Here is a 566654-nt window from a genome sequence, read left to right on the forward strand (position 1 = left end):
CTTCCCTGCTCTCTCTTTGGACGATTCTCATCCTGAAGGACCCGGTCCTGTCCAGGCACAGGAGGTCCTCGCATCTCCAGTGTCTATACAATCTCCCCGCCACCCCCTCACCCACTTTCTCAGCAGCGCCCTGGCTCCAGACCTGAGCTCTGCATGACTGAATCCTGCTGAGCAGCCTTGAGTGGTGGGCCAAGAGCAGGGCTGGAATGAGGAGGGCTGGGCCCACACTGCTGGAGGGCCCCCCTGGAAGCCTGGGTCTGCCCTGGCCGACCCCCTCTTGGTGCTCTCCTGCCCCAGAGAGGGGGTGGGGGCCTCTGGAATCACATGACTGTCTTCTGCCTTACAGCTACCAAGGTCACACAATTTTAAAAAAGGAATTATTCCATCAGGAATCTGGTTCCAGAAATCCTCCTGTCCTGGACTCAAGAGAATGAATCAAGAAGGAAGGGGCATGGAGTGGAACAGGAGGAGGGAATGGAGTGCAGAGAGGCAGGAGGAGGGGCAGAAGGCAAGCAAGTGCCCTTCAGGGAACCTCAACCTCCAGGAGCACGCTGGGGTGGCTGTAAATGCGCATGACCTCTCGGGAGGGCATGAAGGTCATGGCCACTGCCACAAGTGAAGGGTGTACTGACAACATTTCCCAGGGAGTGGACACCCTACATTTGCTGGACCGAGGCCTCCACTGGCTGCTGAATTTGGGAGACAGGGCTGGAGGCACCTGCTGGGCCACCGTGTGCCGGACTGCAGGAGGAGCAGGTCACATCGTGTTCTTTGTGAAAAGTGTCCCTGGAGGGTTCAAGAACCCAGTTCTGCAGGACCCTATCCCGCCCAACCCTCTCAAGGTAAACAGGGAGCACTTCAGCCAATCAATATGGTGAGACAGTGCGGAGGTGGGCTTGACTTCTCCTAGTTCAGGCTCCAGGGGGAAGGGGGTGGAGGACAGAGGCCCAGAGCCTCCCTGTCAATCAAGTAGGGCAACTCCCCTGGCCCAGCTCCGCATCCTCAAGGGCACATAGCAGCCTGCCATCAAGTAGGGGCCATAGCAGCCTCCAATCCAGGCTGGGAGGTGCCCAAGATCAGGAGTCCCCTCAACCCCTGCAGAGTCCTGTGGACGACCTGGGTCACCTCATGGCACCATTTCTCAGGCTGGGATTCTATAGATTTTTCATACATACATATAAAAACCAAACAGAGCAGAAAAATTTGAAGGAAATTCAATGCAGTGCTAACTTGGAATATGTTAAGGAGTTAGGATTACAAGTTACTGACATTCCTCTTTCCAATTTTGTAAATAAATAAAACAAACATAACTTGTATTGTATTTTAAAAAGCAGTGTCTTCTGTGACCTTACCCTGCTGGAATATGCTAACGACATATAATTCATGATATTAATATGAAGTGTACTGGCTGTGTTTTAATTGAAAGCCGTAGGCAAAGTTTGACAGGGTGTTGTTAGTAAGAAAGATTATGAGCGAGGAAAAGGGGGGAGAGTTTGACAGTCCACTGTGACTGTGCAGGTGTCATGATGGGCTGTAGTGAACTCCATGTGGGGTTGGGGGGCAGGGTCACCACTCTCACCCTGTGCCGTTAGACCTCTTGCTCCTCACGGGACCCAGAGGGGGGAACTTGTCCTTTTCCTCTTGTAATTCCTTACATTGTGTTCCCCAACTGGAGCTTTGCATAGAAAGGAGCTTGCCTGCCTCCCCCTGGGATAGGGGTGAAGTGTTCCTTGCCCACAGGAAAGGGTCTGGTCTATAAGGGTCACCTATATTTGACTGGACCTTGTGTTTCAACATCTCACTTAGCCGAGGCCAATTCCTATGTCATGTCCCGGAGGTGAGTCACAGGACCTGGGACAGGACAGATGCCTCACCCTGGTCCTTCAGCATCCTTCTGTGAAGCTTAGAGAAGTTCTCAAAGGGCACTCCAGGTCCTCGATCTTGGACACCAGCTTCCCCAGCTGGCCATCTGTCTTGATCTTATCCTTCCCAGTGACTGCAGACAGAATGGGCCACAATGATCCTTCTTCACAGGGCTCCTTCTGCCATGAATTGATGCACTGGAGGCAGCAGACACAACATAGGTTTTTCAAGGTAACTGAGGCAGATGAGACATCTACATCCTTCTTTAAAATATTCAGCCATATCCACTCTCTGTGGAAAAATGAGCATGATATTAGAGTTTCCTAATGACTTAAATGAATAGGAGTGCATGGGGTTTTATCCTCTTTCCTTGCATAGACATGTCATGTACCTACTATGTGTCATCCCTATACTAGGAAATGACATACACTACAAATAAGTGACTCTTAGTGCCGATCTTTTGATATTTGAGATGCTAATTAGAATAAAAGACTCGATTGGTCATTCAGCTTTGACCTGAGCTGGTAAAATGGACCAGACATGAGGTGTCCAATAGTACAGCCACCAACCACACGTGGCAATCAAGCCCCTGGAATTCAGCTCCTCTGAATAGAGCCGTGTTCTGAGTGTAAAATGCACACTGATTCGGAAGACAGAATAAGGAAAAAAAGAAACTCTCCTGTTGAGATTTTTAAAACAATGTATTTTTTTTAACGTTTATTTATTTTTGAGACAGGGAGAGACATAGCATGAACAGGGGAGGGTCAGAGAGAGAGGGAGACACAGAATCTGAAACAGGCTCCAGGCTCTGAGCTGTCAGCACAGAGCCCGACGTGGGGCTCGAACTCACGGACCGCGAGATCATGACCTGAGCCGAAGTCGGATGCTTAACCGACTGAGCCACCCAGGCACCCCTAAAACAATGTATTTTTGAAATCAATACATGTTGATGGACTTCAAGCTGATTACAAAGCTGTAATCATCAAGACAGTATGGTGCTGGCACAAAAACAGACACCCTGATCAATGGAACAGAATAGAGAACCCAGAAATGGACCCACAAACATATGGCCAACTAATCTTTGACAAAGCAGGAAAGAATATCCAATGGAATAAAGACAGTCTCTTCAGCAAGTGGTGCTGGGAAAACGGGACAGCAACATGCGGAAGAATGAACCTGGACCACTTTCTTACACCATACACAAAAATAAACTCAAAATGGATGAGAGATCTAAATGTAAGACACGAAGCTATCAAAATCCTTGAGGAGAAAGCAGGCAAAAACCTCTTTGGCCCTGGCCACAGCAACTTCTTAGTCAACAGATCTCCAGAGGCAAGGGAAAAAAAGCAAAAATGAACTATTGGGACCTCATCAAAATAAAAAGCTTCTGCACAGCAAAGGAAACAATCGGCAAAACTAAAAGGCAACTGACAGAATGGGAGAAGATATTTGCAAACGACATATCAGATAAAGGGTCAGTATCCAAAATCTATCCAGAACTTATCAAACTCAACACCCAAAAAAACAAATAATCCAGTGGAGAAATGGGCAAAAGACAAGAATAGACACTTCCAAAGAAGACATCCAGATGGCCCAACTGACACATGATAAAATGCTCAACATCACTCATCATCAGGGAAATACAAATCAAAACCACAACGAGATACCACCTCACACCTGTCAGAATGGCTAACATTAACAACTCAGGCAACAACAGATGTTGGCGAGGATGTGGAGAAAGAGGATCTCTTTTTGCATTGTTGGTGGGAATGCAAGTTGGTGCAGCCACTCTGGAAAACAGTATGGAGGTTCCTCAAAAAACTAAAAATAGAACTACCCTACGACCCAGCAATTGCACTACTAGGCATTTATCCAAGGGATACAGGTGTGCTGTTTCAAAGGGGCACGTGCACCCCCTGTTTATAGCAGCACTATCAACAATAGCCAAAGTATGGAAAGAGCCCAAATGTCCATCGATGGATGAATGGATAAAGAAGATGTGGTATATATATATATATATATATATATATATATATATATATACACACACACACAATGGAGTATTACTCGGCAATCAAGAAGAATGAAATCTTGCCATTTGCAACTATGTGGATGGAACAGGAGGGTATTATGCTAAGTGAAATTAGTCAGTCAGAGAAAGACAAAAATCATATGACTTCACTCATAGGAGGACTTTAAGAGACAAAACAGGGGAACATAAGGGAAGGGAAACAAAAATAATATAAAAACAGGGAGGGGAACAAAACAGAAGAGACTCATAAATATGGACAATAAACTGAGGTTACTGGAGGGGTTGTGGGGGGGGGTGGGCTAAATGGGTAAGGGCACTAAGGAATCTACTCCTGAAATCATTGTTGCACTATATTCTAACCCACTTGGATGTAAAATAAAAAACTTTGCTTAATCATTTTTATTTTGCGCAATCTCTACGTCCAATGTGGGGCTCAAACTCATGAGCTTTGAGATCAATAGTCACATATTCCGCTCGCTGAACCAGCTAGGCACCCCTTCACTTCCAATCTCTTATTTTATTTCTTTTCCCAATCTTTTATTTATTTTTTTTTAATTTTTTTTTCAACGTTTATTTATTTTTTTGGGGACAGAGAGAGACAGAGCATGAACGGGGGAGGGGCAGAGAGAGAGGGAGACACAGAATCGGAAACAGGCTCCAGGCTCTGAGCCATCAGCCCAGAGCCTGACGCAGGGCTCGAACTCCCGGACCGTGAGATCGTGGCCTGGCTGAAGTCGGACGCTTAACCGACTGCGCCACCCAGGCGCCCCTTTTCCCAATCTTTTAAATAAACCATGTCTCTGGGGCTTACATGGGTGGACTTTCAGTTATAGTTAAATCAGGTTTGGGGAGCATGTGATCGGCATATTTGTTAAGTAACTTATGAATTAAACCAGCCTCGAGTGAATAATTTAATAAAGTATTATAATCATCTAACATCAGGTCCACTGTAAGATGTAGTTTGCCGTATAACAACTCAAAAGAGCTGAGTCCTATAGATTGTTGTGGAGTAGTCCTCATTCTGAGAAGTTCTATTGAAAAAGTAACCTAATTTTCTTGTCTCTGGACTAAGTTTAGTAAGGTGTCATTTTAAAGTATGATTAATATGGGGCTCCTGGGTGGCCTAGTTGGTTGAGCATCCGACTCTTGGTTTCAGCTCAGGCCATGAACCCAGGGTCATGGGATAGAGCCCTGTGTTGGGCTCTGCACTGAGCATGGAGTCTGCCTAAGATTCTCTCTCTCCCTCTGCCCCTCTCCTCCACTGGCTCTTTTTCTCTTAAGAAAAAAAAAAAAGTATGATCAGCTTTCTCTACCTTCCCAGAGGATTATGTGGATGCCAGGCTGAGTGTAGAAAATATTTAACTTTTTTTTTTAGTGTTTATTCATTTTGAGAGAGAGAGAGAGAGAGCCAACGTGTGAGCAAGGGAGGGGCAGAAAGAGAGGGAGAGAGAAAAATCCCAAGCAGAGCCCAATGCAGGGCTTGATCTCGCTAACCATGAGATCATGACCTGGAGCTGAGATCAAGAGTTGTACTCTCAAACAACTGAGCCACCTAGGTGCGCCAAGAAGAGGTCTTTTAAATCAAAGAACCGTAAACCAGTTAGCATCACCAGAGATATGGGTGAGAACAGTATATGGATTTGACACTATGGGATGGATGGGTACAATTGCCTCGTTTATAAAGGCTCTTAAGTCTTGCACAGTTTGATAGTCCCCATTTGGCTTTTTTTACTGGTAAAATTGGAATATTATAAGGAGATTGACAAGGCCTTAAAATACCATGTTTGAGAAACTTATCAATAAACAGTTGTAAGCCAGCTTTATTTTACCGAGGCGCCCCCTTTAATGTCACTTTAACTGGTTGGGCTTTAAGAGCCTGTCCTGGGACACTGCAAACCCAGACCTGTGGATTTACTTCCTTCCACATATTAGAAGGGATATCAGGGTAAGGTTTGAATTCTCCAGATGTTAATAAGCCATCTTCCTAAGAACACACCTGCTCCCTAGCGTATACATTAAGTCTCATCCAAGTAATGGAGTGGGACAAGACAGAAGGAAGAGAAAAACATGACTAACAACTGACTTTTGTATTTACAGGTTAAAGGCATTGTCTGACAGCATGTTTTTGTTTCCCTCTCTATGCCAACAATTTTATGGTTAGAAAGACAAGGCCGAGTGCTGAATAAGAACAGAGTAAGCGGCTCGTGTATCAATAAGGAAATTGATAAACTAACCTTCCACACCCTGGGCAACCCAGGGCTCAGTCATCTGAGCAGCCTTGGGGCCCTGTCAGGCCAGATCCTCTGGTTCCTGCTCTCTGATGGGAAGTGAGTTGCTGCCTCTCTCTCTCTGGAAATGAGAACAGTCTCTCTTCCCATGTCCTTCTTTCTCACAGACAGGACATGGCCCCAGTGGAGAATGTTTGTTTGGACATTCCTTGCTGCAATGTCCCATCTGGCCACACCTATATATAGCATGAGGTCTTACCTGGTCCTTTCTCTGATACCGGCTTTTTCTTTGGCTCCTGGTTAGTCTGGCACTGGGGTGAATCCACAGCAGTGGTAGCCACTATTTAGGCCTGTATTTTACCCTGCAGTTTAGTTTTCTGGTCCTTTTCCTGTCTTAAAACCTTATCTCTAACGGGTGCCTGAGTGGCTCGGATTTCAGCTCAGATCGTGATCTCATAGTCATGAGATCAAGCCCTGTGTTGGGCTCATGCTGAGAGGGGTGCTTCCTTCAGATTCTCTATTTCCCTCTCTTCCTCTCTCTCAAAATAAAGAAATAAACATTAAAAAACACATGACCTTATCTCTATTTTGAAAAATTCAGTCGGGTGACGCGGCGCCTAGGTGGCTCAGTTAGTTAAGAGTCAGACTTCAGCTCAGGTAATGATCTCACGGTTTGTGAGTTTGAGCCCCACATCGGGCTCTGCGCTGACAGTTTGGAGCCTGCTTGGGATTCTACCCCGCCCCCCCGCCGCCCCTTCTCTCTCAAAATAAATAAACTTAAAAAAAGAATTCCAGGGGTGCGTGACTTGCTCAGTTGGTGACTCTTAATCTTAGGGTCGTGAGTTCAAAGCTCCACACAAGAAACGGAGCCTAGTTAAAATTAAAAAAAAAAAAAAGTAAAAATAAATGAATAGAAACTCCAGTAGCTACCTCTGGTAGGCGCTGGATGGGGGGGTGAAGGGTCTAAACCATTTTAGTCTATTTTCGGTGGATGTCAGGCGATGACTGATATATATAAAATACATGTTTAATATAGTTTTTCCCTCAAGCTATGTTGGGTCTAGATTTGTATATTTTACTGATGGCTGCTACCAAACGACCCTGAAATAGACCTGGATATGAGAGACTAAGAGAAAAATTACCAGGTGTACTCACAACTGCAAAGAAAAGACCTCCCCCCTCCCCCCCCCTTCCCGGAGCCAGCCAGGGCATGCCCGGTTGTGGTCTGACCTAAAGGGGGGAACCAATCAAGTTCTGCTGAGTGGTTTGAAAAAAAGGCGGGAACCAATCAAGTTCTGCTGAGTGTTCAAATTTAAATGTCAACCAATAACAGCTCTGTAACCACAAAAAAAATCCCTAACTTGTTTGTGCCTGTCTATAAAAGAAGCTGTAAGATCCTCGCTGGGGGCCTCTTAGCGTCACCGGCAACGAGTGCGCAGAGGACCGGGTTCGAACCTGCAATAAACGACCCTTGCCGCTTGGCTTTGACTCTGGACTCTGGTGGTTTGTTTTCGGGGGGTCTCTCGAATCAGGGCATATCATTTGGGGGCTCATCCGGGATCCCCCCAAACCCACCAGACCCCAAGTCAACGGGTCATCCCTGAGACCGATCGGTAAGTGAGCCGGCTCTGTCTGTTTCTGTTGGTCTGTTCGTTTCTGGCTCTCCCGCGCGGGATCTGTATCCGTGACTGACACAGCCCTGGCGGACGCGCTATAGGGCATTCAATTGGGTCCAGTAGGAGACGTCCACTGGCACCCGTCTGGGGCACCTTTTTGGGCCCATCGGAATTTTTCTGTTCTGGTGGTAGACACCCGAAACGCGCTAGCCATCTAAGTGTTGTGTTCTCTATTCTATAACCTTTAAGTGTTAAACTCCTTCTGTTTCACAGGTGACCTGGCCTGGCCCAGCCAGAAATCCTCATAACTTTACTGTTTCTCCTTTTAATCCTTTCCTCCACCTCCAGGATACAGATGGGCCAATCTCAAAGCACTCCTCTTTCTCTCCTCGTTGCCAACTTCAGGGATGTTAGAACCAGAGGACAGAATTTGAGTTTAGACATCCAGCGGGGAAAATTAATAACCCTCTGCCGCTCCGAATGGCCAACCTTGGGTGTTGGATGGCCAACCGAAGGAACTTTCTGCCTCCCTATAATTGCTAAGGTGAAGTCAAAGATTTTTCTACCAGGTCGCGAGGGACACCCGGATCAGATTCCCTTACATTCTAGTATGGCAAGATTTGGTGGAAAATCCACCCCCTTGGTTGGCCCCCTTCCTGTCCTCAGGAACGTGTAAGGTCCTTGCCATGCGGACTGCAGATCCCCCAAAACCAAAGACGCCATCCGCGCCCTTGTATCCCATATTGCCTGATAGTCAGGACCTATTATCCCTAGACCCTCCACCCTATCATCCCCCTCCCCTCGTGCCCCAGGCCCTGCCCGCAGCAGCCGCCCCACCAGTCGCCCCGCTAGTTGCTCCCCTAGGGGACCCGGGAGGACGGGAAGCGGCAGCTGCGCCGGAACCAGGAGGATGGGGGCAGCAGCCGCGCCGGGCCCCATTGAAAACGAAACCAACCGCGAGGGGCCAGCCGGCGGAACCCGTGGGCACACCCAGCGTGAGCCAAACCCTCGCCTCCCCGACTCCACTGTGGCCCTACCCCGGTGGGAAATAGGACCCCCCGATGAAACAGGCAACCCCTGAGTCCAGTATTGGCCCTTTTCCACCAGTGACCTTTACAACTGGAAAATACAGAACGCTCGATTCTCTGAAAACCCTAAAGGCCCAATAGCTCTTTTAGACAGTGTCCTGTTCACCCACCAGCCCACCTGGGACGACTGTCAGCAGCTCCTCCACATCCTGTTCACCACAGAGGAGCGAGAGAGGATCCAATTAGAAGCAAGAAAGCTGGTTCCCGGAGACCACGGTCGGCCGACATCTAACCCTGACCTCATTAATGCGGCTTTCCCCCTAACCAGGCCTCCACAGGACGAATGGGACTACAACACGGCAGAAGGTAGGGGAAGGCTACTCATTTATCGCCAGACTCTGATGGCGGGTCTCCGGGCTGCAGCTCGCAAGCCCACCAATTTGGCTAAGGTATATTCGGTCATACAGGGAAAGGCAGAGAGTCCAGCTGCTTACTTAGAGAGGTTAATGGAAGCCTTTAGGCAGTTTACCCCCATGGATCCAGAAGTCCCTGAGAACCAGGCTGCTGTTGTTATGTCCTTTGTAAATCAAGCAGCTCCTGACATTAAGAAAAAACTCCAAAGGCTAGAGGATTTAGAAGGTAAACAGATCCAGGATCTGCTCCGTATAGCACAACGGGTCTACAACAACAGGGACACCCCAGAAGAGAGACAGATCAAGGCCACAGAGAAAATGACTAAAGTCCTGGCCACTATAGTCCAGAAAGAACAGCCACCCCCAGAAGGCACTCAAACAACACGCCCTCCCAGGCGGCACTTAGATAAAAATCAATGCGCCTATTGTAAAGAAAAAGGCCACTGGATACGAGAATGCCCCAAGAAGAAACAACCCCGCCCCAGCCAAGGACAATGGCAGCCTAAAATAGCCCCCATACTGTTTACCCAAAATACGGAATAGGGAGGACCAGGTTCGGATCCCCTCCCCGAACCTAGGGTAACATTGCAAGTGGAGGGGACCCCGGTCCAGTTCCTAGTTGATACCGGGGCACAGCACTCAGTTCTGGTCAAGCCCCATGGAAAAGTATCTGAAAAATCATCCTGGGTACAAGGGGCCACCGGAATAAAGAAGTACCCCTGGACAACTCAGAGGACTGTGGACTTAGGAACTGGGAAGGTAACCCACTCCTTCCTGGTCATCCCTGACAGCCCCTGGCCCCTGTTGGGGACGGATTTGCTTACCAAAATGGGGGCCCAAATTCATTTCCAACCGGGGGGGCCCACAGTGACTGAGAAACCGAGGTGGTTTGGGCAGAAGCCCTACCCCCCAGAACCTCGGCCCAGAAGGCTGAACTAATAGCCTTAACCCAGGCCCTAAAATTAGGAAGAGACTGCAAGCTAACCGTATACACTGATAGCCAATATGCCTTCTCCACCTCTCATGTGCATGGGGCGATATACAGAGAACGGGGGCTCCTCACAGCTGAAGGGAAAGACATCAAAAATAAAGAAGAGATTCTAGCCCTGCTAGCAGCCTTATGGGAACCCAAAAAGCTAGCGATTGTGCATTGCCCAGGACACCAGAAGACAACCGACCCAGTTTCCCGGGGCAACAATTTGGCCGATCAGACTGCAAAAAAAAAAAAAAAAAAAAAAAAACAACATAGCTCGGCCCCCAGCGCAATTGCTGACCCTACAGCTGCCAGACCCCGGACCCCGGGAATTGCCCCCCAGCCCTGAGTATTCAGAAAGCGACATTCAATGGATGAGTAAACTTCTATGACCGAATCAAAGATGGCTGGTGGAGAGACTCCAAAAGCAGCATTACACTCCCAGATAAACTAGGATGGCAAGTTCTAGAGCGGATCCATCGCAGCACCCACTTAGGTTCCCAGCGAATGTTGGACTTACTGAGACAGACTGGACTAAAAATCAGAAATGTCTCTGATGAGGTCGATCCAGTAGTCACTAAATGTACAGTGTGCCAACTCAACAATGCGAGTAGCAATCCTCAGACAACAGGGGTAAGACAAAGAGGGAGCAGACTGGGGACCTATTGGGAAGTAGATTTCACTGAGGTAAAACCAGGAAAATATGGATATAAGTATTTGCTAGTTTTTGTAGATACCTTTTCAGGATGGACTGAAGCCTTTCCAACCAAGAATGAAACGGCGCAGATTGTAGCCAAAAAGATCCTGGAAGAAATCCTGCCCAGGTATGGTTTTCAAGTAATGATAGGGTCAGACAATGGACCTGCATTCGTCTCTAAGATAAGTCAGCGACTGGCTTCCATACTTGGGGCTGATTGGAAATTACATTGTGCATACCGACCCCAAAGCTCAGGACAGGTAGAGAGAATGAACAGAACATTAAAAGAGACCCTAACCAAATTGACCATGGAGACTGGCGCTAATTGGGTGGTCCTTCTCCCCTATGCTCTGTTCAGGGTGCGTAATTCCCCATACACACTGGGACTCACACCCTATGAAATAATACATGGTAGACCACCCCCCATCATCCCTAACCTAAAAGATAACCTTGTCAAAGCTGAGAATGATAATAGTCTTGAATTCTTGTTCTCCCTACAAGCCTTGCAGAGGGTCCATGAAGATGTATGGCCCAAATTAAAGGAACTCTATGAGACTGGAGCCCTGCCTATTCCACATCAATTCCGGCCAGGGGATTGGGTCCTCATCAAACGTCATCGGCAGGGAACTCTGGAGCCCAGGTGGAAAGGAACCTTCCAGGTCATCCTGACAACGCCTACTGCCATCAAAGTAGACGGAATCGCCACCTGGATCCATTTCGCCCACGCCAAACCAGTGGACCCGTTCTCAGACCTCATCGGACCTTCAAAGACAACCTGGACTGTTGATCGGACTAAGGACAATCCTTTAAAATTGACCCTACGCTGCCAACGGACTGAGCCGTAACTATGGTACTTGCCCTCCTCTTGATTGTTCTGCAAATTCTTCTGTCTGTAAATCCAAACCCCCACACCCCCTATAATTTGACATGGGAAATTACTAACTTAGAGACTCATGAAATCTACAACAAAACCCTAGGAACTGCCCCATTAAATACCTGGTGGCCAGATTTATATTTTAATTTAGAAAAAGTTAGTCCATTAGAAGAAATGGAAGGAGGTAAATGGAGGCAACTGCAAAGGAGGGTATCAATAAGTAGAAATGGATTTTATGCATGTCCGGGATTTAGGACGGGGGCGATGAGGCGCACATGTGGAGGGTTTGAAACCCTCTATTGCGCAGCCTGGAGTTGCGTCACCTCCAATGATGGGGAATGGAAGTGGGAAGTAAAACCCCAATTTATTGAAATGTCCCATGTCCGACCATGTACCCGCACCAGGTATGATGAAAACTGTAACCTTATTCGTGTAAGATTTACAGAGGAAGGGGGGCGCCTGGGTGGCTCAGTCGGTTAAGCAGCCGACTTCAGCTTAGGTCATGATCTCGCGGTCTGTGAGTTCGAGCCCCGCGTCGGGCTCTGAGCTGTGCTGACAGCTCAGAGCCTGGAGCCTGTTTCAGATTCTGTGCCTCCCTCTCTCTCTGACCCTCCCCTGTTCATGCTCTGTCTGTCTCTGTCTCAAAAATAAACATTTAAAAAAATTTAAAAAAGAAGATTTACAGAGGAAGGGAAAAAAGACAGGCGATGGGTCTTAGGACTCACTTGGGGACTCTACTTACATCAACGTCCCCTCTTTGGGACTGCCATTCAAATAAAATTAAAAGTCTCCCCTCTTGTACAACCGGTGGGGCCAAATCAGGTATTAGGAAAAAAAAAAGAGAGACGAGCCTATCCCCAGGCAGATCCCCACTACTCCCTCCAGCAGGACCCCCGTCCTTACCCCAGGAGTAAAATCACAAGCTGTCCAAGAAAATCAGAACCCAGAAGGCATAGACTCCCTATGGAAATTGCTAACAGCAGCGTATGAGGCCTTAAACTGATCGGACCCTGAGGCAACAAGGGCCTGCTGGCTATGTTATGATATAAAACCCCCCCTTCAAGAAGCCATAGGTCTAGCTGCCCCTTTTTCACAGTCAGGAGAAGAGTCGCCAGCAGCTTGCAAGTGGAATCGAAAGGGCCCCGGCCTCACACTGCAAGCGGTCACTGGCAGTGGGCCTTGTATAGGAAAGGTCCCCTCTAGCCATATCCAGCTCTGTGCCCTGACTAATTACTCTATAGATGAATCTAAATAGATAATTCCAGCTCCTGACAGTTGGTGGATTTGTTCTAAGACAGGGCTCACCCCATGTGTTAGCAGAGATGTTTTTAATTCGTCACCCGAATATTGTATCATGGTATTAGTATTTCCAAAGGTTATGTACCACCGAGAAAATGTATATTATCTGTGGACAGAAGGGACGGAAGCAAGAGAGACAATAAGAACAAAACGGGAACCCTTTACGGCCATAACCTTGGCCACCTTATTTGGCCTCGGTACCATAGGGGCAGGAACAGGGATCTCATCACTAGTCATCCAGCACCGGGGGTTCAATAGCCTAAGGGCAGCCATTGATGAGGATATAGCCAGACTTGAGGACTCAATCTCGCACCTCGAAAAATCTCTGACCTCCCTTTCTGAAGTAGTCCTACAAAACCGAAGGGGGCTAGAACTAGTCTTCCTCCAACAGGGGGGTTTATGTGCAGCCTTAAGAGAAGAATGTTGTTTTTATGCTGACCACACCGGAGTAGTCTGAGAGTCCATGGCTAAAGTTAGAGAAGGCCTGGCCAAACGGAGGCGTGAACGAGAACAATAAGGCTGGTTGAGTCTTGGTTCAATCAGTCCCCATGGCTAGCCACCCTGCTTTCTGCTCTAGCTGGGCCCCTTATACTCCTCCTTCTCCTCACCTTCGGGCCTTATATTATTAATAAACTAGTTGCTTTTATCAAAGACCGAGTTAACACGATCCAACTGATGGTCCTTAGGACCCAATACCAACCCGTCATTACCGAAACATTTGAGTCAGACACATAAGATCCAAGATTGGCTCTTAAGGCACCAAAGAGAGCGGGGAATGAGAGACAAAGAGAAAAATTACCAGGTGTACTCACAACTGCAAAGAAAAGACCCCCCCCCCCCCACCGTTCCCGCCGTTCCCAGCCAGGGCGTGCCCGGTTGTGGTCTGACCTAAAGGCGTGAACCAATCAAGTTCTGCTGAGTGGTTTGAAAAAAAGGCGGGAACCAATCAAGTTCTGCTGAGTGTTCAAATTTAAATGTCAACCAATAACAGCTCTGTAACCACAAAAAAAAATCCCTAACTTGTTTGTGCCTGTCTATAAAAGAAGCTGTAAGATCCTCGCTGGGGGCCTCTTAGCGTCACCAGCAACGAGTGCGCAGAGGACCGGGTTCGAACCTGCAATAAATGACCCTTGCCGCTTGGCTTTGACTCTGGACTCTGGTGGTTTGTTTTTGGGGGGTCTCTCGAATCGGGGCATATCAGATTTTCATCAGCTCCTTGAGGAACTTTCTGAATTTTAACAAAGCTTCCAGGTTTAGAATCTTTTTTCATTCCTTCTATTAAACAAGCGATCTTATGGTTTCCTCTTTCCCTTTGCCTGCCTGCATAATTCCAATGTGGTTCAGTATTTGGGACAGCAGCGCCCCCTACCGTGTAACAATCTCTATCTCTGGCTGCTAGTTCATCAGCAAATTCTTGAGTCCCTGCCCAGATAGGGTTCTTTTCCTCATGGGTACAAGAACGAGTTAATATAACATGGATATCTTGACAGGTCAAATCAAACATAATAGATAACTGTTGAAAACCCTCAATAAATTGACAAGGGTTTTCAGAATATCATCCTAATTGTTTTATCTGAGCCAGGTCTGCCATGGAGAATGGGACAGGGACTCTAATTGTGCCCACTTCTTCATTAGCAACCTCCCGAGGGGGATATAGTCCAGATTTTGGAGGAGCTCCTGGAAGATGGGGGTTCCACTCCTGGCATGCCCAGCTGGGTTGGGAGCAGAAGAGTCTTGGGGCTTATAGGAGGGATAGTAACAGAGTCAATGTCCCCTTTGTCTGAACTGGATGATGATTCCTCGGGTAGCCCAGGTTTGTTAGAAGGAGGGGACCTATTTAGACAATCATCATCCAATATGTCCAGAGGGGGTTTATTAACCTGCTTGGTGGCTAAACACATTCTGTAAGAAGCCCTTATGTCACGATCTTGATTTAAGGTCATGAAGGCCCGGACATAGGGCACTTTGGTCCATTTGCCTTGTTTCCTGCAGAAGATATCTAGTTGGCGTATAGTATTTAAGTTTATTGTTGCATTAATGGACCATTTTTCCTCGTCTCTTAGGGAGTAATGAGCCCATGCATTATTACAGAAGATGAGTCTTCTTTAAATCTTGCAATCCAAATTGGTTCCAATGGGTTAAGAGATGCCCCAACAGGGAGTCCTTAGGGACTGAAGAGGAAGATCCCATGGTCCTATAAAAGTGGAAAAGTCCATTACCATACCCCCCTGACTCCTGGGTGGCATCCCACTCAGGATCATATCAAGGGTTTCTAGTGTTCAAAGTGACAAGAGGCATCCCTCAAAGAGCCATGTTGAGTACTGATTTTTTTCCTGAAGGGATGTCGACATCCCTTTGCTTCCTTATTGTTTTTCCCAGACACAATAGGTGCCGGTAGATGGAGCAAGAGACCCTGCTTAGCATTTAACCCGTGGAAATGCTAAGACTTTGCAGGAGGGGAAATACCTAACGTTACAATTTAAGTAGTCAGTAGAGGACATTGATGAACAATAGTAAAGATGGAAATCCATCGTGGTCTAAGGGACATTTCAACACATGTAGTCTTTATAGCCAATTTCCCTAGGAAACGGTCCCAGTTGGGTTTTAATTCAATCAGGTTTTGGTTTTAGCTGGCTCTGAGTGGAGGTCTCTCAGGTAGAAGAGCTAGACCAGAGATGTGGAGGGGATCACAATTGGACCAATGAAGAGGAAACCTCACATGGGAGTCTTACAATTGGCAGCTGTCCCGGTGACTTAGGTGGCTGTCCCGTGCCCAAGAAAGGCAACTCTGTGTAAGAATAAGAATACAGAGAGAGCACCAAGTTTCTGCGTCTTATTACCATTCTGATCAAAGTACTAACTTCCAGCCAAAAGGCAGGCTTTTGTTCCTCTCTGTAACATAGCCACGGGCTAGAAAATTGTAGCCTGAGAAATCGACATGAAAGTGTTCCAATAAGACCACATTCTTGAAAAGCCTCTGAAATAAAAGAAGAGGGAATAACTCACCAAGTTTGCACCAAGGCTCAGAGTCCAGACAAGAGGAATAGCCCCACGTTAGGCGCCAAAAATAATTTTAGGCCAGTGAGGGAACAGTCAAGAAAGAATTCTTGAGACGTTTTGGGTGCAAAAAGATCCTTTTATTATAGCATGGAGACAGGAGACAAGACTGGAGGGAGAAAGAGTTGCCCTGGGATCATGAGGTGCAACTGATTAGGTATTTAGGAATTGGGTGGGGGAGAGGCAGGTAGAGACAAAGGAAGTCTTTAAAGGGATTTCTGTGTGTTACAGAAGAATTACAGGATCCTGGAGGTCTGGCTATTGTCAAGCTAATGTTGCTTTTTGCCTCTGGCAAAACATTAACATTAAGGCAGTTGTGAATTCTTTGAGGAAAGTCACACTGTCTCCGTCTCTGGTATTTATCAAAGGGCTGCAAGTTGTAAGTAAATTTCATTTTATCTACATTTCTTTTGCCTTTGTTCTCATCTGTCTCTCCCACCAGAGACTGCCTTCTGCTGTGTGGCCTTGAACAGGTCACAGGCCCTCTGAACCTTGGCTTTCCCCTCTGAAAAGGAGGATAATGTTATTTCCACATTGTGTGACGGGAAGAAACTACTGAACTGGATTTTCAGAGTTCCTGCCTTGAAAGCCTGTGTTTAAAGTCATAAAACCCTAAAGACCCTGGGGACATGGCCACAATGTGAGAATTTAGAGGTAAGAGTTGCTGAGCCTCCCCTCTTTGCCTCCCTTCCCCCTCCCCACCCTAGTTCTGGCCAAATAACTCTTCTTCATCCATCTGGAGCACCTGACTGCACCCGCTGAAACCCCTCAGCCACCCTGGGAGGTGGCAGGGCAAGGAGGCCATCCTCATTCCTGGTCCCAAGGCCCAGCCATGGCCCTGCCATGGCCCCACACAGCCCTCCCCACAGACCCAGTTGTTTCTTAGCCCAGGCTGGCCCCTGGGGTTCTGGCTGGGGACGGGAGAGGGAGGGCACAGCTGGTGTGGTTCTTGCTCCGAAGGGCCTTTCCTCTACTGGGCACCTCGTGAGCGGGGAGTTCTCCCAGTTTAACATCCTGCAGAAGGTATCCACCCTCAAGGATGGTGACTTCGTCTTGACTGAAAGGTGCTCATCTTCCCTCCTTCCTCCTAAGCCCCCAGCCCACCTGGCCTCTGGCTCTCCCACTGTGTGCCCTCTCAGACCACAGGGGGCAGGTGGGGGTGAAGGTGAGGGGTGTGGTGAGAGCTGACAGCTGGGGAGGGAGGTGATCAGGATAACTGGGGGGCGGGGGGGCTGATACAACATGCCTCTGTACCTCTTTTGCCTTCCTCCTCCCTTCTGGACCGCAGAGCCTCTCCTCCCCCAGACTGAGGGTTACTAGAAGAGAACATGTGGGGGCACCCAGGTGGCTCAGTTGGTTAAGCGTCTGACTTTGGCTCAGGTCATGATCTCATGGTTCGTGAGTTCAAGCCACGCGTCTGGCTCTGGTGTTGTCAGCACGCAGCCCGCTCCAGATCCTGGCTCCCTCTCTTTCTGCCCCTCCCCTGCTCATGCTCACTCTCTCTCTCTCCCTCTCTCAAAAATGAATAAACATTAAAAAAATTTAAAAGAGAACATGGGAACTTTTATCCAGTGTTGCACAAAGAGCAGGTTCGACAAATGGAAGCCAAAAGGGCCTCTTCTGACTCCTCAGGCTACCCTCCCGGGTCTGCCAGGACTTGAGGGCACGACCCATGGTGAGGGCCAGCCACCAGGCAGATAGAGGACAAGAAGTCAGGTGGCTGCAGGAGTGATGGCCACAGGACCCTGTCAGAGGGGACCCATGGCAGATCTGAGGACATGTTTCCCCTCTTGGCCTCTGACCCATGCACTTAGACTTGATACAAGCTTCCAGAGGCCCAGAGAGTCTTTTGTGAGTTGTGAGGCCTTGCACAAGTCACTATTCTGAACCTTTGTTTCCTCATGCACAAATGGGATGACAAGTCTCTAGCTCAGAGAGCCGCTGCTGTGATATCACAGAGAGAAGGCTCTTGATGCTCAAAGCAGCATGTTTGGCCAAGATTCCTTGCTTGAGATAGCAAAGGAACGAGGGAAATCTGGAGGGTAGAGTCAGGGGAGAGAGAGGAGGCAATGCCCAGGGAGCTGCAGGTAGGAGTGGAGGCCAGCAAGTACAGAGAAGCCCCAGAACCCCACTGAGGGATGGGAGCAGCTGAGGTAAAGGCCACGAACCGGGGTCATCACAGTTGCTGCTCTTGCCCTTATCTCCAGCACCGCCATCTTGATTTACTTAAGCTTTAAAGTACCAGACGGCAGACCACTGGTACCCATCTGAACTCTGGGCCCGTTTGCATGCCCACAAGTACCTGGGCTGGCATGCTGACTGCATCCGTGATACCTTTGGCGTGCCCTTGTGGACCCAGGTGAGGAGAGCCATCTGGGGATTGTTGACTGTCAGGGACCCGGGAGGAGGCAGGGACCACAGCCTGAGCCCACCCTTTGCCCCCATTAGGTGTTGGCACCACTCATTGGGGTCCATGTGACTGAGGAGAAGGTGGAGCGCAACAGGGCCGCCACGGACCGGGCACTGCAGTGGCTGGAGAACAAGTTCCTGGGGGGCTGGGCCGTCCTCAACAGCCAGCAGGTGACGCTGGCTGACCTCATGGTGCTGGAGGAGCTGGTGCAGGTACCAGCTTGGCCAGAGGAGGATTATCTGTGGGCAGCATTCCTCCTATCACCATGCCCATTACACAGACAGAAACACTGAGGCCTACAGAAAGCTAGGAATTTGCCCAGAATCACAGAGCAAGTTTCTCTTTGAACTAGTGATGGAGCCCTGACCTCCTGCTCCCCTCCTGTGTGTATTTCATGCTGGTGCTCTTGGGCCCTAATGTTGGCCCACTGCCCTGGGCCTTACGTGGGGTTTGGGGAAGGGGCCTGGCATTGAGGCCTCAGTATCACTTTAACTTTCCCATCCTTGTCCCCACAGCCTGTGGCTCTTGGCTGTGACCTATTTGAGGGACAGCTGAAACTGGCAGCATGGCGTGACTGAGTAGAGGCTTTCCTGGGTACTGACCTGTGCCAGGAGACCCATGGCCCCATCTTGAACATCCTAGAGCAGACGGCTAACAAAACAGTCCCGCAGCCTCCACCAGAACTCTCCCCCTATATGCTATTTTATATTTCTAGGATCCCCTGAGGAATCTGGAATAGGGACTGATGGTTGGAGGCCAGGAGATTAGCAATAAAGATTCATTCTTAGTTTCTTACTTGTCCTTTTTCATCTTTTCCATCTTGCCTCAGTGTCTTGTTTCTGACCCCAGGAGGAGCTCTGCACAGGCAGGATACCTTATGTCCTTGGTAGTGCTTCTTCTCAGGGCAGCAGATACAATAATCAATAGAAGACTAAAATCTACCATATGTGAAAAGCTCTGAAAATTCAATAACATGAAGAAAAACAAATCAACTAAAAATCAGCAAATGTCATTGGTCTTTTAAAAATAATGAAGACTCCTGGGGGCACCTGGGTGGCTCAGTCGGTTGAGCGTCCGACTTCGGCTCAGGTCATGATCTCATGGTTTGTGGGTTTGGGTCCTGTGTCGGGCTCTTTGCTGACAGCTCAGAGCCTGGAGCCTGCTTTGGATTCTGTCTCTCTCTCACTCTCTGCTCCTCCCCTACTCACACTCTATCTCTCTCTCAAAAATAAAGATTAAAAAAAAAATTTTTTTTTTAAATAATGAAGACTCCAACTTGAATAAAGAACCAAGAACTATTGTTTTTTGTTTTTTTGTTTTTTGTTTTTTTTTTTTTTTATTTTTTAAATAGGCTCTATGCCCAGTGTGGAGCCCAACTTGGGACTTGAACTCATGACCTTGAGATCAAGATCTGAGCTGAGACCAAGAGTTGGATGCTTAACCAACTGAGCCACCCAGGCCCTAGACTTATTGGTTTTATTACACTGTTGTATTATATGTATGGAATAAAAGTATGTTCCAATAACCCTCATCACAGTTAACCAAAGTAACCTCACAGATAACAAGTCAATATAGCATTGGTACCAGGACAACAAAATATTAAGAAATCAATGGGAATTGAAAACTACTAAGGGATATAGATGGTGTTTCATGGGATATGGTAATGATTTTTGAAGTCTGGGAAACTTGAAAGACAACTAGCACTCCTGTCTTCCAGCAGTTTGAGCATAACAGCAAACTATGGGGTTATAGATTGTTGCATAAGCTACCGTGTATATCAACTGGGTTTATTTGTATGACCAAGCCCACATCAGTAATTTTAGCAGAGAGTATGTAATAGAAAGAATTGGTCACCAGGCATGATAGAACTCCACTGGTAAAGAAAACCCAGATTATCCCAGAGACAGCCAATAACCCTAGGGCTGGGGGAACAAGGGAGGAAATTGGAAGTATTAAAATCCAGGTGCTGAAGGAGAAGTAGAACTTAGGTCTCTGAGGAGGGTGTTGCTGCCTCCAGAACCCCAAAGATGGCCCCATAGGACTGAGATCAGACCTTGGAAAAGGGACTGATGGAAGAGGGTTCTGGTTTCTCTCAGGGTGAATGAAAACAATGGTCCTAAGAGTGTTGTGTTGGAAAACTGCAAACTGAGTTCAACTGCAGTTATGGGAGAATCACTGCCCCCAGAGCAAAGACCTGTTGGTGTGAGGATGTTGACAGTGTCTGGAACATTTGACCTCCTCTAGCCTCCTACTCAGTTCATGGTATCAGTGTTTTAAGGGCAGGGCTTAATCCTGTGTCTAATACCCCATGGTGTAGGGCATGATCTAAAAACCTCTGTTCTTGGAGAAGCTGGTGGTCAATTGCATCCCTGTGGCCATTTCTGCCTGGGCATCAAAATGTCTTCATTTATTTGAACAGGAGTGCTAGAAGAGAAAAACGATTCTGAGGAAAATGGGTTTCTCCACATAAGATTTTATACCCAACCAAAATAGCACTCTTGTTGGAAGATAGAAAATGCCAGCTGTGCACCTCTCCTGAGCTACCTAACAAAAGCAAGGTGTGCTTTTTGGGAGGGAGTTCAACCAAACAGAAGATACGAAGACATTGACCCAGGACCATACTAACATCTAGAATACTGGGTAAGAAGCAATGGGCTCAACCCCAGGTGTCACCACCCCCAACTAACTGTGATGAGATCCCTGACAGTGATGGAAGGGTGGCTTGAAACAAAGCCCCGGGCTAGGTGGGAGACTTCTGTCTTCAAATCCACCATGTGTCCAACCATCAGTTTCTCTTCCAGACTCCTCAGGGGATCCTGGAAATACAAAATAGCGTATATGAGTAGAGTTCTGGTGGGGGTTGCGGGACTGTTTTGTTGGCTGCCTGCTCCAGGATGTTCAAAATTTGGCCATGAGTCTCCTGGCCCAGATCAGTACCCAAGAAAGCCGATGGTTTGGCACTTCTTCTTTATTCTCTGGAACTGTCTCCTAATCCTGGGTCTTGTGGCTATTTTTCAGTTTTGATTTGTCGGTTTCCTACACCCTGATTTTGGTGTGTTCTGCCAGGTGGTGAAAGAGTCAGCCTCCAGCTGCCCTCCTGGTGAATCCCCAGTGGGAATGAGGTGGCCTCTCATTGGCCCCAGTCATGCTTGCCCTCAGACCTCCATGCTAGTCACAGTGTCCTGCCCCACCATGAACCTGGCACGCTACCTGCACCTGGTGTCCCAGGCCAGCTGCCCCATCACATCTTCACCAGGTGGAATGGCATCTCCTCCAAGCCGGACTCAGCAGTACTTCTCCAAGGCCCTGATCCTCCCAAGGTCCCCCTCCTCCTTCTAAAGTCCCCCTCCTCACCCCCACCTTCTTGGAGTCCAGAACTTTGGGGATCTTTTCCATCTGTGCCTGGCAGCCTTCCTTACCCAGAGGGAAGTCAGTCATGTCAGAACATAACCACCACTTCATGCCTCCTCCCTGTGAACCTTGGGCAGTGTGACTTAAGTGACAAACATTTATTTCTCAACACTTCTGGAGTTTGGGAAGCACAATATCAAGATGCCCGTAGATACAGTATTTGATGAGAGCCTGCTTCCTGGTTCATAAATGGCTGTCTTCTCTCCATGTCCTCATGTGGTAGAAGGGGCTAAAGTGTTCCCTGGAATCTCTTTTATAAGGTCAGTAATCTCATTCACAAGGGACTCATACCATCACCTTGGGGGGTAGGATTGCATCATATAAATTTGGAGAAGGGAATTCAAATATCTAGTCCATAGTAGGGAGATCCCGAGCCTTGCCAGTATGGTAATTTAAATAGATAGATGATAGATAGATAGATAGATAAAATATTTAATGTTTATTTATTCATTTTTAAAAGAGAGGGAGCGGGGGGAGGGACAGAGAGAGAGGAAGAGAATCCCAAGCAGGCTCCGCACAGTCAGCACAGAGCCCAATGTAGGTCTCAAACCCACCCACTATGAGATCATGACCTGAGCCAAAATCAAGATTCGGACACTTAACAGACTGAGCCATCCAGGCATCCCTATTCATTTATTTTTACATTAGTACAGACAGAGATACTTTCTAGAAAATGATCGATCGTATAGACTTGCTCAAAGAAAAACGTACCCCATTATATGGTTTCAGTGAGGTTGCATGAGAAAAAATTCACATCTGTACTGATTCTTAAAACGTACTTTTCACCACCCTGTATCTTTGGGTTCAAAGTATAGATTATTGGGGTGCCTGGCTGGCTCAGTCAGTAGAGCATGCGATTCTTGATCTCAGGGTTGTACGTCTGAGCTCCACATTGAGTGTAGAGATTACTTAGAAATAAAATCTTTTTTGAGGTGCTTGGGAGGCTCAGTCTGTTTAGAAAAAGTGAAGACCCATATGATCATAACCTGCAATAAGTTGTCCAGCACCATAAGGTCTCAGGCCACGTTGCTTTGGTATCTGGGCCTTGCTTCCAGTTACAGATACAAGACAAGACACAGGGAGAGGTCAGTCAAATACACATCTGGAATCCAGACACTCCAGCTGCGTAAAATCACACAGTTGTCTCGCATCAGCATTAAGTCTCCAAATTGAGATACCAATGAGGTTGTTAGCATGGAGAATTTTTTTCCTGATGAGCTGCGAGCTCTGCCTGGGCTTGCTTCAATGCGTCTAACACCAAATAGGTTTCAGACCATCTGTGACTGAACTTTGACAGTTTCATTGTATATTCCATTCGATGAATCCTGCCCTAAGGGCTTCAAACAGTGAAATCACTGTCATACAGGTTTCTAAACAAGTCTGCAGACCTGACCGTGGATCAAAGGCATCTGCTGCCATTATTTTGTGGCATCCTGCATCTTTGGAGAGATTTGTAGTTGTATTTGAATAAGAAAATAGCAGTGAAGTGGTAACTGGTGAAAAGGTTGGTGTGATGGACCAGGAGGCACTGGTGTCAGGGAGACACTAGTTATTGAGAAGTATTTTGATACATGGTCATTTCATTAGAGAACTTTTTTTTTTTTTTTAAGAACTGGGGCAGCTGAGTTATATAGTATGCTTCTTTTCTCTTAAGTTTTTTTTTTAATGCTTATTTTTGAGAGAGGGAGATAGAGATCAAATGCAAGTGTGGAAGGGGCAGAGAAAGAGAGGGAGAATCCGAAGCGGGCTCTGCGCTGACAGCGGAGAGCCTGATGCGGGGCTTGAACTCATCATGGACCATGAGATCATGACCTGAGCCAAAGTTGGACGCTTAACCAACTGAACCACCCCGGTGTCCCTGTATAATATGCTTCTGATGAGCCACGCCCAGCTCTGAGCACAATGCATGTATGAGCTCACTGAGTCACTGAGTAAAGTGCGCTTTACTACGGTGCACGGTGGCCACTGCACCTGTGGACGGGAACAGGGCCACCCAGTTCCTGCTAATGAACCAGTAATCTGTGACTATTACTGCCACTGCCCTCGTGGGTCACTGCTGAATACAACTGTGGGACACTCCCACAAATGGCATTGCTGAGTAAGGGTATCGTGCGTCTTTTTTTTTTTTTTTCCGGAAATGGAATGATTTTTAAAAATCATTTATTTATTAAAAAATACTTTTTAGTGGACACACAGTTACGCCATTTTCAGGTGTGCAGCATAGTGATTTGACAACTCTGTACTTTATGCTGTGCTAACAAATGTAGCTGCCATCCTTCAACTATACGATGCTCTTACAATATCATTGACTGTATGTGCTGTACCTTTCATCCCCTTGACTTATTCATTCCATAACTGGAAGCCTGTACCTCCACTCCCCTTCAGCTATTTTCCCAATGCCCTCACCCCGTCTTCCCTCTGGCACCCAATAGTTCGTCCTCTGTAGTTATAGATTCGATTCTGCTATCACAGGCCATTTTCAAACAAAAAAAGTTTTTCACAGTTTATTTATTTATTTTGAGAGGGTTGCAGAGAGAGAGAGAGAGGGAGAGAGAATCTCAAGCAGGCTCTGCACTGTCAGCACAGATCTCAATACTGGGCTCAATCTCACAAACCATGAGATCATGACCAGAGCCCAAATCAAGAGTCAGATGCTTAACCGACTGAGGAACCCAGATGCCCCAGGGACTTTTTTAAAAAGGTGTATTTATTTATTTATTGAGAGAGAGAGAGGGAGAGAGAGAGAAATGTGAGTGGGGGAGGGGCAGAGAGAGAGGGAGAGAGAGTATCTCAAGCAGGCTCTACGCTGTCAGCACAGAGCAGAACCCAACTTTGGGCTCCATCTCAGGAATGGTGAGATCTCAGGAAAAGTGAGATCATGACCTGAGCCAAAACCAAGAGTGGGATGCTTAGCTGACTGAGCCACCCAAGTGATCCTGAGTCAGGGATTTTTAAAGGCCATCAGAAGAAGGTCTGGGGAAAGTGGAGAGGAGTCACATGACTCCTCAGCCAAAGAAAGTTGGTAAATATGGGAGGGTCAATCTCATTTTGTTGTGCTCAAAGAGAGAGTCAGTGGTTCTGGGTTCTGGCTGGCTTTTTTTTTTTTTTTTTAATGTTTATTTTTGAGAGAGTGCAAGTGGGGGAGGGGCAGAGAGAGAGGGAGACAATCCGAAGCAGGCTCCAGGCTCTGAGCCGTCAGCACAGAGCCTGATGAGGGGCTCGAACTCATGAACCACAATATCATGACCTGAGCCAAAGTCGGACACTTAACCCACTGAGCCACCCACCCTGGCTGGTTTCTTTATGAAAACTTGATCTTCTGCAAAACAACAGAATTCACAGTTGGCAATCATGGCATGGAGCATGAATATTATCTTACCGAAACAAGGTGGCAGAGAAGCAGATTTGGGGGAAAGATTTGAGCTGCACTACCTGCCTTGTTAACTCTTGGTTAACCCTTGGTGAATGGTTTCACTAGCATCTTAGCGGTGTCTCAAGAAGGAAAGAACACAGCGTCTTTAATCACTGAAAGCAGGGGTGCCTGGGTGGCTCAGTCGGTTAAGCATCCGACTTTGGCTCAGGTCATGATCTCACGGTTCGTGGGTTCGAGCCCCGGGTCAGGCTCTGTGCTGACAGCCCAGAGCCTGGAGCCTGCTTCAGATTCTGTGTCTCCCTCTCTCTCTGACCCTCCCCCGTTCATGCTCTGTCTCTCTCTGTCTCAAAAATAAACATTAAACAAAAAATTAAAAAAAAAAAATCACTGAAAGCCAACACCCTGTTTTGTAATCAAGGGCTTCTCATCACCAACCATGTGCCTGAACACAAAACTTCTGGGAAATTGCACTTATGTCACAGAAACAGACCTTGTCAAAGTACACAACACTTTCAAGTTTCTTACAGTTCCATTTGACAATATTTGTTTTCCAGTGAGTGAATAGTTTTCTTATGAGAGAGCCAGGATCCAGTCTCCCAGGCACCCCCTTTCCCCCTGCTACAGCGGGAGGCCACGTGGCTCATGTGGCTGCAGTTCTTAGATGTGACAGTAGATGTCAGTGCCAACCAATAAATGGGGTCCTTAACCTAGGGCTCTGAGCCCCTTTCTCTGGGCCTTGGTGCCCCTGCTTGGTCCAGCCTGTGTCATTTCCAGCCTGAGTCCAGGCTCCCGTGTTACATCTGTCTTGCCCTGGGGGCCCCGGGGTTGTCTTCCCCCTCAGATCCTGTTCTGATGGCCTCCCTTTCAGAGATCCTTCATACTTGTTTGCTTTCCTGGGCCTTTTCCATCTTTCCCCAGGGGGTTGGGGGTGGAGGCAGCCTGTGCCTTCTAGATCCAAACCAGCTACTTTGTTGTTCAAACAATTGGATGGTTTCTCTTTCAACAGACACTGCAATAAAGTATAAGAAGTAAACGAACAATAAAGTTAATGAAGTTAAACAGTCACTGTGAGTTCAGTGTAGGTGACAGCTATGTCCGGGAGGGAGGCCACAACCGAACTAGCCATGCTGGGCACCATCGTAGGACGGAGGGGCAGCAGGATCCCCAGGTTGCCTGCCAGGAGGAGAGACAGAAGAGACTCCTGGAAGTGACCTTAAATCCCAAATTGGTCTCGGCAGAGGGAAGGGCCTGAGCTAATGCTGGAAGCAGGAAGGTTGAGTGTGTTTGACTCTCCAGCAGCCGGGTGTGGCCAAGGGCATATGCTGGGAGACCAAGGTCAACGTGGCAAGATGAGCACAGGCTCTTGAGCCACGCTGAGGACTGGGCGTTAGTTCCCAGGAACTGTAATTGGCCAGGTACATAACCAGCGGGGGGGGGTGGGGGGGGGCATGGCCTGACCGCTGGATGGTGGAGTGGGGTAGAGAGAGCTGGGTGGAGGACAGGATGAAGGGGGAATCTATCAATGGCAGAGACTTCTGCCAGAGGCCTGCAAGTTTTTGAGGGAGGTGGGAATGGCTAGGTACCAGGGTCCTCAAGGCCACTGCCCCCACCCTGCCTGCAAATACCAGACAGCAGCCCCCTGATGCCATCTCACTTGTAGGCCCATGCCCGCATGAATGAGTGCCCGGGCTGGCATGACGACTGTGTCCAGGACACCCCCTGGGCATGCCTGTGTGGACCCAGGTGAGAGGGGTGATGAGGGAGTGTGACAGGCGTGGGCAAGGCCAAGGTGCTGGAGGGTGGGACTGCAGACTGAGCCCACCCTCCACTCACCTGACTCGTGCTGGTTCTGCTCGTTTGTAGGCAAGTGCCCAGGGAGAAGCTGGGTAGGAACAGGGACAGACAAATTCCTGAGAGGCAGGGCTTTCGTCTCAAGTTCCCAGGTGACGCTGGTTGACTTTATGGTGCTGAAGGAGCTGCTGGTGCAGGCATGAGCTCAGACCAGCCAGGCAGCCTCCCTCCACTGACCCTGCCTAGAGGGCCAGGGGGGCCAAAATCTCTGTTTGACAGATGGTGGGATCCTTCCCTGGCTTTCCTCAGGTCCTGTGGCTGCCCTTGGGGTCAGTGGCATGGCTATCCCTGTCTCCTGTTTTGGAGTCTAGAATCAAAGCCTCAGCACTGACCTGTCTGTGAGCCCTATGACCCATGTGGGGCTTGGCTGTGTTGTGCTGGGAAGAGTGGTCATGGCTGGTGGCATAGCAGGAGTTAATGGAGGCTTTCCTGGGTACAGGGTTGTGCCAGGGCCACAGCCCCATCCTGAAGATCCAGGGGGCAGGCGGTCAATCCCTCCCGGGGGCCCCACCAGAGTTACATCATAGGTCTGCTTAGAAGGCTGGGAGATATAAGAAAGACTCCTCTCTGGTCACCTATCCTTGGCCTTTTGGTTTGTCTGAGTCTCTCTGTTGGATGAGCGAATGAATGAGCAAATGAGTAATGGATGAGTGAATGAGAGTCCCTTGCTGCCCTCCTCCCTATCTCTGTCTCCCCACCTTGCTTCCAGGTTACTCTCTGTCTATTCCTCCCTTCTCTTGCTCCTCCCCTTCACCGTAGGACTGTGACCCCTATCCGATATGGTAAACCCAGTTGGGGTTTTCTGTGCAGGGTTGGGTTACAGGTCCCAGGGTGTTGGACCCAGGGCTCCCTGATGGCTCTGGACATGCCAAGTCTGAGCCCAGCCTCCCATCTATAGACTTGCTAGATGGCTTGCTGGGCCTGCCTGGCTTCAATTCCTTCTGCCTGGGCTCCAGGATGGCTGGCTCTGGACAGCCTGGCTCCTGGAGGCTGCCCAGCCCTTGTCCTCCTCCACCGGGGAAGAATCTGAGCCAGCTGTGTTCCTTCTGCAGACAGTCGCTTTCCCGGCCTCTCCTTGGGAATGACAATGCACTTCAGCAGGGGTCAGCCTTGGGCCTGTTCCCAGTCCTTCCTTCCCAGGAACTCCTATCACAGCCCTAGGACCCTGCCTGATCCAATCAGAGTGGTCAAGGGATACAGGGTCTTCACTGGCTGGGCTGGGCCATGAACTATCCTTAAAAACTAAGGGTGGGGTCAGCTCTGCCCGAGCCACATGTCCTGTGAGTATGTGTGTTTGTAAGGGGTGCAATGTGTCCCTAAAAGTCCTGCCTGGCAGACTTCAGTTCCTATGAAAACAGTGGGGAAGGCATTAGAGTTCCCTTGCATGGTCAGTGGCTCTGACCTCCTCAGGTCCCAGAATGGGGCTGGGGGCAGCTTCCTGGGAGACCATGGCTCAGTTCCCAGGGGGCTACTCTGGCTTGCTACCTGCTCCCCGAGTCACCCCACCGGCCAGGGCCAGTGTGGATGCCAGGCCCCAGCTCCTAACCCACCCATGGCTGTTGTCTGGGTTCATGGAGGCCCTGCCCCACAACCTCACCCTCAGTGTCTCAAGACTTGGGTTCTGACAGAAGAGAAGTGCACGGGACAGTCCAAGAGGAAGGCTGAGAGGCAAATGGACAAGGTTGGGGAGTGTGGGGAGACGGAGCACTGCAGGGCTGAGGGTGCTTGGGGCATGGGATCAGATTTGGACTTGAGAAATCCCCTCGGGTGCTGTGTGGACCAGGACAGCGGGCCCTGGGATGGAAGTAGAAGGGCTGGTGAGGAAGCTGGTGAGGCCGGGAGGGAACAGGTGTGGGTAAAGCGAGGGAAGACTCCAGGGGGCTGGTCTGAGCCCCAGGGGGTGGGGGGCACCGGAGGAGGACAGTCAAGAGAGAGATGCCTTTACAACGTCAGGATTTCAGGACAGTTACTCAGACTGGAGAGAGGAGAGGCCTGGGCTGGGGGCATGTGAGTATGAGCATGAGCGTGTGTGTGTGTGTGTGTGTGTGTGTGTGTGTGTGTGTGACAGAGAGAGAGAGAGAGAGGAGAGAGAGACTCTGTGTGTGGGACTCTGTGTGTGAGTTTGTGTGAGTCTGTGTGTGAGGCACAGGTGCAGTGGGAGGAAAAACATAAAAGGCCTTAAAGACCAATAGTGCGCCTCTGCCAGGGAGACTCCTACTTCGACAGAAAGGTTGTGAAAGCCTCCCCGGCTGCCAGGAAGCAAAGATCAGGGAGTGGCCCAGCCAGAGGGAAGAGGCAGGACCTGGGGGTGTCCAGGGGCTTGTAACACCCAGTGAAGCAGGAGGAGGGCCAGGCTGGGGACCCTGCTTTGAAAAACCAGCGACAAATATTCAACAGCCCACCCTGCCTCCACTCAACCGACAGCCCAGGAGGTGGGGAGGCTTGCCAGGGCGCCGAGCTAGTAGCTCAGAGGAAGTAGGCTTGGGGGAGGGGAACAGACGACTTTGGGTCCCATTTTGGAGGGGCCAAGCAAACCTCCCGGGAAGCAGGCTAGAGTGTTGAGCAGGGGAGGACACTGGGCGGGGCAGGCATGCCGCTGGAGCTGTTTCTGGACCTGTACTCGCCCCCCTGCCGTGCCATTTACATTTTCGCCAAGAAGAATGGCATTCCCTTTGAGTTTCGGCCTGTGGTGCTGGGACGAGGTGAGTCTTGGCTAGGCTGGGCCACATGGGGGGTGGCATCCAGGAGCCAGATCTTGCTGAGCCACCCATCCTCTGCATCCCCCAGGGGAGCACCTGAAGCCTGAATTCTTGAAGGTGAACCCCCTGGGGAAGGTGCCTGCCCTGAGGGATGGAGACTTCCTGTTGGCAGAGAGGTAATGGGGTCCTGGAGCCTGTGGAGGCTTTGAGGTTGGGGGAGGTGGAGAGAGGACAGCAGAAAGCTGATGGTCCCACACTTGGAGATCTTTCCAGACTGCTGTGGTCCCCTCTTCCTCCTTTTAGCTCACCCAGCTTGGGGGCAAGGAGCTGCTTTGGGGCTAAAGCTGGTTGGTAGCTTCAGCATGGAGGGCTGGGCAAAGGTCACTCTGTTAGGCCTGGACAACCTGGACTCTGCTGGGGAAGATCCAAGCTTGAGGTTAGCCCTCCCTGGGAGTCCCGAACCTGGCTTTCAAGTCACAGGAGCCAGGAGCTAGGCAGCCCCAGATTTGCATTGGGCTCTGAATCCCAGTTCCCCATATCCTCGATCTCGGCCACGGAGGGGCCACAGAACTTCGTGTCCCATGTTTCTCCCCTGTAAAATGGAGTAGTAATATAACCCCTCCCAGGACCTGCCTGAGAATGGAAACTGGGCACCACCTTTTTCTATAAAATGTTTTCTAGTTGCCATTACATTTTTATTATTTGATTTGGAAATTGTGTGCCAGGAGCCCAGGGAGGATCAAGAAAGGGGTTCTCCTCGATCCCCTCCCCCGGACCCTGGCTGCTAGGGAGCACTGGCCTGGGAGGGAACTTGGAGATCCCTTGGGCAGGATGTCCATGGCAGGTCTGCCTCCTTCCTGCTCAGTAGGACCCAGATGCCAGAGAGGTGGGTCTGGAGGCAGAGGGCTGGCTGGGTTAGTAGTCGGGGGAGGGGAGGTGGAAATATGGGTCCACGGGGAGCGCGTGAGGAATGGAGCAGTTTGGTGGAGAAAAGATGGCCCGTGGTGGGGATGTGGGAGTGGGGTTGGCCTCCCCCGGAGGTGGCGTTGGACAGAAATCCAGTCAAATCACCCTGTCTGTGAGAGATGAAGCTGCCTAGCCCTGAGGGGTGGGGGACTCTCTGACACCCCCTGTTTGCAGTGTGGCCATCCTTTTATACTTGAGCCGCAAGTACCAGACGGCGCCATACTGGTATCCACCTGACCTGCAGGCCTGCGCCCGAGTCGACGAGTACCTGGCGTGGCAGCACACGGCCATCCAGCTGCCTGCCACCAACGTCTACCTGTGTAAGGTGAGCCTCCCGCCCTATTATGCAGGCTTGGGCAGCAGTCAGAACCCCCAGTGCTGGAAAGGACCCACGGGCACATATACAGCCCTCTATCCACTGTCCCGGGTAGACATCTGTAATTGATCATGGCATTCTTTCCCGAGTCTAAATGAATCCTCAGAATCCTTCTGAATACAGTGCCCCAGGGGGTATCACTAATGGATGGTGGCCAGGGAGGGGTGGAGAGGTGGTTGAGGATGTTTGGAGGAACCCAGGATAAGCTGCCTCCATTCCCCCTGGCCCAGTCCCTCCTGCCCCACTTCTCGGGGCAGCCTGTGGACACCGTGCGCCTAGACCGGCTGTTGGGGAAGCTGAAACCAGCCCTGCAGCACCTGGATCAGGAGGTCCTGGCGGCCAAACCCTTCCTGGCTACCGAGCAGGTCTCCCTAGCAGATCTGATGGCATTCACGGAGCTGATGCAGGTAAGCTTCTCCTGCCTGTTTGCCCTCTGGGGGCACTCTGGGCACTGGTCTGAGTCCCCTGCTCTGGCTACCCTGTCTCCCCAGCCCACTGCTGTTGGCTGCGACCTCTTCCGAGACTGGCCCCGGCTGGCAGCCTGGCGAGCCCGAGTAGAGGCTGCCCTGGGCCCTGAGCTTGTCCAAGATGCGCACAAGCTTGTGCTACAGCCGCGGGACCCCAGAGACGCCCAGCAGGACCCCCGGCTGGCACAGGAGCTGGTGCATCGGCTGCAAGAGCGGCTCAGTTGAGAGGGATGTGGCCCAGCCCATTCCCCTGCACTCTTCCACCCACAATAAACATGCTGTGTGACGTCTACTTGTCTCCAGCTTCCTCTGCCTTACCAAGTGGGGTCTCCCTGCTTCTGAGCAGAATCTGGAGAGACAAGAGATCTCCCGAGATGATGCAGCCTAGAGGCAGCAGCATTCAGGCCTCTCGTGGGCTTCTAGTTACCTTCCTGAGTTGCCAGCTGCTAAACTCCACTGGCCACTGCCAGTCCCAAGCCAGACCGGAAGTTTCTGGGGTTCTCTCCGTGGCACAGCTTCGCTGGCTGACCCTAGATACTCCTGTGGCGTTGTCCCCGGTGCCCTGACTGCTCCCTAGGATCCTGTTTGTCTTTCTGTCAACATTTTCTAACCATAGTTCAGGCTAGACTGACCTATGCATACCCCCAATCCTTGCTTCTGAAACCCTCCATGGTTACTTCCTATTACCCCATCCTCGTTCTGGACCCAGCAGAGGCCCTTGGGTTACATTCTACAATAAAGTTCTGGCCCTCACAATTCCCGCGTGTAAGTCCTTCTCCGACATGGGCCACGGGCACACACATGTGCCAAGAGGGAGGGGGAAGGGCAGGGTTGCATGTGGCCCCCACCTCCTGCCCCTGAGCCAGGGTCCTCTCCCTTGTCTACTGAGTCTCCCGAGAATTCTTGCTGCTGTGAGAATTCCGGGCTTCCTGGCCTCATGACAACACCAAGTGAAACAAGAAGTTCCAGAATGCGGGTCCTAGGCCTGGGTTGGAGAGGGCCGACGGGCACAGAGCCAGGCCCAGGGGCTCAGGCCGCATATAGGCTCAGGTTCAGAACCTGCTGGCTGTGGCTGGTGGGGGTGCCCGACACGTGTCTCAGCATGGGTCTGGAGCTCTATCTGGACCTGCTGTCAGCATCCTGCCGCGCTGTCTACATCTTCGCTAGGAAGAACAACATCCCCTTTGACTTCCAGTTTGTGGATCTGCTAAAAGGCAGGCACCCCACACTGCCCGGCATAGGTCTGGCCTTGGCAGGGAGGCAGGACGCAAGGTCAGAGCGTCTCTGAGAAGCGGAGACACAGAGGCGACTCCCCACCTTAAAGTCCAGACTTTCCAAGGGAATCGTAGGCTGTCCGGCCCTGTGACTAATTCTGCCCTGCTATGATGAACAGGCTCTTTTTTTTTTTTTTTTTTTAAGTTTATTTATTTATTTTGAGAGAGACAGAGACAGTGTGAGTGGGGGAGGGGCAGAGAGAGAGTGAGAGAGAGAATCCCAAGCAGGCTCTACACTGCCAGCGTGGAGCCCAGTGTGGGGCTTGGACCCACAAAACTGTGAGATCATGACCTGAGCTGAAACCCAAGAGCTGGACGCTTAACTGACCGAGCCACCCAGGAGCCCTATGAACAGGCTCTTATAAGATAAAGTGGAAGGAAGAGTGCCAGGCATCCCCTGGTCTCCCATCTAGAGCCCTTGGCTTTTCCTTGCAGTATCTTGTTAGCTGCAGCACATCAGATGAGCTGGCAAAGGTCACAGAAGTGTGTGGTCATCCAAATCTGAGTCAACACTACCTCTTCACTACCTTCTTCACTCACTCTCCCTCCACGTTCACACCTGCTCAGGGTGACACAGGCCCGGGGTGAGGTGCAGAGCACTGGTCTCCAACATTACCCCAAGCATGGAGGAGGTTCTTAAAAGCTCACGTTGCAGAGGCAGAAGCCTCTAGAACATAGAGGAGGAGGCCAGGTGCTCCAAAATGAGGTGTGAATCCAGCCCCAGAAATGTTTTCTGACCGAGGCAGCTGGTTGAGGAAGAGTTAAAACTCCCAATAGATCAGGGTGCCTGGCTGGCTCAGTTGCTAGAATTTGTGGACTCTTGATCTCTGGGGCTGGTCATGAGTTCAAGCCCTTGTGCAGCGGAGAGCTTACTTAACAACAAAACAAAACAAAACCCACCACAACAAAACAAGTCTTCTGATAGATTCATTGTATGTGAGAGGCTCCCTTTTGGATTCCAGCTGTGTGCTGGGGCTGGGGCTGAAGGAGTGGGGGTGGGATCCAGGCTTCTAGGGCTGCTGCTGATTCACAGGCTATGGCTTCAGGCCGAGTTGGGAGTGGGAGCTGGAGGCCTCCAACTTCTGTAAGCCAACGGGTTGTCCTGGTCACTGAGCCTGGGATGGGGGCAGGAGTCTTGATCCTAATCCCGATTCTGCCACTGACTTGCCCTTTGACCTGAAGTGAGCCATGGATGGTGTTCCTCTGGGCTTGTTTCTCCTTCTAGAGAAAAAGGGGGAGAAAGGCATGTGCCTCTGGGAGACCTGGGCCTCTCTTTCCTAGAGTCCCAGCACCCTCAGACCTTTCCTACCCCTCCCAGGTCACCACCACAGCAAGGAATACATAAAGATCAACCCCCTGAAGAAGGTACCCAGCCTCAAAGATGGAAAATTTGTCTTATCTGAAAGGTAAGTCTTCCTTGCCCATCCCTGCTCCCATCTGTCTCTGCTCCTCCTGGGACATTCAGGTGGAGCCGACCTACTAGTACTTATTTTTTATTTACTGTGAAAAATTTTATATGTACACCAAAGTAGAATGAATACTAACTAATGAGGGATATGAAGACCTCCACAGGATACCCATCACACAATTCCAACAGTGGTCCACGTGGGGAGCCCATTTTGCATCACCTGTAACCAACCTACTCTATTCCCCTCTATTCCCCTACCTGCCAGATAAAAGATGAGGGCTCATAAAAAAAAAAAAAATCCCCAAAATATTTTCTTTGTGGCTTGTGCATTTGAATCCAGCTCCAAATAAACTTACAAGTATGGCAGCTTGTGGTCTGCCTATAGTTCCCTCCATGCCCCACCTTTTGCCTTTGCATTTTTAATATACTTTTTAAAAAATGTTTATTTATTTTTGAGAGAGAGAGCACAAGTAGGGGAGGGGTAGAGAGAGAGCACAACAGAGGACCCCAAGCAGGCTCCATGCCGACAGCTGATAACCGAGAGCCCAGTGTGGGGCTCAAACCCACAAACCGTGAGAGCATGACCTGAGCCAAAGGCAGATGCTTAACCGACGGAGCCACACAGGTGCCCCTACCTTTACATTTTTGTTATGGTTGAAGAAACAGAATCCTTTGTCCTGAGGAGTTTCCCACAGTCTAAGTTTTGCTGATCGTGTTCTCATGGTGTCATGTTAACACGGTTTTTCTGTCCCTTCATTTCCTGTAAATTGGTCATTGAAAGTAGAGGTTTGGTGAGATTCAGGGGTTTATTGTTTCTCAGCTTCAGAGGCGGTCTCATGATTGTCAAGTGTATCTTCCAGGTGGACCATAGACCTTGGGTGGCCCCAGTCCTGGATGATTTTCCTAGGGCTGTTGTAAAAAATTACCACTGACTAAATGACTTAGAACAACAGAAATGTATTGCATTCCTAGAGGCTAGACGTCAAAACCCCTGTGAAGGAGCTGGAAAAGCTTCTGTCCCGGGTTCTGGTAGCCTTAGGCTATGTGTCTTTGGCCAGTTCTTTGTTATCTTTGAGCCTCAGTTTCCTCAAATGTAAGCATACTGGGACCCACCTTACAGGGTTATTGTGAAATCAACTGAGATGATTCAGGATTTAGGATTTCCTTTCTTGATGTTTCCCGCCTTCTTAGACACTTGTACCTCTGGGGCCTCCCTCTCAGGCTGCTCCTTCCCTTCTCCCCCCTCCCACCTCTGCTCCCTTCTTACCTGCTGACTCTGTGGTGGGCTGCGGGGGCACAGGGGGGCAGGCTCCTGCTTCTTGGACTTTGATGTCATATCAGACTCTGACTCAGGACTCTCTGGGACCCCAGATGTTCTAGACACCTCAAACACATGTGTCCATTCTGAGTTCCTCCCTTCCTGCCCTCCACCAGCCAAGAGCAAGACCATTCCCTCCAAATTGTGCCTCCAGTCTGTACCCTCCCTGTATCCCTGTGGCCCCTGTCGTCCTCAGAACCCCTCCACCCAAGTACCAGATCTTGTTCTTTTTTTTTTAAGTTTGTTTTGAGAGAGAGAGAGAGAGAGAGAGAGAGAGAACACAGGAGGGGCAGAGAGAGAGGGAGAGGGAATCCCAAGCAGGATCTGCACTGTCAGCACAGAGCCCGACCCAAGGCTTGAACCCACAAACTGTGAGATCATGACCTGAGCCGAAATCAAGAGTCAGACGCTCAACTGACTGAGCCACCCAGGCACCCCTCTTTTTTTTTTAAATTGAGATACAATTGCCATACAACATTATATTAGTTTCAGGTGTACAACATAATGATTCAGTTTATGTATATATTGTGAACTGATGATCACCATGGTAAGTTCTAGTTGACCTCTGTCATCACATATAGTTGTAGATTTTTTTCCCTTATGATAAGAACTTTTAACACCTACTCTCTTAGCAACTATATTTTTTTATTTTTTATTTTCTTTTAATTTTTAAAAATTTTATTGATTTTTGAGAGAGAGAGAGAGAGAGAGAGAGAGCGGAGGAGGTGCAGAGAGAGAGGGAGACACAGAATCTGAAACAGGCTCCAGGCTCTGAGCTGTCAGCACAGAGCCTGACATGGGGCTTGAACTCACGAACCGTGAGATTATGACCTGAGCTGAAGTCTGACACTTAACTGACTGAGCCACCCAGACTCCCCCACCTTTTTAAAATATATATATTTTAATGTTTGTTTATTTTTGAGAGATAGCACAAGCAAGAGAGGGACAGGGAGGGGGGTGTATAGAGGCTCTGAAGTGGACTTTGCACTGTCAGCTGGGATCCTGGGGGCTTGAACTCACAAACTGTGCGATCATGACCTGGGCTGAAGTCAGATACTCAACCAACTGAGGCACCCATGCACCCCTTTTTTATTTATTTATTTATTTATTTATTTATTTATTTATATTTAAATGTTTATTTTTTGAGAGGCAAAGAGAGACAGAGTGTGGCTACCTCTTACCCCTGAATTCCCATACATGTTGTTTTCCGTCTAGACTGCCCTTCCTCATGCCAACCATCAGATCCCATTCACCCTGCTGGTCTCCCTTCGGGCATTCACTGACTGGCGGACTGACTGCCTTTCCTGGCACCCTTTGGGCTCATCCTCCCCCCAGAAGAATGTCAGTGCCTAGCACCTGCCTGTGGCTGGAAGCCCCACACTGAGCCCCGGCCACGCTGGGGTGGTGGGTGTAACAATGTTGAGGAAGGCAAGAGCAGTGCCCCCCGACTTTTCCTTTCTGCAGCGTGGCCATCCTTTTCTACCTGTGCCGCAAGTACAGCACACCCTCACACTGGTACCCACCAGACCTGCACACACGTGCCCGCGTGGATGAGTTCATGGCCTGGCAGCACACTGCCATTCAGATGCCCATGAGCAGGATCCTCTGGATCAAGGTGAGTGGGGTCAAGGCCGGGCTGACCACCAGTGAGTTCAAGCAAGTCTCCCTCCCTTCCTGAGCATCATTTCCTCAGCTCCCTCTCCTGCCTGCCTTACAGAGCTGATGGGAGTGTGGAATGAACCATTGGGTATGAAAAAGCCTTATAAAGACAAGGGAAGGGTACCCAGGAGGGGCTGATATTACTCAAGACTGGATAAGATTCAAGAAATTTCATTCTGAACTAGAAAACATCATAGTCTAAGGGCCCAGAGAGACCACCAAATTTGAAGATGACGACTAGCCAATGTATGTATATGTACCCTTACTTCTTATCTCATGCCTGTGACAGACATCACTAATCAATCACAGGATTCCATCCTGCTAGGATCTCAAAATCCTTCTGGACAATGGCCCCAGGTAACTTCTACCAACCAGAACTGCTAAAAGAGGTGAACTTGCTTTACATCCTTGGTTCTGTCCAACACCTCTCTAGCAGACAAGGATGCTGAAGATTGGAGGGTCAGATGGGACTAGGGTGCAACCTCCTCTTCCCTCCTCTCCCCCACCCCGGCCAGATGCTGATCCCAATGATCACTGGTGAGGAGGTTCCAGATGAGAAGGTGGAGCAGATGCTGGCAGAGGTGAAGAACAGCATGCAGCTCTTTGAGGAGAAGTTTCTGCAGGACAAGATGTTCATTTCCGGGGACCACATCTCACTGGCTGACGTGGTGGCCCTGGTGGAGATGATGCAGGTGTGCAGTGGGGTAGGGACACAGCCTGGGCAGAGGTAGGACTCCTCTGTGACCACTCGGGCCATAGTGTGAGGATAGGCTGCTGGAGGGAGAGGGATTCTGGGAGCCAGGTGCCTAGACCTGACCCAGGGGTAACCGGAAGCACAGGAGATTTTGAACCAAGGAGGGTCACGATTATCCATGCTTCACAATGCTTTTTCAGCGTGGGCAGGAGCTGGAAGGCAGGCCTGGGACAGGGAGAAGAACACAACATTTCTCAGTTAGTCAGCCATGATCCTGGATGCCTCCGCCTCCTGCCGGACCCTCCAGGAAGTGTCCAGAGGCCTCCAAAGTGTCCTTCTGGATGAATGCCTCTTTTCTAGAGCACCAGACATCTAGCTATACAAGGAAGCTCCCTGGTTCTGGGTCGGAGGGGCATCCACAGTGCTTTTGGGGGTCCACCTGGGTGTGGGACAGTTATGTGGTTTCTACATGCAGGGGAGGGTGGCTAGTTCTGCCCTAGCTGGTATGCAGGGTGGCCAGTTGAGACCCCGGCCAATGTCTTGAGAGGCCAACGCAATTTCTGGCCGGTATGCAAAATGTCCGCTTTAGTCCATGGTCAGTGTGCAGGGCAGATCAGCACCAGAGAAAAACATTTCACTTTTTCTGTCTCAGGTGGTGTAGTCCCCTACATTTCAAGCCCTACCCCTTACATTTCACCCACCCCACCCCATTTTGGAGCCCCCAAGCTTTTTGCGTGCATGTTTCTTAGACTACCTGCTGGGTCTCCCATTCCAGGCCCTGAGCCTGATCACAGAGGAAGGTTCAATGTGGAGGAAATTCAATGTGTGAATTCTTCTCACTCTCATCTGAGAATAAGGGATTTCCCTGGTAGAAGGCAGGGCCCATGGGAGGTTTCACACTAAAAAGTAGGAGTCATCTGGGCCAGGAGTCACCTCAGAGAGGGGTTCAGGAACCTTGGAGCAAGACCAGTGGAGAACCTGGAGATTCTGACCTTCCAGCCCCCACCCCACATCTATCACATAGCGTATGACCCCTTGCTCAGGCCTGGGAGTGGGATGGGTCACAGACTCACTCTTTGCAGCGGCAGATAGGGAGACACCCTGAGGCTGTAGGAGGGGAGGTAGGTAGGGCTGGTCCCCTGGCTGACCATCTCTTCCTCTTTGTGTATCTACAGCCCATGGGAGGCAACTATGATGTCTTCCTCAATAGCTCCAAGATTGCTGAGTGGCGCATGAGGGTGGAGCTGGCCATTGGCCCTAGCCTCTTTGGGGAGGCCCATGACCGGCTGATGAGGTTGGCGGAGTGGGACAGTTCAACATTGGATCCAATGGTCAAGGAGAGGATCTGTGAGTTGCTGCAGAAGTTCAAGTAGAAGCAGCCCATCCTGCAGGGCCTGGCTGGCCCAGGCCTTTGAGCTTCTTTCCTTAGGGGAGATGTTGAAAACAATTCCACTTCTTCACCTAATAAAGTACTGTCACAACCACCATGGTTGCTGGGACAGTTGGTGTGAACATAAGTTCTCGTGTGGGAGAAGGTGGCGGTGATGGGTCCTCCCAGGTTCCAAAAAGAATTTAAAAGCTAAAGGTTAAATATGATTAAGCGTGCCCTGCTGGCTCAGTTGGTAGAGCATGTGACTCTTGATCTTGTAAGGATTAAATTGTAGTGTAGGGCTAACCTGTAGCCTTAAGAAATAAGAGCTTTGTTTTAACACGGTAGACTAAGAGATAACAGCCTTGGCCTATCAATCAAGGGAACAAAAGTTCAAGGAAAATCAACTGGATTAGTGTTTGATTGGAGTGGGGCAGGGCATGTCTGAACTGTTTCCACCCCCATCTGGGAACTATTTCTTTGTTCTGTTCCCAGATGATGATAAGACCTTGTGGTCAGCTATAAAAACTCTGTACCCCCGCTGTTTGAGACCGCACTTGGGTCAAGAGTGTCAGTCTTGATCGGTTGGCCTTTCCTCTCATTGCAATAAACTTTGTTGTGACTGTCATTGGTGCCCATAGTATTCTGTTTCAGGAGTCGTGTGGATGCAACAATCTTAGGGTTGTGAATTCGAGCCCCAAGTTGGGCATAGAGCTTACCTAAAAACAAACAAACAAACAAACAAAAAACTGGATTTAATATAACTTAAAAAATAAACATGATTCAATTGTCAATAATAGTTGATGACTTCAATACCCCACTTTCAATAATGGATAAAACAGTAGGACAGAAAATCATCAAGGAAATAGAGGACTTGAACGATGCTATAAACCAATGGACCTACCAGATATATATACAGAACACTCCACCAACAACCACAGAATACACACTCTTTTTGTTTTTTTTAAGTTTATTTTTTTTAGTAATCTCTACGCCCATTGTGGGGCTGGAACTCATGACCTCGAGATCAAGAGTTGCATGCTCTTCCACCTGAGCCAGCCAGGTGCCCCAGAACACACATTCTTCTCAAGCACACATGGAATATTCTCCAGGATAGACCATATGTCAGGTCACAAAATAAATCTCCATGAATTTAAACAGATTGAAGTCATATCATGTATATTCTTGGGAACACAATGGAGTGAAATTAGAAAATAATAGGAGAGGCACCTGGATGGCTCAGTCAGTTAAGCATTCAATTCTTGATTTCGGCTCAGGTCATGATCTCATGGCTCGTGAAGTTGAGCCCCACATTGGTTCCTCACCAAGGAGCCTGCTTGGGATTCTCTCTCTCCCTCTCTCTGCTCCTCCCTCCCTCTCTCTTTCCCTCAAAAATAAAGAAACAATGAACTAAAAATGAACTAAAAAAAGAAAATAACAGAAGGAAAACTAGAAAGTTCACAAATATCTGGAAATTAAACAATACATTCTCTCTTTTGTTTTTTAAAGTAGGCTCCACACCCAGCACAGAAGCCAATGTGGGGCTTGAACTCATGACTCTGAGATCAAGGCCTGAGCTGAGATCAAGACTTGGACACTTAACTGACTGAGCCACCCAGGCGCCCCAGAGTGTCAGACTCTTGATTTCAGCTCAGGCCATGCTCCCAGGGTCGTGGGATCAAGCCCCAAGTTGGGCTCTTTGCTGAGGCTGGGGATTCTCTCTCTCTCCCTCTGTTTCTCTCCCCTGCCGGTGCTATCTCTCACTCTCAAATAAAAAAAATAAATAAATAAAATAAAGTAAATAAAACCCTTTAAAAAGAGAAAAACAAGACAGAAAATCAATGAAACAAAAAAATTGGATTTTTAAAAAAATGTTTATTTTGAGAGAGAGAGAGAGTGCATGTGCAATTGTGCATGTGTACCCATGTGGGAGAGGGACAGAGAGAGAATCCCAATCTCAGCACAGAGCCTGCCTGGGGCTGGGAACTACCAACCTGAGCCCAAATCAAGATGCTTAACTGACTGAGCCATCCAGGTGTCCCCCAAAATTGGATTAAAAATTTTTTTTAATTTATTTTTGAAAGAGAGAGAGAGACAGACAGACAGAGCGTGAGCAAGGAAGGGGCAGAGGGAGATGGAAACACAGAATCTGAAGCAGACTCCAAGCTCTGAGCTGTCGGCACAAAGCCCAATGTGGGGCTCGAACTCACGAACCGTGAGATCATGACGTAAGTCGAAGTCGTCTGCTTAACTGACTGAGCCACCCAGGCACCCCCAAAATTGGATTTTTGAGAAGATCAACAAACTTGACAAATCTTTAGCAGCTATGATGAACAAGAAAAATATAAGACTTGAACTACTCAGATGAGGAATAAAAGTGGGTACATCACTACTCATCTTACACAAGTATAAAGGATTGTAAAGAAAATGCTAGGAACGATTGTATGAGAATAAGTTAGACAACCTGGATGAGATGGGAAAATTCCTAGAACACATTATCCACCAAAATGGACTCAAGAATAGAAAGTCTGAACAAACTTATGGCAAGTAAAGAGATTGAAATAGTAAAAATAATAATAAAAAAAAAACCTTCCTACAAAGAAAAGCCTAGGATCAGAAAGTTTCACGGGTGAATTCTATCAAATGCTTAAGGAATTAACACCAAATGGGGCACTTGGCTGGCTCAGTCAGTGGAGCATACAACTCTTGAACTTGAAGTTGTGAGATCTGGCCCCATGTTGGGTGTAGAGACTGTTTAAAAATAAAATCTTAGGGGCGCCTGGGTGACTCAGTCGGTTAAGCTTCGAACTTGAGATTTCAGCTCAGGTCATGATCTCACGGTTTGTGAGTTCAAGACCCCCACTGGGCTCTGCACTGGCAGTGTGGAGCCTATGTGGGATTTAATCTCTCTCCATCTCTCTGCCCCTCTCCAGTTTGTTCTCTCTCTCTCTCTCTCTCTCTCAGTGTAAATAAAGAAACTTAAAGAAATAAAATAAAATAAAATCGTAACGGCATAAAAAGAATTAACACTAAGCCTTTACAAACTCTTTCAGAAAATAGAAGAGGAGGAAACATTTCCCACTTGATTCCATTGTTATCAGAGAACCAGTTCCAAATTCATAGTTTGTTGCTTGAGGCTTGAAAATCAATATTTGAGAGACAAATGATGGGGGGGGGGGAAGGAAAGTTTGCTTTATTCAGGAAGCTGGAAACCTGAGAAGAGGGTGGATAAATGTCGCTAAGATCATCTTCCTCGTCCAGGTGAAGCCAGAGGGTTTTAATTGGTAAGGCACAGGAAAAGGGAGTGGGGTTACATGGGGGAGATGTAGGTGCCCAGGTGGCTAGTGCTATGTGGACGTGACCCTGAACAGACTTGCTGGCATCACTGGCAGCTATTTTGGGATGGAGTCAATCCTTATCTTTCAGGTAAGTTTGGTCCTTCACTCCTCAAGGCCAGTGGCGTTCAAATCTCAAGGAAATAAGTTCTGCTACAGATCAAGGGATTTAAGTCAGCAGACAAGGAGTGCGTAAGCTTGAAGCAAGTGAACCCTTAAGACTGGGTGGAGTGCTACTACACTATGAAGCCAGGATGACCCCGAGATCCAAACAGGAAAAAGAACATGAGAAAATAAAAAACTATGTCACAATATTCCTTATAAATGTAGGCATTAAAATTCTCAACAAAATACCAGCAAATCATATCCACAGCATATTAAAAGGATTGTATATCATGAGCAGGAATGCAAAGATGATTCAATATATGAGAATCAATCAGGGCACCTGGGTGACTTGGTTAAGCCTCTGACTCTTGATCTCAGCTCAGGTCTTAATCTCAGGGTCTCGAGTTCAAGCCCTGCATTGGGCTTCGTGCTGGGCATGAAGCCTACTTAAAAATAAAACAAAACAAAAAAAATGTGAAAATCAGTCATTATGACACATCATACTAACAAAATAAAGAAAAAAATCACATGATTACCACATGATTATCTTGATAGATGCAGAAAAAAGCATTTGATGAAATCCAACACCCTTTCAGGATCAAATAACCCAACAAATAACGGAAGGGAATTCCCTCAGCCTGATAAAGGGCGTCTATGAAAAACTCACAGCTAATATCATACTTAATGGTGGAGTTCATGAGTTCGAGCCCCGCATCAGGCTCTGTGCTGACAGCTGGGAGCCCGGAGCCTGCTTCAGATTCTGTGTCTCTCTCTGCCCCTCCCTGGCTCGTTCTCTCTCTCTCTCTCTCAAAAATAAATAAAACACAAATAAATAAATAGCCTTTGTCTCTTTTTCTATAGAATCATAAATCCATCAGTCTCTTGTGAGATAGGTTATGTGAGTCAGACCCAAAGTAAAGGATTAATCCTGAATATGGACCAAAGTAGGTTTTGAACCTTCAAGATTGAGGCTGAGCCCTAGACAGGATCCTGCCCAGCTCCTCTGGGGGTGCTGACTGGGGTCAGTGGAAAGTGGGCATTGGGTAACTAACTGTTGCCTCATCTGAGTGTCTAGCTACTTTTTCAAACTTCACCACTGAAATCTGAAGTTCTCATCCTTCCTTAATTTTTTTTTTTTTTTTTTTCCAGTGAGGGGTGCCTGGGTGGCTCAGTCAGTTGAGCGTCTAACTCTTGATTTCGGCTCAGGTCATGATCCCAGGGTCATGGATTGAGCCCCATGTCGCTCCGCGCGGAGTGTGGAGCTTGCTTAAGATTCTCTCTCTCTCTCCCTCTGCTGCTCTCCCCCCACTTGAGTGTGCTCTCTCTAAAAAAAATAAAATGAAATAAAATAAAAAAATTAAAAAAACTTTTTTCTCTGTTAAAGATCATTATTACCAACATTTCCTTTCTTTGCAGAAATCTTCCTTACTATGTAGAAAACCTCGTGTTCCTGCAGGTGCATTTTTCAGTTGGACTTGTTTTAGAAGATGACACAGACACCATCTGACCAGCCAGGTGGCAGGCTCTAGGGGGATTCCTGGGTAGCAAGGAATAGGCCTATGATCAAGACTCAGAGGTGTGTCTAGGGGTGGCAACTTGCAAGGGCCCTGGAGGGCTCTAGCCTCCCCACCATTTTCTCTACCTACCTACCTACCTACCTATCTCTTACTGAGATATAATTGACCTATAGCACTGTGGAAGTTTAAGGTGTGCAACATGGTGATTTGATACATTTATATACTGTGTATATATATGCATATATATATATTACATATTATATATGTACATTTGATACATTTATATATTGCATATATATATGCATATATATATTACATATTATATATGAACTAACACCTCTATTATGTCACCTAATTATTTCTTTTTTGTGGGGAGAACAATTAAGATCTAGTTTCTCAGCAACTTTGAAATTGTAATACAGTTGTTGACTATATTGTTGACAACTAATGTTGTTGACTAATAGTAATTATGTTGTGATAGATCTCCACAACTTATTTCTCTCCTAGTTGCAAGTATGTACCCTTACATATCTTTCCATTTTTCCCACCCGCAGGCCCTGGTAACCACTATTCTACTTAGTTTCCGTGAGTTTGGCTTCTTTTAGATTTTTCACAGAAGTGTGGTGATACCATATTTGTCTTTCTTTCTCTGTCTGACTTACCTCACTCAGCACAATGCCCTCAAGGTTCATTCAGATTGTCACAAATGGCAGGATTTCCTTCTTCCTCGCGGCTGAATAGTATTTCATTGTGTCTGTACTCATGTTCTGTATCCATTCATCCCTCGAATAGTTGTTTCCACATCTTGGCTGTTGTGAATAATGCTGCCATCAACGTGGGCACGCAAATATTTCTTTCATATCCTGTTTCCATTTCATTTGAATATATGTCCAGAAATGGGATTGCTGGATCTCTCCCCATGATTTGAATGAGGGAAGAAACAAATTCAGGGAATGTGAGGCACTGTGCCGGCAGGAGCAGGAAGACCCAAGTACAGGGAGTACCATCTGAGCAGAGTGAGTTACCACAAAATGCTGGACATAAGCCCTGAGGCTGTGCCATTGGCTAGTATCAGGATCTCTGGGGTGTGGGGCTAAGATCTCTGGAGCCGGACCTTCTGGGTCCTTAATCACTCTCTGCCTCCATTTCGACATCTCTAAAATGGGAACGATAGGAAATTCTGACACAAATAGCACGGAAGAACCTTGAAGACACTATGGTAAGTGAAATAAGATAGTCACAAAGGACCCTCCGAGGGATGACCATCGCGCCACCACCTGGCCTGCTGGGCGGTGCGCTGCTCTAACCAACCTATCAGACAGGCCCATGGCCGCGCAGCCATTGGATCAAAGCGCCGGGGTGCCCGGAGCTGCCCAATGGGGAGTGGTGGCCGTGGGGCGTGGCCGCGAGGACTGTGTGTGAGTTCCCCGGCAGCTTGGGGTTTGCAGAGTCCCTCGGGTCACGAGTCGGGTCTTTCCGCCCCGCCATGGGCCTGGAGCTTTACTTGGACCTGCTGTCCCAGCCCTGCCGCGCCATCTACATCTTTGCCAAGAAGAACCGCATTCCTTTCGAGATGCACACAGTGGAGCTGCTCAAAGGTGGGCCGAGGCTCGGGTTTGGGAATCGAGAGATCGGGGAGGAACGGGGAGGCCAAATATTGCTTAAAAGGACCTCCGGAGCCAACTCCCTCTCGGGGCCATCGCCGGAAAAGGTGAGACGCCAGGGAGATCCGAGATTCATCCCCCAAACAGTGCTCCGTCCCACCGAGTAGGCGATGGGGCTCGGCGGAGCCCGAGTAGAGGGGTGGAGAACTTGAAAAAGAGAGACCTCGTGAGCAAAAAGAAAGGGTACACCTGGACATAGGGATAGAGGACCTCCAAAACAGAGATGGGGGCAGGGGGAGGGCTGAGCACAGAGACCGGGGCGGAGCCGAGTCCCTCCTTGGTGGCCCCCAACTGCTGAAATTCTGCAACAACGGTCACTGTCCCAGGGTCTCACTTTCCAGCCCTGCTCTATGCATTGGTCCAGGCTGCACTGGGGGTCCCCCTCTGTCCCTTCCTCCTTCTTCTGCTTTGCCTTCTCCTGCTTTTCCTTGTCCTCTGCCTCTCTTGTTCCTGCTGGGTGGGGGTCCCCCTGGGGGTGTGCTGGGAGCCTGAGGGGAGACTGCCGGGAAGGCTGCTGGGCTTGGTGATCCCTGCACTCTCAACAGGAGGATTTGTTTCTCTGGCAGGCTCCCGAGGCTCCAAGGACACAGTTGGAACTTGGGGGGTAAGAGGGAGGCAGGACCCAGGTATTCCTGGGTGGGCAAGTAGGGTAACTCTCCTTGGCTGAGTCTTTCCCTTCATCGCTTCCCCACGAGTGTGGGGCCCTTGCCTGCTTTTGTGCCTTTGCACTGGCCTGTCCCTCTGCCTGAATCATCATCTTCTCCCCCCTCCAGGGCATTTCCCACTTGTCCTGCCTAGGGGTTACCTCTGCAGAGTATAGGGGAGAAGGCATAGGGACAAGAGAACATCCCAGCCAGGCTGTTAAATAAAGGGTGCAGAGAGCAGTGTGTTTCACTAGGAGAGGAGGGCAGGTGTGTCTGGTGAAGAAGGAGCAGTCTCAGGGAGGGAAGTGGGAGGATGGTGGGTGTGTTTGAGGCTAGAGGGTGAAGGCAATCATATACGGCTTTGAGGAACTTCCACCTGATCCTGGGGTAATAGGGAGCCACTGAAGACTGTTGAGCAGGATGGCAATGAGCTTAAGTGCTGTTCAGAAGTTTCTCTCTGGCTGCATCTGAAGGAGTAGGAACCACCCAGATGCGCTCAAGCAGAGGCCTGTGTCCCCGGGGACACTAGGCTGCACCTTTTGGGGACAAAAATGTGACTGTCCCAGCTCCAGCAGAGCCTAAAGGTAGGTCCAGCCCCTGCGTCCCTAATGGCCAGGACAGGGTGAATAAAGGGACACAGAAGAGCTGGTAGAAGTTCTTTGCAAGTAAACAGATACCAGGAAGAGGCCACTTCTCTGTATTTGGTGACCTTACCTTAGAGTCCACAGGGAAAGGGGCACTGTACGAAGTCAGAGCTCCATTAGGGTGAACAGCCACCCTGCTCTGAAAGCTTGGGGCACCCTGAATATGAACTTATGAGGCTGGGGTTGGTGCAAAGGTGATGGGTGGGGTGCGTACGAAGGCCCAACTGAAGCATCATATCCTGCACCTTGGGCTGTGCACAAAGGGACTTGGCATGGGCTGACTAGGTTCATTTTGCAACATTTGGCAGAGTAGTCTCTTGTTTCTTCCGAAGTGGCCCTCACCAGCCTAGGCCATGCAGGAGAACAGCTGGGGGCTGGAGAAAAGTCATGAATTTGGGGCCTGGGCATAGGAGGGAGTGGGCACAGGCCATGCAGGCCTCAGTGGTAACTCCCTCCCCCAACACGATGGGCTCTCTGCAGGCCAACACCTCAGCGATGCCTTTGCCCAGGTGAACCCCCTGAAGAAGGTGCCTGCCTTGAAAGATGGGGACTTCACCTTGGCTGAGAGGTAACTGCTACCAGACCTCACTGGAACCATCTTGGCCTACCCCTTTATTTTAGAGACAATTCATGCATACTCAGGGGCCCTCTAGGTCCACCCCTGTCACAACACCTTCATAACCCAGGGCAGGAGGAAGCTCCAGAGGCCTTGTCTGTTCTGTTCCATGATCCTGCGGCACCCCCAGTGTTTCCTACAGGATGCTTTAGGGAGAACAGAGACGACAAGAAAGCCTTTTTAAGCAATCAGGCCGTCTGAGGCTAGGCTGGATGCCAGATGATGAGAATGGATGCAGGCTAAGAAGAACTAAGCTTCTTTAAGGCTTAGCTTGGATGGTATCTCCTCCAGGAAGCTCTCTGGTCAGAAACTGTCTCCGAACACTTGGCAGGATATTCTGCTGTGGGCTTTTGCCCGGTGGTAGGATGAGCCTCAGATAGACTCTCAGCTCTTCTGAAACTGTGCCTGGGCAAGTCCCTTCACTATTCTAAGCATGGCTTCCTTGTCTGAAGAATAAGGCAAATGCCTTGGCACATTGTCAGGAAGATTAAAGAAGGGACTCTGTATAAAGCCCCTCGAACAGTGTCCTTCCTCCCCTGCAGTGTGGCCATCCTGCTCTACCTGACCCGCAAGTATAAAGTCGCTGACCATTGGTACCCCCAGGATCTACAGGCCTGTGCCCGTGTGGATGAGTACCTGGCATGGCAGCATACGACCCTGCGGAGAAGCTGTCTCCGGGCCCTGTGGCATAAGGTGAGGCCCTGGGGTGGAGAGGTCAGTCAGGGTATCACCCCAAAGGGGCTAAAGCACCATCGCATTCTTCTTTTCCATTTGGAGAGTCTCTACTGCTCTGACTTTGACTCCACTAATTCTTCTGTTGCCCCCACGATGCTATGAAACCCATGTAATACAGTCTTTATTTGAGATACTTTTTTTTCAGTTCTAGAAATTCCACTAGGTTCTTTTTTAAGTTTCCATTTCTGTGCTGAAATTCACCATCTGTATACCTGCTTAGTCCATATTTTCTTCTAAATTCTTCAGCATATTTATAATCATTACTTAAAAGTCTTGGTCAGCTACTTTTATTTTTATTTTTTTAAAACACTTTTTCTTTTGAATGTTTATTTGTTTTTGAGAGAGAGAGGAGATAGAGCATGAGCAGAGGAGGGACAGAGAGAGAGGGAGACACAGAATCTGAAGCAGGCTCCAGGCTCCGAGCTGTCAGCACAGAGCCCGGCGCGGGGCTCGAACCCATGAACAGTGAGATCATGACTTGAGCCGAAGTCGGACGCTCAACCGACTGAGCCACCCAGGTGCCCCAATTTGTCAGTTAATTTTAATACTTTGGTCCCCTGTGGACCTATTTCTATTGGCCGTTTTTTATCCTCCTGATTATGGGTCACATTTTCTTCTTTTTTTTGCATGTCTCATAATTTAATATTGTGTGCTACATATTATGTTTGAAAGGAGGTAGAGGGACGCCTGGGTGGCTCAATTGGTTGAGCATCTGACTCTTGATTTCAGCTCATGTCACGATCCCTGGGTTGTGGGATTGAGCCCCACATTTGGCTCCATGCTGAGCATGAAGCCTGCTTAAGATTCTCTCTCTCTGCCTCTCTCCTCTGTGCTCTCTCTCTCAAAGATAAATCAATCAATCAATCAATCAATCAATACAAACTTTACAAAAATAAATAAAAGAAGTCAGAGATAGAAGTACATACTAAATGCCTCTAGAAAGAGTTTGTATTTTCCTCCATCAGGCAGCCATGGTATGAGGTTAATTTCTTCCAGCTAATCAGGAGGTGGGCTAGGTTGTAGCTTTAGTTAGTTTCAGTTCATCTCTGGTTTCAGATGTCTTTTTTTTTTTTTAAGTTTATTTATTTATTTTGAGGTGAGGAGAGGCAGAGAAAGGGAAAGATAGAATATCCCAAGTAGGCTCTGCACTGTCAGCACGGAGCCCAATGTGGGGCTCGAACTCATGAATTGTGCAATCATGAGCTGAGCTGAAATCAACTGTTGGACATTTAACCGACTGAGCTACACAGGTGCCCTGTTGTTGTTCACAACACCATTATTCACAGTAGCTAGATGGTGGGAGAAACGCCAGTGTCCATGGATGGATGAATGGATAAACAAAGTGCTATGTACATGCCAAGGAATATTATTCGGCCATAAAAAGGAAGGAAATAATGCAATATGTTATCATATGGATAAACCTTAAAAACATTATGCTAAGTGAAATAAGCCAGACAGAAAAAGACAAATACTCTATGATTCCACTTTTATATATTTATTTTTTAAGGTTAAAAACTTTTTGTTAAGTTTATGTATTTATTTTCAGAGAGACAGAGATAGCATGAGTGGGGGGGAGAGGGGGCTGGGACAGAGAAAGAGAGGGAGAGAGAGAGAGAGAGAGAGAGAGAGAGAGAGAGAGAGAGAGAATCCTAAGCAGGCTCTGCGCTGTCAGCACAGAGCTGGAAGTGGGGCTCGAACCCATGGAATCATGAGATCATGACCTGAGCCGAAACAGAGAGTCGGACGCTTAACCGACTGAGCCACCCAGGCGCCCCTATTTTTTAAGATTTTAAATTTATTTTTAAGTAATGTCTATACCCACTATGGGGCTTGAACTCACAACCCTGAGATCAAGAGTTTCATGCCCCATGGACTAAGCCAGCCAGGTGCCCCTTGTTTTATCTTTTTAAAGATTTTTTATCACTTTTTTTTGAGGTTTATTTTTCTTAGTAATCTCTATATCCAACGTGAGGCTGGAACTTATGATCCCAAGATTAAGAGTCGCATACTCCTCTGACTGAGCCAGCCAGGCGCCCCTGTATGATTCCACTTATGTGGGATCTCTAGACTATTTCAGTTCATAAAGATGAGAAAGTAGAAAGATGGCTACCAGGGGACGGGGTTTGAGGCAGGGGGAGGAGGGAAAGGGAAGTTGTTTAATGGGCACAGAGTTTCAGTTTGGGATGATGAATGAGTTTGGAGATGGATGCTACTGGACCCCTGAGTCCAGTTCTTGAATCTCAATGTCACAAAAATAAACACTGAGAAAGAAAGCAGGCGGAGTTTATTAGAGATAGCTTGTACACAAGGGAGCCAACAAGAAAGAGGAATGTTGCCACGACCCCCCCTGCCCCCCGCCCGACATGTACAGCTTATAAAGGCACTTTTCCAAAGGGTGAGGGGCTGGGAGCAGGGAAACATCTTTCAGTCCCACGGTCATTATCTTGTGATGGTCACTTTTTAGTGGACAATCACAGGATGCCTCTCTTCATGGTCAACATTCTTTAGGGCTCTTGGTAAATAGAAATACTCCTGCAAGCAACATTTAAATTGTTACTTCTAATTTTGCCCGGGTAACCATTACTCCCTGATAGTTGTTATCTCTCATTCGTTCTCTTTCCCAGAAGGAGATATTTGTCTCTAATCATATGGAAACTTTTTTTTTAAAGTTTATTTATTTATTTTTTGAGAGAGAGAGATGGACAGTGAGTGCAAGGAGGGGAGGGGCAGAGAGAGGGAGACAGAGAATCCCAGGCAGGCTCTGTGCTGTCAGCGCAGAGCCCAACTTGCTTGAACCTTTTGAGATTGCGAGAGGGCGGGGGGTGGGGGGAGAGAATCTTAAGCAGGCTCCATGCTCAGTGAGGAGCCCGACATGGAGCTCAATCCCATGACCCTGGGATTGTGACCTGAGTCGAAATCAAGAGTCAGATGCTCAAGCTGACTGAGTCGTCCAGGCACCCTTGGCTTTTTTTCTTTTATTTTTTGTTCTTTCTTTTATTTTCCATTTTAAACAGTTCTATAATTCTTTGATGGCTTTAAAGAAAAATAAGATTATTTTCTTTCCACCATTATTATGATGGGAGCTATGGTTTTTGTGACTTTGGTATCCAATAAGAAATGGGATTCCTCATTTTTAAAGTGTATGGGTCATTGGGGAGCCAGGATGGCTCAGTTGGTTGAGCATCCAACTTCGGCTGAGGTCACGATCTCACGGTTCATGAGTTCCAGCCCTGTATCAGGCTCTCTGCTGTCAGCATGGAGCCCACTTTGGATCCTCTGTCCCCCTCTGTGCTCCTCCTCCACACACACACACACACACACACACACACACACACACACACACACTCACACTCTGTCTGTCTCTCTCTCTGAAATAAACATTAAAAAAAAACATTTAAAGTGTATGGGTCATTGGCTTTATTGTTCTATCTCCTGTCATTTCATATGTAACACAGAAACAGAAAACAAAAGCCAAAAAACTTCTTGGTTGCCCTCATGCCTTCCTGAGAAGCCACCCTGCTCTGGGATCTGGTGGGAGTCCTTCCAGTTCACGATTTTATACATTATTACATTTATGTGTACTCATAAACAAAATAAAGTTTTGCTTTGAGTGTTTAAAGTTTTATGTAAGTGCTCCCCATATCATTCTGCAATGTGCATTTTTCTATATTGCCATGGGTGGATCTAATTTATCCATTTTTAACCTACTCTGTAGTAATTCATTATATAAATACATCAGAATGTATTTATTACCCGATTATGGTCTTTTATATTTAATGAGGAACAGGGGCACTGACTGGCTCAGTGCATGTGACTCTTGATCTCGCCCCATGTTGGGTGAAGAGATTACTTTAAAAAAATAATAAAATCTTTTTAAAAATTAATTATTTATTTTAATTTTATTTTTTATTTTTAAAAATTTACATCCAAATTAGTTAGCATATAGTGCAACAATGATTTCAGGAGTGGATTCCTTAGTGCTCCTTACCCATTTAGCCCGTCCCCCCCCACAACCCCTCCAGTAACCTCAGTTTATTCTCCATATTTATGTCTCTTCTGTTTTATCCCCCTCTCTGTTTTTATATTATTTTTGTTGGCCTTCCCTTATGTTCATCTGTTTTGTCTCTTAAAGTCCTCTTGTGAGTGAAATCATATGATTTTTGTCTTTCTGTGACTGACTAATTTCACTTAGCATAATACCCTCCAGTTCCATCCACGTAGTTGCAAATGGCAAGATTTCATTCTTTTTGATTGCCGAGTAATACTCCATTGCATATATATACATTCTTTATCCATTCATCCATTGTTGAACATTTGGGCGCTTTCCATACTTTGGCTATTGTTGATAGTGCTGCTATAAACACGGGGGTGCACGTGTCCCTTTGAAACAGCACACCTGTATCCCTTCGATCAATGCCTAGTAGTGCAATTGCTGGGTCATAGGGTAGTTCTATTTTTAGTTTTTTGAGGAACCTCCATACTGTTTTCCAGAGTGGCTGCACCAACTTGCATTCCCACCAACAATGCAAAAGAGATTCTCTTTCTCCGCATCCTCGCCAACATCTGTTGTTGCCTGAGTTGTTAATGTTAGCCATTCTGACAGGTGTGAGGTGGTATCTCATTGTGGTTTTGATTTGTATTTCCTTGATGATGAGTGATGTTGAGCATTTTTTCATGTGTCGGTTGGCCATCTGGATGTCTTCTTTGGAGAAGTGTCTATTCATGTCTTTTGCCCATTTCTTCACTGGATTATTTGTTTTTTTGGGTGTTGAGTTTGATAAGTTCTTTATAGATTTTGGATACTGACCCTTTATCTGATATGTCGTTTGCAAATATCTTCTCCCATTCTGTCGGTTGCCTTTTAGTTTTGCTGATTGTTTCCTTTGCTGTGCAGAAGCTTTTTATTTTGATGAGGTCCCAATAGTTCATTTTTGCTTTTGTTTCCCTTGCCTCTGGAGATGTGTTGAGTAAGAAGTTGCTGCGGCCAAGATCAAAGAGGTTTTTGCCTGCTTTCTCCTCAAGGATATTGATGGCTTCCTGTCTTACGTTGAGGTCTTTGATCCATTTTGAGTTTACTTTTGTGTATGGTGTAAGAAAGTGGTCCAGGTTCATTCTTCTGCATGTCGCCGTCCCGTTTTCCCAGCGTCACTTGCTGAAGAGACTGTCTTTATTCCATTGGATATTCTTTCCTGCTTTGTCGAAGATTAGTTGGCCATATATTTGTGGATCCATTTCTGGGTTCTCTATTCTATTCCATTGATCAGAGTGTCTGTTCTTGTGCTGGTATCATACTATCTTGATGATTACAGCTTTGTAGTATAGCTTGAAGTCTGGGATTGTGATGCCTCTTGCTTTGGTTTTCTTTTTCAAGATTGCATTGGCTATTCAGAGTCTTTTCTGGTTCCATACAAATTTTAGGATTATTTGTTCTAGCTCTATGAAGAATGTTGGTGTTATTTTGATAGGGATTGCATTGAATATGTAGATTGCTTTGGGTAGTATCGACATTTTAGCAATATTTGTTCTTCCTATCCAGGAGCATGGAATCTTTTTCCATTTTTTGTGTGTCTTCTTCAATTTCTTTCAAAGCTTTCTATAGTTCTCAGCGTATAGATTTTTCATCTCTTTGGTTAGATTTATTCCTAGGTATTTTATGGTTTTTGTGCAACTGTAAATGGGATTGATTCCTTGATTTCTCTTTCTGTCACTTCATTGTTGGTGTATAGGAATGCAACCGATTTCTGTGCATTGATTTTATATCCTGCAACTTTGCTGAATTCATGAATCAATTCTAGCAGTTTTTGGTTGGAATCTTTTGGGTTTTCCATATAGAGTATCATGTCATCTGTGAAGAGTGAAAGTTTGACCTCCTCCTGGCCGATTTGGATGCCTTTTATTTCTTTTGTTGTCTGATTGCAGAGGCTAAGACTCCAATACTATGTTGAATAACAGTGGTGAGAGTGGACATCTCTGTCTTGTTCCTGACCTAAGGGGGAAAGCTCTCAGTTTTTCCCCATTGAGGATGATATTAGCATTGGGTTGTTCATGTATGGCTTTTATGATCTCGAGGTATGCTCCTTCTACCCCTACTTTCTTGAGGGTTTTTACCAAGAAAGGATGCTGTATTTTGTCCAATGCTTTCTCTGCATCTATTGAGAGGATCATATGGTTCTTGTCCTTTCTTTTATTGATGTGATGAATCACATTAATTGTTTTGCGGATATTGAACTAGCCCTGCATCCCAGGTATAAATCCTACTTGGTCGTGGTGAATAATTTTTTTAATGTTTTATTGTTGGAGCTGGTTGGCTAATATCTTGTTGAGTATTCTTGCATCCATGTTCATCAGGGAAATTGGTCTATAGTTCTCAAAAAAATAATAAAATCTTAAAAAAAATAATAAAGGGGAACAAAACCACTTTTTAAAACCCTAAGAATTTTGAATCTACCAAATTGGAACAGAAGGGAAATGTAGAGAGTCCACAACCTCTTGCAAGGGTGAGGCGGATAATAAATAGAAGGAAGAGGCCTAGGTGGGGTTCTGCAGACTGAGAGCCCATGAACATCAGCCTTAGATACTGAGCAGGGATACCCCATGGCCAGCACCCTTTACATTCAAAAGAAGCTGGAGGGGCACCTCGGTGGCTCAGTCAGTTAAGTTTAAGTGCCTGACTTCGGCTCGGGTCATGATCTCATCGCTCGTGGGTTCGAGCCCCACATCGGGCTCTGTGCTGACAGAGCCTGGAGCCTGCTGCAGATTTTGTGTCCCTCTTTTGCTCTGCCCCTCCCCTGCTCATTATCTGTCTCTCTCTCTCAAGAATGAATAAACATTAAAAAATATTTAATTAAAAAGAAACTGGAAGTCTGGACTCTCATATGAAATGTCCCCATGTTAAATGTCAGCAACTGATCCATATTTTTAAAAATTCTGTAGCCAGACCAATGTTATCAGCTCAGAACTGGCCTCCAGGGCACCAGTGGGCGATCGTTGATTCTGTCTACCTTGTACGGGAGAGGAAACTGAAGCCCAAAGCCAGGGCTCGTGTACAATCCTAGTCCTGTGTATCTGTTTACCTGTATCTCAGGCTCTCCCAAACGACCTTACCAAACAAAGCATGAAGCCTCCCTCTCACGATCCCCATCTATGTATCTCCCAGACAGCTCTGCCAACCTTGAGGCTGTTGATGGCTTCCCCCTAAAACACCTTCCTCCCGGAATCCTGGACACCACTCTTTCTTGGCCCTCCTCCTTAGTCCCTCAGAAAATGTTGGTTCTACTCTTGACTTAGTCTTTTCTTGGCTGTGCCTTTCAGGCAAGTGACGGTGCCTCTCTGGGCCCCACTTTTCCATTTACAAGAGGAGTCATGGCACTATTATTATTCCTATATTATAGACGGGGAAATTGAAGTTCAGAGTGTTTGAGGATTTTGTTTTGGGTCCACACACTCTATAAGTGGCAGAGTGGAAATCTTATTAGCTTATCTTCCTAATTACTTATACAGTAAGAGGTACTGGCTTTATATTCAGGGGGAAAGATGTTATAAAATAGATTGTTTCCAAGCCTAATACCTACTTCCAAAGTATAAAACTCATTGTTCAGGTCCCCTTTGAGTCCTTCTGTCGGATGCTCCTGAGGTTCAGCCATCAGAGATCACAGAAGAAGGAATATTTCTGGGAAAGATGGTCCTCTGGGAGTTTCCCTGCAGGCCTACCCAGGCTATAGAAGAGAGGTGCATGCAGCCAGAAAGCAGCTCAAACTGGGGTGGGGAGGCACACATGCCTTCCTGCCCCTGAGGCTGGCTGGGCTGGCCCCTAACCCTTTGCTTTGCTTCCCCACCTACCAGGTGATGTTCCCTGTTTTCCTGGGTGAGCCAGTATCTCCTGAGATGCTGGCGACCACCCTTGCTGAGTTGGATGTGACCCTGCAGTTGCTTGAGGACAAGTTCCTTCAGAACAAGGCCTTTCTCATTGGGCCCCATGTCTCCCTGGCTGACCTGGTAGCCATCACAGAGCTGATGCATGTGAGTTGTATGGATAGGGTGGGCCTGCTAGGCGGGGAGGGCCCTGGGGAGTTGCTGAAGTCTTGCCACCGGCTGTGCTTATCTATGGAAACCTCTTCTGGAGCTATGTGGCCCCCAAACCGGGCAGATGCTGCCATTCTTGACCTTGCCAACCCACCCCCATCCCGTTCTCTTTCTCCCTACAGCCTGTGGGTGCTGGCTGCCAAGTCTTTGAAGGTAGACCCAAGCTGGCTGCATGGTACCGGCGTGTGGAGGCAGCAGTGGGAGAGGATCTCTTCCGGGAGGCCCATGAGGTCATCCTGAAGGCCAAGGACTCTCCACCTGCAGACCCCACCATAAAGCAGAAGCTGATGCCTGCGGTGCTGGCCATGATCCGGTGAGCCAGGAAGCCTTGTACCTGCTCTGCCCAGGATAGTTCGCAAAGCATCTTCATTTCCAATCTCCCATGGGAGGTTGGCTCAGAGGGCAGGAGTGACTTGCCTGAGTCCCACTGCCCCTCTGCTCCCCAGGTTAGATCCCTACACCCACACCATCTTCCACAGCGGCCTGAAAGCCACAATGAGAATGGAACACCCACATCTTATCTCCTTTAATCACTGCATTTCATTTTCAGTTTAGGAAATAAACCTGGGCTCAGCCTGAGCCTGTGCTTCTAATAATGTGTGATTTATTTGACCTTCTGTCCTGGCCCTCGTCTTCTTCTCTATCCCAAAGACAACCCCCTTTCCTAAGCCCTATGGGTCAGCTTCTCCATGATGGTTTCCAGGAGTGAAATGAACAAATGCCCTCTAATCTTCTAGTTCTTGGAGAAAGTGATTTGTCAGACAGCACAGAGGGCAGCAGGCATCCCATATGTGGTGGCTGTAGGCATGGTGATCAATCAGTTGGCTGGGCCAACCTCCCAGGATATGGCCCTTTGGCACCAAGTGCTGTAGCTCATGTGTCCTGACTGTGTTCTGCAGGATTGGTCAGGAGGGGAAAATCCAAATAGCAGCTCTTCTGGTCAGGAAATCAATTATGCAGGCCTTAAAGGCCATGCCTATGATTTGTAAACCATAAACAGGCATAGTGTGCTGAGAATGCATTTTATTTATTTATTTATTTATTTATTTATTTATTTATTTATTCATTTACTTAGTTACTTATATTTTATTTTAAGTAGGCTCCACACCCAGTGTGGGGCCTCAACTCACAACCCTGAGATTAAGGGTCACATGCTTTACCGACTGAGCCAGGCAGTCACCCTACTAGATTGCATTTTAAAATAATATTCTGGCTGGATGCGGGGGGTTGGACTGGAGGATGGCCAGAGAGGAAGCAGGGAGATTGGATATTATAGTAATCCTGCCAAAGGCGATTTGTGCAAGAGGGCAGGGCAATGAAGGGACTGGAGAACATGGCCCCTTCCAGTTTGGAGAGGGCTCCAGCACTAGGCTGTGAAGGCACTCTCCTGGGGAAATAGGTTTTACATAAATGGGGAACTTAGGGGATCAGGGAGGCCAAACTATTCTTAAATAACATCCTCTTGTCAAGGGGCTTTTTCTGAGTCTTGGCTTTGGGGGCAGGATTTTCTTACTCCAAGAGCCTCTCTTAGGGAATGGGGGTCCATAGCCACAGACCTCAGGAGCCCCCACGGTGTCAGTTGGAGGGACTTGGCCCTGCAAAGGAGCTGGGGAAGTTTCAGTCCCCCTGCAAGTCACTAGGTGGGCCCCATGGGTTCCTGCCATTTGCTAGAGGGATTAGCTGGAGTGTAAGGAATATGACCCCAGGGATTAGGGAGGGGTGGCTCATTCTTTCCAGTAGTGTGGGCCTGGCATCCACAGTGAGTTGGGGTCCAGAAACCTCCCCAGCCTCCATCCTGAGCACTGGCCATAGGGGAGGCTACTGCACCTCCTTTCTCTGCCTCCCTTTGTGTTCCCCGGGAATCAGAAGCCCCTCCTGTCTCAGTCTGAGGAAGTGGCTTGGGCCAATGGAAGGCAGCCAAGCCCTTTCCGCTGCTAAATTCACTGACCTTCCGTGCTGGAAGCGTCCTTGACGTCCTGTTCCCATTATCATCCCTCACTGTCCCAGTGTGGGTTCGGCTTTTGGCTTCGTCCAGCAAAGCTGAGGACGGCAGAAAGGATTACTCCAGACTCCGTGCAAGTCAGGAGAGGTGAGGGGGAGGCTAAGGGAAGTCTCCCAGAGTTGCTCTCAAGCTCCCGTATTTATTGAGCATACATTTAGGGAAACATTGTGCAATATGTCCGTGGGCTATGTGCCAGGAAGAACGTATAGAAAACGCGCAGAAGGGGCGCCTGGGTGGCGCAGTCGGTTAAGCGTCCGACTTCAGCCAGGTCACGATCTCGCGGTCCGTGAGTTCGAGCCCCGCGTCGGGCTCTGGGCTGATGGCTCAGAGCCTGGAGCCTGTTTCCGATTCTGTGTCTCCCTCTCTCTCTGCCCCTCCCCCGTTCATGCTCTGTCTCTCTCTGTCCCAAAAATAAATAAACGTTGAAAAAAAAAATTGAAAATGCGCAGAAAAACAAGTTAAGGCAGGATAAAATATTCCATGGGATAACATGACCCAAGGAATTTATGGGTACCGGCAGGACCTAACCCCTAGGTACACATTAACTAGATAAGGGAAGTGAGTGCCCGCTAGATACACATTAACTAGATAAGCGAAGCGCAGTCTTCTGTTTTCAGCAACACCAGAAAGCAGTGTTCTTCTTTGCAATGCGTTCCCTGTAACCCCTAAACCAGGACATAGTTATTTGATTTCCCCAACCCCAGGTAGATATTGAGGTCAGGGGAAGAGGTGTGACCTGGCAGCGAAAGCTCGGGTCAGAGGCCAAGTCTCCCAGTGCTACCAAGAGAACCGCTACAGGGATTCCTGGTGAGGGAACGAGGGAGAGCTGGGGTGTCTCTGATTGGTCCAAAGTTCTCCGGAGCCATCCAATGGGCGGGGAGGGTGTGGCGGGGCTCAGACACGCCCCCCCAACTCCTCACCCGGATTGCGGATTGCGCTGGGCTCTCGGCCGTTCCCGCCAGCCGTTGCTGTTCCCGGTCTTGTACCCTAGGCGCGACCCCGGGGTCGGGTCCTCCGCTCTCGCCATGGGCCTAGAGCTCTACCTGGACTTAATATCCCAGCCCTGCCGCGCCGTCTACATCTTCGCCAAGAAGAACGGCATCCCCTTCGAGTTGCGCACGGTGGAGCTGCTCAAAGGTGGGCCGGGCCGGCAGACAGGCCCTGGGGGCAGGGCCGCCTGTGCGCTGAGGGACCCCCGCCGGGCCGCGCGCCGCAGAGCGACTGGAAGGGTCACTTTCCAGTACGGAAGCCGTGACAGCACTTATCGGTGGTGTATTTTTCAACAGCCCCGATCTTTGCTTAGTGACTACGAAACATTTTTCAAAATACAGGTTAAGAGGGAGCAGAGCAGACAGAGAGCAGTGGGGGGCGCGGGGGACGGGAAGGGGGGTGCGTGGGGAACCAGAGTGAGTGCGCCAACACCCCCACACCGGGGCTTGTAGGAAACCATGAAACTGTCTTCTCATTTCTTTATTGGGGTAGCCCGCATCTCTGGAATTTCTGCATCTGTCAGCAAGAGAAGGCTGTTCCACTTGGAGCCCGTCCCCTCTTTACTTCTACCTTCGCCTGCCTACCTCCCCTCCACATTTACAGGATCCAGTGGAGGAGGCAGGGCTGTAATCGGACAGTAGGCCTATCCTTGGGCAGGCCAGGAGGGAGACCCCTTCTTGGCTGAGCCTGCCCACCTTCTGTCTTTGGTGTCCCCAACCTGGGACACCAACTGCTATGCTGCCACCTTGCTCCACCTTTTTAGCCCTCTTTGGGATGGAGGCTGGGCACGGAGGCATTTTCCGGAGGGAGAATGGGTGGCGGTGATTGTCTTCACCCAGTAGAAGGGCAAAGAGGGCCCTATGGCCAGGCGGGAGCCTGGTTCCGTGGAATCGCTCTGACTCCACACACAGGGACTGTCGTACCTCCCAGCACTGGCCCAGCTCAAGGAATGCAGAAGTGAGTCAGACCTGGGAACACCCACTGGGGAAGGAGCCGTGAGGGTTTGGCACCAGAAAGAAAGAAGAGCTAAGCTGGTGGAGTCTGGGTGACTGAATGGGACAGAGGCTCCTGGAGAGAACGAGGCTGGACTGAGGGCTGGGAGCAGGTGTGCGTGGAGCTTTGTGGTGTGGACAGGTCACCCACCCGGCATAGGAAGATGGCTGAAGGGGGCAAGCCTAGAGCCCAGGGAGGAGGCTGGAGTGTCCGACAAATGGATGGACTTGGTTGGGGGTGGGGCTGGATTACAGCTGCTGGCAATCGCCCTCTCTCCTTGCCCAAGCTGAGATGCTGCTTGGCCCGGATTTCCAAGGGGGTGGACACAGGAAGGGTGGGCCTCTGCTGGGGAGGTCAGGGCCTGTGATCTGGTGACCAGCAGAGTGTTCTCCTTCCCGCTGCTCCGCCTGGATAGGGGCCTTGGAAAGAGCTGGTGCCTGGATGTTGAGGTGGGGGTTGGGCAGAGACCTCAGAGGGCTTAGGGTTCTCCTCACCCGCCTCACTGGTCTCTCCCACAGGTCAGCACCACAGCGACGCTTTTGCCCAGGTGAACCCCCTGAAGAAGGTGCCAGCCTTGAAGGATGGGGACTTCACCTTGGCTGAGAGGTATCAGGTCCCCAGGCTGCTACAGGCCTTGTGAGGCCGGTCAGCCATTTGGGTGTCTACCGTTGATGGCTTGGATCACAGCTTGTGTGCGCTGAGCGTCTGTGCCAGCCCCAGCAGGCAGAGGAGCCTGGGGCTGGGAGGGGCTGCTGAAGTCATGGCATCTCCACTCCCCCCTGGCATGGTACAAATGAGGAAACCGAGGCCGGGTGAGGGGAGGGACTTGCACAAAATATTGAGGAGTAGCTGCAGAGCTACTCTTCTACAAATCTTGGGAGCAAGTCCTATTGCCCTGGATGTCAAGAGAACACCCAGAGAGCTTCAGTGGCTATTTGCTGGGCACCCACCAGGGCCAGGAAACATCCAGGCCCTAGGGCCAAAGCAGTGAACAAATTCTAAACCCTTGCCCTCATGAAGCTCATATTCTAGAAGGGGGGAGTGATAATCTCTGTAAAGGTGTAACACATCCCGTGGTGATGAGTGCCATGGAGGAAATAACTAGGGTAAGAGTGAGGGTGGGTGCGATTTTGAGTAGGATGTTGAGTGAAGGGCCCTTTGAAGAGGCATCTGGGCAGAGACCTGCAGGAACAGAGATGCAAGGTATGTAGGGAAGAGTGTTCTGGCTGGAGGGAACAGCAAAGCCAAATGCTATGGGGTGAGACAGTGCTTGGGGTACAGGTAGAAGAGGCAAGGCATTCAGTGTGGCTAGGGTAAGCAAGGGGAGAAAGCAAGGGCTGAGGTCTCAGGGTAGCATGTGGGGCCAGGAAGACTGGCTTTTACTGTAGATAAGATGGGACCGTTGGAGGAATTTAAGCAGAGGAAAGCTGAGATCTGACTTAGGTTTCTTGTTTTTTGTTGTTGTTGTTGTTTTAAAGCGGGGGTTGGCGAGTGAGTGAGGGTGGAGAGAGAGGGAGAGAGAGAATCCCATGAGGGGCAGAGACAGAGAGAGAGAGAGAGAGAGGAGGGAGAGAGAGAAGCGGGGTTGGAGCTCACCCAGGGCGAGGCTTGTGCTCACTCGAAGCAGGGGTCGAGTTCACCTGAAGTGGGACAGAAGCTCACCCCAAGTGGGACTCAAACTCACAAACTGAGATCATGACCCGAGCCAAAGTCACATGCTTAACCAACGGAACCACCTAGGTGCCCCCGACTTAGGTTTTAAAGGATCCCTCTGGCTGGGTTGAGAAGGTACTGTGCTAATCCAGGAGAGAGGTCCTGGGGCCCCAGACCAAGGTGGTGGGGTAGGGGGAAGTAGTGGTCAGTTCTGGATGCCCTTGAAGGTCAAACCTAAGTTTGCTGAAGAGCTGGAGGTGGGTGGAAGAGATGAGAGCCCAGGCCAGCCTCAAGGTTGGCAGCTGAATGGTGGTATCCTTTACCGAAGCCACATAGTACCTCCATGGTAGAGCCAGATTCACATTCCACTTGGCTCCAGAACATCTGGCCGCTGGATAATCCAACATCCATGGAGGCATGGTGCTCTGGCCAGATATGATGCACAGGCCAGACATGGTGGAGGGAGAGGAGGGAGGGGGGAGGTCAGGGAGGGCTTCCTGGAGGAGGGTGCTGGAGGCTTTGGGCAGGTAGAGAGGAGATGGGATACAGTGGGAAGCAGTGACCCGTTCACCTGGGAGGCCTTGTCTGAACCCCAGGGAGTGTCAGAGGACTTGGCCTTGCTCCTGGTGTGGCCGTGCATTGGATATGGTGGGGAGTGGTATCTGAGTTGCTCTTGTCCTTCAAGAACCATGTTGGGTGCCCCTTCCTCATGGAAGCTTTCTCTGAGTTCCCCACCCCCCTCCTTCTGAAATCGTAAGACATGTTGTTTTTCACTTGGTGCCCTTAGTTCAGATGGTAGGATGGCCTAATGTAGAACTGTGTGATTCAAGGCAGTCACCTAACCTCTCTGAGCCTCACATTCCTCCTCTGTACCATGGAGATCGTGAAATGCTCCACCTGGAGGAGTTGGGGAGATGTGAGCAGTGTGGGCTGGCCCCTATGGAGTGGCTGAAGAGTGACTAGTACATGTTCCCGCCCCCTCCGTGTCCCCCAGTGTGGCCATCCTGTTGTATCTGTGTCGCAAGTATGAGGTCCCTGACCACTGGTACCCTCAGGACCTGCAGGCCCGTGCCCGTGTGGACGAGTACCTAGCATGGCAGCACACGGCCCTACGGAATAGTTGCACACGAGCCATGTGGCAGAAGGTGAGCTATGGCAGGACGGGGACTCTTCTAGGGTGCTCAAGGGACAGTGCTTTCTGTTTAAAACATCTTGTTCAGAACCGAGGCCTTAAAACACCAAATTCTAGAATCCCAGAGACTCCCTAGTCCAACCAACTTGTTTCCCAGAGGGGAAACCGAGGCAGAACTAGGGAGTTGACTTTGCCCAATGTGCTCTGATTCTTGAGCTGGTGAGAATCAATTTTATGCCCTTTGGTATCCTCCAGACTGCCTGGAGACATTGCTTTTTGGGAGAGAAAAAAAGTCAAACCCTCTAACCACACATATACTTTTCAAGTAGGGAAGTGTTAAATGAAAAATCTTAAACTAAGCAGAGATGAGGAGACATCTCAATAAAGTTGATCCGATTTCTGGGTATTCAAGGATTTCTAAGCCTAAGAACACTGAAAAACTCAAAGAAGAGCCTAACAGATTGTACACATACAATGATTTTGTGTAAGAGGAAAGAATTAGACTTAAAATAAGCAAAAAACTGGCAAGGATTTGTTAGAAAGAAGTAACAGTCTTTTTTTTTTTTTTTTTTCAAAAAAAATGTTTTAAGTTTATTTCTTTTGAGAGAGCGAAGAGAAGGACCAAGGGAGGGGCAGAGAGAGAGGGAGAGAGAGGATCCTAAGCAGGCTCCATGTTGTCAGTGCAGAGCCTGATGCAGGGCTTAATCTCACCAACCATGAGATCATGACCTGAGCTGAAATCAAGAGTTGGACGCTTAACCGACTGAGCCACCCAGGTACCCTGAAAGAAGTAACATTCTTTAAAAAAATTTTTTTTAACATGTATTTATTTTTGAGAGACAGAGAGAGACAGAGCATGAGCAGGGGAGGGGCAGAGAGAGAGGGAGACAGAATTGGGAGCAGGCTCCAGGCTCCGAGCTGTCAGCACAGAGCCTGACCTGGGGCTCAAACCCACAAACCGTGAGATCATGACCTGAGCTGAAGTTGGATGCTTAACAGAAGAAACACCCCAGAAGTAACATTCTTACTATTTAAGATGCTCTCAGAATGCCATCAAACAAAGGCACAGGAGAAAAATGGGCACAAGAAACCAGCAGGGATTTAATTGAAGGACAGAGAGAGATGGTCATTAAATGGATGAAAATACATTTAACCTAAGAATCAAGTAAATGCACATTTAAGCAGGACACAGATACCATTTTTACCCATCAGATGTACAGATGTTTTTGAAATGTGTGCCCTGAGTTATTATTTTTAGGGTACTCACAAAGGGCCCAGCACACAGTGGGTGCCCTGTGCATGTGAGGGAGCATGCGATGGGCATGCTCATACTCTGCTGTAGGTAGAGAATCATTGTTCTGAAGGGTCGTTGGGCAAAACGCAGGTTTCTGTAACCTTAGAAATGCCTTCCTTGAAGCCTCTTGGGGCTGAGAGAGGAGCCCCCTCAAGCTGGTAGGGGCAGGAGCCTGGTGCGTTTGAAGGCAGAATGGAGAGTAGTCAAGTAGAGTGAATATAGACCTTCACTACTCAAAGTGTGGTCCAGGGACCAGGAGCATCAGCACCACCTGGGAGCTTGGAAATGCACAGTCTCAAGCACCACACAGGCATACAGATTAGGAACGTGCACTTTAATCAGATCCCAGAAGGATTTGCATGCGTTGTCCCATTTGAGAAGCCTGGGGTGGAGGAGGTGGGGAGTGGGGAGAGGGTGACTGTGGTGCTGAGGAGGCGCCTGGTGTAGGCTTTCATGGTGAGGGTAGTGGGGAGCCATGGAAGGCTTTATGCAGGGGGTGATATGGGCAAACTGGGATTGCAGAATATCCCCGTTCTGCGCCCTCCCCCCCACCCCCCCACCCCCGGCTGCCCTTCAGGAGGACCTAGGGAGTGGTGGAGGCTGTCCATGTTGGAGTAGGAGATGAGGCCTGGGCTGGTGGTGGCCGTGGGTGGATGGAGTGGGTGAGTGTGAGGAGAAATTTGAAGGCCTGGTGATAGATTGGATGAGAGCAGGAACCGGCCCTGCACTTTGGGCAGACCCTGAGCCCTTTCTCTGCCTGCCCACCCACCAGATGATGTTCCCAGTGTTCCTGGGCGAACAGGTGCCCCCTGAGACATTGGCATCTACTCTGGCTGAGCTGGAAAGGTGCCTGCAGCTGCTTGAGGACAAATTCCTAAAGGACCAAGACTTTCTTGCTGGACCCCACATCTCAGTGGCTGACTTGGTGGCCATCACGGAGCTGATGCATGTGAGTGCCATGGGGGAGGGTGGTCCACTGGGCAGTGGGGTGTCCTGGGAGGGTGCCAACATACCAGCTCACATTGCCCTTTCTGACTGTGCGGCCCTGGGCAAGTCACTTCCCTCTCTGAGCCTCAGTGTTCTCATCTGTAAAATGGGGTTCAAGACCCTATCCTGCAGTGATATTGAGAAGCTTCCTAGTGTCTCCTGGGAGAGAACCTCCAGCCTATTCCATATGTGGCAGAGGAGGGAAAATCCACCCAGGGGAATCCCTCAACCAGGTCATGCTGCCTCGTGCTTGTCCATGTGTAGCCACTCCACCTGGCTCCCTCTTCCCATAGCCTGTCAGTGCTGGCTGCCAAGTCTTCAAAAGCCGACCCAAGCTGGCTGCATGGCGCCAACGCGTGGAGGCCGCCGTGGGAAAGGACCTCTTTCAGGAGGCACATGCAGTTGTCATGAAGGCCAAGGACTTGCCTCCAGCAGACAGTGCCATAAAGGAGAAGCTGAAGCCCTCGGTGCAGGTTTTGTTGCAGTGAGTGGAGGACCAGGCCTGCAGAGATGATGGAGACTCTGTTGTTGGAAGAAGACATGGAATCGCCCCTCCTAGGCTATGAGCAAGGCCTGCTGTCCAGCCTCTGGCCCTTAGTTCCCTCCATGCATGAGATCTTCATTCCTCCTTTTGTCTGTCTCCTCACTCCACTCCTGCCCCTTCCACCCTGGCTTCATGTGACCCCTGGAAAGAGCTTTAGTAAACACATATTTGTCCCCCGTGTGTTTGAAACTTCTGGTGGTGCCTTACTGCTCTGAGGCTAAAGTATGAATCATTGAACTTTGCATTGCCCACCCCTCCAGGGCACCCCCTTCTGGTTGCACACAGTAGCCCATCATTTTAGACCCCTTCTCCCAGCTGCCCGGAAACAGTCCAGCCAATGAGATTGTCACAGCTCTGCTACTGAAAAGCCATTGCACTTTTAACTCCCAGTTTATTCCCACGTACTTTTTTGTTTTTAACAGTCCTTCCCAATTCTTCCCTTTTCTCTGTAAAAAACCAAAACCAAACCAAACCAAAACAAACAAAAAAAACGTTTCTCTTCTTTGTTGGCTGGATTTTCCTATGGTTTTGCCTCAGGCTGCATGTCCCAAATTGCACCTTTCTGCTATCCTCGAACAAATAAAAAATTTCCCCCCGAATAAACCCATTTTTACAGGTAAAATAACGGGCTATTTTATTTTCAAGGTTAACAAACTAAAAATGGATTAAGAAGCAGAGGACTGCAGCACCTAAAAGCCCAGTGAGCCAGAAAACCCCTGGCCAATGTGGCTGGAGCCAGCAGAGCCTGGGACACGGTGGGTGGGGCCATGGCTCAGCCAGTGTCTTTGGGGGAGGGTCACGAGCTCCACTCGTCCCCGCCTGCCTAGGACTTCCGGAAATCTGCGCCAGCAGAGGCGGGGTGTGGACTATGCAGCCAATCCCGGGGCCCTGCGTGTCTGCCCAGCCAATAAGGAGCCTGGTTGCCGTGGCGCCCCGCCGCTGCTGTCTATTCCGCGACCCTCGGGAACATCGATCTGTACCCTGTGTGTTCTTTCTCTGCTCGTGTGGCCTGTGCAGTTCTTTCCCGCCAGACATGCCGTTTGTTGAGTTGGATACCAACTTGCCCGCCGGCCGTGTGCCCGCCGGACTGGAGAAGCGGCTCTGCGCGGCCACTGCAGCCATCCTGAGCAAACCTGAGGACGTGAGCGTGGACCGGGGAGCACGGGGCGGGATGAGGCTGGTGGACCAGGGGTCGGGCTCTGTCCACGTCCCGGCTTCCCTCACCGCAACCCGGGCTCCTCGTCACAGGGATCCCCGGCCTCCCTCTCTCTGTGACCCCGCGGCACCACCCCTCATGTCTGCTCCTTGCTGCCTTCCCTGGCCCTGAAACCAACATGACCTCCAAGGACCCCGCCCCGAGCCTCTAGCCCTGACCCCAGGGGTCCACGCTTGTAGGCTCTTGCCTTCCCAGGTCCTCAGAGCAACTCGGCCTGTACAAGCTTCAGGCGAAACTTTCCTGTTCTCCGCAGCGCGTGAACGTGACCTTGCGACCAGGTCTGGCCATGGCGGTGAACGGCTCTACCGATCCCTGCGCGCAGCTGATCATCTCGTCCATCGGTGTGGTGGGCACGGCCGAGGAGAACCGTGGACACAGCGCCCGATTCTTCGAGTTCCTCACCAAGGAGATGGGCCTGGGCCAGGATCGGTGCGTGGGGGCAGGGAGAAGATGGGGGCAGGGAGAAGATGGGGGCAGTGATCCCATTCCAAGGCCCCTTGCAAGGCTGGGGGTAAAAAATGCACTCTTCTCCCTGCTCAAGAAGGGCCTAGGGCCCTAGGTCCTCGGATGGTATGTCTACCCTCAGAATGGTAGTGGAATTGAATGAATTCCTGGCTATGCCATGGTTCCCTTGACATGTGGGCAAGGCGTGGCTTCTCCAACCCCAATGTTTCCATCTGTGAAGTGGGAAGGCTCTCCTTTACTTCCTGGGGGAGTTGCCAGAGTCGTGTGAGATGGCAGTGCCCTGTATCTCCCTTGGCACCGTGCAGGGTAGAATGTTATTGACCTGACAAAGCTATAACCATTTATCATCTGCCTTTAGTCTTCTCCACAACTTAGAAAACCAAGAGTAATTTAATAGGAGAGCTTCTCCAGGCTGGTCAGGAGGGATTCTGGGAATGTCCTGAGGCTGTGTGACCTTTGGCCGTGTAGCCCAGCTAGGTCCCAAGTGAGGCTCCCAGGAGGGTCAGGGAGTAGTGGAAAGGACATTGGCTTGGATGTCTGGAGACCTGGGCAGCTGGGGGATGCCTGACAAACCTGAAAGTGAACCATCTCTGGTTTGTAGCCTTTTTTCTGTGAATAGAGGGGCATGTATTAAATGATCATCCAAGAAGAACATACAGCCCCCAAACATGGGATTCTGTGGCAGGGCTAAAGTTTCTTCCTGGGTGAAAAATATTCCTGCACCAAGCCCATGCCTATGAGGAACTAAGAGCATGGGAAGCTTGAAAGAACCTTCCAGAATGGATCCTTTGTTAGCCCAGGAAGGCTGGTGAGGAATAGTCACTCCTGGGAGTGCTCAGACCTGGTCCTCAAGCTGGGGTGAGATAATAATTGTAACAACAATACGTAACATATGAATGCCTACCATGTGCCAGCTTATCTATAGCTACCTTGTATACATGATCCCGTTGGATCCACGCAAGCCCTACCCCTCTGTTCACATCGCCTTGTGCGGACATGCCATCCCCATGAGGTTTGCAGATGGGAAAACTAAAGCTGTCACACACAATCCTTCCCCTACTACCCCTTAGACTATCCCAAGTATCCTGCTCTTCATCAGGAACTTCCCATCACTTCTATGAGAGGGGCATGTTTATTCACTCCATAGACATGGCGGGGGGGGGTCACCCTATGACTGGTTTTGAGCTAGCCTTTGAGAAAACAAAGGTGTCTGGGGCACTGCACATGCCCCCAGGGGGCCTGGAGTTTGAAAGCAGGAGGGCTGCCCCTCTGAGTTTACAGAACATGCAGTGACCATAAAGGCTGCTGCGTCGAGTGTCTGTCCAGGGACAGCCACCATCCTGCTTCTGACAGGCCTGCAGGGGGAGATCATTAATGAGATCAAGCAGGCTTCCAAAATGCCCTCTAGGCTAAGGCAGGCTGGTCAGGGAACCCATGGTGGGAGTGCCTGGCTAGGGGTCTTGGAATATGAAGCATTAGCCAAGGAGCTAATGACATCTTTTTTTTTCTTTTTCTATCTCTTGAAGGATAATTATCCGATTTTTCCCCCTGGAGCCCTGGCAGATTGGCAAGAAAGGGACAGTCATGACTTTTCTATGATTGACACAGAGGGCATCTAGGACATCTGTGAGCTTTCTGCCCCTTCCAGAGAGGCCTCCTGGCAGAGGAAGGGCCTAGTGGATACCAGCTTCTGGCACCCCTTCATGCAGATATGCCTGTGGCCTCACAAGTCTTCTTCCTCCCCATCCTTGTGTCAAATAAATGAAGAGATCTTCTTTCTTTTCTTCTTCGTTTTTTAAATGTTTATTAATTTATTTTGAGAGAGAGAGAATGTGAGTGAGGGAGGGGCAGAGAGAGAGAGAGAGAGAGGGAGAGAGAGAGAATCCCAAGCAGGCTCTCCACTCAACACGAAGCCTGACTTGGGCCTTGAACTTGAGACCATGACCTGAGCCAATATGAAGAGTCAGATGCTTAACCGAGTGAGTCACCCAGGTGCCCTGCGACCTTCTTTCAAACATGACTTCTTTATCTCCCTTCACCCCTCCCTGGCATTCTCTGTCACCCTGGGCAGTGGTGTTGGTTTATGAGGTGGGAACTTTAGGGAACCTGAGAGATGGGATCTCTTCTGTCTTCGGGGCCACTGTCTCATGTATTGTATGTAGGCTGTTCAAATCCAAGTGTGGAAGGTGAAGCCTAGGGCCCTGCTCTCCATGCCCTGTGCAGGTTGGTTGGGCGGGCACTGGTCCAGCTTGGGTCTTCCTACAGATTTTGCTAACCAGATGTTCTTGCCGTCAGCTTGGGTTGGCCCATGCAGTTTACTGCCCATGGAATGCTGTGCTCAGCAGGAGAGCAGGATGGCTGGGCTTCTGGGACCTTTCCTGGGCATTTCGAAACTCCCATCTTCTCCTATGAGTCTTGCTAAAAATTCTCAGTGGCTGTGTACCTTGTAAAACCCATGTCCTGGAATGGTAAACCTGCAAATACAATGTCTGCCATTAGAAACGGAATGAATGCAATCCCCGCCCCAACTCTAAATACTCTATCGTACTTTCCATTTTCAGGGATATATGGGCAGGGTGCAAAGGGTGTCCTTTTTGGTTTCTTTCCAGATGTTTGATGCAGAGTTTATATATCATGACCCTTAGACACTGTGATGGGCACTGTATTTCCCTACAGAGTTGAAGGCCTGATCATTCTTGTCTTTAGTGTACCAGTGAAATACCAAATTGAGATTTTAAGTCTGTCCTGTTAATATAGTTAGTAAAGTTAGTTTCCAGTGGAGTGTTCTTGTGCCTGTGGTGTTTCTCCCTGACCACTGCTGTGGAATGCCATTAACAGAGCTTGGAGTTCCTTCCTTTGGCCCCCTGTCCCAACTGTTCTGCACTCATTCCTTCTGCCAACATGGGTGTCCTGCTTCCCAAAGGGGCTCAGGGAATGTTTGTATCATTGAATGAATGGTTGAAGTGCCCAAGAAGGGATTCAGGCCTAACCCTAGCCAGGACTATAAGGCAGCAGCCTTCTACCTGGTCCCACCTTAAATGTCTTATCCCCACTGTAGTGAGTGTGATGTCATCTATTTGCTGTGGGGACGACTGTCCCTCCCCCCTCTCCACATTAGCCCCATTGAAGGCCTTGAGCTTTGCCCCCTGGTAATACTGTGCTTCCTGAGGATCCAGCATGGCTTGCAATGTCTCTTACCTTCAAAAGCTTGCCACATAGCTCTCTATGGGACCACTCTCCCATCTTTTTTCAACTGTTTCAAGAGCTATTTCAAGATACAACTCAGGTATGAGAGCTGCATCCAAGGATGGGTGTTATCCATGAAACTTTGAAACCGTCTGTTTATGCCTCTGTCCACTGCCCCTCCCTCCAAGGCAAAGTCAAGGTTTGTGACTCAATTCTTTTTGAAACTCCCGGGTATCACTAAGGCTTTATTGTTCTGAACTGGCGCTTTGAATTCTTCACCATGATGTTACCATCTTTATGTAAGGTCAAAGAGAAAGCCATAACCTTCATTCCTGTTTAAATCATGGTTGCTGGAATCAAGAAAGGCTGGAAAGGCTGTGAAGCCTTTCTCAAAAAAGCTTCGCTCCCAAGAATTTAACCTCTCTCAGCCCAAGGCCGTTTTCAGGAAACTTTCAATGCGAATCCTCCTTTAGACTTTGGAATTCTGTCACTCCCTGGATAGACCGTTCGTCTACCCGGCCTTGATTTTTTGTGATTTTTGTTTTTGTTTTTCCTTTGTTTCATAGTTGATTGTATCTGTGCCTTTTGGGCTTCAAATTCTTTTCTGAAAAAGATGAGGCACAGGGTAGTAGAAAGGAGAACCCTCCTCCCCTGGTTCCAAGTGTTCCCCAAGTTTACATTGCCTTCAGAGTACCTGTGTCAGGTTGTAACAAACGATAACACGGCCCGTCGTCATTTAGCTACTGCTCAGGGCCGGGCACCGAACTCGGCGCTTCCCAAATATTACAAGCGATGGGGCGTGGAGTCCGACTGCAAGCTGGCGCTCCGAGTCCACAATAGTTCGAGTACCAAAAAGCAAGGACCTGGAAGGTTTACACTCCCGCGCTAGGCTGTTTGCAGCCCGCAGGGTCCATGAGAGCCTGCGCGGCGGGCGAGCAGCGCGTGCGCCCTCACTGATTGGCTAACGGAGCCGGCAACGGAGCCAATGGGAACGCGCCTTATTGTCAGGCGGGCGGCCAGCCGGCTCGGGGGTCGCGGCAGGCAGGCCGTTGCCGTGGAGACGCCTGGTGAGTTCCAGGACTGCAGGTTTGGGGGCAACCCTCTGGTGGGGGTGCTGCTCTGCCGAACCAGCGGCAGCAGCGGGGGCCCGAGCTTGAGGGGCGGCGGGCGGACGGGCCGAGGCTGGTGTCGACGCAGGGGGCGCCTCTGGTAGTCTGAGTGGCACAGTCGGGGAAACCGAGGCCAGAGAGAGGGAGCGGTGAGGCCCGGCCTCCAGGCTGTCTCGTGGGCCTCTTCAGGGCCATGGTCGCCATCCTTGGGTGCCTAGGACGGGGCTCCAGCATCGGGAGTGGTTTTCAGTGACAGCAGCAGGAGCCACCATTGATTTTATGTCCGCCGGGTGCTGAGCCCAGTGCTAACCCTCTACTGACGTCCTTTCTCTTCACCTTCACAGCAGCCCTGCGAGGTGAGTGCTGTTATTAGCGCCATTTACACGGGTGGAAACTGAGACCGAGGCGAGGGGAAGGGACTTGTTCAGAATCAGCTAGCTAACTAGTGGGTCAGACGAAGTCTAGACAAAAACATTTTTTTTTTTTTTTAAGATTTTATTTTTTAGTAATCTCGACACCCAATATGGGGCTGGAACTTTCAACCCCGAGATCAAGAGCTGCATGCTCTACCGACTGAGCCAGCCAGACTGAATATCTTGACTGCACTGCCTCCCAGGAGGAGGAGGAGGACCTTGGCTAGATAGAGTCTATTGACACTCTCAGGTGTCTTGCACAAGTGACTTTGGAGCCACTTAACTCTTTGGGGCCTGTGTTACTATGGACCTCTGGGTCAAAGACTTCCTTCAGAGGTTGGCAAATTCCAGTTGTAAGTGTAATAATATTTATAATATTAACATGTAATTATATCATAGTATGTTGTGAATGTAATAAACATAATTATAATAGTATTTTAGGCTTAGCATAGGAGGCCTGCTCTGTCTACTTAGTTCTGGCATTGTTTTTGTTTTTTAATTTTTTTTTTTTAATGTTTATTTATTTTTGAGGGAGAGCGAGAGAGCGGGTGCGCCGGCCGGGGGCCTGGGGGTGGCGTGCAGAGGGAGAGGGAGACACAGAATCTGAAGGAGGCTCCAGGCTCTGAGCTGTCAGCACAGAGCCCAATGTGGGGCTCGAACTCACGAACTGTGAGATCATGACCAGACATGACCTGAGCTGAAGTCGATGCTTAATGCTCAATGGACTGAGCCACCCAGGCACCCCAGCTCAGTTCTGGCATTGTGTAGTGGATACATGCAGAGACAATAGGTACACCAGTGGCAGTATTCCAATAAAACCTTATTTATGGACACTGAAATTTGAATTTTATGTAATTTTTATATAATTTTCATGTGTCACAAATTTTTTCATCCATTTAAAAATGTCAAAACCATTCTTTGCTCCTGGGCTGTATGAACACAGTAGGCGAAAGCCTCCTAGGGTAGAGGAAAGTGGGACCCAGCGAGGGGCCTCTTATGCCACAGCCAGGTAGTGCCACAATGTGGCCCAAGACCTAGGCCTCCTGACTCCCAGACCAGAGCGTGTCAGGAAACACCACTGCTTATCACTAACTGGGTCAGGGTGCCGAGGTACTCAAAGTGTGCTGTTCTTTATGTGTTCTTAAGGTTGTGGAAACCATAGCCTAAAGAGTTTGGAAATTTGTGAGGTTAAACTCCTGAATGTGCTATTCTGGGATAATATGATTGCTGGGCTGGGAGGCTGAGAAATGAATAGATATTTTCTTTCTTTATTCAGTAGCTGCTTTTTTTTTTCCTCCTGCTAGTGGGTTTCTGGGGTTTGTGGTGAACAATACAGACATGGTCCCCATCCTCACAGTCCTTACAGATGATGAATACATAATCTCAAATGGCTATTTCTTTTTATATTGTTTATTTTAAACTAATTTTAGGTTTAGAGAAGAGTTGCAACAATAATACAGAGTTTCCTTCTGTCCATCACCCTCCTTTCCCTAATATTCACATCTTACATAATCATGATGGAACTATCAAGAACAGGAAACTAATATTGGTGCAGTTTTATTAACTCAGCCATTAACCTAGTTTGAATATCACCAGTTTTGCACAATGTTCTATTTTTCATTCTGTGATCCTATCTAACTTCTCATTGCATTTAGTAATTGCTCCTTCATCCTTAATTACTTAGTCTTGTCTTTCTTGGTCTTGACATTTTTCAAGAGTACTGATCAGTTATTTTGTCTAATATCCTTCAACTTGGATTTGTCTCATATTTTCTCGTGATTGGAGTGAGGCCATGCATTTTTGGCCAGAATGATACAAACATTGTGTTGTCCTCAGTGTGTCATATCAAGGAGTTCAAGATGCTGATAGGTCTTATTACTGGTGATGTTTGTCTTGATTGCTTGGTTTAATTGGTATCTGCTAGGTTTCTATACTATAAAGTTACTATCTTTCTCTTTCTAGTTAGTAAGCATCTGTGTCAATGGATCCTCACCATTTTTTTGGAGGATTTACTTATTTTCTGGCACCACAAGATGTTCCAGGCTTATCTTTTTTTTTTAATTTCTTTTTCATGTTTGTTTATTTATTTTGAGGCAGAGAGAGAGACAGAGCATGAGCACAGGGGAGGGGTAGAGAGAGGGAGAGGGAGAATCCCAAGCAGGCTCTGCACTTTCAGCGCAGAGCCTTACACAGGGCTTGGATCATGAACTGCGAGATCATGACCTGAGTCTAAATCAAGAGTTGGTTGCTTAACCCACTTAACCAGCTGAGCCACCCAAGCGCCCCTGTTCCAGGCTTATCTTGTGTACTCTCTACCCCTATTCTGGAATCGTAATTCTTTGTTATGCCCTTCAGTGTGGTTATGTAATTTGTAATGCAGTAGGTTCATTGTTAATGTTTATATTACATTTTGGGTTCCCCCTGGAACTTAGTTGGTTTTAATTATTTTTCGAGTGGGAAACATGACTGTGCTTCTAAGAGTAAGAAAGAACTGTAACAAAGGTATACTCTGGAAAGTGTCACTCACTCTCCCGCTCCTGCCACCTTGTCCCTGTTCTCCTCCACCTTTCACCCCTTTCCCACTTATCCCCTGCAGCTAACTGATCTCTTTGGTGTCTGGATTATCCTTTCTTTTGCACAAATGAATAGATGGTCATGTAATTTCTTAGCTCCTCTTCTTTTATATATGAAAGGTGGCATGCTAAAGATAATTGTGTTTCCTTTTGTCACTTAACAATGTCTTGAAAATCCTCCTGTGTGTGTTCATAGAGATCTTATTCATTTTTAAAAAGTTTTATTGAGATAAAATTTGCCTATTTATTGAGATAAACTTTACATACAATTCAGTGGTTTTTAATATTCATAGAGTTGTGTGAGCATCACCACAATCAATTTTAGAGCATTTTGTCACCCCAAAAAGAAACCCTGTACCTGTTAGAAAACTTCTCACTGTCTCCCCCCTATGTTGAGGTGGTCACAAATACTTTCTGTCTATATAGATTTGCCTTTCCTGGATATTTCTTATTAATGGGATCATGCAAGATGTGGAGATGTGGTCTGTGACTGGCTTCTTTCACTTAGCATAATGTTTTCATGGTTCATCCTGTTGTCAGTGTTCATTACTTTTTATTTATCCATTTGTCAGTTGATGGACATTTGGGTTATTTCTATTTTTGGTTATTATGAATAATGCTCTATAAACATTTCCTCATTAATTTTTACAGCTACATATTACTTCATTGTGTGGATGTACCATAGTTTATTCATCCACTACACTGTCTGTAGTCATTTAGGTTGTTTCCAGTCTCTTGAAATTACAAACAATGCTGGAATGAATAACCCCGTGTGTATGTATTTCATATTATTGGAGGTACATCTTCAAGATTGATTCCTAGAAGTGGAGTTGTTGGATTGAAACGTCAGGGCATTTGTAGTTTTGTTAGCTCTTGTCAAATTCCCCTCGAGAGTGGTTGTGCTAGTTGGCATTCCCATCAACAGTGTATGAAAATAATGCCTGTTTCCTGACAACCTCTCCAACAATTAAAATTTGTTAACTTTAATTTAATGACTTTAAATTTTAGTTAGTTAACATACAGTGCAATATTGGTTTCAGGAGTAGAATTAAATGATTCATCACTTACATACAACATCCAGTGCTTATCACAACAGGTGCCCTTTTTATTTTTAAAATTTTTTAATGTTTATTTACTTTAGAGAGAGAGAGAGAAAGACAGAGCACAAACTGGGAAGGGACAGAGAGAGAAGGAGGCACAATCTGAAGCAGGCTTCAGGCACTAAGGTGTCAGCACAGAGCCCGACGCGGGCCTCAAACTCACCAACCCTGAGATCATGACCTGAGCTGGAGTTGGACGCTTAACTGACTGAGCCATGCAGGCACTCCAAGTGCCCTTTTTAATACCACCGCCGCCCCCCCCCCCGCCCCCCGCTATCAACCCTCAGTTCTCTATCATTAAGAGTCTCTTGTGGTTTGTTTCCCTTCCTGCTTTTTTTCCCATTAATTTTAATTTTTGCCAGTGATAGTGACAGTATGATAGACATAGTGTCTCAGTGTTGTTTTAATTTGCATTTCTCTAATTATAAGTGGGTGTGAGCATTTTTTCATATGTTTGATAGCCAGTTGAATGTCTGTTTTTGTTGATTGTTTACTTATTTTCCCTATTTTTCTAGTTTTTTTTCTTTGCTTATTGTATAACGTACTTAATGTGAAATTTAATTTTTGAAGTATTTTTAAGTATACAGTTTGATGACATTAAGACATCAACACTGTTATGCAACCATTACCACCATCCACCTCCAGAACTTTTTTCCATCTTCTGAAATTAAAACCCTGTACCTGTTAAACACTCCCTGTTCCTCCCCTCCCCCAGCCCCTGGCAACCACCATATTACTTTCTGTCTCTATGAATTTGACTGCTTTAGGTACCTCACGAAAGTGGAATCATACACTGTCATTTTGTGCTCGCTTATTTCACTAAGCATAATGTCTTCACGGTTCATCCGTGTGGTAGCATGTGTCAGAATGTCCTTCCTTTTTAAGGCTGAATAATACTGCATTGTATTTATATATCACATTTTGTTTCTCCATTCATCTATGAGTGGGCACTTACTTGGTTGCTTGTACCTTTTGACTATTGTGAATAATGCTGTGTCTATTAAGTTTTTAAGAGCTCTTTATGTATTTGTCTACAGTATATGTTGCAAATATTTCCAGTTTATCAGTTGACTTATGACTTCTTTTTTCTGATTAAAATTTTTTTTTCTAATTAAAAAATTATTTAATTTTATTGAAGTATAATTGACATATAGCACTATTCAGGTTTAAGGTATATAGCATAATGACTTGGCCTATATGTATTGTGAAATGATTACCATAATAAGTTTTAACATCCATCATCTCATCTCATATAGATACAAAAAAAAAAAAAGAAAAAATGTTTTTCCCTTGTGATAAGAACTCTTAGAATTTACTCTCTTAACTTTCAAAATATACCATACAGCAGTGTTAACTATAGTTATCCCTAGTACTTACTTATAACTGGAAGTTTGTACCTTTTGGCCGCATTCATCCAATTCTCTCCACTTCCCTCCCCTACCTCTGATAACCACAAATCTTTTTTTTTTTTAATTTTTTTAAATGTTTATTTATTTTTGAGAGAGAGAGAGATAGACCGAGTGCGAGTGGGGGAGGGGCAGAGAGGGGGGACAGAGGATCTGAAGTGGGCTTTGTGCTGACAGCAGAGAGCCCTATGTGGGGCTAGAACTCATGAACCAGGAGATCATGACTTGAACCGAAGTCTGACGCTTAATCGACTGACCACCCAGGCACCCCAAAATTTAAAACCATTTTTATGTAGTTAAATATATTAATCTTTTTTTCACTGCCTTTGGATTTTAAATCATGGTGAGAAAGCCTTTCCATATACAAAGTTAAAGAGGGACTCATCCATATTTTCTTCTAGTATTTGTATGGTTCCTTTGGTTTTCATTTAGATCCCTAATCCATTTGGAGTTTATTTATGTATATGGGGTGAGGTAAGGATCTAATTTTATCCTTTTCCAAATGGTTACCAATTTTTCCGAGCAAGTCTTACTACAGAGTTCATTTTGACCCCAGGGATTTGAGATACTACCTTTGCTATATTTTATTTTATTATTAAAAATTTTTTAATGTGTATTTTTATTTTTGAGAGAGAGACAGAGACAGAGTGTGAGTGGCAGAGGGGCAGAGAGAGGGAAACACAGAGTCTGAAGCAGGCTCCAGGCTCTGAGCTGTCAGCACAGAGTTGGATGTGGGAGGGTCTCAAAGTCACAACTGGTGAGATCATGACCTGAGCTGAAGTCGGACACTTAACTGACTGAGCCACCCAGGCACCCTTTATCATTATTTTTAAATGTTTATTGTGAGAGAGAGAGAGCAGGTGGAGGGGAGAGAGAGAGAGAGAGGGAGAGAGAAACCCAAACAGGCTCTGCACTGGCAGTGCAGAGCCTGACCCTGGAGCCCATTCTCACCAACTGTGAGATCATGACCTGAGCCAAAATCAAAAGAGTCAGATGCTTGACTGATTTAGCCAACTAGGTGCCCCTCTCATATTTTATTTTTATTTTATTTTTTTAATGTTTATTTATTTATTTTGTGAGAGAGAGAGAGAGAGAGAGAGTGTGTGTGTGTGTGTGTGTGTGCACGTGGGCCCGCATGTGGGGGGGAGGGGCAGAGAGAGAAGAAGAGAGAGAATCTCAAGCAGGCTCTGTGCTGTTAGTGCAGAGTCTGATCTGATGCTGGGCTCGATCTCAAGAACCCTGAGACCATGACCTCAGCCAAAATCAAGAGTTGGACACTCAGCCAACTGAGCTGCCCAGGTGCCCCCACCTTTGCCATATTTAAAATTTTCATATGTACTTGAGTTTGGGCATGATCTCTGTATCATGCATGTATCAGTACTACTCTTTTAAGTACTAAGGCTTTATACAGTATTCTTTAATGGTAGGGCTTATCCCCCTCTTGTAGCTCTTCTTCTTCACTGTTTTCCTAGCTGTCTTACATGCTTGTTTTTCTATATGAAAACTTGTCTATATGTCAACTTGTCTAGTATCTTGTTGATACTTTTATTTGTATTGCATTGATTTTATAAACTTAGGGAGAACTGACATCTTTATAATATTGAGTTCTGTCTAAGAATGTCTTAGGTTGTCATTCCATTTGTTCAACTTTAGTGTCTTTTGGTAGTGTTTTAAGATTTTCCTTGCATAGGTTGCACATTTCTTGTTAACTTAATTTCTAAATATTTAATCATCTTGTTACTGTAAACAGGATTTTTCTCTATCATAATGTCTTCTGTTTATTTTTTATGTGAACACTACTGATTTTTGTATGTTAATTTTCTATCATGCTACTTCATTGAGTTCTTTTATTATTAAGTTTTATCGTTGGTGTTGGGGTTTTCCAGGTATTTTATTATATTGTCTGAAATTAAAGATTGTTTTACTTCTTCTTTACCCATTTTTATACCTCTAAATGGTTTCCCTTTTCTTATGGCAATGCTAATAAACTATGTACAGTGGTGGATAGTAGCAGACATAATGGGCATCCTTACTTTGTTCCTGATATTAATGGAAATGCCTTTAGTGTTTCTCCATTAAATAAGATTTTGGTTTTAGGACTAATGTATATAACAAAGTATCCTTCAATTTTTATTTTCTTGAGTGCTTTTTATCATCAGGGGTGTTGAATTTTGTTAAAGGCTTTCTCTTCTTTGGAGATAATAATACGATTCCCCCCCTGTCCTTAGATGATTTTATTGTGTTTTCACATATATGAGTATTTGTGTTTTTATTGTTAGTATTTCATTAAAATTTCTCCAATTTTAATTGCATTTCCTTTCATCCAAAAGTTGTGGAGGTTCTTAAATTTTTAGATAGAAGGATCTGTCTTTGGTTGTTGTTCATGGTGGTGGTTGTAGTATTATTAAGTTCCAGTTTTAATTTATTGTGATCAGAGATATTTTAAGATTTAATTGTACTTTATAAAGATGTTTTCTCTGTGACTTCAGAGAAGTCTGTGAACATGCTGTGAGCACTGGAGAATGTGTAGTCCATGTTTGCTGGGTATAGAGTGATATACATCTGTAGGTTCTGTAATTGTTTTGTCGTTTAGATCTTCTATCTCCTTAACTTATTTTTTTTTTTCTCCATTTGGCCTGTCTCATACTGAGAGTGGTGAGCCAAATTTCTTATTATTAGTGCATTTTTATTTATGTGTCCTAGCATCTCCTGTGGTTTTTGTTGCAGAGAGTTGGTTGCTATGTTATTTGGTGTATATTTTTTTAATTCCATAGCATATTTTATTTTAGAGAGAATGTGCATGTGTGTGCATGTGAGCGAGTAGGGGAGGGGGAGAAAGAGAGGGAGATCCATGAGATCATGACCTGAGCTAAAATCCAGAGTCAGATGCTTAACCTACTGAGCCAGCCAGGAGCCCCATATATATTTTTTTAGATTTGTACCTATTTATTTTTTTGCAACTGTTGTGACATTTTTTTTTTTCTATTTTGATCTCCATTTGTTTGTTGCTAACGTATAGAAATACAGTCACTTTGTGGGTGTTGACCTTTACCCTGTGGCTTTGCTAAACCCACTTGATACTTATTAAACTTAGGGTTTTTGTGGCACCTGGGTGGCTCAGTTGGTTAAGCGTCTGACTTCAACTCAGGTCACGATCTTGCGGTCCGTGAGTTCGAGCCCCACGTTGGACTTTGGGCTGATGGCTCAGAGCCTGGAGCCTGCTTCGGATTCTGTGTCTCCCTCTCTCTCTGCCCCTCCCCCATTCATGCTCTGTCTCTCTCTGTCTCAAAAATAAATAAACGTTAAAAAAAAAAACTTAGTGTTTTATTTTATAGATATTTTTGGATATTCTATGTAGACAATTACATCATTTGTGAATATGGACAGTTTCATTTCTTCCTTTTTAATTATCTCTTTTTGTTTTTATTTCTTTTTCTTGCCTTATTATAGTGGCTAGCATTTCTAGTATACTGTTGAATAGGAGTGATAAAAGTGGATGTCCTTGCCTTGTTCCTTATCTTAGGGGGCAAAGCATTCAGTCTTATGGTTAAGTATAATGTTAGCTGTAGCTTTTTTTGGTAAATGCTTTTTGTCAGATTGAGGAAGTTTCCTTTCATTCCTCGTTTTCTAAAAGTTTTTTTTTTTTTTTAATCATAAATGGAGAACACAGTGTGTGATGATCATGTGCAGTAGGGGCCACATCAGAGGGGAAGCTCCTTGATGAAGTCCCATTTGGGTTGAGATGGGAATGCTTCTCTTTACTTAGGAATGTTACAGTTCACAGTGTTACCGAAGCCATCAGTGAGCTATTCCTTTATGTGGCTTCTCAACTTGGCTTGCCCTACAAGGGGGCATCCTGTGAGTGACAGATGCTGGTCTTTGAGAAAGATTTGACTGAGAAATTAAATGTCTTCTACTAAAACAGACAAGCTGCCTAGATACCACTCATTTGCTTGCTCATTCCTTAATGGAGTACTCTGTTGGTACAAAAGATAAAGACAGGACTATTCAGGTGCTTATAGGCTGGTAGGTGGGAGAGACCCAGAGACTGGGTAATTCCAGTGCAGAGGTGAGACTGTGTAGAGGAAATTTAGAACGTACTCTTGCTGTATTAAATCAGTATAAGATTTTCAGTTTTGAAAAGCTTTATTTTTATGTTTTAGGTAAAAAATTCTTATATGTACTGATATTTAAAAATCCAAGGCCAGTTTTAAGGTAATAATTACTATGTACTATTTTGGCAGAAGTAAAGTAAAACAGTCTGTGTTACAGAGTCTCCACAGTTCTCTCAATGTGTATTAGAGTACAGTATTCTGACTCATTCTTTATTTTGCTACTGGGAATTGAGGGGGCTGAGGAAGAGTGGTAATGATCGGATGGAATTGAGGGGCTATGGCAGAGGGGATGCTGGTCTCCTGGGACTAATGTGCATGAGTCTTTGTGAGGATCACTTTTTTAGGTTCCTCTTGAAATGTTGTATGAACACTTACAAGTATGCCTCAATTCCAGTATGTATCTGTGTCCAGCCCTCCCGACTGCCAGCCTTATGAGATATGCATTATCATACCCATTTTGCAGAATAGGAAACTGAGGCATAAGGGACTGGCTGACCTGCCTGAAGTCACAGTGCTAGAAGAAAAATAGGACCCTAAGCCCAGTAATCTTTCCAGAGGCTGTTTTAAGTTTAAGTGAGATAATGCAAATGTGCCTTATAAGTGTCTGGGATAGACTATAGAGGTAGAGGAGTGGAAGGTACTGTATTTTTAGATTATGTTAAAGTTAGCCCAGGAACCCTTTCCAGCGGGGACAATTGGCTTGAGTTTTAGCATGGATTTTAGCAATTCAAAACAATTAGGAAGCTTGAAGTTTCTATTTTCTCTTTGGCACCATGGGCTCCTCGAGGGTTTCCTGGCCCTGACTGTAGTACCCAGGGAGCACTAGGGGAGTCTAGGGGCTTTCTTTATGGAGGCAGGTGGGCAGAGGGGTGGGCAGGGACTTACGCAGCAGGTGGGACCAGAAACCTCTCTCTTGACTTGGAGCACATGGTTTTCCCTCCAGCTTGGCTGGTTATCTTTCATTCATTCTGTCCTGAGGAGGTGTCTCCTGTCAGCTCTGAAATGGAACCTGAGTTCGTCCTGGTCCTGGGGGACACAGAAGCCCCAGGGGAAGGTACCGGCCCATCTGGCACAATCCCGGTAGTTGTTAGGTACCTTCCTGCTAGGTGCTGCTGAGCAAGAACAGGCAAGCTCTCCTCTTTCAGGGGTAGGTCGGCCCTGGGCTGATGTTCTCCCACCTATGGACGTGGGTCCCACTGCTGCTACACAGAGACCTGATCCCTCAGTCATCTCTGGGTCCTCCTCTCGTTTTTTTCTGCATGGGGATTCAGGTGGCGTCTGGGAAGACTTGCTGTGACCTGGAGCTAGCACCTGCCCTGTGGGGAGCTGGTTGGGGGCCTATGGTTAGGTGTCAGCACCACCCTCCCTGCACTCTTTACCCCAATTTATAATTGTTTACCCTTGCTTTCAGTTCTTTTGGGTATAGACCCAGATGTGGAAATGCTGAGGCATAAGGTCACCTTAGGTTTAAATTTTTGAGGAACTGCCATACTGTTTTCCACAGCAGTGCACGAGGGTTCTAATTTCTCTACGTTCTTGCCAAAGCGTGTTGTTTTCTATGTGTGTATGTTTTGTTGTTGATTTTATTTATTTTGAGAGAGAGAGAGAGAAAGAGAGAGAGAGAGCGCACAAGCAGTGGAGGAGCAGAGAGGGGGAGAGAGAATCTTACAGGGTTCCATTTCACAAACTGTGAGATCATGACTTGAGTTGAAATCAAGAGTCAGTCACTTAACCGACTAAGCCACCAGGTGTCCCTTAAATAATAGTTTAGATGCAGAGTTTTAATCATATAATTTCTACTTTACTGTCTCTCTCTCTCTCTTTTTTTTTTTTCCGTATTGTGTGGTGGTCACAGTGTCTAACATGGCATAGCTTATGGTGAAGCAGCAATTTCCAGACTTAGTAGAAACATTCTTTTTTCCTAAATATAGAACCCAGGAGATAAAATAGCTGTTAGCCTAGGGGATGTTTGAATCTTCCTTGTAGGTGAAAAGACTGTACTTCCTTTCTTGTAAGAATCCTTGGAGAACTCAGAACCCAGTGTGGAAGCCCTACTACAAATCATTGCTGTGGTGCCGTTGGCAACAGTAGCAGTCCTTTTAAGTTTTAGGGGTGGAACGTGCATTCAGTCTGTATGCCTGGGCTCGCTCCCACTGCTGGATCCTTCCAGGGCCTTCTTTCTGCCAGCATCTCAGATGGGACTTTTTCTGATTCCTCTTTTGGCCCTATCTGGCTTGTTGGGGGATGCCCTCTGTCCCAGCCCCTCAGGCCAGAACCCTTGGTGTTATCCAGAAACCTTCCAGAAGGTTTATCTTGGTGTTATCCAGAAACTCCCCGGTGCTGAGTCCTGTGAGCCTGCCTCCTGGAGTGCGTCCCTTCTGTCCACTACCACTGCCCCATCCAAGTTCCTGTCATCTCTTTGTTTAATGACAGCATGTAATTCACATACCGTGTAGTTCACCTATGTGAGGAATGTAAGTCAGTAGTTTTCAGTGTGTTCACAGAGTTGTGTAACTGTCACCATAACCAATTTTAGAACATTTTCATCCCCCTAGAAAGAAATCCTGTACCTATTAGTAGTTACTCCCCATTTGCCCCTCTCCTGCTGCCCATTATCCACTTTCTGTTTCTGTAGATTTGCCTGTTCTAGACATTGCATGCAAATGGAATCAGACAACATGTGGCCTTTTTTTTTTTTTTTAATTTTTTTTTTTTCAACGTTTATTTATTTTTGGGACAGAGAGAGACAGAGCATGAACGGGGGAGGGGCAGAGAGAGAGGGAGACACAGAATCAGAAACAGGCTCCAGGCTCTGAGCCATCAGCCCAGAGCCTGCGCGGGGCTCGAACTCACGGACCTCAAGATTGTGACCTGGCTGAAGTCGGACGCTTAACCGACTGCGCCACCCAGGCGCCCCAACATGTGGCCTTTTGTGACTGGCTTCTTTCATTTAGCATCAAGGTTGATTCATGTTGTAGCAGCTCTCAGTACTTTAGTCTATTTTATGATTGAAGAATAATCAACATAACACATTTTATATATCCATCCATTTTATTTATCCACTCATCAGTTGACAGACATTTGGGCGGTTGCCACCTTGAAGCTGTTATGAATAATGCTGCTATGAACATTTGTGAGCAAGTTTTGGTGTGGACATGTGTTTCATTTCTCTCGGGTAGATACTTAGGAATGAAATTTCTGGGTCATATGGTAACTCCATGTTTAACATTTTGAGTAACTACCAGACCGGTTTCCACAGTGGCTGCCCACTTTACCTTCCTATCAGTAATGTATGAGCTTCTAATTTCTCACATCCTCACTAATCCTGTCATTTTTTGCAGACTTCAAACTGGTCTACTAAAACTGGTCTTCAGACTGGCTCTGATATTTTTTCGTTTATATTTTTAAAATTTAGTTTTCCTAGAAACTCTCAGTGGCTCCCGTTGCCAACAGGGTAAAGCTCCTAGTTCCCCCCGCATGGTATCCTTTCATCATCCACCCCATCTCTGCTCTAAGATTGCACTCTGGGCTGTACTGGCACCCGCACGTGTCCCCATTCCACCCCCCCCCCCCCCCCCGCCTCTTTGTTTCGCCACCCTTCACTGCAGTGCTGTCCATTCCTGATCACTATCCTTGATCACTTCAAGTGAATTGTTTTCCACTGTTAGACGTTGCCTGGGTTTCTCTTCGTTTCATTCAACTGTTGAAAAAAATAACCGTTTATAGGTCTGTTGTCTCTGCTGAGCAGTGAGCCCTGGGGGGGCAGGAGTTGGTCTCACTCTTCTGTGTCCCCTGTGCCTGGTGTCTTATCTGGCTAGAGAGAAGCTCTGGCCTGGGGACCTGGGTGACATCACAGCTGTCCCAAGGCAGTCGCTCACCAGCCTGTGTGCTTAGAGCTGGTCAGGCCCCTGGACTTGGGAACTGCTTCGTGGTGGGCCCCCGGAGCTATGATGTTGCTGGTGCTTCCTGGGCCCTCTCTCAGTCTCTCTTGTTTCCTGTCTAGGAGATTGTGGACTGGCACAACCCCTGCCAGTGATGGGAAGTGGTGCTCGGTGGCAGCAGTGAAGCTCTCTGAGTATGGTAAGGATTGGTGCTTGCCTATTTTCCCGGCATCAGTGTTATTTTGTCATTTTGCTCCTGGGAATGTGGGACATTTTCCTAGGTGACACTCAATATGGGGCAGCCTTCCTCCTGGGAGAGCTTTTGGCTCATTTGAGGGTAAGGATATTTGACCTTCTGTTGGAGTGGCTTGCAGGGCCTCATCACAGTTGCAAGAAAGGTACAAAGTTAGCATGCTTTGTTGGAGTCTTCCATTGTGTCTGGCCATTGCTAGGGTGTCCCCAGTCTGTTCCTTACGCAGTGAACAGTACCCAGGACATGCTCCCCAGATAGATTGTTATGGTCCCCCAGACATGTTCTGGTCCTTATTTTTTTTTCTCAATGATCATTTGTTGTTCATTACTCAGATTCTGAGATGGCCATAGCTGTTCGAGGTAGAAAAGATTATGTGCCAGAGCAGAGTTGTATTCATTGTAGGTTGTTAAAGAGACAAGTGACATCTCAAAAGCAACTTTTTTCCTCCCTCAAATCCCTGTTTTTAGATTCGAATTGCAGCCTTAAATGCCAGCTCTACAGTTGAGGATGATCATGAAGGAAGCTTTAAAAGCCACAAAACACAGACCAAGGAGGCCCAGGTATGTAATCCATGGTCTTCCTCTGCAGGTAGACCTTGCTTTCCATTTCTGTAGGTGGTACCTCATTTTAAATGCATTCAAGTGACTTAATGGGATTTCACAGGAAAATCCCATTTTGAAAGATAGCTAGTTAGTTCTCCATCTCATGTTAAACCTGCTTCACTTAGAGATGGTCACACTGAAGAGAAATTCTGTATTCTATGAGCAGTGTTTGGACCAGTCCAGCTCCTGGGCCCGCTTCCCCAGCTGGGGCTAGCTTTCCATGCAACCCATTCTTTGTGCACGCTTCAGGGATTGCACCCAAGGGATGGTAGCATATTAATGGTAGATGGTGCTTTGAGGTTTCCTGGTATACTGTCCTCACTTTCCAATGTGAGGAGGCCCTTGATGGGAGCTGCCTTGATTGGGGTTGGTCGGGGGCCAGGTTCAACTTCAGCTCTCTGGATTCTTGGTCTTTCCTCTCTACTATGAAGCCTGGCATTCCTTCCATTTCAGCCTGCCTCTTTCCTTCCTTCCTTCCTTCCTTCCTTCCTTCCTTCCTTCCTTCCTTCCTCCCTTCCTCCCTTCCTCCCATCCTCCCATCCTCCCATCCTCCCATCCTCCCATCCTCCCATCCATCCATCCATCCATCCATTCATCTATCCATCCATCCATCTCTCCACCGGTGTCCTGCCTTAGTATAGCAGTGGTTCGCTTCTTCTTCCTGCCTTGGGTTTCCCTGGAATAAACATGTGCCTCCTCTTTCACAGGAGAAACCAAGGCAGTCTGGAGCCCTTTCAAAAGTCTGCTAGTCCTCTATCCCTGGTCCTCAAGGGATGTCAGTGGGGCCCAGCCTGCCCAGTGCCCCCTCTGTCCTGGAGGAGGTTGTCGCCCTCCCTGGGCAATGATGAGGCTAGGGCAGAGTGGCAGGGAGAAAACAATGGAAACCATCTATTCTCTAGGAATCACTGGGTTATTATGGCTGGTGAGGCCACTCTCCCAGCTTCACCCAGAAAGGTCCAGCTGAGTTTATAACCTTGCTGTTGCTGTGACCCTGTGTCCCTGGGCCAGTGTTTTTTTGCTATTGCTTAGACTCAGTTGAGCCTGTGTTGCTCCTGTCTCCTTGGGGGACTCCTGAGGGGTTCTTCTCATAGTAATGAGCTCCTGGGAGGTTGGAGTATTAGAATTGTTTCCACTACAGAGGTTATAGCTGTCAGTTAACATGGCCTTGACTGCAGTCTCCCTTACACACACTTTTGGCTTAAAAAATGACAAACCTTTATACTGTGTGAGAATATCTCTTATCTTGGTTCCCAGGAAGCAGAGGCTTTTGCCTTGTATCACAAGGCCCTGGACCTCCAGAAACATGACCGGTTTGAGGAGTCAGCCAAGGCCTACCATGAACTCCTGGAGGCGCGCCTGCTGCGAGAGGTGAGGCACCATAGACCAGGTGGCGGGCTTGCCCTCTGCCCTCCCACTTCTTGGCTGGGCAACCTTGGACATGTTACCTCCCCTCTTTGCCCCTCAGCTTTCCCACCTGTAGAGTGGCAGCCTCGTTGGATTGCTGTGAATTCCCTGAAGGTTGAGTGAATTCAGTGAAGCATCTAGAGTGGTTTTTGGTGCATAGTAAGAACTCTTTGTCGGCTATTTTATTACATTTTCTTTACAACATCTCTGCCAAGTTGGTGGGGGCTATTGTCCCCGTTTTACAGTTGTGGAAATGGAGGCTTAGTGAAGTGTTGATAGCTCAAAGCCATCCAACTAGTGAAGCATTAGAGCCAGGATTGGAACCTATGGTTTCCTGATACTTAATGATCCTGTGGGCAACACATTTTGGCAAATGCCGTTTGGGTGATAGCCCATGAGCTCAGAAAGCCTGTGTAGATGCTCTGTGGGCATTTGAAAAACAGTTGGAGAAAGGGCTGGAAAAACAACACAGAGGCACGCTGAGGACACAGGGTATGGGCAGAGAGGGATAGGCAGGGCAGGACCTGGATCCAGCCTTGGGGCCATGCTAGTGATGAGTGAGTTCAACCTGAGTTGACTGGGTCATGGAGATGTTGCCTGGAGGTTTGAAAATGAGTCTCAACTTAAAATTGATTTAAGAAGAATTATATTTCATTAGGAGGAAAGGTTTTGTTTTCAAGTAGCCAAACACCAAACACAGAGACATGCAATAAGGAAGCAGACAGACGCTGTCCATGGACATTTTCTAGAACACAGTCCTTCAGTTGAGCAGTCTCCTATACCTCTAGGAAGACAAACACTTGTGTCTCAAGTCCCTACCCCTGGATAGTTTCTACCACTAATGAGGCAAAATGCTAACTAAGTTCTAATTGTCAGTATGAGGAGTCTATCCCTTCTCTTACTCAAGGTATCTGTTCATGTTCCTAATTGGATAGCTTGTCAGGATTCTTTAGTGCTGGTTATAGCGTCTTAGAATTAGGGCCATGGGAATTGCGATCCATACCTCCCCCTTTAGTAGAAAGTGAGTGAGGGCCCAGAGATGAAAATGACTTTATTCTACTTTACCGAACTTCAGCCATGGGCCAGGGACTGGATATGTTTCAGGAGTGGATCTTCCCTCAGACCACAGAAGAGTGGGCCTCAGAGGTGTGAGCAGGTGAGCACAGCACCGAGTCGGAAGGGTGCTGGCCGGATGTTGGCCTTGTAGCCATAGCTGTGTCCATCTCTCTGTATATCAATTTCAGTCTTAAATGACTGCTGTAGCATTCTCCTCCCTGGCTTATAAAAGTAAAAGGTGGTCACCATAAACAATCAAAAAGTACAGAAAATATACAGAAAAGTTTGTTTTCACATTCATCAGGCATTGGTGTACCTAAAAACTAAATTATGTAGTTATAGTAGCACAAACACTTGGCATAAACAGGTCATGGAACACAGCTGAATCCTAAGAAGCGGACAGCTTAGTTGGTATACATGCTGGTGGAGGCTTGTTGGGGCGAGCTCTTTGTCTCCTATGGCATCAGCCTGCATGTCACGGAGGATGGAGAATGGTGCTGAGTCCAGCTGGTTAAGTAGAGGTTAGTGACAAGAGCTTCTGTTGTGTCTGGATGTACCACTTACTATCTAGTCTCCAGGGTGGACTCACACAGCTTCTGTAAAAGGGCTTTTGAACAGTTCTGTACCTGGAGGGCAAAGGTACCTGGTGTCCAGCCTTGGTCACCCTGTCGTTGGGAATCTTTCTGCAGCATAAGCCAGACGACAGGAGAAGATCGTGAATGAAGCCTGATTTGAGCCTTTCAGTCTTCTTGTTGCAATTCCTTAAGACACTAGGGTAGATTTCTTGGGATTAGTCAAGGGGTGTGTCCTAAAGTGTGCATGTCCTCAGATCTTATCTGTCCTGACCATGAAGAATGATGTGTGGGGGTGACCTGTCCCAGGACAAGGCTGGGATTTGGACCTGCCCCTGGAAAGAATTTCTTTGCGCCACCGAGTTTTTCTGTTAGAAAATGTTTTACTCCTTGTCCCATGGTTAGAGCAGTAGTTTGTCTCATCAGGGATGTCTTAGAAGTTGTAGCATTTTCAAAGAGTTTTCATAAAAGCTGTAGTGAAGTAACTTTCTATATAAAGCACGTTTACAATCTTTACGTTCTCCTGTCTCGTTTGCACTTTTGATACTTAGGGTAGGATTTACTGTTATAAATCAGAGGCCCTTGGGCCACTAACTTTTTAGTTAAGGTAACTTATCCACAGTCATGTGATGATTACAGAGGTGGGAGCTTAGCTTCCTGACTCCTAATCCAATAGTCTTCCTGCTGCGGAATGTGTAGAGATGTGTTAGTTGGCTGCCTAGGCACCTCCAGATCCTGCTGCTGCCCCTAGGTGGCTTCCTCATGCCCTGTTCCCCCTCTGCAGGCTTGGTGATGTGCGGGAGCTGTGGGCTCCAGGCTTGACCTTTCAGGCATGGCTGTAGCGATAGGGAGGGTTCCCCCTGTCTCTTTTCGTTCCCAGACTATCTGCAAACTGCCTTGTGGTGGTCTGACTTTTCTTCTCTGTCTGCTTGGAGCTGGAGGGGTCCCCCAAGAACATCTAGCGTAGTGCTTTCATTTTCCAATGGACGGTGCCACCGGACTGGGCCAAGGGCCTGTGGCAGAGACCAGCCCGGAAGTCAGGTATCCTGCTGACTGCCTGCCGAGGCTTCAAGGCCTAGGTGTCCCTTCTAGGTGTCTCTGTTTTTGTTTATAGGCAGTTTCGTCTGGTGATGAGAAAGAAGGGTTGAAGCACCCTGGGCTGATGCTGAAATATTCCACATATAAGAACCTGGCCCAGCTGGCAGCCCAGCGAGAAGACCTGGAGACAGCCATGGAATTCTACTTGGAGGTGTGGTTTTGGCAGCGCTCAGCTCCCTCAGGGTTTTTGAAAGCTCTCGGTGGAGGGGGTGAGGTTGTGGTCTTATTGGCTAAAGAGAAGAACTTGTAGTGGCGCATTGCTGAGCTGTGGTGCCTGAGACCTTCATCGGCGGGTGGTAACAGGGAGTTCAGAGAGAGCAGGGGCCCGCGTGTGCGTTCGTCCTCTGCCACTCAGGTGTGTGTGCGTACCCTCTCTGGGCCTCCAGGTCCATACCAGGATGGTGGGCATAGTAAGAAGGAGGGTGTTTATGAAAATTAAATGAATTGGTACATACACAAGTTATGAGAGCACAGCCTGCCCCCTGGTACCCTGCTCCTGCTCATTGCCGTATCGCCATGATTTCTGTGTTACCGTCACCGTCTCGGTGGGTACCCCTGATGTGCTTTACACCATGCGAACTGCTCTCCATGCATGTGCTAACTCTGCACCATCTTGCAGGAAGGTGTCTTCATCTTCATTTTAGTGATGAGGGGACTGAGGCTCGGGATCACTCTGCTAGTCAGTGTAGAAACAAGGATGTAAACTGAGGTCTGTCTCTAGCCTATAATCTTTCTAGGATCCCACAATTTAAAATTAAATTAAAAATTTTATGGGGCGCCTGGGTGGCTCAGTTGGTTAAGCGTCCAACTTCAGCTCAGGTCACGATCTCGCTGTCCGTGAGTTCGAGCCCCGTGTCGGGCTCTGGGCTGATGGCTCAGAGCCTGGAGCCTGCTTCCGATTCTGTGTCTCCCTCTCTCTCTGCCCCTCCCCCGTTCATGCTCTGTCTCTCTCTGTCTCAAAAATAAATAAACGTTAAAAAAAATTTTTTTTTAAATTAAAATTTTAAATCTAATAGAAATACCCCACAGATCACCTATTTTAATGGTAATTTCGCTTCTTTTATCTATCAGTTATGTAAGGAATACAGATGTTCAGAGAGACAAAGTATGTCAAGAAAATGTTCTGAATTTGATCATTTGATTCATGTACCTTGTATTTGCCATTTTTTCTGGGTAGATTGAGTGGCTGGGCCAGTGCTATGTCCCTCCCATCACCACTGGGTGCCTGTTCAGCAAGAGAGCTGACTGACTGTGAATACACTCTGTTTGTGCTCCTTCTAGGCAGTCATGCTGGACTCCACGGATGTCAACCTCTGGTATAAAATTGGACACGTGGCCCTGAGGCTCATCCGGGTCCCCCTGGCTCGCCACGCTTTTGAGGAAGGGCTCCGGTGCAATCCTGACCACTGGCCCTGCTTGGACAACCTCATCACTGTCCTGTACACCCTCAGTGATTACACAAGTGAGTCAGGCTTTGATGGCTTTCTCCCATGTGCTTGTGGTTTTGGGACAGAGGAGGGAGGACAGCTTGGGTAAGTTGGAGGCCAGGTTAACACTGAAGGGCTTTCTGCCTAACTATCAGGAAAGGGAGATGACTTTACATTCCTGCTTTATTGCGTGTGTCTTTCTTACTCAAATGAGATTTATCAAGAGCATTGTAGTAATAGGTGGCATGTTCTCTGAGTGGTTTTTCCTTTGGTTATCTCATTTCATCCTTGCATTGTCCCATCCTGTGCCAGAACCTCTTTCTATAACTTGCTGACAGAGAGCCTAGCAGCTGCCGCTTGACTCCTTCTGGTGCTGGGACCTCACTGTCCCTGGAGGCAGTCTCTTCCTTTGCAGAGCAGCAGGGCTACTGGGAAGGTCTCTGCCAGATGGAGCCCCAGTCTGCCCTCTAATTGCTTAAGCTCCTTTGCTCCAGCCTTGACATCTGCTCTGCAGAGAACACCTCTGTCCCTTGCATGGGCTGGTCCTGAGGCAGGCACTGATTAGGTGTTCTGGGAGTTAGCATCCTCTGGGTGTCCTCTGAGGCCAGAGCGGAAAGAGGCTCTCCAGGAGTGCTCAGAGCAGGGCTGAGTGCAGTGGGAGCCCAGGGCTCTGTGAGCTGACTGTGTTTGCTGCAGGCTGGTCTGGTGTGTGAAGGTGCTCTGTATGTGGCTGAGCTGCTATTCTTTTTAGGAGAAACATGCTGATGAGCACTTGCCATCATTCTAAGCCTGGAAGACTGACTGGCAGAGGCTCCCCCCCGCCCCCTTTTTTAAGTGTTTATTTATTTTTGAGAGAGACAAACAGAGTGCAAGCCAGGAAGGGGCAGAGTGAGAGGGAGACACAGAATCTGAAGCAGGCTCCAGGCTCTGGGCTGTCAGCACAGAGCCCGATGCGGGGCTTGAACCCACAAACTGTGAGATCATGATCTGAGCCGAAGTCAGATGCTTAACTGACTGAGCCACCCAGGCGCCCCTTTCCCTTCCCTTTTTTAACGACAAATAGCATGGATTATTTTGAGAAGCACTAGGCCCTGCTCACGATTGTCCACCTCTGGTTCTTCACAACCACTTTTTAAAGCTCTTTAATTGAAGTAGAACACACACACAGTGCACAGTGTGTATACATAAAACAAATCAAGATGCAGATTGTTTCTAGAGCTCCAGAAGGCATGCTGCTTTGGGTCCCATTCCAGTCATTATCACCCTAGAGGTGATCTTGATTTCTCCCTTTTGTCACTCACCAGAGATGAGCTCTGCTTGTTGTCAAGCCTCCTCTATGTGGCATCAGATGGCGGTATGTACCCTTCACAGCCTGGCTCCTGTGACTGTGGTCTTCCTGTCCATGAGCGCACCCAGGCAGTCGCTAGGGCCTTTTTATTGCCCTGTCATCTGTTATGTGTGTACACAATTTGACCATTCTGTGCTTGTACACTGGGTCGTTTCCAGAGTTGAGGTTTTGCATTCACTGCTGTGAATGTTCTTGTGTGCATCCGCTGGTGGACAGAGCACTTGTTTTGTCGGTTGCCGCAGTTTTCACCCCCCACTAGCAGAATGTGAGTCCTTGTGGGGCACCTTTGGACCCTCACAGCTTCTTCTTCCAAGGGTGTTTAAGCTCCTCTTGGAAGCTTTTCCAGAAGCTTGGGTGCCACCTTGAGGTGGACAGTCTTGTGTTCTGCCTTCCTTTTCCCCAGCCACCTGGTTTAGTTCTTTGCACTCCTCTCTCATGGTGAGAGAAGTTGTCCTTGGGGGAAAACAGGCCTGGGGGACTGAATGGCTGTGCTGTCTGGGAGAGCCCTGCCCTGATTGACCTGATGCTCATTGAAACCCCAAAGTAAAAGCAGCATGTGGTATCAACTCCCAGCGGCACTTAATCCACTTGAGATGAGGAGGCAGGGTGCTTGGGGTTGATGCCTGCTGACCACCTCTTGTTCCCTTGGGACTTCCTAGGCCTTCCCTCTGTGGGAACAGTGGTGTAGTGCAGCTACAGCGGTGAGCTTTACTGCAGCCAGAATGCCTGCTGAGAGCCAGCATCGTCAAATGCTCAGGGCCTCCTTGGTTTTCTCTCTGGGTGTCTGTGGTGTCTGTGGTCCCAGAGAGACCATGTTCTTGTTTGTGTGGGGCAGGAGCCTGCGGGCTATCTAGCAGCTCTTCAGTCAGCTGCTTTCTGTGCTATGCTGGGACTACCCGGGCCCTTCCTGCTCACAGATTGCACAGCCTTCGTGTGCCTTGCAGGGGGGCAGTGTGGTACCTGTGGAACTTTGTGACCAGGCTCTGTTTTCTCCTCCTATGGAACTCTAGGAGGACACCACTTCCTTCTGTCTCTCAAAGCTCCCATGCCCACATCTCTACTTCTGCTCTTTCTTTCCTCCTTAGTCCTGGCTCCTTCTTTGTCTGGTTATTCTTGATAGGAGTGTCTTGCAATCCATCCACACTCAGATCCTGAAGCTGAGCAGAGCACGGTAGTGGTCCAAGTGCCCAGCAAAAGCAGAGCTGGCACTTGGCTGCACTGTACCATTTCCCTGTGTGTTCACAGGTGAGGCCTGCGGGCACCGAGTCTGCTGGGGACTCATGGCAGTCCTGTCTGTTGGGCTAATCCCACTTACAAATGCTAAAGGCTTTCCTAGTTCACATCGTAGCTCTGCTTTGTGATTTCTCGCCCTCCCATTTTTTCTCTATGTTGCTTTGCCTGTTATTGTCTCTAGTCCTGGAGGAGCTGGAGAAGGCACAGACTTTCCAGATCATTGATTTGAGGAGGCTCATTGACATGAATGGTGTACATGTATTTAATTACAAGCAGTAGCTGTTTTTGGTAAGAAGAGTTTAAAGAAAAGAAAAAGAGAAGGAGGAAAATTGGAAAATACAGATAAGCAGAAGGAACAGAAGCTGGTATTATGTATACAAATGGAGTCACACCGTGTGGCCTGTTTGGTTTCCTGCCTTCTCCCCATGCTGTCCTGTGGCCTTTCCTCTGGTCAGTGAGCACACCCTCGACCATCTGTGTGGCGGCCGCTCAGCAACCCAGTGTGTGGATTGGGGAAGCCTTCCTTAACTAGGCTCCCCTGGTGAGGCAGGGTGGTTTCCTGGTTTTTTTGAAGGCTGTCTTCCGGTTAGCCAATAGCCAATCACTGTGGGCCTTTACGTGTTTGCAGTAGTTCCCAGAGGTGGATTGTTGGGCCGAGGGTTTGTGTGTAACGCCTCCGGTTCTCCAGAAACATCATACAGTCCGTCCTCACATAGCAGCATTTGGGTTTGCCTCATCTACTGTGGGTGATAGTATTTTCAGTATCTTTCCTGATTGAATTAGGTAAAGTGGTATCTCCTTATTGTTTACCATCATTACTTCCATTCCAGAGTAGGGACATTTTCTTGGTGTTAACTGGGAAGGCCAGAGGTTTGGGGTGCAAGCTCAGAGGTCGTATTGTTTCTTTCCCTGCCAGCATGTCTCTACTTCATCTGCAAAGCTTTGGAGAAGGACTGCCGGTACAGCAAAGGACTGGTTCTCAAGGAAAAGATCTTTGAAGAACAGCCTTGTCTCCGGAAGGACTCCCTCCGAATGTTCCTTAAATGGTGGGTCCTGCCTCTTCCTATGCTGGTTCTGCACCCCTCCTCCCCCAACAATGTGTGGTTGGTGGATATCAGGAGGCGTGTGCACCGCCTTCTCTCAGGTCCTGACCTTCTGGCAGATGAGCCCCTGCACTTCATTCCCCGCACTACTCCCTCACCTGGCTTTGATCCTGCCCTTGCTTATTACTTGCCTGTATGCTTAATCATGGTGGTGCCTCCTTGGCTCTCTGCTGCCCTCCTTTCCTACTGCCCTGCTGGCTCTTGGCATTCACCAGCTGTCCTCTGGATGTTTGCAGTAACCTGCTGTCCACCTTGCCTTCTTACCATTTCCCTTTGTAGGGCTTTGCTCCCAGTGATTCCCATGTTCAGTGTCCCAGAAATGACCTTGACCCTGTGCCACCCCTGCCTTGCCTCTAGGACAAAGCACATGCTCAGTACATCACCTAGGAGGTCCTTTACAGTCTGACCCCCTTGGTTCTTCTCCTTGCTTCCCCCTTCTCCCTCCCGGGGGAGAAGAGTGCCCTGGGGTCCCCAACAGATTCCAGGCCTGGCCCCGTTGTGCACTGACCTGTCCCTGTGCCCTGGCTCCCTCATGCCCTCACCTGGAAGGCATCTTTCCGCCTCTCCACCTGTTGTGCCATTGCTCCATCTTTGTGTTCCAGCTCACAGGTCACCTTTGGTTAGCTTTCCAAACTCTGGCTGTCTTCTTCCCCCAACCCTCCAGATGAACCAACTCCTCTGTCCTCTGGTCCTTGGCCCTTGGAACTCAGCTGGTGATGGATATTTATCTCTGTCTGTCCCTTGTGAGATTATACTTCTTGTTCATATCTATCCTGATGGTGTTAACCGTCTTTGGAGAGAGATAAAATGGAAAAATAAATCCATAAGCAAGTGACTTTGTAGTAGAGCCCTGCTGAGAGGCATCAGGACACCCTGGGCAGGAGGGCAGGTATTGCTGGGCCACCTCAGGTGGAGGTGTGTCTGTGTGAGGGCACCTGAGGCCTCAAAGCCCCCACCCACCCTTTCTCTAGTTTGGATATACCAGGGACTTTGGTGAGTTTGGGGGGTCTGATGACTTTTTTGGATAGGACAGGATAGGAAAGTTCTTTTAAAATTCTCTGTACATAATTGAGAGCAAGGTTATATTTTTCTGTGGCTTTTCTGACATTACTGTCGTATTGTTAATACATATGAAAACCCTTTGCTCAATTTTGAATTGTAGAAGGAACAAAGGGTATTAGTCACTTCTAGTGTATGTGGGTATTAAGAATGGTAATTACTGCCCTTAGAGGCCAGACTCAAGGGGTTATTTTATTTGTAAGAAGAATGAATACAGATTAAAGGATATTAACTTAACTGCATCCCTGTCTGTAAAATTTCAGCCTTGGCTCTAGTTTGTGACATTATAATTTCTGTGTCTTACATGGTTTTAGTGACATGTCAATCCATGATGTGTCAGTGAGCGCAGCTGAGACGAAGGCCATTGTAGAGGAGGCCCTGGGGCTGCGGAAGAAGAGGCAAGCGTTGACCGTGCGGGAGAAGGAGCCAGACTTGAAGTTGGTGCAGCCCATCCCCTTCTTCACGTAGGTCGTCATCTGGGTCTCTGGGGTTGCTGGGTTGGCGGGTGGACCCTGCACAGGAGGGAGAGGCCCCGAGGCCTGAGCCCGGGCTGATGGTGTGAGTGGGAGCTGGGTCCACGTTGGAAAGATGCCTAGAGGCGTGCACTTAACTTGCTGGTTGCCAAGAAGCAGGCCAAGTCTCTCACAAGTGTGCCTCGTCTAAGTCTCTCTTTGCTCTTGCCGTTCTTGATGCCAGCCACCTGCCACCTCCCTGTAAACCCCTTCTCAGTCTGCCCTTCCCGGAGGGGAAAATGAAACTAACATTTGCCAAGCACTGGACAGGAGGAAACTGGGTTCAGAGCAGTGAAATGGTGAATGGAGAGTCTGGAGTTGATCCCAGGTGTGGGTTCTGTGGCTCTTGAACCCATGGTCTCCCTCAAGGGCTATGTGGGATGCACTGAAGGATGGGCTTCAGGATAGCCTTTGTGAATCCCACAGTGTGTGAGCGGTCCCCAGGGAAGAGAAAACTGGTATTGGCAGCCTCCCAGAGTTGGGGTCATTCTGCCCCCTCGTGAGATCTGGCGTGCAGTTTTTGTTTTTAAAATTCTGACATTGAATCCTGAATCTTTAAATTTAGTATGCTTTGACAGCAGTGTTCTCCTACTCAGGTGTTGTCACGTAGTGGTCTGCAGCTTCTGCCCTGGATCAGGCAGACCCGGGGCTGGTGTTGGCACCCATAAGTGGGTGACCCTGGGATACTACATGCCACTCCCTAAAAACAGGGAGAGCAACCGTCTCTTGTAGGGTTGTCATGATATTGAAATAGAGCAGCTTTGGCCAGCACAGAGCCAGCACCTGGCACATGCTCAGGAGGAGCTAGCTTTCGATCCATGGTATGACTTGCTGGTATGTTTCCACATGTTGAGTCTGCCAGGAATGTCTTCCCGCCCGGACCCTGAGACGGTTGGAAAGTTGGGGCTGCTCTGCCATCTAGTCAGATGACCTTCCCATTATTTTGTCGGCTGGGTCAGGAGCCCCATTCTGTTTGAGTGTGTGGGCTCCCTAGCTAAGAGGTTTGGGACTTTGGGAAGGACCCTGGATGTCTCCCTGTTACAGTGAAGGAGAGAAAGGCCTGAGAACGCTGGAGAGCATCCTGGTGATGTGACTAGAGAAGAGAAGCTGTGAAACCAGTGTCCAGCCTGCCCTCATGCAGGCGGAAGGCTAAATGGAAGCATGAGGGGGGTGGGCTTGGCTGGAGGAAGCACTAGTTGGTAGTGAAGTCCAGGATTGGGTTATTAGAGGAAGAGTGCGGAGATTCTCTCTCTCTGGGAGGGTGGGTGGGGCTTTTAAAATAACCACTGTCTATTATAGGCCTCAGCACACTCCTCCCACAGAGGACTAGATGGTAGATGCTTTAGGCTTTGTGGGCCAGGTCTCATCTCTGTTGTATAGTCTTCTCGGGTATGTGTGTGTAACAACCCTTTATAAATGCGAATATTGTTCTTAGCTTGTGGGCTGTACAAAACAGGCTGTGGGCCACAGTTTGCCACCCCTTGGTCTATTCATTGCCTAGGTATATGAAATTGTGTATTTAAGGCATTAGATATAACACAGATGGTGAGCAAATTTTTCCCCATCTGCACGTAACCCTTACTGAAGACTGGAAAAGAACAGGTAAGAAATCCCTTCTGGTCCTAGGAGCCTCCATTTGGTTAGGTTCTGGATTTTAAAGCATCTTCCATTTGTATTCTTTCCATAGCATTTCCTGGGTGCCAGCTTCATGCCAGGCACTGTGCTCTGTGCTGGGGACTCAGTATGGTGGGACCTGGTCCCTCTCTGGGGGCATTTGAGGGGTAGTCGGTCACCTGGAAGAAAAAGCACATGCCTCATGCTGAGGAGCCTTCGAGGAGAGTAGCACAGCACCTTGTGCAGAGCTCATAATGGAGTGTGCACTGCTTTGGGGTTCAGGGAAAGGCTTAGGTGCTAGAGCTGGAGTCTGACAGGAGTGGCAGAGGGGCTGGGATGTGAGTGAGAGCCTCATCGGGGGTAGAAAGAAGCCTGTGCAAAGTTCCTGTGGTATGTAGGGGTATGATTTTGTTTGTAGAATCGAAAGAAAGCTAGCATGGTGGGAGGGTGGGGGTGGAGTGTGAGGTGAGGCTGGGTCAGTTGGCTGGACGAGGCCATGTGGCGCCCTGAGGCTGAGGGTGTGATTTTTAGCCTGAGAGCATGGGAAGCCAATCAGAGATGGGTGGGTGGATATATCGTGCCACACCATATCGGACCACAACACAATATATAACAACATAAAGCATGAAGCGAGAGACAGCGTACAGTATATCATACCACACCACAGTAAGACAGACACCTGTCATAGCACATAGCACACAGCATACGACATACGACATAGCACACACCACAGCACACAGTGGTCTTGGTTTGCCATGCTGCAGGCCTCGGCCCAGGTGGGGACCCACTGAGATGCTGCTCCCAAGGGGCCCTGCCCGAGGGCCCATTCAGCCGCTTTCGACCACATCCCTGTTAGCAGCCCCTCTTCACCTTCCTCTCCCCCAACCAAAAATAGGATTAGTGGCATCAGAGAAATGCCACAGATGAATTAAAAATTCGACCTTGTAGGGAAGGAGCTTTTGAAGTGAGTCAGTGGTTTTCATGCCTGCTTGGTGGAGTCTGAAGGTACCTGAGCTGCTTCACGGCTTGTGCCAGGGTGAGGGCAGGAGGCTGCTGGGCCCTGCTCCTTCTGCTCGGTCTGCTCCACCTCAGTGGTGTTAGACTCGGGATTTTGTCTGTACCGATGACGACAAAACCGTGAGCACTCGGCCTGCCCTCATGGAGATGGCAGTCGTGGGGCCAGTTCTGCCGCCTCTCCACAGGCTTGGAGCACCTGATTATGGGTGCTGACCAGGTGTGGTGACCCTCTTCTTGCAGCTGGAAGTGTCTCGGGGAGAGTTTACTGGCCATGTACAACCACCTCACCACCTGTGAGCCCTTGCGGCCCAGCCTCGGCAAGAGGATCGACCTGTCTGACTATCAGGACCCCAGCCAGCCTCTGGTGTCTTCTGTGGTGGTGGCACCTGTCAGCGTGATCCAACCAAGCCCCATCCCTGCCAATCCAGCTGTGACTGTGGCAGAACCCGTGGTCTCCTATGCCCCTGTGGCTGCAGCCAGCTTCCCACTGCATAGTCCCAGCCTGCTGGAGACTGGTGTTCCTGCAGGTGAGGAAACCTCTTGGGGTCACTTCTGGGGAGGCCCCATTTGCTGGGCAAGAATGAGTGTTGTGATGCCCTGGCCTCTCCAGAGAGATGGGTCTTGCTCATGCTCCTGGCTCAAGGTTTAGGTGGGAGCCCCTAGCTCTGCAGGGGAGGCTTGGCCACAGGGCTGCTGCTGGTCAGGGGTCACTTCAGCACTGAAGCCCCCGAGGGGAGGGGGTCAGAGCTCAGGGATGCAGCTGCTTAGGACTGCTAAACGCCTGGCTAGTAGGTCCTGGCATAAAGGTTGCTCTTCCCACTTGTCATATGTGAGCTGGCAGGTCCCTTTGCTGGTTCTGCCCTGTTGCTGGCCATGTGCCATAGCACTGGGCACTGCTGTGCGCTGACATTGAGGGTGACATTGACCTTAAAAAACAGTCTGTAACGTGGATGGAACTGGAGAGTGTGATGCTAAGTGAAATAAGCCATACAGAGAAAGACAGATACCATATGGTTTCACTCTTATGTGGATCTTGAGAAACTTAACAGAAACCCATGGGGGAGGGGAAGGAAAAAAAAAAAAAAGAGGTTAGAGTGGGAGAGAGCCAAAGCATAAGAGACTGTTAAAAACTGAGAACAAACTGAGGGTTGATGGGGGGTGGGAGGGAGGGGAGGGTGGGTGATGGGTATTGAGGAGGGCACCTTTTGGGATGAGCACTGGGTGTTGTATGGAAACCAATTTGACAATAAATTTCATATATTGAAAAAAACAGTCTGCAAAGTTACCACTATATGATAATATATTTTTTAATGGTTTTATTGATTTTTTTATAATCAATGTCAATGAAGTTATAAAAAAATTTCAGACAAAAGTTCCAAGCCTTTTCTTGATTTCTGTGTCCCTGATAAAAAGAATATCTAGCAGTTAAAGAAGTTTCTGAATGAACATGTATGTTGGTTCTAACTTTTTTGCTTAATCATACATGACAATCACACATAACACTCCTCTACTCTCTGTGTAATGCATACGATTCTCTTGCTTGTGTCCTATCATTGGGTGCTTAGAAGGTCCTGGGCAGTGGGCAGAATCAATGTCGCTGCTGTTTGCTCTGTGATGTCCCAGGTACATCCACTGAGGCGCCAGAGGCACTTGCAGCCAGTGGGGGTGGGGTGGGGGTGGACAGGGAGTCTTTGAGACCCTGGTGTTCTGTAGCTGTGGGAATAATCTTGAGATTTGGCTTTTGGGTTCTGTGAATTCAAGCAAGGTATGAGTTAAGTATTTTGAGTTTGAAATTAACTTTATTCAGGACTCTTATTAAAAGATGAACAGTTACTTGAATGTCAGAAATAAAGATGAAATACACTGGTGGAATTAGAAAATTAGGGGCACTAATGTGCCTCTTTGGTGCGTTTTCTTACCTCTGCCCCTTATAAGATTTCAGTTTGCACTCTTTGTGAAGGTGATGTTTCTGGGGGAGATAAATCCAAGAAAGGAGTAAAACGGAAGAAGATTGCAGAAGAGAGTGGAGAGACCGCGAAGCGGCGTTCTGCCCGTGTACGAAACACTAAGTGCAAGAAAGAAGAGAAAGTAGACTTCCAGGAGCTTCTGATGAAATTCTTGCCATCTAGGTACTATGCAGATGTTTTCTCATTTGCAAAAATAAGCAAACATATAAGCCTCCAGCCTGTGCCACCAATAAAGTTTTTCCTTCCATTGCCACCCCCTCCCTGGCATCTCCTTTGTGTCCCCATGACATCTGTGCCAATAGCCAAAGCACAGATGTCACTGGTTTGGGGTCTTGGGTTCTTCTCACTTCTCTTCCCTCTGAACTTCCTGAGTCAGGAGCCATGACTTGCACATCTTTTGGAGGACCGCATGCTCCTTGGGCCCTCAGGAGATGGATGGATCACCGAGCTAGAGGCTACTCGCCCATGTCCTCATGCGTGCACAGACACCCACTTGCTGGGAGGCCTAGGGCTACTGCTGTTGGAGTGCAGACTCTGGGAAACCCCACAGAAGGGAGCACCCATTCCGCTTTGGGGAAGAGTATGCGTGCTTGGTTTCTCCAGGCTCAGTAGGATTCCCTCAAATTCTGAGGAGGAAGAGGATAGGTTTGTAAATCCTCTTGCTTTCGCCAGTTCCTAGTGTTTTCAGAGAAGCCTCAAGGGAGGAGCAGTGCCCAGGCTGCCCCAAGTTGGGAGGGGCCTGGGCTCCAATGTTCCTTAAGCCTGTTTTCACTAGGCCTCTTGCTTTTTGTCCTTGTCTCCCTACCTCCTCCAAAGGTTCCCGGGCTCTTGGTTCCTGAGTCATCCTGGGCACCTTTGTTTATGGTACCAGTAGGTGGGCTTCCTGATGCCTCCTCCCCTGCTCTTAGCTGAGTGGAGAGAGTTGTGCTGTTCCATCATCTTGCTGCCATCTGACATTTGGTGGGCATGTTTCTTGTCTGCTAGGGCTTCCTCTCCTATCCCCTGTGTCTTTGTGAGTTCATACCTTTTTATCCCTTCACAGTTACTGGAATAGTTTGGGAGGTAACTGTGTATATTCAGCAGGCTGGCTGGCTGGCTGGCTGGCTGGCTGGCTGGCTGGCTGGCTTATTTATTTATTTATTTATTTATTTATTTATTTATTTATTTATAAAGAGAGCTTGAGCAGGGGAGAGGGGTGGAGGGAGGGAGGGAGGGGGAGAGAGAGAGAGAGAGAGAGAGAAAGAGAGATTGAATCTTAAGCAGGCTCCATGCTCAGCATGGAGCCCGATGTGAGGCTTTATCCCATGACCCTGGGATCATGACCTGAGCTGAAATCGAGACTCAGACTCAGACGCTCAACTGACTGAGCCACCCAGGCACCCCCCCCCCCCCCCCCCCTGCCTTTTGCATCTTTAACCAGGAGTCCTCAGCTGGTGATTTGGCCTATGCCAGTTTATTTTCACGGGTGACAATAGCCAAGTGCAGAAGGAGGAGCCAAAAGCTTTAGATGGATTGTGAATCCATTTTATAGCAAGATTCCCATTTTCTTCATTTGTTGTCTTTCTTTTGGAGGTGGAAGTAAAGTGCTTGGAAATCAGGGTTGTTCTCTCTAAGTAGAGGATGTGATCAGTGCTCTCTGATAAATTCCTCTTCAGGGTTAGGGCCAGGAGCAGGTCTCCCTTCAGGACAGCTGCAGGTTGGGGCTGTGGCTGATGATATCAAGAGGTCTGAGTGACCCATTTCCCCATCTTCCCCTCAGCCCTGCTGAAGGGGTCTTGCCTTTTTTTTTTTTTTTTTTTTTTTTTACATTAAAACATTTTTTTTATGGGTATCTGAGTGGCTCAGTTATTTAAGCATCCAACTTCGGCTCAGGTTGTGATCTCACGGTTCGTGGGGTTGAGCCTTGTGTCGGACTGTAGGCTGACAGAGCCTGGAGCCTGCTTTGGAGTCTGTGTCTCCTCTGTATCTCTGTCTCTGCCCATCTCCCGCTTGTGCTTGCCCTCTCTCTCAAAAATAAATAAACATTAAAGTTTTTTAAAAGTAATCCCTACACCCAACGTGGGGCTCAAACTTACAACCCTGAGATCAAGTATCGCATGCTCTACCCACTGAGCCAGCCATGTGCCATTCTTGCCCTCTATTCTTGCGCCATTCCTATGTGGAATGGTTTGTGGCTTTTTTATCTTTATTTATTTATTTAAAAGAAAATTTTTTTTTTTTTAACGTTTATTTATTTTTGGGACAGAGAGAGACAGAGCATGAACGGGGTAGGGTCAGAGAGAGGGAGACACAGAATCTGAAACAGGCTCCAGGCTCTGAGCTGTCAGCACAGAGCCCGACGCGGGGCTCGAACTCACGGACCGTGAGATCATGACCTGAGGTGAAGTCGCCGCTTAACCGATTGAGCCACCCGGGCGCCCCTCTTTATCTTTATTTTGATTGTAGGTTTCCATGTCTGCTTCTTCAAATGGTCAGGCAAGAACAACATGACAATTCACCTGCAGTAGCCACTATGGGGGTGTGTGTGCAATGAATGAATGAAGTGATTGAAAAGTGCCCTATTTTATGTGTTTATGCTTCAGGGTTGTTTGGTTGAGGGGAAGCTACAAGGAAGGCCAAAACGTGGTCGTTGGGAGGTGCTGAAAGAATGGTCCTCCCCAGGCCCACGGCTTTGTGAGGAGCCATTGAGGGACCAAGCTCAGAAGGGTCTTCTGTGCCCTCATACGCCACTCACCCACTTTATCCTTGCTAGCTGGGCTCCAGCTTAGACCAGGTGTACAGGTCTTAGAATGTACACCTGGTGTTATTCTGGCCTGTGCCTCTGTATCTGTCCTGCTGCTTTGCACAGCCAGTCCCTTCTCTTCCATTGTCCACATAGACATTACCCCCTCTGAGAGATCATCCTGACTCAGCTCTCTAAAGGAGGTCCCCTGTGACTCTGTCTTAAGCACTCTCTGGTGGTTGGTCCTCATGTGGGCTCTTTGTCTTTGTGTTTCTGTATATTTTCTGTCTCTCCCATCAGAAGGCAAGTTTACTGTGGGCAGGTTTTGCCACACTAACAGCTGAATTTCAGTGTCTGGCACATGCCTGGTCACCAGTTGATCAGGGATCAACACATCCTATTGGTGGGATGAATGAATGAGTGAGGGTATAGACTAGATACCAGCTCACAAAGGCCTAGAAAGAGGCAGAGCCTCCCGGAGGCCTGGATTTTGGATCCCGCCACTCGCTCATTAGCATCTTCCCTCTTGCTCAGTTTTAGTTTCTCTCTTTGGAAAAATTCGCGTGCTTGTTTCAGAATGTGTGGTGTGGTATCACTTTTGTGATTTTGGTGTGTTCCATGCAGGCTAAGAAAGCTGGACCCGGAGGAAGAAGATGATCCCTTTAATACCTATGAAGTCCAGTCAGAAGCCAAACTGCAAAGCTTCCCGAACATTGGACCTCATAGACTGTCATTCGACTCAGCTACATTCATGGAGTCTGGTAAGAATTGAGTAACTTGTGGGAATTCTTCCTCCCATTATTCTGTATAGCCTGCTTAGGTTTTGTACTGGGAAAATGGTTCTGGGATAAAGTATGGTCAAGGGTTTGCCTGGATTTGTCTTGCGCCTGAGCTCCGTGGTCAGCTGGGAGGTCTGCTGAAATGTCTGGGCTCGTACTTGACTGTGTTCCCTGAAGGACACGTGCTTCAGGCTGAAGCCAGGGGTATGGCCTTGCAAGTCAAATGCACATGACACAACTGTTGAGTGCATGTTGTAAGGTAGCGCATGGAGGTTGGCCCTTCAATACCTATCTGAGGCCTGGAGGTTCAGAGAAGCTTGCTCATACCTGGTGAGGGCTGGAGCCAGGATTGGGGCCCAGCAGCCTGGCCTTAGCACCACTGTGTAGGAGGACATAGGTGCTCTCTGCCTCTGCCCCTACCCTGCCCCGCCCCTGCCTCTCATCTCCCAAAGAAAATGGGAGACCCTGGCATAGAAGGTCCTTCATTCAAGTCAGTTGTTTCTCCCTCCCTGGCAGAGAAGCAGGATGTGCATGCATTCCTACTGGAAAACCTGACCAATGGGGGCATTCTGGAGCTGATGATGCGCTACCTGAAGGGCATGGGCCATAAGTTCCTGCTGAGGTGGCCGCCGGGCCTGGCGGAGGTTGTGCTCAGCATCTATCACAGCTGGAGGAGGCACAGCACCAGCCTGCCCAACCCACTGCTGAGGGACTGCAGCAACAAGCACATCAAGGTCAGGTGGGCCAGGGGCCTCTTGAGGGCTATTGTCAGACTGGGACCAGGGGATGGGCACAGGGACCTTCCGTGGGTATGGAGTTACTGTCATGTTGAGCTACCTCCATTTGTGGGCCTGGGACTGGGACCTGGGCCCCTGGAGAGTCATGGGACCTGGTTTGTGTCTAGAGAGATCCCTGGAGGCTGAGTGGAGGCTGTACGTGGGGCTGAGAGTGGGCACAGGGCCATTAGAAGGCTGTTGCCAGGTGAGTGACTGTGGTGGCACTGGGGTGGAGGGTTCTGTAGGTAGAGCTGACAGGATGAGCTGCAGGTGGAGGTGAGGGAATGAAATGGTCAGGGAGAGGGTGCTTCTAGGTCTGGCTCAGGTACCAGGGCTGGTGGTGGAGTGGTGGAGATGGAGGGGAGCCAGTGGAGAGAGTGGGCAGAAGTGGAACGTTTGGCTGTGTTCCAGGTGCCAGGGACTGTTAGCGTTTTGTTTAGCAGGTGAGAAAATAGAAATACAGAGGCTAAATAGGTTGCTTAGGGAAGTGGTGGGGGCCATTGGTGGTAGGGGGCTAACCCTTGCCCAGCCTACCAGCTGACTGCACTCTGCACTCCAGGCTCCTCCACTCGGTGCTTCCTGAGGCTCAAGGGAATACTGGATGCTCTGGTGCCCTTCTCCTGTTATAGGAGGAAGGCTGGGTGCCGGGAGGGGTGTACTGGGAGCTTTAGGGCCCATCTGGGTGGTCTTTCTGGCTGGGGGCACAGAAAGTGGAGGAGCTCGGGGTTGACAGGTCCTTAGGGCAGTGTGGAGGTACTGGGACAGCTCAGGGACTGTGTCCTGGCAGCTGCTGCTCATTAAGTCTGTTCCCCCAGGGGCAGTTTGGAGTGGCTGGAGGAGGTGAGGCTTTGGTTTCCTGACAAACCAGGTTGATTATTTCTCTGCTGTGCCTGCTTGGCAGGTGCCTCCTTATCTCCGGACCTCAGCTTCCTTATGTACTCTGGCCTGACCCAGTCACTTTAAAAAAAAATTTTTTTTTTAATATTTATTTTTTATTTTTGAGAGAGAAGAGAGCATGACTAGGGGAGGGATCAGAGAGAGAGGGAGACACAAAATCTGAAGGAGGCTCCAGGCTCTGAGCTGTCAGCACAGAGCCCAACGTAGGGCTCAAACCCACGAACCATGAGGTCATGACCTGAGCCTAAGTCAGATGCTTAACCGACTGAGCCATCCACGTGCCCCTTGACCCAGCCACTTTTAAGGCTTAAGTGCTGTAGTATGGATGCAACATCTGGCCTGGTAGGTGACAGAGATGCCTCTTCCATTGGGCAGTCCCTTAGGACTGAAGGCAGATCTCTAGCTCCTTCCAAGGAGGATCCATATGCCTCTTTTTATGTCCTGGCAAGTAGCCACTGATTATAAAAGGAAAGTAGGTTTACTTTATCAATTTATCAAAGTAAATTTTAGTTTCATTTCATCCCATCCATCACTGTTTAATAACTCTGTAACTCCATTCCTGACCTTCCGGTACCTCTCCTGCAGGATATGATGCTGATGTCTCTGTCCTGCATGGAGCTCCAGCTGGACCAGTGGCTGCTGACCAAGGGCAGAAGCTCTGCAGGTAGGAGGCATTCTGTGTTCTGTGGTAGGAGTAATTTTCTGAATCCTCAGCAACCAGGAGGTAATGGGAGTGGGGAAGCTGAGTCATGGAATTCAGACTTAGTTTTCAGTGGGCACATTTCCTGGGTTGGCTTGTTGGGCCAGGGAAAATCCAGAGTCCCAGAGAAACCCCTTGGACACTCAAGAAATAGTTAGCAGTAGCTGAGCTCCCAGAGGAAGTCACCTGCCTGCTTTTTTTCTATTCAGGATTAAAGAAAATAGGATCAGATTTATCAGGTTATCACTTGATAATTTATGTGTCCCAATAATTTTCCTGGATGATGTGGGTCATTCTGACTTTTAAACCACTACCCAGTGAACAAAGTTCAATATGTAAAATGAGGGCCCTTGGAGTCTCTGCATCTCTCTGAGTCTCTGACTTCTCTGATCCTTGTCACTTGAGAGGCTGTAAGGCTCCAAGGGGCTCAGGGCACTCCAAGACACTAAAGCAAGTATGGCGAGAGCTGAGGGCAACCTCTAGGGAGGAGAAGGGTGTTTGGACCGTACACATGAAGCTGACTTGTTCTGGCCTGAATGGTTTTCAGTGTCTCCTCGGAGCTGCCCCGCTGGTGTGGTGAATGGCAGGTTTGGGCCTGATTTCCCAGGAACCCACTTCCTGGGTGACCTCCTGCAGCTATCATTTGCCTCATCCCAGCGGGACCTGTTTGAGGATGGCTGGCTGGAGTTTGTGGTCCGTGTTTATTGGTTGAAGGCTCGGTTCCTGGCATTGCAGGTTGGTTCTGCAGTTGGCATTCCCTGGCACCCAACAGGGAGGGAGGAGAGCTAGACATGGTGTTGAGGATTCATGTGTATGTGCACATGCAGCACCTGCCTGACACTGGGCTCAGAGTGAGGAAGTGGGACGTGGGGAATTTTCAGATCGCAGATACCCCAGCATGGCCCCCAGTCTGTACAGCATATGAGCACGACCACAGAGCTCTGGAAGGAATCTCCTGTGCCCCCTGTAGACCCCCTCACTCAGGATTGCCTTGCGGTCTTGAACCCTTTGCCTGTGTTTTCCTGAGAGAGCCTGAATGAATGCACAAATGGATGCAGAGCTTTCTAGAAGGGGAAACCTTCTGTCTTGTGTGAATTCTCAGAAGGCTTCTCCTCAGAGCCTGGTCTGGATGGCCAGGATATACCTGGTGGTACCCAGTACACTGTGGTGGAATGAATAAGATTGTCATAGTTGGTTCTGGAATTAGATAAGCTTAGGTTCTAATCCTGGCTCTGCCATTTATCTGTTCATGATCTTGAACAAGACACTCAGCCTTCTTCAAGTGTCCTCAGTGTTCTCATCTGCACCATGGGAGTTAATGATACCTTTCCTTAGAATTGTGGTATGAATTATTCATTCATTTGTTCATTCATCCAACAAATATTTGTTGAGCCCCGGCTGTGTGCCAGGCCCCTTTTAAGACGGTATAGCAGTAATTGGACAAAGCTGCCCTCGTGGTGCCTACAGTCTAGTGGGATCAGGAAGGTAAGGTACCTGGCACGGCACAGTGAGTTTCCCTCTTTCTGCCCCTGTCCCTTGACTGCGTTTCCTTTGACCAGGGAGACATGGAGCAGGCCCTGGAGAACTATGACATCTGCACAGAAATGCTCCAGAGCTCCACTGCCATCCAGGCTGAGGCAGGGGTTGAGCAAAGAGACCTCGTCATCCGCCTGCCCAACCTCTACAATGACTCTGTCGTTTCCCTGGAGGAGGTGAGTGGGAGTTGTTTAATGGTGTTTTCTTGGCCAGAGATTTATTCTTGTCAATGATTTATTTATTCCATGTCCCTGTGGAGCAGGAGAGCAGCCCACGTGCTGAACAGGGCTCCTTCCTCCCAGGAGAGGGTGAAGGGGCCTGGGAGAGGCAGTCTAGTGCACTGGGAAAGGGAGAGAAAGGTTTTCCAGGTGGCAGGGGGCAAGGAGGCATTCACCGGCAAGACCTGGAGTGATCATTGCTCAGCTCCCTGGCCTGTGTGTTGCAGCAACCCCAGAGGAATTAGAGGGAAACTGCAGACTGGTGCTGGTCTGGCTGTGGGGCTGGGTCAGCAGAGCCATGTATGCTAGGCTGTGCTGGGTTCTGATCCTGTTATCACTGTGCAGCCTCAATCCTCAGCACAGTTCCATGGCTGTGACATGTCCACATCAGCTCAAAGTGGCCTTCAGAGTCTTGCAGAGTTTTTTTTAAGTGTATTTATTTAAGTAATCTCTATACCCAACATGGGGCTTGAACTCATGACCCTGAGATCAAGAGTCACATGCTCCTCTGACTGCACCAGCCAGGCACCCCATGTTTTGCAATTTTTTTTAAGTTTACTTATTTATTTTTGAGAGAGAGAGCAAGCAAGGGAGGAGCAGAGAGAGAGGGAGAGAGAGAATCTGAAGCAGGGTCCACACTGTCAGCGCAAAGCTTGACGCGGGGCTTGTAGTCATGAACTGTGAAATCATGACCTGATTGAGCCCAAACCAAGAGTCAGATGCTTAACCAACTGAGCCACCCAGGAGCCTCTGCTATGTTTCTTTTTTATTTATTTATTTTTCTTTAAAAATTTTTTTTAAATGTTTATTTTTTGAGAGAGAGAGAGAGAGAAAGAGAGAGAGACAGAGTGTGAGCAGGGAAGGGGCAGAGAGAGAGAGAGAGAGAGAGAAAGAGAGGGAGACACAGAATCCAAAGCAGGCTCCAGGCTCCAGGCTCCAGGCTCCGAGCTGTCAGCACAGAGCCCAATGCGAGGCTTGAACTCACAAGCTGTGAGATCATGACCTGAGCCGAAGTCAGACGCTCAACTGACTGAGCCCACCCAGGCGCCCCCCTAGGTTTCTTTTTTAAAGAATTGAATGCTTTGACCTTAATAGAAGTACTTTAAAAATTTTTTTTGTTTTAATGTTTATTTTGAGAGCAACAGAGAGACAGAGCGCGAGTAGGGGAGGGTCAGAGAGAGAGGGAGACACAGAATCCAAAGCAGGCTCTAGGGGCCAAGCTGTCAGCACAGAGTGTGACGCAGGGCTTGAACTCACGAACCGTGAGATCATGACCCAAGCTGAAGTCGGACACTTAACCGACTGAGCCACCCAGGCGCCCCTGTAGAAGTACTTTTTGTAAAGCATTTGTTTTATATAAATGCTGATGTACTGACGGGGAGTCTACTTTTGTACTCCTCATCTGGGTCTGGTAAATGCAGACATTGGCCAGATTCAGAGAGTGTGAGAGGTTTGTCATCGGGCAGCATTCTGGGCCTTTTCCAGATTGATAAGAACCTGAAGTCGCTGGAGCGGTGCCAGTCCCTGGAGGAGATTCAGCGGCTGTACGAGGCTGGTGACTACAAAGCCGTTGTGCATCTGCTCCGCCCAACCTTGTGTACCAGTGGATTTGACCGAGCCAAACACCTGGAGTTTATGACTTCCATTCCAGAGAGACCAGCCCAGCTGCTGCTGCTGCAGGTGTGTGTGCCCACAGTTCCCCTCACTCTGACCTCATACCTTCTTTGCTTGGTTGTGAGTTTATTCTCTGAAGGCTTTGAGGTGGCTTTCAAGAACACGCATCTAGAAGAAAATAGTAGGAGTAAAAACTGCTAACTGGCATCTAGGAAGATGCTAGTTAGAAGATAACGGTCAAGACTGGCAGAAAGCTGGAACCTAGGAGTGCAGGTTCCAGGGTTCTGTGTGGCTCAAAATGAGCCCACACTTGAATCAGAACGTCTGCCTGGCAGAGGAGGAAGGCAGAAAAGTCAGGATGTCACCCATCCATTCACCCATTTGTTCATCTGCCTGTCTTTCTATATTACCTTTGAAATTGAGCTTTGAGTAGTTGTTAAAATGGACAAACTCTACGATGTAATCAAAATCAAGTAAATACCCATGTACAATCATGTGCTTGAGGAAAAAGAACACCACAGTGGTGTTTTGAAGCCATGCACCCTCTCGGCTCCCTCCATGCCTTTCTTCTTTAGGAGATAAACTCTTACTGAGAGCTCGCTGGGCATCAGGATCTGCTGGGCACCGGGCAGTTTCTCAGTCTCTCTGTGCCTTGGTTCTTCATCTCTAGAATGGAGATGATCATCGTTCATCCCTCAGAGACCTGCCGTAGGGTTTATACAAGTTAGTGTATGTTGGCACCATGCCTGGCATGTAGCAAGCACCGTATGGGTGCCGACTGTCATCAGTGCTGCCATCTTTGGGAAGCATGGGGTTGGATGATAAACTTGGAAGGTGATAAACATGATGTGCTTAAATGGTGTTGGGTGGCCTGGCATCCCATCTCTATGGGTCACACACTAATCATGTTATATTTATTATCTTATTGGGTCCTTCCCCTCCAATTTGGAAAGAGAGCCTAATCTTCTCCCAGGCATTTTGTTCATATTGTTTGAAACATTTCAATTAACTTTCTTGAACTGGGAAATAGTTAAGAGGTATGACTATAGGAGCAAATGGAGGCATCTCCATCGTGGTGAAAGGAGAGGAAACAGTTGATTCTGAGAAGGAAAGAAGGAAGGGAGGGAGGAGGGGGAGAGGGAGGGACATTGGGAGGGAGGAAAGGGAGGTTCTAGCTCCTGGCAGAGTAGGCTCAGGCTGGTTCATGCTGAGATCAGGGAATGAGATTTGTCTGACTTCAGTTACCATGGCAGGCTTGGGGGGTGGAGTGGAGGAGTGTCCAGCATGACCGCATGTGGGAGGGATGTCTGAGTGTACCAGGGAGGCCATTAGGTGGGGAGAAGGAGGGGGGAGAGGCTAGCCCTCGGTGTGCCTGATAAGAAGGCCCCAGTGATTCAGATGTCAGCTTGCTCCTGTCGTCCAGAACTCTTGGGTGTGGCGGGGTGCTCCATTGTTGGGTTGGATGGGCACTGAGCAGTACTGAGAGGGCTGTGGTAAGGCCTGGGCCAAGTGCTGTCGAAGTACCTGGTTTTTGAGAATTAAATGACTCTTGTTTTTTCCTCAATTTCTTACAGAGGGGGTGTGTTTTCTTATTGATTTGGAGTGCTTTTTATATTTTAAAGATACTAATCTTTTTTTCATCAAATGTTGGAAATATTTTTTTCCCAGTCTCCTTTTATTTATTTATTATTTATTTTTTAATTTTAAAGTGAGGGAGTGAGCACAAGAGGGGAGAGGGGCAGAGCGGGGGGGTGGGGGGTGGGCGGGGGAGAGAATCTTAAGCAGGCTCCATACTCAGCATGGAGTGCGATGCGGGTCTTGATCCCACAACCCTGGGATCATGACCTGAGCTGAAATTATGAGTTGGACGCTCAACCAACTGAGCCACCCAGGCGCCCCATGCCAGTTTGCTTTTATATTGTGGCCTTTTTAAAAGTTGTGAATTTTGTGTTGTCAAATCTTTTGATATTTGCAAACATTTATGATTTTGTTTATTATGCTTAGATAGCCTTTTCAAGACTGGAAGAATATTTATCCACTCATTCTATACACATGGATTGAGTTCCTACAGCGTGTCTGGCACTGGACAGGGGAGAAGGCCCGCTTGACAGAACCTATATTTTAGAAGGGAGACAGACAAGAAACATGTCAACAAATAGATTAAAAGTCTGTTTGCCTTTGTTTTCTTCTAGTGGTGTTAATGTTTCATGTTTATTGTGCTTCATCTAGCTTTTATACGGTGTATGTAGGGGAGGGAGGGCCTGAATCCTCCCCTCTAGCAGTATGATGGGTCTCCCTCTCTATTTGGGCAAGCTGCCTTTTGTGGTCTTTGATATAATCATGTAGTTTCTCCAGGTTGAATTGATTCTAAGTTCTTGATATTTTTGGTTGCGATTTTGAGCAGGGTCTTTTTTTGGTCATTATGTTTTCCAACTGTGCATTTCTGGTTTATAGGAACCCAACTGGTTTTTTGCATGTTTATTTTAAATCTAGCCACTGTGCTTCATTCCCATTATTTCTGATAGTTTCTGTTTTTTTCGGGTGGACGATCATATTGCCCACAGTCAACGGTAATTTGGTCTCCTCACTTGTTGGCAGTTATTCTTGTGCTCTTTAGCTCTTTCTAAGTTTGAGCCCTGGGCATTATGTCACATTAGAGCACTGCTGATGGGTCCTTGTCTTGTCCCTGACTTTCATGACAATGCTGGCTGCACTTTCAGGTCCACAGTCTTTATCCTGCTACAAAATAAGCCCCTGTCCCTCACGTGTTTGGTGTTTGATCAGAAAGGGTCAGCCTTTGGGTTCCATGTCTGCACCCCATAGGCTCCTTCATACCTCTGGCCTCCTGCTAAAGAGTGCTGGCTTTCTCTAAAGAAACACAGGACCCATTTTCCTGGCAATTAGGGCTTTTAAATTGGGGGTGGTTTTGATCTATGTTCAGATACTGCAGCACATCCCAAAGGCGGTTTTGGGCATTTCTGCCCCACCCCTGTCTGTGTTACCTCAAAGAGCTGTGTCACGTGGAGCTGTTGCCAGCCCTCAGCTGCAGCGAGGTCAGAGCCTGAGGGGGCACCGGTTGGCAGGTGCTTCCTGCTGGTCTAACAGGCCGCCTGCCAGATCTGCAAATTCACAGCCAGACCGAGTTTCCTCACACAGCAGCATGATGATGAAAGCGGCTCAGACTGAGGTGCTTAAATGGGTTATGTTCTAGAGCAAAAGGAAAGGGAGCTTCACAAAAGATGATGGCTCCCAAAGAGGGGATTTTAAAATAGTGTGGTGTTCTGAGAGTTCCATGTGCCAGGACACGGTGCTGAGTGTGCTAGGTACAACAGCTCATTTCATGCTCCCAGTCACCTTCTTCCACGAGGGTACCTGTTGTGGGGGGTGGAGATGGGAACTCTTAGAACGATGACCTCAGTGCTGCCTGGCTAGTTGCCTCTACTGTGACCTTGGCTCAGGTCCTCTTCTGCAGAGAGAGTCCCTCCCCGACAGTCTGCTGAGACCCCTCCCCTGCTGAGACCCCTGAGCGCTGTGGCACTGGATGAGCACATGACTGGGTGGCCTGGGGCACAGTGGCTTGGGGTGAGAGCTGACAGAGGTGTTGGAGTCACTCAGTCTCACCTTGGCAGTTTGCCCACTCTGGCCTCTGTGTCCCAGCTTCATAAATGAGGCAACTGAGGTGCAGAGGTCAAGCACCTTTCTGAAAGCCCGCTGGCTGGCACACGCCATGCCGTGATTGCACGTAGATTGCCATGTGACCTCACAGATGCCTCAAGGCCTGTGGAAGGCCTCCGCTTCCCCTTTTTTTGGACTGCCCCTCAGTCCTGAGGACCAGGCATGGAGAGCGCCATCACAGTCCTCTCACGGCACGCCCTCCTCCTCGCCCCTCCCTGTGCTCAGGACTCCTTGCTCCAGTTGAAGGACCACCGGCAGTGTTTTGAGTGCTCCGACGTGGCTCTGCACGAGGCCGTCCAGCAGATGGTGAATGCGAGTGAGTCCGCAGCCAAGGAAGAGTGGGTGGCCACGGTGACTCAGCTACTGCTGGGCATCGAACAGTCACTCTCGGCTGACAGCAGTGGCAGCATCCTGAAGGAATCATCGTCCTCCACTGGCCTCACCCGGCTCACCAACAACCTCATCCAGGTAATCTCCCACTCCTTCGTGCGCTGCCCTGCACCAGCAGGTGTGGTTCTCGGAATTCCCCCTTCATAGCTCACTGGCTTTCACTGCAAGCTAGGGACCCCAAAGGGGCGCCTTGGCTACTCTGGCTGCAGGAAGCAGGCACCTCAGGTAGTGGGTGGCTGCGCACTGGCCACACACCTTCCTGGGACTGGTCGGGTCTGGGGGTTGCAGCTTGCTGAGCACTTGGCATCACAGGGTTCTTCCAGACCACCCATCCCTGAGTGACAGAAGCGGGCTCAGAGCAGGAGGCCCTGACCTGTGTGTGGTCAGCAGGAGGTAGAGCTGGGGCTGAAACCCAGGCCCTCTGTCTCCCTGCCAGGGCTCTCCACCACCCCACGTTGTCCTGGCTCTCCTAGCCAAGGGGTGGTCCCAGTACTCCACATCGTCCAGGTGGGCTTCATAGCAGGAAGCTTTCCTGAAGCCACCCTTGGCTCTTTCCGGACAACAGCTCTTCAAGCCATCAGCGCAGGTCTTGCCAAATCCATGTCCGTAACGTCCGCATCCTTTGTTTCTCCTCTGCATCTGTAGCGCTCTGCCTTAACCCAGGCAGAGTCTCTTATTTGAACTATGGGAGCGTGCTCCCCGCCCCTCTACACTCCTGGTGCAGCCACCACCCTGCCACAGAGGCACCTTTCTGACATGGAAATACCAGTGTGCTCCTCCCTTCCTTCAACCCTTCATGTTCCCCCTGGTTGCCCATCACCCAAGGTGTCTGAACCTGCCCGGCCTCCTCTCCACTCATCTACTTCCATCTACTTCCTTGTCTGCCTCTGCCTGCATGCCTGTCCTGTACCCCTAGTTCCTGCCCTCTTCAGTATTGGTTCCACCACAACCACTCACCTGGAAACATCAAGGTTCTCCTCTGTCTGTCCCTACCCTTCCTCTGCGACCCCACTGTGGCCCTCATTTGCTTTAATTACAGCGACTATACTGATTCTTAACTCTTGAGTGGCTTGTCTGTGGTTCTCTTCCCCCCAGGCTGTCACCTCCCCCGTGCCCTGCTCACCTCTGTAACCCTCACGTCTGGCATGGGTCCTGGCACACAATAGGTGCAGAGGGCCTCAGGAACTGCATGTGGCATAGGGAGGACTGCCGGAGCGGGCTCCTCTGATGCCTGGGCTTACCACTGTTGTTGGGTACCCTGGGACTCTGATGACTGGAGTGCTGGAGTGCTTTCTAGTCATGTCCCCGCCTCTGCCCTGAGGGGTCACCCCAGAGGGTTGGAGGGAGAGCTGGCCCTACTGTGACACCCCTGTTCTTCCTCTCCCAGGTCATTGACTGCAGCATGGCCGTCCAAGAGGAGCCCAAGGAGCCCCATGTCTCCTCAGTGCTGCCCTGGATCATCCTGCATCGAATCATCTGGCAGGAAGAGGACACCTTCCACTCCCTGTGTCACCAGCAACAGCTTCAGAACCCAACGGATGAAGGTGGCAGGAAATGGTTCTGGGTGGAGGTGGGCCCTGACAGTCCTATCCAGATGCTGTGAGTGGGCTCGGGGCTCAGTCAGTAGGATTTTGTGTGGGGCCTGGACAGAAGCAGAGGCTTCTTCGGGGAGCTCATTGCACAGTGGGGTCGAGAGGTAGTGGGTGTGTGGTATTTCATGTCTGGTGCAGGTGGTAATAGAGTGACAGCGTGGGGAGTGCTTACAAGGAGCACGGACACTGCTCCAGGCAGTCTCAAACTTGCTAACTCCTTTAATCCCCAAAATAGCCCTATGAGATGGGCAGCCATGCACTAGCCTTCGCACTTAACCACCACGCCCCCTGGCCCCTGCTGGCGTGAGCCAGTCAGGGCAGCAATGTGCACAGCTGGAGGGTAGTATGGAGTGAGCACAGGTCCAAATCCCAACTATCACATCTTGGCTGCGTGACCTTGGTCAAGTCATACAACCTCTCAGCCTCTATTCCCCACGTATATGCTGGGAATAATGGTACCTATCTCAGAGGGTTGTTCTGAGGACAAAATGAAATAATAAAGCTATCATTTGCCAAATCAGTGTCTGGCACGTGAGGGTGACAAATGAGTAATTGTGAATGAGAAGCTGGAGAGAGAGCCCAGGACTCTTTATGGAGATGGCACTTGAGCCAGGTCAATGCAGTGGTAGGAAATGTGGTGAATTGAAGAAATAACCATAACAGCTAAATGACCTTTTAAACAAAGATACCCCATCATTCTTTAAAAAAAAATTTTTTTTAATGTTTATTATTTATTTTTGAGAGCAAGAGAGAGAGAGAGAGAGAGAGAGAGAGAGAGAGGGAGAGACAGTGCAAGCAGGGGCAGGGCAGAGAGAGAGGGAGACACAGAATCAGAATCTGAAGTAGGCTCCAGGTTCTGAGCTGTCAGCACAGAGCCTGGCATGGGGCTTGAACTCATGGACTGTGAGATCATGACCTGAGCTGAAGACGGACACTTAACCGACTGAGCCACCCAGGAGCCCTGTTCTCCCATTTTGCTCAATCACTGTACATGGACTCCTGCAGGAAGCCTGTGACCTTGGGTGGGGTGCATCTCTGCAGCTGTAGCAGACCCTGAAGGAACTGGCGGTTGGGGGTTGTCTGCTGACTGCACTCCTCTTGCTGGGCAGCCAGGCGTACCTTAAAGGGGATCTCCGAGAAAGAACAAAGTCCAGGCTCTCTGGCAAGGATTGTGTGCAGCACTAGCCCTATGATCTCCCTTCTTCTGTCTCTGCAGACATAGGTTACAGACAAGTGAATTGACAGCAACACCTGCTTTAAAATTATGGTTTTAAGGAAAGGGCAAATTGAGCTTATATTTGGGAGAGTGCCCCAGAAAATTCATTGGTGATATATTAGAGCTACTTATGTAGTGTGGAGGAAGTGCCCTAACTATGAGCAGGGTAGAAAGAAATGACATGGCCACTGTGCTGACATAGCGTAGCCTGTCCCCCACACAGGGTGGGGGACAAAAAAAGAAACACACGAACTCAGGAAGAAAACTTACACTGAGGAACAAAGGCAGGGACCCTGTAACAATTTGCACAAGAAATAATTTATTAAAAAACCTGAGCTCATAAGCAGAATGAAACAAAAAGGAAAATTGCAAAACTAAGGGAAAACATTATAAACCAAGTCTCACTGTTACAACTAACAAACCAGACAGCAAGGAGCAGAATGAGCATGGCTAGAACTGAAACCAATGGATGCAGGTCAGAGCTAACAGCATTAGCGAGAAGAGGATGGATATGGGAAACAGGTTGTCCAGTGTGAGGATAGGTAGTGCTCCTAAAGGAAAGACCCCAGCAGTGAAATAGGATAAGCAGTCAACCCACTGTCAAATATGGGAACATTTCTCTGTAAAAAAAAAATTGAGCTTGCAGATTCATTGTTCAGCATGTACCATGAAAAATTGGTAATGCCACAAGATACATCCTACTTGAAGAATAAAGATTTTTTAGGGGTGCCTAGGTGGCTCCGTCGGTTGAGTGTCCAACTCTTGATTTCTGCTGAGGTCATGATCCCAGGGTCATGGGACTGAGCCCCACACTGGGCTCCATGCTGGGCATGGAGCCTGCTTAACATTCTCTTTCTCCCTCTGCCCCTCCCCTGCTCCTGTGCAAGCACATGCTCGCTCACTTGCTCTTTCTCTCAAAAATAAATAAATAAATAAATAAATAAATAAATAAATAAGTAAGTAAGTAAGTAAGTAAGTAAGTATTTTTTAGATTTCTAAATTGAAAAAATGATTTATCTTCACAGGTAAAACATGAGACTCATTTCAGATTTCTCCCTAGCTGCATTCAGAGCAGTTGAGGTGATGTCTAAAAGCCTACATGGTTCTCAAGGAACGATGGTACGATCTAGGACATCTAGCCAAGTTGTTTGTAATTAATAGTGGGAACAGACATTTAGAAATCAGGATTCCAGCTCCTGTGGGTGCTTTTAAAGATGTCACTGGAGGATGAAGTTAGTAAACCAACATGAGTCAGAATGAAATTCGTCAGGAGTGGAAAAGCCACAGGCAAGGATTTGAGATGAGCACCAAATCCATTTAAACTTGGAATTGGGAGAAAGCAGTTATGCTAATTATGGTTGCAGAACAGAGTGTCAATGTTGCAAACCTGAAGTGCTACAAATAATATGCACAACAAAATTGGGAGATGAGGAGAAAGGAGGAAGTGTTACAAGGCTATCTCCCATCTTGTATAATAGAATCACTTGATGCTGTTGAAAATGGAAACTAAAAGATCCATAAAAAATTAGCATAGTTTCCTCATGATTTTCTGAGTTATGTTTTTTATTAAAAAAAATTTTTAAGTCTATTTATTTATTTTGAGAGAGAAAGAGAAAGTGGGGGAGGGGCAGAGACTGGGAGATAGAATCCCAAGCAGCCTCCGCATGGAGCCTGATATGGGACTTGAACTCACCAACCAGCATGAGATCATGACTTGAGCAGAAACCAAGAGTTGAATGTTTAACTGACTGAGCCACCCAGGCACCTCTATTTTTAAAAATTATTTATTTATATATTTATTTTAGAGAGCACACAAGCTAGGGAGAGGAGCAGGGGGCAAAGGGGTGGTGCGGAGAGCAGGGTGGGGCAGGGTGGGAGAGAATATCTTAAGCAGGCTCCACGCTGAGCCTGACACAAGGCTCCATCTCATGACCATGGAATCATGACCCCAGCTGAAATCAAGAGTTGGACACTCAACTGACTGAGCCACTCAGGTGCCCCTTTTTATTTTTAAATCCATGCCTTTCATACCTTTTTGACAGGGACTGGCCAATAGTAAAAAGTATGACATAAATTTCATGAAAGAATTCTTATTCTACTGGGCGTGAGATGCACTGGTATTTTCTGTTTTGTGTTCTATCCTTAATCCTCTTTAAAAATGCTAGTTACAAGCCCACTAGTGGGTTATAGTCCAGAGTTTCAGAAGCACTGAAGGATCTTTAAGGAGCTAGTAATCATTCTAGTGGTGAACCTACACTTAACTGAAAGGTAGTCATTCTTCTTTTTCATCTGTAATATTCCAAAAGACCTTAGAATAAGAATCTTGAAGTTAAGAAATGGTATAGATAGTATGGGTTTCATTATTTTTATTTTTTTAATTTTTTTTTACTGTTTACTTTTTATTTTTGAGACAGAGACAGAACATGAACAGGGAGGGGCAGAGAGAGAGAGGAGACACAGAATCTGAAACGGGCTCCAGGCTCTGAGCTGTCAGAACAGAGCCCGATGTGAGGCACAAACCCACGAACCGTGAGATCATGACCTGAGCCGAAGTTGGACGCTTAACTGACTGAGCCACCCAGGCGCCCCGGGTTTCATTATTAAAAGTTATTTCTCTCTTTCAAAATGTTTCCTATATGCCCAGAACGCTGCTTCCAGGGATGTTCACTGAACATCAGCGTGTTTATTTGGAGGTGGATAAGGCATTCCTTATGTCTTCTTGTATGATTTGGATTTCTTTTTAAGTGTATTTATTTATTCTGAGAGAGAGAGTATGTGAGCAGGTCAGGGGCAGAGAGAGAGAGGGAGATAGAGAATCCCAAGGTGGAGCCCCACACGAGGCTCTATCTCACGAACCGAGATCATGATCTCAGCTGAAGTCAAGAGTTGGATGCTTGACTGACTGAGCCACTCAGGTGCTCCTGAATTGATTTTTGAAAAGTATGTATTGCTTTTGTAAAGCCAATCAAGTCATTAACTTACTTAAGAAGACAAAAAGATAAAAAATGAAAGAAAGAAAAATCTGTGGCCACTTTGGTAAAGACAGAAAAGCCCACAAAGGAGAGACTGAGCTTTGCAAGTCCCACAAGTGTCCCCACGCTAATTCTGTCGGTCTGGTCTTTCCCTAGTGATGGCTGAGACGCCCATGCTCCCATCCTCCCTCATGCTGCTCAACACTGCCCACGAGTATTTGGGGAGAAGGTCCTGGTGCTGCAATTCCGATGGGGCTCTACTGCGATTCTATGTAAGCGTTGCCCTCTTGGCCAGGGCTGGTGGGGCGGGAGGGATGGTTTGGCGTCCTGAGGCTTGCTTGGCCTCTCCCTGTACTGGGGCCCACTGCTCTTCTTTGATTCATATGTGACTACTCAGAGTTGCCAGAAAGTCTGAACTTGGTTCCCTTATGCACCTGAGGTTCACGGCTTCTGGACCTGGCCTTGACCTACAAGTGGATTTAGAACCACTAATCGTGACTGCATCTGTTTTGTGTGTGTCAGGCATAGGGCCAGGCCCTTCATAGTAATTTAGAGGCAATAACTGCATTCACCACCACCTTCCAATGAATCCTGTTTGCCCAGCACCACTCACGAAAGGTAGTAGTTGCTGAATCAATAGCTATTTAGTAAATAAGTATTTAGTGACTGCAGATAGCTGTCTCTTACTAGCAGCTGTGATTGACTGGGCTTACTGGGGATAAGCAGCATGATTCCTGTCCCCAAACCTCACTGCTGAGTGTGAGGCCAAGTGGTGCAGACAGGTTACAGAGCATGAGAGGGGCACCTAACCCAGCCTGCAGTGTCTGTTTAAATAAATTTTTTTTTCTTGAATGTCTTTATTTTTGAGAGAGAGAGAGCACAAGCTGGGGAGGGGCAGAGAGAGAGAGTGAGGCACGGAATCTGAAGCAGGCTCCAGGCTCTGAGCTGTCAGTGCAGAGTCCGACACGAGGCTCTAACTCACGAACCGCGAAATCATGACCTGAGCCGAAGTCAGACGCTTAACCAACTGAGTCAGCCAGGCTCCCAGCAGTGTCTATTAATAAATGTTTTAGTGGGACATAGCCACAACCATTCATTTACATGTTAACTATGGCTGCTTTGGCAATACAGGGGCAGGGATGAGGAGCTCTGATAGAGTCCGTGTGGTATGTGAAACCTAAAATATTTACTACATAGCCCTTCAGGAGAAGGTTTGCTGACCTCTGCCGTATACCTTTTCAGTGAGCATATCCTCTCTACAAGTGCAGCTCCTGCCTCCCCAGTCCTTGTCTTCCTCCTCTGTCCTGTGCTTTCCCCATGGCTCATACCATCTTCTAGCATGCCATATAATTTATTTATCTGTTATGTTTATTGTGCGTCTCTTCTCCATTAAAATGTAACTTCCCTGAAGGTAGGGATTTTTGTTACTTTTGTTCACTGCTGGATCCCAGTACCTTAGCACAGCATATCTAGCTCATAGTAGGTGTTTAATAAGTAATGGATTGAATGAATGAACGAGACTGAGAATACGTATAGAGCTCATGTGTGTGTAGGGCTTGACAGTTTGCAGAGCACTTGTGCTGAGGAGGTGGAGACTTGGCAGGAGCCCCAGCTGTAGATGCCTGAGTGTCTGCTCTACCCTGTGAGTTCTGAGGGCCTCCCGGGTGCTCACCCTGGGTCAGCACCACACTTCAGGACCATTTTTGGAAGAATTGTGCCAAGCTTAGACTGTATTGCTGCTCAGGAATTGGCAACTTCCTTTTTCTGCCTTCCCTCTCCCAATGAGAGAGTGTGGGGTCACTGTTCTACTTCCACAGGGTCACCTCTACAAAGCAGTTTCCCTTACACTGCTTGGGGGAGAGTCAAGAATGAGTCAGCCCCTTTGCAAGCTGGTACCCGACAGAAGTGGTGCTGAGGTGCCTTCTGGGTAGGCAGCAGGGGCGATGGTGGGATGACCATACTCTGGATTTTCCTTAGTCTACATCTTTTTTGGCAGAGTATGAATTCTAGCTGCCAGGATCTGCTAAGTGAATCTGAGGGAGTGGACGTGATAGGAATACCGCCATGTTTCATTTCATAGCTCCTGATTTTCCTACCCGAGGCCTAGCCTTTACTTTCTTCCAGCTCCTGCAGCAACTTCACTTTTGTGGACTCGGCCTCTGCTTATTGAGTGCTCTCTCTCTCTGCTCAGGTCCTGACCACCTCATGCCCTCTGTTTGTCATACTCTGTCCCGGGGTCTACATGTCTGGCTTGCCCTTTCCTTCCTGCCATGTTGGTCTCAGCTCAGAGGACACCTTCTAAAAGAGGTCTTCCCTGGTCCTGCCACTCTGTCCTCATGACTGCTGAGCAGCCCTGCTATTTGTTTCTGTGTCACGTGCCTCTCTGCTAGCTGGTGTGTTCCTGAGATCAGAGACCTTTTTAGTCTTGCTGCCTGAAGCATCTCTAGGGCCCTGAGCAGTGGCTGACATAGATTACTGTCCAGTTGATGTTTCTTGAATAAATAAATGAACAAACATAAAGTTATTCATTCATTGATCTACAAATGGTTGCTGAGCATTCACCATTCTGGGTGCTGTGGGCGTTACAAAGGTGAATACTTTATTGCTGGCTCTTCTCATTGCCCCAGGTTAGTGGTCTTCAGATAAAGGATTGTGTCTTGGGAGTGCTTTGTGACTGACATGGGGAGATCTTTTGTGTGGATTTTTTTTTCTTGGATGGAGTGGAAGTATTCTCTGAGGGAGAAATCCTCTTGGATCTCATCTTTTCTTGAGTTAGTATTTCTTTTCATATGTTATATTCAGGTTGCTGAATTCTTATCCATTCATTCACACTCAACTCAAATGGCCCCTTTTCTATAGAGCCTTTACTAACTTCCAGACTGTCCCTGTTACACTATGTCCTGGTACTACCACCCAGATTGTGTACACATTAACTATCTGCTGTATTTGCTTCAATCCTGTCTTCTAATAGAAATAAAAAGTTACAGGAAGGATAGTATACTCTTCCTCACCGTCCTTCCCTCACCCCCATAAACCATAAAGGAAAGGACTAATAAATCTGACATTAAAATTTTAAAATTCTGTAAAACAAACACTATACACAAAGTTCCACATAAAATAGCATAGTGATAGAACTACACACACACACACACAGACACACACGTGTGTGTGAAACTGGTGAAACATACATATCAGACAAAAGACTGGAATTCAGGGTATTTAAAAAACTCCACAAATCCATAGAAAAAGAAAAAAGTCCAAGAGAAAAATGAGGAAATTATATGAACAGATCACTAGAGAGGAAACCTTAAAGGCCAATAAACATGAAAAGACACTCAACCTCACTAACAACCATAAATTCTTTATTAAAAAGGAATTAAAAGCAATGGAATACCATTTTGTCCTTTCAGACAGTCATCAGCATTTGTCCGTGGTACCTAGGGCTGATGGGGCTGTGTAGGAATTTCCATCCTGCCATCAGAAGTATAAAATTAGTGGGGCGCTTGGGTGGTTCAGTTGGTTCAGTGTCAGACTTCGGCTCAGGTCATGGTCTTGCAGTTCATGAGTTCGGGCCCCGCATCAGGCTCTGTGCTGACGTCTCAGAGCCTGGAGCCTGCTTCAGATTCTGTGTCTCCCTCTCTCTCTGCCCCTCCCCTGCTCATGCTTTGTCTCTCTCTGTCAAAAAAATAAGCATTAAAAAAAAATTTTTTTAAAGTATACAATTAATTAGTTCAACTCTTTTGGCAAACAGTTTGAAAATACAGTTTTGAAAGTTGCAAATGTGCAAACCCTGTGACCTGGTAATTCCTTTTATAGGAATCCACACTAAAGAAAAAGAAACTTTCACATGCATATAAAGAATAGCATGTTGGTGGATGTTAACCATAATTCTGTTTATAACACATATACAAAAAAGGATAAACACCCTTAATGCTATCATTAGAAAAGGTAAAAAAAAAAAAATGGTAACAAATATTTACAGACAAAGTGATGTAATGTCTAAGATTTGTTTCCACATGATGTGGGGTGGATTGGGGACAGTTGGGTGAGGGACTGGCTATGCACAGACTTAGTAATCAGTGCTTATTAGTAATCAGTGCTTAGTAATCAGACTTATTAATCAGTGCTCCATATGTGGGCTCACTATACTATCATTTCTAGTTTAATATATGTTTGGAATTTTCCATACTAAAAAGTTTGAAATTTTGATATCCCCGTACAATAAGATTCATTTCAGTTCACTGAGCTATATTCACATTGATACAAATAAGTCTGGTCCATTCATTCATTTTAATTAGTTTAACTGCCTACAGCAGTGCAAATGAATGAACTAGATTTATTTGTATCAATGTGAATATAGCTCAGTGAAATGAATAAGAGCAACGTGCTAAGGGTTATGTATTACATGATATTTTATATGTAAAGTTTAAAAACCCATGCAACTATATAATGTATAGCGCAATATAAAAATACAGAAATAAACACACACACATCTGTATCATTTCTTTGGATTTACTTTGTGCTTTTTCTAACTTATTGCGGTGAAAGCTTATTTCAGTGTTCACTCTTTTTTTTTTTCACATCTTGCTATCATTAAGGTATTAATGTTTCTAAATTAAGTGCAGAAGCATTGGGAAAAGCCATGGGGTTAACATCAGGTTTAAGGTCATTCAGTGACATCTTCCTAGCATTAAGATGTGTTTACAAACTTACATATAAAAGCTTATGTGAAAAGACATTTGGTGAATTGTTTGAATGACCCGGTGTATAAAGTGCCCTTCAAGTAACTTCTTCCTTTTATATAAGATATAAGATATAAGATATAAGTTTATGTGTGAAGCCTATGGGAAAAGCCATGTGCTTATCAACCTGAAACTACACTGTGTTTAGATGGCCACTCAGTGGCAGTGTTCACTCTTTTTTGTACAAGTGCTGAAGGTTATAAGTTTTCCCCAAGTACATTTTTAGCTGCATGCCATGTTTTGACCTGTGGTATTTGCTACCTTTATGTACTGATTTCTCATTTTACTGACTTATGTTCTGAGGATGTGGTGTGTATTATATTTTGTCTTTAGTATTTGTTGAGATGTGCTTTTTGTCTAGTTTTGGAAAAAAGCTCATGGATGCTTGAAAAGAATGTGTATCTGGTAATAGTTGGGCATAACAATAGCCATTGAATCTAATCTTCATAGATGCATCACTTATTGACTGTGTTGTTTACATCCTCTGGAATCCTTATTGATGTTTTGTCTGAGAGAGACTCCCTCAGTCCTAATGGGATTTACCATTTGCATTATAACCACCTGTTTAATTTACTGCCCCTCCATCTGAGCTTCTTAAAAGCAGAGACTGTGTCACATTGTGCCTAACATAACGAGGTGCTTGGTAAATATTTGGGGAGCAAATGAATGGCCAAATAAGTGGGTAGAGAACTTACCAGAGGGCATATAATATCTCCTAGCAGCTGGTAGATACTGACTGGATGCGCTAGAAGGAAGGCAGTTTGGCAAGCACGCCCTTCTGGTCACTTGTCAGATCTGGGCCTAGAATGGCTCCTGTGGGGGTAACAGGCCCTTTTAGGAAACAGGCCCAAGAGACACAGCCTCCTCAGGTTAACAGACTTGATAGCGTGGTGGTCTCCCTGGGGTCCCACTGTGCCAGGGAAGCTGGCACTGTGCCAGGGAAGCTGGAGAACTGGCTCCTTCTCCTCAGGCGTCTCTTCCTGCCTACCACAGGTACGCGTTCTCCAGAAGGAACTTGCTGCATCCACCTCTGAAGACACGCACCCCTACAAGGAGGAGCTGGAGACCGCCTTGGAACAGTGCTTCTACTGCCTGTACAGCTTCCCTAGCAAGAAGAGCAAGGCCAGGTACCTGGAGGAGCACTCAGCCCAGCAGGTGAGGGTGTCCCCGCCCGTGCCCAGGGGAGTGGGGCTCAGAGAAGCAGGGGCGTGAGCACTCCTGGAGGACATCAGACACACACCTCTTGTGGTTAGTTGCACCAGGAGAATGAGAGCATGGTCAGATGTAGTCTGATCATAGGAAAAGGGTTTTCCTTGCAAAAACGAGCTTCGTAAATGTTGACCAATCATTCAAAAGTGCAGCATGGCAATTTTCAAAGGATTTCCTTTTCCAGTCGGATAATATGAATAATTCCTTAGAGGTTTTCATTTGTTTTTGTTGTTTGGGTTTCAAGCACTCATGGCTTGTCAGTACTGTCATTTATTCTTACCAATTCCATTCCCTGAATGTAAGCTCCTTGGGCAGGGCCCCCACTGTGGTCCCATGTAGAATGCAGACCCACCCTGGTCCAGAGCAAGCAGTGGGGCAGCTGAGGCTTAAGGAGAGGGTCAGTGGCCTGGCCACAGTGCCCACTCGTGATTGAACGTACCCTCTGGCTCAGCCATGTGGACTCAACAGAGTGTGGCCCTCAGTTTCCAACATTTGTCTTTGTAAAGGCCGGGCTTATGCCAGTTCATTTTTCTGCTCTTCAGACATTTGGGTTTGGGAATTAGAGTGAGTATGCAGATTTTTAAAAGTATATGGGACTTTTTCTACACTCTAACATATTGTAACCTTGTTTGCATTATTTCCATGGAAGAACCTTTCCCTTTCTGCTTTACCCTGACTGTACTATGATCTGCTTTCTGTCTTTTCTCAAGGTGGACCTTATATGGGAGGACGCTCTGTTTATGTTTGAGTATTTTAAGCCCAAGACCCTTCCTGAATTTGACAGCTACAAGACCAGCACTGTGTCTGCTGACTTGGCCAACCTTCTGAAGAGGATCGCCACCATTGTGCCCCGCACAGAAAGGCCGGCCCTGAACCTGGACAAAGTCTCTGCCTACATTGAGGGCACCTCGGCCGAGGTAGGAACTGAGCATGGTGGAGCTGTGTCCCATCATTTTCCCCTCCGGCACTGCTGCTTCTGCACCTTGTCTGCTTTCCTTGCTCTATACCAGAAGTTAGGTCCATGAGAAGCCTAGTGTCTGTCCTGTGCTAATGTGAATGGTCCTGGGTTTGCAGCGTTACTGGTCACATCTGAGACCCTGACTCCATCTCCCCTTATCCTGCTCCCTCACCTGCCAGGTGCCCTGCCTTCCAGAAGGGGCCGACCCCTCCCCTCCAGTGGTGAATGAGCTCTACTACCTCCTGGCTGATTACCATTTCAAAAACAAGGAGCAGTCTAAGGCTATCAAGTTCTACATGCATGACATCTGCATCTGCCCCAACAGGTCAGTGACCTGGGCATACGGCCAAGCAGGGAGGGTTGGGGTGACCCCAGCTCAGCAAACCCTTTCCTGGGCCAGGTTGGGGTTTCCCTGCCATAGCAAAGAGATTAGGGGAAAAGGAATGAGAAAGTATGGTTAGCATTCTGCAGTTATTAGGAAAGGCAAGAGACAGGTTCTTCATAAAAAGAGGAGCAGTGGAGAAGGCTTCCTTCCAGAAGATACCTGGGATGAGCACTGGCCTCAGAGAAGGTATGAGGTTTCCATCTGGATCCAGGCCAGCAGGGCAGTGGGGTGCCATCTGGTTCCATCCTCCTGGTTGAGTGCTGCCTCCTTTCCTGGCTCCTGGCCCTGGGAAGTGGGCTGATGTGTACTATGTGTCTTTAGCTAATGGTTGTTTCCTTATTTTGGGGAAAGGGGAAGGTAATAGAAATACTTAAGCTAGGAGTTCTCTTTCCTTGCTCTGATGCAAGTGTTGGCAGTAGCAATTGTCATGACAGTAAAAGTAGGAGAGCCTATTGTATGTGAGGCTCATGCTTTCTTCCTGCTGAGCCCGGGTGGCTTTTTCTTAAATTGTAATGGTTGGCCTGTTCATCCTGAAAGGGCTCTGCTAAGCTCATCAAGTCTGATTCATTTGATTGAGAGGGAACATTTTCTCATGGCCTCCACACCTAGGAGGTAAGCCTTGGGTCGAGATAAGCTTTGTATCTGAAGGTCCAGAGTAGTGTCTGTAGGTAAAGTACTCAGGGGCCAGGCCGCAGAGGCTGCCCATCCTCAGGGGAAAATGCAGAGCTCCATCTTGTCAGGACCCACCTGGCCCGGGGGAGAGGGGCTGGGATCTGAGTAGAGAAACCAGTTTACACAACTTCTGTAGCTTGTGGGAAAGGTTCTCCCAGCCCCCTTGTTGCTCAGTGTATGATTTCCTTCAGGCAGGGAGCCATGTATTGGTGGCCCTGGATGTCCTCTCTGGGGTCACTGTGGACCAGTTTGGTAGGGGAGATCCATTCTCAGGCTGGCTGAGTGCTCCTGCTCTAGGCAGTGAGGAGTCACCTCCTTTGCACTGCTGCCTCCATGTCTGAAAAGTGAGGGTGATAAGACCAGCCTGCCTGTGGAGAGGTGAGAGCCTGGCGTGACACCTCTCACCCAGCAGCCCTTTGGGTTACAAGACAAGGTTCGTGACAGCTCATTTGGGCCTCCTTCCAACTTGTACATGCACCGGTTTCAGAGGGTGTCAATCTGTCAGGCTTGGCCTGCTGGCAGCCGTGCCGTAGAGGTGGGGTGCCCTGTGAGGACTGGCCCCAGGGCCAGGAGGAACTTGGTGGCCTAGTCCTGACCCTCCTTCATTCTGGCCCTCACGAGCAGGTGTCAGGGAAGACTTGGGCTCAGTGTCATCTTCTGTGCTGGCTAAGATGGAAGTTTGGATGCTGGCCTTTTCTTTACATTTTCAGAGCCTGCTAGACACAGGTGAAGCCCATGGCAGACAGCTGGGTGTGTGGTGGTGTGTCCCAGCCACAGTGTTTGTTGGTGGTCCCTGCAGGAAGAGCAAGTCTGCGAGAATGCTGGCGACAGCTTTTCTTGACCCATCCACTGTTCCATCTGCTCTTGCTCAGCTGGGATTGGGCCACCTTGGCCAGGGGTTTCATAGAGTGGCATTCTCTGGGGCAAGATGGGAATAGGTCCCAATACAGCTCATCCCTCTGCCAAACAACTCTGAGTCCAGTGCTGGGAGCAGGCCTGCCCTACGTGAGTATCAGCCCAGCGCACAGGCTCTGGATGCTTCTTCCTCCTGAGTTCGTGGCATCGCTGGCCCTTGGGCTCCCTGCTGTCCTTGTGGGTCAGCACTCCCCGAGTGTGGGTTGTGCGCTGCTCTGCTAGAATCAAGAACCCGTGTCAGGACTTGGTTTTTGGTGACACACAGAGAAGCATTTTTTATTTTTGTGATGAGGTGTCTGTGTTCTTGGTCACTTCTATTTGTGGTTAGTGGTTTCCATTTTGGTACTCATGCAGGTATATGGGCACACACCGTGATTTGGTCCCTTCCCTCAAGGCAAGGGCAAAGGGGGTTGCCGAAGGCATTCTGGGAGGAGTTAAGAGGGGAAACCCTCAGTGTGGAAGGAGCTGGCCCTGGTGGTAAGTCCCTGACAGGGTTCCCCACCATCTGGAGGGGAGCTTGACACCTACCCCTATGCTTCCGCCCCCAGGGTGACTTGAGCAGAGCCCCGGATCCCAGGCCCTGAGGAGGAAAGGGTACACTCAGGGCCTCCACACAGGGGCTGAAGCCTTCATTTTTGCTATCCCCCATCATCACTTAAGCCTTCAGGCCTCTTTACTGCTCCTTTGCTCATACTTTTTCATCTTTGGGTGCCTGGAGTACGGCAGAAGCACGTATGAGCTTCACAAGTCTGCTCTGCCCTTACCACACCTGGAGGACTGTCAAAAATAGTCCAGAAAGCTAGTTGGCCAGTTTTAAAGTTAGTACAGCAGTAGGTCAAGAATTGTCAGCATGTGGAAGGTAGCATCTGTTATGTGATTGCTGTCTATTCTGTTGTCTGTACTTGCACTCAGGAAATTCTACTCTCCCAAGTGCCCAGAAGTCGTCTTGGCCTTCGTCGTCATCACAGCCTTTTACATTTTCCCCACCACTTTCTTTCAGGTGATCTCAGAACTGTAGGCTCTCAGCCATCCTGTGGTCCCCTTGCTCTCCATATTGCTTCTGGGAACTGAGGTGGACAGGGCAGGATGTGGTCAAGGTCCCAGAGGAAGGACCATGTAGCAACTACATGGCAGTGTTTTCAGGGTCTTGGCTGCCCCGTGCTTTTGGTCAGTGAGTGTGTTGATGGCAGGTGCTACCAGTGCGGGGTTAGGTGAGGTGGCAGCTGGATGAGAGCCTCCCTGTCACCTTGGATGGGCCATGCCTTGTAAAGCACCCCTTTTCCTTTCCATCAGAGACATTCTTTGGGTAACCCCTCTAAGCAGGGAAGCAAAGGGGAGCAGAGTCCAAGAGCTCACCATGTTAGCATAATTTGGGCTCGAGTCCATGGGGATTCTCTTAGAGCACTTACTGAGTACCTGCGGGATGCTGAATGACCTAAAATACATGTCTTGTGGTGTCCCAGCAGCTCAGCTTTCTTGATATGGGTTTTCTTAGCCATATTTCATAGCTTAGAAACATGGAGTCCATGAGTGGTGGAGCTGGGCTCTGGGTCATGGCCTGGGACCACTCCCCTGGGGCCTGGGTGCCTTGCCCAGGCTACCATGTCTGCAGTGCTGTAAGGGCAGCTGTGTGTTTACTGGTGCTTTTGTCATGACTGCAGGTTTGATTCCTGGGCAGGCATGGCCCTGGCCCGGGCCAGTCGCATTCAGGACAAACTGAACTCCAATGAGCTGAAGAGTGATGGTCCCATCTGGAAGCACGCCACACCTGTCCTGAACTGTTTCCGGCGGGCCCTGGAGATCGACAGCTCCAACCTGTCCCTGTGGATCGAGTATGGCACCATGTCCTATGCCTTGCACTCCTTTGCCTCGCGCCAGCTGAAGCAGTGGAGAGCTGAGCTGCCCCCTGAGCTCGTACAGCAGGTGAAGAGGGGCTCTGCAGAAGGGCTGCCATCCCACCCAAGTGCCCTCAGGTGGCCAAGTTCTGTCCTATCTGTTTTTTGCACTTGTCCTCACAACCATGCTGGGAGCTCATGGATGATCCTTCTCGTGAAACTGAAGCCATACTGTGGTCAGTGACAGCTTAGTCCCTGGTCTTTAGACACCCAGTCTGGCATTGGTGAATTCAAGGCCAGGTTCTTATGATCTGGCTGGTCAGCCATCAGTTTTCCAGCAGTTGAGAGGCAGGGAAGGGGTGTTGGCCACCAGAAGTAGCTGTCTATTTCCGGTTCCCTTCATGTTTTATTTTACTTCATTTTATTTATTCTTTAAGTAGGCTTCATGCCCAGTGTGGAGCCCCGTGTGGGGTCCTGAGATCAAGACCTGAGCTGAGTTCAAGTCAGACCTTAACTGACTGAGCTACCAACGCGCCCCTTCCTTGTTCCCTTCAAAGGAACTTCTTGGGAATTTTGAAGTCCATCTTGGTAGGGGACTCCCCTAGTGCAGGTTGCTGAGTGTCTGGCCTGTGGGCCTTGGCTCCTTGAATTGGAAATGAAGGAGCCACATGACATTTTTGAGGCTGGTGTGGCAGTAAGATGACAATCCAGAAGGGTTTCCTAGGAGAGCAGAGTGCGGAAGGGGCCTGTTTCTTCTAGTGATCAAATGTGGTCAAAACCCAAATGAGATGATGACCTTCTTCATGCTGCCATTGGATTGTTGAGGGAACCCAGCGAGAGAAGGTTTTCAACTGAGGCTTTCAGCTATAGCTGTGCCACTGCTGTCCTCTGATAGCCTCTGTGTCCTCGAGAGTGGACCTCTGTTGTCATACCCAGCCCCCCATTCCGACACCTGCCACTCTTCAGCGGCAGGCTCCCAGAATGCTTGGCCTCACAGTGACCCTGGCCTCCTAGCATTGTGCTAAGTAGGGGAAGTCCTAGCCTTGTACTGCAAAGAGGTAACAGCTCTTTGTTGCTTTTACTGATTTTATATGAAAGTGAGGTGTCCTTGGTGTTAAAAATTCAATTGGTATGGAAAAGCATAAATGAAGGGTGCCTGGGTGGCTCAATTGGTTGAGCATCCGACTTCAGCTCAGGTCATGATCTCATAGTTTGTGAGTTCAAGCCCTGCATTGGGCTGTCTGCTGTCAGCTCAGAGCCTGCTTCGGATCCTCTGTCCCCCTCTCTCTCTGTCCCTCCCCTGGTTATTCTTTCTCTCCCTCTCTCTCTCAAAATAAATAAGTAAACTTAAAAAGCATAAATGAGAATGTAATAATGACATAAATGTCACCCCTTTTGTATGTGGGTGACATCCCTACCCAACAGCCCAGAGAAGAAGGGGAGGGGCTGCTGTCAGCACTAGCAAAGGGTCACAATGTGAATCCACTTACGGTGGGGCTCAGTTACCCTGGTAAAGGTGTGATTGGGACTTTATCTTAGTAATTAAATAATAATGAAAATAACTCCTAAGTCTTACGTTACTAGGGCTTTGGTGATCACAAGGATGTATTAATTCTTCAAACGAACCAAGCATGATTGAGTTTGGTTGGTTTGAGGGGAGCTTAATTTTCTAATAGTTTATGATAGCACGCTATGATGCTCCTTCACCTTGGCAGCCTAAATTTCGACAGCTACTTTTGCAGAAATACTTGAGAGCTATTTCCCTCTCCCAGGATTCTCTGACATCTTTGTGCCTTAGAAGTGTGTGTTGCGGTCTCTTCCTTGACCAGCAGTCCTCCCTTTGGGCAGTTGTCATCCATGTTAATTGTGCCTGGTGCTCATGTGCAAAGGCTTTGCCCACATTACTTTCATCAGCTTCATGAAATCCCGCATCTTTTGCAAAGTCCCACCTCTTTTGCAGAATTTGCAGTTTAACTTTGCAATAGGTGTGCATTATACCATCAGACTTGATGTGAAAATCAGCAAGAGACAGACTACAAAACTAATGAAGTGAGCTGGCAGGGATGGACCTTAGTGAAAATGCTGGGTGGATGTGCTATAAGAGCACAGGCTCATCTGAATGTTCCCCTGCTGTGATGACTGTTGTCACCCTGTGTCGACAGCCATGGGGGCCTCGGATTTCTCACACAAAGTCCTGCTGGACATCGGTGTGCTGTGCGATACACTTTGGGAAAGCCTTAAAAAGGCTACCCTTCTGTTTCCACACATTTCCCAGTCTCTGCACAGCACCCACACTTGACGAGGGTAAGCTGGAAGCACCATCTGGGGCTACTGTTTAGGAATGCCAGTGACCTCCCCTTCTTCCCATGAGCTCTGGGTGTCACTGCCCCCTGAGCCCAGGACAGTTGTCTCAGGGTTCCAGACTCTGGGCACCTTGGCCCTAAGGCTTTACCTCTCTTTCTCTGCTCAAGTAGGTCAGCAAGGATAGTAGCTTCCACACCTGACTGGGCATCAGAACCTCTTTCGGGGGGGTTGGAGGGGGTGGGGAGCTGTTAAAAGGCTGCATCAGGGACTCATAATCAAAAGTTGCACTTTAACAGGGTCCCTGGGTGGTTTACATGCAGCATCCAGGGGATAGGCCTGGCACCAGTGGCAGAGGACACAGGTGGAGGGAAGGGCAGCGTGGCCATGAGGGACCCTGCTAACCAGCTGACCAGAGACAGGTGTCGGGTTCTGTGACTGGGCCAAACCCTGGAAGAAAACGGGGGAGAGAAGAGCAGCATGACCCTTGTTTAACACTTATAGAAACCCCTCTTCAATTATACGAAGAAACACCTTCTTTAAAACAATTGGCAACAGTAAAGACAAAGCTAAAACCTTTTTGTCCCACCCCCTCATTTCACTCCTGCTTCAGAGCAACCTACAGTTTATCTTTCCAGACTTAAAAAAAAAAACAAAAAAAAAACCCGGTTATTTATGTATACATGTACTCCTAGAAAGAATGCCATGATTTATCTGTTCTTTCCTCTAGCCTAAATGCTGTCATGCTGTGTATGGCATCGAGCTTCCTTTTCACTCAGCACCATGTTGAGCTCTTCCCATGCCATGCAGCCCTATTTCTTGGTGACTGCCCTGCACAAGGGCCCCTCCCTCCCTTCTGTTATTACTGCAGTGGCCGCAGGGCTGAGCAGGCTGGGAAATGGACCCTGGCAGTACAAGGAGCACTGACTATTATCCTCTACTGGGACTCACTGGGGTGGGTGGAGCACGGACCTTGAGATTCTGTCTCTAATCCTCCATCAGTGATGCCCAGTGGGATTTAGCAGAATAGAGGTTTTCCAGGAAGTAAATATGAGGAGAAGTCAGAATTCCTTTTCTGCCATTGGCACTTGAGGGTTTCATTTGTAGAACTCCCCTAGAGGAGGGAACTTGTGGCTCCCCTAGGAAGGGGCAGGAAGGGCAGAGAGTGGGCGACAGACAGGAGACACAGGTTGACTCCCTGCACACCTCTTCCCTTTGCTTGTTCTTTCTCCTGCATAGCTCACAGCCTCTGTGGTTGAACTCCATTCGGATCCAGTCGAAGCCATTGGCCCAGGTATCGCAGGGCCTGAAACTGGGCTGCCAGGCCATCTTCCCAGAATGTAAGGTGGTGGCAGGAGAGATGGAAATCTACTAGGCATGCAGGTGTCTCAGCAGACAGGGAAGGAAGGAGGTTTTGCATTGTTGTCCAGGGTGAACACTGCCTCGCAGTGCTGCCCTATGCCTCCTGTTTTTTTTCCATCGCTGGCAAGGCAGTTTCCTACTATGAAGTATGTCATGGGGACACAGCCCCTTCCTTGGTTGCTAGAGCTATGTTTGGGTTTCTTGTGTCTGATCAGATGAGCTGTAGGGCACGTGTTAATAGCTATATAAGCTGCTGTGTTCTTCAGCTTCTGCCTGCAAACTTGCCAAAGGTGTCTGTTTTAGGAAAACCAATGCTTTCCCTTATTGTCCATTCTCAGGCAAGGGCAGTGGCTTTGGAGCCAGAACCTTCTGTGTGTCCTGAGGGAGGAACTTGATGTTTCTGCTGTGGTTTTGGTTGTAATTGGGCTGACCATTCCTCATGTATGGCAGTATTATATGAACTGATATCTCCTTAGTCCCTCTTATGGGCTGGCCCTGGGCCAGGGACCCTGGCCATGGGGTGAATGAGGTGCCACAGCAGAGGGTGCACGTCTCGCTCTTGGATGGAGAGGAGGTGTGAGGGTGTCTGGCAGAGCTCTGGAACATGCTGGATCCTCAGTGGCCATCCCTCCTGTTCTGTCTGAAGTGTTCTGACTGGCACAGCTACAAAAGACAGGAACTCTGGTAGCATGTGCTTTATGTGGGGCAGGGAGGGTGTTGGCCTCTTGGTGGGGATCTATGTGGTGCTAGGTGTCAGTTTAGATGGGGCTCTTCACAGTTGCCCTTCCTGTCTCAGTAGGTGGCTGTATGACCTTCAGTGGCAGAGCTGGGTGGGCAGAAGGCTAGTGACTTGGTTAAGGCCACGTAGTTACAGAGCAGTCATAACAAGACTCCACTGAAGTGTTTGCCTTATACTTAGATCTGCTACAGAATCTAATTTTGGAGGGGTATGATGGAGCCACTTGGCTTGTGCTGTGTTCTGGTCCTACACTGTGGTTCTTTCTATCATATCTCACTCATTGATGGTCTCTTTTCTTTTTCATTTTATTTATTTATTTTTAGAGAGAAAGGGTGCTAGCATGGGAGAGGGGCAGAGGGAGGGAGGGAGGGAGGGAGGGAGGGAGAGAGAGAGAGAGAGAGAGAGAGAGAGAGAGAGAATCTTAAGCAGACTCCATGCTCAGTGTGGAGCCCTATGTGGGGCTTGATCTCATGACCTGGGATCATGGCCTGAGCCGAAATCAAGAGTCAGATGCTCAACTGACTGAGCCACCCAGGTGCCCCCCCGTTGATGGTCTCATGATTCTTAGGTGGTAATTTTCTTTCTTTTCTTTTTTTTTTTTTAAGCTTATTTATTTATTTTGAGAGAGACAGAGCAAGCTGGGGAAGGGCAGAGAGAGAGAGGAGGAGAAAAGAGTCCCAAGCAGGCTCCACGCTGTCAACACAAAGCCTTATATGGGGCTCAAAACTCATGAACTGTGAGATCGTGACCTGAGCCAAAACCAAGAGTTGAACACTTAACCAACTGAGGCACCCAGGCATCCCTAGGTGGTAATTTTCTTTCCCAGGAAGTGTTTTGCAGACCACTGGGGTAGCACCAGGCTGCTTTGTGTTGGCCCCAGGGCTATTGCTGCAGTGGGACATGGGTACTGCTCTCACAGGCTGCAGGCAGAGCCTGGTGCCTGCAGCCTCTCCCTTCCTCTGGTCCCCGAGATGAGACTAGAAGAGGTCACAGCCTCCCTGCCTCTGAGCGAGAGCCATGGAGATGAGGGCCCAGAGAGCTGCGGTGCTGGGAACAGCTGCCCCTGTGGCCCCACACAGTCAGGGTTTCTTCCAGCTCCTAGCCCAGGAGTCCTGGGATGAAGGGATGCACATACTTGATGGCTGACATCTCACGTCAGTGACACCTAGGTGCTGGCCCATAGCCCTAATACAGGGACTAGAAAAAATTGGAAAGCATCTTAGAGGTTGATCTTCTGTCCTAGCTGTTTCCACCTTTTGGTGTGTGAGAGGGTGGCTGGAGGCACAGCTCCAAGGCAGTGGGTCTTGGGTGGGGCTTAGGAATCTACCCTTTTGTAAGGTCCTTCCGGAAGGGTGCAGAGGACAGGGTGGGAAGTCCCATGGTACCCCAGGGGTGCACATCCTCTTCAGTGCTGTGTTGCTAGGTGTTGGGGGTGTACATCGTGTCTAGCTCTGCTTGCCCACCCTAGTGAGCAGGTGAGAAAAGTGCTCACCGCGTGTAGGTGAGGGGGCTCATCTCAGAACACTGGCACTGGCTCTCGGTGTTCTCGGCCGCTGTTGGCCTGGCTTTCCTGGCAGCCCCAGCCTGATGCTGTGTCCCCTTCCCAGGCACAGGCCCTCACTGCAACCACAGTGAGGGTTGTAGTTGGGACCTTGAGAAGGGGGTCAGTAGGTACTTCATAATCTCCTAAACTGTGTCCTTCAGGGTGGGCTGGGGGGAAATAAAAGAAAGGACACTGGAGTTGACATGAGGTGACCTGGTTTCAGTCCAGCTCTGTGCCTTACTTGATGTGTACTTTGGTGTGGGGGGCGGGGGGCGTCCCTAGGCCTCTCCGCACTGTCCTCAGCTATGAAATGGTGATAACACTTCTGTGTCTCAGGGTCGTTGACAGGATGATAAATTTCGCAAGGAAGGCAGCAGGGCTTCCCTATGGGATAAGGCATGATCTTGTGCAGGTTCAGACCTTGGGTTAAGCCCAGCCTCGTCTCGTGGTCTCATTCCAGATGGAGGGCCGGCGCGACAGCATGCTGGAGACAGCCAGGCACTGTTTCACGTCGGCGGCCCGCTGTGAGGGCGACGGTGATGAGGAAGAGTGGCTCATCCACTACATGCTGGGCAAGGTCGCCGAGAAGCAGCAGCAGCCTCCCGCTGTTTACCTGCTGCACTACAGACAGGCTGGCCACTACTTGCACGAAGAGGCTGCCCGCTACCCCAAGAAGATCCACTACCACAACCCACCTGAGTTGGCCATGGAGGCCCTGGAGGTGACACTGTGCTGGCCGAGGGCAGGGAAGCAGGGCAGGGGTGGGCCAGTCTCTCTGTCTCCCTGGGGATGGGGCATGAGGTCCCAGTGACTCCCATGCAACCCGCTGGAAACTTCTCTGCGTTCAGCAGCTTTGTGTGCAATTAAATTAAAGCGGCCTTTCCTCTCTCTTTTAAGGAGTGCTTACTATCCTTTCTGGGAGAGGAGTGTCTTATTTGTATCTCCCAGAAGAAAATCATCTTTCTTCCTTAGCACATGTAGGTTCCAAGAACCTGACTCAGTGATGACATCAGTGCAGCACAGCATCTCCCAGTGCCCAGGGCATCCACACTGCAGGGTGGCAGGAGAAGGCTAGGTGCCCTTGTCCCTGGCGAGGCCATAGGGTATGCCCAGAGCACCCAGCTTGGCAGGACAGGGCCAAGGGAGTAGCCTGTTTTCTTGACCCCAGACTTGGGTCTTGCGCTGCTCCTCAAGAGAAGAGCAGTTGTTTACAGCTCAGATTTGCTTTTACGATATCTGAAACACACAACTCCACACTCTCCCCGATGCTCAGGGCAGTCCTGTGAGGCAGGCTGGGAGGCTGCAGCCAGCACATTTTGTAGGGAGGAAACTAAGCACACGGGTGAGGATCCAGATATACTTGGCCTGGCCCAGGACTTGCTGCTTCCAGAGCACTTTAGCTTTGCCCTTTCTGAGGCTGCGTGCCCAGTGCCTGCCAGTCCCATGTGCCCAGCAAGCTTCTTGGAGTTTGGGGTAGAATCTGCTTGTTTATTATGCCTTGTCTGCCTTTATATACTTTTTTTCTGATTATAAAATTAACACACATTCATGGTTAAAATATATATAAGAATCAAACGTTCGGAAGTGTTTAAATTAAAAAAAATTTTTTTTAATATTTATTTTTTTAGAGAGAGAGAGAGAGAGCTGGGGAGGGGCAGAGAGAGAGAGAGAGAGAGAGAGAGAGAGAGAGAGAGAGAGAGAGACAGAAAATCCAAAGCAGGTTCCACGCCATCAACACAAAGCCCAACATAGGGCTCAAGCTCATGAACCATGATCATGAGATTATGACCTTAGCCGAAGTCGGACACTCAACCAACCGAGCCACCCAGGTGCCTGTCAAACATTCAGGAATGTTTAAAATAAAAAGCTAAAGTCCCCAGTGATCCTATCCTCTTAACCCAATAATCCCTATTAACAGTCTGGGCATGTATTTATCTTTCTAGATTTTTCCCCTATTGACATATAGATACGTAGTAACATTTTCATACCGTTTTGCAACTGGCATTTTTTTTTAAGTTTATTTATTTATTTTGAGAGAGAGAGAGAGAGCAGGAGAGTGAGAGTGCATAGGGGAAGGGCAGAGCGAGAGAGGGGGAGAGAGAGAATCCCACGCAGGCCTCGCACTGTCAGTGTGGAGCCCAGTGCAGGGTGCACTTCTCTTCCACTTCTTCCTCAACAGGGTACAGGCGGGGCCTGCTCTTGCATGCATATCAGGGAGCACTTACGGGGGATTTTCAAGCGTCATTTAGTGTTGCATCCACAGTGTCCTGTGGCCCTGAAAGGTTATACTGATCAATTAGCATGTCTGTTTTCCCTCAACCATGTTAGTATTCTCTTTCCAATATTTGCTTGTGTGAACAAGCAGAAAAGTCTCATTTTTAAAAATTTGCCTTTGAAAAATGATGCCTGCTGAGTGGTTGACAGCAGCTTTTCAGGGACCATCTTCATAGGGTTCATGATAAAGTGTAGTTCACTTTCGTACTGAGCATGTCTTCAGCAGCTTCCTGGTTGCCGTCATTCCCAGCCCCGAGCCCCACGTCCTTCCCACTACAGCTCTTTCATGCTTTCCACTCGGGCTGAGAAGGCTGAGACCTAGAGGACTAGTGTGACTTGCCCTAAGTTGTTCAGCAGCAGAAGAGGAGGGCGGTTGGGGCCAGATCCCCTGCACCCAGGGCCCTCGTGCAGCAACCAACCCGTGTGCGGGAGGTAGCCCAGCCCTCAGGAAAACGACAACTGTGTTTTTCTTCCACGGTGTTTCTTTGACTTTTGGCTTCTGCTGCTGCCTGATAGAACCAATGAGCAGGCAGGATGGTGTGCCCGTGGGGTCCAGGGACTTAACAGGTAAGGAACTGAGGCCCAGAACAGCATGCCGGCTCTCAGGAGAACAGGCATTCAGCTGCAACCTGTGGATATCTTACTTTAAAAGTGACATTTCTCTTAAGACTTTAACCCTGCCCTGGTGAAAACTCACCTCTGCTGTTGAACCCGGATTCAAAATACTGAACCTGCCACTTGGTTAAACTTTGCCAATTGAATACTTTGTGCTCTTCCGGCAGGGCCACCTGGGCATGTGTGTGTGCCCAGAGGTTTTCTGTGCCTAAAAATGGAGTTGCTCGGGTTAATTACTTGGGGCCACAGGCGGGCTAGCGGTGGAGGGGCTCTGGGTGTGGGCCCCTCTGTCCAGGATGCCCTCTTGAGAATGCTGCCTGGGCCATACCCCCTGGCAATCTCACCTGCATGGTCCTTGGCAGCCTCTCTTGAGAACCACCTCTGCAGGTTAATCAGGGCCTGCAGCCACAGGGTTTCCCAGCCTTCGTAACACTCCTTGTGCCACCTGTGGGAGTCTGTGCCACAGGCGGGAGCTCACACTGCACCCACAGGTGGATGCGAAAGTCAGGCCAAGTGACCTGTAGAGGTGTCTGTGTCTGATGTGGCATTTACTTGGGAGCAGTAGAGGGCAGGGCGGACCAGAGTTTAACGTGGCCCTGGCCTTTCCTGGTTGTGGGGATTTGGGCATCTTACCTCAGACATTTGTAAGTGGAGGATTGTGGTGAGAACTTAAGGAAGTGAAGAAAAGCACAGGGCCCTGAATGATGCGGTGTGCCTTCTTCCCCTCACCCTGTACCTCCTGGGCAAGCTTCTCTAGGCCTACAGCACCCAGCTTGCCCAGGTGCAGGCACACAGACAGAAATCAACTGTTCTCACTCAGGAGTCTGGAGTGTGGTGGGAGACAGGCATGGAGGCTCACTTTGTATGGGCGCCAGGAGAGGGGCACACAGTGGGTGGCAGGGGCTGTGGTGGGAGGAGATGCCCACTGAGCAGAGGTGAGGGTTGTTATTCTCATTATCTTACCACCACTTGCCTGCATCACTGGCTAAACATTTAAGCTAGAATACTGAGAGTTTGTGTCCATTTTAACTGTCAGAGCTTGCTTTGAATGAGTTATGGGTTGGCTGGTTTAAAAGCGAATGAAAAAAGGCAGTGTGTGGTGGCCTGTCTCCTTGGTCAGTGGCCCTTTTCCAGTGTGGCTGATTGGCCTGTGGAACGGACCTAAGCAACTGGGAAGGCTGCTCACACCCAAGTATGATTCTCCTAGGTGTACTTCCGGCTCCACGCTTCCATCTTGAAGCTCCTGGGGAAGCCCGACTCTGGGGTCAGTGCAGAGGTCCTGGTCAACTTCATGAAGGAGGCTGCAGAAGGACCCTTTGCCAGGGGCGAGGAGAAGAACACGCCCAAAGCTTCAGAGAAGTGAGTAGCACCTCTTCACCTAGCAGCTTATCCCATGTGTACCCTGATGGCTCATTTACAGCAAGGTGGCATTAGGGGGGTTACTGCTGAGTAAACCAGAGCTCACTGAGTCTCTGGAACTCATCTGGAGACTCCTGGTTGCTGGACTAAGGTATTTCTGTTGAATCTGAGAAGGAGAAGCTGAGTGTTCAATCCCATGTCACCTCACGCTGGGGCCATGCCCGGGGCCACCCCATCCTCAGGGGCAGGCCCTAAGGAGAAGCCAGCTCCTCCCCATCGACACTGGGGCACAGCTCTGTCCTATGCAGAACACTGTAGGAAAGCAGTTTTCATGTTGCAGACTCTTACTCCTGGGTCCTTTTCCAGGGCCTATACCAAGAGTGGGGGCCTTGTGAGGACCTGTCTGCTGCCTGTTCTCCCAAGAAACAGGAAAGGGCATCAGAGGCATGGACTCTTCCTGTAGTTCCAGAGAGCGTGAGGATGCTAGGGCCCTGGTATGGTCCCCTCACTGGGTGGAGAGGACCCTTGGGCCTTCCCTTGATTGTGGCCCAGACTTCTTTTACCCTGGTGTCTACATCTCGGAGCTTCAGCTCAGCTTGCCTCATCTCTGTGCCCCTCCCTGCCTGGCTGGGCACTGTGCAGGGCTCAGCCAAGTGCCAGAGAGACCTGTGCCCAGGCTCTGACCTTGAGGCCCATTGTCTTATAGGAGAGATGGGCATGCATGTGACAGGTCACCCAGGTGGATACAGTGTGCCCTAGAAATTATAGATGTGCATTTTTTAGTCGCAAAGGGCCCCCAAGGTACAATGATGTTCTCTTTTATTGATCATAACTCTTTTAAAAATTTTTTTTAATTATACAAATAATACATGGATATATTCTAGTTATGGAAAATTTTGGCAATATATGAACATATAGGCTAAAATTTGACAAATCCCCTTTCCTCCCCAGAATTAACCATTATTCATGTATTTTCTCAAACAATTAGCTGTGCATTTATATACACTTACATTTACATGTACAATTGTAGGGTTTCTTTTATTTTATAAAAACAAACTACTGAAGGTGTTATTCTCGAGTTTACATTCCCTTGAGAAAGGGACTGGGACCAAAACCATAGAGATGGTACCCCATTCACTCCATTCTTTCTAGTGGCTACCCATAGTCTCTGCTACACGTTATTCCATAGCATGGGTGTATCATGTTTTCTATAGCTATTTCGATGGAACATTTCAGGTGTTTCTGACTTTTTTGTTCAACAGTAGATATCCTCGTACACATGAGAGCTTGCAGTAAATCCAGATGTTTTCTCTGTCTGCATCTTACCGAGAATTAAATCTACCAAGCCTCAGGCATCACATGGAAGGGTGCTGACTTGGTGTGGAAGGGTGTGGGGTGGGTGCTTCCGAGGAAGGGCTTGTCAGCTCCCCTGTAGTCTCCCTGGGGCCTGAGATGGCTGGGCGGTGGCCTTTCGGGGCTGGAGCCCAAGGGGATGCCATGGGGGCAGTTTCTTCAGCAGCTGAAGAGACACCAGCCAGAGGAGCAGGTCACCTGAGGTGTGTGGGAGCAGTGGGCCCTAGGAAGGGCAGAGGAGGCCCGTGAAGATGGTGTGGGGTTCAGCAGTCAGGAAGGATTGTCTCAGACCAGCACACGTCCCATTCCAGTGGGATGTGGAGATTCTGACCTGCACCCCAACCATCTTCCCACAGAGAGAAGGCCTGCCTGGTGGATGAGGACTCCCACTCTTCAGCTGGGACACTGCCGGGCCCCGGAGCCTCCCTCCCCTCCTCCTCTGGCCCAGGTCTGACATCCCCACCTTACACAGCTACTCCGATTGACCACGATTACGTCAAATGTAAAAAACCCCACCAGCAGGCGACGCCGGACGGTACAGTCCCTGTTCTCCCTACTGCCAGCCCAGGGCGGCACGCCAATCAAGGGGGAGGGTGCTTCGGGTGATGATTCGCTTTGTTTTGGTGAGGGGGGGTGCTGGGTCTGGGGTGACACGGGCAATGTTGCGGCTGTTCATTAACCTCATGGCCTCACGGTGATTCTGTGCTTCCAAAACATGCTCAGGGTCGCCACCTGCCAGCTGGCCCACCTGGGGGCTGGTAAGGGGCAGGGAAGGCTAAGGTATCTCACAGCTATGAGCCTGCATCTTGCCACCTCAGGAATGGGGATGTGGCAGGAAAGACCGTGGACTAGCTGTTGGGGTCTGCAGGCTGCTTGGAGTGGCCTCCGTGCAATCAGTCCAGTGGCGCTGGCATTGTGCCTGCCTTATTACAGCACATCCTCTGATAGCCGTGGGAGGACTGTGACTGGTGCTGAGTCTGTCACCCCTGGGAGTGTAGACGGGGTGGTGGAGTCCGCTGGGACCGCGTACGAGGCCATCCCACACGGGATATGGCAGGTGGCGACCCTTGAACCACATTTCTTACTAACATTAGGAGGCTCGCATGCTGACCTCGTAGCTTGATTTTTTCATGTTCTCCTCACCTTTACAGTGATAAGCTGTGATAAAGTATTTGCTGGAATGAACCAAATTGGTGGATTGAGAGGGCGTTAAGGTGGAGCCCTGGGGAAGCAATGACAATGCCAACAGACAAGCAGGCCCTCGCTCACACGCCGCTGATTGCATCAGGCTGTGGGGAAGCGGGCCTTGCCCTACCTTCCCCCGGGCATGGGACACCCCTTGCCCATCGCATGGGTTCCTGGAGTGTAAGATGTTGTGGGTGAGAAGAGCGTGAGAGCAGGTTTAGAGAAGTGCTGAAGGAAGGTGGGCAGTGCCCCACCGCCCCCTCTGGGCCAGGATTTGGAGATAGGAGAGGAGAGGAGACTGGCAGTGCCCCCTCCTGGATTCAGCTTGGCCTGTGAGAAGGGTACGGGGAGGGTGTGGAGAGAGAGGTTGCTGATCTGAGCGCATCTGAATGCCTGCTGCTGCGTGGCTCCATCACCTCCCTGTGCCCCAGAGGGCGGATTCAGTCCTGCACATGTCCTGAAGCCAGGTCCCTCCCCATCTTACTTAACTCGGGTTCAACAGGAAAACTACCCTGTTCCCAACCTTTTACTCTTGAAAATATTGAGAAAACACACTGGATATCAATCCTTGCTCTGCAAATTAGTTTCTGCCAGGTACTCCTGTGAAGATTTAGCATCATGCCAGCTTTTGTGAGAGAGGAACGCCTCTCATTGCTGTCCACAGGCCTGTGGCCGGCACCTCTCCCAGCATTGCAGGTTCGAGCTGAGCTTGGCTAGCAGGAACTGTGCTTGGCCCTATGAGTGCACAGAGCTGCAGGTAGCTCCCCTGGTGTGGGCACACCCCAGGAGCAAAGGGGAAAGGAGGCAGAAAGGGACCATGATGCTGCCTGGCACCGCTGCCCAGCTGTCCCATGTTGGTGCGCACATGTGCACATGGAGCTGCAGGGAAGCAGAGTGCTGGGGACGGGCACTGGGGTGACATGACTTGAATGCCAACATAATGGTTATTTGCTCTGGGAGTTTGCAGAGGGAGCCATTCAGATAGGCTCAAATATAGTTTCAGTGGTTGTGCATTTTTTTAATGACTGAAAAAAAAATACTTTTTTAAAAGTGATTTCTGTCAACAATGTGGAACCATGGCCCACCTTTGCCCAGTCCCAGCCCAATGTGCTAGGAAGCCCTGCACTGGCCATACTGTGCTCTGCACGGGCCCGGCTGCATGGTGCTTTCAGAACTCTTGCCCTCCTCACTTCAGAAAGAAAGCAGTGTCTGCAACAGGAAAATATTTGGGCCCTATCTTAGAATGTTAAAGTGGCCCATTCAGCTGTTACACTAGCTCGTGGGGAAAGGCCCTGGCTCTGGCAGAAGCAGCAGATTGCTGGTGTCAGGCTGGTGGCCTCAAGGCCTGCACTGCCCACCCCTGCTGCCTCCTGTGACCCAGCCAGGCTGGCCTGCTAGCCCTGGGAGGAGAACGTGTGGCCCCACACTTTCCACACAACTCTTCAGCCTGAGACCAGCCATGGCTCTCCTGTTGTGGGAGGACAGGGCATTAGTGCTCACTCCAGGCCATAACTGAGCCCTTCTACAGGAATGCTGATGGGTGCTTCTAGCCCTGGTGCAGACCAAGAGAAGCAGTTCAGGGACCCGCTCGAGGTAAAACAGGGAAGTTGGAGTCAGGGAGATCTGCATTTCAGTCCCAGCCCCACTGCTACCTTGCGTGGCCACCTTGGGTAAGGGACTTGACTCTGAGCCGGTTTCTTCACCTGGTGAACAGGAGTAACGTTTTTCTCATGAGTATTAAAGGAAGGTGCTTGCACAGTGTAACCACATCCTAGACGCAGGCATCCCCAGGTCATCAGAGCTGGCACAAGGGCCATGTAGCACTGCATAGCAGGAGGAGCCCGCGTCTGGGACCTGTCATCCTCAGTTTGCACCCTGTCTCTCTCAGGCCAGTTGTGTGGCTTTGGAAGAGGGACAGGCAGTGTCCTTGGAAGCAGCAGCCTCTGAGCAGGGCTGGGCCTTTGGGTTTCTGGGCCCAAGTCTCCTGTATCCTGGAGCCTGTCAGAGGCTAACTTGTTATCAGCTAGACAGGGAGCCAGGCATCAGGACTTCCCTAAGGTATGGTTAGGATACCCTACCTTTGAGCTGCCCTTCTACTTTTGTATACCTGAGCTTCAAAATTAAAAATCAGCTAGAGTCAATTCTTATTTGCTGTAAATTTTTAGAAGAGATTTAGAAAAATAGCTCCAGATTTTATGTAGGTAACTCAACATTTGATAATGGCTTCTTAGAAGAAACCTTCTTTGCTCTCTTGACTGGTCCCATCTGCACCCTTGTGCCATCCTGCACTAGGGTTAGAAGCTTCCAGCAGCCTATCCACAGCTCTGGCTAAAAGGTACTCTGGGATTGGCCATTGAGTTGCTCTGAGACTCCATCATTGTCAGATATGAAAGCTAGCCCTTCTTGGGGTGGCTGAGAGTGTGCCCATAGCTGACCTGAAGAGGGGCCCTCTGGCCAAGCTGAGAGAGAGAGAGAGAATGAAGCAGCCCTGCCTGACCACTCTTCCCAGCCTGCCTTATTTTTCCTGTCCATTTTGGGATTTGTCTCAGTGCTGAAATCCTTAGTGTTGATGCTTCCTGACAAGGTAAAGGAGTCGCAGGGAGTACATTGTGACCCTCAAGGGGCTCACAATGATTGCTGTTTACTCATGTTCAAACATAGCATAATGAGATTTCTGAACAAATTTTATACCCTTCCCCAGCATGGAGTGTGTGAACACGTGTGTGAGTAACTGTGCCCCGTGTCATATCAGTGTGTGCTTGCTCTGGGCTGGGCCCTGGGAGAGGTGCCTGTGGTCCCGCCCTTATAGCTGCCTTGCTTGGCGATTGGTCCTGTTTCCCTGGGAGGAAGCCAAGCTGAGGGCAATTGGACACTCTTCTAGGGCTGCCTGGTAGCTGGGGTGAAGCTGAGGGAGAATTGGGGGGTCTAAGGTTCCTTCCACCCCAGGCCAGAGGAGGCTAACACTGGGAAGGTCCTGTGCTCGCTGACCTGATGGAGACTGGATCTGTGTGCATTTCCCTGCTTTGTTTGTTGGAAGTTTGTCGGTAGCAGGGCCTATGGAGCAGGGCTGTTACAGGACACCTTGGTCCATAACTTGGCCCAGCTCAGCCAGCCTTTGGGATGTGTACATAGTGGCTCTCTTGGACTGCCAAGACCCTTGCTGTCTGCCTGCCCTGCTCCATGTTACCCGAGAATCTCGGAGCCAAGAATCTCGGAGCCAGAAAGGGCCTCAGAGAGCAGAGGTCTTGCCCTGTGATCAGTCTGAGGCTGAGCCTTCTGTGGGGTTCTTCAGCCAGCCCATGGCCATGCCTATCTAGTGCCCATTAGCATTGTGCTGGGTGCATGGGACAATTCTGGTGCCTGTTGCAGGTTCTGGGGAAGGCAAGTGTGAAGCTGTGAATCAACTGAGTGTCAGGGTGCAACTGAAACCACCCCAAAGAGACCTGGCCTGGCTTTGGTGGATAGGAGGCCTTCCTGAGGAGGCAAAGCTTAGCCAAGGCCCAAGGGGTGTGTCAGTGTTTACTACGAAGGGTGGAAAGAGCACAAGCTGGGGGTCAGAAGAGCAGGAGCTGTGGAGGCTGGTGTTCATGGTTGCGGGATGCCCATCTGGCCCCACTTACAGCACGAACAGAGCCTGCCCTGAGCCCCAGGTTGTAGGGTATGGCCACGTGGGAGCCCAGGGTGCCCTGTGCAAGTTCCCATGTGACCATCCGTCCTCACCCACCATACTGTCACTGTTTGTGTCGTGTGCCATCTGTGCTCATCCTCGCCTGCTCACCCACACTGCCTCCACCAATATTGCCCGTGCTGCCCCTAACCCTGACCACACTCTGTTCTCCAGGCTTTGTCTTTCTGCTTGCACTGTCACGGCTCGCTTCAAGGGACAGCGCAGACCGCATGCTTAGTCCTCAGTCCGGCTCCCTGCTTCCCCTGTGACCAGGAGCTCCTCCACATCGCTGGTCCTGTGATTTGGATAGTGTGTGTTTGATGTGCTTGGCTTCTGCCCACAGCCCATGTTCTCAGTTCTAGCCAGATGCAGCAGTGGCCTCCTCCCACTGCCCGTTGGCCTGGCAGGTGGCTCAGTCCTGTATTTCCATTGTTTTGTTCTTTCTGGCTTTAAAAAAGTAACAAAGGCAACAGACTCTAAGATACCAAGTTATCTTTAGAAGGACAAATGTGTAAAAATGTACATTGTGTACAGTAGCCAAGATGCTCTGAGGTGGGCCCTGTGTGTGCAGTCCACGGTGTCCAGGCTTGGGGCAGGGGGCTGAATGTGGCATCAGTCCTCACCAGCCTCCCTTCCCAGGGTCAAGGAGAGGTCAGCTCACGGTAGGCAAGCTATATGCTGTGAACAGATGTTTTCAATGTGGGAGAGGCTCCTAGTGGCACTTAGGTTGTCCTGTGTGTGCCCTGGAAGGTGGGGACTGATGTTGGGGCAGGGAGGGAGGCTGTCAGAGGGCAGAGCCAGTCACCTTTGTTCTCCTCTCCATTCTTAACTTTTAAGAAACCTCTCCAGACCGTAGCTGGTCATGGTATATGTTGAGTGCCTGCTATGTGCTGGGCAGGAAGAAGGCCCATGAGGAAAGCCAACACGGGCACCCTGATTCCCGCTGCCTGGTTGGATCTGTGTGTCCCTAGGTGGTGTCTTGGGGCAGCAGTTGGTGCCATGAGAAGGTGCCATGAGCTAACTGTGGGGCCTGGTGGGTTGGGAGGACTTCCTGGAGGAGGTAGTCCTCCAGAGAGGCCTGCAGGGCCGTTTCAGGTGAGGGACATTGGGAGCAAAGACATGGAGGTTGGAGGGCCCTATAGCGTTTGGACTGAGGTCACTGAGATGGACAGAAGAGAGACCTTACAGGGAGAGAGCTTGGGAAACCAGCTGGGTCCGAGATAGGGGCACAGGGGCTCTTTGTGACAGAGTGATGCATGGTGAGGGTTACACAGTGAGAGCTGCACATGAAGACGAGTCTTCTCCCAGCTCTGAGCATGAGCCTCAGAGGCCCAGAGTGGTGATGCCGCTGTCTGAGCACGGCCATGGTGATACTCTTGTGCCTCCCTGTTGCCTCAGTATGTCTGCCTCCTTTTCAAGGGCCCTCGTGTTTCTGGTGTCTCTTCTCTTGGGCGTCTGTCCAGGCTCCTTGGCCTGCCAGAGGGTGTCCCTCCCTTACAGCTAGCCTGGCTTCCGGTGGATGTGTTCTTTCCTGGTGGTCATCAGGGACCCACTGGGGCAGGGTTTGTCCAGCTGAGAGATTGCTCAAAATATTGATTCCCCCCAAGTTTACTGTTCTTAGAAACCTGTTGTTTCTAGTTGGCAGAACATTTGTGATCTTTTCAGGGTTCGCTAGTCAGAGTTGCTGCAGATTTTGATGATACAACCACATCTTTCCCCTCAAACTTTCATTGAACTGAACTGGTGGAATAAGTGGTTGTGAGCTATTTCTAGTTCTAACTGCTGGAGCAGGTAGAGAAAATGTACCAGGAAGCTTGTGTCTTGTAAGCAAAGAGCTGTTTTGGGTTGGCCTGGAAATCCTACGAATGTTCAAGGGATTTGAACTGAGTCAAACCTGAACAAAAAACTCCAAATTCTTGCAATACAGTCTGCTCTCACACTCCTTGGAACGGACAGCCTTTCTGTCACCAAGCCAGGTCCCTTTCCTTCTGCATCCGCAGCTGTTGTTCCTTTGCAGTTGGCTCTGCAGGTCACACCTCAGAAGTGGAGGGTGTCATCAGCAGTGGCTGGCAGATGAACATCCCTCTAAAGACTCGGGGGGAGGGGCTGGGGTGGCCCAGAGGCACAGATGTGAAACATTCCAGTGATTAACAGTAGGAGAGTGAAATATTTATAATTTTGCCACAAATATTAATTAGTGTGAGCAGGTTTTGTGTGGGCAGACTTTCAAAAGAACATTCTGAAGCAGAGCAGAGGTAGCCTGTAGAGCCTGTCCACTATCGCGTCTTCTTTCCTATTGATGTCTAGGCAGCTCCTGAAGGAAATCAGGAACCTGGCCTGTGGGCAGTCCCTGGAGTCCCATTTAGGTACATGCTTCCCTGGAAGGCCATCCTGCCCAGCCCTGTGGGAAGTCTGGCTCTTCACCTGAGTCTGGGTCTCTTGTGCAGAAGAGCTTCCCTTCTCTCTCCTGTCCCGCCTCAGGACCAGGAGCCCAGGAAAACCCCCAGCCCAGGCCAGTCTGCAGAACTTACAGGAGGTGGCCAAAGCAGGGAGCCAGCTAGTTCTGCCTGGCCCTGCCCTCTCCCTCTGGCTCTGCTCCAGCAGGCAGGTGAGAGAAGGGAGGGCCGTCGTTGCCTTCAGGCTTGGCAGCCTTTGCCTGCAGAGCACCGGCAGACCCATCTGGTTCTCTGAGCATCAGGACAGGCCAGCACCCTGGGGGTGTCCTACAGTGCCCAGCCTATACGTGGGCCTCTAGGATGTGGAGGAAGCACCCCTGGCCATCAGTGCACAGTTACACAAAGCCGTATGTCAGCTCATTTGGACCCTTGGCCCACAGTGTCCCAGATAAGGAATGTGCTATCCATAGACAGCTTCGTGGAGAAGGTGGGACTATGGCCAGGCCTGGAAGGAAGCTCTGTTCACTGCCAATGGAAGCCGAGTGCTCTCCAAGCCAGAACTGCCCCACCTCTTCCACACATACGGGCTCCCCACGTCCCTTTATCAGGGCACACTGCTGGTCTCTGGGCTGTGCACAGCGGTGCTTGAGCCTGTGCTGAATTCGGCTGGCCAGGAGGCAGTCAGGATGTGCTTAGGTGGACTGGGCTTTGCCCAGAGGCATTGTCTGCCCAGGAGATAGAGTCATTCTTTAAGAGATTTTCATTGTTTTCTTTCACCCTGTTGGTGTAAAAGAAATGAATTTAGTTTTCTTTTAATCTGACTTGCTTCTTGGTGCAAAGTTCTCGGTTGCTTCCTAGTATTCAAACTCAGGATGATTTTATTTTATTTTTTTTTAATTTTTATTTTTGTTTAATGTTTGTTTATTTTTGAGACAGAGAGAGACAGAGCATGAATGGGGGAGGGTCAAAGAGAGAGGGAGACACAGAATCCGAAGCAGGCTCCAGGCTCTGAGCTGTCAGCACAGAGCCCGACGCGGGGCTCGAACTCACGGACCGTGAGATCATGACCTGAACCGACTGAGCCACCCAGGCGCCCCTCAGGATGATTTTAAATAGCTTTGTGCCTACCCTCTTTGAAAGGATTAGAGAGAAACTTGGCCCTGGACTCTCATTTACAGTGATGTGCCCATCCTCTGTTTCCTAGACTTGCATCTCTCTCAGGGTTGGGCAGGAACATTACCCATGCCCTTGTTTCACAGGCCTGGTGAGTAGGGGGGTCACAGCTCCAGCCAGGGCACCTCAGTGTGCAGAGCCCCTGCCTCTCCAGCTCTGAGCTGCAGGGAGGCACTGCAGAACTGTGGTGGCTCATGGCGGTTTCTAGACTTATTTCACTACCCCCCGACCATCAGCCTTCCTCGGGGCTCCTTAGGTGTTCATTCATGATCACCCCTGGGGTAAGGGCTTGTCCAGAATCGCCATGGTGCCGCCGCCCCCCCCCCCCAACCCCCCAGGGCTGATATTGGCTTTGTCTCTCCATCCTTTCAGAGGACAGGCTGTTCTGGGTTCTTGTGTGTATATCTGAGAGGCTTGGGGCGGGAGGCCTGGTCACAGTCCCTGTGCTTACATGCGTCCTGCTCCTTGGCTGTGGCTGTTGTTGCTGTGGATGTTATTTTGTTTTTCTTTTCATTTTTTTATTTAAAAATAATTTCTTTTTAACATTTATTTATTTTTGAGAGACAGAGCATCAGTGGGGGAGGGGCAGAGAAGAAGAAGGGAGACACAATCCGAAGCAGGCTGCAGACTGAGCAAGCTGTCAGCACAGAGCCTGACGCGGGGCTCGAACCCACAAACTGTGAGATCATGACCTGAGCCGAAGTGAGATGCTCAACTGACTGAGCCACCCAGGCACCCCATGTTTTATTTATTTATTTATTTTTAAGTTTTTTTAATGTTTATTTATTTTTGAGAGACAGAGAGTGAGTGGGGGAGGGCAGAGAGAGAGAGAGAGAGAGAGAGAGAGAGAGAGAATCCAAAGCAGGCTCCAGGCTCTGAGCTGTCAGCACAGAGCCCGACGCAAGGTCCGAACTTGTGAGATCATGCCCTGAGCCAAAGTCAGACGCTCAACCAGCTGAGCCACCCAGGCGCCCCTATTTTATTTATTTTTTAATGTTTATTTACTTATTTTGGGAGAGAGAGTGGGGAGTGGGGGAGGGGCAGAAGGAGCGAGAATCCCAAGCAGGCTCTACATTGTCAGCCCAGAGCCCGACATGGGACTCAATCCCATGAACCTTGAGATCATGACTTGAGCCGAGATCAAGAGTTGGATGCTTAACTGACTGAGCCACCCAGGCAACCCTGCTGTGGATGTTATTTTAAAGAGTCTCGATAGAGGCTCTACCTGCTAATATTTGCTCCCAGAGGAGCAAACACCCCTGAAGCCCAGTGCGGTCCTTTTTTGCCCACACCATTCTTAGGGCAGTCTGCTGCCTTCCCTGCTCACTCTGGTGCATGAGAGGTTCCCTCACTAGGCAGCATCAGGAGGGTATTAGCACGTTGGGAGTAAATATGCGTTTGCTTAAGCCAATCCTCGGTTTTTGTAATAATCACAACTGAGATTCCAGCAAATTAGCGATTCTTTAGGCCCAAAGCCCAACAGCTTATGAGTGCATGAGCTCATCAGGCAGCAAGCCAGTTCTTGTGAGATCTTCCTGGCTAGGCCCGCTTCCCGGACGCTTGCCACATGGTGCGCTGCTCAGCCATGCAGTGACTACAGCTGCTCTGGATGCTGGTGGAAAGCACCTCTCCTGGCCTATCAGAAGGACTTCATCACTGCAGGAGCATGGCCCACCAACTTGTCCGAGCCATTGGTGTTCTCTTTGTCAGGGCCAGAGTAAATGCTGCACTGCAGGATGGGTCACTGGGCTGTCACACCTGTGTGCCAGGCACTGGGATGTGGAGGCCTCCATGGGGATCCTATTTGTTTGTTGGGAACAGAGCAGAGAGAACGTGCCAAACATATTGCGAGGCCTGGAGCAGCCCAAGTATGCAGATCTGGGGTTGGAATGTGAGTCTGAGACTCCCGATTTCTGAGCTCCTGCAGTGACCCCGTGTGACCTCTGGAGCCAAGGGTCCGCTTTCCACATAGACAGCAAATGGGCTTCCCCTGCCATTTCTCTGAGAGAAGTGATCTCTTCACACTGGGGAATTGGGTTTGGGACCTCTCATGAGGGCAGCAGACCTGCCGGTAATCCCCATTCAGTGCTCACAGAGCCTTGGGGTCTGGCCTTGCAAGTCAGGAAAGCCCCTCACTAAGTGTGAGGCAGAGGGGTCCAGTCAGGTCCCTGCTCCCCCAGCAGTGAGACGCAGAGCTTCTGTGTTGGTCGTTGAAGGGTCTCACATACACTTCATGTCCCAGTTTCTACTGCTCCTCCAGCCCGGCTGTGACTGATACCTACCGTTACTGGGCAGCGGACATTGCAAAGGCAGCTAAGGAGGAAGGGCTGCGGCAGGCTCTGTGCGGCTGCCTGAGACGTCCCTGTCTCCAGACCCTGCTCTATGATCTGATGTGGGTGAGGAGGCTGGAACAGCACAGCTGCCTTTGGAAGCACAGGCCTAATTCCATGTTCCTCTGTGCAGGCAGGACTGCTGTGGACGACCCTGTCATGTCAGTGTATAAGAAGCGATTACCACCACCCCATCGACATGGTGCTACTCAGGTGTGATCTTCAGCCTGGCATAAGCAGAACCCTTTGCCATGCAGAGCAAAATCTCTGTAATGTCAAGTTTGAGACGTTACTAAAACAATCGGTCCAGGTTCTCTGAAATAATACTATTGGTCATTGAGCTGATATTTTGGAACACTTATTGGGTATCAGGCCCTATTTCAAGCACTTTACATGTACTAATGTATTTAATCCTCATAATTCTGTGAAGTGGGCTTTTGTAATATCATAGTTTTACACAGGAGGAAATTGAAATGTAAAGAAATTGTGGCAATTGCATAGTCTCTCCAGCCTAGTAAGTGACTGAGTAGGATTTAAACTTAGGCAGCCTGGATCTCCCAGAGTCCAGGCCTTTGATTTTGTTGAAACAACTTCAAGTATTGTTACAAGTTTGTTTGCCCAACAGGCTGCTCATGTCTGCCCTCCCAATGGGCTGCCGGTATTTGAGGTAGTTGAGCAAAGAGTTAGAGGGTTTTGGAGGCCATGTCTGCCTCTCTCCCTGTGTCCCCAGAAGCTCCTATGCCATGGACCTCTCTGAAAGGATGTGTGGTTGCAGTTCATAGGTGGGCAAGGGACTTAACCTGTTCAAGGTCACATAACTAGTGAGTGGCACTAAGAGGAACTTGAACTTGGCTCTCTTGATTCTTATTTCATTGAGCTTCATCCTTCAGATACACAAAGTTAAAGACAAAGTTTTATTTTTTAAGGTTGCATTTTGTCTCTATTAATGGCTTATTATTTATACCTTCTTAAAAAAATGTAGTGACTGCCTCAGGCTTAACAAAATACATGTTTAAGTCATCACAGCCCACCTTCAAATGATACTATACTAACTTCATGGGCAGTGAAAGAACCAAGAACCTCCCATTTTTTATACCCTTGTTTTCATTCATTTTACTTTTACATACACTGTAAACTCACAATAGGCTGCTACCCGTTTTTGCTTTAGACAGTACTACTTTAGAGGAATTAAACGTGAAGAAAAAGAATGTCTTTTTTGTTACTGCTTTAGCCATTTCTGAGGAACTTCATTTCTTTATGTGGATCCAAGTTTCTGTCTGGTTTCAATTCATCCTACCGGAAGAACTTTCTTTAATGTTTCTTATAACTCAGATTTCATAGTAAGGAATCCTCTTAGCTTTTGTTTTTCTGACGAAGTCTATTTCTCCTGCATTTTTGAGAGATATTTTCACTGGATATAGAATTAGGGATGGACTTTTTTTTTCTTTCAGCATTAAAGATGTCTGACTTGCATGGTTTCTGATGAGAAGTGTGCTGTAATTCCTAACTTTGTTCTTCCATATATGATGTGTCTTTCTCTGCTTTTGAGATTTCCCCTCTATCTTTGGTTTGTAGCAGTTTGAGTATGAGATATCTAGGTATGGTTTTTTGTTGTTGTTTTTGTTTTGTTTGTTTTTTTAAATGTGTGGAGGAGTCTTTGCCCTGCTTGGTGTTCTCAGAAACTCTTGATGATTTGATGTCTTTTCATTATTTTTGGAAAATTCTCTGTCATTATCTCTTTAAATACTTCTTCTGACATGTGTCTGTGTCATTTCCTTCTGGGATTCTAATCAGTACGTTAGATCGTTTGGATGCTTTTGTGTGCTCTGTTCTGATTTCCCCTCCACTCTCTTTCTCTCACTTTGGATGATTTCTACTGACCTATCTTCAAGTTTTGGTTATTTTTCCCTCAGCTGTGTCAGGTGTGCTGAGAAGCTTGACAAAGGCATTCTTTGTGTCTCTGATTGTGTCTTTTATTTCCAGCATTTCTATTTGAGTCTTGCTCATAGTTTCCATCTTACTCCCCAAATTCCCCGTCTGTTCGCGAATGTGTCCCCCTTTTCTAATAGAGCCTTTAGCATACTAATTACATTTATAGATCATATTATTCTTAGTTATTTTTTAACTGTATTTTATTTATTTGTTTGTTTGTCTGTTTGTTTACTTACTAACTAATCTCTATACCCACCCAGTGTGGGGCTCGAACTCATGACCCTGAGATCAAGAGTCATATGATCCAGTGACTGAGCCAGCCAGGTGCCCCTAATCTTAGTTATTTTAAATTTCCCATCAGGTAGTTCCAACATCTGGGTCATCTCTGAGCCTTGTTCTGTTGATTATTTTCTCTCTTGACAGTGTTTCTTTTCTTTTGTGTGTGTGCCTCATTTTTATAGTGAATATCAGATATTATGTGTAGGATGGAAGAAATTGAAATTAGTAATATTTATGCTGGGAATGGCCTTCGCTCTCCTTTTCTAGTCTGTTAGGAGGGGGAGTTAGGCTAGTCAGAAGTTGAGCTGGGGTTGGTTTTTGTTGTTGCTGTGGTTACCATTAGTGTACCACTGACTTCAAATTCCTATGACCTTACCTTATGCTTACAGGGGGGCTGATTTGCCAGAAGGTTTCTCAGTGTTCCATTCCCACCTTCAGCCTTAGGCCTTTTGTACACACCTCAAAGACGGTCTCTCTCCATGTTCTTGCCCCTCTTCCTATGTAGACTGTTTTGTGTTACTTGTGCTTGTTAGCCTGGGGTAGGGATAGGGCTGGTTCTCTCTTGTCTCTATCCAGCCGCAGACTGAGGCAGACTGTGTCCCTGCATCTGAGGAGTGGGGCTTTGCTTTTCTAGTTGTGGGCGACTTCAAATGTTTGGGCCCTGAATGGCTTCCTGCCCCTCCCTCGGGAGGTTTTTCTTTTCCCTTCCCACAGCTGCAGTGGGTCTTCACCTGTACTCTGGAGGCAGCAAGATTTGCTGTACCTCCCCAGCTGGCTTAAAGCTTTTGTTCCTTAGGGAAAAAAGTTTCCACCAGGGCTTCATGCCTTTCCTATAGCGGCGAACACACTTCCTTTCCAGGCCTGCACCACAGGAAGGTTTCCTTCAATACCTCTTCCTGTGCTGCCTCTGATCTTTCTCATGAGCGCATGGGGAGCTCCAAGGAGAGGAGCTAACGTGTAGGTAGCAATCTCCCTTGTGTCTGCGACCCCGGGTATCTCCATTCTCACTCTAGACCACTCTTGGCCAATTGCAACCAGATAAAAATTTCTGCAGGACTCTTACTTGCCTTAGTTGTTCATGCCTATTGTCTCTGTGTGGTAGAAACACAATAGAATGGTGTACTACCGTGCATCTCTTTCCAACTCCACATAAGGTTGGCTGGTAGCCTGAATTGGCCATGGTGGGAGTATTTATGCCACAGAAATCAGTAAATGCTACAAATGTGGGCTTCCCCCCTACCCCAAGAGTCAATTGTTAACCATTTACCAGAACACCACCATTTGGGGAAACCCCACAAGGTTGACCGTGGAGATTGGTGCCTTTGGTGAGTGGCTCAGCAGCCTTCTGGGATGGGTAGGACTCAGCAAGGTCACAGTGGCTGTGCTCATGTCGTCTCCTCTGCAGGGCAGTCACCAGGACACTCACCCTGGGGAGGCCTCGCCGTGTTGGTGCTGGTGTGGATTCATGTTGCTGCCCTCTCTCCCTCCTTTGTTCCCCTCAGAGCGCAGCCAGGATAGCACGGCAGTGGCGCTCTCGGACTCCAGCTCGACACAGGACTTCTTTAATGAGCCTGCCAGCTCATTGGAGGGCTCTCGGAAACTCTATGTGGAGAAGAAGCTGCCTGTTCCCAGTTCCCAAGTGGGCCCGACTGGTAAAGACCTTCAGGGGCCCACAGAGGAAAGAGGTATGAAGACCTAGCTTGGTGTGTTTAGAACTGCTTCAGTGAAATGGCCTGTGACAGTCTGGGCAGTCTGAAGAAGGTGGGCTCCCGAGTGGCCCAGGTCCTGTCTGGCTCCTGTCCTCACACCTCCACCTGCTGCTCTGGGGCCTCAGTTGGGCAAGTCGCTCGCCTCCCTGGGCCTCTGCACTCCCTGTAGGGTGGGAGGGAGCCCAAGGCCTGCGCCCGGAGTTGTGAGGATTAAGGGAGGTGGCTCAGGAAGGCATTCACACCGTGTCTGGCACACAGTGTGTTCTCAGTGACACCTGTCGTTGTTGTTATGACCCCACCGTGGCCATATGGGAAAACCACATCCATGACGTGAGCGCCCTGGATTTTTTTCTTAAATACCTAGTTATTAAAAAAAATCTTTGGATCCTAAATGTCACCAATGTGTTTTCTTTTTAGTGTGAATCATACCAGGCCTCTAGGAAAAAGTGTCTCCCTTTTCAGTCAGGAGGCCCTGATCTAACCCCATGCCTGGCTCTCGTGGGGTCCCCGGGCTCCCTTTGTGGAAACCAGTGGGCAGAGCCCCACACCCAGCTCGCAGGAGAGTGCTGGCAGGCTGGGTATCTGCGGCACCCCTCTGGGGCTGCGGCTGGGCAGCTGGCCCTGGGTTTTGAGAGCTCTCCCACCCGGACCAGGACTTGCTAAACAATAACAACCACAACAACCCAGACCCATGCTCAGCGGCCCTGTGCCAGGTGCTATTTTTTGTCCTCCCAACCACCCTAGGAAACAGCCCCGCGGCTCTTCCCATGTTACAGGTGAGACCTGAGATGCAGAGAGGGTTGGGAATTTATCCAGGGTTAGTTCGCACCCTTAACCTCTGCCCCATGCTCCCTCTCTGGGTGGGCTGGGAGGGGCAGGTAGGATTGGCGATGACCTCCCCTAGGACGTGTTTTTACAGGCCCTGGATGGGAGAGTCTGGGTTCAGGAGTTCACGTGTAGACGTGGCCCCTTCGTGCTGGGGATGGCCTGTCCTAGTTCTGTGTTCCTCACCAGCCTTCCCTAGCTGGCCTTAGCAGGTGGTGAGGCTGCATGCCCTGCAGGTTGGCAAAAGTGCCCCCATTAGGGTCAGGTAAGAGGACACAGAAAGTGAGACCAGTGCCCCACTCTCTCACTAGGCACTTACGCTATCTCAAACCGATGTTGACATTCTGCAACTAACATAAACATACCACAGGGAGCTTGAAAGGGGAAGGAACAAGTAACCTATAGTCCCAGCACTCTAATACAGCAACTCTTGTTCATGTCCAGTCTTAAAAATAAGATTACTTTAACTATTGGACAGGTGAGGCCTGTTGTCTGTGCTCCGTGGCCCATTAAGCAGCGAACTGCTGTGGGTGCTGTTGTGTCACCCCGGCCTCTCTCCACCATGTTTGGGGAAGTGGGGTATGCAGGTTGGGGTGCTGAGCTCAGAGAGAGTCAGCCGTGGTCTGACCTAGGCTGTGCAGGGCTTTCCAGACACACGAGGGGCATCCCACCCCTTCCCTCCTTCCATTCAGAGCCAATGGTTTAAGCAGACAGTGTAGGGGCTCGCCACTGGTAAAGAAAGTTTGAGGGGCTCCTGGGTGGCTCAGTCAATTAGTGTTGACTCTTGATTTCAGTTCAGATCATGATCTCACAGTTTGTGCGATCGAGCCCTGCGTCAGGCTCTGTGCTGTCAGCACAGAACCTGCTTGGGATACTCTCTTTCCCCCTGTCTTTCTCAAAATAAATAAATGCTTTCTCTCTCAAAATAAATAAATAAAACATTTTACCAAAAAGTAAAAAGGAAGTTCAAGTAGAACCATAGTCATGGCAGTAGCTCGTAGGCTTGAAGGGAAGCATCTTCTGTGGATACATCTCTCCACTCTAAGCCCAGCTTTTCCTGGTAACCGCAGTGAAGTTGGTGAATTCCTGTTGGAGAGTTGGTACAGCAGAGAATGTGTTCTGAGCCCGTGTGAGGCAGACAGCATAGGGAGCAGTGCGCTTCTCCAGGCCTGGCCCTGGTTAGTGGTGGTCTCTGACACACTCTCCTCTGGGCTCCCAGTGGGCAGGAGCTCTGGCCACCAGGGCTCCCATGGTTTTTGGCACCCTGCAGAGAGCCAGGATATGGTTCTGGGCCAGGGCTGGGTGTGTGCCCCTGGTGTGCTCCATACCCCAGCTCTTCAGGTGCACCCTCACGGACGGCCTTGCCCCCAGCCTGCTGCTGCTCTCACGGTCAGTGTCCCAGAGCTCACTCGCAAATTTCGTGGGAGTTGTTTGACAGCAGGGCACAATGGAGCCCAAGTCTGTGCCAGGCCCTGGGTGCTGAGCCGAAGCAAGAATGGTTCTGACATTCATACCCCTCCTGATGCCCAGGTGCCCTCCCTCCCGTGGCATCCAGCAGATGCCTCTTGACTTCTCCATTCTGCTTTGTGTCAGGGTGCCTCCAGGAAGGAGCTTTCCCCACAAATGACTCTCCAGCTAGTTGAAGCTCACCTTCTTAGGAGTCAGAGCTTCAAAAAATGTCTAAAGTGAATGGAGCAACAGTAAAGGTTTATTTTGTTTTGTCTTGTTTTATTTTTATTTTATTTTATTTTATTTTATTTTATTTTATTTTATTTTATTTTATTTTATTTTAATTTTATTTTAGAGAGAGAGAGAGCACGTGAGTCAGGGAGAGGGGCAGAGGGAGAGAGACCTTGACCTGGGGCTTGATCCCATGACTCTGGGATCATGGCCTAAGCTGAAATCAAGAGTCAGACGCTCAACCGACTAAGCCACCCAGACCCAGACTAAGTCTGAAGGTTTATTTTTTTAATAGAGGGAAAAGCTGCCCAAATTTCATTCTCTAAACAGAAGCGAACTCTGTTAATTACTCTGAGGGCAGCATAGTTTGTCAACAGCCTATGTGGTCCTGACAGTGGACACGGGTCCCCAGCCCGGGCCCTCCCTGCTACCTGGACCTGGGGCAGGATATGGGCCAAGGGTGCTGGTACAGCTACCAGCCACTTTGTTCAGGGACCACCATCCCATGGCTGCACCTGCCTCTTCTAGGTCAAGTAGAGGCCTGGTGATGATGCCTGAGTGCCTTGCACAAGGCAGGGGTGGCAGTGGCAGAGTGGGAGGTGGCCTGGTGTGTGCACTCTGGGCATGCTAAGCCAGTCCTCATTGCCAGCAGCAGCACCAGAGTGGCCAGAGCATTGCCTTGCTTGCTTTTTATCTTTAGGACGAAGTCTCCTCACTTTTATGCTGCCAGGGTTAGGACTAGGCATCCTAGCTGGGAAGCGCTGTGTGGGCTTATTGACGTTTCTGACTTCCCCCCCTTTCTTCCACTAATGTGACCTGTGAGGCTCTTTCAGCCGTGGAGTGGACACTGTGTGTGAGGCACATCACCCATGTCTCCTGCACCTCTTCAGGCCACCCAGATCCCTGAGTAGCTAGGTTTTTCATTCACTCTGGCATCACTACTTTTTTTCCCTTTTTAAATGTGTTTTCAGACATGCCTTCTGACCTCTCTTTGGATAAATTCTTGACCCTGTGCTCACTTTCCATAGGAGATGTGTTCCTGTGTGTCTTTGTGTGTGAGCACACACTTAGCACCTTATCTGAGCCCTTGGGAGGTCTTTATCTTCATCCTATTTCCCCATCTCCCTTATGCCTAGCATAGGGCTGGGCCCAGAGTCGTTGAGAACGTGTTTGTTGAGCCACATTTGAAATTTGTCCCTTGAATTGAACACTAGAAATCAGGCACATTTGTAAGGCAGTGGTGTCCCCGTAAGATGCCAGCCCTGAGCAGACTCCTAGTTGCTGTCATTGTGCTCTGAGTGGGGTGCCTGTGGGACCTAAGTGGTTTCCTGAGCTCCCCTGAGAAGAGAGCACAGTGTCAAGATCAGGTGTGACCTGCTTTTCAGTCATTCATTCGGCTTCAAACTAGACCCTGTGCTAGGCTCTGGGCAGTGGGGGAGGGGGAGACACCCGTGCATAAATGCAGTGGGATCGGTGACATCAGAGAGGTGGGCACACAAGGCACTCTGCAAACCCCACCTTGGGGCCCAGGAGGCCTGCAGGAGAAGGTGACAGTGAGTGGAGTCCTGAAGGATGAGAGCGAGTGGGTGAGGCAGGGGAGGGTGTGCAGACGGTGAGTCCAAAAGGAACAACAGTGTTCCCATTGGGAACAACCATGTTCCCAATGGTTGGTTTCAAGGTGTGAGGCCCAGAGGGTAGGTAGGAGGGATGACAGGACTGACAGGAGGTAGCCTTGCGTGCTGTGATGAGCAGCTTGGCTCTGTCTTGCTCAATTCTTTCCTTAGCAAAAAGAACTCGATGTGCACCTGATGTCTTTTTGCTTAAACCTGATGATGGTTTTGCTTAGGGGAACTTGGGACCTTAGTCCTTGACCGCTCTTCCCTACCGCAGCAGGCCCCAGCCTCCTTTTGGCTGCCACTACAGTTGGAAAAGGTTGACAGGCTGAGGACAGGAAGGAGCTCAGCCCACAGTGGCTGACAGGCTTCAGCATTAGTGCTGGGCTACTTCTCTGGCCTCCTCCAGGCAGGCCTTGCCAAACTCCTGGGTGCCTGACGGGCCAGCTTCCCCTCACTGCTTGCCCCCATCCTCTTCCTTCAATCCTTCCCTCCTGGGCCAGTCTCCTTCTCCTGCAGCCCCTGCCACCCAGCTTGGGCTCTCCTGTGTGTGAGCTCTTGGTTCACGCACAGTAGCAGCAGCAGCTCTGGAGAAGGATGTCGGGTAGGCTGTGGGCAGAGGTGCTAGGCGGCAGAGCAGGTGCAGTTCTTTGTGCGCCTTTCCTGGCTGTTTTATTCCATGGTTGTGGCAGCCACACCTTCCTTCTGTGGACTGCTTCCCCATGCACCTGCATAGGCCTAGGAGGCGGGACAGCCTTGTGCTGCCATTCAGAGGGGGGACTCAGAGCCCCGCTTGCCACCCCCACCGTCTGCAGCTTCGGGGCCCCTCTGCTGCATGCCAGCTGGGACATCCTGTTTCACAGGGGAGGAGAGTGGGAGGCTATGGAGGCCTCAGCCAGCAGGGGCAGAGCCAGCACCAGGCCCCATGCCTCCTACTGGGTCTGTTGGGTCCAGCAGCTGCATAGCAAGGGCACAGACTTAGCTGTGCCTTTCACCTCAGTAAGATTACTCCTTACTCCTGCGGGGGCAGGGATTAAAACTGAGGTGACTTTCTTTTTCTTCTCACCCACAGGGAAAACTGAGGAGTCCTTGGAGAGCACGGAAGGCTTCCGGGCCACAGAGCAAGGCAGCCAGAAGCCTGCTGCAGACCCCCCGGCCTCTGCCTGCATTGCTGCCAAACCCCCAGCATCTGCACCTGCCCTGTGGGACGGGAGGAAGAGAGCGGACACCCTGGGGGAGCCCGCAGCCTTTCCCCAGGGGCTGCCGGCTGGGGCAGAAGAGCAGCGCCAGTTCCTCACCGAGCAGTGCATTGCCTCCTTCCGCCTGTGCCTCAGCCGCTTCCCCCAGCACTATAAGAGCCTCTACCGACTGGCCTTCCTCTACACCTACAGCAAGACCCACCGGGTGAGCGAGCTGCCAGCCCATGGGGGGCGGGAGAGGGGTTTGATCTTCTCAGGGCCCAGGAGCATCTCTTGAGTGTCGGTGGGCAGAACAAACCCAGGTGGGAGCTGCCAAAGGTCTTGGGTAGCGGTGCATGGGAGGGGTGGGACAGGAGAGATGCAGGAGGTGAGTCCACACAAGAGTGGTCCAGCTTTCCAGGTGAGAGTTGGTGAGGACCACGGGTCACAGGAGGGATCAAGGGAGGAGCGGGTATAGGGGCTGCTCCCAAAGCAAGATCACAGGCTCAGGTACCGCTGCGGGCTGAAGGGTGAGGGCCTACAGGCTCATCAGCTCTTGCCTGTGAGGGCCAGTGTGGCGACTCTTACTCCACTGTCCGGCTTCCTCTCCACTTCTGTTCACCTGTCCTCCTCAGCATGGCCCCACAGGCATATCCCCAGATGCCCTATAGAGATCCCCCTCCTCTCTGGCCCAGGGCTTTGCTGCAGGCTCTGTCCCCTCTGGCTGCATTTTGCGGAGAGGCCTCCTCACCATCATCCTGTCCCTGGGCTCGCCTCTCCAGTACGGCTGCCAGAACCATCTTCACAGCCTCTGCTGCATGGGGGTTGGGTGCCGACAGCCTCCTCCAGCTCTTTTTGGAAAGCAGATGATGTAGCGATTCTTAACAGCTGTGCCCCAGACTTAAGCTCTCTCAGGGACTTCCCAGCCAGACGGCTTCTGCTGGCAGGTAGCATCTGTGCAGGGAGTGTGGCATGTGTGTTCTTTCACTCTTCATTTACCCGGGAGGCACTGGAGACAGTGTCCTGGTCGTGGTGCCTGCCCCCATGGAGGTACATTCTAAGGGACAGGCAGATTGTAAAACACGGAAACAAGCAAATAAAGCTAGTCCCATTGTGACACATGCTAAAGAGAAGATAATGGGATACACACAGGAGTGGGGGTGCTGCTCTGGCACCATGAAGGCACCCATTAATCTGAAACCTGTAGGGTGGCCATGGCAGAGTGGGGGACAGTGGCAGTTTGGAGGACAGGGAGAGAGCCCAGATCAGGCAGATTGCCTGAGCATGTGGCAGTGTTGGGTGAGCCAAACTGGTGTGGGCAAGGGCCAGAGAGGGCCAGGGTGGTGGGGTTAAGCAGGGGCAGCCTTTGGAGTCTGTCTGTGGTCTCTATTTTCATCTGGCTCCCTTACTCAGTCAGGTCCTGGCTCAGAAACATCTTCCTCCCAGAGGCCCTCCGCCGGCCCCTTCTCACCAGCCTCTGTGGGACCTTTGAAGAACCAGGAAGGACAATTGGCCAGAGAGATGGATCTTGGCTTGGCAATGGTTACATGACAGGAAGTTGTTACTTGATAGAATTCTGTTTGGGGGCTAGGCACAGGTAGGTGCCCTGTCACAGTTGTATCTGCCCAAAATGCTCACAGGGTTTGGTTGGTTTTTGTCAGAGCAGAACAGGGGGAGCTGGTGTTGGCAGGCTTGGTGAAGGAAGGGGGTCTCACTCTGAGCATTGTCTCTCCAGAGCATCTGACTTTTCTGGCTGCAACTGCCATGCCTCAGCCTGGGTCCCTCCATGCACAGCCTGTATTTTGCAGTGGACCTTACCTCTAGTGCCCTAGGCCTTCTGAACCCAGGCAGGTAGACCTGGGTTTTAATAAAACCTCCTCTGCAGCAATCTTCAGGGGTGGCTGACACTGCCCCTGCCCTCTACCATGTTCCGGTGCTGCTTTGGGAACTTCCTTCTTTTCCTCTTTTGGGAGCAGCAGAGCCCAGTGCAGGAACTCTCATGAGTCTCAGTTGGAAGGGACACTGGCACCCATCATCTGGATCTCCCCAACCTTGGGCATCCCCCTCTTCAGATGCTCCCCCAAGCAGTTGTGCAGCCCTTGCCAGCTGGGGTCAGCTCTTAGCAGGACTTGGAGTTTCCCAGGGTGAGCCAAATCTTCCCCACACGGTAGCAGGTGGCCTTCTCCAGAAGCCGATGCCATGACAGAATTTGGAGTGCAAGATGCCTATTAGGGACCAGCCACTGTGGAAAGGAGGGGAAGATGTGGGGTTGGATGGAGAGAGATTTGAGGGAGAGCCCCATTAAATGGCTTTAGTCTGAGCGCAAAGGACCAGTGCATGTAAAGGGCCCCACCCGGTACCAAGCATAGTGCTATTTTCACAACCTGTCCCCTTGCTGGGTGAGTTTTTTAAAAGTAGAAAGCAGCATCTATGTCAAAAACATTAGAGAGGGGATAGCCACAGCTCTGCTAGCCTAAAACGAAAGCCATTTTGTGTGTTATTTCCCAGCTCTCGGGCACACACACCATTGACTGTCACTTCTGAGGCTCTAAGTACTCAGGTCGAGGAGGTGGGGATCTTGTTCTGTCCACTTTCCATCTAGATACCTGGCTCAGGGTCACACAGGGGTGAGTGATAGCCTGGGACTGGCTTGGGTAGTCTCGCCCCAGCCTAGCTGCTCCACTACTTACCCCACCATTAGAGCATCCATGCTCAGTTTGCCATTTTGCTATTTCGCCGAATGTCCCCCAGGTCATTTTGGTCATCCTGATGGTCTACAGGGAGGGTGGATCCCGGTCAATCCAGCCGTCCCTGTTGGTGGGAATGGAGGCTGCCTTGGCTTCCTTCCCAGAAAACCCTGCACAGCCATCAAGCTCTGTTTCTGTCACGGTTCTTCTGTTAGCTGCATTTCCAGGTTGGGTTCCTTGGCTTTCTGAAATGGAATGCTGGTCTTGATTCTGGAAGAGATCCCCTTCCTTACATAGCAATTGTGTGTGGGTGCCAGGTATGCTTCGGGAGCTCTCCAGGCTGCCACACCCTAGGCCCCGGTGCATCCGGGCAGCGCCACTGACTTCTTTGCTTATTTCACTCAGAGACCTTTGCTGAGCAGCAGGTGTCACCCCAACTTGAATGGTAGGTTGTTAACACCTCACTGCACTGAGAGCCTGAGTTGGGGCTGACCCTGTCTGGGACATGCCATTGTCCTGGGGGCTGGGTATCAGCTTGTCCACAGATCTGGGGGACACAACTGGTGCTCTCACTGACTAATGCAGAACCATTAGCTGACAAGCAGCGACTGCTTTCCAAACACAGCTGTTTGGTAACAAATGCTTCCTGCTGTATATATTTAACAGCAACACATTTCTTCATAAAATCCGCCTGTGGGCTTGGCAGTGGTATTTTCCTATTGCCATCTTCTGGCTCAGTGGCCAACTGGCAGGAACATCCATCATCCCTGCCTTCAGAGAGACCCCGGGGGCTGTGCATATTGACTCTGGATCCCTCAGGTCTTTCAAGTGCCCCCAGCTAAAGCTCTGTTCAGTTCAGAGCCCCCCCCCCCCTCCCATTCCAGGCCTTTATGGAGAGACTGCCCTAAGGACACAGGGAGCCACTTGCTTAGCTGCTGGCAGCAGAATTTCTGGGGGAGGGGGAGCGAATGTGGGCTCGCCTGGGTTCAGATCCTGGCTCTGCAGGGGTGGGGGGCTCCTCTCTTGTGATACTTGCACAGAATTATTGTGACAGTGAGGTGGGGGTTTAGGGCCCCATACACTGGCCCTCAGCCAAGATTCCTCCTCTCCCCTGCCATTGGGCCTCTCCCCAGGACTCAAGAGCCCATTTCCTTAATGTCACCATCTCCCATGGCTCCTGGTCTCTCCACTAGACCTTCTGAGGGCTGAATCCACCCCTCAGGGACCCTTGATGCCTGTTTAAGGCCGCCCTCCTGCCCAAGGCTGGCTTTGTTGGGCACAGGCTAGCCCCTGCACTTCCCAAGGTGGGCCTCCCACTATCCTCCACCGAGGGCCAGGGGCACCTGAGGAAGCAGGACTCCCTAGAGCTCTCCACACCTTAGGGAAGATCACACATGATGATCACACATGATCACACATGATGGCCATAAGGGCCCTAAGTCTAGCTATTGCATCACTTACAATCACCAAGATTACACTCTTCTCCAGGATTTTGAGTCCTGTGCTGTCAGTCCATGCTTAGAAAAACCTGTGTCCTTGAGTCCACCTGAGCAGCCCAGGAGGGAAACCACATGGCATTGGGACCTTTCATCCTGAGAGTTCTGAAAGTCACTAATGGGATCCAGAAAGAAGACTGAGGCATGGGTGCCCCTGTCCCAGTTCCCCCTACCTGCTGTCTGTGGCTCAGCTGGGGAACTGAGCCCTTCAGCACCTCCTGCCACAAGTGGTCTAGGAGAGTGAATTATAAGATGGTCCCTAGAGCCATAGTCTTGAAAAAGAACAAACTTGGAAGACTCACACTTCCTGGTTTCAAAACTTACTGCAAATCTATAGTAATCAAAAACTGTGGAATATTATTCAGCCTTAAAAGAAGGAAATTCTGATACATGCTACAATGTGGGTGAACCTTGAGGACACTATGCTCAGTGAAATAAGCCCAGCACAAAAAATCAAACACTAGATGATTCCATATAGTGAGGGATCTAAAGTAGTCAAAATCAGAGAGACAGAAAGTGCAGTTGTAGTTGCCAGGGGTTAGGGGAGAGAATGGGAATTGTTTAATCAGTATAGAGTTTCAGTTTGATAAAATGAAAAAGTTCTAGAGAGTTGTTGCACAGCAATGTGAATATATTTAACACTACTTAACTGTACACTTTAAAATGGCTAAGATGAGGGACACCTGGGTGGCTCAGTCGGTTGAGCCTCCGACTTCGGCTCAGGTAGTGATCTTGCGGTTCATGGGTTTGAGCCCCGCGTCGGGCTCTATGCTGATAGCTCAGAGCCTAGAGCCTGCTTTGGATTCTGTGTCTCCCTCTCTTTCTCTGCCCCTCCCCTGCGCACGCTCTGTCTGTCTGTCTCTCTCTCTCAGAAATGAATAAACTTAATAATAAATGAATAAATAAATAAAATGGGTAAGAGGATAAATTTTAGGTGTTTTGTGCCACAATTGAAAATAAACAGTGTGGGGGTGCCTGAGTGGCACAGTCGGTTTAGCATCTGACTCTTGGTTTCCGCTGAGGTCATGATCTTGTGGTTTCGTGGGTTTGAGCCCTGCATCGGGCTCTGTGCTGGCAGTGCAGAACCTGCTTGGAATTCTCTCTCTCCCTCTCTCTCTAGCTCTCCTCCACTTGTGCTGTCTCTGTCTCTCTCAAAATAAATAGAAAAATTAAAAAAAATAAACAGCGTGGTACTAGTTTAAGCATAGATGTATAGATCAACGGAATAGAACTGGGAGCCCAGAAACAAAGGCATACATCTATGGTCAATTGATTTTTGACAGGGGTGCCAAGATACTTCAGTGGAGGAAAGGACAGTCTTCTTAACAAATGGTGCTGGGATAATTGGATATCCACATGCAAAAGAATGAAGTTGGACTCCTGCTTCGCACCATGTTCAAAAATGAACTCAAAATGTATCCGAGAGCTAAGCTTCAGAGCTAAAAGCTATAAGACTCTTAGAAGAAAACATAGATGTCAATCTTCATGACCTTGGACTAGGCACAGGTGACAAATAACAAATAAATAATACAGTAGTAACAATAATAAACAGGACACCATCAAAATTAAAAGCTCGTGCTTCAAAGGACATTGCTGAAACGAAGATGGTCCACAGAAAGGGAGAAATATTTATAGGACACACGCAGGCACACCTCGTTTTACTGTGCTTCACTTGACTGCACTTTGCAGATACTGTGTTTTTTACACATTGAAGGTTTGTGACAACCTTGTGTTGGGCAAGTCTTTTGGCACTGTTCTGGCAGCATTTGGTCACTTTGTGTCTCTGTGTCACATTTTGGTGATTCTCGCAAAAATTCATACTTTTTTCGTTATTATTATAGTGATCTGTGATCAGTTATTATGACTTGCCGAAAGCTCAGATGGTGGTTAGCAATTTTTAGCAATAAAGTATTTTTAAATTAAGATATATGTGTTGGGTTTTTTTAGACATAATGTTGTTGACACGTAATAGACTATAGTATAGCATAAACATAAATCTTACATGCACTGGGAAACCAAAAAGTTCATTTGACTCATTTTATTTTGATATTCACTTTATTGTGACTCGAACTGAATCCACAATATCTCTGAGTATGCTTATATGTGGTAAGGGACTTGTACCTAGAATATATTAAAAAAAAAACAACCCAAAACCTTACAACTAAATAATTAAAAGCCAACCCAATGTAAAAGTAGGCAAAGGATCTGAATAGACATTTCTGCAAAGAAGATATACAAATAAATGGCAAATAAGCACAGGAAAGATGCTCAGTACCATTAGCCATTAGGGAAATGTCAATCCAAACCATGTTGAGATACCACTTCACACCTGCTAGGCTGGCAGCCTCTCCTGCTGGGGGTCTGGGGGTGCAGGAGCAGCCACTGCCCTGCTGGCAGTTCTGGGGGGGGACAAGGGAGTTGGGCACCAGGACTGTGTCTCCTGTATAGAGACCAGAGTTTGTGAACACTGGTGGTGCTTTCCAGGGCTGGTTTCCTCTGTGGAGGGGCCTCTTGTTTGGGTTACTGCCTCGCCTAAACTTCTTCGTTTTGTGCTTGTCGTTCGGTCTTAACTTGGGGAATGTTCTTCCTATTCTTTGCTCCTGCGGTCCTCCCAGGTCACTTGCTGTCTTAAGAGAAAGGCTGAGAAGCACACACCAGCGTGGAGTTGAGACAGGCCGGCCCGGGCAGCTCCTCGGTATTGTTTCTCACAGCACCCTGCCCAGCAGGGCGAGCAGGAAACTGAGGCTCAGAGGGGATAGCAGCTTGTCTCAGACCCCTTGGTGAGGATGTTGCAGGGCCTGTACTCTGCCCCGAGGAGTTGGCCAGCTGATGAGGGCCTCTAGGACTCAGATCTTTATTCTGCTTCTACTTTCCTTTTGGGAGAGACTGAGGCCTAGCCTAGGTCCTTCACCTGGCCAGGTGTGTGGATGCCCAGCTTCTTGCTAAAGCCCCACGGCAGCTGCCTGGCAGCATCAGGCTGAACCAGGAAATGTTTACTAAGAGCCCTTGTGTGACAGGCTGGTGGTTTAGCAGAAGCAAGGCTGTCCTACCAGTCCACTGTGAGAGCGGTGGCCACACAGTAATTGGGCTGCTGCTGGTCAGTGTGGCAGGAGTCAGGTAGTGAGCTGGAGCTGGAAGTGAGGAAGGAGAGGAGAAGGGCCTGTTCTATGGGAGAGGCCACCTTCCTGGGGCTCGGCAGACAGCCAGTTTCTGGGCCCCGGGCTGGGACTCTGCTCATCCGGCCCCAGCACTGCCCGAGTCAAGGCTTGGCCTTCATTCGACCTGTGTGTGACCAAAAGGTTTTCCTCCCACTCTCCTGGACGGGCGTGAGCCTTGCTGGCTCTGCTGTGGGATGAAACCCACCTTTTGCTGTGTGGCTTCACACACAGCAGCTGGAGCAGCTCTCAGATACAGTTAGCACCCTGTTGTCACCAAGAGGTGACACCCAGGTGAGGATTGCTCAGGAACCTGAGGTGTGAGATGGGGAAGGGGCTACTCAGCCTGCTTTGATCATAGGCATGACTCCCAGACCCTATGATTAGAGTGCCTCCCCGTCCCACCACTTGTCCCCTTGCCAGCATGCATCCTGGAACCTGAGCCACCCCTCCCGAGGGCCAGCTCCCAGAACCTCACTTGTACTCAGCCAGCTAGCCAACTGGCTTCCAGTTTCAGTCCTGTGGACAGGTTTCTTAAGCTGTCAAGTGGAGATGACAGCACCTTGGTTATAGGTTTTCTTGTGAGGAAAAGTGAGTTAATGCTTTTTTGCCAGCTGGGAAACATATATACCAATGACAAGAGCAGCCTGTCTTGCAAGCCCCACATGCACTCTGCTTTGATGGGAGCAGAGGCCACTCCCTCTGAGCAGTGCTCTGTCCCTGTCCCAGTGTACTCCCGCAGGCAGCTACACAGCATCGTGGCCAAGCCCTGTTACAGTGCATCCTCCTGATGGCATATGGCGGGATGGTGGCCTGGCCGCTCTGGCCTAGTCATACCTACTTCTCTGGCCCAGAGCCTTTGTGGGGTGAGCCCAGGCCCCAGTGTCTATTTAGGACTTGTTTGGTTTGAAGCTACCTCCTACCAGAAGAGTCCCAGCAGTACTGCTTCTGCCTGTAATCTCCAGAAAAGTCACTGACATTTGACTTGGGAGTCAGTTTATGCTCTGGTGTGAGCTAGGGCAAGAGTCTGGCCAGCTGGGCCGTGAACCTCTGCCCTCTGCCCGTGGGTAGTTTCCCACCCGCCTGTGCCACTGGCACGTGTGGAACCTGCAGAGCCGGCTTAAACAAGAGGGTCCGTGAGGAAGGCTGTGTACTATCTGACTGGGTGGGTGTGAAGGGAGTCCTCCAGGCTGTGACACAGCCGCCCCCGGCGCAGCCTGCGAGATCCTGCTGCATACATGCAACTCAGTGTCCCAGGAACAGGTGGCATTCCCGGCCAGACAGCAGGACCAGGCATGAGGAGGGCATGCCGACCATCCCTTCAGTCCCTGTTCCCTTTCTGTATACGCAAAACGATGCTGTGCCCCGGGCTTCCCACACAGAAGCCCTGGGCTGCCGCAGATCCTGGCCAGCCAGGCTCTTGTTAAGCTTTCTGTGATTTACAAAATGAAACTGAAGATTATTCTCAACTTTGGGATCTCAATAATGCATTCCAAAGTCTCTGCAACATGGTTTGAAGATTTTGCTGTACCTTTGGGTGTCAGAAGAGAGAGCACCGATGGTCTGCATTAGGCCCACTGCTTTCCTTGTCCTCTCTCAGGAAAGAGGAGGGATCTGGATCCCAACAGTTCGAATGGGTTGAGTACTCCACTAGCAGCATCCGGTACAGATAATACTCAGTTTGGAAAGAAAACAAACTACCACCACCTCATCATCCTGCAGACCACTATGTGGCAGAACTCCTTGTATTTTAGTGTCGTCCCCTCGTTGCCCCCTCGGCATGGTTCCTATGCATCTCTGTGGGTTCATTCATTCAGCAGCTGTCCCCTGTGTTGTCACGTGCCAGGCCCTGTGTGAGGTGCTGGGATACAGTGGTGTACACAGCAAAACCCCTCCCCTCGAGTGCACACAGAGGGAATGGAGAGTAGAAACATGCCTGATGGCGGTTAATGATGTGTCTGGAAGAAAGAGAAAGCTGCTAAGGGGGTGCAGTGGGGGAGTGCGGCTATTTAGGCAGGGAGGTCTGGGAAGGCCTCTCTAAGCACAGACCTAAAGCTGGTGAGGGAACTAGCCAAAGGAGAGGCTTCTGGGTGGACAGCACAGCCAACACATGTGCCTTGAGACAGGAGCGGCCCTGGTGGGCCAGAAGCCCGTGTGACCGGCTGGGCAGCGAGGAGAGGGGAAGAAGATGCAGTCAGAGCTCCTGAGGGCCTGATCGGGCAGGGGGGAGTTGTGGGGCAGCATTTGAAGTGAGGTGAGAGCTACCACAAGGTTGTGTGTGAAAGACTGGCTGCTGTGTAGAGAGTAAAGGGATTTGCCAGTCACAGGCCTTCGATGGCTCCATCCTGCTGCTAATCCGAAGAGCCTTAATGAAGGAGGCATTTACAGTGGCCTGGGTGGAGACCAGGAACCCACAGGGCAGGGCTAGTGCAGGGCCCTGGGCCAGCCCTGGGGCGCCTCAGCTGCAGGCTGCCTGTCAGAGCTTTTGGTCCTTGGTGGCCGACCCTCAGCACAGGCGGAGGGAGGGAGCTCAGGATAAATGCTCTGCTCTCATCCCTGCCCTACTCTCTGCTCTCCCACTGGTGCCGCTGGCTGGTCAGACCCACCCAGCAGCAGGGGGTGCACCTCTGTCCTGGCCCTTCAGGTCGGTGTGGGGAGGGCAGAGGATGAGCACTGGCACACTTTGCCAAGTTCAAGGGCAAGTCCAGGTTCTTGGAGAAGATGTGGGAAGGCCCGGCTTGGCAGGGGGAGGGGGCTGCATGGGCAGGGGTGCTCTCCCCAGGACACAGGTGGGGAACTTGGTGCGTTTGTAGACAGCTGCTTTCCTCTGCTATCGTTGGTGTTCTCCAACTGACCCTAAGAGTGGCCTCATGGTCACCGCCACCCGCATCCTTCAAGTGGGCAACCAGGGCTCCAGGAGGCTATAGGACTCTCCCAAGACTGCCAGGCACTCATTCATTTATTCCTTCAATAAACTTCATTGTGTACCACTCACTGCATGCCCTTGTGGACAACTGCCAGGCAAACCTAGGGCTTCTGAATTACTATTTTGAAGGAAGAACAGAGAAGGGTGTCTTGAAAGACAGACTTCATGCTCCAGTCTGCCCAGCACATGAGTTCCCAAGCAGTCCCTTTTCCTATAGATTCCTTGAATAAAGGAGCCCAGGGTGATGGTTCTGTCCCAGCACTCCTGCCTCCAGTCCTGGGCGCACCCCCCATCCCCCCACATACTGCCGTACCTTCCTTTCTCAGCACTTCAGACCTTCTCGCTCCTTTCACTCTTTTTTACAATATCTGTCGTATTCCTTCTGTGGACCCCTGCTGACGTAGCCCCTGAGGAGCCATCAGTCAAGAAGTCACATGGTGCTCCTGCCCTCACAGGGCTGGCAGATGAGAGGGGGCAGACAGCAAAAGCATCAGAGAGTCAGCAGAAGAGGCTGTTTAAGGTGACCATGGGACTGTGGGGACAGTATTAGGGGGGCTGGTGGAGGTGGGGTGAGATGGTGCCTGGCTGAGAGACCTGCAGGGACCAAAGTAGGGGCAGAGGTAAGTGTGGCTGGAGAGCCACACATGATGGGGGAGGGGAAGGAGAGAGATGAGCCTGAGTGTGTGCAGGTAAACTGAGGTATGGAGCTGGCTCTCACTCTGAGGGAGCTGAGGCCTTCAAGCAGAGGAGTCAGGAGGGTCCCTCTGTCTTATGCCAGGCAACAGGCAGTGGAGGACACTGAGGTACCATATGCTTCTGGGGATTCTTCTCCCTGCCTCTCAGCAGGGCTCTGCCCTCCATCTGCCCCTTGTTAGGGCATAGTGCATTCTGCCATCTGTCAGGAGGGTGTGTGCACTAAGCCTCAGGGGGCCAATGAATCCCAGGAAGATTGGTGCTGTTATCTGGCAAGTGGCCCCATGGTGTTTCTCCCATTCCCAGAGGTGACAGTAAGCCAAGGCTCCGGGCCAGTGGCGTGTTGACAGCTTGCTCAGGGCCTGAGACCAGGCTGCCTTGGAGCTGTCCCTGGTGGCCAGCTAGGCTTCAAGCACATAGCATGACCCCAGGCAGATTTGTAAAGTGACTTGCCCACCCTGGGGTGAGGGTGCACGATAAAAAGTCCAGGCCTTGGAGTCCTCCGTTCCTGGACCAGAGTGCAAGCCTGGCTCTGCCACTGACTTCCTGACTTGGGGGCCTCGGACCAACTCTTGGACCTCTCTGAGCCTAAGTTTCCTCTTTGGTAAACTGGCACTTACATAGGATGAGGAGTTCTGTGCTGTTCTTAGCCAGGTGGCCTGGTGCCTCTCGCCTCCCCATAGCATGAAGCTGCAGGGCAAACTGCAGTACAGGTGTGTCATGGTGGGTCAGCTCTCCCTGCCCCTCCACTCCCCTCCCAGCCTGGCACTTGTCAGTTACTGGGTAGGTTTCTTTATCGCTATCAGCTCCCACCCGGGGCCTCAGACATGCATTAGCTAAGGTCTCTTCTGAGCCGTCTGGACACTGTGTGCCTTTGCCATCGATCAGCTCTCTCTGGCAGTCCAGGGAGATGGCTGGGGAGCCTTGCTCTCTGCCGGTCTGTGGGGGCCAAGTCTGCAGGAGGCTAATTGACAATCCTGATCGGGTTTGGCAGGCCCATGCTTTCTGCACTCTTCTCAAGTGGCTGATTTTCAGGTCTCTAAGAGTGCTGGGACCTCTCCCGCAGCCACCTCCCTTCCTGGTCCTCTGCCTTCCACCTGACTGTTCCATTGGGAAGGGCCATCTTGATGCAGATGTCATGGGAGAAGCTGCAGAGTGGTAGCAGAAACAGAAGCCATAGAGGGATGTGTGTCCCTGTCCCATAGCCTTAGTGCCTGGAATGACACCTGGCTCAGGGAAGCAGGCTCCCCTCACTCTCTCCACCCTGGCCCTGGTGCTGTTCTCTTGCACGTGTCCCCAGCCACATGGAAGTCTCTGTTGGGTTTTATTTTCTTGATGTTCTTTTTTTTTTTTTTAATGTTTATTTTTTAAAGAGAGAGAGAGACAGTGAGCGGGGGAGGTGCAGAGAGAGAGGGAGACACAGAGTCTGAAGCAGGCTCCAGGCTCTGAGCTGTCAGCACAGAGCCGGACACGGGGCTCAAACCCACAAATCGTGAGATCATGACCTGAGCCGAGGTCTGACGCTTAACTGACTGAGCCACCCAGGCGCCCCTATTTTCTTGATGTTCTTAAGAGAACAGCCACCATGGAGATGCTTCTTCGAGCCTTACTTCCCCACCCCCCTCAGACTGCTGCTACTTTTTAAAGGGGTCAACTGGGTACTTCCCATAAGTCCCAAAGGAGCCCCAGAAGAGGCTTTTATGGCATGGCTCTGGGTGTACTGCAGCTCCATCTGGTGTCTCCTGTAGGGGCTTCGCTGACCTATTTAGGCTGGACCAGAGGTGGGTCTCCTTTGTGCCCTATCTCCATGGTCACGGTCAGGTGGGCTCACCTGTCATGTTCAAAGTGCAGGTATTGGTCTTCTGTCTCACGTCCCTTTCTGTGAGGGTCTCCTTCGTGGCTGATTAGACTGGCAGCCTCTCACATCTCACCCAGGAGAGACTTTGAACCAAGTGGCACTGAGACCAAGGGATCATGGCTGAGTACTGATACAGGTTGTGAGCCTCACTCCTGGGCTTCCTGAGTTGTTGCTCTTCCTGCTGGAGGTCTGAAGCTTTATCTTCTCTTTGAATCCTGTGTCCTGGAGCCCAGAGGAGCCCTGATCAGCTTGAACTAATCTGAGTTGGATTTTATTCTTGTAATGAAGCACGCCCGACCCATGCTGTTTCCCTGCTTCGTGCTCAGTTCGTCCATGGCTAACCCTCCCTCCCCTGGCAGAAGCATCAGGCCAAGCTTGTAACCAACCTCAGGAGGCTTCTGAATGGACTGGTCTGGGAGGCGGGGTCTCTGAGCCAGACTTCTGGGCACAGCTCTGGACATTGGAATGTGAACTGCAGGTTCATGCCCCCTGGGGCATTGAAGCTCAAAAGTTGAAGGCTGGGACTGAGTGACTGAGTATTCACTCTTCCTGTGTGGGGCAGAGTGGCCCCTGTGCTCCTGGTCAAGGGTCAGGGACTGATGCTTCCCAGGTAGCCCCTCCTTAGCCTGTTTCTGCCTCCCCCACAAGGGGGCAGAGAGGAGGTACCTCAGCCTTCAGGAAGCCTAATCATTCACCATGAATGGCTGTAGCATCAGTCTTCGAGGCCCTAGAAAGACCTGAGAGTGCTGGAGAAGTGATGTCTCAGGAGACCATCGCTATGGCTGCTGCTCCCTGACAGCTGCTGAGCCTCAGCGAGAGCAGCCCCCGCACGGCCCTTGGTGTGATTCCTACTCTGGGCTTGCCTTGGTGTTTTGATTGGAGTCTGTAAGAGAGGCAGAGTCTCAGCCTGCTCCTGATCTCAACATGTCAGATGTGTCTGAGCAGGTGTTCGGGCTCAAGGAGGGCTCTGAGCAAAACAGCAAGCCTCCCGAGTTCAGGCTAGAGGGGTTGGCTGTGCAGAGGGCTGTGGACAGTGTGTGCCCTCTCATCCACCTGGGATTGGCCCTGCTCTCATATGTGTCGGGCTGCCCGTGACCCTCTAGCCCCCAGCCCCACATTGAACCTGCTTAGACCTGCTGGGCAAAGGCAGCCTCGACTTTACGGGTCCTCAGCCTTCAGCCACTCCCAGAGCCAGGCCACGTCCCTGTAGAAAATGGCCTGAGAGTCACCGCCAGGCTTAATCATCCAGGTTTCCCCCAGGAGATGATGCTCTCCCTCGGGCTTCCACAGAAGAGCTAGCTGTGAGGGTGTCATCCAGGAGATGTGTGCTTGAAACTTTACTTGTCTCCCTCTCAGAGGGACCCTCGTTTCTTTATGTCCCCCGTTTCTATATGACTCCCATGGAGTCCTGTCTAGTGCTGGGTGTGGAGGAGCCCTCACCTCCTACGGGTCTCCTGTGGTCTCCGACAGCAACCCCTGTGGCATATCCCTCTGTGCAGGGGTAGGAGCAGAGGCTCAAGGGCAGGCCAGTGGGGGCTCCAAGCCAGCAAGCCAGGGAGCTGGTGTTTGCACTTTTGCCAGAAGTTGTGATGAGGGGGGCTTTCTTAAGTTTAGCCTGACCAGTAGTGAGCAGAGTGGGAGCAGGTAGGACAGACTTGCAGGCCAAGAAGTAGAAGGCATTAAGCAGTTGGGATGTGAGGTGATAAAGGCCTGGCACGAGGGGTGAGAGAGGCAAGGAAGGGACCTGGATGGGGGTAGGGCAGGAGTACTGATTAGCTGGGGAGGGTGGGCACTGCTCGAAAGAGGAGGGTCTGGTGTGGGGAAGTCCAGGTTCTGGTCCCAGCTCTGCCCCCTGCTGGCTTCTCCCTTGTAAGACCACACTGTCCGGGTGCTGGGGTGAGATGGTGCGTGCAGGGTGCTTAGCTGTGGTCCTGGCCATGGGAGTCTCCACGGGAAAGACCTGAGAGAGGAAGGTGGCAGGCCAGGTCGGCAGTGGGGAAGGGCTGCTCTCTAAGTCAGTGACAAGGCCCCAGAGAAGGCCAAGGCAGCCAGGCGTACACCCAGCCTCTCACACTTGGGCTGGTAGGCTCCTGTTCGCACCCTACCAGGCCCCCTGGGCCTGGGTTCCAAGAGGCGCCATTGCCCAGAGAGCACTGGCCTGAGCACTGTGGATGGAGCCCCCCTCCCCTCCCAGGTACTCAGGCCCCTGGTGTCCTACAGAGATCAGCTCTTCTAAGCCCAAGGTGGCTGTGTCACCAGGTACAATAAGTACTGCTGACACCCTGACAAGTCAGGGCTGACCCTTTAGGACAGCGGGGGTTCCCCTGACAGAAGGTGGGGCACTGGGTCCATGTAGCAGTTTTTCAAGGCTGATCCGGGTGCAGGGTCCCTATCTGTGCCCTTCTTGGGCAATCCGAGGCCACACTCTCCTAGGTCAGCTGTGCTAGGCAGGAAATCAGTTCCGGAAATGTACCCCACAGCCAGATGATCAAAGCCCACAGCCAGAGCTGCCTGGAGCTGCGGGATCGGTGTCTGCAGGAGCCGCTGCTCATCGCCGCTCTGCCAACGCAGCCAGGAAGGAGGGGACTGCCTCCCTTCCCCGTGGGCGCTGAGAGCTGCCCACACACTCACTTCCAACCTACTTCTTGTTTCCCCAGAACCTCCAGTGGGCCCGCGACGTGTTGCTAGGCAGCGGTATCCCGTGGCAACAACTGCAGCACATGCCGGCACAGGGGCTCTTCTGCGAGAGGAACAAGACCAATTTCTTCAACGTGAGTACTTTGCCTTGTTGATTTCCGAGGCTGCTTGCTGCACTGCTTTGCACTGGAGGTGTGCGAATGGCCTCCCTGGGCGGGTGTTCCCAGGACCACGGCTTTGCGGCATCCTCAGAGGGCGGGCAGGGTGGCGCAGTCGAGAGTGCGCCAGACTCGGGAGTGGGGCTGTGCTTGCCGAGTGACTTCTGGCAAGTCGCTGCACTCTCTGGGCACTGGTTTGCCTGTCTGTGGGGTAGAGGCATGGATAAGCTCTGTGCGTTCTCTAGAGCTCCAGGCATTCTGGGGCAACAGCAGGCAGTGGTGAAGGGGCTCTAGGCTCATGGTCTGCTCCTCTGGAGCAGCTCCGTTGGCCCCCATGTGGTCTTGGGCACCTAGGAGATTCTGACTGAAGCCGTGTCTACTGCCTGAAAAACAAGTTTGGACAGTGCTGGGCTTTCGGTGCCCTTCCAGCATTGACGTTCTATGTGGCATAGAGACCCACCCCTTGGCCAGGACATGGCCTGTCACCAAGGCTTGTCTGCTTTCCATCCCTGAGGCCCCCTTAAGCCCACATCTACCCTGCCTGGCCACCCCACCTGTGCCCAGCCTTCCCTCATTTGCTGTGTCCTGCACAGAGATAGCTGACCCCTCACTCTTCCACCTGGAAGTCTCCATCCACCCCTCCCAGGACAGCCAGCTCCCAGCTGGGTGGCTTTGGCAAGTTACCCAGACCCTCTGAGCTATGGTTGCTTCTCTGTTTTCCCGGATTCCCTGTTATGTGTATAAAAACTGAAGGGTGGGGTTGGCCTGGACAGGAGCTGAGGAGAGTAGGTCTTGGGGCTGGAGGGGTGTGTCAAAGGCTGGTTCTTGAGGCACGTGGCAGTAGGGGCCTCCCCACTGAGAGCCAGCCAGGTGGTAACATGTTTGGGTCCGTGGCTCTTCCCCTCTCCAGGCTATGACCTTCTAGTGGCCAGGCAGGGGCCATGGAGCCTGGGAGCCCTGCCTTTACCATCTCTCTCTGTGGGTATTTTATAGACAAGCAGTAGATGCTGTCAGTCTACACAGGACCAAGGATTGGCAGAGAAAGAGAAACTCTTTCCTGCCTAGATGCCCAGGCCACAGCCATCACCCACAGCAGCCACTGTTCCTCATCCTGCGTGTGTCCTTGCAGAGGGTGTCTGCTTGAGTATAAGCCAGTGAGCAGAAATGTACCCAAAGGACTAAGTATTTGTGCTTCTGACCTTTGTTTTTTGGGTTTTTTTTGTTTTTTGTTTTTTGAGTTAAGAACATATCTTGGAGAGTGTTTTAGAACTTGTTCGTTCATTTTAGTAGCTGCATAGTATTCCCGACATGTGGATGTGCCACAACTTACCTGCCCATCCCCCATTGATGGGCATTTAGGTGGTTTCCAGTCTTTTGTTGTTACCGTGTTTCATATATACATCTTTGCCAATGTGGGGATCCATTCAGAGGGTAAATTCCTAGAAACAATTTCCTGGTCAAAGAGTTTGTGGTGCCTTTAAAGTTCTAGAAGAAAGATAGTACCATCCAAAGATCCAGCCCACGTTCCTAAACTTAGATTCATTTTTTTCAGACCTCTTCCACACTGTTACTTTTTTCATATTTATTTGCTGTTTGGTAGGTGAAAAGTGTTATCATGTTTCATTTATTATTAGTGGGATTGCCCATGATATCACATTAGCAGTTTTACAGTTTTAGTTTTTTTCGGTGCCATTTCTACTCCTGTTAATTTTCTTATTAGGTTGTTAGTCCTTTTTGATTTGTAAGAACTCTTTGTCAGTGTTCTGCAAACCTTGTTTCTGTGGCTGCCAAATTAAAGTTAGAGCCAGGCAGCTAGCTAGTTTCCCTGAGTCCTCTATTTAAAAAAAAAAAAAAAAATTTTTTTTAATGTTTATTTATTTTTGAGAGAGAGAGGGCAAGCAGTGGAGGAGCAGAGAGAGGGGAAGACACAGAATCCGAAGCAGGCTCCAGGTTCTGAGCTGTCAGCACAGAGCCCAATATGGGGCTTGAGCTCACGGACCATGAAATCGTGACCTGAGCTGAAGTCTGATGCTTAACCGACTGAGCCACCCAGGCTCCCCTTCCCTGGGTTCCTATATAAAATGAGCTACCATTACTACCTGCCTTGAAGAGTATTATAGGGATCAAGTTATATAATGGGGTATAGCGACCCTACTTCAGGATCTGGCATATGGTAAGTGCTCAAGAAAACAGCCTCCTGGGGCACCTAGTTGGCTCAGTTGGTTAAGTGTCCAACTCCTGATTTTGGCTCAGGTCATGATCTCATGGTCATGGGATTGAGCCCACGTTGGGCTCTGTGCTCCCTCCCCTGTTTCTGCGTGTACTCTCTCTCTCCCTCTCTCAAGAAAGAAAAGAACTTCCCTTCTTCTCCCCTCTTACATTGCTGGTGTTTGCCCTCAAAGACTACACAGTAATGTTGTAAAGAGAGACCCAACCTCCCGTTCTTCCTCATGGGTGGGCTGCTTACCCTTCCAAACGATAGAGTTTAAGAGGCCGGCACCTCAGAGCTGGAGCGCATCTGAACTGGCAGCTGGGTGCTCCAGGCCCCTTCCCCATTGGGCTCACTCCCCGTAGCAGCTCCTGTGGTTTCTGGGGCCATCTAGAAAATGAGTTCTGTAGAAGGGCAGTCAGGCTGCCTGTGGGAGAGGAGGCTGGCAGAGCCCTGGGTGAGCCTGGCACATAGGCAGTGCCTCCCTGTAGCCGGAAGCCCCTGCAGATACAGGCTACACCCAGCATGGACTGGATGTTTTGGGTGTTTTTACCTCCTCTGTGTCAGCTGTTTGTTTCTCTGTGCTTCCCCAATGACCCGCTGCTTTTACCACCCTCGGGTGCTCTCCAGCCCAAGTCCTGGCCACCTCTGCTCTCTCAGCTCTTCTCTGTGGAGGTGGGTTGGGGCTCCTCGTGTTTCTCCAGCCCGAGGCCAAACAGACACTTATACCCCCGTTGCATCCCTGTACTCAAGGGACAGGTGCTCTCAGCTTCTTGGTGACAGGATGGCCTTTGCTGAGCCCACCCTGCCCTGTCCTTGCCACTGTTGTGGAAGGACCCTCAGGGTGGATGCACCCTGCCTCATACCCAGAGAGTGCTGACCCTGTGCGCTCTCAGCACGCAAATATGTCTAGCAGATGTGACCAAGTGTGAGGAATGGTTGCCTGCCATATTTACAGAGGAGCATTTAGTGCCCCCTCAGCTGACTCTGCTGGGATGGGGCCATGTCACTGACAGCTGGGGCTGTAGGTCGGGAGGAGCAGGCTGGCTCTTCTCCCTGCCAGTGTGCATTGGGGTTTGATGCCTTAGCCTGGGTGCTAAAGGCACCGGGCTACTAGCACTTGTGAGGAGGTATAGGGAGGGTGAAGGCAGGGGCATCTGGCACCCTGGCCTGCCGTCCCTCAAAGACCCCACTGTCTTGGGCTGCCAATCCTTGGTGTCACTCACCCAAGGGGCTTTCTGGGCAGCCCCCCTCATCATCCTCAAGGGCCTGGACTAGGGGACCCTCCCATTATTATTTTTTTTAATCTTTATTTATTTGTAAATGTATGTTTGTTTATTTTTGAGAGGGAGAGAGAGCGCAGGTGGGAGAGGGGCAGAGAGAGAGAGAGAGAGGCAGACACAGAATCCGAAGCAGGCTCTAGGCTCTGAGCTGTGAGCACAGAGCCTGACGTGGGGCTTGAACGAACCTTGAGATCATGAACTGAGCCGAAGTCGGACGCTCAACTGACTAAGCCACCCAGGTGCCCCAATCTTTATTTATTTTTGAGAGAGAGAGAGAGAGAGAGAGAGTGAGTGCACAAGCCAGGGAGGGTCAGAGAGGGACAGAGGATCTGCAGCAGGCCCTGAGCTCACAGCAGAGAGCCTGATGCGGGGCTTGAACTCACAGACCCGAAGATCGTGACCCCAGCCGAAGATGGATGCTCAACCAACTGAGCCACTCAGATGTCCCGTTTTGTTGTTTTTTTTTTTAAACCTCCCGTTATTTTTTAATGACAATTTCTGAAAATTGTATGAGTCACATGGGACCACATTGTCACTGCAAACAGTCCAGACACACAATGGAACAGGTGGCCTTCTCAGAGGTGCTTCTGTTGCATGGTTGGGTTGTTCTCTTTCTTCAGGGGTGTGTGTGCAAAATCAGACAAGTTTGTCATGCAGCTTGAGAAAATTGTGTGTGCGTGTGTACGTGCACACATGCTTTTCAGCAACTTGGGGTTTTTTGCTGACGCTAAGTCTTACAGAAGTTTCCCTGTGAGGAGCATAGGCCATCTCACATTTGGAGCTGCCACCCAGTATTGTGTCATGTGAGGGCCACAGTCTCCTTGAGTGGGCACATACATGGGGCCGGTCTCTGGGCTCCCAGGCAGGCTGTGGTAGGCTTTCCTGTCCATGTCTTTGTGCCGTGTTCCTCTTTGAGTCCCTAGCTGTCTTTGCCTGGCCCAGAGGAGGTGCTTGCTGTTTGTAGACTGATTTCCATTCGTGCCTTTTCGCGTAACAGATGGTCTTTGGGCATGTCCTCCTGGTCCAGCCAGTGCTGGCTGCCGTGATGCCCCTGCCACAGGATACTTGCAGGCTTACAGTAGAGCCCCACATGCCTGTCCCTCCGTGCAGGGCCTCTGTAGGACACCGTCAGGCACATGGGAGAGGCAGGGAACCCTTGAGGAACTTGGATGTGCTGGAGGCAGAGTAGATGCTGTTCTGCCAGAAACAAGACAGGGAGGCCTCCCGGGGTTCGGGGTTAGAGGCACCTCTGGGGGGATCTCCTCAAGGCTGGGCCATGCCTGAGGCAACATTGTGTGTGAAGGGCTAGACAACGCGATGGGTGCTGAAGGGCGGATGAGTGTGACTTTCCTCGTGGGGTCTCCTTGCACATGGGGCTTATCGGGCCCTCTGCACTGCTGGCGGGGGCCCTGTAGCAGTGTAGACGTGGCGTGTAGCAGGGCGCAGCAGTGTGGTTGGATGAGCATGTGAGAGAGAGGAATGAGCTTGGCGCATCTCCAGCCCCACTGCTCCACAACTTGACTGAGAGGGAACGGTTCCCAGCCCACCCCCTTCCTCTGCCGTGGAAAAGCCCTGCTTGCGGGCTGTCTGCCGAGCAGGTTGGAGCTCCTGGGCCATGGCTCCAGCTCTGGAGCGGGCTGGAGCCCCAGCTGAGGGCCTCATTACCTCAGCCCTCTCCCACCAGGCGGAACCGTCTGGTCTTGCCAAAACAGAGCCAGAGTTGTTGAACGTTGTTGGTTGAGGTCTTGCAGCCCTCCCTGCACCGGCGGGGCCTGGCCTGGGCCCTGGCGCCTGTTCTTTGACAGCCTCGGGCGGCACCAGCAGGAGGCATGTGGCTGTGTGATTCAGAGGTGGCCCCTCAGGCCAGCTGTGCAGAACAGGGGCTGGGAAGACAGGGAAGCCCGGGACAGGAGGCGTCGAGGTGGGGGTTGCGCCTGGGGGACATATGAGCCCTCCTGAGCCAGTGCTAGCCTTGAGAGGGCTGCAGGGCGGGGAGGGGGGCGTGGCAGGGGACTGTACCTCTCTGGGCAGGGGGGGCCAGGAAAGCAGGCTCAAAGCACACTGTAGAAGCTGAGGGCTCATCTCTGAATGTCCAGAAGCTTCTACAGCTTCCTATGCAGGTGTGTGCACCTCTGGACAGGTGGGCCTACATAGGCTAGAGCTGGGCTTTTCTGTCCAGAGTGAACTTCTCTCCCTCTTGTAGTTGATTCAGAAACGTTCCCATAGTAACCAAGCCAGAGATGGCTCTCTCTCCTTTCCCAAAATGTTTGCTTATTTTAGTAGGCAGGGTTTTTTCTTGTTTCAACCCAGTTTCCAACCACTGTGAAAGAAGCAAAGGAAACCAAGGGCCCAACTAGCATTGCTTCCTGCGTCTGAGACTGTGCAGGGTGGGCAGCGGCTGTGGCCGGAGTTTGAGGGAGTAGAGGTGAGATGCTGGCTTGCTGGGGCTTGGCTGCCCTGCCACAGTGCCCCCATAGCCACTCTCGCCCTATGTGGGGGTCTGCCTGCAGCTCAGGCAAGCAGTCCGTGGCCAGCAGCACCCAGGGCAGGTCCCCAGGCCCTGGGGCCACTGAGAAGAGCACAGACTTTAGACTCTTGGGTGGGCTCGGCCCCTGGCCACTCCACAAGGCTGCCTGTTGGCAGGGGGGTCACAATAAGTGGATGGAAGCCCCCACCAAGCACACCCTTGGCACATCACACAACTCACCCTTAGGATCAGGAATCAGCCTGCATGGGGCTTTAGGGCTTATCGTGGATCCCAGTGGTGCTAGTGGAGGGCAGTGCCGGCACCAGAAGGGGTGTGGCGACAGTATGTGGTGGGAGCCCCATCTGTCACCTGGCCAGGGCCCTCTGGAGGCTCCAGGCCCTGCTCTGGCTCGAGTGGGGCAGCCTGAAATGCGGACATGGCCATCCCTGCCCACCACATGGGCCCCTTTCTGTGCGGCCTGTCTTGGCCTTTGGTGCCTGTGGACGCAGGTCTTGCTCACTCTCCCTTGGTCGGTGCTTCATAGTACTCCCCTGTCTGTCCTCCTGCCCACCTACCTGCCCTCTTCCCAGTGGAGCGGTAGCTTCCAGTTCTCCACTGGTACAAAAACATGGCCTTCCCTGGTCTCCTTCCTCACCTGTGCAAGTCTCCAGGGCAAGTGCCTGAGAGTGGAGGCCCAGTCACAGGCCCTCGGCAACCAGTGCCTCTACACGTCAGGAGCCAGATGGTTCTGCAGCAACTGCCCAGGTTCCCTCCTACCAGCCCCCTCCCTGCCGCCTCCTTGCACTCAAAACCATTGGTTTCATTTTGGCCTATCTATGGGGTGACTGGGAAAGCCGAGCCCCTTCCTGTACCCATGGTTAGTCCCTCTGTTGGCCCTGGCTCTGGCGTGCACTCCTACCCAGCAGCCACCACATGGGCCTTGTGGTTCTGTTTGTCCTGACTCCATGTTGCTTCAAGTGTTGGGAGATATAGTCATCACGAGCTGTCTTTGTTTTTTAAGCACTTGTGCTGTGTGGTTGCCAGCCCTGGAGCCTGAGTACTCACTGAGGGCCCCGATGTGAGAGGAAAGGCCCCCATAAGCTAGGCAGCCCACTGGTGGGAGAGCTGCCCACCAGACCTGGGGGGAAGGAGAGAAGGTCTCTAAAACCTCCAGCACTCCATCTATCCAGGCAAGAATCAGTCACACCCATTCTACTCTAACCCCACCAGTTGGCTGTATGAACTTGGGGGAGTCCCCCTCTACCGACCCAGTGAGTGGATACCTAGTATTAGGGAGGGGCAGGCACAGCAGGCCCACCTCCCAGGCAGGCAGCCCAGCCTCTGAGCCTAATGCACGGCCGGGCCTGAGACAGTGCCTATTGTACAGGCCACACCTCCACCAGTGCCCTGGCCCTCGGGAGAGAGCCAGGGGTCCAGATAGAGGCCAGTGGTGCTGAGGAGGGCACAGCCTCTGGAATCCGGCACATTGGGCACTCCCAGGCGGGGACTTCATCTAGAAAAGCATCCCAGCACATCCCTCTGGCACAGTGCCCAACAGGCGAGGCGTGCTTAGAGACTCTGAATTCTTCCCACCCTGGAAGGTTCCCTGGGACAGGATTAACTGGGAACTGAGCAGCCCCAGAGTGGGGGAGATAGGCACCATCCTGACTTGGGTGAGCTCTGGCCACGCCCTGGGGTCTGTGCCCAAGACGTCTGCTTCCTGTTGCAGGGCCACAGTTGGCCCTTCTTTCCCACCACCCTCCTAATTCCCAAGAGGCACCATGCCTGGTGGGCTCGTGGGCAGCTCTTGCCTCACTTGGCACCTACCCCTGGAGCTGAGTCACTGACACCCACCCCCAGATGCCAGTCCCAAGTTCAGGGCCTTTTGCAACAGGCAGTCATCAGGGAAGACCAAGGCACGACCCAGGGACGAGGTGTTGGTCTCCACCCAGTTAATTATACCCTACACCAACCCTGACAGCGGCACATTTGTCCTGCCTCCCAGCAGTAAACAAGCCCCAGGAGCGCTAGCGTAGGGTGTTCCAGCCTGTGGGGCGCTCCAGTGCAGAGTCCCGCCCACCCTCTCGGGTCAGGGCCAGGGAACGTCGGGATAGGAAGCCCCTGGTTGGTAACAGACCCACACCTTTCCTGAAGTCAGTCTGCGCATGTCACTTTCTCTGCTCTCAGCACTGGTTGTGACAAGTTCTGGTTCCACCTCTGCTTGTCCCCGTGCCCACACCTCTAGGAATGTGTTGCCCCTTTGTTAAACCTGCTGTGTGCCAGGCCCTGGGCCAGTTACATTGTCAGTGAGGTCCAGTGTCTGCAGGCCCATTTCATGGAGGTGCCAGGAGGTAAGGTACCTTGGCTGAGGTCCCATGACCAGTTAGTGTTGGAGGAGGAATGTTGGCCTCACTGTATGTAGTGCTGAAGCCCATGGGTGGTAGCCGGTAGTCACACATAAGGGAAGAAGAACGGAAAGCCAGGGAAGGTTGGCCCCTACACTGGGATTGGCCTAAGCAGCAGTGTTGCCCAAATGGTTCATTGGCTAGGTAGAGAGGATGGTGTAGCAATGGGCACGGGAACATGGGCATCTAGCCCTGCCCTAGCAGGTGGGGCTGGGACTACAGGTGGATGAGGTCTGGGCCATGGTATAGACCAGGGCCACCCAGAGGGCTGGGACTGCACTGTTGCCTGGTGTGGATACCAGTGTGGGCATGTGTGGGCATGATTGGGTTGGGCCACCTGTCTGTGGTAGACAGTCCCTGCCTAGCTCCACCCAGGGGCTGCAGCTCCTGAGGAGAGCACAGTAATAGTGGAGGCTTTCACTGTTGCCACAGTGCCAGAGCATCTGTGCCCGGCCAGGCCCTGGCAATGGCAGGACTGGCCCCGTTTATGGGCACTCGCTGGGGGCTTTATTTGGGGTGCCGCCTTTGATTCTCCACAGCATGTCTGTGTGGTTAAGATACTATTATTATCCCCATTGTACAGAAGGGGAAGTTGACACCAACAGGTGTTATGAGCTGTCAAAATCAAAAGGCCTTTCCTACCCTGTGTCCACCAGTCTGACCTGGCTTCCCCTGTTGGACAGCAGAGCTTGTGACCCTGTTTTCAGGCCCTATTCATAGGCCACTCCCCGACTGATGTGCTTGCTCTGGGGACTGGGAGAGGATGCCACCAAAGAGAGTGGGATGCCTCTGCAGCAGCACTTGCCAGCAGTCATGCTATGGTGGCTGAGGCTTGGCTCCCCAGCAAGTCTGCACTTGAGCTGGGACCCAGGCATTTTGAACCTAGCTGGGGCAGTGGGCATGGCAGCCAGTGGATGGGCCCTAGAGATAGGCAGAGGAGGGACACAGGGCCCCCACAGACCAGTGGGATGCGGGACAGGAAGGATGGGGGTGCACGCAGGCAGGGGTGGGCCTGGCCTGGAGCTCAGCTCTGCTCTGCTGCACCAGGTCCACTGTCCCACACATTCCTGCCCAGTGCCTGGGCCCCAGGTCTACATGTGTGACCGTGGGACGCCAGGATGCCGCTGAAGGGCCACTGCTCATCATCTCACTACTGCCTATGCACCCATATCATCTGATTCTCAGAGGAAATTATCTGAAGTTTGTTGTGGCTTTCCTCTCCCCCCATGGTACCAAGTCCCCAGTGGCTGCGGGTATCCAACCAGGCCAGCAAGGAGCGGCCTCAGGCTCTGCTCCTGGCCCTGCCCTCGGTGGAGGGGACTGTGGTAGGTGTCCTGGCCTCCCCCTCATCCTCACGAAGATCCCCAGAGCCGAGCAGCAGCACCGTCAACGGGGTGGAAGGAAACCTAGTCACATCATGGTGGGAGTTAGAGAACAGAAAAGAAGGGAAAAGTTTAAATTGAGGAAATCTGAGCTCTTTGGCTGTAGTAGAAATGGCTGCAGTGGTGCTATTTTTAGCATTGTTGAGATGATCTATGGGCCAGTTGCAAAAGTAAACAAAAGATTCACTTCAAGTTCTCCAGGGAAAAAAGGTCCGGTTTTTAAGAGTCTTAAAAAGGTTAGCAAACTTGTGTGGCTTCTTAGCTTATCCCTGGGTTCTCCTTCCTTCCCATGTCCTGCAAAGCTCTGCAAGCCTTGTTGAACTTCACAGCTTCCGGCTTGCTGGGCTCAGGTTCAGCCTGGAGCAGGTGCTGGAGGCCTTCCCGTCCACATCCCTGCCTCCCTGTCTGTGGGGACAGCCTGAGCCCAAGAAGTGGCAGGTGGGGAGGGGCTAGTTCCCACCTGAGAAGCTGCAAGTGTCCCGGCCCAAGGGGCTGGCATGCAGTGGGGCAGTAGGGACAAGGCCACAGGACAACCAAGCCTCTACCCTGACAGGACCACAGCACAATCATCAATCCCTGCCCCAGCCCAGCTGCCTTCATTCACAGCTAGAATTTTTTAAAAACCACCAATAATCCAGTGTAAGCAGCCTTTAGATGATCATCCCCCAGAGTACAGTCTTTTCTGACCATTGGAGACAATTTCCATCTTCAGATATGGATACATAGCTGTGGCAGTGCCGGGACGCTTGGGCAGAGGGAGATGATGTGTTTAAGCCCTTGGCATTCACAATCTCACACACCGTGATAGTCCTGCAACTGCCCACCGTGCCGGTCCCATGCAGGGGTGCAGAGACCCCTGCGGGTGGCACAGCTGTGACTTGCCGTGGGCCACACAGCCAGCAAATGGCAGATCCCAGACTGGAGTCCAGGCCCGGGACCCACATCCTGCGGTCCAGCTTCCACTCCAGAGTTTCCGGCCAGCCCAGGGGGCCGGCAGTGATTGTGTACATGTCCAGAACTGACCTCAGCCCACAGCCCCCTCCACCCAGCCACTGGGGGTGCTCACTCAGGAGCTTGCTGTTTAACATTCCTGAAGAGAAGAACATTTTCCAGTGTGGACTTCTTTTCCCACTGCAAGTTATTTTTTAGAGGCTTGCTCTTGAATAAGTGTCCCTGCTGCATCTTTCTGAGGCACTGCACATAACTGTCTCAGTTTGGGCAGCGAACTTTTAGCTTTATCCCTTTAGGACACTGCCCCAGGCCCAGGAGTGCCATCTGGAGGGGCAGCACCCTTGTGCTGAGGGCAGCAGGAAGAGGTGCACTTCTAGGAGGAGGCCTTGGCAAGGCTTTGGAGAGCAGAGCAGGGCAGGTGGCCCACTCAGACCAAGAACCTGAGGCTGGCTGGGAGCGAGGGGAGAGCCTGAGGGAGGGCTATGACTGTTGAGGCTGTAGGCACCCCATCTCAGGGCCAGGAAGATGAGGAGGCTCCCTGGCAGGCCCTCCCTAGGCCCCATCCTCAGGATGTGGGGGCGAGTTGGTGGGTATGACCTGGCTCCTAAGCTGAGATGGGAAAAAATGTCAGTGAGTGGGCCCCCGCCAGGGAGGGGAGGGAGGCCACAGGGCTTGCTTCCATGGGTGCAGAGAATCTCGGGGGTGGAAGGCACCTCCTTCATTACTCTTCACTGCAACCCCATGATCCCCATCTCATGAGCAAGCTGAGGCTGAGAACAGTGACAGCCCAGGCCCAGCATCCCTCAGCCTGGGATTCCCATCCCATGGAGCCTAGCTTCAGAGAGCTCAGACCTCTCCCTGCCCCTACCCACACCCACCCACACCCAGCCTGCACCTGGCCTGGCAAGGTTTGAGGTCAGAGCCCAAACAGAGCCTGTGCTGTTGGTCGTGGGGCCCAGGGCAGACAGGAGGGGGCCTGCAGACATGACTGCCCACCTCCGCCCTGGATTTCATCCTGCTCGCTAGGCTCCAAGCAGCTGGCCCCATCCAGACCTTGCAGGAAGGAGGGGTGCTGCGTTACCCTGTTTGCAGATGAGGAATCAGAGCTGGCAAGCCCCGGGCCACTGAGCCGGGGAGTGGTGGCGTAGGGAATGAGTCCAGGGCTTAGCTCCCTGCCACGGTGCCGTCCCCCTGGACCCAGCCTACCCGCTGACAGAGCCAGGGCGTGGAAGTACCAGGGTGGGACATGGCCGCTCAGACTCCCATCTCCTCGTCTGTGAGATGGGAGGTGGGAGTGTCCAGCACTTAACACTCAAGAGTGTTGTGGTGCCACCCCTGTGTTGAGGTGGTCACAGGCCACATATCTGAGCCCCAAGGAGTAGCCCTGTGCAGCCTGGATGTGGCCTTTTCTGGGCCTAACCTCTACCAGAGCGTGTGGCTGCTCTGCCTGGCCCTCGCCGCAACTGGTGACTGCTGGACTGTTGTCACCATTGAACATTCCTATTCTGTTTCCAAAAAAAACCCACCTAGATGATAAAAACAGGAAGTAGTAGCATCATCCAACCAGGGAGGATTCCAGATGTGGGAGGTGGCAGGGGTGGAGAGCAGTTGAGGGTCTCAAAGGGGTCTTGCAACAGGGGTGGGGACAGAAGAAAGGGCAGGATGTATGTGTTTGCCTTTGCCTGCCCTCCCCAGAGCTGTGCCCATTTAGCAGCCCTTTAGCATCTACTCCCTGCCCGTTTGCCTCCCCTTCCTCGCTAGGGCTTCCTGGGTGTCCCTTCAGGCAGGTCATCGGTTCCCTTGAGGGACCTTGGGGGTCCAGAGGTGAGCTGCCCACAGCCTTTGGCCATCTGAGGCAGCCCAAGCTCGAGTGGAAGCCAGGGGGATGGATTTCCTGAGGCAATGGGCATTGGCCATAGGCCATAGGAACCCCTGTGAGGGGCTCAAACAGTACCTCCCATGGCCCAGAGATGTTTCCACACAAGAGCATATCTGATGATAAGGCTGCCGGGTTTTGCTCATGATGGATTCTTGTGAGCACGGGGCTGCTTGAAGCTCTCTGGGGGCCCGGGCTGCTCTTGAGCCCCAGAGTTGAAGGTCACATTCCTAGCCATCTTCTGTGCATGATGGCGAGGTTGCCTTGTATGGGGGTGCCTCAAGCCAGGAGCCGCTACAAGTGTGGCTGGGGCTTGTAGATGGCAGGGGGCGCTCAAGCATGGCTGGGATGGGGGGTACCACATGCTTGGTCCAAGTTGGGCCTGATCCACACATCTGCCCTGTGTACCCCATTCTGGACCAGATGGATGGTGCCCTGACCTCAGAGTATAGTTTTGCTGTTGACTTCCTGGTCCTGGCCCCTGCTGACCTCAGTTTCACCATCTCCAAAGGTGGGCCAGTGGATGAGGTCAGTGGTTTTCCAGCCTGTTTTCCAAAAGAACCCTCTCACACATGCCCCGCTGGGAAACATGAAAGGACAGCCTCTCTAGCGGACAGAAAGGGCTGGGTGCCACCTGCTTTGGCCGCCTCCCCCCCCCCCCCCCCCCGCCCTATCCAGGCTCCCAAGAAGGAGGGGCAGGAGCCCAGGAGAGGAGAGGCTGCGGGGTCTCTGCCCTGCCACCATTCTGCCAACCCAGACAAGGTGTCCCGAACTCAGTGGCCAGGCCTACTTTCTGGGGTGGCTTCAGTTTGGAAATTTGCCACCGCCTCCTCCTCCTCCTTCACCTCCTCCTCCTCCTCCTCCTCCTCCTCCTCCTCCTCCTCCTCCTCCTCCCCCCACCTTCTTTTCCACTGTTCCTCTTTGGAAAGTTTGACCAAGTTGCTTCTGAGAGAGCGGAATTGGGTTTAAAATCCAAACCAGAGCTCCAGCTCCAGGAGTCCCTGCCTGGTTTCCATGGTGACAGGCTGTGGCCACCAGTACCCCTGGGGGCGGAGCAAGGACTCCCTCACAAGGGCAGGCCCTGGCCCTGCTCCCAACCTGGCTCTACCCATACAGCTGGGTGGCCCTGGGCAAGCCAGTCAGATTTGGTAAGGCTCAGTTTCTTCATCTGCACAGTGGGGCTGACCAGACCTGCCTCATGAGGTTACAGTGGTACTGCCTGCCATGTACCCTGGGGCAGTTGTTGTACCCAGAGAGGGTCCAGAAGGGTCCCTGCAGGAGAAGGAGGGAGCTGGGGGAAGGGACCCTGATGACATAAGGCACATGGGTGACGGGGTTCACTAGGGTCAGTGGAGGAGAAGGTGAGATGGATCAGAACCAATTGGGAAGGCCTCTTGAAGGAACTATAGGAATTTGGTTGATTAAAGACAGATTTTAAAATGCTGGTCTCTGAGTATGTACAAGAAGTCTAAAATTAGGGTATTTCAGAGCAGGTGGAACTTCCCCATGAACTCCAGCCCATCACTGTGTGCCCAGCGACAGCACAGACTCACAGATTCTGTCCAGCCACAGCCCGCTCCTCCAGCTCCCCACATAGGACAAGTACAAGTAAGGGCCAGTTCTGGGCTGCAGGGGAGGCCCACTCAGCACTGGCCACGGGAGCCCCAGGCAGCAGAAGCATCTGTCGGGACCTGGCCGCCTCCGCCCCATCAGGCCAGCGCCGGGCTTTATTCCCTACCCACCTGGATCTACTTAGAGGAAGGGGGCTAGCCTTGGGCTCCACGCCTTGCTTTGGCTGAGGCTCAGGCCCAGGCTCCTCACAGGTGGGGAATGAACCTGGCCCTGCTGCAGGGGTGTGGGAAACCCAATGAGGTGGTGCTGTGGAGGCCTTTGAAATGGAAGGCTGGCCCCAAGGGTGGGAGGTGAGGCCCCCTCTCCTGAGAGACAGGAGATAGACGAGCGGGGCACAGGAGCCCACTGCCTTCAGCTTCATCCCCAGCGCTTAGCCTAGGCACCCAGAGTATACAATTTTGTGAGTCTCAGCCGTGGGTGCAGGAGAGGGGTATCTACCAGCCTCTCAGCGAGTGGAAGGGGGACAGGGAATCAGGAATGCTCCTGGAGGCCTGGACTGACCTGGAAGTTGCTCAGATTGTCAGACCAGGGAGAAGGTATTTCAGGAGAGAGAACTAAGGGAGGCGTGTGAGGTGTGAGGGTCCTGACGGGGCTCAAGGCAGACAGGGGTAGAGAGGGTGACTGGGCCTGTCCTCAAGGCCATGTGTATCTATGGTCAGCAGGCTGGCTCTGTCCTGTGGTAGTGGGGTGCCCACCACGGGTGTACTGGTAGCAGTGCTGTGGTCAAGCGGGCAGCTCTCAGAGCAGCGGGCTATGCAGTGTAGAGGAAAGGCCTGGAGAAGGGTCTGGGGGCTAGAGAGGTTAGGGAGAATGTTGGAGTAGGGCTAGAAAGAGCCCTGTGGAGTGTCAGAGGGGAGTCTGGAGGAGGGTAGGTCCTGGCCACAGAGGAATTAGACACATGTCCCCTGCAGCCTGGTGTGGCTCGGCTCATAGAAGAGTGCTGTGTTTGAGCGTAGACCCTCTGCCATGGGCCAGCAGGAGCATCCTGCAATAACAGTTTGCACATCACTCTAAAGAGGGGACGGGAGGGGTGCTGCGCTTGGATCCCATCTTCTGGTCACATCTCAAATGTGTTCTGCTTTGGGAGTACCTCTGTAGGCTGAAGACTGAGCTCTGCTCTGCAGGGTGAGTCTGGACGAGTTGGTTCCCCTTCTGAGTTATTATACACAAGATGTGAAGGGCTTCTGCTTGTGGCCATCGTTGACCAGGAGAAAGTGGTGGGCTTGCTTGGGAACACAAATGTGCACAGAGGTGTGCCAGCTGTGCCTAGGACCTCACCTCTGTCTTGTGGTTGGTGCCCATTCAGCTGGGCCTCTCCCTGCACGAGGATCCTGTGTCGGGCTACCCAGGGAAGACACCTGACAGGCGCCAGGCCACTACAGCCACTCATGGCTTGAACCTCACTCTGCTGAGGTTCCTAATACTGCCCCCTCACTTAGCAGACCAGCCAGAAGAGCCAGAGCTGCCTCCCTTCCCCACTGCCAAGCCCACAAAGGCCATTTATTAGGAACCTGGGGTCAGACGACAGATAAGACTGTCCTAGTTTTCTCAGTATGCATGTCAGACATGGCTTTTCTAGGATGCAGGCTTCCCTCCTGAGATGAAGCGGAAGCAGCTCAGCAGTCCTCCAAAGAGTGGGCGATTCTAGAAACCTGGACACAGCTCTCATTCCCAGCCCTGACGTGGGGGTGGACTCAGAGGAGCCCGATGTAAGCGCCATCTCGCTCCAAGGAGGCTCTCATGGTCCCCATCAATCACACCCAAGACCCAGCTTACCCCGAGAGGCCTCATAGCCTGCTGGCCTCCTTCTCTGCCCTGCCTCTCTCCCCCTTCTCTCTCCATAGAGGCCCCTCCATGTGGTCCCATTGGCTGTCCCTGATGTCCCAGCCCCCCCCCCCCCCCACCTGTCTCTCCATCTCTCCTATGTTCCCATCCGGGGAGATCCCTAACAGCACCTGGCCCAGATGCTGGCGTGTCTTCCCCAGGAAGCTGCCCTGTCCCTTGGCCTCGTCCTCGGTTCTCTCCCTCTGTGGCCAGCTCTGCTCCTGATCCCCAGGCTGGAAGTGCCAGGTAAGCTGAGCTGATGTAGACTGCGGCTGCAGCAGTGCCTGCCCGTGAGAGCCCTGGCGTCCATGGCGGCCTCGCGATGACTGGGATGTGGACATGGCCCTCCCAAGGCGGCCGTTTCCCTCTTAGTAAGGCACCGGCAGGAATGTATACATGCCAGAGGCCCACGTGCTGGTGCTCGTGGCACAGGCACGGCTGTCTGTCGAGGCAGACAGCCCGAGGGACAGGGATGCTTGTGTCGAGTGCTGCCCAGAGCAGCCGGGCTGTGTTTCCTGGGCGTGTCCCTTCCCTGTTCCCCACCACTGTGTCCTCACTCGTGGTCAAACAGGCAAAACAGCTGGGTTCAATGATGTCAAAGATACCTTGTAGCCATAAAGCACAGTCTAAAGAATTTCTGGGTACCAGAAGCTCTAGCATATGAGAGAGAATGAAGTGGGGTTGTAGCTGGAGGTCTGTATACCTGGGGAGGAGAAGCATGTTTCGCTGTCTTAGCTGTCTAGGAGGGGAGAAGAAGCTGGCCAGCATGAGACCGGAAGGTCCAGTGTCTTGGGCTGGCATGCTCTTGGCAGAGCGGCCGCCCAGGCACACGTCACACAGAGCCGGTGTCCCACAGCAGGGAGGCAGCTGAGCAGTAGTAAGACTTGTACCTCCAAACCAGTTAGCAGCTCAAAACTCCAAGGCTGAGGACTGGGACTGTTAACTCTGAGAATTCTTGCCACCTAAAGGCAGCATTAGACTCAGCCAAGGAGGAAGATGGGGTTAGGTCAAGTGGGGACTGAGGTAACAGCCAGCAGAAAGGAACCAGGAGTGACCTACGGGTCCATGTTGGCTCCAGTCTTGAGAAGGGATGGCTGCAGGGGCCACTAGGGCCACCTGGTCCCTCTGGGCAGCTCAACCGGCAGCGCTTTGGGCAGCAGCCCAGCTCTGGGATCTAGGCCGTGGCTTCACTGGGCCCGGAACCCACCTCTGCTAGTAGTGGGATGTGCAGGAGTGCTCACACCCACCAGCCTCGTGACCCAAAGGCCAAGCACCTATTTCCAAGGAAGGCTGTGGTTACTGCTTAAGGGGGCGGCACTGCTGTGGTGACCAGAAAGTGTCCAGGAGAGGGTGAACAGTGTCCTGTCTGCCTTTGCTGCTGGTCTGCCCCAGGGCGAGGACATGCTGACACAGAGGCTTATGGACATACACACATTCACCCATTGGCCTGGGTTCCACGCCCAGGTACCCGGCACGTCTTCCTTCCTACTTGGTAACGCAGGATGACAATGTCTGCCCTGTGGGCCAGTGTTCATCCTCTGTTGTTCCTCACACAATGCTGGCACCTTGAGACAGTTTGGACTTTGCCCTCTGACCCTCCTCACCCTCCTCCTCCTCACTTCACGTGCTCCTGACAGGGGCTACGCACACAGACAAGGCCACAGTTATTCAGTTTCACTTTCTCTAGTTCCTTCTGGCTTTGGTCACCATCCCTGGGCTTCGGGGGAGGCCAGGCCTTTAACCTAAGGGCAGCAGGCAGTTTGCATTTTAGAAATGGCTGTGGTGTAGAGAATAAATGTGGCCAGCCAGCAAAGGGTGGGGAGGTAGGGCCGGATTGGGGTTGCAAAGAGAATCACTGGCCCCCACCCCCCACCTCCCCCCCGCCCAACTTCTCAACATGAAAAAGGGTGGAGCCCTGGCCCACCTGCTTCACCATTAGCTGCCAGGGGCTGCTGGGTGGGCAGCAGCCAAGGACATGAAGGGTCCACACTTCCCAGAATTGGCCCTTAAAACCGGGGGCCTTGGGCTGGTGGTGGGGAGGTAGCTCTCAGGGCCACCTACCTGTGGCCCTCGCCACCATCATCCTCTGCACGGTGGCCCACCGATCCTGGAGCTGGAGTGGGGAAAGCCAGGGTCTGCCTGGGAAAGCCCCTGTGGTGACCAGGCAACATCCCCAGGACTTTTAGTTTCTTATGATCAATTGTCAAAATTTGCTCTGGAGATTTAAGGTCAGACATCCCTTGGAAAGGCAACGAGGCACCCTGATGGTATGGGGCTCCTCCTGCCCTGAGGCTGAGGACGCTTGGGCCCATGTGCAGCCCGGGGCCAGCGTGTCCACTTCTAACATCAGTCCTTCTCCAGGGACAGGCTGGGGCATGCCCTTCAACACCCAGGCAGGTGACGGGGGCACTCCAATCCCCAGGATTGACCAGAGCAGCCAGCCCACAGGTTAGACCAGCCTCTCCCTGCTCCCTGGGGCTCCTGCCATACTGTGGGTGAGCATGGTCTCCTGGACCCCCAAGGCTGACAGAGTGCTCACCACTTCGTTCTCGGGTGAGCTTTCAGGGGTGGCCCTGAGGTGGATGAGCTGCCATCTTGCCCGGACAGCAGTCAGAGGCCTGTGTGCTGCACGTCCAGGTGCCTTGTGAACAATTAGGACTCATGGCACTCTCCTGCATAGGGTACTGATAAGTCCCAGAAGGGGCACAAGGCTCTTTTGGGTGCAAAGAATTCTTGAGGATCTGGTGTAGGCTAGCTAGGGTCCCTTTAACAGTATTCTCACATGGAACCCCACAGAGCTTCTGATGTACCCAGGAGTGCTTCCTCCTGGGGGGTCAGGGAGGGCGACCCCCACTTTCCTGTTCTAGGCCTCAGTGCCATGGCCTGTCAGCTACAGATGGCAATGCCCATCTCATGGGGCTCTGGAGAGGGCTTGCACAATCCAGGGCTTGGGATGCTGGGTACTGTGGGGTGCCCAGGGCAGGGCTGAGGAAGCTGGAGATCACGGGGAGCACACATTGCCCCAAGGCTCTCCCCTCTGAGCCCATTCCTCATCTGTAGAATGAGCACAGTCCCCCTTCCAGGCTGCCCTAGTCTCTCTCCAGAGACTTGGCAGGGGCCTGGTATACAACCCCTCACCCACCCCGGGCCTCAGTGTGCTCCTGAGAGCACCACAAGGGCCGGTTTCCAGAGAACTACGTACTCAACACAGTTTCTTCCTGGCCTAGGTGTGATGAACCCGTGTTCTCAGCCTCCTTTGGTCTGACTCGATCTTACAGGAAGTGGATAAAGTATGAAGTGAGGTCATGAGCTGTGCAAGGCACAAGTGTCACTTGTCTGCTCCAGGCTTCTGTACAGCCAGGAGTCAACCAGCTCCAGAGCCAGCCAGGCCAAGGGACCAGGTCCTGGCCATACTGACCTTACTGCTTTGTGACTCTGAACCAGTGCCCAACCTCTCTGAACCTGTCCCCACATGTGAGTGTCAAATGATGATATGCATGTAGATGGTGAAGGGCTATTGTGATTCCAGTGGCATGTGGGTTTAGAACTCCTTGTCTGAGGCTCGACCTGTGGTGAGCACTCGGTCAGGAGACCCCCGTCCTCACATAGCCTTGGGGTGGCTTGTGCTGCTTGTCTCCTTGCAGGCGAGTGACCCCGAGAACAGAAACCTGGTTCTCCCAGGGCCTGGCAGGGAGTAGTAGTCCCCCAGGGGGTGCCAGACACTGCCTCTGTGTCCCCCATCCCCAGGAGGGAGGGACGGAGGGCAGAGTGCAACATCCCCTTGGCTGAAGGGGTAAGGTTGGCTCCAAGCCTGTAGGGACTACAGATACCTGGCAGGGTCACGTAGCAGGACAGAGAACACTAGTGCGCAGGAGCTAGCCTGAATGTAGGATGGGTGGAAACAAGCCGGCTCAGGGAGATGGCACCGGGACAAGTGTCACCAGGATGGGGGCCAGGTGGATCTGAAGCTTCTGGGTGTGGGGGGAGGGAGGAGGAAGTGAGGAGCTCGTGGGGCTGAGGTGGTGAGAGAGGAGCTGGGAGGGGGGGTGCTGGTGGCAGGCCAGGGCTTGACGCAGCATCTCGTCATCCACTATCCCCTCCTGTGCTTGACCTCTCCTCACCTGGGACGGGAGGATCAGCTGGTAGCTGGTGGACAGCCCTGGAGCAGCATGCCCCACAGTGCTGTGTGCACACTGGAGCTGTGGGTCCTGGGGGCATGTGGTATGTTCTTGGGTGAGGCTCTTCCCTCTGCTCCCATTCCTCATCTGTAGGATGAGCACAGTCCCCCTTCCAGGTTGCCCTGTGCTGAGAGGGAGGCATGCTACTGCCCTTCTTGGAATTCAGAGTCTGAGAAGGGATCCCGAACCTACCCTGCTTCTGTCTAGCCTCCATACTCCCACCGCCTTGACCCAGGGCCTTCTCCTGGCTCAGCCTTACAACCCAACTGGAAGATGAGGCCCCTGCCAGCTGTAAAGGCCGCTGGGGGACTGCCATGGCATCTCTGTTCTGCCCTTCCCCCTGAGGATGTTACTGGGAAAGTCTTTACTCCACCTCTCACTGCCCCATTGGATCGGCAAGGACAGCTCAGTGTAGCTGCGTGTCTCCACACACCCACTCCTCTGCCCTCCACGGGGCCTTCGCCTGGCACAACTCCAGGGGGCGCCATTCACATAGCGACCGCGTGCGGGGTGAGGGCTGCCACGGCCCTCCGCACTCCCTGCCGCCTCTACACCGCTTGGTCCGGGGCCTTTGAGACCCACAGCCCCCCTCCCCCCGCGGTGAGGGCTGCACCCCACGTCGGGTGGGCAGTCCACCACCGCCGGCGCGCACCGGGCCAGGGAACCTGCGAGGATTGGCCGGCAAAAGTCAGTTGTGCTGCTGGGCCCGCTTCCAGGCCAAGCGAGGGAGCGAGTGCCCGCGCCCCGTCCGGCTCTGCCCGCCCCGCCCCGGCCCGCCACGAGCGAACGAGCCTCCGCGGCCATGGCCCGGCGCCCGCCCTAGCTCCGCTGCACAGATGCCACGGCGGAGCCGGCGGGTAGGAACTTGACCGGGGCCGGGGGGCGGGGGCCTGGGCCGCAACCGCCTCTCCTCTGCCCGCCGGCTCCCCGCTTTCCGAGGCTTTTGCTCAGCCCTTCCTAGGTCGGCTCGGGCGGCCACCCCCCGCCCCGGCCCCCAGCCCGCTAGGCGCAGCAGGAAGCCCGCGGGCCGTGGTTTCCCGGGCGCCGCTGCGGAGGAAGTCGGCCGGCGGCGGGGCCGCGGCGCTCCCATGCCCCCGAGCCGGCGCCCTGCACAGCGTCAGGTGGGCGGCCGGGCGGGCCGGGACGGCGGCGCACGGAGGCGGGAGGCGGGCGGCGGGCACCGGCGGAGCCCGCACCCGTACCCGCGCCGCCGGGGGAGAAGCCCGCGCAGCGAGCCCCGGGCGAGCCCAGCCCGACCCAGCCCGACCCAGCCCGGGGCCTCCAGCTGGCGCGCCGGGGTGTGCGCTGCTCTGCGCTGCACCGCGCGAAAGCGAAAGCCAAAGCCGCTCTCCCGCCGCCGGCCCGAGCAACTTCGCGGCGGGCGGCGCCCAGGAGGAGCAGCGCAGGGCCGCTCCCGGGGATGGTGAGCGGGCCGGCCGGGTGGGCAGCGGCGCCCGGGCGCGGTGCTTCCCCAGCTATAAATAGCTGTTGTGCGGGGGCGGGAGGATGGTGCCGGCGGTTTGAGAGCGCCTAGCCTGTTCCGAGCCCTGAGCCGGGCCAGGACCTTGCCCCGCGGCAGAATGAGAGGGAGGGTGTCGAGGGGCGCGGGGCGGGGGTGCGGCACACGCAGGCGGGGCCGCGGTGGAGTTGTCAGGCTGGGCTCCCCCACGCACTTAGTTGTTTGTTGTTTCTGCTTTTCTCCGGGAGGGGGAGGGGAGGGACAGCCTGGCAGTTCTGGGGACCCAGTGTGCGACGTCTCATTTGGTAGAAGAGGCTGGAAGCAGGCGGGCACCAGCTGCAAGCAAATTGCAGGCTTCCCCAGCCCCTGCCTGTGCTGGGGACTCATTACCTGTGGATGGCGCGGGGAATCCCTTGCCCTCGGGAGCCCAGCCAGGACCGCTGGTTGGGTGGAGGGCAACGGCGCCCCTGGCGGTTTTGTACAACCCTGCGGCCAGAGAGCCGGCCCTGATGGGTCTGCAGTGGAAGCCGCGGGGAGGCGGGTGCTGTTCAACCTCACCTACCTCCACCTACCTCTGGCTGCGCTGCCAACCTTAGGCCTGGAGCAGGACAGTGGTTACAAGTGCTGTGGGAGGGACAGGGCCCTTAGGTCTTCAAGGCATCAAGAAGATGGGGAGTCCTGGCCCCAAAGGCCTCAGAACTCCTCAGGAGGGTGGCTCCTGAAGGAGATGGAGCTATCTGGAGTAGCTATGGGAGAGGTGCTGCCCTGCCAGCCTGGCTCTGTCTGTGATGCTCGCCTTACTTGGGGACACGGGGTGGAGTGAGAAGAGTAGAGTTGTCTGAGTTTTGCTGTAGTTTCAGCTCCCTGTTGGCTGTGTGCCCTGGGACGAGTCTCTCCCTGTGAGCTCTAAGTGAAACCCCATGTTGTAGAAGGTGCACAGGCACCCTCTGGGTGCCATTGGCCCCCCAGGGCTCCCAGGCACCCAGCGCAGCTCTACATGCTCTCTCCAAGTAGTCTTGCTGTTTGGGAGGCTCGTATGGGTATGCTGGTGACAGAGGTCTCCCTAAGACTTTGGAGAATGCTGGTATTCTTCCCAAGGCTGCTCCCGACCTGAGGGCCTACAGTCCAGATTCCATCCTGGCTTAGCTTGGGGGTCGGGCTGCCTCGCTGAGGCTGGACGCTGGAATATTTTTCTGTTTCTCTGGGGGGAGAGGCTCTAATCTACCCCAGCACCCCTCCCTACTGAGGGGTTCCAATCACCCGCATGGAAGCTGGTCCTCGGCTGGAAGCAGGCTGCTCCCACAGCCCCAAGCCCGCTGCTCCTGGGAATAGGATGCCAGCAGGCTGCCCGCCCTCGCCTGTTTGGAGCGATGAGTCACCACTGCACCCATGCTGCGGGGGGGCGGGGGGTGCTGCTGCAGGAATCCCTCTGCCCAGGGAACGGGTTCTCCCTTGGGTGCTGGGTGCTCATAGCACTATGTTTTCTGTGAATAGAAATGTTGGGGCTGAGCAGCCCTGGGAGGCCTGTTCACCTGTCATACTGTGGCACATGGGGCTAGCTTGGGACTGGGAAGGCCCAGGATGATGGACTGCTTGCTCCCCCTGCACCCGCCTCCTGTCATAGGTCAGACACCCAGGCCCTGCTGCTGCCCCTCTTTTGTTCTCCTGCACGGAACACTCCAGGTGATAAGGTCGACCCTCAGGGGCTGCCCATTTCAACTCCACTTGGCAGAGGCTCCTCCTCCTCTGGCTCCTGCACCTTCTTGGCTCTTCTCTGGCTTTCCCTGAACACCCCATCCCTGAAGTCCTTACTTTCTCAGCCCATTACTCCTTGTACCAGCCTTTCTTCTCTCCCTTCACCCTAGATGCACATGTGTCTATTTGTCCCATTAGCAGGGGACCCCTCTGGTGGGTGTGCCTGACCCATCCATGTGATTCTTGGTTCCTGGGATGTACTTGGCTTACTGCGCAATTGCCGGGCTCATCTGCCCTGGCAGACCCAGGGGCCACTCTGGAGCAACTTCTGAGGTGGGCCTCCCCAGCACCCAGAGGGGATTCATCTGGGGCATAGACTCTCCAGAGTCTGTTCAGGCCTTGGCTCATGCTGGGGACTCACTCAGAGCCACCCTAGGGCTACACTGCGGTTGAGGACACTTGGAGGCCAGGGTTTATGGCTTTGACCTGGAATATTCCTTTTCTGGAGGCTCCTCGGGCAGGCCCCACGGGCCCACGTCCCTGTCTGCCTAGTTTGACTCTCCTGTGGAAGGGCTTTCCTTCCACCCAGGAGGCCAGGTTCTGTTTAAGGGGCCTGACGTGCCAGTGAGCCAGAGCCACCCGTGGGCAGCTCAGCATCTGGGAGGCCATGATGGGGCAGGCTAGGATTCAGGTCCTTGGGACTGGCTATTGACTTCAAGAGCTAGGTCAGCCCTTCTAACCACTCTGTTAGCAACTCCTGGTCAGGTAGGGGAGGCCTGAGAAGGCCCCAGGCAGACGTGGGCCCCTCTGGGTGAAGCAGCGTTGGGTGAGCTGGAGAGGGCCCACTGTGTGTCGCAGACACCGCCTGCCCAGCTGCCCGCCTGCTCAGCGGACTGAGCACCCCTAGGTCTCTCACAGTGCTCTTGGCATCTGACCGCTTTTCCCCCTTTAGTTCCTCCCCAACGCACCCAAGCCCGGCTCCTTTGTGGCCTTTCTGGGTGCTCCCAGGGGTGGCTACTTTCTCCTCTATCCTCCTGCTTGAGCCTCACTGGGTGCCCTGGCTGGGCATGACCCCAGTAATAGCAGAGCGGGGAAGGGACATCTTGAGTCCTATGGGTAGGGCAGCAGGGGACAACGAGAGGAGCCCGGCCAAGTTGTGGAAGACCGAGGCTGGAGGCCATGCCCCAAACAGGGGCTCAAGGGACTAGATTATGAAGTCTCTGAGACATTCAGAAGTACTGGTGCAGGACACTCACTTGCCATCCCTCTGCCAGTGGGCACTCCAGTCCCAATCTGCTCTCTCGGGGGGGGGGGGGGAGGGGGGGCGGCGTTCTCAGGTCTTCAAAGGCCCTGGCTCAAAACTGAAGTGATTTGGTGTCACTGCTTAGTTCTGTGTTTCTGTTTCTAGTCTGTAAATCACAGATCACGTTGATGATCTTTTGTACCTTTGTAAGCATTCAGAGAGGATCTGAAGGAGGGTCTGGTTCCTGAGTCTGGTCCCATACCAGGTCACTGGGTAGCCTTGGGCAGGCTGTCCAAACAGTTCTTCCCTCTAGAAAATGAGGGGTGCGTCGATTACATACTCGAACAGTCCCTGCCAGTGTGGGTTTGGGATGAATCAGAGTCTCCATCCGGTCCCTATGGCCTGAGCTTCATCCACACAGTGACAAGCCTTTGCCCTGGGTCTGAGTGCGGCTCAGATGGAGCAGTGCCTAGTCAGGCACATCTCCCACCTGCCTCCTTCTCTGCCTTGGCATCTCCAGGCCACTTGTTTTCCTGGGGGGCCTTTGCCTGTGCCCTTAGAGTGCAGGAAGCCCCAGGGAGAGCCATTACTGAAAGGTGGGGTCCGTGAAGGTGGCAGGTGCATCTGGGATCCCCAGAACGACCTCGGGGCATACCATTGAGAACGGCCTGAACGGTGGCCTCGCACAGGGTAGTTGGGGCTACTGTGAGAATCAAAACCTGCCGTTTGGGGCCGCCAAGCTCAGCATTGGCCCTGAGCCAGGTGAAGAGGCTGTGCTGGTAGCCCTGCAGGTGTGCAGGGAGCCAGGGGTCCAGGAGCCTGGATGGGCAAGACCTTCTGGCCCACACTGAGGCAGTTAGGGAGGTGTGGGCTGGCCAGCTGATGGGGAATCTGGGGAGAGAGGAGTCTCTGCCCCTCTAGGAAGAAGCTTCCCCCAGACTCCAGTGTGCTGGAGACATCATGAGCCTTAGGACTGAGCACGACCTTAGCCTGGCAGCCAGGAGTGTGCTCCATGCCAGCAGGGGCATCTGCTATCCATCCCTGAGGTGCCACCTGCCAAGATTTTGGTGACCAGAAGCCAAGGCCTCGTGGCCTTCCTGCTCAGACACCAGCCTCGCCCTGCTTTCCAACCCCCTTTGTGAGTGGACAGTGTGTTCATGGGCAAGGGCACCGGTTGGCCCGGCAGCACCCCACCCCTTCCACCAACCCAGCTCTCAGCTCCCGTGGGAAAGCTTCCCTGGTCTCCAAGGGCCTCCAACCATGCCAGCCAGCCCCACCCTCCATGAACCTCCAGGTTTGCTCCAGTGTGGGGCTCAGTTTCCGAAGCTCTCTTTCCTTAAGAGCAGTAGGAAGATGCCCAAGTCTCAAGGCTACAGGGAGGGTTTGGTAACTTGTCTCAAGCACTCAGCACAGAGTCTGGGGCTCCATGAATTATTCAGGTAGTTATAGTCTGTCTCAGTGACCTCATCTGCCAGCCAGGAGCCTGGAACCACTTGGATGGGTTGGGGGTCGGCTGAGATGCTCCCGAGGAGATGCACATAGGTGGAGCTTTGAGCACAGTCCCAATGTTTCTGAGTGCTCTGAGGCTGCTGCTGTATGCCCCCAACTGCCCACAGCTCTCCAAGCACGCACCATCCCAGCCAGGAATTGGGTGTGCCTGCACTCTGGCGGAGGGGAGTCTTGGGGTGCAGCCAGAACTGCAGGACAGGAGGGCAGCTGGGGAGGGCACAGGGGAGAAGCAGGAGGGGCCCTGAGTCATGCCCCCCCAGGCCCCACCTGGCACCAGTGTTGCCTTCCTGCCTCACAGGTGAGCCCCGTTCCAGATCCTCCTCATGGGTCCCCTGCTGCCCCTGGCTCCCACTCCTGCCACTCGCCCATCTGCGATCCTGTTTTGGCCTGTCCTTCAGCCCCCAAGTGCCGGCCTCCCCTCTTCTCGGGCACTGCTGCCCACTCCCTTCTTATCAGATCCCCTCTTCCTCCCTCTCAGATGCCTCCTGGCACATCCCCTGTACCCTTCCTGAAGCCTGTGCTTGTGGCCTCTGCTGCTGCAGGTGGAGCCTGACTGTGCCCCTTCCGCCAGTGTGCAGACATCCCTTTCCCAGTGCATTCCCCTCCCTGGGAGCTCCCCGGTTTTCTTAGGGGCTTCATAGCCCTCCCTAGGCACAGCCTGGCAAGGCTGTCGTTCCCCGAGGGGCAGTACGTGGGGGTGTGCTTTGTCTTCTTCCCCTCTGTAGCAGGGCGGGAAGTGTTCCACTTGTCTTGGGGCTGCTGGTATCGTGGGGGCTCTGGCTGCAAACACAGAAGCCCAGCGCTGCCTGCTCAGGCAGAAGGCAGAGCCTTGGCTTGCTTGCCACCCTGCCAGCTTAAGACTCTGCCTGGTGGCTCCACGCCCTCGGGCCAGCTGTCCCTGGAGGCTAGCTGCATGTCTGCAGGAACCTCCCCAGGGCTTATGGTGCCTGTAGTTCCCTCCTGATTTTCCGTGGACTCTGCCTGATGTGTTTGGTCTTCCTTTCTGAAATAGCTGGCGGTATGTTACGTCTGCGTGCGCATATCTGGAAAGGAATGGGTTAACAGAGAACCCTCATGTAAAAGGATCCAAACCATGCTCTGAAACGTGTGGTACAAAGTAGACCTATCCTCAGGGGGTGCGTCCAGAGCCCTGTCCCTCTGTCCGTCCTCAGGGATTGGCCGAAAGCTGTTTGGGAGTCTGGCTCCTGAGCATAGGAACCCTCGTCTCCTCCCAGAGTGATCCCCACAGATGTGCCTAGCTGGTGCAGAGTGGCTCCGGTGGAAAGTGGCCCACTGGCCCCAGACGTGAGGAGGGAATCCACATGCACTCCGGGCTTGGCTACCATCCACCAGCGTGGCTGGGCGCTCGCTGCCCCTCAGTGGGCCTCCGGTTCCCACCTCCACAATAAGCAGTTTCAGCCAGCTGAGTGTGCTTTAAAATGTCCATGATTGTATAACTCAGATGCCACTGGATTCGTCAGTGCCGGCTGGAAGCAGCATCCCGGGAATCAGGAACCGGGTGCAGGAGGAACGGCAGGGGTGGGGAGGGCGGTCCCAGAGGGTGAGACAGGCAGGCCAGTGGCGCCATGGCGTGACAGGGAGCGGGTGGTAGGCAGACCCCCCCATCGCTGTGCATCCAGAAGGCGTCTCATCTGAGGCATTGCCTTGCTTCAGCCCCCGCCTTCATCTGCTTGCTGGTGGCTACCACCGGTGCCAGGCTACCTACCCCTCACAGTCCCAGGCTGGCCCACTTCAGGGGGTGGCTTGGTGGGCCCTCCAGAGTGGTTTCCTCAGCATGCTCACTGGGCCGTTTTGGCACATCCCATCCCTTCTCCAAAAGAGACACCAAACAGGTAAATGCCCTGTGTCTTTGATTCCAGAACTTGGGAGCAAGAGTGGGAATTTGGGATCCCCTCTCTGCAGGGGCCCTATCCACACACCCCCACCTTCTGCCAAGTCTGCTGTGGCCACCTGGTCCACCCTGCAGAGGGCCAAATGTGTTTTACCTCTGGCATCGCTTTCTCAGCCCCTTCTTTTTCAGGGGAGAGAGGAGAGCTAGCTCTTGCCCCACCAGGAACTTGGCCGGATATGCCCCTGAGCAGCCCAAAGTCCTGCCAGCCCTCAGGGAGCGTGTTGCTGACTCGCCATCATTGCCTTTTGCAAGGAGGTGTGCCGCCACCCCCCACCCCCACCCCCACCCCCCAGTGCAGGGCTCATGTGCACACCCAGAGCTCTGAAGGGCATTCATTTCCCTGGGAGCAGAATTGTTTCCCACTTAGCCTGGAAAATCTCCAGGGTGAGGGACTGGTGGGGAGGTGGGTGAGCTGGGCTTCTCTGCGAGCAGGAAGCCCTTCTCAAGCTGGGCCCCTTGCCTCTGCCAGCTTTGTGTCGGGCCCCTGGGGACCTGGAGCTGAAGCACACCTGCCCCCACTTAGGACACATTCCTAGCCACCGGCCCACCACCCCCTGACCATCTGAGGGGCTGCCCCCAAGTGGTCCTGGCAGAGGCTTAGGAGGGCAGCAAGCCAGGAGGGCTTCAGAGAGGAGATGACCTCACAGCCAGGCTTGGGAGGACACAGGAAAACTGGCTGGGCAGAGGAAGTGAGAGGGCGCCTGAAAAAGTGAGAAGGGTAAAATTCACGGCTCTATGAGGGGGCATGGTGAGTGTCCCGAGTCCAGGGATGGGGCAAAGGCCAGTGAGGCTTAGGTTTCCGCTGAGGTAGATAAAGGAGCTGCCTTGTCAAGGATATAAGCAGTGAGGGATGCGGCCACACCATCCTTTTCTTAACTTGTCCTGGCCCAGGCCAGGTGGATGAATGGGGAGCAAGAGTCGAAGGAAGAGGCAAGATGAGGCTCGAGCCGGAGTAGGAATGTTAGGGGCATAAGGTGCAGGCTTGGGTGCCAGGGAGGGGCAGGGGTGCGGGGACAGCCTGGGGATCCAGCACAGTGTGAAGAAACCTTTTCTAACAATCTACCAAGGATGAAACGGGCTACCTCCAGAGGTGGTAAGCTCCTGAGATGTACAGGCTGAAGCTGGTGCCCACCAGGTGTGTTGTGGGGCCAGGCATTGGGGCCCAAGCACCCCAAGTGCCTGGAGCCTCCTGAGGCTTTGGCGCCATGTCTGAGGCCCCCGTGACACTTGCTTCTGCCCACCTCACAGCCAGGCTCACCCCGAGTCCCTGGCAGAGGTGACATGGGAGGAACAGGGCCACTTTCCCAGGGGAGGGGCCAGAAAAGTCAGCACCTCTGTCCTCACACAGCCACCCCCAAACACGATTTGAAGGAAGAAGTGTGAGTCTTCCATTCATCCTCCCCAGTGGCTCCCCCAAGGAGAGCAGGGGACCTTCCACCCTTAGCTGCTCATCAGGCAGCTGGGAGAGACCTTCTGAGCCCGGATCAAGGTGCACTGGGAGGAGTGACCGCTGATTGTTCTTTGAGTCTTCAGAGGTTTTGCCAGGGAAGAGGGAGGCATTCAGTGAAATCCAGGGTCATCCTGGACCCTTGTGGGTTGAGGGTGCAGAGCAGAGCATGCCCCTCTGTGCCTTAAGGAAGAGTGAGATCCGGGAGCAGTGGGGTCACACCCAGATCTCTGGCTTAACCCTGGGCCGGCTCTGGTGCACACCTGCAATGTCGTGGCATGTGGTGGGACTGTGCTTCCAACTCTCCCCCTCTCCTGTTAGGTGCAGGAAGGAGCTGGGGGCCAGGGGTGGAGGGCCAGAGCAGGTGATGGAGGCTTCCTTCTGAGCTGGTTGGCTGGTCCAGCTTGTGCTCAGAGCTGTGGTGGTGGTGAGGGGCCAGCTGTGGGACTGCCTCTCATGCTGTGTGACCCTGAGGGAGTTGCTCCTCATCTCTGTGACATAGAGATGTCACGATGTCATGATGACATAGCTGTGTCAGCCTATGATGCAGAGCATGGTGACGTCTGCAGTGCCTCGGGAGAAAGAACCAAGCTCTTCTTCAGCCTGGTGGGTCTGGTGGACAACAGAGAGGGCACCTCCCAGCCCCTGCCACACATCTGGGGTACAGTGTCAGGGACACACTGGCCAGACAGCTGTCCAAAGCTGCCCCTCGTCCTCTCAAGTGGCAGCTTTTCCTGAGCTGCTGCAGAAGCCACCTGTGCCCAGTGGGAAGATACAGCGTTGGTATCAGTGCCCTAGATGTGGGTGGCCTCAGCCTCCTGGTTTTGTCTAGGCCGGGAGGCAGCTGGTGCCTTATTTGGTACTGCCTGGGATAAAGAGTAGTTGCCAGCCTTCACACAGTGCCCCGGCCTGCTCAGGGGGTGGGGGGAGCAGTTCTCTGCGCCCGGTGTGAGCCCAGTGACCCAGTGTGGAGGCTCTGGGGGCTTGGAGTTGCAGGTTTTAGGCTCCTCTCTTGCTTAAGTGGCTCAGGGCTGGAGGTGCCCTGGTTTTCTTCCTGGGACTGCTGGAGCCGGGAGTTAGTCACTGAGCACCCACGGGAATAGAGCCCTGGGAAGGGCACTCCCTGGGTACCCTTCTGTGGGCCCCGGGTGCAGGAGGCAGCATTGCCCACAGCCCTGGTCTGGGCAGGAATTTCTGGGCAGGAATTTCTCTAGGGTGTTGGCTTCAGGAAGCCACATGTGAGCCTGCCTGCTCCTTCCAGGTCCCCAAAGTCCTGCCCCAGAGACATAAATCCTAATGTCCAGGTCCTGCAGCCTCAGGCCTGCTCAGAAGGTATGAGCTTCTGTTCACTTATAATTCACTCCCTTGGTCATCCTTTCCTTCACTACGCCTGGACTGGACCCGAGTGTGTCTCAGATACCATGCTGGGTGTGGGGATGCCACAGGGAACCAGACATGGAGCTGCCGATGAGCAGGGTGCCAGGTGCAGGGGTGGGCTAAGCACGGGCTGAGGGAGACCGTGGCGGGTATCCTTAGAGCTGGCCCTGCTCCAGCACAGCCTTCAGACAGTGAGGTTGGATGGCTGAGAAGTGGAGGAGGGGGTCCTGGCCACAGCATACACTGCACAAAGGCGGGTTCAAGGAAACCTGGGCATCCAGCAAGCTGCAGGTCATTTTCAGCCCAGCTCTCCATTCTCTGGGTGCCGCTGGAGGGAATGCACATGGGTGGGGCCCAGGCTTGAGCGTGTCTGGCCAGCAGCAGCCAGAAGTTCACGTTGGCCACCTTTTGACCCATCAGTTCAGCTCTAGGAATTGGTCTCATGGCTGAGTCAGCACCTGGGCAGAGGCGCAGAGGCATTAGACTTCTCCCACTGGTTGCATTTAACTGAGGGGACACAGCCTGTGTGCTTCCTGTAGGGAACAGAACAAGTAAACACATACCTTGCAGCCATTCAGAAGAGGAGAGTGCAGAATAATGCGTGTATTCTTTGCCACCATCCGTGGAGGGAAGTAGATGGGGGTGACCACGCTCCCACTTCCCTTGGGATAGCAAGAGGGGTCCGAGGCACCCTGGATTGGGCAGAGTCCCCTGTGGTATCATGGCAGGCTCCAGGTGCAGCAGCCCACCTCACACGCCTGCCTCTGTCCATTTCACAGGGCATCTGGCGGATCCCCGTGGACGAGATCGACCGGCCGGGCAGCTTTGCCTGGCACATGAACCGCTCCATTGTGCTGCTGCTCAAGGTGCTGGCCCAGCTCCGGGACCACAGCACCCTGCTGAAGGTGTCCTCCATGCTGCAGCGGACCCCGGACCAGGGCAAGTGAGTGCAGCCACCCGGCCCGGTGTGTGGTCAGCCCCATGGGGGCAGCTGGTGCTGCCGTGGGTCAGAGCATGGGTGCACACACAGGCTGGAGCCCCTCATCTGCCCAGGGCATTTCTCCACTGGTTGTGGAGCCTAGACCCACCCTTTTTTTCAGGAGCCTCTCTGTCCTGGTATCTAGACAGCACCCTGCCCTGTGCACCCTGGGGTGAACACAGGCTGTGGACAAGCTACCCTTTCCTTCCTCCTGCTTCCCTTCAGTTTGGGGCTTTCAGGGTGCTGTCAGGTTGTGGGGAAGACAGGTGTCCAAATGATAGCCAGGGTCCCCCAGGTGAAGGCCAGTGATAACAGGCCAGGCAACAGGGGGACCTGGGCCGCAGAGGTAACCGGGGATCCCTTTGCCAGAAAGGGTGGGACAGATAGGACCGAGGGACATCTGCTTCAGCTGCAGTTGCAGGGGTTGTGGGGGATCCCTGAAGATGTGGTCTGGCCCAACTGGGCCAGCAGCTGCCCATGCCTGTGCCACCTCACCTTCTCTCGTCTCATTCACCCCAGAAGCTGGGGTGGGGCCCTCAGCTGGAGCCTGGAGCACACTGGACACAGTCTTTGCGGAGAGAAACCAGAGGCCCCCAGCCCTAACTTGGCCTGGCCCTGCCCCCCCCCCCCCCCCCCCCGCGAGGGCCCAGGACAGTCTGTGTCTGTTGTACAGGGAGGAGGCTCAGGGCAGGCTTCCGGGGAGTGGACCTAGGCAGGAGGGAGGCTGAGGGACCAGCAGGTGTTCTTGGGGCAGGAAAGGGCATGGGCCGCCATCTAGTGCCATGTGGCTCTGAGGCTCTGCCATCTTCTCTGGCCACCCCCACATGCTTGCAGGAAGTATCTGCGAGATGCTGACCGCCAGGTCCTGGCGCAGCGGGCCTTCATCCTCACTGTGAAGGTGCTGGAGGACACCCTGAGCGAACTTGCAGAGGTATGCCCATGGCCCCTGTCCCTCCACTTACCCGCCATTAGGAAGGTCCCTGTGTCCCCACCTGTGAAGTAGAGACCCTGCCTCTCTGGGTGGGAAAGGTCAGCACAGTGGGGGATTGGCAGACATTTAGCGAGGCTCTGACCCGCTTGGCAAATGTGGACTTGTGGTTACGGAAGACAATAGCAACACTCCCTGAGGCTGCAACCTGAGCAGTGTACCCCACCCGGCAGATTGAACTCGGGGTCACAGCAGCTGTGATATTGAAGCAGGTGGTGGGCTCGTGGTGGGCTGGGCACACCCGGTCCCTTTTTACCCTCCAAGGCAAGCACAGCTCTCACCCCCTCTCTAGCTGAGCACCCTGAGGCCTAGGAGGTTAGGTCACCAGCCTAGCAGCCTAGGGCCACTGGGACCTGAGCCAGGGCAGTGCTGCTGCAGTGTCCCCTGCCCAGCAGGACTGGCTGGGCCATCGTGCGGGAGCTCGGGGCGGCACCCACCCCTGAGACTCCACCCTGACTACTGTGCATTAGGGGCGAGTGGGAGGGAGCCCAGATCAGGAGTATTTAGCTCTGCAGCAAGCACATTTGGTGGCCCCTGGTGGATCACCTCCCCATAAGACACCCAGGACTTCCCTGAGGCCCACGTTCAAGGAAGGCCAGCCCAGCCCAGGCCAGGCCTATTCTTCTGGAGGGGTACCACCGACAGTGCCCCATTAGTCCCTCTCAAGGCTGGAGGAGCAGAGCGGGGAAGAACTTCCTCTGGCAGGTCTTTAGGCCCAGCCTGGGCCAGCTAACAGACGGGGAGAGCCAGGGTGGCCTGGGGTGGGCACACCTGACACCCAGGGGTGTCTTGTTCTGGTAGAAGCCCCAAAGACAGTCTTTCACCTTTGGTTTTCTCGTAGGGGTCAGAACGCCCAGGGCCCAAGGCCTGTGGCCTCCCTGGAGGCAGGATGACCACCGACGTCCCCCACAAGGCCAGTCCCGAGGACAGTCAAGAGGCCCTCCCCCACTCCAAGAAGCCCCCTCTGGCTGATGGCTCAGGGCCAGCAGGCGAGCCAGGGGGCAAAGTGGGCCCCCTCAACCACCGGCCCGTGGCCATGGAGGCAGGAGACAGTGCAGACCAGTCTGGGGAGCGAAAAGACAGGGAGAGCCCCCGGGCAGGGCCTACCGAGCCTATGGACACGGGTGAGGCCACCACTCGTTGCTCAGACTCCGAACGGGCGCCGCCCCCGCAGCCAGGCCGACCCCCCAGGGACCGGGGCGCCGAGAGCCGGCCCACTGAGCTGTCTCTGGAGGAGCTGAGCATCAGTGCCCGCCAGCAGCCCAGCCCGCTCACACCAGCCCAGCCAGCCCCAGCCACCACCCCTGCTGCCACCACTGGGGCCAGAGTGGGCAGTCACCCCGAGGAGCCACCCACACGGCCCAGCAGAAAGAGGAAGCTCCTAGAGGACACAGAGTCGGGCAAGACGCTCCTGCTGGACGCCTACCGAGTGTGGCAGCAGGGCCAGAAGGGCATGGCCTACGACCTGGGCCGCATCGAGAGGATCATGTCTGAGACCTACATGCTCATCAAGCAGGTGGGTGGCCACGGGCCAGGCCTGGTGGTTCTCACGGAAGGTCCTTCCCGGCTGGTCCAGGAGTGTGAGGGCCCTTCGGGGTGTTTGTTAGGTGTCATTCCCACCCCACCTGTGCTGTTCATTTCCCTACATTTGAGGTTTTCTACCATGAGCAGGCCATAGATTTAGAGTCCGAAAAACAAGAAGCAGGTCCGGCCATCATGTTGCACGCTTTAAGTACGGGGTGATTTTATCAACTGTATTTCAAAAAAGCTGGGGAAAATATACAAAAAGAAAAGAAAAGGAAAAACGGTGAGCTTGGAAAAACTCTATTTTCAACTGTAAAGGAAACAAAACCTTATCAAATCCAACACAGGGAGAAGAGACCCCTGACAGCCACCACCCGCCCCCCCCAACCCCAAACACACACAGTGCCAGTCTCTGGGGCACTTCCTCAGAGACCTTCGTGGCTGTCCTCTGAAGGTGCATGGTGCCCTGAGTATGTAAGGAGGCTCGGCCACCCTTCTTACTTTGCTTTCCTTTTTTTTTTTTTTTTTTTTTTTAATGCATTAGACATATACCTATTTCTTTATTTAAAATGATTTCCAAAGGGCGCCTGAGTGGCTCAGTCAGTTGAGCGTCCGACTTCGGCTCAGGTCATAATCTCACAGTTCGTGAGTTCGAGCCCTGCATCAGGCTCTGGGCTGACAGCTCAGAGCCTGGAGCCCGCTTCAGATTCTGTGTCTCCCTCTGTCTGCCCCTCTGCTGCTTGCACTCTGTCTCTCACACTGTGTCAAAAATAAATAAACGTTAAAAAAAAAAGTTTTTTTAAATGCCTTCCAGGGGCACCTCAGTGGCTCAGTGGGTTAAGCAGGTCTGACTTCAGCTCAGGTCATGATCTCAAGGTTTGTGAGTTCGAGCCCTGCATCAGGCTTTCTGCTGTCAGCGCAGAGCCCGCTTTGGATCCTCTGTCTCCCTCTCTCTCTCTCTGCCCCTTCCCTGCTCACTCGCTGTCTCTCTCAAAAAATGGATTTCCACAGGAAGAGACCCGGAACTGCAATGGCTGCTTCAGTCTGGTTGCCTGTCCTGATAAGCGATTTCTTCCCAGATTGTGTCTGTTTACAGTGACGCTTTTGAGAGCACCTGTTTTATCACCCCCTCACTGGCATCCAGGATTAACCTTTCTTTGTTTCTGTTGCTGACACATTAGGAAGAACCCAGCTCAGCACTCCCTGCTTGTCAGGGCGGGCCATTCCCCACCCTACCTGCCCCGGCCTGGGTGCTCCTGACACTCCAGCCCTTCTCCCTCCTTCCCTGCCCATTGGTCCACCACGGCGGCCCCCTGTGCCTCCCTAGCCTCCTTCTCATCCCCCTGCACCTTGGGGTGTTGGTCTCTGGGTCGTTTAGACCTTGCCCCCAACCCAGACCTCAGACTCTGAAAGGCCCTGCGTCGTGCTCGCTTGTGGACAGGCTCTGGCTCAGATTCTGCCAGCCTCAGCCCCTGAGGACTCAATAACCTGGTTCCAGACATGAACTTGACAGGACCAGCCCGGCCCACAGCAGTGGCCCTGGAGGATGGACCCAGGAGATAAATGTGTGCTCCTGCCATGCTCCAGCAGGACTGGAGTGTCAGGGGATCTTCAGAGGAGCTGGTCCTCATACTCCAGGGGCTGGGAGAAGGCCAGCCACCATGGCCTGGCCCTTTGACCTGGAGCATCTCCTTGCTTAGGTGGACGAGGAGGCTGCACTGGAGCAGGCTGTGAAGTTCTGTCAGGTCCACCTTGGGGCTGCCGCCCAGAGACAGGTAAGCAGACCCAGCCTGTGCTGGCCTCCCTACACGAGGCAGGCCCCATGCCAAGGCCCCTGGCTGTGGGCCGAGAAGCAGTACACCTCAGGAGGGACTGTTTCTGGGCTGAACATGGGCTGAACATGGGAGATGGACAGGAGGCCTGTGAGCCTCTGGCTCACAGGAAGCCCCTGACCACCAGCCCAGGTGGGGCAGCATTGTGTGGCAGGTGGGGCCTTGGCAGGCCCAGACCCCAGCTCCGAGTATGTGACCTCAGCAGTCCCCTCACCTCAGCTGCCTTTTCTGTAAATGGGGAAGATGGTCCTTACCTAGCTGACCCCTGGAAAGGTGACTTCATTTGGGATGAGGGTGGAGGAAGTGATGTGGGGCTGGGATAGGAATGGGTTAGGAGCAGAGCAGATGGGGGTCCTGGGGTTTATTCAGCAAGGGAGGGGGCAGGTTGGTGCCAGGTGTGGGAAAGACTCCCTGCTGTTGAGTGGGGAGGCTGGGTTGGTGCAGAGGCCCGGTGAGCAACAGGTGGGTCCAAGATGGCAGAAGATGGGCCAGCGTGACCTGGTGACAGGAAGGAGGGGTGAGGGAGCATATCTTCCCCTCGGAGAGGGGTCCAAGCAGGAGCCCTGGGTGTAGGTGCCCCCAAAGCCTTTGGTCTGGGGCTCAGAGGCCACAGATTTTGAGGAGCAGGGGGTACTGAGGAGGGGGTGAGGGAGAAGGATCTCCTTGGGAGAGACCTAGCTCAAGAGAAAGCCCACAGGGGGAGTCTGGCTGGCAGAGAAAGAGGGGGGATAAGGCTGGGGGGCACTGCAGTGCTCCTGCTCAACAGTACCAGAGGGGCATCTTCCTGCACCACATGTGGGCATTTCTGCAGGAGTGACCCCTGGGCCTGGGTCATTGGGTCAAAGGGCAGGTACTTGTCATTTGAATAGGTGTGGCCTCTTGTCCCCCCAGGGGTGGCCCAACTGCCCCTTCCCCAGCAGCACAAGTGAGCAGACCTTGCCCTCCCATCCTTGCCCACACGCAGCCCTCTCTTGGCATTTCCCCCAGGGAAGTACATCACAGGGAGTCCCAAGGCAGGAGTTCAGGGCAGTGGGCATCCATCTATAGGTCACCTAGCAGCAGGCTTGTAGATGCTGTCAGTGTCCAGAGCTTCCTCTCAGTGAAATGGAGCAGCATGCTACCCTTCCTGCCTGGACTCTTGGTCTGAGGAAGTCCAGAAGTTCAGTCTTGACCAGGCAGTCTGTGGGCCACACACGTGGGCCTGTTCCCCCGGCTGAGGGCCAGAATCCCGGGGGAGACATGCCCCAGGTTCTACCACCCCATTATTGCCAAAGTAGCCAGGATTCACATCATAGCCGCTGTGGTTTCTGTGGCTTGCGTGGCCCTAACCGCAACCTCTGCTACATGGGACAGGAGTAACTGCTCAGGGCCCCAGTGCAGGGCCTGAGCCCAGGGGTCCCCTCCTGCCTCCTCTGCTGACCCAGATGAGGTCAGTGACCACTCCAGACAGAGTGGCTGTTTCTGATGCAGTCTTTAAGGCCCTCAAAATGATAGAACCCCCCAGAAAACCTCCAAACGCCTGCCTTCCCTGTCTTGTGGTAAAAGGAGATCCTGAGCTAGCAGGAGCCACGGGCAGGGAAGGGTCCTTTAGATGAGGAGATTGAGGACCAGCACCCAAGTGGGGCCTGGGCGCCTCTGGCCAGTGCTGGGGAGGGGGCAGCCCGAGCCCTGAGCCTGCTGCCTCCGCCCCTTGCCCCAGGATCCATTTGGCTAGAGGCCAGTCCCAGTTGCCATGGCAGCCTAGCGCACACCTGGAGAGTGCTCTGGACATAATTAGAGGCTCAGTGCTGTCACTGTGGCTGAGGCTGGCTCCTGCAAGGACAGACACAGCACATCTTCCTGTCCTCTCCCCACCTTCCACCCGCCCCCCGACTGGAGGTTCAGGTTCAGCCCAATACATATCACACAGCAGAATCACAGGGGCTGTCCTGTGCTCCTTGAAACTAGGGACAGGACGTTTCAAGCAGAACAAATGTCAAAAGAAGCAGAGTTATGGCGGGGAGCCAGCTGACCCCCAGCACCATGGTGCCCCCAGCAGGTGTGAGACCACATTTGCAGCCCTGGTGTGGCCTGAGGCTAGGGGTCTAGGGCTGGGAGGATGGCTCACACCCTGCAGCACACCCTCAGTGAGCTTCAGCCTTCACACTGTTCTGGGAGTGGAGGCTTTGGGTGCAAAGTAGAAGGGCCCTGGTGGCAGAGATAACTGTGTGGAAGAAGATGGAGAGGCCCCAGCGGGCCCTGCTCCCCCGAGAATAGAAGGCCTAGGTGAGAGCTTCTGGGGTGGCCAAAGCTGGACTATCCGGCACTGCCTCTTTGGGGCTGAGGTCTTGAACTCAGGGAGCTGACTCTTGGTGTCACCCTAGCTCCCTAGGGATGGCCCCACATGAGGCTCAATGACCCCTGCCTGGGGTCATGTCTTCCCAGGATGGCACCCAGGAATTGGAGGGTGAGGTCTGGTGGAGGCCCTGGCCAGCCCCAGGGTCTCCGTTGAGTCCCTACCAGCAGGGCCGGACGTCTTCCCAGGGAGGTGCTGTGGGTCCCCAGGGTTAGGAGGTGGGGTGCCCACCATCCTCACCTCCTCTTTGTCGTCACAGGCCGCAGGGGACACACCCACCACCCCAAAGCACCCCAAGGACAGCCGAGAAAACTTCTTCCCTGGGGCTGGGGCTCCCACGGTTCCTGACCCTGTGCCCGCTGACACTCTCCAGCGGCCCAGTGACACTCACAACAAGCCTCGCCCGGTGCCAGCTGCCACCACGGCTATCATCCCCTGCCCTCCCTCAGCGTCGGCCTCCAGTCCAGACCCGTCCAAGGACCCTGGGCACCCCCGGCCACACAGGGCAGAGGCCACCCCCAGCATGACTTCCCTGGGCCCAGGTAAGTCCCAGCCCATCTCCTAGACAGCAAGGCCAGAGCTGGGCCCAGGCCCCTGCTACCAGCCAGCAACAAGTCCTACTCCTTGTGTGGAGAGTGTGGGTGGGGGAGGGAAGGTGGCCAGGGTGACCTCCAGCCTGGTGATCCTTGAGAAACACATCTTGGGGGCCCTGGAGGGCAGGGGGCATGACCTGATGGAGTGCCCACCACTTTCTTGACCTTTCTCCCATCCAAAAAGGGACGTGATGATGGCAGTCCCCTCATAGGGGTGTGTGGCTAGGAGAGAGGGAGCCAGCACTAATAGTGATATGTTTACATGTAAACTTGATGAATAGATAGATAGGGATTCAGGAGAGGGGAGGGGTCTTGACCTTGGCTTATCAGAGATCTCACAGGCCTATGAGCTGTCCCTGAGCACATCTGTGGTGGGGAGCATTCCTGCGTAGGCCCCCTAGGGTAAGACAGATGGAAGCAGCCAGCAAGGAGCGGGATAAAGCTCATGGGTGGGCGTGTGAATTACAAAGGACAGAGGGCTCTGTCAGCCAGAGTCCTGGTTCCTTCTAAAACCCAGAGTCCTGGTTCCTTCTAAAACCCAGGATGCCCTTAGGAATGACAGCCTACTGGCAGGGGCAGCTGACAGACCAGCTTTCCAGGGAGGGGGCACTGAGGTGGCATCTCAAGGGTCAGCAGGCAAGGTGTCAGGCCTTCCCCTCACCCCGGCTCCTGGGACCAGCCTGCACCCTTGCTGAGGCCCTGCAGGGGCCTTTACTCTTGCAGGCTTATCAGTCTTCCCGGTCACAGTTCCATGCAGCCCTTCGGCCATTCAGCCTTGGCTGTGTCACTTTCTAGCCATTTTAATATCAGACCTGAGAGCTCCTGCCGTGGCTGGTCTGCCTGGGTGGGGACTGAGGGTGGCAGCCCTCCCTCCTTTCACTCTTTCCTACAGTTCTGGCATTAGGCACTGATGTTTTCACCTGATGCTCATCCCCAGTTTGCTTTGAGAATCATGGAAGTGTAGGGACCATTTGCCCAGTCGGTTACGATTATCCTGGTTGTGGCCTCGTGAGACGAGGAATCACTTCCCTTAAGTCAGCTCCTGCAACCATTTGTTGTGAGGGGAGCCTCCGAAGGCTGCAGGACCAGAGCAGTTGAAGGATTGTAAGTGGTGGTTCTACCACCGGGTGACCTTGGCTGTCCCTGCTCCCCTCTGTGTACCTTGTTGTGTCTCAGTTTCCAGCACAGTGTGTCAGATGGAGGTGATACAGGTTTAGCACAGTGCTTGGCGGACAGCAAGCACAGCCCCGGGGTGGATTGTGGTGATTTCAAAGGGCAGCGACAGTGAGAGTCCACAGCCCAAGGAAATCACTCCCTCCCATGAAGTCGTGGCTCCCGCAAGGTGTCCCCCCGACCTTAGGCTGTCTTACCCTCCACCTGACTCTTGCCTCCATGGTGTTGTAGCTTCTGAGGATCAGAGCTGTCAGCTGGTCATCTGAATTCTCTCACGTTGCTGGCACATCTCAGGTTCTCACCAGCTGTTGGCTGGAGGCCTCAGTTCCTCCACTGTGGGCCTCTCCGTAGGCTGCTGAGTGTCCCCACGTCATGGCTGCTGGCTTCCCCCCAGAGTCTAGGTCTAAAAGAGCGAGACCGCTCAAAGGAAGCCTCAGTGTGCTGCATAACCTAATCTGGAAGTGAGTGACCATCACTGGTGTTGGCCACACATAACTGGGTGCTAGGTGGGAAGGTTCCTTAGGGTCTAACAGGAGGCAGGGTCATCAGGGCCCTGGGAGCCTGGCTGCCTTCCTTCCGTCTCCTGCTCACCGCACCCCAGTCCCAAGCAGGCTCCAAACTATGATTTGCACTTTTTTCCCCTGTGTCGGATCAATGGAAGAGTGTATGTTTCCCGATGTGTTTTCTTCGTCCCGAAGAATTGATCCTTTTTTATTTTCTTCCCCAAAACTAAATAGCCTTTTGCTAGAATGGAACTCTTACGTGACATCGGGGGTGGGGACGGCCCTGGGCTGAGAATATGTGCTGCATGGACCTGGCAGTGGAGTAGCCTCCTGACGGGCCAGGTGCTCAGCACATTCCCAAACCAGGCCTCTGCACTTGCACACCTGCCATGTGGAGTGACCTGCCGGCCTCTTGGAGCTGCCTCAGGATGTGCGAGCAGGTGGTGTTTGGCCGGTTGTGTTGGGGGGGGGGTGCCCCTGATGATCCCCAGAATCCCCTGGAGTGGTGTCAGGGCCGTGCTGGGATGGGCACATCGCCCCAGAGCCCATCTCCCACAACCCCCAGAACAGGGAAAGCACCAGGAAGGAGCCATCCAACAGGGTGACTGAGTGACCTGGCAGTGTGACCAGCATCTGCCTCTCCTGGTGACCAGCAGGCAGCCTGGAACCAGGCATAGGTTTGGATGGACAGGAAGGGTAGGCCTGCCCTGCAAAGGCACCCAGGAACTAGAGGGTGTACAGGGTGGTACCGAAGCCAGAGACGGCTACACGGGAGGTTGCAAGCCACCTAGGAGAGCAGGCTTGAGGACGGATCCTCTCAGGACATGTCCCCAGGGTGCGAGAGCACGGGGAAGGCAGCCTCCCCAAGGTGGACAGCCCTGCCCTGAACCCCCCACTCCCATGGTGCCCCTCACACAGGCCTCTGGCTCCAGCCAGGCAGTGGCTGGGAGTGTCCAGTCCTGACTTGTCCCACCTGCTGTGGCCTGCGGATGGGCAGGAGTGGTCTCAAGCTTCTGCTTGAGGGTTGTTCGTGGACATCCAAGAAGCTCCTAGTCGTGTGTCTCCCACAGAGGGGGCCTGGCCCTGCCTCTTGCTGCCTGCCCCCCACCTCCTTGCTGAGCACGTGCTATCTCTTTGTTCGTTGGATATTTGCCCACTACAGGCCAGGACCTGGTTTGGTGCTAGAATAGTGCCTGGTCTACAGGTAAGTGAGGGTCCTTCTTGCTGAGGGGCCAGGCCTTCAGGAGCAGGGAAGTACATCAGGGAGGAAGAGTGGAGAGGGCACTGCAGGCCATGGGACCAGCCTGGTACAGAAAGCACCTGCCTGAGCAGGGTGCCCCCAGCCAATGGGCTTAGCTGTAATGCCAGCCTCATGCCATCCCGAGAAGCCAGGAAAAGTCTGAGCCAGGGCTGGTGCTTCCAGGACACTGGTCCTTAGGGACCCAGTGCCCAGACCATGAGTCTGCCCCAGAGAGCAGGGAGAGTAGCCCGATAGCAAAGGACTCCAGCCTGGCCATATGTTTCCCACAGGCAGGGATCCTGAGACCAAGGAGGCCAGGGGGACCCAGATGGTCCTTCTCTTAAGGCTGGGCCCCCAGGCCAATCCCCTCCCCCTCAGGCTCACCTGCAGCCCTCCTCACAGGGCCTCCAGGGTGGTGGTGGGGAAGGGAGGGGGCTGCCTGGCCTACAGAGCACTACCCTACGTGCTTAACACTCTCTGCTAGATGCCCTTGCCCGAGTGTCCCTTCACCTCATGGTGGCCCACCCAGAGGAAAGGCCTGGAAGGGGTGGACAGTCCCCTGGGATAGGAGAGAGCCAGCCTGACACCTGACCCCTCTGAGGGCAGCCCCAGGCCCTCCCTGCACCCTGCTCCCCCTGTCCTGCTCCTGTCCTGTAGATACCAATCAGCAAGGAAGCCAGCAGCCCTCCCAGCCCACCTAAGCAGCCGCTTTAGGCTCCTCGGCCAGGCCCTCAGGGAACAGCCCCATGAGAAGAGGTCGGACACAGGCAGGCAGGCAGAGCACTAGACCAGACACCCACCAAGTCTGCTTCATGAGTGCGTGCCCAGCCACAGCGAACCAAGTCCTGCACCAGCAGTGTGGGATTCCGGCTGCTGTCCCTGCTCCCCAGGTCCAGGGAGAAGTAGGAGGAGCCTTTCGAGGTGCTCACCCCTGCCTGCCATAGTGTAGGGGGCTGGACGCTGGGACAAAGAAGCTGTGACCATGCCAGCCAGGCTGTGAGACCTGAGGAAGGGCGAGAGTGGCTCATGGCTTAGGTAGCCAGGGAATGCTCTGTCCTCTGGGAGCTGGAAGACAACAGTGGGGAGGCCAGGGCTGCTCAGTGGCCCAATCTTTGTCCCTGTCCCAGGAGCTGTCACTCCTGCCTTGTCAAGGCTGGGGTGCGGGCGGGGGTGGGGCTTTACCTGCTGGCGAAGGGGAAGGAAGGGCTCAGTGGGAAAGTGGGAGAGTAGAAGGGTTGCGGGGTGATGGCCATCTAGGCCCAAATAAAAAAGGAAGAGGGGAGTGAGGGGAGGAAGGGAGCATGAGGAGGCAGGATGCGGGGGGGAGGAGCTGCAGGGCACTGGAGGCAGGGCCTGGGGGGCTGGGAGCTGGTGGCCCGATGCTGACTAATGGCCTGGCTGGCGGCCATAGGCTCAGCCTATACCCCTCAGGCCCATCAGGCCTTGGCTCAAGGGAGGCCAGTTCCCAGCCCCTGCCTCATGCCAGGGAAGGTGTGGCCTGGCGGAAGGGCATGGTGCCAGCACACCGCTCTGTCCGCTTTGGTCTTAGCTGGTTGGTTTGGTTTTGGGTCCTGACCATGTTTCTGAGCACCACTCCAATAAGCTAGTGGGAAGAGCCCACGAGCCCACCTCTTAAAGTCCTGTGATAGTGTTTGATTGAGGGGGCTGGGGCCTCACGGTCCCCCGTGTTGCCCCTACCGTGTCAGGCACACAGTGGTCCCGGGTGGTCGGCCAGCCACACCAGCGTCCACGGGGGGCTGAGCGGTTTCCTGCCAGTACCAGCCTGGCCCTACCCATGCAGTTGTTCTAGAGAAGCCCCTGCCGGTCCCGTGGTGGGGGTGGCGAGCTGCCTCGGCACGGGTCCCCTGCCAGGTGTCCCAGGGTGCAGGAGGGAGGGGCCCTGTCTTGCAGGCTGGGTGAGGGTTGTAACCTGCAGCCCTCCTGTGTCCCCACAGACGGAGAAGAGCTGGCCGGAGGGGCAGAGGGCACGGGCTTCACGCCCCAGGAGCCACTGCACGGTGAGCAGGTGAAGACTGTTCCTGACAACCCCTCAGCAGAGCCGCACTGCTGGCCCCCAGAGGCTGCGCCCCGGACAGGCGCCGAGCCCACCTGCAGCCAGGGTAAGACGAGCTGGGAGCAGCCAGGGTGGGCCTCACCTGGAAGGGTGGAGGGCGTCACAGGGTGACCAGCTGGCAGAGCAGGGCCCGGGGAGGACCCAGTCATGCTAAAGCACAGCAGAGAGGCAGCTGGGCAGGGAGGCCCAGAGTGGAGACCCCCTCGTTCTACCTCTGGCTCCACGGAGACTAGCGAGGGCGGGTGGCCAGCCCAAGCTGAGGCCGCTGAGTCCCAGAGAGGAGGCCCCCAGACAGGGCCAAGAGAGGGGTTGGCATGTGGGGGGAGGAGTCTGGGGCAGAGGGGTGGCCAGCCTGGCCAGACAGTTGTCCATGTCCTAGTCATCCCTGTGGATAGAGCCCTTTCCCAACCAGCCAGCCCCCTGGGGACTCCTCAGGGTCCGGGATCTCACTGACCCTGCTCAGGACTCTAGGGCCTGGTACCAGCCAGAGGAAGCCAAGCATGGGCTTTTAAAGCCATGGGACCTTAGAGGAATGCGGAGACCAGCCAGACCGACCCGGCGGCCCCTAGCTCTTGCAGCTTCACGGAGGCTGCCAGCCCCGGAAGTGCTGCCTCCAGCCTACTGGGAGATGCAGCCCTGGAGCGGGAGTGGAAGTGAAGAAGTGAACGCCCTGGCGCTAGCTGAGTGACTGGCGACGGGCCCCGGTATCCTCCCTGTGGTGTGGACACCAGTAGGACAAGCATCCTAGGATTGTTGCAGGGATGCGGCCGTTAATGTGCACGGCGTCTGGAGGGCCTGCTCCAGGGCCTTGCCTGTATCCCAGGCCCTAGACTCCCAGAGTGCACTGTGCTCCTTGGGCGGGGGCGGGGGGAGTCCCAGTCCCCAGACCTGGGCAGTCGCAGAGGCAGACACAGGAGGCCTGGAGCCTGCCAGCCAGCATAGACCAGAAGGCCAAGAGAAAGCACCCTCGGCCTGACGCAGCAGGAGGAGGCGTTCTGGGTGCCTCTGTTTTCCAGAGGGGAAACTGAGGCCCAAGCCAAGGAGGGGCAGGCAGGCCCAAGAGACTGTGAACAAGGCTCAGCTCCCACTGTCCACCCCACAGTCACCAGCTCCAAGGTGCCCAGTGGTGCAAGTGCCCAGTCACCCGAGAGCCCCCCCAACAAGGCAGAGCCCGGCCGGGCCAAGTCGCGCCTCCTCCCCAGCATGCCAAAGCTGGTCATCCCCTCGGCTGCCACCAAGTTCCCCCCTGAGATCACCGTCACGCCGCCCACCCCGACCCTGCTCTCGCCCAAAGGCAGTATCTCGGAGGAGACCAAGCAGAAGCTGAAGGTGACCACGGGTGCCGAGTGGGGGGCATGGGCGGGACGTGGGCTATAGGGGGACCTGGGGCCAGGCCTGGGCCACCCCTGACCAGTGCCCTGCCCGCTCTGTGTGCAGTCGGCCATCCTATCTGCCCAGTCGGCCGCCAACGTGAGGAAGGAGAGCCTGTGCCAGCCGGCCCTGGAGGTCCTGGAGACGTCAAGCCAGGAGTCCTCGCTGGAGAGTGAGACGGACGAGGATGATGACTACATGGACATCTAAAGTGTGGGGCCGTCCCTCCGCCCCCTGGCCCGAGCCCCTCAGCCATTCGGGGCCCAGGCAGAGCACCATTCCCCACACAGACCCCAGTCCGCCCAGCCTCCCTCCCTTGCGGTATCCTCCCCTCCCGCCTGGGCCGTGGTCTGTCCCCACCACATGGGCTCCCGGAAGAGGCCGAGCTTGGCCACGTGAAGACAGCCGCAGTTCGCACAGCGGGGCTCGCAACCTTTTCTATGAGACATTGACTTTGTATAACCGTGTCCACGCCCAGCCTAGGTGGCCGTGTCCACACCTTGATGCCCGGATGAGCCGGGCTTTGCCTGTGTCATAGTGGAGGGGTCATTTAGGGTTGGGCTCGCCCCACTCCCTTTTTCTGGTTTCTTTTCTAATAAAGATGGAACAGTTGTCTTTGCCTCTTTGTTCAACCCCGGGGGCTTGCTGTCCAGGGTTTCTGGGCCCTTCTCCCCATAGATCAGGGCCCAGCCCTTGGGCATCCCAGGAGCAGGCAGGGGCTGGGCAGGCGGTGAGTCAGTGTGGAGAAGTGAGCACAGGCCATGTAGGGCAGACCCTCTATGTGGGACTGGAGTCGGGCGTGGAAGGGGCCTCAAGAGCATCCCCGAAGGGCTCAGTGTCGGGGGGTGCCCCTCTGGAACATGGGCAGGGGTGGGTGGAGGAGGCTGCAGGGAGCAGGTCGTGCCAGGCCTCACCGAGAAACTGTCTTGTGATGGGCGCCCAATGCAGAGGCCCCTGAGAGGCAAGGTCAGTGTCAGGAAGCGGGAGGTGGGGCTGGCTGGGAAGGTACTTACACCCCAGCACACTTGCCTGCCAATGAACTGGCCATGCAGTTGTGGGGCTCAGTGCAACATGTAACTGGGGCTCCTGTTCAAAAATTAATTTTCTAAAGGTGACAGCAGAGCATTATGCAAGCCCGCGATGCTGGCTCTGCTCTTTCAAGGCTCTGAGTACGTCTGTTTTGGGGAGGCACAAGTTGCAGGGGCCGCAACCTGCCCTTTACACTGTCAAACCCCTCAGTGCCTTGGGGACCCAGCTGTCACCCCCCACAGCTCTGGGCTGGCCCTGCCCCCAGGGGTCTCCCTGAAAAGCTGTCCAGGATGGAGATGGGGACGCTCCTTGCTGCCCTGTGCCCCTCATGGGCTGGGCACTGCCAGGGTCCCCAGCCCAAGGCTGGCAGAGCCATCATGGGGACACAGCAGCACAGCAGCCTTGGGGAGGTCCTCACCAAAACGTCCCTAAATCCAGGTTCTTTGCCGGGCGAGGGCAGGGCAGGGGTAGTGGTTACTCAGTTGATGCCCCTCTCCCCAAATTCCTACCTTCTCTTCTTCTCAGACCGGAGTGCCCAGAAAGAGTTCTGGGAATAACGCAGCAGTCTCCCAGGGCTTCCTGGCTCTCAGACCCCCAAGGACACCTGGGACCCATCCTGGAATCATTCCTATCCTCTTCCTTTCCCTGACGTGCCACAAGGAGCACCCTCGCCCCAGGGCCTGGGATGAGCCCCAGCACTAGCCATCAGCACCCACCTAGAGCGGTGCCGTGAGCTCCCAGCAACCAAGTTGGGAGATGTAGCTCCTGACCACCCCAACTGGCTTCCCTGATGCCTATAGGAGCCTCCTTTCCAGAGAAACTGCAGGCCAGATGAGAAGGGGGGGTGCCCAGGGAAGGGAGGCTGGCCAGACCGCAGGAGCTGAGGAGGGTCGCTGGATGGCCCTAAGCTCATAGCCCCCACCAGCTTCAGTTCCCTTCGTCTGGGGATGTATCCCCTTTGGACGGACACCTTTAGAAGCTGCCTCTGGGGAGACAACCATCTGTCGGTCTGGACACCCAGCCCAGGTGGCAGGGTCCAAGTGAGTCCCAGGCCTGGGACGGGAGGTGGTCTCCAGGAAGCTGCCTGGGACCTAGCCCAGCACTGCAGCCTCTCCCAGTGATCCCATCTATCCACACCAGGACCTCAGTTTCCTTCCTTGCACAGTGAGAAGGGAGAACAATGAAAAGATAATGCAAATTCTCTGAGTGACTGCCAGGGGTGGGCGGGGTTGGGTGGCTCTTCTCCCAGTCTCCCTGCCCTGTTTGGAGCCCTGTTTCATAGGCCAGCCCCACTCCGGGGATTCCAGACCAGGGGGTTCTGGTCTCAGCCTCTAACCCCACTGTTAACCTGCCCTGGCCAGGCTCCCTCCCACAGCCTTCGCCCCCTCCCTCAGAAAGGGATCCCCTCCTCCCCTCCCTCCTTCAGTACCCACACAAGCCAGTGATCAGCAGGAAGTTACTTGCTCCCTCTCCCTGCCAGGCTTGGGGGAGGAATTGGGACTACCTGCTCCAGGCGGGGAAGCTGAGGCTGCGAGCTGGGAGATCTGGGGCTGAGGGCCCCCAGGGCGCTGGAATCCAGAGATTCTAAGGACCACCTGGCCTAACCCACCGGGCCAAGTCCCATCCCCAGCGGAGCCCCACCCTGGCCGCCCGCCCGGGGCTTGACCTGGGGTGGGATCTGGTGGTCTAGGTTGGGTTGTGGCCTCTGGACATCCAGATCCCCGAGTGCCAGAGAGGTCCAATAGCTGGAGGCTCGGACCCCCTCCCCCGCGTCCTGGGCTGGCGGGCCAGGAATGTGCTAACAGCGCAGGTTGGGCCCGACCGGCCCACGAGGGCACCTGTGGACTTTGAGAGGGGAACCGGGTGGGGTGGGGTGGGGCGGGGCAGGATGAGACGGGACGGGGCGGGGCGGCTGCGCTGTGTGCAGGGCGGGCGGGGCCAGGCCAGTGGGGAGTGAGCCGGCCTGCAGGCTCCCAGCCACTGCTGCGCTGCAGGCTGCAGACTCAGGCCGCACCATGAAGCTGCCCCTCCTGCTCTGGGCCCTGCTGCTGCTGCTGCTGGCGACAGTCCCAGGCCCAGGCCCCGGGCCTGCAGCAGGTACGCCCCGACCCTGCCCTTCTTGCCTCTGTCCGTCTGTCTGTCTGCCTGCTGCAGCCAGGCCCAGGGCGGACACCCCTCTGCTCAGCCTCCTCCATCTGTCAGGCCATCTGGGACTGTACTGGGGGTTGTGAGAAGAAATTCTGGGGATCCTAGGGTCCAGGGGCTGCTGGCAGGATGGAGAGTCAGCTGTGCCCACCTTAAACCCGCTAGGAGCTGGGAGGTGCTGGCTGCCTGGGAGGGAAGTGGTCTAGAGGAGAGTGGTGGGCTCAGGAGAGCCCTTGGCCTGCATGAGGATGTGCTCACACGTGGAGGACCCCCAGTCCCACTAAGCCCCCGTCAGGCAAGAGGAAGGATTGTGGGTCCTTATTAGGGTGGGGCTGAACCTGAGAAATCTGGGGGAAAGCTCCTACTCCAGGGCCTCAGGCTGGACTGGGCTGGAAGTGACAGGCTCCCCAGCCCCCCACCCCACCCCTATCTCCCATCTTGGGTAAAAGCCACCACCCTTCTGCCACTTATCTCACTTACTGGCATCACTCAGCCTCCTCCCCCACTCCCTTGAGCCATCACATCCTCCCTCCGTCAATAAATGTTTATTGACGCTCTTGAGTGCCAAGCCCTGCACTGGGTGAAATGGGGTCACTGGGGTGGCTCAGGTCCAGTCCCAGCCCTTGACTGGCCCCCTTTGATAGGGTCACAGGGAAAGGCCAGGTGGGAAGGGTGATCCTGCCTTGGCATCTGTACCCCAGCTCAGTCTCCACCCTCCAATCTGCCCAGCCACGTCCCGCCGCAGAGGGATGGATTCCCTGAAAATATGGCCCTGTCATAGGTCCCCATGGTGGTAAGAGCCTAGGCCTGATGTCCACAGCCCCACACCAAACCAGCCTCTCCTTCACACTCCTGGCCCTGCTGGGCCCTCTGCTGGAGATGTCCTTCCACTCCCCTCAGAGGAAGGGAGCACCCCTTGCCCTCTCCCCTAAGGGTGGGGCTCCTTCGGGGGCCACGGTCGGTGAGCTGGTGCTGCCTGGCGAAGTGAGATGGAGCACGCCAAGCCCGGACATCAGCCCTTGCCAGGCCTCCAATGGGCCTCTTAGTAGCTACGTCCCCAGACCCCAGACTGTCCTCCAGGCTGGGTCTATTGACCCTTCAGTGAATAGAGAAGGGTCCCCCAGCCCGTCAAGGGCTCAGCCACTGCTGGCCATCTGAGGCTGTGGTCTTCCGGGACTTGGTGGCAGAAGGTCATTCCTGCCCAGGGGGCTCCTCTTGATACTGCAAAAGTTTGTCTAGAGACATTTCCCCTTATCTCTTCTTGTTCTAGCTAATCATTCAGGCAACTGCTAGATCATTTGTACCAAGAATCCCTCCCCCACAGGCCCTGTGGGTTTCCACTGTGTTCCCTTGGTGGGTAGTGCGATCCCGGCTGGCATTCTCCTGGGGATGCTTCTCTCTAATGGGCTCCAGGAAAATAAATTCGAGGCCTGCCCGTGGGGCAGCCAGGCACTCAGGGCCCTCCCTCTCCTCCAGGTGCCAAGGGGACCTGCTCCCACCGCTGTGGAGACCGGGATGGGCTCTGCTCCTGCCACCCGACCTGCTCCGGCCTGAACACCTGCTGCTCGGACTTTCGGGACTTCTGCCTGGAAATCTCGCCCTACTCAGGCTCTATGATGGGTGGCAAGGACTTTGTAGTGCAGCACCTCAACTGGTTTAACCCCACTGATGGTGTGATCTGCAGGTGGGAGGCCCGAGGGGCTCCCTGCATGCTGGGGACCCAGGGACAGCTGGCTGGTTGGGTCCCCCAGGGAGGAGGTCAGGAGCCCAGGCCTCGGAGAGGGTCAGCCCACCCTGGCCCAGGCTTTCCTGCCACCTCCGGCCCCCCACAGGTTTAAAGAGAGCATCCAGACCCTCGGGCACGTGGACTCCTCTGGACATGTGCACTGTGTGTCACCCTTGCTGTATGAGACGGGCCGTATCCCCTTCACACTCTCGATGGACAATGGTCGCTCCTTCCCGCGTTCGGGCACCTGGCTGGCCGGTGAGCCCCAGCTTCCTGGGCCTCGGTTCCCCAACAGGGACTTTCCCTAGCGCTAATCTATGCACACCTTGCCTGCCAACCATGCCCTGCCTCTCTGGCTTAACCAGTCCCTTTGGAGGCGCGCCCGACCACAGGGGCGTGGGTTCTCCAGCTCCTCTCCCCACCCCCTGACATCCACACAGGGGACCCAGCCCAGAGGGAGTGGGGGCTTCAGGAGTCCCCAGCCAGGCCAGGGGACGGGGGAAGCCAGGTGGAGACCTGGGCAACAGAGGGCAGCCTCTCCCATGGCCTCTGTCCTTTCGTCACTTGAGGGTCTGGGGGAGTCATTGCTCTAATGGGACTGCCACGCTTTATCCTTGGGAGGCACCCCCAGCTCTTAGAGCCCCTGGGCCTCAGGCCTCCGCTCACCCCTCCCCTCCCACCCAGTGCACCCCAGCAAAGTGTCGGAGACAGAGAAGAGCCAGCTGGTGAATGAGACGCAATGGCAATACTATGGCACTGCCGACACCACAGGGAACCTCACCCTGACCTGGCAAGCCTCGGCTCTGCCCACGGAGACTGTCACCATCGAGCTGTGGGGTTATGAGGAGACAGGTGAGGCCGGCCAAAGGCTGGACTGACGGAGGAGCTCTGTAGACCAGTAGGGTTGGGAGTTTGGGGCTTGCAGAGGTGGGAGAAAGAGAATTCCAGGTAGGGCCAAATCCCAGGTGGGGATTTCGAGCAAGAAAAGTACAGGCAAGAAAGGGGACTGGGTGGGAGTGGGGTGGGGGAGGGGAGGCTGGGGATCCCTAGCTGTTTTCGGTCCAGCTCCGGGAAGCAGGTATGGACATCCCCAGCTCTTGGAAACAGAAAAGCTTGCTCCGCCCATCCTCTCCAAGCCCCTGGACTGCTAGCCTGGCCTCGAGCATGGGCTGTGACCCTAGCGTGGGGGAGGAGGAGATGGTGGTCACTCGAGCCAGGGTCCTTGCTGGAGCAGCAGGGCAGGCCTTCCTATGGGAATCATCTGTTTATCTGTCCATCTGTCAGGCTGCTCTGTGCATGCTAGGGAACTGGTCTCTCCTCTGCCTCCGGGCTCTTTGGAGGAGCCCCAGCACTGAAAAAGGCCTTTTCTCCCTCAGGGAAGCCATATTCAGGGGAGTGGACAGCAAAGTGGTCATACCTGTACCCTTTGGTCACAAACATCCCCAACTCCGGCTTCTTCACCTTCACCCCAAAACCCGCACCTCAAAAATACCAGAGATGGGAAGTGGGTGCACTTCGGATCATCAACAGCAAATACTACGCGGGGGAGAAGTAAGGGCCAGCGGCCATGAAGAGGACGGGCTGGTGGGTCTGTCCGCGGCTCCTCCCCGTGCTGCGCAGGGAAGCCAGAGCTGGGGGTGGGGAGGGTGGGTGCAGCCCTCAGTGAGTGCGTGGCCCCCGCAGGGATGTGCACGCACTCTGGAGCAACGAGCACGCGCTGGCCTGGCACCTGGGTGACGACTTCCAGGAGGACCCTGTGGCCTGGGCCCGCGCCCAGTGCCTGGCCTGGGAGGAGCTGGAGGACCAACTGCCCAACTTCCTGGAGGAGCTGCCTGACTGCCCCTGCACCCTGGCTCAGGCCCAGGCTGACTCTGGCCGCTTCCAAGTAAGCCCCTACCCGGTCAGGGCACGGGAGATGTTGGGGGCAGGTGGGGCCAGCTGTCCCCACTAAATGCACGGTGGCACCCGCCTGGGAGGTGGGGTGGGGAAGTAGAGGCCCTTGGAGAGTGAGGCTGGGGTCCGAGGGCCCTCAGGGGTTGACTCCCAGCGAGGGGCTGACGGAGCCTGAGGCCAGCCCCGGTGACAGCAACATCCTGCTCTGTAGACAGACTACGGCTGTGACATTGAGCGTGGCAGCGTGTGTACCTACCATCCGGGTGCCGTGCACTGCGTGCGCTCCGTGCAAGCCAGGTGAGCCCCGCAGTGGGAGGCTGGGGCAGGTGGCAGGGCTGCGGGGCACGGTCCCCACAGCAGCCCTGACCCGTCCCCCCACCCCCCCCCAGCCCCCGGTACGCCTCTGGCCAGCAGTGCTGCTACACGGCGGCAGGCACACAGCTCCTGACGGCTGACTCAACTGGTGGCAGCACCCCAGACCGTGGGCATGACTGGGGTGCGCCCCCATTCCGCACACCACCCCGTGTGCCTGGTCTCTCCCATTGGCTCTACGATGTCATCAGCTTCTACCACTGCTGTCTGTGGGCACCCGACTGCTCCCGATACATGCGGCGACGGCCCTCCAGTGACTGTCGAAGCTACCGGCCACCGCGCCTAGGTGGGTGCCAGCCGCGGCTGGGCCCCGAGCAGGGCCAGGCCAGGCAGGCCCACCTGACCCTCTGCTCTCCCCAGCCTCTGCCTTCGGGGACCCACACTTCATCACTTTCGATGGTGCCAACTTCACGTTCAATGGGCGTGGCGAGTACGTGCTGCTGGAGGCGACGCTGACCAATCTAAGGGTGCAGGGGCGGGCTGAGCCCGGGACAACGCCTGAGGGTGAGGCCGGGGCCCGTGGGCCCTGGGTGGCTCAGGGTCATCCCAGGAGGGAGGCTGGAGCTGAGCAGACAGTGTTCTGCACCTGCCACCCCAGGCACGCGGGACCGAGGCACAGGGCTGACGGCCGTGGCTGTCCAGGAGGGCAACTCGGACGTGGTAGAGGTCCGGCTGGCTGGCGGGGCAGGGGTCCTACAAGTGCTGCTGAACCAGGAGGTGCTCAGCTTCACCGAGCAGAGCTGGATGGACCTGAATGGTGAGTGAGACGGCCCGGGAGCTTCAGCGGGCCACTTGCATGCCGTTTCCCTCTCGCCGGAGCCGCCATCCCTCTCGCTGGCCCTGGGGTTCAGAGCACGGGTGCAGAGATGGAGGCCTCTCGCTATGATCTACATGCTGTCCCCACTGTGCCCAGCCTTGTGGTGCACCAGTCAGCCCCACCCCTGCACCCCACGCTGAGGGGCCCGGCACAGTGGACACATGCCCCCAGCCCACAGCTGTCTGTGGGCAGATGAGGCTCTAGGCCTCTGATAGTGAGGTGTAGCCAGGGGACCTGGTCTGATCTCATGCTTTCATATGGAGCCCCAGACACATGTGGTCAGAACCCTGAGCCGCCAGGACAGTAGGACTTGGAGCTGGAAGCTACAGTGATAGTAATCACCTGCGTCAAGGACACTGGCTGGCCCTGAGGGCTAAGGAGCAGCCACCTGCCCGACCGCCTTCCCTGGTGGTGCTCCCTCAAGGAACTGAGCTAATGAAATGATTTGCGGCTGGGGGGGAGGGTACCTGGGATGGGCCCTGCTGCTGCTGAGGGTGCAGGGACCCCCAGGAAGGGTGGGGGTGGGCACGGCTGCTGCCTCCTCAAGGAGCGAGGACTGACAGGTGACCCCACATGCAGGGCCTCGGCATGAGGGGTCCCTTCAGAGCCTGGGCCCTTCATATTGGTGTGGGGGTCCCAGTACAGGTGTCGGCACGGGGTGAGAGGGTGTCCCAGCAGGCCCTGGGGACGCCCTCCCCTTCCCTGAAAGCCCATGAATGCTGACCCACTCATTCTGGGGCTGTGGAGTCCCAGCACGGTACCCTCAGTGGGCAACGCTGACCCCAACTCCACTGTGCCCAGGTATGTTCCTGTCGGCAGCTGCCGGGGACAGCGTATCCATCATGCTGTCATCGGGGGCTGGCCTGGAGGTCAGTGTCCAGGGTCCATTCCTGAGTGTGGCTGTCCTCCTGCCCGAGAAGTTCCTCACCCACACACGAGGCCTCCTCGGCACACTCAATGATGACCCCACGGATGACTTCACCCTGCGCAATGGGAAGGTGTTGCCCCTCAGCTCCAGTTCCCGAGAGCTGTTCCGCTTTGGGGCCGACTGTGAGTGACCACGAGGCACACACTAGGGGTGGGGGGGGGGGGGACAGTCAATGGAAGTGAATGGGGAGACTCCGGACTCGTGACCACCAGCAAGACCTGCTGCGTGTCTCCCCAGGGGCCGTGGAGAACGCCTCCTCCCTGCTCACCTATGACTCCTGGTTCCTGGTTAACAACTTCCTGTACCAGCCCAAGCATGACCACACCTTTCAGCCCCTGTTCCCCGAGGAGACCACCCCCAACCCCAGCCAGGAGACTGAGGCTGCTGAATTGTGTGGGGACAACCATTTCTGCAGATTTGATGTAATGGCCACTGGGAGCCTGAGTGTGGGCAATGCCACACGGATGGCCCATCAGTGGCACCAGCATCGTGTGCAAAGCCTGAAGCCTGGTGAGGGCGTCTGGGGGCACAGGCAAGGGGGTGGGCACCTTACGCTGGGACAAGGCCTCCTAGGCTGGCAGCTGCCAGGGGGCAGGCAGCTGCCAGGGGGCAGGGTAGCCAGTGGCTTAAACCTGTGGTCTATTTCTGGTCCCCTACCCCAGTGAGATCCTGTGGCTGGCTAGCTCCGCCCCCCAACGGGCTCAAGGAAGGTATCAGCTACCTGATGGGCTCCACTGTCCACTTCCACTGCAATAGCGGCTACAGCCTGGTTGGGGCAGAGGCCAGCACCTGCCAAGCTGATGGCACCTGGTCCAGGCCCACCCCAGTGTGCCAGCCAGGTGAGGATGCCTGCCCACCTGGCCCCCCTACCCCCGCCCCCTGCCCCCCGCCCTCGGGCAGCCCTCACTGCTCTGCCCTGTTGCCAGGACGGAGCTACGCGGTGCTGCTGAGCATCATCTTTGGAGGCCTGGCAGTGGTGGCTCTGGTTGCACTCGTCTACGTGCTGCTGCGCCGCAGGAAGAGCAACATGTAAGACCCCACCCACCCAGACCTGGGTTTCCACCAGCAGGACCCTGGTCCGTGCCCCTCCTTGGCTCTCCTAAGACTCTATGCCTGCTCTAGACAATGTCTCTGTTGCAGGGCCAGCTGGGGTTCACAGCCCTGAGGGGAGCACATCTGACCGGCAGCAGGAGCCACATGGGGCCACCCTGGAGCCAAGACCAACCTCCCAGGAGAAAGCCCAAAACCTCTGAGAACATGCACCTCACTACTTTGCTCCTCAAATCCCTAGCACCATTCACCTGGGACCCCGGACAACCGATGTCTGAGCCTTTAATGCCCATGGACCTGAGGACTAGTGACCTGCTCTGTCACCTCAGACCTGGACACCTGGCTCTAACTGTGCAGTTCCCGAGACCAGCACCTGGTGCTCTAGCCCCTAGACTCCATACCCTTGAATTCTAATACCTGTCGCTAGAGACCCAGTACTCCGGCACCTGTAACTCAAATGCTAGTACCTCAGATCCCGTGTCTGATGACCCTGACCCCTGATATACTGAGACCTGGTGCCTCAACACGGGAGCCCTAACGCCCAGCTGCCTTGATTGCTGAACTTGCCCCAGCCTGAGTGGGAGAGGCTCAGTGTGTGGAGAGGCCTCGGCACACCCTAGTGGAGAGTCACTCTGAACTCCAGGCTTGTAATTCCAACCGTTCTGGAATGTCACTTGAAATACCACCCCTACCTGTACCAGGAGAAAACAAACCTGTGGTGCCCCCTCCCTTGTGTCCTGGTGCTCATGCTGTGCTTCAGTTCCAGTTCCAGAGAGTTCCATGGTTGCCTTGTGGGGTCAAAAGCACCCAGAGCAACCCAGATCTGAGTCCTTCATCCACTGGCAGGCCACCTGGGGCATGTCCCTCTCCAGCCTGTCTCCATCTGAAAAGCAGGATTGCGAACAGTGTCTGTTTTGTGGGTTGAGGACAAAGGACAGTGTCTGCAAAGGGTTCATCATGGATGCCATGCCGGGTACTCAGGAGTTGGGATGGGCCAGCACAGTCACCTGCCCCAGCACTGCCCTGAAGGCAGTGACTGGTAGTTCCCGACCAGAGCCCATGTTCTGGGTCCCTGGGCACTTTACCCAGGAGTGCCCAGGAACTGGGTATGGAGCACAGGCCTCCTGCTACTGCTGCCCTCTTTGTGGTGAGGGTGCTGAGTGGGGGCCATGGGAGGGCCTAGGCCAGATAGGGTCAAGCTTGTATCATGGGTCTCAGAGAAAGCACAGTGGAGGGTGGGGTTGGAGATTGGTGCTCCCTGGTCCAGTCTCGTGGCTCAGGCTGAGAGGTGGGGGTTGGGGGAATTTGCCCAAGGAATGTAGAACCCTGGGCGAGAGGTGATTGATTGGAAGTGGAGGCCCCCTTCACTGCGACATGCAGTGCTGAGAGTGGCCACACGGGGGCAGCAGAGGGTAGGAACAGAGGTGGGAGGTGGAGGCTACCCAAGGTCCTAGGGGAGGGCGGTCTGTGTCTGCTCTTCAGCTGGGCCAGCTGTTGAAACCTTGGCTAAGGCTCATGCAAGCCCACCTCTGCATCTCTCTCTGCTGGGAGGGCCTCTCAAGTCACCCCCCAGTCTCAGGAGCACAGGTTTTCCAGTTGACACTGGCCACCGGGGCCAGAACCCAGGCCTCCCCAATCTCTTAGACCTGCTCCTGGCCAACAGTCCTGGGCAAAGGTGGAAACCTGAGTGGTAGGGGCAGGTGCCGTCTGGGGGAGGCAAGTGTGCACAATGGGGTACATTCAAAGGAACAGAGATGGGAGTGAGGGGTTGGGGATATCCTTGGCCCTACTCCCTACTACCCCACGTCTCCCGGCTTCCAGCTCAGGGAAGGATGGGGCTGAGGGCTGGCCCCCTGGAAAGAGGTACTTTCCTCTGCAGATGAGGCAAAGCAAGGCTGGCCTCCCACTGACCTGGGTCCTCAGGGTGTCCCTGTGCCAAGCCAGGCTGGCTCGGCCAGGCACAAGTCAGCGGATGACAGGTCAGTTTCCTGGTCAAAGCAGCCTGGACCTGTGAGAGCAGGCACACAAGGGTGGGCAGGGGCAGCTTCACAGCTCCCAGACCATGCCTGAAAGCATAGGTCAATTGTCAGAGATGTGATTGGTGAAAGAGGGCGTTCCAGGCAGAGGAACAGCCTGGGCAGAGGCTCAGAGGAAGAGAAGTGGAGTCTGGTCTGAAGAATAGTGATGCTTCTCCCACCAGGCAATGGTGGTTGGGCTTTATCCTAAGAGTAAAACATGACCTCCCTTGGGCTTCCCAACCTTTCTACATTCCTACATTCCTGTACCCTTCACTCATCCCTCCAGGTTGGGCCCTAGAGCCGCTTCCACCCTTCCCCAGCAGGAGAAGGGGTGCCCTGTCTGTGGCCCTGGCCCCAGACATCAGGGATTCCCAGTGCCAGGGACAGGCCAGGCTGGGAAGCCCCAACACCTGATGGGTTTTCCCGGGGGCCTGTAGGGAGTCGGGTGCTATTGGGCCTGTGTGAGGGGGAAGATTCCATAGCCCCCACAGACTTCCTTTAGAGACATTAAAGTCAGGGAACCATTGCCTCAGAGAAGTGGTCTCCCCAAACCACAGTCCCAGGGCATCAGAACCCAATGGCCAGTCCCCTACCTTTTGTACTGGTCGGGCTCTGGAGCAGAGGGGGGCAGGGGCAGTAATCCAGGGACCTAGAAACAAGTGATGGGAGAGTCAGGAAGTCAAGTAGCTGGTGAGGCAGTAACACCCCTGGGCTGAGGGACAGAGCAAAGGGTGCCAGAGCCAGGCCTAGGTGTTCACAAGAGTGGGAACCACATAAGCCCACGGGCCCTAGCAGGGGCCACAGGACTAAGATGGGGGAAGTGTCTGCTTCTCCTCCTGCCCTTCCATTAACTCAGGGCCAAGGAACAGATAGAGCACAGTGGGGAGCAGGACCCCTTCCTTGGCCAGGCTGGTTCCTCCCACAAGCCCTGGGGTGACTGAGTGCCTACTCTGCACCACTTCTGTCCTCAGAGCTCACAGTCCAGTGGCTGCTCAGAGGGGAAGGGGTGCTCAGTGCAGCACATCTCCGGAGTGGGAGATCAAGAGGTGCTTCCTGGAGGAGTCCCATTTCAGCCAAACTTAAAAGGACAAAAGCCATCAGGGGAGTGAAGTTGAGTAGGTGCCTACTAGCAGCAGAGGAGTCCACAACCCCCCAGGTGCCTCGTCAGGGCCGCATGCTGCACTACATTTCCCAGCCTCCTTTGCAATTGGGGGTGGTCACGTGACTGAGTTCTAGCTTGTGCAAAGCCAGCAGAAAAGGGCAGGACACTTCCAGGCCTGAACCATAACACTCCCCACTGGTACCCTTCCAGGATCTCTCTGCTGCTCCCTCTGATGCAAAGGTGGCCCTGGCCCTGGGACAAAGTGGGTCCCCAGCATGTGGCAGGGAACCCTCTCCCTCTGTCACTGACCTGCTCACCGGAACTGCTACCATCCAGTACTGCTACCGGAACAAGGAATAAACTTGTGATTAAACCTTAATACATTTTTGGGGTCCATTTGTTCCAGCCGTTGGTTTCTCTATACACCAGAGGCAGAGGTGCAAAAAGATGGCCTTACACTTTTCATTACTGTTGAAAATAAATACTATAGACACGAAGGGGCACCTGGGTGGCTCAGTCAGTTAGGCATTTGACTGTTGGTTTTGGCTCCGGTCACAATCTCACAGATCATGAATTCGAGCCCCACATCAGGCTCTGCGCTGACGATGTGGAGCCTGCTTGGGCTTCTCTCTCTCTCCATCTCTGCCCCTCCCCTGCTTGTGCACTCTCTCTCTCCCAAAATAAATAAATAAACTTAACAAAAACTAAAAATAAATTAAGAAAAAACCCCACCTCAGATACACCAATGTTCATAGCAGCGTTATTCACGATAGCCAAAAAGTGGAAGCAACCACGTGTCCATTGATGGGTGAATGGGTAGAGAAAATATGGTCCATCCATATAGTGGCATGTTATTCACATGCTGTAACATGGATGAGCTTTAAGACCTAATACTTGGTGAAATAAGCCAGGCACAAAGGGACAATACTGTACAATTCCACTCATATGAAGTTCCTAGAGTCATCAAATTCACAGAGACAGACAGTAGAACAGAAGTTACTAGGGACTAGGGACTGGGAAGGGGGAGCGGGGAGTTAGTGTTTAACGGGGACAGAGTTTCAGTTTGGGAAGACGACAAAGTTCTAGAGATGGGAGAGGAGGATGGCTGTATAGCAGTGTGAACGTGCTTAATGCCACTGGACCGGCCACTTGTAAATGGTCAAGGTGATTAACGTTATGTATTTCTGTATTTTACAATTAAAAATAAAAAATTCAAACAGAACAGTTTACTTAACGAGTCCCCAGTTTGTGGGCATTAAGCTGTGCTCAGTCTTTTGCTTCCACAAACACTGTTGCACCTTGTAAATAAGTTCAGGTTGACTCAGAGGAGAAATTCACACCAGAGGATGAATTGACTGGCTCAGCAGTGCGTGCATTTTCCTCCTTGAGTTGTGCCTCGAGTTGTGCTCGTTGACACCACCAACCTACTGACGGAGCCTAGTCCTTTACACCCTCATCAGCATAAGGAGCCTTTGCATTTTTTGCTCTTTGCCAGATGGACGAAACGTGTTGCGAGGCCCACTGAGCTTTCTTTCCCTGAACAACATTCCCAGAATTCCCTTCCATGTGTGTTTCCAGGCAGGGTGGACCACAAGAGAGATTTCCATGAAAGATTTACAGTGGGGAAATGAATCAGCAACGTTGTTCACAGCTCAGACTCATCAGGGCTTATCTGCTGACTCAGCTTGTCGGCTCCAGCAGAGGTCATGGGTGCAGCTGTTCCACTTGTCCTCAGGCCATCTTGAGCTTCCCCGACTCCTGGGCCAGATGTCTGACAAAGGGGTCCAGCTTCTGCAGGAAATCTTTATCGCCCTTGGCAACAAGAAGGGTCTTGGGTTTCAGCCAGTCCGTGTGGGTTCCAGTCAACTCCTGGGTTACCAGCTAGTTCTGGATCCTCTCCTCCACTTAATGCCACCTTTTCTTCCAGACGCTTGGCCACATGGACCTCTAGCTCCAACATCAGGTGGAAAACAACAGCCTTACAGAGACTCCTTGGCCAGCTCCCATAGTTGCAGGTTCTCTGATGGAACCCTGATAAATAAAGTTTAAGTTGTAGGCAAGAAAGCTCAGGGTACAGCCCAATGAATTAATCCAAAGTGAACATGCCCAGTTAACTACCACTCAGGTCAAGAAATTGCACAGTACCAACCCTTGGCCCGCCACCATTCTCTGTCAGTCACTGCCCTCCCCCTCCTTCCCAGGTTAGCCACAGATTTCTCACACCATAAAATAGTTTTGAACGTTTTTGTAATTTACATAGATGGAATCATAGAGCAGATCCTCTCTTATGTCTGGCTTTTTTGCATGTTTAAAAGATTCAATCATGTTGAGGTATGAGGCTGCACTTGACTTTTTTTTCCTGAGTATTAGTCCATCAAATGAATTTGTTTATCCATTTTCCTGCTGAGGCACACTGGGTTGGTTTCCAATTTGGAGCTATAAGGGCTAGTGCTGTGAACATTCTTGTATGTGTCTTTTAATGCGTACATATATAAATTTATGTTGGGTATGTTCCCAGGAGCAGCATTGCTGGGCATGAGCTACGTGTGTGGTAGCTTCAGCAGATAATACCCACTTTCCAAAGTGATTTTACCAATTGACATTCTCACTGGCAGCGTATGATAGTTCCATCTTGCCATATCTGTGCCAACACTCGGTATTTTCAGTCTTTTTCATTTTGCTGACTCTGAGAGGTATGTTCTGGCAGCACACTGTGAACTTATTTTGCGTTTTTCTGACACTAGTGAAGCAATACACATTTCATATGTTCATTGGCCATCTGGAGCACCTCTTCTGTGAGGTGCCTATTCGAGTCCTTTGCCCGTTTTCTGTTGGGTTACCTGAATTTCTCAAACTGATTCACAGAAATTCTTTTTTCTGGATAAGAGTTTGCTGTCAGATGTAAACACTGTAAATATTCTCCCACTATGTGAGTTGCTGTTTTAATGCCTTTATCTGTTTTAAGGATGTCTGTTGTTGAACAGAAATTCTTCACTTTAATATAGTCCAGTTTATCAAGGTTTTTCTTTTATAGTCGGTTCTATGTCCTATTTAAGAACACTTGACTACTCCAAAGTCACAAAGCTGTCCTATGTTTTCCTATGAAAGCATTATTGCTTCATACTTCATAATTAGATCCGCAAGCCATCTGGAATAGATTGTGCACGGTGTGAGGTAGGAGGGGTCAGGATACACATTCTTCACGTGGATATCCAGTTGACTCAGTACCATGTGTTGAAAGAGCATCCTTTCCCCTCTGCACTGCTGTGAACCTTCTATCAGAGATACGGTAACTCTCTGTTCTGTCCTATTGCCCAGTTTATCTTCTCACCAATACCAAATTGCCTTACTTACCAGTTATATAATTACTTAATTGCGTAGCTCATTCTTGATACCTGGTAATGTGAGTTCTCCATTTAGGTTATTCTTCAAAATTGCCTGGGCTAGTCTTGGTTCTTGGTGTTTCCGTATGAATTTTAGAATCAGCTTACCAATTTCCACAAAAAAGTCTTCTAGGATTTTTATTAGGGTTGCACCGGCTCTATAGATGAATATGGGGAGAATGGGCATCTTCACAACATTAAGCCTTCTAGTCCATGAACATAGTATAATTCTCCATTTATTTAGGTCTTTTTAAATGCTTTATTTATTTTTTGAGAGAGAGAGTGAGATGGGGGGGGGGGTGGCGGGAGGTGCCAAGGATCTGAAGCAGGCTCTGTGCTGACAGGCTGACGCAAGTGCAATGTGGGCTCAAACTCATGATCTGAGCCGAAGTCGAACTCTCAACAAACTGAGTCACCCAGGTGCCCCTATTTACGTTTTTTTATATTCTCTCGATTCTATTTTATAATGTTCATTGTAGAAGCCTTGCATACTGATGTTAGTTTCATTTTTAGGCTTTGATTTTGTTTATGCTTTTATGATTTCTGTTCCAAAAGATGTTTTTGGGGTACCTGGGTGGCTCAGTCAGTTAAGTAGTCAAACGTCTGACTTTGGCTCAGGTCGTGATCTCATGGTTCATGAGTTGGAGCCCCGTGATGGGCTCTGTGCTCACAGCTCAGAGCCTGGAGCCTTGCTTCGGTTTCTATGTCGCACTCTCTGTGCCTCTCTGCCGCTTGCACTCTGTCTTTCTCTCTCTCAAAAATAAGTAAATATTTAAAAAAATTATTAAAAAAAATAATTTGTGGCTGGTATGTAGAAATACCATTGGTTTTTTTGTGTATTTTCCTTGATTCCAGCAATTGTGTTAAATTCGCCTATTTCTAATGGTAGAGCAGCTATATAGCGTTATGCTCTCCTTTCCAATTTTTATGCCTTATTTTTTCTTCCCTCACCTTATTATACTGGTGAAAACTTACACAGATGAAAGGAAATGATGAAAGCTGGCCATGCTTATCTTGGTCTCAAAGGGATTGAGCCTTCCATCTCAAAAAAAAGGCTTTTTGTGTTTTACCATGAAGTATGATGTTTACTGTAAGGTTCTGCAGCTGTGACTTATCAGGTTAAGGAGGTTTTTTTTTTTTTTTTCAATTTACAGTTACTAAGGGTTCTTATTGTGAGTGCAAGTTGGGAAATTTTATCAAACTCTCTTCTGCATGTATTGAGATGGTCAATCCTTTTTTTTTTTTTTTCTTTATTCTGTTAGGCTATTAGCGCAATGAATTGCATTGCTTGATTTTCTCATATTCAACCAATCTTGCACTCCCAGAATAAACCCAAATTGGGAGTGATTTGGTTTGCTTGTCTTTCATTTAGGAACTTTTGCATTTCTGTCCATGAATGAAATCACCCTCTACTTTTCACTGCTCGAAATGTCTTTGTCAGATTTTGTTCTCAAGATGATGCTGGCCTCATTTAAAGCCTTGGGCAATGTTTCCTCTTTTCTGTTCTCTGGAAGTTTGTGTAAGACTGATGTGTTTCCCTCCATCAGTGGTGGGAAGAATTCACAGAGGAAGCCTTCTGAGCCGAGTTATTTACTCTGTCCCTGTGGGGGTCTCACTGTTTTTATTGGCCACGCTTACTCATGAGTGAGGTTAAGCAACTTTTTCTATGTTGAAGCGGCCATTTGTAGCTCTCTTTCTGTGGTCTAATGTGCATCTCTCTACTGGATACTTGCTCTTTGATATTAAGTATTTAAGTATTTAAATATTAAAGAAACCAGCCCCTTATATTTTTTGTACTGAAATGATTTTTCCCAAGTTTTTCCCTGGTCTTTTCTAATTTATTTTTATTTTTTATTTTTAAGATTTTTCTTTAATTCCAAGGTATTTAACATAGAGTGTTATATTAGTTTCAGGTGTACAATATAGTGATGCAACAATTCTATACATCACCCTGTGCTCATCACGATAAGCACGTTCCTTCCTGCCATCACCTAGTTCCTCCACCCCTCCACCTACCTCCCCTCTGCTAACCACTCTTTTGTTCTCTAGAGTTAAGAGTCTGTTTTTTGGTTTGTCTCTTTTTTTTTTCCGTTGTTCATTTGTTTTGCTTCTTAAATTCCTCACATGGGAGAAATCATATGGCATTTGTCTTTCTCTGACTTATTTTGTTTGGCACTATACTCTTTAGATCCATTCGTGTGTTGCAACTGTCCGTTGGTCTTTTAAGATGTTTTCCACATCAAAATTTTTACTTTTTCTGTGTTCAAATGTATCTTTTTTTTTGTTTTTTTTTTCTTTCACAACTTCTTGATTTTATGCCATGCCTGAAAAGGCTTTCCCCACTCTAAGAGTATAAATAAATTTCCCTGTATTCTTTGTGTTAAAAAAAAATTTTTTTTTAATGTTTATTTATTCTTGAGAGATAGAGAGAGACAGAGAATACCAGGGGAGGGGCAGAGAGAGAGAGAGGGGGAAACACAGAATCGGAAGCAGGTTCCAGGCTCTGAGCTGTCAGCACAGAGCCCAACGTGGGCCTTGAACCCACGAACTGTGAGATCATGACCCGGGCCAAAGTCAGACACCTAGCTGACTGAGTCACTCAGGCGCCCCTGTGGTTTTCTTTGTTTTTGTTTTTGTATTTTGTTTTATATTTATATGGTTTTACTCTTAAATCTTGATCTGACTGGAATTTATTTTGATGTAAATAAAAAGGCAGGGATCCCCCTTCATTATTTGCCTAGATGGCTATCCATTTGGTCAGATAGGTATGGCTAATAATCTTTTTCTTACTGCTTTGAAATGCTCCTTGTCTGATAGAGACAAGATTTCCGTATTTATTTACATCTCTCTGTGGAGTTTGTATTGTGGTTGATTTCTTAGCTTTATTCACATGCTGCTTTAACAGCATATGCTTAACAGCTGCATGTTTAACAGCTGTATGCTTATAATTTGTTTTAAAATTTGGTGGATTTGTTTACTTAATTTTTAAAATTGATTTCTAATGTTTATTTTTGAGAGAGAGAGAGAGACAGAGCACAAGCAGGGGAGGGGCCGAGAGGGAGACACAGAAACCAAAGCAGGCTCTGAGCTGTCAGCATAGAGCCCAACATGGGGTTTGAACTCACAAACCACAAGATCATGACCTGACTGAAGTTGGACACTTAACCACTGAGCCACCCAGGAGCGCTTTGTCTTTTTTTAATCAAGAATGGGTGTTGAATTTTGTCCAATGCTCCTTCAGTCTCTATGGAGATAAATAAGCCTGTGACTTTTCTCCCTGGGTGAAAGATAAGAGGTAAGAGTAACACTCACACCAAGAGAAGACCTTCCTGGCTGTGCTGGTGTCGACACCACTGAGATAGGCAGGACACGTTATTGCTTTAATGTGTTGCTAGATTCTCCTTGCTAATACTTTCTTTAGGAACTTGGGATTGAGTTTCATAAACACAATTGGCCTGTGACTTGCTTTGGCAGGTTTGGGGTCAGTGCTTTGCTGGCATCATAAAGTGAATGTGGACATTTTCCTTCTTGCTCCTCATTGTGGAAGCTTAACTGGCAGGACAGGTCTCTGGCCTTAGTGGCAGGACACACTTCACCCGAGGAACTTTCTAGAAGGGTGTTTGAGGTAGGCTAGTGTTCCTGCAATGTTCTTAATTTTTTCAATGATCATTGACACATCTAGATCTTTGCCCCTTCTTGGATCTGTTTGTCATTTATGTTTAAGGTTGCCAGATTTAGCAGATAAAAGTATAGGAGGTTCAATTAAATCTGAATTTCAGATAAGCAACAATATTTTCAGTATGAGTATGTCCCACATATGGCAACCCTACTTACGTTGTCCTAGAAAGTAAGGACATTATTTTATCAAAGTTGCCAGCTTTATTTGGACGAAGGTGAGTGATCTTTTATACTTTTTTAAAAAAATGTCTTAATGTTTATTTATTTTTTAGAGAGAGACAGAGCACGAGCTGAGGAGGGGCAGAGAGAGGGAGACAAAGAATCTGAAACAGGCTCCAGGCTCTGAGCTGTCAGCATAGAGCCTGACTCAGGGCTTGAACTCACAAACCACAAGATCATGATCTGAGCCAAAGGCAGATGCTTAACTGACTGGCCCACCCAGGCGCCCCAGGTTTTTTATACTTTTAACTGCCTCTATATCTTAGCTAATTTCCCCATTGCCATTTCTTCTTTTGTGTATTCACACTTCTTTCATTTATACTGTAGGCAGTTGAATAACATTTTCTGACCTGTTTTTCTGATTTCAAATTTATCAGTCTCTCCTTCAGTTGTTACTGAACCTCTCCTCTTGCTTTCCTGATTGTTCTGATTGTTCCTGCACTAAATTTCACTTAAATGCTTTATTCATTTTGATTCTTATTATTAATGCAACTGTTTAAGGCAATGAATTTTCCTTTGATCCTGCATTAGCTATAGGCTCTAGGGGCTCATCTGTACTCTGCCAATGTTATTTTGAAGATACTGCAGCCCTGGTTTTTTTTTTTTTTTTTTTAATGTTTATTTATTTATTTTGAGAGAGACAGAGAAAGCGTGAGCAGGGGAGGGGCAGAGAGAGAGGGAGAATCCCAAGCAGACTCTGTGCTGGCAGAGCAGAGCCCCCGTAGGGTTGAACTCACGAAACTGTGAGATCACGACCTGAGCCGAAATCAAGAGACGGACGCTTAGCTGACTGAGCCACCCAGGGACCCCAACCCTGGTTTTGATTTCCCCTGTGTAACAAGATGTGTAAAGAGCCAGCAGTAAGAGTCCCTTGATGGGCCGGGAAGGGGGTGGCTACCTGGCATTACTGGTGGGTGGGATGTGAGCAGGGGCTGGGCAAGTCCCTGAGGGTCGGAGGAGCAGGGAGGGAGAAGAGCAGGCTTCCTCCAGGAGCAGCAGGAACAAGGAGGAATCCATGCTGCCTCGTGGCAAGACCAGGTATGCATCTTCCAAAGCCCATCATTGTCTGAGTGGGGAGCAGATCGAGGCAGTGGCAGCAACAAGGAGGTGGAGAAGGATAAGGAAATGGAGGCAGGGCTGAGCCACGCAGTCAGAGAGAGGAAACCGGGTGACTGGAGGGGGAGAGGTAGACAACAGAGAGCTTCCGGTTGCCTCAGAGCTGGCTTCCAGTTTGGTGTGTTGAGTCCGAGGTGCCTGTGGCCCTGGCTGGTGTGTGGGTATGGGGTCTGATGACCCAGAAACCTGAGACAGAGCTGGGATGGGGACCCATCACTCATGTGTGGTAACTGAGCCTCAGGGAGAGACCCATTGGGCCCATGAGAGCCGGGCCTGGGACTTTTGTTAAGCCTCAAAAGCAGTATAGAGAAGAGAAGTTCTGTCATCCTTTCTGGCTGTGAAGTTCAGTGAATGATGTGCTAGAGCCACCAGGATGGTGGCCAAGGCCAGCCTCTGGATCCCACTAGGTCAGAAACGGCCTCACTCCTGCTTGTCTGAGCCCACTTTTTCTGCACCCCTGACTCCTGAGCCATAGCCGCCCTTCCCTAAAGCCTTCTTCCCACTCCCTCCCAAAGTCAGACTCTAGGAGGAGTTGCGGCCCCCAGGCTGCCTGGGTGCAGCAGTGAACGGCCCCGAGGTCCTTTCTCTTAGAGTCTGCCAGAATACCCCCCTCTGTCCTCCCAGTCAGGCTCAGATCAGAGACTTGCCCCATCCAGCCCTCTCTCCCCGTTTGTGGTCAACCAACAGTCCCCATCCCGATCCCTAGCACGTTATATGGCAAAAGTGCCTTTGTGACTGAGTTAAGTATCTTGAGACAAGAGAGCATCCTGGAGTATCTGGATGGGCCCTATATGCCCACAAGTGTCTTTACACACTTCCCGAGGGTGCCTTCTCCACCCAGCCCTGCCCAAAGCAGAGGGAGACTTCCACACATAAAGAGTAGAAGGCCACATGACCTCCCCACAGACGGAGCACCTAGAGTGATGTGGCCACCAAGGGACACCAGCAGCTACCAGAAGTGGGCAGAGGCGGGAAGGGTTCTCCTGAGAGTCCCCTGAGGGAACTCGTCCCTGGCTTCCCCTTGCTTTCGGCCCCATCATCTGATTTCAGACTCCTAGCCTATGGGAGCATAGATTTCTGTAGTTGGAAGGCACTTCGTGGTATTTTATCTCAGCAGCCATGGAAACTGTACCTACTCCTGCCCTGCTTGGCCAAACTCCAGAGCGGGGTGGGAGGCCGTGGCTCAGCGGTAGAGCTGATCCCCAGAACCTGCCAGGTGGAGGTATGCCCCTGAGGGACATTTGGGCGACACTCAAGTGCTCCCAGGAACCGGTGTGGGGTAAGACCCCCCAGGTCAGTCCAGCGAGGCCCCTCCAGGACAGGCAGCCCACCCAGCAGCTGGCAAAGCCCTTCTCAGCAGTGGGGGGCTAATGGGTCCAGAACAGCAGTTCTTAACTGGGGATGATTTGGCCAGTGGTGGTGGTAGCGGGTGCTGCTGCGTTTAGCGAGCAAAAGTCAGGGATGCTGCTCAACATCCCACAATGTGGGGACAGCCCCCCCGACAAAGACTATTTCACCAAAAATGTCAACAGTGCCGAGGGTGAGAATGGGGCCAATGGATGGGGCTGGGGGCTGAGGTGGGGTCCCAAGTTCTACTTCATCCAGCCTTTTCCTGGCACATGGGACAAGATCCAGAGATGGTCCTAAGGCCTGGCAAGCCTGGGGGGCAGACGCCCCCAGGCCACAGCCCTGCCTTCCCACTGATAGGTCCCAGGCAGGCACACTGCAGAGGCCCAGCAGCGGTGTCCTGGGCAGGACCAGCCAGTCTCTAGGCCTCGGTTTCCACACCTTCACGGTGGTGTGTGGTGAAGGACTGTAAGAGCTGTGTGTGTGCTAAGGGTCCCTTCCCATACCTACACCCCAAATCATGCCGAGGTCCACCCTCCTCTTTAATCTTGGACTAGAGGGTATACAGATGGGGAGTGGGGCAGGTGGGGAGGGAGGGTGGGCCACGGTCCTGAGTAAGAGGTCTAGCAGAAGCTTGGGGGGCCAGGGCAGGGCCACATGAGACTCTGGGGAGGGCTCAGTCCCCACAGTCGTCCATCTTCCAGCCTGTCCCCACCTCTTGCAGCCCAGGCTGACCCTCCGCCGAAGGGTCCAGATCTTGCTTGGGTGCTGGGTCCCACAGCCAAGGCCAGCCTGAGCACACACTGACAGTGGGCCGGATTGCAGCTGCCAGAAGCAGTCTCCTCAGTAGCCCGAGGCCTCCCCACCTTTCCTTGGGTCCGCTGCGGCATACACACAGGCCCCGTCCTGGGACACGGCCTGGACCACGTTCAGGAAAAAGGGCCTCATGGTCTGGTTGTGGCCCCTGTCCTGGAGCCCCTTCTGCACCTCCTGGAGAGGAGAGAAGGCCAGTGCACAGGTGAAGGCAGCTTCGCAACACCTGCAGAGGGGGCAGGGCCCCGGGTAGAGGTCTGACAGCCCCAACGGGGAAGGCAGGACTGGGCACCAGTGGCGGTGAGGATGGGAGGGTGCTAATGCAGCCTCATCTGTAGGGCGAGGAGCCTGTGACCTCCCACCAAAGGTCCCAGTGGAGAAGCCAGGCTCCAGGGAGCATGGTGGGGAGGATGTCACCCAGGCCAGAAGGAGCTAGAGATGCAAGATCACTTCTGTCCTGGATCTGAGGATACCAGGGGCCTAGCTGCAACATCTGAGGAATCCAGCGGCTTTGGCAGAGAAATGGCTTATGGGGACTTACACTGCGAGACCTCTAATTTTGAGGACTTTGAGAGCAAAGCCTTCTTAAGGCAGAGCTTGGGACCTTTCTCAGAGTCCCAGCTCCTCCATACATAGGAACTGCCCAACTGAGGGGTGGGGAGTGCCCAGGGGCCCTGGGGCATGGAAGAGGAAAGATCTTGGCACCAGCAGTCAGGCTACATAGGACCTTCCATCTCAACACTGACATGAGAAGACCAGAGATCCTGGTTGCCAAGAACATGGTAAACTTCTTAGGACCTCGGGCCCTGAAAGCTTAGGGCCCCAATGGTTGAGGAATCAGCTGGAGGAAGGACTCAAATTTTCAGATACCATTTTCTCTGAAGATCCATGAGCCCAAGGACACTGACCCCCAGGCTAAAGGCACCAGTGGTCCTGAGGGTAAGGTGCTCAGAGCATGTGGCTCAGGTCTGAGACAGTGAGACTATGGAATTTGAGGGTGTCAGAAATCCAGGCAGGTGTAGGTTTCTAAGAACTGAGTACCTTGCCTTAGGGTTATGGCGCTTACACATTTACCAGTCTGTAACTTTTACACAGATCCTGGAGTGTAGAGGCCTGTGCTACTCAGGCCCCACATTTCCACTTAACATTTTGGACCAACAGACTAAGGACCTTAGCCCACTGACCCTAGGTGCCAGTCACTTCTATTTACAAAGACCTTGATGTTCTACAGTCCCCAAGACTGGGGCCTCCAACCTGATGTCACAGTGGTAGGGCGAGGTCTCCAGAGCACCATGTCCTTGGGTTATGTTTCTCTGCCTGATGCACCAATTGCCCAAGGTCCTTAGATTTGAAGGCTGAGGTCCTCATAGCTGAGGCCACAACAGGACCTGTGGTCATCAGGGACTCTGTTCCTTAGCATCTAGTGGCCAAACTCCAAGGCCTTCAGGAAGGAGGACCCTTCTGGCCTTTAGTCCCTAGCCTTGGCTATGATAACCCTTGGAGACTCAAGGTTTCCACCCAGGGTCTAGGATTTTCTCCATAGAAGGCCCTGGATGTATAGCCAACACTCAACCTCTCCAAGAGAGCTGAGGATCTTGGCCTATGGGTTGCTGGATTCTCTGAGATCTCAGAGCACAACTCCTCAGGGAGTTGATGTTCACAGAGTGAAAACCTCAGTTAAGGGTCAAAGAGGAGGGCCCAAGAAGATGAGCCCTGAGGGCATACTCACTGTCCTTCTGCCATGGGGAGGACCCTATACAGGGAGGGAGCTCCTCGGACTCTGAGAGTCCTTAGTCTCCAGCCCCCAAGACCAAGGTTCTCAGGGACTATATATTCCCTTGGAGTAAATGTTCCTCTGTCTATGGTCCTCAGTGTTCTAAGGGCCATGGGAGGCAGCTCACAGCAGAAATGGCAGCTTTGAGGACCTTTAACCCCAGCTGGCTGAACTGACCCCAGGCATGAAACTTGGAGGCTTGAAAAGCTGCCAGACTTTTAAATGAGATCTTAGTGAAGGGAAGGCTTCTGCCAGCCCAGCAAATCTCTGAGGAAGGTTGGGGCAGAGGAGTGGGGGCAGGGAGTTGGACAACATAATTTAGCTCTGAGCACCTGCTTGTGTGGGGGAAACCAAGAAACATCCATAAGAACCAGCACCAGTGCGACCCCCATGCCCCAGAAAGAAATCCCTATGCAGACTGTCACAGGAATGATACCCTTACAAATAAACTCACACATGAAAGCTATAAATCACACAAGGAAACAGATCACCATGAGGGAGTCTGAGAGACCACAGCCAGGAAAACTAGCTTCTGGAGAGAACAGAATAGAGCAGGAACCAAGGTGCAGAGGTACTTGGCCTGGGAGAAGTATGGACAAAACCCTATTTTCTGACTTGGGGGCCACAAGACTGGCCTGGTGCCTCCCCCACTGAGCTTCTGAACCCGTGATGGCCCCGGAAGTGGAAGTGTACCCATCCTAAGACACTCAGCGACTGAGATCCTACCAGGGGCTTTGAGCAGCATGCACTGAGGCATCTGTCCTAGCAGTGTCAGGGACAGTGGCCTTACCCGGCTGAAGTTGGGCTCATATTCCACATGGCCCTCGCTGTTGACATGCAGGATAGGGGCTTCAATGGCAGTCCTCAGGTCAAAGCCAAGCCATAGCTTGTTTATGATGGCCTGGGGGAGGGAAGAAGAACACAGGAAGGGAGGACACCAGCCACCCTACACCAACCCCTCCCTGTCCCTGGGAGGGGGGATGTTCCAGCCAGGAGTTCCCCGACTCACCTGAGCCACAGCAGGGATGATGAGCTCCCCACCAGCCCCACCGATCACCAGCTTTGACCCCTGAGCTGCATTGATCAAGATGGAGGGGACCATGGATGATGGAGGTCGCTCGCCTGGAACTAGAGGCCAGATGGGTGTCACCCGCAGCCGCACTTCCAGCCAGCACCCTCCAGACCACCCCTCCATTTCTGTCTCCATTCACCGCTGTGCAAACAGGGGCTGGGCGAGGCAGTGGGGCTGGCCCAGGGGCCAAACTGCATCGCCCAGCCTGCCTGCCTTCCCTTTTCTTGCCAGTGGGGTCCTCAGTCTCACCAGGTAGTGGGGTGACTCTGGAGTCCGGGGAGCGCCTCCAGCATAGGTCCAGAAGCTCATTGTTGAGGAGGATGCCCGTGCGTGGCGAGTACAGCATTGCTCCAAAGCTGCAGACAGATGCAGAGCCTGGGCTCGGGCTGTGGGCGCCAGTCTCCCACACCAGCAAAGCTGTCGAGCACCGCTTTCCAGGAGTCCCTCATTTTAGTGGCAGCCTTCTAGCATGCTGGAGCTGCCATTCTCTCCCTGGCACTGCCCCCCAAGGATCCACCTGTGCCCCCCAGTTAGGGCATCCTTCTGGGTAAAGCTCATTCCCAAGCGGGTCATGGTTCAGGGCCACCCATCTGCAGCCTTTCAGCCAGAAATGACAGAGGTGTGTGGCCCCTCTGACAGAGAAGAAGCAAAGGGAAAAGCAAGGTACTGCCCCATGGACGCAAGCAAGGGGAGACTAGGGGGCCCGTAAAACAAGCTGAGGGAGCAAAGGAGCAGGGCCTGGGAACAGGCAGGAACATACGGCGTGTTGATGGTGCTCGTGGCTGCCACAGCACTGCCATCCTCCCCCAGCACAGAAACGTGCGCTGTGCCCATCCCGTGGCCCCAGGCCCCGGCCAGGCTGTAGTGGCTGAGATGGTGGTCACCCCGAGCGTCGATCTGCTGCTGGATGTGCTGGGCCAAAGCCTCTCCCAGCAGGTCCTGGGAGGCGTTCTGGGGTGGCCGGGCAGATGGTAGGAACAGTAAGGTGCCAGGTAGGCCCACAGAGAAGAGGGTCTCCTTTGGAGGCCCTCTCCCGTGCACCCCCCTTGAGCCCAGGCTACCACCAGACGCTGCTCATCCTCCGGGCCCTCTGAGATATGGAGCCATCACTGCCTCTCTCACACCTGCCACTCTGGGCCCCTTCTAGTCCGCAGACCTCCTCACCCTCCCTGCCCTGGGCCACTGCCAGGCTGTCCTGTCCTAAAACCTCATACATCTCCCTCCAATCTCACCCAGCCAGACTCTTGGAGTCCAGGAACAGCCTGGCCTTCCCTTCATGCTGAGCCCTGGGGCTGGGACGGGGGCTCTCCACCAGCCACAGGCCATCTCACCTGGATATCCGGGTGGCTACGAGGGTCCCACAGTCGCCACCTCTGTCCCCCGGCAAACTTGAGCGTCTCCACAAGGTGATGGTACAAGTTCACGCTCCCCTCGGGCCTGGCCACCGACTCAGAGGAGAAGTTGAACCCTGGGAAGGGGAGAGGTGCAGATATGGATGACCCCGTGTAGCGGGTGGAATGTTGGCCCCCCTCAAAAAAGATTTGTCCATGTCCTGATCCCTAGAACCTGTGAATAGTACCTTATATGGCAAAAGGGTGAATTTTACCTTATATGGCAAAATGTGTGATTAAGTTAAGGATCTTGAAAAGAGCAGATTATCCTGGATTATCCGTGTGAGCTCTAAATGTAATCACACAATTAAATGTAATCTTATAAAACAGACACAGAGAAGAGGAGGAGGCCCTGTGAGCGGGAGGCAGAGACTGGGAAGATGTCGCCGCAGCCTGGGAGTGCTGGCAGCCACCAAAAGCTGGAGGAGACAAAGAACAGATTGTCTCTCAGAGTCCCCAGAGGAGCCATGGCTCAGCTGACACCTTGATTTTGGACGTCTGGCCTCCAGAACTATGAGAGAGTGGATTTCTGTTGCTTTAAGCCACAAGTTTGCGGTAATCTGTTATGGCAGCCAAGGGAACTGAGATAGTCAGCCTCGGGCAGCTCCAACCCTGGACACTGCGAGGACCCCCTTTCACCATCTCACAGTCCAGGCCTCAGCCCTGGATGCACACACGGGCCCGGCAGCTCACCACCTGCACCACCCACCTGCTCCTGTGCCCCAGGACTGGATCGCCTGCAGGGAAGGACTCACTGGGTGGATGGTGTCAGACCCTTCAGCAAAGCCCCGAGTGTGGACTGCTCCAGAGGCTCTAGAGCACAGCATCTTGCCTGTTTCCACAGCCCCATCTTTGGTGTCTGAGGAGGAGGCTGAGCTGGAAAAGGAAGGCTGCCCCGAGCTACCGCTGGGCTTGAAGTTCCCAATGGGGGCAGGACTCTGGGTGGGAGGGCTGAGAGTCTTTCTTACCTTTGAGCACGTTGAGGATGAAGCTGAGAATTGCACCCCCTGCGGGTGGTGGCGGTGAGTATAGGGTGTAGTCCTCCAGGGGCACTGCCAGGGCATCCACTACCTCCGGCTGGAACTCTGCCAGGTCCTGCAGGGTCAGCTGGCTACCTGAGATGAGACAGAAAAGACTCCATGTGCAGATGGGAAAACTGAGGCAGAGTGACAGCCATGGATCCCAGGTCACCTGGTGGGGCTTCCCCCATCCCCTAGGCTTCTAGAGCCCTAGGGGTGATGGAAGGTCTGTGGGCAGCGGCGTCAGGGCTGGGCCCTAGAGCCAGGCAAGGGATGGGTGGACAGAGGCCGAAGGCAGGCAGGTTGGTGGGGAGAAGAGGGGAAGGTGAGAGAGGCAAGGTGGCCTCTGACAGACTGTGAAGGTGGTGGACAGCTCCAGGCCCAGGAGCCCACTGTGGCCACCACTAACTCCCCTCTGTTGGCCCTAATTTCTGGGAGCTCTGCTCCTCAAGGACTCTGACCACGGGGTCCTGGAGGCCAGCAGCGGGCAGGCCTGGATACATGGCCTCTCCAAGTCCTGGGAGCAGTCCACACTCCAGCAAGGATTAGGGAAGGGCCTGCCTTCACTCCTAGCATCCAGAGCCAGCTCCTTCTCAGGCAGAGCTGTGGGCTCTGGGAACTCAGCACAGCTGACCTTGATTGGCAATGTCCTCCAGCAGCGTCCGGCCCAGCGTCCCTGTGTAGAAGACCTCTGCACCTTCTGTGGCCACGGTTTCCAGGGTGGCAGCCAACGCGGGCCATGGGAATGGGTCCTGAGCCTTCAGAGGTTCTGTCCCATTGAAAAAGAGCTGCCTGGGGAATTGGGGGCAGACTCAGGGTGGGGCCGGGTCCTGGAAGGCAGCCACACTCCTGTGGGGGCTCTTGTGGGTTCTTTGAGACCCTACAGGGAGGCAGTCCTGGTCTAGGGTCCGAGGGCCTGGTGTAGACATCAGGGGAGATGGTTTCTTTAAGACTGGGTGGGGCTGAGGCCTCTCACCTCACCCGTCACCCTGGCCTAAGGAGTGTATGTGCCCTAGCAGGGCCTGGGACACCCCTGGGAAGACATGGTCAGCGGACTGGCAGGGTGGGCAAGGGGGGTGGCCAAAGCCCTCCTGACAGCCCAGAGGGGCCAGAGGACGGTGGCAGAGCCCAAATCCACACCCTGGAGTCCCATCACGTGGATATGGCCTGAGCCACTCAGATTAGGTTCTGCCACATGGAGCCTGAAAGTCTGAAACCGCAAAGTACTGGCCTTCCTGGCCTTCAGGCCCCCAATACCACCATAGGGTCAACCCTCCAGTTTGAGGAGGCTCTGAGGTAGAACCGGGGTAGGAGCCAGGCAAAGACAGGCCAGAGCCTGAACCCAGGAGATGAGCAGGAGCCCTGGGGCTCCCTGGGGAAGTGCTCACCTCAGAGAAGTCATGTACAGGGAAGGCCGTAGGAAGTCACTCTGCAGGAACTGACTGAGGGTAAAGGGCATGCGGTAGTCCCCTCGGAGCAGGGAGATGGTGGGCCAGAACAGCTGTGCCCACGGCAGGTGGCCGTGGCGACGGTGGGCCTCAGCATAGCCACGGAGTTCCCCGGGCACTCCAATCCACTGGGCCCCTAGGAGGCAAGTGGCATCGTGTCCCTGCCCCCAGGCTGCCCCCACCTTGGCCTCAGCCCTATAGCCTGCCCCAGGGGTTCTCCACCACCCCCACCCTTGCCCCTCCAGCTTGGCCCTCTTGGCGTGGCAGCCAGAATGAGCTTTCTGGAGCCCACACCTGACCATGACCCTCTCTGCTCAAACCCCCATGGCTCCCCACTGCCTTCCCTCAGGGCCCAGCACAAACTGGCTCCAGGAACCCCCACCCCACCCACCACCCCTTCTCCACTGAACCCTCCAAGCCTTTGCTAGGCTGGTTCCTATGCTTAGATCACCACCCCCTACTCAGAGAGCCCCTCCCCCAACTCCAGCAGGTCAGGACCTCCATGGGGGCAGGTCAGGACCTCCATAGCTAGCTGCTATCTCCTGGTACCAGGGTGTCAGAGCCTGTCCAAGACGCCCCTTCAGGGGAGTGTTTTGGTCAGCCCCAGTGACCTGATGGGGTGGGAGCCTGTGGTCCCTCCAAGGGCTTCACCTGTGCCCAGTGGCTGGGCCTGCTCACACTGGTCCAGCAGACCGGGGACATAGCTGGCAGGCACCGTCTCCCTGGCATTGATGACTTCCACCTTCCCTAGAGTTGGGGCAGAGCATGTGAGTGCTCAGGGGCACTCCTGTAGCTGCCAGGCCTCATCCCACACAAACCACCCCCCCAGCCCCCTGCCCTGCCACAGCCCTGGCCCTACTCTAGGCCTCACTTTCTCTCTTTGTACCATGAACTAGCCTCTGTGCTGTAGGGGCCAAGAGCAGGCTTCCCAAAGATGGGCCACTTTGGCATGAAGATTATTTGTGAGTTAAAAGCAAATTAAAACCCAGCAGAATCAGGAAAAGCTTTTTACCTCCCCCACCCCCTCCACTACTGCCTGAAAGAATTTACACAGAGGACCGGCTCCAGGAGGACAGCTATCACCACAGACAACTATATTAGGATATGAATGAGGTAGGGTAGGTAGACTGGACCTTGCAAGGCCTGTTTGGTCAAAGTCTTCTGCTTCTCATTGTTTCCCAGGACCTCCCCCCTCCCCACACACATTTGTTTAGCAAATATTTACGCTTCTTTATCTTCCTGTGAATTGCACTCCTTCCTTTTGAAGTCCCAGACCCTTACCCCTTCTCCTTAGCTCTTTTTGCCTGTCTTTGGAATTTCCGTGTCTGTGTGGATTCCCCAGAAATTAAATTTGATTTTGTCCTATTAATTTCTCTCAGGTCAATTTAATTCTTAATCCGGCCAGAAGGACCTTGAAGGGCAAAGGAAATTCCTCCTCCTTGACAGTGCTAAGATTTGAGATGGCCGTGAAGTCTTCACAAAGACAAGCTGGGGGGAAGGGCAGGGGCACCAAGAGGACCCAAGAAGGGGCATGGGTGGGCAGGACAGCTCAGCAAACGCTGGGGATGTTTATAAGCACCTCACTGTTAGCACTTGTGGACAAGCCCATCCTCCCCACGGGGTTCCCCATGCGGACTCACCTGTGGTGGCGTTATAGATGGTGAAGATGACCCCTCCGCCCAACCCCATGCTCTGAGGGTTGACGACTCCGGTGCAGACCAGAGCCGCAATGGCGGCATCCACAGGTGAGCCATGTTGCTGGAGGATGGCTCTGGGGGACACGGCATACAGTAAGAGGCCTGGCTCCCCTGCCCCAGCCTCCCAACATGGGCTTACTCGGTTGGCATTTACTAGGGAATGGTGACAGGTAGGTGACCTTCTGCTGCCACCAAACCCTGGGTTAGGTCAGCTGCCCCCTCAAGTCCAGCTGCTCACAGGTCCACAGCCCTCTACAGATGGCAAATTGTCATACCATTTACAATGCCCCTTGACATATATAAGGAGCTTCTCAGTTTGTAAGAAGATTTTGCTGTCATGATTCCCTAGGCCCTTCCAGCAGCCCTGGCTCATTTGCCTGAGCCAGACCTCCAGTCCCTCCCAGCAGTCCAGGAGCCCAGCCTGGGCAGCACCCCCTCCCCATCTCGCTGGGGTCACATAGGCCCCAACCCCTTTAAGACTGAACTTTTTCAGGTGACCCCAGGTTCTTGCCCTGCCACCAGGGACTTGGGTTCCCCAGCCCCCTCCTAGGGCCCCAGTGTCTATGGGAATGCTCTCTGGCCTTAGTCTCCACATCTGTCCATGGCCACCCAGGGGTGGGCCCTTAAGCTCCAAGGTGCTGGTCAGACTGGCCTGTGTCAAGGAAATGACCTTGTCCTTAGGGTACAGCCCTGTATAGTTCACTGGGGGCTGCCTCTTCCTGAACACCCAGGAATCCTCTCCAGTACTTCAAGGAAGCAAGCATTTAAACCAGTTACAGATGGGGAAACCAAGGCCCAAAGAGGGAGTTGACCTGGTTCCCCTCCTCCACCACATTGGACCTCTGACCCCAGCACCCTCCCTCAGCTCAGGCATCTCAGCCTGACCACTCCATTCTGGGCTCACACCCTTCTCTGAGTCCTTTCTCTGGGCTCACACATGGGCACACATGGCTACCACATGGACATCTGCAATCTTGGAATGGGAAAGGGACACATAAAATACAGTCACATCCAGACACAGAGAAACACAAACGCTTAGTAAGAAGAAAACACCATAAGCAAAAACAAAAGACAAACTGTAAAATCTTTTTTTTTTTTTTTTTAATTCCCATTATAAAAGCCTCATCTCACCTGACTCATTGCTTCCTGACTCTGGACGTGCTTTCTATACCCACCTTCCAGAAGACACCTTCCCACCACCACCACCATCACCACCATGCTCTGGTTTTCCCCCCACCTCCCTGACCTCACATTGCTGAAGGCATCAGGCTCAGTCCTCCATCCTTGTGCACTATATCTCCTCCCAGACGAGCTGATCTAGGCTCAGAGCTTAAATCACAACCTCCACCCTGATGATGCTTAAATTTTATCTCCAGCTCAGTCCTCTCCCCTAAACTCCAGTCACATCCACAGTCATCCACAAGATACCTCCTCTGGGTGTCTAAGAAGCATTTCACACTTTTTTGTTTGTTTTGTTTGTTTCTTAAGTTTTTATTTGAGGCATTTCACTCTTAACATGACCTAAACTGCATTTTCCTACCACCTCTTGTCCCGCCAAATGGCTCCTTTCCTCCCTTCACTATCTTCGAAAGGACACAACCATTCACACCTTTGTGCTGGCCATGAATGCTAGAGTCCTTCATGATTGTTCACTCTCTTTCATCCCCAGATCCAAGCTACCAGCATCTCTCATCTGGGCTATTGCGACATCTCTTACTTGGTCCCCTGCCTCTGCCTCCCCCCCACCCTTACATATTTAACAAAATTACCTGTCAAAATGTAACTCAGACATCCCCACAACAGGAAACTAAATAATTCAGACCAAACTTCCTACAGACCACTAGAAAATCCAGACAAATAGAAAACATCTGCTTAAAGACATCACAAGCTGGGAAGAAATACAGGCCTAGAGAAAGAGGAGCCTAGAGAGAGAAAGATGTTTGCTGGTCCTGGAAGAAGTGGCCAAGAAGCCACACAATGCTTTTGACACCCTACTGTGGCTGGGGGTTGGGTATGCTGGTGAATCACACTTGGAGATGGGTCCTTGCTCTGGAAGTAAAACGAGAAATGGGTCAGCCTTGATGAGCCCAGTGGCCCAAGCTTCAAGTCCTTACTGTTAATCAAACTGGATGAAGATGATATCCTGGGCCTTAGATTATTTTTAATAATTTTTAACACATTCCCCAAAAGCTAAATTTAAAATAGCCAAGCAAACAAGGCAGTAAGACAGCATAAACAAAGCCCAAGATAAAGCACAATGAAGAAAGACCCATGGGATCTCCAGATTTTGAAACTGTCAGACCACAGTACATTGAAGGGTATAAAAAACAAGATTAAGAATTTCACCAGAGAACTGGCAACTATAATACATGGAATTAGGAGCTCAATGCTAATAGTAAATTAGCAACAGGTTGGACACAAATTTTTAAAAAAGATTAATTCAATACAAAATATCCAAATCTGGGGCACCTGGGTGGCTCAGTCGGTTAAGCGGCCAACTTTGGCTCAGGTCATGATCTCACGGTCCGTGAGTTCGAGCCCCACGTCGGGCTCTGTGCTGACAGCTCAGAGCCTGGAGCCTGTTTCAGATTCTTTGTCTCCCTCTCTCTGACCCTCCCCCGTTCATGCTCTGTCTCTCTCTGTCTCAAAAATAAATAAACGTTAAAAAAAATATTTAAAAAAACCCAAAATATCCAAATCTAAGTACAGAGGGGGAAAACTATAGAACATATAGAAAATAGATTAAAAGACATTGGGATAAAACAATAAAAAAAATCATGCAAATGCTAACTAACATTTATAACTATATTCATTTCAGACAAAGTAGATTTTAAGAAGACAGATATTATTTGAGATAATAGGGATACATTATTATTATAAATCTCAATTCAACATGAAGACATAAGAATCTGAATGCATGTACACTTAGTTTAAAAATGCAAAGCAAAAATTGGCAGAACAAAAACAAAGAGACAAATATACATGGTAGAAACTTTTAGGCTGGGAGGCAGGTCAGAAACTTATAGAATAAGTAGGATAAAAATCTGTAAGGCTGTAGATGATTTGAATGACACCACTGTAATAAAATGACTGAACTGACACATACAAAGTGATGTACTCAGAAATCATGCAGTTGAATACACGTTCAAGAACACATAGAATATTTATATAAACAGATCATATTCTGGACCTTAAAGCAAGCCTCACAAGTTTCAAAGAACTGAAATCATACAAATGACTTAGAAAATCCCCACATATTTGGAAACCAAGAAAAACACTATTAAACAGCTCACAGAACAAAGAAGACATTACAACAGAGATTAGAAAGTGTTTCAAACCAAGTGCAGTGAAAATACTACACATCAGAACTTGGGTTATCAGCCATCATATGGGAGGAAGGAAAGGGGAGGCAATGGGTCTGAAGAACTTCCACATCCCCCACAGGGTCTCAGAGGGAAGAGATCAATGTGAAAACCTTCACTCAGATGAGTGTTACAGATTGTGTTAGGCAGTCTCCAGCTTATGGGTGAGTGAAAGGTAACCAAGAGAAGACATGGTGCTAAAGAGTTCTGGGTCCTAGAACTCTCAAAATGAATAAACCAACACCCTCCTCCAGGGCAGAGAGCACTGCCCTGATGAGAGGCTACTGTAGTAGAAGCAAATTGAACAGGACAGGAACCACAGAGGCAAAATAAAGAGAAAACAATTGTCAATAAGTAGGAGACCACATATATTTTTCCAATCATTTTGTGAAAACAGCAGAAGGAATTCAAGAGTTATGAAGTAATAAAAGCTATTTTGACCTGCCTTCCAGCCTAAAAGTACAGGAAAATTCATCTTGCTTTACCATGGATAATAAAACATGTTGAAGTCATATCCCATACAGAATTGTTATAAGAAAAAAAGATAATAAGGAGCAGCATAATGATCCATGGAGGCATGCTAAAAAGATGAGCCTACAAAGCAGATGTAAATGGCAACTTAATATATCAAAATGTGCCAAAATAAATTAAAAGAGTTATAGAAGCAACGAAGGGACAGGATACATCAGAATTAGAAAAACTGCAAATGAAGAGACTAGAAAAGATGACTTAAAAAACAAAATTATAGAACTCAAGAAAGAATAAAACATAAAAGAAAAAATTCCCTGAAATGAAGGCTAAGCACAAACACAGGGCAAATGCCTACAGAGGTTCCTTAAAAGAAAGAGAAGATGAGGGTCACCTGGGTGGCTCATTTGGTTAAGCATCTGACTCAATTTCAGCTCAGATCATGATCTCACGGTTTGTGGGATGGAGCCTCGCATCAGGCTCTGCACTGACAGTGTGGAACCTGCTTGATATTTTTCTCTCCCCTCTCTGCCTCTCCCCACTTGCTCATTCTCTCTCTCTCTCTCTCTCTCTCTCTGTCTCTCTCTCTCTTTCTCTCCCTCTCTCTCTCTCAAAGTAAATAAACATTAAAAGTTTTTTTTAAAAGATGGGGCACCTGGGTGGCTCAGTTGGTTGAGTGACACTTGATTTCAGCTCAGGTCATGATCTCACAGTTCATGGGTTCAAGCCCCATGTCAGGCTCTGCTCTGGCAGCATGGAGCCTGCTTAAGATTCTCTCTCTCCCTCTCTCTCTGCCCCTCCCCTTCTTGTGTTCTCTCTCTCTCTTTCAAAAATAAACATTTTTTAAAAAGAAAGAGAAGATAAAAAGGGGAGAAATTTTTAAATCAAAAAGAAATGAAAAAGAGATTTTAAAATACAAAAGACAGGCAAAGAAGATCAAACACAAACATAATAGGAGTCCCAAAGCAGAAAGCCAAATCTATGGGACAGAATAAGTAATAAATACTTTAATTCAAGATAACTTTCATAATTTAAAAGGAAAAAAAACCCACAAAATTTACTCTGTATTGAAAAAGGCACTCCACTATGTGGGAAAATCAATTCAGAATAGCCAACACTGAGATATATTCTAATAAACCTTTTGGACTTCAATAACAATTAATAATTATTTGGGAATATAGATAAAAAGACTCTTCTAGAAGAGAAAGAAAATAAGATTGTCATCAGACTTTTCAACACCAGTGCTTTGTTCCAGGGATGGTGAAGTGTTATAATCAACACATTCGAGGAAAGAAAACGTGAACCAAAGATTTTATATCCATCTAAACTGACCATCACCTACAAAGGCCACAAACTGTTATAAACGTGCAAGAGGGAGAGAGTTAAGATGGCAGAGTAGTAAGGGGACCCCAGGCTTGCTTGCCTCATCCCTCAAACACAGCTAGATTCACATCAAATCATTTTGAACACCTATGAAATCAATCTGAGGATTAAGAGAACAACCTGCCCAATTAGAGGGAGAGAACGTGACAGGTACAAGATGCTGAGATGTGAACTGGGGGAGAGAAAAGCCATGGCGCCGAGGTGAGACGGGAGCCCCTTTCGTGGAGAGGAGAGAAGGGAAGAGAGAACGGCACATCAGGCCCACACAAGAAAAATACTTCTTCCCTGAAACCATTGACTGGAGAATCAAGAGGAACTGATTATCGGAAGTTTTTGCAAACAGTGGAGCTCAAAATCTGAGCATTTAGAAGTCTGCGCCATTCAATGGAGTAGATCTGGGCAGGCAGTGGTGCTCCTGTGGAGAAGGAAGGCAGAAGCCCAGGAATGGACAGCATGGTGTAGGGATCCCCTGGGTTTCACTGGGAGATCTGAAGGAAGCCTGGAACACAGGAGGGGAGATTGTTCACTTGTCTGTGAGGGCTACCTGAACAGCGTGGACACCAGCTTCTCTACCCTGCGATAAGAGAGCAGAGTGATGCCATCTTCCCTCACCCACCAGCACTGTTGGACTTCAGCAAGCAACAGAACACTCCCAGTGGAGGCTGCAGCTGCTTACACCAAAACCCACCCTGCTGTGCCCTGCAGGTGCACCTTCACTAGGGCAGGTCTGACTGAGTCAGCACAGTGGGCCTCTCCTCAAGAGGACCAACACAAGCCCCACACATGCACCAAGTCTACTGATCATAGAGTGCTCCAAAGCATCAGCTTCAGTTCTGATGGAAATAGGATCAGGCTTTTTCCTTCCTTCCTTCCTTCCTTCCTTCCTTTCTTTCTTTTTTTTTTTTTTTTTTCCTTTGGAATCAGGCATACAGTTTTTGGTCTGTTTGTTTGCTTGTTTGGGTTTTTTGTTCCTTTTTCTTTCTCTTTTTTTGGAACAGTCTTTAAAAAAAAAAAGGATTATTTTAACAAATCAAAGCACACCTAGTCAAAGGTCCAAACACTCCCCACTGCAACCAAGGAAGGAGCTCTGCAGAGGGCTGATGTGGAGAAAAGAGCAGACAAATCACAACAGCAGAGTGCACACAGCATACACCAGAAACACTTCCTGACATGGCAGTTCCTGGACAGTGTATGACCTCTTCTTATAGAGCATTACTCTCAGGAACAGGAAAAATAACAAGTTTTTATAACACACAAAAGGCAAAGAGCTAGACAAAATGACAAGAAGGAGAAATTCTCCCCAAAAGAAAGAAAAAAGAAACCACAGCCAGGGACGTACTCAAAACAGACATAAGCAATATACCTGAACGAGAATTTAGAGCTACAATCATAAGAATACTATCTGGGCTTGAAAGCATAGAAGACACCAGAGAAACTCTTGCTGCAGAGACAAAAGACCTAAAAACTAGTCAGGCCCAATTAAAAAATGCTGTAACTGAGATGCAAAATTGACTGGATCCTCACAATGAGGATGGAAGAAGCAGAGGAATGGATAGGTGATATAAAAGATTAAATTATGGGAAATAATGAATCTGAAAAGAAGAGGGAAACAAAACTATTAGATCACAAATATAGACTTAGGGAATTCAGTGATTCTATAAAGCACAATAATATCCCTATCATAAGAGTCCCAGAAGAGCAGGAAAAAGTGACAGAAAGTTTATTTGAACAAATTATAGCTGAGAACTTCCCTAGTCTGGGGAAAGAAACAGGCATTCAAGTCCAAGAGGCACAGAAAACTCCCCTCAAAATCAACAAAAGCATGCCAACACCAAGACATATCACAGTGCAACTTGACAAAGAGAATTCTGAAAGCTAAGGACAAAAGGTCCTTAACCTAAAAGGGCAGATACATAAGGTTTGCAGCAGACCTGTCCAGACTTGACAGGCCAGAAGGGAGTGGTGTTACATATTAAATGTGCTAAGTGGGAAAAATAGGCAGCCAAGAATACTTTATCCAGCAAGGTTGTTACTCAGAATAGAAGGAGAGTAAGGAGTTTCCAAGACAAGCAAAACCTAAAGGAGTTCATGACCGCTAAACCAGCCCTGCAAGAAATATTAAAGGGGACTCTTTCAGTGGGAAAGAGAGACCAAATCAACAAAGACTAGAAGGGAACAGAGACAATCTACAGGAACTATTACTTTATAGGTAATACAATGGCACTAAATTAATATATATCAACAATTACTCTAAATGTAAATAGACTAAATGCTCCAATCAAGACATAGGGTATCAGAATGTATTAAAAAAACAAGCCCCATTGATATGTTGCTTACAAAAGACTCATTTTAGACCCAAAGTCACCTCCAGATAGAAAGGGAGGGGATGGAGAACCATTTATTATGCTAGTGGACATCAAAAGAAAGCTAGAGTCGCCTACTTATATCAGACAAACTAGATTTTAAAACAAAGACTGCAAAAAGAGATTATATCACAGTAAAGGGGTCTATCCAGTAAGAAGAGCTAACAATCATGACTATTTATGCCCCCAATTTGGAAGAAGCCAAGTATATAAATCAATTAATAAGAAACTTAAAGAAACTCATTGATAATAATGCAATAATAGTAGGGGACTTTAAAACCCCACTTATAGCAATAGATGTATCTAAGCAGAAGTTCAACAAGGAAACAATGGCTTTGAATGACACACTGGACCAGATGGACTTAGCAGATATATTTAGAGAATTTCATCCTAAAGCAGCAGAATACACATTCTTTTTGAGTGCACACAGAACATTCTCCAAAATAGATCACATACTGGGTTACAAATCAAGTCTCAACCAGTGCATACCATGCATATTTTCAGACCACAATGCTATGAAACTTGAAGTCAACCACAAGAAAAAATTTGGAAAGACCAAAAATACATGGAGGTTAAAGAACATCCTACTAAAGAATGAATAGGTTAACCAGGAAATTAAAGAAGAAATTTGAAAATACATAGAAGAAAATGAAAATGAAAATACAACATTCTAAAACCTTGGGACACAGCAAAGGTGGTCATAAGAGGGAAGTGTGCAGCAATACAGGTCTTCGTCAAGAAGCAAGAAATGTCTAAAATACACAACCTAGTCTTACATCTAAGGAACTGGAAAAAGAACAGCAAATCAAGCCTAAAACCAGCAGAAGAAGGAAATAATAAAGATTAGAGCAGAAATAAATGATATAGAAATAAAAAGAAACAGAACAGATTGAAACTAGGAGCTGATTCTTTGAATTAGTGGGGTGCCTGGGTGGCTCAGTCAGTTGAGTGTCCAGCTTCAGCTCAGGTCATGATCTCACAGTTTATGGGTTTGAGCCCTGTGTCGGGCTCTGTGCTGGCAGCTCAGAGCCTGGAGCCTGCTTCCAATTCTGTGTCTCCCTCTCTCTCTGCCCCTCCACCACTAGTGCTCTGTCTCTCTCAAAAACTAAATAAACATAAAAAAATAAAAAGAAAGAAAGAAAAAATTAGCAAAATTGGTAAACTCCTAGCCAGACTTAAGATGAAGAGAAAGGACCCAAATAAATAAAATCACAAAATTTAAGAAGAGAGATCACAATCAACACCACAGAAATACAATTAGAATATTATGAGCAATTATATATAAACAAATTGGGCAATCTGAGAAGAAGTGGATACATTCCTAGAAACATATAAACAACCAAAACCAAAACAGGAAGAAAGAGAAATTTGAACCGACCCATAATCAGCAAAGAAACTGAATCAGTAATCAAAAATCTCCCAACAAACAAGTGTCCAGGGCCAGATGACTTCCCAGGGGAATTCTATCAGACATTTAAAGAAGAATTAATACCTATTCTTCTGAAACTGTTCTAAAAAATATAAATGGAAGGAAAACTTCATTAGCTTGATTCCAAAACCAGACAAGGACCAATTATAATGACAAGGACCAGACAAGGAGAATTATAGACCAATATCCCCGATGAACACGAATGCAAAAATTCTCAGCAAGATACTAGCAAATTAACTCCAACAGTACATTAAAAGAATTATTCACCATGATCAAGTGGGGTTTATTCCTGGGCTGTAGCGGTAGTTCAATATTCACAGATCAACCAATGTGACACACCACATTAGTACAAGAAAGGATAAGAACCACATTATCCCTTCAATAGATGAAGAAAAAGCTTTTGACAAAATACAGCATCTAATCTTGATAAAAACCCTCAAAAAAGTAGGAATAGATGGAACATACCTCAACATCATAAAGGCCATATATGAAAGACCCACAGCTAATATCGTCCTCAAGGGGGAAAAACTGAGAGCTTTTCCCCCAAGGTCAGGACTACAACACGGATGTCCACTGTCACCACTGTTGTTCAAGATAGTACTGGAAGTCCTAGCCTCAGCAATCAGACAACAAAAATGTTTATAGCAGCACTAGCAACAATAGCCAAATTATGGAAAGAGCCCAATGAATGAATAAAACCCTGATGAATGGATAAAGAAGATGTGGTGTATATATATACACAATGGAAATATTACTTGGTGATCAAAAAGAATGAAATCTTGTCATTTGCAATGACATAGGTGGAACTAGAGTGTATTATGCTAAGCGAAATAAGTCAGTCAGAAAAAAAACAAAAACCGGGTGCCTGGGTGGCTTAGTCAGTTAAGCGTCCACTTCGGCTCAGGTCATGATCTCGTGGTTCGTGAGTTCGAGTCCTGAGTCGGGCTCTGTGCTGACAGCTCAGAGCCTGGAACCTGCTTCAGATTCTGTGTCTCCCTATTTCTCTGCCCCTCCCCTGCTCATGTTGTCTCTCTCTGTCTCTCAAAAATAAATAAACATTAAAAAATTTTTTTTAAAAAAAGAAAAAGACAAAGATCATATGATTTCACTCATATGTGGAATTTAAGAAGCAAAACAGATGAACATAGGAGAAGGGAAGGAAAAATAAAATAAGATAAAAACAGAGAGGGAGGCAGACCATGAGACTCAATTATAGAGAACAAACTGAGCATTGCTGGAGGAAAGGTGGGGGGGGGGGGAGCTAAATGAGTGATAGACGTTAAGGAGGGCACTTGTAGTGAGCACTAGGCGGTATATGTAAGTTATGAATCCTTAAATTCTACTCTTGAGACCAGCATTATACCATATGTTAACTGACTTGAATCTAAATAAAGACTTGGAAGAAAAAAAAAATAAACATGCAAGAACTCAGTGAATATTTTCCCCATGAACCCTTCCTGAAGAATCTAATAAAAAGCAAACTTCAGAACCAAAATAACTGGAAAGACTTGGACATGAGTGGGAGTAAGAATTGAATATATATTTACATGTAGACCTAAAACTAAAAATGATGGTTGTAATGGAATTAGTACAGCAACTTAATGGCTCTTGTTCTGAAGATGTAGGTACAGCACAACCATAAAAAATGGTTTGGAGATATGGTTTTGAGGACATGGCTGTTGTCTTTTACTTATGTGCCAGTCAAATGACAATTTAAAAGAAAAAATTCTTTGGAGGCATCTGGATGGCTCAGTTGGTTAAGCGCCTCACTTTATAGCTCAGGCCATGATCTCATAGTTGGTGAGTTCGAGCCCCACATCAGGCTCTTGGCTGTCAGCACAAAGCCCACTTGGAATCTTCTGTCCCCCTCTCTCTCTGCCCCTCTCCTCCTCCCCTCTCTCTCTCTCTCTCAAAAATAAATAAACATTAAAAAAAATACTCTTTGGTTTACAGACCCCCCGGTATTGATAAAAGTAAATGTGCCTGTGTTCTTACACATGAAATTGGATGCGTAGATGGGTTAAATGAACCAATGAAAAATTTCCTTTTAATGATTCTGTGGACAGAAAACTCATTTGGTGGGAAGAGAGAAAATTAAAAAAGTGGTAGAAACAGCTAAAGCTGTTATGGATGGTGAGGCCTATTGTGTGGATACAAAAAGGAAGATGGGAGTGAGAAGAAAGAGGCTGTATAAGAAATAGAATAAGGTTTGATAGAATGATAGGTATTAACTAAGAGTAAGAAGATATCCCATATCCCTTCAGATCCTATCTTGGGAGAGAGAAAAAACAGGGGGAAGAAGAGGTTTCCAGGTAATTTCAGTATTACCCATGGTAGGGAATTCTATCAGTCCAATAGGATAGACATAAAGATTTTTATTTTGAGGAATCGGTTCATGTTATTGCAGAGGCTGGCAAGTTCAAAATCTGTAGGGCAGGTCAGAAGGATGGAAACTCAGGATTTTTATGTTACAGATTCTTTTCCCAGAAACCTGTTTTTATAGTTCCGGTCTTCAACTGATTGGCCATGGCCCACCCAGGTTTCAGGATGATCTGTTTTAAAGTCAACTGAATGAAATGTTAATCGCATCTATAAAATACCTTGAGAGCAACATCTAGACTAGTATTTGACCAAATTACTGGGCACCATAGCCTAGTTTAACCATCAGAGGAGCAAATAGAGAATATCCCAAAAAAAGTAGGAGAACTACAAGTATCATATTTATATACCTAATATTATAATTACATATAACATATAACATACAATAAAGATACCAACAGAAATATAATAATCATTAGAGCAAAAATACAAGGCTCTTGATATTAAAAGCTATGCCAAAAAGAGAAAGTAAGTGATATATTTTCTTGTTTTGCAAAAAAAAAACAAAAAAACAAAAAAACAAAAAAACAAAAAAAAAACAGACATAATAGCAAAAAAAGAAAAATAAAATGAAAAGGAGATACATAAATTTAAAAAAAAACAGGAAAAATAAATCAGAGACAAATGAAAATGATTCCCTCTAAAAGACTGAATAGGAACAGAATGAAGGTAAGGTGAATGAGATCTTTGAGGATATCTTTTTACATAGTTTTGACTTGTATTCAAAAATAAAATTAAAACAAAAAGGATGAAAAAGGAAACCCTAACATTGAATATGAACTGAAAAAAAATTAAGCTAACATATATTGAACTGATAACCACATAGGAAAAAAATTTAATTGTACCATACATCTTTTGTGGGATATATGCTAAAGACAAACACAACAACAACAAAACCATGCAAAGAGATCTCAAACTTTACTTAGATTCATTGAGTGATACTATTGAATTAACTTGGAGACTATTTTGTGAGTACTTGGGGATAGAATGAGTAAGTAAATATATTTGATGGGAACTTCTCTTACCATGGTAGAGGAGACACACAGATGAGAGGAAAATGAGAGGAAAATGAGAAGAAGCCTATCATGGTGGATCTGAACTGGAGGTCTCAGTACAGACTCATGACATTTGTATGTTTCTTCTGGTTCTATGCATTGACACATCATAGAAGCAATGGCTTCCCCATATCAGTGAACACTCCTAGCACTTAAATCTTGGTTTCTGAAATACCATAATCTACTAATTCCTGATTTCAGATCTGGCTGAGGGGATATACAAGCAGATCCTGGAACATTTTGGGCTAGAAGTCAAGAAAATTTTCTAAGACTAATGGATTTGTGTAAAAGAACATAGTTTCTGGCTTAGAGGGGCTCTCTTTGGTCAAATCTGTAACAGTTTGGGCATCAAAAACAATAACAATGTTGGATGATAACATATTGAATTAAGACAATCCTTGAGGGGTGCCTGGGTGGCTCAGTCAGGTAGGCGTCTGACTTTGGCTCAGGTCATGATCTCATGGCTCCTGGCTCGAGCCCCACGTCGGGCTCTGTGCTGACAGCTCAGAGCCATTAGCCTGCTTTGGATTCTGTGTCTCCTTCTCTCTGCCCCTCCCCCACTTGCTCTCTCTTTCTCTCTTTCAAAAATAAATAAACATTGGAAAAAAGTTTTTAATTAAAAAATACATTAAAAAGATAATCCTTGAGTCAATAGTGATACTCAAGAACATCTAGGTTGGGTAAGAGGGGATCTCCTTTATAAAAGAATGCCAGCTAATGAATGTTGAAGAAATGACAGGTTTAGAAATCACCTTTTTGCAAACACAAATTTATTTATTCAGACAAGGACCAAAATAGATGCTAAAACATGGGGTCAAGTGTTGTTTAATAAAAAGATACTTGCCTGGTCTCAAAGTATCAAACCATATGTTACTTATTTAATAGGGCACTACCCCTTACAGTGGAGAGATCTGGAAGATACCACTTTTATGATGTGATCCAACTTAGCATCACCAATGATAGGAGATCCTTTGTGTTTAACCTGGATCTGATCATGAAGAAATAATTAGAGGAGCGCCTGGGTGGCTCAATCGGTTAAGCGTCCGACTTCAGCTCAGATCATGATCTCATGACTCATGAGCTCGAGGCCTGCATCGGGGGTCTCTGCTGTCAGCACAGAACCCACTTCGGATCTTCTGTATCCTCTTCTCTCTTTCTGCCCCACCCCCCTCAAAAATAAATATCAAAAAATTTTTAAAGATTAAAAGAAAGAAATAATAGACAATAGACAATACTAGACAAACCAAGATTGTGAAACAAGACTGTGATACAACTGGACTGGCTTCCTTAAAAAGGTTAATATCATAGAAGATCGATTGTTTGTTCATTTCTTTTAAAGAGGCAGAGAAGGGGCACCTGGGTGGCTCATTTGGTTGAGTGACCAACTCTTGATTTTGGCTCAGATCATGATCCCAGGGTTGTGAGATAAAGCCCCGCATCAGACTCCATAAGTGTGGAACCTGCTTAAGATTCTTCTCCCCCCTCCTGTCTCTCTCTCTCTCTCCCCCCACCCCAACCCCTCTCCCCCACTCACACACTCTCTCCTCTAAAATAAATAAATAAATAAAATAAAAATAAAGAAGCAGGGGGAAGTTCTAGATTAAAGAAGACTAAAGAAACATGATAATCACTGATTGGATACTGGATGTAAAGAGGTAAGTAGAAGATAGATGATAGATGGTAGACAGGAGGGAAGGAAGAAAATAGATGATAGAATTATTGGATCAGTTGGGAAATTTTGAACTGGATGAGGTATCAAATTTTCTTGAGCGTGATAATGGTATCAGTGTTATATAGGAGAATATCTTATTCTTAGTAGATATATACTTAAGTAGTTAGGGATAAAGTGCCATGATTAAAGCAACTTACTTTTAAAAACATATAGATAGATTGGGGCACCTGGATGGTTCAGTCATTTAGGCATCCTACTTCGGCGCAGGTCACGATCTTGCGGTTCGTGAGTTCAAGCCCCACATCGGGCTCTGTGCTGACAGCTCAGTGTCTGGAGCCTGCTTCAGATTCTGTGTCTCCCTCTCTCTCTGCCCCTCCCCTGCTCGCACTCTGTTTCTCTCTCTCTCTCAAAAATTAATAAAGATTTTAAAAATTAATAAAAATAGATAAATAGATAATATATGGAGTGAGAAAAAGAAAACAAGGTGAAATATTAACAATTGGTGAACCTAAGTGAAGGCTAAATGGGCATTCTTTCCATTTTTCTGTGGATTTAAAATTTTTTCAAAATAAAAATATAAACATTTAGGGGGAAAATAGCCACAACAACAGCAAAAAACTTGTGAAATGCATCTAAGACAAACTTTGAGGGAAAATGATAGCTTTCATGTATCAGAAAAGAGTTTAAAAATCAATAACCTACGTACCCATCTTATAATTTGTGTATCTCAAGATGAGTTTTTTTGAAAAGCAACTCAAACTCAACAGAAGTAGAAGAATCAAGATAAAAATAGAAACTAGTGTAAAAGGTTATAAGTGTATAATAAAGAAAATCAACAACACTAAAGTTGATTCTTCAAAAAGACACTAAAATTGATAAAACCCCTATCAAGATTGGTCAAGAACAAAGAGAGAAAACACTAATCACCAATACCAGGAATGAAAGAGGACTCACTACAGACCCAACAGACATTAAAAAGGTAATAAGAAAATGGTATTGACCACTGTCTGTCAATAAAGGTGACAATTTGCATAAACTGAACAAATCCCTTGCAAAGAATTAACTAAAATGGATACAAGAAGAAATAAAAATGTGATAGTCTTATATTTATTAAAGAAATAGAATCCATTATTGGGGTGCCTGGGTAGCTCAGTCCGCAGAGCATGGAACTCTTTTTTTTTTTTTTTAATTTTTTTTTTCAACGTTTATTTATTTTTGGGACAGAGAGAGACAGAGCATGAACGGGGGAGGGGCAGAGAGAGAGGGAGACACAGAATCGGAAACAGGCTCCAGGCTCTGAGCCATCAGCCCAGAGCCTGACGCGGGGCTCGAACTCACAGACTGCAAGATCGTGACCTGGCTGAAGTCGGACGCTTAACCGACTGCGCCACCCAGGCACCCCAAGGAACTCTTGATCTCAGGGTCATGAGTTTGAACCCCAAGTTGGATGTACAGATTACTTAAAAATAAAATCTCTAAAAGAAAGTAATAGAATCCATTATTTATTTATTTGTTTATGTATTTATTTATTTTTAAGTTTGTAAAGATTTAAAAATATATATTTAAAGAGAATACAAGTCCTCTTTGAAAGTAGTTAAGATCATTGATTGTGTTGACTTTGTCTCTCCTAATGAAACTTAGGAGAGGTGCATGACATCTCTCTCTACCCTCAAGTGGCCCAGTGTAGAAATCACATTGTTCATGATACCAGACACATTCACAGAGGACAGAACCACACAGACAGGCCCTATTCAAAATGGGAACTAGAAATACGCCAGCGCGTCATGTCTGGCTTTGTGGGTCTGGTAGTTGGACCAGGCCAAAGGCTTGTTTTCCTGTGGGAGACTTTCAAATACTCAAATGTGCACAAACTCATCATCATCAACTTGAACCTTGATGAAGTATTTCCTCCCCATGACCACCTGGCTCCTGAACTCCACAGCCTTAAAAGTAGCAAACTTGTTCTTTTCCTGCTCTTCCAGTAGTGGTTTCACATGGTTGGTGATGGTCTGGGTCTCAGCCGTGGCAGACTGCATGGCTGAAGGTGCCCCCACACATCTTGCTGGCAGCTATCAGGAGATGGGCCGAGCGGAACCCAGACCTGAGGTCCCTGCTCTGCTTAAGGCAGGTGGCCTTAGAATCCATTGTTTAACACCTTTACACACATACACAAATAACTCCAGCTCAAAAGCCTTAACCAGTACATTTTTCCAAGTATTTAAAGAGAAAATAACTTGGGCGCCTGGGTGTCTCAGTCAGCTGAGCGTCCGACTTTGGCTCAGGTCATGATCTCGGGTTTCGTGAGTTCTAGCTCCGCATTGGGCTCTCTGCTGTCAGCACAGAGACCACTTCAGATCCTCTGTTTCCCTCTCTCTTCCCCTCCCCCATTGGTTCTCATTCTCTCTCCTCTCTCTCTCAAAATAAAGAAACATTAAAAAAGACAGAGAAAATAACATCAATCTTAAAAAACAACAGGTGCGCCTGGGTGGCTCAGTTGGTTAAGCGTCTGACTTTGGCTCAGGTCATGATCTCGCAGACTGTGAGTTCGAAAGCCCCACATCGGGCTCTGTGCTGACACTTTGGAACCTGGAGCCTGCTTCAGATTCTGTGTCTCCCTCTCTCTTTGCCCCTCCCCTGCTTGTGTTCTGTCTCCCTCTCTCAAAAATAAACATTAAAAAAATTAACAAAAAAGGCAAAAAAACAACAAAACTTTGTCTCCTAGAGCATAGAAAAAAGAGAACACTTCCCAGCTCTTTTTATGAGGCCACTATAACTTTGATACCAAAACCTGACAAGGACATTATAAGAAAGGAAAAATACAGACCAGCATCTCTCATAAACATAAAGACAAATATCCTAAACAAAATGGTAACAAATCAGAGGTGACTGGCTGACTCAGTTGGTAAAGTATGCCACTCCTAATCTCTGGGTCGTCAGTTTAAGCCCCATGTTGGGTGGGGCTTTTAACTTTTAAAAACAGTCAGCAAATCAAATAAAAATGATATTAAAATCATGAACAAATGGGGTTCTTCCAGGGATGCAAGGGTGGCTTAACAGTCATTGAATATCTTAAAAGACAGAAAAATTATTTGTCTTGATAACACAGAAAATACATTTGAAGAACAACCTGATAGGAAAATGGGCAGAAGATTTTAACAGAAACTTCATAAAAGAGGATGTTCAGATGACCAAGAATTACTTCCAACCCTCAGCATTAGGCATGGGTTTGTTCATTGTCTGTCTCACCCACCACAAAGGCAAGGACTTTGAACATCTGGGTTACCACTGTGACCCCAGCACAATGGCTGGCAGATAGTAGGTGCTGCTCATCCTATTTGATGAAGCACCTTTTGGGAAGAGAAGCATTCTTGCACCCGCAAGGCCCACTGAGTTGTACTCTGTACACATCCATGTCCACAGGCATAATGGCCGGGGCTCAGGCCACCTGGGCTGGAGTTCCCACTTAGCAGTTACATGATACTAGACACATAACTCAACCTACCTGAGCCTGGCTCTTTTTTTTTTTTTTTTTTTTTTAAGTATATTCTACACCCAACGTGGGTCTCCAACTCACAACTCTGAGAACAAGATTCCCATGCTCTACCAATTGAGCCAGCCTGGCTCCCGGAGCCTGTGAGTGGGAGCAGTTCTCACCAGTAGAGAGCTAGAGTGCAGAACGATCATGCATTTTGAACATGTTTGGCTTCGAGGAACTGAGAGGCTGCTGTCACCATCACTGCTATCACAAACCCCCAGATGTGCACATTCACACATGCAGGTGCACACTGCCCAGGCAAACAAGTTCTTTCCACAGCCACAGCCCTGAGGGAAGGAAATGCAGTAATTTCCCGGTGAGCTGGCCAGGAGTCCAGAGAACCACTAGGGCCACAGGGGCTGGGAGGGGAAGGAGCTATGAGCCTACTCCACAGTGGGGTCCCCTGCTCGGACCCTGGGTCCTACTCCTAACCCTGAGATGTCAACCCACATCCAATCCAATCTACTGTAACAGTGGTCAGACTGCTGCCAACAAGGGAGCATCTCCTATGGGCCAGGCAATCTTCATGCCTGCCTTTAAGGGTGCAAGTGCCAGCATGAGTCTCATTTCACAGAGGCTCAAAGGCCGCAACAGCCTGCCAGAGTTTCTGCTCTCTCCTGTGCTGAGAGTGAAACCCACAGATCCCTGGATGGGTCGGAGCAGCTGGTAAGACCCAGCTCTCAGGGGCCCATCCCCGTCCCCACCTCCACAGCCCAGTGCTAGCCCAGACTCCAGTGCCCTAAAAGGTGAGTGCTCTGGACCCCACCATCCTCTTCTACGACTACTCCCTTTATCAGTAAAGCTCTGACCTTTACAGGCTGGCTAGGAGCTAGGCAGACATTGGAATCCAGGGCAGGGGGTGGAGGATTCTGAGAAGACCCCACCCTTCCAGCAGCCCAGGACAGTTTCCACCCCTGCAGAGGCCTCCTCCCTCTGTGACACCAGGCAGCTCCCTCCTGTGCAGGCCTAGTTTCTTTATAAATCAAGTGCAGCAATGAATCCCACTGGATTCTGGGAAAAGCAATGAATCTTCCCACCGAGGATCCTGTGGGAGGGCAGGTATTTCTGCGTGGCAGGTATATGTCACAAAGCCGAAAAGCCAACACTACCCTGAAGTTCATGCAGTCTCTCTAGAAGACAAGCACTTGCTCAGAGCCTCAGAACACCCAGTTTGCATGCAAGCCTAACACATTGGGCCATAAGGCTGGAAGATGACAGACTAGAGAGAAAGGAACCTCACTGTCACCGTGTGTCTATTTACCCATTACTCATGGTGCTGGGTCTCTACTCATGCCAACTTTAAGACTCCTCCCCCAGGGGCCCTGGCTGCAGAAATCATGGCCCCAAAGGAACAGACCTGGTACGGTAGGCTAGGAGGAGTTCGGGTCTGGGAGGCCTGATGCTAAAAGGAGATGGCGGTAGGGAAGCTGGAGACAGCAGGGAGGAAGGAGTGGGCTTCAGGCAGGCAGCTCCCTTCAGAGCCTGCAGCAACATGGCCAGGAGCCCTCAAAGGGGAATCTTGGCCAGGAGGACCCCAGCCCAGCCAGGGTCTCTTGACCCCCTGTTCCACAGCAGCTGGGGCCAGCTCCAGGCTCCCTCCCACTCCTGGCTTCTTAAAACAAGAACAGGAAGTTGAGAGTGCTGTTTGACAAGTACACAAAACACCGGGGAGAAACCACATCCGCCCTCCTCACCAAGGAGACTTGCAGGGAAGATCTTGGGCTCAAGAGCAGAGACCCCAACCACAGACCCTCACACATGCACAGCAGGACATTCCATAGAGAACCACAAATCAAGAACCTCTCCAAGGGGAGACACAGTGGGCCCAAACCCCCTCAAAGAAATGTGGCAGCGGCTCTCACTCCTGGGGACCATGTCCCCAGCACTGGTCTCTGGGGCCTGAAGCCCCTGCCTGGTTTGCAGCTACAGCTATGGTTCAGGTGGGCACAACACCTCTGTATGTTCTCCAGAGCATGGGGGAGGGGAGGTTCACTCCCCTCTCATCACCTGGAAGGCCCCTGGGGAGACCAATCAGCCTGTCCCCCACTTGTCACTGAGCTGCCACCTTCAGCCACTGTCATCATAGAAGGAGCCCTGAAGGAGGAGACAGAAAGCCCTGAGAAGAGCCCAGAGGACCAGGTCAGAGGACCAGAGACAGATGAACAGATGCACAGACAGACAGACAAAAGAAGGAAGGAAGGAAGGAAAAGGCAAATTAATGCAACAGAAGGATAAAGCATACAGGAAAGGTGAAGCCAGAACAAAGACAGCCCAGAACACCACCTGCCCAGCAGTGGCTGGGCCAGGACTCGGCCATGCTCCCCCTTGTGCTGGGACTGTCCCCTCGGTTTATAATGCATTTCTGATCCTGACAGTGATCCATGAGGCAGATATTCCGGGAAGCAGACCCGGCCAGCAGGGAGGGAATGATTTCTCAGGCTTCTTTCTTACAGGCCCGGGCTGGGGGCCAAGGGCCAGGAGGGGCGTCCTGCTATGTTCCGCTCCGGTGGGCAGTGGAAGCCTCTCATGGGCTAGGCTTCCTGGAAAAGAATAGGAAATGCAGGCCCCCTCTCCACCACCCACCTTGCCCCGGCCCCAGACATCAAACAGTCACTGGCTGGGCCCAGGCCCTGACATCAGAAGGGGAGGCTGTGGGGGACATGGTGCTAGCAAGGGCAGATTTCCTAGATCCTGGGTCAGGGTGAGAGACTGGCCCCGGGCAGCACTGAGTGCACCCTGGCAAGCCAGGACTCACCCATACTTCTGGAAGAAAACCCCAGCCTTAGACAATTGTGTGGCTTCTCTGAAGGGCCAGTGCCAGTCATCAGGGTCAGCACGGGCCAGACCAGGGACACTGTGGCAGTCCCCTCTCGGGGCTTCCCGAGGCCTGGAGCTAGAATAGACTCACACACCACCTCTGTCAATATCCCCAAGCCCCCTTCTGTCCTCTGCGCACACTATTCTCCTGCTCTATGCAAGGGTCCTGGGGCTGCCTCCTTGCTGGACTCCAAACTCACGTGACCCCCACCACCAGTGCACACACACATGCACCTTCTCCACACTCTCACCACGGGTCACAAAGTGTCCAGGAGGAGCCAGCCACTGAGAGCCACCCAGCTCCCACCCACCTCTTACTCACCGTCCAATCTCCGAGCAGACCTTGGAGTCAGCGGCGACCGCAGCGTGGGCAAAGGCCTGGGAGCCGCAGTGGGCATGGTGGCGAGAGAGGACCACGGCGGGCACGATGATGGCTAGGGCCAGCCCCAATCCCAGAAGGACCATGCTGACCGTGGCCCTGCGTCCCTGGGCCATGGCTCTGAGGTCCAGGGTGGAGAGAGAAGGCAGGTAGACAGACAGATGGGTGGATGAATGAACAAGATGGGCAGATAGACTCACAAGTGATTGGACAGATGAACAAATAGATGGAGGCCAGAGACAGACAAACAAATGGATTGACAGTCCAGATAGCTGGACAAAAGATAGTAAGAGAAGGTTAGACAGAGACGGGATTACAGACGGTGGACAGACAGGTTTACCAACAAACAGAGGCACCCAGAGGACAGGTGGGTGTATGGACGGACAGCTGGCGATGGCAGGGCTGCTGCCCGACTCTAATGCTTGCTATGAGAGGCAGAGCTGGCCACACGCCTGAACTTCCAGTTTTCAGTCCCTGTTCTTGGCCCTGGCGGGAGGCCAGGGACCAGGGCGTTTGTGGGGAGTTTTCCTTCCAGAAAGGAGAAAGCAACCGCCGTTAACTCCCTCATTCCCGCAGCCTGCCCCCTGCAAGCCTTGATGATACAAACACCCCTCCTCCCCAGGGCTATCCCAACCCACGTGCTTGAGGACTTGGCGCCTACTGCCCACAAGACAGCTGGGGTGCAGGATGCTCAGAGCCCCCACGGCCATTCTCCAGTTCCCAGCAAAGCCAGGACAGCAGGGTTCAGGCCTGCCTGCCCAGTCCCCTCCCCTGGATCAGGCTCAGAGAGACAAGGGGGCCAGAGTGGCACCCCGACTCCTGCCTTCTTGGTGTGACCCTGCCCAGCAACAGCTTGCCCTAGTATCCTCAGAGTCAGAGGACAGTGGAGATGTTTGGGACACAGAGGTAGGGCTAAAGGGGGCCAGAGACAGAGGGAGGGAGGACCTAAGGCGATGTCACTCAGGACCCAGGTTCAAGTCCCAGCTCAGCCACAGCCTAGCCAGGGAACAAGGGTGCTAGGAAGGGGTTCAGCTTCCCAATCTGCATCAAACACCCAGGACTACAAGACATCTATGTGAGGAATGCAGACAGGGCCTGCATCCAGCCCTTGGCACCCCACTACCCCTGGGGCCCGCTGTCCTAGAAATGCCACCATGGGCCTCCAGAGAGTAAGGCTGCCCTCCCATCTGCCTCTCTGCCCTTCCCTGGCAATGTGTCTGCTTCCCTGTGTCTGTGGTGACAGTGCCTCCTCTCCTGGGGACACTGGCCTAGGCCCTCCCTTGCCCAGACCTCAGGGTGTCCAACAGGGAGGCTGCTGGGGGAGAGGGGACCCTTTGAGTCCCCTCTTGACCAGGCTCACAGGGGCACAGGGTGCAGGGGCCACAGGCTGGACTCCCACTCACAAAGCCCCCATGACCCCCCACCCCGTATGTCCTCTGTCTTCCTTCCCAGCTGAGCACTGCCCTCCCCAGGCCTCTCTACACTTCCTGGTATAGCAGAGAAACCATGCCCATTCAGCGACACAGACTGCTGGGCTCTGTCCCAAGCTTCTGGTCAGCCTGGACAGTCTCTCTAGTAGGCCCGTTCCCACAGCTGCCTTGTGGGATGGGGAGGGCTGTGAGCGCCTTTTCCTGCCCCCACTATCCCCCACAGCACAGTGACATTGCTCAACCAGGAAACAAAGTGCATTCCTGGGCTAGTGCCAGCCCACCCGCTAGGAGGCAGGGGCGGCAGAGACAGCAGGTCTGAGGCATCAGGAGTGGGACATCCCCCCTCCTCTTCCCAGCCATCCTGGTCAGGCTGAGGCCAGGGTGCGAGGGCTGGAGGAACAAAGGCCCAGGAAAGGAAGGAGCATCAAGGTAGGTCTGGCTAGAGATGCGGCTGGGGAGGCTTAGCTGAGAAGGGTCCTGAGTATCCATGTCCGGAGGGGAGGGGTAGGAGATGATGGGAAGGAAAGAGAGAGGAAAGCAAGTCCCTCAGCACCTGAGGGAGGCTTCAGCTGAGCCCGTGGGGTCTGGGGAACTGGATGCACTCTGCCCACATGTGGGAGCCCAAGGAGCTTCACCTCCAGCAGGAACAAGACCAGCCCCTCAGGCTTCAGTCTTCTCTTTTGCAAACGGGGCTATGGCCTTTCCTCTGGCACCAAAATGAAGGCTGAGGAGGTTTGCACACCCCAGCAGCCCAGCCTCCATCCTGTCTCCGGGGGACCCCAGCAGTACTACCCTCTGGGGCTCAGGGCCCAGGCTGCAGATATAAACCCCATTTCCTTGTGAGCACTTTGGAAACACTGGGTTTTCCTGCCTTGTGAAGGAGAGCCCAGACCTGGTCTCCCCTGGCCTCTGTGCCCCTGGTCTCAGGGGTTCCCACTCATGTTCACTGGTCAGGGGGACATCTGGCCATAAGGTTGTGACACCCCCTCCCCTGCTCACCCCCTCTAGCCTTTCACAGCTCCTCACATCAGGCATCACAACCGAGTGTAGGAGACAAGTTAGCAGACCCCAAGGGAGGGCAGGAGGGGCTGGCCTGTGGTGGAGGGGGCAGGGTGCTGTGCCCCACTGCCCCTCCAGGCCCCGCTCCTGGGCTGCATTCTCTGGCTGCCCGCCAGTCCAGCTCTGACCCTCAGGATCTGGGGACCTTTTCCAGCTCACTGTTCCCTGAGAACTGGGCCTCCTTCTGGAGCTGATCACAGCTTGAATTTCATTCTATTCTAGGTTTGTGCTTGGAAAATCCCCCGGAACCTGACTCTGACTAAGAAGTTTTGCTCCAGCCTCTTGCCCAATCCCACTCTTCAGACCTCAGGTTCACTTCCATGTGTCCTCCACAGTGTGAGCGGGGGCACCCACCAGGCTGAAGAGGTAGCAGAGTTGACAAGCTTTTTCTGCTGGGTGCACTCTGGCCGAGTAAACTCCGGGGCTGTGACACCCCCTGGTGGTTAATGCTGGGAAGTGCCACTGTCCGGGCCAGAAAAGCGGCGACCTGGCCCCTGAGGCTCAAGGTACCGAAGGATAATGTTTGGTATGGGTCTGCCCCGCCCCTCACCCACCCTCCCACTGGGCTCTCATGAAAATTCTGAGGCTAGCTCCAGCACCTGAGGGGTAAAGACCTCTGAATCCCACCTCTTCACCCTTCCCCACCTGACAGCTCCATTTCACACACACAGGATGCTGAGGTCCAGGGATATGGGAGCCTGGCTGGCAAGGCTGCCCAGAGCCTGATGGTGTGGCCCCCATTTATTGCACTGCTTTGTCACTCACAGGGGAAGCAAATCCCCTCAAAGTCCCACTTTGGTCCCAGCGGACATCTCATCCTTAGGTCACCAGTCAGCCTTGCCCGCCCTGAGTACTCAGTAGCCAGCAGGCTCCCCGCCTTTCCTGGAATCTGAGGCAGCTGCCCAGCCACCAGCCGTGTGGACAATGGCCTGTACCACAGCGATGAAGTTGGAAGTGACCTCAGCGTGGTGGTGCCGGGTCTTCAGGGCTGCAACCACCGCCTGGAGGTGGGAGGGGATAGAGAGGCCTCAGCAGGGCCCAAGATGCCATGTGAACCACACAGACCCACACTGAAACACACAGGTAGTGCCATTTCTGCCCCAGTGGCCAGGAAGAGCAAGTTGGGGGCAGACGGTCCTATTGGGTCTCACCGGAGCAGGTAGACTGACTCACATCCCACAGGGGTTCAAGATGGCCCAGGCAGTAGGTGTGAAGGTGTCTGCCCCAGGCAGAGGGGCAGTCTACTCCATGATGACTCAGGAGATCCAGGCCTCCCTCCCAGGACACCTTGTGACCCCACCTTGTGACTATTTCTTTGACTCTTTACCCACCTGGTCAGTGTCTTTCTCCAGGGTCGTGGTGTTAGGCAGAAGCTGGTTGTGCAGTCGGGGCTCCTCTACTGCCCGCTTCACATCGTAGCCAAACCACAGGCTATGGATGATGGCCTGGGGGTGGCGGGGGGGGGGGGCGGTGAGGGGGTCAGTGTGGTCCAGGGACAGGGGCTGGGGGGATAAATGGGTGATACCTACCAGCGCAGTGGCTGTGGTGATTTTCGTGCCCCCGGAGGCACCCACCACCATGCGGACCTGGCCATCCCGGCCCACAATGATCGCTGGACACATGGATGAGAGTGGCTGCTTCCCTGTGATCACCAGGTAGATGGGTGGGGACAGAGATGCTGGTCAGCTGCCTGCCCAGGACACCAGCCCTCTCCCCACCTGAGCCCCCTGCCCCACACCTGGTTTGATGAAGTTGGCTGGTGAGGGGGGCACCCCGAACTGGTTGGTGATGTTGGGGGAGCTGAAGTCATCCATTTCATCATTGAAGAGGATCCCACTGACCCGTGATCGTACCTTAGAACCGAAGCTGAAGACCAGCTGAGTCAGCCAGCTATGGAGAACCCAGCCCCACCCTGCCCAGCCCCTACCCACCCCCCAAAGCTCCAGCTCTCTCTCAGTGAGGCTGAGGGTACATGTTCTACCAAGGTGGGGCCTCAGTTCCCACCATGAAAGAGGTCAATGGAGCCCCCTTCTAGGACATGCAAGCAGCCCCCAGACCACCCAGGTCACCCGGCAGCCCCTACTAGAGGTTGATGGTGCTGGTGGCCGACACAGCGCTGCCGTCCTCTGCGACCACGGACAGGTGGGCAGTGCCACCATCATCAGGCGTGTAGAACTCAGGCTCATAGTAGGGGAACGGGTGAGTGGTATCATCAGAGATCCGGGCCCGGAGCTGGGCGGCAAAGAACTCGGAGCTCATGTTGCGGACCACCTGCCGAGACCCCAGAGCTGGCCTGAGGAGGTGGGGGGGGGTGGGGAGGGGGCACAGGCTTGTGCGAGCAGCTCTTGGGAAGCCCCCAACATGGCCCTGACCACAACCCTCCTGCACCCTCAACATCACATGGCCCTCTGATCCCCTCTTTCCAGCCTTTGTACTGCAGTCCAGAAATTCAGTATTTATCTGTCCACCCACAACACCCCACTCTTGCAGCATTCAATCATTCATTCATTCATGGAGCTTGTGCTGTGTGCTTGGTCAACAGGGAACAGACGTACAGATCCCAGCCCTCCTGGCAGGGAAGACCAAGTCAGGCAGGGACATGTTGGAAAGAACAAGCCAGGTAAAGGGGATAGGGAGGGATGAGGTGGGGACCAAGTGGTCAGGGAGGGCTTCTCAGAAGAGGTGGTATCTGAAAAGAGCTGTGAATATGGCCTGAGTGATAAAATGCAAAGGCCCCGAGGCAGGCCTGGAGTGATAGAGGGTGAATAGGGTCAAGGTGGTAGAAAATGTCAACAGGGGCTGATCCTATAAGTCTTCATAAGCCCTATAAGGACTTTGGCTTTTGCTCTGAGCCACCTGGTCCTGGGACAGAAGAGTGACCACACTGGTGAGTCACAGGACCCCTCTGGCAGCTATGTGAAGGTATAAGGGTAGAACCCAACTGGGAGGCTATGACATCAAACATCAACCATGTGAGAGATGGTAGCTGGCCCAGCTGGGAGAGAATCAATGGTCCCAGTGTCTTCAATCCAGAGTGCCCATTAGCTGAGGAGATGAACACTGCAGATGGCCAGTGTAGGAGACAGTCAAGAGCTTGATTTTGAACAGGTGCCCTTGGGACCCTGAAGAGCCTGTCTCAGGTGGGTGGTAGACCTACATGTGGGCAAGATCAGGCTGAGGGATAAACATGGAGCCATTAGCTTCTGGTGGCTGCTTAAAGCCATGAGTCTGGGGGCACCTGGGTGGCTCAGTTGGTTGAGCATCTGACTCTTCATTTGTGGCTCAGGTCATGATTCCAGGGTCATGGGATTGAGCCCTGCATCGGGTTCTGTGCTGAGCATGGAGTTTGCTTAAGATTCTCCCTATCTCTCTCTCTCTCTCTCTCTCTCTCTCTCTGTCCCTCTCCCCAGCTTGTGTGCTCTAAAAAAAAACACAAGCAAAAAAACAAAAACAAAAACAAAACAAACAAACAAACAAAAACTTAAAAAAAAAAGCCATGACCCTGAATAGGGTCCCCACAGTGATGAGGAAAGAGAAAGAGGAGAGTAGATGAGACAGGAGCCAACAAGGAAGGCCCTTGGGGACTAAGCAAAGGAAATGCCTCCAGAATTTTCCAGCAACATCCCACAGGGAAAATGTTCAGCCTGAATCTACTCCTAAGAAAACACAAAGTCAAATCCAGGATGTGGAGTGATTCTGCAAGATGACTGCCTTGGGCTTTAAAAATCAGCAAAAGAGCCAAGAGGCCTAGTGTAGGCTCAGAAACCAGAGGGACATAAACAGCAACTGTAAGGTATGAGTTGGACGGGCTCTGGACCTAACAATCCTGGAACTGTTGGGAATACAGGTATCTAACAGGTCAAGTCCTCTCAATGTCAGGGAATAGGAGTCCTTAGTTTTAGGAGCGACAACCCAAAGTGTGATATCAGTGACTGACCATCTGATACCCCAAAAAACACACGCATATTGATAAAGGGGTAGATGGAGGCAGAGAGAGAGGAAGGAAATGTGGCAAAAGCCTACAACTTTGCAAAATGAAAAGCTGAGCAAAGGAGGTGGTAAACTGTGTGAGATGCTGCAGTAGGGTGCCCAAAGGGGAAACTGAGGCTGGACTCAGGGGGCAGGGTGAGGGGTCATGGTGGGGGGTGGTGGTGGAGCAAGAAGGGCACAGCCTGATGGGAGAGGACTTGAGAAAGGGACAGAGTGGCCAAGTTTGCTCTGAGCAGAAGCCAAGGAATGGGGTCAGCAGCTGAAGGTTCTGAAGCAACAAGAGTATGATTCTCGCTCCAGAATTATCTGTCTGAAAGGACAGACTGGGAACGCCAGAGGCAGAGCAGTGTTGCAGGAGAGACTTGCCGAGTCAGCAAGTGCATGAGCAGAGGAGCTGGCCTTAGCCAGGCCAAATGGCAGATAGGGGTGCGATGCAGCAGCCTCAGGGATATGAGACACTGGGTCACCGGCTGCAGTCGGGAGTAGTACAAAATGCTCATTGGGGAAAAAAAAGAGATCCGGGAAAGCAGAGAGGCTGCTGGGCAGCTGAGAGGCACAGGCCAGTGTGAGGGAATCTGCAGGTCTACCACGGAATGGGTGATCCGAGTAGGTAAGGAGGGCGGTGATGGGAGTCTTGATGGAGGCCCAGCCTGGATCTGGCAGTGAGTGGGTTGGGCTGTGCAGGATCCGGGTAGGGCCTAGGACACATTAGCTCCTGGGTGTGACCACAGAACCAGTGGCCGAGGCCCAGAGCATTGCTCCTCTCCCCCTCAGCCATCCTCCTCATTACCCTTGAGGGTTGCAACGTCCCCATGCATTCCCCACCTCAGCACCGAACACTCCAAACCCTTCCAGGACAAGGGTACAGCCCCCAAGGTGGGAGCACAGACACAGGTAGGGGACACTAATTAGTCATTGTCAAGTCTGTCATACTGTGAGCTCCGTGTGGCAGAGGGCCAAACTCGGGCGTCACCAGGCCATCCCAGCACATGGTAGGTCCACCACCAAAGTTGGTGGTGAAAGCATGTGTGAGGCTGGGGTGGTCCCAGGAAGCCCTCCTCGCACATCCATGGCAGGCCCTCCCGCACCCATCACGGGCCACCCCCTGCCTCTTACCTCCATCATATTGACAAACTTGGGGTCCCCAAGCAGGGTCCTCTTGGCATAGGCAAACCGGAAGGCCTCCACGATGCGGTGGTAGGTGAGACCCTTCTGTTCGGGTGTCTCCACACTCGCTGGGGAGAAGTTGTACCCTGGTTGAGCAGAGATGGGGGCATGTTAGCAGTCCCGGGGCCCTCTGCCGAGATAGCTGGGTGCCCCAGGGTAGGCTCACACCGCCCTGAATCACTTGGCCCAACTTGAGAAGGGGAATGCTTAATAAAAACCAGTGGACACTTTGGAGGAATGTAAGAATGGAATGAGTAAGGGACCCCTGGGCCTGGGATGACCACTTAGATTTACCAGATGCGTCCTCTGGACCAGCATGGCTATTCCCACCCCAGGACACTGCTCTGTACCTTTTTAGCTCCCAACCATTCCTCCTCCTCCTCCAGCCCCTGATCATCACCTCTCACAGCCCTGGTCACTCTGCACCGCCTCTTGCGGAACCACGGTGGGAGGGCTCACCCTTGAGGATGTTGAGGATGAGAGCCAGCACCGGCCCACTGAGTGGGGCACTGGGCACGTAGAGCTGGGCGTCCCCGAGGCTGATGTTCAGTGGCTGCTCTATCAGCTCAGCACGGTAGTTGTTCAGGTCCTCGGTGGTCATAATGCCCCCTGCAATGAGACAGCAGCTCAATGGGTGGACACAGGGATGGGGCCCCCAATCTGAGGGGAGCACAGGACCATCACGCTGAAAGCCCTGCCCACTCTTGAGGGCCCTCCTCCTCCCCCTCCCCACTGCCCCATCCGCCAGTCCCTCTGTGCTCCCTGATGATACCACCTCTCCACTGCCAGGCTCAGGCCATCTGCCCTCTATCTGTTTGCCCCACTGGCCTCCAGGTCTGCCTTCTCTCCTCTTGGCGGCCAGAGAGTCTTCTCTAAGTGGAAAGTATCTGCTCCCATCTCTCCCCTGCTCAGTCCCATCCTCCAGTGACTACTAATAGGTGGGTGAAAGGAGGCTCTTTAATTCTACAGGGAACTGGCTCCAGAAAGACCAAGTATTTATAGGCTAATTTCCTGCCTCAGTGGTAAAGGTCAACATGCTAATCACTCTCTTCTGTGTCTCTGACAAAAATAACAGCAGGAAGAAATCCACAGCTGGGGAGGGAGAGGCAGCACCAGGCTTCTTGGCTGAAAGTCATGAGAACTTGTCTCTGCTTGCAGCCCCTCCAGTGCCTCTCTCACCAAGCCCACCCTCATCCACTGTGACCCTCAGGGATAACTAAAGCTCATCCTCTCTGGGCCTTAGCCTATTCCCTCTGCCAGGAAGGCTCTTCCTCTCTCCAAGCTCATCTGTAGCTCAGGTACCACCTCCTGCTTGGGGAAGTCCCCTCAGATCTGCATTTCAATGCTTCCTCAGCTCCAGTTCCAGCCTAGACCTTCATTTAACTTACAGAGGACTTTCCCTCCTGAACTGCACTGGTCTCTCAGTTTTGACCTAACCAAGATCTATGGATCTATGTGGCCTGTCACTGACTGCAGACATGTCTGTGACCTCCCCCCTCCCCCCCAGCTCCAGGCACTGCCTGAAGGCCTAATGCCCAGGTCGGGCAGAAGCAGAGGACCTAAGTCCTCTGAGCTCTGGCTCAGAGCTCCTGCTGCTGAGTTCTTTGCCTAGGGTCCCTGAGGTTGCCCACTTACCAGCCTCCTGGATGTCCTTGACAATCTGGGCTGTGAGGCTCCCGTTGTAGAAGGCCTGGGCTCCCTCCAAGGCCAGCGTCTCGTATGTGTTGGCCAGCTGCGGCATGGTCAGTCTGTCCCCCTCCCGCAGCACCTTCCCATCCCGGCAGAACACCTCACTGGGGCAGAGGGGCTCCCGTGAGGCAGGCAGGCAGGGTGGATTCGGCCAGCCATTCCCACCCAACCACACAGGAGATCAAAGGAAGGGCAGTGAGCACCTGTCCACAGGTGAGTCATCCTCTGGTGTCCAGCCAATGCTTCCTAGAGTCCCTTGCCACTCAGGACTCACAAGCCGGGACCCCAGGCACCAGGCTCAGAATGTGATCCCACACACATTGGGAAAGGCTTTTATATCCTAGACCTCATCCCTCTGCCAGTCATTCATGGCATGCAGGGACCTTGGGCCACATCTGCCCAGCCTGTGCCCCAGGGCAGGCCAGCACCCACAGACATACCACAGTGCAGGCTGTTCCTCGATGACAGCCCTGTCTTTCTCCAGGGCTGCCGCCAAGCCCTTCCCCACAGGGAAGCCCTGGCGGGCCAGCTGGATGCTGGGCTGAAAGAGGTGAGCCCAGGGCAGCCGCCCATGCCGCTGGTGGGCCAACTCATAGCCTCGGATCTCACCGGGAACTGCCACCGACAGCCCCCCTGCAGAGGGACAGGAAGACAGTTAGTGGCTCCAGTCAGGGGACATCAGGAGGGGTGTTCTCCCTCAGCAGCAACCTAGGCACAGTCTCCAGATGGGATCAGTGAGGTTTAGGAAGGAAATGGAATTGTCATATGTGGACTCTGCTGGCAAGAGTGTAGATTGGCCAGGGATATGTGACAAGGCCACAGTCCTGTTGTCCCAGGACTAGATGTCTGCCTCTGCAGGTGCTACCAGGTTTGAAATCCTGTGCCAGGCCCACAGTTGCACAACAAGACTGTGGGGAAGCCAGACCCCTACCATCTCTTAGTCTGAGCCTCCTAGCCCACAAGGCCTCTCATCCCATAAGACTCAAGGGGTCCACCGGAACCCACCAAAGTCCCCAGGGCAAGCCCAGGCCGCCCTCGACACTGAGCCAGTTCCAAGGCAAGGCCTCTACCTTCCTCCCTTCTACTGTCCCAGACCCAGGACCTGAGCCCAACTCCCTGCCCTATATGTACCCTCACTGGGTTTCAGTTTCCCCATCTGACCATAAAGAGTTTTGTCTCTTGCAGCTGACTTTAGAGGAGCCCACAATTCCACTGGAAACAGACTCCTGGACCCTGCTCCCCACCCACCCCCACGGCCCACTATGCCCTAAGCTGGGCACTGATACAGAAAGGCCCTTGCTCCCAGACACCTTCTTGCTTTCACCCCTGGATGACCAGGGCCATTTCAGCTACACTCAGGCTAGGTGACTGCAGCTCTGGAACTACCTCTCCCATCCTGAGGTTGGGCACAAGGTTCTGAGAGCCAGGTTGTTATGGTCTGTATGTCTGCACATTTCAGAAGGTCTGACACCCGGCCCATGATTCCTGCCACCTTAAAAAAAAATGCTGCCCTGATCTTGGGCTAATAGGTCTCAGACCACCCTGCTAACCAAGGTGCAGTGACCCCCACACTGCCAGACCAGGGTCCTCTCTCAACTTTACCTTACTTAGCCCGTCACTCCTCCAGTGTCACCTCTGCATCCCACATGCGAGGCTCTGTTAGGGTCTCCTCTGTCTACACTCACCGTATTGGTGACCTCCCCCAGATCAGGGCTTTAAATTTCATGTATGTGCTGCCAGTTCTAAATTTACTCTCTGGCCTGGCCTGCTCCCCCGATGGCCTGATCTGAGGATGCACCTGCCCATGAGAAAGGCATCTCAAACTTAACACACTCAAAACCCAACTCCGGACTGTCACCCAAACCCACTGCCCCACAGCCTTGCTGGCCTCTGTTAGGGGCACCCCATGCTTCCAGGTGCAGATCAAAGACCAGGGGTCATCCAGGACTCTTGGTATAGGAGTTGGTGTCACACCTGACCTCTCAGCAAATGCACAGGCTCCACCTTCTAGGTATGTTGAATACCAACCACCTCCCAACACCCTCATCTCTCCGTGGTCATCGTGGTGACCTCCTGACGGGTCACCTGATGGGCAGGCAGCTTGCTCCCTGCCCCTTCTGCAGCTGCCCAAGGGGTTCAGCCAGACATAGGCCAGATCTACCCCCACAAACACCCCAGGGGCCACTGCTACCTCTCTTGGACAAGAGACAGGGTCTTCACAATGACCCATAAGGTCTGACACCACCTGAGCCATTCTGACCCTGGGGTCGCCCATTGCAGCCTTGCTAGTTCCCACAGTTCTCTGTCCCTTCTTCCCATGTGGGTCACTTGCTCTTCCCCCAGACACCTGCACAGCTATCCTCACCCACTCCAGACCCTGTGTCTTTGCCCAGACACCTCCCCCGTGACCAGGCTACACTTGGTGAACTGCACGCCTTCCAGCCCTTCCCACCTCTGCTCTTCTGGTACCACCTGGCTTGGCTGGGCCACAGATTTTATCTGTTGCCTTTGTTTTGTCCCCAGGCTTGGGGAACAACCCCTGACATTTTAAGAGATTCCCAATAAGTCCTCGTTAAATAAGTGAATTCCGAGCATCCACAAGGTGCTAAGTCTGTAAGATTCCAGCAATCACACTGAATGATTTCATTTCTACACATTCTGAGTCTCCCAGGGGATATAAAAATTCAAAGAGGCTGTATGTTGGAGGAGACTCCAACGGGGCTGCTCACAGGGCCTCACCCAGGGCCCCGGCCCGAGGGGCAGAGCCTGCAACTGGGGATCAGACCTGCTATGGCCAACAGCCCCCTCGTCCTGCCTCTAATCTCCTATCCTGTTTTCCTCCTATCCTCCTTTTGGGTCCTTGGAGCAGCAACCCCTGCTGGCCACTGGCTTCCCCTCAACTGCATGGGGAGGTTGGGGGCCTCTTCTCTGCATGAAGGCCTTGTTAAAAAGATAGACTCGACTGCGTTTTTGGAGCTATCTCCACAAAATGAACGAATAAATGAAAGTCTTGGATGCCTTTGAAAAATTCAGGACTTTGACAGCCCAGGTTCAATTTGGGCCTCAGCACCATCCAGCTGTGTGACCTCAGTTGGTTTGCATGACCTCTCTGGACCTATAAAATAAGAATCAACACAGCACTTCCCCTGACTCCCAAGCATACAGGGAGGATTCAAGGGGCCCACTGGTGAAAACAGCTAAGCAGCATGCTGGCCCCAGTGCCCCCTGATATGTGCAAACTGTTGAAATAATAATTATTCTCTCCATGCCCTAGCACCCTGGAGAGGCCTGAGTGGAAATAACAGAAGCTCCATGTCTTCACCCTCGGGAGGGTGTTGTCGGGCCAGGAAGGGTTGGATGGGAAGGGTGCACATCAGCACTGCCAGAACTGTCCCCAGCATCAGACAGGGGCATGCCCATGCCTTCCTGGCAGCTCACCCCAGCTCTGCACCCACACCTGAACTTGCACCTCACCTTTCTGTGACTGCTCCGGGCTGTTGAACATGCCTTTGGAGGCCAGCCCAGGGGCCACCTCACGGGCGTTGATGATCTCAACTTTTCCTAGAAGGAGAAGAAGGTGGGCAGTCCGGACCAACACCAACCCCTCACCCCGTGTGAGCCCAGGGGCCACCCGGCTCTGCTTGCCCTCAGCCCACGTCCAGCCTGAGATGGACAGCCCCTGCCAATTACCTCCCCTACTCCCCGTGGGCACTCACGCGTGGTGCTGTTGTAGATGGTGAGGAACAGGCCGCCCCCGATGCCCATGCTGTGGGCGTTCATGAGCCCCACACACAGCAGGGCCGCAATGGCAGCATCCACCGCCGAGCCACCGTCCCTCAGCATGTCCCTACCGGCAGCAGGTGGTGGGGAGTGAGCACCTGCGGGCTCCCCAACCCCCCCAACACATGCACACTGCCACCCAACTCCACCCTTTCTGGCCACACTGCCCAAAGGAGGATGGAAGAGGAAACTGTAGTTTTGGTTTTTACATGTCACTCTAAGACCAATGGGCTTATATGTTCTTCCTTTCAAGCAAACAGATGTGCATGACGTTTATAATAGAAAGAAAACGGAAAAACGTTACTTTTTATTAGCAACCTTTTTTGTCTGTTTACGTCTTTTGGGAACTGATCTTTGTACATAATGTGAGATAGGGGTCTAAAATAGCATAAAACAGCAGTTTATCCAAAGGCACAGAGATCTGAGGAAAGGGACCCAGCTGGGCACCAGGAAATCCACATCCTGCTCTTGGAGTCAGTGTCCCCTTCTGCCCTGACCAGAGGCTGCTGTGAAGGTCCAAGGAAAGGACAGGCAGCTCCATGTGCATCAGACACCCCTTGTCCGGGTAGCTCATGTACAGACAGGGAAACTGAGTCTCAGAGGGATGAGGATCTTGCCCAGATCCACTTCCGGTGGTCCTCCTGTATTCCCACGCCCTGCCTGCTCACCTCCCGATCTCTGAGCAATACTTGGCATCTGTGGCCACAGCTGCCCTGGGGTAGACGTGGCTCTGTGGCTTGGAGGTCAAGAGCAGACAAAGGCACAGGATGATGATGAAGATCACTAGGACCACGGCCAGCAGGGCCAGCACCACATACCGCTTCTTCATGGCTCTGCAAGTACCTGTTGTTTGGGGCCAGAGGGGAGGGCTGGTGGTTAACAGGGTCAGGGGACTGCCACTGGCCTGGCCTTGGGCACATCCTGACCCTCACCACACAGGGCACAGCCAATAGTCAAGCCTCAGAAACATGTCCCTGGGGGCATCTGGGTGGCTCAGTCGGTTAGGCTTCCAACTTCGGCTCGGGTCATGATCTCACCATTCATGAGTTCTAGCCCCGCATGGGGCTCTGTGCTGACAGCTCAGAGCCTGGAGCCTGCTTCAGATTCTGTGTCTCCCTCTCTCTCTGCCCCTCCCCCACTCATACTCTGTGTGTGTGTCTCTCTCTCTCAAAAATAAATAAACATTAAAAAAAAATGTTTAAAGAAAAAAATATGTCCCTTTGTTTCCTTCCAGCCCCCGGCCACTTACTCTGCCAGAAACTCCCAGCCCCATCTCTCCCTTCCTAAATTGCCCTGCTTATCCTCAAGGCCCCATCCCAGTAAAGACCCCATGTCCAAAAGAAATCTCTCCTGGGAGCTCCCAGATTCCATGTGTCCCACAGTCAGAGCCACTGCCAAGCAGGGAACTCCACCGGGAACAAGCTTGGCCTGATCCCTTCTGTGACCCCCCACCTCAGCCCAGAGCCAGACACCATCCATGGGCCTCCAGAGTGGCCTGCCACAGACCGTGGGGTTCGGCTTCCATTGTACCCTCAAAAAGGACACCCACAATCTCCTTGTAAAATTGTCAGACAAGCTGCCATGGGGCAGGGGCCTACCTTTCTCAGCGGATGGAAGCCCCACACCTTGCCTGGGGAGGTGGCCACAAAAGCCGGGAGGGCTTGGCTGAAACAGCTAAGGAAATAACTGGGGTCTCCCTCACAGACAGTAGGAGTTGGTGTCCGCAGAATCTGCTCCAGACAGACACCTCGACCAGGCAGCCTCTTTGCTCTCCTGAAAATCAAGATAGTGTACCTGAAACAGGCCTCCCCAGGGAGGTCCTCCCCAGGGAGCTCTGTGAGGTTCCTCTGACCCAGATGAACTCTGGAGTCGAAGAGGAGGCTGTCCGACTCTCCCACATTTGTGTGAAATCTCCAGGCACAGCCGAGAGGGGGTTTGCCCAGAGCAAGGCCCGAGTTCGGTGGTGTGAGTGTCATATGACAAAGTGGTGAAGCCCACGTGGGCCAGGCCAAGGAGACGGGGTATGCAGGCTCTCAAGCCAGCTCGTCCCATCTGAGTCTTGCCCCTCGTCTGATGTGGGGCCTTGGGCAAGTCACTGACTACCTGTCCAGTGGGAACGACAGAGGCATCCTGCTTGGGGATGTTGTAGAAATGAAGTGGATTGGAAAGCGTGAAGTGCTAGATGAGTGTTGGCTATAAATGCCATCAGCTAGTAGGGTGACGCCCTGGAGGCCGGCGGTGCAGAAGGAAGCTGGTCAGCCACCTGCTCACTGTTTCCCTGTTGACTCCTTTCCAGGCCATGCAGGGAGGGACAGCAGTGAGCCTTTGGGCTCCTGTGGCAGTGACAGTGGACAAGGGGTGTGACCCCCACAAGGAAGGAGAGGTGTGAGGACAGTGGCAATCTCCGTTACCTCCGAAAGGTGAGTGTCGGCCAATAAGCCCCAGGCTGGGATGCCTCTGGTTCACCTCGTCTCTGTTCAGGGGTCTGAGCTCCAGGGCCAGACACAGTGTCCCAGAGATGGTCTAGGAGTGGAGTCTCACTTGCACGGAGCCTGGGAGGGGATAGCCCTCCCACATGGGGGGCCTCCAGAAGCCAGCATGGAAGGGCTTTCCCCTCCCAGGCTCAGTGGGCAGCCACACAGCAGACCACCACCCTACGTCCCCAGTGGGATTCAAGCCAGCCTTTCTTCTCCATGTTGACTGAATCCAGGCACCACCCTTTGAAAGCTGGACTATAGAGCCTCCTCCCTGCACTCCCTCCTGTCAGTATCACCTGCTCCTCAGTCCTCCAAAAAGCAGCAGAAGGCTCTCTCCAAAGTGCCAACCAGGACTTTCCCCCTACCACTGCTCCAGGGGATAGTCTATGCCCCCGGAGCACACCCTAGAGGCTGGGTCAGGGTTAAGGATTCCCAACAGAGATAGCTACACTGGGAGGTGTGAGGGGCCTTGGGAGCTGGGCCAGGAACATGTGGGGTCTGTTTCCAGACACAGAACTTTCCCACCACATGTGGTGGGGGTGGGTAGGGCAGGACAGAAACCAGTGACTCTCTTCCCAGCATGGGCACAGGCACACTTGCCAAGGAGGCCCCCCAGTCCTTGCCCATGGGACACCTTGGGGACATTGTCTCATTTTTCCTGGGCTTGTGGCTGTGAGGTGAGACCACCCCCCTCACGGCTCTCCTTTCTCCCCTCAGGCCCCTGTGGTGATCCAGACATGACTTCCTAAAGTCTGTACTCCAGCCTCCCCTGTCCATCCATCTGTTCGTCCATCCATCCATCTACCCAAGGACCCAAGTGGGCTTCCAGAGGGACAGGGGGCACCCAGCAAGGTTCAGACTGCCAGGGAGTATGGGGAGGGGTGGGCAGTACTGACCCCCATCCCTCCTCCCTGGCCAGGGCAGCAAAGACACCAGCCCAGACCCTGCAAGCAGACATCACCAGCCCTGCGGAAGACACCCTGCTGGGGACTGGGCTTCCGTTTCCCAACCCACCCACCCCCCCCCCCCACACACACCCCACATTTTTCCCAAAGACTCACTAAAAGAATGTCCAAGCCCAGAGGTCTGGCTCTCACCCAAATCAGTGTCAGGAAGGGAAACTGAGGCCAGAGAGTAGGTGGGGCACAGAACTTGGCCTCAAACTCCCACACCACTCCTCATGACCCTTGTGGGCTTACCTGAGGCCCGGAGCTGGCAGGGGCCCAGGAAAGCTCCTGGTCCTCGGAAGAAGCTCTAGGCTGGGACACGGCCAGATTTGTCTGCCTGGGAAAATCTGGGCCACAGCTTCAGCCGAACCCCCCCATTCCTAGGAGTGGCCCAGAGCCACGCCTGCAGCCCCTGCAGAGCTCCTCAGGGTGCCTCTGAACTGGGATTGGGATCTGGGGGAGGGCACCTCCAAGGAGGAGCAGAGACAAGAAAGGGGCAGGAGAAGGCAGAACTCTCATGCTCACCTAGTCCCAGAGCAGGCAAGAAGCTGGCTGGGAGTCACTCAGCAACCCCATGGGACCGTTGAAAGTGTCTAAGCAGGGTGGAGAGCAGGCTGTCCTCTAAAAGGTCCAGTCTGACAGGGAGGACAGCCCCAGGGGCTGACGTTGAGGAAGCAAGGAGACACAGTGACTTGGCCTGTCAGCAGATGACTAAAGTTCACACAGCTCTGGGAGGGCCCTGGGTAGGAGATGGGAGGTGTTATGACAGCATGACTTCTGGGGTCCCCAAGGCAGTGGCAGCAGGTGAGGGGTGTGACCCCAACAGGGAAAGAGAGGTGTGGTGCCAGGGGCAAGGAGTCCCCCTCTCTTGGACACAGTTCTCTCCAAAGGGCAGGGTCTCCTGGCGAACACCCCTCCAGCAAGCCCCAGGCTGGGTACACCCCACCCCTGTCAAAGTGTCTGAACTCCAGGGCCAAACACAATGTCCCAGAGATGGTTCCTGAGGCAACGCAGCAGAGGTGCCGCCAGCACCAGACCAGAACCAGGACCTGAGAGCCCTCACCACAGCCCTCAAGCAGATGCCAAGGGTGCCTTCCTGGAACACAGCCTGGGGCCTCGCGTCCAGACCGGTTCCACCGCCTATCCGGGAATGTCAGCACCTCGGGCCCAAGAACCCCCCTGAGCAGCCTGGAAAGGCAGGGCCCGGACCTCGCCAGAGCTGGTTCAAGCCACGCAGCCCAACAGTGCACACCTGGCCACTTGATACCCGCACCCAAGTTCCTGCATGTCCCTGACCGGGCCAACAAGGAGATCTCAAGCCAGGAGTAGGTGCATGCCCAGCCCAGGGACCTTGGACGCTGCTTTCCATCCCCCTTTGGCCTCCATGTGCCAAGAATAAGGATCAGCCACTCCCTGAGTCATTGCTCCATCCCTGGCTTCCTTGCTAGTTGTATCTAGGCTGCCCAGGAGCCCCCACAGTCCCTATCTGTAACACCTCAGCTATGACCACCCTGCAAGGCTGTGGCAGCTGACAGACAGGAAGAGCTATAGAGGTCTCATTGCCCCTACAGAGTATTGCTGCACACTCTGGGTCGCACAGTCAAAACAGGCCTTGTCTTGTTACCCACTGCCCTTGAACAGGCTTGGGATGGAATCCACCGGACAAATGCACTCCCATGAAATCTTCCACGGCCCCGGGACGGGGCGCCATGACTCAGCTCTTTTCCCCTGGACATCACCTGCAGACCAGGGTGACTGAGAAGATGGACAGGGCAGGCTCCAGGGACCAAGGCCCATAACCTGTCCCTGAGGGCTAGCCACCAGCCAGGATGTCAGGGGATTTGTGTTGCAGGCCAGTCAGCTGGCAGGGGTCTAGAGTGGAGAGACACAGGGCTCTGTCCCTAGCCTAAGCCTGCTTAGCCACTTCCTCCTCGCCTGGGAAGGCATAAGACATGGCAGTGTCAGCAGCAGCTCGAGGGTAGGAAGAATGTCTGAGCGGGCAGAGGATGGCCCCACCCAACAGGTGATCCCAGTAGGGTCCCAACAGGAAAACCACATCCTGGGGCAAGGTGAGGGACCAAACACTGTCTGTGACGGAGCACAGATGAAGCCTAGCAGCAGCTGCAGGCCCCAGAGAGGAGAGTCCAGAGGAAAGGTATCTCATTAAAGGCTGTGTCAACAAACGCCTGAGGTACAGAACCAAGAACCTTCCTTACGTGGTGAGCGTGTCACGTTTTATTCTGCTCAGCCCCCCAACCCCTACATGCTGAAAAGCAACCTGAGGGGAGTCAGTCTGGGGAAACCATGCCACCCTAGAAAAGGCTGCAGGGGCTGGGCTGAAGAGTCTCCTCCAGACCCCATGGCTCCTGTCCTAGGCACAGAAGATGGTAAGCTCCCCGTCCCCAGGAATGTGCAAGCCTCACCCACCAGAGATACTGACTTTGCCATCAGCACCACCCTCTCCCAATACACACACACACACACACACACACACACACACACACACACACACAAGCTGAACCTAGGCTGAGTGGAACAGGTTCCCAGGATGCATCAGAGAGCAGAGCATGAGGAAGCCTAAGGATTCTCTGTTAATCCTCCAACCCATTTGTCACCTGGCTGTGTCACCACCACCTCAGAGCCACAGTCCTGATGCACGGTCCTAGACCCATTCACAGACAGGAAACCAAGGCTTAGGTTGAAGCAACTTGTGCAAGTTCAGCTGGCCCCCGAGGGAGACATGTGGACCAGCAGGTGAGCCCAGAACCCATGCCCCTGGCCCTAACACCACCAGCATCAAGGAATCGTCCCCATCGCTGACCCCAGGCATGAGAACATAGCTCTCAGCAGCTTCCTGAGCCCTGCCCGGCACTGGACTGGAAGCTTACCGTTACCCAGGCCTGAATTTGGGATCTGTCTCCCTTGCTGCCCACCCTGGTGGCATACGGTTGAGAATTAGAAAAAAGTCACTTCCCCAGTACTTGATAACCGCCATGCCAGATACCTGTTGAAATAGCTAAGCATGCCTGCAATGACCACAAGGTGGTGGGCACCCCCTAGAGTTGTGCAATGACCCTTGCACCACTGAGCCAGTTTCAGGCCCCACCATAGCCACAAACCAGATCCCGGAGAGGGGCAAGCATGGCCAGAGGACCCAGTGCCTCAGCCCCCATCATGGGTCCCCTACCCCCATGCTGCCAGATCCTCCTGGGCCTCAGTTTCCCCATGCTGCACCCCTCCCACTTAATTCCAAAATGTCCCCTTCTTTAGAGCAGTCCAGCAGTTCCACCCGGCCCTCCTCCACCCACCCCACACCTGTGACACAGTGAGCCAGACAGCTTAGACAGGTAGTTTCAACCCCCCTAACCAGACAATAAAAAATCCGAGGCCTCTCCAGCCTGGACCCAGTCTGTGCAGCCCCTCTTCAGGGTCCATTCCCACAAGCCCTGTCCCCTTCACCCTGAAGGTCCGCTCACTCCCATTATGCAGGTATATAAACTAAGGCTCCAGCCTCTCCAGAGGAAGAGGCCAGCACATGGCAGAGCTGGGACTGGAACCCAGGCTTCCAGGCAGATGCTTCTGGGAGGACCTAGCCTGAGCTACCCCAACCTACAATGTCCAGCAGCTCAGAAAGAATGAGCTGTACTTTGGGGTCACACAGCACTGAGGCACAGCCTGATGCCCCTCCTGGCTCACCTGGCTCTACGCTGGTCCTCCTGCTGCTCTCCAGCACAGAGCTGAGTCCCCAGTGCCCCGCTCTGACCCAGCTCCTCCCCTCCCTCCCCCTGCAGCCTGAGTGGAGGGAGGCTTTAAAGGCACAGGAACCTTTCCAGGTGAGAAGAGGGCTGGCTCCTAGCCCTGTCTCTGGGGCTGTGTGACCTGGGACAGCTGCTGGCCTCTTTGAGTCCCGTAAGATCCCCAATCCTGAATGAGAGACCTGAGCTTTGAAGCCTCCGTGGTGCTGAATGAGGCTAGGTTTCAGGCAGAGGTAGGTCAGGCCAGGGGCCCCTGGGAGGAGGTGGGACCCCTCAACTTACAATGTCTAGAGCAGGTTCACGTGGTGCTGGGGTGCAGCCAGATGCCCACCCACTGGGGTTGGGAGTGTAAACCTCTGAATCCCCATCAGGCCTGAGGAATCCTACCTACTCCAGAACTCTAGAGTAGGAGATGCTCCTCCAAACATGTCCTCTCCCTGACCCTTGGGGCTACAGGGGGATTATGTAGGGACTGTCACTCCAAAGGCCCTGGCCACCTGGACTGAAGGGAGTTACACGACCCAGGGGAGCCTCTCTTCATCCCCGACATTTCTGGGGTCATGAGCGAGAGGGTTGATGGAGGACACACAGCAGTGAGGGCAGGAGATAGAGTTGTTTGCTCATGCCCCTGCCTACTCTGGCCCATCAAATGAGACAGGGTGGGTGCCTCACAGGGCTGGCAGCCCCAAGACTCCCTGTGTCTGAGATCTACTTGTGGCCTGCTGTCTGCCAGAACTGCCACCACTAGCAGGGCCCTGGCTTCAACACATTCATTCATTCATTCATTCATTCATTCATTCATTCCTGCCTCTAAGCCTGGCCTGTCCAGATTCTCTTCTCAAGGAGCCCCCGGCAGGATTCTAGATGGGCTTAGTATGGCCAGCCAAGGAAGAGGAGGAGCCCAGGGCCCTGGAGGAGAGGCAGACACAGTGACAGGGGCCTTAAGAATCAGGGCAGAGCTGGGATTGGATTGGGTAGGACATGCCAGGTAGAGGGAACCACTTGAGCCTGGAAGCTGGCACTGGAAGCATGTCTGGGAGTAGTAAGGGCCTAAGGGAGCCTCTTGACCTCCCTGGGCCCTTCCTGAGCCCTGAGGTGTCAAGGCTAAGAAGGGAAGTGGCTGAGCTCAGATCAGACCCTGAAGGCCAAGCCAGTGCATCTGGACTTTGAGAGCCCCAGGAGGCTGGTGAATGTGTCACTTGGCTGGGTAACCCATTAACTGCAGCTCACTCATTAAGACCCTGGTGGGTGACCAGAGGGTAAGGGCCGTGGGAAGAAAGGAGTGTTAATGGCTGGGGACTGGCCGAGATGGGTTCTCTGTGTCCTTGTTCCTTGAGGAGTTTCCTGGGCGAGGCTGGCCTCCAGCCAGGGATTGCTGCCAAGGCATCGTGGGGTGGGGGGGGGGGGGCGAGCGGTGCCACCCCACCATCCTGATGCCTTTTATCTCCTAACCACACATACTATGTAGGCACCAGCAACCTAGGGTACCCCAGGGGTCTTGGTCAGACAGGAGGGAATAGGGGGGCTGGGCACCTGGCCCATCTCCTCCTCTGAAAAATGAGGAACCACAGTGGCCTCCAAGGTCCTTCCTGTTCTGACAGACTCTGGTTTGCCCCAGCTCTGTGTCTGGGAAAACAAGGCATTGGTGGAGGAAGAAGGGTAGTCAATGGAAACCACGATGTGAGAGAGGAAGGGACTTGCCCAAAGCCATTAAGTAGGACAGTGACCCATGACATGGGGAAGGCCTTGCAAACCACTTCCTGCAAGTAGTACCTCATTGCAGCCTCCATCATGCCCCACCCTGCTGTCACATCCTGGAAGAGGCTCTGCCTGAGCCTCAGGAAGTGCCAAGTGAACCTCCTGCCCTGGGTGGGCCACAGCTGGTAGAGACACAACATCCCAAAATGCAGTCAGGAGCCTCACACTGAGTGAGCCAGGAAGGCAGGTCCAGATGCAGCAGTGCCTGACCTGTCCTTCAGAACTGCTGGGACAGGATCTCAGGGCCCACTGGGAGCCAGGAAACCTGATATTACAACAGGCATTTTGTGTGCCCTGGTATCTGCACCAAGGACACATTTGGTAAACTGGCTAAATACAAGTGACTTTGATGCCAAACATCATAGCATCTTAATCAACTTTAGGATCACAGAATCTCAAATGTTTGGTCTCTGATCTCCTGTCTCCAACACCCCAAAAAGGTTGGCTTGCATACTTGCCTTGACAGGGACCTCACTACCTTTAAAGACAGCAAGACTGTGGTTGGTTGGCAAGTTCTTCCCAATGTCAAGCCCAATTTGCCTTCTTGGAATGCCTTCTGCAGTTGTGAGAGTTGGCATGCTTTAAGGTGGGCTTGCCTCACTTCCTGCCCACCGTCTGAGGCCACAAGCAGAGGAGCAAGGGCCACCTCAGACCCTGTGGCTACCTGGCCACAGCCTCCCTGAGCCACACAGACCACACTGCCGGGATGGAAGGAAGACTCTAGCTCGGTGAAGAGACTGGTGCTGTCCAGGGGTAGCAGAGAGGCAGAGCCCCTGTGCCCCCAGAGCCTGGCTGCCAGCCCCCAGCACCATCTGAGGCATTTGCCATTGCAGCACCTACCTTTGATGTGTGGAAGAAGGCTGGAGCACTGCCAGCGTGTGGGCCTTCAGAGATGTCAGCTCCTTGACGCCTGAGAATGTCTGGCTGCAGGGCTAGTCTGGCACCTGGTGGACCAAGTCCAACTCCCAAACCCAGAAGCAGGGTAGCAGCACAGCCAAAAGCATGGGCTCAAGAGTTCCTAGGTTCAAATTTGACCCCTGCCACTCATGGCCCAGGGTCTCCTCTTCCTGCCCTCAGCTTTCTATCTGGAAAGCAGGAATCATTAAAATAATTGTTGGGTGGATTCACTGAAATGGCTGTGCACAGGCTATTGTCAGCGCCCGCTATCTCCATGGTTCCCACGCCCAGGCCGGCAGCAGCCTCTGTCCTTGCCTGATGAGCAGCTCAGGGCTAAGAGGTCATAAATGCCCCCCCCTGCTTGCCCTGCCCTCTCTGCCCACGGCACCCTGAGCAGGTAGCATTTACCATATCACCTCGTAATTATCTGCAGTGTCTGGGAGCTCCAAGGGGTGGAGGAGAAAGGCTGAGCCGTCCACGCCCCAGCCCCCACCCCAGGGTATGGCCTGGTCTTGTCTCCCTCTGAGGGGAGTCACTGGCTGGAACCTGCCTGTCCACACGCCTCTCCACCCCCACCCCCTACTCCCAACCCTCCATGGGGGGTGAGTGGACCTGTGGTTCCCCTAATGCCAAAAAACACCCAGTGCTTCCCCCCCCCTCGCCCCCCACAGCCCCGCATGCTCTGCTAGCCCTCCATCCTGGCTTCTCAGAGCCCCCACACCCTGCCATCTCATTTCTGGGCCTCCTGTACCACTTCAAGCTGAACTCCTTTGCTCTCAGAGTCCTGCTTGCAACATTTTATGGGCTGATGTTTTAGATGCCTCAGGTCAACATGCCTGCCTAAACCTGAACTAAGTAACAACCGTCCCCATACCTCCACCAACCACATTAGCTTAGCCTGCCTAGCCCCAGAGCCTCCTTCCCAAACTCACTGGTTCCCCAGTGTAGCGGCCTCACCTCCACATCCTCTCCTGGCTGCTCCTGACCCCAGCTCCCCTCACCTGGCAACTCCTCCTCAGGGTCCGGAGCCCCTCCACTGTTTCCCTAAGGTAGCCCCAGTGCTGAGCATACAAATCTGAGCACATCCTCTCTCACTAGAAACCCTTTAAAGGCCCCCTTTGCCCTCCAGATAAATTCCAGTCTTCCTAGGGCCCCACCCCTTCCTCTGTAAAGTTCACCCTATGCTCTCTGCTGAGACTTCAAGCTAGCACTCTTCCTTCAGACCTCAACCTCAAAGCAACCTCTTCCGGAAGCCCTGCCCCTCCTCCTGGTCAGCTCCTGTAGTGCCCTGCAGCCCCCATCAAGGTTCCCCACATCTGTGGAGTAGCTGTTAGATTGACTTCCTGTGTCTTAGTCTCTGCAGTATCCACAGGGCCCAAAAGTCAGCACTGAATTGACCAATGAAGGCTGTGGGTGGCTGAGTGGATTCCGTATAAAGCCACGGAAAATCAATTTGTAAAAACACTGCTGTATGCTGGACTTTTGCTTTGTTGTGTCTAATCCTACAATAAGATGCCGGACGGGCACCCTATTTTCCCCGTGTTACAGATGAGGAAATACGGTTGTAGAACCTACTGTAGTGAGTTGAATAGCACCCCCCCCCCCCCAATTCATATCCACCGGGACCTCTGAATGTGACCTTATCTGGGAATAGAGTCTTTGTAGATGTCATTAGCGTGGGCCTCAAATCCAATAACCAGTGTTCTTATAAGAAGGCCATGTGAAGAGAGACACACAGACACAGGTAAGAAGGCCAGGTGACAATGGAGACCCAGGTTGGAGGGCTATAGCTAGAAGGCAAGGAATGCCTTGGATGTCAGCAACTGCCATCGTTAGAGCCTTCAGAGAGCCCTGCCAATGCCTTGATTTCCAGCTTTCAGTCTCCAGAACTGTGAGAGAATAAATTTGTTGTTTTAAGTCACCAAGTTTGCAATAATTTGTTATAACAGCCACAGACAACGAATACAGCTACCTACTTTACCTAGTTTGTACACCCAAAAAGGGACAGGTCCAGGGGATTCTAATCAGTTCTGAGATGAGGGGCACCTGGTGGCTCAGCCAGTTGAGGGTCCAATGCTTGATTTCAGCTCAGGTCATGATCTCTCAGTTCGTGAGTTCCAGCCCCACACTAGGCTCTGTGCTGACAGTGCAGAGCCTGCTTGAGATTCTCTCTCTCCCTCCCTCCCTCTCTCTCTCTCTCTCTCTCTCTCTGCCCCTCCCCCACTCTCTCTACATATCAATCAATCAATCAATCAATCTTTCATTGGTCCTGAGCCTATACCCATGCCCCCCCCATAGGGATCCCTGGCCCTGACACAAGCTTACAACACAGCCCTGTAGAGCCAGCTCCAGAAGACATTGTTTCCATTGAGTGTCTGCTTCTTTCCTCCTAATGAGTTCCAAAACCATCCTGCATCCTTCTTTGGAGCGGCTGCCAAGAGGCTCACTGTCACCTGGCTACCTGCTGAGGTACCATGGACCTTGCCAGTATCTGGTCTTGGACTACCCCACTGGGTGGATAGAGAAGAGCCCTAAAGGTGGGGCAGGTTCATTTCCAGCCACAGCCCTTCTCCCCTCCCACCGGGTCACTGGACCTTGGTTCCTTGTCACTCCAGCTGGGCCACCACATGGGGTGGCCAAGAGCTTGGGAAGCCAAAGGTGTGACCGTCACCACTACTTGTCTCTTGGCAAGCCCCACTTAGGGCCCAGAATGCCGCCAGCAGGGCCTGGGGTTCAGTTGTGTCCCTCCCACCTGACTCTCTGGCTCCCCAACTTCCCACCTCACTGGCTGTCCAGGGAGCCCATACAAGTCACTGAAGCTCCATATCAGCCCTAGGTGCTGAGAGGGCAACATCATAGCACCCCCCTACCCATCCACTCAATGGGGTCTCCACAAATACAGGCCTACTGCCTAAGGCAACTCCACGGAGAGAGGACAGCAGCCTTTACTTAAATATACATGGAGGCCAGTAAGGGGGAATGATGCCCCCCTCTCCTGAGGGCAGAACTCTGTCTCTGGGGCCTCCTGCCCGAATCGGGTTAGGCCAGAAACACTCCCTAAGAGCCAACTCAACCTAACCACCCCCACAGGAGGCAGAGGGAGGCCCATCTAGGGATCCAGGCCCAGTCACCACCTCCCTCTTTTTCTGGGAAAATGTCCTCCAGGAATCTCTCAGCCAAGAACACAGAGGGTGGGGTGGGACATGAGGGGTGGGGCTGAGGGGCAGTTCTCTGCTTTCCACAGGACTCTAACTCTGGGCACCCTCCTGTGCCACTGCCTGGGTTGCCCCCTCTGTGACAACCAAACTCAGCCCTCTCTCTCCCCTGCCCCATACCCCTGCCCTGGCTCGGCCTTCTCATGTTTGAGGGGACAATGTCCAGGCCTGGCTCAGCCTCTGGAAGGATAAGGTCAGGATTTGGGAGACATCCCAGCTCTGGCTCCAGCCCCGAGCATATAAGAGGAGAGGGAGGGGGTTCTTACCAGGCTGCCAGTCTGGACAAGGGGTCTGAGAGGTCCCTGGAGCAATGAGGCTGCTGCTTAAATCTCTGGCCCCAACACCACCACGTCAGGTCAGCGAAAGCGCCTGGGCTCTGGAGGGAGGCAGGCCAAATGGTCATGCAGGTTTGCCAGGGAGGAAACCTGTGGTGCCAAGGTGGCCCCAGGACAATACTGGCTACAGAGGGGGAGTAGTGGAGGCTGCTGGGTCCAGCTGGCAGACGGCAGAGGAGAAGGGAGCCCAGGATAGAAAAGCCCCAGGACCAGTCCCAATGGGGGAGCCCAAGCAGGCAGCAACAGGGGTTGGGGTTCAGTGAATGATCAAGTGACAAGGATACTAAGTTGTCCTCTGTCCTGTATCAGGGGTTCAGCTTCAGGGGACCACAGATCCCAGCACCCTGTCCCCAAACACACTCCTGGGGGGCAATAGTTAACTCAAAAGAGAACTCTGACTCTACCCTCACTTACCATGTGCCCTCAGATGGCCACCCCTCACCCCACACACACCCTGTCTGTGCTCACCCCTCCTGAACCTGTGCCCAGGCCCACTGTCCTCACAGGCTGGACACACAGTCTGCTGTGGGAATTGGGTGTCTAGAGCCCCCCTGCTCCAAATGTCCCCTACCCAGGGAGTGTGAGGGCCCAGAGCTGGGAGGGGAGCCTCCAGGAGGCAGCAGGCCCCCAAGTAGGCCCCTAGAGCTGGGTGGGTCCCTAGCCCAAACCTGATCCATGCAGGAGCCAGGGCTTCCCCTCCTCACACTGCCTCCCCGCCCCTGTCAAGCTGGAGGACTGAAGCCTGGGGCAGATACAGCTGGCCTGCTTCCAGCCTGCCCAGAGCTAGGTTTAGGGGTTTAACCAGGACTCTTCATCCTGTTTGTCTCCCAGGCCTGGGCCAGAGGGAGCCCAGCCTGCACCACCCAGCCTGCCCAGGCCTCCCCCAGTTAGGCAGGGAGGGGCAGTAAATATTTGTCAATGCAGGAATGTCTACACAGGTGGACAGGTCAGATACTACGATTGTCCAATGGCTGGGAAATTCCAGGAGGCAGGTGATGGCACTGCCTAAGGCTGGCAAGGGAATTCCCCATCCCCCCCCCCTCCCCGCCCCACACACACCCCTCCCGACTCGGAGTCCAGTGCTCTGCACCACCAAAGCAACTGCTCCACAGTCAGCATGGAGGCCACTAGCCAAGCGCCACCTCGCCCGGCCCCTGCTCAGTGCCTCCCCAGACGACTCCAGGCCCAGACGACAGAGCTCCAGAGCCCGGTCTAGCGCGGGCCCGGGACTCCACTGGCCAGACCTCCTAAACCGAGGGTTTGGGAGCTCTGGGGGCCCCAGCAGCAACCCCGCCCTCCTCCTCCGCTGCGGCCCCGCCCGGGCGCGCAACCTCGGACCCTGCGCTCCCCACCCAATGCAGCCCGGGCCGGGCGGGGCGGGGCGGGGGGTTGGGGCCGGGGGCGGGGCGCCGACGACCGGACTGCCTCCCGCTCCGCGCCGGCAGCGCAGCGGCCATGGGGGCGCGGCTGGCCCGGCGGACCGGACCCGAGGCGGCCTCGGAAGCCGGGGCGGCGGCGGGGTGCGGGCCCGCGCCCTATGAGCGCCGGGTGCGCTGGCTCCGCGAGATCCAGTCCACGCTCCGCGAGCGGCGGCCCGAGCGCGCGCGGCAGCTGCTGCGCCTCCTGCGCCAGGCGAGAGAAGGAGCGGGTCGGCCCGGGGCTGGAGGCCGGGGAGGGGCCAGAGCTGCAGGCTGCGGGCCTGGAAGGGGCCGGGAGGTGCTGCGGAGTTGGCCCCGGGCACGTGAGGCAGGGCTGGCCCCGGACGGGCGCACGGGCCGGGAGGGTTCCGAGGGGAGCATACGACTGGCTGAGGAGGCTGGGAGTCCTGTCTGGGCGAGAGGGCGAGGGAGGGAAAGCAATCGGCTAGAGTGAGGACGAGTGAGGCTCCGGGGGTGGGGTGGGGTGGGGTGAGCGTGGAAGAGAGGGCCGCGACGGTGTCCACCTTTCTGGAGTTTGAGAGTTCAGTTGTGTGTGTGTTGAGGGTGCCCCCAAGCCCGGAGCTAAGAACACAGATTCATGCCTTGGCAGGAAGGGAGTGGCAAGGGGATGGTGGGAGGGGGACGACATCTTGTACTGAGGGGCAATGAATGGGAAGAGGGCAGCTCCCGGCTCCTCCATGGTGGGGGCGGGGGCGGAGGGAAGGCACTGCATAGGACCCTGGAGAGAGGACCTGGGAACTGATAGCCCAGCTGGTCAGCCGTGCAACCTCACCATGACTCTATGGCAGCCCAGACAGAGCTACAACTCACATCACCCATCCTAACAGGCAGCTCACACTCATTGAGTACATACACCTGGCATCTGTGCATCACAACACCACATCTGGACAGGGTGAGAGCTGGGCGTGGGCACCCCTGGTCCCACACACACCGGGTACCTGAGCCAGCCTGGGGTGCCCTAGGAGAAGTGGGTTCTGGTCCCAGCATCACCACTGGGCAAACCACTTCCCTCTCTGGCCACATCCCCATTTCCCGCAGCAACTGCCACCGCAGCTGCCCTGTACTGCAATCTGAAATTAGCCATGCAGGTGTTTGGCCTGCAGGTGGATGATTAGAGATGGGAAACTGAGGCTTGGAGAACAGTGGTGAGCCTAGAGCCACAGAGCAAATTAGGGGACAGTCAAGACAGAAGCTTCTAGTCTCCCAGCCTCACTCCTGCTGCACTGGGTTTCCTTTCTCTGGGCCCAGTGGGCTGGAAAGGTGGGGCTGGCCCTTTAAGAGGAGCTGTCCAGACCAGCAGAAGGCGGGCTGTGGCTGTAGTCTGGGGCCCTGTCTGGGTCAGCCCAGGCTTACCAGCTAGCCCTCTCTTCTAGATCCTCCCTAGCTGGCATTTGTGACTTGAATGGTGTTTAAAATGCAAACAGCAAAGCAGCACCAAATCAGCTAGACCATCCAGAGGCACAGATCTTTGGGATGGCATCTGGACCCTAAAGCACCAGCAGGACATTTTTTTTTTTTTTTTTTTTTTTAACTTGGGAAACCAGCTAAATTGCCCCCTTGTGTCTCAGGTCAGGATTCCTGGCCCAGGGGTCTGCCCCATAATCCACAGGGACTCTGCAGTCATGGCATTCCCACGTGGCCTAGAATCCTGTGCACAGGGGGCTTGTGCACAGAACCTGTCCCTCTGGCTTGAGGAGGGCCCAGGGGTCTGAAGGGCCCTCCTGGCTATGCCTGCCCCATCGGCTTGTCAGTATGGATGCTCTGAAAAGATGTTCAGGGACTCACCAGGCTTATGGGAATAACAAGAAGAGAAGCCCAAGGACTAAAGGCAGGAATGCATGGGTAGACCAGGGGCCCAATGGTGAGGTCTCTATGAGAGATGGGAGACGTGGAACCTGGACAAGGAGGCTGGTGGGTTGGGGAGGGTGGGAATGCCAGGCTGTGCATGAGTCTCTAATGTCATACAACGTCAAGAGAATTTGGTCTCCACCAAAGGGGTTAAGGGTCAAGCTTAGGTGTGTGTTCATGGATCTGGCTCTGGCAGCTCAAGGGTGGGACTAGACAGGTGTTGGGAGGCCAAGGGGCCCAGGAGGAGGCTGTTAGGGAGAGAGGCCTGCACCTCTTTGAGCAGTGGGGAGGGAGAGCTAGGCAGAGAGGGGTGAGGGAAGAGGGTGGGGTGGTTCTGGGCTCCTGCCCAAGCGCTGGGGAGATGGGGATGGTGACGCCCTTTACTGAGCTGGGTCATATGAGGCAAGGCCAGTTTCAGGGCAGGAGATGAACACACCCAATCTAAGCTGCCTTTGGGACATCTGAGCTGAAAGAGAGGTCCATCCCCACAAAAGGGATCTGGACCTGTCAGCAAACATTTGTTGTGGCCACAACTCAGGAGAGCTTGGAAATAGGTAGAAGAGGCAAAGGGCCCAAAGAGAATGCTGGAGGACAGCAGCATTTGGGGGTCATCAGAGGATCCCCCAAAGAACCCTCCAGACAAGCCCAACCCCAGAAGAGGTAGGTGTCACAGTACCATGTTTCGCCTCCAGGGAACCAGTCTAAGGGTTTTGGAACCTACTTATCACCTCCCTGAAGCCCTGGATGTACTGGCACTCTCCCCATCCAAAGGGTCCACGTATTCCTGGACAGTTGGGTCATCACTACCTGGGAAGAGACTCCAGCAAGCCTCAGGGAAGGAGACAGACAGAGGGGAATGGATGTGAGAGGCTAGCTTGGATGGGGGCCTGGAAAAGGAGAGCCCAACTTCTGGCTCACTCAATTCTCCTCACCACTCACAGGACCTGGGCCTCGAGGGGACCCTCCTCACCGACATCCTCTATAGGAATGTGGCCTTCCTCAATCTGGTGGATCCTATCTCCCATGACCTGCTCGTGAACCTGGCCCGTGACCTGCAGTGCCCCAAGACGGTGAGGCCAGTAGGCATGGACCTCAGGCTGGGCCGTGTGGCTGACAGGGGCCAGGAATGCCCAGGGCTGGGGGCTAGGAGCCTCGGTCCTCAACTGGCTTGCTTTGAGGCCTTAACCAGGTCAATGTCCCTCTCTGGGACCTGATGGCAGTTTCAGTGTATTAGGCTGGCAAGCACCTGGAACACAGGTGAGCTATGCTTTCCTACACCTGAAAAGCTGTGTGTTGCATAGGCCTGCTTCCTGAGTGGCAGCACTGTGTGCCAGGACCAGGGACCCAGGCAGGAAGTCTTACGGGGATGCTGTGGGACATAGAATGTTCTGACAAATCCACTGATGGAATCAAACTCCAAGCCTCTGCATTCCTGGGGCCAGAAGAGAGCCACCATAGGCTGGAACCCCTGTCCACATGTCCCCATCCTATATGGATACACTTGGGGATGAATGCTCACTGCTTCCCATAGCAGTGTGAACCATAAGCAAATCCTTCCTCATGTTGAATTGGCGTCTGCCACTCCATCACCCCTCCTCCCATGCCACCACATCTGCTCCCATCCCCACTCTACATCCTGCCACAAGCACTGAAGGTCCTGCGCTCCTGACACAGCCACCAGCCCCCATCCCTTAGGCCCAGTGAATCCCTGTGCAAAACAAGAGTGCCCACTATGGGCCCTGCCAGCTCTGAACTCCTACATCTATATGCAGGCATCGCCAAGGATTCTGAGGCTAGCCTAGGGCTATCATAGTGACTGCCAGGGCTTGCTGCCACTGTGTGTACGCTCTGTTAACAGAGGGACAGGATAAAGAATGTGCTGGGTAGTGGAGCGTGCTCAGTGCCAGCTTTGTGGAAAGCAGAGCATCCCTGTTTTTCCGCCCCAAGCTACGTCTCTACGAGGGCCCACTCAGGACCAGAAGAGAGCCGGGTGGTGGTGATGTAACACATTGACCCTCCCAGCCCTGGCAGCCAGACCCAGGCCCCACGGGCACGGTCTAGTTTTGGAGAGTGAGAGGAAGAAGAGCATGCTGACCTGGCTTGTTCCTATTCCCTGGGGGTGGCGTCAGTGGAGCAGGGCTCCCTGGAGGGGTCTGGTCCTGCCTCCCCCTGTGGCGAGTCCCCCCGGAGCGCTGAGGGTGGGCAGGGAGCCGGCTGATAGCCCGAGACACTGGCCTTGGGCCTGAGGACAGGGAACAAGGCCCCATTGTCTAGGCATCCTCCCGCCGGGCACTGCGGGCCTCAGACCAGCCTGTCCAGCTCCCAATGGGCAGCCTCCCCTGGCTCTGTGCCAGGCCACAGCCAGGGTAGGGGGTGGGAGGGGGAGGCTAGTGGGCAGCTCAGTGATCCATGATGAATCATGTGCCGGAGCACACACTTGGATCCCAAAGGCCCAGAGGGGCATGGGAGGGGCTCAGCCTCATCCTGACAACACTGCCTCCTTACAGGACTATGAGCTCTGGAAGTCCTCGGACAAGATCTGCCGACAGCTCATCTACCACCTCACCCCTCACTCCAAGCGGCAGCGAGGATCCAGCCTGCTCCAGAGGAAGACCCAGAGCTGGTAAGGGGAACCCAGCCACAGCCCTGCCTCGTGGCCCCTTAGGGTCCCTTCCTAAGCTGACATGGAGAAGCAGCTCAGCAAGAGGCTGGTGCCTGAAACCCCACCATGTGACCCCCTCACCCTTGTCTGCATCACAGCTGTGGAATGCCCCCAAGCCAAACTGCACCCTCTGTGTGACCTGCCTCCTGCTTTTCGCTCACCTCTCAATCCCTGGCCTATCACAGGGCCTGGACCATACCCGGACCAAGATAACCCCAGCAGGCGTAGCAGGCGTCAGCTGAATCCTCACACAGGCTGTGAGGGAGGCAGATTCTGGGTCATGATTCCCATTTTATAGGGAAGGAAACTGAGGTTGGGAGAGGCAAAATGGCTTGCCTGAGGCCACACTCTGCCCTCATGTTCCTACAGCTCTTTGAAAAGCCTTTGCCAGGCAGCCTGAAGCCAAGGCCTCCGCAGTGAGCCTAGTAGCCTGCTCTGCCATGGGGTCCCCTTCCCAGTCACTCCATCACCATTTTGTGGCCAGACTCAGCCTAGTTACCTGCTGCGGACATCCAGGTTGAGGGACCTAGAACCACAGCGCCGGTGCTCTCCCCTGCTTGCTCCCTGCCGCACCTCTGCCACCCTTCCCCTCCTTGAGCCTGGTGGTCCATGATGAGCCTGGAGCCCATGAGGTTGTTTCCTGCCGTGGTGGTTAAGGGCCCTGAAGGTGGTCCCACTACCCATCTGCCTAGTGGTCCATGTTCAAATGACAGGAGAGACCTAGAGGGAGGTTCGAGGGGCGGTGGAGGACCCTCCTCAGTCTCTAAATTTCTTTTCTAGCTTAGAACACAGGGAACCCTTCACCGCCCTTCACCTTCCACCTGCCCACCCCCACACCTCCCAACACCTCCCCTCTTTCTACCCTGGGCCTGTCCCCTCTCTAGCCCTCAAGACTGGGGGGATAGCCAGATACCTTATCACCCTCATAGGAATGTCTATCTTTACCCCTCTAAGGAGTGATCTTAGAGGAGGCATGGGAAAAAAGGTGAGGGCAGGAGTCAGAGCACCTTAATTTGAAGACCCAGTACCCTCTTAGTGGTGTGCGAGCATAAAAGAGTTCTATCACCTCTATGAGCATCATTTTCTCCTCTGCAGAATGGGATAATCATTCTTACTCAATTAGGTTGGCATAAAAATAAGTGAGACAATAGGTACAACAGGTGTGGTGATGCAGGCACACAGGAGGTTTTTATAATAATAATAGCTCATGGAACCTTAACATGTATATTTATTCCTCACAACAGCCAGGCCCTCTTGTCACCAAAGGAGAAACTGAGGCTCAGAGAGGTTCCAAGAATTGCCCATGGCCACCCACGTAGAAAGTAGCAGTTTGATCCCAGCTTGGCCTGATTGTAGGGCCCAGGCCCTGCCACCACTGAGGGCTGCCCCAATGGGTCATTGTCTACAGCCAGTAGGGACCTGCCTTGGCCATGGACCCTTGCTCAGTCCATCTTTGCCTGCAACCTTTCCACAGCCTCAAGAGCAGCCTCCAGGTGACTCAGCTGGCTGGGGAGACCGTGAACCTGTCGGGGATTCCACTGTCAGCGCGGGATGTGCAGCACATTGTGCGCTACCTGGGAAACCAGGGAGCCGGGCTCACGGTGCTGGACCTGAGCTTCACGGGGCTCAGCGATGAGCTTCTGCGCCTGCTGCTACCCAGCCTCTGGACGCTGCCCCGCCTCACCCAGCTCCTGCTCAACGGCAACAGGCTGACGAGGGCCACTGCCCGTGAGCTCACTGAGGCCGTCAAGGACTCCACCAAGTTCCCCGCGCTGGCCTGGGTAGACCTGGGCAACAATGTGGACGTGGCCTCCTTGCCCCAGCCCCTGCTGGTCGGCCTACGCCGGCGGCTGAGCCAGCGCACCTCACTCCCCACCATCTATGAGGGCCTGGACCTCGAGCCTGAGGGTAGTGAGGCCAGGGCCACCTCTGCTGCCTCCACCTGGGGCTCTGCAGCTGCCGAGCCAGGGTCGGAGCCTCAGGCCTGCTGCACGAGGTGACCTGCCACCACCCTGGCTGCTGCTACCTGACTGCCAGTGGCACATGGGATGGGGGATGATGGAGGCCTTCTAGGTCCCCAGAAATCCAGTGTAAATACTCAGCCTGGGATTAAGGGGATGGAAGGAGAATGGGTTCACTAGAGGCTAGATGGTCAGCCCAGGATGGAGTCTCAGACTTCCCTCAGCAGGAGGGCCCAGAACCTGCTGTGCCGATCCCACAGTAAACAGAGATGCCCCCCTCTGCCTCAGCCTTTCTGCACCATGGACCTCAGGGCCACTGAGCGCCAGCTTGCTTCTGGGGTGGGGAAAGGGGTGGCCAAAGACTCAGGGACACTGCACACCTGAAAGGGAGGGACCAAGCTCTCACTGACTTACCCCAGGTATTACTCCCTGAGAAGACACCAAGGTGTAGGGGTCAGGTCCATCTGTGGGCTGGGGAGTTAGGGGAGGCCTCCAGGGACCTCGCCTTCACATCTGGGTGGGGCTTGGAGAAGAGCAGTTGGGAGGGCACAGAGGGGCAAAGCTCAGAATGGAGCCCCACAGCAACCTTGGGCCTGAGCCCAGGATGCTGACCTCCCCACCAGGGAGGGCCCCTTGGGCTGAGGACAAGACTGTGCTGACAGGAGGCAAGGTTCATCTCCCACAGATGGACAAGTGCTGCCCACCACCCCTAGGAACCCCCCCCCCCACCAGGCTCCCTGTACTGAGTCAGTGGGGAACTCCATGGGGTTAGGAGATACCTTAGACCAGAGACAAAGGGCTTGTGTGTTCCCTCCAGGCCCTGGAGGCCCGTGTGCACAGTCTTCCCCTCTGGGGGACTCCAAGAAAGCATGCAGGACGTGGGGGCGGGTACATCTAGCAGCAGGGGACTTGGGGTGGAGCATTCCGAGGGCTTCCCAGGGGTAGTCTGCTCCCAGAAAGGGGCTATCTTCCCTCCCCACAAGGACCATCAGGGCAGGCTCTGGATCAGAAGCCTAAAGCCATGGTCAGCCTCACAGCCTTGTGCGGAGAGCTGGAGTACAGCCCAACTAGAAGTTGGACAGGACAAAGACAAGGAAGGAATTTGAACATGTCTGGGGGGGAAACTGAGGCCCAGAGTGGGGAAGACAGCAGCCTAAGTCTCCCATGCAGAGCCAGGTCAGGTCTGGGGCAGTGGGGATCCTCACAGATGAGGAGAGACCTGGAGGCAGAGAAAAGCCCTCTGGGCCAAAGAGAAGGTAGGACTCTCCCAGGCCCACCAGCTAACCCTCCTCCGCAGTGGGGCCCACGGGGGACCATGAGTCAGCACGGATTCCAGGCTGGCTAGATACGCAACAGCCCCTTGAGTGAGAAAGGAGATGACCAAGAAGGGCGAGGACAGGGAGGTGCTGAGTTCCAGGACCAGGAAGGAGGTGGGGAGGAAAAGGAGCTCCCTTTCTACTGCTGCCTGCCCACCCCAAGGGCAGGCCCCTGCCAGTCTGGCTGCTTTTGGAGAAACCTTTATCCGGAGGTGGTGAGAAGGGTGTGGAGAACACCAAGTTCAGCCCAGCTCTGCTCCTGACTTACTGTTGGGACCTGGCCAGGGCCTCCTCTCTCCCTGCCTTGGGTAAATAGGACTGCCTGTCCATAGTACCTTCCAGCTCTCAACCCTCCAGCCTGGGGTCCTGGCCCTGTCAGTCCTCCTTGTTTTAAAGACTCGGGCTTGCCCATTGTGCTCTTACTCTGGAACAGGGGGCTCAGGCTCCCCAGAGCAAGGCAAAGTGGGGTGGGAGATGAAAGGGGCCAGCTTGGAGAAGGATAGGGAAGCCAGCCTTGCACTGGGCAGGCTTGTAAGTCCGTCATAGGCAGGCAGCAGTGTTCTCCTGTGACTCCTTGCTGGAGAAATGCCAAGCTCTCTGGCCCTCCTGCCCCCCTCACTCCCTGCCCACCACTGGCCCAAATCCAGCCCACAAACCTTGAACGTTGCCGCTGGGAGAGACTCCTACCGGGATGGTGTGAGGACCTGAGCCGGGTGTCACTAGGCGAGCTCTGGGAGAATTCAGGCAGCGGCAGCTGGTCTCAATCTCCCCGCCTCTCAGACGGAGGCACGCAATGCAATAGCTGAGCTAGAGCACAAAACAGCTCAAGAGAAGAGGGTTGGCTTTGTTGCCAGGCAGGTGTCCACAACCCCTTCACGTGCCCTCATGTCAGGGCCTCACGGCCACCAGTGAGGCTACTCTACAGGCAGGTACACTCCAAGAGGAGGGGGCTTGTGTCTCTCAAAGCTTGGTGGGCAGAGAGGACATGCCAGGCGGGCTCCAGCCCGAGTTCCAGACCCAAGAGGAAGCAGGTAGGCCTTGCCCAGCCCCAGTCTTGGAGGCAGACAGACTCAGCCTGGTTCTGGCTCTGTCACCCACTGGTGGTATCCTCTCAGGGTTCGTTCCTTCATCTTGGGAACCAGGTATATCAAGTCTCCCCTTGCTCTGTTGGAGAGAGCATGATATAAGGTTTGGAAAGTGCCTGCTACGTGGGGGGCACAGGGCAGGCACTCTTCAGCGTCAGTGGGGCCTCCACCCAGGGATCTCAGAATGGAAATGGCAGGAGCCCAAACCTTTGGGACTAAAGCCGAAGCCATGCATTTATTTGGAGGGCACTTCTGTAGCCTTTCTGTTGGCAAAGTATTGTTCTGATGGCTTTACATTTCGTTAATGCTCTTCATACTTATGAGTGAGTAAACTGATACGGGGACAGGTTAAGTGATCTGTCCAAAGTCAAAGAGCTAGAAACCGAAGGAGCCGGGATGTGAGGGGGAGGCCCACATTGTCTGTGATGCTACCCCCTGCCTGATGCTGCCTATCCCACAGCCAGCCTGGGGGCTGAGGATTCACTGGAACTCTTGAGCAAGCCTCTGCCAAAGACACCATTCGATACAGGAGACCATCACAGCGCTCTGATGGCAGACGTCCTGCTGCGGGAGGGACCCTCAGCCACATTGCCCCTAAAGCAGGACCAATCAGGACCTCTCTGGGCCTGTTGCCTCGTATACAAAATTGAGGAGGGGGGAGGGGAACAGTGAGGATCTAGGCTTTGCCCTCTTCCACGACTGAAAGGGACAAATGGGGAGTGGGTTCAGAAGTACTCATCAGACCAAGTGAAGCCCAGCCTCATACTCAGGGGTGCGGGATCCATGCCCACATCAGACAGCCTGGGACAACTCCAGCTGCCTTCACCTCTCTGGGCATCAGCCTCCTCAAACCTAAACCTGCCTTGCCAGGATGTTAAGAGAATCAAAAGGAAACATGTAGAAAAGATACCTGTGCAGGGCTTGAACTCAAAAACTATGAGATCATGACCTGAGCTGAAATCAAGAGTTGGACGCTTAACTGACTGAGCCACCAGGCACACCTTCAATTTTTTTAAATGTTTATTTTTGAAAGAGACAGAGTGCAAGTGGGGAAGGGCAGAGAGAGAGGGAAACACAGAACCTGAAGCAGGCTCCAAGCTCTGAGCTGTCAGCACAGAGCCCGACATAGGGCTCGAACTCACGGACCACGAGATCAGGACCTGAGCTGAAGTCAGACGTCCAACCGACTGAGCCACCCAGGCGCCCCTTAATTTTTAAAAATTGTATCATTTTTGGAGCACCTGGGTGGCTCAGTCGGTTAAGTGTCCGGCTCTTGATGTCAGCTCGGGTCATGATCTCATTGTTTGTGAGTTCAAGCCCTGCATCGGGCAAGGCACTAACAGTGAGGAGCTTGCTTGGGATTCTCTCTTTCACTCTCTCTCTGCCCCTTCCCCACTCTCCCTCTCTCAAAATGAATAAACTTTAAAAAAAATTAAAAAATAAATTGTATCATTTTAAAAAATAATTCTTCATTGTAGTACCATTGAAATATAATAGACATAACAAATGTTACAATTTATAGTGTACACTATAGTATATTTTGACTTCATGAAACCACCACCACAATCAAGACAGTAAAGATATCTGTCATTTCCAAAAGTTTCCTTGCCCCTTGGTAATGTATCCCTCCTGCCCCTCCTTGTCCACCCCCTTCCCTAAGCAGGGGGGGCCTTGACCTGCTTGCTGTCCTTTCACATTAGTTTGCATTTTCTAGAGTTTTTTTTTTTTTTAAGTTTATGTATTCTCTACACCCAACATGGGGCTCGAACTCATGACCGTGAGATCAAAAGTCGACTGCTCTTCCAACTGAGCCAGGTACCCCTACAGTTTTAGATATATGGAAGAATATGGGGTGTATTTTTTTTTATATGACTTCTTTCACTCAGCATAATTATTTTGAGACTTCCATGATGTTGCCTACATCAGTAGTTCCTCTTAATTGTTGAGTAGTATTTTACTGGATGCACGTACCACCATTCATTCCCGTCGATGGATATTTGGGCTTCCAGTTTTTAGCTCTAACAAATGAAGCTGCTATGAATATTCATGTACAAGGTTTTGCATGAACATATATTTCCTTTTCTCTTGTGTAGTGGTATCTCAGTGTGGTTTTCTTTTCTTGTAATATGATTGCCTGCCTGGTTTTCCTTATTAGGGTAATGTTGGTACCCTGCTCATAGAATGAATTGAGAAGCTATTCCCTTCTCTACTTTTTTAGGAAGAGTTTGTGGAGAATTGATATTATTTCTTTCTTACATATTTGGTAGAATTCCTCAGTGAAGGGACATGGGCCTGAGGTTTTTTTGTAGAAGGTTTCCAGTTACAATACCAGTTTCCTTAACCGAAATAGGACTATTCAAATTAGTTACATCTTGAGTAAGCATTAGTATGTTGGGTCTTTTAAGGAATTTGTCCATTTCATCCAAGTTGTTAAATTTGTTGGCATAAAACTTTTCATAATATTTCCTTTCAATATCTGTGGAATCTGCAGTAGTCACCTCTCTCATTCCTGAGATTGGTAAATGTTTATTTTTGAGAGACAGAGAGAGACAGAGCACAAGCAGGGGAGGGGGGCAGAGAGAGAGGCACAGAATCTGAAGCAGGCTCCAGGCTCTGAGCTGTCAGCACAGAGCCCGATTCAGGACTCGAACTCACGAACCACGAGATCATGACCTGAGCTGAAGTCAGACACTTAACCGACTGAGCCACCCAGGCGCCCCCATGTTTTTTTGTTGTTATTGTTTTTCTTTCCTAATCAGTCTGGCTACAGGTTTATCAATTTTATTGATCTTGTTAAAGAATCATCTTTTGGTTACATTGATTTTTCTCTATGGTTTTTTTTCTGTTTTCTATTTCACTGACATCCATTTTGATCTTTATTTCTTTTCTTATGCTTCCTTTAGATTTTATTGGCTCTTCTTTTTCTAGATTCTTAAATGAATCTTCTTGTCTGGTATTAATATAGCTAAGATAATTGATCTGAGACCTTTTTTTAAAAATGTTTTATTTATTTAGTTTTCTGAGAGAGAGAGAGAGAGAGAGAGCAAGTGGAGAGGGGCATAGAGAGGGGACAGAAGATCCAAAGCAGGCTCTGCATACAGCAGCAAGCCCGATGTGGGCTTGAACCCTTGAACCATGAGATCGTGCCCCAAACCGAAATCGGACATTCAACCGAGCCACCCAGATGCCCTCTTTTTTTCTAATACAGATGTTTAATGCTGTAAATCACACTCCTCCCCCGCCACCAAGTTCTGTTTTTGTGGCATCCCACAATTTCTGATATGTTCAGTGTTTCCATTTAAAAGTCAGTTCAAGATACTAATTTCTCTTTTGGTTTCTTCTTTGATCCATGGTTGTGTGTTATTTTGTTTTCAAATATTTAGAGATTTTTCCAAGGATATTTCTGTTAATGATTTCTAATTTAATTTCGTTGTGGTCAGACAATGTAGTTAGCATGGTTTTGAAGCCTTTTGAATTCTGGTAAATGTTCTGTGTGCACTTGAGAAGAATGCGCACTTGAGAATTCTGCTTTTGTTGGGTGGTTCTATTAAGTGTTAATCAGTGGGTGATTAACCCAACAGTGGTGTTGGGTGGCTCAGTGGGTTAAGCATCCGACTCTTGATATTGGCTGGGGTCATGGTCTTGCAGTCGTGGTACTGAGCCCCAAATCAGGCTCTGAGCTGAGTGTGGGATTCTCTCTCCCTCTCTCTCGCCCCTCCCTCATTCATACTCTCTCCTCAAAATAAATAAAAGAAACATTTAAAAAATTAAAAAATAAACATTAATCAAAATCAACTTGACTACTATATCTTTGCTGGTTTTCTGTCTACTTCAGCTATCAACTATTGAGAGGGGAATTGAAACCCCAGACTGTAATTGCATGTGTCTATTTCTTGTTGAATTTTTTGCATCATGTATTTTGAAGCTTTATTAGGTGCATAAATGTTTAAGATTATTATGGTTCCTTGACTAATTGACCTTATTATCATTGTGAAATAACCATTATCCCCCATATTTCTTGCTTTGAAACCGATTTGTCTAATATTAATATAGATATAGCTACTCCAGCTTTCCTTTGATTAGTTATTAGAAAGGGTATTATCTTTTCCCATCCTTTTACTTTTAACCATTTGTGTCTTTATATTTAAAGTGTGTTTCAAAAAAAAAATAAAGTGTGTTTCTTACAGGTACATGCAGTTGGGTCTTGCTTTTTAAAATTGTTTATTTTTTTATATACATATATTTTTATTTTATTTTTATTTTTTAGAGAGAGAGAGCATGAGCTGGGGAGAGAGAGAAAGAGAGAGAGATAAAGAGAGAGAATCTTAAGCAGGCTGCATGCTCAGTGCAGAGTCTGACCCAGGGCTTGACCCCATGACCCTGGGAATCATGACCTGAGCTGAAATCAAGAGTCAGACGCTCAACCAACTGAGCCACACAGGCATCCTGGGTACTGCTATTTTAAATCAAATCTGACAATCTCTGCTTTTAAATGGGAATGTTTATACCATTTACATTTAATGTGATTACTAAATGTGATTACTAATTACATTTAATGTGATTATTGATATGGTTAGTATGGTTATTGATAGGCCATTATTTTTTTCTCTTTATGAAAAAGTATCAAATTTATTTCAATATCTAGTTTTATTTTTAAATTAAAGCTGTTGGACAATTTTTTTGTAACTTATAATACATTATCAGAGGTGAGGAACATGTGAATAAGCTATTATATACTGACAGCAAATAAAATTCTTAGACTATGCACTTATAAAAGCCACGTGTAATAGTAAAAGTTCCAGTTATACTAGTTACCTGAAGGAAATATTCTTTAGCTCTTTATTGCTAATTTTAACACATTCTCATTTTGACGTACTTTACCTTTTTCACCCAGTTACTAGTATGATGAGCAAAGTTTTTCCAAATGTTAAGCCTTTCTTTACCACTTATGAAATATGACTTATTACTTTTTAAGACTTCCATACAAGAAATTTGAAATTTTAATTTTTACCATGAATCTATTGGATCAAAAAGTATAGAACATCACTACTAAATAAGGTAAGACAAAGAATAGAATAAAAAACACAAACGTGGCATTTATTTAATCAGCAAATTATCTGAGAAGACATTTTAACTACTTCACATTTCTACTTAGCACAAGAATAAACTGGTTCCAAGGTACCACAAGGTTTGGCATTTTTACTGCAAGCGTTTAAGTCATAGTGTTATTCTACTCAACAAGACATCTCTAAGAAAATGGCAGTGTTCATAAGTACAAACATGGTTATATCTGGTAGGTGGTATTCTTCATAGTCAATATGAGAATTCTTTATAAAATTAGATTTTAAGAAATGCAGAATATCTGATAATTATCTCAAAGGCTAAAATGAGAAAAATGCAGAACACAGAAATAGTCATTGGTTAATATTTGGCTTTGAAAAAGCCAGAAATGATTCTATTCCAAGAAATAAGCGATAATGATAAAAGATATAATAATTAATATACTATATGTCTTAAAAGGCTTAAAAGCCAAAGCACACTTTCTACATCAGGATAGTTCTGATTTTTAAGTTCTTAATTTCCTTCGTCCACAACACGACCCTGTTCTAAGCCATTATTTGAATAGACTTCATAATGTAGGGTCATTTTCCACAGGATGCTTTCATTACAGTACATAAACTGCAAAATGGCAAATGACTAAGTCAGTTATAAAGAATTTATAGCATAATAAATGCCAATTTACAATAACCACCAACAGACTTCTACACCAAAGCCTAAAAGTTGCTGCAGTAGAAGTCATAACTAACATGATTCTTCCATGTGCTCAGACTTTACTACAAATTACTGTCATGAAAAACAGAAAAGAAACCTTAGTGGGTCCTTCCAAAACTGCATAATTTTCCAAACGATTTACCTCTGGTTGTACAGCCTGTTCATTCCTTAAGTGCTTATTCAGTTATTTAGCTTTTGCAATATTTTCTTGACATTTTTGTTTCTTCTTTTGGTCCTTTTCCCTGGCCTCAATCATCTTGACCAATTTCCGGGACACTATGGCATTTACTAGAAACAATGGTGTAACGGTCAAAATAACTGTTGTAAGGAAGCCATATGGGTCCTTTGCAGCCCAATCCACAACATACTCAGCCCAGGCCTTTATATCAACCATCTTCATAGTTTTTGTTTGTTTGTTTTAAGTTTATTTCTTTATGTTGAGAGAGAGAGAATGCGCACAAGCAGGGGAGGAGCAAGGAGAGAGGGAGAGAGAATCTCAAGCAGCTTCCATGCTTAGATTTCCAACCCATGAACCTTGAGATCATGACCTGAGCTGAAATCAAAAGTCAGAAATTTAACCTACTGAGACACCCAGGTGCCCCAACCATCTTTGTAAAGGTCTTGTGCTTGAGTAGTGATCTCCAACTTTGAGATTATTAGTGAGCTGATTTCAATTTCAGATGACCCTTGCTTGTTTGTCTTCTTTAGCTCTACCATACACTTGTGAGACATGGTTTAAGTTCTGTATCTTCTTCCTTCTGTAAAGGGTCCACCAGCCTTAATCTCCAAATGCACGCAGCTCTAAATGGTATTTCACCACCATCAGCATGTCTCCTCCATCCTTGTTTTTCCCCTTGCTCATTCATCCTTCCCTACTGGCCCCACCAGCCTCGGGGGCCAAGTTCACCTGCCCCCCAGCCTCCACCACACCTTGGTCCACTCACACCATGGCTGCCTCTTCAGGGGACAGGGCAAAACCACCGTGGTGGCTGCCACCAGCCTCTCCTACATCACAGCCGGGACCATGGGCTCGGAACCCTCAGTAGGCCATTACTGATGGCCTATCATCTTGCTATTTATTTTCTATTTGTCCCATCTGTTCTTTTTTCCTCACTTCCTCTTTTTCTGGCTTTTTTAAAAGAATACTTATGAATCCATCATAAATCTCTACTGGCTTAACTCTTTTATTTTTTAAGTTTATTTATTTTGAGATCGAGTGCACATGCACGTGAATGGGGGAGGGGTAGAGAGAGAGGGAGAGAGAATCCCCAGCAGGCTCTGGGCTGAGAGTGGGGCTTGAGCTCACAAACCATGAGATCATGACATGAGCCAAAATCAAGAGTCAGAATGCTTAACGGACTGAGCCACCCAGGCGCCCCCTGGTTTTTTTTTTTTTTTTTATTGAGGTAACATTCACATAAAATAAAATTAACCATTTTAACCATTGACCTGAGCCCAAATCAAGAGTCAGAATGCTTAACGGACTGAGCCACCCAGGCATTCTTTTTTTTTTTTTTATTGAGGTAACATTCACATAAAATAAAATTAACCATTTTGACCATTTTTTTTTAATTTTATTTTTAAGTAATCTCTACACCCAACATGGGGCTCAAACTCACAACCCCAAGATAAAGAGTTGCATGCTCTACCAACTGAGCCAGTCAGGTGCCCCACCATTTTAAAATGTACAGTTCAGTGGCTTTTAGTACATTCTCCATGTTGTGAAACCATCGTCACTAATTGCAGAATGTTTTCATTACCCCCTAAAAGAAACCCCATAGCCATTAAGCAGGCACTCCCTATTCTCCCTTCCCCAGTCTCTGGCACCACTGATCTGCTTTGTCTCTATGAATTTGCCTATTCTGGACTGAATTTCATATATATGAAATCATACATGGCCTTTTTTGCCTGGCTTCTTTCACTCAGCATGTTTGCAAAATGCATCCATGTTGTAGCATGTATGAGTAATTCATGTATGAGTAATTTTTATGGTTAAATAATATTCCATTGTATGGATGTACCATTTTGTTTATCTGTTCATCAGCTGATGGACATTTGAGTGTTGTTTTGTTTTCAGAGTTGTTCAAAGTTTATATATCTTTAAATTATCAGTGTACCTTCAAGTAATATACAAAATCTTACAATATGCTTTCCTTTCTCCCCTCTTGGCCTTTTTGCCAATATTGTCATGAATTTTACTTTTACATGTTACAAACCCCATAACACAATCTTTACTCCTTTGTGTAGATACAGATTTCCATCTGGTATAATTTTCCTAATGCCCAAAGGATGTCCTTTAACATTTTGTATAGTAGGTCTCCTCGTGATGAATTTTGTTCCCAGCCTTTGTAGGTCTGAAAACTTTTTTTTTTTTTTTTAATTATTTATTTTTGAGAGAGACAGAGCAGGAGCAGGTGAGAGGCAGAGAAAGTGGGAGACACAGTATTTGAAGTAGGCTCCAGGCTCTGAGTGGTCAGTGCAGAGCCAGATGCGGGCCTCAAACTCACAAGCTGTGAGATCATGACCTGAGCCAAAACCAAGAGTTGGACGCTTAACCAACTGAGCCACCCAGGTGCCTCTAATTTTGTTTAAACATTTTTTTTAATGCTTTTACGTTTGTTTTTATGATCCTTTGACTCTTGGGGCCTTACTAATCCTAGAGACTGCCCTCCCAGAGTCGGTTAGGTACTAGACAGTAAACAATTTACCTGCAGAGCATGCCTTTTGTATACAAATTTACTAATCAACTCCAAACACCTTTTACCTAATTATCACACACCAAACCAGTATTTCCTGTCCTAAATCACACCAGGGCCAGGTTATGGACAACTAGAGACCGTTTCTATAGCCAAGAACCCTCTGACTTTATTTGAATTAACAGATTCTAAGCTTACTCAAACTTGTCTACCTTGCCTTGCCCCATGGAAACCACAATAAATGGTCTGAGGCATGCTCTCCCCTCACTCCTACTGCCCCTCTGACCCACCCTGAGGTTTCTTCATGTGATCCTGAATGGCATGGCACTCTCCCTCCTCTTGGGAATTGTAATCAACTTCTTTGAAGGCAGTTATCTCCATGTCTGTCACTTTACCTGATTAAAACAAAATCCTTGGTACATTTTCAAACAATGGTCTACCCAATATTCTGTGAATTTTTTATCTGCTCAATGGGAACAGGAACAATTCTCAGCCTTGTGTAATGCCTGGCACTGTTATAATCCTTTTTGATGGTTCTTTCCCTGGCCTTGGTTACTTTCCTCCTATTCTCATGCTGATCAGTATTCTGAGTACTCTAAAGAGCCCTTCTACAGATCTCCTGGGTTCTCTGTACAGCTTTCTTCTCTCTGGTGTTCTGTCTCATGAACATGAGTTGCCTCAACCTCTCTGAACTCTTAGCTCAGATTCCTCAACCCAGGTAGCAGGGTCCACTTCAGTTCCCCTTCCCTATTCCAGTGCCCAGAAACTCCCACAAGGCTGTAAGCCCATCTTTTTTTCCTCTCTTAGGGATTGCTTTCCTTTGGTATTTGAGTTTTGTTTAATTTTCAGGCATAAGACTAAATCCAGGTACTAACCTCCATTTGGCCAGAGACAGAAAAAAATTACTGCGTGTTTATTTTTTTTAAGCTTATGGAATACCCAGCAGGTGAACACAGAAGCTGAGATAGTATCATTGCACCAACTGAATCTTAAACCCTCCCCCTCGCACAGATAACAAACCAGAGTCTTGGAGAGAAGTGGTAGTGGAGGTAGTCAGAACCAGAATCCATTCCTTAAATCTTGATCTAGTTATCTGACATCATTTTTTGTTCTGCATCTTCTTTCTCTTGCCAAGTTGCCCCTTTTACAGTAACATATTTTCAAAAAAAAAAAAAAAAAACATGTTTTTTAAGAGAGAATGTGCTTAAATATCCAGACATCACACAATCTTGAGACTGTCCCTCCCCAAGCTTGGCAAAAAGTTGGAAGTTTTTTTCTCTAGAGGGTGTAAATTTCTGGACTAGGAAGCCTGTCCAGAGATCTGGAAGACAATAGTCTTGACCTGGATGCCAATTCTGGGCATACTAGAATGCGGAAGCTCCCCAGCCCTCTTCCTTCACTGAGCTCCCACAAGGTCAGCAGTTCAAGGTAAAGCCTCCTGACAAGAGACTGGAAGTTTCCTCCGGGGAACCTGACCAGAGCCCAAGAGGAAAGTCCTAAAGATGGACACTGGCTGGGGATTTACCAAAAATTCCATCAGCTCACCTTACAAGCACATCTTCTTACTATCCCACCTGTAAATATAAGCAGACTACCAATGATTGCCAGGAAGCTAATGAAAGTCTGTAACACGAAAGGCTAAAAGCAAAACAAAAAGAGGACAAAAAGTTTTAAAAAGGGGGCACCTGGGTGGTTCAGTGAGTTGAGCGTCTTGACTTCAGCTCAGGTCATGATCTTGCAGTTCGTGGATTTGAACCCCACATCTGAACCCACATTGGGCTTGCTGCTGTCATCCTATCAGCGCAGAGCCTGCTTCAGATCCTCTGTGCCCCTCTCTCTGCCACTCCCCTGCTTGCTCTATTTCTCAAAAAATAAAACATTTTAAAATAAAAGGGGGAAGAAAACATCATGCAGGGCGATGAAAGCTTCAACAAAGTATATTAAAGTCCTTAGAGATAAGATATTGCAACCATGGAATGTGGTCTTAATTAAAAAAAAAAAAAAAAAAAAAAGGAACAGAGAATTAACTTGGAAATCTTCCATTAGGGGAGATCAAAAGACAAGAAAATGGGGGTGGTAAGGACAGAAAAAATAAGAAAAACAGAGATAGGTCCAGATCCAATACCTGAAGAACAGGAATTCCAGAAAGAAAAACCAGAATAAGGAAAGGAAATCATTAACAAATAATTCAAGAAAGTTTCCCAGTAATGCCAGGAGTGAAGAGTCCATTCTCAAAGGCTCAACAACAGCCTGGCAAGTGCATGAAAACAGACCTCTGCCAAGGCCTGTCACTGAAATTTCAGAACCCTGGCTACAAAAGGGAGAAGGAGTCATATACAAAGACTCTCAGAACTCAGAATGGCTTCAGATTCTTCTAACAGCAACACTAGGTGAAAAGTAATAATGCCTTCAAAATTCTAAAGGAAAATATATTCCAAACTAGAACTTCACACCTGATCAAGTATGAGAACGAGACATTTTCAGACATGCAATTCTTTCAAACTACTTCCCATGCACCCCTTTTACTGCAAGCACTCTATCAAAATGGGGTATTAAACCAAGGGGAAGAGGTTACACAGAAAACGGGATTCAGCAGGAGAGAGCTCACAATGACAGCAATATATTAGGCACAAGAACCAGTTCAGATTGGACCAGGTCAAGAAATTGATAAAATTGACGATGTGTTATGCACTTAGAGAACTCTGGGGTTGAATTAGTGACAAGCAGACAGAAAACTAAGCTAATAACTAATAAAAATCCAAGAGGATTATTAATTCTAGGGAAAAGAAAGTTCTGCAGGAAGGTAACCTAGTTCACTATGTAGCTCAGCTGTGATTTAAATACCCAGTCGTAGGGCGCCTGGGTGACTCAGTCGGTTAAGCGTCCGACTTCGACTCAGGTCACGATCTCACAGTCCGTGAGTTCGAGCCCTGTGTTGGGCTCTGGGCTGATGGCTTGGAGCCTGGAGCCTGCTTCGGATTCTGTGTCTCCCTCTCTCTCTGCCCCTCCCCCATTCATGCTCTGTCTCTGTCTCAAAAATAAATAAAACGTTAAAAAAAAAAATTTAAATACCCAGTCGTAATGCAAACACTTAATATGATTGAACTAGAATTCTATCAGGGAGATGGATGATGGGGAGTACATGCATGGTGGGCAAGAGGGAGAAAGAAGTCAAAAGATAATGCCTAAAATGGAAACATCAGTAAATAGCCAAGCATATGTTTATATTTGAGATATGGAGGCAAATATAAACTTATCAGCCAACAGCTGAAGGAGATACTGTGAAGCAGGGAAAATGGGGAAGAGCAGATAGGATAGGAGGGCTGCTGTTTTTCAGAATAAACCTCACAAAACTTTTTGCTCTTTCAATGCAAAACAATTGATATTCTTCCTAAAATGCAGGAATACAAAGCTGTTTTACAAACATATTTTGTTAACGTATTTTTTTGATTTATTGTGAAAACAAAACCACAGGGGAACCTGGGTAGCTCAGTTGGGTTGTCTGACTAGATTTTGGCTCAGGTCATGATCTTGCAGTTCGTGGGTTTAAGCATGGCGCTCCATGCTGACAGTACAGAGCCTGCTTGGGATGCTCACTCTCTCTCAAAAAAAAAAAAAAAAAAAAAAAAAAAAAAGCCACAAATGGAACTGCCTTACTTTTTCAGGATCTAGACAGAATTTCAGCTAGTTTTTACTATGTAGAATCATGCAACACTGGTATTCCTCCATGGTTTCCAATGTAAACCACATTCACTCAGCTTTTCAGATCCAGGATGCAATTCGTGTTAATTAAGTATAATGTGTTACTAAAGTCTTCCTATAAAAGTATAATTTAAGTAGTGACCGTACTGACCTATTCCAGTCGAGGATATCAAAATGTGGTCTCAGATCTACTGAAACAGATTTACCTGGCAAGGGCATTGCTTAATATGCAGATTCCTGGGCCCTATTCCAGACTAATTCGCCAGCAACCTCTAAGGGTGGGGCCTTGGAATCTTCCTAACAAGATCCCTAAACTGATAATGAAATCTACAGTTCTTACTCACTATATTAATAATTCAATAGGGTCATTAATAATAAGCCAATAAATCAATGCCTGCAAACCAAGGTCACGAGCAGGGAAGAGGGAATTTATACAGGGTAGTAGATATCACAATGTCTAGAATTCCACTTACAAACACTTCAGAGAAATTCTGCTCCATCCACATGCAACTCCACATAGGAGTTTCTTTCCTTACCAGAAACGACACATTAACTTTTGGTCAAATCTAAAACAAATGAACTCTAAACTCTATTCACATTAAGTTCATTTGAAATGGCCCCCAGTCTAGGAGCCCCTCTGCTGAGGCAGCACAGCCTACAGGGCCACCAGCACACTTCATCCAAATGTGTCACAAGAGCTGGGGGTGCTGAAGCAAGAGGCACAGGGGCTGCTCTGGGGGATGGGTCTCTGAAACCTTATTTATGCACCTGCAGTATCTAACTGACAATCTGAATCTTGTTCCTTAGGAGTTCTTTTATTACAGGAATAACAAAAGGTCTGTTACATCATGGTAGTGCCACAATTATAAGACAAGGCTTGTTAGAAAATCCCTACTTGAGGGGTGCCTGGGTGACTCGGTTAAGCAACCGACTCTTGATTTCAACTCACGTTGTGATCTCACGATTCATGGGATTGAGCCCCGCATCAGGCTCTGTGCTGACAGTGTGAAGCCTGCTTGGGATTCTCCCTCTCTGCTCCTCCCTCGCTCTCTCTCTCACAAACTTTAAAAAAAAATAAGAAAAAGGAAATCCTTACTTGATGCCTGGTCAACAGATGTGCTGGATTTTCTTCTTCCTCTTTTATTACTCAAACGATGTGTCCCATGAGCAATGTGCACTGCAAGGGCAATCAGTCCCTTTTCCTCTTAGTAGCTTTTGCTGAAGCTCATCCTATACTGAATCCCTGACAAGACCTCTTTTCAGCATTTGACTTCCAATTTCTGTGTTTTTGTCAGTTATTTGCTTGGTATACCTGTCCTTTCTACCTCTGCTACATTAAAAACTATGGCTGTGCTAATGCATGCTAAGATGCTCTGATAAATGCATAAGAATCTGTCCCCGCAAATCACCACAAAACTGGTTATGAAGCCAGTGTAGTAGTCATCAATGTTGGCCATTAGGACTCTCCGAATTATCTTTTAAGTTGAGATTACATTTGCCAAATGCTGAACCACTAGGGTTTCCAGCCTACAAAGATCAGAATGGTGGACTTTTTCTTTGCCCAGGACCACCCATGCTGTGTTGTTCAAGCTGAGCTGATGACATCTCCACAAAGGTTACCTGAACAAAGCACCGTACAAGTGCCTGTGTCTAAAGACCAACAAGACCGTCTGTGTGTTCTTGGAGTTTTTCCATGGGTTTAACCGGCAACTGGCCTGGAACAGCAGCTTAAACTCTTATCAATAACTATGTGATTTCAAAGTACTAGCATTCTCCCAGGACACCTTCCAGGGTGTCAAAATTTAACTTGCTGCCAAAGCAAACAGAACACAAACTCCAAAATGAACACACAGTCCTTCTTTTTTCAAAAAGAAAACAAAACAAACAATCACCACCATATTTATTTAGTTTAACATTTCCTCTGCTCTAAAGAGAAAGATGTCAAAAGAAAACCTAGAACATATACATAAGCATACACCCCCCCTGAACCCAGACAACCTAAGGGAAAAAATAACGACAAAGTTCAGTTCAACAGATAAATTTATCTTCGCTTCTGGAAGATGTTTCCACGCCCCATTCCACGTCCTCTTCCTCTTGCAGCCACTGAAAGGTAGGGAAGAAAGGAAAAGGCCAGGTCAGTGAAGTCAGTGAGTGCTCATGCCACAGAACAGCCAGAGCCCTTCCTTGGACACTGGCACAGGAAAGGGCCTGGAAGGCCACCTAGTCCAACACCATGCCTACCACATGTCATTTCCCCATTGCCTGGGGACTGACATCTGGCATCAGAGCTGGAGGGGGCACCAAACTCCTGCCTTCCAATCCAGTCCTGCTCTCAACAAGAGGCCAGGAGTCAGTGTGTTGAAAGCTAAGGTGGTTTGGGAAGCAAGTGTGAGAACCAAAGAAAAGATGAATTCCCAGAGCTGGCCTAGGGTGAGGTAATAACACATGACAGATGAATTTAATTCACACTTAAAATTCTGAAACAAATGCTAAACATCTGTTAAATCTGGGTGGCAGGTTTCTTTTTTTTTGAGCTACCCTGAAATATAAAACGTTTCGTAATAGCAAAGCAAAACCACACCCCATACAAAGGACATAGACATAACAAGCTGCTGTTGTCTATGACCCCAAGAGTTCTAAGAGAACCAGTGGCTTTGAAGGACAAGTGAAAATAGTCTGATGGCTGCTAATCGGAGTCTCACCCCTCTTCCCACTTATAGAGCCTGGAGCCGACCTGAAGAGGGAAGGAAGTCACCCAAGAACCCAGCGACAAGCTGATGGGACTACAGCAAGGGACTGGCAGCACAGATGGCCCAGGCAGAGGCCAATGGGCCTGGGTAAACTCACTGCCACGTGCCTTCTAGTGCACAACTACTGGGCTGAACCTTTTGTTAGAGAAGGTGGTGTAGTTATACAGTGACAATGAGGGCAGCCCTCCCTGAGAAAGCAGAGAGAAAAGCAGTTCTAGTAAGAAAGCCAGTATTCCTGAAAACCATTCCTTCACCAGGACAAAGGTCCAGAGCTTCTGGTTCTACCTGCCCACAAATGCCACTTATCTAGGAAGGGCAAGGAGATTCTCTGATCAGCTTTTTTGAAGGACATTTTAAAGGATTACTCTTACATCTTTAAACTCAAAAGCTACCTCATATATAAAATATGCATAGCAACAAAAGCACTGATGGAGAATCCAGTGACTTTCCTGCACTATAAATCTTTCTACTGACATACATTTTCTAACGAATACACTTGCTTTCTAGATAATCATCATGGCAGAGCTTTTCATGGACCCAAACATAAAACCTCTGACTAGGCTGACCTAAAAGAAAGGCCAGACTAAGGAAGGTCACTGGGTCACTGGGGACATGCTGAAAGGAAGGATTTATTTTCAAATACAAGAACATTCGAAAACAGAAGTTCAGTCCCTTTAATGGGTAAAGATGGCTTAAAACTGCTTATTTCTTATATGAAAATGGATCCCTATCATCAGCATTCCCCCCCATGCATACTGGGTGTCAACAAACACCCCCAGCTTCTCTGGGAACTGTTGCCCCACTGCTTCAGGAGTCAGCTAATCCAAACTACAGTGCCCCTGCTCAGCAAACTAGGTAAGAGCAAGCTTCCCCCAAACTCTTTGGACAGAATTTCTGGAAACAAAGAGCCTCCCAGAAATTCATTATAGGAGACTTATCTACTCTCTCATTTAAGATAGGAGTCCCCTTCCTTTTTCTAAGGAGGCACTTTGGATTTTGAATAAGCCTTAAGAATGTGATCAGGTGAGGCAAGACAGAGAAGGCGAGATAAGGTCCCCAGATCTTCACAGGTGTGGGCCCCAAGCCTGCAGGGTGACAGATGTAGACATGGCTGAAGTTGAAGTCCACCCTATGCCCAGGCAATTAACAGGGCCCTTTCCTAAAAGATACAAGACAAACACATATGTTAAAACCAGTGCATGAGGAGCACATACCTTGGGCCTTCAGAATAGCAGCTTTTCCCCGGCCAGCCCCTGAGCCTTGGTTTTTATTTTTCATGCTCTTTAACATGGGTGCATTTTTCAGCATGTCAGGCAAGATGAGAAAGCGGATCTTGCTGCCACGGATGTACACCTGCTCCAGCTGTGCCACTCGGCCGTCTCTGTATGTGACTGTGATGTTGGACATCTGGAAGGGAATCAGTAAGGGCCAACAGCATGAGCAGAGAACAAGGACACACAAAGAGGGGGAGCCTTGGGTGGTGGGAGGGCAAGTCCAGAAACGCACAAACTAACATCATGAAATGAAGGAGCCAGGCAAAGCCAGGGAAATAGGAGGACCTACGACGTGTGCGAGAGACTGTGCAAAGAACTTCACATATATGATCCTCATGGCACCTCCAGGATAGGTATGAGTATTCCCAATTTTACAGATAAAAAAAAAAACAAAAAAACCAAAAACACACACAAAACTAAAGCACTTGTCTAAAGTCCAACAGCCAGAATGAAAGGATCCAGACTCAAACCCAGTTGGCCTGACTCCAGAGCCCTAACTCTGCTATACTGCCTCCCCTGCCAGCATGTGAAGGGCTCTCAATGGTAAAAAAACCATAATTTAAACAGCTCTGAACTGCCTGTCCAAACTTTGTCCTCTCTTGCATCTGTCCGGCACACAGATTGCAAAGGGACCATGAAGGTCATGAGTGTGCACCAGAGGCAGCTCTTACCCTCCCAGACTGCATATTCAAGAAGGCAAAAGAGAGCCTCTTTGGCTTCAGTGACTAGGAATGGAGAAGTATAGGTGGTGATGCCTGTATGAAGGGTCCAGAATAATGGGGAAGGTGTGAGGCAAGAGCCTGCACTGAGAGACACAACACTTGGGCACCAACCCATAGGACACGAGAACTGGAGCAGAGCAAGGGGACAGGGGACAGAGTCATCACCATGGAGACTATGGGGGTCACTCAAGTTTGTGGAAAGAGGGAGGGTGGACAGGGTTAAGGCAGCACATTGGAAAGATCAATATGCCAACATGCATAAGCTATGGGATGGAGAGACAGGGACCCTAGAGGGGAAACCACATGGCAGACTGGCTTAGCATAGAAGGGTGCTACAAACCTGCCAGTGCCAACCTTAACAGATACGATGTTTCCCACAAAAAGTAGCTTATTTTGAATCTTTTGGATCGAAGAGTATTATAATTTATTCAGTATAGGTCAAAGCCCACAGTGTAAAGAGAGATGCTGTCTCCCAGATTTCTGACTGGTTTGTTGCCACCTTTACATTCCTTTTCAAGTGCTAAATGGCCACCCAGCCTCTGCAAGAACATCCAGGGTGAAAAAAGAGTAACAACACTCTAGTGCCATCCTGCTAAATCTGTGTAGTGGAACAGTTTACAGAACTTCAACCCACTGCCCCTGTTCCATCCTCAGGGGTAACAGGTCTCAAGTTTGCCATAAATCTTCTGTTCCAGGCTCAACATCCCCAGTTTCTTAACAAATTCCCACACAGGTTCTAAATCCTTGCCATCCTGTTCTTGCCTTGAAGAATACCATAACCTCTGATGTCACAAATGAACACCAGGGATGGTTAAACTACTTGAGAAACCTGGGTCTGACCCAGGTTCACAAATACCAGACACGCCCATGACTCTGGAGCAGACAGAATAGGACTGAGAACCTATATTTGAGAACTGGCCCTGCCGTTTGTTAGAAATGTTACTCTGGGTAAGTCTCCAGGTTCAGTTCCCTCATCCACAAAGGGAGGGAAATACAACATAACAAAGCCAACTTTTATGGAGCACTTATTAGTGTCCCAGGCAATTTCACATCATAACTCAAATAAATCACACAATTCTACAAGATGGATACCATCATCATCTCCACTAGAGAGATGAAGCAGCACAGCCACCAGAGGCAGGTCTGTCCCCAGAGGCCACACCTTTACCCACTCTATTCTCCTGCCTAAGGTCACACTGCCCCTGTGTGGCCTGGACAGTACCTGAATTCAGGTCTATCTAACTCTAAACTCACACTCTTCAACCATACATCAGATCACCACTTACTTCCTCCAATAATTAAGGAACAAGTCAAATGAGAGAAATATGTCTAAATGATGTCCCTATTACCTAGTATATATTAGAAACTCAGTAAATAATGAATCTAAATGACAGTTAAGACATCTATTTTGGAGGCTGTGCTACTTCTCCAGCACATCCCAGTACATCTCACCCATTCCTTTGTCAAAACCTCCCCAACCCACTTTGAAAATCCCCAACAGAGGGTGTTCTGTAAGACCAACAAGACAAACTGTCCTGGCTGAAGCAGGAAAGGGTCCAGCATCAACTGACTCCTATGACAACCCTAATAATGACCAGGTCGGCTACTGCTCTCATGCACCCCCAGCAGCACCCACAAAGAAATGGCTGCACTGTTATAAAGCCCCACAGTCTCGCCCACCCACACAGCTTGTTAATAAGCCTGAGCTATGTTGGCATCACAAGCCAAAGGCAACAACTTGAGTGAACTAGGTTTCAGTGAAAGTCAGGCAGAAACACCTACCTTACTCAACTTTCCCAAACAGCCACAATGAAACACAGGTAGCATAAACCAGGTGCCTAACTGAAATGACATCTTGGGAGAGAGATCTTAGTACAGTCAAAATTGTGGGAATTTCCTCACACATCCAGGTCCAAGAGGAAAGCAATGTTGGGGTGCCTTGGGGTCATCGATCACAATATCCCTGTTGTGGGACAGATAGCAAGCACTCAACAAGTGTCTGGTCCCCTCCTCCACTCTCCCCTCCCCTACCATTAATAGCAGAGCCTCCCTCTTTTGTTCTGATCCCTTCTACTCAACTTCCTGCCTGAAATCTGACACTCCTAGAGGCAACAGGCTCTAGCAGGTTTACTCTACACCTCATCTTCAGAAACTGTGGTTAAGACCAGAGATCTGGGGCTCAGAGGTACAGGTTTAGATCTGCTTCTTCCATGTTTGGTCACCCTGGGCATCTGGAAGCTTGTCCTCAGAGAAGTCCTGCGAAAGATCTATTGCACATAAAAACACTACCATAGCACCTGGTATAGAATAAATGAATGGAAGCTTCTGGTACTATTAAGCACACAGCCTTCTGGAGACAGGTCCCAGCTTGACAAGTTAAACTAAGACTTTTAAAATATTTAATAGTACCCAGATCTTGGTTTTTAAATTTTACTCCCAACCAAAAAGAAACCAAAGCTACCTGAAGAACTGGCTGATTAAGAGTTGGGATAGAGAAGTAAAAGATGAGCCTGTAACATACATCTTGTTCTGGAAGGTTAAGTACATGCTCTCCCAAAATGGCCAGGACACACTAAAAGGAGCCAGCTTCTGGACCAATTTGGGATAATTCAAGCAAAGCAATGACAGTAACAGATTATAATCCATTTAATGAAACAGAAACCCATAAACAGAAACTGATAATAAATGGATAAACGGGGGATAAGGAAAGGCTCTTCCATACAGTAGACCTAGTAAATAAAGAATGATGGAGTTAAAAACAAAAACCATTCTTTTGCAACCATCATAGTAAAAAGATTCAAGCATCTTCATTCAAGAATCCTCACTGAATGCTAAATGGGGGGTGGTGGAGGTGGCAATGAGAAACCGAATACACACGATATTTATTTAAAGAATCTCCCCCACAAAATTCTCATTAGTTGCAAAACGAAAGAAGAATATACAGTGGAGAGACCACAAGACACCTCACCCAAATGATCAAGGTTAACATCACCAATAAAGGGCAAACAGGTGTTTGGGCCTCCAAGTGACACCCTGAGAAGGAGAAATCACTTACACAGTAACAGCCAAAACAAACAAATAAAAAAAAAAAAACCCAAATGTAATCATGAGAAAACACCAGAGAAACTCCAATTAAAAGACATTCTAAAACAAGTAACTGGCCCTATTCTTCAAAAACATCAATGCTATGAAAAGCAAAAGCAGAGGAACTGTCCCAGACAAAAGAAGCACAAAGCAAGTTGATAACTAAGCGCAGTATGTGATCCTGAACTTAACAGTACACAGAGGAAAATACTGTATGTACAGATTACATCTAGATAAATAGTTTTTCCTTCTAGTTAGACAACTAGGTATCTGAAGAAATTCCCAAACACACTGCATTCAGAAATTTCAAGAACTTCCTGATATTAACTCTAGGCAGTTGGCTATTGACAATCATGTGAGGGCTTCTTTCAGGTTATCATTTTTACACGAAGAACTCATGCACAGGCCATTATCCTACAGACCATTATGCCATAGCGTGGGGAGGGCAGGGGGGGGAGTTGAACAGTCCAGTCAGTGATGGGGTGGTCATGCCAAAGTCCCCAAAGCATTATTTCAGCTCCTGCAGTCTCTGAACTCTATCACCTTCTCTCACCAAGATTTCCAGGAATTATGTCACTTTAAGAACAGTGAAGAAGCTCCTGGGTGGCTCAGTTGGTTAAGCGACCAACTTTGGCTCAGGTCATAATCTCGTAGTCCGTGAATTCAAGCCCTGCTCGGGCTCTGTGCTGACAACTGGAGTCTGGAGCCTGCTTCAGATTCTGTGTCTCCCTCTCTCTCTGCCCCTCCCCACTCATGCTCTGTCTCTCTCTCTCTCTCTCTGTCAAAAATAAATAAACATTAAAAAAAAAAAAGAACAGTGAAATTTTGGGTTTGACCGTTACCCTCCTATTTTTGGTTTTGGTCCTTTTATTTTATCAAGATATAATTTATATATAACATTGCCGAAGTTTAAGATACACAGTACACTGATTTGATAACATTTATATTGCAGTATGCCTGCTATGGTAGCATTAACTAACATCTCTATCATGTCACATAATTATCATTTCTTCTACAGATGAAAACAAGTAAGATCTAGTACCTTAGCAAATTTAATGTTTATGATACAGTTTTGCTGCCTATAATCACTATACTGTATATTAGAATGCCAGGATTTATTTATCTACTAACTGCATACCCTCTTATTTTTATTTAATATTATTTTTTAATTTATTTACTGAGAAAGAGTGAGCAGGGGAGGGGTAGAGAAGACAGGAAGGGGGAGAGCACAGAGCCTGATGAGGGGTTCAAACTCATGAACCACGAGATCATGATCTGAGCCGAAATCAAGAGTCTGATGTTAAACTGACTGAGCCACCCAAGTGTCCCTACATTCTTCTTTTTAAATAATATTTACTGTGCTTCATGATCATAAACTTAACTCATACTTGTCATTTTTTTAAATGAAAAGAAATTTTCTTAAAAATTTTAATCCCATTAGGGCGGGTTCAGTTCGAAGAGCATGTGACTCTTGATCTAGGGGTCATAAGTTCAAGCCCTTTGTTGGTATAGAGATTACTAAAAAATAAATAAGAACTTTAAATAAAATTTTGTGTTTAGAGAGTGAGCAAGCACAACCAAGTGAGGCGGGGAGGGGCAGAGGGAGAGAATCTGAAGCAGCCCAGTGCAGTATGGACGCGGGCCTCAATCTCACAACCCTAAGATCACGACCTGAGCCAAAATCAAGAGGCGCTTAACTGAGCCACCCAAACACTCCAAACACCAAAAAAAATTTTTTTTAACTTTCAAAAAAATTTTTACATTAGAGAGAGAGAACGTACACATGTGCACACAAACTGGGAAGAGGGGAAGTGGGAGAAAGAATCTTAAGCAGGCTCTGCTGGAGCCCAACATGGGACAGGGCTCCATTCCACGACCCTGAGATCATGACCTGAGCCGAAATTAAGAGTCAGATGCTCAACAGACTGAGCCGCTAAAAAAAATTTTTTAATCACATTTAATTCCCACCAAAAGAGAACTACTCACTTTGGTTTTCCTCAAAAACTTAATGCATTTTTATGTATCACTTATAATCTGGCTTTTATATTCATAAAACTGGGAACACATTGTGGAGATTTGTTTTCCCCGCTTATGTCAACAGCATTTTCCCATGATGTTAAATATTCTTCTATGTTCTTTGACTGGATGCATAATATTCTTTGTAACGTCCCCTAATTTGTTTACCATAAATTATTTAACTCATTAGAAATGTCTGTTGCTGGGGAGTCTGGGTGGCTCAGGTGGTTAAGCGTTGACTTCAGCTCAGTTCATGATCTCATACTTCGTGGGTTCAAGCCCCACATGGGGCTCTGTGCTGACAGCTGAAAGCCTGGAACCTGCTTCGGATTCTGTGTCTCCCTCTCTCTCTGCCCCCCTCCCCAACTCGTGCTCTGTCTCTCTCTCAAAAATAAGTAACACATTAAAAAAAAAAAAAGGAAATGTCTGTTTTCAGGTTTCCATCATCAAAAACAGCACTGCAATATAAACCCCTGTCCACAATTTTTGATTCATTTTTAGAAGCAGAATTAAAGCACCAAAGGTGCTTATTGCTTCTATATTGACGTATGTTAAACATTTAACATATCTATACTTCTACTGGCAAACTAGTAAGGAACCCTTGGTAGAATTATTCATTTTATTTTGCCATCTTTTAAGTTTAGAAATTCTTATTGTTCCCCAATTTGCGTGTCTGATAATAAGGCCATTATTTTTAGATGTCAAATGTCCACTTCACATATTTTCTTCTGTTAATTAGCCATTTTTTGACTTGGGTCATCCACTTTTAATTGGAAAATTAACATTTCTACTGTAAAAGCTATTTGTATGTTTAAATATAAACTTCCATCATAAAAAAATTATGAGATGCACTAAATGTCTGAATACGGACTGTTGCCGAGCTGGGAGAACCTGTCTAGCATTCACTAAGACTCTACAAAAGAACCTCTAGGGACGCCTCACACTGGATACCTAACAAAATCCAGCCATAAAACTTGCCCCCCAAAGGTTACATATAGTCTATAAAATCAAAATGATGTGCTTATTTCAACTCATAATTCCTCACCTTAAACTCATTTTTTGTTTTTAATATTTTACCAAGTATCTAACTAGAAAGGTTATTTCTTAAGAAATATATATTTTTTTACTTTGAAGAAAAATCCCCTTGTTCCCTCCTTAACATTTAATAAAGACAGGATGCTTCAAAACCACGGTTAAGTACACATAACCAAAAACAGAAACTTTCCCATTTGGGGGCCTCTGGCATTAAATCACCAGGCTGAGCAAGAGACAGGATCAGGTCCCATCTCTGCTACAAACAAAAATCAGCTCAAGACTACATGGAGAGCCACAGAGGCCTTTCTCACCCCATACACACAGGACCAATAGAAGATGCTCGCAGCAGCACGTGCAGGGCTCTGTCACCCATAATGATGCCACATTCTACAGCACTGGCTAGACGATCATGCCTGCCCTGCAGCTGTGGGGTACAGAAGAGAAGGACAAGGCTCCCAGCCTTTCCAGCCAAACCTCAGATGCCAAGAAGCATCTACATCCTCTGACCCTATGAGCACCATCTCAGGGAGCTCATCATAGGATTAACGCTTGCATATGTTACATTTTCAATGTCAAATAAGGGCTGTGGTAACAGGCTACATTAAAAATACCCAAGGAACCCAAAAAGAAGGTGTATTTTATTTTGTTTTGTTGTTTTTAAATTTGTTTTAAATGCTTATTTATTTTTGAGAGAGAGAGAGACAGAGTGAGTGGAGGAGAGCAGAGAGAGAGGGAGACACAGAATCCAAAGCAGGCTCCAGGCTCCGAATCGTCAGTACAGAGCCCGACATGGGGCTCAAACTCACGAGCCGTGAGATCATGACCTGAGCTGAAGTCAGACACTCAACTGACTGAGCCACCAAGGCGCCCCATTTTATTTTGTTTTTTAATGTTTATTTATTTATTTTGAGAGAGAGAGAGAGAGAGAGAGAGAGAGAGAGAATCCCAAGCAGGCTCTGTGCTATCAGCACAGAGCCCAATACAGGGCTCTATCTCATGAACTGTAAGATCATGGCCTGAGCCGAAATCAAGAGTCAGATGCCTAACTGACTAAGCCACCCAGGCGCCCCAAGGTGTATTTTGTCTGGAGACGTTGCTGACAACATTATATAATGGTATAAGACCATATCTCTTTCATTAAGGCCCAGGGGGAAAATGTCTCCCACATCCAAGCGCCAGGGAAAACTGCACAACTGGTATTTTATCTTAAGGACACCATGCATTTCAGAACTGCTGATTTCCCTCCGTCAGGACTCTTAAGTAGCTTAGAACAGAATGTACCTTTATTAAATGTACAGGGATTCACATTTACATTTCTGGGTACTAACTGCCTGGCTGGCTTCATTTTACAGTCTACCCCAGGTTACCTGTACCTTGACCTATCTGTCCATTTTTACCTTACCATATAGTTTTTTTGTGAACCACCTCTAATTTTTTTTGAAAGCAGAGTAAAAAATACATACTAGAAACCCAAGACACATCCCTAGGGGGAAAAAAGTCCATGCCAATTGTGGTTGTGGGGAGATTCTCTCATTTGGTTTCCAAATCTTTGTAGTGTGTGACCCACCACACTTTTACAATAAAAAATGCTATTAAAACCCAACATCAAATGGCAAACACTAAACTCCAGTTGCCCTCTAGCAAAGGGTAGCAAGTGCTAAGAGGATGCTCTCACCCTCAAAGGGCAGACTAACTGGAGCCAGGAAGGAAGGAAAGCAGCGGGTATTGCAGGAGCCACTGGCTTACACATCCCGGGAATGTGTGAATGAACTGTGCTATGTTTACTATGGTATATTTAGCTATGCCACAGCCTACTGGTTTTATTCAGTGAGCCAGGCTTAGGTAAACTCAGTGAAGCCTCGGCATCTGGGCACGGGTGGTGTTATGGGCTGAATCCTAGCCACCCCCAATTCATATGTTGAAGTCTTAACCCCCCAGGATCTTAGAATGTGACCATATTTAGAGACTGGATCCTTACAGAGGTAACTGGGCCCTAATTCAATGTGACTTGTGTCCTCATAAGATGCAACACAGGAAACAGACACAAAAGGAAAACCAAGTGAAGATACATGAAGAAGAGAAGCATCTATAAGCCAAGGAGAGAGAGGCCTGGAACAGAGCCTTCCTTCATGGCCCTCAGAAGAACCAACCATGTGACATCATGGTCTCTAACTTCTAGCTTCCAGAACCCTGAGGGAATAAATGTGCTGGTTTAAGCCACCCAGTGTGAAACTTTGTTATGACAGCCCTAGCAGATTAACATAGGTGGGAAGCAAGTGGCTGGCTCCCACCATTTGACATGCATTCACTCATTTATTCTGCACTATAATGCTGAGGCTGAGGTGCTATTTTTATCCCTGATTTCGAAAGGAGGGAACAGAGGGTGAGAGGTGCACAGCTCGCCCAAGTCACATAAGATAGCAAGCTGCAACCTGATTTGAGATCTATCACCTGGCTCTATGTTTTATATCACACTGTCCACATGTGAGAGATCACCAAGGTGATCTGGTCAGACATCCTCATGTTACAAATGGGAAGTCTGAGGCCCTGGAAGCTCAGGAGTTGTCCAAATAAGCAGCTGGATAAACACATTAAGATTCCCTACCCCCAGTCTTGCATTCTAACTCACCAAAATAAAGTATCTTAAAATGGATGGGGATGGCTTAAACCAGAGGACTGGATCTATGACAGGGGTATCTCACAAAGACAAGGTAGGCAAGGCCCCACAGGACCTTTAGAGAGTCGACATCATCTGCCCATATGGCATCAACACTGAAGAGAGAGGGGCGCCTGGGTGGCTCAGGTGGTTAAGTTAAGCATCCAACTCTTGATTTTGGCTCAGGTCATGATCTCATTGTTCATAAAATTGAACCCTGCATGGGCATGACAGCACGGAGCTTGCCTGGGATTCTCTCTCTGCCCCTCTCCTCCACCACTCTCTCCCTCAAAAAATAAACATTAAAACAAACAAAAACACTGAATAGAGAAACCTGCAATCACTAGGTGTCTATCTCCCTGAATACCAGGGAAATGGCCTCACTTGCTGGTCAAGGTGGCAGGAAGATGATGCTCAAAGCTACGATGAGATCACAAATAAATGAATGAACCCTGTGAAGCAATGACAGTTAGTACACCTGATCTGCAGTGTGACCTTGGGTAAGTCACTTTCTCTTTCCGACCTTCAGTTTTCTCACATCAAAAACATTAACAGGAACCATATGTGGATATGTATAACGTGCATGGCAAAGAACTAGCTGCTGCACACACACAACTCATTTGATTTCTAGAATGGCCCCAGGGTGTGTTATCCCTGTGGCAGTCTTCAGAATGCACTGCTCAGATCTCCCCTCAAGGGTTGTCAGGCTATGAGGCATGGAGGGAGCTGAAAGCCTCCAGCTTCCACCTGTAGGATCAATCAGCTTTTGCCCTGAAGTCAGTCTCCCCAGACTGCCAGCCAATGACTGGTCACGGTGGGCATCCTAGAGCCAGGCTGTTTCTGCCCCATGCTAGAATTCTTAGGCTTAGACTTCTTCTAACGAGCAAACTTTGTTGGCTGAGACTTCTTCAGAGATATGCTACTGTCTAAGCCTCTTCCCACTCAATCTTATCTTTTCCCTCTCCCTTTCCCCAGCACCAGACCAGTATAGATTGAAAGCTCTCCTGCCTACTCCTACTCCCTCTCCTTTATCCTTCATTGTCATTTACCCCAATAAATCTCTCACACAACTAATTCTGTCTTGGTATCTATGTCCCATTTCACAGATGAGGAAACTGAGGCAATTAGCATGATTAAAGCCAGATAATTAGGATCCAACCCTACACCTCTGATTCTAAAACCAAAGTTCTGAACTGATGGTTTAAAGAATGAAGGAGAAAGTGTGCTGATATACCTTGCAAAAGATATGCTATAGAAATTCATGTGATTATTAGCAAAATGCAAAGTGGTGCCACGGGAAGGGCACGGTATCAGGAAGCTGCTCCAACATTTATTAGCAGAAGGACATTCAATAGATGAGTCTTTTAATATTATCCTATTTTATGGATGACAAAACTATCACTGAACCTGCTTACCTCACAAGATAGTTGCTATAATCAAATGAGACTCATCCTCCAAGAAAGAGTGGAAGCTTCTGCTAACTGCAAAGCATTATGCAAGCATGTAGGGGCAAAAGGAAAATGGCCCTGAATCTGATGAATTCTACCAAAGGGAGTAGTGCCACTTCTCTTAAACAAGTCCTCAAAATATGGGAAATGATTATAGGATGGAGAAAACAATGGGCAAAGTTAAATATTCCAAATGGCTCTTATTTATGCTCACATCACCACACCTAGAACAGTGCCTGGCACACACCAGGCACTCCATAAATAACTGTTCGACAAGAAGGACTTCAAAAAGACCTCCAACCACTATCTTTCTGTGCTCCAATAGAGAGGCCCAAGCTTCCCCCATAACCTCATGTGGAAAGCAGGATACCTGGCAGTTCATGTTGTCCTCCGCCTCAATGAGCTTCCCACGATACACCTCGCCGGTGTTTGTCTCACATGTCACGATGTGACCCTCAGCCTCGTGTAGGACTTTAATCGGCACACCAATAGACATCTTGGCAGGAAAAGAGTTCTACAGTGAGAGAGACACCAGTTAGTTCATCTTTCAGAGCCTGAGAAGTCATGTGGCACATATCATGCCTCCCTTAAGGCCTGACACTCCATCAAACTCAGTAAGAATGCCAAAGCTGCCATTTTGTACAGAAAAAATGCTTAACTCCTAGCTTGAAGAACTTATGTGGGATGGGGAAGGATGGGGGGCTGGAGAGAGGGAAGGCTAATGGGATGAGAAGAAAGCACCTTCCATCTCCCTCCATGCTACCATATGCCCCTTTATCTTCATCAGATAATCAGTAACCAATACTGTGTGTGTACACAGTACATCAGGGAGCTGAGATGTAAATGCCATACAATGTTTTTGGCAACCCAGAGATGTGGATGACACCACTTTGAGAACCCATGATGTAGACCTAGCCAATACAGTAGCCACGGTCCACATGTAGCTATTTAAACTAAACTTAAAGTGAAATAAAATGAAAATGAAACATTTACTCCCTCAGTCACATTAACCACATTTCAAGTGGTCAATGGTCACATGTGGCTAGTGCTTACGGTACTGGGCAGTGCAGTAAAGACAAAAGGACCCAGGCAAATCTAGAAGGGGCTGTGCATTTAATTCAACCCATTAAGTACTCTTTGACCCTCCACTTACGTCATCAAGGTTAAAAGCAAAAGTGTTCACAAAGAGACAACAGCCATAAGCAGGAAATGCTTGGAGGAGAAACATAATCAGGGCAATCACCTGACTTGATACAACTCAGAGACAAGCAGTAGATTTCCTATTCCCAGATGAGCAAGTACCGAAGGTTAAAATACATCATGTGTGTTCAAGAGAGGAAAGGGAAGATGAGGGTAGGAAAGACAGTCACCCTTGGTGAGGAGCCTCAGGAGTCTGATTTTATGCTGAAACAGTGGGGAACTACTGCAGGATTATAGGTAAGGAATGACCCAATATAAAGGCAGAAGCACTTACAAAATGGATCAAACACAGCTTATTTTTTTCAAACACAGTTTAGGAGCAAGGAAACTTGATAAAACTTCTGTAACAATATGGAAAATATTGAGAGGGTAAGTGCCTGAAAAGGGGATGGAGGCAGAGATGCAAACAACTTTGAAAAATATTACCCAGATGGGACTTGGGCGAAGGAAGTCTGCCAGAAATGATTTCAACACTACTGCTTGTATGTTCGGGAAAAAACATGGCCTGGAGAAGTACAGAACGCGAAGGGCATGTACTTTGGGGAAAAGCGAACGAACTTCCAGGCGCTAGCGAGGCAACGCTGATGTTTGAGTGACCCGAGCCTCCCAGAGCTCCTCGGCGGCGCGTGCTTCTCCAGCCCCAGAACCCTCACAAGTGCTTCGGTCTACCCTCGCCTGCCCCAAGCCTCACCTCACCGGCTCCGGCCTACTCTTCCTTTCCCGTGTGGCAGCAACTCGAGCAACTGCGAAGGTGTGAGCCAAGGAATGGCGGGTCCCGCGCTCCCAGAATACCACGCGTTCCCAAAATGCTGCGCGCAGAGCCCGCCCCTTTCCTTTTCGTAGTGGTGAGCGCGGTCCTGCCTCTGCTTCCTCCTCACCCTACCGACCGGGAAACGTGGACTCTGGTACGATAGTTCCGGCCCCGGAAGAGAGGGCTGGTGACGGCGCCCAGGTGTCGCCGGAAACACTGATCCTGGGGCGGCAAGGGGGGGTGGGGAACTCGCGTTTCCAAACACCTCACACCAGGGACAGGATGGACTGTGAGACGGGGATCCGGGACCTGGGCTCTCGGATCGGGGGCAACAGGTGGAGGGGCCGAGGGCCAGGACCTCCCCTCACAATTTAACCTTTGGAACCGGCACTGCCAGGTAAGGGGAGCCCCCTCAGTAAGGCGAGGTATCTCACCATACGAGTAGAGAAACAGGTATAGAGAGTAGAGCTGGGGCCGACCCAGAGCCGGCCCTCAGCGAGTCGCAGTAGTGTTAGGTCTTCTTGAACCCCGCGGTGTACGGGTAAGACCTGGCCTTAGGCTAGCAAAGAAACTGCCGCTGAGAAGAGACCGAGTTTGCGAAGATGAGTCTCTGGGGAACCAAGGCTCGCGGAAAGGTAGGGCTTCGGGGCCGTGCTCAAGAAAAAGGGCGGAGCTTCCGGGGAACGGAGGCAGGGAAGGGCCTGCGCGCCTGTGCGTGGTGGAGGGGAAAGGGGCGGGGTCACAGGGAGCTGACATTGCCATTAGCCAGGACCCGCTTAGATACTGAGGCCGGGGGCCTCTAGGAATAGAAGTCGGGGGAGGGGAAAAGAAGGGGAGGGGCCTCCTTGAGGCAGGGAAGGGGTGGGGTTTAGGAAAGGGGCGGGGCCTGACCCGAAGCCTGGAAGGGGCGGGGCGGGGCTTGGGGCGGCCCTGCCACCGCCTCCTCTTCTCCCCACCGCAGTGGCGGTGGCAGTGGCGGCGGCAGCGGCGGCGGAGGAACCTGACACGCACCGGCCCCACTCCCGCCCCAGTCGAAGCCGAAGCTGCAGCCGGCGCCGGGCGGGGGCCATGGGCGCCCCGCGCGGCCCGGGTCATGAGGACGGAGGCGGAGGCAGCGGGGCCGCCGCTCGAGCCCGGTCAGTGCCTCCCCGAGGGCCCAGCCCTCACCCCGGGGAACGAGGGGGACTCCGCCCTAGCGCGGGCAGGGTCCGGCCGCGCGACCTTGGGCCGACCGCCGCCACGGGCCGGGCTGTAGGGCTTTGAGCGGCACTTGGCCAGGTGTATACACTCCCGCCTTGGCCGCTTATCCCCAGCCCCGGTCACTTGGGATTTCCTAATACTCTTAGGGCTGGGACCCCAGTCAGCTCTGAAAGCGGTCATGGTGGGAGGGTCCTGGTTTCGAGGCAAGGGCGGCACCTTGCCCAGAAGCGAAAAGTCCTGCTGGAGCCGCCTTAGGAGATCCCGTCCCCTCCCGGAACTCTGGGGTAACTGAGGCCTAGAAGGGCCGGGACCTGGCCCAGAGCACAGAGCAATGGGTGTGCCCCTTACCCTGGCCTCCCAGGGTCAGCGTTTTGTCTTGCAGTAGTTCTTGACCCTCTGGTTCCTTCTGCCCTCAGGTGGCCTGAGTTTCTTTGGGGCAGAAACCAAGACTGAAATTTAGTGCCTTGGGCTTCAGTTTGCTTTCCTGAGTGGGGGAGGGGAAAGGCAAAGATTCCTGTTCTCAGGGTTGATTAGAACAAGAAAGTGCTAGTAAACTCTGAGGTGAGGTGCCAACTCAAGGGAGAGGTCAAGAGCATGTGTGACCCAACCCTAAGACATCAGGGAGCTTGGTGTCACAACCAGAGAGGGGTCTCTTTTGTGAATGCAGCAGAGCATAGGGTCTGATGCTGTCCTGATTTTTGCATCCCTACTCTTCCAGTTATCTAACTCTGTGATCTTGGATCAGACACTTGGTTTCCTGAGTCTCAGTGAAGTAATAGCTCACATTCATAGGGAGCTTTCTCTGAGCAGGCACTGTGCTAAGTTGTTTACATGCAGTGCCTTATTAATCCTCATAAGGACCCTGTAAAGTAGGTTACCATTGTTACTTGCACTTTTGCACACAAGCAGATAGAGCTGAAAGGAGCTGTAAGTATTCAGGACCAATGAGCTACCTACCTTCTTTGGCAACAGCTGCCAACTGAAGCCAGGCCAGGGCCTAACAGGCAAACCTTATTTTCAGGTGAGACAAAGCCTTGGCTCCAAGCATCAACATCTGGCAGCAGTTCTGGACTTAGAAGGCCTTGCCTCCCCTTATCTCTCCCACAGCAGTAGCTCTGGATCCCTGTGGGCTAACTTGCCCATGCCAAGACTGGAGATGGCCATGTGGAAGTGTTTAGCCTTGTGCGGCCTCAGAATCAAGGGGTTCTAGGGACCAGGGCAAGAAGAGGAAGAGCACACAAGGGCCCTAGGGAGCAGCTGTCCTGTGCCACATTTATAGCTGAGAATAGGGGAAGGCACAGACAGAGTCAAAGCCTGGCCAAGGATGACCCAGCTAGCCAGTGCCAGAGCCTGGGCCACAGAGTGAGGAGGGAACCGTGAACAGAGGGCCGTAGTCTGGAAGCCAGGGTGGGGGTTAAAGAGGGGGTTGGGGCATTGCCATAACAAGTAGGCCTAGGCATCTCAAGAGATAAGGCCTTTTTGGAAAAACACCTTCCATTCATCAAGCATGTATGAGTGTCAAAGGGCTGGGAAGAGGCAAATGCAACCCTGTCCCTGCCTGCCACTGAGGTATTCGCAGTCTGTCCAGTGGGGAAGGCAGGCACGATCACATCAAATACTCCATATTGAAGGGCTCAGAGAGGGAAAGAGACCAGAGCATTTGGATGTTCAGAGATGGGAGACAACATTCCAGACAAGGGATTTGCAAGAGCAAAGGCTGGGGAGTAAACAGCCTATGTAGAGAGAAACAAAAAGGTGGGTTCTTGCCACAGTGAAGGATTCTTGAAAAGCGACACCTTCCACCACAAGAGAACAGCACCCTGCTCTCTCTCCACTCAACCCGTTGCAGGGATTTTTTTTTTTTTAACATTTTATTTATTTTTGAGAGAGAGACAGAGCACAAGTGGGGGAGAGACAGAGAGAGAGAGAGAGAGAGAGAGGGAGACACAGAATCCGAAGCAGGGGCAGAGAGAGAGAGAGAAAGAGAGCGGGAGACACAGAATCCGAAGCAGGCTCCAGGCTCCTGAGCTGTCAGCACAGAGCCTGACATGGGGCTCGTACCCACAAACCATGAGATTGTGACCAGAGCCAAAGTCGGACACTCAACCGACTAAGCCACCCAGGCATCCCCCATTGCAGGGAATTTTTAAGAATATGATCTGGAGAGCAGGACTTGGGATTTAGTTAGTGTTCTCAAATCGTAGCACACATTGATTGCTTAATAAGTTCATTTCTTCCAACAAATGTTTGTTGAGTTACTGCTAAGCATCAGACACTAGGCATTGGGAATAACAGTCAACAAGATTAGCAAACTCTGTCATCAGGAAGCTTACAGTCTTGTGGGGAGATGGAGTAACTCTATTTTATTTTTATTTTTCTTATTAATTTTGCTAAGTACTATGAAGGAAACAAACAGGATCCTGGGAAGGGGGTCCTTCTCCCCTGAAGGCATGGTCAGAAAAATCCTTTCAGAGGAGGAGCATTTGAGCTGGGACCTGAATGACAAAAAGGGGCAGCCTCGAGAACTGCAGAGGAAAGTCCCAGACAGAGACTGCTGCACTTGCAGAGGGGTGGAATGAAGCTTGATGGGTTCCCAGGGTCACTGGGTGGAACTGGGTTCATGAGGTGTCAGGGCCAAGGTGAGGCTGGTGGGGCCCAGATTGGGCTGGGCCCTGCAGGCCATGGAATGGGGTGACAACTTTATTCTAAGAGTAATGGGAGCCTGTGGATGGGATCCCTCTGGCTACTGTGTACAGATGGGGGAGGAGCTGGAGGTAGAATTTGGAACAGAGGATAGGCAGAAGTCAGGCTGCACTGAGCCCTCAGAACTAAATCTATGGCAGTGGGAAGAGGCAAATGTGGGAGGCCTTGAATGATGGCCTGGGTTCCTTTTAGAGGCATCAGGGGTCAGGGGAAGGAGGGAACAAAAACCTTAGCCCAGTTGGGCTCAGTGTACCAGGCCCACCCTGGATGGAGGGCAGCATTCACGTCAGCACCTGCAAAGAGCTTTACACATGCTCTTGCCCTGAGTGCTCATAGCACTCTGCACACTGGCATCTGTGGCAGTCCATTTCATAGAGGAAGAAGTAGGCACAGAGAGGCCAAATGCCTCTCCTCAAGTGACTCAGCCAACAAGAGGCCTGTACTCGCCCACACCATCCTGCCATCCATACAGCCTGCTGCTTGCCCTTGGAGGTGAGGAATGGGGGGAGAAAGGCCAAGTATAAGACAGTGAAGGAGCAGTCACAGGTCCCTGCCTCCTGGGAATGTACAACAGCTCAGCAGGGCACAAACAAGTTCAATGCAAGGGTCCTGTGAGCCAAAGAGTGAACTCTGGCCTGACAGAGTGCAGATGAGGGAAAAGGCATGGCCAGCTTAGGATCAGAGAAGGCACCTGGCATCTGCGCCAGACCTTGCAGGCTGGGGAGAGTTTAGACATAGGAGCATAGGAGCTTGGGACTCACTCCAGGCAAGACACTGCCCAGACAAGGCCAGCAGGTTGAAAAGCCAGGAGAGACATCAGGGCCCTTCTGGTTGCTACATGCGGGAGCCAGGGCTGGCATAGCAAGCCAGCTTCTGGTGCAGCTCTGCACAGACAGGTCATGGGTTCAGAAGAGACCCCAGAGACTCCCAAGATGAGGAAACAATGTGGGCTGGGTTTTCACATGCTGAGTGGGTGTCATGAATGAGCAGTGAGTGGTGATAGCTGAAGTGAAGTCCCTCCCATTTCTCTAGACTCTGAACTTTGTCCAGATTGTGGGATCCCAGAGTAGGAGGTTCCAATAGGCCACATGCCAGCTGGCCCCTGCCTTAGCACTTCAGTGCATGTTGTTCCCCCCTGTCTTCCTTTTCCTCACTGTCACTCTCTAAGACATACCCCCACCATTTCCCCAGACTAGCCCTCTGATTTTCTCTTACACTTGCTTGTTGTTGCTGACCACCAGGACAGGGATCTGTTTATGTCACTTACCACCACATCTCCAGTTCACATCCAGGTGCTAGGCTCTTGGGAAATATTTGTTGATTGAATGACAGAATCAGACCAAAGTCCCCCACTTTAGAGATAGCCAAACTCAGTCCAGCAAGAGGAAGTCAGTTGCTCAGCCCACAGCCAGCCTGTGACAGAGCTGGGGCTAAAATGCTTAGGTTGGGTACTTTCTGCTGCTCCACACTGTATGGCAAGAATAGACTGAGAGGTCACCTAGGGTAGCGTTGCACATACACAGATTACATGACACTATCCCTTCCTTCTAACCATGGACTTCACACTTTGGTGGCCCTGGGGGGCTTTGGAGTTAGGTGGACCACAAGGGGCCTCATGAATTCAGACTTGAATATCTGCTGAGCATCTCCCATGTGCCTGCCCTGTCCCAGCCTCCTCAGAGGTCCCACCAAAAAGAGTGCTCTAAAAGAGAGGCCTGTGGGTCTGTGAGTGCATGTAGCGGGGGGCTATGCATGATGGAGGCAACATCGTGGAGAAGTGATACCCAAAGGCAGGAGTTAGGTCAGGCACCTGGGAGGCCAGGAGAGTTCAGGCAGGGGGAAGAGGTGTGCAAAGGCCCTGGAGCATAAGGGATCACAGCAAGTGAATGTTCTGCCTAGAGGTAGGCCCAATGAGGATGAGGGAGGCAACAAGGCAGAGCGTGCTGGGGCAGCAGCCATGAAGGCATTGTCCTAAGAGATGCAGGAACCAACCCATTGCAGGGTTTTGTGCAGGGCTGGCCTACTCTGACTGGTTGTTTTGGGGAGATTACTGCTGTTGTAAGGAGAATGGATTGGGGCACCTGAAAGGCTGTTTACCAGCTTCTGAACAGCCCCTACCGGATCTGGGCAGGAGCCAATGGTGGTGGCTCCAACGGGGGTGGCAGTGACAGGCACAATGCCAAAGGTCTGTGACTTCCTTGTGTTTCCACACAGGAGACTTTGTGCAGCTGCCCGTGCCCATCATCCAGCAGCTCTACCACTGGGACTGCGGCCTGGCCTGCTCCAAAATGGTGCTGCGGTGAGTGCTCAGGCCTAGACTCTCCCCATCCACACCATCTGCTCTGGCTGGAAGGAGAAACAGGGCGAGACCTGGGTGGGATTCATCATCCATATGGCTATTCATGGTTAGGGTTTACAGGAGGCCCAGCTTCCATCCAGGCTTGGTTCCATCTGCAAAAGCAAGCAAAGGGTGGACTAGGCTCGGAGGATAGCCAAGGAAGACTCAGGTGCCTAGTCCTGGCCCACAGAGTGACCCCATGACAGGGACATGGGACCTTCCAACCTCAGGCTCCCTAGTGACTGTGTCACTAGGGAGCCGACTGTTGAACTAAGGCTATGTGAATGAATATCACAGGAACCTTAGGCATCAGAACATAGAGGGACCACAGTGATCTCCTTGTAGGAGATTTTTCAGGCAGCTGCCAGGAACCTCAGAGCAACCTCTCCCATACCTGTTTTATATCTTGGAATTCCAGGAAAGACAGTGTTCAACAAAAGTGTTCTGTGTCTGAAACTTAGAAAACCTCTGATGTGGTCCAAGCATCTCATCCTAAAGATGAGGCCAGAGTGGTTGGCAACTTACCCAAAGTCACACAACCTGCAAGAGACTCAAGAAGCAGAATCCTCGACTCTGGGGCCAACACAGTGCCCCAGGCAGCCTCACGCTGTGCCCAAGAAGTAGACAAGATGTAGGATCATGACAAAGGATGGAGCCTTCTGATAGTGGCTGGTGGGCCCTTGGGAGGAGGATGACCCCAGCCAGCTTGGCAAGCCAACCTCAGCAGCCTGTCTGCCTACAGGTACCTGGGCCAGCTGGACGACAATGAGTTTGAGAGTGCCCTGCAGGAGCTGCGACTAACCAGGAGCATCTGGACCATTGACCTGGCTTACCTAATGCGCCACTTTGGCGTGAGGCATCGTTTCTGCACACAGACCCTGGGCGTTGACAAGGGCTACAAGAACCAGGTGAGCACTCAACTGCCAGGCCATCACCCAGGCCCAGTAATTGAAAAAGGGTATGGTCAAGGCCTGGACACCCGAATGGGCACACAGGTGCACAGAGACCGGGGAACAGCAGCAAATGTCCAGTGGGCAGGATATTCGAAGCAGTCAGACCGGGTGACCTTGAGGTCCAGCCTGCCCAAAGCATCTAAGCAGTGAGAGCTGCCTACCTTTAAGAGCACTTGATGATGTACAGGGGAGCATCTCAGGCCGCCTTCTGTGTCCCTCCTTCCTGTTGTCCAGGGCCTTTGAGCATGTCACTCTGACCTCACCCTGCTGCCACTTGCCCATTTTCTTCCTTGTCACAGGGACAGCCGGCTCCAATCTGGGTAATTGCTATTCAGGAAGAAAAACTAAAATGCCACCTTTCCTATTTTTTTCTTTTTGAAATAGAATGTCAACATAGCCTCGCCATTATACCAGTGCACCCCCACCCCCCAACCCGTGTAGTTAGAGCCAGTCTTGCCTGCTGCAGGGGCACATGTCGGCCCAGGCTCCAAAACTTGGCAGAACACAGTCTCTCCTGGCCTCGCTGGCAAGAGGGTTGTCACGTGGTGGCCAGTGCCAGTCAACCTAACTCTCCTTTGAACCTTCCAGGCCAGGGGAAGAACGCTAATGGATCTGGCTTGATCACTGTGGCTGCAAGGCAGAGAAAAGAACCCAAGAACAGGGTCTCTCCTGCCTCCGCCCTGAGGGCTTTAGCCCCCTTAAGTCCCCTATGCCAAATAAAGTATGTCCCATGAATCTCATCTTGCTAAGCCAAGCAGTGGAGGAGCATCTGGGTGGGCTCAGCCACCCCTTTTGCTCATTTACCACAGACTCCCACTGATGTCCTTGGGGTTCACAAGCCCAGGGATGACTAGCCTTGCTGGGGGAGCTAGGCTGCCTGAGCTCAACTGCCTACCTGTCTCCTGAGCATCCTCCTCATGCCTCTGTGTGGTCCTGTGCGTTCTGGCCAGCCATCCTGCCGGCTTGAGACAGACGCAGCTTTCTGCCCCGGTGTGCTGCATCTCCCCTAGCAGGCCAGGCTCGTCCCCTCTTTCACCATCTTTAACTCCATAACATGCTCTTTACTTCATCCAAATGGGGTGAGGACAGCCAGGACAGGCATCCCCTCCAGCCTGCTCTTCCCTCTTCAGTCCTTCTACAGAAAGCACTTTGACACAGAGGAGACCCGGGTGAACCAGCTGTTTGCACAAGCCAAGGCCTGCAAGGTGCTGGTGGAAAAATGGTGAGCCTCCCCTCACTCTTCCTTGTGCACCTACTCACCCACATATTTACTATGGGGGAGGCCTTGGGATGATGTACAGGAAAGGCTAGGGACTTGGCAGTCAGGCAGAACTGGGCTTTCCTACCCAGAATCTTGGCCAATTCTGAGGCTAAGGGCACACAGACTTGGGCTCCTAGGCCTTATTGTTTCCATCCATAAAATGGGGACATGTGGCTACACAAAACTCTGGCCTTAGGTGGATCACGAGCAGGGGCTGGAGGAACAAGTGAGCAAGACAGACTCCAGCCTGCCCTCAGTCTGCTCACAGATGGTAGCATGAGACAGAACACAGGAACCCTTAATGAAGGGGTGACAGCCTAAGGAATATGCTGGCACGGTGATGGAGAGTAACGGGACAGCCCAGTGTGTAGGGTCTCTAGGGAGGCCTGGCTCTCAGATCTCTACAGACTGCTATGACCTTATGTGGGTCTCCCCCTTCTCAGCTATACATGAGGAACACGATTCGGGCAGATCCTGGGAGTAACTTCCTCAGAATCTAATGACTTTCTTCTCCAGGCTCAGGCATGTTAGCTTTGATCCTGGTTGGGCTCCCCTAGACCACTCTTCTCAGGTCTTCCTATTCTTTACAGACCTATGTTTTCATTGTTAACATAATGTTACTGCATGATAGGTAATTGGGAAAATGGAAAAGTCTCCACACATCCTTCAGCCACGTGAGCACACGTTGGAAGGAAAAGAACAAATGTTTATTTAGTGGCACCTGACATGTGCTATCTTGTTGAGTGGGAAGCTGGTGCTGTCCCCATTCCTCAGGTGAGGAAACTGAGGATGGGAAAAATAGTGTGAGCTGCCCATGGTCACCTTCGGCAACTCGGCCATGCTGTGATCCAAACCTAGCTCTTCCACACCCAATTATTCCGTGAAGCACGATGCATTTGTTCCAGCGCAGCCCCCGCTTTTTCTCTGTAGTTGAAATCCCATTCTTGTACGTACCATCGGGAACTCAGCCAGCTATTTCATTTCAAAGACCAAATGGAAAAATGGCATCTTTCTCCAGGCTGAGGCAACCAAACCAAAGCGCCTTGTGACTTAGCCATGGGCTGGAGTTGGGTCAGGCCATGTAGTGCTAACGTTGCCACTCCTGAGGAGACTGCTGAGGAAGGAGGCCCCCATAGCCTAGGGAACCACCACTCCACAGCCCCTCTCCCCTTCTGGATTTGCTGCCTTTTGTGGGGCATTGAATGGGGCAGTGCCTGATAGTCTGCCTCAGGGAGCAGCTGGCTCAGCTGAACTGGGGGGTCCCCTGGAAACACTGCTGACCAGCCCTTCGTGGGCAGCCCCGTCTGCCACAAGGAACCTTAGAGAAAAGAAAAAACAAAAAGAAAAATAGTCCTTTCAGAGAAGCATGTGGCTTTATTTTATTTAAGTTTTTTTTTTTTAAGTTCTTATTTATTTATTTTGAGATAGAGAACACGAGTGGGGAAGGGGCAGAGAAAGAGGGAGAGAATCCCAAGCTGGCTCCACAATGTCAGCACAGTGTCGTGACTCAAACCCACGAACCGTGAGATCATGACCTAAACCAAAACCAAGAGTCAGACACTTAACCTACTGAGCCACCCAGGCGCCCCGAGAAGCATGTGGTTTTAAAACTGATGAAGCCATGCTTGGCTCAGATTTTGGGAATTAAGTTGAACCGATAGCTTCCAATGTAAACTGCATGTGATTTAGGGTAAATGATCAAGGAGGGTGCTCAGCAAAAAAAACTTCACTAGCCAGGGTGGGAGGTGGGGTCCCATGTATTGATCCAGTGGCCCTTGACAGGGTCTCATCTGGAGCTGATGTGCCACCCCCTGCACTGGTCCCATGCTGAATCCTGCACTGGTCCCATGCTGAATCCTGGGCTGAGCTTGGGCCATAGTGACAAGGCAGGATGTTCCTATCTGCAAAGAGCTCAGGAGGGAGGGAAGTCAGCCATGTCCCCAAGCTTTGTGATCCAGGCAGGGGTCCACTTGAGAGATGGGGAATGGGACCCGATGGTGCCAGCTGACTCTCCTCCCGCCCACAGCACAGTGAGCGTGCAGGATATCCAGGAGCACCTGGCACAGGGCCACGTGGCCATTGTGCTGGTGAACTCTGGGGTGTTGCACTGCGACCTCTGCTCCAGTCCTGTCAAGTACTGCTGCTTCGCCCCCAGCGGCCACCGCTGCTTCTGCCGGACGCCTGACTACCAGGGCCACTTCATTGTTCTGCGTGGCTACAACCGCGCCACTGGCTGCATCTTCTACAACAACCCAGCCTATGCTGACCGTGAGTGCTGGGCGGGCTGGGGAGAGTGGGTGGGGCAGGCTGCATTCACAGTCCAGTCCCCATGATTCCTTCTCATTCAAGACCTCCCTCACTGCCTTCTCCCCAAACTTTTGCTCCTCCTGAGCTCCTGTCATCTGCGCTGCTTCTTTGGCCTACACAGAGCAGCCACAAACCCGAGGCCCTGCCAGCCTCCACACCCTGGTCATTGCTACACCAGGCCAGGCCATCTCCCTCCCACACCGCTGCCCAGGGCCCTGCCTCACCCTTACTCTGCTGTTCCCCCACCCTGGTCCCTGCCATCTCCCTCATTCCAGCCCTCCCAGGACAGCTAGCAAGCATACTTGTCAGAGAGGAAGGTCTGCCCAGTTCCGGCTCTTGCTCCAGATCCAGCAAGGGCTCCCCACTGTCCTGGGGAATGGGAAGGACTGTCCTCACTCTAGCACACTTACCCCATGTGTCCTCAAACATGTTTCTTCCCCTCTCTGGGCCTCACCTTCTCCATCTTCGAAATTGGGGAAGGGTCAGAGAATGAGCTCATGTAGCCTGAAATAGGCAAGGAAGGCTTCCTGGGGACGGAAGACGAGTGGCAAAGGGTGGCCAGACGAGTGAGCCATGGTGAGATGTCCTCCAGCTCCCCTGGGCGCCAGTGAGGCAGGTACACCTCCCTCTACCTGCTGACCCCACTCTGCCCTTCCTGCCCTCAGCAGGAATGTGCAGCACCAGCATCAGTAACTTCGAGGAGGCCAGAACCAGTTATGGCACAGATGAGGACATCCTCTTTGTCTACTTGGACAGCTGACGGCGGGAGCCTGGTGTGCCCAGGCCCTCACACCCCACCCTGCCACACCCCAGTCAGGCCCACTCAGGAGGCCTTGGCGCAGGCCCCGAGCTGCTAGGGCTTGGATGCAGAACTGCATCCAGCCTTGGCCCATGTGACAAAGCCCCAGGGAATTCTTGGAGCCCAAGGCGTGCCTGCTTTGTCCACCAGCGTTGCGCGTGTCATCATGCCACTTACCCTGCACACCTGCTGGTTGCTGGAGGCCTCCGCAGAGCATCTGAGTAGAGCCTCCCCTGGGACCCCAGGCCCGACTCCAACCACGCCCAGGGGACTTCCAGCCCCGTGGGTGCCTTTGTTGCCTGCAAACCAGACCCAGGTGGAGAAGGCTGAGCTCGTCTCCCCACAGACCTGGGGGCTGAGCCCTGGAGATGCCGCTTGTCAGGATGGCATCTGTGTGTTTGGAGACCATGTAGCCAACCCCAGCTCCCAGGGCTGCGGACTGCTCCAGGCCTTGCTGGGAACTGCCCTCCCCCCTGTCCCCCTCAGAAGTGCTATAGACCTCCCTGTGCCCTTTGGTGAATGCCGCCACTCTCTCACGCCTCTCCGTGGACCCAAGTTCCTGTGGCTGGTTGTCAGACCTCTGGGCCCTGAGGAGGACTGGGCCTCAGGCCAAAAGGACCCTGAACCCCACCCCTCACCCTGCACCCTCCAGGTACTATAGCATTGTAGGGTGGAGGGCCCTGAGGGGAGTAGACAGGGCCCTGGCTCTTGCTGGCTGAATGTACTCTGAGAATGCCTGACCCTGAGGGCCAAGAACAGCCACTTGAGTCCCAAAGACCCCCCCCCCCCCCGCAACCCATGAGGCCTCCTGACACTAGCCTAAGCCCTGACAGTGGGGCCCATTCTCTGGGTATGGGGAGCCCCAAGCCTCACAGTGCTGGAGGTGCTGGGGTGCTAGGGCCTGCACTGCTGAGGCAGTGGCGGGGGATAGCCTGTGGCCTCCCACCCACCCCAGTGTTCATGCCAGGACATTTTGCACAGAAAGTTGGGTCTCTTTTTTTCTTGACAGAGAAAGGTGGTACCTGCCCAGGATCACATAGCACTGCACGTAGCATGGACTATTTGTTTTGTTTTGTTTTTTTGAGATTTAAGCTTTCACTTGTGGGGAGTGAGAATCACCCTCAAGTAAGACAATAATAGTGAGATTCAGGTACTTCAGAACCACTGACACCTCTCTTCATAGGGCAGATAAGCCAGCCCAAGTTCTCTTTCAAAGAGAAAGGGACTCACAGCTGGTGGGCTGAGTGCCAGGACCCTTCACTTTATAGACAAAATCCGGCCATCAGTCTGGGGACAGTATGTCCAGGACAGTGGTGGGCCTGGGTCTTGAATGCAGATCTGCACCTAAAAACTAAGGGAAATGGATCATTCCCAAAGGGGCTGAGGACACCCACCCCTCATGAGCGGTCATTGGCAAGGGAGCAAGGCTACCCCAAGAGCCACATGGCAGCTGCCATCCCTCTGGACCGCAAACCATGCTCAGCATCTGCTCCCACCAGCTGGCTGGCATCTCCCCACCATGGCTGCTCTGAGGGGCAGAGGTGGGCTCTGTTTATGAGGGCTGTCAGACCACCCAGCCAAATCGCTCCTCGGCACCAGATGCAGCCTTTGGCCGCGACGGAGGCGCTATTAGCTGGTTAGCTAACATGTCAGCCACCCTAGTTTCAGAGACTAGCATTGCCTTCAGACTGGTCTCGTCTCTTTTGCCTTAATGCTGGGTGGCCCAAGATCCCAGGGAACTCTGGTTTCACGCCCAGGAGTACCATGTGTGGCAGCTGAGGTTTGGGCGTCCTCAGGAAGGGTCTGGCTAAAATTGTGGTAAGAATAGATGCATCAAGGAAGGCAATGAGGAAGCGAAGCTGTGGATGACTGGTGGGGCTGTCATGGAGAGCAGCCTCCACGGAGAGTGGTCACAGCACCTCAGTCCATCGTGTGACATTTAGAAACACTCAGTCCCTGGGCAGGCCACAAGTTAGAGGTCACCTGGTCACCTGCCAGAGGTCATCTGGCAGATTAACAAGAAAGCTACCTGTGCCTGAGACGGTGCCATCTGCCCGGGGAGGGTCATGGGGGTAGGATGCAAACCACGCTATGTTGTGTTCTTGCACATGTCATGAAAACAAGGCTGGAGAGAGCCCAGACTTCAGGAACTTCTGCCCATAGCATGTGGCACCCATGACCCCTGTCCACTTGCTAGGGGCCCAGCGAAGCCACACTGGATGGTTGGTTTTGTTCACTCCAGCCACACAGGGACAAAAGGGATCTTTTGCATTGCAGAGATTTTCTACATATATATATTTTGTTTGTAATGAGCCATTCTCAATAAACATTATTCTCACTGCAAAATGATGGCAGCTTATGGCCCACTTTTGTGAATTCTTGTTTCCCTCCTAAATTCTCAGCATGAGCACATGTGAATCCAGGTCCTTGGCCTGCCATACCAGGTTGTAGCTCAGACTAGAATCCTGTTTAACTGCTTTTCGTTTCTGCCTCCCTCCTGACGCTCATATAAGGATTAGGTAGGCAATGCTAGAAACAGAAGGGCATCAGAGCTGAGCTTGACTGTGGTTCTTGAAGAGGGCATGGAGGGCACACAGCTTTGGGCAGGAGGAGGGTCTGGGGGGTGGTGGAATCAAATGAGGGAGATGGTGGGGCCCATAGGAGGCAATAGATGGGAGGAGTCCTGTGGGCAGGACTCCGGCGTTCCCTGTACCATCCACCCCCAGTCAGCAGCTCCCCTCACTTGGTAGCTATTGGGGTCTTCTAGTGTTACATTTGATAAGGATTCTATTTCTGAAAAAAAGGACATGTGTGTAAATCCTGCAGTATCTGGCAGCCTCGGACCTGCCCCAGGTCTCACAGAGAGCTGAAAGAGCCAGAGCAGGCCTCTTGGGTAGGGTCCCAGTCTCCAGCTGGGACCTCATCCTGACTGACTGCTGCTCTGCCCCTCCCCAAGCCCCACATTGAGGGGATGTATTAGGAGTTCTGACTGAGGTCTTGGACCCTTCTCCAAACTGGAGAGCAGCCCTGTAGACATACTTTCAATCAGGGAGTTGACCAGCCGAGGACGGGGTGCCCTGCTAGAGTATGCCAGGCAGCACAGCATGTATTCTGCATGTGTAACCGACAACACTGGCCCTTTCTGTGCTTCAGCAGGAGCCTTCTGCCCATCCTAGGGGAAGGGGCCCCATCCTGAATGCACATATCATGGTTGGGACAGGCATGAGAAAGACTGGCTTGGGGCCTCTGAGTGACCATTGAATACAATTATGGGAGAAAAATGACGATGAAGGAGGTGTTGAACCAGGACAAATGTGGATAAGGTAACAAGAACTGGGTAGAGCTGGCTGCTCAGAGCATGCAGATGAGGATAAGAGGGGGACAGGCTGAGGATTCCTGGGAGGGGCCCCACCGGAGCCAAGGGGCCCGGACAGAACAGACAGCTGGGTGCAGCCGAACTGGTGCCTTTGGCCTGGGGCCTTTTAAGCTGTTGGCCAGGGCTGCAGTCACCTCAAGGTTTGACATCCTGGGGCATTTGCTTCCAGGCTCACGAATAGGGCTGTTGACCACAGACTGCCTGGGTGTGCTCATCATATGGCAAGTGGTAATGACATAAAGTTGGGGGAGGGGGTGGAGAGAGAGAGAGAATGAGCACCCAGTATAGAAGCCACAGCCTTTTAAAAAATTTTTTTTTAACTTTTATTCATTTTTGAGAGAGAGAGATAGAGAGAGAGAGAGAGGGAGAGAACATGAGTGGGGGAGGGGCTGAGAGAGAGGGAGACACAGAATCTGAAGCAGGCTCCAGGCTCTGAGCTGTCAGCACAGAGCCCAATACAGGGCTCAAACCCACAGACCGTGAGATTATGACCTGAGCCGAAGTTGGATGCTTAACCAACTGAGCCACCCAGGTGCCCCAAGCCACAGCCTTTTAATAACCTAATCTCAAAAGTGACATCCTAGGGGCACCTGGCTGGCTCAGTCGGTTGAGCATCCGACTTTAGCTCAGGTCATGATCTCACAGTTGTGGGTTCGAGCCCCATATTGGGTTCTGCGCTGACAGTTCAGAGCCTGGAACCTGCTTCAGATTCTGTGTCTCCCTATGTCTCTCTGCCCCTCCCTCACCTGCTCTCTCTCTCTCCCTCTCTCCCTCTCTCAAAAATAAATAACTACATATTTTTAAAAATGGGGCACCTGGGTGGTTCAGTTGGTTAAGTGTCCGACTCTTGATTTCAGCTTTCAGCTCAGGTCATGATCTCATGGTTAGTGGGTTCAAGCCCCACATTGGGCTTTTTGCTGACAGCATGCAGAGACTGCTTGAAATTCTCTCTTCTCTCTCTCTCTGCCCTTCCCCCTGCTCACACATTCTCTCTCTCTCTCTCAAAAATAAACTTAAAAAAAAAAAGAAGTTACATCCTATCATTTCTGCAGGACTCTGTTTGTTAGAAGTGCACCAGTAAATCCAGTATACACTGGGGATTACACAGGGCTAGGATACAGGAGGCAAGGATCATGGGAGTTCTGGTGGTTACATTTTTTAAATCTCATAACAGAGCTAGGAATACCCCTGGAGACCTCTGGTCTAGCACATCCTGAGGCATGCCCTTCAGAATATATCAGTGGTGAGAATCTCTGTATAACAGGGTACCCTGGTCAGGTCAGCTTGGCAAACACTGCATGCTACCTACAGTCCCCTCTGGGAGATCTAGGATGTACAGAAAAGGCTCTGTATAATCCTGCAGCAAGGGGACTCCCTTTATTTAGGTTTTCCCCCAATTAGCCACAGTTGTTCTTGTGTAACACTAGTATCCCGTGAAGCATGCTGACATTTGAGTAACCGTTGGTCCAGTCCGAGGGGGAGAGTGCAGCCCAGCGAAGGGAGCAACTGGTCCAAAGTCATCACTCAACAAGCTATAGACAGAGCAAGACCCAAACCCACCACTGCTGCTTTCCCAGACCATAGTCAGAAGCAAACCCTGGTGACCCTGGGAAGGGGGAAGCCAATGCCAGAAGAGCCAGGAAGTGAATTCTGAGTTCTGGGGCTAGAGATGGGCTGCCACAGGCCCTTGGGGTTCTGCCTCCAGGTAGAAAACCTGGCATGTGGCCCCAATACTCTGAAAGAGCGCAGATTCTGCTCTCCTTGATGACTTGCCTCTAGCTCAGTATCCAGGGACACACATCACGGACTTGCGCCCATCCTCTAGCGTCAGAACAGAATTGAGAAAGCCAGGAAGATACTGAGACATCATCCTGCTGTGCTGCTGGTCCCAGGGGCCAAGTCATGGGACCAGCATGGACTTAAGTGTTCATGGGAAAACCTCAGTGCCAGGAAATGGAGGCTGAGACTCCCACGGGCCCAGCGCAGTGGCCTCTCCAGTGGTTTCTCCATGCTCTCCTCCCCTCCACCTCTGGACTTCCTCCTCTTTGTCTCTCCCTGGCCATCTGCCTCAACATGCATCCTGAATACTGCTTCCTGAGAATCTCCCTCAGCCCTGGGAGATCTGGTAAGCTAGTCTCCCCAAGCTGTTCAGGGCCCCTTGATTTACAAGGGTTTAATGTTTACATCTCACAACAGACCCATGAGGCGGCCAAGTTGGCCTCCTATCTGTGTCTCCCACATGCCAAACTCCTTTCTTCCCTTAAGGCTCTGCTCAGTGTCACCACTTTTAAAGGAGTACCTTTCCCTGCACCCCCCAACCACATCATCCTGTCTACCTGTCTCCTCTACTGTAGCTCCCAGCCCTTAACACCTAGTATGTCCTTGACAAAGTGTGTGAATGAATGGTCAGCAGCAGATCTTTAACAATACCTGTTTTAGTGGCTTTCCTGTATTTGTCAGAGCCAGAGGTCATCATTTAGAGGGAGGTTGCATTTGAACCTTGATGTCCTGCAGAATTCAGGAGACACTCTCTCCTACAAGGATGAGTGGGAGCATTTTTGCATGTCTCATGAGCAGAGGCCTTGGCTACCTTCATTCTAAACTACCTTTTCAGGAATGTTCATATAGCTAGTAGCCTTGGAAGACATGATAGTATCTCCCTTCAAGCCAAAGACAGGCAGATATATCGCCTATTATAAAAGATTTGGGTTCTTCAAACTCAGAGTTCCTCTCCTGTAACAGAACCCACTGAAAGTGCAAGAGTCCCTGGCCCTGGGGCTTGGAAAATCTACAAGAAAATGCTGGTAGTCTGGCCACTGCTTTTGCTGTAATAAACTTTGCTCCGATCCAGGAGTGTTCTCTTCTACTAGCATCCATGAAACTGTGACAGGCCAATTTGAAAATAAGGCCCTTCATCGTTCTTAAAAGTCCTGGCAACAAGGGGATGCTCACAAAGACGTGGTTTTCTGGAAGAAAAAGAATGAGGGCCTTGCAGGCCATTAATGGGAAGTCCATGAGAATCAGTAGCAAAACTTATTGACCAACTTTATGGTGATCAGGTGATTGATAGTCCTTCACTCTATTGCCTGTTAATGAAGAAGAATTGGAGAGGGGCCTGTAGGCTTAGTCCCTGCAAGTAAGTTCAAGACAGTTACCTGGATGGTGCACTGGTCATTGTTAACTCTCCGTGGGCAGGAGGCATCCTGCATTATCTGGTGGTTGTAACAGCTAGTAGTAAGTCCTCTTGTGGGTGCACAGATGGTTGTGACCCCTTCCTTGTTTTTAAGTTTACTTATTTTGCGCGCGTGAGAGAGAAAGAGCAAGCGAGCACATGTGATTGGGGGAGGAACAGAGAAAGAGGGAGAGAGAGAACCCCAAGCAGGCTCCGTGCTGTCAGCACACAGTCTGACGTGGGGCTCAAACTCACGAACCACAAATCATGCATGACCTGAGCTGAAATCAAGAGTTAGACGCTCAACCAACTGAGCCACCCGGGCACCCCGGTTGTGATTCCTTTCAAACAACCGTTATAGAGATGCACATCTACACAGAGACTAGAGGATAGGGAATTCAAAACAGCTGTGGGAAGAAAGCAGGTGGATCATTGGAACCTTGGCTGGTTTGCTTGAGCAATGAGGGATTGGAGCACATAGTGCTTGCCAAGGAGGAGTGGCACAGTTGAGCCCTCTATCCACTCAGCCCTTCCTGCATTCTCTCATGCCAGCCTTAACCACACTAGGAGACCATGGTAAAAGTTCCCAGAGATTTTCTTGCAGTAGGTTCTGCCTGCTGAAAAAAAGCTTTGGCCCTCTCAGAGAGAGTCCCATGAGACAAATTCCTACAGAAAGCCATAGAAGAAGTACTGCCAAGTATTCGGGCTCTTACTGCCTCCAGTTGGGTTTGCAATGCAGATGAAGGTAGCTGACAAGAATGATAAACCCATCCAATGCTGGAATGCCGAAAGAATCAACCCAGAAAGGTTTCTGAGTAAGGGCACCCAGGCTGCTCAGTCAGTTAAGTGCCTGACTTAATTGATTTCGAATCAGGTTATGATATCACGGTTTGTGGGATCGAGCCCCACGTCAGGTTCTGTGCTGACAGCTTGGAGCCTACTTGGGATTCTCTCTTTCCTTCTCTCTCTGCCCCTCCCTTAAGCTCTCTCTCTCAAAATAAATAAATGAACTTTAAAAAAGGGGTTGGGGCACCTGGGTGGCTCTGTTGGTTGAGCATCCAACTTTGGCTCACGTCATGATCTCACAGTTTGTGAGTTCGAGCCCCACATTGGGCTAGGCACTCAAAGTGAGGGTCCTGGAACCTGTTTGGATTCTGTGTCTTCCTCTCTCTTTGCCACTCCCCCACTCTCGCTCTCACTCTTGCTGTCTCTCTCGAAAATAAACATATATATGTTAATAAACATGTTAAACCATATATATATATATATATATGTTTCTGGGTCTATCTCCCTCACTCCCTCCTGGTCCACTCTCTCTCATAAAGCAGTTTGGATTGGGGGATTAATTTTAAAAAAATTGTTTTAATGTTTATTTATTTTTGAGAGACAGAGAGCATGAGAAGGGGATGGGCAGAGAGAGGGGGAGACACAGAATCTGAAGCAGGCTCCAGGCTCTGAGCTGTCAGCACAGAGCCAGATGCGGGTCTCAAACCCACAAACCGCAAGATCATGACTCAAGCTGAAGTTGGACGCTTAACCAACTGAGCCACTGCACCCTGGATTGGGGGATTTAAACTTGATGATTCCTGGGCATGTTGCTTCTTTCTTTTTCCTAAGAACAACTCCAGGCCAGCTTGTTTGGCATGTGTTCTAAAGTGACAGCCCAGTTGAAGGGAGGCCTAGGAATTCAAACTTGATTCTGGTTTAGTCACTTGGATTCTCCTGTTGGACTGACATGGTCAGAGATCATAAGGACAATGACCACTTGGGTGAGTACATTGCCTGCCAAGACCCCCTATGGTGGCCCATGTGGGTTGAAGTTGGGAAAATAACAGGTCTCTGTGCGTTTTATAAAAATGTTCTTGTTCCTTTTGCACCTGACCCTTCCAAACAAAGGCTAGGGGTTTGAGAAAGGGGTCACTGGGGAAAAAAAAGGTGATGTTTTAGCTATTGGAATTTATACTGACTTTGGAGGAGGAATGGCAACTTTGGCACCTAGATAGGAAAGAGCTTAGATTTTACAAGCTAGGGAGGGAGAAGCATTAATCATTAATGATCCTTGTCTTTCATAATTGCCTCCGGAGCCTTCGTTATGAAATATGTATGCCCCAGTGTAACATTCCCAAACTTTTGCAAGCATGTTAAACATAACTGATTGCAGGGATTTGCCTTCTTCCCAACCAGATGGCTTTGACCACAGTTTGATCACCATTCCTATTAACCTTACCAGAAGGCCATTGGAAACACAACACAGGGGATATAGCCCTGGCTCTTGCAATCTCCCAGGGGAAACAACTGCAATGCCACCAGATGTCTTCCCAACCGCTGTCTCCATAGATCTCATTCAGCCATTCTATGGAGAAGACAAGTGTCACCCAGCTGGTGGCATGGGCAAACAGGAGAGATTGGACTGACTACCCTCAGACAGTCCTTCCAAATACAAGGATTAGATTCAATTACTCAAGCTAACTGGGAAACCGAAGGCCTACCAACTGGTCAGGATGCCACAAGGAGAGGTATCAACTTGCGCCTTGACTGATGTAGGTCCCACTTGGGGGACCTCAAAACTTGTGGAGAACACTTTCTTTCTGGGGACACCACAGGAGCTCTGATGACTGTACTTGTATGGAAGCCAGGCATTAACTTGCCAACTTCCCCCAAAACAGTGTCTTGCATCTTCATGCTGGTCATGGGCCATAATCCATGAAATCACTGCCAAGTCCAGTGTCATGAAGGTTTCTTCCTGTGTTTTCTTTTAAGAATTTTATAGGGGGGCGCCTGGGTGGCACAGTCGGTTAAGCGTCCGACTTCAGCCAGGTCACGATCTCACGGTCCGTGAGTTTGAGCCCCGCGTCAGGCTCTGGGCTGATGGCTCAGAGCCTGGAGCCTGTTTCCGATTCTGTGTCTCCCTCTCTCTCTGCCCCTCCCCCGTTCATGCTCTGTCTCTCTCTGTCCCAAAAATAAATAAATGTTGAAAAAAAAATTAAAAAAAAAAGAATTTTATAGGGTTAGCTGTTACATTTAGATCTTTGATCCGTTCAATTGTTTAAGCAAATACCATGAATAGATTGGGTAGCCCACAGACAACTGTGAAGATCTCACTAAAATGAGGCTAGCCTCAATTACTCAGGGGAGCTTCCTGGACCAGTAACTGACTCGTTATTTATGTGCACTCTGGGCAGATATCCCCATGATGGTAGTCATCTGATTAGAAAAAGTGATGCAACATTTATCCTTGATTTTAGAAGAAGTGATCACTGTTACCACCTTGGCCCAGGAGGGCATTTCAGATCAGTATTAGGTCACTGGCTAGACCTAATAGATACAGATATAGATATCTATATCTATTGGTATAGATAATAATCTTGCCTACATTTCTTCCTGTGGGCCAGGGTGGAGATTGGACAGTATCTAATATATCCTGCGATACCTGGATTAATGACCTAAGCCAACTGGAAAGGTCAATATCTGAGAAAGCCACTTGGCTTTCTAAGGTAGACCTTCATGGTTCATGCGATTTGTCCAGGCTGTTGGGTTGAGGACCCTGGGAGGTAGGACTAAGGTTAATTTGCAGGTTGGGCTCATTCTCCTTGAAGTTCTATGGATAAAATTAATGAAATCCTATGAGACAAATGGAACTATATGGTCCAGCCTCTGTCAGCCAAATTAATCAGAGTGACTGATAGAGTAGTACACTCATGGGGAAACTGCCAGAAGTCAAGATGATGCAGAAATGAGAAATGGACATTGCTAGAAGTTATTGCTGTAGGTCTCTCACTTTTCTCAAATTTTTGCAAGACTCATGAGCTAAAACCATGAACGCCTTTGTCTTGGACTGTGTTTTCCTGGACTGTGTTTTCAAGGACACTTGTAGAGCCAACAGCCTTAGCAGATAGAGCTAAGTCTCCCTCTGAAGCAAAATGCAGGTGTTCTTGCAACCTTGGTAGACAGAGATAGTGTCTGCCTTTAGAACAAGGGGCAGGCATATTTTACCTTCCAGTAAAAAAGATTAGAATTTTTTAAGCTCTTCTCCCTCTTTCCCTTTCTCTTCTTAATGCAACCCACTGCATGTGCAGGGATTGCTTGGCCCTCTTTTGTCTCGTCCTGGGGGAACTGGGGCTCGGGGAACTGCCATAACACAGTGCCGGTACTCTGGCTGCTGCTACTGCTGTACTAAAAACTCCTTTGCCTCTGAGGAGTGCTGTGTCTTCTGCTAGCATCCAAGAGACTGAGGTTGGCTAAGTTGTCAGCTTCCAAACAGGGTAAGAGCGCAGATTCTTCCCAGTTCTTGACAAGATGTTCATGTTTCTTTAACCTATCCTAAAGGAAACAATAGAAATAAGACTAATTTAGCCATTAATATGCTGTTGGATTCAATTTACTAGTACAGTTGGCCCTTGAACAACACAGGTTTAAACTACACAGGCCCACTTATGTTTGGATTTTTTTTTTGGATATAGTACAGTATTGTGCATGTATTTTCCTGCTGATTTTCTTAATAACATCTTCTTTTCCTGGGGTGCCTGGGTGGTCAGTTGGTTAAGTATCGGACTTCAGCTCAGGTCAGGATGTCACAGTCTGTGAGTTTGAGCCCTGCATCGGGCTCTGTGCTGACAGCTCAGAGCCTGGAGCCTGCTTCAGATTCTGTGTCTCCCCTCTCTCTGCCCCTCCCTTACTCATGTTCTCTCTCTTTCTCTCTCTCTCCTCTCTCACAAAAATAAACATTAAAAATTTTTTTAATAAAAAATTTAAAAATATAACATTTTCTTTTCCCTAGCTCACTTTAGTGTAAGAATATGGTATATAACACATGTAACATACGATATACGTGTTAGTCCATCATTTATGTTATTGGTAAGGCTTCTGGTAACAGTAGGCTATTAATTTTGGGGAGTCAAAGGTTATACATCGGATTTTTGAGTGTGTAGGGGGTCAGCACCCTTAACCCTTGCATTATTCAAGGGTCAACTGTACTTTGTTGAGGATTTTTGCATCAGTATGCATAGAGGATATTCCTCTGTAGTTTTGTTTTCTTGTAGTGTCTTTTTTTGGCTTTGATGTCAACATAATGTTGGCGTCAATGAGTTAAGAAGTGCTTCCTTCAGTGGCGCCTGGGTGGCTCAGTCAGCTGAGCGCCTGACTCTTGGTTTCAGCTCAGGTCATGATCTCGTGGTTTGTGGGTTTGAGCCCCACGTTGGCTCTGTGCTAGTGGTATGAAGACTGTTTGGGATTCTTTCTCTCCCTCTCTCTCTGCCCCTCCCCCCCATCTCTCAAAAATAAAAAAATAAATACTAAAAAAAAAAGCAGATAAAGACGTGGTATTTTATATATATATATATATATATATATATATATATATATATATATATACACACACACACACACACATACACACACACACACACACACACACACACAATGGAGTATTACTCAGCAATCAAAAAGAATGAAATCTTGCCATTTGCAACTATGGATGCAACTAGAGGGTATTATGCTAAGCGGAATTAGTCAGAGAAAGACAAATATCATACGACTTCACTCATATGAGGACTTTAATACACAGAACATATGAACACAAGGGAAAGGAAGCAAAAATAATATAAAAACAGGGAGAGGGACAAAACATAAGAGACTCTTAAATATGGAGAACAAATAGAGGGTTGCTGGAGGGATCATGGGAGGGGGGATGGGCTAAATGGGTAAGGGGAATTAAGGAATCTACTCCTGAAATCATTGTCGTACTATATGCTAACTTGGATGTAAATTTAAAAAATAAAAAAAAAAAAAAAAGAGGAAGCATTCCTTCCTCTTCAGTTTTTTGGAAGAACTTGAGAAGGATTGGTGTTGGTTCTTCTTTATTTTCATTTATTTAATTTTTTAAAAGTTTGTTTGTTTGTTTGTCTTAGTAATCTCTACACTCAATGTGGGGCTGGAACTCATGACCCCGAGATCAAGAGTTGCATGTTCTTCCGATGGAGCCAGCCAGGTGCCTCGATGTTAGTTCTTCTTTAAATGTTTGGTAGAATTCACCAGTGAAGCCACCAGGACCAGTGCCTTCCTTTGGTAGGAATGCTTTGATTCCTCATTAAATCTCCTTACTAGTTACAGGTCTATCTGGATTTTTTATTTCTTCATGATTTAGTCTTGGTAGTTTTGTGTTTCTAGGAATTTGTCCATTTCATCTAGGTTGTCCAATTTGTTGGCAGACAATTGTGTTGGTTTGCAAATGTGGCAACTCCCTGGGTGAAATCTGAAACTGGCCCCCATAAGTGGAAGGCAAGGAGAGAACAAAGAAAGACGCAGACCTCTCCAGATTGGTAGGTAGTAGGGTTTTTTTGTTTTTGTTCTTTTTTTTTTTGAGAGAGAGAGAGGGCACAAGTGAGTGAGGGGCAGAGAGAGAGAGAGAATCCCATGAAGGGCAGAGAGAGAGAGAATCAGGGCTCACCCAAAGTGGGGCTTGTGTTTACCTGAAGCAGCGCTCGAGATCTCCTGATGCAGGACTTGAACTCACAAACCATGAGATCATAACCTGAGATGAAGTCAGATTCCTAATCGACTGAGCCACCCAGGAGCCGTGAGGTAGGTGGCAGTTTTAAAGCAAGGCCACTTACATACGAGGTTCGTGTCAAGTGGTCGCAAGACAAGTAGATCTCTGCATATGCCCACCAGAATCTTAAGAGTGGCATATAGAGACCTTACATAGAGACCTTACATAGGTTTACATAGAGACCTTAATGGGGTTCAGTCACATAGGCTGCTCAGATGGCCTTAATAATACATTACTTTCTCGAGGGCCAAGATGGCTAAGCAGCATGGAAGTTCTTGGCTTCTCTCTGCCCTGAAATGCAGCTAGATCAGCACCAAACCATTTTGCACACCTAGAAAACTGACCTGAGGATTAACACAACAATCTGCATAACTTGAGCCCTAGAACTTGGCAGGTACACAGTGTGGAGAGGTGAACTGGGGGAGAGAGAAGCCACGGAGGGTAGGAGGCTGTTTTTGCAGAGAGAGGACAGAGAAAGGGTGAAGAGTGCAGGAAAAGTAGCTGGAGAGAAAGAGAAAGAGAAAGAGAGGAAACACAAGGGACTGAACAAGAAAACTGTTCCCCAAAACCATTGACAGGGAGAAAGGAGAGAGTTTCAATACCATTAGGTCTCTATAAACAGGAGAGTGCAGAGTCAGAATTCCAGAACTCAATACCTGGTGGTGCTCTGGTGGGGAGGAAGGGCGAATCCCCAGGAGCAGGCAGAGAGGTCTGAGGGGTCCATGGGCCACACAGGGAGAAGAAGTTCCCCTGCTTGGAGGGTGTTTGGTAGAGGATGCAAAGGTCCCACCAGACCCAGAGAACAGCCGCATTTGCTGGTGTTGGAACAAAGAGATGCCAGGGTGTGGTGAAACCTGGAGCGGGCTGTGTGTTGTGATTTGCCATAATCTCTGAACTGCTGCCACTGCATAATCACCTGAATGCTACAGGGGGCTACAGACCAGGAGAACTACAGACCAATTTCCCTAATGAACACGTATACAAAAATTCTCAGCAAGATGCTAGCCAACTGGATCCAACAATACATTAAAAGAATTATTCACTATGATCAAGTGGGATTTATACCTGGGATGCAGGGCTGGTTCAATATCCACAAATCAATCAATGTGATTCATCACATTAATAAAAGAAATTATAAGAATCACATTGTCCTCTCAATAGATGCAGAGAAAGCATTTGACAAAATGCTTTCAAGAAAGTAGGGGTAGAAGGATCATATCTCAAGATCATAAAATCTGTATATGAAAGACCCACAGCTAATATCATCCTCAATGGGGAAAAACTGAGAGCTTTCCCCCTAAGGTCAGGAACACAACAAGGATGTCCACTCTCACCACTGTTATTCAACATAGTGTTGCAAGTCCTAGCCTCAGCAATCAGACAACACAAAGAAATAAAAGGCATCCAAATCAGTAAGGAAGAAGTCGAACCTTCACTTTTTGCAGATGACACAATACTGTATATGGAAAACCTAAAAGATTCCACCAAAAAACTGCTAGAACTGATCCATGAATTCAGCAAAGTCACAGGATATAAAATCAATGCACAGAAATCAGTTGCATTTCTATACACCAATAATGAAGCAGAAGAAAGAGAAATTAAGGAATTGATCCCATTTACAACTGTACCAAAACCCATAAAATACCTAGGAATAAACCTAAACAAAGAGGTAAAAAATCTATACACTGAAAACTATAGAAAACTTATGAAAGAAATTGAAGAAGACACACAAAAAATGGAAAAATATTCCATGCTCATGGGTTGGAAGAACAAATATTGTTAAAATGCCGATACTACCCAAACCAATCAACACATTCGGTGCAATCCCTATCAGAACAACACCAACATTCTTCACAGAGCTGGAACAAACAATCCTAAAATTTGTATGGAACCAGAAAAGACCCTGAATAGTCAGAGCAATCCTGAAAAAGAAAAACAAAGCTGGAGGCATCAGAATTCTGGACTTTGAGATGTATTACAAAATTGTAATCATCCAGACAGTGTGGTACTGGCACACAAACAGACACACATAGATCAATGGAACAGAATAGAGAACCCAGAAATGGGCCCACAAACGTATGACCAACTAATATTTGACAAAGTAGGAAAGAATATCCAATGGAAAAAAGACAATCTCTTCAGCAAATGGTGTTGGGAAAAATGGACAGCGACATGCAGAAGAATGAACCTGGACCACTTTCTTACACCATAGTCAAAAATAAACTCAAAATGGATGAAAGACCTAAACATAAGACAAGAAGCCATCAAAATTCTAGAGGAGAAAGCAGGCAAAAACTTCTTTGACCTTGGCTGCAGCAACTTCTTACTCAACACGTCTCTGGAGGCAAGGGAAACAAAAGCAAATGTGAACTATTGGGATCTCATCAAAATAAAAAGTTTCTGCACAGCGAAGGTAACAATCAGCAAAACTAAAAGGCAACTGACAGAATGGGAGAAGATATTTGCAAATGACATATTAGGTAAAGGGTTAGGGTTCAAAAATCTATAAAGAACTTATCAAACTCCACACCCAAAACACAAATAATCCAGTGAAGAAATGGGCAAAAGACATGAATAGACACTTTTCCAAAGAAGACATCCAGATGGCTAACAGACACATGAAAAAATGCTCAACGTCACTCATCATCAGGGAAATACAAATCAAAACCACAATGAGATACCACCTCACACCTGTCAGAATGGCTAACATTAACAACTCAGGCAACAACAGACGTTGGCAAGGGTGCAGAGAAAGAGGAACACTTTTGCACTGCTGGTGGGAATGCAAACAGGTGCAGCCACTCTGGAAAACAGTATGGAGGTTCCTCAAAAAATGAAAAATAGAACTACCATATGCCCCAGCAATTGCACTACTAGGTATTTATCCAAGGGATGCAATACAGGTATGCTGTTTAGAAGGGGCACATGCACCCCAATGTTTATAGCAGCACTATTGACAATAGCCAAAGTATGGAAAGAGCCCAAATGTCCATTGACTGATGAATGGATAAAAAAGAGATGGTATATATATATATATATATATATATATATATACACACAATGAAATAATACTTGGCAATCAAAAAGAATGAAATCTTGCCATTGGCAACAGCGTGGATGGAACTAGAGTGTATTATGCTAAGCAAAATTAGAGAAAGACAAATATCATATGACTTCACTCATATATGGAATTTAAGATACAAAACAGATGAACATAAGGGAAGGGAAGCAAAAATAATATAAAAACAGAGAGGGGACAAAACATAAAAGACTCTTAAATACAGAGAACAAACCAAGCATTGCTGGAGGGGAGGGTGGGGGGATGGGCTAAATGGGTGATGGGCATTAAGAAGGACACTTGTTGGGATGAGCACTGGCTGTTCTATATAAGGGATGAATCACTGGATTCTACTCCTGAAACTGTTATTGCACTATATGCTAACTACCTTGGATGTAAATTTAAATAAATAAATAAATAAATAAATAAATAAATAAATAAAATATTTTTTGAATAAACATTCAAAACCCCTCCCCCCAAATAAATAAACAAATTATGCATGACTCATTAAAAAAGAAAGAAAGCTCCACAAGAATAGGTATCTTGCCCATCTTGTTCATCTTTGTCTCTGTGGGTCATATTAGTTCGTTTTACAGTGTTAGAATCTTAATAAATATTTGCCAATTGACTAGAAAAAAAATTACTCTCTCAAGCTGTGTCATTGAAGTAGCTCCTAGTGTGGAGCTAAGAGTGGGCAGAATGTACATTCTAGTGCGCAGAGGAGGGGAAGGGGCCTCTGATTGCCTGGGTCCAGTCCATGAGTCAACCAGCAGTCATATGCTCTTGATGACCTCCTCTAACAAACTGTTCATAGTACTCTCTTATAACCCTTTTTATTTCTGTACAATCAGTAGTAATGTCCCCACTTTCATTTCTGATTTTAGTAATTTGAGTCTTCTCTTTTTTTCTTAGTCAATCAAGCTAAGGCTTTGTCAGTTTTGTTGATTCTTTTCAAGAATCAACTTTTGGCTTCATTGGTAGTCTCTATTGTTTTTTCTATTCTCTATTTTATTTCTCTCTGCTCTAATCTTAAATATTCCTTCTCCATGGTTATCTTGGGTTTAGTTTGCTCTTCTTTTTCTAGTTCCTTAAGGTATAAAATTCGGTTGTTGATTTGAAATCCTCTTCTTAATTTTTATTTTATTTATTTATTTTAAAAAATTTTAAGTTTATTTATTTTGAGAGAGAGAGAGAGAGAGAGAGAGAGCAGAGAGAGGGACAGACAGAGGGAGAGAAAGAGAATCCCAAACAGGCTCCACACCATCAGCACAGAGCTCAATGCGGGCTCAAACTCGCAAACTGTGAGATCATGACCTGAGCTGTAATCAAGAGTCAGACACTTAACCAACTGAATCACCCAGGTGCCCCTATTTTATTTTTTTTAAAGTAAACTCTATGCCCAATGTGGTGCTTGAACTCACAACCCTGAGATCAAGAGTCACATGCTCTACGGACTGAGCCAGACAGGCACCCCCCTTCTCTTTTAATGTAAGTGTTTACAGCTATAAATTTCCCTGTCGCCCTGCTTTCCTTGCATACTATAAGTTTTGGTGTTTTGGTTTTGTTTTCATTTGTTTCAAAACATTTCCTAATTTCCTTTGTGATTTTTTTTGATCCATTGGGTATTCAAGAACATGTGGTTTAATTTTCACATATTTCTGAATTTTCCTTTTGCTACTTATTTCTAGTTTAATTCCATTGTGATTGAAAAAGATACTTCATATGATTTCAATCTTTTAAAATTTATTATGACTTGTTTTGTGGCCTAAAATGTGGTCTATCCTGGAGAATGTCTTTGCCTTTTTTCCTGTTGGACACACTGTGGCTTGGCACCACTCTCCCCTGATACTCCAGATTCTAGCAATAAAGCCATGGGCTATCAGGAATGTTGTCTGAAGAGCTAGGGAGACCCCAGAAAGCCTTAAGCCCAGTCACCTCTCATCTTAGAGGTGAGAAAACCAAGGCTCAGAGTGTCAGAAGCCTTCACCCATCCACCACAGGCCCTGTACACAGAACCACTGCAACTTCTCTCCCGTGGTATCAGCAATGATCACATAGAAACAAAAACTTCTACCCTAGGTTTCAGCCAACAAATGTTTGCTGAGTATCTAAATGTTCCAGGCATGAGTTAAACCCTTAAATGACTCCATGTGTGCAGGACCCATCTACCCTAAGGCAGGCTTGAACATTTTGATTCTAGGCAGTGAGAGGTGTGGATAATCAAATCCTTTCTGGTGTATTAGAACCTATTTCATAAATACATCAACTTGTCATCTCAGCTGGCTTCTGTATTTGGTTGACTACACGCTCCTTTTAGAAATCACAGGCACAGCGTTTCTGGACACTGAAGGCCAGACAGAAAAGCTCACTGCATCTGCAGGGCTGGACTCTATGGAAAAGTAAGTACAAAGGGGGCTTTTATGTGAAGGGAAAAGCCTGCCGCTCAGAGAGGTTAAGGGGGTTAACACAGAGGTATGGCTGGATGGTTGCAACTGGTTTTCTCACCCCATGTGGCTGTCGAGGAGCACTCCAGCCCTGACATAGGTTGATTCATACAATTCAGCTGCTGGGCCAGGGAAGGAATGAGGCTACCTTCTCTGACTGGGCACAGTAAGGGTAGAACCAGAGGACCCCACTCCCACTTTCAACACTGTGGCTGGCTATGGAGGTTTGAGACTTCACAGGTGGGACTCTTGCTGTGTGGTGCAAGGTCACATAGGCTCCCTGACCCATCTAGTCTTTCTCTCACCACTGTCCTGTCGCATAAAGCAGGAGAGGGGATATGGTCCTACTTTACAGATGTGGAAACCAAGGTGCAGAGAAGTGGAAATCTGCTACGTAAGTCAGGCAGTCAGTGCTCAATCAGAGAAGCAGAATCAGCAGGGGATACAGATATATTTATATATATAGGAGATACAAATGTACATATGTATGTGTGTACATATATATGTATAAGCATATATATATATATATATATATATATATATATATATATATATATAAAGATATAGAGATTTAGAGATTTAGTGAAAGGAATTGCCTTATACTTGCAATTGATGGGGGCTGGTCAGCCAAGCCTAAAATCCACAGATGGGACAGGCCACCAGGAACAGCAGACTGGGACTCTTGCGTGCAGGCTGATGTCCTGTTCTTTCTATACATCTCTATTGCTACATCATACCATGGACTAACCATTGCCCTCTTTACTACTGGAAATAGAGTCATTAGTGTCTTTAAATCAACCAAATTAGAGAAGAATTCCAGGAAACCTAGCACCAATGCAGAAAACTCGTCCTGAAGATTCTGTTCCTCTAGAACCACTTCTAGTACCAGAATCTATATCAGTAAGGGTCCAACCAAAGAAGCAGAAACAGTCGCATATATATTGAAAGAGATTTATTGCAAGGCATTGACTTAAGTGATTGTGGGGGCTGGACAGACAAGTCTGAAATCTGTAGGGCAGGCCACCAGGAAGGACAAACTGGAACTCAAACAGACCTGGGAAGGAAGCTGCTGTCCACAGGCAGAATTTCTTTTTCACTGGGGAAGCCTCAGCTCTCCTCTGAAGGCCTTTTGACTGACTGAATCAGGCCTATCAGGATTATCTAGGATAATCTCACTTGCTTAGTTAACTGGTCACAGACTTTAATGACGTCGACAAAATACCTTAACAGCAACACCCAGATTAGCGTCTGATTGAATATCTGGAGACTGCAGCCTGGCCAAGTGGACACATCTAATGACCGTCTCCCCTGCCCACAACCACCCAGTAATTCAAGGACTCTGGATCAGCCTCGGCTTTTCCCTTGGACATACACTCCCACCCTTACCCTCAGGTTGCTGACAGTCTAAACAGAGGAGGTGAGGAACCTCAGGACTGGGGCATCCCATGTGTTTAAATGCAAGTCAAACTGCACAAGCAGTGCCTGGGATTTTTTAAAATTAGGTAAAATTCATATAACACAGAATTAGCCATTTTAAAGTATACAATTCAATGGCATTTAGTACATTCATGTACATTTAGTACATTTAGTACATTAGAGGTGTAACCATCACCTCTGTGTAGCCCCAAAACATTTCATCACCCAGGAAGGAAACCTCATATTCATTAAGCAGTCACTCTTCAATCTATCCTCCCTGCCTGGGCATTTTAAAACCAATCTGTACAGCAATGTTATCAGGGCATCATGAGGGAGAACTTGAAAGTGTAAAAAGCCTGCTGTACTTGATGAGCTGCTAGGGGCAGAGGTCCCCTCCTTGGTAGGCAGGGACTGACATCCAGCTACTCTTTCACAATATTGGGGCTGTAGTTGGGTTTGATGGCTTCGGCAAGTTCCCGAGCGTACATCTCATATCTGCCCGTCATCTGAAAGCAAAACACAGGCAGAAATTCTTGTTTCATAAACGTCCCTCATTTACTCACCACCACCTCTAGCCACTAGAGGGCAGCCACGGGACAGAAATTTGTCTGGAAGGCCAGTTGAGGGGATAGTTTCAGACTATTTAACACAGAGAAACAACCCCTGTGTGACCTCTCGGCACTGATTCCGGTGCTATAGCTAAGATGACAGATGACAGAGGACTCACACGCTCCAGCCCCTCCTGCTGGAAGACCTCTGTGATCTGTCATCCGGAAGGTGTGGCCTGCCCCAAGGCAGAAGGGAAGAGGGCTGTCCTTCCGTCTTACAGAACCCCAGAAGAACAGCCCACAGCCCAGAGAGGGGAGTGACTTGCTCCAGGTCCCCAGACAGCAGTGAAGTTTGCAGGTATTTGCACCCTGGTGCACCCTCCCGGCTCTGGTCTGGGAGAGAGTGGGGGCAGGGCTAGAGAATCTACCCAGCATCTCCTCCCTCTCTCCTCCCCAAAGTCCCAGTAGGAGCTCAAGCCCATTACCATAGTTTGGGAAGGCTTTTGCGTTCAAAAAGTTACTAATGAGAAAACATTCTGTTTATTGTGTGGAATACAGCATTAATCTGAGCTTCCCAGGAAGAGGAGAGACCTTCCCAGGAAAGAGGAGATGTTCATATGGGCCTTGTTTGTCTTGTTTGTCTGATGGGGATCTGAGACTCAGGGAACACGCCCAAGGACCCATGCTCAGGTAAATGGAGGGGAGCTGGTTCTTCCCACAGAAGCTGGGCAAAGTCATTCAGCTGTGAGGACATTCATTTGTATGTATTCATTGGCGTGGGTTCTGAGTTGATAGAATACTGTTGGACACTAATGCAGCAAACTCCATCTGCATCCAGGATGAGACAGTGTATTCCAGGGGGGTCCGGGTCCTGGGCCATGGCTGCCATGGAATGGCTCCCCATTCCAGGAAGGCGGGCACTTATGCTCCTCCCATAACCCCTGGTGTCACGCAAGTTAGGTCTCAAAGGCCACTTGAGACCTTGCAGTAAAGCCTTCTGTTTTACAAATGGGCATACTAAGGCCCAGGAGCAGAAAGGGCTTGCTTAACGTGACTGGGAAAGGTGGGGAGGAGGGGGCACACAGCTGTGATAAGATGCCATTTCTTTGCATGACCCATTTCCCTCTACCATCAAGGCCTAGACCATGGGGCCGGGCCACAGGCAGAGCCAGACACCCACATTTATCTTGTGATAAGTACAAATGCCTGGAAAGGAAAAAAAGGATTAGAGAAGCCAATCCACTCTATTCTCCGGACAAATGAAATTGAGATTAATTTGTTTGAAGGCGCCCAGATTCTAAATCAGACAAGAGGAGAATTTATTAGGGTCTGCTGCCTGAGCCTTACTTGATGCAGTGGTTCCTCCCTCACACACCAGCTCTGGGAGGAAGAAACCTGCCCCTCCACTCAGCTTGGAGTCTCATCTGGCTGTTCTGGAGAGCAAACCCAGCGGCTGTGGTTTCTAGCCCTGAGAGCAGGATGGGGGCCCAAGAAGAGGAGCAGGGCAAGATCAGGGGACTCAGGGACCCACCTTGAAGTTCCAGATGTCATTCACCTGCCGGCAGAGGTTCAGGTCAAGCTCGGCAACCAGCAGCCCGTCCCGATTGCGGGAGAGACCAGGGGTGCGGCTGCTGTCCGGGCCTGCCACGTAGCTCGAGCCATAAAAGTAGCCGAAGTCCTGGTGAGCTTTGAAGGAGCAAAAGAAAGAACCTGTGAGCTTGTGCAGGCACATGGTGGATTCTTCAGAGAGGGAGGCACATTGAGCGACATCCTAAACAAAGGGTCAGTGCCACCCTCCCCAGCATCTGCCAAATGCTGAGGCCCAAGTCCCTGAGTCCCTCCTCAGGCCTGAGGTCAAGGAAGTTTTTCCAAAAGTCACCTTCACAGCCCTCACCTCTGCCCCTGGGAACATTCTTAAAGGTCACCCTTGTAGAAGTATTAGCCCTTACTCCCAACATTAGCCACCCACAGCCCAAAGGAGTCACATGGCTCTGTAGGGCTTCCTGTGTGACCTGCTTCCTGTGGTGGCCCAACAACGTGAGCTGGAAGCGCTGCCCTCACTTGCCTTGCCAGCTGTCTACTGTACCCACCTCCTTCTGTACCTCGGTCCCCTCACAAGTGGGCTAATAGCCACCCCACAGGCATGTAAGGAGTAGGTGGGCACAGTGCAGGGCCCAGCAGGGGCTTGGACACAGTAGATTCCCAGCAGACTTCATTTCCCTGCCTCTTCTGTGACTCTGACTGCAGAGAGCTAACTGGGATTGGAGACTCTGGAAGTCTGGGGCCTCAAATGAGGGGATCTGGAACACTTTCAGGAAGTACTTCTCTGGGAAACAGACCTGCTCCATCCCCTCTGCCTTATCAGGGGATACCCTGAGGTAGTTCCTCCTTAGTGGGCCCTTCCCTCCCACATTTCCAGCCAGAGAGGTGGGACCAGGGGGTGGGGAATCCTAGTAGAGGTGAGGTGGTACCTGCCCTCAGATCAAAACAAGCTGTGGATTCTAGGAACCCAAGACAATCCATGCCAGTGTTCTGGGACAGCTGTGCAGCTTGGGGTGGGGGATGGTAGCAGATGAACAAGGACAAAGGAAGAGAGGGAAGGAGATGCGTAGGGTGGATAAAGCACCCCCTCTTTCAGGGAGCTCACAAAGGGCTCCCCCATATCTTTTAGGCCCATTTTATACCATTCCCGGGGGAGGGGTAGAGTCCAATCCAATGCCATTCAATTCCCATCTGGGGAATGATGTGGTCACAAGCCCAGGACTGCCTATCCAAACGTAGCCATGGTCAGGCTCCCCCCACACTGTGGGCCATAAAGATGAGAGCAGTGCACGCCTCCAACAACATGCCACATGTGCAGACAAGGCCTGTGGCACAGACCCTGTGGCAGACAGAGAATGGGACAGCGAGGCCCACCCCTCAATTGCAGCCACCATGGAAATTCACAGAACATACCTTTCTTCCCATCTCCAGAGGTAAACTCATTCGGGAAGTGCTCCTGTGAAATAAAACCAAGGTAAGGTAAACCTATAGGTGGCACTACCACCGCATCCACCACAAAGTCGGGCTGAGGAGACGTTTGTGAAGAAACAGTTAAAGCCAGAAGGAATGGCCTGTAGTCACTGGGCAATCAACAAGTGCTTATTAAACGTCCCTGCTAAGTAGCCAGCATCGGGCCAACACAGGCGGCCAGAGGGGAATTTGACAGGCAAGGTAAAAACTCAGACTTCATCTCTGGGGAGTTTATAATCTCCTGGGAGGGGAAAAAAAAAAAAAAGATGCTTTGCAGAGTGGTTCTCAGGACTGTGGAAGGCATCTGAGGTGTATCCGCCTGAGAAATAAGCCCCAGCTTGGGGTCTATGAAGGGAGTAAGGGGGTGTCCACACGTGGTTTTCAATATCTTCCCTAAAGCCTAATGGAAACTGCATATCAAGCTGTGATGGGGTTACACAGGCTAATTAAAACACTGAGTTTGTTCATGTTGCCAGAAACGTAGAAACCTCGGTTATCTCAGACTGAGCAGATGCTCTGATTAGATTTTGGCATCCGATTAATAAGAATAGGAAGAAGATTATTACGTAATAAACGCATTGTGTTTTTGTAGTCAGGGTCATTCAGTGCATGGGGTCAATGGGGAAAAACACGAAACTGGATACGTGGTGGGGACAGGGTGACAGCCATTCAAAACAGTTTCAGCTAAAAACCAAAACAGACAAAAACAGAAGAAGGACATAGGAATATCTTTAAAAGTAACAGACCAAGCCAGTCTACTGCCTTTCGGGACCCTAGGATTTATGGCCTTCACACAAAGGGAGCAGGGAGAAGAGGTGTGACATGTCCCCACCAGGGCCAGCAGACAGTTGCTTCCCCTTGTGGACTCTGCTGGCCGAAGAGGCTGGGTCCCCTCTCGGCAGGTAGCCTTCCTAGCAGCTTATCACTCTGTCCCCTCCCCAGCACACCTGGTTAACCAAACCTGGGAGACCAGCCAGACCTCGGGGACTTACCTGGCCCACGCGGTTGATAGCACAGGTGAAGCAGTGATTTGCAATGGCTGCGTTTCTGGCCTCAATTGGCCACAGGGACTCACTGTGAGAGACACAAGAGGAACCATGTGGCTGACTTTCCAGCCAGACTGGGAGGGTGCTTGGTCCTGAGTGACAGCCAGGCTGTCGGCCTTCTCAGGTCCGCAGTGGGGATGGCCAGGGAGACTGTTTGTGGCTGTGGGTGACCCCAAACCCACAAGCAGGCCAGCTTGTCCCATGTTCAAGCCCAAGCAGCCTTTTGGGGAGGGGCTGCTGCAGGACAAAGTAGCCCTGAGCCTCAGTTTCCTTTTCTGAAACTTCCTTAAAGGAATATTGTAAAGACTGACCACACAGGCAAAGCTTCTAGAGGGGGCTGCGTGGCAGAAGCCCTGTGACTAGCTCTCTCTCCTTCCCTCCTCTTGGGTCGGGTGAGGAACTCACATTCTGTGCTGGGCAGAGCCTCACCTGGCAAATGTAAGAAGGAAGCTCAAGGCTCAGACTGCTGCACTAATCCCGACCCTGCTCTGTTGCCTTGCAAAGCAGTCTCTAGAGAGGGGGTACTTCAGGCCAAGCAAACAGAGTAAACCTGCAAGGAATTGGGGTAACTGGAAGGGGTAGATTCTGTAGCAGGTGCCACCTCCCCTGAGCCTGTCCACATTTCCCAGTGCCTTCCTATTTTCCTCTTCTGAACCCTGAGACTCTAAGCAGGGGATCCCTGGTTCTCTTACTGGCCCAGGAAGGAGGCACCATACAGGTACAGCTGAGCTGTGGGCCTTCTTCAGTCCAGTATTCACAAAGGTAGGACATGGTGGAAAACCTTGTCCCAATTGAAGACCCTGTCCTTCTCCAGCCCACCAATGACAATGTGCCATGGAATCCAGCGGGCCTCTTGTCACTCTGTTGTCTGAGGAACAACATCATTAAGATTCTGGATTGACAGGTGTAATGCCCACTTAGAAACACTGAGTGACTGAGAGCAAAATGCCCTGGAATCTTCCTTCCTGTCAGCATGCACCTGGTTTAAACCAGGAGTAGGTGGAGGGAGTGGGTGCTTGTCACAAGCCTAATTCTCGGGAGGTTTCACGAGTCTGTAAAAAAAAAAAAAAATCACAGGCTTGATTGAGAGGACTCATTTTGCTGCTTCCCTGCCCCCCCAGGTGCTAAGCCAAGCTGACAAAACTTTTAAGAAAGGATTTTTATAGAAACACACCCGTAAATGACATTTTCAGGAATTAAATAGACAGTTGCAGGGTGAGTGCCAGAAAACATCTTTCTTGCAATTCTCCTGGGAGGGTGCACTGTGTAGGACTCAAACCCACAGCTGGCAATAAAACTTTGGCTCTCAAAGCAAGCAAGGGAAAGAAGATGGAGGCTCGTGAGAACCCAGGGTATGTGGGAATCATGGAGAGCCCGATGGGTGTATGGGGACATCTGCCTTATTCCCAGTCACAGTGTGACAAAGACCTGCATTGAAGAGATGGAACAGCGACTCGCCTACTGACACACATACATGGCCACATGGGTCAGGATGACTCAGGTCATCAAAAAACACTTCAAGTCTATCGTGTGCTTATAACTGTGGGACCCTAAAATGAGTGAGGACACCCCACCAATCCACAGAGCATGTGTGTATGGGAGGGGGGACATGCCAGTGAAGGAATGGATGGTTCCAGAAGCCATTGCTTGCGTGCAGCTGGTGGGGATTTGCCCAGCCCGGTGCTGAAAAAACACTCACCATCAATTCCATAAATACTCATTTATCATTTTAAGAAAATCACCCAGAATCCCACCATCCTTATAAACCATCTGTTGTAATTTTTCCACACTCCATACCCATTCTTGGCAAAAGAGGTTTACAGAGTTCTGACCATAGCCTGAAAACATCTTTGCTCACAGGCTTTTGTCAAGATGTTGCATTATCTTCATAATGACTTTTTAGTGACTGTGCAATAACAAGGAAGAGATGGGCCGAAATGTACTTAAGTCTGACATTTCTCTCACCTCTGGCTTCAGCCTTTTCCTCCTCCTTTAGATACTCTGTCAGGTAAAGTTCTAGGCGTATTATCTGGTCAAGGGTGTGAACATTTTAGGAGCTCATGAAACATACCGCTTTCCAAAGGACGTGTTACCGTTTTAACTGTCAGCCTCACCATACCCTTGAAAGGCATGAGTTGGATGACTGTTGGTTGAGGAAGGAAAATCAATAATTTTTAATAAGTCTAATAGACTGCTGGAGACATAAATAGTTATGTGCATATTACATTGGGGTGCTTCTGTTTGCTTAATTGGGGATAATAAAAGCTCAACAGAGTAAGGTCAGGGAGCTGGCCATCCGAGTCTGAGGCCACAGCTTTGCCTGCCCTGGCCCAAGAGCCAGTATAGGCACTGATGCTCAGCGAATTGGCTTCAGGTTCCTCAAGGGACCCTTGCAGGTAGATGATGCTTGCTGAATGTCTTACACATGGCCAACAGGAGGGGGCTGCTCCAGGGGGGTGGCCCAGAGGTTCTGCCCAGGTCTGGATGCTGGATGACCAGTAGTTTACCCTATGTCACAACTGCCTTGGACTCTGTCAGAGTAACTAAGCTGCCATGAGGCCCCAGGGAGATTCTTCAGGGGATGTCCAAAATTTTTCTCTTCTGACCAACAGCACCCCTCCTGGACACAGAGAGAAACTTCAGGTGCATGGATGGGGCAGTTGACTTGAGGGAGCCAGCTAGGTTTGTGCTCTGCCTCACTGAGGGGGCTGCTGTGGAAACTGGAATGCTATAAGGATGTCGCTCTTGAGAAGAGAGCACCATGCTCAAAAGAAAAGGTAAAGTAAATATCACATTCTGACCTTCAGAAGAAATTTGACTAAAATTTAGTCAAGAGAGAAGAGTGACAGGGATAGGCCATCAGGGAACTCAAAGCTGCCCACCAGAACTGCCCCAACCACTCCCCATGGGTCCCCCAGGGGCCCACTGCTAGGGCACTGGCAACCAGTACAACACAGAGTGAAGGCCAGCACCTCCTGCTCCAGGAATCCTGCTTTGGAGGAAGTGAGTTGGGGAGAAAGATAATTGCACATAAATTCTTAGAGTTCTGGTACTTGTTAATGATGCAAAACTAGAAACCACCCAAATACTCAGCCGTTGGGGAAGAGACAAGCAGAGGAAGTGCAGTCATGCCGGGTCATCTTAGCTTGCCTGCCATTATTAAGTGAGCCCCAGGGGTCTTGCACAGGAACCCAAGGGCTGCTGGGGCCCACCGCACAGCCTTGATCAGAATAGATTTATCTGTTTCAGGATTAGGCTGACACCTAAACACGTGTTAGGTGTTACAAGAAAAACCCTTTGCTGGTTAAAACCAAGTTTCAGAGTCACTTAACTGATCTCTTAAGGACCCTCACAGCTTTTAGTCTCTCATTTGCTCCTTCTCTCATCTAGATGTCTGACTTCCATGTGCTGGATGTTGCAGATAAGACTCTTAGATATCCTCAGTCCCCCTAGCAGGGGCCATGACAGGGAGGGGAGCTTATGCTGGCCAGGCACCTACTATGCTCTGGGTACTTTAGAAGAGGAGCTTTTTGGAATCCTGACAATTATAGGATGGAGGGGAATTATTACCATCTCAGTGTTCAGAATAATAGCAGAGAATAGTATTTTACAGCAAAGCAGCTCTTTAGGGGGAATTTTAATTGACGTTGAGTAATTTTTTTCCCACAGAAAAGTTGGGTAAATACACAACACACAATCCCATACTCAGATTTGTAAGACAACCTGGTGGCCGCAGCTGCGCACGACAGTTTACTAAACCCATCTCGGAACCCTGCAGCCTGGCGGTGGGTCTAAGATCGCTAGGTCCCAAGAACCCTCCCAGATCCTGCAAGCTGAGAGACCTGAGTGCTCCGATGGTGGCTGAGGGGTTGAAGATGATCTCAGCCCCGTTGATGCTGTACATGAGCCAGTTGAGAGGGTGGTGCCGCCCATAGCAAATGTTCACCGCAATCCTCCCGAACTGAGTCTGGAACACGGGGTGTCCGAGGTTTCCCTCCATGTAGTAAGTTGACTGAAAAACAAGGGCCATATGTGAAAACCTCTGGGCTGTGCGATTTCTCTTTCCTTAGACTTGACGGAAAAAATAAAATATTCCAGTTCTCTAAAAGTAACAGTCTTGGCTGTGACTCATGTCTGACTTTAGCTCAGGTCATGATTTCATGGTCCGTGGGTTTGAGCCCCGTGTCAGGTTCTGTGCTGATAGCTCAGAGCCTGGAGCCTGCTTCAGATTCTGTGTCTTCCTCTTTCTCTGCCCCTCCCCTGCTCACACACACACTCTCTCTCTCAAAAATTAATAAACATTAAAAAAATGTTTTTTAATCGAAGAGGGGCTCCTGGGTGGCTCAGTTGGTTAAGCAGCTGACTCTCTCTGCCCCTCCCTTGCTCATAATCTGTCTCTCTCTCTCTGTCTCTCAAAAAATGAATAAATGTTTAAAAAAAAATTTTTTTTTAAATTGAAGAAACCAGACACAATAACTACAAGCCAACAACTGGGAAATCACCGTGGCTTAAGCATTTACCCACAATTTCTTTTGTGGCATGTCAGAAAAATCCCCAAAGCAACTTCCCACAGTATTTTAAGGATAAACTTTAGTTAGGTTTCAATCGTGGTACAACTAAAGGCTAAAGTTTGGTCGATGTTAACATGAGCTAGTCAATGTCTTCACCAGCCACATGTTCCTATAAAGAATGTCAGAGCAGAAGGGACTGGAAGCTCATCCAGAGCAACCGTCACCTGCTAGGGGAAAACCACCATGGCCTCAGGGGGCATGTGACTTGCCCAGCTGGCCTCTCTGCCCCCTTGGGGTGCTGGCCCTGGGACATTTTCATGGATGGCACTGAGTGGGGGCTAGAGGACTAGTCAGGGTCCCAAATAGATATGATTCCAGAACATTTTGCCTCCTCCCATTAAACTCAAAATTTGTCAGGGTCAGGCAGCAACCAGGATGTGCACATGTGGTGGACACTGGAGTAGATCCTGGTGTGTTGAGACAAGCCCTTCACTATCTGCTGGGAGCTAAAGATTAATCCCAGGGTAAACAGGTGATGAGCACATCTTCCCACCCGCACCTCCAGCTGTTACCGAGATACACTCGGTTTTTCTTTCCCCCTAGGAAATGTCATCTCCCTCTATAGATCCTTCTTTGTCCTCCTGACCAGTCTGAGTGTGGCTGGAACTCCCGTAATCAGGGAGGGCAGCAAAGGACTGGGGAGATTGCATTCTGAACAACTGTATTCATCGCAGATCAAGTTCAGGTTTCATGTCTTAGGTATTAGCTGGAGTTTACTTCCCTCCTTCAAACGTCCACCCCTCTTCATCTAATCCACCCGTGAATTGGCATTAACTCATCAAAATAGCTCCCCTGATTTATACCTTGATCGTGGGCACAAAGCTCTACCTAATACCCCTGTGCACAGACACGCACGTTAACCTACTGCCATCCCACACATTGACATGGCTAATACCTCATGTGACTTACAGACAAGGACCCCCTACCTCCCAAGCAAGGGCTAGCCTATGATAGGTAAGGAACTCAGAGCCTGAAAGGGGCTGAGGAATCATTTCACATTTGTGCATGACTCATTTTTGTTTTAATCAATATATTACTTACCTCAAAGACAAATTTCAGAAAGCCACATCAGGTTATATTAGAAAAAGAAATACCCCTCTGTGCTTGGTGTTTGGGACTCACCCAGGACTCCCACCAGAATCCTATCGTCCATGTGATGCAGGACAATGGCGGCACACCCCAGAGCACTGCAGCCACACAGTGTTCCAGCATTGTGTGACATGACATGATCCAACACAGAGTTTTGCTCACAGAAAGATCCACAAAGGCTGAGCTGGCTCACCTCATTGAAGTCACCCACTCTGGGGATGTGGTTTTTCCTGGTCTTTCCCAGGACAGCTCCAGAATTGGAGATCACCACAGCTGTGTTCCACAAAATGTCCCCATGCTCTCTGTCTCGTTCCAGGATGGGGGATACCACCACCATGTCATGCTTCTTTGCCAGCTGGAAGAATGATGAATATAGCAGAGTCCTACTTTTAAATCAACTGTCATAGTTGTTTTTATTGAAGAATTAAATGATCCTACTAAATAATTAGACTTGGTTCAGAGCTATCTATCATTTTTATTTGTTCTTTGGAAGAATGTCAGTGTTGTCCTGATGCCCAAGCTTATTAGCTAAATAAGAATAATCATCGTCCTTGTGCACTGTTGGTGGAAATGTAAAATGATGCAGCAGCTGTGGAAACTAGTATGGCAATTTCTCAAAAAATTAAAAATAGAACTACTGTATGATCTAGAGGTCCCACTTCTGATTACATATCTGAAAGAATGGAAAGTAGGGTCTTGAAGAGATATTTGCGCACCAATGGTTATAGCAGTACTATTCATAAGAGCCAAAAAGTGGAAGCAACCCAAGACTCCACTGATGGATGAATGGATAAATAAAATGTGGTATATCTGGGGTGTCTGGCTGGCTCAGTAGAGCATGTGACTCTTGATCTCGGGGTTGTGAGTTCAAGCCCCACGTTGGGTAGACATTACTCAAAAATAAAATCTTTCTAAAAATGTGCTATGTCCATAGGGTGGAATATTATTCAGCCTTCAAAAGGAAGGAAATCCTATCATCACATGAATGACATTGATGTCATCCCTGACACGGATGAGCCTTCAAGACATTATGCTACGTGAAATAAGCCAGTCACAAAAAGACAAATTCTGAACGAGTCCACTTCCGTGAGGTATCTAAAGTAGTCAAATTCATAGAAACGGCAAGTAGAATGTTGGTTTCCAGGAGCTGGGGGTGAATGAAGAGTTGTTTGATGGGTACAGAGTTTCAGACTTACAAGATGAAAAAGTTCTGGAAATCTGTTTCACATTACATACAATGTGAATGTATTTACCACCACTGAACTATACTTAAAAATGGCTAAGATAGTATATTTTATGTGTTGTTTACCACAATAAAAAAAAAGAATATTCATCATACTTCTCATCTATAACCAACCAAGTCAAACCAAACCAAACTCTTTGATACTGAATTCCTTTTGTCTCAAGTAAGAACATCAGGACCTGGTGACAATTATGACGAGCAGCCCCAGGCGGTCATTTGTCCTCAACTCTAACCAGCCTGTCACTATCTCTGGCTTTAATGACAGAGAGAGGAAAGGCACAGTGGGCAGAGGTGCTGCTCTGAGCTACAGAAGGGCGTCTGTGGGTCTTGGGCCCCTCTTGCAGACAGGTGTCCCTGGCACCAGCTCTCATCCCCACTCCCCCTTTCCTCTTCCTCTGGCCCTGGTTCAAGCGTGTCATCTACAGTCACCACTTAACCAGTCCCCTCCTCTTTCATCCATAGCACAGAATTAACAACCTGGTGGATGACAGATTTTTTCCAGTAGCGTGAAAATACTGATGTTTGGAATTGCAACCCAATTTTGATAGAATCACTTATGATTACAGTGCTGTTCAAAAAATCCCCTATATATATATATATATATATATATATATATATATATATATATATATGCACACACACACACACATATATAAAATCTGAATGGGACATGGAGAAGTGAAAAAACTGCTTTGTTCAAGGTGAGAATAAGGATGCCATCATTCGTAACCTCTTTGGTGTTAGGGGTTGTGTGTGTGTGTGTGTGTGTGTGTGTGTGTGTGTGTGTGTGTGTGATAACTGTTTTATTAGGATAGTATGCACATGGTATAAAATTAGTCCTTTTAAAGTATGCTGTTGGGTGGTTTTCGGTACATCCACGGAGTTGTGCAACCATCACCACAATCTAATTTTAGAACATTTTCATCACCCCCAAATGAAAACCCCATTAGTAGTCACTACCCATCCCCTCTCCCCGCCCAGCCCTTGGCAACCACTAATGTGCTTTCTGCCCCTATTCATTTGCCTATTCTGGACATTTCATATCACTGGGGTCATACAACATTATAAGGTTTTAATAAAGACAAATGAAGACCAATCTCTGTACTGGTGAGACAGGCCATACAGAGAAGCTTCCATAATGCAGGCAAATAGCATGGTCAGTAGCAGAGGTTGGGGCAAGGACTTGACCTCATCTCTGGTCCCCGAGGGCCACCTCTGCCACTTGCTCTCTATAGAACCCATCGTGAGAAGTCACCCCTCCCTGGGCTGTGGCTCCTTCACCTAAAAAAAGCCATTAAGGGCCCTTCTGGCTCTGAAATTCTATGATTTTAAGTGAAAGTATACTAACAAAAGGGCAGCAAATAGTCTTATCTAATCTTATCTGGCAAAACAAGCACCAAATGGTGTGTTTTCCATGGTAAAGAGCCACACCCAGCAGCTGTGGTTGTGCTCTGTGACCTGCACGTGTTTGGCAGCTACTGTCAGAGGAGCAGTTAATGTCCTACCTTCTGACAGAATCTGGTGGTGGGTCCATCCTCTGCTGACTCAGCAAATTCCGTCCAAGGGAGCTTCTCTCTCGTACAGAAAGCAAAGGGCATAGCTGTGAAGAGGACAAAGTCAGAATCATATCCAAAGCTCATGGCCTTTGACGGGGAGCTCCTCGAGACCAGCAGCTGAGGCTCTCCACAAGATAACAAGGCTCCAGTTGTCTCAGCCTGGGTTCTGAATCCTGTCCCTGAATATGGGCTCCAGGCAGACCCTGACCCTTCTAGGTTTCATAACAACACAAAGGGCTGGGCTATATTTTCTTTATGACAGTCTTAAAAACAATAGAATTTAGGGAAGAAAACAATTCAGGGACTTGAACAGATAGATATCTGCAGACCCATTTCATAGCAGCACTATTCACAACCACTGAAAGATGCAAGTAACCCAAGTATCCAGTGATGGATGAATGGATAAACCAAACTGGTGTATATCCATATAATGGAATGTTATTCCACCTGAAAAAAACAGGAAATTCTGATACATGCTATAATATGGGTGAGCCTTGAAGACATTATGCTAAGGGAAATCAGTCATAAAAGGACAGAGGCTATATGATTCCACCTATATGGGGGGACTGGGACAGTTGGATTCATAGAGACAGAAATTAGAATGGGTGGTTGCCAATGGCTGGGCAGGGAGGACCAATTTTCAGTTTGGGAAGATGACAAAGTTCTGGAGATGGATGGTGGGGATGGCTGTACAACAGTGTGAACGTGCTTAATGCCACTGGACTGTATAAAAATGGTTAAAGTGGTAAAGTTGATCTTGTGTATATTTTACTGAAGATTCTGAACTGCTGGCCAATCTCTGGGTTGGTAGAAGCACAGCCAAGACTCCCTGGGGAAACTATCAGAGGGCTACTGAGGATGGCACTGGGACCCTGGGCACGTTACAGAAACATTCCTCCTCATGGGGATAGAGACACTTCTTCAGGACCAAGAAAAGCCACTTGCTTAATGACCCTGTAAGAAGTCTGGGAACTGCTGGATGATAGGCTAAATGTTCCCCTAGGATAAATGCATTATTCCCATGTTCTCTGGCTAGATGCCACAAGGGGGTTAATTAAATAAGAAATTTCATTAAATTCATAAACTGATTTTTGTGTGCCTTTTATTTTTCGAACAGCAGGTACCTATATAGGTAATAACAATACACAGAACACTACACATACCATGTCCAAAATGATATTTGCCTTTGTGGGGGAGGGCAAGGGCTGCAGTGGGGACGGGCACAGGGATTTCAGGCTACGTGTGTTCCATTGCTCATAACCTCAGCCATACTCTTTAGTGTCCACCAGTCTGATGGTGTGAACTGGTATAGCACCATGATTAAAAATACGCATTTCTCTTATCACCAGCGAGGTGGAGCCCCTGGCCACATGGTCACTGGCCTTTCTGGGTTCATCCTTCAGGCAACCTTGTTCCTACCCTTTGCCCATTTCCTAGTGGGACGTTTTGTCTTTTTCTTCTTGTTTTAGAGTATTGAATTCTTTGTTTGAACCAATTCCATGTACTCTTTAGACCTTCCTTCTTCCAATAAGCCAGGTCCATTTCTTTCAGGCGGATTAGTCTAAAGGAAGTTTCCAGATGTTTGCTATTGTTCCCATTGCTCTGAACTGTGTGATGTGAATGGCCAGTGCCTTAAGTGGTCACAGCATGGGGCATGTGGTCTGTTTGGGGCTACTAATTGTAGCCAACCTTTCTTAAATGTGGACTATGAGCCCAGTAATAGGCAGATGGTCCTCATATCCTTGCAAAGCAGGGGAGATCTCATTCACAGAGAAGGAATAGAAAGAAGCATTAGCTTCCCAATTCCTTTAAGTCACAGGATGGCTGGTCCTAAAATGGTGCCAGTGTGAAGAGGCTACCAGTGGCATCACCACTGTCTCGGCCACCTGGGTTCCACCAGCAACAGCCCCAGGGGCCTTGGCACCAGACTCAAGACACTCCAGGCTTGACTTCAGGAAAGAGGGAATAAACTATTTTAAGGAAGCCAACCAAAAAGCTGTTAATGACAAAAAAGGTCCTTAATGACCATTTATTCTCAGCTTTCAGCACATTAGGAGAGATTCAAATACCCCAAGAGAATAAAACCACCCTTTCTGATTTCATTTCAGGTTGCTAAGCTCTCCAAATTTCCCCATTTCCATTTTAATGGCCCCTTTTCCTGTTTACACAACCACTGTAAACAAACTCTCAAAGAAGCATGTGGAATGGAGGTTGGGGGAGGCTGGCTGCAAAGTTGAACTGCAGCTTTCAAATCAGAGGGGAAGAGGGTTCCCCATTTATTGAACTAACCCTCCAAATTTAGACCCGGCCTTGCCCTCAGGAGCTGCCAGCCCAGATGAGGGGACTGAATTATAACTTTGTGTGGCTGCACGATAACAGAGTGCCCAGTTCTATGTAGGGGAGCTTCCAGGGTCCCCCAAAGAAGGGGGTGTCTGTGCTATGCCTGGATGGATGAGTGGGAGCCTTCCAGATCCAAAAAAGGGAAGAAGGTGGTTAAACCATCCAATGAACATTTTTAGTGTCTATCATGTGGCAGGGATTGTTCATTAAAGATAAAACAGAGGGGCGCCTGGGTGGCGCAGTCGGTTAAGCGTCCGACTTCAGCCAGGTCATGATCTCGCGGTCTGGGAGTTCGAGCCCCGCGCGTCTGGGCTGATGGCTCAGAGCCTGGAGCCTGTTTCCGATTCTGTGTCTCCCTCTCTCTCTGCCCCTCCCTCGTTCATGCTCTGTCTCTCTCTGTCCCAAAAATAAATAAACGTTGGGAAAAAAAAAATTTAGAAAAAAAGATAAAACAGAGGTGGGGGAATAGACAAACGAAATGTGGTCTACCCATGCAGTGGAATATTACATAGTAATAAAAAGGCAGGACATTCTGACACATGCTACAACACGGATGGACCTTGAAAATATTATACTAGGTGAAATAAGCCAATCACAAAAGCACATACTTACATGAGGTCCCTAGAGTAATCAAATTCACAGAGACAGAAAGTTAGAACAGAGGTTATCAGAGGTACGGGATTGAGTGGCATTATTAAATGAGTACAGAGTTTTTGTTGGAGATATTGAAAAAGTTTTGGGTGTAGATAGTGGTGATGGTTATACGACTTTGTGAATGTATTTAATGTCACAGTTGTACACTTACCGATGGGTAAAGTGATCAATATTATGTTATGTATATATTTTACCACAATGAAATATTTTCAACATTAAAAAAATAGGGGTGGGGATTGGAATGGGAAAAATAAATAAGCACCACCCAGACAACGACCTCATGGAGCTTATGGTCTAATGGAAGAGTGAGACAAATCAAAAGTGCTGTACCAATGAGTGAAAGTATAAGTAATGAAAAGCGAGATGAAGTTTGGGGTACAGATGGCAGACTGGATGCACACCTTCGCTCTTTCCTGCAGCCCCACCAAATGACAAGAAAGGGATATTTATGCAAATGTATAAACCCACAAGGATGAAGCACTGAGAGAAGGATTAGAGCAACAAAACACTGGAGGCTGGCGAGCCGAGGGATGAGGGTAGATACCGTGGTAGACCTAGAAAATTCAGGCTCCCAGCAGTAGAGGAGGATGGGAAACACCCTACTCTCCACCCCATACCCCTGCAAAGTTCAGGAGTCAGAGGTACCACGTGGCTCTGAAGGTGGGGAAGCAGGGAGCGGAAATGGCAAACAAAAATTGGTCAAAAGTCTGCTTAAGAAGCAGGCAGAAGCCCAGATCCCTCCTACTGCATGAGGCCGGCAGGTGTCCCTCCCACCCCAGCAGAGGGCTAGAGGTTCACTCTCGGAGGTAAACAGAAGGCCTCTGGCCGTGGGGAAGTCAGGACAGATGCAGATGCGTAGAGTGTCAAAAACAGAGGGATTCAGTAAACATCAGCACACTGGACCCCTATCCTCTTTCTCTTCTTGGCAGGAGATAAGAAGAATATTCTCCGGGGACTCGGACCAGCCTGAAAAAGAATGACCCAAAGATACTACTATGGGATTACCTAACAAACGGCAAAACCAAGTCATCCTATCATGAAGCTCAGTGGGAGAGGAGCCCTTCCCACAGACTCAGAGCTTGCAATCAGCTTTTTAACCCCCAATTCTTAAAATACACACAATCAGGGGGGAAGAAAGACCAATCTGAAGTAGGAAACTGGCAAGGAGAAAAAAATGTTACCTAATATTGTCAAAGATAAGAGAAAGTATTGTAATTATAAAATAAGAACAGGATGTCATAAAACAGGAACTTTCAGACCAAAAGAACTCTTGTAAATTCAAAATATGACAGGGGAAACAAAAGACCATATAAAAGGCTGAATGACAGATAAAATCTACGAGAAAACTGAGCAAAAAGACAAAGATGAAAAACAGGAGGAAATACTTAAGAAAATTATGGATCTAGTCCAGAGTTGCAACATCCTAATAGTAGGAGTATCAGGAGAGGAAAGAAAAAAGGGAGAAAATCACTAATGAACAATAGATCTGAAGGACCCAAATTTCTAGCCTGAAATATCCCACTGAGTTCCTAAAATAATGGATTAACATAGGTACACACAGTAGCACCTGGGTGGCTCAGTTAGTTAAATATCCATCCAACTCTTGATTTTTGGCTCAGGTCACAATCTCACGGTTTGTGAGATTGAGCTCTACCTTGGGCTCTGGCTGACAGTGTGGAGACTGCTTGGGATTCTCTCTCTTCCTCTCTTTCTGCCTCTCCCCTTCTTATGTGCTCTCTCTCTCTCTCAAAATAAGTAAATAATAAAAACATTAAAAAATTAAAAAATAGATTCACACAATGGCATATCATTATGAAACTTCAAAGTACTAGAGAATATCCTACAACTTCTAGAGAAAAATAATTAATAATAATTAATGATAATTATTAATAATTATATAAATTATATATAGTAATATAATGATTATATATAATTATGTAACATATAATAATTATATATAATTATACTAATTAATAATTAATAATTAATAATAATTAAAAATAAAAATAATTAAAAAATAAAGATTAAATGCAATGGGTCATAAGTCAAAATGGCTTTAGACTAGTCAACAACACCTGAAATCAGAAGACAATGGATCAATGTGTCCAAACTTCTGAAGGAAAAGTATTTCTAACCCAGAATTCAACACCCAAGCAAACTATCAAGCAAGTTGTAGGAGGAACATATTTTCAGATATGCAAGATCTCCAAACGGTTACCTCCTTCTTGTTCTTTCTCAGAAAACTACTCAACCAAAAAGAGGGAGCAAAGCAAGAAAGAGGAAGATGTGGTATAGGAGAGCACAAGATCAAGACAAAGGAACCCCCCAGCATGATGGTGAAGGGAAATCACCAGAAGGACAGCTGTGCAGCCAGCTAAATCAGACTAGCGCAGCCAGAAGGCTCTGGGGATATGTTCCTTCAAGGTGATGGAACCAGGGTGGGGACATGGAGTGAAATAGGTGATGGGAATTAAGGAGCGCACTTGTCGTGATGAGCACCGGGTGATGTATGGAAACTGCTGAATCACTATATTTTACACCAGAAACTAACCTAACACTGTATGTTAACTAACTGGACTTAAAATAAAAACTTAAAATTTAAAAAAAAAAAAAAAAAAGGAGGAGGTGGAACCGACAGGCAGCTTCACGTGTCTAAAGCTCTTGAGCAGATTCAGGAAGCTGGAAGAAAGCCTGGGGTAGAATTTGGGGTAGGTGTGCAGAAAACAATGTAAATTCTGGGGAAAACAGAAAGTTATTCGGAGAAAGAAATCTAAGTCTAGAAAATGGCTTGCAGAGAAGGGATGGAGGATAGGAAGGGGATGTGTGAACAGAGCGGGCAGAGGAGGTGAGGAACTAATGCTGTCTTCTTCCACAGTGGGAAGTTAATAGATGGTGCGAAACTGAAAAATCAAGAAGCAAAAACACAGAGGTAGATTCCTAAAGAACCAGCTAAGAGTAGAAAGTGGTTGCCTCTAGGGAGGAAGACAGCCGTTTTTTGGTAACAGACTTGTAGACCATTTGACTCCCAATTATAAGCATGTGTAACTTTGATAAGGAAAAAATAAAGGTACATGGTACCAGGAGTATATAACCTGGATGTAATATTAGATAGGGAGGTGGGCTCTGAGCTTCTATGTGAAGGTTGGATAGGGTCTAAAAGGCAAGGGGAGGGAGAGGGAGACAAAGGCCAGGCAGAGGGAGCAGCTGCTACAGTGGTCTGGGTGGAGGGAGAGGGGAATGAAGGATCAGGGAGGTGAGAGCAGAGCCCAGCAGAGATGGGGTCACAGAGATGGGGGAAGGAACAGACTAAGTGGTATAGAGTTGAGTTTTGTTGAGATCTTTCCTAGAATGGGTCAAGAGCCAGTTAGAAGGGGCCCAAGTGGAGAGCACAGTGGATGAGTTAGAGGCAATTATCGAAGCCAAGGTGTGAGCTGATGACTCCTCAGACCAGGGCACTGGTGAGAAAGTGGGGAGGGGGCACCTGGGTGGCTCAGTCAGTTAAATGTCAAATTCTCGATTTCAGCTCAGGTCATAATCTCACAGTTCAAGGGATTGAGCCCTGAATCTGGGTCCACACTGACAGCACGGACCCTGCTTGGGATTCTCTCTCTCTCCCTCTCTCTCTCTGCCCTTCCCCTGCTTGTTGTTCTCTCTCTTTCTAAATAAATTAATAAACTTAAAAAAAGGGAGGGGACGCCTGGGTGATTCAGTCAGTTAAGCGTCCAACTTTGGCTCAGGTCATGATCTCATGGCTTGTGGGTTCAAGCCCCGCTCTGGGCTCTGTGCTGACAGCTCAGAGCCTGGAGCCTGCTTCAGATTCTGTGTCTCCCTCTCTCTCTGCCCCTCCCCCGCTCATGCTCTATCTCTGTCTCTTAAAAATAAATTTTAAAAAATGCTAAGAAGAAAAAAAAAAGAAGGTAGGGAGGAACAGCTTAATGGGTTCCAAACAATTTGGGAGGAAGAAGTGGCAGAACCAGACAACAGACTGGGGTGCATGAGAGGGAGGGAGGCCAGGATTTCTGCCTTTCTGGTATTGTTGATGAAATAATCTTTCCGTAGATCAGAAGAGATTTTCAAAAATCAAGAAGTCCTCTTGGTGACATGGAGATAATACACTATTGTCTGAAGGCAGCAGAGAAAGCACCCCGACAGACTTACTCCATGCTTCCTGGAAACAGATGATGTTCACTCCACACATTGCAGCCACCTCTGCGATGGCTTCTATGCGTCTGTGAAGGGCAGTGACCTGGCAATTCAAAAAGCAAGGATTAGAACCCATTTCCTTTTATTGGTTGAGATCTTTTTTTCCCCCAAGTTTATTCATTTATTTTGAGAGAGACAGTGTGCCACACAAGTAGGGGAGGGGCAGAGACAGCGCGCGCGCGCGCGCGCGAGAGAGAGAGAGAGAGAGAGAGAGAGAGAATCCCAAGTAGGGTCCACGCTGTCAGCACGGAACCTGATGTGGGGCTTGAACTCACAAACATGAGATCGTGAACAGAGCCAAAGTTGGACACTTAACCCACTGAGCCAGGTGCCCCTGGTTGAGACCATTTTTAGAACTCATCCTCACACACGTGGAACAACCCCCAACCTAGGCAGCTGCAAGAGGACAAGTAGGGTGGGGAGGTTCTGATATATCCTAGTCTCATCAAGTCCAAAATCTGCAGGAAAAGGTGGGGGTACAGAGGCTCTAGGGTTCCACACACTTAATGCTGCCTTTCAGAGCCTCAGTTTCTTTACCTGGAGAATGGGGAGAATACCCGCTGCCCTAAGGAGTTGCTCAAAGGAGTGCATAAGCTTGTTTGCTACTTACTGCAAGAAGGGCCCACACCCAGTGCACACCTTGGCCCTCCCCTGGGCTAACTGCTCCTTCTGCCTTAGGACACAATCCACTTCCTACCACCCTGCACTTGAGCCTTCCGGCATGCCTTGTCCTGCCATTTTCGTTTTCCTGTGTGCATCTTGTCATCAAATGAATGGATCCCATTTCCCAGCTGTGTCCTCCATCAAGAATGCACTTCCCCACTCCACCCAATTTTCCTGGGATGTGTTATTCATGTCATGTGTCACCCACAGAGAAGTGACTCTCCCAGCAGAGGGCTGAGCATCAAGAGGCGCCTCAGCACTCCCTGGTAGGTTCCTTTGGTGGCGCTGTTCCTGCTATGCCATTGTGTTCCTCCACTGTTTGTCACTCCCCTCACCCCATGGGCTCCTCAGGGGCAGGAGGAAAGTGTCTTCATCTTCTTGGTGTCCTCAGCACAATGCCTGGCCCCCAGGAGATGTCTGGAAGTGTTTGTTCAAGAAAGACCAGAAGAACCAGGTTGAAAACCAGAGAGCACCTACTCTTTATGATGGTCTCTCCTGTGAGACTGCACACCAAGGTTCCGTGGATATTTGCTAGGTGCTGACAGTGTGCAAAGTGTGCTCCAAGGAGCTGTGGGGGAGAACAGTGACCCTGGCCCTGCCAATCTGGGATGGCTGAGGAAACACATTCACAGTCAGCTAACCCAGAGACAAAAAGTGAACAGGGAACCAGAAATCTTTAAATTCAATAAAAACAGAAGGACCAGAGTGAAAGATGATGCAGAACCTGACCTGGAATCCAAATGGCCTTTTCTTTTTTTTTTTAATTTTTTTTTAACGTTTATTTATTTTTGAGACAGAGAGACACAGAGCATGAATGGGGGAGGGGCAGAGAGAGAGGGAGACACAGAATCGGAAGCAGGCTCCAGGCTCTGAGCCATCAGCCCAGAGCCCGACGCGGGGCTCGAACTCACAGACCGTGAGATCATGACCTGAGCTGAAGTCGGACACTTAACCGACTGAGCCACCCAGGTGCCCCTGGCCTTTTCTTGAGAATCCCTAGGAGTTCTGAGGCATGCTGTATCCCCAGGAAACCTCTGCAGAGAAACTCTTAAAAGTTTCAACAGCTAGAGAAATGCTGTGAAGAAGTATATACAACAAATCGCCTGCATCTGTGATAACACGTTTCTTTAGGGACATACAAGATGCCGTCACATTTATATTAACTGTAAGGTCATAAGGAATTGCGTATCATATTCCCGTCACCCTGAGGCACCATCAGCTGACAGATATCTGGGTTCAGTGAGTCCCTGCTCTCAGGATCAAGGCAGAGGAACATGCAGATGGACAGACAGGTCCTGACTGGTGTGTGCCAGCACGTACCCTTCTGGCAAGAGACCGAGAGGCAGAATTCCAGAGAAAGAGTGTGAGGCAGACAAAAGGACACCCTCTCAATTGATAAATGGAACTTCAGATCAATCACAGGAGAGGACGTGGAGGGGCAGGCAGAGAGAGGGTAGGAGCCAGAAGAGAAAGAGGAGCCAGAGATGTGGGCTCCAGGGAAGGGGGGCTGCAGGGCAGAAGCGTCTAGGTGACACTCGAGGTGCCTACAGACCTGCAGTGAGCAGTGGACCTGCAGTGACCCAGGGACTGTGGACGTGTTCAAAACACAGATCAAGCCACAGCTCCGTTTATGTATTTATGGTCAAAAGAGGTTGCACCTGTTTTGCCACAGGGGCATCGGCAGGCAGGGGAGTTCTGTTCTGAACAAGTCCCACACGCATGGTCCGAGGTGGCCTCAGTTGCTCCTTTGCTGCCTCAAAGGCATATCCTTGCAGCTCAAAGTCCCCTTCAGAGGCGGCTTCAAAAGCCCTGCTGGGCAGATCGAGCTTCCTAAATGGACAGGAAAGTAGAAGGGAGACAATTTGCATGAGGTCTGCTGAATTTAAATTCACCTCCAACCTCCCAGTAGTCATCTATCTGGTAGAGAGGAGGCAGGGATGTTTGGCAGAAGGCACAGAGAGAAGCCCAGGGCAAGGGCCCACTTGTGGGAAGCTGGAGTGGGGGCCAGGAGGAGGGAGGGCCCCGCCTGGTGGAGAATGGATACTACGCTGAGTATGGACTTCACCAGGGAGGTGCCGTAGTCTTCTGTCCTGGGAAGGCAGGGGAACAGGGAGGGGGGCTGCAGAATGACTGGTCAAGAGGTTGATGTTTTAGAGCTGCTGACCTCAGGGTGGGGATTGATTTCAGCAGTCAGCACAGAAGAGGAGAGGTAATGGATTTCCAAAATGTGTGTAGACTAGAATCAGAGGGCTGTGCTGAGCCTGGTGCAGGCTGTGATAAGATAAAGTGGCTGTTGAGAACAGGACTTAGGAGATTGATAGCATGAGGGAGGGTCCTGTGACCATTCACCACTAAGGGTTACAAGTCTCTAGTGAGCCCCACTGCCCTGTCCTGTTGCTGCTCCCACTGGGGGCAATTCCATGCCCAGTGCTGAGTGGGCTTGGTGAAGCCCAAGTGTCCAGACCAACGGCCCAGGCACTCACCCTGGTTTGTGGTTTATTAACAAAGGCAAGTGGATTATTTATAAAATCTCCCAGCTTAAGTGACCACTGGCCAAACGGCAAACACCTCCTGATGCTGGTTGGGTGCTGTGCACTGAGGTGAAACCCACAAGAGCAGGGGACATGGCCTCTGGCCAGGAAGGCCTTACCATCTAGGGGCGAGATGGTTATGAAATACTCAGAGAACACATCAAAAAATAACCTGACAGCCATTATCTAATAATAATATTTCTCTCCTACTTTAAATCACTTTTTTAAAGATGTTTCTTTCAAAATCACAGCCCTGTCAGCCCAAGCCCCCTGCCGCCGCCCCCTGCCAGGCGGTTTCCATGTGACGGCCCTGACAGCTCCAAGTTGGGTTCCGCCCCTGACAATCAGCCTGCTTTTCAACTAGTCAGAGTTCCGTTTGCTAGCAGGTTAGAAATAGCAGCAGTGCCCACACCGTGCCTCCCCTTACTGTGACTGCCTCAGACACAGTCCCCTTGCCCTCAGGGAGAGGACTCCCCACTCCCGTAGACCTCAGCCCCAGGACAAGTCATCATGGGGGACAGGAGAAGAAGAAGGGCTCTGTGTGTCTGTTTCCTCTTAGGCCCACGGGTGGGGGGAGCAGGACCATCCTTTGGGAGACATCTTGTCCGGCCCATCCTCAGTCTGGGTCTCATCCCAGGAAGATAACAGATGGAAGAGATCTTGTCTCGCCTTTCCAAGTCCACCTGTAGCTGTCACCTGGATGACAGATATCCCTCAGCCTCTGTCCTTCCTCATCCACTGCCCACAGCTGTTGGCTCTCCCCATCTGTTCACCACCATGAGCCCTGTTATTCTGATATGCAGCCTTCCTGCCTTCTCACTATGTTGAATGCTGCCACACACACCCCTTCCAGCAACCTGTGGACAATCATTCTCTTAGGCTTGGGGTGGTGCAGACCACACCACTCTATCCTCACACGGAGTTACCTTCAGGGCTCTGCCTCCTCTCAGTACTCCCCGGTTGTCTTGTCACCTCAACCCTCCTGTTTTCCAGGTGGTCCATCACCACATCCTGCTTCACTTAGTCTTGGAGAACCCAACAGACCCTCGAGCCCCATTCCATAAACAAGTACTGTGCCCACCAAAGGCTTGGCACAGGGAGGTGGTGGGACATAGACCAGCTATGGCTCATGTGGGGGCAGAGACCAGATGAACCACAACCTCACAGAGGCTCCGTGCTGCCCCAAACCCTCCCTTGATCCCTAGAGTCGACCTTCTGCCCTTCTACCCCTTATCCTGCTACTAAGGCCCCTCATGGGCTCACCTCTAATGTCAAGGAGGAAAGCCCATCACTTCCTGCTCAGCCCCAACATACCCTCCTGGGCCCCTCCCCCAGCTCCTACCTCTCCAACCCAGGGTCAGGGCAGACATGGCCTGAGGGAGCCCAGCTCCTGCCTCCTCTGCAACCTCTGGCTTTTGGAACTTCATCTTTCCCCACTAATAGCTCTTTTACCATCAGTGTTTTAAATAATTAAACTAGAGCTTTGCTACAAAAGAAACACATGCTTGTGGGAGGAAAAAAAATCAAACAGTGGGAAAGGAAGGTATCAAGTGAAAAATGAGTTCCCCTCTCCATCCCACCATTAAGCTTCTGTCCCAAACCTCAGAGGCAACCCCTCTTAACAATGTTTTAGGTATCTTTCCAATATTTTCTTAAATGTGTGTCCTAAATGACACCCACATTGGTGTCCTTCTGTGTATTCTGTTTTTCCACTTACTTGCCTTTTTTACTTAGCAATATTCATAGCTTGGACACCTCGCCCTGGCTCCTACAGACCTACCACATCCACCATTAAAGCTATTTGAGTCTCTCCCATTAAAAAATAAATAACAGAGAGAAAAAAAAATAAAAAGTAGGGAAGCACACTCTCCATAGGTCCTTCTGGTTACCTCACTTGCTCTCCTCACCCCCCTTCATAGGGACCTTCCCTGAAGCCCTCACCTCCCACACCTTCCTCAGCCCCCTGTTCCCTGGGGCCCACTCCCCCACTCCAAACTGCCACCAGCCTTCTGGTTGTCTTTAGCAACAGGAGACAAACACCTGTCTTCATCCTTCTAGACTTCCCTGTACTATCTGACATTTTGTCCCTATCCTGCTCAATGTCCTTGATACCTGCCTCAGGGCCCCCCATCCTGCTTCCTCACCTCTGGAGTGTCATGCAAAGTTGCCATTTCTTCGAATTCCTTTAACAGCAGGTTCTCCAGAAACCCACCCAGGGCCCCTCCCACTCTGCACCCACTCTTGGGCCTAGAATGAGGGCAGTCCCGAGCCCCCTGTGAGGGCCACCTCTACACAGTCCCTGTAGTGGGTTAAACTGTGACTTCCCCCGCCAAAAAAAAAAAAAAAAAAGATATGTCCACATCCTAATACCCAGAACCTGTGAATAAGACCTTATTTGGAAAAAGGATATTTGCAGATATAACTAAAGATCTCGAGATCATACTGGATTATCCAGGTGAGCCCTAAATCTAGTGACAGGTATTCTTATAAGAGATGCCCAGAGGAGAGACACAGGGAGAAGAGGAGGTAGTCATGTGAAGGCAGAGGCAGAGATTGGGGTCATTCTGCCACAAGCCAAGGGATGTCAGAAGCCACTGGAGAAGGCAAGGAAGGATTCTCTCCCACAGTGTTTGGAGAAGTGTGGCACTGCAGACACCTTGATTTTGTACTTCTGGTCTTTAGGACTGTGAGAATAAATTTCTTTTGGTTTATGCCACCAGTGTGTGGTAATTTGTTACAGCAGCTCTAGAAAACTAAACAGCACCCCCAATTCAACTCAGCAGCCTTCCCCAAAGCTGCTCCTCATCAGATGAATGAATCAGCCATCTGGGGGTCCAAGCCAGAAACTGGCATGATTCTTGCCTCCAAATTCTTTGAAGAGTCCCACCACCATTAGGACAGGTTCTGCTGCCTTAGCAGGGTGTACAGAGCCCCTGGGTCCACCATGGTCACTTTTGCCTTCTCCTCACAACATTCTACACCTGCAATCCCTAAATGAGCATGTTCCCTGGTGTCTGGGCCTTGACAAAGGGTACCTGAGCCCTTCCTGTCTCCAAACCAATTTCTCCATCTCCTTCAGGATACAGTGCAAGCATGATGCCCCTGAGAAGGCTTCCTAACCCTCCTCCAACCCTGTACACGTACACTCTCTTCAGCTCAGCTTGCATCTTTCTCTCACAATGTAGGGCAACCATCAAAAGACAGAAAGCCCCTCTAGGACGGGAACCATGGCTTACTTATCCTTGTACTCCTAGTGCCCAAGACAAAAAACCACACACAATAAATGTTTGTTACATGAATAAATGCTTCTTGGTTCTGGCTGTCTTGAAATTGAGAGTCCATGTTCTTTGGGGATTTCATCTGGCTAGCCCAGGCAAAAGCCCATTCACTTAGCAAACATTCACTAAGCATCGTCTCTGTGTTTGACACAGCAAGTAACTGGGAGAGAAGGTGAGGTGTGGAACACAGTTGGAAGTCCAGAGGAGGGGCTGAAGACTCAGGCTCCACCCAGGCCTTCACAGAGGTGACCAGAAACAAGTCAGGTTATGAGGAGTGAGCAGGGGTTTAAGTGGAAGAAGAGTTTTTAAATGACTAATAATTTTCTATCTTTAGTTCGCAATCCTGTGCATAGCCAAATCCCACCCACCTGCAAGGACTGAGCAAGTACAAAGGTTTATACCCTAGGGGCAAAGCCTGGAAGGGCTCAGTGCTGAGTGGAATAGAACACTTCGTGAACAGTTACTGCAAGCCAAGTCCCAGGATGAGGCCTAGCTGTTGTTGGGCAATAGACGTCGGCTACCATTATAATCCCTCCCCATAGAAAATGCCTCTTTCAAGGTAGTCCTTATCCCAATCTCTAGAATGTGCTCCAGCCAGTCACCTATAAGAGACACTTATTTCTCTTTTCCCAAGATTCTTGTGCTTTACCTCTCCCTGACACCACAAGCTCTCTCCATTTCTTTTCCTAGAAGAACATGCCCACCTCATCCTTAAAACAAACCTATTCCCATCCTGAGACCCTTGATTAAGATACCTCTGGGAGCCTTAACTCTAAGAGGCTTCACACTTTGACAGGTGTGACAGGAAAGTAGTAGTCCAGCACGATTTCAGATTTCAGGAGGGACCTTGAAGTTCACCCAGTCCTAGGTATCCCTCTTTGGGTAGGAAGAGTCCTTTTTGACCGAGTTCTCTACCACTCCTACCCCCAAAGGCAGTTGTTCTACCTTTACCATCCACTAGCACTCTTAGATGTGAGATCTGCCCCCCCCCCCCCCCCCCCGGCCGTAACTCCATTGGAGCCAGTGGCTGGGAACCACTGATCCAATCAACATCCTTGAGTTTCAGGTGAGTCTATCAGGTTCCTGCCTCAAGGTCACTGCCACAAGGTCAGGAAGCATATGGTCTGGCTGGGTGGGGGCAGAGAGCCCACCAATGGGCTAGAAAGTGGAAGGACATTAACTCAGGAGCTGTATGGGATCAAAGTTTAGATTTCATTCTAAGAGCCATGGGAAACCCTTACAGAGTTTTAAGCAAAGGAGCCAACAAGATATGATGCACATTTTCTGGTTGTTTTGAGTAAAGTGGACCAAAGAGAAACAACAGTGAAAGGGAAAGCATCTTCCAGCTTTGTATACACAGTGTCCAGCAGTGCACTAACCTCAGAAGGTCCTAGTGATGCACACAACTGGCTGGGAATGGGAAAACATTTGCGCTGAGTGTGGTAACTAACTCCTGTGGTTTGCCAGTGGGAACAGTTCCTTCTCCAATTAGATTCAGCTGGCCTCTACCTCCAAGGATCTGCCAAAGGCCCAGTCACTGTAGGAAGGGCTGGGACTGGACAATCAGCTGACCTACTGGGGGCTCTGGCTGGAGGCACTGACCCAGACAGACACCCAGGGTACAACCCTAGCTCTTGGGAGGAAGCTGGTCACTGGAAGTAGGGAAGGAGAGCCAGGTAACCACAGAGAAAGCCACAGAGAATAAAAATCTGACTTTTCCCTCCCAGGTTCTTTTCCCTTCTGGGTGCTGGGCAACAAGGAGAGAAATGGCTTGTAAAGGTCACTTGGGGGTTGTGCAACCCCTGAGAGGCCCAGAGATGTCACATCTAGACTTCCTAAGGTCTCTGCTCACCAACTCAGATCTTCATTGCCCCCTCAAGAGTCCTTCAGATCCTGAAGCACTCTCCCTGGTTCCCCAGACCCACACTCGCTGGCCCCAAGGTCTCCCCACCCCAGCCTCTAGGCCCCAGACCTGGTTTCCTTGCCATAGAGAATGCGTTTCACCTCCCTCAAGTCTGCGGGTGGCAGGTGCTTCTCCAAGCACTGCTCCAGCGACTCCCATTCAGGCCCCTCCATGGCCGGGGTCTGCAAGCGCCTAAACCCAGACTAAAACCGCCTACCCTTTGCCCCCAGAAAGAAGAGGAGGGGCCTACAACTAGGTTCGCGCAAGCGCTCTCCCCTCTACACCCTCACCTTGGGCCCCTGCAGGGCTCACATGAGGACACGCCTCCTCCTCGCGCCTCCACGGCGCGCAGCCAATCAGCGTTCCAGGGCGTCGCGGGTGGGACTGCCCCTTGCCCCTCGCACCTCCTCCCGCACGCGCCAGGACACGCCCATTCCACGGGCCGACCTCCCCAAGCCCTAGCGCCTCGTCAGCGTGCAGCTAGCTGTCGCTGCTTCCTCCCCTGCAGGACCGTTGTGTTGCCCTCTCATACTCTCTCGCTGTCCGGTTCCTACCCAGAGGTGTGGGGCGGGACCGGGAACCCGAGAGGCGATGAGGGAGGCCCGGCGCGGCCTTTCGGAGGCAAAGCGCGGTCTGAGGGAAATGCCTGGCAAGTCCTGTCGGACCCTCGCGGGACCGGTTCCCACCGCAGCCGGTGGGCAGGGCTTCTCCCCGCCCGGAACTCGTTCTCCGGTCCGCTGAATGCAGACAGCAAGCCGGGCCGGCCCACCGCACGGGACTGCGGAGGAAGGTACGGGACGAGTTTCAGTGTCCCAAAGGCAGTGGCTGCACTCCCGTCTTCCAGTGTCTCGTATTTGTGAGGACTTCTACCCCCCACGAGGGGCCAGGCTGGGAGCCACGGCCGCGCGCGCCCACCCGAGCTTCGGGGTCAGAGCCCCGGCAGCGCTCATAGCTTGAGCGAAGGGTCGAGCGATCCTGTGCGCTTTCCTGGCGTGAATACTGCAAAATGCTGGGTCCCTGGGCGGCGGCTCATCCGCGGGACCCTTGGGCCCCCTCTGAGCTCTGCCGTGTGCACTGGTTGCGCCCGCAGGGGCACTTTTCCTGGGAGGGGGCACTTTTGCCTGAGAGGATAGGGGTGAGGCCCGTCTCACAGTTCCCGATCCGGAGAGTGCTACCCCTCAGGAGCCAAAGAAGGTCCACTTTTCAGCCCAAGTGAGAATTAGGACAGAGCAGCTCAACTCTGGTGGTGAAGCAAGTCGGCCCAATCGTGGTTAAGCAACTTGCAAACCTTGTGAACCTTGCAAACCTGAAAGTTATTCAGACATTCTAGCCTGCTGTTGCTTTATCTGTAAAATAGGAAAACACCTACCTTGCAGGGTTGTTTAAAAGTAAGATAAGATAAGCACAAAAGGCGCTAAAAGTAGGGGCTGTAGACCAAATGCTTTAGATATTTTATAGAAGTCGCTAACACACAAGTTGTGGCCATTGTTTTGATAAATGTTAACTGACACTTCCTAGTATGTGATGGAGCTCCCTTTTCAAGAATGCAAACTTTGGTTGAAGGTTTTTTTTTTGTATATAAGGCTCTGAGATAAGGACAATGCACAGAGACCAAGACTAGTACTTTTTCTTCATGGTTTAAGATAGGGACAATTTTGTGAATACTGAGATAACAGATTTAAATAATTTGATGTGAAAAAGATAGAAAGTATGCTGTGGAGTTAAGAGGAAGGGGTGATTTCTGGCCTAGAAAGGGACATTGTTTAAGGCCGAATGGAAGAGACCTCATTACCGACTCAAAATGCCTCAGAAGAAACCTCACACACACACACACCACTTCTCAGGCCTGTTCTTATCTTTGGTATGGTATTTCTTATTTTAGTTAATGGCCTCACTGCCCACTCATTTTGCCAAGCCTTTGGGAGTCATCCCCAACTCCTCCATGTTCTTTCTTTCTCCCGCACAACCAAGCATCAAATTCTGCTAAATTTATCTCCTAAATTTTGTTAAAATCCTTCCCCCTCCCACCCCATGCCTATAATCATGTCAGCTTTTGCTTGACTTGTTGCTAGTCTTCTAACTTATCCTTCTACCTCTGATGTCTATCCCTAGTTGTCTTTCTAAAACTAATATCTTATCATCCTTTTTACCTTCACATTCAGTGTCTCCCTACCTGGAATGACATTTTATCAGAAGATAGAGTTTGTGAATTCCTGCTCACCCTGTAAGATGCAGCTCAAATATTGCCTCGTCTGTAGTGTCTTCTCCAGTTGCTCTAGGAAAGGTATAGGCTTTGCTAACCTTTTATGGATATCTCTATTAGAGCATTTATCAAAAATTATTGTGTGATTATTTCTGAGCTCTAAGCAGGAACTGGGTCTGATCTACTGTTGTGTCTACAGGGCTCTGGCACTCAATAAATGACTGGTGAAGGAATTAATTTTGATGGGATCAAGGACAGATTCATTAAGGTGGTGACATTTGAGCTGGACCTTGAAGCAGAAGTAGAAACTATTATTATTAGTTAAATTGCTTAATCCATCTTTCCCTATTGTTCAGTGACAGGTCATTCACACTAGGTCATTATAAACCAGGATTTCACAAATACAAAATGCTAACTTGAGAAGGATAAAAAAATATCATATTTAAATTTTTATATTTGCCTAATTTATTTTTCACTTTAAATAGTAAGATACTTCACTAGATCCTTCTGTGGTAATCATTAAAAAAGACTTTAAGCTCTGCCCTAGTTTCTTTCTGAAATACCTAGCCAAGTCCCAAAGGTTTTAACTACATGCAAGTGTACTAGAGTGAGGGACTCCTCCCTGTTTTGAAGACCATCTCTTTTTGTGGCAACATGGTGTGGTTTATGGATATATAAGCATTTGAGTTTATACAAACTTGAACAGGAAGAATGGAATATGCCACAACCTCAATATGGTGGTTATCTCTGGAGAAGGAGGTAGGGGAATGGGATAGAGGAATGGGCATTATCTGCTGATATGTAATATTTAATTTTAAATTAAATATGTTTTAAAAAATATTTGAAGCATTAAAGCGCCATTTCCTGTCCAAAAAAAAAAAAAAAAGATTGGTGGCATATGATATTAACATTTTAAAAATCTGGGTATTCGTTATTACGCTTCTCCTTATATTTGAAATATTTTATTAAAAATTATTTTATAGAAAAGAGAGCCTTAGACCGGAGTCTGGAAATCTACAGGTTAGTTTGGGTTCAACCTTTACCTCAGTTTCCCTGTTATAAGAAAGGTAGGGGAGGGGAAGAGGCTGGGAAGACAGTTTACAGAGATGAACTAAGCCTTTCCTAATTCTAATAAAATATGATCCTAATATTTACATGCTTATTTGTGACAGAAAAAGTTCATTATAGAGGCTGGTTTTATGGAAAGAGCACATTTGTTAAAAATGTATTAGTGTCTGTTTTTAGGTGTTCATTTTAAATTTACAATGTGCGTTAATTTTAATTCTTTTTTTTTTTTTTTTTTAATTTTAGAGAGAGGATGAGCAGGGAAGAGACAAAGGGAGAGAGAGAAAGAGACAAAGAGGAAGAAAGAGAGAGAGAATCTTAAGTCTCCCCATTCCCATGCCAGGCTCGATCTCCCAACCATGAGACCATGACCTGAGCCAAAATCAAGAGTTGGGTGCTCAACCACTCAACTGACTGAACCATCCAGGCACCCCCAATTAATTTTAATTCTTAAGGAAAGTGTTGAAGGTAGTGTGGCCTCTGCTCATCAACATTTGAAGGACTAAAATTTTATGATAATCATTGGTGAGCAATCCTTGCAAAGGCCATGACATGGAGATCCCACCTGTCCTCTTTTCTCCTGTGAGCCAGAGGCCTGATGATGCCATCATTTAGCACTTTACAGCACACACAAGCTTTTGCCTCTTTTTGTCCCATTTCCTCCTCCCAGTAATACTGTGAACTATGGGGCAAGTGTTCTTGGTATTTGTCAGGTTTCCAAATTAAACGTGACACTTAGTAGAAATGAAAATACAGGAGATAATATTTCACTTGTAGTCATGGGGGAAAAAATATCTGAGGTGACCCGATTTCTTTTTTTTTTAATATTTTATTTATTTTTATTTTAGAGAGAGCAAGAGAGAGGGGGTAGAGGGAGAGAGAAAGAGAATCCCAGGCAGGCTCTAGGCTCAGCACAGAGCCCAACACAGGGCTCAATCCCACGACTCTGGGACTGTGACCTGAGCCTATATTAAGAGTTGGACACTCAACTGACTGAGCCACTAAGGCTCCTCGAGGTGACTTGATTTCTAAGTTACTTTCTAAAGGCCCAGTTTCTGTGTTACATTGTCTCTGCATGGTGTTCCTTCAGCTCTTAAGTCACAGTTCTTTGTTTGCTAGGGTTCATTTTATCATTATTATTATTATTATCCTTGTGTAGACTTAAGTGTCTCACATGAAAGAGTTTTGGAATAGTATATCCAAGCTAACTGAAAATGGATTTTGTAGCAGAGCAGAGCCAGCTCAGCCAAAATGGTGATTTAGTAAGTTTCTTTGTCTGCCTTTAGTGGCCTGAACGTTTTCTCTTTTGTTTTGCTTTATCCTTTGTTTTACTTGCTTCTCCTCTCTTGACTAGCCAAGTTCTTCCCTGCAAGGCCTTCTTCACTCATATTAAATTTGCATAATCCACTTTAATGTTAGTTGACCAACACTAAAATGCTCTGATCAACTCCATTTTAGTAAGGGACTCTTCAAACTCTGTAGAAGGAAACTCTGATGGTGGAAGTATCAGGAGAGGCCTTGAAAGAAATATTTAGATCAGGAAACCACATCCTTCAGATAACGTCATTCAATGGCCTCAATTTTTTTCTGGAATCCGGCCTATCTGATGCATCTTTTCCATTCCTATTGCTACTTATACATTCCTTGTACAGGCTTTTATCATTTCCTAAATTACTTCACCCAACTCATAATCAGTCTTTCTGCCTCTCAACTTCAATTTCCCTCTTGGCCTTGATTCCCAGTGATCTGTTTTTCAAGAGCACTCCATTAGTTTAGTCTGAAGTCCAAGAGAGCATGGAATAAAGCCCGTGATTTGACCTCATTTCATGCTGTCACTCTTCCCTACCCTACATTTTGGATTCCAGCATTGTCAGACTGCTTCTAGTTGTATATTCCGTATTATTTCATGCCTCTGTCTTTGTTCAGCTCCTTCTTCACTTGTATAGTTCTTACCCAAACCGTAAGATTCAAGTATCTCTTCAATAAAGCCTTTGCTGGCTCCTTCAGGCTTACCTAAGTTCCCATTTCTGTGTTGCCATAATATTCAATCTGTTAACTTTCTTGAGGATAGAGGTATGACATTTCTTTGAATCTACAGAGCTTCACATGTAACTGGAGCTCAATAAATGATTGTTGAACCAAATCGAACACCATATCAGTATTTATAAATGTTTATATTCACTTGATGAGTCCTTTTTACATATATAAACTCAGTACCTACTTATTTAGTCTGCTTTTTGAAAAGACCACAATTGGCTGTAGCAGATTCATAATCCTCTTCTTTCATTAAGACTCTCAGCCTTTGCCCCCTGATCATCTAGGATACAAGTAGTCCAAATCCTGAGTGGCAACAACAGTAGATATTGGGGGAGGGAGTCCATCCTTGGGGGCTACTTCATATAGCAATGTTCTGTTTATGGGAAGTTGCTGGTTCAGTATGTCATAGTTCATCACTCTCTAATTAGCCTCCTGGTTCATATTTCTTTGTATTGAGAGTTTGGTGGGATCCTTGTCCATAACATTCTTGAATTATAGATAATATGTTTCAGATCCCATTTTCAGAAAGTCCTAGCTATAGGTAACAGACAGCTGCCTACTTGTATTTTGAGAAACAGTACAGTGTAACAGAAAGAACATTGAACTGGGTATATAAATAGGTTCTAATCCTGGTTTTGCTATAATTGCAGCTTTAGGTGAATTACTTGATAGCACTTCCTAATCTGTTAATTTAAAGGTAGTGGACTAATTCTCAGAAATTCTATGATTTCATTATTGCTAGAGCTTGGCATCTGTTAAGTATTGTAATAACTGCTTTCATTGAGGCTCCCCTCCCCTCTTTTTATGTGAATGGTGAGGGCAAGTAGAGCACATGTTGTCTAACACCTGGAGGAGAACTCCTTGGATATTAGCACCTTAAGGCCAGGACTGGGCCACATTTATATTGGAGTGCCATGGGTACAGTGGGGGCTGCACTGGACTTGGACAACCCTTGGACAACCCAAGGACTTGGGGTTCAACCCTGGTTCTATACTTTTTTTGGCTATGTAACCATAGACAAATCATGCCCTTTCTGGGCTTTAGTTTCTTTACTTATAAATGAGAATAACAAGGGGTGCCTGGGTGGCTCAGTTGGCTAAGTGTCCAACTCTTGATTTTGGCTCAGGTCATGATCTCATGGTTTGTGAGATTGACCGCATCAAGCTCTGTGTGCTGACAGCGTGGAGCCTGCTTGGGATTCTTTCTCCCTTTCTGTCCATCCCCTGCTCATGCTGCTCTCTCTCTCTCAAAATAAGTAAACTTAAAAAAAATGAGGATAACATCCATTCCACTTCCTTTGATTTGAAACAAATAAGCTAAGTTGAAAAATCTTTAAAAATCTATACAGGAGCACCTGGGTAGCTCAACTGGTTAAGCATCCAATTCACAATCTCAGCTCAGGTTTTGATCTTAGGGTTGTGAAGTCAAGCCCTGCGTTGGCCTCCACACTGGGCATGAAGCCTACTTTAAAAAAAAAGAAAAAAAAAGAAGAAAATCTACACAGTGTTATCTCTGTAAGATAATTTTTAAGATAATTATTTTTAATAAAGGAGAAGGGGTTGAATATAATATTCCCATGGGAAATCATAAATATACTATCCTTAATGTGCTGGATACTTGTCCTTGAGGTGTTTTTCCAGTGGTGATAATGCCTTTGCACTGAATCATTTATACTCTTTCCACCAGTTCTTCTGGTGATGAATAGTAAACATTTTAATGATGAGTAATTTTTGAGGAAGGCTGTGCTTTGAGGTCATGAAATAAAGCAACGCTGGCTAGCCTAAGCTGAAATCCAGTACATGAACCATCACTAGTTTGTTAATCATTTAGGCTAGCAAACTAAGCACAGACTTGTGTATCATTAGGAAGGCAAAATCCCAAGTTGACTTTTTGGGACCCAAATTTCATGAAGTATCCATGTGATAAATAAACCTTTTCTACCTCCTTCCCCCCAACCCCGAAACAATTGCATAAACATGCAGTAGGCTTAGCAGCAAAACATGTGGCATTTAGAGATACTCAGTTGTCTATAGGCTCAATGTGATCCAACAATGTGGCTGCCACTAAAGCTGTTAAAGCCTTAGGCTGCATATTGAGAGGTGGAGTATCTAGAGCACACCTGAAATTTATCTAGCTCTGGGCTAGATGCAAAGCATGTAAATCATCTTGAATACATCCAGAAAAGAAAGAGTGATGTTGGTGAGAACATTTAACAACAACAGATAGTCAAAGGCACTGGGAACATTAGCAAAAAAAAAAAAAAAAAAAAAAAAAAGCAAAGTCAGGAAGAATATTGTCACTTTATTCAGATTATCTGAAGGTGGCCACATAGATGCATATATATTTGTTCCATTTGGCCCTAAGGAGAGGAGCTGGAGTCAATGGATAGAAACTCAGGGAGGCATATTTCAGCCCAAAGCAGTTATTCCCAATAGGTGATCCAAAATGAAACAGGCTACCTCTGCAGACAATTAGTTCTCAGTGATTCTGGGTGTTCAAGTACAGTCTAGATGACCACTTGGTGGGAGTATTGTAGAAGAAAGGCAGTCATCAGATGGGTAGTTGAACCACATGGCCCATGATTTGTGTATATTGCTTTAACATGAACAAAAACAAAACAACTTAGGCATATTAAATCCAAAAAAGCATACACAGACCATAGAATAATACAAGACAGCTTGGTATCTGAAGAAGAGAAAGTCAACAAGTGTGTTTTACTGAAGAATCAGGTGATGAGAAGATTTTATTATTAATAGTAGTAGTAGTAGTGTATTTGGTTTGGTTGTTTTTAAAGGAAAAGGACCATTTTTATTGCTAGTGTGAGTGGACCTAGATTCTAGGACATAATAGTGACTGGAGTTCTGGTCACAGAATCAGAGGAAACAACTGTCTTGCGGTTTTAAAGGTAATTTCTTTCTTTCTTTTTTATTTTTTTAGTTTACTTATTTTGAGAGAGAGAGAGAGAGAGAGAGAGATCAGGGGAGGGGCAGAGAGAGAAGGAGAGAGATAGAATTCCAAGTAGTCTCTGCACTGTCAGTGTAGAGCCTGACATGGAGCTCGAATCCATGAACCGCAAGATCATGACTTGAGCCGAAGTTGGATGCCTAACTGACTGAGCCACCCAGCCGCCCCCATGAAGAGTAATTTCAACTTGGAAATGGTTGGGGCTCAGAGTGGAAAAATACTATCTGGGGGTTAAGAAACCAAGCAAGTACACAGCTATACACACAGCCTATGGGTGAACCAAGTATACAGAAAGAATTAGATATTTGTGAAGCCAAGCCAAATGCATTTGTGTTCTGTACTTTATTTGCCATCTTAGATACTGGTATCTCAAAATCCTAACACTGAAGCAAAGTAGATTTTGTGCTCTGAGAGGCTGTAATGTGTGCTAATGATCCATCATGGAGGGCTTGCAGGACTGTTATAAGATACCAGTCTCTTTGCCCCACCAGGAACCTTACCACTGGCAAGTCCTGCCCTTAGTCCCAGGATCTGAATCCTACTCAACCTTGCTGCTAGCCCTGTTTGAATGAATGCCCCAAATTAAATAACTAGTCTACCTGTTTGAGGCATTAAGCCCTCCTGCACTTCAGCTCAGTACTTGAAACTACATTTTTTTTCTTTAAACTCAGGTCTTTCTCTGGCATCTCAGTCACCATCCCCTTTTAAACTTGGCACTGCCAAAGACTTGAATCTAGATTTTGAGTCTCACTCTGGTTGCTGAGCCCTACTAGTTCTTGCCAGACTCTAACATGATCTACTGCCTTGACCACCAACTGCTAAATCTCAAGTCCCCAGAGCCTTATCTTTGGGTCTCTGTGGGTGCTGTAGGTAAAGGCTTCAGTTTGCTAAGAATCAGGGCCCCCTTCATCACCATGAGCCTTTCTTACCATCCCAGGTTTCTCCCTGATTAAGGGAGTTGGTCTGACCATGCCATCTACACTTGAGGAGCCAAACCAATACTAGCCTGTGCTGGAGCAATCCATAGAAGCCCATCTTCCATACTCAGCCTCTGCAGCTACTAGCCAACAAGAGCTTCCTGAACCTGGTATCATGTGTTCTGCTGGACTTTGGGGCTGTGCTTCTGGGCTCCCCAGCCCCATCTCTGTTAACCTAATAACTGGGTACTTTTCCTGTCTGGACTTTAAAGAGTTAGTTTTAGCAGTCCATGGAGAGCTGTATAGCTTGTCTCACAAGGATCTTAAAGGTGCTTAATATTTGTTCTCTTCATTGGTTAGTTTTATAAACATGTGTTGAATGTGCCAGACATTGTGCTAGGCACTGGGGTGAAACATGAAAAAGTTTTGGTGCTTGTTTTCATCATCATAATAGTAGCCGTATAGAAATTTCTGGAGCACCTGCTATGTACCAGGCACTGTGGTAGGCCTCTAAGAGACAGATTTTATAGGGTATGGAAGGTGAGCTGTAACGGGGCAGGATGAAAAGCTGGGTAGTTTGTATTATATACATAAGGCTCCAGTGCTTGATAAACAATAGCTGTGTTTATAATATTATGTGATAACATTACTGAAAGTGCCACACAGGTCCAGAGGTGGGAGAACAAACATCTGAGCCGGAAGGATGTGTGGAGGACACAGGAAGGTCAATCCAAAAAAAGAAAAAGCAAGACTGCAAGCAGAAAACGGTGACCATTGCAGAGTAGCCAGTCTGTCTGGAACACCAGAGTAGATAAAGCGTTGCGCTGCATCAGTGTATGGAAAGATGTCTGGAGAATTCTAGATAGATGTGTGCTATAGAGAGATTTTAGCCATGAAACCATTAACCATATTCACAAGAGAAAATGACTGCGTGAAATTGTAAAAACCGGAAGGATCAGACAAGCCTGAAAATTATCCAATTAAAGGAAGGAAGATTGCAGACTGCTTAGTCACCTGAAGAGAGAGAGTAGACCTTACAAAATGAGGGGAGATGATTACATCACTTAAGTGAGCATTGATCAACATGGTTGGCAGGACAAGTGGAAATGTTTTTCTCCTAAATAATTCAAGCCTGCTGGCTTCCAATTCAGTTTAAGATAGTATAAACGTCTGCTATATATAAATGTGTATGGCATTCCAGTGGTGAATGAGTAGAATTTAAAAGAGGAATAAGTAAAACTTACTGTCTGTTTTCAACTGAGTGCTCATGAATAAAACCCCTGATGGTAAATACACAATAGCTTTCAGTTGAACACATTATATAACGACAAGGAAATAGTATTTGCTTGTTGACCCGACTATAACATACTTAAGCCATATAGTAATAATATAATCAGAGGGTGTCAGGTCTGATGATTTAAAAACATTTCTATTTCTAATGTGTATTTCTATAAGGTAGACTTAATTCAAGTTCTATGACAAATTTTCATGGCTGGTTGTTTATATTTTCATGAATTGATAGGTTATAGAAAGCAGTGGGAAAACAAATGAAATTAAAGGAGTATTAAAAGTTATGGCTACGGTGCACCTGGGTGGCTCAGTCAGTTAAGTGTTGACTCTTGATTTTAGCTTAGGTCATGATCCCAGGGTTGTGGGATTGAGCCGTGTGTAGGGCTCCATGCTGAGTATGGAACCTGGTTAAGATTCTCTCTCACTCTTCCTGTGCCCCTTTCCCACTCACATGTGTGCTCACTGTCTCTCACTCTCTCTCTCAAAAAAAAAAAAAAAAAAGAAGAAGAAAAAGTTTAGGGGTGCCTGTATGGCTCAGTCAATTAAGCATCTGACTCTTGACTTCAGCTCAGGTCATGATCTCACAGCACGTGAGTTGGAGCCCTGTGTTAGACTCTGCATTGACAGCGTGGAGCCTGCTTGAGATTCTCTCCCTCCCTCTCTCTCTCTCTCTCTCTCTCTCTCTCTGCCCCTACTCCCCACTCATGCACCTGCTTTCTTGCTCTCTCATAAATAAATAAACATTAAAGTTATGGCTACATGAGATGGGATTATATTAGTGTTGCTATCCTTTAAATAACTTTACCATTCATTGGGAAACAGTGCTCTTATTTTTTTTCTAAAAAGACTCTTTAAAAAATTTTTTTTTACTGTTTATTTTTCAGAGAGAGAGAGCACGTGCAGGGGAGAGGTAGAGAGAGACAGAGACACAGGATCCAAAGCAGGCTCCAGGCTCTGAGCTGTCAAGCAGGGCTTGAACTCAAGAACTATGAGATCATGACCTGAGTCAAGGTTGGCACTCAACCGACTGAGCCACCCAGGCACCCCAACAGTGCTCTTATTTTATCGGAAGCAGAACAGTATGGTAACAAAATCATAAGTTTTTAACGTCCTGGCAGAGCTATCTATTAGTTTTATAACTAATACAAGTTACTTTTCTGTACCTTCTTTTCCTATTCTTTCACATAAGATGATAGTACTTAGGTGTATGGCTGCTTCAAAGGTTAAATGAAAAGCAGATCTGTAAAATAATTAGCAATACAATGCCCAGTTCTCAGTAAGGGCAACCCTTCCCCACAGTGATTTTGTCACTCCTCAGGATATTTGGAAAGCCTCTTCCATGCCTACAGAGTCTGTGGCACAACCTCTGGAATAATCTTAATGCTGATGCTCAAGAAATCTAGTTTGGGTTGTTTTGTTTTGTTTTGTTTTGTTTTGTGTAGTGTTTCAAGGAGGGGAGGTTGAAGGAAGATTTTATTTTTGAAAAACCAAAAACAAGAAAAATTAACTCAGAGCTAAGTTAATGGGTGATCAAATTTGAGATGTTAGCAAAGTGTGTCAATAAAATTTGGATTGTAGACTGACCCTGAAAGCAACTCCGGAACAGAGAATTTCCAGAGAAGTGTTGAACAAAAACAGCGTTTGTGTAATCAGTTTCAGATAGATAAGTTCTTATATGTTTAAATGTCAGCTTTATTTTATTATAATCATACCTCATTTCTGTGGAAAGTGATGCAAAACAGCATTGATAATAGAGACTAGCAGAGTGTGAGGAGAAAATAAAACTGTAGCAAATACATAGAGACCATCCTACTGGCATAGAGTTAATTAAAATGTTTAAAAATTCTATATATACAACTCAAGCCTGGGTACAAACAATTTTAAAAGTCACATTTCTAAATCTAACTATAGTAAGACCTATTACATTATCTCAGAGCAGAACAGTCCTACTTTGTCTTCAACTCAGTATGCCTTCAAATGAAGATACCTTTCTCTTTTTAAAAAAAACTTTTTTAGTAATTAATTTATTTAGAGAGAGACAGAGAGTGAGTGGGGGAGGGGCAGAGAGAAGGAGAGAGAGAGAGTCCCAAGTAGGCTCCGCAAGCTCAGCACAGAGCCTGATGTGGGGCTCAAACTTGTGAACCACGAGATCATGACCTGAGCTCAAACCAAGAGTCAGATACTTAACCAACTGAGCCACAGGCACCCTGTGGTTACTAACATCCTTCTTTCAGCTTCCCAGACTTAAAAAAACTTCAGTGTAGGGGCACCTGGCTGGCTTAGTAGATGGAGTACGTTCCTCTTGATCTCAGGGTTATGAGTTCAACCCCCACATTGGGTGTAGAGATTACTTATAAATAAAATATTCCAAAAAAAAAAAAAAAGAAAAAAAAAGAAAGAAAACTTAAGTCTGATTCTTATTTCTTTTTCAAATCATTTTTAAAGTTTATTTATTTATTCTGAGGGAGCAAGAGACTGAAAGCAAGGGAGAGGCAGAGGGAGAGAGAATTCCAAGCAAGCTCCACACTCAGCACGGAGCCCAGGGTGGGTCTCGATCCCACAACCATGAGATCATGACCTGAGCTGAAATCAAGAGCCGGTTGCCCAACCGACTGAGCCACCCAGGTGCCCCCTGATTCTTTTTTCTTACATTAAACCTGTTACTATCCTTTCTGCCTTTGAAATGTCTTGCATTCTGCCCCTTTTTCAGTCTTACTTTATCCACCACTATCACCTTCTTTGCTGGAGCTGGCCTGGATCACCGTATTCTCTAGGAAGCTCATTTCTCTGATTTCTTTTGTCTCCTAATAGAGCTGTTTTAGGTTATTTTTCCTAAAATAACACTCCCATTGTATGTATGTATTTGTTACAAGACCTAACACATTGATTTATAAGTAATTATTTATGAGGTACTAATTTGAGTACCCGAGTACCCGTCTCTGCTTGGATTTTGATATCTTTGAAAGCAGGAACTATGTTACTTATCTGTGCCAACAGTGCTTATTACACAGCGGTGTGGCCCCAATTAAGTTATTTACCTACTCTGTGCTTCATTTTCTCATCTGTAAAATGGTGATAATAGTATCTATCCCAAAGCTCTGCTGCATTAAAAGAGCATGCGTGTGTGTATCAAAAGGTAGCTTTTGTGTTATGATAGCTTTTGTGAATGGTTGCTTTTGCATTATTGGAGCACTCAAAAACAGTTACAGCTTTCTTATTCGAGGCAAACTCCTTTTTTCCTGACTCTTGAGGGTCTCTGTTTTCTGGACCACCTTATCTCTCCAGGTTGGTCTCATTGTCCCCCAACATAATCTCCCATCTCCCCATTAGGTCACACTCCTTTTTGTCCAGCCAATGCTCGGTGCTATTTACCATACCATTTCCATCCTGGAGCATCCTGCTCCTTCCACTGTCCCTTTGCAAACCCCGCCCATCCTTTAAGGTCCTCAGGAACTCTCTCCTCCTGTGTGAGGTCTTCACCAGAAGTTCCACCTTACACCCACCTTTTTCTTCTGAGTTGCTCTGGCATTTGCAGTTTGTATCTCAGTTTATGTACTTAATACTGTAGTTTCTTATGTTTATTTTGTCTCTCCAAAAAGAATATAGGCTCCTAGACGATAAGGAGTATATTATATTTCTTTCATATTCTCTACTATCCATGGCATTGTTCTGGGGTTGTATTCATTCATTTAATAAGCTTTTTTAATGCATATTTAATGACTCTAGTAGGCAGTGGGATACGATATTAGTAAGAGATGCCTCCATTCTAATGGGGAGCTAGAGATATAAATATTCAGGATTTTCTATGGTCAGTGCTAAGGGAGATTTTAGAGCAGATGATTAATGCTCAGATCTATTAATTAGGTAAATCACAGATCTGAGCAGAGGGTGAGCTGGGTGGGTGACAGGAAGCAAGGGCTTCCAGTTTAGAGCATTAGCTGTGGCATGACAAAGGCCTGAACTTAGCACTGTACATAGAGAGGGTGAATTTAGGAGATATTGTGGGAATAAAAGGGATTTGTGACTACTCAAATACAGAATATGGAGGATAGAAAATACATCCAAGATAACTCAGGCTTCTCACTTGAACATTAGTTTGATGGTGAAACCGTTTGGGAAACAAGAGCCATGAGGGGGGGAAAAAGCGAATTTAGAGATTTAGATACCTATGGAACCTCCAAAGAGATACCCTATGATCTGGAGTAAATAGTTGGGGTTGAATCCATGGGAGTGGAAGAGAGCACCTGGACACAGGTTGCAGAAAGATGAGAGGTTGAAAGTGACTGAGACAGCAATGTTCACAGAAGTCAGAGGAGATGCAGAAATGAGCAGGCCACTCAAGGTCAGAGTGCCAAGCAGTTGTTAATGCTCCAGGGGTCAATTCACAAGTGTGTATTGAATTTAGAGTTTGGGAGAGCACTGAAATGGGCTAAGCTGTCCCTAGCAGTTCAATATATAGTGGCCAAAATGAATTGAATAGGGAGAAGGAAGGGCCAACTGTGAGGATAAACGTTCAATAAGCTTGGAATGACAAGAAGGAGAAAGAACAGTTCATTGAGGATGAAATCTGGCTATTTGAAAAAATGAAGCTCTTTTGAATGTTGTTTGTGAAAAAAAAGGGAAGGAGCCAGAAGGTGGAGAAGGCAGTGTCTGTTGTGTGCTGGGCTACCTACAAACCCTTTCACACATTATTTGATTCCATTCTCATCATCACCTTGAAGTGGGGTCTCCTGTCCACTTGACATATGGGGCTTGGCATGGCTAACTAACTTACCCAGAGGGGTGAGGATTTGTTGGGCTACAAAGACCAAATACTTTCCACCACATGTTACTGTTTCCAGGCCTTTCTCACTCCTTTAAAATTTGTTGGTTCAGATTTAGAAGGAGGTGGGAAGGAATGGGGCCAATGTCACTGTATAGAGGCTGCCTCAGGAGCAGTAAGAATACTATCGCCATGACAAGAGGCAGGATGTAAAGAAGAATCTGAACAGAGTAAGGCCTGGAGATGGACACAGGGAGCTGAGGGGACATACCAAGCCTAAGTTGATCATCTCCTAAGAAAGGGGAGCAGAAGAGGGTAGAGTGAGGATATAAAACACTAACTGGATGATTGACAATTAGAAATCATCACTGAATAGCAGTGTTTAAAGTACTTTGGTAAAAGAAGGGAAAGTTGGTTAAAGATTTTAAAGATTTTTTTATCCTATCTGAAAATGCTTTCACTTTCTTGGGATTTAAAAAAAGAAGGAGAAAGCAAAAAGGAGCCAAGTTAAAAAAAAAAAAAACTTTCTAAAAAGGGGTAGGAAGAATTAGAGGATCACTATATGGTAGAAAAACTATATGAAAGTATTTTTATGTTTATATAAATTTAAGTTCCATTCCCTAAAGAATAAGTGATAAAATATCAAAGAACTCCAGATTCTTAAGATGATGCAGAGAACCCAAGGCCTTCTGATATAACAGAGAGCCCTGAACCCTGGAGTGAAGAGCCTTCCTCGAATCCTGGCTTTGTCACTAGGTAATTCCCATCATCCTCTAGGTCTGTTTTCTCAGCTGCAAAATCTAGGGGTTGATCTATGATACCTGAAGTGCTTTTGAGCTCGGAATAACTGTGCTGGTGTTTGGATGCAGTATAACATAATAGTTAGGAGCACAGACTTTGAGAGTCAGGATGCTACAGTATCTCAGCACCTCACACCCAAGTTGTACAACAGTAGGCAAGTGATTAGCCTCTCTGGGCCTCAGTTTCCTTATCTGTCAACTAGGGATACTAATAGTGAGTAACCCACTAAGCGGTTATGAGGATTCAATGAAAAAAATCTATAAAAAGTGCCTGAGAACAGTAAGTACTAGAGAAATAGAAGCTATTATAGTTATAGCCTGTTATAGATGCTGTTATTCTGATACTCTTGCCACCACTGAGATCACACAGTTGCACCTACATGTGGTTGCAAGGAACAGAAGGTAAATGGAATTAACCAATTGGAGTGTGCCAGGTTCCCCTTTTGGGAAAGGAATGAAAGGAATCTTCAAAGATCTGAGTGGTCAGGACCTCTGAGTTATGATTCAGCCACAGTCAACTGTCAAATTTTCCCACAGCTCAGTGGAAAGTCACTGAAGACTCCGTGAAAACAGTGCCACCCCTCCTTCAGTGTTTCTCTGCTAGGACATGCTGCTGACTCTGGAGGTCTGACTAGATCAGTGTTCCAGCAGGGAGAGGATAGGATCTAAGCAGGCTTGGTAGATTTACCAACCCAAGTACTAAGCATCTGCAAGTGCTTCTGATGTGCCAACAGTGTTGCAAGACTCAAGCCTGTGAGACTTTGTTGTCAACCCAACTGTGGGGCACCATTGTTGTGGGTGTATGGATTGTTTTTCCAGGCAGGGACAATGATGTAGTGAGGGTCACAGTTTCTTTCAGAATTTGGAATCTCAGGTCTCCATTCCCTGTGCCTTTCTCTGTGTGTAAAGTTAAGATTATGGACACCACCTTGAGAGAGAGCACATATTAGTGATAGTCACTAAGATTTTAAAGTTTTCTCAAATTACCCCAGCAGATGGGGCGCCTGGGTGGCTCAGTCAGTTAAGCGCCTGACTTTGGCTCAGGTCATGATCTCAAGCCTTGAAGGCTGGTGAGTTCAAGCCTTGTGTTGGGCTCTGTGCTGACAGCTCAGAGGCTGAAGCCTGCTTCTGATTATGTGTCTCCCTCTCTCTCTGTCCCTTCCCTGCTCACACTCTGTCTGTCTCTCTCTCTCAAAAGTAAATAAACATTAAAAAAATTTTTTTAAATTACCCCAGCATTAATGTCCATTAATGTAACTGGACACAGTTTAAACAAAAGTGGAAACACTCACACATTTGCTTATAGTTCTAACATCTTTTGAAATCTTCTTATGTCAGTTTCTCAAATTTCAGTTCAAGATCCCTTTTGTTGAGTGTTTCTCCCCCTTCCTCTTTTTAGTCTTGCAGAGGAAACCTGCAGCTAGTCCTGCCCTGTGATGTTCAAGTAACTGTTGGTGACCTGCTAAAGCTCTTTTTACTTCTTATGTTTGCACTTTCAAGAGTGGACATGGTATGGTGCAAAGCTAGTTTGGATTTTTCCCTGCATTGAGGCCTACTCAATACAGGAATAGACTTTAAAACCTACGTCTTTTGTCTAGGTGGGAACTTCTTATAGCTGACCCAGGACCAGATCCTAGATGCCATTCACCAGACATTGGTCATCATAACACACCTTTTAATAGCATTTTAGGGGCCCTGGCATCTTCACTCTGAAAATTTCTGCTCTTAGCCTCACCATTTCTCTGTGTACTTTTTTCTCTTTAGGTAGATAACTAGGGTCTCTGCCCTTTGCAGAATAATCTACTCCATGGTATTTGAAATGACATACAACATCTTTATAGATAAAGATACTGAGGCCCAAAAAAAGATAATATACTTGCCCAAGTTCATACACACATTAATAGAGGTCAAGCCCAGAATGCTGACTTCTCTGAATCCTGCTCTGTACTGGATCTGTTAAATTAGTGAGCATCTTCTTTTAAAGGAGGGGTTAGGATGAGTGAAGAGAATGAGACTCAATGAAGAAAGGATAGGGCTGAAGCAAAGAACCCAGGCAGAGAGAGGGCTCTGGTTAAGCAGAAGGCCCAGGCAAGCAGTGGGTAACTGGTTATGGGTGGTTAGAGGAGATGCCACAGGGTGAGAAAAAGGCACAGAGAGAGTTGAGAGACCACCACTGCTTGTCCTACTTGAAAATCTCACCCAGCCAAACAGATACAAATACCCCTCTAGAACTTACTATTTCTACAGCTGTGAAATAACTGCTGCTTATCTTTCCTCCAGGAGATTCCTTGGAATGAAACCAATGGGAGATCAGGGTTTGGGAGAGTCTCATCAGAGCAGATGGGCCAGCAGCAGCCAGAAAGCTTGTTGCCTTTGGCTGAGAGCACCATCCTGGATCTGACGTCTTGTGAGTAAACCCCAGCAGGCTCAGCCTTAGGCCAGAGTGAAGTTGGCCTGCTTCTCCTTGAAGAGGAACCTAATGTACTCCCACATCTTCCCTCCCCTCTTGTTGATGTGAAAATCACATTCCCAGAGAGCTCTTCAACTTAAAGCCATGTTGCCCATTAACAGCCCTTGGGAGGATGGCTTCTTAGTGCTTTTGGTCCCTTGGTATATTTGAAAGTATGCTGCATGAACGATCAGGAGGCCTGGGTTCTGGTTCTTACCCAGCCACAGTTTTTCTTGGGGCCTTAAGCAAATTTTTCCTCCCTAGGCCACAGTTTTTCCTAGCTACAAGGTTGTTTATAATAACGATAGTTTCCATTTAGGAAATATTCATTTTTATGTGCAACATATAATTTCATAGAATTCTTTCAATAATCAGTCCTATGAGATAGGCACTGTTATTGTCCCATCTTACAGATAAGAAAACTGAGGCTTAAGAATTCTCATCCCCTAAACATCCTATTCAAATCTCTAGCCCCCACCCCTGGCCAACACTCCTTTCTCTGCTTTATTTTAGCTATAGCACTTAGTTCCACATGAAATACTATATATTTTACTTTTTTGTTTTCCCTTTTCCCCTACAAGACTGTAAGCTCCATTAAGGAATGGATTTTGTCTTTATGTTGTTGTTGGTCATTTGCTGTGTTTCCAGGGTTTAGAATAGTTCCTGGCACATGGTAGGCACTCAAATATTGGTTGAATGAATAAAATGGATGAATGATTTCTTGGTAGGAGTATAAATTGGACTCTATAGAAGTCAATTTTGCAATGTTAATTTTCTTTTTTTTAAGAAAAATCTCCACACTGGGTATATCCAACATGGGGCTTGAACTCATGACCCTGAGATCAAGCGCTGAGATCAAGAGTCAGATGTTTAACCGACTGAGCCACCCAGGCACCCCTAGAGAATATACTCTTATGGTACACTTGTTTTTTTCTTTGTTTTTTGTTTTTTATATGTTTTTTTAGTGGATACACATTTTATTTTTATTTTTATTTATGTATTTAATTTGGCACACTATTGTCTTTTAAGTTTTCTTTTTCAGCAATCTTACTGAGATACAAGTCACATATCATATCATTCACCCATTTAAATCGTTCGTATTCATTTATTAAAAAAATTTTTTTAGTGTTTATTTTTGAGAGAGATAGAGCATGAGTGGGAGGCGCAGAGATACAGGGAGATACAAAATCTGAAGCAGGCTCCAGGGTCTAAGCTGTCAGCAAAGATCCCAATGCGGGGCTCAAACCCATGAACTGCAGGATCATGACCTGAGCCGAAGTCAGATGCTGTTTTGTTTTGTTTTTTAATTTTTTAAATGTTTATTTATTTTTGAGAGGGAGAGAATATGAGCAGGGGAGGGGCAGAGAAAGACACAGACACAGAATCTAAAGCATGCTCCAGGCTCTGAACTGTCAGCATAGAGCCCAACACGGGGCTCAAACTCACCAGCCATGAGATCATGACCTAAGCCAAAGTTGGATGCTTAACTGACTGAGCCACCCAGGTGCCCCATCCATTTAAATTATTTAATTCAGTGGTTTTGCTATATTACATTATTAATTTTTTTTAATTGTGGTAAAATATGTATAATATAAAATTTTCCATTTAAACCATTTTAAGCATATAGTCAGCAGCATTAATTACATTCATAAAGTTGTACAACCATCACTACCTTTTCCAAAACTTTTTTACCCCCCAAACAAGAACTCTGTAACCATCATAATAGTCTTTTGTAATGTTTGATTTTTAAAAATCTGTGCATGTGTTACTTTTTTATTCTAAAAACTAATTTAAAAAAGAAAGTAAGTCAGGCTTAGAAATTTAGTAACTTGTCCAAAATTCCATAGCTCAAAAACAAAAAACAAACAAACAAACAAAAAAACCCACAAAATTCCATAGCTCATATTCCATGGCAGCAACCACCAGTTTAAAAATGAAATAATAAAAATTCTTACAAGAATCAGATTTTAATCATCTTTCTGGTCACTGTAAGGGGTGTTAGATATAATCTAACCCCTTCATTTTACAAATGAGATAACAGACTCAGAAGTAAGATAGCCATTCCAAGTCAGGATGTGCATCAGAAGCAGGCCTCCTAATCCAAGGGATGGTGTTCAGAGTGGGTCACAGAAGAAGTCTCTTGCCCTTGACAAAAAGTGAGGCTTGAATCCTTCCTGCCCAAAAGGGATTTAAAAATCTCCCACTTTAGATCATTCTTGTATGTACCCTGTACCATACTGCCTTACTCATAGGGGATAAGGCCATTGTACCCTGATATTGTTTCTGTTCATCTGAAACCATGTAGCAAACCTTCAGCACATATCTCAATTTTTACTTCCAAGAAAATGTCTGATTCCCCTAGCACATCCAAATCCCCACTTGATTCTTAACTCTTATGAAACATTATTATTTAAAGCACATAATTAGCAATCAGAGAATGATGTGAGACATTTTATAGCTATATCAATTTATGAATCCATTCTGCCCACTAGTGTAAACTCCGGGAAGACAGGAATTGGGAGGTTGATTCCTTGTAGTAGGTACACAATAGATGGTTGATTGGGTTAATTGAGCTGAAAAATAGCTATGGTATGAGATATGAGTTTGGGGGGTCTTGTTTTTGGTTTTTGAGATGTAACTTGTTCAAAGGGTTCCTCTGTGCTTCCCAGAAGAGATGCCTACTAGATCACAGAACGTTGAAATTGATGGAGGTTGTGACTATTCCATCCCCTGGTCACCAAGAACCAAGTATGATCCTTCCTTTGTCATACTTATCTTGGAATCAATAACACCCTCATTTATGTGATTGCTTACAGTTCCCCCTCTCCTCTACCCCCAATAGACTAGAAGTTCCACAAGAACATAGACCATATCTGTCTTCGCTCACCATTGTATCCCTAGCACCAAGCCTAGTACATAGTAGGTATTCAAGAAATATTAGTTGAAGGAATGAATGAATGAATATATCACCTTGTTTTATAGATGAGAAAACAGAGGCACAGATAGGTGTGGTTCTTAATGACAAAGCTACGATAAGTCTTTTAGTTTTCCTTTGTGTTCTCTCAGTATTGGAATTGGAAAATCTTGGAGTCTAGTGTCTTTCATTTTACAAATGGGAAACTGAGGCCTAGAAAGGGGAAGTACTCACTCAAGTTCACAGAAGAAAGTACTGGCAGAACCAGGCCTAGAACTCAGGTCTCCTGACTCCCAAGCTAGTGCTCGTTCTTTGTAAAGACATAGAAAAAACAAAGCTGGATTGGGCTTATTGCCAGGCCCCTGCAGGAGGTCACATAGCCAAGCAGCTCTCAGAGTTCTTGTCTATTCTTAGCCTGAACTCTTAGTGACTCTGGTCTTCAGCAGCCTTTTTCCCCCTTTTTCCTTTGCATTTGGTTTTTTTTTTTTTGTGTATATGTGGTGCATGTTTTAAATAAATGGTGCTACGTGTAGGAAATGGTCTTCAGCACAGTCCTTCTACAGAGGCCCTGAAAAGAATAAACGTGAGAGAGGGGCCCTGAGAAAACAATTGGCTTCCCTCCTCTGAAGTGACCCCAGTGCCCCAGAGCAACTCTCTGTTGCTTCTCACAACTGCCAACAGGTTAAGCTCCTCACACAATAAGAAGGAAATCACTAGAAAGAATTTACAAGGAGAATTGGCTGTTAGTATGGGCTGCTGATGTCTCACTTTGATGAAGACCAAAAATTAGTTCTTCCCAAGCTGTGGTGCCTTTTCTTTCTTTCATTTTTTTTTTCTTTCTTTCTTTCTTTTTCTTTTTGGCTGTGGTCCCTTTTCTAATTTCTGCCTCAACTTTCCACCTATAAGACATTTATCAGCCACCAAAAGTGAAATAGGGGCACCTGAGTGACTCTGTTGTTTGAGTGTCCTACTTCAGCTCAGGTCATGATCTCCTGGTTTGTGAATTCGAGCCCCGCATCAGACTCTGTGCTGTCAGCCTGTCAGTGCACAGCCTGCTTTGAATCTTCTGTCCCGCTCTGTATGCCCCTCCCCCCACTTGCGCTCTCCCAAAACTAAATAAACATTTAAAAAATGAAATAAAACTCCTTTCTTTAAAAAAATTTTTTTTAAATGTTTATTTTTGAGAGAGAGAGAGAGACAGAGTATGAGCGGGTGAGGGGCAGAGAGAGAGGGAGACACAGAATCTGAAGCAGGCTCCAGGCTGTGAGCTATCAGCACAGAACCTGACAAGGTGCTCAAACTCAGGAACGGTGAGATCATGACCTGAGCCAAAGTCAGTCACTTAACCAACTGAGCCACTCAGGTGCCTCAAAAGCTCATTTCTGATACAAAATTCTACCCTCTTAAAACCTCCTTCTCTACCTTGCCAAATACTTATTCTGAGCAAGTAATTTAAGCAGCCACCGACTTTGGTTATTTGGAAAGGACCAGAAACAGAAGATAGAAAGTAGATAATATTTCAAAAATATAAATGACCAATGAGAAGTTGGTCTACATCAAGTTCAAAGGAGGCAGAATTTACTCTGGGCTAGGCTAGGTCAAAGAAAATTCAGGGGAGCAATTTGAGCTAGGTCTTGTGTGTAGTTATCTACTGTTGTATAACAAATTACCCCATTTTGTGTATTAGTGTCTATTGCTGAGTAACAATAGTGTCTATTGCTGAGTAACTACCTCAAAACTTAGTAGCTTAAAACAATAAATATTATGTCACAGTTTTTGTGGGTTAAGAAACCAGGTGCAGCTTTGCTGGCCACTCTGGCTCAAGGTTTCTCATGAAATTGCAGTCAAGCTCCCAGCCTAAAGGCTGAACAAGGGGGTAGAGGAAAAAACAATTTCAAGTTCACTGAAGTGGTCATTGGAAGGCCTCAGTCCCTCATAACATAGGCCTCTCCACAGTGCTGGCTTCCCTTAAGAGAGACCAAGATGGAAGCCTCGGTCCTTTTGTAACCTAGTCTCACAAGTGATATCCCGTCACTGTTGCTGATTCTTTTCATTAGAAGCAAGTCACTAAGTTCAGCCCACATACAAGTGTGTGAATACCAAGAGGCAGAGATCACTGGGGGCCATCTTAGGGGCTACTACCACACCTTGCTGGATGGATAGGATTTAAATAGGCATAGAAAGCAATCTAGGTAGGGAATAAGAATGAAAGTACAGAGCTTAGAAAGGTTTGACTGGTGTGATTTGTTTGGAGCAAGGCAGATGAGGAGAAGTGTAGAAGGTAACTAGAGAGGTTGACTGGGCCCAGACTGAAATGGAGTCTTAATTTTTAATTTTTTTTTTAATTTTAGAGGGAGAATGAGAGCATGGGGGAGAGGGGCAGAGGAAGAGAGAGAGAATATCCCAAGCAGGCTCCATGCTCAGCGCAGAGCCCAATGCAGGGCTCGATACCCAACCCTGAGATCATGACCTGAGCAGAAATCAAGAGTCAGACGTTCAACCATCTCTAGCCACCCAGGTGCCCCTAACTGAATTTTTAAATGCCAGGCCATAGAGTTTCATTTTTATCCTCATGCTCTTATCTATATTTTCCCACTCAACTGTAAGCTCTATAGGAACAGGAGCTAGGTCTATTGTATTCTTATTGTATCTATGATTTAGAATAGAAGTGGGCATTGTAGTAAGTGATTAAGAAAATTTGTTGAATGAGTAAACCTATTAAGTTAATGTGTGAGGAGTAATGCAGAGTTACCAGATTTGTCTTTTTAATTCTAATGGAATTCAACCTCAAAAGAAGCCCATGGGGCACCTGGGTGGCTCAGTCAGTTAAGCATCTGACTCTTGATTTCAGCTCGCATCATGATCTCACAGTCCATGAGATAGCCCCACGTCTGACTCTGCACTGACAGCAGGGATCCTGCTTGGGATTCTTTGTCCCCATCTCTCTCTGCCCCTCCCCCGCCTCAAAATAAATAAATAAATTAACATAAAAAATAAGAAGTCCACATAATTACTTTTGGAGTTCCCAACCAAGATTTAAACTTTGTCTCTTATTTCTAAGGTACCATTATTTCAATTACCCAGCACATAACAAAGAGGAAAGTTAAGTTTTAATCATGGACCTATATCCTTCCCTTGGACTACAAGCTCTTTAAACAGCTTATCATTCTGTTAAGCTTCAGAATCTTGGCATACAGGCAAAAGAAGGCAAACTTGGTGTCTAAGAGCAGACAAAGCCGGTTTCCATTCACTCAGCAATTCAGGAACATAATCCACAACTAGACAGGACAAGCTCCTAACAGGGTCCTGACCACCAGCCGCATTGCCTCCTCCCCTTGCTGGCTGGCCAGAGTGCCTCTAGGAACCATTTTTGTGCATTATTCTTCAGTATGAAGGGAGAATTTGTTCTGGGGAAGGGAGTAAAGGAATCAAAACTGTTTAGGTGAGCGTTCTAGTTTGCTAGAGTGGCCATAACAAAATACCACAGACTGGGGGGCTTAAACAGCAGAAATCTACTTCTCACAGTTCTGGAGGCTAGAAGTCCAAGATCAAAGTGTCAGCAGGCTTGGTTTCTCCTGCGTCTTCTCTCCATGGTTTTACAGATGGCCACCTTCTTGTTGTGTCCTCCCATGGCCTTTTCTCTGTGAGCATACATCCCTAGTTGTCTGTTCTCATTTTATAAGGACACCAGTACTATTGGATTAGGGTTCCATGCTTGACCTCATTTAATCTTAACCACCTCTTTAAAGGCCCTGTCTCCAAACACAGTCCCATTAGGGGTTAGGATTTCATCATAAGAATCTAGGGGGGTGGGGGGTGGGGGGCACAATTCAGTCCATAACAGTGGACAAGGTTTATTATACATGGGCCTCCTGTCACCTCATCCATGCTGTTCTAAAGGAATGATAATCTCCCATTTGCAGAGATGGTGATCAATAATTCTTTTTTTTTTTTAATTTTTTTTAATGTTTATTTATTTTTGAGACAGGGAGAGACAGCATGAACGGGGGAGGGTCAGAGAGAGAGGGAGACACAGAATCTGAAACAGGCCCCAGGCTCTGAGCTGTCAGCACAAAGCCTGACGCGGGGCTCGAACTCACGGACCGTGAGATCATGACCTGAGCCGAAGTTGGACGCTTAACCGACTGAGCCACCTAGGCACCCCGGTGATAAATAATTCTTAAAAATTCTTCACATCCACTGTCTCACGTGACATTACAATAGCCTCCAAGAAAACAGAGGTGGTGGTGTTACCTCTCCTCTACAGATGAGAAAACCACCCAGATGAGGGTTCACAGGTTCATCCAATCACAAAGTCTAGAATCCAGTTTCTGGCTCCTGAACCAGTCTCCTTAATGCTCTGCTTTGGGATTATCTGCTCTTGACCATTCAGGAGCAGCCTCTGCAACATCCCTCCCTAGATTCTAACTGCCCATGTTTTCTTCCTCCTGCCCTCCTTTATCAAAACTTACCCATCTTTCAAGGTCCTTCCATTTGATTTTCAAAGTGACAACCAGATGGCTGAAAAAAAAACTGTGAATAATCCATGTTGATTTGTTAGTGAGAGATTAATTAGGACGGATCCTGGCCAATCAGATTAACAATCTATATTTTATAGCTTGCAAAATATTTTCTTCACATACCACATCTAACTTACTTCCATGCTAACCAAAATTCTATGAAGTAGATGCTATTATTAGCCCTGATTTTTAGGAAAAGAAACAGCCTCAGACATTAGAGAGTCAGCCTAACAGGCAAGTAGCAGAGGTAGAACTTGAACCAAATACTGTGTGCTCTTTTGACTGTGTCTTGTTCCACTGCCAAACTTTACCAGTTTGCTTAGAATAGTATTTTGTTGCACAGATGTTTTCCTCTAAATATTCCAAGATGTGGCTCCTTCCCTTCCCTGTTGAATCTGTGCTGACCTACCCTCTGTTGAGCTCCCACATTGTTGGGACTTGAGTCCAGTTCCATTCCTATTTAGCTGGGGCAACCACAAAGACCTTTTTTCCTTTTTGCTAGGCTTTTGTTTTTTCTTCACCTGTAGTTAATTTCATTGGCTGGGGTCATTTTCCAGTTTGAAGAGTCTAATGAACTGTCTTTATCTTCTATTTCACTCATCCAACAAATAGGTATTGAAAACCTGCAATGTACCAGGCAGTGTGCTGGGTACTTTTTATTTACTTTTTTTCATTTCTTTTTAATACAAATTTGGATCTTTGGGTGTGTCCTGCCAACAAAAAACAACAGGAAAAAAAACCCAAAGAATGAAAAATAAGAAAGAAAAAACCTCCCCTCAAAAGGTTCTTCTTGGGGCACCTGGGTGGATCAGTTGGTTAGGTGTCCAACTCTTGGTTTTGACTCAAGTCATGATGCCAGGGTTGGGTTGTGACATCGAGCCCCATGTCAGGCTCCATGCTGCGCATGGAGCCTCCTTAAGATTTTCCCTTTCTTCCCCTATTGCGCGCTCTCTCTCTCTAAAAAACAAAACAAAAAACAAAAACCTGATTCTTCTTTTCCCCCTCGCTCCCCTGCAAATTTGCATATCATGGGACTACAGCGGTTTTACAGAATGCAATATACAGTCCATGAAGAACAATATAGACACGGTCCCTGCCCTCAGGGAGTTTACTTTGTTACATGCCAGGAACAGAAGCTTGAAAGCATATAGTCAAGTCCTTTTACTGAAGAGAAAAGTGAGCCATGAGGGTAAGTTACTTATACAGGGTCACAAAGCAGTAAGTGTCAGAGAGGGGATCTTGGAAGCTGGGTCTTTTCATTCCTAGCTTAGGGTGTTTTTCTTCCACATAATACGTTGTACTGAGATCTGGTCTCAAACTGTGGCTGCTGACAAGAGGACTCAGTCTCAGAAACTACTCCTATGGAGTCTCCATTTCAACATCCTGAAGCAGAAACTTTTCAGTTTTCACTAAAGACACAAGTGTACAAGAAACAAAGTCCAATGTTTGGTTATGAACCAACCCTAAGCAGGACCTCCTTCTTGTTCTTGCTGCCAGAGCCAGAGTCTGTTTGTCACTAGCAGAGCGCATATTTTTCTGTCCCACTCACTACACTTCTATCCCTTGCTCTTCTCCAAATTAGGACTGAAGCTATAGATCTAAGCCCTGCATACTTGGTATTCTGTAGACAGTTATTCACAAAACCTTCACAGGATTTCTCAAGGTGAGATGCTGAGACTTAGTCTAAGTAACTTATTGAGGCAGCAGTAAGCACAGGTATGGGATTAGCCCCCATGTTACTTCCCTAATGGAAGCACCTTCATACGTGTGTTTTCCATGACCAGTAGCTCAGAAAACCTAGCGCCAGCAGGTTAGCACCTACATGGGGAACACCTGTTGGCATAATAGGCCTCAAGAAGTGTTAATTTCATTATTCATTCACCACACTAATTTTTTAAAATTATTTTTATACCAGGCACATAATTTAAAAAGTCAACCAGTTCTACAAGGTTTATTAAGACAAAGAGCAGTCCTCAGCCTCCCTCCACCCGCTCCCCTCACCCCACCCCCCCACCCCTGTTTCCCCTTCCCTGGAGGGACCATTTTCAACTTTTTTTTAACTAATTCTTTTACCTATCTATAAATAACATGTTTGTATTCCTACTTCCTGATTTTTCAGTTCAAGCATTATCTGTTGACTTCCCACAATGGGAGATGAGGATTCAGCTCCCTTTTCTCCACTCACCCCTTTTATACTTAATGCACACTTCCCAGGCCCCCTTATTCTCAATAGATTTATACAGTAATTTTTGGTGGATCAATAATTAGTGTACTTGTTATTATAACAATGCAAGTGTGACTCACAGCTAAGCCACATAGTCAACCACGATTGCTTTTCCTTTACAACATATCTTTTTGTTTGATTATCTTTTTTTTTTTCATACATGTATGTTTCTAAGATCTTATCACTAATTAGCCTTAAACTCTCCCAGTTACCCAGGTGTCTTCTCAGTTTGTTCTAAGGAAGGTCTCTTGGAGCCTTCTCTCCTGCTCAGAGGGGGAGACTACAGCTGGCCTCCTGGATCTTCCCTTTACTATAGTCTGGGGAATTCCCTTGCCTCTTTCCTGTGTTGGATCACCTGTTTCTGGATCCCATGTCTTCTCATCTCCTGCTTTCTTCCCTCTTTTTGATGACATGTATTTTCTAGAACTTCCTGAGAGTTCATTAGAGGGAAATTTTTTTAAACCTTGTGTGTCTGCCTCAGAACGTTGATAGCCTGGCTCCATTGTCTTCTAGCTTCCAGGGCTGCTGTTGAGGCCAAAGCCTTTTTTGCATGTGACCTTGTAGGATTTCTTTGTCCCTCATGTTAAGAAATTTCACAGTGACATACCTATTGTGCTGGCCACTCAGTGGCCCTTTCAATCTGAAAACTCATGACCTTTGATTCTGGAGTGTTTTCTTGAATTAGTTTGTATCCTTTGTTGTGTTTCTAAAACTCCTGCCATTCAGCTATTCAGATGAATTTCTCATCTGTTCTTTCCTAGTTTCTTTCTTCCCTTTCTTTTATTCTTTCCTAGTTTCTATCCCTGTCTTTTTACTCTACTTTTTGGGAAGTTTCTTCAATCTATCTTCTAATCCATCCATTAAGTTTTTCATTTCTGATGTCATAGTTTTTCTTTCTAAGGAGCCCTATTGGAGACTTTGCCCTTGGGGGAAAAAATCCCTCTTAATGGAGTTTTAGATATAGTGAAATTAGATGCACATATTTAATCCATTATTTTTGCCCAATATCTCTATATATGTTGGTTATTTAATAATCCCTGCCTTGCATTTTTATCAGATCCTTTAGGCTTTAATAATGGTTTTCTATCGGTTAACATATTTGACCCTGACAGTCTGGATCATGATATCTGGATAGGATCTTAGGATTGTCTAGTTCATGTCTACCAATTTACAGAGAGAATACCTGATTCTCAGAGAGCTGAGGTGTGCTCTTGGAAAACACTTGTTTCTGCCAGAATTTACCAGAGTTGTGTGAGATGGGTTATTTGGCAGGTATACTGTACTCACATAGTTTTGGGGGGGTTTTTTTCACTCTTTTCCAAAAAACGTTATATTGAGGTATAATTGAGATACAATAAGTAAACTGCACATACTTAATGTGTATGATTTGATAAGTTTTGGCCCATATATATATTCTCGAAACCATCATCACAATCAAGATACTGATCACCCCCCAAGTTTCCCCATGCCCCTTGTCGTTCCTCTTATCTTACCTACCCCCAACCCTTCCCAGGCAACCACTGATCTGCTTTCTGTCACTATAGATTAGTTTGCATTTGCTAGATATAAATCGAATCATAGAGTGTGATTTTTTTAAGGGGGGGGTGGTTTCTTTTTTTTTTTTTTTTTTTTTTTTTTACATATAGTTTTTTTGGGTACTTTGGAGACTGTAACTGACTGTCCAGGTGAAAACTCTTTACCAGCTCTACATCCTTCTACATTCTTTCTCTTCTACACCTTCCCGTCTTCCTCTTCCGGCCTTAGTGGCTACTGCCTACAATGTTCTAGTCCTCTCCTCTCCATCCAAGCCTGTTCTCAGGAAGGACTGGTTTATTCATTCAAACTGAGGTGACTGATACAATTTTACATGTGTGACTTGTGCCAGTTGTACAGAAGACAAAACCTACATTTGGCTTGTGTCAGAGATAAAGCTCTATCAATGGATTTTCAAGCATGAGCAAATAAGTTTGGAAGAGATTTTTGGACAAGGCCTCCCCTGAACCTCTGAAAGTACACCCTGTGTGACAGAATCCTCATGTAAGACTGACTCTGCCTGCAGACAGGCAGGATGAATTGAAATCCCCTCTGGTCCCATTCAGAATTTTGGTTTCCTGAAATGTCAGCCATTTAGGAGCTAAGAAAAGAACTAATGTCTCTCTGGCTTTCCTTCCTTTTGGTCTGTTTGGTAGAGAAAACAATCCTGTGTGGATTAAAGGCCACTCAGAAGGGCAGGGCCTCCTGTATTTGGTCTTCACATCCCTGGTCCAGGTGAGAAGTGGCCCTGGGCTACTGGACCAAGGTCCAAGCTGGCAGTGGCCCAAGGATTACAGAGGAGCCTGGCAAACCAGCCTGGCTCTGAAGATGTCTTGCTTGTCTCCCTTCTCTTCTTACTTATTTTCATATTTAATCTTTAACTCTTCATTAATTAATTCACATTTAATTCTTAACAGCATTGTGAAGTAAGAGAATGGAAATATTTCTCTATTTTAAAAATGAGAAAAGGGAGATAGCATAACCTGCTGAACTTCAAAGCCTTTCTTAGCTCTAGCCCTCCATGGGGAACCCCAGGCTACCTGCCTGCCTGTGCCGGGAACACAACCTCTGGTCTACAACAAAGGAGTCAGGGCAAGGAGCAGAGACCCCCAGCGCATATACTCCCAGTTCTTGTTCCTCCCTCCACTGCCTTATGTGACCATCACCCCAGGGGCTACCATGGCCTGTTGGACAACCTGCCTAGGAGAGGAGGGCAAGGCAGTAGTCCTCAACAGTCTGTGGGAAGGGACCCACCAAACATTTCCATTTCCAGCTTAGCACAAAGCTTCTGGTTAAGGAGGAACACATGCAGCCGTCCCTTTGGCTGAGTTAGACATTTGTTCAGTATGGACTCTGCCAAGATGAGGCCAGGCACAGTTCCCAACCTTACAGGTCTTAAATAGTGGGAAGCCTAACCATGGTTTGGAGAGGGGGAGTTGGTTGTATAGAACCCCTCCCTTAGTAACCCAGGAAAGATGTAGTGAAGGCTAGTGACACAGTGAAGGAGAAAGGCACAGGGAAGAAATGTAGAAGGCCAACTTGGCTAACTTCAGTATTTTTTCAGGGCTGGCCAGCCCTGCCTCAAGGGACCCCAGACTGGCTGCTAGTGTTCCTGTGCCAGAGAACTCAGTGGCACAGAGGCTACAAGCAGGAGGAGGCAGGGAAAGGGAGCAGAGCTGCCAGAGTCCAGCTTCTGGTGTGAGTCCAGCAGCCCCCACTCCACCACCATGCTTCATTTCTCTTCAGTGACAAAACTCTCCACATCAAATTTTTTGCAAATTGGACATCCCATGATCCTTTTAGCAAGAGGGCAGGCATTTCTGCATCCCAAGAATAATATAAAGTTAATTTCTCACTTATTTGATACATTTCTATTTTCCTATCTTTTATTTCACTTGGTTCTATTAACGAGCTCATGTGATAGCCAGGCAGAGATTATTGGCATCAAACAGATGAGGAAACTGAGGTGCAGAGTTTGATTTACTAAGTCACATGGAGAGTTAGTGGTAAAATCAGATCCAAACACTTCACCAGCCAGAAGGGGTAGTAGTAGCTGAGGCCAGAGCTACCTAGGGATGTTTGAGAGAGTGAGTGCCCCATGCTGGGAGGTGGGGTAAATTCTGTATTTACCATTCTGTGAGATAATCTGTAGCCTTACGTGGTATAAGGAGCCAGAAGGCCAGGATTTCAGTTCTAATTCTGGTGGTCTTCTGCCATGTGAATTTAGCATGACCCACCTTTTTTGAGTCTTTGGTTTCTCATCTGTAATGTCAGAATTAAAAGGACCCAGGAATGTTTTAAGAGGAAGCTGTATGTAAATTGTATAAGATTTGTTGAGCTAAAAGTGAGGAAAAGGACAGCAGCCGTGAGCACTGGCACACGGCACTGGGAGAAATTCAAAACATAGTCTAGAAGTAGCTAGAGAAATTTAACTTGGAGTATAAGACCTCATTTTGTCTTTCATATGGTGGTTCCCTGAAGGGGCCCAGCACAGTTTATGTATCCCCTCCACCTCTGAGAGTTGCTTCAGCTTTTTAGTATCACAGTGACACAATGAACGTCCATGTGCTTGGTTTTATATATACATACATGTTTGTGTGTCTTTATTGAAGATTGAGGCCTAGAAATGGAAACTGCCAGGTCCCAGGGTACTCACATCTGCACCTACACTGGGTATCACATATTTCTATCTCCTCACTTCCCCACCAACACTTAAAAAAAATTTTTTTTTAATTCAGTTTTATTGTGACATAGGTAATACAAATCATAACGAGCCAAAAGAAGAGATGCATAGAATGATGTCTGGGAGGGCCCCGAGATTGAAACTTCTGTGTCATCTCCCCATGGAGTTAAGATGAATCACCCTCCTACCATATCAATGTATAACAATACGCACTGAGTATTATTAACCAGGGACCCAGAATGCCTTATCAAGTGCTCACAGTCACCCAAGCTCTGCTGTCCAGAGTTTTATTTTTATTGGGCTTTTATTACATAGGCATGTGAATTCAGTCCCCATCCTTCTCCCCTCCCTGAAGGACACACTTAAAGTACCACCAACACTTTCAAATTGTTGAGTAACTATGGATGGCTGCAAAATATAGTTTAATTTGCCTTTCCCTAATTACTAGTGAGATTGACTTAAAATTTTTTTTTAACTTTTATTGAAGACATTTGACATGTAACATTGTATAAGTTTAAGGTGTACAGTTAGTTACTTAAATACATTTATATATTATAATATGATTACCCATGTGGGGATATTTATCATATCACATAATTATGATACAATATTATTATCTATATTAATTATACTATGCATTAGATCTCTATGTCTTATTTACTACTCGTTACAAGTGTAGTCATCTTTCCCCCCACCCCCACTCTTAGCCCCTGCTAACCACCATTTTACTTTCTGTTTTTACAGACTTAAGTTATTTAGATTCCACATATAAGTGTTATCATACAGTACTTGTCTTCCTCTGCTTGGCTTGTTTCACTTAAGCATTAGGTGCTCAGAATCCATCCATGTCACAAATGGTAGGGTATCCTCCATTCTTATGGCTGAATAATATTCCATTTTGTATATGTACCACATCTTTTTTAATATTCATCTATTGATGGATTTGGGTTGTTTCCATAGCTTGGCTATCATGAATAATGTTGCAATAAACTTTAGAGTGACGATCTCTCATCAAAATCCTGTTTTCATTTCCTTTGGGTGTATACCCAGTAGTGGAATTGTTGGATCGATTGGTAGATCTATTTTTGAATTTTTGAGGAATCTCCATATTGTTTTCCATAGTGGTTGGACCAGTTTACATCCCCACAAATAATGTATAAGGGTATTGAACTTATTTTCACATGCTTATTGATCATTTAGGTTTCTTCTTCTCAATTGCCTGATCATAACTTCACCCATTTATCTAATAGGGTTTTTTTTTAATTTTTAAAAATATTTATTTATTTTTGAGAGAGAGACAGAGTACAAGCTGGGGAGGGGCAGAGAAAGAGGGAGACACAGAATCCGAAGCAGGCTCCAGGCACTGAGCTGTCAGCACAGAGCCTGATGTGGGGCTCAAACCCACGAACCATGAAATCATGACCTGACCCGAAGTCAGATGCTTAACCCACTGAGCCACCCAGGCACCCCTAAAATTTTCTTTAATGTTTGCTTTTTTTGAGAGAGAGAGAGAGAGAGAGAGAGAGAGACACAGAGTGCAAGTGGGGGAGGGGCAGAGAGTGAGGGAGACACAGAATCCAAAGCAGGCTCCAGACTTCGAGCTGTCAGTGCAGAGCCTGATGTGGGGCTCAAACCCAAGAACCAAGAGATCATGACCTGAGCCGAAGTTGGACACTTAACTGACTGAGCCACCCGGTGCCCCCCTAATAGGGTTTTTTTTTTTTTAATTTTTTAGTTTTTTTAAGTAGGCTTCATGCCTAGCGCAGAGCCCAACGCGGGGCTTGACCTCATGATCCTGAGATCAAGACCTGAGCTGACTGAGATCAAGAGTCAGATACTTAACCAACTGAGCCACCCAGGCGTCCCAGGTTTTTTATTTTCATAAGAGCTATATACTGTGGACACTGATCTTTTAGTGATTATTGATTGTATGCATTGCAGATACCTTCTCCCTGTTTGTAGCTTTTCTTCATCCTTTCTTTATGTTGTTTTCATTGGGGAAAAAAAGTTTTTAAACATTTCAATTAGTTAAGCAGCATTTTTTTTATGGCTTTTGCTTTTGTGTTTTAAGAAAGAAATCCATCTTCGCCCTGAGATCATAAAGATATTTTCTTATATTTGCTTTTAAAAGTATTAAAATTTTTTCCACTTGTATTTTGTTCTCAATTTTGCTTTTCCATATGAAAACTCCACTTTCTTAGAATCATTTAATGAACACTCCTTCTCTTTTCTTTAGTTTGTAATGTGACCTCTACCACATAACACATTTCCATACACAGACAAGTTTGCTTCTAACCTTTTTACAAAAATTTTTTAAATGTTTGTTTATTTATTTTGAGAGAAAGAGAGCACGAACAGGGGAGGGGCAGAGGGGGGTGGGGGAGAGAGAATCCCAAGCAGGCTCCATGGGCTGTCCTCACAGAGCCCATTGTGGGGATGGATCTCACGAACTGTGAGATTGTGACCTGAGCCGAAATTAAGTCAGTTGCTTAACTGGCTGAGTCATCCAGGCGCCCCTGCTTCTAATCTTTATATCCCAATCGCTTTGTCTCTTTGTTCCTATACCATACTATTGTAATTACTTGGGCTTTATACTTTAGATATCTGTTAGGGAAAATTTTCACCTTCTTCAATAGGAAGAAAATTATCGTGGGTCTTCCTGACCCTTTTTCTTGTCACACAATATTTTGGATCCAAATTGTCAAATTTCATGAAAAATTCTATTGGGATTTCTAGGAGAATTGTACTTGATCTCCAAATTGATTTGGAGATACAGTAAAACCTTGGCTTGTGAGCATAATTTGTTCTGGAAATGTGCTTGTATCCAAAGCACTTGTATATCAAAGTGAATTTCCCCATAAGAAATAATGGAAACTCAGGTGATTCGTTCCACAACCCAAAAATATTCATATAAAAATTATTATAATATTGTAATATAATACAAAATAATGAAGAAAATACAAAATATAGAGAAAAATAAATTAACCTGCACTTACCTTTGAAAACCTTCGTAACTGGTGTGAGGGAGACCAGAGAAAGGAGGGTTATTGTGTAGGATGACTTTCACTATCACTAACAGAATCACTGCTATTGACTGATTCAATGGAATCTTTTTCTTTTCATGTAAATTTAACAAGGAACCTATCCCAAAACACTTGCTTTTGCCTCTTTTCAAGGATTTTGTGGAAATGTGACATTGCATTGTCATTAAACAGATTCATCCCTCGCAGTGCTACAGCCTTATTCGGGTAGTGCTTTTCTACAAAATTTTGCACTGTCTCCCACATTTTACACATCTCCCTAATCTCATTTGAAGTGAGAGATTCCTCCACCTTTTTCTCCTCTTTCTCTGCAGATGAGATGCAGATGTAGACTTCTCATAAAATCTTGCAATTCCGGCCACTCGTATCCCTCATTCATACTTCTTGATGATTTCCTTCTTAACTTCCAATGTAATCATTTCCTTCTTACTGCCTTTCTTTTCACCCTTTTCCTGCATGGGGGCCATTGTATACACTTTCACGGATGTTGACTACAGTACAGTATTTTTTTAAAAATTTTTTTAACGTTTATTTATTTTTGAGACAGAGAGAGACAGAGCACGAACGGGGGAGGGGCAGAGAGAGAGAGGGAGACACAGAATCGGAAGCAGGCTCCAGGCTCTGAGCCATCAGCCCAGAGCCGACGCGGGGCTCGAACCCACGGACTTCGAGATCGTGACCTGAGCTGAAGTCAGACGCTTAACCGACTGAGCCACCCAGGTGCCCCTGACTACAGTACAGTATTAATAAACTCTTGTCATATACTGTATTTAATGTAACTGGCAATAAGGCAGCAGAGGTCTGTATCTGCAGGCAGCCTGACCTAGAATGAAGCAAAGCATTCCTAAGCTTACTCTTGTATGGAAAAGCAAAGGTGCTTTGAAGTGACAAAAAATACCCTAGTGCCAATTGTGGGCACCTTCCAACATTCTGAAAAAAAACTGATGTCTGCCAAACACCTTGGCCTGAGACCAAGCATCCAAACATGGGAGACAATCACCCACAATCCCAGAGAGAGAGAGAGAAGAACCATTGGCTCAGTTGTGATCCTGTGACATTCGGCATCATGTACTACTCGTATTGCAAGACATCACTCATTTATCAAGTTAAAATTTATTAGAAATGTTTGCTCGTCTTATAGAACACTTGCAGAACAAGTTACTCGCAATCCAGGGTTTTACTGTAATTGTGTTTTACAATATTGATTTATCCCATCCATGATCATGGCCCATCTTTTCATTGGTTGGAGTCTTTTTTTTGTGTGTGTATTTGTTAGATTTATTCCAAGGTACCTTCTAGCTTTTGTTGCTATTACAAATGGTATGTTTTAAAATTACTTCTTACAATAGTTTTTGCTGGCAGATAGAAACACTATTGATTTTTTATATTGATCAACAGCCTTGATGAAGTCTCATTAGTTCCATTAATACTCTAAAGAAATTATTGGGGTTTTTCTATATAGATAGTTAGTTCAACTGCAAATAATGTCAATTTATTTCTTTTTCCAGTCTTACATCTTATTGTGATCTCTAGGACCTTTAGTACGGTATTATATAGAATAGTGAGCTTGATCTTTACTGCAAAGAAAAGTCTTCTAATATTTCACCACTGAGTATGATGTTTGCTGTACAGTTTTGAAAACTATTTTTATTTTGTTCAATATTTAACTTTACTGAGTTAAGAAAATAGTCTTATATTTCTGGTTTGGTAAGAGTTTTCACTGTGAATGGATGTTGGGTGTTTTTTTTTTTTTTTATGGATGTTTGAAGTTGTTTTTTTTTTTTATTTTTTTTAACGTTTATTTATTTTTGAGACAGAGAGAGACAGAGCATGAATGGGAGAGGGTCAGAGAGAGGGAGACACAGAATCTAAAAAAGGCTCCAGGCTCTGAGCTGTCAGCACGGAGCCCGACGCGGGGCTCGAACTCACAGACCGTGAGATCATGACCTGAGCCGAAGTCGGCTGCTTAACCGACTGAGCCACCCAGGCGCCCCGGATGTTGGAAGTTTTAATCAAAATCATTTTCGGCATCTATTGAGATACTCCTGTAATGTTCTTTAATTTATTAATATGAATAACATTGATTTGTTATCTATTATTAAGCCATCCTTGCATTCCTGGGATGAACCCTAAATGGGTCATGATTTATATATATTTTTTATACATTGCTGGATATGTTTTGCTAATATTGAGCATTTTATATCTATATTCATGAATAATATTGACCTTAAATTTTCCTTTTCATGCTCTTATATACAAATGTAAATATACTATTTTTTGAGGATTAGAGTCATTAGAATTAGAAGGAAATTTAAAAAGCATCCAGTCTGATCTCATCACCTTATGGTGTAAAAAACTGGAACTCAGAGAAAGGTAACAACCTTTCTAAAATGAGTAGAAACAGAGTTGGAACTAAAGTATATTTTATAAATTTCAAGTTATTTCACGCTCATGATCTCATTTGATCCTCACAATAGCTCTGTAGGGAGGGTATTGCTTATTGCTCCCATTTATGGATGGGCTAACTGAGGTCTGGAGAGATCCCATCATGAATTATATGACCCAGCAAGACTGAGACTAGAAGCCAGGCTTCTGACTCCTAGACCTGAGCCCCCTCTCAAATTTCTTTTGTTTTATGTCCAACCCCACTGACAGATCCACTTTTCAGCCAGAAATGAAGGAAACCCTGAGACCTGTGTCCAAAATTATGATTTTCAAGAGTCCAGCAATATTTTCACAGACATTTCAAACAGATGGCCCATCTGCAGATAACCCTCAATAGGCAGGGATGAGGGCTTCATGGTCCCTAAGGATCGTCTTGGTGGAGGGACACACTCGAGGCTAGAATAACTCCAAGGTCTCCAAGAATGTCCTCTAATGCAGAAATGGGTCCAAAGCACCTAAATGTAATCTTTGTTACAGGAGCAGACCACAGGGTCCCTAAGAGAGACCCACAGAATGAGGCTCTCGGTTTCCTTTCATCCCCTTCCCCCCAGCCTCTAGCCACCCCCACCCCCATATGTCTCAGCAAAGTGCTTCCTGCACCAGTGCTTTTGTTTTGCTTGTGCTATTTGTGTCTGTTTGTAACAGCTGGCCCCAGCCTGGCAGCCCCTAGCTCTGAGGATTATCCAATTATCCCATTAGCCCAGCATGTCCTTCCTTCCTCCAGAGCTATTAGCTCCCCATCTCCCTCTCCCTCTCTCCCTCTAAGGGTTGGTCCACAGCCTTCCTTGTTCCTTCCCTAGCCAAGCCTAGGGCTGGGTCAGTCCCCAGTCATATAGACTCAGAGAATACCAGAGCTGGAAGGGATGTTTGCATCTATCCATCTGCTTCATCATTTTGCTGGGAAGGAAACTTGCCTGCCATACCCAAAGTCACATGACCCATCATGACTGCAAAGAACCAAAACCCAGGTCTCTCAACTTCATGGCTACAATCTTCCTCACCACATCTGGTCAGCATGTCTTATCAAGTGCTCACTGTGGTTAGCCCTGGGATGCAGGAGATACCATTCCCACTCCACTCTCTGGGAATCTGTGGTTGAGATTAGAATTTATGGTCTAGGTAGGGAGATAGAACATATACTGGTGAAAACTAGCACATTATCCGGGAGCTAAGTCATACTTTAGCAGAAGCAGAGATGTTACCAGAAGTAGGTGACAAACTTCTGGTGTATAGGACAGGCACATGGTGCTACAGAAGTCAGAAGAGGGCAAAAAGGCTATTAGCAGAAGGTTCAGAAAGACCTTGTGGAGGAGACGGTTCTTCAGGTGGTTGCTGAAACATGAGAAGTATTTAAAGTAGGGGAGGTTCACTAGGACAACACTCCTAGAAAAGGCCTCCCTGAAAGGGGAGGGGAGGGAATGGATTAAGAGGATGATGGCTGTTCAGTTTGGCTCAGTCAGGGCAAGTGGGGAGGCAAGGCTGGAGAGTAAAACCATGGCCCTTAATGCCGTACTAGAGTGAGGCTTGATCTGATACACATTTAGGGCCCACTAAATATTCTGGAGCAAGGGAGGGACATGACAGAAAGCGTGCACTTGGAGGATTAATTGGATTTCATTGGCTTAATCAATTATGACAAAAAGAGAAATGCAGAGAAGTTGGTGTGGAGTTTATTCAAGTGGGTGAGAGATGATGAGGCCTCAGCCAACACCATGACTTGGTGGGCGGTGGTTGCTGGGGCATAGAATGGATAGAACAGATTCAGAAGATGTTTGGAAGAAAAATTAGCAGGATGTAATATTTGGGAAGATAAAGTAAGGATCCCCCATTGATAGGATTAGGGAAGTTAGGAGTGGCAATAGAAAGTGGGGGGTAGAAAAGAGGAGGTGGGTAAGGATATTCCTGTGCTTCACCCTCTGGCACTCTCTCATTGGATGAGAGCGTTTTGTAAATTTGCTTAACTCTGTGCTGGGTGAAACCTTTTCTCCCTTATGTCTGAGGCCCTCTGGTTTCTCTACCAGGTGTCACAGGCTGATCCAATAAAACACATGCTACTCCCACCAAACAGCAGTGTGCTTCAGCTGAGGTGACACTGCTGTCACCACAGGTGGTTCTGGTGGGAGGAATTCAGGCCTTGGGTATATTCCATTGATAAAACCAGGTAATCGCCTCCCACCTATATAAACTTAATTCAGGTGATCACTTTATTTTTTTTTTATACTTTGTCACTCCCTCCTTCCAATCACCAGTCATATCCCCCATTCCTGCTTTCAGCTTTCAGGATCCTAAAACTGACAATTCTGGCCAAGAAAGATGAGCCATCCTTACCCAGCCTTGTGCCCTCGAGGTTCAGGGGAGCCTCCTCAATGGTCCACAAGGTGTCCAGGCCCCTTCTAGGCCAGTGAGCTCTCCAAATGTGCTAAAGACCCAGTCACGGGTCTCTAACTGTTGCAGCCTGAGGGCCTCAAACACGACCTAGGTATTCCACCAGAGCTTCTGTGAGTCCCAGAACTCCAACAGGTTCTAACCAAGTCCAGCTGTGCCCTTCAGAATAGCAGGCAGCCAGCTCATTTCCTCTTCTGGTCCGCTCACCCGCTGCCACAGCACTAAGTCTTCTCCTGTTTCCAGTTTCCGGTTTCCAGACCCTCCCTGCCTCAATCACCCTCCCTCGGCCACTTGTTAGTTCTGTAAGGTGGAGCTGAGAGACTACCATCTTGTGGCAGGTACGGTCACATATGGTATTTCAGTTTGTCGACAACCAGCCATGGTGTTGAGAACAGTGAGTCTTCTGCTGTGAACTGGGGGTGAGCTCCTTCAGCCTTGGGCCCCTAGGGACTGTGAAGTAATGCCCCTTGAGGCCATAGTCACCTCTCTCTCAGGCATTTCCCATGGGGCTAGGCAGGGCTGAACTTAGCAGCTGAAATGTTCATGTTGTTCTGACACAAACTGATTGATGTCTTCTCCCTGTACATTTGCTTTTTCTAACTCATTGTAGGACTTTACACTGACTTTTTTCTCAGTTTTATCAGTTCTGGCCCCCTCATGTAATTTTGAATTCTGATTCTGTCAGCATAGACATTTACTATATCCCTTCTCTGTTCACCTCTTTGATAAGCCCCAGTTCCTCTGGATTTAAGACTTTAATAAAAATATGGGACAGGATAGGGCTCAAGATAGCAAATGATCCATAGTCAGTGCCCCCTGCCTTAGTCATTTGCCAGTTCCCACACCTACTTCCTGGGCCCCATGGACACCATAGGCTGACTTCCAGGTGCCTGGTTTAAATTCACATTTACCACATTTCTTCATCTGGTGATAGCTGGGCAAAGTCAGTAAGCAGAGTACAGAAACCAGGTAAGCAGCCCTTTTTTTTTTTTTTTTTCCTTCCATCTTTCTTCCCTTCTGGCCTCCTTTCTACTCTAGTATCATGAACACTGGATTCTTGAGGAATTGCTTGCCCTCTTATGTTTTCTGAACTGAGAATGCTTTTGTTACTGTACTAATAACAACCCTGGGCATTTATGTCATATCTACCTTCCAAAGCACTTTCACATTCACTATCACGTTTTATCTGAAAGTGGGCATGGCAGCTCAGAGAGTGACTTGCCCATAGAAAGGAAGTCAACAGCAAGCCCAGGGTAGAGGCTGGTGCTGAGTCCCCATTAGAGCTCAGTGGAGCAGGGTGGAAGTTGGAAGGAGCAAGCGGAGGGATTATTTGGCATTTCTGAACTAGGCAGAAAAGAGAATGAAGCTGCAATACCAAGAGATAGCCTGGGGATGACTGCAGAACTCCTGACCTGCTCTTTCTAATCTCCCTGAAGGTTCTGAAACTGACAGAACAGTTGTGACATTGCATTCTGGGCCTGAATCTTCCTAAGAGAAAACTAGATCATTTTTTAAAGTCCCATCTAACTTTAACCATTCCAAAAATCTCTGAATCTAAACCAGTCTCTGTCCCCCTCACACCCCTTCCCAACCCAACTAGAAAATGTGGGTGGATTGAGAAAGAACAGAAAGGAAAGATCAAAACTGTGACAACCCTCTGACAACATTTTAACTTGAAAATTGCCTCTGTGTAGGCAGATGTAAATCAGGCGCACATTTACTCAGCTGCTTCTTGTTCTTATCTCCCACTGAACACCTTGAAATTACGAGCCCTGGAGTTGACCGCTGGCCTTTAAAAGTCTAACACTGCCTGCTTCCCCAATTGGATGAAACTTGTTCCTCCCCTGAACTCCCAGAGCTTGTGTCCCACTCATGGCCCTTACCTCCTGCTGCCCTGAAAGGCTGCATCTAGCTTAGTTTCCTTAGTTGGTTGTTGGCTCCCTGTGCACCTCTGCGTCTGCCTCCCAGGCTCAGCATTCATCAGTAGGTGCTCATTAAGTGGTTGAGAAGGGAGCATAGAGTCAGGAAATGGAGTTCAAGTTCTAGCCTGCTCTGTCCTAACCGAGCTCTTGCTGAGAACTTAGCTGGTCATTAGGTGCTAGTCTGATGGCTGATTCTGCAAAATCACACACACGTGCACACACACACACACACACACACACTTCCTTTGGGCAAGGCAAAGAACTGTGGATGATTCCATGCAAAGTCTTTTCCATTGGTGGGAGAAAATCCCTCCGTCAGAGGACACTGGGTCAGTCTTACCTGTCACTTGCCCAGCCTCATGCTGACGACACCCTCCGCCTGGACTCTCTCTGCATCCAGCCCTTCTCCAAGCCTGACTGGTGGGAGGGCAGGGGGGCTTAGGGGGAAGCCCTACTGAGGTGCTCTTTCTCCTCCTCTGGCAAAAGAAAGGTCAGAGCAGGGCATCTAGAATGGTACTTCCATACCTAAGCTCTGTGTTCTGTGTGTCCATCCCTCTCCTTTGAGGTTGTCTGAGTCATCTGACATTCTCCTGCCCCCTCCTGGCTCTGCAACCTGACAGGGGCTGTCCCAACAGTGACAGTTACTGCTAATGATGAGTGACAGCTGCAGTGAGGGTTGCCTAGGAACAGAGGAGGGGCTGGTGTGGGGAGTGGGGAGAGGTGATAATCGGACACTCTTATAGAGCACTGTCCACTTTTCAAAGCAAGTAAAGGCCTGGGAGGGAGTGGTTTGTCTTACAGCAAACCTCAGTCCCCACCTATGTAACCTCTTGCATCTCAGAGGGGTGTCACCAGGCTCAGACAGCACTTGGACCCAGCACAGGATCTCAGGGTGGTGCCCACTGGAGTGGCCATGCCTGGCTATATGGCATGACAGGATAGGAGCTGCATTCTAGGCACAGAGTGCCATCCTGACACCTTGTTCCTTCAGCCCCAAGCATGGGGGCAGGTATTTCCCACTCCCTGGGCAATTGGCTTCTGAGAGTCCCTGGTTCCTGTTTCCCCACCACAGTTGAAAAGAAGGCCATGGTCCCAGCTCTGGGATGCTGGATTGCAGCTCTGGGATGTCACATCCCAGCCAAGTATCCAGGGGGCATCATCATTCATTTCCTCTTACTCTTCATTTCCTCTTACAGCTCTCCAGGCTGCCCCTTATCCCTGCCCTGCTGTGATTTGTCACTGGAGCTTGCCCCTTGTCAGCACACCTAGAATTGAGGCTCTGCCTCAATTCTCAAGCAGTTCTCTGGAGTCCAGAGCATTTTGTGTGAGGTCTCCCAGAGGAAAGGACTTTAACACAAATGGAGAGAGCCACAAAGGTAGGGTTTTAAGCAGAGTGGTAAGTGGAGGAAGGAAAGAGGAACCTTCCAGAGAGCCTGTCTCTCATGAGGGCCAGTGATGATGAGCCAGAACCCTGCCTGAACCAGGCTTCTGCCCATAGCCTTCTCTGGGACCCCTAGCCCTTCCTGCCATGGAGAGGGCTGGGGCCATCACAAGAATAGGTTCTGTGATGGGATCCTTGTGCTCAGGATCCTTGTGTCTGAATGAAGCATGCCATCTACCCATAGCCCTTTGGGCAGAGCACTGATTAGGCAGAAGGGCCCTTGGACAGAGCTGTAGGGCTCAGAGAAGCCCTGGTAGTACCCCCAGCAGCCTGGCCCAGGGCAGACACACATCTGCACTCCACAAGGCTGGGCCAGGCTTCACATCTACCTTCTGCTGCTGTGGGCACCTACTTTGGTTGAAAAAGGCTTTTCCCATGTGTATGTCTGCATGTGCACACATGTATTCTCTATGGTCAGGGAGTGACACATGTATCTGTTCATGTCTCCACATGTGCTCTTATACTCTAGGCATGACTCACAGTGGGAGCCTGCATGGAGTGGTATGGAGGTGGGATACTGGGCCCTATGGGGACCCGAGGAGGTCAAATTGTCTGGGCTCTGGAGATCACTTGTACCTGGGAGCTCTTCCTGAGCCTCTGTTCCTGTCCCTCCCCAGCCCTAAAGCCTGCACCCATGTAGTTCAGCACCCAAAGCTCAGTTCCCAAGAAGCCTCAGTAAAGACAGGAGAGATAGTGTTTTTCCTTCTCTACCTTTATGGTTCTCTTTCTGGCCTCTTCCCACCAACTGGTCATGAGGACCAACAGCATCCATGCTCCTGGTCTCTTAGGCACAGCCCAGGTCACTGATCCACCCTCAGCCCATAGCACAGACCAAAGTGTGTAGGAGAGAGGAGGCATGTCCAAGCTGGCATGGACAAGGATGGGCTTGTGCATCTATTTCAGTGCTGCTTAGCCCTGGCTGTCCATAAGAATCCTTAGGGAACTAGTGCTGCCTGGATCCACTCAGTATCTCTGGGGCAAGGGGTCAGGCTTTTGTGCTTTTCAAAGTGCCTTAAGTGTCTCTTCTGGGCAGCCAGTCTAGAGGACCTCTGATTGATGTAACAGTAAATAGCTAAGCAAATCTGTGTTGGTTTAGGAATACTTACATATGCAGTGTGTACTTATAAGTATACTTATAAAAGTATAAAGATGTGCAGTGGAACAAAATGAAATCCTAGGAAAGTGATTGTTTCCAGGTATAGGCAGCAGGGTAATGAAATGGGGAGGGATCAGATGCTTCCACTGTAGTTGTAATGTTTCATTTCTTGAGCAGAGTGGTGGGAACCTGGTATCATTTCATACTTTTTGCTTTGGTTGAAATAGTTCATCATAAGAGCATGAATTTCATAGTCAAACCTGGGTTTTTAAGTTCATTTCTGCTACTTACTAGCTGTGTGACCTGGAGCAAGTACTTATCTGTTCAAAAGAAGTTGTTTAGTCATCTGTAAAATGGGGCTCCCAGGGCTGTGTGAGGATTACCTGTGAAGTTCTAACACTCCTTATAGGTTTCTTCACTGGGAATAGGAGGTGGGGTAACTCCAGGGGAAGGCAGTGAGCCTTTCCAGATCCCTTTGTGGCCTCTCAGCTAAGGGGTAGAGCAGGGCGTGGGGAGAGTAGGGCACTGCTCTCAGTGGACAATGTGGGAGGGAGGAGCCACACCCCACACTAAGGAAATGCCTAGGGATAGAAGGGTCCCTCTCTAGAGGGAGAGCAGCTGGGGAAAGAGTCCTTCCTCCCACAGCCCCTCTCTCACAGGAACACAGGTCTGGGGGCTGCTCGTGGGCATTTAGATTCTGGTGCATCCAGATAGCCTTTTCCCTTGGAAGATGGGAGGCTGTGGAGGCATCCCCAGGCAGGCAGACTGTCTGTCTGCACAGATGCACATACTCTCTCACACATGCAGTACACACCCATATATGTGTGTGCCAGGCCTGGCTATGGAATGGGGAAAGGAACTCAGACACCATTCTCATTGGACAAGTTTAAAACACAACATGGCTCATTTTTATTTTATCTCAGAAAAAAACATTCCCTTCAGAAGGAAAGGCAGTTAGATAGGGCCTCTAACTGGGCAGCTCTGAGCTACCCAGGCACACCCCATGGTGGGCCAGTCCCCACCTCCTCCCTTAAGCCCACAGTCTGACACCATTCCATTACAACTCCCTGTCCTTGAGCCCAGCTCTGTGGCCTTAAGAAATGGCCTTGGGACTGATGGGGTAAGAAGTGCATGGCAGCTCATGGCAGCCAGTGAGAGCTGCCTGGGACTCCCTGGGCTGACCTCTGAGGCCAGGTTAGCAGCAAGACCAACAACAGACCCAGCAACCAGGGAAGGAAGATGATTTAAAAAAAAAAAAGGGGGGGATTTCTTCAGGTTTAACATTTTCTCCTGGAAAAAACAAAAACAAAAACACGCCACCTCTGGGCACAGCAGCTCCTGAACCCTTGGAAAGTCTCGGGAGGGTGGTGTGTATGTGATTAGGGGGGTCTGTTGGAGCCACCCCTAGCCTCAGGGCTAGTCAGCCTGCTCTGCCACAGCTGCTCTGTGAAGTTAGGGTGGTATTTCTAGATGCTTCGAGTGGGGTACTGGGCCCTGCCCAGCCAAGATGTTCTGATGCCGTGGCCCTGACCTGATGCAGGGCCTCTCAACATGAAATGTCTGCTTCCTCGGACTCCAAACCCTTCCTGCTGGGCCTCATGCTGCTCCAGCCAGGGTACTCTCCTCTCAGTCCAAAGTGGGAACTGGCCACAGGAAGGGTCTCCAGGCACATTCATTCTTCTCCCAACGTGACTGGTTCCATCCACCAAAGAGAAAGATTTCCTTCCTGGAGGAAAGGGCAAACTCAGTGGATCATCAGGACACTCCTGCTCCATCCTGGGCCAGGGGTCCCTCAAGGCCAGGGGACTCTGGGCATGCTCCCTTGAGCTCATGGCTGAGGAGCTCCACATCTGGGAGGGCCATGTCCCCATGGGACTCGTGGGCACTCCCTCCACTCACCAACCCCAGGGCATAGCCATTGGGCCGCCGCTCAGGATGGGGGGCACTGCCATTGGCCCACACCCCAGGAGGATGACCATTGAGGCGAAGGCTGATCTGCTCTCCATCACTGCCATGAGCTGCCAAGGCCCGGGCACTGGTGCCGCCTGCCTTGAAGGGCTCCCGTCGCCTCAGGATATGGCTGCGAATGATCTTGCGGAAGGTCTGGCGGAACTCACGGATGCGGTAGGCATAGATGAAGGGATTCACAACGGAATTGGTGTGGGAGAGGATGATGGTCAGGTACATGAGCCAGAGTGGGGCATGGTTACACTCTGGGCAGAAGAAGGTAAAGCAGTTGATGATGTGCAGGGGAAGCCAGCAGAGGGCAAAGAGCCCCACAATGATGGCCAGCGACTTGGCAGCATGGACCTCCTTCTGCAGCGTGGACCGAGTCCGCTCCCCCGGCAGAGGCTGGCTCTCCATCTGCTTCAGCTGTCGCCGAGCAGCCAGGAAGATCCGCAAGTAGACACCCAGCATGAGCAGCAGGGGCACCAGGACACAAGCAAAGAAGTTGTAGTACACCATGTAGTTCATGGGAACCACATCCTCGAAGAGACAGGCTACCTGGCCCTCCCCACAGCCCTGTGAGTGGTTTTTGCCCTCCTTCGGCTGGCTGCAGTTGTTCCAGCCCAACATGGGAGTCAAGCCAATGGCAAATGACAGCACCCAGCAGACTGCAATGATGCCTTTGGCCCTTGTGCCAGTCACCAAGCCATTGTACCTGGGGAAAGGAGACCAGCATCAGATGTCTGAGAAACCAAGACAAGGAGAGGCTAAGAGTCAGAAACCCAGAGAGGCACCTGGGCCTGATCTGCTGACTGTAAGGTTTTGGACCACTCACTTCCTGCCTCCTAGCCTCACTATCCTCCTCTGTTCAGTGGAGGCCCAAGCCCTTGCCTTTTCCCACAGCAGGAAACAGGAGAGCCGGCCCCCTGGAAAGGAAACCACTGCATAGACATTCAGATGGTTACCAAATAGTATTAAAAGTAGTCCTCAGACTCCGTTCTCTTTGAGGGACTTAATAAGTGAGAGAACTTATCACCTCCACGTTAGTCTTAGTTGATGCTAGAGTAAGCTTTCCTTAAAAGTGGGAATAAGCCAGGAGGGTACACTCATTGGCCGGGGGCAGAACCAGCCACATCAGACTTGTAGGCGATTCATGTCTCTTGTACTCCATGCTCTTCCTTCCCCACTTGACATAGGGTCTCCAGAAAGCCCTCAAGGAGAGGTGGCACAGAGGGGAGGAGGGGGTCGTGGAGGTCCTGGGTCAAATATCCTCTCTGCCTTCCAGATTCACCCACAGCCCTCTGGAGAGACATGAGATTGATATGTCTTAACATTTAAGAGGAAAGAATTGCATGAGGTACTGAGGTCCAAGGAGGAAAAGTAATCTGACTGAAATCACTCAGGACTAAACAGCCAGATGCAGTCCCAGACTCCCAAGTGTGACCTGATCTGCCAGCCAGAAAGCTGGCCCCAAGTCCATAGAAAAGGTGGCATAGATGTTTTTTTTTAGAGTGAGAGAGAGAGAATCTTAAGTCTTTTTTTTTCTTTTTTTAGAGACACACACACAGACACACACACACACACACACACACACACACACACAAGCTGGGGAGAGGGGCAGAAGGGGAGAGAGAATCTTAAGCAGGCTTCACACTCAGTGCGGGGTCATGCCCTGAACCAAAATCAAGAGTCAGACACTCAACCAACTGAGCCAACCAGATGCTCCGGTGGCATAGATTTTACTTAAAGAATGGGCAATCAAAAAATTATCTCTGACTGAAGAAGGTGACCTCAGTGATCTCTGAGAGATAACCATTTGTTTAATGGTTTTGATTCTGGTAACACCAGACTGCCCTCCCCTCTACCTGGTAAACCCTATCCATCCTTTATGTTCAGGCTAGATACCTTCCCAAAGAAGTTTCCTACCCAAGTGCACCAAATCCCTACTCCATCTGGGCCCCTGAGGTAGGGGGCCCCTTTGGGACAGGGCTTTCCTGCATCCATCACTGTACTGCCAGCACTAAGAAAGCGACACACAGCAGGTGCCAAGGAAAAATGTGCTTTACTTAATTTCCAGAATTGGAAGCATCCACAGAAACTAGTCCATGGGTAGCAAACATGGGCCTACAGGTAACAAATGTGTGAGGCAGGCTGGCAGGGCATTTATTGTCTGTATAAGAGACAGTCGACGCTGCTCAGCCCCTGGCCACTTATGCACAATGTGCTTCCAGTGCTGCCAGACCTCAGACGGGGCTGAGGAGCTGATTTTCTAGGTGAAATCGCCTGTGGTTTAAATTTTGTCAACAAATTCAAATAAAGGGGGATAAAGTCTTGTGGCCTCTGACCTCTTATCTAATCCAACTGCCTCATTTTATAGATGGAAAAACTGAAGCCTAAGGAGAGGAATGGACTTGCCATGGACATTTCAGGAGCCCAGAGGCAACTCGGGCCAAGGTAAGTCTGTCAGTTCTGAATCTATGTCAGTTTTGAATCCAAAGAATAACTGGACAGGGCCACTCCCAGGAACCCCTCAGCCCCATTTAGCAGGGGCTTGGGTGCTTGCAACAGGAGGAGGGTCATGGACTTGCTCACTTCCACCAAGCCACAGAGAGCCTACATGGCCCTGTTTCCTATTCTGGAGCCTCAAACACAAAGTCTTAGGTTTTTTCTTTTTCTTTCTTTTTCCATTTAATACTTACACAGCACTTGCTGTGTGCCGGGCACTGTTTTTGTACTCTGCTAATTATAATTTATATAATCTTATTGAATAGGAAGCTATTTTAATGTTGGTATTTTTCCTGAGAAAAGGGTATCCCTCCCTGAGTTCCAGTGCTAGTGCATTCCTGTTTTGCCATGTTCTGTCACTCTGCATCTCTGAGCCTCAGTTTCCTCATTTGCAAAATGGAACTAAGAATCCAGGGCCTGTGAGCACAGTCCCATGAGGGCAGAATGTATAATCCGTGGGTGGGAATTACAGGGGGGTGGACTGTGAATTGGGGTAAGTAAGAACTTCTCAGCTAAGCTGTTCGCACAAGAAATGGGCTGCCTCAGGCAAAGTGAGCTTCCTATCATTTGAGGCAACCAAGCAGGAGCAGATGGTGTAGAGATGGTGTAGAGGACCCTGGAAGCCACCTGCTTTGGGGGTTTTCAAATTGTCCTCTAGCAGCTGACCTTCTTGCCCGCATTCCCAGGCAATCACAGAAGGAGGCTGCTGAGGAAGGGAGGCAGCTTAATATTCACTGAATGAATGAGTTGGTGGGGACACCCAGGCCCAGACCAAAGGCTTCCGGGGACAGTTTGAAAATCCCTGGTCTGTCCAGTTGTCTGCTTTTATGGACAAGGAAACCCATGAGCAGAAGTCTGGCACTGCATTTTAAAAAGAAAGCCCCTTGTGAGGACAGAAACAAACATACATTAATAGCACTTGACTATGCCTGCAAAGAATATCTCTGGGCAGATTCTCAACACTGCCTTCCAGGAAGATAACTGAAGGTAGGGCGGCGGACAAAAGGGACAGTTTTTCACCATATACTCTGTTGTTCTTTTTTAATGTTTTAGTATGTGCAGGTAATAACTTATTAAACACACACACACACACACACACACACACACACAGAAACATCAAACAGATTAGTTTTATTATTCAGAAGAAAAGCCTTTAGGCTGAGCGCGCTGGACCCAGGCCCCTGGGGAACTGGAACAGCATTAGGGCCCAAATAGAACAACAGCCAAGCCATAGCCTGGCCCAGGGGCATCCCCTTGGGCTATGTCTCTGACTTATGGCAATCACATCTTGACCTCCTGGGGCCCAGACACACTGTCCAGTGGAAGGGGTGCCAGAGGTATCCAGCACAACAACACTCTGCCATTTGGGGGAGCCCAGAGGTGTCACAGGAAGCAGGTGCCAGAGTGCTGCCTGCCACATTTGGAGGTGCCTTTGTATCCCTGCATCTTTCAGCTCACAGGTGCCCCTTCCTGGGGACTTCCCATCACCCATGTTGGAGACTCATTCTATGATCCAAGAATACCACCCACAATTCTAAGTGGGGCTTCATGTGCATTTTCCTTACACTGAGAGAAGGCGGAGCTTTCCTAAGTTGTCTAAAGGAGCCAGTGATCTAAGAACTGAACACCCATTGATGCATGGGTGAAACCCAAACTCCCTTCTGAGCATAGGCAGGCCTGAGCTAGCCTCACACCCTCCCTGCCCTCCTGTTCTTCTGTCTCTGTCACTTCTCCTGTTCCAAGGCCCACATGGTCCTTCCTTCTTTGTGGCCTTTGTCTAGGCTTGGCCTACTCATACCCATCCTGCAAGACCCATCCAGAGTTACCTCCTCCTGGGAGCCCTGATCCTACCCTCTTTACAAGCCAGGGGGTTTTTGTCCCCAGGCAGTGATTCACCACATACAATTCAGGTCTTTGCATCAACTGCTGCCCCACATGTAGTCCGTTTCCCAAGGAGAGCGAGCACTCACCAGGGGTTAATAATGTGAGAGGCAGGAGACAAGGGGCGCAGAAGTCCCCTAGGATATGAAAACCTTTGTCTCTCACTCTGGGCTTTCTGTCTTCCTCCAGGGACACCAAGAGCTCCCATCTCTGCCTTTGGCCAGGCTGCTTCTCACTGGATTCCTGACTAGGCCCTGCCCTAGCCCACCAAAGGTCCCTGTACTTGGGAAGGAGCACAGATTTTTCTGAAACTGAATCCTTTTAACAAAAGAAAGAGAGATGGGGAGAAAGGAAAGGAAGAAGGAAAGAAGGAGAGAGAAATAAATTAATGGTGAGTGATGCAGGCCTAGGGCTAGGCATCCAGGGCAGCAGTCAGAGAATGGACACCTCAGAGTAGCCAAATGGACCTCCGGAGTGGAGCAGGAAACAGCATGCAGAGGCAGCGAGATTCCCAGCTGGCAGGGAATGTGGGGGAGGCAGAAAAGGCAGCCTGAGTCAGGCAGTGGCTCCAGATCTGCCAGGAGCTCTGGGTTCTCATTTGCCTTCACGTCATTCCCTCTTGTACCCATCTTGCTCTCAGGAGCCCCTACCTGGACACCTTTGTGCACCTTGCTGTCCCCAGCCCAGGGCCCTTGAGGAATAGGTAAGTGGAAAGACCCAAGGGAGTCTGGAACTTTGTGAAGGGCCCTGATGTCCCCCAAGTCACGAGAGACTTTTCTTTCTCCTGCTGTAGCCTCCCCATGAGTAACACAGGGTCATCACGTCTTCCGTGGCCACAGTGCTAGGCTGTGAAGATCAAAGGAGAAACTGTGCTAACATCCTTGGGCAACTGTGAAGCTCTCTGCCTGAGGTAGGAGATTAAGTACCATCATCATCATCCCTAATGGCTCCCAGATCCAAGAGATCCAGGCTGACCCCTCCAAGGCTTTATCAAGCAATGCTAACAGCCAAGTCTCAGTGGAACTAGGTCCTGCTCTGAAGATCATAGGTATTGGTGATACAGATGGGGCAGGGCAGGTCCAGGGTCCATTCTGAATCTCCAGCAGCTCAAGAATGGGCTGAATCCCCACTTGCTCCATCCCACCAACCTTCCCACCCAGGGGCCTCACCACACTCATCTGCTCACTGGACCCTCACAACACCTTTGTGAGCTCAGAAGGACAGAAAGGCCTATCCCCTTTTATAGATGAGGAAATGGGCCCAGGGAGAGACAGCTGACTTTTTATGGTCACACAGCACGTCCCATCCTCCTACATCAGGAATCATTCTCTTGACTCTTAGCAAAGAGAGAGATAAGAAAAAGAAGCCAAGACCCTTGCAACTGAGCCCTGATCTCTCCTTAGGATGCCGTTGCCCTTTGAATCAGGGAAGGAAGTGAAAGTGAGGTCTCTGCTTCCCCACTGAATGTTCCTACCAGGGCTGGCCCAGGCCCAGCCCATGCTCAGCTTGGCTCCTTAAGTAGACACCAATTCTCTGCCTTCTAGTCCACCTGGGACCCCGTGTTCTGAGCGTTCCTCAGGGAGCCTGGACTCTGAACTCTGCTCTGCACTATCAGACTAGTCCTATATTAAGACTGGCTAGAGTCTCCTCTTTGGCAAGAGTCCTAGGCTCTCCTGAGACTAGAGCGTCCTATAGGGCCATGTGGGGCCCTTCACTTGAGCAGCATGATGAGGGTGCCTTCTTCCCCCTTAGAGCCCAGGTGACAGGAGTGGCCACCTACTCCTGGGAGTAGGTCTGGGAGACCAGGGCTGCCCTGTTCCCCAAAGACTGGAGTCACAGTGGGTGACAGGTCACATTTCTTCCTAGGCCTAGTCCCAACTGTGCTACCAACTCATTGTGTGGCCCTGAGGGCTGGCTCCCTTTTCTGAGCCTCATTTTTCCATCTAGAAGATGAGAGGAAATGACCTCTAAGGGCCCCCTTGGTTTGACACTCTAAATTTCCATTTGCTCATTGAGCCTGCTCCTCTTTCCAGCTGGGGTGCACTCTGCCAGCATGGGGCTGCTGAGGGTTACTCTGGAGGCAGGCACTTCACTTGTTTGGGAGAATTCACTACAGGGCCAGGTACCCTGGTCCTCTGAGACCTCCCTCAGGGTCTGCAGCCACCCAGGCTGTGGAACCCAGCTCCCAGATAGAGGGTCAAGGAGGTGGGGCAGGAGGTTCTCCTGCCCCTCACCACTCCCCCCACCTTGGGGGGAGGAGAGAGGGAGGGACCTACTTCCTAGTTTCATCTGTGGTAGGTGGAGGCCACGTTAAATAAACTCAGCCTCGGGAAAGTCTTCATTTACACAATACATGGCTGAAGTCACTTCACAAAAACCCCTTTCCACTAGCTGAGCACACAGGCTGTCTCTAAGACCATCAGTACTTGCTGACCTGAGGAGCACAGAATTTGCATATAGGTCTAAGTGACTCACTGTGGCATTCAGCCAAGTCACTTCCCCTCTCTGGGTCATTTTCCTAATGTCCACACTGTGTGGCTGGCCCAGAGGAGTTAGGGCAGGCAGGCAGGCAGGCGGGTTTCTGGTTCTGAGGGCCTGTGGTTTCCCGTGGTGCCCTGCCCCGCCCCAGCATCATGCTGTGTGAGAAAATGGCCCAGATGCACCACCCAGGCCTGGGCCACACACATCTGCCACAGTCAAAGAGCAGCAGCCTCAACCAAATAGGCTGGGGAAGACTGGGGAGGGCCAGGGTGCCTTGTGCCCACAGGGATCAGCTAGATTGGCATGATTTCTGGCCATGTGCCAAGCCCTGGGCAGCCCCAGACTGAGCCCCATGACCCTGTCCTCAGCTCAACACACAGACATCACAGACTAAATCCTAACCCCAGGTTCACCCTGGCCCTGGCTTGGCGCAGACCAGACCTTGGTACAGGCAGCCTTTTCACAGATGTGAACCTCAGCATGAGGCATGCCAGAGAAGAGAATATGGGCAGCCCACCGCCCACAGCCCCCAGCTCACCGGAGTGGGATGCGGATGGCGATGTAGCGGTCAATGGCGATGGCCAGGAGGCTGAAGATGGAGCTCTGTGTGAGGACCAGGACAAAGCAGGCGAAGAAGAGGCAATTATGGCAGGCAGCACAGAACCCTGTGCTGATGGTGATGGCGAAGGGGATAGCGAGGACTCCCACAGCAATGTCGGCTGCCGCCAGTGACACCACAAAGTAGTTGGTGACGTTCTGTAGGTTGCTGTTCAGCCACACAGCCCAGCACACCAGCACATTGCCGAGGATGGCCAGCACAGCAATTGCCAGCTCCACCATGATGTACACCCAGGAGCCCATGGTGGGCATGGCCGCAGACAGGCAGGGTCAGCAAGGACACGGGCCAGGCCAGCTCACGGTCCATAGCTGCAGTGCAGCTGGCCCTGCCCAGGCCCCTGAGCCCCTTCTTCACAGGAGCCAAGAGCGTCCCTGCAGGCAAGCGGGGGGGGGGGGGGGGCTCCCCAAGGGCTGTTTCAGAGCCAACTCTGAGTCTCCAGAAACCAGACCCTCTTCAGGGGCTCCGGCAGCATCTTGGCTCAGCTCGGCTTCACAGTCCCCGAGGCACCTGCCAAGGGAGAAGCCTTGTGAGGAGCTGGACCATGGGCAGAGAGGGAAAAGCTGAAGATTCCCAGAGGTAGCCCTCAGCCCCAGCTTACCAATGCCCTCCCTGCAGGCCAGGCATTAGCCTGAGAACAGCCCACTGTGCCCTGCCCCTCCCACCCTGGACACAGAGGGCTGGGGGTCAGCCTCAGTCCTTGTTTTTTCTAGGGGAGCCAGGAATCTTTTTAAAGTTAAGTCACTTGTGTTGCCCCCACCCCCACCCCATGCTCAGCTTCTCAAGCCTTTTGTGGCAGCCCTGCCAGTCTCCTGGGTCCCTGAGCTCACTGCCACCCCCATGACCCTTCCAGAAAGGCCCCCTCACCCCCTTGGACTCTCCCAGGTCCACCTACCTTCTCTCTCAGCCAGCTTCAGTCTGCTCCATCCCCCAAGAGCTCTTCCTGGGAACTACCAGCACCTGCCTAAGCTGCTAGGTTAAGGAGCAGGCCTAGAGTTCCAATCTGGAAGGACCTGGGTGGTCCATCTTGTCCTGTCTTCCACTGCTGGCAGCTAAGCCCCCCCTGCCCTTGCTGGTGATGCTGCACAGTGTGGAGGAGCAGTCACCAAGGGAGCCCGCTCCTCAGCAGCCCCTGCCAGCTGACTGCACATCTGGGCAAGGGAACCGCCTCACCTCCCCCCCCCTCCCTCCTCCCACGCCCGCTCCCCAACCTGCTCCTCTGCCTGGCTGATGCCAGGACAGACTGAATTCAGTTTGGTGCTGTGCAGAAGGCAGGGTGCTCAGCCAGGACTTCCTGGGGAACTGCAGGCAAGGATGTTTTTTTCTTTTCTAGGCCTCAGTTTCCTCATTGATACAGTGAGGAGATTGGACCCCAGATAGCCTTTGGGGGTCATTTCAGCTCTCACTCATGATTCTATGAGAAGGAAATAAACAGATCTTAAAGGGCTCCCCCAGAGTGAAAATGTCATAGAAATGTAAGGAATTGCTGACCCTCCTGAGAAGCACAAGCAGAAGTAGAGGTCTTGGTTTCCCCCAGCCCAAACCCCTAGTGTTCACCCTTGAGCTTGTGAAATGGTCTCCATATCCCCTACCAGCCTAGGGGCCCCTCCCCACAGCCTCTGCCCCCACCTTATCATGCTCACATGTGCTGCCCAGTGGTGTCCCCTCATGCCAAATCAACCTACTCCTCCCGTCCTGGGCCTTCACGGGTCCCTAGGTGCACATGGGCGGCAACTGCTGCCTGCATGGAGACAAGAGGCCCAAAGCTGCCCTTCAGCTTCCCACACTTGGGCTCAGGAAACTGCATCCTCCCTCACTCCTCCAGGACACAAGGGATAGAGCAGGGCTGGTGATCTTGAGAGAAGGTCACTCGTGGTCCCTGGCCATGTTCAAGGGGCCAGGCTGCAACAGATGAACACCAAGTTTCCTTCTGACTCCTGTGTGCTTCAGGCGGCTGGAACTATATCCAAGGGGTATTCCCTATGCCCACTAGGAGGCTCCAATGGAGCACACAACACCAGGAAGCAGGACAGAGAAGAGGAGGCAAAGTGCTTGAAAAATGGGGGGGTTCTTGCAGCCAGCCCAATGGCTTCTCTCAGGCCTGGCAGGGGCCCGCCACCAAGAGACCATGAATGAATCTCAGGGCCCTGCTATACACAGGGTACTTGCCAGCCAGCTGCTCATAAAGCATGTCACTGGCAGAGGAGGATCAGACCAAGTCTCCTGGTGCTATCCCTGGCCACAGAGTGTCCCTTGGTGCTCCTGGCCTATAGCCTAAGACAGCATTCACCAGGGACCACCCTACCCCACCCCCAGCTGCAGAAGCCATGTGTCTAGGGTCTTGTTTTTATTCTCCAGAAGGGAAGTGACAGGCCCCGAACTACTTCCCTCCTAGGGGCCTCCCAGGCCCAGCACTAGCAGCAGGCCACTGTCCAGGCCAAGGGAGCCTTAGGGAACCCTACCTCCTCCTACCAGTGAGCCGCCTGCTCTCCTAGCCGCCTAACCATCACCTGCCACCCTTCTTACCCAGACTTCAACCTCTCCAGGGGAATTTGCATTCGGAGGCACCACAGCCTCTGCCAATCAGACCAACCCAGGCTAGAAGCATGACTTGGCCCCAGACCACTGTCCAGATTCAGAGGGCACCTGGCCTGGGGGAAGATGAGGTGGGATCACCAACAATCCACCTAACCCAAATACGTATCACATTTCTGTGGAGCCAGGCTGTCCTGCCCCAATGCCCTGAGCCCTACTGATGGGGTCACACCACCAGCACCCGTCCTGGATGCCAGGCTGCCTCCATGAGCCAGGCTGCCTGGAGTGGAAGGACCTTCAAGGGGCCTAACCCAGCCCTCTGTTAGGTGAGGCTCTCTTGGCAGCCCTGGGTACCTGCCTACATATGCCCAGTCCTCAGGGTCTCCCTACCACCACCCTCTGTGCCATGGGCCCTCATGTTGAACAGCACCTGGGACCAACACTCTTCCTGACTAAACTGAAGCTACCTTTCTACTGCCCACCATGCCTGGGGCACCTTTCCAATCTCACTGGATGCAATGGATCTTAGTGGTCACCGATCCTCCTACCCACATCAGTCTTGCAAGGGGCTAAAGGCACACCTAATGCCCCTGAGTCCTAAAAGGCTGCCTCCTTGCACATCTAGTTGCCCATCTGCCCTTCCTACAGCATTTCTGCAGGCTCTTCTAGCTGCTGCCAGCACATCCTGGGGTGAGACTGGCCTGGCCCCACAGGAAACCTGGGCATCTGTCAAACCAGAGTGCTGGCCCCAAGCAGCTTAGCTGCTGCTCTCAACTCTCACTGCCCTCATCAGTGGAGCTCAAGGCACCAGGGGGCAGACAAGGCAGGGAGAAGGCTGCACAGCCTCCTACTGGAGCTATTTTGTGGGAAGGTTGGGAGCTTCCCAGCCATAGGTGGGCAAATCAGTCTGGGAGGTGGGAGCATCCTAACTTGTGGCCTTTGCCAGACGTTCATGGTATAAATGCTCCCCATATGGCCAATTTCAAGCTACTAACATATGTATCACTGACAGGAAATGGCAATTAACACAACTTGAGAGACCCTATGCCACTAGGTTCCAGCCGCCACTAAGCCACCACACCCTGCGCTCTCCCTGGATGCCGAGACTCTACGCAGACCTTCTTAGCTTGTGCAGCCTGCTTCGGAGCTCATGATGTGAGGGCACAGGGACATTGCGGTCATCTGTGTTCTCACTGGCCCCATGAGCCCCATTTTACAGATGAGGAAGCTAAGTCCCAAAGAGATTAACAACCTCTCCCAGTCTTACAGATACCAAGAGCATAAAAGGGTGAAATAGAGCGGAGGGAAATGCCCATAATAAACACAGAAGCAGGAAGATTTCTTGGGGCCTGCTGGCCCCTCTCTGCTTCCCTCCCTTCTGAGGCCTCCTAGAGTGACAGGAAGGTTGGAGGCCCAAGGGGAGGGGGCCAGGGGCGGAGCCAGGATCTGACAATTTCCTATCCCTCTCTGCTGACTCTAATTCTTGAGTCATCTGTTGCTAGCCAGGAGGGGAAATTAAATGTTAATAATGTAATATTTCCCTGTGATTATCCTTCTTTGGGGACAGGGCAGAGGGCAGAAGCTGTCCCATATAAACTAGAGACACATGTTGGGGAATGTGCATGATAAGCCTTGAAAGGACAGCTCCCAGGATTCCCAGGAGTCAGACTCAAAACTGCTGCTTCTTCTGGCCTTCCTTCTTATCCCCACCAACCTGGCCATTTTAATTAAAACTCCATTTAATCAAAACCCACATATTTCCTGGCCCACTTCTGGCTCCTTGTAAGTCAGACTAGTGAGGCTTTCTGTACACATGCCCAGATGGTGGCTGTACACCCCAGAGCCTGCCTTCCAGGCAGGACCCTGCACCTCTGCTCCTGGGTGCTGCTAAGGGCAATAAACTAAGCCAAGTGTAGGGACTTAGACCTGGCATAACCATGCTTGGCCCATTCCTGGGCTCCAGAATCCTAACCTGTGTCTCTTCCACTACTTCCTCATAGCAAATGTTATACAAATGCCTACCCTGTGCCATGCAGCATCCCAACTGCTGGATCACAGGGAGCTCTGTGCCACGTGCTACTGAGCCTGGCCTTAGCAAGGTCCTGAGCCTACAGCAGGGGACCTGGAAGGAGGAACTGTCCCAGGAGAGTGTGCTGAGAGCCAGCTGCTGCCTTAGTGTGCAGGTCACTCCCTGTCTCCAGGGCCTCCATTCCCACTTAAGATGACCCTGTAAGCCACAATTTCAAAGCACAGGAGAAAAGCTCAAGCTAAGAAAGATAAAGCAGCAGCACCCTGAATATGGAGTTTCATTCATTCTGGAAGAGGTGAAGGTCATAATCTAATAATGTTTTTCAAAGACATTTAGGGTCTTCAAAGAGATGAAAAAAGGAATAGCACCCATAAACAAGAAGGAGAACTTATGGCTTGACTGGCAAAAGCGAAACAAGAACAGGTGAATGAATATGAGCCAGAAAGAATATAAGGTCCCCAAAATGAAAAGTCAAGGGAATGAGAGAACACCATCAACACGATGCACTTCAAGCATGTACACAATTGAAGAGACAACTGGGGATCTGAGGAATGATCAGCCCTGAGGTACTATCACAGGAACTTCACAAAGACACGAAGCCCAGCAGGAGATACTGTTGAGAGACACAGAAGGTAAATTGAGAAAGAAGTATGGACATCTGTCTAATGGGAGCTCAGTGAGCGTGCAGAGAGCAACAAGGAAAGAAGAAATAGCTAGACAGGCAGCTTAGCTCCTGCTGCCAACCACACGCCCTCCGCTAGCTCTGTCATGACTGGTGTTTGGAGTGGCCCAAGCCTGGGCACAAGCCTCCCAGAACCCCAGGGCCCTGGGACCTACCAAGCCCCATCAACTGGAGTGGGACCAGTGTCTTCCGGTGCTGCCTGGAGGAAAGCCGTAGAGCACCGGTGCCTCTTGCCTCCCCACTTCCCTCCCTGCAGGATAACTTCAGGAACATGGTGCAGGCTCGGCCCAAAGTATCAGGCAGGCATCCAGTGGTACCCCCTCTCCCACAGGCCCTCCATGTGGCTGCTGTTCTCAGCTCTGGGAGGGCAGGATGTGTGCAGGAACCAGCCGGGTGGAGAGCCAGTTCCCTGCACTGAGTCTAGCCCCCCTAGAGCAACCTCCACAGCACCAGCCCCTGGGGCCACAGGGCCTTGCCACAGCTCCTTTCTCCCCACAGGGGGCCCAGAGTTCGTCTGACATCCCCGAATGTCCAGGCCAGGTACTGGAGAGACTGCATCTTCCCAGCCTGAGGTGGCCATTCACCCTCTCACTGGCTGCTGCATCTGATGGCCTCCCTCCAAGAGGTCACCCCACACACAAGGTGCTGGGTGCCCACTCTGTGGTGGAAGGAGCTCAGGTGGGATCCCACTCCTGCTCCATCCCACATTCCTTGAGATCCTGAGCAGAGTCTTCCCTTCTGTACCGATGCTCCTATGAGACAGCACCCTGGAAGTGCATAGCACCCACACCTCCCTGAAAAGAACCCTCTAATGGTAGGATGACAGGCACTATGATGCCAGAAAGAGATGTGGGGTGGGGGTGAGGGGAGGCGGGGAGGTTCCTAGATGGCCCTAGTGGGCCTGGGGTGGGGCCCTGGGAGAAGGCTGGCCTGTTGGAGGGCAGGAGCTGCCCAGAAAGTGGAGGATGGGAGGGAGGCAGACCCACTTCTGGGGTCCCTGGGATGAAGGCATGATGATGCAGCCCTGGAGGCTGAAGGGAGAGGGTAAACCAACTGCAGCATGGCCTGTGGGCTGGCCCAGATGCCACACGGCTCTGCCACTGCTCCTCGTTCCATGAGGCGCCCCCCACCCCCACAATTTGCAAAGTCCACTGAGGAGCCAGAGGTGAATGCCCCTGTGATGGATGGGCAGACAGAGACCACCAGCCCAGATACTAGGAGAGGCACCAGAGTGGTGCTGCCTGCCTCTCCCTGGTGCATTAAGGCAGCCTTTCCTCCCAAGTGATAGCTGGGCTGGTGGGTGTAGCAGCAGCAGAAGTGGGAGCGGCACCAGCCCCTGCCCAGCAACTTCTGAAACAGGACTGTCCTGCAGAAGAGGGCCCAAAGCACTGTGGATGGTTTCCCAGAGGAGGGGCCGATTGGGCTGGACTTGGAGGACAGGGAAGTGAGGGAGCAGGGAGGGAAGAGAGTCCAGGCAAAGACAACAGCCTCTGTGAGGCTCAGGGGCCTGAGGGAGTCCTGGAAAGCTGGAGCACCCAGCTCCCATCTGCCCCCGGCTGGAGTGAGAGGCAGCTGGTCTTCCCCTCCACCCAGACCTTCCCATCCCCAGAAGGATCCCATGGACTCCACAATACAGGGGTCCTTTTCATGATTCTATAGGCGGGGGCTGGGGGATCTTTGCCACTAAATGGCCCCTCCCTACCACCTAGAGCTCCCAGGCCTTGGCCAGAAGATGAGCAGTCTCTTGGGGAGTGGCGGGGGGGGGGGGGCGGGGAGTGCTGTCTGCATCCCAGCTCCAAGCTCCTATCCATCCCCCACTTCCCTTCCCCATTTGACCCCAGCCCAGACCTCCAGGATACTGCCCTCAGGCACCACAACCCAACTACTCCCTCCAACCTCCAGACCATGAGGTAACCCCTCCCTTCTGTGACTGCCAATGCTTCCCTGGGCCCAGGCTCCTTCCCTGGGGGTTCAGACTCATTCCTTTTGCCTGCTCAGCACCTGACAATCTCCTCAGTAGCCCCTGACACACACCCCCAAACTCCTTCTCAGCATATACTTCATGCCCTAGCCATCCCTCTGGTCATCCTCCCCTTAGCTTCCCGTGTGCACAGCTTTCAGTGCCCAGCTTGAGTTGCAGCAGATGAGACAAACGCCACAAGAAGGTTGGGATGGCTATTCCAGCTCACTGGGGTAAGGTAGCTCAGGAATGCAGTTAGATGCTTGTTTGCAGGGTGTGATGCCCTGAAACCAAGTGCTTGCCTCCAAGCCAACTCCAATCCACATGTCCCTCTGTCAACAGTGATCCCCTGTGGTGCCCCCCACCCCACCTCAAGGCCAATAGCCTCCCTCTGTTCCCTAACTAAAGCATAGACCCCAACCTGTCCTCTGGTCTGCCTTGCCTCTCTCTCATGCTCATCTCTCGTTTACTCTCCACAACCCTGTACACCAAGCATTGTTCATTCCATCATGCTTGTTTTACAAATAAGACAGATTCTAAGGGGGCAGTGACTTGCCCAAGGCTGCCCAGCAAGTGCACCAAAGAGGCAAGAGCAGAACCCAGGTTTGGGCATCGAAATCTGTGGTCCATTGGGTACCCTTGAAGCCAGCCTCTCTTGGGCCGTGGGCTCCTGGGGGGCAAGACCACAGTGTGGTTGGGGGCCTACACTTCACAGACCAACATGAGGGAGGGCAACATGTAAGCCCCCAAAGGTTGGCCAGGACTGGCCTGGACCAAAGCCTCTCTCCTCCCAGCCATATCTGGGCCATCCTCAGCTTCTCTGAGGTTATGAACAGGGAAGCTGGCTTAGCCCAGAACCTGATCTGCACTGAGGGGATTGGGATGGAGGGGCAGTGGCCAGAGGGACACTGGAAACTGGGAGAACCATGAGGACTCTAAAGGACAAGGACAGAGCAAGGAGGTGTTGACACCACTACCTGTGGACAAGCCACAGTGAGGAGCTCCTGTCATAGACCTGCTGAGACCCGAAATGGGGAGCTGGCCCACAGGGCAGAGCCTTCCCAGCCCACCCAAGGCCTCCAGGATTAGCTACAGCAGGACTAAGGAGGGAGCCCCTGACCCCACAACATCCTCCCTGGCCCACTGCGCTCCAGAGAGCTCCCCAGCTCCCCATCATGGTCCCTCCCCTCCTCCCCCCCACCAGCGGGACAACCAGGAGCAACCATGTTGGGGAATGGAGGCAACATGGAGTCTTCTGGAGGGTGCAGAAGCTGGCAGTCCAGGCAGCTGGACAGCAGAGACCAAAGAGGGCAGCCTGAGCTCTGGGCCAGAGGCAAGCACAGTCCCTTTGGGTGGAAACGGGCCTGGGTGCTCCCTACGATGGTGAGGGACAGCTGGCCAAAGGGACAGCCTACTCCTTTCCCAGGGGCCAGCCACAACTCCAGTCCTAGGGAATGGGGGATGGGGAGACCTGCCCCCCAGCTTCTCTTTCTCAAACCCCAACAGATCCCTAGGGCTCCACCTTCTTCCCATTTTACAATATGAAAAATTAAAATCTAAAGCGGCCTGGCAGTGCCAGAACGCAGAGATCTCTGTGCCGCGGGGCCTCGGCCCCCTCGTTTATCCTTTGGACCGTCCTGCGCCAAGTCCCTCGAGGGCCGCCACCATTCCCGCCATTCCTACCTCCGCTCAAAGCAGCCCGGCAGACGGCCTGGACCAGTCTGAGCCGTGTACCCACCCTGCCCGTCCTCCGGCCTCCCCTGGGTCCCCTAAGTCCGGGTCCCGCCACCACTGTCCCCGGAACGCGCCTGCCTCGCCCCGGCGTTCCAGACTCCTCGCCGCGCCCCAGGCGTTAGGGATGCGGAGCGTCTGCCCTCGCCGTTCCTTCCCCGGAATGCCGTCCCCGCCCCGGGCTTCTCCACCTGCGGAAGCCCTCTCTCACCCCCGGGTGTCCAACCCGCCCTCCTTCAGGCCGCACCTCGGCGCCCCCAGCCCACCCCAGCCGGCCGCATCGGAAAGGTTCGCCGAGTTCCCTGGGGCCGGCCAACGGCGCCTGGACGGACCGACGGACGTTCTCCGCACGTCACCTGTGGGTCCAGACGCCTGCCCCACACGCCCCGCCGCCGGGGCCGCCTCACTCTCGGGCCCTCTCCCCTCCCCTCCCCGCCCACCCGTGCGCACCTTCCGGTCCAGTTTGGGGCGGCCCGTTGGGTCGCACACCGCTCTTCGACCGAGTTTCGGACGTGCGTCCGCGCCTGAGCCGCCCTTGCACCCGCCATTTCAGCCCCCGCCTCGGGGCAGGGATCGGACCCCAGCTCTGTGAACTCGCTCTCGGGGCGGCGGGAAGACAGGGTAGGAGTGGCGGGGTGCCCTGAGGGGAGGGGTCCCGAGCCACCCGTCCCTCCCAACCCCGCAGCCTCCGACGGTCCCCTGCCGCCCGGCCGCCCGCCCGGGACCTCGGGACCCCAGACCGGAGACCCCTCCTGACCTGCAGCTCGCGCGCCGGCTCCCGCTGTCTCCGCGGCGTCTCGGGCTCGGGCTCGGGCTCCGGTCGCGCCGCTCACGGGCGCCCCCTGCAGGCGGCTTCGAGACCCGCGCTGTCCCCGCCCCGCCCCGCCGCGCGGGGAAACCGAGGCCCGGAGTGGGCCCGGGGATCGGGGATCGGAGGAGCCGGCCTGAGAGCCCGGCCGATGCCCGCGGTAGGACGAGGCCGCAACCGGCTGGACCGTACCGCATCCTCGTCCACGGCCCTCAGCGCGCTCTTCCCGGCTCGAGTCCGTCGGGCCTCCTCCAGAGCCACACCCCCTCCTTTCCTTCCACCACGAGCGTCTGGCCCCAGTCCTTCTTCCCGCCCCGTGAAGCCCGCCGGGCCCCTGGCCTGTATTCCCTTTCCTCCAGGAAGACTTCAGGGCTGCCCCTGCCGTTCTAGTCTTCCCAGAGCTGTACTGTCCCTTATCATTGAAGCTGAGCTGGTCAGTGCCTGCCTGTGTCATCCCTCCCCAGTGTCTAACTGTGACCCAGGAAGTGCCCATGCCAGATCCTCCTCAAGTCTTTCCACGGCTGCACTGTTCCTGATAAAGCCCAGTCTCCTTCCCTTGGCATTCAAGGCTTTCAGCGATGAGGTTCTGCCTGGTCTCCAGCTTTGCCCTCCCTTCCTGAGTCCTGCCCCAAGCTGGGGGGTGGGGGACGCGGTACCTCAGCTCAAAGGATGCCTCTAGAAAGCTGGCCCCAATATCCAGTGACCCATCTGACTGTCCCAGCACAGACTCTGGGGCCAGGGCCCCTCCTGTTCTTATAGCCTCTGGGGCTCAGTTGGGACCTGTCCCCCCACTTCCACTTCTCTGAGCAAAGTGATGGGGAGTCACTTTCTGTGCCATACACTAGCCTGGAATCTCAACCCCTTGGGCTGGAGTCCATCCTCCCCTCATCCCCAACCCCATGTTTTAGATACTTCAAATTGGGAATGACCTCACAACGGCCCTAACCCAGCCATACGAGGAGACCCGCCTTCTACCCTTGTATCAGGACAGTGTAATCCCAATTCTGTGCACCGCAGGATGAACTGCATCAGATAGCCACAGAGACCAGGACATTGGTGGCCAAGGGCTTGTGGGATTGCATTCTTGAACCTCCTGGGGCCAGCACAGTCACAGGGAAAAGCCCAGGAGAGGGGCTTGCACAGGGCCAGACTGGACCCTCGAGCTGAGGCCCTGGCAGGAGCATGAGGTCTCCCACAGGAGAGGACAGTTAGGAGGTCGGAGCCCAGGTACAGCTGAGGAACTAGAACCTGAGGCCCATCACTTGCCTGGATTCAGCCTCCAATCCCTGACAGCCTCTTCCAGCTCTTTCCCAAGTCTGGGCTCTTGTCTCCATTCAGCCAGCTCGGCCCCTCAGGTTCCTGTTTCCCCTAATACCAGTATTAGGATAGGCCGTGGGGGGGTGGTGGTGGGGCAGAGGAGGGCGGACTGGGAGCGGTCAAGACCCCAACACAACTCCAGGAAACCCAGGACCTCATGGTGAGATGCAGAAGACTTTTCAAATTGGGAATAGTTCCTGGATGCCTTTCCAACCTCCAGCCTTGCCCTGTCTCCTACTTGCCCCCCGCTCCCCAGTTTAGGAGTTTGTGGCCCCAGCCCTCTTCCCACTCACCTCCTGTGAGGGGTAATGGGGGACGGAAGGGAGGTGCTCCCCACCAGGCAGGGACCCTACCGCTGGGGCAACACTGGTGCTGTGGCTCTCCCTCAAGTCTTGAGTTTCTTCCCATAGCCTCACCTATAAAATGGGAGTTTTGTTTCTGCCCTGCCACCTCTTGAGCCAGAGTCAGACTATGATGTACCAGCTGGGGGTGCTGCCTGGCCAGGGGATCCTCCCCCATGCCCCTGGCTTCCCACCCTTGCTTCTGTGCCATCTCATGGGATAAATTACTCCTATGGTGCAGACAAAACCCTCCTGCCCACACTTGTTGGACCCATATTCATTCAAGTCCTCACACAACATACCCTGCAAGGAACAGCTTGCAGGGAGACACCTTTGGGTCTAGAAGGGACTATGGGGGTTCATGAGGCAGAGACCAACACTCAGCCAACCCCAGGGGTCACTATCGCCCCTCTAGCCCCCAGTATGGGCCCACATGAATCTCTCCCCTGCCATTTCTATTCTGGGGCCCAGCACTCTTTCCACCCTGACCTCCCCATGTATGACCTGGCGGTGCACACACCTGTCTCCACACCAGACGGGCCCCATGCCCAGGACTGAAGGCTTCATTTCTGCAGCTGGTCCTTAGGGCCAGAATGCCAAAGCCCTCGGAGTTCACCCCCAGGGCCCAGTGGGCAGCCCCCAACTCCTCAGCATGGGTGCCCCATGCCTGGGGTAGCTGTGCCTCTAAGCCAGAGGTGATTAGGAAGCGCTTGGTTCCGCCACAGAGCCAGCTCCCTGCGGCCCCTGGGACCTGCCCACCACGGGAGCATCACCAGGTCCCCAGCCTTGCCCTCCAGCAGTCCTTCCCCACCCAGCCTGTTAGAGGCAGAGGGAGCCGCTCCTATGGTTCTGTGTCATCTGTCATGTGCCTCTGTCCAGGTCTTCAGTGAAGCCATCACCTAGACAGAATACACCCAGGAGCCTCCAGTTCAGTAGTGACAGGAAGCAGGCATGTGGGAGGGCTGTTCACAAACCTCATCTCCCCACTGAGCGGACATGCTCATGGTTGACCCACATCTCCTCCAGGACTTCCAACACCAGGGGCTTGGGCTCCTGGCACCACCACAGTGTTGGCCTTGTGCTCTGGCCAGTGCTGTGCCCTCCTCAGCCTGGAAGTCACACTCAGGTGTCATGGCCATAGGGGAGGCCCCTGTGCATGCCCAAGGGAGTTCTGAGGGTAGGGCACAGGCCTGCTGCTCCTCAGGCATGGGGATGCCCTTGGCAGGCCCCGTCTTCTATCTCTGGGCCTTGGTGCCCTGCCCAGGTCCAGGCCAGGCTTTGAAGGCTATGGGCGCCCACCCTTCCTTCCGTCCAAGTCCAGGATCCTCAGGCCAGGCAGTGGGGCCAGCTGGGCTCTCTCCTGCTCCAGATTTCTGGTCTCAGATGGCCCACTCCCACCCCACCCCCGCCAGCTTTGTTCCTATCCAGGATGCACCTGGGCGGCCTCTGGCCCCTGATTGTTTGCTCTGAGGCCAGCTGGGCCACATCAGGGGGAAAGAAATGCCAGACCCAGGACAAAGCACCCAGTGGGTGCTGGGGCCAGTGTCCCTGCGAACCAGCCAGGCCACCCTGAGATACTCACCAACTTCTCTTTCAAATGGGCGGGGCACTGCACACTTCCTGGGGCTCTGGAAATGAGGAAGTGGGGGACCTCACAGGGTTCCACTCTATGCTTAGATTAAAGCAGGCCCCAAGAAGACAGAATGATACCAGAGGAAGCTCCCTGAGCCACCTGTAGGCACGGCAGCGCTCCGATTCTCCAGCCCAGTCCCCAGCAAGATGTTCCAGCCCACATTGGCTTCTGGGTATGTCAGCAATCCCACTAGGAACTCTGTGCCTCTGAGCTGATCTGGGCAGATCCGTGTCGATGTGGGAACTGAGGTCCAGACAGGAGTGCGACCTCGTCCTGGGCTCCATGATGGACAGGGACCACATGCATGCAAGAGCGTGCCCCTCACCACCCTAAGAATGGCCCTAAGCCAGGAGCCCAGGCACTGGCACGCAGAAGCTGCCAGACCACCAAACCAGTTGCCCTCTCCCCACACTCCCTGCACCCTTATCTCCATGCCCTGCCAGGCACTTCCCTACCCCAATTCACAAAGAGCAGGGTGAGTGACAGGAGGGACCAGGAGGGGCCTTTTTTTGGGGGTCATCACATTGCAGAAGTGAGAAGAGTCCCAGCCTGTCACAAGCTGGTGGTAGACCTGGGGGTGGATGGGGAACCCAGGTGTCCCAAGTCCCACTTGGTGCAACCTGCTTCCTGCCCAATGGTCCTGTGCTCTTCCCCAGCCCTCCTCTTAGGACTACAGCCCCTTCCTAAGAACCCCATACTCACTCCATAATGAAGACATCCTCCAGCGACTCCTGGGGCCTTTCCTTGCTCTGGGTCTGGCTCAGATCAGGTGGCGCAGATGGCAGGCTGTGCCCAGTCACTCTCCACCCCTCACCCTTCTTCTGACCCACCCTCACAGCCCCCCAGCTCCCAGCTCTATCTCCACACTCAGCCTGCTCTCCCACAGTGCGAGCCAGGCCCAGGGAATGTGGAGCCCTGTCCTCCCAGACCCCCACCCTGCCTCCTACACAGATGCACTAGCTGTGGCCCAGCAAAGTCCTGACTCCGTAGGCTCAGGGCTCCTATCTACTACTTTCCCAATGGCCTGGAGCAGGCCCTGACTAGAATCCACCCCTTATCCACCTGGTACAGAGCACAAGACCCCTTATATCTGCCCCATCCTCCATTTAAAGGACAACCCAAACCAACTCAGGTCAAACCAAGGGTGGGAGAAGTGCAGCCCAGCAAGAATAGGGCCAAAGAGCTGGCCACTGTGTGTCACCAGAGCATGGCCACCCACGGCCGAGGACCCCACTCTGCGAGGCTGTGGATTGAGGGGTGAGAACGCTTCTGTATCTCTCCCCTTCCAGAGAAACGTGTTTTCCTGCTTCCACCCATCAAAGCCACCACCCCCCCCACCCCTCCCCAAAGAGGTTCTAGAAACTTCCCTTAAGTCAAAGTGGAAACAATTCCCTCCCCAGAGAGCTAACCAGGGACAGGAAGAACAAGTGCTAAGTCTAGGGAGGCAGAGGCCTCGGGCTGGTCCCACTGGGAGCCACCAGCAGGTTAGGAAGTTGGGCTACAAATGGACTCCTCTATGGTCCACCTCAGTCTGCTCCTGAGGCAGCAGGCGTAACAGGCAGGAGGGATGTTTGAGGCAGGGCAGCCCCCACACCTAAGGGGTAGCAGCTGAGGGAGCCTGTGCTGTCCCTTTGCCCAGGGGTGCTGGGTGGCATCACCCCTCCTGCCGATCACAGCAGAACCACAGCGAAACACACAAGCTCACTCCAGGCCCCACAGCTGGTGAGTGGGGAGAAGCTGGAAACACACCCAGTCCTAGCTCAGTCCTTCCCACGCCCAGCCCTGTAACCCAAGGGCTTGGGTGCTGCACTCTGGAAGCTGGGCCGCAATGGACACTCATGGCTATCAGCACCGTTTAGGGGACTCTTGAGCACTCACAGGACATACCTCAATTCAGACCGTGGGCTCTGGGGCTCCCCAGGTGTGTGTTCAGTTACTGGACAGATGCTGACCCTGGGGAGGGGGGTCTCAGGCCCAGGAAGGGCCTCCTAGGTCACTGAGTGTCCGGCAGGAGGCAGCCCCACGGGACCCTCTGCATGTGACATGTTACATGTGCAATGTGATAGGACCCGGTGTTGTTCTGGGCTGCACTCTGTGGATTCATCATCATTCCACACAAGATACACAGGAAAAATAAGGCTTGACTGGTTTGGTTGCCTGTGAGTGGTATAATTATCGATTTTTTGTTTCTCTATAATTTTATATATTCTGAGAATTATCTTCAAGAAGATGCATTGCTAAAAAAAACGATAACAAAATCTCCCAAGCCAAGGCACCCTGCCCCCCACTCTGTTCCCCAGAACAGCACATGTCTGGGCTACAGCTTGGGAATGCCAGGGCTTCTGTTCTTGTAGGGCAACTTAGACTGTGCTTCTGGGGTCTTGGTATCTGTTACACAATCTCAGTGGTCCCAGGGCCACCCTTGTCTCAGGCCCGGGCACTTGGTCATGCCTGGTGGCTCTGCACAGCAGCCCAGGGTGGGACCTATCACACACCCCCTCCGTCCCTCAGGTCCTTTCCCCACAATGTTTCCTGGCCTATGAGCTGAAGGGGAGGGGGAGATAAAGGGGACAGAGCCTGGGCTCCGGTGCCCTCCTCTTGCCAAAAGCCAGTCCCAGGAGGCTTCAAGGGTCCTGTTCACACATGTCAGAGGGGCAGCTGGAAATGTCGAGCTAGAAAAGCCCAAGCCTGATGTCTTTCAGCAATTTTAATACATTTGAGAATATTTCATAGAACAAAATAAAAAAGTATTGTCAATCAGCAGAAGCCCATGGTTGAGGGATACAGAAATGTAACTGGCCCTTTTGCAGTAAAGCTTGTGCTTGAAGGGAGAAGAGGCAAAATGACTTCCTGGAGGCTTCAGGTCAAGTGCCACTGGACTAAAAGCACCTCACAGTAGCACTTTTAGGTATGTATGACCATCTAGAATTATCGTATAAAGCCAACATCATAAAAAGAATCCTATTAGAAAAAGCAAAAATCACGCTTCTAGAATCTTCTCACCTGTGGACCCACATGCAAATGTGGGCAGCCCGGCCAGACACCCCTGCACAGCTTCTTGTCAGAGAGACAGAAATGGACCTTTAAGCAGGTGGGACTGGTCCCGGCACTCCCCGTGGCCACCCTCTGCCCTGTCACTGACCCCACTGGCAGCCTTGTGAGCACAGCCCCATGCCTACCAGCATGAGTTGCCAGGGCTGGCTCGCTTGGCTAGGAAGGGACAGATGTGTGAACTGCAGATCCAGGGAAATCTTTTCCTTCACAGAACAAAAAAGCACCCCCAACACAATAAATAAACAAAAACATGGCCGCAAATCGGACATACTGGGTCCAGACAGGAGCACAGGCTTCCACGAGGGCGAATGAGAGCCAAAGTGGAACTCAGAAAGACCAAGTGGAAAGACACTGAAAAACAATTCGTTCTCACCTAACAGTCCCTCCTGTGACAGCACAGGGCAACTGTCAACAGAGCAACAGAAATCAGAATAGAACCTCGTCAGGAAGGTTGAGACAGGTACCATCTCCCAGGGTCTTCCAGCGTGCCCTGGGGCTGGACTCTGCTGACCTCTCCTTCCTTAGCTGAAAATAGGCATTTCACAAAGAGCCTCCAGTTGGGGCAGCAGGTTAGGACCTCTGGGCAGGGCTGATGGGCACTTACCAGCCACGTGACTGTGGGCCAGCAGGCCACATGCACACAACACACAGCCCATTTCACAATAACCACATTCTTCTCTAGGCTACAGACATGTCAAGTCCTAGTCAGGAACACCACACTTGAACGCAGAACCCTCGGCCCATGTGTTGGCCGGGCACCTTCTTCGCATCCTGTGGTTGGGGCAGTGATCCTACTTCCACTGGTGGCAACTCTTCCTCATGCTGCTTTGCAGGTGCCAAACACAGCTGTGTTCTAGAAGCAACAGGTCTTGACACTGTTTAAACCAACAGCTACTGTGTTAGGCACACATGAGATGCAGGCTCCCTGTTCCCAAGAAGGGCTGAGTCCCAGTCTGAGAGTCATCTCACCAGGACACCTCACGATAAGGCTTTGGTTCCGCTGCACAGAAGAGGTGCTGGTGCGGCTGCCTGTCACTCGGAACCTGGAAGGTGGTGTGGCAGGGGACCAACTCCATCGCTGGGCTGCATGTCACGAGCCCTGAAGACATCTGCTGTAGCTGTGGATGCAGTGGCCTCCAAGACCCTCCTTGCAAGGAGAGTTAAGGCACTTCCTTAAATTCTTGCCTAGGAGGATTTTGTCTGAGTGACTCAGAGTGACTTTAAATTACACTGTCTGGGCTCCCTCCAGCTGTTTAGCTTTTTCTCCTGCTACGTCCGACTTCATTTCTGGCTTTCACCAGGCTAATGTCCAGATTTTGTGTTTTAGCTCTACGTTCACTAAACAAATTTAACTTTGGTACTAATAGAACAGGAGCTTTTCCCCCCAAAATTGCTCATAAGAAAAAAAAATTTTTTTAACCAGAACTCCTTTTGACCAATTCTTTTGTCCAGAAACCTAATGCCAGAGCTGGGTTTCCAAGCCCCTTCAAGGCTGAAGGACAGGTCGGCAGAGGCGTGACAAGGGGGGGGACCCAGCAGCAAAACCAACCATTCAGCAGCAGCAGACCCTTTGAGCCAGGAACTTGAGTCGCAATCATTTGTTAGCTCAAGTTGCAAACACTTAAATCACACGGGCCAGGATAGCCCTGTCACCCGGAAGCGGTGGCCATCCCACTGCCATGGGATGCACTCCTTGAAACTGAGCCCATGTCCAGGGCCGTGGCCTGTTCACCCAGCCATCTCTGCCAGGTGCCAACTTCCCTGCCCGGTTCTCCCAGGTGACAGAATCTGCGCTGGCAAGGAGTCCAGAAGTGCAGCTAAAGCTTTCACTAACCCCCTGTGAGCTGCCCACATCATTTCACCCCCTTCTCCAGGTTTAGCTGTGTGTGAGTCGTTTTTTACACCCCGCAGCACTAATGTAGTTCAATATTCTCTTCAGAAAAAGAACTCCGCAGCAAACAGCGTGTGTGATGTGCATTGAGCCCACGCCGACCTCTGACCCGACAGGTCATGTGCAAGGAGCCCAGTGTGAGCTGTGGGCCACAGACACCTGAGTTCTCCCAACTCAGAGGCCCCGGCAGAAGGCTCACACGCTGCGGGGCAGCCCAGAGAGTCGCTGAAAGCTTTACGGGGTGCATAGCTAATGGCGTTGGTGTCACTTGGTAATGGGGAGAGTCCTTCTGGTGTGCTCAGGTTTCAAAGTACTTGTAAATTGCTGTCACGTAAAGCATCACGCTTTGCCAATCAGGCCGCTCGGTCCGGACCATTTCATTAATGTCCTGGCGGAGAAGGAAGAGACCTGCTTAGAATCCCAGGTCACCTCTGGGCCCATCCCAACAGGCTCCCCCCACAGCTGGGGTAGGGGGCTTCAACTCTGGGCTAAGCTTGATCATACCCACCAAAGGCCTGGTCAAGATGCCTGCTCCATCGCTACCAAGTGTGCCTGTGAAGTGTCAGCATGTTCCCTGAGCTGCCTGTCTGTGCCCGAGCCCTACCCCAGAGTCCCACACCGGGGTGCCCTTGCTCCCGGCCACAGCCCTCCAAGGCTGGCTTTTGTCTTCTTTGGGGCCTTGCTCTCTGCCTACCTCTCTTAAACCCCTCCACATGGTGGCTTCTGAGAGCCCTTCTCACCCTAGTCTCTGTCCTGAGAGAGTCTCTGTGGGCCCAGGGCCCCCAGAACTCAACTTTCCAATGTCCTTCACCATGGCAACCATCTGAAATCATCAAAGACACTGTTCTCTAACTGTATCCTGCAGAATATCAGTGATCTGTGAGATGCCAGCTGATGAAACCCAAGACTTGGATATATGACTAGAAGACCCCAAAAGAGTTTCACTGTTGCTGAAGAACATCCATGACTTTTCAGGGGAGCCATGCTCAAGAGAACCCATGGAACCATGGGTGAGGGACACAGAACATGTTGCCACAGCCAGCACAATGGAACGGGCCACCCAATGGTGGTATAGAAAAAAGAAAATACGTTTGTTCAATGTAAGATCTTGACTAAAAGCTCTTTAGGGTGGGGAAACGGACAGCTTTTTATATGTTAGTACTTTACATGTGATATAAAATAACCCAGCTAACGGGAAACATTTCAATAATGGTAATTTCTCTTTCTCTCTGTACAGCTGAATAGAGGACATACTTCTGTCAATTCAGAAGATACAACTTCTGGGACTTTACACGAACACTCCTGTGGGGTAAATATGAATGTAAACACTTCTTTAAAACCATCCAACTGTTACAAATGAGGGTAAGGGGTGCCCTTGAGTCCCTGACCCAGTCCCACAGGGCTCTTTACTCTGTGGAAATCTCAAGCTGGGCGCCCTGGACAAACACCTCAGTAGAGTTTATATATATAATGAAAGTGTCTCTAGGTGTGGAAGGACTGGCTTTGCATCTGGACGCAGTATTTTCTTCAGAAAGTCAGACATGGTGACAAGGTGGGAGCTCTGACAGAAGCATGTGTGGTTTGAGCTACTGCGGGCACTGAGCAGAGGCCTAATGACCCTGAAATGTGGGTTCTCTACAACTAATTTCTCACACTGTGAGTGGCATTTGCCACATCACTTGTGAAGCATGGCATACCTGCTCCACCTCTAAAGTCTCCTTCCTCAAATTGCGCTCGCCTCCTCTCCCCCTAGCATGACAAAAGGCAGACAAACCCACAGGAATGCATCTCTGACAATGACATGTTATTGTCATGAGATTCACCTGAAAAAGGTGACTCTAAGGAAGTCAAAGTCGCTGGGGCTGTGGTCAAGATGACTCCACCCACCTCAGGTGCTTCCTCAGGACGCACAAAGCGCCCACAGGACTGAGGTGAAACCCCTGCCGGGGCCCCTCTGGCAGGATGCTCACTCAGCCGGCCAGGGCCTGTGTGGACTCCTGTCTCGCCCAGTAGCCACCCAGGAACTCTCTTAATGAGAAGGAAGCTCTTCCCAACAAAAGAAGGGGCCTGCCAGTGACTCACCAGTGTGGATTTGATGCCGACGCTCTCAGCTGCCTGGAAGGCCAGGGTGAAGTTCCTTCGCTGTAAAAGAAACTGTGTGACTGGAGTGGACAAGCGAGGCCAGGAGGAAGGCAACCTGCACTACCTGTGCTGCCGGGGAAGATGGACAGCCACCTCCACTTGGTGCCAGAACAAACCTACACTGGAGCTCCTGAAGCCCCCACCTACCCCGACCACCCCTCCGCAGGGCCCACCCACTCCTCTGGTGACCAGCTGTAGAGCAATCTCCACAAGCCCCTTCTTTCCTCGCTGTGGAAAAGGGAAGCTTCTGACACATCAGCCCTGAGCTGCCTGGACCTGGACCCCAAAAGCTGATCAGAGACACCTGTCAAATGAGCTTCCTCCCCAGGGGAAAATCTTCAAGGCTTATCTGAGGGCAGGAGGGGACCAGAGGAAGGCTCGGGCCTGGGACCTCTCCTAGTGCCCATCTGGACGAGGGTTCTCCCCAACCTGTCTCCAAGCACCTCCCTGAGTGGGACACCCGGACTGCACAGGGCTGGCGGGAGGCTGGCCTGGTGTGGTGAGAGCCCTGCCCAGACTGCTCATGCCTTGAGCAGTTCTCCACGGCCAGTTCTTGGTAAAACCCTCAATTCTAAATATCATCACCCAGGAAGGCTGACAGCTCCCACAGGGAATGTTGTCACTTGGGGAATTCTGAACCCACCAAATGTCCTAGAAAGGCTGGTCAGGGACTGGCTGGCTCAGCACAAATAACTCAATCCCAGAACAAAACTGAGCTGGGGTGAGGCCACTGTGAGCCAGCAATGTGACTTGGGTCCTGCCAATGGAAGGCTCTGCCTCTCCTATGCGGTAAGGACTCCAGGAGCTGGCCATTCCACAGCCGGCCTACCTTATCTTGGCTGTTCAGCTCTTGATATGGAATGTGGGCCGGAAGGTACGTATGCAGGAGAGCACAGAAGGCCAGCCCGTCATTCCAACTGCTGCTGAAGTTTGTAATGTCAATATTCTGAAGGAAAAGAAGAAAAACAGGTAAGTAACACACGTTGTGATCTTCTGAGGAGGACGGTGAGGAGGAGGAAGGAGGCCTCAGATGCCACGTGGCCTCCAAATGCCAGGCAGGGGGAGCTTCTGGAGAAAGCACAGAGTGCTAGGGGCCATGTCCAAGACCATGTCCCAAGACCAGCAGGTGTCAGTGACTGGCCTGTAGCAATTCCCCACTCCATCCTATCCACCACCTACAGATTGCTGCCACCTTGGTGGCAAACGTTTGAGCCACCTCCTCTTCACGTGAAGAACAGTGGGCCCAGGGCGCTGTTCTGGCAGTTCTGCAGCATCGTGGGGCCCTGGGGAGCAGAGTTCTACGCTGAGAAGTTATGATTCAGCCTGACCTCCCCTATTAGGGCCCAGGCACAGATTTATAGTACATAAAAACCCCTGTGTTCTGAAGACATCAACAGCTGCCATCTTGCATTAGGAGACATTGGGAGCTGATTCACGCTGGGGCTGTGTGCGTCCCCACAGCGCTTCTCCCAGATCACCTCGACTTTCTCATTCCATATTTATAGTATAATTATTTGCAACCATAAAAGTAACATATTCAGAATAGCTGACTATATGGTAACACAATTTGGCTAATGTGTAGCCTTTACCTTACTTGCGAAAAAAAAATTTTTTTTTTTGAGAGAGAGAGAGAGAGAAGAGCATGCTCACTCGAGTGGGGGAGGGGCAGAGGGGCAAGGGGAGGGGCAGAGGGGCAAGGAGAGGGGGAGAGGGAGAGAGGGAAGGAGCGGGAGGGAGAGGGAGAGAGAGAGGGAAGGAGGGAGGGAGGGGAGGAGAGAGACAGAGAAAAAAAGAGAGAGAGAGAATATGAATCTTAAGCAGGCTCCACACTCAGCCCAGAGCCCGACTTGGGACTTAGCCATGAGATCATGACCTGAGCAAAATCAAGAGTCTGACCCTTAACCTTCTGAGCTACCCAGGCACCCCATAAGAATCCTTTTAAAAAAAAATTTTTTTTTTGTTTATTTATTTTTGAGAGAGACAGAGACAGAATACCAGTGGGTTAGGGGCAGAGAGGAAGACACAGAATCCAAAGCAGGCTCCAGGCTCCGAGCTGTCAGCACAGAGCCCGATGCGGGGCTCGAACCCACGAGCTGTGAGATCATGACCTGAGCCGAACTTGGACGCTCACCCGACTGAGCCACTCAGGCGCCCCAAGAATCCTTTTGAAAGTAAAACTCCACAATTAAATTTTGGAAATTCACACACTTTATATAAATGCCACAAACTGAAAAAGAGAGCACTTCCCAAACACCTCTTATTTAAGGTCACACTGTTCTTTCATGCAGACTTCAACTGCATCAAGGGTTAGTTCTGGGGGGGGCTGGGAAAGCCCACATTTTATTATTGAAGGCAAACCACCCATTCCTGGGTACAGGTTCCTACTCCTTCCTGGGACAAGTGATCACACAACAATATGAATACCATGTGTACACGTACAGAGTTTTACAAACTTTGCCATCCCTGACCCTGGTTTACAGACTGTTAGGTTCTCACACCAAGTAGGGGAATGGATGAGGGGCAGGTGGGGAGGACAGGACCAGGCCTGGCAACTGGCCCTTCAGGGAAGACAGTCTTAGTCCAGACTCAGCAGCTCTCAGGCAGTTTCCTTACAAAAGCAGCAAGCAGTGTGGAAGAGCACGGAGCTGAACTTTTCATAAGCTTTCATCATCCAAGTGAATTCTGGCCCTCGAATGCAGACACCCAGAATGCTGCCCTCTGGGGGCGGGGGGGGGGGGGGGGGGCGGCTTCTACTCAAACACAAGCCGTCAAGAAGGCAGCAGCTCTGTGGGCAATTATTCCAGAGGTCATTTCCCCTCTGTAACCTGATTATTTGGGGCAGCCAGTCACGCTGATCTGGCCTGAAATCATTGTTCCTAAACTGTGGTGAAAGAAATTACCAGATTAAAGCACAAAAGGATACAAACCTGCCAAGAGTCACAGGGAAGGTCGCAGTAAGCTTTCAGGGCCATCTGACTTGGCCTCAAAGAGTGCACCCGCCAACCCTCCCCCAGTGACTGGGGCCTGGCAGGTCTTCCCTGCCTCGGTGCTGCAGTCCCCACACTTCCTGGCCACGAAGACACAGTCCAAATAAGCATGCCTGTCCGGTTCCCGACAGCCCCTCCCCGCCCCCCTCCAGGGGACAATACCAGTCACCACCTCCTTTAAGGGCGCCGTGCAACCAGTGGTGTCTGACAGTTACTGCTGAGCCGCCACAGCAAACGTGCCGCTTTCATCTCACATGAATCTCAGGAAGCAGCCAGCCAAGGGGCGCCAGCACCATCTGGGAGGAAACTGGAAGTAGGGAAGGGAAATGACCTGTCCAAGGTGCTGGGCTGGTAGCAGGGAGGATTGAGTGTCAGTTTAATTCTATCACCCGGGAGCAGTTTTAGATAAGGAGGCTGGGGCACAAGGAGGCCCAGGTCCCAGAGCTGATCTACGTGGTTACTCAAACTCAGGCCTGTCCAAAGCCCATCCACACTCCAGAAATCAGACTAGATCTCATGACAAGTGCCCTGATCAAAGACCCGAGGGCACGGAGTATCACTGTGTGGACAGCAGGGCGAGAAGCTTCTTAATGACTGTCCAAGGCCTGTGGGAGGCCAACAGCAACATGTGGCTGCTAAGGACTCCCAACCCTTGCCCCCAGAGGTCACATTCATTTCTGGAGGAAAACAAATCTCTACTTCCTGCCGCCACAGCCCCCTCTTCCAGCTCCTGAAAGTCAGGCGTCTGGCAGAGCTGCCTACGTGCCTGGCTTCCCAGCACCTCCAGAGGAAACTGCTGCGCTCCAGCTCCCCAGCTGTGGGAACCCCAGCCTTCCCCAGCTTCCTCAACACAAACCCAACCTCAAACCTGGAACCTCCAGGCAGAGCAGCGACTTCATTTACAAAACATGCCAAAGATATTTAAACAATGAGGAAACAATGGCTTCTTGAGTTTCAGGGCAGGGGGAGTTAACTTTGAAGTACCTGACTATCAAACTTCCAAATCAAAACAAAGTCCAAACCCAGGCAGGCTGGCAGGTGTCACTGTCCCCGCCAGCTGAAGGCGAGCCAGGCTGGGCGCTGTACCCAGCAGGGACACTGAGGCCAACATGCAGGAAACCCAAGTGAGACCTTCAAATGCCCTGTCCCCATCCTTCTATCTCCTACCCCCTCCAGAGAGACCCTGGGGGAAAATGAGGCCAGTGCTTCAAAGGAAATGGAGAAAAGCCTAAAATCTGAGAAGGCAGGCCTCAGGCAAGGCTGCCATCACCCCATGCCACCATGGCTGTGCTGGGCCTGCACCCTCTGCTCCCAATCTCACTGCTTATTCATTTAAAAACAAAAATTTTTTTTTAACGTTTATTTATTTTTGAGAGAGAGAGACAGAGAGCATGAGCAGGGGAGGGGCAGAGAGAGAGGGAGACACACCATCTAAAGCAGGTTCCATGCTCCAGAGTTGTCAGCACAGAGCCTGACGCAGGGCTCAAACTCACAAACTGAGATCATGAGCTGAGCTGAAGTCAGATGCTTAACTGACTGAGCCAGGCGCCCTTCTGCTTGTTCGTTTTTGATGTTCAGGGCTGGGATATCAATCTACTGTGAAATAATGCAGATTGAACATGGAAAAGTCTATAAACAATGAAGCTGGTTCTCTGAGGCTGAAAAGGGTGCTAGAAAATCCAGATGGGAAGACAGGAAAGTTCTGCTGGCTTCCTCTCTGGAGCTCTTAATTTTGAGGCTATTAATTTAGGCTTAAGAAGCCACCTCGTCACAAAGTTATCTGTAATAGCCTTAGGACTTTCACAGATATACTTTTTGGCATGTTTATTTCACAAAGGATGTCTAGGAATGGACCTTCTATTTTCAAAAAGTGGCATTTTCAGTGCATAAGGGAAGTCCTTGACTGTAAAACCTAAGTGCACTTCTCCCTGGACAGAAGGGCCATTTACACCTTACAGATTACCACAGGGGCTGTGGTAGGATCAAGGGCCTTCCCCCCTGGATGTGCCCTGACTCCTACATGGATGGCTTCTTCAGCAGGCCAGCCAATACCTATAAAGTGAACTATTCTTAAAGCCCAAAGCACGATGTTTTCAGGGAATACACACACCAGTGCTCTTCTTACTGTTCACTATTCACAGGTACTGACACTAATAAGCTCTCCAAGAAGGAAACAGTTTTCTTTTTCTTTTTAAAAAATTTTTAATTTTTTATTTTAGAGACAGAGAGAGCACAAGTGGAGGAGAGAGGCAGAAGGAGAGAGAGAGAATCTTAAGCAGGGACTTGATCCCACGATCCTGGGATCAAGACCTGAGCCAAAATCAAGAGCTGGACTCTCAACTGACTAAGCCACCCAGGTGCCCCCAATTTTGTTTTTAAAACAGAGACACAGAAGTAGTAATTACAAAAATAGAGACATACAGTAGTAATTATAATGCAAGTTTCTTTAACAAAATTTTTTTTAATGTTTATTCATTTTTAATTCATTTTTTTTAATGTTTATTATTTATTTTTGAGAGTGAGACAACACGAGCAGGGGAGTGGCAGAGAAAGAGGGAGACACAGACTCTGAAGCAGGTTCCAGGCTCAGCACAGAGCCTGACATAGGCTCAAACCCACGAACTGTGATACCATGACCTGAGCCAAGTCAGACGCTTAACCGACTGAGCCACCCAGGCGCCCCCTATGTTTATTCATTTTTGAGAGACAAAGAGAGAGAGCACAAGCAGAAAAAGGGAGAGAGAGGGAGACACAGAATCTGAAGCAGGCTCCAGGCTCTGAGCGGTCAGCAAAGAGCCTGACGCAGGACCCCAACCCACGAACTGTGAGATCATGACCTGAGCCGAACGAAGTCAGACACTCAACCAACTGAGCCACTCAGGTGCCCCTATAATGCAAGTTTCTACTTAATGAATTCAGATTTTGCATTCAGTTTTCAGGTCAATTCAGGACTTTTCTACTTTTCTAGAGAAGTCTATGTTTGGGTTAGGCGGACAAAAATGAGAGGCTTATGATACGTGCCAGAACAAAAGTTCAAGAAAGCATTCAGCACAGACTCAAATGAGGCACTTTGTCGCATTTTCTCCCACAGGCGCACGTCCTCCCATCCAGGAAATGTCCACTAAGAGATCTGATGGGGCAGATGGACGTGGCCTGCTTCACAGGCCCATCTGTTGTCCTTTTCACTATCATAAAAATTCAGACCAGACACCTAACACCCTCACGCCCCTCCGTAGGATTGGCTGGGTGCTTCCCACTCATTCAATTCTTGACCTGGGCCAGAAGCCCTCTCCTGCTCCTGTGACTTAGATATGATGCTGTCCTTTGTCTGTGGCCTTCAGGTAGCCCCACTTTGGTGTGTGTTTGTATGCACTGAGAGTTGAGGGGTGGAGTAAGAGAGCGAAAAAATTACACAAAATCTCCACAGAAAAAAATTAAAAAGTGTCATAAAACATCTTAAAATGTTTTAATTGGTCTGAAGCTTAATTAAGGGCCATAAAATACACCCCCAAATTCCACATGTTCTTTAAGTAGTTATTAAGGTTCTGATCTATTTAAGGAAATGCCACTTTTATGGGCACAGGGCAAAAAGCCAAATACCATGATTCATCTCTCTGCTCACACCAATTTCCTTATGCCCGTCTCAACTGTGGAAGAGTGGGATCACAGCCAAACACAGACAGAGAGGCCAGGTCCTTCCTGCGACTGAAGATGCTGGGAATGCTACCTGCTGGGGGTCACAGCCCAGCCTTCAGGAGATACAAGTGAATTACAAACAAAACCAACCCTGCCCAAGGTGCCTCAGCCCCAGGCCATAGGTCAAGTTCTGGAGGGTGCGTGGAAACCTGAGAGAGGCAGGCAGGAGAGGGTACCTTTAAATATGTGGTATGGTAGGGGGATGTGAGGTCTAAATAGCATGAGGCTCTTGATCTCAGGGTCGTGAGTTCAAGCCCCACACTGGGTGTAGAGATTACTTAAAAATAAAAACTTAAACAAACAAACAAATAAATAAAATAGAGGGAAAAAACATCAAGAGACAGTATTTACCATTGCTGGTAGTGTTAAACACGGAGGGCCCCAGAAGACCCTGGATGTAACCAGCAAAAGCCTGCTTGGTGCCCAGGGCTGCCACGGCGTGAACTGGCAGGCCCACTCTGGCTGCAGATCTAAGGGAGGTGTCCTGGGGACCTTAGTGCTTTCTCCTTTTTGAAGTTTAGCTAAGCTCTCTCTGCTCCAGGTCAGAAGGAGAGGGGAAGGGAGGGGAGGGGAGGGAAGGAGGGCAGCATATATCCATGAGGCTTGCTCACCATGGAGTCCAGTGTTGGGACTACGTGGTAAAGAGGGAGGAAGGAAGGAACCAGCAACCCTGAAGACAGGGCCCTGCAGCTCGTGCCACTTGTCAGGGAGGGGCTTCTAATAAGGACCTTTGATCTTCACTGTGCATCAGAATCACGTGCAAGGCCTTTCCGAGGCCACATGTTCAGCTCTACCCCAGAGAGGCTGACCCAGTTGTCTGGACGTTATTTTCGTTAAAGGTCCCCAGATCACCTGAGTCAGGACCACTGATCTAAAGACTGACAGCGGTGGAAGTGCAGTGGATGGGAACATTTAAAAGGTGAAATCCGGGAGTTCATGATGATGCTCACAGAAGCACACCCAGCCCAGCTTGGAAACCACTCACAGTCTTGAGGGCTGGGAAACCAAGGGAGAGGATCAAGCACCGGATGGAACTTCCCCGACCAAACTGGATGTCAAAGCAATTAAACAGCTGATGAAAGAGTTTGTGAAGAGGAATTCTAAAGAAGCAGGAGTGACTGACAGAAATGGAATGGTACCATTTGGCAACAGTGATGATGAGTGGCCAGGACCATCTCAGAAACACAGAGCCAGTCCTGCTCTGCTCTATCTGAAAGGGCAGGACACAACTCCACAACTGAGGTGTTTCTGCCAAAACCTGGAACCGGAATCAGGTCTAACCTGTAGTTCTATTTTCCAGCTTATACTAGGGAGAGCAGCACAGGGATGTAGTCAGCAAAACCTAAAATGTAGAACTCTATAGAATACATGATCCACTTCCCTCAAGAGGACAAACTGAAAGGAAAAAAAACGGGGGTGAATTTTACAATTAAAATGGACTTAAAAGAGGTATGTTATCCAAATGCAACGTGTGAACCTTATCTGGATCTTATTTCTAACAAATCAATGAAAAAAAACCATGATTCAATCAGGAAGTTTAAACTAAATGTGAGAGGGCATTAAATGACTGGGAGTTGTTCTGGAAACCTCCAGGTGGGGGTGGAGAGTGCAAGGACCATGTGCAATGACTTGTGCCCAGGGGGCATGTGCACAGGGTCACTTTACCACTCTCATTACTGTAGTGGGTATTTGAAAATTTCCACACACAAAAAAACAAACCAACCTACAACTCAACAACTCAACTAAAAGATAAATAACCCAACTGCCCAAATGCAAAATCGAGCAAAGGATCTGAACATTTACCCAAAGAAGACAGATGAATGGCCAACAACACATAAGAAGACACTCAACTCCATTAGGCAGCAGGGAAATGCAAATCAAAACTACTAAGAGCTACCACTTCACAGCCAATAGAACACATGTCATTTTACAAAACGGAATAACAGGGGCATCTGGGTGGCTCAGTTGGCTGGGCGTCCAACTCTTGGTTTCAGCTTAGGTCATGATCTCACAGTTTCATGGGTCCAGGCCCGTGTTGGCCTCTGTACTGGCAGCGCAGAGCCTGCTTTGGGTTCTTTCTCCCTCCCCCAGTCGCACTGTCTCTGTCTCTCTCAAAATAAATAAATTAAAAAAAAATTGAATAACAAGTGCTGGCGAGGATGTAAAGAAATGAGAATTGTACACTGCTGACGGGAATGGAAAATGATATAGCTGCTGTGGTAGTTCCTCAATAAGTTACACATATAATTCTCAGATAACCTGGCAGTTCCACTCTAGGTATCCATATGAAAGTGAAAACAGGCGTGGAAATTAATACCTGCCCAGGAATGTTCACAGCAGCATTATTCACAATAGCCAAAATGTGGAAACAACCAACCAACAAAAGTCTACCAACAGAAAAATAAACACAATGTGGTATATCCATACAACGGAAATTTTTGAGTCATAAAAAAATGAAGTACTGGGACACCTGGGTGGCTCAGTCGGTTAAGTGTCCAACTTCAGTTCAGGTCATGATCTCACAGTCTGTGAGTTTGAGCTCCGCTTTGGGCTCTGTGCTGACAGCTCGGAGCCTGGAGCCTGCTTCCGATTCTGTGTCTCCCTCTCTCTCTGTTCCTCCCCCACCTGCACTCTGTCTCTCTGTCTCTGTCTCTCTCTCCTCTCTCCTCAAAAATAAAGATAAAAAAATTTTTTTTAAAGTGAAGTACTGACACGTTACAACACGGATAAATCTTGAAACATTCTGCTAGGTGAAAGCTAGACACAAAGGCCGCATATTGTAGGACTCCATTTATACTCAACATCCAACTTACTGAGATTCAGAGAAAGCAGATTAGTGGCTGTCAGGGCGTGGGAATAGGGAGTGACTGCTAATGGATATGGGGGTTTCCATTTGGGGGTGAGGAAAAGTTCTGGAACCCCACACAGTGGTGATGGTTGCATAACACTGTGAATATACTTAATGCCCCTGAACTGTGGACTTAAAAATGGCTGGAACAGGAAAATTTTAGGTTTTGTCTGTTTTACCACAGTAAAAACAACAACAAAAACAAAACAAAACAAACAAACCAAAAACAAACTCAACCCCCCCCCCCCAAAAAAAAAACTGGCGGATGGTCTGAAGTAGTTCATGCTCAATAAACTCTATACACCAAGTAGATCTCATAAGCAACTAACTTATCCTAGAGCGTTCACTGGGAAGTCACATTGCTTAAATATGATTCAAAGTAGGTTTTATGGGAACTTTTACAGCCCTACTTAAAAAAATTTCTTAAAAACAAGTAGTTGAACATGGAAGGCAGGGTATCAACCTATTCCCTTCACCACCAGGATAAACAAGCAACTATGGTAACTAGAAAGGAAGCTGATCCATCATTCTCTGTATCGCTGTTCCAAAGTCAAGGGAGGGAAACTGCCATGATTCTGTGGGTGAGACAGCTACATTTAACCACAATGATGTTGCTCAAAGTAGCAAGCACATTTCTAGGATACAGCTCCAACTGTATCGAAGCTTCACAAAAACAAAATCTAGTATAATAATATTTTGGGCTATATAAATTATTTCAGTCAAATGAACCAATTTTGGGGGAACAATTCAGAATAAGTTAGCAAATGTCATCCTAAGAGATGGGAGTAATATCCCCACATTTCCCATAAACTCCTTCAAAGGGAGACTTTTTGTGGAGGAACACACAGGAACCAAGATACCTGCTTTTTGAAAATTCAGGAAAACTGCCACTAGGAAGGGACGGTAGGCAAGAGCCGCTGACTAGGTCCTACTTGTCCTGGGCATATTATGAGCAGTCTTATGAGCAGCTTAGGAATCAGTCCTGCCTTTTCTAGATTTAGTTTAGCTTTGGCAGAGGTTATTACTCATCAAAATGCAATTTGAACTAAAGGAGACACGCACAGAAATCCTCAAGCAACATTTACCATGGTGTGTGCTCTGGGGAAGGGCTTGCTTGGCAAAGGAGGAGAGAAGCTTCATCTCCTCATCCTAACCTTCCCAACGGCTTCCCTGAGAATACTTGTGTTTGAGAGGAAGAAAATGAGGCATTCCACAGTATCTTTGGGATGGCCTCCTTTAGTCTATCCTTAGGACAAGTGCTACCAATTTTGTACTCAGGCTCTGAAACAGACAGATGCAGGGCAATCTGGGTAGTGAAGGCTGCCCAATGTAAGAAGCCATGGCTCACACCAAAACCCTGTTCAAATGCCTTCTCTGAGAAAAGGCTCTTCAGAACCTTCTGGTGACAGAACGGAAGCTCTTTACCTTGCAAGCCTGACTGCTCCTCCATTTTAAGTCTTAAGAAATTCTTTACACTGATTTGAAAGCCACAGCTCTTATAGATCATCACTGAAGAGAGAGTGGTGTGACAGAGATACCATGGGTTTTAGAATCCCACAGACCTGGGCTTTGAATGTCAGGGCCACTTCCTACTACTAGCTAGCTACAAGACTGGGGGAGCATAATTTACCTCAGAGAGTCTCCATTCTCTCATATACAAAATGGGAAAGATACACAATTATGAGGATTTAATAAGACAGAGTCTATGAGGTACACAGAACAGCTCCCTCTGCTAGAGTTTGGCATATCCCGTCCCCTTCTCCCACCTCCCCCAAGATGGTGCTGATTCCACCTTCTAAACCACAAATAAGCATAAGGCAAGAGACTCTGTCCCCACCCCAGGAAAATCCCCGGAGTACCAGAAGCCAGCCACACTGGTTCCGAGTCCCTCTCTTCTAGTTCACACCCTGGGACTTCAGGACACCTACCATCTGGGCCAGGGAAGATCTGATGGCTCTGTGACAACCACATGGACTTCTGTCACACGTCTCCCCTGTGCCTACTGCAAATAGATAGCACTTACATGACTTTGTTTCCCTCTCTCGGGAGTGTTCTTTGCCAAGCACTGAACTCAAAAGCTAGCACCCTCTTCAGGCACTCCACGAAGGTTTGCTGAATAACATGCTTGTTTAAGAAAACTGAGTGGGGCTGAGAAAGAAAAAAAGAAAACTCTGAGGAAAAGCAGAGAAATTCAAGGGAAAAAATATCCAGAGTATCGGAAAGCTTCAGTATAGAGGTAGGTCTTAAAAAAAAAAAAAAATGCTTCAGGGGCACCTGGGTGGCTCAGTCAGTTGATCATCCAACTCTTGATTTTGGCTCGGGTCATGAGCTCCAGGATGGAGCTCACATCAGGCTCTGAGCTGAGTGTGGAGCCTGCTTAAGATTCTCTCTCTTCTCCCTCTGCCCCTTCCTGCTCTCTCAGAAAAAAAAAAAAGCTTCAGCTTCTAAACATGAGGGCTGCTAGAAGACAGCACTTATAAAGCATAAAGGACAGATACAAAGTATACCTAGACTCATCCAAACACCTTAAATTTGAAAAATGTGATTTATGCAAAAAAGGATACTACTACACAGAGACTACAGGATACTATTAATTCCATGAAGAGCAAAGATTCAGACTGCTGCATTTGTGGCAAGCCCCAGTTAGGAAGTTGCCCATCTGGATATACTGTTATCCTCCCGGTGAGTACCGAGCACTCACATTTCAGGGAGCACTCACGTTCAGGTGCACCTTCTGATGCACCCCCAGACAGAATGTGAGCCTAGAAAGACTACTGGCCTTCCTTGGCACAGCACTTCCCTTTCTGAAATCATAGGGCATATATCTGGTCTGACTCAGGACACTGAAGTACAAGGCAGCCTGGATGTGAAGTGGCTATTGTAGTGCAGCAGCTTGGGAAGGAAATGATCTCAGGAAAGAATTGCTCCACATAGTGTGCCCACCTTAAGATGAACTTACCTTACTGCTTACAGCAGGAACGGTTCTTCTAAATCTGTCAGGGATTTGTTTCTACACCTATAAGGTACCATTTTGGCAGAAGGAAAATGGCAAAATGTCCAAAAACAGGTATCACACCTGTGGAACCACCCTCTTGTAACCCTAACTCAATGGTTTACTTACCTTCCCACTGGTGCAGTAAATGTGAAGGAAATGGTGAAACGCTTTACACTCTGAACCAGATACAACCAGATACCACCAGTGGGAGAAAATGACGGTGTTGTCACAGGGGAGGTGATGAGCCTGAATTCCACTGGGGCCCTGTGTGTGGCACTTTACTCCTGACCCCATACTTATTTCTCTGGTTTTGCTTTGCATGCAAGTTGGTTACAGGCACTTTTTGTGGGTGTCTTGGTAAAAAACACTAATTAGGATGTAGCCAAACAGAGAGGGTTGAGGGTCCTAAGGAGGGATACGATGCAGCAGAAGTATAAAGGCCACTCAAAACTGGATTCTACACAGAACAGTCATGAATGCTTATGATTACAAATCTGAGTCATAAAAAAGGTTACAATTATGCCCAGGAAACGGCATACTTTTTAAAGGCCTGTAAATACTATTATGTCTCAGAAATAATTTTGAGTTTCTTGAGGGCAAAGGTCATGCTCTAGACTGCATCATATCCTTCCTTGTATTTAATGACCATTCTAGCTGTGCCTGGGCACATCACTGAAGAAGACACATGGATGTCAAATAAGCACACAGAAAGATGCTCAACAGCACTGGTTCCCAGGCAATAGGAAAATTAAAACCATGAGGAGATATCACCACACAGTTATCAGAACGGCTGGAGGCTGACCACACAGTCTCGGTGAAGATGTACAGGAACTGGAACTCTTGTGCACTGATGGTGCAGCCACTTTGGAAGACAGTCTGGTGGCTTCTTAAAAAATGACACCGGGCCTCTGGGTGGCTCAGCTGGTTGAACGTCCGACTTCAACTCAGGTCACGATCTCACAGTTTGGGAATTTGAGCCCCACATCAGGCTCACTGCTGTCAGTGCAGAGCCTGTTACAGATCCTCTGTCCCCCCTCACTCTCTGCCCCTCCCCCACTCACACCGTCTCTCAAAAATAAACATTAAAAAAAAAGTAACACCTACACCAACCACATGGTCTAGCCAACCCACTTTCAGATGTTTACACAAAGACCTGCACACGAATGTCCACAAGAGCCTCACTTATAAGCAATAGCTGGAAACAATCCAATGTCTGGCAACAGCTGAATGGATAAACAAATGGTGATATGTCCATGAAACGGACTTGCTCTTCAGAACAAAAAAAGGAAGTGAATTATTGATACACACAGTATTGAATAAATCTCACAATCATTATGCTAAGGATAATGCCAAGTGAAAGAAGCCAGAACTCTCCCCAAATTGTACACGCTATGATCCCATTTATACAAAATTATAAAAAATGCAAACACTATACAGTGACCGCAGATCGTGGTCGCCTGGGGATTGTGGAGGAGGCAGGGAAAGGCAGGATGAAGGGGATACAAAGAGGCATATGGAATCTTCTGTGGAGATCGATATGCTTACCATGTGTGGGGACGGTTTCACAGGCATAGGTATGTCAAAACTCAAACTGTAAACCTTAAATATGTGCAATTTATTATGTGTCAATTCTACCTCAATGCATCCTTTTTTTTTAAATGTTTATTTTTGAGAGAAAGAGAAAGCACTAGCAGGGGAGAAGCAGTGAGAGTGAGAGAGAGAGAGAGAGAGAGAGAGAGAGAGAGAGAGAAAGAATCCTAAGCAGGCTCCAAGCTGACAGTGCAGAGCCAGCCCAATGCGGGGCTTGATCTTACAAACAGTGACAAGATCATGATCTGAGCCGAAATCAAGAGTTGGACACTTAACCGACTGAACCACCCAGGCGCCTCAATGCATCTGTTTTTCTAAAGCAATCTCAGGGCCACAAACACATTTAGGTGGTGCCTAGGTTCTCTCCATTTAAAAAAAAATTGTTTTTTTAATGTTTATTTATTTTTGAGAGAGAGAGAGAGAGAAAGAGCTAGTGGGGGAGGGACAGAGAGAGAGGGAGACACAGAATTGGAAGCAGGTTCCAGGTTCCGAGCTGTCAGCACAGAGCCCAATGCGGGGCTTGAACCCACCAACTGTGAGATCATGACCTGAGCTGAAGTCGGTCACCTAGCCAATTGAGCCACCCAGGTGCCCCAGTTCTCTCCATTTTTAAGCTTTTTCTTTATCCCCAGTGTTTCAGAGTGCTGTAACTGAATGTAGTCCGGGGTTAAACCACAGCATGACCAGATACAATCCAAGTGACTCTGCTACAAGACACCCTGGGCCAGCTCTGAGAAGGCAGAGTCATGTCCTTGAGTTCTCAGGGCTCTAGGTAATTTGCTACACATGACTATAGAGACAAATGCAATTCAGCTTTCATAAGGTAGACTTCTTTGCCAGACTGTCACTACTCTACCCAGGTTCCCTCTTACCTGTGAGGCAATGTTTTTAAAAATACCATTATAGGGGCACCTGGGTGGCTCAGTCAGTTAAGCATTCGACTCTTGATTTCAGCTCAGGTCATGATCTCACGGTTCATGGGTTCAAGCCTCACATCAGTCTCTGTGCTGACAGCACGGGAGCCTGCTTAGGATTCTCAGTCTCCCTCTTTCCCTCCCTCTCTCTCTCTCTAAGTAAACAAAACATTAAAAAATATAAGGTTCTGCCAGGTTAGTGTCACATTATTAGGTTCTCTACTTAAATAAAAGACAACAGCACATTGGATTTTTCAAAAAAGGCCATAGCAATATATCTGACCCTAAATCTTTTCCAGAACTTTACTGCATCCCATCAAGGGGCAGAATCTATCTCCCTTCCCCTTACAACTGGGCAGGCCTTTGTGACTGCCTTGGCAGATAGAATGTGACAGAAGAGATGCTACATGACTCCCAAGACTAGGTCATAAAAAGTGAGGGGACTTCTGCCCATCTCTCTCTTGGGACATTTACCCTGGAACACAGGGTAGGAGGCTGTGAGGAAGCCCAGTCCACATGGAGAGGCTGCAATGTGGGCTTCTAGTCCTGACCCAGGGAAAATCTCGGCAACCATCAGCCACCAGAAACGAGAGCGGGAGCCTCAGATGAAGTTGAAGGGAGCAGAGATGAGCCGTCCCCACTAAGCCCCATCCAAACTGTAGATTTATGAGCTAAATAAATGTCATCATTATTTTAAGCTATTAACTTTTGGGGTGGTGACTGTTATATAGCAGTAGGTAACCAGACCATCCTCCTCTCTCCTGGATCTAAAGAGCCTATTTGGAAAGGAAAATAGTTTGTCTTTTCCTCCTCCTTCCAGTATCTAATGGTTAATTACCCTTTCCATAATTATGTATTGTGAGGCAGCAACAGAGCATCTTTATAAATTACCTGCTTCTACAAACAGAGAGGTCACCCTAAATTTCCTGAATGACCTTGGGCTAAACTCATTTGTGAAAAGCCAGAGCATCATGTATATAATAAAATTAACCTGTCAAATTTCAACTCCTCTGTAGACTTCATATTGTTATGTTGGCATCTCATCCAAAGTGAATGAACACACACACACACACACACACACACACACACACACACACACACACACTTTCTCATGATGTAAGGCAGTAAAGGACTGCTGAGATGATGTATAAAGATTATTTGACCCAGATAATTTAATGAATCTGCTTTTAGCAAAATAATTAAGCAGCTTTTGAAAATGTCACTTACCTGATTTCTCCTGTATTTCTCAGCCTTCCTCATAATAAAAATGCCCATTTACTAGAATTTTAGTGAAGAGCCTGGGACCCTGCTGGGGAGGCAGGATAGTTAGCAGAAACAGCCTGAGGCTGGGTGTTTGGAGGCCCAGGTGAATGATCTCAGGCAAGTCTGCCATTTCTCTGGTTTGCAGTTTCCTCACCTGAGAAGTAGAACCTCCTGTCTGCGTAATTCCTAGGGGTTATCTCAAGACCAATGTTCTCCAACTTCTAAGAGTGGAATTTTGGCTGCTCATTCAGATTAAGTACTTCAACTTTTATCTAAGCAAATGAACTCCTGAGACAATTGTATTACAGCTAACCAAGAGCACTGGCAATCAAACCATGTTCCTACTTCCAGCAGGTTTCCATTATGGATGGGAGTTAAATGGGGAAAGAATGAGGGGAAGAGAAATGGAACCCTGAGTTATGGAGAACAACAGGCCTCTAGGGCTCTGTTCAAAGTCCTCAGGTCCCTCTGGCCTCTAGCACTTCCACGGTCCCATTCTGTTGATGAAGTCATAACAAGTACACGTGAGGGGGCTGTCAGCCAGCTGGGGTGGGGGAAGGGGGGGTACATATGATTGAGTAGTGTCACCTACCATGCACGAAAACCCTGATCAAACTAATGTATGGTAATGGTATTAAGCAATTAATTAAAAAAAAAAATTTACAGCCTTGACATTTCTGGAAATAGATGTTAACAGTTGCTATCAAATTATGTTTAAACAGAATGTAAGAAGTACATTGTGATTCTGGGAAAACTGTGTTTCCCAGCTGCTATGTTTGGCATTAAAAGGAATCCCCTGAAAACAGGAAGCCATTCTTTCACTCCGCTGTGACCATGAGGCCACCCGCCTAACCTCCACTGTGTGCAGCAGAGGACACAGGCCTGCAAAGAGCTCAGAGATGTGAGCTCTTTGTAGACATGTGAACTTCACACTGGGCCACCACAAGCTTTCTGGACATGAGGGCAGAGAATGACAAGGCTGTGGCAGTGTGAATGGCTTCACTGGAGAGAATGAGTGGTATATGGAATCCACATGAAGACTGAGTGGGACTACAAATCTGCCATTCCTTTTCCCTTTGTTCAAGTATTTTTAACCCCTGGAACAGTGATATTTACAAACAATAAGATTTCTGCATGGAAACTTAGCTTCCATCCAAACTGACAATGTAAAACAGAAAAAAAAAAAATTTAGACTTTCAACCTAGATTCAATTCAGAACAAAACTCTTATCTGCTGCCTGCACCTTTCTTATTTTTTTAACTCTGGGAAGTCATTCCTGTGACCTAAGATTCCAGTTATAGAAGAGGAAATGAAACCATCTAAGCTTTGCTTTGACAATCAGGAATTCCGAATGTATTATTTTAACTGCACTCTATCTACTGGCAGAACTCCCAGCTCTCCTGACCTCTCCCATTCCACCCTCTCTGCCTCAGTCCTAACTTGAACCACAAAGAGAGGATGCTAGGAAAGTGGAAGGAGAAGACAGGGAAGAAGGACTGGAGGAAGAGGCACTCCACTCCGTAATGTTTCTGTGTGAGAGACTGAAGACCTCTCCAAAAAGAAGGGGAGAGGGTTTCACCATTCCACCCTCAGAGTTGAACAGACAAGGGGCAGGGGGACCATGTGTGTAGGGTATGCTTCTCTATTCCCTGCCCCAGGATGTAGTGAACAAGAAGAGGAATCACAAGAAACCTGAGCTTTGGGGGCCAGTATATTCAAGTAAGGAAAGCTACCTTTATCCGGAGAATTCACTCACCCCACAAGTTTCAGAGTGTTGGAAATGCACAGTGGCCCAAGGGAAGGTGGCAAATGCCAGGTGCCTGGGCTACCCAGGTAGACACTAGGAAGCATCATATAAACACTTCATAAATTTATTAAGAGAACTTCTTTTTCTACTTGTCTATACCCTGTCTAATATTTCAAAGGAAGCTATGGGGCACTGAGCTATTTTTATCTGTCCATTAGTTCTTACTCTACTGACTCTTCAATTCACGGGGACACACAATTCTAGGAGAAGAAAGGGTAAGTACTCCTTTGTTGTTGTTGCTTAGTGAAAGAGAGTCGAGGGGAAAAGAAATACAAAAAGGAAGCATGTGAGGAAACTGCCAGCTGTGGTGGGGCAGAGATTGACAATTCCTCTCTCTAAAAAACAAATATAAAACTGGACAAAATTGTCAAAAATAATAATTTCAGCGTTCTGGAAATGAATCAAAGGCAAATAATTGCAGGTAAGAACAGTGGGAGTCTGTAGCCCTCATGCCTAAAACTGCTCTCATCTGTTTCCCTCTTTTAATTAAAAAAAATAATAACAATGAACAAAGTAATAACGATAACACTGTACTACTGGGTTTATAACACAAATAAATTGAATATATATGGCAAAAGCAGCACAAAGGAAGAGTGAAGAAAAGGACCCACATCAATATAGCAAAGTTGCTATATTTTACCATATTAAGTCTGAAAAACCTTAAATCAATTGGGATAAGATATGTATTGTCATCCCTAGAATAATCATTAGAAAAATAACGATTTCAGGGCACCTGGATGGCTCAGTAGGTTAAGTGTCCGACTTCGACTCAGGTGATGATCTCGTGGTTCGTGAGTTCAAGCCCTGCATTGGGCTCTGTGCTGACAGCTCAGAGCCTGGAGCCTGCTTCAGATCTGTGTTTCCCTCTCTCTCTGCCCCTCCCCTGCTCATGCTCTGTCTCTGTCTCAAAAATAAATAAAAAAAATTAAAATTTTTTTTAAAAAATAAAAATAATAAAATAATAAAATAACTAAATAAACTTTATTTAAAAAGAGGATAAATAACTTTTATAAACCTCTAGCTGGATTAATCAGGAAAAAAGGAATATACAAGTTGCATTGTCAGGAATGAGAACAGAGACAACACTTCAGATTCTACAGATATCTAAAAGAAGGGAATATTATGAACAACGTTATGCCAATAAATTCTACAACTCAGACAAAATGAACAGATTCCTTGAAAGACAACCAACCAAACCTCACTCCAAAAGAAACATAATCTGAATAGCTCTGTATCCATTAAAAAAACAAACAAACTGGATTTGTAATTAAAATTTTTCCCACAAAGAGAATCAGACCAGGTGACTTCACTGGGAATTCTACCAATTATTTAAAAGGGAAGTAATACTGACTGCACATAAACTTTTCCAGAAAACTGAAGAAGAAAGAATTCTTACCAACTCATTCTATGGGTAACATTACAGATACCAAATCCCAGGAAAGACATTATCAACAAAGCAAACTGATCAATACTCCACAGAGACATAGATGCAAAAATTGTATACAGAATTCTACCAAGTTGAATTTGACTTGCTACAAAGGATAATACATCATAACTGAATAGAATGTGTCCCAGGAATATATGGTTGGTTTGCCACTCAAAATAAATTATCTTCACTTGATCTTAGCCAAAAGGCCGAGAAGCGATCAAAATAAATTATCTTAAACAAACAATGGATCAAAGAAAAAAATCACAAGGGAAATCAGAAAATAATTGGAGACAAAGGTAAAGTAAAACACAACATATCAAAATATATGGGATACAGAGAAAGCAATTTAGGGGGAAATTTATAGCAATAAACTCTTATACATAAAAAATAAGAGAGGTGCCTAGATGGCTCAGTAGGTTAAGCGTCCAACTTCAGCTCAGGTCATGATCTTGTGGTTCGTGGGTTTGAGCCCCACGTCAGGCTCTGTGCTGACAGCTCAAAGTCTGGAGCCTGCTTCTGATTCTGTGTCTCCCTCTTTCTCTGCCCCTCCCCCACTCACACTCTGTCTCAGTCTCTCTCAAAAATAAATATTAAAAAACATTTTTTTAAATAAGACCTCAAATCAACAAACTAACCAATTTTAAAACTTAAGGAAGTAGGAAAATAAAAACTAAACCCAAAGCTTGCAGAAGAAAGTAAATAATAAAGATTAGAGCGGAGGTAAACACAAGAGAACAAACAACAGACAAAAAAAATCAATGTAATAAAAAAATTGGTTCACTAAAAGGTCAAAAAATTGACAAACCTTTAGATAGACTAAGGAAAAAAGAAGCCACAAATTATTAAAATCAGAAATGGAACTGCGAATTACTATAGATTCTACAGAAATGAAAAGGATAATAACAGAATACTACGAACAACTGTCTGCCAACAAACTGGATTACCTAGATGAAATGGACAAATGCCTAGAAACACAAAACTTATCAAGACTGAATTACAAAGAACAGAAAAATCTGAGTAGATGTTTAACTAGTAAGATGACTGAATCAGTAACCAAAACTTTCCAGTAAAGAAAAGCCCTTGACCTGATGGCTTCGTTGGTGGATTCTACATAACAGTTAAAGAACTAATCCTAATTCTCCTGAAACTTCTCCAAAAATTGAAGAGGAAGTAACACTTTCTACCTCATTCTATGAGGCCAATATTACTCTGATACCAAAGCCAGATAAAGACACTATCAGAGAACAATGCTCAAGACCAATATTGATGCAAAAATCCTCAACAAAATACTAGCAAACCAAATTCAGCAGCACATTAAAAGGATTATACACAATGACCAAGTGGCACTTATTCCTGGAATGCAAGGATGATTCACAACATACACAAATCAATTTTTTTGATATACTAACCACATTAACAGAATGAAGGGGAAAAAACCCACATGATCATCTCAGTTGATACAGAAAAAGCATCTAATAAAACTCAACAAACTTTCATGATAAAAACACTTGAAAAACAGAAAAAGAAAGAAATTATCTCCACACTATAAAAAGCTGTATATGAAAAACTCACAGCAAACATCACACTCAATGGTGAAAGACTGAAAGCTTTTTTCTAAGCTGAGGAAGAACAAGCCAAGGATGTCCACTTTTGCCACTTCTATTCAACATAGTTCTGGAAGTTCTAGCCGGAGCAATCAGGCAAGAAAGAGAAACAAAAGGCATCCATATTGGAAATGAAGAAGTAAAATCATCACTGTCTGCAGACGATATGATCTTCTCTGTAGAAAGCCCTAAAAATTCCATACATACAAACTGTTAGATATAATAAATTAATTCAGCAAAATAGCAGGATAAAGGTCAACATACAAAAATCAACTACATTTCTATACACTAACTATGAACCTAAAAGGGAAATTAGAAAATAATTCCATTTACAGGAGCACCAGAAAGGATAAAACAAATAGGAACCAACTTAATCCAGGAGGTAAAGGACTTGTATGATAAAACCTACAAAATTCTACTGAAAGAAAGTAAAGACATCCCATATTCATGGGGTGGAATACTTAATACTGTTACGATGTTATTATTACCCAAAGTGATCTACAGATTCAGTGCAATCCCTACCAATGTCCCAGTGAGAATTTTTTTGCAGAAAGAGAAAAACCCTCCTAAAATCAATAACAAATCTCAAGGGACCCTGAGTAGTCAAAACAATCTTATAAAAATAAGAACAAAGCTAGAGGACTCACACTTCCTGATTTCAAAACTTACTGCATAGCTACAGTGATGAAAATACTGTAGTACTGGCATAGGCAGAGCTATATACCAATGAAAGAGAATAAAAAGACCAGACAAGGAAATAAGTAAATAAACCATGAATAGTCAATGAATTTTGACAAGGGTGCAAAGACTATTCAATGGGAAGGAGTTTTTTTCAATAAAATGGGGCTGAAATTGTTACCCTCTTGGCCACAGCTTCTGCTGAGTTTCTCTAAGCCTGCCTCCACACACCTTAGGACATGACAAACAACCTTGAGGGCAAAAGCTAAGTCAAACATGGAGCTCACTACCCTGGGATTGTCTTTTCCCTGAGATTTAGGACCCTCAAATCTTGACTGTCCTTGTAGCTCAAATTTTAGCATCCCTACTCAGAGACTCTGAAACAAGCTCTGGACTACTGCTTTTTCTGTTTGGTCTCTGTCCCATGCCAAGAGTTGGCAAATGGTCCAAAGATTTAAAAAAGCGGGGGTAAATATGGGGCTCAACTCAATGTGTTTTCTTTCTGCAATTCTGGTTTCTGCCAAATTGGTCTTAGTTGCCTAGGTTAGTCCCCAGTGCCTTCAAACACACATACACACACACACACACACACACACACACACACACACACATGTGCAGACACGTGTGTGTGTGTGTGTGTGTGTGTGTGTGTGTGTGTGTGTGTATTTTAAACAACATAGTAATTCTAAGTGGAGTCTGGTCTGATATTCTTACCTAAAAAGAAGTTCTAATTAGTTTTAATTATTGATGTGTATTTTACTGACTAGTCCATAAGCTTCCTGAGAATAGAAATTCTTTTTACTTACTGATTCTGCTTTAACACCCATAACACTATCTGGCACAGACTTTATTTAGTATGTATTTGGGAAGTTAATTTTTATATCAGGAAAAATTGCTAGAATGCAAGTAAAGCACAGCATATAAAAACATCACTTCCGGGGCGCCTGGGTGGCGCAGTTGGTTAAGCGTCCGACTTCAGCCAGGTCACGATCTCGCGGTCTGTGAGTTCGAGCCCCGCGTCAGGCTCTGGGCTGATGGCTCAGAGCCTGGAGCCTGTTTCTGATTCTGTGTCTCCCTCTCTCTCTGCCCCTCCCCCGTTCATGCTCTGTCTCTCTCTGTCCCAAAAATAAATAAATGTTGAAAAAAAAAATTAAAAAAAAAACATCACTTCCAACCATTCAAGTCCATCAATTCTTCTTTTTCCACTAATTTCCACTAAGACATGTACAATCTTTTGTTCTTCAGCCCAAGTATTAATGAGCAAATACCTCAATAATACTTCTTAATGCTTATTTGAGATTATCTCAGGCAATTCTAAAACCTTTTTTTTCATTTATTAAAACTATTCCACCATAACCAGTAAAGAAATTGAATTAGTAATCAAAAATCTCCCAAAAAACAAGAGTCCAGGGCCAGATGACTTTCCAGGGGAATTCTACCAAACATTTAAGGAAGAGTTAACACCTATTCTCTTGAAGCTGTTCCAAAAAATAGAAATGGAAGGAAAACTTCCAAACTCTTTCTATGAAACCAGCATTACCTTGATTCCAAAACCAGAGACCCCACTAAAAAGGAGAACTATAGACCAATTTTCCTGACGAACATGGATGCAAAAATCCTCAACAAGATATTAGCCAGCCGGATCCAACAATACATTAAAAAAATTATTCACCACGACCAAGTGGGATTTATACCTGGGATGCAGGGCTGGTTTAATATCCATGAAACAATTAATGTGATTCATCACATCAATAAAAGAAAGGACAAGAACCATATGATCCTCTCAATAGATGCAGAGAAAGCATTTGACAAAATATAGCATCGTTTCTTGATAAAAACCCTCAAGAAAGTAGGGACAGAACGATCATACCTCAAGATCATAAAAGCCATATACGAAAGACCCAACACTAACATCATCCTCAATGGGGAAAAACTGACAGCTTTCCCTCTAAGATCAGGAACAAGACAGGCACGTCTACTCTCATCACTGTTATTCAACATAGTTGGAAGTCTCAGCCTCTGCAATCAGACAACACAAAGAAATAAAAGGCATCCAAATCAGCCAGGAGGAGGTCAAACTTTCACTCTTCACAGATGACATGATACTCTATATGGAAAACCCAAAAGATTCCACCAAAAAAACTGCTAGAACTGATTCATGAATTCAGCAAAGTTGCAGGATATAAAATCAATGCACAGAAATCGATTGCATTCCTATACACCAACTATGAAGCAACAGAAAGGGAAATCAAGGAATCAATCCCATTTACAATTTCACCAAAACCCATAAAATACCTAGGAATAAATCTAACCAAAGAGGTAAAAAAATCTATACACTGAAAACTAGAGAAAGCTTATGAAAGAAATTGAAGAAGACACAAAAAAATGGAAAAAGATTCCATGCTCCTGGATAGGAAGAGCAAATATTGTTAAAATGTCAATACTACCCAAAGCAATCTACATATTCAATGCAATCCCTATCAAAATAACACCAGCATTCTTCAGAGCTAGAACAAATAATCCTAAAATTTGTATGGAACCAGAAAAGACCCTGAATAGCCAAAGCAATCTTGAAAAAGAAAACCAGGGGAGCCTGGGTGGCTCAGTCAGTTAAGCTTCTGACTTCAGCTCAGGTCATGATCTCATGACCCATGAGTTAGAGCCCCGTGTCAAGCTCTGTGCTGACAACAAAGAGCCTGGAGCCTGCTTCAGATTCTGTGTCTCCCTTTCTCTGCCCCTCCCCCACTTGCACTCTCTGTCTCTCAAAAATAAATAAACATTAAAATTTTTTTTTTAAGAAAAAGGAAAAGAAAACTAAACAAAGCAGGAGGCATCACAATCCTGGACTTCAAGCTGTACTACAAAGCTGTAATCATCAAGACAGTATGATACTGGCACAAAAACAGACACTCAGATCAATGGAACAGAATAGAGAACCCAGAAGTGGACCCACAAACGGATGACCAACTAATATTTGACAAAGCAGGAAAGAATATCCAATGGAATAAAGACAGTCTCTTCAGCAAGTGGTGCTGGGAAAACGGGACAGCAACATGCAGAAGAATGAACCTGGACCACTTCCTTACACCATACACAAAAATAAACTCAAAATGGATGAAAGACCTAAACGTAAGACAGGAAACCATCAAAATCCTCGAGGAGGAAAGCAGGCAAAAACCTCTTTGATCTTCTTACTCAACCTCTGCTTACTCAATATGTTTCCAGAGGCAAGGGAAACAAAAGCAAAAATGAATTATTGGGACCTCATCAAAATAAAAAGCTTCTGCACAGCGAAGGAAACAATCAGCAAAACTAAAAGGCAACTGATGGAATGAGAGAAGATATTTGCAAATGACATATCAGATAAAAGGTTAGTATCCAAAATCTATAAAGGACTTGTCAAACTCAACACCCAAAAAACAAAAAAATCCAGTGAAGAAATGAGCAAAAGACATAAACAGACCCTTCTCCAGGAAAGACATCCAGGTGGCCAACTGACACATGAAAAAATGCTCAACTCACTCATCATCAGGGAAATACAAATCAAAACCACAATGAGATACCACCTTATACCTGTCAGAATGGCTAACATTAACAACTCAGGCAACAACAGATGTTGGTGAAGATGCGGAGAAAGAGGATCCCTTTGGCATTGTTGGTGGGAATGCAAGTTGGTGCAGCCACTCTGGAAAACAGTATGGAGGTTCCTCAAAAAATTAAAAATAGAACTACCCTATGACCCAGCAATTGCACTACTAAGGTATTTATCCAAGGGATACAGGTATGCTGTTTTGAAGGGACACATACACCCCAATGTTTATAGCAGCACTATCAACAACAGCCGAAGTATGGAAAGAGCCCAAATGTCCGTCGAGAGATAAATGGATAAAGATGATGTGGTACATGTATATACAATGGAGTATTACTCGGAAATCAAAAAGAATGAAATCTTGTCATTTGCAGCTACATGGATGGAACTAGAGGGTATTATGCTAAGTGAAATTAGTCAAAGACAAATATCATATGACTTCACTCATATGAAGACTTTAAGACACAGAACAGATGAACCTAAGGGAAGCAAAAATAATAGAAAAACAGGGAGAGGGACAAAACATGAGACTCTTAAATATGGAGAACAAACAGAGGGATACTGGAGGGACTGTGGGAGGTGGGATGGGCTAAATGGGTAAGGGGCATTAAGGAATATACTCCTGAAATCATTGCTGCACTATATGCTAATTTGGATGTAAATTTAAAAAATTAAATTAAAAAAAAACTATTCTGTACAAGATTAAGTGATTTCATTATCCTTTGGATTAAATAATCCAATTCTAGGTCTGGCATTTTATCAGAAAACAAAGATTTTTCATCCAAAGTAGGGCTCTCTTAAAGCATAAGAGACTCTTAAAAACTGAAAACAAACTGAGGGTTGATGGGGGGTGGGAGGGAGGGGAGTATAGGTGATGGGTACTGAAGAGGGCATCTTTTGGGATGAGCACTGGGTGTTGTATGGCAACCAATTTGACAATAAATTTCATATATTAAAAAATAAAAAAAATTTAAAAATTTAAAAAACTGAAAAAAAAAAACCAACCAAAAAACAAAGTAGGGCTCTCTTAAATTAACCTTTAGAGGCTCCTTGATTGTATTCAGTTAGGTTTTTCCAGAACAAGAAAACAATGGTATACCAGCTAAATATAAAGCTGCTAAATATAAAATTTATAATCAAAGAAAATATACTGAAACTATAAATTATTTTCTCAGTTACCTTATCAATCTGATATTGTCAATCCCTAACCAAACATAGCCAGAAGAATTGAAAGTAGTTGCCTCTGGGAAGGAGAAATTATAGAGATTATGAAATAGGGCAATGTATGAGCACTTTTCCCCATAAGCGCTTAAGAATTATTAATGTTAGGGGTGCCTGGGTGGCCCAGTTGGTTAAGCGTCTGACTTTGGCTCAGGTCATGATCTTGTGGTTTGTGAGTTCAAGCCCTGTGTCAGGCTCCACATTGACGGTATAGAGCCTGCTCGGGATTCTTGCTCTCTGCCCCTCCTGCACACACACACTCTCTCTCTCAAAATAAAGAAAGTTAAAAAAAAATAATGTTAACTGCATATTTACATTTAACTTAAAAGCATAACTGTAGAAAAAATAAAAACATAATGTGTAGAAAATGAGGCACTGATTTAAAACACAAGGAAGATTTAATCCTTAAAGCAATAATGCTAAAGGTTGTTAGTATGATGTCGTGGACTCATGATACAGCTTTGAGGCTGTCATTTGTCCTGTGGGGGTTTTCAGTCCCACATTTGTAAACCTGACAGTAAATCAGAATGCCAAGGCCAACAGTAATAATTCTAGTATTCTAAAACTTCAGTGAACAATAAGTGGCAGGACACAATTTAAAAGAGAAAGTGTATTCGTTAGATAAAAGGCAAACTCAGAAGGGCTTGTTTTATAATGGATGGTTAATGAAGTTACAGTGATTAGCACAATTATTTTAGGATGACTCTTAAGAGAGTTAAAGGAAGATGATATGGTATTAGGGAATCTATCTCCGTTGATTAGACAGCTTCTACGACATAAAGCATGCATGGTCCAAGCATTAATGATGCATTTGGGGCCTGAGAGAGCAGTATGTGCTGAGTGTCACGTAACAGGTCCTGCTCTAGTGAGCTAGTCAAGTGTCACAACCTGCCCTTTCCTGTAGACTGTGAGTAGTCAGAGACCAAAAAAAAAAAAAAGAAAAAAAAAAACAAAAAACTGGTCCCAAACTGCTGGCTCCTAAGGATGGGTATGGTCATCCATACTTCACACTAGATAAGGGAAGGGCTCTGGCACTTCTTACACGGCTCTTGACAAATTAAGAGCTTTATCAGATATATCTTTCAGTTTACAAAGGTTTTTCATTTCAAACTGTCCAATTTTAACTCACAGAGTTTGAAATAAAAGAACCAGCATCCTATCCACTTTTAAACAGCAAGAGTAGAGATCTGTGTCACAGGAAAGAAAAAGTAAGACAAACAAAAAAGCCATACGTAGGTTATCATTACAGAAGTGTCCACAGGAGGTAAAGAAAGGGGAAACTGGGTTTGTAGCATAAGACCATCTAGTGTTCAGAAAGGTTTTATCTATGTTCATTATTCTGGTATGCATTATATTTCTCCCTGTCCTGTAAGTACCCACTCAATGAAAAAAACCTTAAAATTATTAATTGAAGTTTTTCAGTTGGTGTGTGTGTGTGTGTTATAACAGTTGGAGTACTTCTGTAATAAAGATGTCCTTATAAGAGCAGCGATATGGAAGGGTATCTGTGTAATGTCTACTTAACACTACAGAAGGATAAGACAAAATCTTTGGTATGCCCATTTCCAAAAGTCTTAATGGGGGGAACCATCTGGAACCAGCCGCATGACAAATCCCATGTTCACTGAAGCCTGAAATGTTTCCTCGTGGGTACAAGTGTGGACAGATGCCAACAGGGAGTGACAGTTTCCTACACTACAAACTCCTAAGCAGGGCATCCAACTCACGAAAACTCCACAGGACCTCAGGGCCCCCCTGCAGCTTTCCTCAAAGTACCTTGGGATTAGCCTTGCTCTTCTCCCCTACACTTCTCCCCCTTCACTTCCCTCAGATTTGTGTTTTTTTGTTTTTTCAACCAAAACAATGTACTTTAGGATTATAATCAGAGAATTTAAGTGGAAAGGAACCAAGGGACATTAGTTAAATCATTGATTTAAGGCTTGAATCATCTAAATTTGATTATTTAACTTTTTAAAAGTTTGTCTTATTTATTTATTTATTTTATTTATTTATTTATTTATTTATTTATTTATTTATTTATTTGAGAGTGAGAGAGAGGGAGGGAGGGAGGGAGGGGGAAGGAGAGAAAGAGAATGCAAGCTGGGGAGGGGCAGAGAAAGAGAAGAGAAAATCCCAGGCAGGCTCCGTGCTGCCTGTGCTGGAGTACTTAAGGCTTTTAGGCTGGAGCTTCCTGTCTGGCTTCTTCAAAAAGCATATTTTCTAAGTTCATTCATGTTGTAGCATGTATCAAAACTTCCAATCCATGAACATGGGATGTCTTCCCATTTATTTAGATTTTCTTTAATTTCTTTCAGCAATGTTTTACAGTTTTAAGTGTAAAAGCCTTGTTCCCTCCCCCACTTTGGTTAAATTTATTTCTAAGTACTTTATTCTTTTTGATGTTCTTGCAAATGGGAGTGTTTTAATTTCATTTTCAGAGTTTCCATTACTAGTGTATAGAAATGCAAGTGGTTTTAGTATACTGACCTTGTATCCTGCAATTTAGCTGAATGTTTATTAGCTCTAACAGTTTGTATGTTAATTCTTTAAGACTTTCTAGATATAAATCATGTCATCTGCAGAGATGGTTTTACTTCTTCCTCTTCAATAACTTATTTTTTTCCCTTGCCCAACTGCTCTAGCTAGAATTTCCAGGAAAATACTGAATAGAAGTGGTGAGAGTAGACATCCTTTTTTGTTCCTGATATGATAACAGCTTTCAAAGGGAAAGCTTTCAAAGTGTTTCACCATGAGGTATGCTGTGAGCTGTGGGTTTTTCACATATGCTCTTTAACAGACTGAGAAAGCCCCCTTCTATTCCCAATTTGCTATTTTTTATCATAAACAGGTTTTTAATTTTGTCAAGTATTCTTTCTGTGCCTACTGACATGACTATCTTCGTTTTTTCCCTTTATTATATGTTGATTAATTATCATATGTTGAACCAACCTTGCATTCCAGGGATAAATCCCACTTGGTCATGGTGTAGGATTCTTTTTATTTGCTCCTGGATTGTTTGTCAGTATTTTGTTAAGAATTTTTGCATAAAGAATATTGATCCATAGTTTTCTTTACAACGTTTTTTTCTGGGCTGGTTATCAGGGTAAATTGGCCTCAGGGAGTAAGTCACAAAGTGTTCTCTCTTCTGTTTTTGGAAGAGTTTGAGAAAGACTAGTGTTAATTCTTGTAAACATTTGGCAGAATTCACCAATGAAGCTATCTGGCCTTGAGCTTTTCTCTGTTGGAAGTGTTTTGATTAATAATTCAGTCTCTTTCATTGTTATAGGTCTATCCAGATTTTCTTTCTTCTTGGGTCATAATTGATAGTTTGCATATTTAAGAATTTCCCCTTTCATACCTAGGTTACCCAATTTGTCAGCATACAATTGTTCACAGTATTCCCTTTTAAGTATTCCTATTATTATTTACTAAGTAAATAAGTATTCCCTATTTCTGTGAGGTCACTAGTAATGTCCCCTCTTTTATTCCTGATTTTTAATTTTAGTCTGCTCTTTTTTCCTTTGTCCATCTAGCAAAGGTTTGTTGATCTGTTGATCTTTTCAAAGAACCAACTTTTGGTTTCATTAATCTTCTCTACTGTTTTGTCTGATGTAATCTTTATTTCTTTCCTTCTGATTGCTTTTGGCTCAGATTGCTCTTCTTTTTCTACTTTCCTAAAGTGAAAGGTTAGGATATTGATTTGAGATTTCTTCTCTTTAAAGGTAGGTGTTTATGGCTATAAATTTCCCTCAGAGAGCTGCTTTCAATGCCTCCCATAAGTTTTGATATGTTGTGTTTTCACTTTCATTCTTATTTTCTAATTTCCCTTGTGATTTATTCTTTGCCCACTGATTATCTAGAAATTGTGTTTAATCTCCACTTAGTTGTGAATTTTCCTTCTGTTACACATTTCTAATTTCATTCCACTATGGTTAGAAAAGATACTCGATATAATCTCAATCTTTGTTCAAATTTATTGAGTCATTTTATGACCCAACATATACCCTAACTTGTGATGTTCTATGTGCACCTGAGAAGAATGTGTATTCTTCTGTTGTTGGATGCCAGGAGTCTCCAAGCCTATACAGAATATAACTCATTTATCCATATATATCTGTACAGATATGCAGATACACTATCTATCTATATTTAGTATCTAGATATATAGTATCTAGTATATACTTCAAGTCATGTACATCCTTGCTGATTTTCTATTTACTTATATCCCATTCATTTACTTTTATTTTTTTGCTAAGTAATTTTTTATTGTAGTAAAATATAACATAAAATTTATAATTTTAATCATTGATGAAAATATTAATTTAAAGTAAAATAAATATATTTTCACTCTTAGATCAGATGGGACCTCAGTGAAGGCAGTTAACAGGAATTAGTTAAGAAAGTGTTATATTGGGGCGCCTGGGTGGCTCAGTCAGTTAAGCATCCGACTTCGGCTCAGGTCATGATCTCGCAGTTTGTGGGTTCGAGCCCCGCATCGGGCTCTGTGATAACAGCTCAGAGCCTGGAGCCTGCTTTGGATTCTGTGTCTCCTCCTCTCTCTGCCCCTCCCATGCTCATGCTCTGTCTCTCTCTGTCTCTCAATAATAAATAAATGTTAAAAAAAAAAAATTAAAAAAAAAAAAAGAAAGTGTTATAATAGCTGAATAAAAGTACTGGAAAGATTAGCTACTCTGGTAAGGTAAAAAATTTATGCCATCCAAGTGACACTCAGCCAAGTTTGGGATAGACTTTGTGTTGAATGTGGTCCTGAAATTCAGCACAGGATTCCCCATTTTAATGTGAGATGTGTAGCAAGCTCTGACACTCCAGCACCTGGTTTGGCCCTTGCTCATGTGGGAGAAAGGAACCATATGATTACCTGATAGCCTTCTGTTTTCTTCTGACACCACTTCAGCAAAGCATTCCTCTTTGATCCTCCATATTCTCTCGCCAATGCGGACAGAGGGTCTTTCCTTTCTTCCCTAAGTGAAAATAAGGAATCCAAAGTTAAAATATTTTTTATTTGAGCACATTATAAACCAGAAATCCCACAAAGAAGAAAGAGAACAGTGTCAGTTTGCATTCCTGGACGGGATAATTGCACATATTAAGGCATCTAATAGCAAGATGTAGGCTTTCATTCAATTGATTTTACTTCTCAATTTTTACAGGATCCTCACAGACCCAGTTTCTGCTATCTGAAGGGATGGACTCTGTTCATTATCCACATGGAAACTGGCAAAGATTTAGTATGGTGTGCACTCACAATTAATGGAATGCTTTCCAGAATGCTCAGGAGGAAAAACAACCTGACAGTGGCTGCATATGAAAGCTGCTATGGCCGACTTTTATTCAGTATATCTTGCCCTTCCATAATCTTTATGCTTTAGTTTTATTTTACTAGTTTTTGTTTTCAACCTTTTATGTCCTCAATCATTTCATCTTTTTTTAAAAAATAAATCACTTGGTGGGGGGGGCGCCTGGATGGCTCAGTCGGTTGAGCGTCTGTCGGACTTCAGCTCAGGTCATGATCTCACGGCCTGTGAGCTCGAGCGCTGCATCAGTCTCTGTGCTGCTGACAGCTCAGGGCCTGGAGCCTGCTTCGGATTCTGTGTCTCCCTCTCTCTCTGCCCCTCCCCTGCTCATGCTCTGTCTCTCTCTGTCAAAAATAAATAAACATTAAAAAAAATTTTTTTAACTATTAAAAAAATAAATAAATCACTTGGGGCCCCTGGGTGGCTCATTTGGTTAAGTGTCCAACTTGGCTCAGGTCATATCTCACGGTTTATGAGTTCAAGCCCCGCGTCGGGTTCTGTTGCTGACAGCTCAGAGCCTGGAGCCTACTTTGGATTCTGTGTCTCCCTCTCTCTCTGCCCCTCCCCCACTTGTGCTCTGTCTCTCTCTCTCTCAAAAATAAATGTAAAAAAGAATTTAAAAAATATAAATAAAAATAAATCACTTATTGTAGATACAAAGGGCAAGATTATGAAAAGTGAAGGATTAAAAGGCATAGTTCCTACCTTCAAGGTGCTTACATTTAGGGGAAGCAGATAAGACAACAGATGGCAACACACATTAAAACATTAATAAAATGTTTCAAATGTGTTTATTGTGAAGATATACACTCTTTATTGACTACAGGTAACTAGAGTTTTATCTTGCATAGAAAATGGGATTTTTCTGTAAACTCACTCACTTGTTCAATACCTCCTTATGGAACACCACTCTGCCAGGCAATGGATAGTGAACAACACAGGGTTCCTGCCCCCTCAAGGAACTTCAAAGTTTACTATAAAGTAGACACACCACAGGAGTTCAAAAAAAAAACACAACAACAACGGCTACTTACAATTCATGTCTTAAAATTATATGTAGGGTACCTTTTAGGCACTATCAATTTCCTTGAAGACAGAATAAATATCCTGCTCTAAATAAGACAATGAATCAAAAAAGATTTTGTGATCACTCTGCTGATGAAGCAAGTAAGGCATACAATCTGACATATCCTGGACCAAATCCTGCCTTTTAGTAACTACTTGACGAATACCTGGAGAGAGAGCACTTCTAAAATGACCTGCTCTTTGGTAAGTGGCATACCCTTAAAAGTTTGTTCTATTTTTCAGTGATTACTTTAGGAATAAAGCAGAGATTCTATCCCACACCCCATAAGTATACTTATGCCCAGTAAGTATCCTAAAGGCTACTATATTACAAGTGGCTTAATATTCTTCAGTGCATTGATTCTGTTTTCACCCTTCAAGCTATGCTAGAAAATCAAAGAGTACATATTTATAACTGAAGCTTTTCCAATTCAGAGGTGTGCTGAAGCAGCACCAATTTGATTTATCTTAGAACCAAAAGTAAAATACAAAAATTTCCAGCAAGGAGTTAAGACTGCTGTCTTGAAGAAATATACTTTTATGTTTGCATGCCAGCCCACCAGACTCCTGCTTTGGTTTAAAAAGCCCAAAGAAGTGTGTTATAATACCACTGAACATAGGAAAAGAGAATGAGAATAAAGTTAATGAAATACGAACACAAAAAAACAAGCCAAATGAATGAATGAATGAATGCATGAATGAATAAATCTCCAACATGCTTAAAATAATACTATAATCAATGTGAAAGGTTTACTCTGGCTCACACCAGGTCTGTTTGTTTATAGAAACAGCTTAAAATTAAAGCATCAAAGAAGAGTTAACTTTATGGACTACAATGGCAAGCTTCAGAAAAGAGCCTCCCAGAGCTGGAGGGTCGTCTCTCATAACCTCTTCATTATAAGATGAAGACACCTTCCAGTTGAAGATCACAGCTTCTGAGTAGGGGAGCCAGAAGAGTGGGTGCACTTCCCACAGGCATACTACAGATATGGCCTACCACCCAGGACAGAGACAGGTGTGAACAGTGCTCTCCCTGCATGAGCCTAGGCAGAGCATGAGCTACCCTCATCATCACTCCACCCCTACTTGCTCTGATGGCGCACAGCTTATAGGACCACTATTCTTAGAGGCTGAGCCCCTAGAGTCAGAGCTTTAAACTAAAGTATATAACTTGAGTTTGAGAGGCCAAACATTCCATTTTATTCTCATACATATAAGGCTAAAGTTCTGAAATCCACTCCTATCCCTCCTTCAATTCTTCCCAATACACCTCGACAGTTTTCCTCACCCCTATATACGATGTATGCTATCTTTTTGAAATGTTTTTTTTCCTCTAAATTATAACTACTTCTTAGTCCCAAATGGATTCTGACATAAGAGAAGTATGAATAAAATATACTACTACATTTTCAGGTACTGTTTACCAAAGATCAGTGTGGCACCATGTTCTCACCTTCTGGTCTAGAACAATTAGAACCGTCTCTGGTGGCTCTCATTCTTCCATTCCTTTTCTAGAAACCTGCTGCCAAAACCAATCATCTTTCCCTGTGAAAAGCCTCCTGAGTCCCACCTTCCCTTCACCATTTCCACTGCTGTCATACTGATTCAGACTCAGCATCTTTGTCCCCAAAATATTATAATGTCATTTCAGTTGTGTTCCCTGATTTTTGTCCACAATGGAAGAATCCTTGAATCATCTCCTCACTCTGATTTATTTACCCCACTTTATATCTCCTACTATATCAAAGTGATTCAATTTAACTCTAAGGAGGTTCCATGCCTAGCCACATCCTACCCTATCAATCTTTTCTTCCACTGCCCCCAGATATGGTGGGTCCACACCTTCCTCTGGTCTTCTGTGCCCATCCTCTCTGCACATGCTGTACCACCTACCCATAGCTCCCCCAAACCTTGGTTACTCACCCTTCTGTACATTCACTCATGTCTCTGACCTTGCCAGCCCACCCTCCACACCCAGGCACCACTCCCCTAGGAAGCTTCCCCCTAACCCTCCACCCACACCCCATGTTGTAATTTCACAATGCTTAGGAGGAAATGAACCACCTCTTTCACTTTGCCTTGCTTTTTACTTCTATACCATCTTACCCAATTCTGGGCATAGAAGAGATGAGAAAACAATAACCCACAAAGAAAAAAAATCAGTGCTCGATTGCCATTATTTTATAATCTGATTATTGATCTCCGAAAGCTAGGAGAGGTATACATGAAATCCATCAGTATTAACTGTTCTCTACCTTATCCGACTTCGGGTGGTGGGGGTGACAGACGCCGTGGGAGAGGAAGACAGGGAAAGCTGTGGAGACGTGGTTCCCATAGCCATAAGAGAGGCCGGCGATGCTCCCTCGGGTGCATTGATGTCTCGTTTCATCTCTTCACTACTTCGTCGAGACACTGATTGTGAAAAATAGTCATTATGCATTTCATAATGGAGAAAGATGGTTACTTTTATAAAATACTTTTAAATTAGGTTTTTGAGACCTTTTCTTCAGCAGGTTCCAAAAAAAAGTAGAAATTACCATATATGAAAAAAACCTAACATTTCCTTTATCATACTGGTAACTTGGAAGGATTTATTTCTTTCATTAAAAAACCTGTAAAAAAGATGCAGTAGTTGAGATATGCATTGAACCCCACATTTCCTGAAGGTATGGAATACATCTTATCCATCACCATAAGAATCACAGAACATACTATCCACTCTCAACTAAAGGAAACATAACCCTTCTGAACATAGCCAAAATACCACTTAAGGGGAAAAAAAGGAAAAATACATCATCATTTAATTCTGGGTCAGGCCATGTTTTAAAAAACATAAACCAATGAGACAAACAGAAAACCAAAAGGTGTCAATTCAACTACTGAGAAACAAGATCAGTCAGAAAAGTTCTATTTTGAAAGGCTACCACAGTAAGCCATCACACCTTGTTAGAATTACAGAAAGTTCTAAGAACTGCTAAGTGGAAGTAGCTCCTGCTTTAGCCATTGGTAACAGAGCCACAGCAAAAGCAGCTTTCTAGCAAGGAGGCACTGAGTTGGCACAGGTGCTCAAGGCTCTGGGCTGAATGTAGGAAGAAGTGAAATATGAGACAAAGTTCCTGACCTCAGACATATACTCTCTCACATCAGAAGATGCTGGATATACAGGTGCCCTGAGCTGGCTGTAATCAATGTTATACATCAGTAATTCTTCCCAGATTACTGAAACTGCCCCTGCTTTTATGGACTAAAATTTTCTTGGTGATTGTAGGATGGTCACAAGCAGAATATAACTATGCATTAGTGAAGTGATGTCTGTAAAGATCCAGAGGACAGAGACGCTTTGTCCTATTACATGATCTTATTAGAATGATATATTTATAAATATTTCTGACATAATTTTGTGATTATTCTTGTTTTTCTTTCAACATCAGATCTTCATATGCCTTAAATCAGCAGTTTCTTTTAAGTGGTGTGCTAGGAAACTGGATGAGAACCCCTTTCATAATTTTATATAAAATAGAGGAAACTGAGGGCACACCTGAGTGGCTCAATTGGTTAAGTGTCCGACTTCGGCTCAGGTCATGATCTCGCAGTTTGTGGGTTCAAGTCCCGTGTCAGCCTCTGTGCTGACAGCTTGGAGCCTGGAGCCTGCTTCTGATTCTGTGTCTCCCTCTCTCTCTGCCCCTCCCCCACTCATGGTCTGTCTCTCAAAAATAAACATCAAAAATTTTTTTTAAATATAGGGGAAACTGAAAAAGAATCAGAAGAACTCTATGATAAGAAAAGGCTTTGGAGGCACCTGGGTGGCTCAGTCAGTTAAACATCCAACTTCGGCTCAGGTCATAATATTATGGTTCATGAGTTTGAGCCCCGCATTGGGCTCTGCGCTGACAGTGTGGAGCCTGCTTGGGATTTTCTCTCTCCCTCTCTCTCTACCCCTCCCCCCCCCCAAATAAATAAATAAACTTTAAAAATAATTCAAAAAAGCAAGAAAAGGCTTTGGAATCTGAGCTTTGGGATGGTAATTTTGGCTGGACTTCCCACTAGTAAAAAGATCTGGCTATAATGCATAAAAACTGTACTAGCTTAAATCCCCATGCAAGTGGAAGGTTAACTGTATGAGGTAAAGTTATAGGAATTTCTCCTTTTCTGGTCCAATTTCTAGCTGAGTTATTAAGGGCAAATAAGGGCCACAAAGGGAAAATAATGCGAGCAACTGATAAACTGGGGTTAGCTCTATGAGACAAAGTAAGCTTGTTACATTCATCATTATAGGATGGCTTTTTTATACTGGAAAAATCTGGTTCCAGAGAATTTTTGGTGTGCTCTGAAATAACAGTCATGACACACCTTGGGATTAATACTAGACTCTTTCACAACTATACCAACTTTGTATCAAGCTATATTTTCAGCACGACATCTAGCCCATTCTAGGCACTTCACAAATCTTGTTAAATAAATGGAACAATCTAGTTTTGGGCCATGAAACTGATTATTTTGAAATCAGGGCCATGAAATGCGATTTCTATAGAATCTGAAAAATACAACAGGGGAAATTCAGAGTGAAAATAATCAACTCAAGAGCTAAAGAGGCAAGAAAAGCTAGGTAAGTCTAAAGAGAAAGTATTTAGTACCACCACTAAGACCTCTGGAAGTCTTTCTAAGGGAAATTCCAGATAAAAGTCATCACCTGAGATGGTCTTGGCATTTTCCATGGCAGGTACTCTTGGCAGAGAAGCAGGTCGGCTGGTTGAAGATGTTCTTAATAGATGCTCTGCACAAAATGGGAAGGGTCAAAATAAAGACATCAGACACTGAACTCTGAAGTAACAAAGGCAGCAGGAAGGTGAGCTCTCCTCCTGTCCCTCTGGAAGCTAACCCTTCTTTCTCAATCCAGGGCACTCTAACAATTCCCTATGGAGTCCATGTCTACTAAAGAGTTTCCTCAGACAAGGACTGTGGGAAAACATTTCATTCAATGTTTGATTTCTAGAGATAAGATTTGATACAGATGAATGCTTCTAAGTCACTGACTGCTACTTACCACTTTGACGCAACTCAACCAAAATTCAAAGATCCCCTACTGTATGTAGGTCTAAAAGTACAAGCTAAATCAAAGGCTTGCCCTTCTGTGCCTAACAGTAGTGGGGAATCCATACATATACACAACCAAAGACAAGTCAGGACAGGACGATTAGAATAACAGAATGACAAAGTATTATCAAACCACAGAGTGAGAATCCATTCACTTTGATTTCAGGCAGCAGGGAGGTCTTCAACAACATAATGATATTAAGCTGAGCTTTACTAGTAGAGAAGAAGGGTGGGAACAGTATTTCAGCCAGACAACAAGCAGAACAAAGGTATAAGAGCATTCAAGTTACAGAACGATAAAATCCCAGTGGCCTCAACATGGGGCATATGGAAATCAGAGAGGGTGACAGAGAAAGGGGCTTTAAAGGGAAAATGAGGCTAATTAACAAGAGCCTTCATTACCTAGTATGTGGACTTTAGTCTGAGGTTAACAAGGAAGCAACAGACATTTCTGAAATTCAAGGAAGGACGCAGAGAAAGAGTGCCTCCACTGTCCAGTTTGCAGCCGCACCCTGTTCCACTCCTCCCTTGCTCTCTAAACACAAGTCATCTTGGGAGTTTCTGGAGTTCCTCAAACACTGGCACTGTTCTCCTCCCTCCTATTCTCCTCCTCCATTTCCTCCATAGCCTGACTACTTTCATCACCCTTCTGGTCTAGCTTCAACATCACTTCCTCAGGACCTGCTACCCCAGAGTGGGAGCCCCCAAACACAGACCAGCACACTTCTTACCTAGGGCTATAAGCCTAACAAGGCTGTAGTCAGGCCAGGATGACAAGCACAAGGACGGACGGACTAGATGTTCTGCCTGGCTGCCATGTCCTAAGGACATGTGATTAGCATGAGGGAAAACACCACCCCTTACATTTATTTATTTATTTTTATTTTTTTAAATTTTTTTTTTCAACGTTTATTTATTTTTGGGACAGAGACAGACAGAGCATGAACGGGGGAGGGGCAGAGAGAGAGAGAGACACAGAATCGGAAACAGGCTCCAGGCTCCGAGCCATCAGCCCAGAGCCTGACGCGGGGCTCGAACTCACAGACCGCAAGATCGTGACCTGGCCGAAGTCGGACGCTTAACCGACTGCGCCACCAGGCGCCCCCACCCCTTACATTTAATGAAGACTTAGCCTCACTGTCCAAGAATGGCCCTATAGCAAACATATTTTAACAAGGGAAAAGACAAGATTTACTGTACATTAGTCAAACAGGTCATTCACCACTTCTTTTTAAGAACCAACAATTAAAAAAAAAAATAGTTCCTCTCAGAATGTCATGATGTCAAAAGTAATGGCATATGGCTCCTTTCAAGGATAGCACCTCTGTTATTCCAAAATTTATTTTCTAAGTGTATAAAGAACATTTGGTTCTAATTACACACAACTTTGAGAAGGATGAACTTCATTTCTTAAGGAAGACAGGACTTACACAGCCTACAGTCATTACATCTTCCCAATCCTGAACAAATATCACCTTTGTACGAAGAGCCTGCAAGCAAGCATCAATCAGAATTCTGAACCCTGTCAGCAGTTGGCACTCATCCTCACAGGAAAAGCATATTATGCACAACGTCTGACAGACAAAACAAAGTTAGTAGAACACGGAAATAGTAGGAAACAGAAATCAACATTTTTAATTTAATCAAAATTTCCATTTTACGATTCTGCAGCTAGTCATTTCCCTAAATTCTTAATCTCCCAAAACACAGCAAATGAAGCAAGTGAAAACAAAGGTTGTACAGACAAATGAATCCAAACACGTAGCATGCTGGCCAAGGCCAGAAGCCCTTGCCATTCTCTCCAAGGAAAGTGTTTCTAAATTACCTGACTTCTTTCTCTTTAACACTGCACACCACAGGCACACAACTGAAACAAAGTTCACGATTCCTTTGCTCAACGCTGGCTAAGTCTTTTCTTGCTGCATGTCTAAGGATCCAAATGTGTCTCAAGTCAGCAGATGGTGCCCTACCACATACCAACACCTACTTTTTGAAAATGTACAAAATTGTACTGAAGCCCCAGTTCGGTTATTCTTTTCAAAATTATTTGTGGTAAACTCAACAGGCACAACACAGCCTGCAGCCATTCCATGAAGTATTTTCACTGTGAGACTCACACTCACTCAGAGGCACTTGCCCCAGTGGGAGCACATGTCCAAAGACTCCTGCTGTAAGCAGCTGGGTTCCACCTTCATGTCATACTGTCAGTTTATCTCTTTTCAGGAAGTAAGATTAGTGTATTACAGTCAAGTATGGCAAGCAGGAGAGATTATATTTTACAGTAATAGAGTCTATTCTATTGTCATATGGAGCTTTTCTTGTCTCTAATCCATTCATTAAACAAAAATCCCTTGGATGTCCACTACTCACTAGGCACTGGCTTGGTACAAAGGTCAGAGAAAGGAAGAGAAGAGGCAAGAAATGGGACTCAGAATCTAGAGCAGAAGCCAGGCTTCTTTAAAAAGTCTTTATAAGTGAGGGATGCTAGGAAAGAACAAGTACTCGGGACTCTGGAAACACAACAGGGGACGTGACCTGCTCTTGAGGGGAGGTCCGGAAAAGCCTCCCCAGGAAATAACATCTCAGTTCAGACAAGAAGGGTAATTAATAGCTTTTATACAGGCAAAGGAGAGGTTGGAGGACAGAGAGTGTTCCCAGCTGAGTGCTCAGCACATACCAAAACAACCCCAGGGTGGCTATGTTCAGAGGACGGGGTGGAGGAAAGGAGCAGATGAGTTGGCAAAGGCAAGCTGGAAGGGCCAGAGCAGGCAAGGGCAAGCATGCAGGTGATGCAGGCCAAATTAAGGAGTGTGGACTTTATCCTGCTGGCAGTGAGGAGCCAATGAAGGTTTTATTAGGAAAGCATCTTTGTGGATGAAGCGGAGTGAAGGACAACAGTGCACGCAGGATGAGGAGTTACACACTACAGGGGAGGGATGAGAACGACTTGGACTTGGGTCGTGCCGGGGGATGGAGAGAAGTAAACAGCTTCAAGAGCTGTTCAATGAGGCAGAATCAACAGACTTGCTGACCCAATGGATATGGAGGTGACAACGGATAAGGTTCCACATACACAGACAAGAAAAGGGAAAAGTACTGTGGGAGGAAGATAGATGAGAACATGCTGAATTTGAGAACCCTATGAGAGATGCAGGGGAAGATGCAGAGCAACAGCGGGGGTTCAGGAGAAAAGTCAGAGGGGATACATCACTTTGGAAATTATCAGCACAGAGCTAATGAGAATGAACTTGGTGACCTGGGGGCCCTGGTAACCTCGGTCAGAGCAATCTCATACACTGGTGGGGACAAAAGTAAGGCAAGAATGTGCTGAGGAGTGACTGGGGAGAGAGGAAGAGGACAAGCTGTGTAAGGGGAAGAGAGAAAGTATGGTAGCTGCAGGAGGTGGGGAAGGGGAGAGAATTCTTTCTCTTAACCTCGGTGAGATGTGAGCATTTTTAAATGACAGTGGAAGGGAGCCAGTAGAGAGGGTAAAGTTGAAGATATAGGAGAAGGGGGTAATAGTCCAAGGCTAACAGCATCTGTGAAACCTAAGGGGATGAGATCCAGGGCTCAGAGGAAGCGATAACCTACATAGAAGTGTTCTGTTTACCTCCAACAGACAGGCAGTGATAACGTGAGCATACTAGGTCTGCTCCTTAATTCTCTTATTTTAGAAATCACAGAAATAAACAGGTACAGGCAGTTGTCCCTATATTGTCTCCCCAAACAAATTTACAGGCAAAATAGTGGGTTTAGAAATAGAAGCCTAAATAGCCAATTTCTGTTCAGAGAGTAGTTCCAAATAGACCGATGCTCCTGCCAAAAACAAGTACAAAATCTGAAGAAAAGAAAAGAAAAGAAAAGAAAATCAACCACTTAAAGACACTAAAGAGAATCCAAAAGCAGGCAGAAGAGGAAAGAGCAGGGGGCAAATTTCCCAGTTTATGGCTACAGGCATGAGTGTAGACCCCAGCTAAGGCCACACGGGCGAATGGTAGAAAACCCGCAGCTTTACTGCCTTGAAGAAGCAGAAGATATATTTCAGGACAACCAAAGATGCTGGAAAAGGAGGGAGTAGAGGAAATACCAGAAAGAATCACAAATTCTGTATATAAACTCTGCCCAAATCTCTCACTGACCTCCGAAAACCACAAGCACAGATTCTAAGGAGTTGAATTAAGGACAAAATAACTGAACAGGTATTTCAAGTGAAGGAAAAGAGAGGTTGGATGGAGTTCGAGGTGAGCCAAGTTAATTCCTTGCTATCAAACCCCAATTTTCTGCACAGGAACAAAATAGAAAACAATCTCTACAATGTGTGATTCACACCACCCAGGATACAATCCAAAATTACTGGACATACACAGAAAGAGAAAAAACTGACCCACACTCAAAAGAAATGGAAACCACCCAAGGATGACCCATGTGTTGAATTAGCAGAAAAGAATTTTAAAGCAGCTATTATTACAAACATGTTGAACATTATAAAAGAAAATATGTTCTCAACAAATGAATAAATAAGACATTTCAGCTGAAAGAGCTGCAAGAGTATGAGACCAGCCCTAGCTGAGATGCAATGCAAAGGCAGCCTAAAGCTGAATTTGGAGCAGACATTGAGAAAACTCCCAAACACCAGCCCCTCTCTAAACACTAGGATTACTAGAGTAACTGGAAGGCTGCTATGCACTGAGGACATCACAGCAACTTAACAAAACTCAAACCCAACCCAGCTCCTGCACAGATTAACTCAAACTCCCACACTAAACAACTAATGGAGACAGGTGCCCGTGTCAAGGCAAAAAAAAAAAAAAAAAAAAAAGAAAACAATCTACTGCCCTATACAAGATGTCCAGCTTTCAATAAAGAATTCATACACAGAAAGCAAGAAGAAAAAAAAAAAGAAACCAGTAAATCCAGTTCACTATGTCAAGGCACAAAGTAATCAGTAAAACCAGACTCAGATATGGCAGAATGTTGGAACTATTGGACAGGGCATTTGAAGTACTATGATGAATATTTTAAGTCTCTGATGGAAATAGTAGACAAACATACAAGACCAACTAGGTTTTCCTATTTGTTTTTAGCTTATGGTTTCGATCTCTCTGCTGAAATTAGACAAACAGAACTGTGAGAACCATGTCTCCGGTTACTGCTAAACACCCTACAATGCACAGAAGAGAATGAATTTTACTGGATACAATTTTTTTTTTAATCAACCAGAACTGGGGGGGGTGGGGGTGGGGGGTGGGAGGGGATGAAATGCAGACTGTGACAAAATTAACCTAACTGTATTACAGAAGCATGATATAACCACATTGAGAGTGATGAAAAAAGGGGCTGATCTACGTATCTTTAAGAAAACAGGGGTTTTGACTGGATACTCTAAGGTTAAACACAAAATGAACTGTGTGCACTGTACTTTGGTAGATTTGCTTCTCACGGGGGTATGGTGTAGCAACTTTGAAACTACTGCATACAAACAGGAGGGTTCAACAAGTAAGTCAATATATTGTAGATAATGAGAGCCAGGTTTCTCATTGTCGGGAGAAAGAAGGTATAAATAAGGAATAGGAAAAAGCTTAGAATGCACCCTGTGGTGCTGGCTTGGAGTCAGAGACATCAGCACAAACTCATGGTTTTTGATATAGAAATAATACATATGTGTATGTACACATGGGTTGGTACACATGCAAAGTTTTCCTAGCTCCATCCAGAGAGGGACAGGAGGCATTGAAACCTCAATGAGCAAAAAGCCAGCACCCAGATCTTGTTTTCAAATACTATTCTCTAATAAAAGTAAGCAGGGATCCTTGGAGAAGTGGTTAATTCCAGAGCTAGTAGAGGAAAAAGAACAAGTCTGGATCACTTGGTGCCCAAAAGTAAGAAAGTGCTTTTGAGGGGAGGGGGGCTGTGTCAAAAGAGCAAGGAATCAATGTGAAAGAGTTCCCAGTGGCTCCCAAGTTGAAATAATTTAACAAAAGAAATAACAGTAAGAGATTACAACCCAAAGAATAAAATAAATGCCCATGAGTCTATACTAATACAAATAAATGTTACAAATAGAACAATAGATATAATAATGTAAATAATTCCTTACAGAAAGAAACAAAATCATGGTATAGAACACCACAGTAATAATTACTGCAGGCAAAATACACAAACAGATGCTAAAAGCAGTGAAAGAAAGTTTAAACAGGAACAGGATATTTATTAATTACCAGCAGCCAACCATCTTAACCAAGTGATCATGGCCAACATCGCCAGTAGTAAGATGTACTGACCTTACGTGCCCCTGATATGATGATACCCTGAGAAGGGCACCTCACCTCTGTCGGGGTGCTTTCCCGACAGTACACAACCTCAACCCCATCAGAAGGAAATACCACACAAACCCATACTGAGAGATATTCTAAAAAGTTCACTGGTTAGTATTCTTCAAAGTCATGAAAGAGAAAGACTGATAAACTGGTGGAGACTTTAGGAGGTAAGACAACTAAGTCTTAAAGTGGGGCCCAGGATTTGACCCTGGAATAAAAAATGGGCAGCAGTGGAAAAACTGGTGAAATCCAAAGTCTGTAGTTTAGTTCATAATATTGTAATGATACGGATTTCTTATTTTTGATAACTGCCCTATGGTTGTATAGGATGCTCACATAAGGGAAGCTGGGGAAAGAGTGTAAGAGAGTTCTGTAATATTTTTCCAACTCTTCTGTAAGGCTAAACTTATATCAAGAGTTTAAAGGCTGAGAGAACACCATAAATAAATATTGCAATGCATGCTCAAGTGTACCGACTGCAACTTACCTTGAAAAGCATTAAAAAAAAAAAGCATTAAAAAAAAGATGGATAGAGGGATGGATAAATATGATAAAGTGAACACAGCAAAATGCTATAGCATCTAGATAGTAAGATGTGGGTTTCCACTATATAATTTCTTCCAACTTTTCTGTATGTTTGAAATTTTTCATAATAGTATGCTGAGAAAAAAATATGAGCCTAGATACTCTGGTTTATCAAGACAAATACTAAGAACTACAGAGAAAAAGAAGGGAAGGGCAGGGGCGGAGAAGCGGAATGTTTCAAAGTGAATAGGTAGATACTCACTAGACTATAAATAAAAGAGGGTAGTGTAGTAGTATGTCTATTTGAATTTTCCCTAGGAATTGTGCTGCTAGAGCTGGATCTAGGGCTGGATCAGATCCAGAATCTGATTTAGATCTATCCTCTGAAGAATGAAAATTACTGTGAAACTTTGTAAACAGAAAGCTCTTTTGCTTTTACTTATATTAACTTAAAAGAGACTATAACTTTTAACAAAGATTTGGCTTTCTAGTAAAACCTCCTTTGTATCACATTTATTATATGCACCCTTACCATAAATCAATGTTTTCAAAATACTGTGTTTTGAAACTTTTTTACATCTCTAGATTTAAGTAATACAATTTAAACAGATGATAAGAGTATGAATTTCTTGGGGCGCCTGGATGGCTCAGTCGGGTAAGCATCTAACTCTCGATTTCAGCTTAGGTCATGGTCTCACAGTGGTGGGATCGAGCCCCACGTGGGGCTATGTGCTGTCAACATGGAGCCTGCTTGGGGTTTTCTGTCTCCCTCTCTCTCTGCCCCTCCCCGGCTTGTGTGTGCACATGCACTCTCTCTCTCCCTCAAAATAAATAAACAAACATTAAAAAAAAAGAAAAAGAAAAAAAGAGTATGAATTTCTTTGGAGCACCTGGGTGGCTTAGTTGGTTTGAGTGTCCAACTCTTGATCTTGGCTCAGGTCATGATCTCAGGTCAGGATCAAGCCCTGTGGCAGGCTCTGCACTAAGCATGGATCTGCTTAAGACTCTGACTCACTCATTCTCTCTCTCTCTCTTTCTCTCTCTCTCTCTCCCTCCATTCCCCCACCACTCACTCACACTTGCTCTAAAATAAAATTTTTTTTCATAAAGTATGAATTTCTTTACAGAACATAACTACACTTGGATTAATCAACTTTCACAGATACCAAATATCTGAGCCATGACACAGGACACTCACCAGGTCACCCTGATACTAAGCAAACCTAGGTTCCCCAACCACCTGCAACATCCAGCTGAGGTCTTTTGCTTAACACTCTGGACCTTATAAGATCACTGTGCAAGTGGGGACAGTAAACACCTTTTCAACCACCTGTATGCATGTATCTGGTTAGCAGATCTATCCTTTCCTGCTTACTAGGCCATAAACACTAACTCATATCCTATCTACAAAGAGTCACTGAGGGGGCACAATCATGACCCTAACCAACATTACCAACCAAACAGCATTTGATTAGTCCATTTATGATAAGATTTCTCGACTGAAACATTTTTCTGCAACTGACACATAAGCATGATGCTAAAATAGAGCAAACACAAAACCCCTATACCTGTTATAATACGCTTAACTGACAAAAACACCAAATTCTCTAACTTAAGTGTAGTAGAACAAGAGGCAGCACCGTTTAAAATTTTGGTAATGAAGTCACTGAAATTTTCAAAATGAAAATTATACATTGTTCTTTAATTTATGTCATAATAAAAGAAACCATCAAGGAAGAAAAGTGCTTCAAGAGAGAGCCTAGAAATCCTACTCTCTTATCACAGTTTGGATAACCATGGTGGCTTTTTATGACCAAGAATCACTTGGTTGTTCTTAGTTGCTGGTTGTTTTTTTTTTTTAAGTTTATTCTGAGAGAGAATGAAAGAGTGAGCAGGGGAGGGGCAGAGAACAAGGGAAAGAGAATCCCAAGCAGGCTCTGTGCTGTCAGTGTGGAGCCCAACACAGGGCTGAATCCCACAAACCATGAGATAATGACCTGAGCTGAAGTCAAGAGTCGGATGCTTAACCAACTGAGCCACCCAAGCCCCCTAGTTTTTCTTTGTTTTATACGTGGTTTCTTTCTCTAATGACTGTTTAAAATAAAAGATCACACTATCAACAAATTCTCAAATAAAATTCACCTAAGTAAAGGGGTGCCTGGGGGCTCAGTCAGTTGAGTTTCTGACTTTAGCTCAGGTCATGATCTCACGGGCTCGTGAGTTCGAGCCCCTCATCAGGCTCAATATCAGCATGGGAGCCCACTTCAGATCCTCTGTTCCCCTCTCTCTCTCTGCCCATCCCCTGCTTGTGTTCTCTCTCTCAAAAATAAACATTAAAAAAAAAAATTCACCTAGGTATGTTGCCCACTCTCTCTTGTATTTGCGCTGTTTCGGCTAAGCCCCATGAAGCACAGTCTAAAGTGGAGAAGGAGACCTAAATTAACACAGACTGACCACATACCCCCATACCCAATAGCATTATCATTTGATACATTACCAGATAATAAAACGAGGAGAACCAGGGAAATGTTGCATTCAGCAGAGCCCTGGAGACATTTAACACATTTAGTCTGTGTCAATAACCTTGGCCCACCAACCTTCCACACCCCCATTCTGTACCCACAAAAGCCAAGTTAATAGGAAAAACTAAGTAATATTCTTTGCCCAATTTCCCCAATTTGTCCTTTCCCAGAATTACTTGGGGTGCTTATGAAAATGAAGTTTCCAAGCTCCCTTTCCTAGAGAGTATATGGCAGTAGATCTGAGGTGAGGCCCAGGATTCCCTATTTTACAAAACGACTCAAGTAAGTCTTGTCAACAAGTAGGTTCAAGAAACACTGCAGGTGCTGGCTTTCCCCAGTAAACCTTGCCTAGTTGCGAGCCGATCAAGAAGAGCCTGGGAAGGTAGCTGCTGAAAGGGGAGAAGGCTCCCATGGTCAGCTTCAGCATGGCCTTCGGAAGCTTGGAAGGCCCTGAGTCACTTCTCACTGCAGCATGGGGCATCCCCATCTTTCTCCAACTGTGACATGGGGACTCGGTTTTTTCTGGTGTCCAAGGATCACCTCAAGGCTCTAAAGATAGGGGTCTCTCCCATAGGCCTGTCACTGGCCCAGGGTTATTTTATACATATTCTCAAAGGCTGTGGTATCGTGGCTCCTGGCTCCAACTGAACTTGGCGCTGACTGCAGACTTTATTGATAGAACTAGGGCACATGCAACAGGCAGCTGAGTGGGAGTGCTCCTGAACCCTTGGCTTCTATTTTTGTCCTGAGTGCCTGCAGCTTATAGATGCCCAAAACATAACGTGTAGTGATGCTTTCTCACAACCACCTGCCGGCAGCTAAGCAAAATTCTAGAGACCTTGGTTGCCTTGCAATGAACTAAAATCTTGTACTCAGACAATAAAGAGCCATCCTTCTCAGCCTCTTGTGCTATTAAGTTCACACATAATAGTAATAAAATCTAACAGTGGGCATTTACTGTGGACTAAAATCTATGCTAAGCCTTTTACAGGCTTTAAACTTCATTCACTCATCTTACAATTTATTATCAAGAGCCCAGTACTTTGTAACAAGTGCTGAGACACCTCAGTGAACCAAACAGACATAAATCCTTGAAATCACGGACCTCCTGGTTTAGGGAGGAGGCAGACAATAAAAGTTACAGACAAGTCAACTATGTAGCCTGCCCGAAGGGATAAGTACTAAGTTAAAATTTTTTAAAGGGAAGAGGGGTCCTGGAAAGGGCATGTGAAGGAGAGTGTGGTTTATAATTTTAAGTATGGCATGCAGGGTCCAGCTGAGGTGAGACTAGAACACCTCACCTGAACTGAAGGAAGGCAAGAGTGGGCTGTCCGGACACACAGCAGAGCACTCCAGCAGCAGACACGCCAGCCCAAGGCTCCTCAGTCAAGAGCGTGCCTGAGTGCCCAGGGAGCACAAGGAAGCCCATGTGGCTGAGCAGAGTGACTGAGAGAGAAATGTGGGAAGGCCAGAGAGGCAACCAAGGCCACACTGGGAGGGCCTAGAGACCACTAAGAGAACTCTAGCTTTTCTTCTGAGAGAAATGGGGAGCTAGGGGAAGGTTTTGAGTAGAATGACGTGTTACAATTTCTATTTTTCAAGATTACGCTGGCTGAAGGGTTAAGAATAGACTGTGAGGGGGATTAAGAATCTTTTTGCCAGAACCCTTGTGAGAAATGATGGTGGCTTGACCAGGGAGATGGTGGTAGAGGGAAGAGCAATGCTCCGAATCTGGATGCAGAGCCAATGGAGCTTCCTAAAGAATGAAACAGTTTCGTAACTTTGTAATGGTGACAGATGGTATCTAGTAACTAGACTTATTGTGGTGATCATTCTGTAAGGTATACAAATACCGAATCATTGTGTTGTATACTTGAAACAAATACAATGTTACATGTCAGTTATACTCCAATTAAAAAATGGATTTGATCATGAAAAAAAAAAAGCCACACAGTTCTCACATATGGGGTCTAAGATAAAGAAGGGGGTTAAGGATGACTCCAATAAAACTGCCATTAACTGAGACGGAGAAGACAGATTACAGGTAGAACAAGTTTAGGAAATGCGAGAATCTTGTACTGGACACACTCAGTCTGAGAGCATTCAATATCAAAACGGAGATATTGAATAGGCAACTGGATAGATGAGTCTAGAGTTAGGGGAGAGAAACAGACTGGAGATATCCATTTGACAAATAACAGTTAAAGCCATGAAAAAGAATATAGTAACAGCGTGAGTACAGAGAGAGAAGAGAGGCCCAGGGACTGAGCTCAGAGGCACACCACCACTGACAGGTCATGGAAGGGGAGCAAGCACAGGAGATGGATGAGCAGCCTGGGAGGGAGGGAGAAGACACAGGAATGGGCATCAGAGAAAGCAAAAAGAACATCCCAGAAAAGGGAGTGCTCAACAGGGCCACATGCTGCCTACAGTTCACAGCAGATGAGGACTGAGAGGTTAGAACCACAACATCACTGACAACCTTGACAGAAGCAACCTTGGTGGAATGGTAAGGGTGAAAGACGGAGAGTGGATTTAAGAGCCCGGGAAGAGAGAGATATAAGAAGTTTGTGATTATTTCCAATTCACAGATGAGAAGACAGCCTCAAAGAAGTCAATGGCCAGGACACACGAGGCTGATGATATATGCACTCTACACATACATAATCCTTAATGAATTCATCTGGGAGGGAAGGGTGAGAACATCGTCAAGATGTAGACAGAGACTTGATACCTTCTATTCTTTTTTCCATTAACAAAAGGACCTTCTGAGAGGAGAAAAGACCTCAAGTCATGATTGATGAAGGCACCAGGGCAAAGAAGCAGGGATAGAAGGCAAGCCTTTGTACAGGGAAGGGAGCAGCAGCACCATCTTGTGTTCCATTGTCCCTAAATATGGGCACAACCAGTTCATCTGAACATTCAAGACTGGCTGCAAAGGGCCAGTTCCATTGCCAAAAGGAATGCCTCCTGCACCAGGTGCTCCATGGAGTCCATAGAGCATCCTCTGGGTTCTTTAAAGGGTTAATTCTCTCAAGTCTGCTTATTTCCTCCCCAAAACTGCTGAAACTTTGTAGTCTCACGCTTAGAAGCTACCTGCCACAACCAAGAAAATGTGCAGAGAAACACATGGAGGTGTCCAGCATGCATCAGTGAGAAGAGCTCCAGGCTCCTGAGGGATGTGCACCCCTGAGCACATCCATGCCTACCGCAAAAGAAGTCCGACATCTGCATCTCACAGCACCATCCCCAATGCCAGAAACCATTTCTCCAGTGCACTTCAGCACCATACAGGAAGAGGCAGTGTAGATAAGAGAAGGAGCTCTCACTTCCAAAGGCAGGAGATGTGGGTTCTGGTACTGGCTCTACCACAAGCTGTGTGAAAATGGCCAAACCCCTTACCAGTGGACAAAGGAATGGACCTTATCTGGACCTCATGTCTCAGAGTCTCAGTTTCCTCTTGTGGACAGTAATACAGAATACAGAGGTTGAAAGATGGGCTTTTTGGTCAGGCTGCCTGGGTCCACTATTCATGAACTATGTTAACCTGTGTTAAATTATTTAACTTTCTGAAACCTCATTTTTAGTAGCTATAAAATGCAGAGGCCAGTACGTACCCCATGAAGAACTATGAAAACAAAGTGTCCAGTAATGGTGTGGACCCTCCACTGCCTACTGTAATGCTACGAGAGAGCTGTCTTCCAAGATGCATTTATTAATAACTAATCTCCCCATCTATAACTAAGACATATAATTAGTAAACTTCTGATAAAGATATATACCAGATCAGTTGAAATAATGTCAAGAACAAAGAAAATCAAAATTTATTTAGCCAAAAAAGTCTAAAGAATAAAAAATGAATAGCGAAAGTGAAAGACTGTGACAGATATACCTTGAACAGGGATCTCCCCATAGTTTGGTCTCTTATCTGACAGCGCTGTCAAGGGTTTGGATGCAGAGATTGGCCCACTTATAGAATGTCTCTGAAATCATAAGATAAACGGTATCAAAGTTAGCTTAAATCTAGAGCTGGGACTCACAAATAAAGTCAATGTTGTAGAGAGTAAATATTTAGTTATGAATTTGCATAATTCTTTCCACATGATTATAATAAGACTAACCATACACACACTTACAGACATATAATGCAATCAATACACTATTTTAAAAATTCACAGAAATATCCCATGTGCCCATTACTGTTTACCCCAATGGTAACATGTACAGTATAATATCACAACCAGGATACTGACATTGATACACACAAGATAGAGAACATTTGCATCACCACACGGATGCCTCCCATGACTTTTGTATACTCATACTTTCCTTCCCCACATCACTGACCCCTGGTATTTTGAGTGTGATCTCATTATCTTGTTTAAAGAAAATTCTTAAATATTACATACCAATCAGCTAAATATGAAATGTGCTCCTACTACAACTGCCCCAGTACAACCTGTCATCTTGATCCAGCACCACTGCAGTGGCTTCCCCACTGGCTTCCCCATCTCTGATCTTATACCTTCTCTCCTCTGCTTCATCTCCTGCCATCTCTAGGTAATGCTCAAATACCACCAAACTACTTATTTTCACACAGTCCATGGTGTTTACATCTCTGTCCTTTCTGTCATGCTTATTTCCCCAGTCTTTTTTTTCATCTAGTGAGCATCAAACTACTTATTTCATATTCCCAGGAGAAAAGTATGCACGGCTCAACTTCACATCCTTATCAACAGTTGATACGGTCTTTTAATTTTAGCCGTCTGAAAGGGTACATAATGGGATCTTATTGTAAATTTAATTTTTATCTCCCAGTGACTAATGATGTTGGACATCTTTTCATGTGTTTACTGGCCATTTGTGTATCTTCTCTTAGGAAGGGACTTTTAAAATCTTTTGTCTGCAGGGCACCTGGGTGGCTCAGTTGGTTAAGCATCTGTCTTTGGCTCAGGCTGTGGTCTCGAAGTTTGTGAGTTCGAGCACAGACCCTGCTTTGGATTCTCTCTCTGCCCCTCCTCTTCCCTCTCTGGCGCTCTTTCTCTCTCTCTCAAAAATAAATAAATAAACATCTGTCTTTGGCTCAGGTCGTGGCCTTGCAGTTTGTGAGTTCGAGCACAGACCCTGCTTTGGATTCTCTCTCTGCCCCTCCTCTTCCCTCTCTCTGGAGCTCTCTCTCTCTCTCTCAAAAATAAATAAATAAACGTTAAAATCTTTTGTCTGCTATTTACTGGTTTGTCTTCGATCAAGAAGACAAATACATCTTGGAATACAAGTGTTTTGACAGATAAATGTATTGCAATCATATTCTCCCCAGTCTTTCATCTCTTAATGTTTTGTTTTGTTTTGTTTTGTTTTGTTTTGTTTTGTTTTTGAAGGAGAGAGACAGAGCATGAGCGGGGAAGGAGCAGAGAGAGAGAGAGAGAGAGAGAGAGATACAGAATTAGAAGTGGGCTCCAGGCTCTAAGCTGTCAGCACAGAGGCCAATGTGGGGCTCGAACTCACAAACTGTAAGATCATGACCCGAGCTGAAGTCAGACACTCAACTGACTGAGCCACCCAGGCACCCCTCCAGTCTTTCATTTCTTAATTATCTCTCAGAGCAGTTTCAAATTTTGATGCCCAATTTATTACTTTGATTTTATAATTCATTCTTTTTGTGTCCTAAATAAGAAATCCTGGCCTTCTCCAAGGTCAGGATGATTTTCTCTAATGTTTTCATTTAGAAGTTTTGTAGCTTTAGCATGTACATTTAGGTCTACAGTCAATTTCAGGTTTTTTTGTTTTTGTTTTTGTTTTTTAAGTTTATTTTGAGAGAGAAAGAGAGAACATGGGGGAAGGGCAGAGAGAGAGGGAGAGAGACAGAATCCCAAGCAGGCTCTGCACTGTCAGCATAGAGCCCGATGCGGGGTTCAAACTCATGAACTGTGAGAGCATGACCTAAGCTGAAATCAAAAGTCGGACACTTAACCAACTTATCCACCCAGGAGCCCCAGTTTCAGTTTTTATACATGCCTTGAGGTAATGGTTGTGGTTATTCTTTCCCCATGTTGATTCTAGCTGTTCCAGAATCCTTTGTTGGGAAGGCTCCATTGAATTACCTGGGCACCTTTGTTGAAAATCAACTGACCTATTGCTGGATTTTCTATCTATTCTGCTGATCTAATGTCTATGTTTAAACTTACATCAATAACTGCAACTTCTGGTACTCTAGCTATTTGTGGGATGGGGAGTTTACCAGCTTAATAAAGACTTTGTAAAAATGAATAAATAAACAAACTAGGTTGGTACCACACTGTCTTGATTACTGTAAGTGTTGTAATCAGGTAGTATAAGTCCTCCAAATTTGTTTCCTTTTTTATCCCCCAGATGCTCTAGATATTCAGGGTCCTTTGAATTTCCACATAAATTTAAATTTTTATTATCAATTTCTACAAAATAGCATGCAGGACTGTCACTGGGATTGTGCTGAATCTACAGATCAGCGTAAGGGAGAACCATAAGATAATAACAATGAGTCTTCCAATCCATGAATATATCTCTCCATTTATTACTTAATTTCTCTCAGCAATGTTTTATACTTTGCACTGTACAGATCTTGCACAGTATTTTGTTAAATGTATTGCTAAGTATTCCAATTAAAAATTTTTTTTTAATGTTTATTTATTTTTGAGAGAGAGAGACAGAGTGCGAGCAGGGGGAGGGGCAAAGAGAGAGGGAGACACAGAATCCGAAGCGGGCTCCAGGCTCTGAGCTGTCAGCATAGAGCCCGACGCGGGGCTCAAACTCATGAACTGTGAGATCATGACCCCAGTCTAAGTCAGACACTTAACCCACTGAGCCACCCTGGCGCCCCAGTATTTCAATTTTAAATTATTCACTGGGGTGACTAGATCTAAGAGTTAGCAAGAGGGGTCCTCAAGACATAGCTAATCTTTTTATAACCTTACCTTGTAAGTGACATCCCATGCCTTTTGCCACACTCTATTCATCAGAAGTGAGTCAGGAAGTCCAGCCAACATGGTTCCATAAGAGTGTGACTACCAGGAGGTGAAAGTCACTGAGAAGTATTTGAGAGGTTGAATACCCCAGTTACTCATGGATCTCCTAGGTCTTTTTGAGCTTTATTTTTAAGGTCTTTTGAGGTAGGTCTAGCATAGTGTTTACTCAAGAGCTGCTATTTAGTTCTACTTCATGGTGTGCCCCTTAGGGGTCTCTAACGAATATTCCAAGTATTGCAAGATTTCTCCATGGTGACCAGTGACACCTCAAACGATTCCCTGCCCTGTGTGAACTATGGGAAGTGTTTGCTTGACAGCTCCCTGGTAATTCTATTTCCTGAAAATTGTTCATGCAGCCTTGTGAGAATTCACCCTGTGACTGGCATTTAAGCAAAGACTCACAGGGATGCCTCTGCAGAGTTCTAGACCCTTCCTCTGTGTAGCTCCCTTCTCCCAGGTCCTCTGCCCTGCAAATTCTAGCTCTCTCATTCTTCCTGAATGCTGATCTGGGTCTCTTCAGACCCAACTAGTTCCCCGTTCCCAGCTCTATCTGGATTCATCTCCCCTGTACCACCATCTGAAACCTCCCTACAGGACACGTGTGGACCCAGCAGGACTTTTCTTAACTTGTTCTCATGGATCACAGTCTTGTACTGCCTGTTGTATGTGTCTGAATATAACTGCTTCCTATAATTTGTCCAGTGCTCAAGTTGCTTGGGGTGGCAGAGCAATCTGGCCGCCACTCCTGCACAGCTAGAAGAATTCCCACTCAGAGAGTTTTGGAACTAACTATGCCAATCTTGGGCCCTATTCCATAGAGATTCTCATTCACTAGGATGAAGCCCAGGAATCTATGATTTTTATGCACAATTAGGTTTGAGAAGCACTGTGCTAACTATAAATAACCAAGGACTACAAAGCTACTAAATGGGACTTGTAATTATTAACTTTTTCAACTTACAGAGATCTTTTACCTCCTATCTTTACAAAGATTTACAAAGTCATGCTTTGCACATTAAATTTCAACTGACATATACCATTTAAAGAAACTTCACCTTATTTGAAGTTTATACTTTGCACCTTTATTTTGCTTTTATTTGTATCTTGAGGTCTTTAGAAAAAGTGTGATTAACAGAGAGCACATAAAGAGCATTAAATCTGGGCACCTTGCTGGCTCAGTCGGTTAAGCGTTCAACTTTGGCTCAGGTCATGATCTTGCAGTTTGTGAGTTTGAGCCCCACACTGGGCCGTGCTGATAGCTCGAAGCCTGGAGCCTGCTTCAGATTCTGTGTGTGTGTGTGTGTGTGTGTGTGTGTGTGTGTGTGTGTGTGTGTGTCTGCCCCTCCCCTGATCCCACTCTGTCTCTCTCTCTCTCAAAAATAAACAAACATTAAAAAAAAAGAAAAAGCATTACATCTATAGATGGGATATGGAATTCCCTTGTCTTCTTGTAAATTAAGAGCATAACACCTTCTATATACATGCAAATACAGAGCCACTAACTTGCAGCATTACAAATGCAGGAGTGCACTTTTACCCCAAACGTCACACAGGAAAAAGTTAAAAAAAAAAAAAAGTATTCATTAGCAAAATACATGGCCAATAATAGTTAACACAGAACAAAAGTCTCCACTCACAAATAAAATGCTCCCAAACTCTATGGCCAAGGCTACCCTGTATCACAGGGTACTAGGTTGAAGGCCATTTTTTCTTTGGCTACTCTCACCTAAGTGGAAAAACTCCACCAGAGCCATTCTTTCCAAAAGTAGCTAACCAACAAGAGCACAGTGAGAGGGCCTCTTGGGCACTACAGAGCAATAGCCATCTGCCTTGCTTCTGGTCTGCATTTCCACAGTGGTTGAAGAGCAACTTTGGAGACTTGTCTATAATGGATTAGCAATGCTCTTGTGCTAGCAATACCCTTGTGATATAAAATGGTCCACAATGAACCACACTTTTCTGAATTCATGCCTTGTGCAGAACCCTCCCACTCTGAATCTGTGCTAGCTTTATGACTTGGCTGGACCAAAAGAATGGGACAGAAGTGACACTGTCCAAGTTCCAAGACTAGGTCTTAAGGGGCTTTGCTAACTTCCACATTCACCTTCATGGAGTTTGAGACACTGCACCATGAAGGAACCTGAGAGGAAAGACCACATGGAGAGAGTGACCCAGCCATCCCTGGTGACCCAGGCCCCAGACCACCCTACGGCTAAATGCAGCTGCAGAAGTGAGCCCACGCAAAACCAGCAAAGAACTGCCTGGTCAACACTGAAATGTGAAAAATAATACAACTGCTGTCTTAAACCACTAAGCTTTGAAGTGATTTGTTACATAGTAGAGACTCAGACATGCCAACTACAGCTTCTACTTAGAGAGATGGTCCCTGGAGCCACATGCCCAGGTTCGAATCCCAGTTCTATTACTTCTTCATTATATGATCCTCAGCAAGCTGCTTAACCTTTCTGGGCCTCAGTTTCTGTATGTGAAAACTAGGGGTAAGAACAGTACCAAATACTCAATAGAGCTGTTTTAAGGATTAAATGAATTCACATTATAAAGCATTTGGAACAGTGTAGAACACACAGCAATTACTCAACCCCTGTTAGCTACTGCTATTATTGGAGACTTTCAGAAGAGCAACACAATTGACCTTTACATAATTTATCTCAATGTAAGGATACTTACAACATTTCACAATTCCAAGTACATCCCTCATGAGGTTGTCACTGCCCCCCTAACGTAACTGTAAATGACTGTGAAGAGGACTTTCAAGTGCTGAGGTCCTCACAGCCTACATGGTCATGGACACTTACCTGCATAGGGGAGACAGCTGCTGCAGGAGGGGTTTTCATAGGACTTGGACTCAGAGGCGTTCGAGGAATTGCAGCTGCAGCAGGGTTTGGTACTACAAAAACAAACAAATACTGAGTGTATCACCGTACAGTGGACGCTTTCATAACTGGTCTCCCCTGAAAGGTTCCCAAATTATCCAATGCTCTGGCTCCCCTGGAAACCGTCCTGACATCTAACCTCCACAACACAGACACAATTGTGCCTAGCAGGTGGTGCTTCTCCTGACACTAGGTGGACTGCCTGTTCCTCAGAGTCCTTGCGTTGATTCTCAACTCTGGTTATGCCAGTCATTTCATCTTTGCCATTTAATTAACTTTTGTAGTTAAAGAGCTCCATAAGCCAATGAAATTCAAGTTCAAAAAACCCAAGAGGAGTATTTCCATAAAGGCATCAGGTGAGAAGCCTGACCCACAGTGGATGCACATTCAACGAAGGAACACTGGAAAACAAAAACAAGAAACAAAGGAACGCTGGGCTCCTATTCATCTTTTCTCATGTTCTCCTGTGGAGTTCATCACTTCACAAGTATTTTCTGGTCTGCATTTAATGCATGATGTGTAATTATTCACTCGCATGTCAGTCTCCCTCTCTAAACTAAACTCTTCAAAAGTAGGATTCATAATTTACTCACTTCTAGATACTTGGGCTTGGTACAAATTCTGGTAGAGGGTGCATAAAAATGGTTATTCATTTGAATTAAATACAAAATAGGACAAACCAATGAAATCAGACATATCACACAGTGAGAAAAGATGAAGAAGTAGATCACTGTAGATCACTGTGGACCTTTTAAGGCAGCCAAGCACTTATATTTAAATTGCTATTTCTTTTTAAGTTTATTTATGTTGAGAGAGAGAGAGAGAGAGAGAATATCCCAGGCAGGTTCTGCACTGTCAGCTCAGAGCCCGATGTGGGGGCTTGATCTCATGAACCATGAATGAGATCATGACCTGAGCCAAAATCAAGAGTTGGATGCTTAACCGACTTAGCCACCCAGGCGTCCCTTAAACGCTATTTTTAGATTCATTTTTTTTAAGGAGATAAAATTCACATAATAGAAAGTAATTTTAAAATGTATAGCTCAATGGTATTTAGTATATTCACAAGATTGTGTAACTATCATCACTTCTACCTAGTTATAAAACATCTTTATTACCCTAAAAGGAACCTCAGTATCTATTAAGCAATCACTTCCCATTGATCTCTACCTGAGCCCCTGCCAACCGCCAAACTGCTTTCTGTCTCTATGGATTTACCTATTCTGCCTATTTCCTATAAATGGAATCTTACAACCTGAAGTCTTTTGTGTCTGGCTGCTTTCACTTAGCATGTTTTCCACATGGTAGTATGTATCAGTACTTCTTTTATTCCTCCTTATAGCTGAATAATATTCCATCAGATGGACACACCATATTCTGTTCATCCACTGATCGATTAATGGACATTTGGGTTGTTTCTACATTTTGGCTGTTGTGAAAAGTGCTGCCATGAACACTTGTGTACAACTACCTGAATACTTATGTTAACTTGTTTTGCACATATAATTAAGCAGTGGAACTGCTGAGTCACTTAGATATATTTTATTATAACATTGCTTTTTCTTTTTTTTTTTTTAATGTTTATTTATTTTTGAGAGAGAGAGAGGGGGGTGGGGGAGAAAGAGGGAGACACAGATTCTGAAACAGGCTCCAGGCTCTGAGCTGTCAACACAGAGCCCAACGCGGGGCTTGAACTCACGAACTGCGAGATCATGATCTGAGCCGAAGCCAGACGCTCAACCGATTGAACCACCCAGGCGCCCGCCCCTATAATATTGTTTTTTCAAAAAGATCAGTATAGAAGAAGATTTATCATCTTTTTGCATTAGAGCTCGTTTCATCAATATTTTGAATAACTGCATGACTTTTAGTGTAGACATTCCGTTATTATTTCATTTTAGAAGAATAGATTTTTGTAAGTCTTTCTTTCATCTTAGTCCATCATATTACCCAGAGGTAGCCCCTAACAAGAGTTCCAAGTGCATCTTTCTGCACTTTTAGTGCAAAAATCTATGTATTTAAAAAACAAAATCACGCTATACAATACTAGTCTGCAACTTAGTATAAAGTATTGCAGGCATATTTTAACATCAGTACTTCGAGATTGACCTCATCCTTATTAAAAAATGCACAGTATTCTATTGTACTAATGGGTCATAACTGACTTAATCCTTTAAATGGGCACATAAGCAATTTTCAGGTTTTCCATTTTTTCAAACAACGCTACATTGAAAACTTTGTGTGTATAGCTGTATCTATGTATCTTTATAAACTTGTTCAGTATTATGTATGAGAACTTCAGGGTCTCTGAATATGGCATTTTAAATTGGAAGATACTGTCCTCCAAAACATCTGTACCAACAGTGTGTGTGAGTATACAAGTGACTTTTGCTCTGATTTTAAGTCAAAGAAAACTGATTTGTCTATAGTCATAGAACATAGATTATAGAAACTCTATTATTAGAGTGAATTAGAATAAAGCCTATCATGAAGTTTAAAGAATTTTTAGAAGAAAATATAAATTTTACGACACATTATATTTAGTTGGTTTTTTTTTGAGATTTTACTTATTTTTTAAATGTCTACTTATTTTGAGAGAGACAGAGAGAGAGAGACAGAGAGAGAGAGACAGAGAGAGAGAGAGAGAGAAAGAGAAAGAGAAAGAGAGAGCACAAGCACATGTGAGTGAGTGGGAAAGGGGCAGAAAGAGGGAGAGAGAGAATCCCAAGCAGGTTCCATGCTCAGCACAGAGCCCGACATAGGGCTCAATCTCACCTCCTCAAAATCACAACCTGAGCAGATATCAGGAGTTGGACACTTAACTGACTAAGCCACCCAGAAGCCCTAAGATTTTAAGTAATCTCCACACTCAACGTGGCGCTCAAACTCACAATCCTGAGATCAAGAGTCACATGCTCTACTGACTAAGCCGGCCAGGTGTCCCCCATTTAGTTGTTTTTAAAAACTACATCCCTGGGGTGCGTGGGTGACTCAGTCAGTTAAGCATCCAACTCTTCATTTCAGCTCAGGTCATGCTCTCATGGTTTGTGAGATGGAGCTCCACGTCAGGCTAAGGCTGACAGTGCAGAGCCTGCTTGGGATTTTCTTTCTCTCTCCTCCCTCTGCCCCTTCCCCTGCTTGTGCTCACTCTCTCTTTCAAAATAAATAAGCAAACATAAAAACTACATCTTTTTCCCTTTCCCAGAGCTGAGGATTAGAGAGATGAAAAGGAGGCAGGCATCTGAAGGTAGGAAGAATGCGCTTCTGGGTACAGAAGAGCCCATGTGACATGGAGCCTGACTTATTTCTGGACTGAAGTCCAGTGAGGCAGGAGTATAGAGAGCAGGGGAAGAGTGATCCAACTGAGGCAAGAGGAAGGCAGGGTCAGACCACGTAGGCATCTGGGGATCTGTATTTCATTCTAACTATAATAAAGCAGCTAAAGGAGTTTAAGCAAAAAAAAGATCTTTTTGTCAGGAAATGAAATGGAGAGAACTGAAATTAGAAGATATGGTGGTTGGTACTAGCAGTTGATTGTGCTGCTAGAGATGGAGAGAAGTAGACAGAACAAAGATGTGTCTGCTAGAGGCTAGACCGACATATGGAGGTGAGAAAGAAAAAGGATTTAAGGAAGGAGGATTTCTGGCTTAATTAACTGGGTAGAACAGTGCTGCCACTTACAAGGGGAAAGACTGAAGCTCAAGGACAAGAGTGTGGTTTTGGACAGAAGATGTGTAGGAGATACCTGAGTGTCAATGTCAAGCAGGCCTTTGGATTTATAGACTTATAGGAATTTAGAGGAAGGGAAAGAGCTGAATTCATACATCCGGAAGATTTTAGGCACAGAGAAGACACTCAAAATCCCAAGACTATCTTAAGACCAGGTCTGAGACCAAGATGTCTGAAGTTGAACAGACCCTAAGTCTCCTGCTAAAGTCACCTGACTGTAAGACTAACTCATTAATACTACATGAAATTTGATGAGGCTTAGAGAGTAGGATGGTAAAGAAAATCAAACTAGGCCAGAGAATTGATGGTAAGTGAATAATGACTGCCTGCCCATGGCATAGGGTATAAGAAATTACCTTGCGATGCACTGTCGAAGGATTTGATGAGGGTTTTTACCGTTGGGGTTGGCTCAGAGGAAGTTGAGGACCTTCTACTCAGTCCCATCCCTTGCCTTAAGGCTGCCAAATCTCTCTCAACAGCATTCATGTAGTTGTACACCCGGCCTCGCTCTTCCTCTTGCCTGAAAACAATATTGAAATCAGGGAGTTTTTACACATATACTAGCAAATACACATTTTCCCCTCCCTACTGAAAAGCACTAAAAAGTATCAGTTTTTAAAAAGACATTATCAATAGAGCTGAGTAAATTACCTAGTCTAATATTCTCATTTGCTTGGTAAATTCCAGGAAATGATATTAAAATTTTTATATCAGGTTATACTAAATAGGTTAAGTAACCATCAGAATCCATTTTCATCTGAGTAAGTGTAAGGTGAGGACATCAGTAATCAATTAGCAGTAAAATGGGAAGTGGACTGGCCAAATATCTTGACTCAGAACTGGGGATTTCAAGGTTATGTCCTGCTTTGAAGAGTCTGGGAATTCACCAGTACACATGGATTATCTGTACTAGCAGGATCTAATATGCCATGCATAGACATGGAAATACAAAGAAATGAAATCAAAGCTCATATTCTTTAAAACAAACAAAATCTGCTACAGTCTCCAAATAGATTTCTACAAAGGGAAAAAAAAAAAAGCCTGGGCCCATATTAGTAACATGAGTCTCTGAGATGCTCAGTGTGATGGATCATGAGTCACTGAAAAAAATCAATTACACTTTATTTCTGGCCAGCTCTAATTCACTGAGCTGACAAAAGTTTTCATCTGTAATGAGATTCAGTTGCAGAGTTTGTGCATGTCATAAAACTATCAAGTAAGATTATAGGTGGACAAAAACAAAGTCAGACCTTAGGAAATTTTGGTAGCCACTTAGGTCTTCTGACAGTTTTTTTCCTCCAGATGTACCACAGGGTCTCATGCTCAGAAGGTTTAACAAAGAATCTGTAACAGTGATTATCAAACTTTTTGGTCTTGGAGCCCCTTTTCACTCTTAAAAATTACTGAGGATCCCAAGGAGCTTTTCTTTATGTGGCTTATATCTATTGACATTTATCGTAATGGAAATTTAAACTAAGACATATTTAAAATATTTAACGAACTAAAAATAAAAATAAACCCAGGACTTATCAATATGACATATTTTCATGAAAAACAACTCCTTTCTAAAACCAAAAAAAAAAAAAAAAAAAAGGAAAAGGAAGAAGAACAGCAGTGTTTTTATACTTCTCCATATCTCTTTGATAGCTAACTTAATAGAAGACTGCTAGGGGCACCTGCTAGGGGCACCTGCTAGGGGCACCTGGGTGGCTCAGTGAGTTAAACATCCAACTCTTGATTTTGGCTCAGGTCATGGTCTCAGTCTCACAGTCACGGGATTGAGCCCTGTGCTGGGTTCCGTGCTGGCAGTGTGGAGCCTGCTGGGATTCTCTCCTTCCCCATCTCTGCCCTTCCCCACCTGCTTACGCACATGTTCTCTCTCTCAAAAAATAAACTTAAAACAAAATAGAAGACTGCTAGATTCTCATTTCTTCTCTATTCAGTCTATTGCAAAATAAAAAAGAACAAGCCTCACAGACAGTAGTAGTTGGAAAAGATTGTTTTAATGATATTAAAATAGATAACTATGGCTTTTTAGACAACTGAGACTTTTTCCTTGATACTATACCAAAATATAGTAAGTGGTGGCTACTTAAAAGTTAGGTGCAATGTGGAATTTGAAACCATGTGAATAAACTTTTCCTATTCTGTCCATTAAAAATCTCCTAGCCTAATGTGGAGAAAGAGGAACCTTTTGCATTGCTGGTGGGAATGCAAACTGGTGCAGCCACTCTGGAAAACAGTATGAAGGTTCCTCAAAAAATTAAAAATAGAACTACCCTACGACCCAGCAATTGTACTACTAGGTATTTATCCAAAGGACACAGGTGCACCCCAATGTTTATAGCAGCACTATCGACAACAGCCAAAGTATGGAAAAAGCCCAAATGTCCATTGACAGATGAATGGATAAACAATGGATATATATATGTGTGTGTGTGTGTGTGTACACAACATATATATACATGTGTATATATATACACACATATATACATACATACATACATGGAGTATTACTTGGCGATCAAAAAGAATGAAATCTTGCTATTTGCAACAATGTGGATGGAACTAGAGTGTATCATGCTAAGAGAAATCTGCTAGTCAGAGAAAGACAAATACCGTATGACTTCACTCATATGTGGAATTTAAGATACAAAACAGATGAACATAAGGGAAGGGAAGCAAAAATAATATAAAAACAGGGAAGGGGAACAAAACATAAGAGACTCTTAAATATAGAGAACAAACTGAGGGTTGCTGGGGGGTTGTGGGTGGTGGGATGGACTAAATGGGCAAGGGGCTTTAAGGAGGATACTTGTTGGGATGAGCACTGGGTGTTATATGTAGGGGATGAATCCCTGGATTCTACTCCTGAAATCATTATTGCACTATATTTTAACTAACTTGGATGTAAATTGAAAAATAATAAATATAAATAAAAATTTAAAAAAATAAAAATCTCCTAGTCTACCTGACATTTTAAATAGATTTTTACCCATATGTGACTGTGTAAGATCATGCATTGGTCATACTCAGTGTTCACTGAGTTACCTGAATTTTTCAAATGTTGACATCTGTCATCATAGGATTTATTTTTTAAAAGTCACATTTGTTTATATCCCCAGTGATCTCATCAGGAAACTCTTTAAATATGGGAAGCTGCCAAGCTTGCGACGGTGGATACAAGTTTCCCCAAATCCTAACATTCACTTGAAAGCCCACATTTTAGCACTGGCAACAAATATGACCAGCTGTTTTCCTTGAAATGACATGGACAATCTCTCTTAATTCGTCTTCAAGAAATATCCACCAAATTGGAATACCCATAGTTTGCCAGTCAGAAAAAAACTCAAATTAAAACAATCACAGAAAGCTTTCCTGGAGACAATCTTGTACTTGGGTATATAGCAGACAGAGTGCCAAGTGCTTTATGTATACTTCCCATTCATCACATGGAATGTTACAAAGAATATACTCAAGGACCAAAAGTTAGTAAAATTATTACATCAAAGACATCTTTAGGACTCAATGGAATGATTCTATAAGAACAGAATTTCAGTTACTCGGGTTAGCTTTAGAATGAAACATTTCTGCTACACCATTCATTTAATAGTATACAGAGAAAAGGTAAAGTAATAGGAGTTTTACACCAATAGAGAAACAATACTCTTCCACCTCATTCTACGTTCTGCTTAAGGAAGCCAAAGAAAAATGGTTTAGTAATACTTTTCTCTGGGTCATACACTAGAGCTAGGCAACAATAAGACAAGATAGCTTTTCAATGATATCCTGTTAAATATTTTTCTATATTTTTTCCTCTGTCTACTTAAGTAATGCATAATCAAATTCTTTTTTTTTTCTTTCAGTAAACTCTATGCTCAAAGTAGGGTTCAAACTCACGACCCTGAGATCAAGAATCACATGCTCTACTGATTCAGCCAGCCATTATCAAAATCTTAGTAATATCCTCAAACATAAAAACTACTGCCCCCCTCCTCCACTCATTAGATGGAGTTTCACTGAGGAACTCAGAGCATATCACAAATGTCATCTCATCTAATACTTTACATGGGTTTCCAATGACCTCTATGTTAGGTGGGAAAAAACACTACTATAGAGATCCAGATGGTTATAAACATTACAACAAGTGAAAACTCCTCAAGCTGAGTGATGGAGAGAAACTCATTTTGCATTCTTTATTTGGATCTCTAACAATATTAAAGTATACTCATCATTGCCCTGAGCACTGTATAGACAGATCTCCTTTAAACCTTACAGCAATACTATAAAGCAGGCAGTACTGTCTCCATTTTAAAGATGAGCAAACTGAGGCTTGGGGAAGTTAAGTGGCCTGACCAAGAACACACAGCCAGTAAGAGGCAGAACTGGACAGAAGCCAAGCCTGTCTGCCTCCACAGTATACATCCTTAATCAGAGGCTATTAATCTAAAGAAAAGTAACAGTACTGGAGTGTGTGGATACAGGAAAGGAGAGACCATAAGGTACCATTCTGGCCCCTTCAGAGTTATTGATTATAGACACTGCCAACAGCTCTGAAAGATCCATATAGGCTGTGCTATTTTACAGGTGTCATAAAACGAGGCCAGGAAAGCTGAGTAACTCCCACTAGCATCCATACTCAGTCACACTAGTGTCAACCCCCACATTCTTTCCGTAATACCACATCACAAAATTGGGATTTAAGTGTTCTCTATTAAAACATAAGCGCACAACTGGCTTCTTAAAACATACTTGCGTGACTTTATTTCCTCCAATTCTTTTGTGAGTTTCTCATTTTTTTCTTGAGCCTCATGTAACCGGCGCTTCAGATCACCAATCTCCTCTTGGGCTTCAGATTTAATGTCATTTGCAATGACCACAGCAGTCTGGAGATCAGCTTGAAACTGCCGCCATTCTGCAGATTCTTCCTACATTAAAAAACTAAATTTTTATTTCCAAAAGAAAGTAATAAAAACTTATAAAAACAATAAAATGTATTTATGATTCAGACTGTAATGCACTGTCCTAAATGATGATTAATTTCTTTTAAATCCCAGAGAATTGCTATTACCATTTCTAACAGGCAACAGGTAATACAATTAATAGTAGTAAACTTATTCTTAATGAGGAAAAGGTTTTCTAGTTGATCTGTCTGCTAAGGCATCAAGCACGAGTGCTCAATCAGTATGAATGACAATAATGTCAAGCCTCCCTTCCTTATGCAAGTTTCTAAGTCTTATGAAAATAAACACATTATTTAAAATTTATATAGCATTTTACCTCTGAAAAGCTGAAGAAGGTAGATAAATGGTGTGTGAACCATACTGAAAGATTTTACATGAAAAACTATAAATATCCTGACATCAAAAACTAACAGGAAAAAAAAATCAAAAGTAAAGGAAAAGGAAGAGGAAGCCAGAAGAAAAACACAAAACTCAAACTAGGCAGTCAAAATCATACAAAAAGAGGAGCTAAGGAACTGTATGATCTGCTGCTTCCCACAGTCATGGAGGATGCGGGTGTGGCTGGGTGGGCAACCCGCCCCGCCCCAGGGCGTCTCCTCCACCAGAGCCACAGCTGTCCACTCCCAGGCCCAGCATCCATCACCCCAAAGCAATTTTCTGACACCATGAATATAGTCTAAGTAACTGAGGCAGGACCCAAACTATGAGATGAGCTTCCCCAATCTGCATCAGAGTGGCACTGCTATTGGCAAGCTGATCAAATCCACAGAAGACAGAAAACCCAAATGGAAACAGCTTGGCTTAGGACACTTTCTAATCAAGAGCTTATAAACTTTCTTTCCAAAATATAACACTTGCTTTCTAAATCCACCTTTTAAAAATTACCACTCATAAATTACTAGTAGATTCTTCTATCCAGAATCTAGCACTGATCCCAACTTGAAATGATGCCATTTACTTTCTGCCCAAAGCCCAGTGGGATCAGTATTTTAACCGTATCTGAAGCTTAAGATGAATGCTAACACAGTCACAGGCTACATGACACTCAACTTTCAGAAACCTAGGTTTTCTAATGAGATAATCCATGAAGATTTATCCTACCCGAAGTCTCCTGTGGAGTGTCTTGATTTCTCTTTCCATGTCATGTTTTTGGTCCTGGAGTTTTTTAACCGTATCTGAAAAGAGCACAGAAGTTTAAATATTTATTCTTAAAGCTGTGTTCAAAAGGAATAATATAAAGGGAGGAGGAATTTAAATATAACATTAAAAAAAAAGGTCATCCTGCCCAAAGACTTTATTTTTAATACAAAACTTTAAAAGAAAAAAAGAATGTTCAATCCAAGTATTAACCAATATTACTTTCTATGGAAAATACCAAATTTAAATCACAATTTCTGGATTGCTTCCTTCCTCAGTGTCTAAATTCTGAAACAAAAAGTTAAGTAAAATCAATTGTTAGAAACACGCACATTGTTGGCTCATAACCAATCAAAATAACACTGACTACTATTAAAGTGTGAATTTTGGGGCGCCTGGGTGGCTCAGTCGGTTAAGTGTCCGACTTCAGCCAGGTCACGATCTTGCGGTCCGTGAGTTTGAGCCCCGCGTCGGGCTCTGGGCTGATGGCTCAGAGCCTGGAGCCTGTTTCCGATTCTGTGTTTCCCTCTCTCTCTACCCCTCCCCCGTTCATGCTCTGTCTCTCTCTGTCCCAAAAATAAATAAACGTTGAAAAAAAAAATTTTTTTAAAAATAAAGTGTGAATTTTTAATAAAAAGGGTTATTAAACTAAACTCTTTATGAAAGATAACTTACTTTACACACTGGAAGAAATTCTAAGAAAGTGGTGAATTAGAAAAATGTTTACAGATTTACTAATTATCTATATAATACCCTGGAGAGCTGCTATTTACATGAATTCTATGGAAAGTCTTTTTATAAAATAAGTGGTATATTCATAAAGTAAATTAATACTCCTCAAATTAGTTCTTGCATAATATAAATTTTCTTCATATAATTCCACATTCACTGTAAACATTTAATTAGTACCGCTAATATGCAAAGTACCATTCTAGATACAGTGGGTATGCAAATGTGAAGGCACAGTCAAGACTGGTGCCCCTGGAACGAGAAATGTATGGGAAGTCACATTCTATTTGGAGGTTCTGCTCAAAAACCCATGCTTAAGAGGAAATGTCTTAGGAGGTGCCACACTGGTAAATGCCACCAAGTAAGTCTATCACAGTTGGTTACTTTGATAGCTCAGCACTTTCTCTTGGCTTAAGCACCAGAAAAGGCACTGGTATCTAGAGACAAATACTCTAACTTTACCAGTTGTCCCCCACTGCAGGAGAATCCTATCCTTTCTGTGTTCCAACTGTTTGACTGTTAGTGCCAACACTATTAAATTTCTTTACACATCTGACTTGACCACTAGACTGGAAACACTTCAAAGTCAGAAGCTATGTGGTAACTTCACAGTCCCAACACCTGGCACATGGTAGAACTGTAAATGGAATAAATGTCGAAACATGCAAGCTAATGGAAAGAGAAAGAGAAAGCAATACTAAAATCATAACCTATGGAGTTTTAAAAAATACTCCACTGACAGAACTGAACTTTCTTTTTTAATTTTTTTATTTTATTTTAGAGAGAAAGGGTGCATAAGCAGAGGAGAGGGACAGAGGGGGGGAGAGGGAGAGAGGGAGAGAGAGAGAGAGAGAGAGAGAATGAATCTTAAGAGGTCTCCTTGCTCAGCACAGAGCCCGATGGAGAGCTTGATCCCATGACCCAGGAAACCATGATCTGAACTGAAATCAAGAGTCAGATCCTCAATTAACTGAGCCACCCAGGCGCCCCTGAACTCTTTATTATCAGGGACATCATCACTATAGACATTGGTGTTTTTGGTAAAAATTCTCTCCTATTCATTACACTTTGTAGTAGGAACCTAGGCATAGTGAACACCTGCATGCAGTGTCACATGTAATCAAAAAATCTTTCTTAAGGGGCACCTGGCTGGCTCAGTCGGTAGAGCATGCGACTCTTGATCTCAGGGTTGTAGGTTCAAGCCCCACATTGGGTGTAGAGATTACTCAAAATTAAAATCTTAAATTTTTTTTTTCAACGTTTATTTATTTTTGGGACAGAGAGAGACAGAGCATGAACGGGGGAGGGGCAGAGAGAGAGGGAGACACAGAATCAGAAACAGGCTCCAGGCTCTGAGCCATCAGCCCAGAGCCTGACGCGGAGCTCGAACTCCCGGACCGCGAGATCGTGACCTGGCTGAAATCGGACGCTCAACCGACTGCGCCACCCAGGCGCCCCTCAAAATTAAAATCTTAAAAAAAAATCTCGGAGTGCCTGGGTGGCTCAGTCAGTTAAGTGTCCAACTCTTGGTTTTGGCTCAGGTCATGATCTTGTAGTTCATGGGTTCGAGCCCCAACGCAGGTTCCCCATTGTCAGCACACAGCCTGCTTGGGATTATCTCCCTCTCCCTCTCTCTGCCCCTCCCCCACTCGTGCATGCTCTCTCTCTAAATAAATAAACTCAAAAAAAAAAAAAACCAAGAGAATAAAAAAATCTATCAATCAATTAATCAATCTTGGGGCACTTGGTTGGCTCAGCCAGTTAAAGTATGTGACTTCTGATCTCAAAGTTGTAGGTTCAAGCCCCATGCTGGGTGTAAAATCTTAGAAAAAAAACTTCCTTAAGCTAACAAATTATTAGCCTTTTTTTTTTTTAACGTTTATTTATTTTTGAGAGTAAGTGTGTGCGCAGGCAGGGACAGAGAGTGGGGGAGGAGCAGAAAGAGAGGGGGACAAAGGATCTGAAGTGAGTTCCCATGCTGACAGCAGCAATCCTGATGAGGGGCTTGAACTCACAAGCCCACAAGATCATGACCCGAGCCAAAGTTGGACATTCAACCAACTGAGCCACCCAGGTGCCCCACAAATTATTAGTTTTTAATCAACACACAAAAGTAGGGGTGTGCTGATGATATCTTTTCTTAGACTGCTTATCTTCCCCTCCTAGTTCCATCAGAAACCTGCTCTGTTGTAACCTGTGTGACATGATACCTTTAATTCAGCATTGATACATTTGTGTTCAGATATTTTTAAATGACATGAATTCACTTCAGTAACAACATAAAAGCCTAGAATATTTATAACAATTATATGTGTAATATTATAAATATATAATGATGATAAATTTTCTAACTAGAAAAAAAAATAAATGAGTAAAACATGGGGGGGGGAAACTGGCCAATTTTGGTAGCCAGTAGTTAACTCCCTCCCATTCATCGCCACAAAATTCTTCAACCAATTTCGGGCCTTTGAAATAAAAACTGTTCAAAATTTACATCAATTCAACAAATACCTCATAAGTACGTACTTTGTGCCAGGCTTTTTTCTAGATGCTTAAGATACAAGGGAAAGGGAAAAAAGATATAGTCCTTACCCTCCTAGGGACAGAAAAGAGGATGTTTTTATAATGAAAAGGATTAAACTTTAAAAGTCTGTCTCTGTATAAGCTGCCTCAGACCTCATTTAACCTGGAAACAGGGTCAAAAGGGCTATTCAATTTGGTTAAGGGCAAAGTGGACACCGATGAGTGAGTCCAATACCCTGATCCGTATCTCCAGAAGCAAGGATAACTCTGGAACCAGCATGGGACCTCAGCTCCCTATTACCTATATGTAGACAAATTCAAGGTCTTGGTGATATAATCAGACACAGATAAGAAGGACAGAAACTGAAATATTTCTAGTGTTGAAAACACTAGGAGTTATATTTTTCATTTACACTATATTTAAATGCAAAACATAATTAAAATAGGCAAGCGAACAAAAAAATGTGAATTTCTCCTCCTCTGCTAAAAACCATTTTCTTTTTCTTCTGGTCACAAAGGACATATATACCTATCTTTATATATAATTCACACAAGACAAATGACAGCAAATCTTAGTACTGTTCAATTTAACATCTGGTGTGTCTTTGTTCTCAAGTGACATGTGAAGCCACCTGGCCATCTTAGACTGATCATAAAACCTCAAATTTCATTCATTTATTTTGTTCTTATCCTTCTCTCTTTACCCGCCACATAATCACTACTCTTAAAAGGACATTCTTACACACTCAGCACTATGTATTTATTATCGTCGTCTTATTAATGCTTTTAAATAGGAAGGAAGCTGGCAGCCAATGGAGATATTTATGCAGAATGAAGTACACTACAAGTGTCTCTAGGGAATTTGATTTAAACTTCATAAATCAACTGTATTTTCACTTTGTAACATAAAGTATTAAAAATGACAACAGGCTTTTCCTCCTTGGAAACAGAGGAATGTGTACTTATGCTCTTGTTTGGAAGACTATCTTAGCAAAATTGCCATCTGGCCCAATTAATGGTTACACGAAAGGATACTGTTAGTCTTCAACTCTGGGGCCTGTAAAAGCAGTTTCCTTCCTCTTCCAAGTTCTTCTACAATGAGGGACACTGCCATCTACTGTCTTCAACTCAAAAGCAACATTAAATTCTACCAAAGAACAGAAGTACTACTATGATCTCATTTTTAATTACAAGTTACAACTCAATTTTACAATGTTATTTTTATTCTAGAAATCAAGTAAATTGCTATTCTCACTGTAATTAGACCAACTTTGCTCTGAACAATTCTGGGCACTGCTCTGCCCATTTAATAATGGGGTTCATAATCTTTTCACCACCAAGAACTCTCACCCCTGAAAAACAAGGAACAATCAACCAGGCCTTCGTTCCGGCTCCAGTTATATACCCATCACGCATGCTGATGTTACTGGGCAACTACCATGGGCACAGGCTCAACCTGTGACTCCTGGGGGTAGAAAATAATCAAAGTTCACAAGCAAATTTCCTGCCCTCCAAATCCATGAAACTCCTCAGAATACTGATATCCCAGTACCATCAGACCCTTCCATCCTATCAAGCACCTCCACCTAACATTAGGGGCAATTACTAGAGGAAGAGAAATGGCAAGAGTAAAATACCAGTTAAAATACCATGCCTTAGGGGCAGAGGGGAGAGGCAGGCACCTTTTATCCCCAGGCCACACCTTTATCCCCAAACCACAATTCCTGATGCTTTGAAAGAGGACACAGATGAGTTTCAAATAAACCATTTACTACTATATTTTTTTTATTTTTTATTCATTTTTATCATCCCTTCCCCCCAAAAAAGTAGATACAACTTTTTCCCTTTGACTCTAAAGGGAATGCATGCTCACAATAAACAGTCTGGAAAACAGAAAAGCGTTATAAAAATAAAATTACTCATTATTTGCATTTGGCATATATCCTTCCAGACTTCATACGTGTGTGAACTTTTTTCTTAAAAGTGAGATAATACTAATTATACTTCTTCATAAGCCTTTCTACTTAGCAGTAGATAGATAAATGGACAACTATCAATCAATTCAGATCTACAGCACTGATGGCTGTTAGTATTCCATCAGTTGGACATATGTTTTAGTAATCTCCTATTGACAAACAGAATGGTTCCACAATTTTTGTCATAAACACGATGAGTATCTTTACACAATTGTTCAGATATTTCTTGCAGACACATTTCTAGAACTGTAAGAAGTAATGAAGGACAACTCGGAACTATTGACAGGATCCAAGTCAATCCGTTAGAAGGATCCAGCTCAAGAATGCAGAAAATTTTTTTGAGAAGTCACCAAGTTATAAAATTTATTGTATAGAATACACTGTATCAGTATTTCTTAAGGAAATCATCATGCCTGGTCACCATTTCAATGTAATGCTGTATTTAAAACTTGTATGTTTTTTAATTACAGAAATAATACACACAGCTCATATTCTACTGTCCCATTATCTGCTTTATTCCATCTATGGCTGTACACATAGACCTGTCTAATTTATCCTCACTGATGAAATGGCAGCCAGTGGGGATGCACTGTGCTCACAGGTTATTAACTAGATCTCAACTTCCAAGTTTTTGTGGTAACCAGTAATTCTGCAACACACATATCTAAGCTTATATTTGCAAACTAGTAAGAATGTTTCTAAACATTGTTGCTAAAGTACTGTTGTACTTTAAATTCTGATCAATACCCTGAAAAGGCTGCAGCAATCTATACTCCTTCCGACAATACACAAGAGGTCCCTTTTCTCCTCTCCTACACACTATCAACTTTTTTCACTTTTCACACCTGCCAAGTGAAAACTGGCATCTTGTTTTAGAGTTTATTAGTGAAGTCAAGCATCTTTTCGCACCTTTTCTGCCTTACCTATTCATACACTCTTTTTGGCTAATGGATTATCCTAATGTCATTGATATATGTCAATATATATATATTGATACATATAAGACTCTCCTTATATATTTTATATGTACTACAAATATTTCTCTCAAAGTCCTTTATTTATGGTACTTTTATTTTGCTGAACTGAAAATTCCAGTAATAGTCAAATAGGAAACTTTCCTTTATGGCTTCCCACTAGTGTTGAAAAAGGCTTTCCCATCAAGAATTATACAACTCTCCTCCATTTCCTTCTGCTACTTCTCTAATCTCAAGCCACGTTTACTCACCATAGTCAATAGTGTTCCATGTAAAAGCGCAAAACCTGTGTTGCTAGATGACGGGCCTTAGCCCCCAATCTCAGGAACTACAGAGGGCAGGAAAGGAGCTATACATAAATGCAAGCACACAGCAAGCATTACTACACAAATACAAAGTGGTCAAAAAAGTCACTGTAACTGATGGGCACATCACTTGAGCCATACCTGAGATCTCGTTCATGCCACTACCCTCAACACCACTCAGCTTTGGTTTGCTGGACTAGCAGTGAAGTCATTAACTTAATTTATTCAGGCTCAGTTGAGTTGCTTCTTTCTGCTGTTTCTCTTTTAAGAAACTAAATGTCCAGTAAGTCCTGGTTGGCCTTTCTTACAAAGGACAAGGATAATTAATATCAGTGACTTCCACACGTCTCTCAATAATTGTAGAAGTCACTGTTCTAACTACAGGCCTCTCCCCTCAACGCAATGACTGGATTAAGGCTCCATTGATGATATATGCCTACAGGGGGCCCTCTTCTGGAGGCAGAAGTGGGTGGCTTCAACCAAGGAAACAGGTGTGTGTGGGTGTGTGTGTGTGTGTGTGTGTGTGTGTGTGTGTGGTTGTGTGTGTGTGTGTGTCGCCATTTCACTGCTGGGCCAAATTGCCTCTCCCTATGTGTGGTCTTCATTTCAAGACAACATGGCAGCCTGCTGTTACTTCAGGCAGGGCTTTACTTCTCTTTCTGATACCGAAGTTATGGCAGGAGCCCCTGGCACCATGTTCCCCACCTTATTTAGAAAAAGAATTCAAGGAGCGCCTAGGTGGCTCAATCAGTTGAGCATGTGAAACATGACTTCGGCTCAGGTCATGATTCCAGGGTTGTGGGATCGAGCCATGCGTCAGGCTCCGTGCTAAGCGTGGAGCCTGCTTAAGATTCTCTCTCCCTTTGCCCTTCCCAACTCAAGCTCTCTCTCGTAATAAATAAATAAATAAACAAACAAACAAACAAACAAATTTGAGCCTGGGGCAAACACCACAGCCAGCACTCTACAATGGAGAGGGTGGTACAAATGCTGACAATCTTTTATACCACAGCCTGAAACTGCTGCTCGTCCCAGACCCTATGACCCCTGAGGAAGAGGTTTTAGTACCCCACCCCCAAAGTTTGGCTGGGAAAATCAATACTCAGAGTTTCAGTGTTCTCCTGGACTATAGGTTTGTTGTTGTTGTTGTTTTTTTTTCTGTTCTGTTTGATTTCTCCATAACTCCAATTCTATCTGCTTTATATATTCCAGAAGTTAGTCAAAATTGTTGATCTACTGATGAGACCCCTCACCTATTTTCTATCTTTGGTTTAGTTTCATTGTAAACTTTTTTTACTTTTTAAAAAATGTTTTTATTATTGAGAAAGAGAGAGAGACAGACACAAGCAGGGGAGGGACAAAGAGAAACAGAATCTGAAGCAGGCTCCAGGCTCCGAGCTGGCAGCACAGAGCCTGACACAGGGCGTGAACTTGAGAACCGCGAGATCATGACCTGAGCTGAAGTCAGATGCTCAACCGACTGAGCCACCCAGGCACCCACAGATTCATTGTAATTTTTGTATTACATGGCAGGACCATGTTACTAGGATTTTGGGAGGGAGAGGAAGTATATGTGTGGCCTCAGGCCATCATCTTGAATCAGAAGTCTTAACAGTATTTATTTACTGAGTGAATTTTATATCAGATCTTTATAATCTGGATGCTAAATCCAAATAGTACTAAAAGGTACTGCAGGCCAAATCTAATCAGTATGGCACTGATGTTACCTGGAAAGCCATCTGGGACTCCAACTACATGTTATGCCCTATGATACTGTCCCATACTCACTGATGCTGTACTCCTTTTTTTCAATCTTTTTTTTTTTCTGTCCTGCAGATTAGATAGTGACTACTGACTGATCTTCAAGTTCACTGGCTCTTCTATGTTTTTAATTTGCTGTTTAAATGATTTAGTGGGCTGCCTAGATGGTTCAGTAAGTTAGGCATCTGACTCTTGGTGTCAGCTCAGGTCATGATCTGACACACATGATTCAGGTCATGATCTGGCACAAGTCATGATTTCGTGAGTTCGAGACTTGTGTTGGGCTCTATGCTGGCAGCACAGAGCCTGCTTGGGATTCTCTCTCCCTCCCTCTCTCCTTCTCTACTTGCGCTGTCTCTGTGTCTCTCAAAATAAATAAACTTAAAAACTATTTTAATGATTTAGTAAACTTTTTAAATTAGCTGTTAAATTTCTCAGTTCTATAATACATATTAGGTTCTTTTTAAACAGTTTTTATTTCTCTCCTGAGATTTGCAATTTGTTCATTCATTACTGGCAGATTTTCCTCAACACCCTGAGTGCAGTTACAACAGCTGCTTTAAAATCCTCACCACTAATTCCAAAGTCAGGATCATTTGGGGGTCAATGTGACTACTAATGGGTACAGTTTTTTTTTAGGGGATGAAAAAGTTCTAAAACTGAGTATGGTAATGGTTGCTAAAATATTCCACAAATGAAAAGCTCAATTTCTCAGGGACCTGGGCTGGCTCAGTTGGTGGGGCAAACGACTCTTGATCTAGGGGTTGTAAATTCAAGCCTCATTTTGAGTGTAGAGATTAAAAACAAAATCTTAAAAAGAAAATCTCAATTTCTCAATTAACAGCGTTCCTTGTTATCAAGTGCCCTATACCAAGTGATGACTTAGCATCAATACCAAGTGCTAGAATTCACTAAGAAATAAATTAACTCCTATCAGAATATAGGATCCTGGTTCCTAAGAAAACTGTTAAAAGTCATTTTGAGGACAGGTGAGAAAATCTGAATGTGAGCTATTAGATGGATACTAAGGAATTATGCCAAATTTAGTAGATATGATTATAAGGAAAACAGGAGTTGCATGACACCAAAATATTAAGTGTCTCATGGAGTCTACAACTTACTACAACTTACTACTCAGTCAAACACACACATATACAGATACACACATGGAAGGAGAATATTATAAAACATTAATGACTGTCAAATCTAGGCAGTGGGTGCTATCTCTACCATGTTTGCAGTATTTATGTATATTTGAAATTTTCATTTTAAAAAAATTGGGGGGAGAAGACACCGGGCTAAAAAAAATTTATTCAGGATTTTCAGCCACTTCATAATAAAAATCCACATAAAGTTTATATAATTTTTATTTTGTCAATCATTTTTCATTCCAGGAATCCTTATCAGCTAACATTTTTCTAGCCATTAACCCAATTACCACAAGGTGTCACTCTTTCTGTGTTCAAATCAAAAGGCCTGCAAGGGAAAAGGTTGTCATCAGTACTACATGGAAAATACACTCAACTTCCAAGTTAATCTGAAAAACTTTAGAACTTCTTACATTTAGGAAATACAGTTACATAAATCCTCTCCGTTCAGAGACACTGAAATACAGATTAGATACGAATGTTAAACTCTCCAAAGTTTTTTACAATTTCAGATGAGAAAGTTTTATCTGTAGGACTGTAACTGTCTCCAAGAAAAGAGTCCCACAGTCAGCTACTTCAGTAGCCAAATGACTCAAAATATTCCGAATAACCTTGGGGTCAGTCCACAGATGCCGAGCCAACTAGCCAGAGTTCAGAACTGGCAAAAGACATGTTTAGGACTCCTGCAAATGACCCACTCTCTCCTGGAACTAGCTCAAACCTCCCTGCCTCTGCGCCCACAGCACATGGGATCTGGCCCAACGCTGTATTTGCCTACTGATCCTCTGTCAAGGAATAACACAGAGCTCAAAGGATCAGTATCATGAACCACAAGGCTGAAAAGCTTTAACCAATGTATCCAAAAAGGTTATTCACATTCTCCTTGTCCCCACCTGGCTATCATTAAAGTGTACTACAACTTAAAATTTGTTAACATTTGAGGAATCTGGATGAAGAACACTAAGAATTTTTAAGATGTATTATTTGGAAATAATTTCAAATTCACAAAAAGGTGCAAAAACCAGTACAAAAAGCACCCATATGACCACTTTACACAGATTTGCTTATGTTAACTGTTTACCCATCTTTTTCATCATTTGCCATCTTCTATCCCTGTCTATCTGTCTTTATCTATCCCTGATGTTTTCCCTGAATCCTTTAAGGATATACATCATGGTCCTTTACCTCTAGATATTCAGTGTGTGATTCGTAAGAATAGGGACGTTGACTTACATAAACAGTATAGTTATCAACTTTATAAATTGATATGGTTACATATGTTTATCTATAATCCACTTTTGTCCTATCTAGTTTTTTAAAGTTCCAGTTCTGTCAGAACACCTGTTATAGCATTTTCCCTACAGCGTTAGACAGAGTCTAGGCACAGGTATTGCATTTAATTCATGTCTCCTCAGACCCCTTTAATCTAGAACTTTTCCACAGTCTTTGTCTTTTATGACACTGGCAGTTCTGAGGAATACAGCGCCACACATTCTTGTGTTTTTAGTAAAACATTCATTTTTTGTCTATTTAAAGTTTTTTTTTTTTTTACGTTTATTTATTTATTTTGAGAAGAGAGAGAGAGGGAGCATGCTCAGAGGAGGGGTAGAGAGAGAGAAGGAGACAGAGAATCCCAAGCAGGCTCCACACTATCAAGTATGGAACCTGACATAGGGCTCGAACCCACGAACTGTGAGATCATGACCTGAGCCAAAATCAAGAGTCAGACACTTCACCGACTGAGCCACCCAGGTGCCCCTATTTAATGTTTCTTTATGATTCATTACAGTTATGCTTCAGCCAGAATATGGCCCAGCTGAGCTGAGGGTGAGTCTGATTCTCTGTGCCTCTGTCATTTATTTACAGGATCACCAGTGAGGTCAAAGTGTTGCCCAATTTTTCCACTGAATAATTTCTGGTTGTTTCTTCTTCCTCACTTGCAACATAATAAATAGTCTGTGGGAAGACATTTTAAGATCAACCAAATTTTTGCTCCTCATCAAACTATCAACACAGAAATGCTTTGTACTAGTTTTGCGATTTTTTTGTAAGTGAAATAATTGTAAAATAATTTCAAAAAACTTAAAGCAATTTAAAATAGGAGTTTCAATCCTACCAGATCATAAAATCTCCATGGTTGGGAGGAAAACCAGACAAATAAAGAAAAACCTGTGCTTTAGACATAAGATTACAAAGGATGACTGATTTTTGTCTCAGTATACCTGCGATCATTAGAACAATAAATGGCTTTTCTTAAGATCTAAAAAAATAAAATAACAATCAGTTTTTCCTTAAATGATTTTCTGTAACCAAGCACAGTTTTGAAGCAATGCTTCCTCTTAACAGTTCTTCCTTATGAACAAAACATAGCAGTCCAAAGACTACTGGCTAATGTGTGAAATACGTTTTGCCACATGAGTATTTCTGCAGGCCACTGTCTACTGTGCCTGTCCACTTCAGCAGTGACAGTGACCAATTTTCATTTTGTTACTGAATGCAAACTGTCCCCGCTCGTTAACATGGGTACAACAAAAGGAATGAAAAGCTCCCCCATCACTTACTCTCTAAATCGGAAATAATGAGGTTGTCATGAAGTTTCACAGCTCGATGTTGTTCTACTTCATCTTCAAGTTCAAAGATGGTTTCTTTCATGTCACTCCTCTCTGTGTCTTTTTCTTCCAGCTCTGATCTTAGTTTCTCTAATGTCATATTCAAATCTTCTATTTGTTTCTTAGCTTCTTCTTGGAAGGCTCGGTATTCATCTTCTACCTGTATAGAATGATGGTGCACATTAGAAAAGTAGGAGCTGCTCTAAGATAAATTCTACAATGCATGTACACACTGTTTCAAAGGAAGCAAAGCATGAGTTCCGAGGTATGAGCTAAAACTAGCTCTGCAGTAACTGTATGAATATATGAAAAAGCACTCTATAATATGCTTAAACATAATTTGTTGCTATATCACTGACAAATTATATTGACATATCACTGAACTTACCTAGATTATTTATGAGGAAATTTAAAAAAATTTCCCTCCTCCAAAGTATGGACCAAAGACATGTATTTGATTAATAATTAATATCCCTCTCCCATCCCACCCCCCCCAAAGATGTCTGATTTGTGACAGTTTCATTACCAAATTAAAAATGGAAACAAATTCTCAAATACTGTTATTGCAAAAGTATTAGCTCAAAGTGCCTTCCAACATATATGTTCCAACAAATAATACATACCCTAACTTGTATCTCTAAACATCATCACTAAAAAATTACAATCTAAATTATTTAAATTTTGGCCAAAGATATACTAGTGTTTCTTTAAAAACCAGTGCCCTAAAACAGGAAATAAAATGGAAGATAGAATAATTGGGTAACTCATGCAAATAAACACTGCATCAGCAATGACATGGGGCACAGACCCCTGGCCAGAATGCCAGCAACCCCAGGCTGTAGTTCTGCATAAGTCCTTGCTATTATGCTACGTATAAAACAAGGGGGCTGGACCAATGATCTCTAAGGTCCTTCCTTGTCAGCAACAAGACATAGTCCTCTATGTGCTCCTGGGCGTACCTAACCTAGGGACAAATTCTGTTATAATTACAGTCCCATCCTCTCACGGGCAGTGAAAGTGACATTTTTTCAAGAATATGTTTTACTGTATCCCAATAAAGGAAAACCATTCTCAAGCTTTAAAACAAAATCAGCCTACAAAAAGTGAATGACATATCACAGAAATGATACTGGCTTTTGGTAAGCATGGTGTGTACTGCAGCTGCATAATGCTGATGCAGAACATTCTGTCTACTTAAACGGTACCTTTGCAATGGTGTCCTGCAAACGATTGGCATCATTTCGGGTGTGAGCCAGATCTTCCTGCAGACTACTAGCCAAAGTCTCTGCTTTTTCTTTGTCCAGCCTGACGCTCTCCAGGAGATCTTGAATATCAGATTTGTCTCCAGAGTTATGGATGGAATACAGCTCTGCCACCTTCTGCTTCTCATTCTCCAGCTGGGCCTTCAGACGATTCATCTCTATCTGATCACTGGCCACTGTGGCTTTGTACTCCTCTAGCGTGGCTGCCAAGGCTGCTTTACCCTTCTGTTCAGACTCAATGATGCGCTCCATATGGTGATTGCGTTCTTTGAGTGCCCCTATCATTTCTTGAGCTTCCTTGTTGTCTTGTTCTGCCATCTTCAAAGTATTGCTTAAATGCTGCTGGACACCAAGAAGCTGCTCTCGTTCAAAACGGGCATTCTCAGCTAGATCCATGTAACGTTGCTCCAATTCCATATAGCGTCCACTTTTTACATCTTCATCTATGACATAAGAAATGTGATGCTCATCCAGAAGGGAGCGGAAATATTCAATCTGTCGGCTAAAGTGTTCCAACTTATCACTCTGCTGACATAAAGACTCCATAAGAATAACCTTCTCTTCTCCAAGCCTTTCATTTTCACTATTCAGTTCTTGGGTTATCTGCTGCAAATCAGCTAGCTCTTGCAGAGTTGCCTGAAGTTCCTCACTCGTGCTGTGTTGGTTCTCTTCCATCTGGTGTATCCTTTCTGTCAAGCAAGCGACGGACACTTCACTCGCATTGCCGCTGCTCCCCTTCCGGGAGCGCTCTATGCTTGGAATGCCTTCGGACTCTGAGGACGATGGCGCATCTAGGGCGTCGTCACTCGATGTGAGGGGCTGGTACACCTCACTGCACTCACTGTCTAGATTGTCCATTGAGTTGCTGTGCTGATGGTCCATGAGGGTGTTCTCGTCCTGACTCAAGAGATCCTCCACAGACCCAGGGGCAGAGCCTTCCACCGAAGAGGTCAGGGTCCCTCCTCCATCACTCTGATTGCCAGGGGTGATTTCTGGGCTCAGGGACTGATAACCAAATAGCTTTTCAGAATTATCTAGCCTCTGCTCTAGGGAAAAGCCCAGGGCATTCAACCTGTCCTTTAACATTCTGTTCTCATTTTTTAGCTGGTTCAGTTCTTCGCGGATGGCAGTATTCTGTTCCTGCAACTGCAACAAGGTGGACTCAACATCGGTTGGCTGGTGAGCAATGACGGCTTCCTTCTCCTCAGACTTTTCATCACCCTCTGAATGATCTTCATTAATGCCCAGCTGGGCCCGCATGTCTCGGAGCTCATTTCTCAAATGTAAGATTTCCACATCCTTTGTTTTTGCCAACGTGAGCAGCTCTTTCACTTTGGCTTCCAAAGCAGCTTTGTCACTGATCTGATTGTCCGACTTAGACTTGCTCATGCGAACATCACATTCTGTTGTGGTGCGACTGCGGGAACGCTTGGCCAATGCCACATCATTGGCTCCTTGACCCGCAGAGGGTAGTTTTTTGCTCTGGTTTAGTCGGGTACGTTCGCGTAATCTTTCTCGAGTAGAACTGGATTCTTTATTACCTATAGAAGTGCTCCGCTTGGTTGAAGAACTTGTGCCTAAATGTTTATAACAAAGAATGTAAGGCAAAGATATTAGCAACAAAAGGCACAGAGGTTATTCCCTAGGTCTAATGAGATGAAATCTAGAGGCCTACACATTGATTTTGACCGACATTAATCCTGCCTTAGATTCTAATCACTGTAAAATTCAGTTTCCTCAAAACCAAGTCATTTATTTTTTTAATTATCCATGAAAAAGAAGTTATACATTGTATTGTATGCTTTAAGTGGGTGGATTTATAAAATGAGAATTATATCTCAATAAAGCTATTAACATAAAAAAAGTTACCCATTAACTTGAATCCTAAACCATGAACTTTAAACAAGTGGCCAGGGACATAATACTCTAGGGCAAGCTAGATGAAGCAGACTCTAGGATTAGCCAGTCAGGTAGCAAACTAACTATAGAAGCAGATGGTAAAGAAGGATGAGCAAGAAGGGAAAAGCAGCCTCTGGACAAACCAAAAATCTAAGACACCTGTAATAAACAAAAAAAGTACGATCAAAGTAAGTGCAAAAAGTTTTTCACATCACAGAATGACATATAAATAGTACCAATAACATTAATTATAATATAGCTAACATGTACTTAGTGCTTATTTTACACATACACAGATGAACACTTCACATACATTAATTTATACAAGCCTCATTATTATTATCATGAAGAAACACAGAGATGTTAAGTAATTTGCCAACATCCCACATGTAATAAGTGGATGAGCAAGGATTCAAATGCAGGCAGGGAGTCTGGCTCCAGAATCCACAACTTAAGTAGTACACTATGCTGCCTCTTTAAATGTTAGAAAACAGGGAAACCTGGGTGGCTCAGTTGCTTAAGCAAACGACTCTTGGTTTCAGCTCAGGTCATCTCACAGTTCATGGGTTGAAGCCCCACACTGGGCTCTGTGCTGACAGCACACAGTCTGTTTGGGATTCTGTCTCCCTCTCTCTGCCCCTCCCCTGCTCACTTTCTCTCTTTCTCTCTCTCAAAAATAGATAGATAGATAGATAGATAGATAGATAGATAGATAGATAGATAGATAAAGCTGGGGTGCCTGGGTGGCTCAGTCGGTTGAGTGTCCAGCTTCGGCTTAGGTTGTGATCTCACAGTTCATGAGTTTGAGCCCTGTGTCGGGCTCTGTGCTGACGGCTCAGAGCCTGGAGACTGCTTTGGATTCTGTGTCTTCCTCTCTCTCTCTGCTCCTCCCTTGTTCACACTCTGTCTCTGTCTGTCTCTCAAAAATAAACAAACATTTAAAAAAAAATTTTTAATAAATAAATAAAAAAGCAAAGAAAAATAAGATCTACACCTAATCAGTATTTTGTAAAAACCTGCTAGTTCTTTACATGGCAGGCACCAGGCTTCAGGGGTAAGAGAGAGCGAAAGGTCTATGTGATATAGGTAGACAGCCACTGATTCTGCCAGGGGTTTGGTGTAGAGCAGGGGAGGCCACAGGACAGAACAAGGAAGCAGAAGTGAACAGGACACACAGAAAGGAAAAGTAAGGTCACACAATTAATGGGAACAGTAGGGGAAGTTTCTACAGGGCCCTGAACATCAGGGAAAATTTAGTGAGTCACAATAGTAAATGTTCAATAAGTGTTCTGGAGCAGGGAAGACACACAGAAAAGAGTATTTTTATGAAAACTAATCTAGAGGCTAAGTGAAACATATAAGGAAGAAGAGCAGTTAAAGGAGGAATGTGGACAGGCAGAATAGTAAAAGAAAAAAAAGGAGGGCCTACATTTGGGGAGTGAGATCTGGATCTCTGTAAGAACACAGAAGGGAAAATACATCTGTAACAGATTTAGGGTAGAAGAAACAAGATGAGAAGAAACAATTGCAAACCAAACCAAAATCCGGGGTAAGAAAGAAAAGATCTGGACATGCCTGAAAGCCAAAAAGGAAAGGAGCCAGTAATGAGGGAAGGGATTGACAATGCCCCAAAAGGAAAGGAGAGGTAAAGAAACAAGAAAGGAAGAGACAGACAGAACATGAAAAAGAAAAGCTCCCCATCTGAGATTATTGTGACCAGCGAGTAGATAGAAAAATCTGAGTTACAGACAAGTGAACTGGTCTTAGAGAAGTCATGGGGAGTAAATAAACACAGAGTAGATGAACTGAAGAAGTAAGGATGTTGTTATGGGCTGAATTGTGTCCTATAAATTCTTATGTTGAGGACATAACCCCCAGTACCTCAGAATGTGACTGTATTTTGAAAAAGAGTAATCAACTTAAAGAGGTACATATGTTAACATAGGGTTATTAGGGTGGGCCCTAATCCAATCTGACTGGTATCTTTATAAGAAGAGGAGAATGGGATACAGACAGAGAGGGACCACCATGTGAGGACACAAGGAGAAAACGGCCGTCTACAAGCCAAGGAGAGAGGCCTCAGAAGAAACCAAACTGGCTGACAACTTTGATCTCAACCAGTTTTAGTGAGAAACTAAATGTCTGTGTTTGAGTCACCCAGGCTGTGTATTTTGTTACGAGTGCCCTAGCAAACTAATACAGATGTATAAAGCTGCCACCAGTAGGGGCAATGGATCCAGGGAGGTGATAACTGAATTCAGCCTTGTGAGGGAAGGTGTCAGTAGGGAACCAAGGCCCAAATCCAAGGGATCTCTCCCAGTAAATTCTAAAAGCTGGAAACAGGAAGATATATAGATGGTATTAGAGTACTTAATTTCCTTCTTACCACACAAGCTGGAGTGTTAAATGTGGTGATGACCTCAGGCTTGAAAATAAAAGACCTAAGGTGCAGCCATTGCTCCACTACCAGCTTTGTGGCCCGGTACAAAGCGAGTACCCAATAAATATTTTCTGAGCAAACAAATGCAAGGCCTTAGGCCAAGATACTTGAGCTTTAAGCATAGCTCTCACAACTCTAAAATGAGGATAATAATAGCCTCTACCTCATAGGGCTATAGTGAGCATAAAATGGAATGATGCCTAATATAATGACTTCCATGTTTCCTCCTTGTGATCATACACATGACTATTATAATTAGCAGGAGGGTGTGATCTGGGATGGAAGGAAAAAACCACAGAAGGTCAAAGCAAGAGAGAGGACAGTAGGTAAACCTGAGCTAGAAAAAAGTCTAATACATACAAAAAGGGCTAAGAGCCTAAATAAGGATAATAAAGAAGGTCTGTTATAATCTTTACTAACAGGCTTTCATCAGCTGTATTACAAACATATGGTCTTGTGTTCATTGGAAGACTTAAAGTTTTTCTGTAAGTGTAAAAAGTAAAAAATGATAGCATTACTCCTTGGACTACAGGACGAGTTAACTTATGGACTTTATCAAATCTAAAGCCAAATTGCTACTAATGAATAAAGAAAGAATGACAGAACAGGAATGAATGGATACAGGCATTGATCATCAAAGGCTGCCTATATCATGGAAAGACAGACAACCAAAAATGATATGCCTACTAGTGGATGGACAACTACCATGTTTGAAGGAGTCTTGGGGGTAAAAAATGAACCTGAATCTATCCCATCAAGACTCTAGATCCAATCACATTAACAGTAAACAAACAAAGGAACATGGCCAAGGACATCAAAGGGATGTGACATCAAAATACAGATCACAGGAAAGTACAGGTCAAACAAACAGTTTTTACAAAAATTAAATTATAAGATAAAAATAGATTTAAGAAAGAAAACTTAAAAGGGGCGCCTGGGTGGCTCAGTCGGTTAAGTATCTGACTTCAGCTCAGGTCATTTCATGGTTAGTGAGTTCAAGCCCCGTGTCGGGCTCTGTGCTGACAGTTCAGAGCCTGGAGCCTGCTTCAGATTCTGTGTCTCCCTCTCTCTCTCTGCCCCTCCCCCACTCATACTCTGTCTCTGTCTCTGTCTCTTGAAAATAAATAAATGTTAAAAAAAAATTTTTTTTAAGTTGTAAATTTGAGTATTTCTCTATATTTATGATTTGAAGAATGATTATTAATTATTTTAAGTACTGATAATGGCATTGTGATTTTCTTTTTAGAAGAATCCTTATCTTTCAAAGATAATTATATATTTGTGGAAGAAATTAAATGACACCTGGAATTTGCTTCAAAATAACGAGGAGGGGAGGTGGATGTCAAGGAATTCAGACTGGCCATCAGTTGATAAGGGTGATGAGTACATGGGGTTGAAATACAAATACATGTCTGACATTTTCTAATTAGTGGAACCCCTTAAATACCACTGCACTCTGGCTTCAAACAAAAAAGCACTTTAACTCTTATTCTGAATGCCACCTATACCTGTGCTGATCTTGGATTTATTCTCCACGGTGGTCATGGCAGGGACCGATGCTGAAGATGCAGCAGAAGGGCAGGTGCTTTTCTTTCCTTTAACACCATTAGTCACTGTCACCCCTCCAGCCATTCCAGCTAAGAGGTCATCATTGCTCTTGGTCTAGAAGTAACAGAAAAGAAAAACAAATTGACTAGATGAAGCAAGAGTAAATAACATTTTGAGACTAAAGCAAAGTTCTTGGCTTTTATATTAAATTCAAGAGCCTCACAAAGACTTTCTGACAGTTACCAATGCATCATACTGTGCTGCAGACAGTACTTTACTGGTTTATAAACAATCACACATTTCTTTTAAAAATGCAAAACTCTGGGGCGCCTGGGTGGCTCAGTTGGTTAAGCATCTGACTTTGGCTCAGGTCACGATCTCACAGTTCATGAGTTCAAGCCCCACATCAGGTTCTATGCTGACAGCTCAGAGCCTGCAGCCTGCTTCAGATTCTGTGTCTCCCACTTCTCTCTTCCCCTCTCCCGCTCACATTCTGTCTCTCTCTCTCTCTAAAAAATAAACATTAAAAAAAGTTTTTTTAATAAAAATAAAAATATAAAAATATGGGGTGCGTGGGCGACTCAGTCAGTTGAGTGTCAACCCTTGATAACAGCTCAGGTTGCGATCCTGGGGGTAAGGAATTTGAGCCCTGTGTCGGGCTCCATGCTAAGCATGGACCCTGCTTGAGATTCTCTCTCTTTCTCTCTCTTTCTCTCCCTCTGCCCCTCTCCCTAAGTGGCATGCTCTCTCAAATAAAAATAAAATAAAATAAAATTTAATTTAATTTAAAAATTATATATATAATCAAAAACTTTATGGAAGCCGACTGTGTGCCCACATGTGCCACAGTCAGTGGGGGAGTGGAAAAAATGAAGACATACTCTTTATTACTTTCAGATAGGACGTGACTTACGAACAGGGATCATCTGAGCACTATCACATGGGCTCCCAGTAAAGTTCTGTAATACCAAAGAAAATGCCATCCTGCAATTTCTAGAGAGAAAAACCACTGAGAATCCGATATAATATTCATTGCTTTATAGTAAATCATGGATGTAAAGTGATGGAGCCATTATTTGGAAATTTAGTTTTCTTATCTGATCTAATTTTTTAGTAGTCTAATTTAAGCCAAAATTGAAAGTTTTTTTAAAGCCGAGGTAATATATAAATAAAAAACTAGAGAGTTTATGGTTAGAGTGAGGGTTAGTCAGTCTAAATGATCATACTACCTGAGGAAGACCCTTTGTATTAATTTATTTATATTTTATAAAGACGACAGAAAAAAATACGAGCTTTTTACAAAGAAAACAGGTGGCCGCAGCAACTTCTAACTCAACACGTCCCCAGAGGCAAGGGAAACAAAAGCAAAAATGTACTGGGACCTCATCAAAATAAAAACCTTCTGCACAGCAAAGGAAACAATCAGCAAAACTAAAAGGCAACCGAAAGAACGGGAGAAGATATTTGCAAACGACATATCAGATAAAGGGTTAGTATCCAAAATCTATAAAGAACTTATCAAACTCAACACCCAAAAAACAGATAATCCAGTGAAGAAATGGGCAAAAGACATGAATAGACACTTCTCCAAGGAAGACATCCAGATGGCCAACCGACACATGAAAAAAGCTCAACATCACTCATCATCAGGGAAATTCAAATCAAAACCACAATGAGGTACCACCTTACACCTGTCAGAGTGGTTAATATTAACAACTCAGGCAACAACAGATGTTGGCGAGGATGCAGAGAAAGAAGATCTCTTTTGCATTGTTGGTGGGAATGCAAGCTGGTGCAGCCACTCTGGAAAACAGTATGGAGGTTCCTCAAAAAATTAAAAATAGAACTACCCTATGACCCAGCAATTGCACTACTAAGTATCCAAGGGACACAGGTATGCTGTTTTGAAGGGACATATGCACCCCAATGTTTACAGCAGCACTATCAACAATAGCCAAAGTATGGAAAGGGCCCAAATGTCCATCGATGGATGAATAAAGAAAATGTGGTATAGGGGCACCTGGGTGGCTCAGTCGGTTGAGTGTCTGACTTCGGCTCAGGTCATGATCTCACAGCTTGTGAGTTCGAGCCCCGCGTTGGGCTCTGTGCTCAGAGCCTGGAGCCTGCTTCTGCTTCTGTGTCTCCCTCTCTCTCTGCTCCTAACCCACTCACATTCTGTCTCTGTCTCTCTCAAAAATAAATAAACATTAAAAAAAAATTTTTTTAAAGAAGATGTGGTGTATATATATACAATGGAGTATTAGTCGGCAATCAAAAAGAATGAAATCTTGCCAATTGCAACTATGTGGATGGAACTAGAGGGTATTACGCTAAGCGAAATTAGTCAGAAAGACAAATATCGTATGACTTCACTCATATGAGGACTTTAAGAGACAAAACAAATGAACATAAGGGAAGGGAAATAAAAATAATATAGAAACAGGGAGGGGAACAAAACATAAAGGACTCTTAAATATGGAGAACAACAGAGGGTTACTGGAGGGATTGTGGGAGGGGGGATGGGCTAAATGGGTAAGGGGCATTAAAGAATATACTCCTGAAATCATTGCTGCACTATATGCTAACTAATTTGGATGTAAATTTTAAAAAATAAAACTAAAAATAAAATAAAATAAAG

The 566654-nt window shown here is 48.6% G+C and overlaps 16 protein-coding genes, 1 long non-coding RNA gene and 1 pseudogene across 51 annotated transcripts in view; 10 read left to right on the forward strand and 8 right to left on the reverse strand.

The window, feature by feature from the left end:
- Positions 1 to 29358: 29358 nt before the first annotated feature.
- LOC106979693 (glutathione S-transferase theta-1-like) lies at positions 29359 to 31923 on the forward strand. Its single transcript, XM_015077610.3, has 5 exons — positions 29359 to 29827; positions 29913 to 30000; positions 30965 to 31115; positions 31397 to 31573; positions 31658 to 31923. Exons 1-5 carry the CDS (start codon positions 29716 to 29718, stop codon positions 31856 to 31858), a joined length of 729 nt encoding a protein of 242 aa, XP_014933096.2. The 5' UTR covers positions 29359 to 29715; the 3' UTR covers positions 31859 to 31923.
- A 149-nt stretch (positions 31924 to 32072) lies between these two features.
- Positions 32073 to 39983, forward strand: LOC106979691 (glutathione S-transferase theta-4). Of its 2 annotated transcripts, none has more exons than XM_015077609.3 (5): positions 32073 to 32847; positions 34226 to 34313; positions 37098 to 37248; positions 37808 to 37984; positions 39162 to 39983. In XM_015077609.3, exons 1-5 carry the CDS (start codon positions 32469 to 32471, stop codon positions 39357 to 39359), a joined length of 993 nt encoding a protein of 330 aa, XP_014933095.2. In that variant the 5' UTR covers positions 32073 to 32468; the 3' UTR covers positions 39360 to 39983. The 2 variants fall into 2 exon arrangements, with proteins under 2 accessions (XP_014933095.2, XP_053062047.1); XM_053206072.1 differs by having other exon boundaries at positions 38187 to 39305.
- A 5726-nt stretch (positions 39984 to 45709) lies between these two features.
- LOC106979690 (glutathione S-transferase theta-1) lies at positions 45710 to 57293 on the forward strand. Of its 2 annotated transcripts, XM_015077608.3 has the most exons (5): positions 45710 to 45910; positions 47745 to 47832; positions 48423 to 48573; positions 56458 to 56634; positions 56820 to 57293. In XM_015077608.3, exons 1-5 carry the CDS (start codon positions 45799 to 45801, stop codon positions 57012 to 57014), a joined length of 723 nt encoding a protein of 240 aa, XP_014933094.2. In that variant the 5' UTR covers positions 45710 to 45798; the 3' UTR covers positions 57015 to 57293. The 2 variants fall into 2 exon arrangements, with proteins under 2 accessions (XP_014933094.2, XP_026899905.1); XM_027044104.2 differs by lacking the exon at positions 47745 to 47832 and having other exon boundaries at positions 45756 to 45910.
- A 2298-nt stretch (positions 57294 to 59591) lies between these two features.
- Positions 59592 to 66481, forward strand: LOC113592407 (glutathione S-transferase theta-3-like). 3 transcript variants are annotated; one of them, XM_027044101.2, is made up of 5 exons: positions 59594 to 59836; positions 61201 to 61288; positions 63330 to 63480; positions 65534 to 65710; positions 66042 to 66481. In XM_027044101.2, the coding sequence occupies exons 1-5, from the start codon at positions 59725 to 59727 to the stop codon at positions 66234 to 66236; spliced, it is 723 nt and encodes a 240-aa protein (XP_026899902.1). In that variant the 5' UTR covers positions 59594 to 59724; the 3' UTR covers positions 66237 to 66481. The 3 variants fall into 3 exon arrangements, with proteins under 3 accessions (XP_053062048.1, XP_026899903.1, XP_026899902.1); XM_053206073.1 differs by lacking the exons at positions 63330 to 63480; positions 65534 to 65710 and adding an exon at positions 61950 to 61957 and having other exon boundaries at positions 59592 to 59836; positions 66050 to 66481; XM_027044102.2 differs by lacking the exons at positions 61201 to 61288; positions 63330 to 63480; positions 65534 to 65710 and having other exon boundaries at positions 59592 to 59836.
- Positions 66482 to 67209: 728 nt separating this feature from the next.
- DDT (D-dopachrome tautomerase) lies at positions 67210 to 69748 on the forward strand. The gene is made up of 3 exons (XM_015077615.3): positions 67210 to 67433; positions 67762 to 67937; positions 69500 to 69748. The coding sequence occupies exons 1-3, from the start codon at positions 67326 to 67328 to the stop codon at positions 69570 to 69572; spliced, it is 357 nt and encodes a 118-aa protein (XP_014933101.2). The 5' UTR covers positions 67210 to 67325; the 3' UTR covers positions 69573 to 69748.
- A 2399-nt stretch (positions 69749 to 72147) lies between these two features.
- Positions 72148 to 225020, forward strand: CABIN1 (calcineurin binding protein 1). 6 transcript variants are annotated; one of them, XM_027044097.2, is made up of 37 exons: positions 72148 to 72226; positions 85879 to 85955; positions 86477 to 86569; positions 87866 to 87979; positions 90758 to 90892; positions 92023 to 92203; positions 95666 to 95795; positions 97226 to 97375; positions 100295 to 100581; positions 102015 to 102183; positions 105368 to 105504; positions 106039 to 106256; positions 107781 to 107859; positions 108443 to 108630; positions 109455 to 109607; positions 111135 to 111329; positions 115164 to 115406; positions 116716 to 116872; positions 121265 to 121380; positions 126844 to 127005; positions 127770 to 127976; positions 128197 to 128342; positions 131651 to 131912; positions 138230 to 138490; positions 141866 to 142017; positions 143727 to 143905; positions 157835 to 158017; positions 163232 to 163563; positions 178810 to 178923; positions 210576 to 210739; positions 211610 to 211706; positions 212605 to 213279; positions 214988 to 215062; positions 217714 to 217996; positions 222919 to 223083; positions 224140 to 224366; positions 224475 to 225020. In XM_027044097.2, exons 2-37 carry the CDS (start codon positions 85953 to 85955, stop codon positions 224616 to 224618), a joined length of 6576 nt encoding a protein of 2191 aa, XP_026899898.2. In that variant the 5' UTR covers positions 72148 to 72226; positions 85879 to 85952; the 3' UTR covers positions 224619 to 225020. The 6 variants fall into 6 exon arrangements, with proteins under 6 accessions (XP_026899898.2, XP_053061885.1, XP_053061886.1 ...); XM_027044096.2 differs by lacking the exon at positions 72148 to 72226 and adding an exon at positions 72293 to 72624; XM_053205909.1 differs by lacking the exon at positions 72148 to 72226 and adding an exon at positions 72685 to 73034.
- A 2355-nt stretch (positions 225021 to 227375) lies between these two features.
- On the forward strand, positions 227376 to 234598 carry SUSD2 (sushi domain containing 2). The gene is made up of 15 exons (XM_027044105.2): positions 227376 to 227534; positions 229059 to 229266; positions 229415 to 229566; positions 229993 to 230160; positions 230685 to 230859; positions 230992 to 231193; positions 231413 to 231498; positions 231591 to 231859; positions 231934 to 232077; positions 232172 to 232330; positions 233192 to 233440; positions 233556 to 233828; positions 233981 to 234157; positions 234245 to 234347; positions 234459 to 234598. The coding sequence occupies exons 1-15, from the start codon at positions 227453 to 227455 to the stop codon at positions 234481 to 234483; spliced, it is 2472 nt and encodes an 823-aa protein (XP_026899906.1). The 5' UTR covers positions 227376 to 227452; the 3' UTR covers positions 234484 to 234598.
- A 369-nt stretch (positions 234599 to 234967) lies between these two features.
- GGT5 (gamma-glutamyltransferase 5) lies at positions 234968 to 280348 on the reverse strand. 4 transcript variants are annotated; one of them, XM_053205922.1, is made up of 14 exons: positions 277628 to 280348; positions 277231 to 277407; positions 256389 to 256519; positions 255400 to 255495; positions 254689 to 254884; positions 253935 to 254092; positions 253250 to 253396; positions 252222 to 252358; positions 251651 to 251841; positions 251140 to 251246; positions 250828 to 250946; positions 250609 to 250719; positions 236980 to 237035; positions 234968 to 235251 (listed from the first exon to the last, which is right to left on the reverse strand). In XM_053205922.1, the coding sequence occupies exons 2-14, from the start codon at positions 277401 to 277403 to the stop codon at positions 235125 to 235127; spliced, it is 1749 nt and encodes a 582-aa protein (XP_053061897.1). In that variant the 5' UTR covers positions 277404 to 277407; positions 277628 to 280348; the 3' UTR covers positions 234968 to 235124. The 4 variants fall into 4 exon arrangements, with proteins under 4 accessions (XP_053061897.1, XP_026899908.1, XP_014933073.2 ...); XM_027044107.2 differs by lacking the exon at positions 255400 to 255495 and having other exon boundaries at positions 277231 to 280348; XM_015077587.3 differs by lacking the exons at positions 234968 to 235251; positions 236980 to 237035 and adding an exon at positions 247757 to 248221 and having other exon boundaries at positions 277231 to 280339.
- On the reverse strand, positions 271964 to 273980 carry LOC106979652 (cystatin-B-like; annotated as a pseudogene).
- Positions 280349 to 280459: 111 nt separating the features above from the next.
- GGT1 (gamma-glutamyltransferase 1) lies at positions 280460 to 303827 on the reverse strand. 10 transcript variants are annotated; one of them, XM_053205913.1, is made up of 14 exons: positions 297523 to 297591; positions 294352 to 294565; positions 292001 to 292175; positions 291071 to 291245; positions 290339 to 290469; positions 290097 to 290183; positions 287063 to 287255; positions 286569 to 286726; positions 285393 to 285542; positions 284883 to 285019; positions 281860 to 282047; positions 281515 to 281642; positions 281108 to 281418; positions 280460 to 280777 (listed from the first exon to the last, which is right to left on the reverse strand). In XM_053205913.1, the coding sequence occupies exons 4-14, from the start codon at positions 291229 to 291231 to the stop codon at positions 280631 to 280633; spliced, it is 1791 nt and encodes a 596-aa protein (XP_053061888.1). In that variant the 5' UTR covers positions 291232 to 291245; positions 292001 to 292175; positions 294352 to 294565; positions 297523 to 297591; the 3' UTR covers positions 280460 to 280630. The 10 variants fall into 10 exon arrangements, with proteins under 10 accessions (XP_053061888.1, XP_053061889.1, XP_026899910.1 ...); XM_053205914.1 differs by lacking the exon at positions 297523 to 297591 and adding an exon at positions 292814 to 292925 and having other exon boundaries at positions 294352 to 296278; XM_027044109.2 differs by lacking the exon at positions 297523 to 297591 and having other exon boundaries at positions 281108 to 281221; positions 281306 to 281418; positions 294352 to 296260.
- A 1372-nt stretch (positions 303828 to 305199) lies between these two features.
- LRRC75B (leucine rich repeat containing 75B) lies at positions 305200 to 315541 on the forward strand. 2 transcript variants are annotated; one of them, XM_053205923.1, is made up of 4 exons: positions 305200 to 305502; positions 308015 to 308143; positions 309581 to 309696; positions 311210 to 315541. In XM_053205923.1, the coding sequence occupies exons 1-4, from the start codon at positions 305242 to 305244 to the stop codon at positions 311733 to 311735; spliced, it is 1032 nt and encodes a 343-aa protein (XP_053061898.1). In that variant the 5' UTR covers positions 305200 to 305241; the 3' UTR covers positions 311736 to 315541. The 2 variants fall into 2 exon arrangements, with proteins under 2 accessions (XP_053061898.1, XP_026899911.2); XM_027044110.2 differs by having other exon boundaries at positions 305201 to 305418.
- Positions 315542 to 319174: 3633 nt separating this feature from the next.
- LOC106979689 (small integral membrane protein 15-like) lies at positions 319175 to 322002 on the reverse strand. The gene has a single exon (XM_015077606.3). The coding sequence runs from the start codon at positions 320267 to 320269 to the stop codon at positions 320054 to 320056; it is 216 nt and encodes a 71-aa protein (XP_014933092.1). The 5' UTR covers positions 320270 to 322002; the 3' UTR covers positions 319175 to 320053.
- Positions 322003 to 328150: 6148 nt separating this feature from the next.
- Positions 328151 to 343595, reverse strand: SNRPD3 (small nuclear ribonucleoprotein D3 polypeptide). The gene is made up of 4 exons (XM_015077595.3): positions 343144 to 343595; positions 341623 to 341766; positions 330232 to 330424; positions 328151 to 328370 (listed from the first exon to the last, which is right to left on the reverse strand). The coding sequence occupies exons 2-4, from the start codon at positions 341746 to 341748 to the stop codon at positions 328309 to 328311; spliced, it is 381 nt and encodes a 126-aa protein (XP_014933081.1). The 5' UTR covers positions 341749 to 341766; positions 343144 to 343595; the 3' UTR covers positions 328151 to 328308.
- Positions 343596 to 344113: 518 nt separating this feature from the next.
- Positions 344114 to 357118, forward strand: GUCD1 (guanylyl cyclase domain containing 1). 2 transcript variants are annotated; one of them, XM_027044111.2, is made up of 6 exons: positions 344114 to 344339; positions 349321 to 349405; positions 350187 to 350352; positions 351528 to 351619; positions 353685 to 353926; positions 354631 to 357118. In XM_027044111.2, exons 1-6 carry the CDS (start codon positions 344297 to 344299, stop codon positions 354723 to 354725), a joined length of 723 nt encoding a protein of 240 aa, XP_026899912.1. In that variant the 5' UTR covers positions 344114 to 344296; the 3' UTR covers positions 354726 to 357118. The 2 variants fall into 2 exon arrangements, with proteins under 2 accessions (XP_026899912.1, XP_026899913.1); XM_027044112.2 differs by having other exon boundaries at positions 344117 to 344339; positions 354634 to 357118.
- A 17180-nt stretch (positions 357119 to 374298) lies between these two features.
- Positions 374299 to 443807, reverse strand: UPB1 (beta-ureidopropionase 1). 4 transcript variants are annotated; one of them, XM_053206220.1, is made up of 10 exons: positions 443590 to 443807; positions 397361 to 397532; positions 394995 to 395082; positions 387792 to 387886; positions 385237 to 385398; positions 383226 to 383395; positions 379330 to 379411; positions 378281 to 378323; positions 376857 to 377011; positions 374299 to 375283 (listed from the first exon to the last, which is right to left on the reverse strand). In XM_053206220.1, exons 2-10 carry the CDS (start codon positions 397421 to 397423, stop codon positions 375200 to 375202), a joined length of 942 nt encoding a protein of 313 aa, XP_053062195.1. In that variant the 5' UTR covers positions 397424 to 397532; positions 443590 to 443807; the 3' UTR covers positions 374299 to 375199. The 4 variants fall into 4 exon arrangements, with proteins under 4 accessions (XP_053062195.1, XP_026899914.1, XP_014933100.2 ...); XM_027044113.2 differs by lacking the exon at positions 443590 to 443807 and adding an exon at positions 403516 to 403638; XM_015077614.3 differs by lacking the exon at positions 443590 to 443807 and adding an exon at positions 403484 to 403636.
- Positions 403926 to 473874, forward strand: LOC113595117 (uncharacterized). 4 transcript variants are annotated; one of them, XR_008291759.1, is made up of 6 exons: positions 403926 to 404204; positions 421733 to 421859; positions 452430 to 452506; positions 455079 to 455141; positions 455232 to 455348; positions 457354 to 473874. It is a non-coding gene; the product is annotated as an uncharacterized LOC113595117 (long non-coding RNA). The 4 variants fall into 4 exon arrangements; XR_008291760.1 differs by having other exon boundaries at positions 463280 to 473874; XR_008291758.1 differs by having other exon boundaries at positions 455232 to 473874.
- ADORA2A (adenosine A2a receptor) lies at positions 448991 to 467477 on the reverse strand. 3 transcript variants are annotated; one of them, XM_015077604.3, is made up of 3 exons: positions 457458 to 457789; positions 450005 to 450767; positions 448991 to 449831 (listed from the first exon to the last, which is right to left on the reverse strand). In XM_015077604.3, exons 1-3 carry the CDS (start codon positions 457787 to 457789, stop codon positions 449778 to 449780), a joined length of 1149 nt encoding a protein of 382 aa, XP_014933090.1. In that variant the 3' UTR covers positions 448991 to 449777. The 3 variants fall into 3 exon arrangements, with proteins under 3 accessions (XP_014933090.1, XP_026899916.1, XP_026899915.1); XM_027044115.2 differs by lacking the exon at positions 457458 to 457789 and adding an exon at positions 467230 to 467477 and having other exon boundaries at positions 448991 to 450767; XM_027044114.2 differs by having other exon boundaries at positions 448991 to 450767.
- SPECC1L (sperm antigen with calponin homology and coiled-coil domains 1 like) overlaps positions 473264 to 566654 on the reverse strand; it is a 139348-nt gene continuing 45957 nt past the window's right edge. For 3 of the 4 annotated variants that reach the window (XM_027044117.2, XM_053206216.1, XM_053206217.1), the window contains 14 exons: positions 563977 to 564130; positions 558073 to 559706; positions 556820 to 557027; positions 544807 to 544880; positions 543494 to 543669; positions 539098 to 539261; positions 534935 to 535026; positions 529010 to 529100; positions 515350 to 515433; positions 512915 to 513071; positions 509159 to 509261; positions 478488 to 478604; positions 477599 to 477658; positions 473264 to 475904 (listed from right to left, as the gene is read on the reverse strand). In XM_027044117.2, the coding sequence (XP_026899918.1) occupies positions 475815 to 475904; positions 477599 to 477658; positions 478488 to 478604; positions 509159 to 509261; positions 512915 to 513071; positions 515350 to 515433; positions 529010 to 529100; positions 534935 to 535026; positions 539098 to 539261; positions 543494 to 543669; positions 544807 to 544880; positions 556820 to 557027; positions 558073 to 559706; positions 563977 to 564130 (3204 nt within the window). In that variant the 3' untranslated portion in view covers positions 473264 to 475814. The other variant, XM_053206218.1, reaches the window with a different exon arrangement.

This window comes from Acinonyx jubatus, chromosome D3, assembly GCF_027475565.1.
Source record: "Acinonyx jubatus isolate Ajub_Pintada_27869175 chromosome D3, VMU_Ajub_asm_v1.0, whole genome shotgun sequence".
Classification (NCBI taxonomy): domain Eukaryota; kingdom Metazoa; phylum Chordata; class Mammalia; order Carnivora; family Felidae; genus Acinonyx; species Acinonyx jubatus.

What these genes read in the sequence shown, in the direction of transcription:
- GGT5 (XM_053205922.1), bottom strand. Translation starts at nt 277,403, where the DNA reads ATGGCCCAGGGACGCAGGGCCACGGTCAGCATGGTCCTTCTGGGATTG. An exon ending in GGAGGACATTGCCAATCAAG is followed by an intron (nt 253,397 to 253,934) that starts GTCAGCTGTGCT and finishes GTCTCATCTCAG; the next exon opens with GTAGCCAGCTGACCCTGCAG. An exon ending in TCATCCCTGCTGTGGCTCAG is followed by an intron (nt 250,720 to 250,827) that starts GTGAGTCGGGGA and finishes TCCCTCCCCCAG; the next exon opens with GCCATCATAAACAAGCTATG.
- LRRC75B (XM_053205923.1), top strand. Translation starts at nt 305,242, where the DNA reads ATGGGGGCGCGGCTGGCCCGGCGGACCGGACCCGAGGCGGCCTCGGAA. An exon ending in GGCCTGGAAGGGGCCGGGAG is followed by an intron (nt 305,503 to 308,014) that starts GTGCTGCGGAGT and finishes CACCACTCACAG; the next exon opens with GACCTGGGCCTCGAGGGGAC. An exon ending in ACCTGCAGTGCCCCAAGACG is followed by an intron (nt 308,144 to 309,580) that starts GTGAGGCCAGTA and finishes GCCTCCTTACAG; the next exon opens with GACTATGAGCTCTGGAAGTC.
- GGT1 (XM_053205916.1), bottom strand. Translation starts at nt 291,231, where the DNA reads ATGAAGAAGCGGTATGTGGTGCTGGCCCTGCTGGCCGTGGTCCTAGTG. An exon ending in TATTGCTCAGAGATCGGGAG is followed by an intron (nt 290,470 to 291,070) that starts GTGAGCAGGCAG and finishes TGCTGCCGGTAG; the next exon opens with GGACATGCTGAGGGACGGTG. An exon ending in AGTTTGTCAATATGATGGAG is followed by an intron (nt 282,048 to 284,882) that starts GTAAGAGGCAGG and finishes GGGTCTCGGCAG; the next exon opens with GTGGTCCGCAACATGAGCTC.
- LOC113592407 (XM_027044101.2), top strand. Translation starts at nt 59,725, where the DNA reads ATGGGCCTAGAGCTCTACCTGGACTTAATATCCCAGCCCTGCCGCGCC. An exon ending in CACGAGCCATGTGGCAGAAG is followed by an intron (nt 63,481 to 65,533) that starts GTGAGCTATGGC and finishes CCCACCCACCAG; the next exon opens with ATGATGTTCCCAGTGTTCCT. An exon ending in CCATCACGGAGCTGATGCAT is followed by an intron (nt 65,711 to 66,041) that starts GTGAGTGCCATG and finishes CTCTTCCCATAG; the next exon opens with CCTGTCAGTGCTGGCTGCCA.
- LOC106979689 (XM_015077606.3), bottom strand. Translation starts at nt 320,269, where the DNA reads ATGAAGATGGTTGATATAAAGGCCTGGGCTGAGTATGTTGTGGATTGG.
- LOC106979693 (XM_015077610.3), top strand. Translation starts at nt 29,716, where the DNA reads ATGCCGCTGGAGCTGTTTCTGGACCTGTACTCGCCCCCCTGCCGTGCC. An exon ending in GCCTGTGGTGCTGGGACGAG is followed by an intron (nt 29,828 to 29,912) that starts GTGAGTCTTGGC and finishes TGCATCCCCCAG; the next exon opens with GGGAGCACCTGAAGCCTGAA. An exon ending in GACTTCCTGTTGGCAGAGAG is followed by an intron (nt 30,001 to 30,964) that starts GTAATGGGGTCC and finishes CCCTGTTTGCAG; the next exon opens with TGTGGCCATCCTTTTATACT.
- UPB1 (XM_015077614.3), bottom strand. Translation starts at nt 403,587, where the DNA reads ATGGAGGGGCCTGAATGGGAGTCGCTGGAGCAGTGCTTGGAGAAGCAC. An exon ending in CTCTATGGCAAGGAAACCAG is followed by an intron (nt 397,533 to 403,483) that starts GTCTGGGGCCTA and finishes CTGTCCATTTAG; the next exon opens with GAAGCTCGATCTGCCCAGCA. An exon ending in GAGTGGGTGACTTCAATGAG is followed by an intron (nt 383,396 to 385,236) that starts GTGAGCCAGCTC and finishes CTTGTTTTTCAG; the next exon opens with TCAACTTACTACATGGAGGG.
- LOC106979691 (XM_015077609.3), top strand. Translation starts at nt 32,469, where the DNA reads ATGTGGCCCCCACCTCCTGCCCCTGAGCCAGGGTCCTCTCCCTTGTCT. An exon ending in GTTTGTGGATCTGCTAAAAG is followed by an intron (nt 32,848 to 34,225) that starts GCAGGCACCCCA and finishes TACCCCTCCCAG; the next exon opens with GTCACCACCACAGCAAGGAA. An exon ending in CCCTGGTGGAGATGATGCAG is followed by an intron (nt 37,985 to 39,161) that starts GTGTGCAGTGGG and finishes GTGTATCTACAG; the next exon opens with CCCATGGGAGGCAACTATGA.
- SUSD2 (XM_027044105.2), top strand. Translation starts at nt 227,453, where the DNA reads ATGAAGCTGCCCCTCCTGCTCTGGGCCCTGCTGCTGCTGCTGCTGGCG. An exon ending in ACTGATGGTGTGATCTGCAG is followed by an intron (nt 229,267 to 229,414) that starts GTGGGAGGCCCG and finishes GGCCCCCCACAG; the next exon opens with GTTTAAAGAGAGCATCCAGA. An exon ending in TGTGCAAAGCCTGAAGCCTG is followed by an intron (nt 233,829 to 233,980) that starts GTGAGGGCGTCT and finishes CCCCTACCCCAG; the next exon opens with TGAGATCCTGTGGCTGGCTA.
- CABIN1 (XM_027044097.2), top strand. An exon ending in ATGAAATTCTTGCCATCTAG is followed by an intron (nt 102,184 to 105,367) that starts GTACTATGCAGA and finishes TGTTCCATGCAG; the next exon opens with GCTAAGAAAGCTGGACCCGG. An exon ending in ACAAGACCAATTTCTTCAAC is followed by an intron (nt 178,924 to 210,575) that starts GTGAGTACTTTG and finishes TCCATTTCACAG; the next exon opens with GGCATCTGGCGGATCCCCGT.
- SNRPD3 (XM_015077595.3), bottom strand. Translation starts at nt 341,748, where the DNA reads ATGTCTATTGGTGTGCCGATTAAAGTCCTACACGAGGCTGAGGGTCAC. An exon ending in AGGACAACATGAACTGCCAG is followed by an intron (nt 330,425 to 341,622) that starts GTATCCTGCTTT and finishes ATTCCCTTCCAG; the next exon opens with ATGTCCAACATCACAGTCAC. An exon ending in TGCTATTCTGAAGGCCCAAG is followed by an intron (nt 328,371 to 330,231) that starts GTATGTGCTCCT and finishes CCTACCTTTCAG; the next exon opens with TGGCTGCAAGAGGAAGAGGA.
- LOC106979690 (XM_015077608.3), top strand. Translation starts at nt 45,799, where the DNA reads ATGGGCCTGGAGCTTTACTTGGACCTGCTGTCCCAGCCCTGCCGCGCC. An exon ending in CACAGTGGAGCTGCTCAAAG is followed by an intron (nt 45,911 to 47,744) that starts GTGGGCCGAGGC and finishes GGCTCTCTGCAG; the next exon opens with GCCAACACCTCAGCGATGCC. An exon ending in GACTTCACCTTGGCTGAGAG is followed by an intron (nt 47,833 to 48,422) that starts GTAACTGCTACC and finishes CCTCCCCTGCAG; the next exon opens with TGTGGCCATCCTGCTCTACC.
- DDT (XM_015077615.3), top strand. Translation starts at nt 67,326, where the DNA reads ATGCCGTTTGTTGAGTTGGATACCAACTTGCCCGCCGGCCGTGTGCCC. An exon ending in TCCTGAGCAAACCTGAGGAC is followed by an intron (nt 67,434 to 67,761) that starts GTGAGCGTGGAC and finishes TGTTCTCCGCAG; the next exon opens with CGCGTGAACGTGACCTTGCG. An exon ending in ATGGGCCTGGGCCAGGATCG is followed by an intron (nt 67,938 to 69,499) that starts GTGCGTGGGGGC and finishes TATCTCTTGAAG; the next exon opens with GATAATTATCCGATTTTTCC.
- ADORA2A (XM_027044114.2), bottom strand. Translation starts at nt 457,789, where the DNA reads ATGCCCACCATGGGCTCCTGGGTGTACATCATGGTGGAGCTGGCAATT. An exon ending in GCCATCCGCATCCCACTCCG is followed by an intron (nt 450,768 to 457,457) that starts GTGAGCTGGGGG and finishes TCCTTTCCCCAG; the next exon opens with GTACAATGGCTTGGTGACTG.
- GUCD1 (XM_027044111.2), top strand. Translation starts at nt 344,297, where the DNA reads ATGAGGACGGAGGCGGAGGCAGCGGGGCCGCCGCTCGAGCCCG. An exon ending in GGGGCCGCCGCTCGAGCCCG is followed by an intron (nt 344,340 to 349,320) that starts GTCAGTGCCTCC and finishes GTTTCCACACAG; the next exon opens with GAGACTTTGTGCAGCTGCCC. An exon ending in AAGGTGCTGGTGGAAAAATG is followed by an intron (nt 351,620 to 353,684) that starts GTGAGCCTCCCC and finishes TCCCGCCCACAG; the next exon opens with CACAGTGAGCGTGCAGGATA.